Source organism: Balaenoptera physalus, assembly GCF_965194825.1.
Source record: "Balaenoptera physalus genome assembly, chromosome: 7".
NCBI classification, from domain to species: domain Eukaryota; kingdom Metazoa; phylum Chordata; class Mammalia; order Artiodactyla; family Balaenopteridae; genus Balaenoptera; species Balaenoptera physalus.
In genome coordinates, this window is record NC_138886.1 from 116,329,018 (window position 1) to 116,875,966 (window position 546,949).

The window sequence follows — 546,949 nt, forward strand, 5'->3', positions numbered from 1 at the left end:
GAAGCCATCTCTTTAGATTTCCCACCTTCATCTTTTTAACCCCGTATTGTCACTGAAGGAAACTCAACTGACTCTAGTCAACAACGCTTCCCGGCCAGAAGCCGGCCAGGGTTGTGAGACGATTCTAGAAGCAGCTGATTTTCCTGTTCCGCTGTTTTTCAGAACCACATTCTCTGCTCTTCCCTAGACCTCTCCAAGGGTCTGGGTTTACTGTTGACTCTTGCATTTGATGTAGGGTCAAAGAGACAGGGTCACATCCGAAAAGACCTTTTATTACTAAATTGTGCCTTCTCCCGAAAGGGAACAATGGAGGGTCCCTCTAGCGCGATTCTGCTACCTAATCCATAAATGCTGCTGACTCCCCCAGTTCTTAGCGCAGAGGCTTCCCTCCCCCAATTCCTTCCAGTTGCGGTTTAGGCTCTGCACCAGTTACTCAACGTTTTTTGTTTTTTTTTTTTTTTAAAGCCTGGCGAGCTAAGCACCGCCTACCGTCATGAGTGGCCTGTCACTCTGCCCCGCTGTGTGGTTGTGATTGGCTGGCAAGACCGTGTCGTCTGGCCCCGCCCTCGCTTCCTTTTGCCACGCTAGTGGCCCGGGGTTTACCCAAAGGTGGACAGTGGGATTCGGGCGGGCGGCGCTTGGAGCAGGTGCAGACGCATCCTTGCTCCCGCTGTTGCTCTTCTTTCTCCAGTCGTGGGTCTGAGTCAGGAAAGGATTAGCAATCTTCTTTTGCCGCTAGAGCTCCCGTGAACTGCTGCCCAGAACCTAGGCACCTCAGACTTCTCATCTCATCCGTTATTCCGCTGTCACTGTATAAATCACCTGCACATGTGTAATCCTGTGAATCTCCCTTCAGCTCCTGCTCAGAGAAGGGGTCGAAAGGGAATTTCAAGTGTTTGAAAGAGAGGGTCTCCGCGGATCGCGGGGAGCTGTCTCAGGTGCTGAAGCTTTCCAGGCGTTGCTCTCCACCAACACCACACGCAGTTAGACTGCACACTCTCATTCCCGGCTTTCTCCTTCCCCATGCCTTGGCTAAGACTCATTTCAGAGTCGTGAATCTTTCCCTCCGTATCATGGCCTACGTGAGACACTTTCGGACGTTAGTTTCGGGATTTTACTTCTGGGAAGCAGCACTGCTACTCAGGTGAGTCCACTTGTATGTAACAGTTGGAGAACTCATTCAAGCCTTGCAACTACTTGTCATGGATGAAACCGAGAATGTAACTCGAAGTTGACTTGTTGAAAGTGTCCCTTAAATCGTATTGTTTTCTATCTAAAGGTATCTAGCAGTCTATCTCTTGAGACCTCTACAACATGTAACTTTGCTCTGTTTTCACTAATTAATGTATTTTAGTAACTGGCATCTTATATTATTTGCAGCTGAGGTTACCCTAGCAAAAAAATATTTCCAAAACCTAGGTCTTCCTTCTCAAATTGCTTTAAGTGTTTCTTTTTTCTAAGTCAATTATAAATTCTGGGTGTTACTCTCTTTTTTGAAAGTTACAAAACATTTAGTAATTAGAAATGGAACATTACTTAGTTTTTAAAAGACAAAAAAAATCTAGAACATAAACAGTGATCAGAGATATTCTGAACATTGTTGATATATCTAGAGGTTAAGTTCAAATGAATAAAATAATAAAGGCCTTGCAAGTACTATTTTCTAAAGAGCCTGGTTCATGGAGGCAAAATAATAAATAAATCACGAGATATGTTCTATGCCAAGAATAATTATTTTGGAGAAAGTAATAAGAAACCTATTGAATGGTAAAATTGTTCTATGATGTGTCATTTTCTTATCATATCCAGTCATATTTGGTAGGCTTTCTTTTTTTTCTTTTTAATTAGAAGAGAGACTAAACACAAGATCAAGTAATTTAACCCCCATTCTTCATCAAACAATATATAAGCAAGATACTGCTCATATGGAGTTTTGAACCAACAATATAAATTTTACTTTACTATTATAATTACCTTAAAATTTCCATTTTATGGCTCACAAGACTTTCAAGAAGATTGAAATCAAATTATGAGAGTAACTAAGTTATGTGTATAATGATTTCCATTTGAAGTATGTAAATATTCTTTTCTGGGTTGCTATGTCAAGTTTTCATCATTAGGCACGTTAGAAAAACATATCGTATCCCATAATAACTACCTTTAGTAACAGGAACTAGTTGTGAAGGTTATTATATTTCTGAAATTATCGATTTTTTCTGAAGTAAGGTGTTGAAACCATTGTAAATCAGAATATTTTCAGTGAAAAATATTTTAATGGCAGTCAATTTTTGTAACTTTACAATTGTTACAAATTTCATACGTAGTGATCAAAGCAAAGAATGTAGAGCTATTACATTTATGTAAATTGTATGGAAAGGAGTACAAAATTCATGTCATAAGATAAATTGATTATTTTACCGTAATTATTTCTTAATATCTTAGATAATACACATATTTATTTTTTTCAAAGAAATCAGAAGAGCTTAGTTGATAGATACTTAGATTTAGGAAGTTTAATGTTAATACCTAAAATATTTTGATTGATGAGGTCAAATTTGTATAATGGCAAATCACCATGATATTTGTTATAATATATTCTTTTTTTTTAAAATTTTTGTTTATTTATTTATTTATCGCTGTGTTGGGTCTTCGTTTCTGTGCGAGGGCTTTCTCTAGTTGCGGCGAGTGGGGGCCACTCTTCATCGCGGTGCGCGGGCCTCTCACTATCGTGGCCTGTCTTGTTGCGGAGCACAGGCTCCAGACGCGCAGGCTCAGTAATTGTGGCTCACGGGCCCAGCTGCTCCGCGGCATGTGGGATCCTCCCAGACCAGGGCTCGAACCCGTGTCCCCTGCATTAGCAGGCAGATTCTCAACCACTGCGCCACCAGGGAAGCCCCTATAATATATTCTTAGAAAGAATTTATCTTCATTAATATTAAATAATTTAGTTTAAAATGCTTTTTATGAATAGTCTAAAAATGTAATCACTTGAAAAAGACATACCCAATATAGAAGTTTTGGTGATACATATATTCTTCATCAAGTTTTTCTTTTTTCTTTCACAAATCGAAGAAAAGTTTTCTCTATCTTAGACTGGTCTTAGATGAGAGTAGCTCATCACTCTATGAAGAACTTTAATCATACATAAAAAAATTAAGTATTTTTATTTTTCAGTGATGGTCCTTGAAGGAAAATTTTCTATAGAAATTTCCTTTAGAAAGTGAAGCTCCCTGTACTGGAAATATCTTGCAAAATACGGTTTCTTTATGGAGACTATTTTTTGTTCGCTAAGCCTATTCGTGAGGTATTGAGCAAAAAAGGAAACATGTAAAGGAAAAAATAAAGTCAAAAAAGTATTTTTGTTTAAATTCATAAATATATCTTTTTAATTTAAAAATATTATTTCCAGGGAAATTTGGAAGTAAGAACAAGAACCAGAAACCATATATGAAGTTTTTTTTTTTTTTTTTTTTTTTTTTTTTTTTTTTAAGAATGGCCTTCTCTTAATGATCTTAACTTTTTTTTTTTTTTTTTAAATTATTATTTATTTATTTATTTAGGCTGTGTTGGGTCTTCGTTTCTGTGCGAGGGCTTCCTCTAGTTGCGGCAAGCAGGGACCACTCTTCATTGCGGTGCGCGGGCCTCTCACTATCGTGGCCTTTCTTGTTGCGGAGCACAGGCTCCAGACGCGCAGGCTCAGTAGTTGTGGCTCACGGGCCCAGTTGCTCCGCGGCATGTGGGATCTTCCCAGACCAGGGCTCGAACCCGTGTCCCCTGCATTAGCAGGCAGATTCTCAACCACTGCGCCACCAGGGAAGCCTAGAAGTTTTAATTAAATAACCTACTAGTAGAAGCGTGTTTTTCATAGGTTTAAGGTTTTAAAATTTTTATTGACATATAAATGCACACAGAAAAATGCACAAACTACAAAGTTCCAAATAAAGTGGCACAAAGGTAACACACCATGTCAAGAGACCACGGATCAAGAAGTAGAATTGTCAGCAACACACGAGCATTCACCCTGCCCCCTCTTACCACCATATCTTTTCCCAAGCACTACCTTGCCCCAAAATCATCTCTATCCTGACTTATGCGACACTAAAAGTTTTTCCTGCTTTTGAACTTTATATAAATACTTATTTGAGTCTGCTTTATTTTTATGAAACATATGTGATTTATCTGTGTTAATAGCATGTAGCAGTAGCTCGTTTATTCTCATTTCTGTATGGTATTCCATTATATGAAGACATCACAATCTACCCATTGTCCTACTGAGGAATATTTGTGTATTTTTTTAGGTTTTGGCTAGTGCTGCTATGAACCTCCTTGATCATGCCTTTTTTTGGTGAATACATGTGAATACGTGCATTTTGGGGACTATATGAGTTGGGTCCAAGAGTTTCACTAGGCAGAGGAATTGCTAGAATATAGGGTGGATATGAGTATGGTTAGCTTTAGTAGATACTGCAAGTTTTCTAAGGTAGTTGTACCTAGTTAAACTCCTATCAGTGATATATGAGAATTCCTATTGCTATTACTAGTACAAAATTTGATCAGTGCAATATTATTATAAAAATTTATAGCAGTTTTGTAGACTATTATTGCAAGCCCACAGATGATATTTTAGTTTCTATCTTGGCATAATTTCTACATTTTAGTAAATGAGTTTTTTTTTTTTTTAATTAGGATGTTTCTCTCCCCACAGAGATTCTACAAGTCAGTACCACTTTATTTTTTATTTATTTATTTATTTATTTATTTATTTATTTATTTTTGGCTGCGTTGGGTCTTCGATGCTGCGTGTGGGCTTTCTCTAGTTGCGGCGAGCAGGGGTTACCCTTCATTGCGGTATGCGAGCTTCTCATTGCGGTGGCTTCTCTTGTTGCAGAGCTCGGGCTCTAGGCGTGTGGGCTTCAGTAGTTGTGGCACACAGGCTCAGTACTTGTGGTGCATGGGCTTAGTTGCTCCGCGGCATGTGGGATCTTCCTGGACCAGGGCTCGAACCTGTGTCCCCTACATTGGCAGGCAGATTCTTAACCACTGCGCCACGAGGGAAACCCCAGTAAATGAGTTTTATTAAGGCAAAAACAGCAGAAAAAAAAATTTACTACTATAGTATAATTAGGAGTATTCATTTTCAGAATACATCAGGTATTAGAAATGTAATATTTAAAGGGGACTTATTAAAGAGGTGAATTCTTTTAATAAATACAAGTCAGACACAGACATAAGAAATCTAAATTTCCTAGTAGTGAAGTATTTAAAATTTTCACATTTTGCTCAGATATTGCTGTTTTTTGAAAAAAATTTCCTATGGCTTTTGGATTCTACTTCTCATACTAATAAAATAAAGAACAAAACACCAGTGTTCAGCTTTCTTTGAAATGTAAATAAGTGATGATTATGAAGAGCTTACAGAACAAATTCCAAAAGCAGGAGAACTGCCAAAAATATTTCATCTAAATTAATTATTTTCACAACATACAATTTTGTTTTTCATCTTTATAGTTTGATACCAACACAGACTTGCTATTTGAATAAATTATGGTATATTGTGTCAAAACACTGAATGTATGAATTTCATACTTTATGATAATCACAAACAAAATGTTTTCTTGATTTACTTCAAAGCCTAAGAAAAACATTTTGGCATAGAATTTCTTGTTTTTTGCTTTTGGTACGTTTTGGAGGATGGGGAAAATTCTTTTTAATGTTGGGTCTATTTTCTTATGTAAGATTTTGAAGAAAAATGTACTTCAGGGAATAAAGTCAGTTTTATGATGATTTCTTGTATGTAGGTACTATAGCAGGATTCTACATAGTGTTTTTAAATTATGCTACACATAATACATGCTTCTTCCCTTTGTATCTATAAATAATCATACAGTTTCCTAAGTATAGAAGGATCGTGGCCCAGTTCTCTAGTCAATGCCTCAAGCAGTTTGCTCTGCAGATTCAGGAAACAGCTTTTAAATATTTCCTCTTGTATGTAATTTTTCTCTCCCTTGATCACACAACTATGTACTGAGGCAAGTCAATCACCAAATATGTGTTTAATGTGTAATGGTAAGCAATTCAACAAGATTTCATCATCACATTCTGTGCACACATGTTTGTGCTAGGTACAGTTTAGCTATGGATGATAGGGAAATTATCACCTTTCTCATCATGGAACTTAGAGTCTAGCAAATTATCACCTTTCTCATCATGGAACTTAGAGTCTAGCAGGAAAGAAAATACAAAGGGCCAAGTGACAAAAGAAAAACAGAAACAACAATGTTTTAGGCAATGTGAAATAGGGAAGTTCCCCAGAGGGTTGGTACTTGTGCTGGATCTTATAAGATGCTTGTTCAATGGGCAGAAATAAGATATAAAGAAAATATTCTGTGCAGTAGGAATGATACAAGCCTATAACATGCTAAGGGAATGGTGACGGTCAAATTCAGTTGAAAGATTTCCAATTTATGGTTTAAAGTCATATTCTGCTAGCAACAACTATTGAGCTGACTACAATAATAAACCAGCCGAAATGTGGAGTTGCAGCTCCCTTTCATAATGGAATATGGATGAAATTTAGAAGCAAATAATTTAATTATAACTGGATAGTTTTCATTATAGGAATGGTCTGGTAACTTGGCTCAAAATATCTATAAATCCCTTTCTTTCAGAGGTAGAGTTTACCTCAAAATTACAATTAATCATAAGATTGCTAATAATCATCAGTAATAGTAAAAAACTATGTAAACAGACAACAATGACAAGACTACTAGAAGAAAAAGACAATCTGCTTGTTTTAGAGTTTGGAGATCATGTTTGAATTTTTCATCAAAATATGATCTCTTTAAAGAAAGAAAATCAGGTGGAGGATTTGGATTGTTGGAAGAAAAGGGGACAGTGAACTTGGTTTTCGGGGTTTTGAGTTTGAGATGGTAGCAGTAGATCTGGGTATCCTGCTGTCAGCTGAGAACACAGAGACAATGCTTGAACTGTAGACTGAACAGTTAAACTGTTACAAAGGTGATCACACTGCGCAAAGAACGAAAAACAGAAAAAATATTTATATGAGATGAAGGTAGAACATTTAGAGCAGGGCACAGAGTCGTACTCAGAGAGAGTCCTGTGCTAAACTGTGGAGGTGCGACTGGTCATAAACAAGTGACAAAGTCATAGATTTATCATAATTTTATACTGTCGATCCCAAGGACTTGCTCTGATCAATAGCGTATATCTATCCCTTTTCTATATAGCCTTTGAATGCTCTAATTTCAACTAATCCATAAACTAGTCCACAATCATGGATGATTAAAAACTTAAGTTTTCTCAGGAGACTTTTAGGGAATTATTTTGGGATTCTTTTGGAGAAGATGCATCTTTAACTTTTCCTTACTACATGAAGCATATTGGATGAATCCTCCTTGACTTTCCCACCAAACCTGTCTCTTAAACTCCTCGCCAAATGATTAGCCTTATACTTGGATTAACTGTATTTATTGAAAATGAACTCCTGTGTATGCAGATGTCCATTTTGAAACATGGGTGGTTTGTCTTTCTGTACTAGAAGAAAGCTGTAGTTTTGTCTTGTCGGAAAAATGCATCAAGAAGAGAGATAAGTGAGTCAGCTTCGAGAACTGGTTCTGGAGTGAAGGCAGGCATTCTAAGACAGGACCAACTGTTTAGTAACAAACAGAAAGTGTGTGAATAGAGTGAGCTCTTCCACCCCAGAAAATGAAGCTATTCTAACAACTGCATGGCAACCACACACATTTTAGGAAACAGAGTTTGAAATCCTCAGGTGTTGTCAGAAGAGGAAGCAATAGCAAAAAATAAAATAAAAAAAATAAAATAAAAAAAAGCAGCTCCGTTACAGTGCATTTCTGAAATTCTTTCAGAATCTCCGTACTAGAGATGTTTTTAGGAGGAAGTATTACCAGTACCTCTCAGACAATTTGATGCACAGAAGCAGTAACCTCAGTGGTACAATTAAGAATAGCATAAAATGGAAAGGTTATTAACATCCTCTGAGATAGTTTATTGCATGGAATAACTTCCAATGCAAATGATGAAGCATTCTCTAGGAGTACATGCAAAATTTGCACACTGACAAAAATAACTAATTAAGATTTATAGACCCTGAGATATTTCTGATACTACTTTACAAACACTGCCAATATGGGATGGTTGGGCTTACATTAGAGGTAACTAGTCCATCCAATATTGTACCTAAATTTGAAAATCTCTCAAAAATATCTATAACAGGTAGTCATCCTGTAAACATTAAAATTTCCAGCAATAAGGACCTTTTTACCTGAAAAGGAAAATATTTATCAAACAATTTTAATGAATAAAAAACAAAATGTCATTCTGTTTTCTCCTGGACATAGGAAACTTCCTTTGGGCACATGTGCTGCCCCTCCCCAAGTATTTGTTTCTGTATTTTTTTCCTTTTTTTTATGCTTGCTTCTTCACTTAAAATGACCATCCTGCTTGTGGAGAGTGTGGTTTTTATTTGAGACACAGTTTGGATTGATAATATTTTCCATGTGGTTGCTCCATGCATGAAGCTTGTATGCTCCAGTTGCAGGGTGCCTGTAGCAGTCTACCTGAATCTCTTTGTAACTTTATAAAAGTCTATGGAGCAGGGACTGCATTTCCAGGCAGTGTGCAAAGTGCTGGAGAAGCAGAATCTCAACTTTCTATAATATGCCACCGTAGAGGGGGGGACATGTGACATCACCTTCAAATGTGTGTTTTAGATTTTCATGCAAGTCTTGCCTCTCCTTCTTGATTGTAACTCCCATGAGGATAGGATTGTTTCTGATCTTGTTTTACTGCCATAATATTTAATTCAATGTCATGTGTGAAGTAGATGCTCAATAAACAACAGATCAGCACTGAGATGACACCTACCTGCCTGTCATCTCTGTTTATCTATCTATAACTCTAGATTTGAATTTTATTTCAACGTGTGTTATTACTTGGAGTGGAAAGGGAATCTTGTGTTCAAGATATCATAAAGGCTATAAGATCAAATAAATCGCCTCAGAAGATGTTACCGGCTCTGAGAAGTTGTAAAACAGACATAAATTGGCAGCTCCCAGTGGAAAAGTGATAGATTTGTTTCTCCTTATCACCATGAGAAATTGAAATTTCTATTGTATAATGCATTATTTCTCAACCTGTTTTCCCCATCATTGCCTCCTAAGGAGCCCTTTAAAGATATTTTTAGACTTTTTTTTTTCTAATTGCCTGCATGAAATTGTAATATCACAGTACATTGTATATTTGCTCATGTGTGGTATATAGCCATAGATACATAGAGATAGAGATAGATCTGTGCTTTATATGTAAGAAGAATAAGATTTTTCACCCCCCAAGATAAAACTCTCACCCACCCTCCTTGGGGTGATAACACCCCTCTTGAGAATGCATGGTGTAAAGGTTGCTACTTTTTATGATACTTAGACTCTAGTTGTATAGTTTCATTGTTTGGAGTCATGACCTAGAAGTAAAGCAATCATTTATCTATTGACACCGTTTAAGATAATTTAATCCTGAAAGCATTAGGAAACTTTAGTGACATCTTTTTCTGTAAATACATAAGTTTCCCAGAAGCCACTAGGCTTCCATCAATAAATTTCAAATCACAGCTGCCTCTACCAACATCACTGTTCAATGACTTTCATAATTTCATGAAACTTTAAAAAAAAAAAATCTTAGAGATAATATCATTTACAGTTTATTTTTCTATGATTTCGACTCTGTTGACTTTCTTTTGTTTTCAAAGTAAGATAAATGAAAAAGTTCAAATTCCTTTTTAAAGTTAAATTTATAGTTGTTATAGAAAGGATCTCAACAGTTAGTACTGACATAAGGTCTGGATATTCTTCAATTCAGGAGTTCAGGGATATGTACAAAAAGCTGAGAGTAATGTTACCATTAAAATAAAAACTGATTGGGACTTCCCTGGCGGTCCAGTGGTTGAGACTTAACCTTCCAATGCAGGGGGTGTGGGTTCGATCCTTGGTGGGAGAGTTAAGATCCCACATGCCTCACGACCAGAAAACATAAAACAGAAGCAATATTGTAACAAATTCAATAAAGACTTTAAAAAAATGGTCCACATAAAACAAAAAAACTGATTGAAAGAAAATAGAGTAACAAGTAAAATGCTACTAATAGAAAAGAAAGTAGGAATGATTATTAATTGGCAGTAAGGTGTCAGCAAATCATCAGAAAACGATGTTTATCTTGCTGTTCGGTTTTGGTTTGCTTTGGTTTGTTTTGCTTTGGTTTGGTTCATATTGGCCATACAATACTTAAGGTGGGGACTTAGGGGAAGATAAATGATGTGAACGTTGATGAAACAACCACTCAAATACCATCCATCAAATGCCTGGGAGGACCATATGCATTCTATCTGTCTGGCTAATTTCTACTCAACTCACTTTACCTTCTTGAAGAATCCTTCTCTGAGCTCCCCCACGTCTAGGTGAGGATACCTCCTCTGTGCTTCCAGGAATACAGTACCTTTATTATTGCATATGTCCCAGGGCTGTGGTAATGGCCTGAATACTGCCTCTAGTTCAAACTGTGAAGCCCTGGAGGGCAGGGACAGTAACATATTCCTAGTTCTATCACCAGGGCTTAAAAGAGTGTCTTGCACACTGACAGGGCTCACTCGTTTCTGAAATGAAACACTTCCCCTCCCCCCAAAGCAGAGTTACAATGTCAAATAAATAATTCTAGGCATAAATAAAAATACTGTGCTGTCTTTCTTTCCTTCTAGCATTTAGGAGGAAAATTAGTGAGAGATTTGGTGCTTTGTTTTTTTTCTTTATTCCCAATTTTATTTGTCTGTGGTAATATATTTACCCACTTGCCTCTTATCTCTCTTTTCTTTCACAGAAAATATTCTTCTACATTTTTCCGTTTCCTCACTACTTACCTATGTCTCACTTGTTCCTATCTGGGATCTATCCTCACCTCTACGAAATGAAGCAGTACTGAGCTTCCATGTCATGATAGCTTCTTCTTTTAAACATTGGAAAAAGGGAATAGCACTTAATATAAAAATGGTTGTAGCAAATAACTATTTCATGTATATATAAAATATATATATACATATATAAAATATATATAAAATATATTTTAAAGCAACATATACTTTTTAATTATCTACTTTTTGTAAGATCTCTGCAGTGAAAAAAGACGACATAATTAATTGACCATTCTAAATAATAATCAAATAAATAATGCATATTCTCAAGGCATAATGTTTGAATTTCTATTATGGCACCTCTCACAGTTCTGGGATCAGAATCACTGACACGTTTCCAATTCCCTAGATAAACTGAGAACCATAGATATCACAGGATATTTGTTTTTGCCTTTAATCTGTTTAACTCACATACATTTAACGTTTTAAGCCCGAGACTCTATAAAGGGTGGCTGAATGACAATTTCTTTTTTGCTGGCAATTGTTGAAAATGTAATCAAGAATAACTCCCCAAAATAGTAACAATTATAAATATTGGGAAAAGAAAATATCTTTTTTGGAATGCAAAGGAGTATAAAATTTTTATAAAGAGGCAGGGAATTTAAATGGACCGTGAACGGTTGATGGCATGTGAGTGGGCAGGAAAGAGGGAAGAGTGTTTCAGACAGAAAAAGCATCCTTAGAAAAGGCAACGGGCCCGTCTCCATATGAAATGGAGGGTATGGCAAACTTCATAGTAACATCTCTACCATGGGCCCCCCAAGTTTTCCTGTCTAATAAATTCATGCTTTATGTTGTTTTAGAACTAACTTCCTGGGGAAAATCTATATGACTATTGTAGGTGTTAGAAAACATCAGCAAATATTTATTCCAATAATAGTTTTCTCTATTTCTAAACAAAATATTTCATTGTTATCACTTGCTTATGAGGGAAGAGAATACTCACATAAGCTACTTTGTATTCACTAGTTCTGTTGATATCACTATACATAGATTTTTGTTAATTTGTATCATTTAAATGTGTATCCGGAGTCTGAATACTGAAACTTAATTATTAGTAGATCAAATAAAACAAAAATCCAAGAAAAGGAGAGATTTATGACTTCTCATAGTTTTATAAACAATTACATTCCTGACAAGGGAAAGAAGAATGACACATGATAAAATCGTAATGAAAAACTTAAAAGCAATCTATCTCTATAAATTCCTTTCTTATTATAAAATAATAAAACACTCTAATATGCATTAAATGATATTTTCCACCAGTTCTTAAATTGCTCCTATTTAAAAAGAGAATTACCTTTAGTCTATTAAAACACTAAGGGACCCAACTTTGTATAGTACTGCTTAGTATGAAGAAATGTGCCTTCCGTGTTTTTCTCTTGCCTCTTGTTTTATTTATTGGGAAGAATAGAGGTAGCAGAGGATTATATGGATAAAACCATTAGAAATCTCCCTTCTGCCTTATGTTGCTTCTTTCTAACAACTTTAAAACCCTTTAAAAGATTATGAAATCCTCCCCCCCCCACTTAAATTCCTGAAATTGGGCTTATCTCTTTCTTCCTACAAATCTTAAATACGGTACGTATCATCAAAGACACTGAATCTACTGCAGACCTCAGTTGGTGCCTCCTGAGATTATATAGAGAATTAGGTTTTATGTGTAGCCTAAATATCTCCCCCTAAATAATAATATGTAAACTTAAAATTTTGCTCTACTTCAAAAGGCCAAAGTGTATGACATTCTTTGTGTGTCTTTGTACGGTTATATATGTCAACTTACAGCAAAAATTACATCGGAAAAGCTTAATCAGTATGAAAAAAATTCAAATTCCTGGAACATATGAAAATTCAAGCTCAAAAATACAGTAGTAAAAGGAAGATGAGATTTATACCTCTACAGGAAAGAGCTAGTTTATTTTAGATGGTTTGTAAACTAACTTTTCTTGCCTCAGTCTTCTCTGTGCATGCACTTGTGTGCACATGTGAAACCAAGAAGGAATTTAGAGAAAGAAGACTCAGGGTCAGATCTCAGCTCTGTCTTTGAAGGGCTGGGTGGCTTTTCTATACACTGAGTGATTGTACTTAACATGCTACTTTAAAAATGTAATGGGTAAAGCTGTATCCATCTATGGAATACATTTTTTTTAAACGAACACAGTCAGAAACGCACTAATCTCTCCTTAAGAGAAAATATGTACTTAGCATTACAGCTATAATTTCTCACTTCACCTAATATCAGTAGCCTTTATTCAAAGAAACTATTTTTTTCCCTAAAATCCATTGTAGTGGTAGATGTGAAAGATGTTGAGTGGCAGGAAAATAAACAAGGGATAAACAGACTAGCCCTTTATAGCTGTGTTAGTTCAGATTAGGTTCATTTGTGACTGACAGAAAGTGCACAATAATATTGGTTTAAGAAAGATTTGTTTTTCTTTCAAAAAAAGGAAAAAGAAAAACCATGGAAGCAACCAGACCACATCTGGAATGGGAGTTTACTGATCTTTCTATCTTCTTGTTTTGTCATTCTTAACATAGGATTTCTTCCTTGAGATCCAAGATAGATGCTCTGATTTCAGAAATCATAGCTGCTTTCCAGCTATCAGAAAAGAAGAAGAGGCTTATCTTTAAAGGCATTTCCAAGAAGTTAAAGATTTCTCAGTTTCACTCTTAGCTTCAAGTGTCCATGTGGCCAAGTTCTGGCCGCTAAGTTGCAAATGGAAGTGGCATGTTTGGCTTTTTGGAAGTGCATGCGAAGGGAGGTTCAGAGGCTCCAGCTCATATTTTACATTCACCGTTATGGAACTCAGTCTTTCAAGTGAAGACAAAGGGAATTATTACAAGTAGGAAACGAGCATGATCAAATTATGTCTCAGAAATATCACTAAAGAAGTAATATGGATAAGATACAAGGACGTAATGTACAGCACACGGAATAGAGCCAATATTTGATAATAGCTACAAATGAAGTACAATCTATAAAACTATTGAATCACTATGTTTTAAAAAATAAAAATTGATAAAAATAAAATAAGCCAAAAAAAAAAACAAAAAACAAAACAAAACAAAACAAAATAAATAAATAAAATAAGCCTCAGGCAAATTTGATATATGGATTACTAGTAATATGCATATATATGAGTGAAATATTGTCAAGGAACGTATTAATCAATACGTATACATGCAAGCATATACGTAATAATGTATACATTTATTGGAAGTGCATGTTTGGATATTTTTAAAGTTTTGGAGTGGGCAATTATAGAAGTTTGGAGAGCACTTGTCTAGAGGAGAGATACACAGGAAAGTGATAATACGTGTGTGTGTGTGAGAGAGAAAGAACTGCTTTAATGACAACATAGGATTCACTGAGTGCACAAGAGGGCACATAATTGTTAGTGGGGGGGGCAGCGTGGAGGCAGGACAACTTTTCAAAAGATGTGGTCCTTGAATTGAATTGTCAAAGTGAGAAGCAAAGGTGGTCTGGGCAGAATCAATTGCCTGTGCAAAGACGTATGCACAAACCAGCATGAAAAATGTAGGAACCACAACTGGTTCAGTGTGGCTGGAAGCTACATTATATGTCAGGCACGAGATGAGAGACAAGGCTGGAGAGGATGTAGGTCATATTTTTAATATAATTTTCCAGAATAAAGGGAAGTTTCCATTTTATTTTATTTATTTTATTTTTTTGCCACACCACGCAGCTTGTGGGATCTTGGTTCTCCAACCAGGGATTGAACCCGGGGCCACAGCAGTGAAAGCACCGAGCCCTAATGACTGGACCACCAGGGAAGTCCCAAGAAGTTTCCATTTTAAAATGTTTCTCAAAATGTTTCAACTATACCACCTTTTACTTTTTGCCAAAATTAATTGTTTTTCAAATATTAATTTTTAAAATTGGGGTTGTATATCTTTCTTTTTTATAATGTGAATCATTTCCAAATTATTATACAGAAAAAAGGGAACACTTTGATAATTTTGCAGGTTAGTTCAAGTTACTGCAAACACTGAAGAAAACTTAAGACTTCTGAAAATCTCCAAGACTTTTTCAAATGTTTCTAAACATCAGCTTATTCTAAATAGTAGACATCATGGTTGACTCTTCTAATTTTCAGTGTTTAGCATTGTTTTTATTTTTATCCTCCTTTTCTTATTTTTTCAATCCTAATATTTGCAGAAAAATAAACAACTTGGGACCATTACCTTGATTTTTCTCAAGAGAAAGGGGAAATTTATTATTTTTCTACAACACATTATGCTGCTTATATTCAAGCAGAATGGTTGAATGTTTGTGATAAGAATAAATATTCCAGTATCCAAATAAAGTATAACTATTATCCAAAAAAAGGAAGCAATATGGAGAACTTAATAGAAAGTATGTGCACAGAGGGGAGGGGAAAAACTGGCCTCAGGGAGAGTAGGAAACGGTCAATGCAATAGGACATCCCAAAAATGGAGAGAAAGGAGCAATATGAGAAATGACCAAAAGAAAAAAAAGTCTTGTCCGCTGCTTGGATATGGAGGATCAAGAGAGAATGGTCTAGGATAAGCCTCATATTTATACCTTCAGTAACTGGGTGAAAAATAGTGCCATGACAAGAACAGGGCATAAAAGAAGAGGCATAGCCATGTAGAAAAGTATCATAAGTTAAGTTCCAGATATGTATGGTGAATGTAATGCCTATGAGATATCCAGTTAATGGAAAACTTCAGCACAGAGGTGAGAACACAAGACCTGGGACTAGATGAGATTGGATGGCTAGAATTCTGGGGCAAGGTTTTCCTACATTTTTTAATACTTGAGCACACATGGATGTTTCATCTCATTGTACAAACAAATAAGCCTGGTGACTCACAGTCATCAAGCCTGGCTCTAGCTGCCCCATCTCACACACTGCAGGCTGAGCTGTGGCTAACACAGCACACCTGTAATCCACTGGGGCTTGCAGATGTCAAAAAGTCCTTCCCTGCCGAGGGCACTGCTGCTCAAAATGTGGTCCTTTAACCAGAAGAATAACCATCACCTGAGAGATTGTTAGAACTGCAGACTCTGAATCCCACCACGACTCACTGAATCGGAATCTGCATTTTATCCAGCCCGGCAGATAAGTCATAAAGCACATTCAGATTTGAAAAGCACTGTCTTAAAAACACCAGCTTCTAAGGGATGAGCAGAAGGAGAGGTACTGGCAAAAAAAAAAAAAAAAAAAAAAGGATGGGGATTATGATAAGAGAAAAATGAGAACTAACACAGAGTGCGTCATACAACCAAAAAGAAAAGTTTTGGAAATAAAAGAATGATCAATAACACAATAATATCAAATGCCATAAAAACCAGAAGAAATGTGGAAGATTATAAGAAGCCTTTTGGTACAAAAATACATGTACAACTATGTTAGAACATTGAATGGTGCGTTAAAGAAAAATATAGATTCCCTTTTTTAAAAGAGGCTACTGCATGAGGAAGTAACAGTGGACACAGATGCGGCAGGCAGTTCTTCATTTGCTTGTTTAGTTTTGTTTTTACAATGGAAGGAGATTTGAGCTTGCTCACATCCTGGAAGAAAGAAGTCAGTAGATTAGGAAATGCTTAGGAAAACACAAGAGAGGTTCAGAAGAGAAAGGGCAAAGTCACTGATGAGATGAAAAGGACGAGTTTTAAGAGCAGTCGTTGAAGGGTAGCTTTTGAACCAGAAATCTTAAGTCTTTCTCTGGGACCGGAGGCAGAATGTGGCAGGCGGTAGAGACGGGAGTAGTTGTGATTTTGTAATTCAGTTGTGTGCTCAGTTATCTCTTTGAAGTAGGAGACAAGGTCATTAGTCGAGATAAAGATGAACAACGAAGCAGACAGGTTTAGGCTGATTTAACGGTTACAAAACACAGAATAGAGCCGAGTCTACATTACCTCTGGTACCGGGCAGGCTGTGCTCCCACCTTTCTTGGAAGAGTCGGTCCAGCCCCGTGAGAGCAGAAGCCCCCATCACTCTGCAGAAGAGCGGGAGGAAGCCTAGGACATGATCTTTATTCAGGCCTCGCTCATTTAGCTGGCAAAGTCAGGGGTAGAACCCACATCACCTAGTTCAAATTAACTGCTTATTTTTCCAAAAGAGCACAGTGATTTAGGCTCTTCTACAGTAGAAAAAGAAACAATCACATCATTCTTTAAAAGGTGAAATGTGACTCATTCAGCTAGAATCACAGTAAGTTTTTTTTATGAATAGTTTCATCAAAAAATATAAGAATGAGACCCACTTTCAAACTTTTTGCTCTTCTCAGGGTTCTATACATGAACACCACCTGTGGCAGTGTAGGTGTGTACACTCACATCTCTGACCCGTTTCTTTTGCATCTTGAAAATAGGTAGTCTTTTCCTAGGAGGTATTGTCTCCAGAGATTTTGTTATGCTTGATTAAAGGAAAACATATGTTCTTACAGGAAGAGGAAATAACTTCTATAATCCAGAAGCTTTTACAATCCTTTTGTTTCCTGGGAAACTGTAAATGTCTTGCCCAAAATAGTTTGGCACATAAGTAGAAGGAAGGTGGAAAGGGGAAGAAAGAATGGAGGTGAGGCAGAGGGAGAAGGGTGTATAGAACCTCAGCTGAATATTAGCTTTAAGTATGATGTACAGTCACTGATTGTATCTTGCTAAACTCTTCATTTTTAAAAAGAATATAATCCAATAAAAATCTTGATGTATAGTCTAATTTTCGCTAGAGGGAAATTGAACAACACTATACTCACTGCTATATTTACCTTTCCTTACCACTTCCAATTATAAACTCTTTTTGCTTTATTGTTTGATTCCCTTCTTTTTTCTGTGCCATTCCTCTCTCTTTAAAGGAATGTAACGAACAGGCAAATGTAGGGCTTCCTGCATCACAGGAAGAAAAATGTCCAATAACTCAAATATGCTTAAGTCAGAACACATTCCATTGAAAGGTGACATTAACATAAACATTTGTAGTCACACAAAAGGGAATATCTACCATAATCTGAATAAGTCGGTGCTCTGCTGGTTCAATATTATTACAGAAAAAAACCTTAGCATGGCTCCACTTTAATATTCTGTGTACATTTCTTTTCAGGTTCAGAGACTCAGAGACTGGTGCTTTAAAAATATCATGCTTTTATGCCCTCAATCTTATTGATTTGGGGATTTATAAAAATGCATTTTATTAGTAAGCATTCATGCAAGCACAATTAGATCAAAATAAAGCAGTACTACTTCTGCTGTATTGTTTCCTTTGTAAATATAACTCAGTTAAACATCTCAAGTAAAAGGATGATTTCTGTATTACTCATTTCTGGCTTGTGGGATTACGGTGCTTTTTTTCCCCTTATTTTTACTGTATTTTTATGAAATTTTTGGTACAGTGCACATAGATTAAAATGAAATTTAGAGAATGTGTTTTAAAAAAAGTTTTATGCACATTTTTAAGGTCTAAGTGGTGTTTTGTCAAATAAGATTCAGGAGAGCAACACAATTCTTAATCAACATTCCCCCCATTGGTTTGATGTAATCATTTCCTAATTATCATTAGAAAAATAGTTCTGAAACCACACTCAGTGATTTTTGGACAAGTTAAACTGGTTGAGGTATATTTGGAATATAAAGAACAAAGTGCTTTTGAACTGAATTTCAGGTTTTTCACCCTTTATCAAGTTGAGCTCTAGAAAGACTAGACATTACAGCGAAGTAGTATATTAGTGCTATTTGTTGATTTAATTCCAATGAGGTGAGTGATAGGACATAGCCTCTGCCTCAGCCCTGACGTTTCCAGCTAGCAGAGGAGATCTTGGCATGTCAGTTTCACATGTCAACAATGGAAACCAGTGATTGATAGAACCAAATGGCCTATAAGAATTCAGCGGAGGAGAGATCATTTCCCCCTCAGACAAGCAAATAAAGGCAATGGGGAGGACATGGCATTTAAGCAAAATAGTTCTAAAAATTCTTTAAGACAAACATGTAATTAGGGCACATTCTGGGTTTTGAACGATTGCCATTGGGACTCCTAGAGTGCCTTGAGTCTTTCCTGACTGAAGGAAAAGTAAAGTCTACTCTTCCAAGAAGATTTTACCTTTCTAATTTTGGTTTTGTTGATGGTTCAACGTTTTTATTAAGTTTATTGTCCAAGAGCACACTGTACTCCACAGTCAGATCAAATTCCCTGATCATTTTTCAACTGGAAAAAAAATGTTTAGAGGTGGTGAAGTACTTTACACCTCCTGGGTATGAATGTGTGTGTGTGTGTGTGTGTGTGGTGAGTGGACACAACTTAAATAAGAGGGTTTCAGAAGATCATCTGTAGACATTATGGTCTAGAATCAGCTAAAGGAAGAAGTCTTTTTTGGATAAGTCAGAGAGAAAAAGAAAGAATATCCATTCCTAGAAGGAAGAGAGGGTCAACAATATTTATGAGAAACATTTTATAGTTCATGAGTGGCTTGAAGAAATCAAGTGCTATTTCACTGATTTGACAACGAAAAGGTGATATTGATAACATATTTTCCATTAAATGTTGCTATTGGGATTCAGAATGTAACTAGCACTTTTTGAAAAGCTTATGTATGCAACTGCTATAACAATTGATGTTTAAAACCCCCAAATCTGTATTTATAATTTTGAATTTAATCATTATAGGTACTTAATTAAAATCAATTTCAAAGTATTTATGTGAATTAATTTTACTTATTTATAATTACTTAGGTAATACATGATTGTGTTTTCAATTCAGCATTAGGAAGCCAATGTGTCCTCAGATATCGGATGCTTTCCCCCAAATCAGCTTTATAAAATCAGTTGTAAGATGATGTTATGATCCCAAATCCTTTACCCTCTTGAAAAAATTTCTCGAATTGTTTTATACTTTAGGGAGCTGAGGAAAGGATGCTAATTTGAAGCCCCTTGCATCCCAAGAGTACACTAAAAATATTATTTTGTACTTGCTATTTGTTTCACTCAATGGTATTTCTTTACTTTCTACTTCAGAACACGTAGAATAACCTTATTTTGTTTACTGCTGCACAAATCTAAAGTAGGATCATATCAGAGATTAAAAAAAACACATTGGGCTTCCCTGGTGGCGCAGTGGTTGAGAATCTGCCTGCCAATGCAGGGGACACGGGTTCGAGCCCTGGTCTGGGAAGATCCCACATGCCGCGGAGCAACTAGGCCCGTGAGCCACAGTTACTGAGCCTGCGTGTCTGGAGCCTGTGCTCCGCAACAAGAGAGGCCGCAATAGTGAGAGGCCCGCGCACCGCGATGAAGAGTGGCCCCTGCTTGCCGCAACTGGAGAAAGCCCTCGTACAGGAACTAAGACCCAACACAGCCATAAATAAAAATAAATAAATAAATAAAATAAAATAAAATAAAATAAAACGCCTCCCACCATTTATAAAAAAAAAAAAACACACATTGATAGCTATGTAGGTAATTTTCTATTTTTATTAATACCAACAATTGTACATCAAATAGTGCTGGGTCGTAAGGAAGATGTCTTAATAATTTAAATATAGACCATAAAATACCCCCTTAAAATGGCTATATATGCTGCCCTTCAGTGTATAAATTGCATTTAGAGGTACCTTTTATCCGTATACTCATCAATTCTTGACATTACTAAACTTAAATTTTGACAATTGTAATGGTTATCTAGTCTCTATTTAAATGAGCATTTCTCGATTACAACTGAGTTTGAGCAAACTATTTTATACTAAATGTACATTTCTATTTCTTTTTCTATGAATTGCTTATTCATATCCTTTGCCCGTTCTTCCACTGGATTACCGTTTTTCTAAATGATTAGTTGGAGTCCTTTATACAATTTAGATGTTAATGTTTGTTAGCTATCTACTATTTAATTTGCTCGTTCAGTTTGTTATGGTGCTTCTTGTTGTGCATAAGTTTTTAATATTGATGCATTATTTCAAAGATCTGCACATTAGAGCCATACTCACAGCCACAATTTCTTTCTAATTCTCTCTTGAACCCATTCTAATTAGGCTTTCACTTTCACCATTTCCCTGAAACTGCACTTGTCAGGGTCATAGCTGTCACCCACCTGGCAAAATGAAATGGCTAATTCTCAGTCCTCATCTTAACCAACCAGCCCACAGCCTTTAGCAGTTAATTGCTCCCTCCTCCTTGATGTACTTATTCTAACTGGTTTCCAGGACACGACACTCTACTGGGTTTCCTCCTACTTCACTGGCTGCTCTTCCCAGTCTGCTTTGCTGTTTTCTCCTCCTGCCTCTCTTTTCCTTTCTATCTGTACTTACTCCCTGGTGGCCTCCTCCAGTCTCAAGTCTTTAAATACCATCTATATGTCTATAGTACTTTCCAAATTTGTGCCTTAAACAATTAAAAAAAAAGGATGTCATTCCTCAGACCCATAGAACTATCTGTGTACTTAGCAACTAGAACATCAAATGGACATCTCAAACTGCACACGCCTGAAACCAGTCTCCAGATTCTTGCCCCAAACCTACTCCTCTCACAGTTTTCCCCATTTTGGTTAATCGAGTCTATCCTTCCAGTTACTTAGGCCAAAAAGCATGTACTTCTCCTTGAACACTCTCTTTTTTACTCTAATCAGTCAAGAAATCATCTTTTCTCAAGCTTTAAAATACATCCAAAATATGACCAGTTCCCATCACCTTCAATATGGCAAGTCGGTCTGAGCAATCATCACCTGGGCTATGACAGTAATCTAGCTGGTCTCTGCCAGCCATCCCAGCCCCGCCTTAGTCTGGATTTAACAGATCAGTCATGGTGATTCTTTACAAATGAAAGGCAAGCCACTCCATGGATCTACTCAATGCCTTAAAAACTTCCATTTCATTCAAACTAAAAGCAAATTCCTTATAAAGACTCATGCCCACACATGATTTGTTGTTCCATTTAATCCTTTGATCTGATTTTTCACTACTATCCCCCTGCTGACTCGGTTCTAGTCCCTTTGGGTTCTGTGAATACATCAAGCATGCTCCTGGCTTAGACCTTTGCGCTGGTCGCTCTCTCTGCCTGGAATAAATACTCTTTCCTCAGGTACTCATGTGGCCAACTCCCTGACCTCCTTCCACATCTGGATGAAGCATCCCTTTCTCAGTGAAGCTTACCCTAACTACTCTACTTAAAATAATGCTAACCCTCACATCCTATCACTTCTGATTATCTTTTGCTTTGCTCTGAATTCTCCTTTCTTTCAAAATAGTACATAATTTCCTAATTTGTTACAGTTCTTGCTAACTATGTTCCACTTTGCTAGAATGTAAGTTCATGAAGATAAAGGATTTTGGTCTGTTTCATTTGTTGCTGAATTCAAGCCCCCATAACAATGCTTGTCATGTTGTGCATTTTCAGTATCTAACAAAGAAAAAGAGTTAAGTGTGGGTACTAAATAAATTAGCCTTTCCTTTTTGTCTTGCCTTGTCTATGACAAATTTTAAACACATTCTTGTATATTTTTAATCCTTTACTGCAATCTTTTTTCAAAGTATACTTTGCCTATGGATTAAAAAAACAAATGGTATAGAGCTTTAACATTGTCCATAGCCCTTCTCAATCCCGTCTTCCCTGTACTTAGCTGTCCTTCCTAAGAGCAACCATTTTTAAATGTCTCTGTGTTTTTCTTATTCTGAAGGTCTTTTCCATACGTCTGAATAATATTCTTATATTATTATTGTTTTACATTTTGTTTTCTTTCAATTTTCTAATTGTCTTCTTTTTTCTTTACGTACATTAAATGCTTCTTCAGACTTATTTTTTTCCCCTCACATTCTTAATCCTACCATTTTGTCTATGCGATATACTCTAAGCTTCACGGCCCCTGACAGCAAAATGGCCTTACTATATTTCTCTCTTCTTCTGATCAAAGCAATATATTTGTTTTCTGAGCCTTTTTGCATAGATCTCATCTGAGGAAATCCCATTATTACTTTCTAAGTTGTATCAGCTCCTTCCAGGATTCTACTGCTTGGTTTACTTCCTCATTTTGCTACAGTATATTCTCCATGATTTTCCCAAGAAAGCATTTATGTAGGTAGACTCTTCCATTACTTGAATTTGGGACTGCTTAATAACTTCTCCTTTGATTCATAGATTGGCTGGTCCACTGGATTGAAAATATGGAATAAAAACTATTTTCACCGAGAACTCTGACGGCTTTTTCGTGTTGTCTTGTAGCGTGCACAAATGCCCATTTGCCTAAAGCCAGTCTGGTCTCATTCTTTTGTGTTTTCCTTTTTCTTTCAGAATCCTTCAGGATCTTCTCTTAAATCTTAATGTTTGGCAATTTTGCAATAATAGCTCTACACCTAATTCTCTATTAGAACTCAGTGGGCTCATTCACTTTGAAAATATGTGTTTCTATCCATTTCTGAAAACTCTCCTCCACTGCTCTCTCTCCATCTATCTTTCTATTCTGTCCTCTCTTCTCATCTTCCAGAACTTGTAAGAATCTCTAATTTGTTGACATCTCCTTCCTGTTGTCTTTTAATTAAAGTTTATACCTCTTTTGTCATTTGATATTACTTTAATGAACGTTGCAAGAAAGAGGAAATAAATACACATGCTTGCTCTTGAACTATTTTAAAATATATCATTTAATTATTTACATATTTATATTTAGAGCTTTAATCATCTGAAATTCGTTTATATTCAGGCTATGAAATAGATCAAGTTTATATTATTTTTGCCAGTAGATTGTTGGTTGTCCCAGCACCACTAGTCTGAAGTAGCTGTTCCCTCTGCCTAGGATGTCCTTCCCTCTGCTCCCACTCAGCTCACATTTCAATTCCTTAGAAAGTCTTCACCAACCATCCCATCCAACATGGACACATTGTCAGATCAGTGATAGCAAAATTAGTGGAATACCGACCTCTGTAAATTCCCTCCTCCGTAAAAGCAGTGAGAAAACTGTCAAAAAAAGTGAGGATCAACTTGTTCAGAACTCTGGTAATTAATCAGAGACGTGCAGTAATCCACGAATTAGCTTAATCAAGAAAAACATTTGAATCTTGGTAAGAACAGTGGGATTTCTGGTGTTATAACTTGCCCTATTCCCATCCCCCTTTCTCCAGCTCCCGGTAGCATTGTAAGCCAATAGCCTGCAGTAACAGTAAAGACAGCAGCCTGGCAGCTACCAGAGGGGACAGAAGGGAGTTTGAATTCCTTTAAAACCATATTCTTGGAAAATTGTCATTATTTGACCTGTCTGGAGGTTTTCTGGGATACCCCACTCGCAAGACTTTTATTTGAACTAACTTGGAGCTCACCCTTTCCTGGAGATGTTTGTCAATTTTTTAACTTCATGAGTACCTGAGGCAGTAGAGAACAGTGGGTGCAAACAACAGACTAACCATGAATCTTAAAAGAAAAAGCAGCAGAATGATATGTTCATAGGGATTTAGAAAATCTCCACATATTCTTGGGCATCTAGAAGTCCGCACATTATGTACAAGGCTGTGAGCATTCAGTATGGTGGGCTGAATTGCATCCTTCCAAAATTTCACATGTTGAAGTTCTAACTCCTGATACCTCAGAACATGACTTTACTTGTAGATAATTAAGATATAATGGAGTCATATTGGTGGACCCTAATCTAATATGACTGGTGTCCTTCTAGGAAGAGATTAGGACACACACACACAAAGAGGAAGGACCATGTGAAGACACAGAGAGAAGACGGCCACCTACAAGCAAGGATGAAGGCCCTCAGAGGAAACTAGCCCTGCCAACACCTTGATCTTGGATTCCTAGCCTCCAGAATTGTGAGAAAATTAATTTCTGTTGTTTAAACCACCCAGTCAGTGGTACTTTGTTAGGAGAGTCCTGGCAAATGAATACACCCAGGGCTGTATGCATGCTCAGGAAAAACCCAGGGAGACCCTGAATTCTCAACTCTGGTGGCCTTTGGGCCCTGTGCAAATAGGAGGTAAAGGCTAAGGCAGATTTGTCAACTGCCTGACTCAAAGTTGAAGCAAAACCCCATGAACTCAGGACCCCCAGAAAATACTGTGAGATTTATTGGTCCTGGAAATTTTAAAAAATCCCTGTCTAATTATTAGCTGATCTCTAAGCTAAGTGAAAAGATATCGCATAGTCATATACGATAAATAATGTAGAATTTACAGAATTAGTTCAGAAAAGTCAATTACTAGCCAAAGATCGTAAATCAGCTATTTTAAATACATTCAAAGAGCTAAAGGAAACCATGCCCAAAGAACTGGAAAGAAAGTATGACGATAATATCTCACCTAATACAAAATACCAACAGAGAGATAGAAATTACAGAAAGAACAGCAGAGAAATTTTGGATTTGAACGGTAGAGTAACTAAAACGAAAAATTCACTGGAAGGCTTCTTTTAGTTTCCTCTGACTGCTGTAACAATTTACTACAAACTGGGTGGCATAAAACAGCAGAAATTTATTTTCTCAGAGTTCTGGATGCCAGAAGTCTGAAATCAGTTCACTGGGCCCAAAACAAGATGTGAGGAGGACCACGCTCCCACGGAGGTTCTAGGGGAGACTCTGTCCCTTCCTATTCCAGCCTCTGTTGACCGCCGGCATTCCTTGGCTATGGCCACATCACTCTAATCTCTGCTTCTCGGCCACACTGCCTTCCCTCTTCTGCCTGCCATCAAATATACCTCTGCATCTCTCTTCTAAGGATACATGTCACTGCATATAGGGCTGACCTGGATAACCTACGATAATCTCCCCCATTCAGTGCAAAATGTGAGGGAATGCCAATTCAGCGTACATAGTTAACTATAATTTTTTTTTAAAGTAGAGAGACAGAGTATTACTGGTTCAGATCCAGGTAAGTTGGTTTATTTGTTGGTAAAAGAATGTACAAGTTTATTTTCTGACAACCGAAAGGAAGGATTTTGCAAAGGAAATACAGGGAATAGTTTAGAAGCAGTAATATGTAGCTAGGAGAGCTCTGACAATGCCTTCTTCTGCCTGCTCTTCTTGGGCCATGGAAAGTGGACAAATGCTGCTTAAGAGGTCAGGTAAAAGTTACTTAAAACCAGATGGTAGAAGAAAGTTCTGGAGTTACCGAGAGGAGAGTAGGGTTGTTTTCTCTTTCATGATGATGATGATGATGACATTAGAATAAACTTTCCAGGGATCAGCATGGCAAGGAGTTCAACTGACCAGTAATAATTAGAGATAAAGGCTTACAAGGTAATATGGAACCAGAAGAATAGGGAGAGAAGAAGCTTCTGTTTAGAGAGAAAGCAAGAAAGACAGAATGAAAGTTATTGAGAAGACAAGTGATTTAGAATGTCCAGAACTAGATATATCCTCTAGAACAGGGCAAGAGTTAATAGGTGCTGTTAACTGTGATACTATACTTTCAGAAATACTGTTCTCACATTACCATTGATATTGGATTTTACCGTTGTGATTATGAATTACTGAATATATGTGTGTGGTAGACGATTTAATGGTGACGGTTCTAAGGTTTATTTTCCCTTCTTATTAAACATTCTGGCAGGAGGAATTTAATAACTTGATACTGCTGAGAGTGACCACAAAGGTTCAGGGTTTGGCGATGCTCTAAGTTGAGTGACAGAGCTGGGAGGACGTGATGACTGACAATCTCCAGGAAGTAACATCAGGTTGAATATAAACATTTCAAACAGATGTGTGTTCAGAAAGCCTGCTTCACTTTTCTGAGCAAACTCTGTGGATAAAAAGGATCATTTGATATTAGCAAGTAGGCCTAGACCTTCTGGGGACCAACCTAGGTAAATGAGGGGCTGGTCGGGGGTTCAGTCGTTTGTGGGCTTCTCGGATGAGCAGCTGCAGAAAAAGGAAAATGTTTGAATGAAAAAAATAAAATAACCCTTTAACCTTCCTGGACACAGGTTCTCATCCCATAATAGCCGACTGCACAGACCACATTTAGGGTAATTTCTCAAACTCCATGCACAAATTTTAGGTCTGAACAAAATGTACTGTATATGAATGACACAAAGTGAAAGCAGAATGAATTTAACTGAGTATGTTACTAATATAGGAAGCACTCACTCTAATTGAAGAAAAGAACATTGTTGTTTAATCTGTAGGACCGAAGTTTTATTACTGTTGAGAACAATTCTCAAAACTTGAAAGGTGATGTTCCTTTCCTCTATAAAAGCAATAAGAATTGTATTTCACAGCTGAACTTTCATATTTTCTTATGTCTGAACAGCTTAGGATAATTTTAGCTAAAAATTGCAATCAGAAATCAAATTTGGATAAATATAAATTTTGAAAGCCTAATAATTTGGAGTAGCTTTGTTTCCAGACTTAAATATTGTCACCACTGAATACATGTGAAAAATTATAAATTCTGACTGTAAATCTATAAATACCTAGCTGTCGCTATGATAATATTCACTATACAGTATATAAACCTTTTTTTTGGTTTTATTGTTTTCAAACTGTATTTTTTGGTTTTATTGTATTTTTGCTTAGCATTTTTATTTTATATTTCTAGGTAACAACTGTTAGGAAGGCTTTTTTTTTTGGGTAAAATCTGTATTATTTTTTCTCATTTGCAGTTTGGTTGCAACAAAGGAAACAGATAGTGCAAGGTCTCGAAGTGCCCCAATGTCACCTTCTGACTTTCTGGATAAATTAATGGGAAGGACATCGGGGTATGATGCAAGAATCAGACCCAATTTTAAAGGTAATTGTTTTGCTTACTACAATATATGACATGTGTTTTATTTTTTATTATTTTTTAACATCTTTATTGGAGTATGATTGCTTTACAATGGTGTGCTAGTTTCTGCTCTATAACAGAGTTAATCAGCTATACGTATACATATATCCCCATATCTCCTCCCTCTTGCGTCTCCCTCCCACCCTCCCTATCCCACCCCTCTAGGTGGTCACAAAGCACCGAGCTGATCTCCCTGTGCTATGCGGCTGCTTCCCACTAGCTATCTGTTTTACATTTGGTAGTGTATATATGTCAATGCCACTCTCTCACTTCATCCCAGCTTACCTTTCCCCCTCCCCATGTCCTCAAGTCCATTCTCTACATCTGCGTCTTTATTCCTGTCCTGCCCCTAGGTTTGTCAGAACCTTTTTTTTTTTTTAGATTCCATATATATGTGTTAACATACGGTATTTGTTTTTCTCTTTCTGACTTACTTCACTCTGTATGACAGATGATTAAACAAGATAAATTTTCAAATTGATTTCCCCCCAAATTCTAAAGCTTATTTCCAATAATCCTCCAAGCACTATATTGGTCAAAGATATGTCTTGAAAGAAGAAATATATTCTCATGTTAATAGCTCTCAGAATTAGTCTTCTTTGGACCATACGACATTACATTAGTTTGTGTACAACCTCATGATTTAATATTTTTATACATTATGAGATGATGATCGCAATGAGTTTAGGTACCATCTGTCACCATACAAAGTTGTTCCAACATTGTTGACTATTCCCTATGCTGTACATTACATCGCCGTTGACTTATTTATTTTACAGCTGGAAGTTCATACCTTTTAATCTCCTTCACCTATTTCGATCATCACCCTACCACCTTCCCCTCTATTCCCTTGTCTATTTTCTTTTTCTTTTAAGAAATGTGCCTACTGAATCAAATGAACTAATTTAAAGTGGGTATTATATATGCTTTCCCTTCCAATTTGTCAAAAACCAGGAATTAATACTGTGAGACTTTAGGGGCATGACTCAACAACGTGATATTCCACTAGTCTAAGTTTTTTTGAAAAAATAAATGAGCAAAATTAAGTATATATTTAAAAAAAAGAATAGGAACAGAAATTTGCCAAACAGATGTGACAATATATTACAATAACTTAAATGATTTAGTATTCACTTCTTCATGGATTAAAAAAATTTTTTTCTTTTTGCTGTGCCACGCAGCATGCGGGGCCTTAGTTCCCCGACCAGGGATGGAACCCATGTCCCTGCAGTGGAAGTGCGGAGTCCTGACCACTGGACATGGATTAAAATCTTAATAAAAAAAAAAAAAACCTAGAAAATACCTAGATAACTGATCAGACAATAGGAAAATATTTTTAAAATATAAAATTATTGAGAAAAACCTGTATGTTTGACCTTTCAGGAATTTATAAATTTCATAAGAGGAAAACAAAAAATCTTAGTAGAGACATTCTCAGACAATTTGCAGAAGATAAATAAGAATATTCAACATAATTAACAATCAATGAAGTGCAAATTGTAATAATAATGTGACAGCATTTTTACCTTTCAAATTATCAACATTTAACAATAATATTATTGATAATTATTTCAGTCTCAAACACATTATTATAAAATTTATTTCTGGAATACGGATTTTAAATTTGTGATTGTTTTCACAAGTACGTTTACATTAAAACAAAATTTATCTTCCAGACCATAGAGAAGAACAATTATTAAAAAACTATAAAATGACTTTATTAAAATGTAACTTTGTATTTGCTCTTTTATATACTGCTAACTTTGAAAAACTCTAGATGTAGACATTTTTCTTTAAACAAAATTATGATACTTATTTGTACTATTTTGTATTATTTCTCTAAAATAAGTACACCTTTTAAAAATCCTGTTTGTTTGAGAGAAAACACTGCAGTACCAGGCATAAGCCACACAAACTACAGGAAGGTTGTGTTGCACATTGCTAGGCGGGCGCTATTTTGTATGTTTATCTGTTTGTTGTTTTATGATAATAGTAAAAATCGTGTACCTGAATTGGGTAAAAATTAAATTGTCCAAAAATATTAGAGATGAATAGCCTCAACAGACCTTCAGCACAATTCTACTTCTTTGAGGCAAACACTCCAAAAGGAAAATTGGTTACTTCCAGTGAGCATCTGTTTAATCTCTTTGATGACTTTCCAGGCCTTTTACAAAGAAGGCGCTATGAAAGTTCTTTACACTAACTAGACTGCTAAATGGATGCCTCCATTCTTGCATTCTTCCTCTTCTGTTTTTCTTTTCTGCCCAATAATTTCTCTTTTTTTTCCTGCAGGAATAATTATGTTTATTCATCTTGTTCACTCTCTTTAAGCCATTAGTTTTCTTGCATATGATGGAAATGCTTTGTAGTTGAGGAAGGGCTGAGTTGATTTGCCGGGGTGCTGATACATGTTTTGTCTGCTGTGTATGGAGAGAGATAGTTTTCTGCTGTTTCTCTCTCTGGGAAAGGAAATCTGACAGAGATGGTAGTGCCCTGGGCACAGCTTTGCTTTAGGTGAGTGTTGAGTGGCGAGGCTTTGGTCTGGGGTTCTCCAAATACCAGAATAACGATGACTTTTGTTTTGAGGTACTGGCAGGAATCCTGTTTTCCCCAGTCTTTTTTTTTTTTTTTTTTTGCAGAGAGTTAGAAGTTGAATAAATTCTGAGAATCTAATGTATAGCTTTGAGATTATAGTTAACAGTACTGTATTATAGACTTAAAAGTTCTCACCACAAAAAAGAAACAGTAATTATGTGACGATGGAGGTGTTAGCTAATGCTAAAGTCATCATCTTATTGCAGTATGCAAGTGTGTCAAATCAACACGTTGTACATCTTGAACTTACACAATGTTGTATGCCTTTTATATCTCAATAAAGCTGGAAAAAGAAAACATTTAAAAAGTCAGCATTGCTTACAGAATCATATTATTTCCAATCACCTTAATAAGCTATGTTTGCAAAAGGAAAAAAAAAAAAAGTTATGTGCATCCTTCAAACCCATGGAAACTCCAGGCCATCCCGGCTCTAGGGTACTATGAATGGGGGAGCAGGGAGCTTCCTGAGACAGGCGTCCATGGCCTCCCCTGCTGCCCCATCTAACTCCCCACCTCGTTTCCTGTGGATGATGACCCTGAACTTCGTGCCTCTTAGCACTTAGCTTCCTTCTCCATGCAGTTCTAATCATCATTTATTTCAGACTTTTCTCTGTTTTGTCTGTCAGCCATTTTCTCCTGCCTTCTATATTTTATGTGATTAAACCAATTCTGACTTTCCTCTCATTCTCTTTGGTGTGATATATCTAGTCTCAGTTTTATTCAATAATATAATTTTTATGCATTTGGAGAGAAGAAAACTATGCTCGATCCTCCATCTTGAAATAGAAGGTTCCAGGAATCATTTGAAACTGGAAACCAGTTTAACAGAAAAAAAGCAATGGAATAGAAAACAAAAGTACATCCATAGACAATAAAATATTACTTCACTAGACTATCTACCAGCTTTTTCTAGATTTTGTTTCTTTCCTTTGACTCTATTGTTTAGGCCCTCAGTTGGTCTTTGATAACCTTAAAACTAATTTGGATTCAGGCAGAAAGTACTCTGTCAGCAATCACCTGTTTGTGTACTCCTCCTATATATTTATTGCATTTTCGTTAGGTTTTTTCATTCTGTCTCCAATGACCATTCTCTTTATCTAGAAATAACATTGTTTGCCTTCACTATGTCTCTGTGGTTTCTGTCTTTTCATCTGTAATATTCCTCTATATTAATCCTTTTCTCCCCCATCACAAATCCAATTTTCATACAGTCTCTTATGCTATAACTCATTCTATCCCCAGAATGGAATGTGTACCTATTACTCATTTCTGCCCATATTTTTTTTCAGGGAAAGTGTTAGAATCTTCTTTATCCATTTTAATTATTCCTATCCATCCAGACACTACACTTCTTGAATAAAATTCACAGTTATTTTTGGAAAAAACTGTATTTTCTATTTTCATTTTTATGTAATACAAGGTCATTTTAACAAGAAAAATCTCTTCAAAAATAAGCCTTTCTCGAAATTGAGTTATTTGTAGTGAGGTGGATGGACCTAGAGTCTGTCATACACAGCGAAGTAAGTCAGAAAGAGAAAAACAAATACCATATGCTAACACATATTATGGAATTAAAAAAAAAAAATGGTCATGAAGAACCTAGGGGCAAGATGGGAATAAAGATGCAGACCTACTAGAGAATGGACTTGAGGATACAGGGAGGGGGAAGGGTAAGCTGGGACAAAGTGAGAGAGTGGCATGGACATATATACACTACCAAACATAAAATAGATAGCTAGTGGGAAGCAGCCGCATAGCACAGGGAAATCAGCTCGGTGCTTTGTGACCACCTACAGGGGTAGGAGAGGGAGGGTGGGTGGGAGGGAGGGAGGCGCGAGAGGGAAGAGATATAGGGATATATGTATATGTATAACTGATTCACTTTGTTATAAAGCAGAAACTAACACACCATTGTAAAGCAATTATACTCCAATAAAGATGTTAAAAAAATAAGGCTTTCTAAAACTGTAGATGAACACCTGAAATGTTCACAGATTTAAATTCTACACCCTATATTTTTAGATTTTGTTTGATTATTTTTTTTCCTTTTTTTTAAACATCTTTACTGGAGTATAATTGCTTTACAATGTTGTGTTAGTTTCTGCTGTATAACAAAGTGAATCAGCTATATGCGTACATATACCCCATATCCCCATATCCCCTTCCTCTTGCGTCTCCCTCCCCCTCTCCCTATCCCATCCCTCTAGGTGGTCACAAAGCACCGAGCTGATCTCCCTGTGCTATGTGGCTGCTTCCCACTAGCTATCTATTTTACATTTGGTAGTGTGTATATGTCAATGCTACTCTCTCACTTCACCCTAGCTTACCCTTCCCTCTCCCTGTGTCCTCAAGTCCATTCTCTATGTCTGCATCTTTATTCCTGTCCTGCCCCTAGGTTCATTAGAACCTTTTTTTTTTTTTTACATTCCATATATGTGTGTTAGCATACAGCATTTGTTTTTCTCTTTCTGACTTACTTCACTCTGTATGACAGACTCTAAGTCCATCCACTTCACTACAAATAACTCAGTTTCACTTCTTTTTATGGATGAATAATATTCCATTTTATATATGTGCCACATCTCCTTTATCCATTCCTAAATCGATGGGCACTTAGGTTGCTTCCATGTCCTGGCTATTGAAAATAGTTCTGCAATTAACATTGTGGTATATGACTCTTTTTGAATTATGGTTTTCTCAGGGTATATGCCCAGTAGCGGGATTGCTGGGTCATATGGTAGTTCTATTTTTAGTTTTTTAAGGAACCTCCATACTGTTCTCCATAGTGGCTGTATCAATTTACATTCCCACCAACAGTGCAAGAGGGTTCCCTTTTCTTCAGACCGGTGTGAGGTGATACCTCATTGTAGTTTTGATTTGCATTCCTCTAATGATTAGTGATGTTGACCATCCTTTCATGTGTTTCTTGGCCATCTGTATATCTTCTTTGGAGAAATATCTATTTAGGTCTTCTGCCCATTTTTGGATTGGGTTGTTTGTGTTTTTGATATTGAGCTGCCTGAGCTGCATGTAAATTGTGGAGATTAATCCTTTGTCAGTTGCTTCACTTGCAAATATATTCTCCCAATCTGAGGGTTGTTTTTTCGTCTTGTTTATGATTTCCTTTGCTGTGCAAGAGCTTTTAAGTTTACTTAGGTCCCATTTGTTTATTTTTGTTTTTATTTCCATTTCTTTAGGAGGTGGGTCAAAAAAGATCTTGCTGTGATTTATGTCATAGAGTGTTCTGCCTATATTTTCCTCTAAGAGTTTTATAGTGTCTGGCCTTACATTTAGGTCTTTAATCCATTTTGAGTTTATTTTTGTGTATGGTGTTAGGAAGTGTTCTAATTTCATTGTTTTACATATAGATGTCCAGTTTTTCCCACCAATTATTGAAGAGGCTGTCTTTCCTCCATTGTATACTCTTGCCTCCTTTATCAAAGATAAGGTGACCATATGTGCTTGGGTTTATCTCTGTGCTTTCTATCCTGTTCCATTCATCTATATTTCTGTTTTTGTGCCAGTACCATACTGTCTTGATTACTGTAGCTTTGTAGTATAGTCTGAAGTCCGGGAGCCTAATTCCTCCAGCTCCATTTTTCTTTCTCAAGATTGCTTTGGCTATTCGGGTCTTTTGTGTTTCCAACAAATTGTGAAATTTTTTGTTCCAGTTCTGTGAAAAATGCCATTGGTAGTTTGATAGGGATTGCACTGAATCTGTAGATTGCTTTAGGTAGTATAGTCATTTTCACAATGTTGATTCTTCCAATCCAAGAACATGGTATATCTTTCCATCTGTTTCTATCATCTTCAATTTCTTTCATCATTGTCTTATAGTTTTCTGCATACAGGTTTTTTGTCTCCTTAGGTAGGTTTATTCCTGGGTATTTTATACTTTTTGTTGCAATGGTAAATGAGGGTGTTTCCTTAATTTCTCTTTCAGGTTTTTCATCATTAGTGTATAGGAATGAAAGAATTTTCTGTGCATTAATTTTGTATCCTGTTACCTTACCAAATTCATTGATGAGCTCTAGTAGTTTTCTGGTAGCATCTTTAGGATTCTCTATGTATAGTATCATGTCATCTGCAAACAGTGACAGTTTTACTTCTTTTGTGATTTGGATTCCTTTTATTTCTTTTTCTTCTCTGATTGCTGTGGCTAAAACTTCCCAAACTATGTTGAATAATAGTGGTGAGAGTGGGCAACCTTGTCTTGTTCCTGATCTCAGAGGAGATGGTTTCAGTTTTTCACCATTGAGAATGAGGTTGGCTGTGGGTTTGTCATATATGACCTTTATTATGTTGAGGTATGTTCCCTCTGTGCCTACTTTCTGGAGAGTTTTTATAATGGATGTTGAATTGTGTCAAAAACTTTTTCTGCATCTATTGAGATGATCATATGGTTTTTCTCCTTCAATTGGTTAATATGGTGTATCACATGATTGATTTGTGTATATTGAAGAATCCTTACATTACTGGGATAAACCCACTTGATCATGGTGTATGATCCTTTTAATGTGCTGTTGGATTCTGTTTTCTAGTATTTTGTTGAGTAGTTTTGCATCTCTGTTCATCAGTGATATTGGCCTTGTTTTCTTTCTTTGTGACATCTTTGTCTGGTTTTGGTATCAGGGTGATGGTGGTCTCGTAGAGTGACTTTGGGAGTGTTCCTCCATCTGTTATATTTTGGAAGAGTTTGAGAAAGATAAGTGTTAGCTCTTCTTTAAATGTTTGATAGAATTCACCAGTGAAGCCCTCTGGTGCTGGGCTTTTGTTTGTTGGAAGATTTTTAATCAAAGTTTCAATTTCAGTGCTTGTGATTGGTCTGTTTATATTTTCTGTTTCATCCTGGTTCAGTTTTAGAAGGTTGTGCTTTTCTATGAATTTGTCCATTTCTTCCAGGTTGTCCATTTTATTGGCATATATTTGCTTGTGGTATTCTCTCATGATCCTTTGTATTTCTGCAGTGTCAGTGGTTACTTCTCCTTTTTCATTTCTAATTCTGTTGATTTGAGTCTTCTCCCTTTTTTTCTTGATGAGTCTGGCTAAGGGTTTATCAATTTTGTTTATCTTCTCAAGAACCAGCTTTTAGTTTTATTGATCTTTGCTATTGTTTCCTTCATTTTTCATTTATTTCTTATCTGATCTTTATGATTTCTTTCATTCTGCTAACTTTGGGGTTTTTTTGTTCTTCTTTCTCTAATTGCTTTAGGTGTAAATTTAGGTTGTTTATTTGAGATGTTTCTTGTTTCTTGAGGTAGGATTGTATTGCTATAATCTTCCCTCTTAGAACTGCTTTTGCTGCATCCTATAGGTTTTGGGTTGTCGTGTTTTCATTGTCATTTGTTTCTAGGTATTTTTTGATTTCCTCTTTGATTTCTTCAGTGATCTCTTGGTTATTAAGTAGTGTATTGTTTAGCCTCCATGTGTTTGTATTTTTTACAGATTTTTTCCTGTAATTGATATCTAGTCTCATAGTGTTGTGGTCAGAAAAGATATTTGATACGATTTCAATTTTCTTAAATTTACCAAGGCTTGATTTGTGACCCAAGATATAGTCTATCCTGGAGAATATTTCATGAGCACTTGAGAAGAAATTGTATTCTGTTGTTTTTGGATGGAATGTCCTATAAACATCAATTAAGTCCATCTTGTTTAATGTATCATTTAAAGCTTGTGTTTCCTTATTTATTTTCACTTTTGATGATCTGTCCATTGGTGAAAGTGGGGTTTTAAAGTCCCCTACTATGATTGTATTACTCTCGATTTCCCCTTTTATGGCTGTTAGCATTTGCTTTATGTATTGAAGTGCTCCTATGTTGGGTGCATAAATATTTACAATTGTTATATCTTCCTCTTGGATTGATCCCTTGGTCATTCTGCAGGGACCGTCTTTGTCTCTTGTAATAGTCTTTATTTTAAAGTCTATTTTGTCTGATATGAGAATTGCTACTCCAGCTTTCTTTTGATTTCCATTTACATGGAATATCTTTTTCCATCCCCTCACTTTCAGTCTGTATGTGTCCCTAGGTCTGAAGTGGGTCTCTTGGAGACAGCATATATATGGGTCTTGTGTTTGTATCCATTCAGCCAGTCTACGTCTTTTGGTTGGAGTATAATGCATTTACATTTAAGGTAATTATCAGTATGTATGTTCCTATTACCATTTCTTAATTGTTTTGGGTTTGTTATTGTAGGTCTTTTCCTTCTCTCGTTTCCTGTCTAGAGAAGTTCCTTTAGCATTTGTTGTAAAGCTGGTTTGGTGATGCTGAATTCTCTTAACTTTTGCTTGTCTGTAAAGTTTTTAATTTCTCCATGGAATATGAATGAGATCCTTGCTGGGCAGGATAATCTTGGTTGTAGACTTTTTCCTTTTATCACTTTAAATCTGTCCTGCCACTCCCTTCTGGCTTGCAGAGTTTCTGCTGAAAAATCAGCTGTTAACCTCATGGGGATTTCCTTGTATGTTATTTGTTGCTTTTCCCTTGCTGCTTTTAATATTTTTTCTTTGTATTTAATTTTTGATAGTTTGATTAATATGTGTCTTGGCATGTTTCTTCTTGGATTTATCCTGTATGGGAGTCTCTGTGCTTCCTGGACTTGATTGACTATTTCCTTTCCCATATTAGGGAAGTTTTCAACTATAATCTCTTCAAATATTTTCTCAGCCACTTTATTTTTCTCTTCTTCTTTTGGGACCCCTATAATTCGAATATTGGTGCATTTAATGTTGTTCCAGAGTTCTCTGAGACTGTCCTCAATTCTTTTCATTCTTTTTTCTTTATTCTGCTCCCTGGCAGTTATTTCCACCATTTTATCTTCCAGCTCACTTATCCGTTCTTCTGCCTCAGTTATTCTGCTATTGATTACTTCTAGAGTATTTTTAACTTCAGTTATTGTATTGTTCATCACTGTTTGTTTGCACTTTAGTTCTTCTAGATCCTTGTTAAACGTTTCTTATATTTTCTCTATTCTGTTTCTGAGATTTTGGATTATCTTTATTATCATTACTCTGAATTCTTTTTCAGGTAGGTTGCCTATTTTGTCTTCATTTATTTGGTCTTGTAGGTTTTTGCCTTGCTTCTTCGTCTGTAACATTTTTTTGTCATTTCATTTTTTTTTTTTTTGATGGGTGGTGCTGTATTCCTGTCTTACTGGTTATTTGGCCTGAGGCATCCAGCACTGCAGTTTGCAGGCAGTTGGATAAAGGTGGGTCTTGGTGCTGAGATTAGGCCCTCCGGGAGGCCTCACTCTGATTAATATTCCCTGGTGTCTGAGGTTCTCTGTTAGTCCAGTGGTTTGGACTCAGAGCTCCCACAACAGGAGCTCGGGCCTGACCTCCAGCCTGGCAACCAAGATCCCACAAGCTGCATGGTGTGGTACACCCACAAAAAAAAAGAAAGAAAGAAAGAAAGAAAGAAAAAAAGGAGCAGTACAATATCAAAGAATAAAAAACAAAATAAAATTAGAAAGATAAAAAATATATTAGGAAAAACAGAAATATAATTGAAACAACTGCAACAAGGTAAAATAAAACCACAAGAGAGAAAAAAAAGGGGGTTCGGGGGGAATAAGCCAAAAGGAGAGAACAATAAAGTATAAAGAATAAAATAAAATTAGAACAATAAAAGATTTATTAGGATAAATAAAAATATAAATGAATCAATAAGAATGAATCAACAAGGTAAAACAGAGCCCCAATATAAAAGAGGAAAAAAGAAAAAAAATAAAAAAGCCTTGCCTATGGGTGCGGAGTTTAGGTGGGGGGTGGAACTTAGGCAGTGGTGGGGGTTTAGGGTGGGGCGGCACCTAAGCGGGTTCGGGGGGTGATGTTTGAGCGTGGGGTGGGGCTTCTGCTTAGGACCTGCGCGGAAGGGGAGAGGCAGCACATTGGAAGGAGGGCCTCTGGAGTGTGGAGTTCTGGAGTTTGGAGGTGGGGCCCTGGGTGAGGGTATGTGGGTGGGGTTTAGGCCCAGCGCATTGGAGGGGGTCTCACAGGGGGTCTCCAAGTGTAGAGGTGGGGCCCTGGGTGGGGGTGTAGGGGTGGGGCTTGGGTTCTGCGTGGCAGGAGGGAGGCTCCGAGGGAAGAGGATTAGGCTTGGGGGCCCAAAAAGCTCCGGGTGCCTAAGTGGACAGTGAAAGCACTGGCCCCCATTCCCTTCTGTTCCTTCACGCCCCTCTCTCCCATCTCCCATCTGTTCCTTCAGGCCCCTCTCTCCCATAGGGTCTCCTCCATCCCCACGGGACCCCTAACCAAGGGTGGGTCTTGCTGGGTGTAGAACTCCTCCACTCCCCCAGCCGCCCCTCAGGAGTGCTGTTCCCGTAGGTCCAGCCTTTACTTTTGCTCCCCCTTCCCTCCCTCCCACTCCCTTAGGACCCACGCAGCTGGAGGGGGCCTAGGTGGGCAGAGGATCAGGCCTGGCATCTCAGCAGTTTCCTGGGGGCCCAAGCGGGCAGGGGAAACCTGGCCATGCTCCCTTTTGATCCTCCGTCCTCCCAATCGTCCCCCAATTTCCCCCTTCGTGCGTGGGATCCCTTCCCATCCCCAGCCGCCCCTCAGGGCACCAGTCCCATCCCGCCTCCACTTTTCCTCCCTCCTCACTCCCCCCACACCCCACGTCCTACCCAGTCACTGGGGGTTCCTCCCGTCCCCTTAGGTGTCCGTGGTCCCCCACTGGTGCCTGGTAGGTGCCCTAGTTGTGTGGAGACGTGAATTCTGCGTCCTCCTAGTCCGCCATCTCAATGCTGCCCCTGATTATTTTTTAATATATTCTCTCTATAGTACTTATTTCTCTTTTTTTATTTTAAAACATTCTCAAACTAACAGAAGATTTGCAAGTATAGCACAAACTATTTTTTTCCCCAAACCACTTGAAAGTAAGTTGTTGACCTGATGCCCCAATACTTGGGTGTATCATGCCAATAAGAACATTCTCTTAGATAACCACAGTCTAATCATTGAAACAAGCAAATTAACATGGATATATTGCTACCATCTAATTTGCAGGCTCCCATTCAAATTTTATCAATTATCTAAATAATGGCTTCATAGCAAAAGAATCCGGTTTAGAATCATGTCTTGTGTTTTACGGGTCATTTCTCATTGTCTCCTTCAGTCCGAACAGAGCCTCATTCTTCCTATGACTGTCATGATCTTGGCATTTAAAAAGATATTATTATTGCTTTATCTAACAGAATGTTCCTCAATTTGCATTAGTCTCATGTTTCCTCATGATTCAATTTAGGTAATGCATCTTGATAGGAATATCACAGAAGTGATGCTGTGTTCTAACTGCATCTTATTAGATTGTGGACGATGTTAATTTTTACCATGACTGATGATGTTCACTTTGATTAACTGGCTAAGTTGGTGTCTGCCAGAATGTATCTATATACATACACATATGAGCATAAGTATACATACACATACATGCATAAGTATACATACATATACACACATATGTATATACACACACACACATATATATATTCATTTACATCTATGTACTTAATTCTCTATCTACTGAAAACCATGAGTTCTTCCTGGTATCTGTACTACCATAGGTTTATTCTAGTTTCTGAGTCTCCATATTTTAACTCCCTCATTTGACAGTAAGGCTCCCATTATCCTTAATATAATTACAGATTTGATCAATACGTAATGAATCTCCCTTGTCTGCCACCACTCCCTCTCCTGCACAAATTCCTCAGGGTCCTGTTCAGATTCTCACTCCCCATGCAAAGCTGCCCCACTCAGGCTCCAACATCCCATGCTGTGAAATCCTTCCCTGCTGATGTCCTTCTCACCCTGCTTTAGTTGTCCACACTCCCCACAGCCATCCCCAGCAAGGAAGCCTATCTTGTACTGCCCGAGAGAATGGCTTTTGGCTATATTTTCAAGAAGGAAAGGGAAGGGAAGGGGAAGAATAAATTGGATCCTATTTTTATGCCATAATTTTCAAACCTTTTTTCAAGTATGTAAAAAATAATCTAAAATATGGATTTACAGTAATCAAATATGCTTTTGTCAATTAAAAAATAAAAATAATATCTTTCCTCATGACCTGACTACATAAATATATATATTTATCTAAAATAAAAACAAATCACTAAACAGATTTTTTTGAAATTTAATGTTTTGATTGCATTCTTATGTCTTTCAAAAGGGTGTGGCTTTAATGCAACATTACATTAAAATTTTTTTAGAGTCATTTTCATGAACACTTGGGTTATTTTTTGTCTCTTTGTTTATTTGCTCTAGATTTGCCTGGTGAACAATTTTTCCCCAACGTGAATAACAATAATGTAACTGCCAAGGCTTTGCATTGTACTTTCCCATTTTGCCTTTGTCCATCTCTGAGCTTAAAAGCCATGTTCTGTTTCTTTAAGAGGCATCTAAAAGAAGACATGCTGCTGAAAACATCTGTGACTACTGTCATTTGCTTTTCAGGCCAACGATGGCTAAGGCAGTGAACAATTTTAAAGCACAATTTGCCATATGGATGCTATAGCAGTTATTTGCTCTGTTGCTAAACATAGCAGTATATTGGATATAGCAGTTTTTTGCTTTGGCACAGAGAAGTACCAGATTGACCAATGACTGTGAAACAGGTGCTCTCTGTAATGGCAATAGAAGATTTACAATCCTCTCTGAGCTTCATTCCCTACAAAATTTTTGAATATATAATATATATTAATAGTGAGGGTAGAAAGACTACTCCAAGACTGCTGCCCTGATGTGACATGGATCAGAAGCTTGAAGTGTAGAATATACTGCCTTATCAACTGTATCCACTTCATTCCTTGTACTCTGTCTCCACTGTCACTGTCCTTGGTCAGGGCCATTGTATTTCCCATCTAAACCGTTATAATAAATTCCTGTTTTCTCTATGTCTAAGCTTTTGCTATCCATTCAACCATTCACCATGTTGTGTTGGTTTACTACACTCTCATGAACAAGAATCTGTAAAGACTCCTTCATGTTCATGAAGTAAATTCCAAATACCTTGGGATTACATTGAAGAAATTCTATGATCTAGCCCAAGACTATCTTTAAAAACAGTAGACTTTATTTCCAAATTGCTTCATACCTTGATATATTTTAAATTTTTTAAAAATAAAATAAATTCTATATATGTATATGTATTTTATAAATACATATATATATATCATGTGAGTATATATCTTATATGTATATCTTTCAAGTGAGTGCTCTATTTTTCAAATTTGAAGTTAAAATTTGGTGCCTGAATCCATTCACCTTTCTTTATGCTGAAGAAGAGAATACATACAAATAAGTAGTAAAATGGAAACTAAATAGCACTTCTGTATGTCCTAATAACCAGGCGAGGAACACATCTGATGACTGATGGATTAGACAATAAAGCTTAGGGCAGGCTGACTTTCTGCCCTTAGGATTTCTGCCCTTTCTGCCCTTAGGGCAGGCTGACTTTCTGCCCCGGATGGGAGGCATTGGAGAAGCAAGGGCTGGAGTCTGGCTCATACAGTGTGAGGCATCGTGTTCCCAGCTGCTAGGGAAAGCCTAACGTAGCCCCCTCTCCTGGGACCATGCTCTTCTACGGAAACATGTTATTTTAGGGAGAAAACAAATGCATCAGAGAAGTCCTCCTCCTAGCACAGTACTTCACACTGCTCCCTGTCAGAACCTTTCTGGAATCATTAGGATGTGCTGTACAGCACCTGCTCCCAAGGGACCCTGAAATGCATCAGAACAGACATTACTAACTTCAGGTCACTGAAGCCTATGCTGAATTTTCACCTTCATCGTATTTTCCACCAATATTATCTGTAATTCTATACATAATGATTAAATTTAGAAGATGAGACTAAAAAACAAAAACTCTGCCCCTTGCTGAATTTAAATAAGAAATTCATCCCCCCACTTTTATTTATTCCAATTTCAGCCAAAGAGATCACAGTCAGATGGAGCTGGCAGTTCTGTAGCAGCAGCTTCTTACCGGGCCGTGTTTCCCCAACATGGATTTACCTCTAGCTTCATTTTACTGGAAGATGAATTAACCCAATACTAAAACGTTTGCGTTTTCCCTCCTCCAATGGATTTGAGTCAATAAAGCATGACAGAATTTATCTCAAGGGAAAAGATATTCCCCAGATTCATGTTGCTGTTAACAGCAAAAGAAAATAGCAGAATTTTAGAGTTCTCAAGAAGAAAGAGAATAGCCTAGAGAATATCAAAGGTTGGCTTTTAGTTTTTCAAGATTCCAGTCAGGCTGTTTATATATTTTAGAATTCACCACCTTAGACTTACATTAAGTAAAAAAAAAAAGAATATATATATGTATACACACACACACACACACACACACACACACACACACACATATATCTTCTAACAGTTAATTGTGACTTCATACTTCTCTTATGGTGGGATAAAATAATCGTGGAGTACAATACCTGTGCTTTCTCTTCTCTTACCTGGTGACGAGACATTTCTATCATCCTGCACATTTTTTAAAAATTGTTAATATTTAGAAATGACATTTTGAAAAAAAAGTTTTTTAAAGTTAAAAAAGAATCCCTTTCTACTAGTAATAACTAATTATAGCACCTCCAGGATTCAGAACTTTTATGAGGTTTTCTTAAAAGTCCATCCTTTATATTTCAAACAATGTAGCCTCTGTATCTGTTTGAATGTTATGTTCTAGACATCTCGACACAATAGAATTTGGGCTCTTTCTAAGTACATAACATCCACCATGTTTTGTTAGCAGGTTGACCAAAGTTATAATAGTCAACTCTCTTATTAAAATGAATAGCTTTGCATTTTTAATGTTCTAAGTCCTGACTCCCGTCTCTCATTTTCTCCATCTCTAATAAAACCCCAATTCACTTTAGTCCTATGGTATAATGGCCACAGCTGTTTCCTACTCTGGAATTTCTTATGTTGCACATCTGAATTATGTAGGGAGCTTTTAAAAATACCAGTGCCTTGGTTGCATGTCATACCAACTAAATTAGAAGGTAAGAATCATGTATCAATCTTTTTTAAATATCACCAGACGATTTCAGTGTACATAGAATTCATAGGCCTATGGATAGACTTTATTTTTAAATAATTTTTTTGTTTTTTTTTGCTGTACCTCATTCTGGCAAGATAAATGCTATGAGAAAATGAGTAGAAAAATAAAGATGAAACTTGTGCACCAGTAATTAAGTAAATGTAAGTTAAAACCTTGAGTGATAAGCTATTTTAACTAATGAAGCCGTTTTTTTTAAAGAATGAAAATATTGGTACAAAGAGAACATCCCTTTTATCTTGACAAAGGATCAAGAATCAGAATGGCTTTGGACCTTTCAACAGCAATACTAGAAAATAGAAGCTAATGAAGAAATGTCTTTAAAATTCAGAAGAAAAAACAATTTCCAGCCTAAAATTTGGTACCAAATCTAGGTGTTAATTAAGTGTGAGGGCATAAAAAAGAACATTTGTAAACAAGCAAGTTCTGAAAAGCTTCACATCCTTATGCACCATTTCTCAAAAAATTACTAAAGGACATGTTCCACTAAAATGAAGAAATGGGCCAAGAAAGAAGGAATGGGGACCACGAAAAGAGGTCCCACAAAGGAGAAGGATGAGCATCTCCAGTAGGAGGGTTATGGGAAAGCATAAGATGACTGCTGTGCTCCAGGACAACAAATCTAGAATGGAGTAAGCCTGACGGAAGAGAAAGTTAATAGAGTATCTGATGAGTGTGATACGGAAACACAAGTTAGACATTTCAGAACTTGTGCATAAGTTAATGATACATATGGATGAAACTATGTGAAATATATAAAACAATCATCGACCTCAGGAACATGTTCTGCAGGAAAGAGTGATCATAGTATATTATATGGTTAGTTAGAGATAACATTTACCTTGTCATAATAAAGTAAAAAGTGAATAGTGATCTAACAACAGTGACAATGTAGCCGTATTTGGATAATGGGAGGACAGAAAAAAGGTGTAAGGTAGCAGGGGTGGGAATAAGGTGTGAAAGAAAGCGAAATCCTTACCTTCTGCTGTGGCCGTCAGAACATATGTCTAAAATGAAAACATCTAAAGGAGTAAAATAAACTTATTATTCAGAGAAATCGAGGTAAACACCCAAAGAGTTGTTTAAATGAGTTAAAATGATCATCTCCAGGGAGGGATTAAATGGGGGTATAGGGGAAGGGGCTGCTGTCTTTTTTTGTAGCAAACCTTGTAAAATTAAGTGAATTATGTTCATGTAAAAACAAATAAAATAAGTTAGGCTTAGATATCAGCTTTTGTGTGTGATTTTATCTGACTAGCTTAGGCAGAGATTAACTGAGTTATTTTAACCCCTACCACACAATATTTCAGTGTTTTTTACTTGTATAGCTGTCAAGTCTAATGACAAAGTTTGTAGCCAGATAATGAAATGCTTTGAATCCTTTTTTTTTTTAAACTACAAATTAGAGGCATGGAGCTACTTGAAAATATTTTATATCAGTATCTAAACAGCCTTTCTTTTTTAATCTCTTTTTCAGGCTCTCCAGTTAATGTCACATGCAACATATTCATAAACAGCTTTGGTTCGATTGCCGAGACAACCATGGTAGGTAGGCATGTTGACTTCGTAATGAATTTCACACTGGGGTAATTTGTAATCATGTTCATGGCAATTTTTCTGCTGGTGTTATGTAATTGAAAGCCAAAATTCGTATAGTGAGATTTTAAAAGATAAAATTAATAGTATAATTAAATTACAATCAACTGCAGGCAATGTTTCATTTAGAGATGGTAAGTGAAAACAAGATTGATTTTTCCCATTTCAGTAACTAAATAATAGATCTCAAATTAAAACTAAAACTTTACCTTATGAATTATTTATTTATTGTCAATGTTCTTTAATAAGCAGACATAAGCATAGGAGTAAATAACGTCACGTTTAATTATTTTGTATACTTATAAATGTGTTTATAACATTAAGTATTCTGATTACCTTTCCAAATGAATATAATATTTGATCAAATACCATAAATATTTTGCAAATTGTGGTATATGCTTTAATTTAACTAAACTCACTGAACTGAGACTTCATCACTGTGTAATTGAGAACATTTTACATAATCAAGTTATTAAAGCTAAAATATTATCATTTCCAAACCAAATGTATTCTGTTTTGAATTTTATAACTTTCTCTAAAGATCATGTTGTATCTTTTCTTTGCCTTATAGTTTTCATTGTACATTTTAGCTAAAATAAAATAGACACATGAACCACTGAATATCTGTAAGATTGTGTAGCTGGAACTTTTAATTAATTAATCAATTAATTTTATTTTTTATTATTTTTAGGAACTTTTTTTAAAAATTGAAACTATTATTGTGGTTCTTAAATTACCTAGAATTATACTCCATTCCTAAATTTAGCAAGTATAATGTGCATTAATTTTCAAAGTTGATTTTAGCTAAAATAGGATATGAAAAGCTTAAAGATTTATTAGCTTCTAAAGCCATTACTAAGTAAGAGAATTATTCTTATTTTACATATATCAGAATGACTTGATAACTAATTTTCTAAGGAAGAATCTAATATGTAAATTATTATGTGGGACGCTGTGTAGATTTGTGTGTGTGTGTGTGTGTGTGTGTGTGTGTGTGTGTATACAGAGGATCTTTCTCAACAGGAAGAGACTTTATTCAGGCACCACTTTTTAAAAATGCTGTTTTCCTCATGTATGCAATATTTAGTCCTTTAGCAGCATCTCTGTGGTTCTATTCAAACTCAATATATTATAATTACAATAAAAGCCTCAGTGGAGAAGAACTGAACTCATTTTGGGGGCATTATATAGAATTATCTTCACTGCAGTATATAAATTAACACTAATGTGTGTACCTGTGTGTAAACACAGAGAAAATGACATGATTTGCTAGCGTAAGCACAGTGTGGTTCTGGTGCAATTTTGACCCTGAAGTCACTATAATCCTGTTTCAGAAGTTGACACATTCTGGATTCTGGTTGAATATCTGGTCCTGATTCTTTTTTTTTAGGACCCTCATATGACTTTTATTTATTTATTCTGGTTCTGATTTATTCCCTGTATTTATACAGACCCAATTCAAATCATATTTATAGACAAAGGAATCTCTACTGGATTTTTTTCTACCTAGACCTCCCAAATTATATTTCTAGTCCTGACAATGTCCTCATTTTAACTGCTACTATACAACACGGTATCACTGTTGATAACACTGAACACTGTTGTAACACTGAAAACCTGGACATATGCTTATACTTTCTCTTTTGCAAGATCACTTCTGTGAAACAGTTTCAACAGCAATAGTTGGAAAGGTTTCTAGCCTGACTTGTCTTTGTGGGGTGGAGGAAGGGATTTGGAAAAAAGAGAAGACTTGGTGGGATTTCCTCATTAAAACCTCAAAGATTGTCATGTTCCTGAAGGTCACTGCTTTTTATGACATAGTTCATCGGACTACCACTAAGTGCTTATAACACACACTCCATAGGATGATGACTACACCTGCTAAATTTCTTACCTTTAATAATTTTAGACAGACTTCCTTTGCAGAATAATATTATGCCAAAAGCTTGCAGAATATTGCAAATACACCCTCCCAGGGACCCTCACTCAGTTTTATTTCCCTTCTCCAGCATAGAAATCCTTTCCATTCCTTCATCTTCCATCATAATGTATCCTTTGGAAATCATTTTTAGCATCTATCACTTTCTTCTTCAGAGTCACAAGCAGCATCAATGAACATTAATCAAACACCCCAGAGGTAAAGTATTATAAAATTAACTAAGTCCACCTTGATATCTTTCTTTATAACTGTCCAAACTCATAAACATGTGACACTATTTCTGTTCACATAATCAGATTCAATATTTGTAAAAAATTTTACTGGTATCAGATAGAATAGCTGCAATATGGTGTCCATCTACATAGGCATAGAGAAAATTAGAACTTTTTTTTTTTATCTTAAGAATCAAAATATTTTGCTACCATTTGATTACTCTGATGTATTTTATTCATAGTTTCCACCATCACAGCTCTGCAACTAAACTTTATCCCATTGTTTTACTTGCCATAGTATTAAGTTAATTTATTTTTACAAAATCTTTCATTTATTTTTTTAACATTCACATATTTTATACGAATATACTGTACTTTTGTTCTTACAATACAAATAACTGGATTCAACTGAAACAATGTATTAAATTGAGAGGATGGAATTTCAAATTACTTGTAATCATTAATGGATATCTTTGCATCTGAGAATTCATATCTAAAATAAAAGTGAATAATTCTCCCAATCTTTATATCTTTGCTTAACAGATATCTTAACCATGCTCAGTGTCTTCGTTGACCAACTATATTATGCTCCCTCTACTGGTCTAGTTTCTAACCTATTGTATCTCTCCCCATTTTAAAATAAGCTTTAGTCCCATTTGAGGTAATTAGTTGTTCTTGAGAAAATATCTCTAGTAGACATTCTACTTTAGCCATTTTTTGAAAATTAAGTTAATTTGAATCTTTAACATATTTTGCATCTTCTTCTTGCACCAACTTTGTTTTTCTTAATATTTATGTGCATTTTTTCCCCAATAGCTTAAGCTCAAATTTCTTTTTAACTGTTAAACTCATCCTTTCCCAGTGTTTATCTAATTAACTTAATGTAGTGCCAACCATTCTCACTTGAGTACAATTTTATTATTCTTGACATATAGTCATCAAAAATTTTCTATGTATGTTGTGGAAATGTTAAACTTCCCTATTTCCCTCACATTTGAATCATACGTCATTATATATAATGGGGTTCTCTAAGGATTTGTTCAGCCTCCATTACCCCAAGTTCACATTCTTCTCAGCAGATAATGATTCAACAACTGTTGGAAACCACAGTTCTTAAAAAGATTAAATTAAAAATGAAAACTGGTTTACCAGCATCAGTCACTCTTCCATTTTGCAACATGGCCTTGGTGAGAGAGGTGCGTCTGTCCTGTCTTTTAAAATGGTGGTGACAAAAGGAACATAATTTCTTTTATTGTTACAATGAGGTGAAGCTTAATATCTCCACATTAAGTGACTCTTAGTAATCGTACTCCTGCAAACCTATGGTGAGTTGTGGATAAGGATTATATTCTGCGGTGACAACATTTGTAAGTTGGACTTTTTTAAAAAAATTCATATATACCTATGTGGCAGTTAGGGTGTGTATACAGAGCAGTATTTCAAAGTGGATATATTGTCGTAACATCCTATCTTCAGCAAACAGATGGCTCTCCGTCTTGTCACACATATGCTGGAGAGAGAATTGCTCTGCTTTGTGCCTTAAGTCAATACTTACTCAATGAACCATGACTTTTCACAGAGCCCATAGAATAAATTACTTTTTCAAAATAAAAACACAAAAGGTAGGGAGAGACCTTCAAGATGGCGGAGGAGTAAGACATGGAGATCACCTTCCTCCCCACAAATACATCAGAAATACATCTACATGTGGAACAACTCCTACAGAACACCTACTGAACGCTGGCAGAAGACCTCAGACTTCCCAAAAGGCAAGAAACTCCTCATGTACCTGGGTAGGGCAAAAGAAAAAAGAAAAAACAGAGACAAAGGAATAGAAACAGGACCTGCATCTCTAGGAGAGAACTGTGAAGGAGGAGAAGTTTCCACACACTAGGAAGCCCCTTCACTGGTGGAGACGGGGGGGTGACGGGGGGGAAGCTTTGGAGCCACGGAGGAGAGCGCAGCAACAGGGGTGCAGAGGGCAAAGTGGAGAGATTCCCGCACAGAGGATCGGTGCCGAGCAGCACTCACCAGCCCGAGAGGCTTGTCTGCTCACCCGCTGGGGTGGGCGGGGGCTGGGAGCTGAGGCTCCGGCTTCGGTCGGATCCCAGGGAGAAGACTGGGGTTGGCGGTGTGAACACAGCCTTAAGGGGGCTAGTGCGCCACAGCTAGCCGGGAAGGAGTCCGGGAAAAAGTCTGGACCTGCCTAAGAGGCAAGAGACAATTGTTTTGGGGTGCACGAGGAGAGGGGATTCAGAGCACTGCCTAAACGAGCTCCAGAGACGGGTCTGAGCCACGGCTATCAGTGCGGACCCCAGAGACGGGCATGAAACGCTAAGGCTTCTACTGCAGCCACCAAGAAGCCTGTGTGCAAGCACAGGTCACTATCCATACCTCCCCTCCCAGAGCCTGTGCAGCCCGCCACTGCCAGGGTCCCGTGATCCAGGGACAACTTCCCTGGGAGAACACACGGTGCGCCTCAGGCTGGTGCAACGTCACGCCGGCCTCTGCCGCTGCAGACTTGCCCCGCATTCCATGCCCCTCCCTCCCCCACGGCCTGAGTGAGCCAGAGCCCCCGAATCAACTGCTACTTTAACCCCATCCTGTCTGGGAGGGGGGGGAACAGATGCCCTCAGGCAACCTACACACAGAGGCAGGGCCAAATCCAAAGCTGAACCCCAGGAGCTGTGCGAACAAAGAAGAGAAAGGGAAATCTCTCCCAGCAGCCTCAGGAGCAGTGGATTAAATCCCCACAATCAACTTGATGAACCCTGCATCTCTGGAATACATGAATAGACAACAAATCATTCCAAAATTGAGGCAGTGGACTTTGGGAGCAACTGTAGACTTGGGGTTTGCTTTCTGCATCTAATTTATTTTTGGTTTTACGTTTACCTCGGTTTCATATTTAGAGTTTATTATCATTGGTAGATTTGTTTATTGATTTGGTTGCTCTCTTTTTAAAAAATATATAGATATATATTTTTTCCTTTTTCTCTTTTTCTGAGTGTGTATATGTATGCTTCTTTGTGTGATTTTGTTTGTATAGCTTTGCTTTTACCATTTGCCGTAGGGTTCTGTCTGTCCGTTTTTTTTTTAGTATAGTTTTTAGCACTGGTTATCATTGGTGGATTTGTTTTTTGGTTTGGTTGCTTTCTTATTTTTTATTACTTTTTAGTTTTTCAATTTTTAATATTTTTTAATTTTTTATTTTAATAACTTTCTTTTCCCTCTTCCTCCTTCCTTCCTTCCTCCCTCCCTCCCTCCCTCTCTCTCTCCCTTCCTTCCTTCCTTCCTTTCTCTCTCTCTCTCTTTCTTTCTTTCTTTCTTTCTTTCTTTCTTTCTTTCTTTCTTTCTTTCTTTCTTTCTTTCTTTCTTTCTTTCTTTCTTTCTTTCTTTCCTTCTCCCTTTTCTTCTGAGCCATGTGGCAGACAGTGTCTTGGTGCTCCAGCCGGGTGTCAGGCCTGTGCCTATGAGGTGGGAGAGCCGAGTTCAGGACATTGGTCCACCAGAGACCTCCAGCTCCACATAATATCAGATGGCGAAAGCTCTCCCAGAGATCTCCATCTCAACGCCAAGATCCAGCTCCACTCAATGACCAGCAAACTACAGTGCTGAACACCCTATGCCAAACAACTAGCAAGACAGGACCACAACCCCACCCATTAGCAGAGAGACTGCCTAAAGTCATAATAAGGTCACAGACACCCCAAAACACACCACCAGACGTGGTCCTGCTCACCAGAAAGACAAGATCCAGCCTCATCCACCAGAACACAGGCACCAGTCCTCTCCACCTGGAAGCCTACACAACCCACTTAACCAACCTTAGCCACTGGGGGCAGACACCAAAAACAACGGGAACTACGAACCTGCAGCCTGTGAAAGGAGATCCCAAACACAGTAAGTTAAGCAAAATGAGAAGACAGAGCAGACAGCAGATGAAGGAGCAAGGTAAAAACCCACCAGACAAACAGATGAAGAGGAAATAGGCAGTCTACCTGAAAAAGAATTCATAGTAATGATAGCAAAGATGATCCAAAATCATGGAAATAGAATGGAGAAAATACAAGAAATGATTAACAAGGACCTAGAAGAACTAAAGAGCAAACAAACAATGATGAACAACATAATAAATGAAATTAAAAATTCTCTAGAAGGAATCAATAGCAGAATAACTGAGGCAGAAGAACGGATAATTGACCTGGAAGATAAAATAGTGGCAATAACTACTGCAGATCAGAATAAAGAAAAAAGAATGAAGAGAATTGAGGACAGTCTCAGAGACCTCTGGGACAACATTAAATGTACCAACATTGGAATTATAGGGGTCTCAGGAGCAGAAGAGAAAAAGAAAGGGACTGAGAAAATATTTGAAGAGATTATAGTTGTAAACTTCCCTAATGTGGGAAAGGAAATAGTCAATCAAGTCCAGGAAGCACAGAGAGTCCCATACAGGATAAATCCAAGAAGAAACATGCCAAGACACATATTAATCAAACTATCAAAAATTAAATACAAAGAAAAAATATTAAAAGCAGCAAGGGAAAAGCAACAAGTCACATACAAGGGAATCCCCATGAGGTTAACAGCTGATCTTTCAGCAGAAACTCTGCAAGCCAGAAGGGAGTGGCAGGACACATTTAAAGTGATAAAAGGAAAAAGCCTACAACCGAGATTATTCTGCCCAGCAAGTATCTCATTCATATTCGATGGAGAAATTAAAACCTTTACATACAAGCAAAAGTTAAGAGAATTCAACACCACCAACCCAGCTTTGCAACAAATGCTAAAGGAACTTCTCTAGACAGGAAACAAGAGAAGGAAAAGACCTACAATAACAAACCCAAAACCATTAAGAAAATGGTAATAGGGACCTACATATCGATAGCTACCTTAAATGTAAATGGATTAAATGCTCCCACCAAAAGATAGACTGGCTGAATGGATACAAAAACAAGACCCATATATATGCTGTCTACAAGAGACCCACTTCAGACCTAGGGACATATACAGACTGAAAGTGAGGGGATGGAAAAAGATATCCCATGCAAATGGAAATCAAAAGAAAGCTGGAGTAGCAATTCTCATATCAGACAAAATAGACTTTAAAATAAAGACTATTACAAGAGACAAAGAACGACAATACATAATGATCAAAGGGATCAATCCAAGAAGAAGATATAACAATTGTAAATATTTATGCACCCAACATAGGAGCACCTCAATACATAAGGCAAATGTGGACAGCCATAAAAGGGGAAATTGACAGTAACACAATCATAGTAGAGGACTTTAACACCCCACTTTCACCAATGGACAGATCATCCAAAATGAAAATAAATAAGGAAAGACAAGCTTTAAACAATACATTAAAAAGGTGGAATTAATTGATATTTATAGGACATTCCATCCAAAAACAACAGAAAACACTTTCTTCTGAAGTGCTCATGGAACATTCTCCAGGATACATCATTTCTTGGGTCACAAATCAAGCCTTGATAAATTTAAGAAAATTGAATTCATATCAAGTATCTTTTCTGACCACAATGCTATGAGACTACATATCAATTACAGGAAAAAATCTGTAAAAAATACAAACACATGGAGGCTAGACAATACACTACTTAATAACCAAGAGATCACTGAAGAAATCAAAGAGGAAATTAAAAAATACCTAGAAACAAATAACAGTGAAAACACACGACCCAAAACCTATGGGATGCTGCAAAAGCAGTTCTAAGAGGAAAGTTTATAGCAATACAATCCTACCTCAAGAAACAAGAAACATCTCAAATAAACAACCTAACCTTACACCTAAAGCAAAAGAAGAACAAAATAACCCCAGAGTTAGCAGAATGAAAGAAATCATAAAGATCATATCAGAAATAAATGAAAAACAAATGAAGGAACAATAGCAGAGATCAATAAAACTAAAAGCTGATTCTTTGAGAAGATAAACAAAATTGATAAACCATTAGCTAGACTCATAAAGGAAAAAAGGGAGAAGACTCAAATCAATAGAATTAGAAATGAAAAAGAAGTAACAACTGACACTGCAGAAATACAAAGGATCATGAGAGATTGCTACAGGCAACTCTATGACAATAAAATGGACAACCTGGAAGAAATGGACAATTTCTTAGAAAAGCACAACCTTCCTAGACTGAACCAGGAAGAAATAGAAAATATAAACAGACCAGTCACAAGCACTGAAATTGAAACTGTGATTAAAAATCTTCCAACAAACAAAGCCCAGGACCAGATGGCTTCACAGGCTAATTCTATCAAACAGTTAGAGAAGAGCTAACACCTATCCTTCTCAAACTCTTCCAAAATATAGCAGAGGGAGGAACACTCCCAAACTCATTCTACGAGGCCACCATCACCCTGATACCAAAACCAGACAAAGGTGTCACAAAAAAAGAAAACTACAGCCCAATATCACTGATGAACAGAGATGCAAAAATCCTCAACGAAATACTAGCAAACAGAATCCAGCAGCACATTAATAGGATCATACACCATGATCAAGTGGGGTTTATCTCAGGAATGCAAGGATTCTTCAATATACACAAATTAATCAATGTGATACACCATATTAACCAGTTAAAGGAGAAAAACCATATGATCATCTCAATAGATGCAGAAGAAGCTTTTGACAAAATTCAACACCCATTTATGATAAAAGCCCTCCAGAAAGTAGGCACAGGGGGAACTTACCTCAACATAATAAAGGCAATATGACAAACCCACAGCCAACATCATTCTCAATGGTGAAAAACTGAAACCATTTCCTCTAAGATCAGGAACAAGACAAGGTTGCCCACTCTCACCACTATTATTCAACATAGTTTTGGAAGTTTTAGCTACAGCAATCAGAGAAGAAAAAGAAATAAAAGGAATCCAAATTGGAAAAGAAGAAGGAAAACTGTCACTGTATGCAGATGACATGATACTATACATAGAGAATCCTAAAGATGCTACCAGAAAACTACTAGAGCTCATCAATGAATTTGGTAAAGTAACAGGGTACAAAATTAATGCACAGAAATCTCTTGCATTCCTACACACTAATGATGAAAAATCTGAAAGAGAAATTAAGGAAACACTCCCATTTACCATTGCAACAAAAAGAATAAAATACCTAGGAATAAACCTACCTATGGAGACAAAAGCCCTGTATGCAGAAAACTATAAGACACTGATGAAAGAAATTAAAGGTGATACAAACAGATGGAGAGATATACCATGTTCTTGGATTGGAAGAATCAACATTGTGAAAATGATTATACTACTCAAAGCAATCTACAGATTCAGTGCAATCCCTATCAAAGTACCAATGGCATTTTTCACAGAACTAGAACAAAAAATTTCACAATTTGTATGGAAACACAAAAGACCCTGAATAGCCAAAGCAATCTTGAGAAAGAAAAATGGAGCTGGAAGAATCAGGCTCCCTGACTTCAAACTATACTACAAAGCTACAGTAATCAAGACAGTATGGTACTGGCACAAAAGCAGAAACATCAATGGAACAGGATAGAAAGCCCAGAGATAAACCCACACACGTATGGTCACCTTATTTTTGATAAAGGAGGCAAGAATATACAATGGAGAAAGACAGCCTCTTCAATAAGTGGTGTTGGGAAAACTGGACAGCTACATGTAAAGAATGAAATTAGAACACTCCCTAACACCATACACAAAAATAAACTCAAAATGGATTAAAGACCTAGATGTAAGGCCAGACACTATAAAACTCTTAAAGGAAAACATAGACAGAACACTCTATGACATAAATTACAGCAAGATCCTTTTTGACCCACCTCCTAGAGAAATGGAAATAAAAACAAACATAAACAAATGGGACCTAGTGAAACTTAAAAGCTTTTGCACAGCAAAGGAAAACATAAACAAGATGAAAAGACAACTCTCAGAATGGGAGAAAATATTTGCAAACGAAGCAACTGACAAAGGATTAATCTCCAAAATTTACATGCAGCTCATGTAGCTCAATATCAAAAAAACAAACAACCCAATCCAAAACTGGGCAGAAGACGTAAATAGACATTTCTCCAAAGAAGATATACAGATTGCCAACAAACACATGAAAGGGGCTCAACATCACTAATCATTAGAGAAATGCAAATCAAAACTGCAATGAGGTATCACCTCACACCGGTCTGAAGAAAAGGGAACCCTCTTGCACTGTTTGTGGGAATGTAAATTGATACAGCCACTATGGAGAACAGTATGGAGATTCCTTAAAAAACTAAAAATAGAACTACCATATGACCCAGCAATCCCACTACTGGGCATATACCCTGAGAAAACCATAATTCAAAAAGAGTCATGTACCAAAATGTTCATTGCAGCTCTATTTACAATAGCCAGGACATGGAAGCAACCTAAGTGTCCATGGACAGATGAATGGATAAAGAAGATGTGGCACATATATACAATGGACTATTACTCAGCCATAAAAAGAAACAAAATTGAGTTATTTGTAGTGAGGTGGATGGACCTAGAGACTATCATACAGAGTGAAGTAAGTCAGAAGGAGAAAAACAAATACTGTATGTTAACACATATATATGGAATCTAAAAAAAAAAAAATGGTTCTGAAGAACCTAGGGGCAGGACAGGAATAAAGACACAGACGTAGAGAATGGACTTGAGGACATGGGGAGGGGGAAGGGTAAGCTGGGACGAAGTGAGAGAATGGCATGGACATATATACACTACCAAATGTAAAATAGATAGCTAGTGGGAAGCAGCCACATAGCACAGGGAGATCAGCTCAGTGCTTTGTGATCACCTAGAGGGGTGGGATAGGGAGGGTGGGAGGGAGATGGAAGAGGGAGGAAATATGGTGTTATATGTATATGTATAGCTGATTCACTTTGTTATAAAGCAGAAACTAACACACCATTGTAAAGCAATTATACTCCAATAAAGATGTTAAAAAAAATATGGTGAGGTGTTTTGGTATAATGCTTTTTCAGATGCCTGTATACAAAAATGTATGGTTTGGCTGGATGAGAGTGTCTGAACGTGTGCTGTGATCTCACAGAATGGTCAAACCGTACAGTTCTTGCATTTTCCACAGAAATTAAAGGTTCACATTTAGTTGCAACAGTAATCATGCACATGTAAATGTTTCTTTGAATCACTGGGTCGTTAGATTCTCCAGAGAAATCTAAGCTAATATAGCATAAAAGATTGATAGTGTTCCTTCACATATTCTTAACGGAGTCTTTAAACTCCTACACATTCTTTTTTTGTAAGTGTATTTTTTAATCAAATATAGCTTTTTTTATCAAATAAAGTTATGCACTTTTTGCATAGGTAATAAGTAACACTCATGCACCTGACGCCATGTTAAGAAATTAAACATTACAAATAAATTGAAGTTGACCATGAACTCTTGCCCAAAGCACATTTCTCTACCTTCCAAAGGAAGCTTTGTTCCTGAATTTGATAGTAAGACATAAAATTTCATTCTGCCTGAATGAAATATAAACAGAATTACCACACTGTTGTATTTACATATAACATGATTATTTGGTTCAAATGTATATTTTTGAGGTAATCCATGCTTATAGGCTTATACTATTATATTCATTTTCATTTGAGTAAATATTCCATAATGTATTTATTAATTCTACATTTGTTGGACATTTTGATTATTTCTAATGTCTTTGCTACCACAAAAACCTCTGCATTGAAAATTGTCGCACATTATCTTCCAATATACATATGCAAGATATTCTATAGGGTATATACCCAGGAGTGGAATTATTTGGCACAAGGTTATATTCTCAGGAGTAAAATTATTTGGTTCAGATATTACTAAGTTGCTTTCCAAAGTGGCCAGTCTGTCTTTAAACACCTACTAGCAATTTTATGAGATTTCCAGTTTTACATCTCCCACAACTAGTATTTACCCACTTGGGTTTTAATTGTTTCTTATCATGTACTTCCTTGATTAATAGTGAAGTTATGCATTTTTCTTGAATGATTTTTAGCCACTCTGGTGTCCTTTGTGCGAAACGCCTCTGTGTGTTGCTTCCCCATTTATATTTGTTTGCTTTTATTATACACACACAAAATAACCCTCCCCCACACACACACAGACACACACATACATGTATTATTCTGAAGGTGAATACTTTGTCAGTTGCATGCATTTTAAATACTCATTCTGCTCTTTTCAATGTGTTTATGGTGTCTTGGAATGTATAAATAATTTTAATTTTCATTTACAAAATCTAACCTTGTTTTACTTACTGGTTTGTGCTTCTTTGTCTTAGCAAATCCTTCTTTCACCTAAGTTCATAAAGGCATTTTCTTATATTTTCTCCTAAAATTTTTTTGCTTTTCCTATCTAGGTTTTAGTTAACCTGGAATTTTGTGTAGTTCTGTATGTTTGTATGATGTGCAGGAGGCATTAATTTTTATTTGTTTCACACTTGAATAATTATTTTCAATAATTTATAACTATACCTCTGACATATATATTCCTAAATTGAATGAGTCTATTTCAAAGTTCTCAGTTCTGTGCCAGTGATCAATTTGTCTATGCCTGTACCAATGACACAGTTTTAAATTTAATATAGGTTTAAATTGGACTTGATATTTAATACTTCCCAAACACACACTTTATTTTCTTTCAAAGTATTCTTAACTATTCTTCAAAGTTTGCTTCTTCATATAAATTTTAGAATCTTGTCAATTCCACAAAATAAACTTGAATATGCAGTGTTGAAAGAATTATCATCTTAAAATATTGTCTTCCCATCCATGAATACAATATATCTCGCCCTTTACTTAAGTATTATTTAATATCTTTCAACAAAGGCATAAAACTTTTCAAAAATTTCTTATGTATCTGTTAAATTTGACAATTTCCATCTTATTTTTAAAATATATTTTAAAAATTACAACATTTTAGTGATATTTTCTAACTCTTCATTGATGACATAGAAGAACATGATTGTTTTCACATTGCCCTAATATACATACTCTCCCTTCAGGCCTAATACTTTATAGCTCCTTCCTGCAATCATATTGTCTAGGAATATTAGCATGTTAATTCCTTCCTTTCAGTCTTTATAAGCTTTGTATCTTTTTCTTGTCTTGCTGTTTTAGCAAAAACAGTGCTGAATGAAATTTATTTTGTTCCTGACTTTAAAGGAAGTATTTCTAAAATAAACATGGTATTTGCTTGAGTTTGGTGTAGATATCCTTTATCAGATTTTAAAGTTCCCACTCACCACACTGTCTGCAGAACATGGAAATTATTAAATACAAAAAAACCCCAGAAACAGGTATTAAGTTTTCTAATCCATGAACATATTGTAATGATTTGTCTTCCACAGGTCCTTTCACCTACATTTTTTAGAAGTTGTCATATATTTTGTTAAATTTATTTCTAAGTATTGATGTATGGTGATGAATGTTATATTTTTAAATTTTTAAAATAATTTTTATTCTACAATAGTTTTTTTTTTAATTTTATAAATTTATTTATTTATTTTTGGCTGCATTGGGTCTTTGTTGCTAGGCGCGGGCTTTCTCTAGTTGCAGCGAGCGGGGGCTACTCTTCGTTGTGGTGCTTGGGCCTCTCGTTGCAGTGGTTTTTCTTGTTGTGGTGCATGGGCTCCAGGCACGCGGGCTTCAGTAGTTGTGGCTCACGGGCTTAGTTGCTCCGCGGCATGTGGGATCTTCCTGGACCAGGGCTCGAACCCGTGTCCGCCGCATTGGCAGGCAAATTCTTAACCACTGCGCCACCAGGGAAGTCCCACTACAATAGTTTTAGATCCACAAAAAGCTTGCAAAGGTAGTACAGAGTGTTCCCTTATAACCTCCTGCCCAATTTCCCCTATTATTAACATCTCACATTAGTATGATGCGTTTGTCACAACTAATGAACAAATATTTGATACAGTATTATGAACTAAAGTCTCTACATTTTTAAGATTTCCTTCGTAATTACTAATGTCTTTTTTCTGTCTCAGAATCTATCTAGGCTCATACATTGTATTTATATGTCATGTCTCCCTTACACTTTCCTTGTTTGTGATGCCTTAACAATTTTGAGTACTGATCAGGTATTTTGTAGAATGTCTCTCAGTTGAAGATTTTTATTTGACTAGACTGGGATCATGAGATTTTTGAAGGAGGACCAGAGAGGTAAATGCCATTCTCATCACGTCATATTAAAGCCACGCATTATCAGTTAGGGTAGTGTGTTAAGCTTGATCACATGGTTGAGGTAAGTGTTTGTCAGATTACTCAATTGTGAATTTACCCCTTTTTCTCATCTTCTCCATAGTGTATTCTTCGGAAAGAAGTCACTGTGACTATTCCCACACTTAAGGGTAGGGGAGAGTTGTGCTCCGCCTCCTTTAGGGGGTCATATCTATGCATTATTTGGGATTCTTTGATAAAGGACATTTATTTATTCCTTTCCATTTATTTATTTGTTCAATAATTTATTTATATCAGTATGTATTTTGGGTTGTAATTCAATGCTACGCTATATATTTTGTTGTACAAATTGTTCTAGTTTTGGCCATTGGGTTGGCTCATCTTGTTGGCTCCTGTGTCCCTTTGACATATCTGCATCATTTTGGTTTTTGTGTGCTTCCTTGGATTCTGCCAGTATAGGATATTCCAGGCTCATCTTGTATATTTCCTGCCCTAGAATCAGCAATTTCTCCAAGGATCCTCAGTTCCTTTTATTAGAGAATGGTACTAGAAACCCAGATCTTGGTACTAGGTGAGCTCATTGATGCTGAAGTGTCATTGCTTCTAGGCCCTTTCAGCAGACAGAGCTCAGAAATGTGTGTGTGTGTGTAAATGTTATAATTAAAAATTTTTTCCAATTGTTTCTATGAATCTTTAGACAGACAATATATTTTGGAATATTGTCATATATTCTAAGAACTTGGTAACAAGTAGCTCTAGTACTTTGCCAGTTTCTTTGAATTTTCTGTGAATATGTTCATGCAAACTGTTAAGACGGTTGTACACCTTCCTTTCCAATCTTTATGCTTTGTATCTCTCTTCCTTTCCCTGTCCTTCTCCTTTTCCTCCTCGTCCTCTCTTCATTTCCCCTCCTATCTTACTGCACTAGTTCACAATGCCTGTACAACGCTGAAACAAATGGATGGAGAATGGCTACTTTTGTCTTTTTTTCTGATATTGGTTAAGAAGCATGCAATATTTCACAACTAAGAAGAGTATTACCTTTAGGTTTCTCCTAAATGATCTTTATCAGATTGAGGAAGTTTTCTTCCATTAATTGGATGCTGAGGGTTTTTTTTGTTGTTGTTGTTGTTTAATTAATTTTTACTGGAGTATATAGTTCCTTTACAATGTTGTGTTAGCTATTTTTTAATCATGAGGAGGCATTGAATTTTACTCAGTACTATCTCAGCATTCATTGAAATGATTGACTTCTCTCCTTCATTCTGTCCATGTTATGGACCATATACAAATAAATTAAATATGGGTTGATTTTCAAATAGTAAATCATCTTGCATTCCTTGGATAAACCCTATTTGATCACAATTGATTACCCTTTTTATATATTGCTGGATTTAATTTTTTAATATTTGGTTTAAGATTTTTGCTGCCATATCCACTCTGAATATTGAACTATAATTTTCTTTTTCTACAATGTTAAGAGCAGAGTGTGGTAAAAATATTATGATAGTTCAAAAAATTAGGAAGTGTTCCTTCTTCCTCTACTCTCTAAAATAGTTTGTGTAAAACCAGTGTTATTTCTTCCGTAAGTATTTGGTAAAACTCACCAGTTATGCTTTCTGGGTTGGTCATTTTACTTGTTGAAAGGTTTCAAATAATAGATCTCATTCTTGAACAAATATAGGACTATTCAGTTTTTCTATTGTGTACATTTTGCAAAAGTTTTGTTTTTCAAGGAATTTGTCCATTTCCTTAAAATTTTCAAATTATTGACATAAACATTTACAATAGCTCATCCTTTCATCTGAGGGATATTTGTAATGACTGCGTTTTCATCCTCTTGTTGGTAATTTAGTTTTAGCTCCTTTCTTTTCTTTATAGCTTACATATCGATTTTTATTCTGCAAGGGATTTTAACTGCTTTCTGAATCTATGATTAATATTAATCTTCTTCTAAGAATAATACTACTCAACTTTTATTTCTCCATTTGTCCTTCCTGTGAAACCTACTACACTGGATATTCTATACCTCATTCCCTCCATCAGAGTTTCTGTCTTTTATATTTCTCCGCTGCATATTCCCTGTCTTTAAGAATTGCCATTAATAAGTAAATTATAGGGAATTCATATGAGTCTCAAATAACCTGTGATTTCATGTGAATCCATTTTAGATTCCTTCAGTGCAAATAACAACTTACATAAAGGCAATTCATTCACACATTTTGATGATGATTTTTTTATGCTACTTTATTTGGCTCTGTTAGGAAGGCATTTAACTCCTTGTATGCTCTATCAAATAGACTTTATTGACATCCTATTATTTTAACCAAATTTACTTTTACATTCTATTTATCTTTTCCTTTTTAATATTTTGTTTAAATCTATGGGCATTTATTTAAAATTTTTTGATAATAGGCTCCATGGAGCAGCAGTCCACTCTGATAAATTCATCATTATATCATTAATAACTAGGATAATCTTAGTACAAAGTAGCTCTTAAATATGTATTGTTGAATACACACACACACACACACACACACACACACACACACATATGTATGTATATTCTTTGTTGGCCTATATATATATTGGCTAACCAAAAGTATTGTTTCTGAAAAGAGAACTTTGCTATTGTGTACTTGACACAAGTGGATAAACTTATTTTTACTGCTTTGCAGCATGATCTGTTTTTGCCATCTGAGTCTTTGTCAGCATCTTAAATTGGTGCTACAGTTGCTAAAATAGGAGCTAAGTAACTATTGTACACAAGTTAATGTTGGCTCATATTGTGCAAATGAACTTGGCTTTTTAATTCAAATCTTCCCATGGGATTTAAAAATCTGTCCTCAAAAAGTGTTTTTTTCAGCTGTATTGATGGAGAGATAAATTTATTACGAATGCTAAAATTTTGTGTGGGTAGTTCTCTATGATAAGAAGTTAGAGCTATAGTATAGTGCTTATGGTAATTGAAGAATAATGTTTAAAACTCAGAAATATTAAGGTGCAATTATTTCAGGTATCAATTAGGTTTCACAGTTATGTTTTCTTCATGACATTTGGAAAGAAATGTGTGTAATTTGAAGTCCAATGTTTCTGTCCTTTTGTAACCTTTTCCCCACATGAGTCATGGGTCCTTTGTATCTATTGCCAAACAATTCACTTCTTGCAAAAGAACTTACTTTATGAGTGCCATAATGGTATTCAGTGACTAGCTCTGTCTAATTCATATTTCTAAATTTAATAATGTTAATATAACATATGATTAGATAGATGCTATTTCACTTACTTTCAGAATAACCCAAAAGCATCTTGCTATCTTTTCCACATTATATCTGTTAACATCTTATCCTCTCTGTCTTATTTTTCTTACTTTGAATAATAGGCAAAGCCTCATCAAATATAACAGCAACATTGGTCTGAAAGATTTTTAATTTCAAGCATGAGTAACCAGTGACTGGCAGCATGAATGTGTTCTGAACTCTCATTTATAAGCATGAATCAGAAACAGGGCATATTTATAGAAGAGGTGGCAGAAAGATAGGTATGCATGAAGGTTACACATCCCAGTGACCCCATCAGAAACAGGAATAAATCTCTGCCTGGTGTAGTCATCCTCAACACCATCCTTATAATCACTGTGTCTCAAAAAGAAACAGTCGGCAGATCTTGTTCACCCAGATAAATTTTCTTATAAAGGGTATAACGAAGAGTACAATTGTCTAGTTGTGCTACAGTGTTGTTAAAACAAACACAACGTTTGAAAGCACATTTCCAATTCTATGGGGGGAAAGTGCCAAAAAGAAACTGATGACAAGAAAACAGAAAGAAAACTCTATGCGGGGGCGGGGGAGGGGGTAGTTGTCGCGCACATATTTTGCAACTTCTCTCCTTTATTTGAACATATATCTTTGTAGTTTCCTTTTACTCTGGCTGAGTAGATTGAAAATTTGTATTTTGTTTAGGCATGTGAAATATTTGAGGTGGGGAAAAAATGAAGAAGATTCTAGGGGTAAAAGTAGTATAAAGATGTATGCACTTAATTTAACTCTGCTCTCTCTGCCTTACTGTAAAGCTAATTTGTAATGGAAAGTGAGTATTATTTGCATGGGGTCCTCTCTAGAGGAAGATGTTTTTTAGAATTCACTGTTACCAGATCAGTTAAGCACTTTTGTTGGCCACCTAACAAGACGTAGAAATGATCTGAGAGTCCATAAACGGTTCAGAGCAATGGTGTTCCCCTTCATGGCCTTTATCATCATGAACCTTTTTCTAAGAGAATTTGGTTTTCTGAAAGAATACACTCCAAAATGTCATCTCAACCTCTAAATACAAAATGGGCAGCGAGATGGGGAATTGTGTTCTCTAAGATGATTGGCACTAGTCGTAATTTGTTACTTAGTCATGGATTTCGCATGTAAATTAATGTTAAGTACTTGGCAATCAATTTAAATTGTAAATAGCTCTTCAGCTGTGATGCTGAATCTCCGACAGATGAGTGAGTTAAGGTTAACATTGACATTCTCTAGACCAGTTAGACGACACATTTCTGTTGCTGGAATGAAACTAACAGCCTAATCTAAAAAAAACAAGAAGCCAACTAACTATGCTTCAGGTGGGCTTCAAACAGTCCAGACTGACAGGGACCTGGGGCCGTGCCGCAAGTGTCCTATCAAATACACCAGATCAGGCAACAGAGTCAGGTAGCTCATGTTGCTGGGCAGTCAATTAGAAAATGGAAAATTCCCGCTCAACAGTGATGTGTATAGATCCCCCAAATGAGTTTAATACTTCAAGATTTGGTTTTTAAAATATAAGGGAAATCATTTGCTCTCAATCTCGTCAAGGAAGCTTGATAATGGACTATTTGTCCTACGGGAGAAGAAGCATAGATTGATTAGCACATATGTATTACTACAATCTGCACCAACTTTTAGAAAATCTCCTTAGTAGTTTCTTGGAATATTGCCAACACTCCAGAGACTAGCTAAAGCATAAAACAAATAATCCTGCCACAAAGGTATATTAAGAGGTTTAATTCACAAAAATGAACTTATAACATATATCAACATTAAGAAGATAAAGTGCAAATATTCACAATCTGTCCTGGGCTGCCATCATCTGCAAAACCCATTCAATTTTTCTGTAGATGATAATAAAGTCTTGTTTTTCATCTTAGGGTAGGGAAGACATTTGGGAGTGCTTGCTTCTTCCTTAAGTCTCCCAGCCCATCTGGGACTCTTCTTTTCTTGGAGTTAGTGAAGAATTCCCCCTACTTTATCCTACTGAGCTCTTATCTCCCTGTCTCTCCACTGGACTTGCCTCCATTCTCTTTAATGGTGTTGGGCAGTGGTGTTGTTTCCCTTCCAGACTTCCAGGAGGTCGGGCACATGACTCTCCCCCAGAGGTAATAAGGGAGCAGCCAGATCCCTCTCCAAGCTGATGAGATGAAATTTAACCCCTTTGCTTGGTGGAAGTTATTTTGTCTGCTTTAGGTTGTTCTTTCACTGGGTTTCTCTTTCCTAGAGCCATTTCTTATCCGCATCTGGTCTTCCCATGGTTTCTGCTCATCCCATCTTTCAATAGTCATTGGCCATTCTAACATACCCTGTATTATATGCTTGTTATATACACATCCCAGGAAGCAGCTACTAAAAAGGCTAAAAATTCAGATTCTGAATGTATTTTACTCTTTATCATATTTTAACGAGCTATAAAGATAATTACTGTTCCTCACCTATGCACTATAATTAAATGTGATTAATCAAAACTTGACAGCAGACACAAAAAGAAATGAATATGCTCTGTATCACTTTTTCTCTTTATTTTTTTCTAAGGCAGTGTTTCTCAACCTTTTTTCCCCACTATGCCTCCTTAAGGAGCCTTTTTAGACATCTTTTCCCCTAATTGTCCCCCCCAGGAAATTTTAATAATTCAGATATACTGTATATCTGTTTATATACTTTGTGTATATATCTGGATTATACATAAAAAGAGTAAGTTTTTTTCACCCACTAAGAACCAATTTTTGTTCCCTTGGGAACAATATTGTCTTTGTTGAGAATGTGTTCTCTAAAGTATGTATTCACAGGGGTGCCCTTGAGTGCACTGCCCAAGGCTAATATTTCTCTCCTAGTTGCTTGGTGGATACGGAACAGCAGAAGAAAATGGGGCAGAAACACCGGGGATTCTGAGGGGGAATGGATACATTTTTATGCCGCTAGCTGTTTGCAAAACTGTTAATACATATGGACTGGAGGCCAAACTATAGTCTCCCTTTTATTAGTGTATGAATTTCTTCTTCTTTCAAGATTATTTTTCAAACATGATGTGTGTGCCTGCACACACACACCCCTATACAGCTTGTAAATACGTTCAGATTTGTTTCAGATTTACTTTCTATGTCTGACACAAGGGCCCAATTTATTTCCTTTTCTGCTTCTGTGATGATTTTGTGTTTTGACTTCACTTATATAAACATTGCTGCATCATATTTTTCACTATTTGATAAAATTGTTCTCAAAATATTTCCCATGGAGTGCATCCCTCATGCCTGCTCCAGTGGCGACAGATCTTTGTGAAACACACATAGTACATATGACGTATAATGTTACTATCATGGCTTAGCCAGAAGAAGGTTCTAGAAAAGCACGATTTACTCAAAAATAAATCGATTGATAGATAAATAGATAAGCTTCTTTTTTTCCTTGTTAAGGTGCTATAAGAGTAATTTTTACTAGGAAGACACTGTACCTTAGTAGATCTCTGAGGGGAAAGTTCTTTTTTTTAATTAATTTTTTATTGAAGTCTAGTTGATTTACAATGTTGTGTTAGTTTCTGCTGTACAGCAAAGTGAATCAGTTATACATACACACATATCCACTCTTTTTTAGATTCTTTTCCCATAGAGGCCATTACAGAGTATTGAGTAACGTTCCCTGTGCTTATACAGAGGGTTCTTATTAGTTATCTGTTTTATATCTAGTCGTGTGTATATGTCAATCCCAGTCTCCCAATTTGTCCCTCCCCCACCTGCCCCCCAGGTAACCATAAATTTGTTTTTTACATCTGTGACTCTATTTCTGTTTTGTAAAATAGATATGGTACATATATACAATGGAATATTACTCAGCCATAAAAAAAGAATGAAATAATGCCATTTGCAGCAACATGGATGGACCTAGGGATTGACATACTGAGGGAAGTAAGTCAGGCAGAGAAAGACAAATATGATATCACTTACATGTGGAATCTAAGAAGATGGTACAAATGAAGTTATTTATAAAACAGAAATAGAGTCACAGAGGGGAAAGTGCTTCATGAGTCACTTTTAAGAATGGCCTGAAAACTTCCTTAAGAACTTGAAGATCAACCCACTTATTAGTAAAGCCTCAGCAGAGAGATGCCCAGGGCCCAGTCATGGGCCTCTGTCCTCCTCTCCCTTCCACCCCCATTAACCAGAAAGGGGCTTAGGGGTCATCTTTTCAACAGCTTGATGCTGGTCCCAGATGCCATGTTTCACATTCCACATATTTTCATTCGCAGCACTTGGAGTAACTGTTCCCCTCAGCCTCACCTATGACCCTCCTCCCACGTCTTGTCTCCCGGCTTAATGTGCCCACTGTTCCCTCTACAAGCCCTGTTTCCTGATTAACAGCTTTCTTCTTCCTGCTCCTACCTGCTCCTCTCCTGCTGCCTCCCCACCACACACAAACACACCCTTGCCCATGAAGAGGAGCTGCATTTTCTTGATATTACTGAAGGAGGACTTTCTCCATTACTTCCGTCACCTGTGAAGAGCAGGCCATTCAACCTCCATCGCTCATAAACCTCAGGTCAGGGAGTATCTCAGTGTCCTCCTTGCTTCTTTATTCCACTTCCCGACCCTTCCTCTTCAATTCGGCTTTGAAGCTACTATCTTCGACCATCCACACTCCTTCCCTGCGTAGGCTTGTCACACACCAGGGCTGTGGTCACTCTACTCATGCATTTGAGACTTTGGCCGCCGGTCCTCCGTCTCCAGGTCGGCCTTGGTTCTAGGTAGGTGGAGCGTCCAACCTCTCCATGCCCCCGAGCTCACCTTCAATAAACATCTTTTTTACTTAACTTCCATCACCCATCGCTATGGATACGCAGCACTTGGTCAAAACATGAAATTTCCTCCAAAGTTGGAACAAATTCAAACATCTCAAGCTTTGATGTTAATTTCAGATCTCTTTGTCTCCTGTCTTTTGGCACCGAATTGCATAAAAACAAAACACACTCTAGTTATTTTATGTGGAAATGGATACAGTGCAAAGATGAAGAGAGTTATAAAAGTGTTGGAAGTGTTGGTAGGTTGATTACCACTCAAAACTCGCAGTCTCATGGTTACTTGATGAATAGGGCAAAACATCATACTCAAATGTGGTATATGTTGCTGCCATAATTCAAAAAGGCCCAGTCAGTATTGTTTCTCTTTCTTAGTGGGAAGGAAACAGCTTGTCCTTCATTTTTAAAGAGTTATCCAGTCATGCTCCAATCCCTCTATGCCCTAAAACATTGCTGAAGTCTCCTGGGGCTTATCTCCTATGCTCTGGCTCTTCTAAAGGCATCTGCTATTTTCTACTTACCTATTCTAGCAGCATGATATCTTCAATATAGCCAAACAGTGGGATGTCTTGTGAAGCTGGATGATCAATGTTCTCATAGACAATTATGGCACTAGGCTGCAGAATTGGATCCATTTCTTCTTTGCAAAGCAGCAGAAATATCTATACCAGATGAAAGCTAATGATTCTGATGTTCTCTGCTTTAGGATATAGAAAAATGTATTTAATACATCAGTCATAAACCAGGTGCTGGTGACAGTACTATTGGTTTGCTGCAATAAAGAGATTACACATGGAACAACAGCTGTAATTGAAGAATAGCTGAATGAAGTTAAAATAGTCCATTGCCATTTTTCAAGATTCAAGTGTCTGCTGCATAGGCCAAAAGGAAAGTTATATGGAGATGTGAAGGGAATCACTACCCCACCATCATGCAAGTCTTTGAAGGAGTCACTCATTTCATTGGCTCCCCCAGGAATTCAATGCTACTCTTCATTTGTTGTATTGAGAAGAAAAGGGCTTCAGAGAATTCCATGTGAGTCTTCTCATCTTAATAATTCTTACTTCACAGGTCAAAGAGATTATGTGAGGATTCTGCAGTTGGTGGGGTTTTATATATATAAACTCTCCAGCCATTCATTTAGGAAATGAGAACATAAAACAGAATGGATTCACAGAATCATTGAAACCAAAGTGAGATAAGTTCTCGTCAAAATTTAATTACTATCTAACTCTCCCATAACCTGCCACTCTGACCAGTTGACAATAGTAGTATTTCGTATGTCCAGGAACTGGGATTAACTAAGATCTGTGGTCCAACATTTTCAGAAGGATTGATCTTTGTACTTCCTCTTTCTCAGCATGCAGTCATAATACATTGCTTCTGAGTCCTGTAGGAAGAAACACAGCATGCATTTGTGATGTACTGAAGGGTCCTTTTCCAAAGGAGCTTGACTCTGTGAACTCACGTCTTCTAATTAAATGAAGTTTGTGTCTCTCTTGGTAACCTGAGTAAATTCTCTATTTGTCAGCCCTAGAGTTCTTTCGATTATTCAGAACAAGTAGGATCTTCCTTAATGAGTTACCCATATATTTCAAGCTTATTGACCCCATGATCAACCACCTACCATCAAAGATCACTGTGGTTCACATGTTCTGAATAGGCACTCCAACTCTGCTCCAGTTATGGGAACTATGTCTATATTGCCTCTGGGATTAAGTAAGTTATGCTAAGTGATATTTGTCACCCTGGCAACTATCTCACCACTAAAATCTAGGAGCACATTTCAGTGGCAATATCTTACGATGGCAATTGCTTTCAAAGGACAACTATCTCAGTGCTTTTTGAAAAGATGCTTTTCTGTCACTCTCCAGTGTATTTTTCAAAGCCTTGGTAAATAAGCCCTCTCAGGGTACTGAGCTGGGAGGAGTGAATAAACTGGTCACACATTTTAAATCCATTTCTGTGTCTCTTATTTCCTAAGTCTTTGGATATCTTCTGTGATTGACTAACAAATGTATAGTATACCAACCTCATTCTGCACAGGTCCCTGCTGGTTCCAGCTTTTAGTTAACCAAATCAGCAAGCAACTGGAACAACTCCTAGCTCCCTGAGCTAACACATTAAATCCAGAATCTCAGTAAATGCACCCAGATCAATAAATTTAACCAATTCTAAAATTTCATTTCACACTCCATGGTCTAGTACTCTCAGAATCCATTCCACATATAAATATTTATGCACATATGAATTAGGAACATCTAGCAATACCTTGGGGTGTAAAACTTCTCTTCCTGGGATTGACTGTAACTGGCTCACTGGCTGCTTTCTGAGATCTAATCCTAGTTATAAGTCTGGGGGCAACGATGGCTGGTTGAGGTAGAGTACAGTGAGAATAGGCATACCCCTCATCACACTGGCCAGAAGAAGAAGCTTTTGCAAACACAGGAGCAGTGGAGTTTTGCTGCTCAGGATACTTGGAAGTTTCCAAATCTTCCTAATGTTTACCATTCGAATGCTTGAAGCTTCACCCCTTCCCAGTCAAGGCCCTAACATTCACACATGTCACCCTGCAAAGAAGTGAATCGAAAGTGCTTTCTGGTTTAGTAATCCACAGGTTCATCCTTTGCATCTAGTTTTCAGCCATACAATCTTCACCCAGGAAGCTACAGAAGATAAGACACTCTGTGAAGAAAATCATGAGAAATCCCTGGCTCTCCAGCCATGCCTTCACCTAAGGATTTAAACTCCTGAACTGAATATTTTTTTCTTTAAACTTCCAGTACAATTAGAAGCAAGCAGCCCACTTCTCTTTCCTTGAATGCTATGGCCTTACATTTTTCATACACTTCACTTTGGATGGTCCTGGTTAAAAATTTCAGTTCGTTCTCCCACTGGTTTCCATGCACTGTTAGTGTCCTCTCCTTTCTGTGGTTGAAATAAGCATGGTCTTCAAAGACAAACAGGCCAAGTGAAGAGTCTGTTGTTTCCATTCTTGCAACTTACTTCTGGTGACAAATACTGATCCAGTTGGCGTTCAGTGGCTGTAACAGGAACTACTTCACAGAAAGAGATTTACTCCTGGGAATCAGATGCCTATAAAATTCCTGGAAAGTGGAAGAAGAATTATACTACAGATTTTGCTTGTCAGCAAAGCTGCTGTCAAGATGATGAATCAGAAGGAAGGTGAAAAAAAGAAGGAAGGTGAATTAGGAGGTTCCAGGATCACACTGTCTGCTAAAATATAGGATTCAGGAAACCATCACAGCAACCAAGCCACCACGAACTACTAGATATGCACTGTTGACCCAATTCAACAAGAATGAAACTAGTGACAAAAAATGGGGACTCCACTGATACTGCTGCAGAAAAAGTCAACGCTTTCACGACCCCAGAAACTCAGAATGAGCAGGTTGTGGTCAAGCCAAGAAGTGCACCTGAATGGTGAGACATAAGTGACATCAAGATCGCTAATTTTATGTTTTAATTTTTTAAAATTTTGTTTATTTATTTTTTTGGCTGTGCCATGTGGCTTCTTGCAGGATCATAGTTTCCCCAACCAGGGACTGAACCTGGGACCTCGCAGTGAAAGCGCTGAGTCAACCTCTGGGCTGCCAGGGAATTCCCAAGATTGCTAATTTTAAATGAAGTAAGCCAGACATAGAAAAGCAAATACTGTATGAAATACTGTGTGATCACACTTTTATGTAGAATCTTAAAAAAAAAAAAAGCTGAATTCATAAAAGCAGAGAGTAAAATGGTGGCTACCAGGAGTAGGCAGTGGCGGAAATGCGGAGATATTCATCGAAGGGTCTGAATTGCAGTTGTATAGGATGAATAAGTCTAGAGGTCTCTTGTGGAGCACGATGATTATAGTTAATAATACCATATTGAACACTTGAAAGATGCTAAGAGAGTAGATTTTAGGTGTTCTCGTCACAAAAAAAAGTTAACATCTCCATGTAACTTCTGTGACGAGATATGTTAATTAGCTTGACTGAAGTAATCATTTCTTTACGTATATGTATATACATGCTGCACATAATGTTGTACACCTTAAATACGTACAATTTTTGTTAATATCTGCCTATCTGTCTAAAGATCCCTCGCTTTAATGTTCTATCTTTCTGGTGTCTGCAGCACAGGAAGATGCATTAGAAGGTCAAGTGGAGGTTGAGTGTGCGTCTTCCACGCAGCCCACAACTGTAGTCAAACTTCCAAACCTGTCCTCCCATTCTGAACAGAGGACCTTTCCTCTGTCTTCACAGGAAAAGTAGAAACCAGCACACAAAACCCCTTTATCTACCTGCCACCAAACCTAAGAGCTAGCCTGTATCCACACCAATGTTCCTGATAATATATTGAGGCATATTTCCCTCCTTTCACATAAGACTGATTCCCAGTTTTTTCTGGATCAAATCCTGAAGTCATTTGTATTCCAGGACCACTTCCAATGTCTTATCAATGCATTATGATCTTGCCTTCTTTGTGTCCTCCCATAAACATTTCAATTTGCTAATTGTCTTCTTAAAGTTAAACCTTTCCCTGGATGACGTATCCACTTCTAGCTGTTCCCATATTTCTCTGCTTCCTTTGACCGCTGAATTACCTCAAGTGGTTGTACAAGATCCCATTCTCCAATTCCTTATCTAGTACTCTTTCCTCAATCTGGCTTCTCACCAATCACTTCACTAAAACTCCTATTTCCAGTGTATTCGATAACCACAATAAATTGCTTAATCCTTAACTTCGTTGACCTCTTTGCAAACTGGCCACTATTGATTATGCTGTTCTTCTGGAAAACTCTCTTGCCTTGGTTTCCTGCTTTTCTAACTCTGACCACTACTTCCCGAATAAATGTATCACCTTTTCTTCCTTCTGTTTTCCGAATGCTGGTCATTCTCAGGGTTCAATCACAGGCCCTTTCCTTGCTATATTCATCCTCTCTATGTGAGTTACTCCTCTCCCTTGGTTTTAATTGCCATCCACACATGTAATGGTAATTTTTATCTCAGTAGCTGTAGCCTGTCTGTACATGAAAGGGATGGGAAAGCAAAGAACAAACATAAATAACTTTGGAACAGAGTATTTGAACTAGCCTGTACATATGCTGTAATAGCAAAGATTAAATGAATTGTACACAGATACTGCACTTTAGTTAATAAGTTTTTCTCAAATATCTGAACTGTGTATCTTCTGCAATTGCACAAAACCCTGAAGGTCACCGTGTCCAAATCTGCTTTGTCTCCTGAGTTGCCTATCTCATTGCGTTGGCCAGAAAACTGAGGGTCCATTTCTTCCTCTCTCGTACCCCAATATCTAATGAATCACGAAGTCCCAGCAACCCACCTCCCAAATATTTCTTCAAATCTGTTGCTTTCCCACCACTCTAGAGATCATCTGTCATCACTGCCATGACAGTCACAGCCACAGCATCTAGCTCGACGCCTCGCTGTACTGCCAGTCCAGCCTCTACCCTGAAGCGACAGGGATCGTTCAAAATTCAAATAAGATCCCGTCATTTTCCTGCTCCTTCAGTGGTTCCCAATTATTTTCTCTTAGAGGAAAATTCAAATTCCTTTGACTTACCGTAGCCTATATAACCTGTCCCACCCCATCCCTCTCTCCATCCCAACTCCTAACCCACTCTGCATTCCGGATAAACCCTGGAACTTTCTCCTTTCCCAGGTGCCATATTTTATCTTGCCTCTCTTCCTTTGCATTTCTGGTCCTTCCTCAGCTATTCTTCCCTCTACTGCTACCCCTACCACCTCACTGGCTAATTTTCTCATATTTACCTCTTAGGTCACATGGCCATTCCTGAGTTCAGAAGGCAGGGATGCATAATTCCGCTTCAGAGAAAGAGCCACAAAGAGAAAAGCAAGAATATTGGGTGACTAATAATAGAACATATCACAATAGGATCTATAGCATGTGTAGTTTGGTTATGAGCATGTAAAATAGAACTTCTGAATGTAATTGAGATAGACCTAGCTTCTTCAACCTTAAGGCTCCATTCTTCCTGTGAGTTCACTTGTCATTCTAAGGTGCTGTCACTTAAAACACACCATTGTTTGAATAAGAGTTTTTCAACTTAAAATTATGGAAATACTGACTTAAGTGTAAACATCTATTGTATGAAACATACAAATTTCAGAAATAACAAAAAGTCTTTAAAATGCCCTAGGGATCTCTGGGAATAATTTTGTATAGCTCTGACTTATAGAACTATGGTAAGGTTTTACCTCAGCAAAAACAGAGAAATGATTGAAATCAGCCAGGATTTGGGTTGGGCAGACCCCAAATATAATGCAAACAGTAACAAATAGACTTCACTGTAGCTTCACTGTGAATAAACATGGCAGACACCACCTTAACTAAATAATCCAGCTTCATATCACCAATAATGAGGTATGTCAACATTGTCTGCCTCTGATGGGATGCACTTAGAAGAAAACAGTATCCTTTCAGTGATATTCTTGTTACAAATGAACAATACCAATCTAACTGTGAGACAACATCACAAAAACTCAAATCGAGGGACATTCTATAAAATCACTGGCCAGTATTTTTCAAAAGCATCAAGGATATGAAAGACAAAAAAGGCTGAGGGACTGTCACAGATTGGAGCTAGTGAACAGCTAAATGCAATGTGAGATCTTGCATCGGATCCTAGGCCAAGGAATAAAAGACATTAGAGGGAAAACTTGTGAAATTTAAAATAGGTTTGTAGGTAAGTTGATAGTATCATATCAATGTTAATTTTCTGGTTCCAAACACTGTACTATTGTCATATAAGATATTAACATTAGGAGAAGCTGGGCCAGGAGGATACAGGAACTCTCTACTATTTGTGTAAGTAAGTCAGCAAGTCTAAAATTAGAATGGAGGAAATACCTTATTTCTGTATTTCCCAAAGAAATGCTTTTGTTCCACAACATATATGGAGGTTTGTATAATCACACAGGTGGTTCTTTCTTGCTGCTGTGAAATGAGAAGGGCAAGGTAAAACAAAAGAGCCACAGCATGGGCCTTCAGTCATCTGCCATCTCTCTTCTATGGCATCATCCCTTCCCATCAGCTCCACTCCTTGGATAAAGATTGGGTTTCATAAGGACCAGGGTATCTTAAGAAGAGGAATGATGTATTCACAGAAATTCTCTTCTAGTACTTTTTGTCCTTCTGGGAAAGGTGATGAAATGGCTGTAAGAGCTGTCATTTGTCTGCTGTGATCATGGCAACTTTACAACTTGCAAATGACATATTGCTAGTCTGAATTTCTACCTTTTTTTTCCTCTTCTCTTGAAACAGAGAGGAAAAAGCAAACATTTCAAACAAAAGAGGTAGATATTTTACCTTCTTAAATTTCTTCATCAGTTGAAGCAGTATCTTGCCCCCTAAAAGCCCAGTGGCTATTGGATTCGAAACGCAATATAGTTCTGTAATCCTCTTCCTTTTCTGGGGCTTCTATTTCTTATTACTTATTAAGGCTAAATTGTTTGCCCTTGACAATTTTTAGTACTACAGTTATTGTGGAATATGTTATAAAACTTAATTCATTCTGACCAACTCAATATTTGAAGCAAGATTTACTGCTCTTACTCTTCAAATCAGATTTCTCAAAATATTTCATATATATTAAAAACACTGAACAATACATTCTCTTAGCCCCAAATGACTTAGATATGCCCCTGGTCAATATGAATGCAAATATGACTCAATTTTGACTTGTCAGTCCTAACAAAAAATATTTCTTAAAATTTTAAAATATTTTCTTTGTATTTTTCTCTTTTAAAAACACAATCGCTGAGCTGTATTATGTTTTGTCAAACTTGTTTTTTTAAAAATTTTAGTCTTACAAAAACATGTTATGAAATTTCTAGATCATGCCAATTATGATGTGTGTTGAAAAAAGAAATTTTATTTATTTGGATCAAAGCTGAACAAAACTCAGAGATGAGCAAATAATCTCTTACCTCATGCAGTGTTAGATCTCTTCTACCTAGGTTCTGCATCATAAAAAGATACCATTCTTGTAGTTTTAAAGTAATACTTTATTAAATTCAAAATACAGAATGCCCTTGTTATATGGCCCTCCCTAGGTTTTTTTCTACATATGCTTTCATTATGGCGTATTTGTGATTTTTAGGATATAAATGAGAACAAGAAATCTCTGTTTTAAAAATACTTTATGTGATCCTTCTACTCGTGAGAAAGTTGTCTAAGTCAGAAAAAAGAAAAGTAGTCAATCTACTGTTTTTAAGAGTAAGCCTGATTAATTTATAAATTTTCTTTAATAATATTTAAAAAGTATTTTACTACTATGACTTAAAGCAGTGATATCTCTGTGAGGTATGCATGTTGGAGAGAAATACAGGCCAGCTTTTCCTTTCACCTGTTGTGGTCTTTTCATTATAATGATTTTCCATCCATTGCCCTGATGCCTTATGGTAGATGATTTGCAAAGATCACTGCCATAACTTTCAGTACCTCTTTGCATACTTCTTTGAAATGTGAATTTCCTGCTCCTTTCATCAAAAGGGAGAATCAATCTTATTTTTCTTCTCTTTGAACCTGGATTGGTTTTGTCACTTGCTTTAATCAAAAAGAATGTGGCAAAAGTGACACTGCAGTTTGCTGACCCTGAACCTCAAGAGGCATTGCAGCTTCTGTCTTCTCCCTCCTAGAACCTGGAGACCACTGTGTAAAGACTTTTCTAGCCCAACAAACAATAAGAAACCATGTGATGCAGAACCAAGGTGCTTAAGTCAACAGTCAGCAACTGTTAGACATGTGATTGAGGCATCTTAGACCAACCAGCCCCAGTTGCAGCCAAATGACTATAGAATTGCAACAGAAGAATCCCCAGAGGATCTTAGTCCATTTTGCAGATCCCCAGAATTGTGAACAAATAAAATTATTTTATGCCACTAAGATTCAGGGGGTTTTCTACACAGCAAAAGAGAATTGATTCAGTATTTGAACTCTAAATACAGTTATTTGCACTGCTTTTACATTTAGAATAGAGGCTAGATGTACCTATAAATTACAATGGATCCTACAGGTATTTGGGCATCTGGCTTTGTAAGAGTCATTATAATATAATGGGCTTGCTACTATGCTTCAGGTTAGGGTAACCATATAAACTATGCTCCAAATAGGGAAAATTTGAGAATAAAAAGAGGAACTAAAATAATGAAATTTTACTTCTGAAAATTCTTATTTATTGACTGACAAATTCATTTTATTATATTGTGACTCTACGAAATATGTCTCTTTAAGCCTATTTCCATTAATGAAATAAAAATTTTTATAAAACAATAAAAATAATGTATACCTATATATGTGTGTATTCAAGCAAAACACATACACACGCACACAATTAAGACCACTACACACATACTAGAAAAGCAAAAATTAAAAAAGATTTTTGAGAATACCAAGTACTAGTAAGGATGCAGAACAGCTGTATATCTCATACATTGTTTGTGGGAATGCAAATTGTACAGCCAATCTGGAAAACAGCTTGTCATTTTCTTCTAGGTGTAAACATACATTGAGCATATGACCCAGTAATCCCACTCCTAGGTGGGATATAAGAGAAATGAAAACTTGAGTTCACATAAAACCCTGTACCCAAAGGTGTACAGCAGAGTTGTCTATAATCAAAAAATACTGAAAATATACCAAAAGTCTATCAGCGGGTGAATAAACACGGTGGTACGTCCATGCAATGGAATGTTACTCAGCAACTGGAAGGCATAAACTGATACGCATAATAACTTAAGCTAAATTAAAGAGAAGACTCAAAAGATTAAATATTGTATGCTTCCATTGATACGACATTCTAGAAAAGGCAAAACTATAGTGATGAGGACTAGATCGCTGGTTTTTAAGGGATAGGCGTGGAGATGGTTTAAGCATAAAGGGCGGCACAAAGGAGTATTTGGGGATGAGGAGTTGGTTCTGTGTCTTGATTATGGTGCTGGTGACACCCTTCTATGCCTTTGTTAGCACTGTATATGTAAACTTTCTCTGAATTAAAAAGAAAAGTAATATAATGTAAAAGCAAACAATATAATGGCTTAAAAGCAGTCATGTCATGACATCTCACAATTATGTGGATCAGGAATTTGGACAGGGATTAATTAGCAAGGTGATTTTTCACTCCACTGTCATTGACACAGCCATTCAGTGTTACTCTGCTGGAAGGTCACTTTGTCTGAAGGGTTCAAAATGGCCTTACTACAATGTCTGGTGTTTTAGTGGGGTGGCTGAAAATCTGGACTCAGCTAAGGTTTTTGACCAGAGCACCTCCAGGTGTCCTCCCGCGTGGCTTGGTAACCAGCTTGCCCCAGAATGTTTCAGGAGACATGGGGAAAGCTGCAAGACTTCTTGGCCATCTTTCATTAGACACAATCTCTGACAAATTATTCACATCCTTCCAACATGCAAAGTACACGCACCCCTTCCTAAAGACCCCAGCTTCCTTGTTCCATTATAGCATTGTCTTAAAGTCTAGGATCTTACCGTAGAAATCAGGTCCAAGGGCAAAACAGGCTCTCAAAGGGTAGCTACTGTTTATGCTTACTCTTGATCAATGGATCTGTGGATTTAAGATGCAAGTTACCTATCCCACACACAGTCAGCATGCAAAGGTGATGCAAGAATAAGAAAACTGCAATAGACACCCCCATTCAAAAGTGGGAGCGTCAGGAATGCACAGTAGTCACCAGTTCTAGCAACCCTAAAGTCTAGGCAAGCATATCTCTCCAGCTACACGATCAGGGCCCAGTCATGCTCCCTGCAAATGATTCTTCATGGACCTGACTTTGCCATTAGGGCTTTCGCTTCTGCCTTCTAAGTCATCTTTACTTTTCTGTAAAAAATGGACCATGTTTGCTGCTGAGTAGCCTTTCATTCTATTTCCTGCCCATAGAATTTTGAGGACCTAACAAGCTGTTGCATTTTGAGCTGTCCTTGTGCACTTTAATAGAAGCTGATGGTGGTTCTATCATTGAATTCTCTTGCCATTTTTGTGGCTTCCTGTGCCTCTCTACCTTTGACTGGGAGTCAGAAATCTGTGAATAATGCTCTTAAGATTCTTAGAAACATTTTAGTCTGGTTGAGAGAATTTAAAAAAAAATATTTATTTATTTATTTGGCTGGACCAGGTCTTAGTTGCAGCATACAGGATCTTTAGTTGTGGCATTCCGGCTCTTAGTTGCAACATGTGGGATCTAGTTCCCTGATCAGGGATTAAGCCCCAGCCCCCTGCATTGGGAGCATGGACTCTTAACTGCTGGACCACCAGGGAAGTCCCTGGTTGAGAGAATTTATGAGGCAACTTCTCAGTCTTCTGAAGTATAAACTACAGTTTCATACCTACACCCTTAGAAGATGTTCCCCTGAGCCCATAAAAAAAGTGAAGTGACATTTTTGAGATTTTACCCAGAAATCTCGTTAGCCAAATGCAACAGTTCATGAGTTGCATTTTCTGTTTCCCCACATTACTGAGGTGACAGCATTGCCAAACATTCTGCCACTACAAAACAGAGGTGGGTTGTTTTTTCATCCTGTAGTAACAATTTCTTCCTCATCCTTTCACATACGTCTCCAAAGCCCTTCAAGCTTCTGCCTGCTACCTGGTCTCAAAGTCAATTGCACATGTTTTCAGGTTTTTCTCACTGCAGCACCCATTTCTAGTTACCCAACTCCATTTCAAGTAATGCTGCATAACAAACTGTCCCCAAACTTAGTGGCTTATAAAAACCAACATTTTATTACATTTCATAATTTGTAGGTCAGAGTTTGGGGCAGATCTTCTGGGCCTTTTTCACATGGTTGCAACAGAAGTCTCTCGGTGGGATGAAGCTGGTGGATGGACATGGTAAAGAGACAAAATAATCAGCCACCCTAACAGAGACCTTGTCTTTGAGGTGGTATCATTTGCAGGAAGGAATATATTGAGAATCATGCACTGAGTCTGCAAGGCCTGAATGAAAATTAGGGAGATCTCAATTTTTGTTCTTACCCTGTAAAATGACATTGGTGAAGACAATTTACTCGATGCATTCTCATCAGTTAAAATAATTTTCCTGTTATGAAAGTATTCAAGTATCAATAGCAATCTAATTTACAGCAAAAATAATATATCAATAGATTCAGAAATGAGCCAGGAAAAATTAGACATGGAAATGAAATAATATTTAGGAATTTCTTTTTTTTCTTTTTTAGTAGTGGGAAATGTTTTTAAAAAATTTTTATTGGAGTATAGTTGCTTTACAATGTTGTGTTAGTTCCTACCATATGGCAAAGTGAATCTAGAAGTTTTAACATCGGAATTGTGCTAAACCCACTCCAGAATTTGCACTTAATAAAGAATGTGTGTCCTCGAGTTTACAAATTCAAGTAGAAGAGCATACCCACAAGTTGCCAAATATTTTACCTAAGTGGAAACACATGGAAACTTGGCAACTTATATTTTGCCTATGATGGTCCTCTACACCTGAATACTTTGAAATATGTAAGCATCATCCTAAATATCTGTTAATATAAAATATTAAAATGTGTAGTGTTTTCTACCCCAGAAACAAAATACCTAATGGCCAATCTTGGTCAATCTCCAAATCAACAAACAGCTAGTCAAGAGTTGTCTGGATTGCTCATAAGGAAAACATCATTCTAAATATAATTTAATTTCATCTTGAACATTTAATATTTAGCTCACTAAAACTTTTCCAAAGTGGAACATTTTTCTTTTAATATTCAACCTCTACCATTTCATAGTAAATAATGTACAGTATAAGCCCTCATGAATCAAAAGATTTCCAAAGGTCATAAGGAGTTTTTACAGAAAAACCACTGAAAATTTAAATATCAATTAAAATATAAAAGTGTTATATTTTAAGCCTCAGTGTTAACAATTTAAAAATACTGAAGACATTTATTGGAATAATTTGTTTACATGACCAGTTTTTCTACTGAGGACAAATGTAAAAGCACACAAAATAAAAATCCTTTGCCAATAATATGCATTCCTTTGTTTTTATTTATTAAACTATGTCTTTTCCCAAATCCAAGCTGTGTTAAAAGTTCATTAAAATTATGAAGGAAGTGTGAACATTGTTGCAAAATAATAGATTAAATTTAAAAATTATGTTAGTGTATAACTAAAAAATCTGTATTTAAACTGGGAATACCTTAAGGTAAAGAAAGGATTTGCATAATTTATTTACTTTAGTAATGTTTGATGTTATATAGGTTCAGAATAAATCTTCCTTTGTTAGTCCATTCTGTAACATTAGTCCCAAATTACAGATGGTAGTAAATTAAGACCTGATTGGTGGGAAGCGACTAGCTATGCTCTGTTAGTGTCAGACTCTGCTATCATACTCAATATTAATGATATGATATCAATATCATTGAAAAATACTTGTAACGCAAGGTGAGGCTGTTAGTCATTTATAAGATTAAATACATCCCTGAAAACTTATACGCAAGGCAGATTTTAATCAGTATTTTTTTCAATTACAAATTTTATTTAAGGCATCTAGTTTCAAGCCTGAAAGTAATCACTCAATTAATAATACTTATTGTTTTCATCTTTTATTTTGTTGTGGATTTTGATTATATATATGTATATACATGGCATATATGGCATTCACTTCTAAAAACATCTTTAAAATTATATCACCTTGCATATATAATTATCTCAATGAGACCCTTCAAGTTTCTGTAAATTAAGCAGATGATGTCTATGTATTTTTAAATACACTTTAAAAACACCTATATAATAAACCTTGGGAATATTATGCTAAGTGAAAGAAGCCAGACACAAAAGGCCATATATTGTATAATTCCATTAATATGAAATATTCAGAGTAGGCCCATCTGTAGAGATAGAAAACAGATTAGCAGTCGCCAGGGGCTGGAGGGAAGGGGGAATGAGAAGTGACCACTTAATGGACACAGAGTTTCCTTTTAAGTGATGAAAATGATCTGGAACTAGAAAGTGTGATGGTTGCACTATATTGTGAATGTACTAAAAGTCACTGATGGTAAATGTTATACGTATTTGACCACAATTTAAATGAAAGAAAAAGACACATAAAATATAACATAGTTCACATCAGACATTCAAGGAAACACTAGTTGGAAAATCTTCAAAAAATTATTATTATGTGGTGCTATTATCCATCTTTTAAACTGTGAAGTGTCTCTCAGCTATCCTTAGAAAAGTTTTCTGCCTAATAGTGGGTCCTTAGAATTTCTTGATTGATTTGAGGAGCTCTCATAGTGTTGATTGACCATAGGATGTTCTGAAGACCAAATAATAGTTCATTTTCCAAGAGACTTTGGGCTTTTTGTGATCCAAATCATACATTCCAGTAGTGGAACAATTACTTATTGGAAGTCCAAAAAATAAATAATAAGCAGATCACTGCCCACATGTCATTCAATATACAAATTGAAAATAAGTGCTATGTGTAAAGGGTTAGGTTCATTTTAACATGTCAGTTATGTGATTAGCATTAAGTAGAAATAAACAAGTGAGCACATTCTACGTTGGGTATACATTTTGATACAAACTTGGGGTCATGAATGGAAGTGGTGGTGACAGAATTTCCATGTCTATGCTGCTTCAACCATGAGAAACATATAAACTTCCTCTTCCTACTTGGTATAATATAAAACGGTGTGAACAGACGTTTATGAAATGATTTGGGCAGAAAGATGAGGCAGGAAATGGTGCCATTTTTTTCCCCCTACCTATAGGTTTGTTGGCAAAACTTGCAGTGAAGGAGAGAAAGCATTCCACCTGACTGGCTAGCCCAGTTTGTGGGAAGCCTGAGCCCTGGGCAAACAACTTGCAGACTCAGGGGAATCGAGTAGGACGGCAAGTGAGCACCGGAGGCAGAAGGGCATCGCTGGATCAATGGAGCCTGTGGAGCTAGGGGCACATTAAGGCAGAGGATCATCTGTTACCTTACAACCAAAGAGCAGCATAAATTACTGGTTTTCTTTGAAAGGAAGCAGCTACTGGAAGTAGTAGCTTTGTGTAGTCTTTATCTCTAAAGCCAGGCACGCTCAAACTGGATGAACTATATTAGTTGGAATAAATCTCCATCAACTTCGGAAGAATGGTCCCATGGACTAAGCTTCCCTCACCAGAATTTCTACCCTTGGAGTGTAAGCACAGGCAGTGTTCTAAATGAATATAGCCTTTTATTGTTTTTGCCAGTGGTTTAATTTTCAATCTTGCTATCGTCGGCATGTTTGTGTCCCCCACAAATTCATACGTTGAAACCCCAAGGTGATAGTATTAGTAGTTAGGACGTTTGGGTGGAACCCTTATGAGTGGGATCAATGCCCTTATAAAGAGATCCCCCAGACCCCCTAGCCCTTTCCACCATGTGGGGACACAGTGAGAAGTCTGCAACCAGAAAGAGGGCCTTCACCCTGATGCTGGCCCCCTAAGCTCAGACTTCCAGCCTCCAGAACTATGAGAAATAAATTTTTGTTGTTTATAAGCCATCCGGTCTATGGTGTTTTGTTATAGCTGCCTGCACAAACTAAGACAAATCTTACATCTAAACAGAGGTTACTGAATGAATAACATAGAATGTTAGTTCACTGACTCCACACACATGTTCTGATCAATCCTGATAAATCATATGAATTCATATAACTATTTCCTTTAAATACCATTCTTTTTTTGTTTGTTTGTTGCGTGAGGGCTTTCTCTAGTTGTGGCGAGCGGGGGCTACTCTTCGTTGTGGTGCGCGGGCTTCTCATCGCAGTGGCTTCTCTTCTTGTGGAGCACGGGCTCTAGGCGCGCGGGCTTTAGTAGTTGTGGCTCGCGGGCTCTAGAGCGCAGGCTTAGTAGTTGTGGCGCACGAGCTTAGTTGTTCCGCGGCATGTGGGATCTTCCCGGACCAGGGCTCGAACCTGTGTCCCCTGATTGGCAGGGTGATTCTTAACCACTGCGTCACCAGGGAAGACCTCAATACCATTCTTATAAGAAAAAACCTCTCAACTTCTGAAAAACAAGGATTGATTTTATGTTTCATTTTCCATTTATCTTTGAAAGTCGACTCAATTCTTGGGAATTCTTTATGTTTCCAGCTTTGGTACATAATTAAGTTTCCTTAAAAATTATAGTTTTAAAATAATTCTGCCCTTTTCTAAAGAATAATTAAACATATGGATAATGAAGACGTCAAGGGGAGATTTGAAATAATCTTTCTGAACCTCTAAATTGTTCTTATAAAACTGCTTTCTTCCCTGTTGGTGTAGTGAGAATGGAAAGGCACTTTCCCAGTGGGCCGTTATTTCAGAATCAGTGGCCCCAGACGACCACCCTCCTTGTGGTGGGGTTTGTAGAGCAGATGGTAGGAGCAACAAGAGCTGACATTACGAGTTATTACTCTGCCATTGACTATTGTGTTCTGCACTTTGTGAAGCATAGCAACCTATGTTGTGCAGTACTTCGGAGTGAGAAAATCTTATAACACTAAACCAATGAAACATTTGTTAGGAAGTTTGCACTTTATCCTTGTTTCTTGAGCAAGGAGAGTTATTTTCTGATCATTTTGAAATTAGTCAGGATCTCTGAGTAGGACTCCTACAAACAGGAAGCAATCTGAGTTGTTTTTTTCCATTTGTCTGTAAATCCAGTGATTTTTGCCTTAAATGTTCTACCCTCTTGAATGACTAGCAAAAAAAAAAAATCTATTGTTCTAGAAACTTCTTCAAAAAATGAGAATGAGAAAGTATGCAAATCAATTTTAAAAGGTATATGTATCCATTTCCTATTGCTGCTGTAACAAATTGCCACAGAGTTAGTGGCTTAAAACCGCAAAAGATGTTCTTACAATTCTGGAGGTCAGAACTCCAAAATGAGTTTTATTGGGCTAAAATCAAGGTGTCTGCAGGGCTATGTTCCTTCTGGAGGCTATGGGAGTGAATTCATCCCCCTGTCTCTACAGCTTCTGGAGGCTGCCTGCATTCTTTGGCTCATGGCTCTCTTCCCCAATCTTAAACCAATCCAGTCCCACATTGTATCACTGACACTGACTCTTTGCCTCTTTTTCACTCATAAGGATCCTCATGATTACATTGGACCCACCCAGATAACCCCATCTCTAGGTTCTTAATCACATCTGCAAAATCTCTTTTACCAAATAAGGTTAACACATTCACAGGTCCCGAGGATTGAAATTTGAACATCTTTGGGTCATCACTCTACCCACTACAACATCATGTAAGATGGGCATAACAAGATACTAATAAAAACATGTGTTATAAATCATAAAATATATTGCACAAAGTATATAAATGGCAAAACACTACAGTGTGTAGGGTATTTCCCATGGATGAATAGGGTAGTTCCAATGAGCATTTCCAGTGATTAACTTCATATTCAGATATAATATTTTGGTATGTAATTACATAAATAATATATGTAAATGACAAGGTATAATTTAATAACACAAACACTGTTGAAACCACCACCTAATTTCAAAACTAAAATATTACCAATATTAAACATAACTGTATAATCCATCAAAGCCCATTCTCCTAATATCTCCTTAGGTAACAACTGTCAACTATTTTGTGTTTATAATTCCTTTGCCCTCAAAATTTTATTAGAGAGAGGGAAAGTGACATAGATAGACAGATAAATGAGAAAGAGAGAGTGAGAGAGGGATTGCTTGGTTTTGAATTTTATGAAAATGGTGCTATAACATATCTTTGACGCTTTTCTTTTTTTACTAAATTTAACATTTCTAAGATTTATCCTCATTGCAAATAGTAGTGTTAATTCATTTTCACAACTATATGGTATCTGATTTTGTTGACATAATTTATTATACATTTTCCCATCAATGAATGTTTGGATTGGTTCCAGTTTTTGTTTTGTTTTTCACTATCACTAATGGTGCTGCTATAAATATTTTGTATATGTCACCTGGTGCACATGTGGAAGGGTTTCTTTAAGATTTATACTTAGAACTAAAATTTTTCTATCTTGAGTTTTCACATATCAAATTTATAATACAATGTCGATTTTTCCCACTTTTTCTATTTTCAGCTGCAGTATATAAGCTATCATTTTGCTCCATATCCTTGCCAAATTCCATATCATCAAACTTCTTATTTTTAATAACCCAGTAGGTATAAAATTGTACCTCAATATCTTAATTAGCACATCTTTGTTTACCAGTGAGTTTGAACATTTTTTCACATATTTGTTGGACATTTGTGATCTCTGCCCAGTGAACATGTCTTCTTCTTTTGACTCTATTCTACTCAGTTTTTTGTCTTTTTCTCATCCATTGGTATGAGATTTTTTATAGTCTGTCAATAGCCAATTGTCAGTTATACCTGTGTGGCAAATATCTTTTTCCACTGTGGTTTGTTTTTCCATTTTCCTTACGTAGCCTGTTGATGAATAGAATTTCTTAATTTTGACATCATAGAATTTATTAAAGAATCTACCCTACCTCAAGGCCATAGAATACTCTGCTATATCTTCTATTTTTAAAAATTTTACTATTATACTTGAACTTTTACCCAAACTTGCTTTCTTGAGTGGTGTCACATTGGGAAAGAATGTGAACTTTTTGTCATACAGAAACATTTATTAAGCACCCAACACTAATCTGCAAACTACTTCCTTTATATATCAAATAAGGCTTGTTTTCAGACTCTTCGTTTTGTCCCATTGGTCAGTTTATCTTTGCACCAATATCATAATGTCTTACAGCATTTTAGTCATTTTAAGTATCTATTACAGGAAGTCACTCTACTTTTGTTCTTCTTTTATAAGTATGCCTTGGCTATTCCTGAATCATAATTTGTATGATTAATATAAATATATATTAAAGATTTGCTTGTCAATTTCCTCAAAAAATTTGTTGGACTTTGGCAAAAATTGCATTAAATCTAACAACTAATTTGGAAACAATTGCTCCCTTCATAATATTTAATCTTTTTTGTATAATCATGGCATCTCTCTCCATTTAAGTACTTATGCTGTCAAGAAATTATAAAATGTTCTGCATAAAAGTCTTTAACATATTTTGGATGTATTTCTACGTACGATTTTAGTCTTAGTATATGATATTGTCTTTCCAATTTTTCAGTTCATTTAAACCCCATAAATTATGCATTCATAGCAACATTTTTATATAGAGGAAGACTAGTTGAATTTATATCCACTTTAATCAGTTTCTCATCATTTCTGTTTGCATTTCGGAACAGGATTCTGTGGGTGGTTTTTTTTTTTTTTTTCTGTCTTTCTGAAGTAAATTGATTAGAAGTCCACTTTATAAATGTTCAAGATTAAGCTGTGTATTTTTCTTTAATGAATTTCTTTCATCTTCAGTTTTGAAAGATTATATTACTGAGTACACTATTCAAAGTTCACTGTAATTTTCTCTTAGTATTTTGAGTAAATTGACCCATTATATTGTGAATTTCATTATTGATGTTGAGAAGTCTGCTGCCAGTCTAAGTATTTTCCAGGATAGGTGATAAGTACTTACTGTACACATGCCATGCAATTAATCTAGCTAAAGTCTGTAATTAAATGATTTTTAGAATATTCACACAGTTGTGCAACCATCATCACAAATATTTTTAGACATTTATCACTCCCTAACATCCATGTCACTCCCTGCTTCCCCTCAACTAGGAATCTACTTTGTCTCCATAGGTTTGTCCGACGTGGACATTTTCTATAAATGGAATCATATAATACATGGTCTTTTGTAACTGGCCTCTTTAGCGTAATATTTCATTCATGTGGTAGCATGTGACAGTACTCCATTCCTTTTTGATGAATGAATAAATGCAATGTGATATTCCACACAATGAAATATTATTTGGCAGTAGAAAGGTGATTTTTTTAAAAGGTATTTTCTTTTCCTTTGCTATTCTGCAGTTTTCATATAATGTCTTCATATAAACTTAGTTTTACATACCTTTATTGATATATTTTGAGTTCTGTGAATCCAAGCATTAGTTTCTTATGTTTGTTCTGAAAATTCTTGTCATTTTCTCTGACTATTGGCTTTCTCTAATTCATCCTTCTGGGATCCTAATTAGATGCAGATTACTTTAGGTTTTTCCATTTTATCCTTAAAGACTCAACTTTTAAAAAATTTTTCTTTCTCCATTTCTCCCACTATTTTAATCTGGGATATTTCTTTAGCTGTACATTCTGTTCAGTTCTCATTTCAACTGATTCTTATATGCTTTTACATATTCATTAAACCTTTAATTTCAACAATTATGTTTTCATTTCATTTATTATTCTATTTGATTATTTAAAAAGTATCTCTGGTATTATAGCTTCCTATTATCAACTTTATCTTTTATTTCTTTAAATACATTTTACGTGTTTATTTCCTATTCTTGATCTGGTATTTCCATTAAAGTCCATGTCTGCTCATGTCTGTTTTCTTTTGTCTTTAGTTAAAATATTGTCATTGTTATGAGCTCATATTTGTTTGAACCTAGTCTATGATAATCTTGAGGGTCTGATTAATTAATCCTCAGTCACAAGTTCTGTTTTCCTACCTTGTGGTGGCCCAAGGCTCAGTCTCCCAGTTCAGGCATTTGTGTTTGTTTATCATTCCTTTGGCTTTAGCTCACTCTTATTTTTGTTACTCTTTTTGTCTTTGGAGAATCCTCTTCTTTTCTTGTAAGACAGCAATACTTTTAAGAAGTATATACATTGTGTACCTTCATCCAGAAAATAATTTGCAGTCATAGGGCCCCGTATATATATATATAAGTCTTTAAGACTTATTTTTTCGCACTCTTTATTTTATTTTTTAGAAAAATAAGACTAACACCAGGTGAAAATCATCAAAGCTCTTATTTTCATAGTGTCTTCCTTCCACATTCCCTGCTTTTATTCATGATGTGTTCCATCTCCTTTTCTTGTCTGGACTGTTTGCCTCCAGGTGGTAGACACAATACATAATTCAACTTTATAACCCTTAGAATATTACCTGCTCCACAGAAGGTGCTCAATAAATGTCCAATGAAGTAAATAATAAATTATAATAATTAAGATTCAGCCAAATTCCTATATTAATCATACAAAAATCTAGTGGTTACTGGATTTTCTGTCCAATATTTTACAGGACACGTTTTATTATGGCCCCAATGTTTGCCCAGCTAAATTTTATTTCATTTTGAAAACGAAGCCCAATTAGATTTTCCTCAGGAAGTCTTCCCCAGCCTCTCCACCTTGGTCCCTATTAGCTAGCCCTTCCTTGTGTTCCCCTAGCTTGCTGTACATGCCTCCAACATAGCAATTATAACGTGAAAAAAATTATCTGTTTACAGGCTATCTTCTACAATATAGTGAGCAATTGGAGAGCAGAGATTATCTTTCACTATTGTATTATCAACACTAAACTAAATTCCAGGTTGGCAATATATGATAAAATAAGCATTTGCTGCATAATGCTAAATAACTTTGAGAATAATATTGATCGTTTAATATTTTTAATTGAATAAATTCTGTTGAGTTTTTAGCTAAAATAAATATAATCTATCTCAACTTTTCAATATACATGTGCTCCAATATATGTATATACCATTAGGTATTCACATCTTACTTTTTACAGACAGTAACTGAATAATGATATACTGGGGAAAAATTTATATCAAGTTAAAAATCACATGACTCTCAAATAAATTTCCAATAATTTAATAAGGTTAAGTACCACTTCCTAACAATAGCTTCAACAGTATCATCAACAACTTTAAAAATAGGGGTAGAAACTGAATTCTTTAACCTGGGAAAGAGCCTCTTTTTCAAAGATTAATTAGTATACTGAATGTTGAATTCATAAAACCATTCTCATTAAATCAAATTATAAATAAGAAAGGCAGTGATAATTGCCACTACAAACCCCATTTTAGATGAAAATTTTTACAATCAACTAGAAAGCATTCAAGTGGTCCAGAAAAAATACTGTACTTGGTGGTTATTGTTGTGCTATTTTGTGATGATTATTTTTACAGTGCCATTTTCAAAGAATCTTGTTTTAGACATACTACCTTCTGATTATATGCCTGGCACATTCTTTTTTAGAAATACTTTATACTCCTAATTCTTGCTCAGATTTATTGAGACATAAAGCAAAAAAATATATTTGGTTATTGAAAATAAATGAACACATTTCAGTTTTTCACAAATTGCGTAATTCCATATGCACTAGACACTATTCAATCATATGAAAAAGTATTTGTGTAAGAAAAGTGCATCATATAGCCATTGGAATGATGATTAAGAGGATTACCAGGAAATGCATAAAATTCATTCAGTGAAATGAAAGAGGCAGAAGAGCAGGTATGATAAATTTCAACTGTGTGAAAATGTGTAGGAAGAAAAGAAAACAAAGGGATTAAGATATCAACAGTAGCAGCATTGTAGATATATATTTTCTTTGATCTGTAACAATACAATGTAAAAGCACCTGCCCACAACAACAAAATAATAATTTGGCAGCAGGTTTTAAAGAGGCAGAGGGGGCAGGAGCGCTGTGCGCAGGTGTGTGAGTGAAGGGGAGGAGGAGAGAGGGAGGAAAAGAGAGGGAGACAGAGACACAGAAACAGAAAGGAATAGAGAAGAAAGGAGAGGAAAGGGCCGAAAATTGCAGAAATGAGGGAGTGAGAAGGCAGGGAGAAAAGGAAGGGTCAAGGGGTTGGGGGTAGGCTTAGCTACTGGATTAGAAATTGCCTGAAAGCAGTAAGGAATTTAAAAATTAACTGAATTATGGACCAAAGAAAAGATAAGTACTTAACTTTCTTTGTTAACTTTAGGTGATTATTTCTTTCTACTTTTTTTCTAATTGGTCATTTCAGTTCATTTCTAGCAATGCTATGCTTCCCTGTAAGGCAAAAGATGAAAATAATATTCTATATGTCATTTTAGCTGATACATAGGGTTGTGCTCTCTGTTAAATTTGGTCTCCCACCAGGGTATCCACTACGGACAAATGACAATGTGGCAACAATTCGATTTAATCTGGGAACACTTAGTTTTAGTGCTTGCAATTTCCCATCAGCGAGCATGTTGATCAGTAAATCCCCAAATTCCTTACCAAAAGACCCCACCATAAACCACATAAACCAGAATCTGTGTTAGTTTATAAAATGTTTGGTTTGCATACAAGGCAATCATGAGTGGCAGTGTATTATGCAGTCAGTATATCGTTAAAACCCTGAAATCAGAACTTGTGGTCTGGATTATAGCTCTGCCATTTATTAGCTCTGTAATCCCACTGAAGTTACTTAATGTGTCTTTGTTCCTTTCTCCACATCTGTGAAGCTAAGCACACCTAATAATCACACCTACCTCACAGATTTGCTATGAGAATAGTAGAAGTAACCCATGAAGCACCTAGTATAACATCTGGCACAAAGTGAAATGTGAACAGCTGTATTTGCTATGATGGAAAAGGGCCTTATTTACTCAAACAAACAAATTTAATATGTATATGTATGTATGTTTATATATAAAGAGGGAGGAGGGGCAATTGATTAAAGACAAAATATAAAAATGCAGAAATGTTGAAATACAGAAGTCAACGATAAGCTTATCATAATAGCTCTGCAAATTTTCAAAGATATTATTCACCAGATTTCAACATTACAATTATCTGTCCCATGTTCTTCTATGGCAAATTCAACTATCCCAGATTCAAATCAAAATGCCCCTAGTACTTCAAAACTAATTTAGAAACAGAAAATGCAAGCAAATTTCTATCTAATATGGCTTCTAATTTTGAGGGTCTAACCTTTAATGAGTGTGGTTCTAAGTACTTTATGTGGATCAATCCAGTGTTCACAAGAACTCTATCAGAGGATGTGCTGTTATAATCATCCCTATTTCACAGTTGAGCAAACAAGGTGCAGGGAGATTAGAAAGCTATTCACTGTGAGAGCTGACATTTGATCCCAAGAAGACTTACTTCTGAGCCTGGTATATTATAATATTACAATCATTATAATATTCGCCTAATAGAATTATTATTTATTTGTACCTCATAACGTAAGAATTTCAAATACTAGGTCAGAAAATGTAGTGTGGTTCTATTATTTACTATGTGACATACAGATGGAATTTAAACCACATTTTAATGGATACTTATTTTCAAATCCAAACATGATATATAATTTTACTTGGTCAACAAAATATTTTCCTACACAATTAATTTAAAGTGATTAGAATAGCGTGGTACACTCTATTCTAATAATAATAATAATAAAATTTGACTTCCAAAATGTCAAAATTAGTCTTTCTATATTATGAAATAATGATTACATTTCTATCACTGTTGTACAAGATTAATAATACACTGATATAACATTTAAAATAACTCATTAATTGTGTAACATGCAAAATGATGAAAAAATAAAATTAACTTCTGAAGGGTTTGCAAAAATGTATATTACTACAAAAGAAGTTTCTAGGGAAAAAGAGTCATTAATGTCTCTGTTCTAAAATATTATGATTCCATACACGTAAATGTCAATTCAGCTACCTTATAAGATTTATGAATGAATGCAATCCATGGGTAGATTTTAGAAATGTGAGATACAAATATTGATTTCATTCTCATGATGTATTATCTCATATTTATTATTGTCTTCTGTTTTTACTCGCATATAAGCTTTCTACATTTTCACCCTTACAGAAGCATAGCCAGGGCGAACAGGGAAGATTCCTTTAATAAAACACTTAACACCTGAAACTAACACAACACTGTTAATAAAAATAATAAATAAATAAATAAATAAAACAGAAACCTCCCCCCAAAACAAACAAACAAAAACACTTAGTCTTTAAGTATGTCCAAGGAATGACTGAATTTTTAAACTGGCTTTAGTAAGTCCACTTGACATTTTTTGTCATATGCTGCATACACATCCATTTGTCTCTGTTTTGCAAAGCTGTTTCCTTCTTTGGTCCATGGCCTTTTATTATAAGCAAGTTATTTCAACTTGAGTTACAAGGACTTCTTTTAGAGTGGTATTATTTGAATGTTTTTTATACCCTTTTCTTTGCACATTTTCACTTATGATCAGGATTCAGAAATAATATAATCGGTTGCTGAGCACAGATGGGATACATTGGCTATGAGGAGGTGGGCTTAAAAGTTTATTTTTGAAAAGCTGAATTTGTTTGATAGGGAAGCTTCCCATTACAATGTTCATTTGCAGGCAGGTCAAAACCCAAATTGTGAGGACTGTTGAAACCTAAGTTTCTGGGTTTTCAGGAAATGGTCATTTTTCAGTTTTGCTTTGAACCTTGGCTCTAAACCAAAGACCTAAACATGTTAGTAAACAAAGATAGTCCTGGTTATTCACAAAAAGAGCACAGTGGATACAGGATAACATTCGGCCTTGGTGACAGATGACAGTTGATGTTTTCCTTGTGTGATTTAGAAACAGAAACTGAAGGCTACTTGATGTCTTTTTTCAGCTCATTCTTGGAGCAAAAAAGCATTCCTGGAAGATCTGAGATTGTGTCTATAAAGTTTATCACTAAAACATAAAGATGAGGAGAGTCTACCAAATTTTATCACATAGACTGCAGCTTAAAAGGACTTTTATTTTAGCATCACAGATTGTTCTCAATCAATAAATTCATTACAGCATAAAAATACTTCATCATTAAAAATATGTCTTAAGAATCAGTCCTAAAGGAAATTCTTTACGAGTCAGTTATTTTTCCTGGCAGGTATCATTATAACTTGTCTTGCTTTAGTCCTCCCTAGAGGTCAGGCAGAGAGAAACTGACTTTAGTCCAATCATTGATGTGTTTGGTGGTAGTTAGGGTGGATGCACAGATTACAGGACAGGGAGGGATGCAGGAACTGGCCACCAGCCATGGAGCTGTGCTTCTTGGGGCTCTGAACCCTAGTCTAGGAGAGGATGACCCGTCCTTGGCTGGTAGAAGCTTGTTCATGTATCCCCGTTCATAAGTTCTGCAGATCCTTGAGGCTGGTGAGATCTCCACATTATCGTGAGCTTTGTGGTAGAAAGCTGAAGTGACCTCTGCTCCATTGTCACTTTGGAAAATACATGGGGCACCTAGCAAGCAGAAAAATTACTATCTGGTATGTAACCTTAGTTACAATTAGAAGACAGGGATCTCAGTGCACAACTAATGATCAAGGCCACATATACATTTGTAACATTCACTGCAAACTCTGAATCTGACCTCCTTGCAAGATAACCAATCTACGGGTCAGATATTATGGAAGCATTCTTTGTGATTGCTTGGTCACTCTATTCTGACTACTGGTAATTTGGTATTCAAGGGATGAATAAATAGATGAAAACTGATATTCAGTTTCTCTGAATATCTCCAGCCCTGGCTCTTTTTTGTGGAAATGAAGGTTTCTTAAAATGTTCACTTTACTTATACTTATGATGAAGTCTGCATGTTTATTTGCTCGTTTCAAAAGTCTAAGGGGAAAATTGTATTTGTAAAGTCATAGATAGTACTTATACTCATATACTGTGTACAAATACCACACATACACATAGCTGTCAATCTTTGTCACTATACATTAGTCTGGAAATTGTGAGCAAGACTTTGAAATCATTGACTCTTCTTTTAACTTAATTATGAAAGGTCTAATTGGGAAATCTCTTAAGTCAAATCTTAAAGGATTTGTCACTTTGGAAAACACATGGGACACATAGCAAAAGGTTTCATCCCATTTATTGATTGATTGATTGATTGATTGCTGTGTTGGGTCTTCGTTTCTGTGCAAGGGCTTTCTCCAGCTGTGGCAAGTGGGGGCCACTCTTCACCGCGGTGCGCGGGCCTCTTACTATCGTGGCCTCTCTTGTTGCGGAGCACAGGCTCCAGACGCACAGGCTCAGCAATTGTGGCTCACGGGCCTAGTTGCTCCGCGGCATGTGGGATCTTCCCAGACCAGGGCTCGAACCCGCGTCCCCTGCATTGGCAGGCAGATTCTCAACCACTGTACCACCAGGGAAGCCCTCATCCCTTATTATTTGAAAACCACCTTTTATTTTTACCAAATCACCAATTTCATAGAACTTACATATTATACTAAAGATGAGAAAATGTGCCTTTATTGTAAAGAAGTACATATGTTCATTTTTAGAAAATAGACAGCTTTCAAGAAAATTTCACTAAATGCATTCTGGATGCTAATGGATACCTACTAAAAGAAATGGTTCTAGAAAATAAATGCAAATCCAAAAATATTTTATTCTGAGTGTCTAATAGCAATCCAATATTTTATTCTGACAAGCCAGGAGAGTAAAATTTTAATGGAACAGCAAAATACAAGCATGATAAAATTGTGCTCTTCTGTGGCCTTTTCTTTGGAGGCATATAGATCACAAAAAACCTGGGCAAATCCTCAGAACTAGAACGACTCTTGGTGGTAACAAGTGAGGAATGAGGGGTATGGAAAGCTCACAAGGATGTCAGTGGCTTTTGCTATAATTCAGAGAAGCCCAAAGACTAACACATACAAGTCTAAATATTTTAAACCAGGCTTTTTTCACCCTTTCTTTCTTTTGTCACAGGATTACAGAGTGAATATCTTTCTTCGTCAGAAATGGAACGATCCTCGACTTGCATATAGTGAATATCCTGATGACTCCTTAGACCTAGACCCTTCCATGTTGGACTCCATTTGGAAACCTGATTTGTTCTTTGCCAATGAAAAGGGAGCCAACTTTCATGAAGTTACTACAGACAACAAATTGTTAAGAATTTTCAAGAATGGGAATGTTCTTTATTCAATAAGGTGAGCCATAGGCTTAAATCCCTGATTTCAGTGAAACAGAGTAGTAGGTGTTTTTTAGTTTTTAGTGAGTGTTTTAAAATTTTTGAGTAAGTGCTTTCATTGTTCCACTTAAGTTCCCACTATACCATTTCCCAAATATATTTAATCAACAATAAGACACCAAGTTCCAGATCCAGGAACTATATGTGTAACTCTTGGAAATCCACTTTTTTAACAAATGGCCCAGGTTCTTACGTAAGCCAAGTTAGTGGGTGGTTTAAAGGCAGATTGAGCGTAGCTTGAATCATATGTTGTGATTGTATTTTTATGTATGCATACTTCCTTTAAATATTTATACGTGAAGAAATATTTAAGTTTTCTTGTATGGGATCCATTTCCCATAAATTATTTATCAGGTGTATGTATTTTTTAAGATGTCCTTGAGCTTCTGTGGTCATCCTTTAGTAAAAGATCTTATTTACATTTTAGTTATTTATTATACATTTCTCAGAAGACCATGTAGCCTTTTAAAGCTAATATCAAAACATAACAATAATACCAAAATATAAACACAAAAAATAACATTTCTTGACAGTTGAACTTTAGAACTCATTCAGCTTTGGCTGTTCATTTAATAGCAAACAGGTATAAATTCAGTAAATAGCTACACTAATCTACTTGATGACTTGTGTGCCACCTGAAAACTATTCTAAACATTCTAAAATAAAATGGTTATCTTAAATTTTCCATCATTATTTTTATCACTTAGTTCAATTTAAAAAAAAAACAGGAAGTTAGGACCAGAATTCATGTCATATTTCTTAGAAGAGACAATATGCTCTATTTATTGCAATAGGCAACTGCTTCAAAAGTATTTGTATCACCAGTAACATGTTTTAAAGGTATCAAGGTAAACTTAATATTGGAGCTGTAGCCTGAATATTAATTCCTTAGATTTTACCTCTCTATTTTCCCTTTTGTTAACTTTTCTTCTCATCAGGAATGGGTATATTTGATTTTGAGTTCATCAGCTCAATATCAGGGATAGTTGCTATTTTTGCCAGGTAATAGTATAAAATAGAAATAACAGGAATGAAAATTTAATCTTAGTAGCTTAGTGATTTTGAAAACTTTTTTCTACAAAGTGGTTTTGTAAATAATGCTAATGTCTTTATCCCAGTATATTATATCTGTTTTGCATATTTTTCTATTCCATGTGAACAAATTTCCTTTCAAGACATTTATCATTTCCTAAGAATGACACGGTGCCATCACTCTATTGTGAATTGACACTTCCATCAGATTTCTGAAAACTAGCTAATATGTGTTAATATAATCCTGAATCATTAATTGTTGCATAATACATAAAGGAAGATTTCAGGTCTCATTCACTAATTAAGCCCTGTGCTCCCATATGAATGAATAGCTTAATGGTGAATCCTAGGTCTAAGCGAGAGAATTTTGAACCCTTTTGGAAAATTACTAAAAAGCATAAGTATCAAAAGATAGTGGGAAGATGGAGCAGATATAGTTTTACCTATTTCTTCTGCCAAGTACAACTGAAAACCCTAGACGCAATATATATCACAAACTTGGGGAGACTCCCAATGGTAGGCATAATAACATTGACTGAGTAAGGACCTTGGAACCCAAGAAACAACATGGAAGTGAATTCATGGGATTATTTTTTCTTTATAAATCTTAGACTGGGATATGAACTGGACTTCTACCTCTACCTGGAAGGAATAAGGTAGCACCCACACCCCCTTGCCCTGACAGAGCAGTGTCAGAGAAAACCAGTGCAAACAGAATGTTTAAGATCCAGAGTCTCATAAAATATTATAAACATGTCTAGGCTTCAACCAAATTATCATTCACCATACAAAGAACCAGAAAGTCCTGAAACTGAATGAAAAAAGACAATCAACAGATGCCAACAAAAAGATGATGAGGTTGTTAAAATTATCAACAGACATTAAAATGGCCATGACGAAAATGATTCAGTGAACACTTACGAATATGCTTGAAACCAATAAAAAAATAGAAAGCCTCAGCAAAGAAATAGAAGGTATAAAGTGGAACCAAATAAAAATTTTAGGACTGAAAAATACAATAATTAAAATAAAAACCTAGTGGATGGGCTCAGTAGAAAAATGGAGAGGACAAAGATTCAGTGAACTCTAAGAATAGTAAAAAAAATTACCCACTCTGAACAACAGAGAAATGATAGATTGGGGGCCAGAGGAGGACAGAGCCTCAGGGACCTCTGGCAGTATAACAAAAGTCTAACATTCATGTCATCAGAGTCTCAGATGGAGAGGGAGAATAGGGTATAGAGCTACAAAAAATACTAGCGGAATTAATGACTGAAACTTGCAAAAATTTTGCAAAAGGCATAAACCTGCAGATCAAGATATTGAATTAAATCCCAAAGATATTCGTACCAAGTCACATCGTACACGAACTTCTGAAAACTAAATAAAAATCCTGAATACATCCAGAGAATAACAACAGCTTATCTATAGGGGAAAAATAATTGAAATGATAGCAAATTTCTCATCAGAAATGATAAGAACCAGAAAGAAGTGACACATATTTTTCAAGTGCTGAAAGAAAGGAATTGTCATCCTAGAATCTTGTACCCAGTGAAAATATCCTTCAGGAATGAAGGGGAAATTGAGACCTTCTTGGATAAAGGAAAACTAAGAGAATTTGTCACAAGTAGACCTCCCCTGAAAGTATAGCTAAAGGAAGTTTTCTAAACAGAAAGGAAATACTAAAAGAAGAAACATTGGAACGTCAAGAAGGAAGAAAGGAAACTGTCATCAGAAATATGAGCAAATATAATAGACTTTTCTTCTCCTCTTAAGTTTTCTAAATTATATTTGACAGTTGAAGCAAAAATTATAACATTGATGTAAGGGGAAATGAAAAATAAATAATAAAACATTCTTTATAAACACATTGGCAGAAATTAACAAGATGTAATAGCATTGTCTAATACCATTTTGTAGGCATATGACTTGAAATTAACTGTTTGGGAAGATGATTTCTTAGTATATGTAAAAATGTAAAATACACTTATCCTTCAACTCAACAATTCTGCTTCTAGGAATTTACATTACTTACGTGTTCACATGTACACAAGACACATTTGCAAAGATGCCCACTGCACCACTGAAATAGCAACAGAAGAAAAGACCCTATATATTCACAAATGAGAACAAGGCAGAACACAGTGATAGCCCAACATCATGAAGTACCCTGCGTGAGATAGACCTAAATGTATTCATAAGAAAAAGCCTCCAAAATATCTTTAAGGTTAGAAATGTTTCATGCTTATTTTTGTTGAAAACATTCTATATATTTAAGCCTAAAAGTGTATGGAAAGATACATGTGTATCTAATTCCATACAAGAAGTGCAGGAGGATGCCCACAATTGGTTAAGAATGACCAGTTATGGAAATGAGCTGTAAAACTTGGGTAGAAATAAAGATGAACTGTAGATTTCACTATATGTAAGTTAATATTGTTTGACTTTTTCAGTAAGAGTTATATATTACTTATGAATTAAATACATATGTTTTAAGCGACAGAGGCTTTTAACCTGAAGTCACGACCCTTGACTCCTCTGTGATGTGGATTTCTGATGCCTATCAGGGGATCCATGCCAGGTATAAACAAAGCAAATTTACCTCTTTTCCTGCTAATTTGAAAATTAACTTTGTGAAAGGTATAATTTATTTTTAATTGTAAGGTACCGTTTCATTTCAGACAGATTTTGGGTGTCATAGGTTGCAAGAATATATCACCAGGTAGCATGAAATAATCATTCTGCAAAATAATAATGTCTAGAAGGTTTCCATTGATAGACTTGAAATACAATGTGTGTGTGTATTCTATTGTATCCTATATGATTATGGCTATTTAGTTGTTTATATCAAGTCATTGGACTTGGAAAATTGTGCCATCCATTATGAATTTCCCACATTTATTTTAATATTTTGAGAAAAGTTATAGAATAATTCAGAATTGCATCTTTCGTCTTTCAGAATGAGTTCAGATGAAACCGATGATGTCTCTTGGCCCCTGGTTTTTGTTTGCTCTATCCTGGCTCACATGATCAAAGACTAAATTCATTTTTTTGTGAGTTGTTTTTGGAAATCTCACAGGACTTTGAAATTTTCAAAAGGCAAACAGTTTCTTTCTTAACAAAAGTTGTGCTAGGAAAAAAAATCTTGTTCAATTTACAAATGGAGCATCTGTGATGTTTCATGAGAGATCTGCTTTCCTGCCTGTTCAAAGAAAGAAGCAAAATATCCTGGCAAACCTGACCTATTGAACTTATCCATTTCTCTCTACTTCCTTCTTTTTTTTTTTTTTTTTGGTACATGTTTATGTCTTCATTTTCTCTGCCTTAAAATTCTTCATATTTCCTAGCACCTTGGTGATAGCATTTTAGCTTAATCTGTGATTACTTGAACTACCATTAGGAGGCCAATTTACTTCAATTGATAATCATCTGGAGACAGTATAATTTGTAATTATACTTTTTGAAATCTCTTTTCTCCTTTTAAAATGTTTTTCTAATTATTTTTTTAAATTAATGTTTATTGGAGTATGGTTGCTTTACAATGTTGTGTCAGCCTCCACTGCACAACAAAATGTATCAGCCGTATACACACAGATATCCCCTCCCTTTTGGACTTCCCTCCCATTTAGGTCACCACAGTGCACTAGGTGAGTTCCCTGTGCTATAAGGCATGTTCCCATCAGTTGTCCATTTTATACGTAGTATCAATAATGGATATGTGTCAATCCCAGTCTCCCAATTCCTCCCACCCCACCCCTTTCCCCCTTGGTATCCATACGTTTGTTCTCTGCGTCTGTGTCTCTATTTCTGCTTTGCAACTAAGATCATCTGTACCATTTTTGTAGATTCCACATATATGCGTTAATATACAATATTTGCTTTTCTCTTTCTGACTTACTTCACTCTGTATGACACTCTCTATGTCCATCCACATCTCTACAAATGACCCAATTTCCTTCCTTTTTATGGCTGATGTACTTCCTTCTTAAAGCCACTAAAACAAAGAAATAAACTGAATAAGGAATGAAATGACATTAACACACAGGAAGATGAAGGTAATGGGAAAGAAAACAGTGACAGATGAGTGATGACAAGATATTTTAGGAAACTTGAAAATGAATGCACTTGTGAAAACTGACTTCACAGAGATAACCAAAACCTAAGCCAAAGTGGGGGAATGCAAAAGGAAGAAAATAATATCCTCAAACTTTTAGAAATTTGAGGCAGGTAGGACTTCAGAAAATGGGGTCTAGGGGACTTCCCTGGTGGTCCAGTGTGCAAGACTCCACACTCCCAATGCAGGGCACCTGGGTTCGATCCCTGGTTGGGGAACTAGATCCTGCATGCGTGCTGCAACTAAGAAGCCCACATGCCGCAACTAAGACCTGGCACAGCCTAAATAAATAAATAAGAAAATGGGGGCTAGAAAGGAGATAAAGAAAAAGAGTTGATGTAACCTAAGCAGGAATGACAGTGAGTCCTTTATCCTGATTTTCTTGCCCGTGTTCTTCAGACTAGGATCTAACTTTTTGCCTTCTGAACTGGGCAGAAAGCAGGAGGACAGAAAACCTCCACAAGTTGGGCCAAGAACTTCTGGAGAGTAGGGACTCGAGGCACAAGTGGCATCTGTGGTGAAGCATCACCCCAAGAAAACGAGGGTTCTGTGAGTTCTGCACACGGAATGGTGATATTCCTATTCCCCCTAAAATGCCCAGGAGGAAAGATGTACAGACAATTGGGGAAGCACCAGTGAAAAATCTGGGCAGCCATCCTATGGTGAAGACCATTACTTCATGAATCATCTGCTGTTAGTTGCACTCCAAATAGTTTTTAGTACCTCATTCTTCAATATAAACAGACATTGGAGGACCTCCTGCAATAGGACCAGTAATGAAAAAAGAAGCAGAGGCCAGAATACGCATGCAGAGGAAATAAAGAGCAAAGAGAAGAAAATTAAAGAAACAAAGAAATGACTCAAGGGAAAATGCAGGGAGCAGAAAAGGCCATAAAAAAAAAAAAATCTCTGGACAGATGATACAACAGCAAGCATGAAATAAGAGACATTTAGGAAAGGAGAAACGGAGTCATTCAGAGCATAGAAAGTGCAAATAGTAAACCAAAGTGGAAAAAACATCAATCAAATATTTGTTCTTGCAAAGAACAAATTAAGTGAAGAAATCTGCCAAGAAGTAGAATCAAGATATTAAGAAATAGGAAATCAGAAGGAAAGGATAAGAAAATCAGAGTATCAATACAGAGGTTCAATATCTGACCAGAAAGGAAGATGAGAAAAAGAAATGAGATTTCTATGAAAAGCAAGGAATTGATCCATTGCCTGCTCTGTTTAATCACTGAGAGGGATTTGGTTCTGAAAGGGAGTTTGTTGAGTGTGAAGTAATAGTAGGGAATAGAAACGGAAGAGATGATTAAAATGAGACAATTGTTAACACTAGGGAAAACAAAATGCTATCCAAGCGCTGTAATTACAGCAAATGACTAAGCTTCACCATGAACAGTAATTACATATTCACAACATGTAAACGCTGCATATTAATTTAACCATTAATGTTTACATAACTGAATTTCGAATTCTGCTGGAGAGTTAAGTGTACACAGAGTGTGGTATAAGGGCAGTAAATTCTTATTTTCCTTTGTAGCATTTAATAGGCACCTTCACAAATTTTAAAAACCAAGCATAACGTGATAGCAATTTAAATATATGAATGTAAGTTGCAGACACATATCTAAAGAAGGCTGCCTCTGAGAAGCTAGAAATGAACTGGGGATAGGGATGGGCAGGGCAAAGGTACAGCTGATTTTGGTATGTTTTATATAACTGTCTGAACTTCTAAATGATATCCATGAATTATACTGATATTTTTTAAATGAAGTGCTTTTCAAGTGAGGGTGTTGGGGTGAGACACATGACTCTAGATTGTCAAGTTTGGGATTTGATTTTATTCTATTTATAAAGTTAGCCTATTATGTATCATATGTATGTATGTATAACATGTTACGGAAAAACCTGAACAAACTTTTTGGCCGACCCGATATTTCATGAGTGCTGACTGCAGACACAGGACTCCAGCGCCAGAGACAAAGGAATTTATTCCTTATTGCCAGCAAGCAGCAGGAGCCTCAGGGTCTTTGCTCAACTTCCCCATCATCCTCAGGTCTCGTGGGAACAATACATCAGGCTCAGGTGGGCACAACACACCCGCGGGTCTGCCTCACAGCTGTGGAACACTGAGTGTGGGGAATCCACTGCTTTTATAGCAAGCTGTAAGCAAGCCTTCTCTTTGTCCAGGGGAATGTTATCTCATCTCTCAAAATCAGCAGCTACACAAACAGCCATGAGAAATGGCTCAGGTGAAAGTATTGTCAGGGCCTTACCGTCTTGGTAGACCCAGCAGGAGGTAAATCTGTGATTTACTAGCTGTGATTTGGGGCAGGTCTCTCTACCTATGAAAGGCTCATTTTTCTTACATGCATGATGGTGAAAATACTAATCACCTTGAGCCTGAAATAATCTATGTAAAACACTCAGGATAGTGCCAGGAGTACAATTAGCACTAAAGATTTTAATTTTTATCTTTCCAAAGAGAAAACAAAACCCCAAAAAGCTTAAGTTCTGGTCTTTTCCAGAATCCATAAATTAACAAATTTGAGGACTCTTGCAAATTATCAATCTATCTAAACCTTGGTTTTATCAACTGAAAATGGGGATGGTAACATCCTATCCACAAGATAATGGAAGCACATCACGGGCAGTTAAATATTATCTGCTGCTTCATTTACTGACAGTACTAATATGTACCAGGACATCCAACCCTACTACTTACAGTGCAGAAGCATTATTGCATTAACCATCAAATAAATACCAGGAAGAAACTTTACATCAAAAATACCATACACTGTGAGTTGTCAAAGATCATAACACAATTTCAACTTTTACTTAAGGTAAATACAACCACTTTCTTTGAAATTCAGTTGTGAAAAGAATTAAAGTTTCCTTGTACAATATGTACTTATTTTTTGAACTTTGACAGACATTAATTTTTAAAAAGACAAGGCAAACTTATTTCAACAGATGCTTTTTAAGAGGCTGTTTATTCAAAGGAAATCAATTTACAATACCATAAAATATATGTTGTAAGGAGAATTCTGCATGTGTGTGATTATGTATATTTTTCTGAAGGGGTCCACAGCTTATATCAGCTTCCTGAAGGGACCATCAACAATACTGAGTTTGCACTGTGATGGGTTAATAAGCTTTATGATCGTCTCTATCATCGGATGACAACAAAACTCCAGTTAGAACTCTAGTACCAGTGTTCCTTCTAGCGCTCCAACAATCTAATCTCTCATGAGAATTATTTACTCTGTAGAATTATTCATGATAAAATATCAAATCACTCAAGCAAATATGTAAAATCCATGGGCAAATTCCTTATATTTTCTAAAGTTTACTGATTTTTGGGGGGAAGAATCATTTATGTATCTTTTACTTTAAATTTAATAACGAATAGTGTGTGAAATGTATCATTTCTTGTGTTATAGAAATATATATTTTAAAAGTCATATTAATTAGATAACTCATTTTCATGAAAAATGTTCTGGTGCCTTTGAAAGGCAGTAGACTTAAAGGTTAAGGGCATAGAATGGGCAGCTAGACCCCCAGAGCGTCTAATTCAACTCTATCAATTTCTGCTTTGTAATATCAGGTGAGTTAACCTCTTAATCTCCTCATCTCTAAATAAAGGGAATGTAGCTTACCTGTCTTATAAATTCATATTAAGAAATAAATGAGTTGAGACAGATATAAAGTATTTAAAATAGTGCCTACCACATAGTAAGCAACAGTTGTATTACCTAGTATGATATTACAGATAATACTTCAAAGCTGATAGCTAAGAGGCAATTGTCCTTATAACACTAAATTTAGAAATATTAAAAACTATTAAAATACTTATCTTTTGCATAAGGAACGTAAAGTGGAGTCAGAAAGCCTTTTTTAATACTTCAGTTAATGGTTGAGATAGACAGCATACTCTGGGCAATGTTTGTTTGAAAATGGGTAATACCTTGATTTTAATGAGATGAATTGTTTGTCATAGATTATAGTCATCTTTTTTTAACATTACTGCTTCACTAAGCCAAGAATTTTTAAGGGGAAAATTTTTAAAACGCACATCCTGTTTGTGTGTCTTGTCTCAGAAAAGAGAACTCTGTGTCCTCTCTTACACAAGAAGATATTTCCAAAACAGGAGAATACGATTAATTACCTCTTGATTTAGTTTTCTTTTGATGTGGTCAGGACAAATCTTTAATTTATATGTAATGTTTTGATAAAGAAATTCAGGATCACATTCACCAAGGCGACACATTTTTTTCATCCCTCTGCTGTTAAAGAAGCAATTGTATTGTACCTTAAACAAAAAGAAAGTCAATAAATAGACTTTTTCAGGATATGAGTTATGACAGAAGTTCTACAAACAGTGTTTTTCTTTGCCAAATAATTCCTTCCGGGGTCTTTTTTTTTTTTTAAGAATTATGTAATGTCCCTTTTTTTACGCCAGAAAAACAGCTAGGATATGAATTTGACATCACAAGCATGGTGAGATCTGGAAAAGATTCTGAGAATGCTATTTACTTCCATACAAAAGGTCACAGAATTAATTCTCTAAGCCAACATTTGAAACTGGCTGGCCAGAGAGCCTTGGATGTTTGGAAAATTAATGGGTGTACGTTCAAAATGTATTTGTTCATACACTTCTAATAAACCCTTTTATAAGACAGAGAACATTGTGTCTAGCTGATTTTACAATCACCTTTTGAAGAGAGAACTTTGCAAATGGACAACATCACACTTACAGGATCACTTAACCTAGCTGAGTTAGGAGAAAACTGCTTTTGAAGAATAAATTCTGTGAACTATTTTAGTGTGCTCTGGACGCTGACTTGAATGAATTGTCAGATGATCCCCGGGGACTCTTAAAAATCCAGCAGCTTCACATCTGTCCGTTTATGTCTCTCAAATGATGTCACTGGGGCCCCACCAAGAGTATTCAATGTCAAACATACATCATTATAACTTTATGTCTATGGGCTACATAAAAATGTCACTTTGGAGAATGTGGTTACATTTAGTGGAGCTGATGGCTATTTTTTGTTCAAGCTTTAAATAGTTTCTTATCAGTGATTTAATTCAGTCATCTTTGTGTGCATCCTATATAATTTGGGGGAGGAGAAGATGGGGAAGTCTGGGGTTGGGAGAATGTACTAGTAATCCTTAATAACTAATGTTGATTTAGTGTTTACTATGTGTCAAGCACTCGGCTGAGCATTTTACATGTATTAACTCATGTATTGGTCACAACATGTCTCCAGAGTAAGTACTATTATTATCATCCTTTCGGAGATGTGAAAGCTGAAATAGAGTGAAATGAAGTGATCTGAGACCATAAACTCTATGGTCACAGAGTTTATGTGAATGACTCAGCCTAGGTGCCCACTAATATACTGCATTTCAATGGGAAAACTTTCAATAAAAGGGGCTGGCTAGAGAGTTCTCCGAAAAGAACTTCGTTTGAATAAACTTAGGTTTGTTTGGATCTGGGCCTCTTTTTCTCACGTCCGGAAACTACAAATTCTTGGTAATCCTTGAGGATATCTCAGTAATATACTTTTCGAAGAAAAAGACATTCAACAGTAGTGAATTATCTGGAATGCCGACATACTAATGTTTTCTGGAAGGGGGAAAAGTGGGTGGAACGCTGGGGTGACCATCAGGTCATCTCACTTTGTGGGAAGCCACATCAGAAGTTCAATTGTTGAGCATGGAATTGTGTCCCACGTATTTGAGAGGGCTATTTTGTGGCCCTGATAAGATCTGGTGAAATGCTCTAATTCCATGACAGGGAAGCCCTCTCTAATACCGAGAATTTTGGAGACCTCCAGATCCTGAGTTTTTTACTCTGGGTGTTCACTGAGAAGTTCTTCAGTGTAGTTACAAAGACGATGAAAGTTGTCAGACAAACTGCTTCCCTGCACCCAGCCTTTGCACACTCATACTCCAAACCCTGGATCTCCTTCCCTCCTCAGGGGTGCTGTCCCAGTGATTTGGGAGAAGTGTGTCTTTGGCCTTTGGTATTCATTTTATAAAACTCACACTCAAATATCTTTTTTAAGGGTCTCAGACACCTCTAGCCCTCTCTGAAGGAAAACATAAATAGATAAATAAATAAACGTGATTGCACGTTTATATATACAGCTTTTCTTTCCCCCCAAACCAGATTGATGTAAAAGGATACAGTTGTTTTGCAGTAAATAACATACACAAGCTGGAGCAAATTTTATTTGAGTAGATGTTAGTCATTACCAAAGCAACATGGTTTTCCAATTGTACCTTGAACAATAGAATATTAATATGATATTATAAATTTCTTTTAAAATTTATTACTTTGAATTCTTTCAGATTGACATTAACACTCTCCTGTCCAATGGATCTCAAGAATTTTCCAATGGATGTACAAACATGTACTATGCAACTGGAAAGCTGTAAGTAGGAACAACTTCCTTTTTCTGAATACTTTAAAAAAAAGAGAGTAGATGTATATTTGATGGGTTATATAGATGATTTATTTTGTCATTGTTTTTGTCTGACATTTACTAAATGGGCATGTTATCCTCTACATAGTATGGAAAGGAATGATGTCTATCAGCACATGCACTGTATACTGTGATAAAGAAGTAAATTCAGGACTAGAAATAACCATTTTTAAGCTTGAAAAACAGCTATTCTCTCTATACAAATCAAAGATAAAAAGGATGGTAACCATTAAAGACAAACTACCATTCTTTTTAATGGCGTGTCTGCTGTAGTCCAAGCATTTTGAATATATTATTTCTCATACTCACAACAAAGATGTTGTTATCCCCATGTTTCCCCATGGTCACTTTGAGTGATTTTGCCTCAATTTATGGAGGTGGTAACAACAGCCATCTGGCTTCAAAGGCTATGCTTACTCTGAACCGTTTTGTTGACCCCTCAGTATTTACTCAGAGAGTACACTGCTGGCTGTGTTGTGTGTTATCTCCGGAGAAAAGACATTTCTCACACTTTATCAGAGATTTATCCAAGCTTATAGGCGTTTCTTTAAATTTCTTCTTTCACACTGGATCCGTGTGCATCACGGATTAAATGTTAACACACGAAAACTTCAGGTCCTTCTGTTTCTGTGCACTTATCTATAGAATCAGCCCAAACTTAATTGGTTTTCAGTGTTTAATGCCATACAGAAAGTAAGCATTATGCAATATTTTTCTTGTTATACTATGTTATATCAAGAAAAAAAATGTCTGTCTGATATATTCCTTGAGAAAAATTTGCAGGTGGATCTTCAGACTTACAGGCCTTGGAGGCCAGGTCTGTAGTGCGGTAGAGCTGCCACTAGATGGCGTGCCTATGTCGTGGGGGGATGCAACCCGCCCTCCACAGTTGGTGATTCTTATTAAAGTGAGGAAGTGGAAATACCTGTTTCTCTGATAATATCGCCTTCTTGTTAAATTCAAATGCATTACTTTTATACGTAGTTCTTAAATATTAATCATACCCATGGACAAATTACTAAATTAAATGAAAGGAAAATAAAAATCTAGTTTTAGTTGGGGGAGATACTTAGCAAAAAATGCGGGGTGGTGGTGGGGAGCAAGACAGGATTCCCAGCAGTGTGGATTTCTAACTGTACCAGGAAGGCATTTTTTAAAATTAATTAATTAATTTGTTTATTTATTTTTGGCTGCATTGGGTCTTCGTTGCTGCGCACGGGCTTTCTCTAGTAGCCGTGAGCGGGGGCTACTCTTCATCACGGTGTGTGGGCTTCTCATTGCGGTGGCTTCTCTTGTGGCGGAGCGTGGGGTCTAGGCGCAGTTGTGGCACACAGGCTCAGTAGTTGTGGTGCTTGCGCTCTAGAGCGCAGGCTCAGTAGTTGTGGCGCGCGGGCCTAGTTGCTCCACGGTATGTGGGATCTTCCCGGACCAGGGCTCGGAACCCATGTTCCCTGCATTGGCAGGTGGATTCTTAACCACTGTGCCACCAGGAAGGCATTTTGAGGACAGGCTTCTTGGTTGCAAAATTAGGTACATGGGAGAGTATCGAGAAAAAAAATCGTATGAAAAATAGTCTAAGACACACTGGTTCCCTAATTACTAAACCAAGGATGCTGGATGTTATCCAATAGTGAGGAGCTATTCAAGATGTAGGAGCAAGAAAATGAGTTGGTCAATATTATGCTGTTAAAGATTCTCTCAGCCAGAGGAACCAAGGTTATTTAAGAAGGTTTCATAATATTCCAACAAAAAGAATAAAAGTAGGGACAAAAAGGAACAATGTGGAAGGTAGGAACAGTACAGGTTGATGCTGTAGAGAAGGCAAAATGTTATCTTTACCTTCTTAGTCTCTTCAGGCTGGGCCTGAAAATTAAACGGAGATAGGACAGATTAACAGAAGAAAAGGATACCCATTTATTTAATGTTAAGTTTTACATAACGTGGAATCATAAGGAGATGACTACTCATGGAAGTGGCCAAACCTAAATGCTTTTATACCCGGTTGAACAAAGAGAAGCAATTGTGGAAAAGTACCTAGACTGTGTGGGGAAACTAAAGGAAGATGAGAATTATTTTAAAAAGGTCTGTGTGTACAGAATTCTCTTGGCTTTGATTCCTGGTACGGGGAGCACGTCTTTCATGTGGGAGTTTTTATCTACAGTTTTCAGGAAGAAAAGGGGAGTTTAGCATGGTCTTCTTGAATCTGCTGTTTTTCAGGTGCCTTTAGCTCAAAATAATCCTTCTGCTAAAGTGGCATATTTGGGGGGCACATATTCCACCATTCTTCATTCACTTCAATACAAAGTGGATGCAAAGGCTCTGGGAGTGAGTGAGTCAGAGCTAAAGAGTTTTCCTAAGTAGAATCATTTTGGAAATACTGACAGAGAAAGAAAACATAGAATAAGTAAATGTTGAAAGGAATATTGATAAATCCAATCTTAATATATTTGCGGTTCAGGAAATTTAGGTGTAAAGCCAAAGGGAAGAATGAGAACTGAAGACATACTATTAACAGCCATCTACAGAGTGGTTCAACCGTAACGAAATTTTTAACGGAGAGAATGCACAGATGAAAACAAGCACACAAAGAAGAGCCAACGCTTAACAAAAGCCTTCATTTCGAGGTTGTTGGAAGGAATTCCAGTCAAGGGGTTGTCATAGATAGCAAATTAAAATCACAATCGTGCAATCTCAAAAGAGAAGGGGAAGCTAAGGAGATCTGTTTAAGAGCATCAAGTGCTGTGAAATGGTGGTGTTTTTTTTAAAGTACTTGAAAAAAGTCATTTTTATTGATGATAAAGACAAATATGATTAGAATGATGAGGCTCAAAGCTAGATTCCAAAAAGTTTTAAGAAAAAGGGGGAACATGATGAGCAAGTGGTAGCAGTGAGTGAAATCCGTAGTTCCCTGAATGTTAGTTATTACAGATGAGAGAGTACAGGGCCTAAGGACAGCTGGGTCACTGGACTTCTTTAGAATAAAGAAAGCATCCTGGGCTATTTTGCAGACACACGTGCTCATGTAACAAGACCTTTCGTCTTCCTGCCTTTCCTAGACATTTCCAAATCAATCAAAAACCCAACGCGGGAAAGCAAAGCCTCTTGTTGCCTCCGCCTTATTTCTTAATTCCTTTATCAAGAGTTGGTAGACTGCCTCAAGTATCCCTTTCATATTTCAGTCATTAAACACTTCCTGCCCCCTTATTAGAAATTAATTTAGCTCACAACAGAGATACTGTTTGTTAAACTCTTTTAGCAGATGCTAAGAAAATCCTGTCAAAGTAAAAGCTACTGAAGTCAAATTCTTCAAGGTGTTTTTCTTAAACTGTTTTATTTATTTATTTTTTAGCATCTTTATTGGACTATAATTGCTTTACAATGTTGTGTTAGTTGCTGCTGTATAACAAAGTAAATCAGCCATAGGCATACATATATTCCCATATCTCCTCCCTCTTGCGTCTCCCTCCCACCCTCCCTATCCCACCCCTCTAGGTGGACACAAAGCACCGAGCTGATCTCCCTGTGCTATGCGGCTGCTTCCCACTAGCTATCTATTTTACATTTGGTAGTGTATATATGTCCATGCCACTCTCTCACTTCGTCCCAACATACCCTTCCCCCTCCCCATGTCCTCAAGTCCATTCTCTACATCTGTGTTTTTATTCCTGTCCTGCCCCTAGGTTCTTCAGAACCTTTTTTTTTTAGATTCCATATATATTTGTTAGCATACAGTATTTGTTTTTCTCTTTCTGACTTACTTCACTCTGTATGACAGTCTCTAGGTCCATCCACCTCACTGCAAATAACTCAATTTCGTTTCTTTTTATGGCTGAGTAATATTCCGTTGTATATATGGGCCACATCTTCTTTATCCATTCATCTGTCGATGGACACTTAGGTTGCTTCCATGTCCTGGCTATTGTAAATAGAGCTGCAATGAACATTGTGGTACATGACTCTTTCTGAATTATGGTTTTCTCAGGGTATATGCCCAGTAGTGGGATTGCTGGGTCGTATGGTAGTTCTATTTTTAGTTTTTTAAGGAACCTCCATACTGTTCTCCATAGTGGCTGTATCAATTTAGAAACCCTCTTAAACTGTTTTAGAGACTTTACTCACATCTTTTTTTGTTTTTAAATAGTGACTTAAAATGACAAAAGCCTTAAGAGTTCAACCTACTGTAAAGGAAATGCTGTAAGAAACTTCATATCTACTGTTGAATAAATTATGACAGCAAAGGGGAAAAAGAAGATAAATTGGGTTTAGAGGCATGGAAAACAAACAAAAAGAAATATAACTTAAAATGCAAAAGTCTTAATGGCCTGTGATGATCCAACTTTCTTAAATTCAATAAATGTTTAATAAGGATGTCACTTGTCAGGACTGTTTTAAATGACCTGGGGAGTGTTCATTCATTTAAGTACCAATCAAAAAATATCTATCAAATACCTAATATATTCCACATAATATGTTGGTGATACAAAAAAGTCCCTGTCTGGAAGGACTTCAAGGACTAACTGAGGAATTATCTATGCAAATATAGTAATTCTACTGAAGGTGATAAGCATATGTTAATAGCATACTGTTAGCACAAAGGAGAAAATGACTAAGGGAAGAACAGTATTGAGTGAATAACTTAGGAAAGTATATATTTTCTAAACTAGCAATGACTCCACACCCCTAAAAGTGTACATTCATGACTTAGACTTAAAACCTTAATGATACAAAAGTCCTAGTATATGGAAAAGAGAGGTTCTGGAAAGAGACGTGCAGGGAAAGTCGAGGGGAAGAGAAATCTTCTGATAGAAATTACTGAGAAAAACAAAAAACAACTATGAGCTAAGAATAACATCAAAGAATAAAAATGGAATAAATAACTTTCAAAACAAAACTAAAAATTACTGTTTCACCAAATGAAATGTGGGAAAGGAGAAAAATAAAAGAAATAAAAATTCATACAGCCACTATGGAGAACAGTACGGAGTTTCCTTAAAAAACTAAAAATAGAACTACCATATGATCCAGCAATCCCACTACTGGGCATATACCCTGAGAAAACCATAATTCAAAAAGACACATGCACCCCAATGTTCATTGCAGCACTATTTACAATAGCCAGGATATGGAAGCAACCTAAACATCCATCAACAGATGAATGGATAAAGAAGATGTGCTACATCTATACAGTGGAATATTACTCAGCCATAAAAAGGAACGAAACTGGGTCATTTGTAGAGACATGGATGGACCTAGAGTCTGTCATACAAAGTGAAGTAAGTCAGAAAGAGAAAAACAAATATAGTATATTAATGCATATATGAGGAATCTAGAAAAATGGTACAGATGAACCTATTTGCAGGGCAGGAGTAGAGACACAGACATAGAGAACAGACGTGTGCACATGGTCGGGGGGAAGGGGGGTGGGATAAACTGGGAGATTGGGATTGACATATATACACTACCGTGTGTAAAATAGATAGCTAGTGGGGACCTTCTCTATAGAACAGGGAGCTCAGCTCTGTGCTCTGTGATGACCTAGATGGGTGGGATGGTGGGGGGTGGGAGGTCCAAGAGGGAGGGGATATATGTATACCTATAGCTGATTCACTTCATTGTACAGCAGAAACTAACACAACATTGTAAAACAACTATACCACAATAAAAAAATTGTAAAAAAAATATAGTATATATGAAGCACAGAAAGAGAACAAGGATAGCTCTCAATATTACTATAATTAAAATCATTGCAAAGGTTAAATGCATAGAGCAAAATAGATTCCCAAGCTAGATGTTAACAAATATTAAATGCAACAATATGTTGTCAACCAAACAATTTTTGTAAACACCATGCAAAAAATTGGGGAAGATAGAAAAATGCATATCAGAGACATGTGTCTAAAAAATCCAGGCTAATAGAGCCACAATGGAGAACAACATGGAGGTTCTTTAAAAACTAAAAATAGAATTACCATATGACCCAGCAATCCCTCTGCTGGGCATATACCCAGAGAAAACCATAATTCAAAAAGACACATGCACCCCAATGTTCATTGCAGCACTATTTACAATAGCCAGGTCATGGAAGCAACCTAAATGCCCATTGTCAGACGAATGGATAAAGAAGATGTGGTACATATATACAATGGTATATTACTCAGCCATAAAAAGGAATGAAATTGGGTCATTTGTAGAGGCGTGGGTGGACCTAGAGACTTTCATACAGAGTGAAGTAAGTCAGAAAGAGAAAAACAAATATCGTATATTAATTCATATATATGGAATCTAGAAAAATGGTAGAGATGAACCAGTTTGCAAGGCAGAAATAGACACAGATGTAGAGAACAAATGTATGGACACCAAGGGGGGAAAGCGAAGGGGGTGGTGGCGGGATGAACTGGGAGATTGGGATTGACATATATACACTAATACATATAAAATAGATCACTAATAAGAACCTGCTGTATAAAAAATAAATAAATAAAATAAAATTTTAAAAAATCCAGGATAATAATTTCAATATCAGAAAAAAATAAGTTACAGGAAAAATCATAAGATACAAACACTTGGATAACATGTTGGTAAAGAAACAGAACTATAGTGATTATGAAAATGTCTTCCATATAACTTCCAAATATAGGAAGCAAAAGCAGACAGAACTACAATTTTTAAAAATAGATCTACCTGATTCACTTTGCTGTACAGCAGAAACTAACACAACATTGTAAAGCAATTATATTCCAATTTAAAAAAAAAGGAAAAAAATAGATCTATCAATAATTTATTTGAAGATACAGGTACAAATATATGAACAAAACAATTAAGTAATTTATAGATAGAGAGAAAACTTATAGTTTTGTTTGTTTTTAGCATGCAAGAACATTTACAAAAATTATGTAGTAAGCCACAAGGGAAGCTTTGATAAATTCCTAAGAATCAATGAACGATGGAGTGTGATCTCTGACTAAAATGCAATAGAATCAATAACAACATAAAATTACTATAAATTATTATAGATTAACAAATTATCATACATTACTATACAATTATGTATCTGGAAACCAACTGCAGGTACTAAATGACTCTGTTTAAAGAAGAAATAAAGAAAAACTTGGTATTAAATGACAGTATGTATGCATCAAAACTTTGGGAAAATCCTGAGCTACTCTATCTTTTCCGGTCACATTTACTGATCTGGCATCAGAAAAGAACCTCAGGCAAAAGCTTTATTTGAAAAAAAGAATGAAAAGAAATCTCCATGGATAGCTAATTTCATCATAAATTAATGAGTAGTTCAAATAGCTGGGACAGTAATAGAAAAAAAACAGAGAACATTTTGCAGACTTTTTCAATGACTTGCATAAGAATGAAACAAAGATGATTCTCCCAAGTTTTCTCTCAATCATGAGGATTGAATCTTGTCTCATTTACATAAATTAGAAAAGAGCAGGTGATTCATGGAAAAAGTAGTGCAGAAGCTGACTTCTGCTTAAATGTGCTGTATTTCTTGTGAAACTAATTCAATTAGAAATTTATTTTAGGTTATGGAACTTTTTTCAATAAAGCTTGAATTAGGAATGGTTGTGGAAATATAGAGAAATAAGGTTAGAAATGTTTCTTGGAGACAAGAAGATAAATGAGATCTCTGAAGATAGTATTAAAAATGAAGATCAAATGAGAGCAAAAGAAAGACGGTGTCACTGAGTTTAAGAAAAACTGGGAGAGAGAAGGAAAGAGTAAAACAGAGAAAGACAATGAAGAACTCTTTTTGACATTTTAACAATATGTTTCTGAAAGGCTCTTTGGCAAATATGGTTAATCTAGTGTTCTCATGGAGTATAGATTCATACAGCACTTTCACTGAACTTCAAAAAAATTAGGAAACCAATGTTACTTTTTATTCAATAAATAGGTATAAATAAAAATGTATTCACTGCAATTCAAATGGTGTTTATCATAGTGATTCATTCTGCTGCCATTTAAAATCAAAATGAAGTAACCAGAGTAAAATTGAAATTTTACCCTTAGATTAACCTGGAATGCTAAATCCCATCATTGAGAATTCCATTGAAGCCAAAGGAAAGACTGTGGTCCCAGTTATATGGCCCAAGTTCAGACGTTTCCCTTACCAAATCTAAAGGTCTGTTCCATAGTCTACTTACTCCTCAAATCTCAACAGAGTTTTACCTGACTGCTTTTATAAAATCCAGAATTTCAATATACCATTTATTCCTCTGGTCTAGAATATCCTTCATTCAACCTCACAAGAGAATTTTGAAATAAATACTGTGAATGCTTGCTTTGGAGTGTAAAGAAATTGTGTTAGTTTATTTCTCTTTCTTTCTAGTACTCATTTTTCACTCTCAAAGTCCAGCCAGAAAATACAGGTCAATTACCACGAAAATGTGCATTTCCAACATTTACATCAGTAGAAACCTAATAAAATATTCAATCATATATGCTACAGAGAGCATTCTACAATGAAGCCCTGCTTTTCACTAAGGGTTTTAATTTTAAAAATAGTATGTAATTTGCACCCCAATTTTTGTGTGCATTTGTTGCTGATAACATATAAAACTGAGTGGTGGAGGGCGGAGTCAAGATGGTGGCATGGGAAGACGTGGAGTTCGTGTCTCCCCACAACTAGGGCACCTGCCAGACACTGGTGGGGGGGACCTCAATGCCCAAGGAGATGGGAGGAACCCCCAAGTGAACCGGTAGGACATAGGGGGACTAAGGGGGAAGGAGAAGTGGAGGCCGGACAGGACTCCACTCCCTGTGGGGTGGCTGGGAGTGGGGAGGGGTTCCCACGCCTGGAGGGACCCTCGAGGGCTCAGATCAGGGGGGAGCGTGCTGAGCATTTCCCCTTCCCAATCAACTGGGGAAGCTTTCAGGGCTCTCAGGCCGAGTCCTGTGCTCTCAGAGGCTCCCTCCAGGCCGCGTGGGTCCTGGGGGCATAGGAGGGAGACGGGGATGGGGGAGGGAGAACAGGAGAGGCAGGTGGGAGGGGCCCTCCAGGACCAGAGGAGGGGGAGAGGAGCGGAGGGTGTTTGCCCCACCCACTCAGGCCAAGGAAGCCTGCTGGGCTCTCAGGTCAGGTCCCCTGCCCTCTAAGACCAGAGGCACACCTGGGCCCTTTCTGTGGGGGTGGGGCTTCAGCCTAAGCCCCACCTCACAACCCCCCAGGGCCTTTTCCAACACTGTGGGTCCTAAGCATAGGCCCCGCACACCACCTAAACCCAGCCCCTGACTAAGCCCCGCCCCCCACAACCAAGGACTTTTCCGCCCTTTTTTTTTTTTTCCTTCTCCTCTTTTTCACTATTGTGGTTCTGTTTTACATTCCTGTTGTTGTTTCATCTATATTTTTATTTTTATATTCTTACTAACATATCTATTAGTTTTCTAGTCTAATTTTATTTTTTACTCTTTGTTACTGTCCTTTTTTTTTTTTTTTTTTTTTTTTTTGCCACCCCACACAGCTTGCAGGATCTTGGTTCATGAGCTGGGGGTCAAGCCAAAGCTCCTGCGGTGGGAGCTCCGATTCCAAGCCACTGGACTAACAGAGAACCTCAGACCCCAGGGAATATTCATTGAAGTGAGGTCTCCTGGAGGTCCTCATATTGGCACCAAGACCCAGCTTTACCCAACAGCCTACAAACTCCAGTGTTGGAAGCCTCAGGCCAAACAACCAGTAAGACAGGGACACAAGCCCACCCACCAAAAAAAAAAAAAGAGATGGCAAAAAATATATCACAGATGAAGGAGCAAGGTAAAAACCTACAAGACCAAATAAATGAAGAGGAAATACGCAATCTACCTGAAAAAGAATTCAGAGTAATGATAGTAAAGATGATCCAGAATCTTGGGAATAGAATGGAGGCACAGATTGAGACAATACAAGAAATGTTTAACAAAGATCTACAAGAACTAAAGAACAAACAAACAGAGAAGAACAATACAATAGCAAATGAAAAATATACAAGAAGGAATCAATAACAGAATAACTGAGAGAGAAGAACGAATAAGTGAGCTAGTGGAAATAACTGCTGAGGAACAGAATAAAGAAAAAAGAATGAAGGGAATTGAAGACAATCTCAGAGACCTCTGGGACAACACTAAACGAACCAACATTCAAATTATAGGAGTCCCAGAAGAAGAAGAGAAAAAGAAAGGGTCTTAGAAAATATTTGAAGAGATTATAGTGGAAAACTTCCCTAACATGGGAAAGGAAATAGTCACCCAAGTCCAAGAAACATAGAGTCCCATACAGAATAAACCCTAGGAGAAACACACCGAGACACATTAATCAAACTAACAAAAATTAAATTCAAAGAAAATATATTAAAAGCAGCAAGGGAAAAGCAAAAAATAACATGCAAAGGAATCACCAAAAGGTTATCAGCTGATTTTTCAGCAGAAACTCTGTAGGCCGGAAAGAAGTGGCAGGATATACTTAAAGTGATGAAAGAGAAAAACGTACAAACAAGATTATGCTACCCAGCAAAGATGTCATTCAGATTCGATGGAGAAATCAAAAGCTTTTCAGACAAGCAAAAGCTAGGAGAATTCAGCACCACCAAACCAGCTTTACAACAAATGCTAAAGAAACTTCCCTAGGCGGGAAACACAAGAGAAGAAAAAGACCCACAAAAACAAACCCAAAACAATTAAAAAAATGGTAATAGGAACATACATGTCAATAATAACCTTGAATATAAATGGATTAAATGCCCCAACCAAAAGACACAGACTGGCTGAATGGATGCAAAAACAAGACCCATATATATGCTGTCTACAGGAGACCCACTTCAGACCTAGGGACACATACAGACTGAAAGTGAAGGTATGGAAAAAGATATTCCATGCAAATGGAAATCAAAAGAAAGAGGAGTAGCAATACTTGTATCAGATAAAATAGACTTTAAAATAAAGACTCTTACAAGAGATAAGGAAGGACACTACATAATGATCAAGGGATCAATCCAAGAAGATATAACAATTATAAATGTTTATGCACCTAACATAGGAGCACCTCAATACATAAGCCAAATGCTAACAAACATGAAAGGGGAAAACAACAGTAACACAATAATAGTAGGGAACTTTAACAGCCCACTTACACCAATGGACAGATCATCCAAAGAGAAAATAAATAAGGAAACATAAGCTTTAAATGACACAATAGACCAGATAGATTTAATTGAAATTTATAGAACATTCCCCCCAAAAGTGGCAGAATATACTTTCTTTTCAAGTGCACATGGAACATTCTCCAGGATAGATCACATCTTGGGTCACAAATCAAGCCTCTGAAAATTTAAGAAAATTGAAATCATATCAAGCATCTTTTCTGACCACAACACCATGTGACTGGAAATCAATTACAGGAAAAAAACTGTAAAAAACACAAATACATGGAGACTAAACAGTGCACTACTAAATAACCAAGAGATCACTGAAGAAATCAAAGAAGAAATAAAAAAATACATATAAACAAATGACAATGAAAACACGACGACTCAAAACCTATGGGATGCAGCAAAAGCAGTTCTAAGAGGGAGGTTTATAGCAATTCAGTCTCACCTCAAGAAAATGAAAAATCTCAAATAAACAATCTAACCCTACACCTAAAGCAACTAGAGAAAGAAAAACAAAGAAAACCCAAAATCAGTAGAAGAAAAAAAATCAAAAGATCAGAGCAGAAATAAATGAAATAGAAATGAAGAAAACAATAGCAAAGATCAATAAAACTAAAAGTTGGTTCTTTGAGAAGATAAATAAAATTGATAAACCATTAGCCAAACTCATCAAGAAAAAAAAGGGAGAGGATACAAATCAATAAAATTAGAAATGAAAAAGGAGGAATCACAACTCACCCTGCAGAAATTCAAAGGATTATAAGAGACTACTACAAACAGCTATATGCCAATAAAATGGAAAACTACGAAGAAATGGACAAATTCTTGGAAAGGTACAATTTTCCAAGACTGAACCAGGAAGAATTACAAAATATAAACAGACTTATCACAAGTAATAAAATTGAAACTGTAATTAAAAATCTTCCAACAAACAAAAGTTCAGGACCAGGTGGCTTCACAGGCAAATTCTATCAAACAGTTACAGAAGAGCTAACACCGATACTTCTCAAACTCTTCCAAAAAATTGCAGAGGGAGGGCACTCCCAAATTTGTTCTACGAAGCCACCATCACCCTGATACCAAAACCAGAAAAAAAGATATCACAAAAAAAGAAAATTATAGACCAATATCACTGATGAACATAGATGCAAAAATCCTGAACAAAATACTCACAAACAGAATCCAACAAAATATTAAAAGGATCATACACCATGATCAAGTGGGATTTATCCCAGGAATGCAAGGATTCTTCATATATACAAATCAATCAGTGTGGTACACCATATTAACAAATTAAGGAATTAAAAACCACATGAACATCTCAATAGATGCAGAAAAAGCTTTTGACAAAATTCAACACCCATTTATGATAAAAACTCTCCAGAAAATGGGCATAAAGGGAACCCACCTCAACCTAATAAAGGCCATATATGACAAATGCACAGCAAACATCATACTCAATGGTGAAAAACTGAAAGCATTTCCACTAAGATCAGGAACAAGACAAGGATGTCCACTCTCACCACTCATATTCAACATAGTTTTGGAAGTCCTAGCCACTGCAATCAGAGAAGAAAAGAAATAAAAGTAATACAAATTGGAAAAGAAGAAGTAAAACTGTCACTGTTTGCCAAAGACATGATACTATACACAGAAAATCCAAAAGATGCCACCAGAAAACTACTAGAACTAATCAACGAATTTGGTAAAGTTGCAGGATCAAAATTAATGTACAGAAATCTCTGGCATTCCTGTACACTACCAATGAAAAATCAGAAAGAGAAATTAAAGAAACAATCCCATTTACCATTGCAAAAAAAGAATAAAATACCTAGGAATAAACCTACATAAGGAGGCGAAAAATTTGTACTCAGAAAACTATAAAACACTGATCAAAGAAATCAAAGATGACATAAACAGATGGAGAAATATACCATGTTCTTGGATTGGAAGAATCAATATTGTGAAGATGACTATACTACCCTAAGCAATCTACAGATTCAATGCAATCCCTATTAAACTACCAATGGCATTCTTCACAGAATTAGAAGAAAAAGTTTTACAATTTGTATGGAAACACAAAACATCCCAAATAGCCAAAGCAATCTTGAGAAAGAAAAAAGGAGCTGGAGGAATCAGGTGCCCCAACTTCAAACTATACTACAAAGCTACAGTAATCAAGACAGTGTGGTACTGGTACAAAAACAGAAATATAGATCAATGGAACAGGATAGAAAGCCCAGAGATAAACCCAAAACATATGGTCACCTAATTTACAACAAAGGAGGCAAGAACATACAATGGAGAAAAGACAGCCTCTTCAGTAAGTGGTGCTGGGAAAACTGGACAGCTATATGTAAAAGAATGAAATTAGAACACTCCCTAACACCATACACAAAAATAAACTCCAAGTGGTAAGACCGGACACTATAAAACTCTTAGAGGAAAACATAGGAAAAACACTCTTTGACATAAACCACAGCAAGATCTTTTTTGACTCACCTCCTAGAGTAAAGAAATACAAACAAAAATAAACAAATGGGACCTAAGTAAACTTAAAAGCTTTTGCACAACAAAGAAAACCATAAACAAGATGGAAAGACAATCCTCAGAATGGGAGAAAATATTTGCAAATGAAACAACAAAGGATTAATCTCCAAAATATACAAACAGTTCATAGAGCTCAATATCAAAAAACAAAACAAAACAAAACAACCCGATTAAAAAATGGGCAGAAGACCTAAATAGACATTTCACCAAAGAAGACATACAGATGACCAAGAGGCACATGAAAGGATGCTCAACATCACTAATTATTAGAGAAATGCAAATCAAAACTACAATGAGGTATCGCCTCACACTGGTCAGAATGGCCATCAGCAAAAAAAATATAGAAGCAATAAATGCTGAAGAGGGTGTGGTGAAAAGGGAACCCTCCTGCACTGCTGGTGATTATGTAAATTAATACAACCACTATGGAGAACAGTATGGAGGTTTTGTAAAAAACTAAAAATAGAACTACCGTATGACCCAGCAATCCCACTACTGGGCATATATCCTGAGAAGACCATAATTCAAAAAGAGTCATGTACCACAATGTTCATTGCAGCACTATTTCCAATAGCCAGGACATGGAAGCAACCTAAGTGTCCATCGACAGATGAATGGATAAAGAAGATGTGGCACATATATACAATGGAATATTAGCCATAAAAAGAAACAAAATTGAGTTATTTGTAGTGAGGTGGATGGACCTAGAGTCTGTCATACAGAGTGAAATAAGTCAGAAAGAGAAAAACAAATACCGTATGCTAACGCATATATATGGAATCTAAAAAACTGGTTCTGATGAACCTAGTGGCAGGGCAGGAATAAAGACACAGACATAGAGAATGGACTTGAGGACATGGGGAGGGGAGGGGGAAGCTGGGGCGAAGTGAGAGAAGCATCGACATATATACACTACCGAATGTAAAATGGATAGCTGGTGTGAAGCAGCAGCACAGCACAGGGAGATCAACTTGGTGCATTACGATGAGCTAGAGGGATGGGTAGGGAGGGTGGGAGGGAGGCTCAAGAGGGAGGGGATATGGGGACATATGTATGCATATGGCTGATTCACTTTGTTGTACAACAGAAACTAACACAGCATTGTGAAGCAATTATACTCCAATAAAGATGTATAAAAAGAAAACTGAGTGGCATTTCTAGTGCAAACGAGATAAATATTAAAGTGATAACTAATCTTGCTTCTCAGGATTAGATGTACTAGTTTGCTGAAGTTCAGGATTCAATACATGATCCTTTTTTTTTTTTAATTGGCTGTATGAAGTAAAACATAGGGCTATCTTTAAAAAATACAAATTTTCATTGGTATTGCAGTTTTATCTATAAATGTATCGTTTGTTTCCTTCATAACTAGCTAATCTATGAGGGAAGGTAACACAGCTACATTATGACTTACACTACACTCCTAAGGAATTTACAGTGCAAATCAATGTACAGAAATAGAGGTAAGGAATAAAATAAAGATTTAATTTTCAGTCTTTCAATTATGCCATAAAGAAACTTTCTAAATGGGCAATTTTCCCCCCAGGTGAAGAAAAGAAATGGAGGATATTTTTAATCTTGGAAGAATATTCGATAGTAATTTCTTAGAGTCATAATAAAGATTTGTAGTTTATTAAAGGACAATGATGACATAGGATACATAAACTATCACTATATCCATAAAGAGTCTAATTCTGTATTTCATATCTAAAGAGGAATGTAGGTAACAAAAGACGAAAACATCACCAATTGCAGAAAGTTAAAGAAATTTTAATTATTCAAGTTGGAAGAGAAAATGTAAGGGAATAATTCATTGATGAAAGGATTCTTTTCACAAAGAATAGCTTAAATCCCTAAAATTACAGTAAAAGGTATTTTTAAGGGTTAACTTGAACAAAAATTACTGACTAAAATTTTAGGAAACTTGAAATATACGTTAATGGGGTTTTTGAATAGAAATATCTAAAAATTGATGGGAGGTTTTCTGCTGTTTAATTTTTTAGATTCATTTCAAAACCACATCTGATATGACTCAGACTGGTTACTCTGGAATTTATGCTAAGACTAGTTATGGCAAAAGGTAGAATTGGGCAATGATCTTTCACAATTATTTCCTTATAATCTCTACTATTATTCAAGTTCTTTCATAATTTAAAAGAGTGTGAATATTATCCAAAATAATACTATGCCTTTTGTCTGGCTAGTCAGAGATACAAATGTTTCTTACTTTCTGAGTACTTATTACTTAAGCCTCTGCAGTTACAATGTTGGTTAGAAAGCAAGTTTTCCCAAGACAAAAATATTCACTAATGAACTAACTAACTACTTAGAAAATCAGTCCCCACTTAAACGTTAAATATTCCATCCTATTTAACACCATGACCATTCTCTCCTGATCTGTCCACATATTTGTAGGTTGAATTTTTGCTAATTATCAGATATTCTGAACGTATTGCAGTATAATAAAAACACAATGTAGTTACAAATCTTACAAAAAGATGATGTCACACTAGTTTTATATTCGTTACTTATGTTAGGTGATTTAATCCTGACCACAGCTTAATGAGATAGGTTTTATTTCCATTTTAAATATCAGCAAATTAAGGCTTACAAAGGTTAAGAGACCTTCCCAAAGGCACGCAGTTATAAAGTGGACAAAGCAAATTCCTGTGAATTAATAGCCCACAAACTTACACCAAGCATCATTCAGTCATTTTAAAATCTATCTGACAATTTCAAAATATTTATAACATGTGACTATAGTATATTTAAGTTAGCTGTACAGTTAAAAATACCCAGTAATTTTACTTGCTTTCTTGGATGAAAAGACTTAGAGTTCCCTCCTCCTCCTATTTCTTCCCCCGAATGTCTTCCCTCATATTAAAATTGGCCTAAACCAAGACGTGCAGAGTCGGGCACCCCCCATTCCCACCCCAGGACTGACAGTGCCAATCATTCTATGACTGGCAGTCTAAGATCACAGGTAGCTGCAAAACACTCTTGACTCAGGCCACATCTACAGTCAGCTAGGTACCACAACTAAGTTCTATGTACCTCGTTCCATATCTACCCAATTGGTTCACTTGACGAATACAAGTTCGCCTTTGCCCCAGTTAAACATCATCATGTGAGATTCAGTCCATAATTCTGACTTGATGATCTGTGTCTTTCCTAGTTAATCGTCCAGAGAATTGAGCAACATAACATTATACAATCCCAAAAGGGCAGATCTGAGAAAATTCTTCAACAATGCACTAGAGGTATTCCTCTAGATTGAGTACTACTGAAAAAAAATTAACAATTGCTCTTTAAATCAGTTATAAATCACTTAAGCATATTATCATTAACAGTATTTTGAAATCCTTGTTCATGAGGATAACATGAGAATTCATCCAGTATCTATGTTTAGTTTACCTTAAAATTCCAGCACACTTGGTCATAAGATCATGACATGATATTAATAAGCATGGCTTTTCCTTTATGACCCTATTGGGGGCTTTTACTGACCACTACTTCCTAACATACCTGCTAACAGACTAAATTTTTTTTTCTGTTTTCTTTTTCTTTTTTATTTTTTTAACATCTTTATTGGAGTATAATTGCTTTACATTGTTGTGTTAGTTGCTGCTGTATAACAAAGTGAATCAGCTATACGTATACATATATCCCCTCCCTCTTGTGTCTCCCTCCCACTCTCCCTATCCCACCCCTCTAGGTGGACACAAAGCACCGAGCTGATCTCCCTGTACTAGCTATCTATTTTACATTTGGTAGTGTATATATGTCCATGCCACTCTCTCACTCCGTCCCAGCTTACCCTTCCCCCTCCCCGTGTCCTCAAGTCCATTCTCTACGTCTGCGTCTTTATTCCTGCCCTGCCCCTAGGTTCTTCAGAACCACTTTTTTTTTTTTTTTTAGATTCCAGGTATATGTGTTAGCATACAGTATTTGTTTTTCTCTTTCTGACTTACTTCACTCTGTATGACAGACTCTAGGTCCATCCACCTCACTACAAATAACTCAATTTTGTTTCTTTTTATGGCTAATATTCCATTGTATATATGTGCCACATCTTCTTTATCCATTCATCTGTCGATGGACACTTAGGTTGCTTCCATGTCCTGGCTATTGGAAATCGTGCTAACAGACTAAATTTTAACTACTCTAGAATTGTGTGGATTTGGTGTTAAGCTCCTTTATCTTTTTTTTCTTTAACACCTTTATTGGAGCATAATTGCTTTACAATGTTGTGTTAGTTTCTGCTGTATAATAAAGTGAATTAGCTATATGTACACATATATCCCCATATCCCCTCCCTCTTGCATGTCCCTCCCACCCTCCCTATCCCACCCCTCTAGGTGGTCACAAAGCATGAGCTGATCTCCCTGTGTGATGCAGCTGCTTCCCACTAGCTATCTATTTTACATTTGGTAGTGTATATATGTCAATGCTACTCCCTTACTTCATCCCATCTTACCCTTCCCCCTCCCCGTGTCCTCAAGTCCACTCTACATCTGCGTCTTTATTCCTGTCCTTTATCTTTAATGCACAGAATCTACCTGTTAATAAACTTGAATATATTCTCAGCTTTAATCTCTTGACAGCTTTGCAATTCTTTGGGCCACTTCTGATGACCTTTTCTCAATTGGCTGTCCGCTCCCCAGTTGTTTCCTATCCAATTATATTTTTATATTTCCTTAATAATACATATCACTAACTGAAATGATTTTTTAAGTTTCTCTGTTTACATATTTATTGTAGACCCCTCCCCCACCCACTATATCCAACCTCCTTGAAGGACAGAGAAATTGTCTCTCCTGTTTATGGTTTATCATCCCCAGAAATTATGGTGAAAATTAAGATAATCTCTTTCTTTCTTTTAACTACAGTCAGTCATGTGTGCATATCTTACATAGAGCAGTTAATGTGGCCCATGTGGTCATAGTTAAACCATGGATTCGTTAAAGACATCGTCAGTTTGCTCCATGGAGCAAGTGCCCTCTTTACCCACAGTAACTGGGAAGATGCCTTGAGGCTAACTCATTTCCCAGGCTCTACTTTCAGCTCATGCCATGATACCACTAAGGTCTTCTGTAAGCTATGCTTTCCTCATTCTTCTTCTCCCCCAGACTTTCAGTAGTTTTTCTTTTTCAACTTTTAATTTTAATTGTGGTAAAATACACATACATAAAATTCACCATCTTAACCATTTTCAAATGTGCAGTTCAGTAGTGTTAAACATTTATATTCGCATTGTTGTGCAACCAATCTCCAGAACTTTCTCATCTTGTAAGACAAACTCTATACCCATTAAACAACTCCAAATTTCCCCCTCCTTGCAGCCCCTGGGAACCACCATTCTATTTTCTATTTTATGGATTTGACTACGCTAGAAACTTCACAAAAATGAATCATACAGTATTTGTCTTTTTGTGACTGCATTATTTCACTTAGCATAATACCCTCACGGTTCATCCATGTTGCAGCATGCATGAGAGTTTCCTTCTTTTTTAAGCGTGAATAATATTCCATTGTATGCCATGTTTTACATGTGATATACATGCAATTCATTCATCTGTTGATGGATACTTGGGTTGCTTCCACCTTTTGGCCACTGCAAATAGTGCTGCTATGAACATGGGTGTACAAATATATTTTCAAGACCCTGCTTTTAATTCTTTTGGCTATATATCCAGAAGTGGAATTTCTGGATCATGGGCTAATTCTATTTTTAATTTTTTGAGGAACTGCCCTCCCATTTTCCATGGTGGCTGTACTACATTCCCACCAACAGTGCACAGGGTTCTAATTTCTCCCATCCTCACCAGCACTTGTTATTATCTACATTTTTTGGTTGTAGCCATCCCAATGGGTGTGAGTGTCAGTAGTCCTTTTAGGACACCCAAGATAAGCTGTTTTAAAGCATGATGTCGTTTCTCTGGGATCCTTCTGTTTGTTATTTACTCCTCAGAGCTGTCACCATTTTCCTTCTTCCTTTAAATTTATTTATTTATTTATTTTTGGCTGTGTTGGGTCTTCGTTTCTGTAAGAGGGCTTTCTCCAGTTGAGGCAAGCGGGGGCCACTCTTCATCGCGGTGCGCGGGCCTCTCACTATCGCGGCCTCTCTTGTTGCGGAGCACAGGCTCCAGACGCGCAGGCTCAGTAATTGTGGCTCACGGACCCAGTTGCTCCGCGGCATGTGGGATCCTCCCAGACCAGGGCTCGAACCCGTGTCCCCTGCATTGGCAGGCAGACTCTCAACCACTGCGCCACCAGGGAAGCCCTTCCTTCTTCCTTAATTAATCCCCCCAATAACCACGGTTCCTTCAGCGCTCATATTTGCCACCTGCTTCAAATGATCTTTCCCGAGTATGCTGTTTCAGAACTTGGGTAGCCCCTTCCCCAGAGGGTGCCCTGTGTCCAATTTCAATAATTCCTTAAACTATGCAGTGCATTGATGTTACCTATGTAAGAGAGACAAATTCAAGAAAATGCATTATAACTTTAAGTCTTTCATTACGAAACTATATAAACTATGTTGATCTATTATTTTTTCAGAGACTCAGTTTTCTCTTTTGTAAGATAAGAGAACTACATTAGATGACAACAAAGGTTCCCTCCAATCTAGGACTCCATAAATTCTTTAAATGTAGAAGACCATAAATCTGACATGTAACATTACAGACAGCATCTAGAAACCATGGTGTATCTGCAAAAAGGATCGAGGAAAAAAACAAACAGTAAACAAAAATAATATCATGAATTATCTGTAATGAAAATCAAGAGGAAAACAAACCAAACTAAAACACAATAAAATGAAAATATGAAAGAAAGAAAAAATTTATAATGAAACTTTGGAGAAAATAATTTTTTTAAAGGAACACAAGAGTGTGGTTAAAGAGTTGATATGAATAAACTGGTGAGATGGACTTCAGAAGTATTTTAATACAATATTGAGGTCAAAACCCAGGAACTATGAGTGGTGATGGCAATGGCCATGGCTGACAAATTTACACTTTTTCCTCTGGGGCAGCTGTGGTCATGGATCACTGTGAATGGACTCTTGCTTGTGTTGTAAGTATCGTGCTCAGATTCCAGGAGATTCTAAAGTCCCTTAAGGCATTTATAGAATGCTTAGTCACATTTCTGGGATCACTGAAATCCCAAGTGACCTTGTGTTTCTTCACAAAATACCTCCACCTGTAGTTGCTGGTTCTTAGCAATTTGTTGATTTCTCTGCATTCTGCATCCGAGTGGAAAGTCCAGATGCAAATCTGAAAAACAAAAAGGAAAACAAAAAACCCACTATTGAACTGTTAACATTTGTCAGGAATAAGGAGGATTCATACCATTTCCAGTCCCCAGGCCTGCTGGAGAACTGTTGATTTAAAATAATAATTATAATAGTTACAATGAATTCATAAATGTGAGGGGTTTCTGCAATATGCCCTTTATGTATTAATATGATACAAATGTGCCATCAATAGAAGTTACAGTATTTTCTAGGAATAGTGACTTTTTTTCACCTAAGTTAACAATAGTCTCATCAAGTTTTCCAACATTGCTCTTTTGGAACTGATGGAATATATCTGTGAGTAGTCTGGACACAGACCCTGCTAAAAGTTGCTCTGATGTAGTTAACATTCTCATTTGTGATCAAACCTTCATCATCAGCCTGTAATGATCACTGTTTCTGTCATCTCCATTAGAAAATAGCCATGATATAATCCTCTGGATGCAAAAACTCTCTGTTCTTGGAGTTAGCTTTTCACATTTACCTGAAATAATCAGCATTTAGTTAGCAAGTTGTGACTTACGACACAAAAATATACCGGTAGTGTGAATTACAATAAAATTGAATAATTTAACAAAATTTTGTTAAATATCTAACAAATATTAATTGCCTAAAATAATAGAGAGATAATGCCAACTGGTAGAGCTTTAAATTTCTGGTTTATTTGTGATGAGCAATGTAAGACACGCACAACTTCAAATAGTAAAGCCCTCAATACTTCTTGCTACGATGAGTCCATCAAAAGGACATCCCATTTGGAAACATACTAACTTAGGTGAAATTTTATTACTGCAAGCTCTCACAACAGTATGTTAAGATTCCTATAAATGTACCTTTTGTGAGTCAATGCTGATTTTGCCACGTAATTTATTTGAGGTGAAACAGAATAATTTGAAGTTGTTCACTTTCCGTTATTCAGATATTTTTCTGCACAAATGTCACTTTCATCTTAGGTATATTTGACGTTATAGGTGTCAACCTAAATAAAGAGGTAAATGGAAGGAAGCTCAAATGACCAGAAATTGAGTTTATTTGGGAATAGCAGAGGAAATGCAATTCTGGAAATGCATGCTGTTGCAAGCTACTGGCATGTCCATTGAGGGTCTGAGGTGGACTCTACTTACTGGCAAGGAATGCAAAGAGGGGCAAGTCCAGACAGAGTTCAAGCAGGAAGTTCATTGGCTTGACAATGTGGAGATGTTCTTGGATGTTTGCTGGTCAGGAGATGTCTCCATTTCTGAAAATCAGGCATTTACTGTTCTTAAGCTCCTTCCAGAGGGTCCGTGCATGAGATTCTCCATTTCATATCCTCTGATTTCATTTCATTTCATTTCATTTTAGATTGAAATCCTTTTACATATAGGCTTTTGTTGTGTATAAAATATCAGCTATCTTTTGCTTCAGTTGGCAATATTCTTCTTTGTTTAAGGTTTTAAAAATAAGTAAAAAGATACTTAAAAATTGAAAAAAATATATAAATGCCATGAGACAGAGGAACAATGTGGTTTATTTCTATGGAAAATTGTAAAATAATAAATAATGAAGTGCAACATGTGCATTTCTATCACCCTGTTTTTCTTGCTCTATGTATGATATGTGAATTTCAGTGTTTGAAATCTGTTCATTACCATAATGCTAATTGTATTCTCTTGAGTACTTCAATGAAAGTATTGTAGTGATAGACATTTTATAATATTTCACCTTGAAAAGAAATTGAACTAAAATATTTATAATTTTATTCTCTAGTGTTTATCCAGTCATGTTAAAATTTCTGCTATTTTGTAATGACACTCTTCAAATCCTTCTGGAAATAAGACTTTGAATTGGGTTTTCTTGCTAATATCATGTAGGACTTCTCTAGGACTAACCTAGTTTTTGGTTCTTGTAAAGAATTAATTATACTGAAATATCAGGCATCAAAAAAACCTTGGACAAATCAAAAGATTATTATAGTGCATTCCTAGTCTCTACTCAAAGTTTAGACAGCATTTAGGTGTTGCAAAACTGACGTTGGCTCACAGAGTCCGTTTGAATAGTTTGGGTCTATGAAATAAACTGATTCGTTCATAAATTTGAGCAGACCTGACCCTCCAGCCCTCTGATAGGCAGACACAGAATGTTCTTTCACAGCCTGGAGTTTATTCCAAAGAGGCAGCCAGGCAGATCCCTCCCGTACCTCTCCCAGGGCAGAACCAAATATACACATTTTCCTCATTAAAATGGGCTCAAGATCAGGTCCTTTTCTGATTTTAGTTGAGATTTCTCACATGAACTTTAAAACACTGTACATTCAGTGTGTGGTAATTTTGTGAAGTTTTGAAAAATGTGAACAATGTTATCAGCATGATTGTCGTTTGAGGAGACCAATTAGGAGTCACAACTTTTATTTCCACCATTATCCTAAGAGAGAGAGGGAGAAAGGTTACACTGACGGTCTATGATAAAGTCTTTTAGGTCTTCAGGGAGAAATGTAACCAAAGTACTAGTAGAATAATGGTGATAAGTTAGTTACACCAGAGAGTTTTAGAGAAAGTGTAAATACTAAGAAAATAATTTAGCAGGCCTAAGAACTTAAATGAAACCGCATGTAACAACCTGGTTTATGGTAATATTATTCAAGTTAAATGCACAAATTATAAATTACAGTGTTTTAGTTAAATACATTTTGACACGGCAGTTGTCCCTTGTCAGGTTAATAAAATTTACTGCAGTAATATCTCTCCTGGCGATAGACAGCCAGCACCCGCCAAGTGTGAGCATTTTCTTCCTTTTGTTTTTTAAATTCCACCTGTTCCTTAAAAACACAAGATTTGAAATCCCAGTCTCTTTCTCTCTCTCTCTTCCAATTGAGGAAGCTGGACCAAATATGATTCCAGTTCACTTTTAAAACTAAATGTGAATCTATAATTTACTAATAAATCTCAAACTTGTTTTGAACTTAAATGTATGCTCAGCCCACATTTTCTCTTTAAATAAATATTACTTTTATGATTTCCTCCTGGTATAAAGTATTAAGCAATAACCTGTTATTTTTCTTCTGTAGTCTTTTTTTTTTAACATCTTTATTGGAGTTAAAAAATGTTGTGTTAGTTGCTGCTGTATAACAAAGTAAATCAGCTATATGTATGTATATATCCCCATATCCCCTCCCTCTTGCATCTCCCTCCCACCCTCCCTATCCCACCCCTCTAGGTGGTCACAAAGCATGAGCTGATCTCCCTGTGTGATGCAGCTGCTTCCCACTAGCTAGCTATTTTACATTTGGTAGTGTATATATGTCAGTGCTACTCTCTCACTTCGTCCCAGCTAACCCTTCCCTCTCCCCGTGTCAAGTCCATTCTCTACATCTTCATCTTTGTACTGTCCTGCCCCTAGTTTCATCAGAACCGTTTTTTTTTTTTTAGATTCCATATATATGTGTTAGCATATGGTATTTGTTTTTCTCTTTCTGACTTTCTTCTGTAGTCTTTTAACCTATTTTTAAAAAATGACCAAAGATGACATTTTTTAAAAATGATAATGGAATACATTTGAATGATGTGTTCAAAATCAGCAGATTTGTACTGGAAAATTTGAACAATAGAAAAACAAAGAGGCACATGCTTTAACCTTGACTCACAACTGTCCTCACGTGTGTTAACTCTTTTGGAGTTTGTCTCATGACCCTTTTTCCTTTACTCGTGTGTATGTGTGTGTGTGATTATGTATATATATGATTATATGTGACCAAATATGATTCCAGTTCACTTTTAAAACTAAATGTGAATCTTTAATTTACTAATAAATCTCAAACTTGTTTTGAACTTAAATGTATGCTCAGCCCACATTTTCTCTTTAAATAAGTATTACTTTTATGATTTCCTCCTGGTATAAAGTATACCTGATGACAGGGGTGACCATAAAATTTATCATCAACATGGGGACACTTAGGAGAATAAATGAAGGGCACCACATGTATTTAAATTTTTATATCTTTGTAATATATATTTATTAACTGACATGATTTTTATATTAGTGGATGAGTATAGTTCTAGTTTTTTAAATATAATCCTTCCTAAATCAAACCAAACTAATTTGGAATCATCTTTAAAACTGCAATTTTGGTACTAAATTTGAAATTGTTGACACCATTAGTGGATCTTGCTATATAGACTATAATGGTTTTATTAAGAAAATAATCTGTATGCAGTTGAGATAGCTAAAGTACTTGATAATTTTAGAGCTTAATTTTACTTTTCTTTGTATTGAAATAGGTAACTAGTTCAGCCCATATATTTTTACAGATATTGTCTTTGTGTTTGTCTTGAGTACCTTTTATCAAAAAATGTTTCTATAGAACAAAACTCAGTCAAATTAGTTGCTTTTATTTAGGAATCTTTTAAAATTCTTCACCTAATTCACATGCTGGAAAATAGGCCTTCTGAATTCCATTGAATTTCAATATAAGTTATCCAATTAAAAACAAGCAGTCCATCAATATAATTTTCTCATAAGTTAAGATATTCCAAAGCACAGTTATTAAATAAATAAATAAATAAATATTGTACAGCATTTGAGACCTCACTGTTCTCCCTTACTATTGTAGGGATTAATCTCAATGTGTACCTGTTTAGAAACATCGTATTTATAATTCCTATCTGATAAAAAGTTTCAGAATCTAAAATTTTAGTGCTCCATTCATAACATAATTTGATTAAATATTTCCAACTGATTTTGAACAAATGCAACCGAAATTTAGAGAACCTATTTACTGAGAGTTCAATACCATTGCAGAATATATAAGTTCATTTTTAAAGTACTTTCAAATGTTCAAATTTTTAAAAAAATTTATCTGATAGCAAGCAGTAAATAGAGAAACATGTTATGCCATGATGAAATATAATTTTTAATTCAACATCAGCTTTGTCACACACAGAGAATTATAGTTCACTTAACTGGACGTTCCTATAAAAATGTAAAATTTAACAACTATAACTCCTCTTCAATTGATGGAATGGAGCAGAGCTTATGGATGTAAAATAAATCATATATGCATCATTACTAATTTCAAGAATACTGCATCTCCATAGATTTTTCAATTTAGTAAGAACGTAATTTTTAACATGGTGATGAGTTCCAACAAATATTTTATTCAGATCCATCACAAACAAGTGACATTTATTTTCAATGCTGAACTTTTTAAATGAATTTAACAGACTTTACAATAGAATTTACAGTGACATCACATACTTCATCCTCAACACATGTAATTCCAAAAGAACTAGATTTAAAAATCAAACTCATTTAAAATCATTTAAACCAATTTTCTCTTTGAAGCAGGAAATGATACTGAAACAAAACTGCCATCATTTAATTGCTTGCAAATTTCCTGTTATGCGCTTTTCCAAGAAAACCTGAAGTCAAAAAAGAGTGAAATTAATTCAGAAAAATAATCATTCGATCTAAATAAAAATTCAGTTTTCATAGAGTGATACGTAAATGCTCCCCCTGCAAGCACACTTATCAAATGATCATCTTTGGGCAGTATTCCAAAAAGGACTGTATCTTTTGAAATAGATGCTGGTATGTTTTCAGCTCATTTGTGTCTTGTGGCTTTTATGTGGACAGTGCTATCCTTGTAGCCCCTTTCGTGAATGTTAAATATAAACAACAACTTGTTCAAGTTGCACCTTCACCATCAACTTTTTGTGTGAAATGGAAATTTGGTGCTTGCTTTTTCAATAAATATTGGATTCTTTTAGCCATTGCTGCTAGGAGAGTTTATTACAAAATATGGGTGTTGCCAAACAATAAAATAAATGTTTGTAGGTTTTAAAGCATTCGGATTACTTCCTATATGATCCTTAGCAGTACTAAGCTAGTAGTACTAAACAGTACTCAGCTTTCAGTTACAACTAACATAATTTTCTGTGACACTTAGGCACTTTGACACTTCACAGATGTCCCAGGTTTGTACACCAAGTGCCCAGCAGGGGGAACAAAGGTGAAAACTACTGCCGCTACTGCGATCAGGAGTTAGCTGCCCTTGAAATGTTAGTTACTGAAGGGGTCTGATAAAGACAGAGGGACCATTGCTGAAGCGGGCTGTTTTACAGGTTTAACCTAATATTTCATACTCTATTATCCTATGGGAGAATCTGGAAGTAAAATTGAAGATGTACCAAACCAATAATGATGTATTTTAAAACAATGATTAATAATGATACCTAATCTAAAAATGAAGAATCTAGAACAACTGCTAAATCAGAGAGGACATGGGGAAAAAAAAAAAAAAAGGTAATCTAGGGCTGTTTTGGCAAACCAAGATGTATGGTTAGAATTCTTATAACCAAGTGACTCCTTTACTAGGAGAAAGGAAGAAAAAAGGAAATCCTGAAAGATTGAATATTTTTTCTCTTAAGACGCTAAGCTCTCAAAAAAACCTGAGTCATCTTTTATAAAAAATAAATTTATTTTATTTATTTATTTTGGCTGCTTTGGGTGTTCATTGCTGTGCACGGGCTACTCTTCGTTGCGGTGCTTGGGCTTCTCATTGTGGTGGCTTCTGTTGTTACGGAGCACGGGCTCTAGGCACGTGGACTTCAGTAGTTGTGGCATGCGGGCTCAGTAGTTGTGGCTCCTGGGGTCTAGCACTCAGGCTCAGTAGTTGTGGCACACAGGCTTAGTTGCCCCGCGGCATGTGGGATCTTCCCGGACCAGGGATCGAACCTGTGTCCCCTGCATTGGCAGGCGGATTCTTAACCACTGTGCCACCAGGGAAGTCCCTGAGTCATCTTTAAGTCTACCCCAATCAGATGGGATGGAGGCGTCATATTAAGATACAAACAGTTGTAAATAACTGAAAACAAACACCCCTCTATTTTTCACATTGAGAATAGTAAATATTTAATTTAACACTGCTACACCTGGGTAATTGTTACAGTCTTTCCTCTGGAAGACTTCATCTGATTCTCCTTCTGCTCCTGTACTCCAGCTTAGTTTAGACCCCTTTCTGCACTCACATAGAACTCTGCTTATTCTCTATCAGACTCTTCACAATCTGTTAGTTTATCAGTTTAATTGTCAGCTGCCACTATTCTACGAGCATCTTGACTGGAGCCAGGTCATTCTGCAGTTCCAGCCGTTTACCTAGGTACTTATATAGGGTAGGAACTCAACAATTATTTATTAAATTAATGAACTAGTTAAATTAATTCCAGGGCAACATTTCGGTAATAAAATTTTTTCTTGTTGGTAATATTTGAATATTTTTATAGATGAGATTTTTAAAGAATAGAGTTTTTAGAGCAGTTTAAGGTTCACAATAAAATTGATCAGAAATTGACAATTTCCCTTACACTTCCCTACCCCCTCACACATGCACATCCTCTGCTAGTGTCAACACCCCACACCAGAGTGGTGCACTTATTACAATCCGTGGACCTACATTAAGGTTCACTCTTGGTGGTGCGCATTCTCTGAGTTTCGACAAATATGTAATGACATGTATTCCATTGTAGTATCGTGCAGAATAGTTTCACTGCCCTAAATATCCTCTGTGCTCTGCCTATTCACTTTTCCCTCCCCCAGATCCCTGGTTACCACTGATCATTTTCCTGTCTCCATAGTTTTGCTTTTTCTAGAATGTCATGGAGTTGTAGCCTTTTCAGATTGATTGACTTCTTCCACTTAGTAAGATGCATTTAAGGTTCCTCCATGTTTTCTCATGGCTTGATAGCTCATTTCTTTTTAGTGCTGAATACTATTCCATCATCTGGATGTACTGCAGTTTACTTATCCACTTACCTGCTGAAGAATATCTTGGTAGCTTCTAAGTTTTAGCATGTACAAAGCTGCTATAAATTTCTATGTGCAGGTTTTTGTGTAGACATATTTTCGACTCATTTGGTTTTCAACTCATTTGATTGCTAGATCACATGGTAAGAGTATGTTTAGTTTTATAAGGATCCACCAAACTGTCTTCCGAAGTGGCTGTACCATTTTTTCATTCTCACCAGCAATGAATTCTTGTTAGTCCACATCCTCATCAGTATTTGGTGTTGTCAGTATTCTGGATTTTGGTCATTCTAATAGGTGTGTTGGTTTCCTGTTGTTTTAATATGAAATTCTCTAATGACATACAAGAATTTTTTAAAAGATTATAAATTTATATCTCCTGATATCTTATACCAGCCCCCTACCATTTCTTATGTTTAATTAGAGTTTTTTAAAAACTATTTTCTTATCTAATGTCAGAGAAATTAGGAATTTGCATGCTTTTTTTCAGAGGGCTGGAAAAGATCTCAAGGAAAAATTACAGTTCTTTCAAATATTGCAAACTTCCACAGCATATTAATTGCATATCTATTTAACCCATTTTTTGTGCTTCAAACTATGATTAATTATTTAAATATATATCAAGAGTGTATTTTCTAAGAGATTTGCGTGCACAAAATTATACACATTTAAAAAAATTCTGCATACATCCATTACAAGCTCTCCACTCGCCAAAGTTGATGAGAAGTCCAACATCATAAATTCTTCAGGACACCCTCTCCTTCATAGTGTTAGAAAACAGTGTCTGGGTTTATGTGAGTCTTGAACCAAAGTCTATCAGGCTATTATTGCCACGCTGCTGCTTCTCCTTATGGACATCAATGTCGTTACCAAATGCTGAACATTGGGTTGTATTCTGCTATTGCCCACTCTCGATTAGCCCCAGAGGTACCACTCAAGAAGTTCAGGCTCCAGAAGCTTTTTCTGCATCTCAAGATTATACCTAGATCTTACTTTCCCGTGCCACAGATATTCACACTGCTATGGTCCACTTGATGTTCTACACCACCCTCCAAGTTTTTAATGTTTATACATACTTAGATAGCTTCCTACACTTATTTTTGATTCCTTTGATCAGCCTGTCTGTTTCTTTAACAGTAACTAATCCTTTCCTATTCTTTTTTTATAGTGTATTTTAATTAGATTTATAAGGTTATATTCAATTATATCATAAAATCAGAGGGCTGGAAAAGGCTTTGGAGTTCATCTATTTTAACTAACACAATGATTAAGGGTCTCATAACATTCCTGACAGATCGTTTCCTAGCCTCTGCTTGAGGGAAACTTGTTACCTTACCAATTCCACTGTCACATTCTTTTAGAACATTCTCACTTACACTTATTTAGCTGAAATGTGCCTTCTTGAACTTCCTATTTTGTTTGTTACTTTTCTGTCTTCACCTTTCTCTTTCCAAGGTGAAAATTCTCTGATCCTTCCTATAGCTTTTTTTTCCTTTATATATTATCTCCCTTGATAATCTCAGATAGTCTACAATTTTAATCTCATCCTTAGGTAGGTGACTCTCAAACTTATAACTACAATCCTGATCTCACTTTCAATGTATAGGTCCGTGATTTCAACAATTTTCAACATATAAATCAATGTTCAAACTTGTTAGCAACACCTGCATCTCCTGCTAGCATCTTAAATTCAGTGTACCCCCAAGTAAACCCATCAGATACAAACACACAAGCACATCTTCCTCCTTTCCCTTTATCTATTTCTAATTCAAACAGTCAACCTCCTCGTACATGTTACATACTATTTTAGGTACTGGAAAAATATGCCAGTGACTAAAATAGAATAATCTCTGCTTTTATAAAGTTTAAATTCCAGGAGGCTAGATAAAAAATAAACAAAATAAAAACTTGATGACTATATACCATGTCAGGTAAAGAGTAGTTCAAAGGAAAAAAATAAACAGGAAAGGCTAATGTAGACTTATTGGAAGAAGAGTATTTTATAAGATGGTCAGAGAAGGCTACTCTACTGACATGACATGTAAGCAAAGACTGTGGCATAGCTACTTGTCAGTGACTTAGACTTGAAACTTTGAAAAGTTCTTTAACTTCTTATTTTCCCTTAACAATATATTTAATTAATTTCCAATTTTGACAAAATGATCTACTGAAGTATTACCTCTACCTTATATTCCTGAAGAACCATTGAGGAAGAATGAAAATTTTTTCTTTACCTTTTCAAGAATGCAAATAAACCTTTTAAAATTTAATTTATTTTATTGTGTTCAAAACACTTAGCATGAGATCTACCTTCTTAACAGATTTTTAGGCGTACAATACATTAGTGTTGACTGTAGGTATGATGCGATACAGCTGATCTCTAGAGCTTATTCATCTTGTTTGACTAAAACTTTATGCTTGTTGATTAGTTATTCTCATTCCCCCATCCCTCAGCCCCTGACAGTCACCATTCCATTCTTTAATTCTATGAATCTGATAATTTAAGATGCCTCATACCGGTGAAGTCATGCCGTATGTGGCTTTCTGTGACTGGCTTATTTCACTTGGCACAATATCCTTGAGCTTCATCCATGGTGACGCAAAAACTAAAAATAAGACTACCGTGTGATCCAGTAATCCCACTTCTGGGTATTTATCACAAGAATTGAAATGAGGATCTTGAAGAAATACTAGCACTACTGTGTTCATTGTAGCACTATTCACAGTAGCCAAGATGTGGGAACAAGCTATACGTCCATTGACAGACGAATGGACAAAAAATGTAATATATACATACAGTGGAGTACTATTCAGCCTTTAAAAAGAAGGAAATTCTGTAATATAGGGGAAAAAACCCTTAGTTTCTGAAGGTGGTAGTTTCTTAAATCTTGGTTGGATTGTGAAATTGGAAACCATAGCAATGAACTCTTCTTTTTTTGTTGTTGAAGTATAATTGATTTACAATATGGTGGTAGTTTCAGGTGTATAGTGAAGTGCAGCAAAATAATCTGAAAAAAATATGAATATATAACTGAATCACTTTGCTGTATATTTTGCAATGAACTCTTCATGCTCTTGTAAATTAAAATCTATTTGTGTCTTGAACGTTAAATGGATCTTTTGTCTATGCATGATTTTTAACATCATGCTTTGATCATTTGGAAAACATTAGCTTAATGAGTTATTCAGATATTCCAAACATTGACACATGACATTATACAATATTGAAAAGTCACATCTGTTAATATCACCATTGAGCTCATCAAAAAATCTTTAAGTATTGGGAAAATAATTTTTCCAAAATTTAATGTTAAATAGAAAACTCAAAATCTACCATTGACGACAAATACTGTCAGTTGTTTCCCTCAACACGATAGGTTCACTCACTTCTTTTATTTTCAAGAAAATGGTTGGCCATATACCTAATCGTAATAACCGTAGTTTGCCAGTCATTTTTTTTTCAAGTAAAAATGGTGTTTCAAGCAAAACCAGCTGGCTTACTTGCAAATCAATCACACCAGTGCTTTTCCTTAAAAGAACCATCGTGTTACAATGTGCAGCTGAAGTGCTTTATCCGTACTTCCCATTTTGATACACAGAATATTAAAAGGACATTTATATAAGGGTCAAAATTTACTAAGATTATAATTGTTATTGTTTCATCAAGGATTGAGGACATTCTTAAATAAAATGGCATTGTTTATACTGCAAGATATGGCAGTAAAGAATACAATAACCACTAGCACAGTTTGGAGCTACCGCTTTTATTCTAAAGCACTAGAAGTTTTACTTACTGTGTTTTCACCATCTGGACCAATGTCAACACAATGAAAAAGGCAGATAATGTCTTATAAATATGAAAGCAGTTTGGATTTTGTGAATCCCATGAGAAGATTCTACTAGAGTAATGTTTCTAAAGCACAATTTTTGTCATGTCACTCCCCTGCTCAAAAGATTTCAATTGTTTATCATTGCCCACAGGGAATTTTAAAAAACCAAACTTTGCAACCTGGAGTGTAAATTTTATATAATCTTACATTAATTCATATTTTCATTCCATATGCTTCTTCATGCAAACTCTAGATAAATAAAATTATTGCTATTCCTATTATAAACCTTGGGAGCTTGTGGTTTCTTTCAACCAATTATACTATTTCCTTTGCCTGAGTGCCTCACTGTCTCTCACGTTCTTTATATGCTGGTCTTGCCTTTCTTCAAGGTCCAACTCAAATGAGGCTTAAATGGCTATTATAGATCCCTCTTCTGAATGCACATAGCACTTTGAACCTCCCCCGTGCCACTTATTTTCTACCTGGTAATAGCACCTCACATCCCCTGAAACCCAGTAGGATGCCTTACATATGGTCTGTGCCGAATAAATACTTGTTGAAGAAACAAGTGTTTGCTTGCATTGAGTCATTTGTTTACATGTTTCCCTGCAGCTACCCTATGAGATTGTTGGCTGAAGGTATGGTTAATGCCTTTGTTTCCTCAATGAAGTATTCCTTGTTGTGGAACTCATTACGGTACAAGGCAGTTCAGCTCACAGCCTCAATCTCATTAGCCAGTCTCTTCACCTTGGCAATTATCAGAATTGTATAAAGTTCTGCCAACCAAAAGCATAAGGATGCTAAAACACTGTGAACTGTGTAGAAAAGTACTGATTTCTTTTTAAAGTTATGCTTGAAGGCTTATTGAGGCAAAATTACCATTTAGTTAATTTCCTTGAACATCCACTTAGTTACTTAGAATAAAAGCATTACCGCCTAAAATTGTCATCTCACTATTTTCCTTCTGGTTTCAAACTTAAATATTTTATGGACCTTAAGGAAATAGCATAGCTTGATTAGGATATGCCCATGCCTAAATCACTTAGTGTGCATGATTATCTGACACAAGAGCAAGCTGAGTATGTTGTCTATAAATTGCATCAGAGACTAACTAAGCCTTGTCTTTGAGGGAATTTCAGAGAGCTACTTCCTTTTCACAGAAAACCCTAAGAAAAACTTAGAACATAAAAACAAAACAGGGTTTCAGTTCATTTCTCCATTTATCTGTCTAAATTGGGAAATATCTCACATATTTTTGTCTTCAGGGATTGCACATATGGAAGAATAGGGTACCTGTCTTACCTGGAAGTAAATAAGAATCAGTGCCTGTTTTACTTTTGATCCTTGAGAAATGTGCATCTATTTTCTCTTTAGGTAAAATGGTATAGACAGTGGATATATCAAAAGACTTGCAAATAAAAGTGAAAGCCTTCTATCATTAGCCACCAAATCATTAATTGCAGGGTTCAATGAAATGTATTCCAGTGTAAGCAAGTCAAACATAAGTCCTGGCTGTGCTAAGTCCAGTGGTCTAGAGGACAGTCCTGCAGGTCTTCTTATCTGTCCCGGAACCCGAATTCAGGCGTGTCCCCTTCAGTCTGGAGGACTTTACCACCTCTACCAAGTAGCGCTTGCTCCGCAATGAGCCGTCATGTGGCTGCTGCTGCTGCTAAAGCCAGCTTCCCCGTAGCCAGTGGACTGGATGCCGTGAGGCGTGCCCGCGGGTCAGGAGGGTGGGCTGGGCATCTCGCTCCGGTCACTATCACCACAGCTGGATCAGATTCAGCTCTTTCGGGGATGTCTTCCAGGTATTGTGCGAGGAAGAAGGGTGATCAGTTCCCTTCCAGACACCTCGCCCTGCTCAGCCTAACCTGCCCCGCGTCAGCTGTTTCTAATCATGCACACAGCCCCTTGTCGGCAACATTAGCTGCCAGAGAATTTGTTCGGGACACTTTCCCTTGTTTGCCACTTGCCTCACGCACCTAGAGCTTCTGCTTCCTTTATCTGGCCCCTTGCCTTAGTTCAGAGGCCAGACTGTGCTTCCTCTCTTCCTACCTCCAGGGCAGCTGTGAACTCGGACCACCTGCAGTCTTCCCCGCAGGTGACGTTCCCTTTGACTCCTTCTCTGCAAGGCCTTCAAGTGCACCTTTCAACAGCCTCTCACTCGGAGGGAAGAAAAAGATCAAATTCTGCTTTCCTTAGATACCACTCCTATAGACAGATGACATTTTAATTTGCTAAAAGACGCTGGCTTATTACAAAATATATTCCTGAATTCTAGTCTGAATTCACTCATGCTATGTGCAAGAGTTTATCCCTCCACAAACATGTGGATTTTCTCTGTATACCGATTTTCCCTGAATAGCAGACATTTCTATCTAAAATGTCCTTTTGTCCATTTTGGGACTCGGGATGCAGAAGCAGATGCCATAAACTGAAATAGTTAATGATTAAACCAAGAAAGGTATCAGCTCTGGTTCGTTCCTTCCATGGATGTTATAGTTTAGGTCATTTCCTAACCCGTGACAATTTCAGTTTCTGTTGAAAGGGTCCTGAATAATTTGAGAAAAGGTGAGGAGAGATCTAATGCAGTGGAACCAAAATGAATTGCTGAGTTAATGCAGTAGCTGCCCATCCCCAGGAAAGAATGTATATGCCTATTCTTTAAGGTTCCTACATGCCATGCCATACTTATTATTAGCCTACTACATTTTCTTACATTATTTGATAAATATTCTGTATGAAGAGACTTCAGTAGACTGGACTTGTGCCATGCATACCTCAATCAATAGAGTTAAGGTGACACTGTTTGGTCTTCCCATCCTATGGGAACTCTACAAGTGATTATTTTAAGTTTCACTCCTTTGAATGCCCTTTTCTCTATAAATATTTTTATTATGTTTTGCCTAGTTGGGTACACAATGAATGATCTCATTTTTGAATGGCAAGATGAGGCACCTGTACAAGTGGCAGAAGGACTCACTTTGCCCCAGTTTCTGTTGAAAGAAGAGAAAGATTTACGATACTGCACTAAACATTACAACACAGGTAGGAGTTGAGTGTTCTTCAATACACTTATGACTTGTGGTTTTATGATATTCAGATGTTTCTTAATTATAGCGCTAGGTTAATTATTTTAACAATTTATAGCTGAATTTTTTTTTATGGTCATAGAGCAGAGAATGGATGTCTTTGAAACTTACGGAAGCTTTGACTCATCACATCTTGTTGTATAATTGGTTTGTATGGAACAAAAGAAATGCTTGGTGTTCAATTATATTTAACTAATTTCTTTTGTTGTGAAATGCCTATAGTTACATAGTAATGATGTTTCAAAAAAAGTTCCTTTAATTTCTATGTGAGCGATAAAATGTACTTTTTAACTGGCCTGTAGCTGTAAACATTGTGTTTGCTAACAAAATGAAAGAGGTCGCTTTTTTTTTTAAGGCTTCACTTGCCTAAATTTTTAGTTTAGCCACGATGTCATGCATTTCAAGATATTGTTACTAAGCACCTACTACTCACATTGACACAGTAGCCTTTTACCTTTGAGAATAAATATCAGATACAGTCATCAACATCAAGGACTGCAAGACTTGTACATTCATGTTATTTGTTCACTTCTCTCACAACTGGAACTGGCTATTTCTGTAATATCTCTGCTAATTGCCTAATCTACAAGTTCCCTTAAACTGCCCACAGTTGAGGCATCACTCCAAAGTGGTGAGCGCTGGCCTCCCACTAGCATCTGTGGCTGCTCTTATTATTTCCTTACAGTAACTATGATTTTTCTTGGGCTCAACATTTCCAGAATTGTGACCTGACCTTTCACTACATAGTCAGCCCTCCATATCCATGGGCTCACATTCAAAGATTCAACCAACTGGGGATTGAACATATTGGGAAAAAAAATTCCAGAAAGTTCCAAAAAGCAAAGTTTTCCCTGTACCATTTGTTAAAGAGACCATGCTTTCCCTGTTGAATAGTCTTAGTCCTTTGTCTAAAGTCAATTGACCATAAATGATCAGTTCTTGACTTTCAATTCTATTCCATTAATCTGTATATCTTTACTTATGACAGTACCATACTTTGTGATTATTGTAGATTTGTAGCAAGTCTTGAAATTGGGAAGTGTGAGTTCACCAAATTTGTTCTTTTTTTCCCTCAAGGCTATTTTGGCTATTGTAGGTCCCTTACATTTTCATACTAATTTTAAGATCAGCCTGTCAATTTCTGCATAAAAGCCAGTTGGGATTTTGATAGAAATTGCAATAAATTTGTAGATCAATATGGGAAGTATTGCAATCTTAACCATGTTAACTCTTCTGATTAAAGACTACAAAATGACTTTCTATTTATTTTGATCTTCTTTAATTTTGTTCAACTGTGTTTTGTAATTTTTAGTGTAGAAGTTTTACACTTTTTTGTTAAATTTATTTCTAAATATTTTATTTTATTTGGTTCTTGTAAATGGAATTGTTTTCTCAATTTAATTTTTGGATTGTCCATTGCTAGTGTACAGAAACACAATTGCTTTTTGTATACTGATAGTGTATCCTGTAACCTTGCTGAACTCTTCAGCTCAAGTAGATTTTTAGTGAATTCTTTAGGATTTTCTAAATACAAGGTAATGGCTTCTACTTATAGAGATAGTTTTACTGCTTTCTTTTCTGTCTAAATGCCTTTTATTTAATTGTTTGCCTAATTACCCTGGCTAGAACCTCAAGGTACAGTGTTTAAAAGAAGGTATAAAAGCAGACACGAATCAAGTGAAATAATAGACATTTTAGTACTTTGCAAGTATGAAGTGGTAATCAAATGTGAAGTAATAAGATTATATATTATTTCCTGAAATAGTACACTGTTCTATTACATTGCTTCTAGGTGCTAACAGAAAACAAAGAAAACTATTTTTCAGGAAACAATTTGCATATATGATTTGGGATCCCATTTCATTATAACTTTATACAGAAATAATAGTTATATAATTTCATTATAATTGTATAATTATACAGAAAGGTGTAGGGCAAAATTATGATGAAAACAAAATTGTGACGTTTGCTGCAATAACAAAGACCTGTTTTTACCAATCACTGCATTTATTTCACGACCAATTAGGAAAGTTTACATGTATAGAAGTGCGATTCCATCTTGAACGACAAATGGGCTACTATCTGATCCAGATGTACATTCCCAGCCTCCTGATTGTTATTCTCTCCTGGGTTTCATTCTGGATCAATATGGATGCTGCTCCAGCCAGGGTAGCCTTGGGAATAACCACTGTGCTGACTATGACTACACAGAGTTCAGGGTCGCGAGCTTCCTTACCAAAGGTAAGTGCGCTAAATGGGCACACACGCATATTTGCACTAATATGTATATATATCATTATCCATTTTGGCCAGATCTTTTTCAGTAGTATTTACAGTTGGTCCCTGATTTACCATGGTTCGACTTAACGATTTTTTTGACTTTTATATGGTGTGAAAGTGATAGGCATTCAGTAGAAACCGCACTTCGAGTTTTGAATTTTGATCTTTTGCTGGGCCAGTGATGTGTGGTATCTGCTCTCATGATGCTGGGCAGTGGCAGCTACAGCTCCCGTCAGCCACGTGATCAGGAGGGTAAACAATGATACACTCACAACCCTTCTGTACCCAGACAGCCATTCTGTTTTCCACGGTCAGTACAATATTCAATAAATTACATGAGACAGTCAACACTTTATTATAAAATATGCTTTGTGTGTTTTAAAGATGTGCTGAAATAAAACATAGGAATAACTTTTTATGCATTTAGCAACATAGCAATAGAAAATTATTTTCTTTTTCTAAATGAAAAAATTTCTAGGAAAGAAATTTCTACTGTCTAAATTAAGTAATCCTGTCTGACCTCCAACAAGCTTCACTATTCTTTTCATTACAGTGATGTATGTTAATGTAATAAAATCATATTCACTTTCCTGGTGCATTTGATGCTATCTCCCTGCCATGCCAAGTAAATTATAAATCTGCTGTCATGGCTTCCTTACCCCTTACTATGAATTGCATTCTCTGACTCAATTTATTCAATTAAAATGTCTAAATAAATAAAAGTTGATGTCAGGATATTTTATCATTAAAAATGTTACTTACTATCGGAAGAACTTGATATTTAACAATGCTCACTGTGCCTTGCTAAGATTTAATGGTTGTCTTTCAAAATAAGGTTTACTTTTATTAACACATAATTGTATTTTCAAAATGATCTATATCAACTAGTGTTTTATAAAATATCGTCCAAATGAAAATTGTAAATCTGTTTATAAGATTGAGTGCTTTTTTATATACGGATAAATGTCTCAAGGGCTCTGAGTAATAGTTGAAGTTCCATAGTCAATTTGTAAATGAAATTGCCAGTTTACTCATTGATTTTTTTCTCCATGAGCTAAACAGAAATGAAAGCTCATTCATTCCGTAAGTTGTTATCCAGATAGTGAGGCACTTAGTGATTCGTTTAAGGAAACTACAGCTTCTGTGAGGCAGAGCAAAAAGGCATCTGGATACAGAAATGAAGGCAGAATTGGGAGAGCATGAAGGTTTGGGTGCAGGAAGCAGAAATAAAGAAAGCAATAAATTAAAAAAAAACGGAACAGAGACAGGAGGTTTTTTTTTTTGTTTTTGTTTTTTTGTTTTTTTTTTAAGGAAAGAAAGGTCTGAGATGACTTCATAGTTTTTCTCAAGAAGTTTTTTTTAAAGGCATTAATTTCACCGTGATCTCAGGGAAGGAATTAATTTTCAATCATTAGCTCAAATACACACATAGATATATACAAAACCTCTCCATCTCTCAGATCATAGAGACACTGGAAATATGATAACAGATTTAAAGAATTGATTAGCAAACAGATATCTTAAGAGTTGGTGATTATATCATCTTAGGCTTTGTGATAGTTAAGGAATGGGTTATGTACAGAAGTTATGTACATTAGAATTCAGGATGGCAGATGCTGAAGTCCCAGAATAAACAAGAATTATCCTATTGGATGAGATCATTCAAAAGAGTAGAATTCTCTTGAAAAATGCAATCTTGATTCTGCGATTTGGAAAGGCGAGGGGCGAGGGCTCACACTTGCATTTAGGAATAGGAGTCTGAGACCACACACCTTAAGATCTGCTATTCTCAACCTCACAAAAGAACCCTCAGATGCCTGAAAATCTTGCCACAGAAACATCCATCATTCTCGTACTGACAAAAATCCAAGAAGGAGGAAAACAAAATTAAATTCAGGAAAACAATAGGGGATTATCAGACACAGGAGGAAGAAACAATAAATCATTAATTTATGATAATCGCTTAGTGTTTTGTCCAGGCTCTCTGCCAATGCATCTCCTGTAGATAAGAAGGAGCTTGGAAATTGGTCAAGCAAGACCCAAAGTAGAAAATCTCAGAGAATGTACTTGAGCCAACGCCTTGTGAACTACAGACCTGAGATTCCTCGCTGATATTTCCTGTTGCACTGGCTTCTGCGGTGTCATAAATCAGGCATGTAATAGCCCACAGCAAGAAGACTCCTGTGAGTCATTTCTTGGAACTTGGAGCAGTCTGGCATTTCCGCAGTGCCTGCATTAGGTGGCCAGAAGAGGGTGACAATGCATCCTGTGGCCAGCATTTTTTCAAAGTTGCAAAACTTAGGAACACTTCCTAACATTGTGTACTTGGAGGAGAGTGAGTGAGAAAAACTGGCAGTGATCATAGAGCCATATCATGGAGGGTTTTATAGAAGTTGGTAAGGATTAAGTTTATTTTGGATGGAGTTTGGAAGAATCTTAATAGGAAGAGGTAAAAATGGAAGCAGAGATACTACCAAGAAAACTGTAGCTCAGAGCAGAGGATGGTCTGGCTAGATTGGTAGTCGCAGAGATGGAGAGTAGCAGATGGATTTAGAAAGAGGTAGATTTTTTTTTTTGAGAAAATCTCAAATAGAGATGAAATAGACAGGGTTTGCTTATGAACTGGACTTTGAGGAGTAAGGGAAAGGTGGGAGTCAAGGGTAGCCTTAGGCTGAGTAACTGGGCACGTAGTGGTAATAGTTACTCATGGGGAAGGCGGGGGGAGGTAAGAGTTCTATGGTTGAACATGTTAAGTTTGAGATGTTTATGACCGTCACATGCAATCATCAGAAAGGACACCCAAGCCTCAGACTTCAAGGAGTAAACTACAGATGCATAGGGAAGCAGACCAGAGATGGTTCTTCTAAGAGTAAAAGAAAGTCCAGAAAGAGGGGGAAAGAAGATGTGTTTGTGGTTGGCCCTCCTCCTCCAGTTGGAAATGGACCTGCATATTCAAAGTCCCTTCTCTCCTTTCCTCTTCTAGGGCCATCTCTCCCCCACACGCAGAATAGGTTAGACAGCTCAGTTAAAGGCTAGACCCACTCACCCCAAAACTTTTCTCCCAAACTCGTTGAGATTCCCAACATTTTGTGATTTTTTTTTAGATGTGAAAAGCAATCCTCCTTGGGAGAATTAGATTTTAATCAGGGGTCAAAGAGAGGATAGTATTAGTCACTGAACTATTTTTGAGTATATATTTGATTTACACATAGTTAAGATCTTGGCACTGAGGGAATTATATTTTTTTATTAGGTATAGGGATGGGTAGGAATAGAGAAAATCATAGGAGGGACAAGGTATCATTTTAATTTGTAAACTATGATTCTAGAAAGAATTGCTTTAGGGAACTCTGGGAAGATCTGGGTATACAACAATATTTTTCCCCATTCATTTTGTTTGTGAAACCCACCAGGAGTAGCTTTTTGAGAGGACAAACTATCTTTTACATATTTTTATCCTCAGAGCCTAAATCAGTACATGATATGGGTCTATTGAGTAAATGTCATGCAGATGTTTAAAGACAGTGTGAGCTTTTAAACTTTACTCCATAGTTAACTTGAAAAGCAAGAATATGCCATTTTTTCATCTCTCTCAAAAAGAATGTAAAAACTCAATTGAATTACTCTTTACTTATGTAGAGTCATATATTCCCCTGAGAATCACCAAATTAATGAAAAAGAATTTAAATATTGCCATGTATCTACCGTACAGTATAATAAAAACATTGGTTCTTAGAAAACATAACAATAGCTTTCACATGATTTTTTTTAAACATCTTTATTGGTGTATAATTGCTTTACAATGGTGTGTTAGTTTCTGCTGTATAACGAAGTGAATCATCTATACGTATACATATATCCCCATATCTCCTCCCTCTTGCATCTCCCTCCCACCCTCCCTATCCCACCCCTCTAGGTGGTCACAAAGCATTGATATTAAGTTTTTATTCTTCATAAAGACACCAACTATAGAAGTGATTACAGTTGTTAGAACATATAAATCTAACTGCTATATTTATATTTGAATGCCATGATTTTGTGAGCACACAGAGATCTATGTGACATTACACTGAAAAGACGAGATGGGAAGGAAAATGAAGTATTTGTATTCACAACTGTGTTCTTTTCTAATTAGCTCTCATTCTTCTCAAAAAAAATACCCTGCAGTTTTAAAGGAGAGTAAATTGTAAATATCAGCGGTAATTAAATGGGGCGAGGGGGTTGCATAGTAATCAGGTTTTCCTATTGATAACTATTACTGTCAGTAACGTTTTGATCCTCACCGATTGAATAAAAGATTCTAATGTCTACTCAAAGTATAGTTAACTAAAATTACTTCAGTCAAGTTCAGTACAAATATGATGCAGGTGGGCTCATTTTTAATTCATTAATGAGACAAAATAGTTAATAATATACTTAACTTTATGATACAATATTTGATGTAGTAATTTAATTTAAAAGAATTTTCATTGAATATGTTAATAATTTTGTTCCATATTATATTCACTTAGGGAAAAGAGAGAAAAAGAAAAAAGGCACAGAAAATGAAAAAATCATTTATGTAAGAATCATAAAAAATTTCTTTTAAAATCAAAAGATGTAATGCGTATGAATATTATTCAATTTTATTAGTGTTTTTTTTCTGTCTCCAGTAAATAGATAATTCCTAAACATAGGTGGATCCTATAATAAGAATAGAAATGGATAGACATCTCTGGTTCTACATTTGATCTTAGTACCTACAATTAATAGGCTTACTAGGTCTATTAAGCTGAATTTAACAATTATCAAGTATGTCCTCTGTAGCTGACATAGAGACAGAGCCACTGCATAAATTCTTAAATGTGATGGTACAACTTGGAGAAAGTGTATGATCAAATGATAAAGTTTAAAAAATTTTGAAATGACATAGTACAGTGGCTTTGACATCAAATGAAGTTTAAAAACAAAAGGTGTATATGCAACTTCGAGCCAATTTTACCTATTTAATGTCTTAAATGCCCTTTACCATATTCATATAAGTCCTGGAATCATACCGTGAACCTCCTGACAGATAAAATTGGATGTAAAACTCCCCCTTTGCCAGGGGAATAAAGAATTTGGTCCCAAAGTCAGTGTTGGAAACACCTTACAGGTTTTATCTGTCTTCCTGATTCCTGTTTGAAGTTATAAATGAAAGTCTCAGATCTTGGAAAAAAAGGGAATGGGAGGGTATGTGGGTATAATAAAGATGATCTTATAGAAATACAAAACCTCCAGTGCAAAAATACAAGGAAGAGAGAAGTCACAAATATAATTCAACTTTCCTTGAGTAGGTCAAAAAAAGATAACATACTGTATTAAGAAATGCTGGTAACTAACAGTGTGCACCTAAGAAGCGTTTCCAGTGACATCTAGATTTTACAGATTCATTTAAGTGTTAAAACACAAGAATCATGTCCCATAGAAAAGACAACAGTAAAGCTCCTATAATTGAAGCAAAAGTCAGAGACAACGGGGGGTGACCTTTCAAAATACCTTAGCCTTTTTAATTGCATTTTTCTTAACTGATGACTGGATGGATTGATCAAGTTCTCACTTTGGAAATAATGCAGTTCTGCTATTACGATTCTCTGTTACATTTCATCTCTTAAAAACCTTTATGTGGCAAATAAATATTGTGTTCAAAGCATCATTCATCTACTAAGGTTTATGAGGATCATAATCAGTATGAATATGACATCAGTAGGATTCTGCGGTTGTGAGTTGCCCTCCAGGGTGATAAATGGCAAAGCTCACAAAACTGTGTGATTCACCACCTAGTGTTCCAAGAAAACAGTTCTGCAGACACCTCGTTTGCCTTTTCAATATCAGCTTCATTTTACTTTAGCACCAGTTTTTAAAACATTGGTTATTCTTTTCCTTTGTTCTTATTCCTTATCTCTCTGGCTTTAAGTCTTAAATGAAGCTCAAAATAATTTTGAAACTAATATAATTTTTCCTGTAAGCATTAAAAAATGCAAAATTCTTATACAGCTTTTACACTAGGAGGAAATGAAGGATTAAGTATACTACAGTTTGGATTTGACAAATCCAAAGATAAATAAATAGTCAATGTGACCTGAAAACCCCTAGGAAAAAAGCCATGACACAAGCAGGACATTTTTCAGCATAACTCAGAGAAAAGGCATTGAGCTGCTTGCCCATTCCACAGCCAGAATTACTCATCACAGTTTATTTGACAATTTTGAGGACTGGGAGAATTCACCAGGATTGATTATCACCAATGGAGAATAAATTACCAAATTCAAAGGGCTGTTTTAGCTAATCAAAAGCAATACACTGTGATGTTTTATTATACCTCTTTCTCAAATAAAAAGCAACTTTGGATTGAGAAAAGAATTGACAAACTATTCACTCTCCTGGGATATTAACCACGTAGAGTGCCTACATGTTGATTTGCATGAGATTTGGAGATTCAGACTCCAGGTTCTGGTTTAATCAATTTCTTCTTCAAAGCTGTGCTGCTTATAAATGCATTATACATTTCTATTTCTAAAAATTCTTGATTAATAGTAGTCTGGGTTATAAGTCATAATTTAGTCAGTGCAATTTACTATAATTTAGTAGTCTGGGTTATAATCTAATAAATATTTACCCATTAATGCATTGTCATCTACCAGCTGTAGTTTAGGGCAGTATTTGTCCTAAGGCAATCCTTTTGACCATCTCTGTGTGGAGTAAGATAAAGGTATGTATCTTGACAAGCCTCTCAACTATAGCATATGGTGCCATACTTACAATGTCGTTCACCCAATGACCTTCTAAAGGAATATAATCTAAAATTGTTGCTAGTCAATTATCTTACCTAAAACTGGCATAAAATTAAATTGATTTATGAAGAATTGCCTGAGATACATGCAAGCCATCTATTCTTCTGAATCAGAGAGCACAAAATCAAATGACTTCAGAGGGCGTATGCACAAATAAGTGAACAAAGTCGGGTCTGGTGAAACTAATAAGGGATGGAATGAGTAGTAACTGGTGAGGTGCGGTCCATACTTGGAAGCACAGTCTTTTTCATTTCTGAGATCCTGTGCGATACAAGCAAACCCATTCCCATGCCCGAATTTGCCTTGCAGCCTGCCTATCTTTATAATCTAAATAATCTATTACCTGTCCTGTTTACAACTGATTTTACTGAACTCTGACCTGACATGGTTTGAACAAATTTGGAGTTGAAGTTCAGGAGAGGTTTCTTTTTCTTTGTCACTCTCTCATTAATTAACAGCTTCTTTCTATAAAGCAGTGAGTTTTGCCCTTTAACAAAGCTGCTTTTGTTCTCTCTTCAAGATGTCACAGTGATCAGATCATAATCCACACTTGTCATCAGTCCTGGGCTTGTAGGGATCCTTGTTTTTGTTCCAGAAGCACAAAGAGTAGATCCTTTCCCACCCCCACTCCCTCTGTCCCTCCTTCTGGCTTTCTCTCCCTTCCAGGCACAAGATGCGGTTGTACCTCCCAGGTCTCTTATTGTCGGGCTGACTGTAAATAGTTCTGGCTAATGAGTTTGAACACAGTGATCTGTGCCACTTCTAGCCCAGGGTGTTTATAACCAAATGTGAGACCCATCTGTGCCCTGGTTTTCCTCTGCTGTGGTCACCACCGGTGCTCCAGATGGTGACCACCCCATCAGCTGAGGTCATGGTGAGGATGACAATGACAACACTTGTCCTGAGTCACCATTCAACTCCGAGTGGACATGGAGTGACCTTTGCTGTTTCGAGCCAGTGAGATCTGGGGACTGTTACTGTTATCAAATCGCAGCTTGCATCCTCCTTACGCCCACTTCCTTGTAAACAAATTCATGCTTAGGCAAGTTCCCTGAACACAACTGCTTCCCAGGGCCAAGGGCACTGGATTCCAATCTTTATAACCAGGATAATTAACCATGATAAATTCCAATATACACATATTCAGGACACCAGAAGCAGACTTTCTCTGTTTTCTAATGATAACATTGCAAAGTTGAATAAATGCAGATTTTTCTGGAAAAAAATCATCTTTCTTCTGGAAAGAAGTCTACAGAACCTATGAGGCTTATATTCCTTTCCCTACATTATAAAACTTAATTTTAAAAAAAAAATTATTTATTTTTGGCTGCGTTGGGTCTTTGTTGCTGCGCGCGGGCTTTCTCTAGTTGCGGCGAGCGGGGGCTACTCTTCATTGCGGTGCGTGAACTTCTCATTGTGGTGGCTTCTCGTTGCGGAGCACGGGCTCTAGGCATGCGGGCTTCAGTAGTTGTGGCTCGTGGGCTCTAGAGCGCAGGCTCAGTAGTTGTGGTGTACGGGCTTAGTTGCTCCGCGGCATGTGGGATCTTCCCAGACCAGGGCTGGAACCCGTGTCCCCTGCATTGGCAGGCAGATTCTTAACCACTGCGCCACCAGGCAAGTCCCTAAAACTTATTTTTTAGAATGAAAAAGATAAAACCTTGCAGTAAACCAGCTCTGCACATTCAAATGGTAATTTATCAAGCTAATCTGGTCCCAGATTATCACATGGCAAGTAGTCAATGGTCTCCCGGCTCATAAAAACACTTCATTATAATTAATGTGAGAATGTTGCTGGGGAGACTTTCATTGTATTTCCAAGGATAAAATGTTTCCCTGATCTAGTTTGGCTTCTGTAGAGCAACTATTTTGTTTTTATGCGGTAATTACAGTGCTCATAATTCCTTTTCTACATTGTCTTTTAGGAAGCTGATTGCTAGATTTTAGGATCAGAACCAGCAAACATACAGGACCTTACAGTATGTATTTTATGTACTGACTTCACTCTTAACTCTCAGATAAAAGTTGAAGAGGCTGGAATATTAAGATACAGAGAGTTATTTCTACTTCGTGTGTTTACAGCTGTTAACTTACGGTGGTAGCTTCAATAGAAGCAGCCTAATAACCAGGTGATACATTGATACAATAGTAGTTGAGTTTACGGCTCTTTAGCCAGATTAGCTGTCTTCAAATCCTAGCTTTGCAACGTGGTAGCTGCCTTAGTCTCTTCAGGCTGCTGTAACAGAATACCGTAGATGGACTGGTTTATAGACAACAGAAAATTATTTCTCACAGTTCTGGAGGCTGGGAAGTTCAAGATCAAGGTACTGGCAGATTCACTGTCTGGTGACGGCCTGCTTCCTGGTTCATAGCTGGTGATCTACTAGCTGTGTTCTTTCGTGGTGGAAGGGGCAAGGGAGCTCTCTGAGGTCCTTTTTATAAGGGTCCTGATCCCATTCATGAGGGCCCCACCCTCATGACCTAATCACTCCTCAAAGCTCCAACCTCCTAATACCATCACTTTGGGGGTTATATTTCAACACTGGGACTTTGAAGGGACACATTCAGTCTATAGCAGTAGCTATGTGACAAGTTATTTTACATGTCTCAGTCTCCTCATCTTTGAAATGGGAATAGTTTCCTCAACCATTGTGGGGATTAAAAGTGTTAATACTAAGAACACTCAGTAGTTTTATGGACACTACTAAGAACATTCTTGGCATGTTAGTTATTATAATTATTTCTGTAATAATAAATGGCCAATGATGGCAAGTCACTTCACATGGTTCAATCAGTTGAACATTATCTGAGAGCCCATAGTATAACGAGCACTGTGTTGGGTCCTAGAAATACAAAGGCAAATAAGATCTGGCCCTTGTCTTAGCTCACAATATATATTAGCCTAAAAGGAGAAAGATACATAAATGGATAATGTTGGTACAGTGGTGCCAGGTCAATAATAAGATGAATTATTTGTTGTTTGCTATCAACACATAGTTTGCTAAAATATCAATATAGATCTTTCACCTTGAAATCCTCAAGGACATATTCATTTTTGCATCCTCCTAACCAAAGTTTTTGGAAAATAGCTCTTAGGGATTGTGGAACCAGAGTCATTAGCTGAAGCGGGGACATTTAAATGATGCTATCCAGCAGTCAACTTATAAGAACTACCCACGGATAAACATCGTCACAACTGTGATGAGTGACCTGAGACAAGGGTTCTAGGAGGGAAGCAGAGGTAGGAAGGCAGGAAGGGCTGTACGGTTCCGGGCATTTGGAGAAGGTTTCCCTGAGAATGTCGTTTTTAAACTGAGACCTGAAGGATTAACCAGCAGTTACACAAAGGAAGGAATGTTCCAGACAGAAGTTAACAAGGAGTTCAAAGCTGCTGAGTCAGGATGGAGCTTGTCAATCGCTTTCAGGTGCCAAGAACTGAAGGAAGGAAAGTAGAGCACAGTAAGCCAGTAAGAAAGTGGCCTGAGATGGTAACTGTCAGATCTGCAGAGAGGCCTTTGCAGATCATCCCCAACTAACACAGCCCCCCTCACACTGTCCTTCTCTTCCCATTACCCTATTGTAGTTTCATTCTTGCAATTCTCTTAAATTATCTTTATTTATGTGATTATTTTTTACTGTATGTTTTCCCCCACTTGAATGTAGGTTCCATTAAAGATGTATCTTGTCCGTATTCCTCATCTCTGTAACTTCAGCACTAGGAGAAACTGCGAAACAGATTATTGTGGTGGAGATCAATGCTATGGCAGTAGGAGAGGACAGAAAATGATACATTTGAGAAATAGCAAAAAGGTAGGATTCCCAGGCTTGAGTCTTTGATATGAGAGAATCCTAGATTTGGAGGTGAACAACCACAAACAGAATACTGCCCTTTCACCAGGAGGAAGAGGCCGTTGTGTGTGTTTGCTGTTCATTTGGCTGAGTCTGGGGCCGTTGTGTGTGTTTGCTGTTCATTTGGCTTAGTCTGGGGCCGTTGTGTGTGCTTGCTGTTCATTTGGCTGAGTCTGGTAGAGATTCATAGCTTCTTTTTTAGTCAGATTAAGTCTGAGGTGCGTGCGCCATCCAAAAGGTACTGTCAGGTAAGAACGTGGTTAGAGAGGGGTTCAGTCAGGAAATGGAGATTTGCAGGCCCTGAGCACAGAGGAGGAACTGAATCCATGGAAACAGGTAAGGGCTAGAAGTGAGAAGTGTCAGTGTGAGAATAGAAGGGGCACAGGCCATGTCTCTGAGAATCTCAGGAAGGGGAAGAAAGGCCCACGGAGCGAAGTTGGGTGGGGTGGAGGGAAGAAACCCGGAGAATGTGGGTCAAGGAGCCACGGGAAGAGCGTGCTTTGAGAAGGAGGTGGTCTTCCACATGTGGCTTTGGATTGGTTTCCAAGACAACAGTCTTCCTGCCCGATGCATCTAATTAGCAAATATTCAGGTTTCATTTTCTCATACTCATATGTCCAAGGAGTCACACTGAGGAGAGATGGTTGCTTAAAATAGAGTCAGGGTTCCAACAGCACGGGGGATGATGGGACTTCAGCAAGGTGGTCCAGAGGGATGGGCTGGATTAGAGTGAGACTGCCGCAAAGGACAGAGGTGACAGCGGGTGGAAAGAAGGTGATATTCTCAGTCACAGAGGGAGGGAGTCCTGTGTTGTGAATATGTCATGAACGTGTTGGCGTAGGAACTGCTGCTTTATTTTGAAGTTACTAGCGCTAGAGTTCCAAACTTCCCAGGGCCTGTGCTTGCTGTCCGTGGAGGGGCAGCGAGGCTGGAGGAGAAAGAGAGTTGAAGTTGGTGATGGGAGTCAGGAGAGGATGAGGAAAATAGACTTTTCAGGCTCAACGCTCAGGTACGGCTCACAAGGAGCAGAGCGCTGGCTGCACAGGTGATGTTTGCATAGATCTGTTGTCATGGAAAACAGTCATCGGGTTCATTTGGAAGTTAAATATCTGATTTAATCTCTTTGGTCATATTATTATAGATCCAGGTTGTTAAAAAATGCACACACACTCTGTGAGTTATATTCTTCCAGGAAGGGTGTAGCTTGAGACTGTGCCTTTGAAAGCTGTATTATATCTTCCAGGACTGTATGTATTTGAGGGCAGCCAGAAATTTCTGACATAACTGCAGAACTCATGAGATTTAAATCTACACTTTACAAACAGCTGGACCCTCAGCACAGCACTAGAATAAATTGAAGGCGTACATCTCTTTGCTCAGTAGAGGTCATTCTGATCAGTAGAAGTCACACTTAAGATGCAGGAGGACTGACACGGCCCGCCTGAGCTGAGGTGTTGGCAGCAGCCATTCCGCACTAGTAACTCCGGTCAGAAGAGCCGGGTGCAAGGCCTCTGCACGTGGCCCCCTGTGAGCAAGTGAAACCTGATTAAGCACAAAGGGGGAAAAAAAAAAGCCATCGCAGAGCTGTGACTATTTTCAAGGCTAATCTTTTTCTCTGTGGAACACTGCCTTTGGGGCAAAACAAGGAAGAAGCAGGTGATTCTAATGTGCAGCGCAGAAGGACAGCCACTGCAGGTCAGCTTCTCCAGCTCTGAAGGCACTCCAGCCATGTGGCTGACAAGGTCTTGATGATCCGGCCGGGTGTCAGGCCTGAGCCTCTGAGGTGGGAGAGCTGAGTTCAGGACATTGGTCCACCAGAGACCTCCTGGCCCCATGTATTATGAATCAGCGAGAGCTCTCCCAGAGATCTCTGTCTGAATGCTAAGACCCAGCTCCACTCAACAACCGGCAAACTCCAGTGCTGGACACCCCGTGCCAAACAGCCAGCAAGACAGGGACACAACCCCACCCATTAGCAGAGAGGCTGCCTAAAATCATACTAAGTTAACAGACACCCCAAACACACCACCAGATGCGGTCCTGCTCACCAGAAAGACAAGATCCAGCCTCATCCACCAGAACACAGGCACCAGTCCCCTCTACCAGGAAGCCTACACAACCCACTGAACCAACCTTACCTACTGGGGGCAGACACCAAAAACAACGGGAACTACGAACCTGCAGCCTTCGAAAAGGAGACCCCAAACACAGTAAGGTAGGGAAAATTAGAAGTCAGAGAAATACGGAGCAGATGAAGGAGCAAGGTAAAAACCCACCAGACCAAACAAATGAAGAGGAAATAGGCAGTCTACCTGAAAACGAATTTAGAGTAATGATAGTAAAGATATCCAAAATCTTGGAAATAGAATGGAGAAAATACAAGAAATGTGTAACAAGGACCTAGAAGAACTAAAGAGCAAACAAACAGTGATGAACAACACAATAAACGAAATTAAAAATTCTCTAGAGCAATCAATAGCAGAATAACTGAGGCAGAAGAACGGATAAGTGACTTGGAAGATAAAATAGTGGAACTAACTACTTCAGAGCAGAATAAAGAAAAAAGAATGAAAAGAATTGAGGACACTCTCAGAGACCTCTGGGACAACATTAAATGCACCAACATTCGAATTATAGGGGTCCAAGAAGAAGAAGAGAAACAGAAAGGGACTGAGAAAATATTTGAAGAGATTATAGTTGAAAACTTCCCTAATATGGGAAAGGATATAGTCAATCAAGTCCAGGAAGCACAAAGAGTCCCATACAGCATAAATCCAAGGAGAAACACACCAAGACACATATTAATCAAACTGTCAAAAATTAAGTACAAAAAAAATGTTAAAAGCAACAAATAACATACAAGATAATCCCCATAAGGTTAACAGTTGACCTTTCAGCAGAAACTCTGCAAGCCAGAAGGGAGTGGCAGGACATATTTAAAGTGATGAAACAGAAAAACTTACAACCAAGATTACTCTACTCAGCAAGGATCTCATTCAGATTCGACAGAGAAATTAAAACCTTTACAGACAAGCAAAAGCTAAGAGAATTCAGCACCACCAAACCAGCTCTACAACAAATGCTAAAGGAACTTCTCTAAGTGGGAAACACAAGAGAAGAAAAGGACCTACAAAAGAAACCCAAAACAATTAAGAAAATGGTCATAGGAACATACATACTGATAATTACCTTAAACTTGAATGGATTAAATGCTCCAACCAAAAGACACAGGCTTGCTGAATGGATACAAAAACAAGACCCATATATATGCTGTCTACAAGAGACCAACATCAGACCCAGGGACACATAGAGACTGAAAGTGAGGGGATGGAAAAAGATAGTCCGTGCAAATGGAAATCAAATAAAGCTGGAGTAGCAATTCTCATATCAGACAAAATAGACTTTAAAATAAAGACTATTACAAGAGACAAGGAAGGACACTACATAATGATCAAGGGATCAATCCAAGAAGAAGATATAACAATTGTAAATATTTATACCCCCAACATAGGAGCACCTCAATACATAAGGCAAATGCTAACAGCCATAAAAGGAGAAATCAACAGTAACACAATCATAGTAGGGGATTTTAACACCCTACTTTCACCAGTGGACAGATCAACCAAAATGAAAATAATTAAGGAAACACAAGCTTTAAATGATACATTAAACCAGATGGATAATTGATATTTATAGGACATTCCATCCATAAACAGCAGAATACACTTTCTTCTCAAGTGCTCATGGAACATTCTCTGGGATAGACCATATCTTGGGTCACAAATCAAGCCTTGGTAAATTTAAGAAAATTGAACTCGTATCAAGTATCTTTTTCAACCACAACACTATGAGACTAGATATCAATTACAGGAAAAAACTGTAATAAATACAACCACATGGAGGCTAAACAACACTACTTAATAATGAAGAGATCACTGAAGAAATCAAGGAGGAAATAAAAAAATACCTAGAAACAAATGACAGTGAAAACACGATGGCCCAAAACCTATGGGATGCAGCAAAAGCAGTTCTAAGACGGAAGTTTATAGCAATACAATCCTACCTCAAGTAACAAGAAAAATCTCAAATAAACAACCTAACCTTATACCTAAAGCAATTAGAGAAAGAAGAACAAAAAAACCCCCAAAGTTAGCAGAAGGAAAGAAATCATAAAGATCAGATCAGAAATAAATGAAAAAGAAATGAAGAAAACAATAGCAAAGATCAATAAAACTAAAAGCTGGTTCTTTGAGAAGATAAACAAAATTGATAAACCCTTAGCCAGACTCATCAAGAAAAAAAGGGAGAAGACTCAAATCAACAGAATTAGAAATGAAAAAGAAGAAGTAACAACTGACACTGCAGAAATAAAAAGGATCATGAGAGATTACTACAAGCAACTATATGCCAATAAAATGGACAACCTGGAAGAAATGGACAATTTCTTAGAAAAGCGCAACCTTCCTAGACTGAACCAGGAAGAAATAGAAAATATAAACAGACCAATCACAAGCACTGAAAGTGAGACTGTGATTAAAAATCTTCCTAGAAACAAAAGCCCAGGACCGGATGGCTTCACAGGCTAATTCCATCAAACATTTAGAGAAGAGCAAACACCTATCCTTCTCAAACTCTTCCAAAATATAGCAGAGGGAGGAACACTCCCAAATTCATTCTATGAGGCCACCATTACCCTAATTCCAGAACCAGACAAAGATGTTAAAAAAAAAGAAAACTACAGGCCAGTATCACTGATGAACATAGATGCAAAAATCCTCAACAAAATACTAGCAAACAGAATCCAGCAGCACATTAAAAGGATCATACACCATGATCAAGTGGGGTTTATCCCAGGGATGCAAGGATTCTTCAATATATGCAAATCAATCAATATGATACACCATATTAACAAATTGAAGGAGAAAAACAATATGATCATCTCAATAGATGCAGAAAAAGCTTTCAACAAAATTCAACACCCATTTATGATAAAAACTCTGCAGAAAGTAGGCATAGAGGGAACTTACCTCAACATAATAGAGGCCATATATGACAAACCCACAGCCAACATCATTCTCAATGGTGAAAAACTGAAACCATTTCCACTAAAATCAGGAACAAGACAAAGTTGCCCACTCTCACCACTGTTATTCAACATAGTTTTGGAAGTTTTAGCCACATCATCAGAGAAGAAAAAGAAATAAACGGAATCCAGATCAGAAAAGAAGAAGGAAAACTGGCACTCTGTGCAGATGAAATGATACTATACATAGAGAAGCCTAAAGATGCTACCAGAAAAATACTAGAGCTAATCAATGAAATTGGTAAAGTAGCAGGATACAAAATTAATGCACAGAAATCTCTTGCATTCCTATGAAACATCTGAAAGAGAAATTAAGGAAACACTCCCATTTACCATTGCAACAAAAAGAATAAAATGCCTAGGAATAAACCTACCTAAGGAGACAAAAGACCTGTATGCAGAAAACTGTAAGACACTGATTAAAGAAATTAAAGATGATACAAACAGATGGAGAGATATACCATGTTCTTGGATTGGAAGAATCAACATTGTGAAAATGACTATACTTCTCTAGCAATGTACAGATTCAGTACAATCCCTCTCAAACTACCAATGGCATTTTTCACAGAACTAGAACAAAAAATTTCACAATTTGTATGGAAATACAAAAGATCCCGAAAAAGCAAAGCAATCTTGAGAAAGAAAAACGGAGCTGGAGGAATCAGGCTCCCTGACTTCAGACTATAGTACAAAGCTATGAGTAGTCAAGACAGTATGGTACTGGCACAAAAACAGAAATACAGATCAGTGGAACAGGTTAGAAAGCCCAGAGATAAACCCACGCACATGTGGTCACCATATCTTTGATAAAGGAGGCAAGAGTATACAATGGAGAAAAGACAGCCTCTTCAATAAGTGGTGCTGGGAAAATTGGACAGCTACATGTACAAGAATGAAATTAGAACACTGCCAATACCATACACAAAAGTAAACTCAAAATGGATTAAAGACCTAAATGTCAGGCCAGACACTATAAAACTCTTAGAGCAAAATATAGGCAGAACACTCTATGACATAAATCACAGCAAGATCCTTTCTGACCCACCTCCTAGAGAAATGGAAATAAACACAAAAATAAACAAATGGGACCTAATGAAACTTAAAAGCTTTTGCACAGCAAAGGAAACCATAAACAAGATGAAAAGACAACTCTCAGAATGGGAGAAAATATTTGCTAACGAAGCAACTGACAAAGAATTAATCTGCAAAATATACAAGCAGCTCATGCAGCTCAATATCAAAAGAACAAACAACCCAATCCAAAACTGGGCAAAAGACCTAAATAGACATTTCTCCAAAGAAGATATACAGATTGCCAACAAACACATGAAAGGATGCTCAACATCACTAATCATTAGAGAAATGCAAATCAAAACTACAATGAGGTAACACCTCACACAGGTGAGAATGGACATCATTAAAAAATCCACAAACAATAAATGCTGGAGAGGGTGTGGAGAAAAGGGAACCCTCTCACCCTGTTGGTGGGAATGTAAATTGATATAGCCACTATGGGGAACAGTATGGAGGTTCCTAAAAAAAGTAAGAGTAGACCTACCATATGGCCCAGAAATCCCACTTCTGGGCATATACCCTGAGAAAACCATAATTGAAAAAGAGTCATGTACCACAATGTTCATTGCAGCTCTATTTACAATAGCCAGGACATGGAAGCAACCTAAGTGTCCATTGACAGATGAATGGATAAAGAAGATGTGGCCCGTATATACAATGGAATATTACTCAGTCATAAAAAGAAATGAAATTGAGTTATTTGTAGTGAGGTGGAGGGACCTAGAGTCTGTCGTACAGAGTGAAGTAAGTCAGAAAGAGAAAAGCAAATACTGTAGGCTAACACATATATATGGAATCTGAAAAAAAAAAGTGGTTCTGAAGAACCTAGGGGCAGGACAGGAATAAAGACGCAGACGTAGAGAATCGACTTGACATGGGGAGGGGTAAGGGTAAGCTGGAACGAAGTGAGAGAATGGCATGGACATATATACACTACCAAATGTAAAATAGATAGCTAGTGGGAAGCACCCGCATAGCACAGGGAGATCAGCTCATGCTTTGTGACCACCTAGAGGGGTGGGATAGGGAGGGTGGGAGGGAGACGCAAGAGGGAGGGGATATGGGGATATATGTACATGTATAGCTGATTCACTTTGTTATATAGCAGCAACTAACACAACAATGTAAAGCAATTATACTCCAATAAAGATGTTAGAAAAAAAAGATGCAGGAGGAGATACAGAGGATCCCTTTGTTGGCATATTTCACATGTAAGTTGACACCATTGGACGTGGTGTAAGTTGACACCTCTTTTGAAAAGAAAATCAATTCGTTCCAAGGTATTACCAGAGTGTCACTCCAGAAAGTAAATTTCCATCATCTATGGCTCACTTTTCCCCGTGTTTTGACATTTTACACCTTCATTTATCTGCCCATTCACTCAGCAAATATGCACACATGGGTCAAACAACACTGTGGTGGAGAACAAAACAGATGCCATCTGTCCTCAGAGACTTCACACTCTAAACAGAAGGAGAACAAGAAACAAGCAATTACAATGCACTGTGTTCAGGTAAGCACAGGTTTCCTGGGATTCTGAACCGGATTTGGGCGAAGTTTAGCTTGAGACCGAAGGGTTAACTGGGTGTATGTAGGAGAGTGTCCTTTTTTTTTTAGAAAAAACACATAAGGTTCAGGGCATCATGTCTGCATATTACACTCAAATAATTCAGGCAGAAAAGCATATAAAGATGGAGATGAGAGAAAGAGAGGGAGGGAAGGAGGGAGGGAGGGAGAGAAATGTAACTTAATGTTAACAACTGCAGAACTTGGGAGTTCTTTTTACTGTTCTTGCAAAGTGTCTGTAGGGTTAAAATTATTTCAAAATAAAAAACTTTTTTAATGAAGAAAACAAGGAGCTACAAGTTTAACAGCATTATCTATGTTTCAATATTACTTCATACTTTTTCAAGCATTCTGCTACCCTAAAGGTATATTTCAATGTTACTGCACACTTACCAAGCATGATACTATTCTACCCTGAAGGTAAAATTACATTTCATCTTATTTTCTTTCATCATACATTTGGTCTAGCGCTTCATTTGAAAAAACTTATTAGGAAAAAATGCACATTTTAATGTATGACTAAAACATAAAACTTGCAGAATTAATTTCTGAAAAATTTTTAAGTAAAAAAAATGTTTTAAGTAAAAAAAAAGAAATGTTACTTCATTGCTTTTTTCTTCCAAGCTGGTATATAAATGGTATAATTCAGATGGCCATTCTTGTGCTCAATGGAAGTAACAAGTCAGTTTTCTCGCTGTTTCTTTCCCGGCTAGGTTTCGTATGTCAAAGCTATTGACATTTGGATGGCAGTGTGTCTCCTTTTCGTGTTTTCAGCACTACTGGAATATGCAGCTGTAAATTTTGTATCGAGACAACATAAAGAACTTCTGAGATTTCGACGAAAGAGAAAGAATAGGGTAGGCGATTAAATGCATTAAGTTCTCTGGAATACAGTTCTCCCTGGAAAGTGAATTTGGCATATTTAATAGGGAGGTACAGAGAGGAAATGGGGACAGGAACTAAATGAAATGATATCCCTTTGGTTTTGTCCAGCTGAAATTTACATTGTCAAAAATAGCCTCAGGGAGAAAATGGTAACCTCGAACTATACTTTACACAGCAGATCTGGTGACATGAGAGTTTCATCAACTTCTTTCTAATGTATGTCCTGGAACGACACCATTTTTTGCTTCCACTAACAAAACCTATCATTTCTTATTTGCAAGGTTGCAGTGTTTCTGATGGGTTTACTTGACATAAGTCAACAAATATAGCTATTAAAGTTGTACCTTTTTTTGAACTAATTCCTTTAATTGTTTCCATCAGATATCACCTATTTATTAATACTATGATGTTGATGTAAAACTCTGTTGTCTCCTTTTTATGTATACTTTTATGTTTTTAAGACATTTCTTCTGAATCCCCATTCGAAACACAATAAGGTGTATTTTTGCCTTGCTATCACTTGATAAGTCAAACCCAGAAGAAATTTTATTTAGAGCATCATTGGGAGACCACATGAAATTGTAGAAGTAATCTCCTAAATGGATTTGTAAGTACAGGATGGCGTTGTTCCCCTCTATTAAGACTTATAATGTCATCTCTTTATATTTACATAATTTCAATTAACCCCTTTCCTTTTCTGTGAGGGAGAGTCTCTATCAACCAGCATATCTTTGAGTTTACTTTTAATGTGAATGTGCCAGCTGACATTTTGAAAGCAAATGGTCTCTTAATCAATAGAGAAATATCAAAGTTGTATATTACAGGAGAAATTGTGGCCAGAATCCAAAATACTGAAATATTTAAGTCAAAACATTCTCAACTCTTAAAATGAATAGTCTGGTTTATATGTAGTGTGCATTTTTAAGGATTTAATTTTTTAAGGAATTTCTTATGGTTTCTGAATGACTGACTGTGATTTATATATTTTATAAATTTTTTTAAGAAGCACTAAGCCATGATCTCCCAGTGCTAAGCCTACTCAGTATTAAACATATTCTAAGGCGGTAACTTATCCAATCATGTCTAATTGACTCCCCAGAATCATCACCTGCTCCAGTAAATACCCCAATTCACTGTAGCATGGAAGGAATTTCAGCATTGCAATACTCTGGGTAACACGGTGGACAGAAGAAACAATGCCAGGGCTTGCATTTGATCAAATTTTTATAAATTTTAAAGCACATCATTTATACATTAACATATATTTTCATGGAGAGATTAACTTTTCTTTATCTCCTGCCCCCCCACCTCTCCCAGTCTGCTGGTTTCCTTATACTTTTCTCACTCTGCCCAACCCTCCCTCTCTCTCTTCCCTCCTTCTTTCTCCCTCCCTTACTGCCTATTTGCTCCTCTCTCTCATATGATACCTGGCACAGGCTGAAGCACTGTAACAGGACACAGCATTCTGTATCACAGGGTGAAGCTGTTGTCTTTTTTTCCCATTAATGACTGATTAAGGCTATTTTTTCCTTCTAACATGAATCAGAAGTAAAGCAACACTTATTTCCCCCTCTAATTTTGGTTCACTTTTTTTACATTTATTTTTCATTTCTCTACCTTTTTTCTCCTTCCTACATGTAGGATGTATCAGCCACGTGCTGCAAACACCAGAAATGGGAAGTCGTTCACGTGTGGTGTCCAAAGGGAGGTCTGAGAGCTCAGACATTTTCTGCACCCACCACGCATCCAGCAGTCAGAGTAGCTAATGGATAACATAACAGGCTACAAGTTTAGATACTCAATTCTGATTTCTCCTTAAAAAAAAAAATCCTTACCAAAGCAGCTCTTTATCCAATTTTACCACCTGTAAGTGTATTGGGATAAAAATATTTGACACCCCTTATTCTTTGGCTCACAGAAAGACAGCAAGATTAATGTTTCTAGTGATTGGCACTCTAGAAAAGTATCAAAATGCAAAAATAGTTACACCTGATTATTTTCTAATCACTATTTGAAATATTCAGGGAGCAAATATTGTAATTAAGATTTAGTGCAGGAAAAAAAAAAAATCCAGTGTTTTTTTTTCTTAAGTTCACTTCATACTTTGGGGGGTGGATACCTTGCATATGTGAAAATCTATTAATTGATACCTATAAATATGTTAAGATGATCTATGCAATTAAAACCAATTGTGCAATTATATTTAATCATCTATGACTTTAATCATCTATCTCTGGTTTCTCAATCCCTTTTGGTCCACTTTACCTTCCCACAGACAGAAGCTTTTGCATTGGAGAAGTTTTACCGTTTCTCAGACACGGTAAATTCACTTTCTTAACTCTAAGTAGAGGAATGTGGTCATCGGTAAAAATGCAGACAGTATACTGTGCACTCAGGCAGTGTTTGGTGGGGAAACACAGCCCCTTGCATACTTAAAGCTGAACAACCACCAACCCTCTTCAGCTAAGGATACTCTCTTTTTCTAACAATTCCCTTTGTCTTCCCTCACTCAATCAAAAGATATTGAAATATTGTCTTTCACCCTATTAACCAAACTGTTTGGTCAAAATGATTTTAAAATATGTATTAAACAGAAATATCACATGTATCTTATAATAGTCTCCATAGAAGAAATAATCATATGCCTTGACAAAATTAGTTTCAAAATAAATGGGAAATTTATTTATATAAATAAGTTCTGAAAACAGCCCCTCTTGCCAGAAAATAGAGACCTAAAAATAAGGCAAAAATAAAATGCTTTGTCCAACCTGTGTATCTTAACATCCTTTCTTAATGTTAAAGCATGTTGAGATTCTTTAGAGTAAATGAATGATTTTGGTTTTGATAGCATCCTTGGAAATGTTCGATTAAAAAGAGGTCACGAGGACACATGTCCAATTATAATGGCTAAATATTTAGAAATGTAATCTACAGTAGAGCATATCAGTAGCTTGACTTGGAGATCCATAATATAGCACTCAGTGATTAAATTTTAAACATACCAAAAGCCAAGAATTTAGCTTGGGAAATCATATACAAACAGTCCAGTCTACTAAACTAAAATTTCTGGGATATGGTGTATTTTAAAATACCTGCCCAGGGACTTCCCTGGAGGTCCGTCCAGTGGTTAAGACGGTGCCTTCCAATGCAGGGGGTGCGGGTTTGATCCCTGGTCGGGGACCTAAGATCCCACGTGCCTCACGGCCAAAAAAACAAAACATAAGACAGAAGCAATATTGTAACAAATTCAATAAAGACTTTCAAAAAAAAAAGGTCCATATCAAAAAAAAAACAAAAAAACCAAAGAAACAAAAAAAAACCTCCCCAGAAGATTCTACTACACACCTTAGTTAAATAATCACTGAACTATTTTTCTTTTCTACTAAAATTGCATAGTTGTTCCCAACATAGCTAGCTACTTCTTCAATTTTCATCCCTGGTGGAAAAAAATTCACATGCTCCAATTACTTTTACTTGATTATCCTAACGGTAATTTTAAAAAAATTAATTGCCTTGAATTTGCATAATAGCCCATAGTAGCCTGTTTGGGAAAGGTATATATTTAAATTTTCGGTAACTAAACAGTTCATACATATAGTAGCATTAGTATAAAATACATGTATTCAATTAAATATTGCCTTACAAAAGAATGCAAAGAGAACTCTGATGAAAAAAATTAGATTTCCTTCACTAACAGTCAATAAATACTTATTTTTTAAAAAAGAAACAGAATGGTTTTTTACCATATCGTTTAAGAAAATGCAAACACACTCTAAAATACAATAAATGCAAATACATTGATTAGAAATCCGTGCATGCCATTTAGTTTTATAATATTCTAATCATCATGCAAATTTAGAGTTGATCACTTTCACTCTTTGAAAACGATTTTTCTCAACCTAATAGCCCTCTGGGCTGAATGAATTTCTCATTTTGTTTTTTTTTTTTAAACTACGCACTTTGCTTAGAAACAGTCTGAGCAATCAAAATCTTTAAATCAATATAATGAAAAGGAGGCTCAAGGTGGACGCCACACCCTTTCTTTTCATGAGTACTGACTTGCATGAGTTCTTCTTAGTACTTTAGTTTGGCAAAAGGGACAATAAATAAAATCACCCCCTTAGAGAAAGTTTGATCACAACAGAGGGCCGTACGCTGATGTACATGGTATTCCAAGGAAAGTTTTAAGTTGGTTCAGCATTGGCTTAGGCATTGCATACAATCTTTTACACCTTACTTTTTCCTCTATGAAAGTACCAGGGAACCTTTTATATGCTGTGAAAGGATGCACATTCACTCTGGTATCCAAATTTCCCCACCCCACACTGTCGTAGCCTGCTGCGTGCTAATCACCCACTGCTGCACCTTGTCATAAATGCTTATCCCCGGGGCTGTGTGCGTGTGGGTGTATGCATGATACGAAAGTATTTTGGTTAGAAGTTGCTCTTCCCGTGTATGATATCATTACTTGAGTCCTGGAGGGTTATAAAGTCTTCAAAATATTTCCGAACGTATGTTATTTGTTGAGCAATATGGATGATATGGGATTGTTTTAATGCATTTCATGCAGCTTCTGCATTGCAGTGGAATACTGCAATGGTTTGCTGAGTGAAAACACATACACACAGTATTCTAGTACCTCTATCTTCCTACTTATTACTGTATATTAATTATTATTTGCATACACAAATGAAATAAGAATGGACCACTAGTTCTAGATTCAAAAAATAATTACCAAGTTTGTATTTTGTTAGGCGTGATAGTTATCTTTTTTAAGTACTTGACTGCATTTTGACTATCTGTACAAAAACTTCCATTTATGTATGTATTTATATCCTATCTTACTTCAAAAATAACTCAAGGTAATGTTTAAGAATAACAAATAATTGATTTTTCTGCCTTGTACCTTTTGTCAGCTCTACAGTCTTAGGACAAATGCAAATAGATACGTGTACTGTTTTGGTTGAAGGGAGGAGACTCCATGCTTGGAAGCAACATGGGACCCACATACACTAAATTATTCAATAAAGTTTCCATTTGAGGTCAGTTTATGCTATATTCTAGAGTAGAGGATATTCTTTCAGTAGGTAAGTACTTCCTACAAATTTCTTTGATACATACCTGAGAAAAAAGTAGGTTCTCAATAATTTCAAAGTAAATTCTATATGAGTGACTCTGATACACAGGGGTTAGAAATTTCATTTTCTCAAGTAAAACAAAAATTGTAAGAATTTAATTATTTCCTGCCAACAAATATTTTGAGTTTATGTTAAACACAACTATTTCTTAGAACTATATCCCCTCTGAAATATCTCTTTAGGAAAATAATATTCAATAAAGTAATATAAACTCTACTTAATTTAGTGATACTTTAGTGACTTCCATCGCAAAGTTAACTAAAAAAGATACACTGCTTTTTATATATGCTGTCCACTGTAATATAGTATCTTATTTTGCCCCATAATTATGAGTTGGCAATGAAAGAATCTAGCACATTAAATAGAAATAGATGTACAGATTTTAAAAAAATATTTCATTGACTTCTCAGCAATTCCCCAAAATATATGTATTACATTTTCATAATATTTCATCTAAAATATTCATCTTTTTAAGCTTACATTTTACCATTCAATAATCTCCAAACCATTCTGAATCTAAATTCAATATGCCAAGCATAAACTTGGCTAATTCATAATTAGTTCATGTCATCTATAAGAAATGCAAGGTTCCCCTGGGATTTCAAGGAATTTTATATTGACAATAGACTTGCAAGTCTAAAGTATTTTTAACCTCATATATAGTTATATTTTTTTAAGCCTTCCATTTTTAAGTGATATAGAAATGTATATAGTTGTCTAAACTGAGGGTTTTATTTTAGGCTGATACTTATTTCAGAAAAATAACTTTTAATTCATTCACATACTTCGTCTTACCTTAGAATTTTCTAAGTGATGTTGATTTTTTCTCAACAAAACCAAGCCATTGTTTTGTTTATTAGTAATTTTTTCAAAATCTACACACTTTGAAATCATATAAATGGGAATTAACAGCAATTCACTTTTCCTTCCTTTGTCATTTTCCTACTTGACAATGAAAAGTTACAGAAAATTATTTAAACAAAAAAACCTTTGGGATAATTTACTTAGCATCTTGATTGTATAAAGAACATCTCAAAGGTATCCAGTAGGGAAAAAGCATTAGGATGAAAGTAACATATTTAGTGTTGTTGTATCTCACAGCAATTCACATAATTAATCATCACTCACGCTGTTTTATATAATTAATGATTTGTTACCGCTCACTAGCAATCTTCATGCTTTAACCAAGCCTGCAAACAAATAATATTTTTTGTTATTGTTATTTCTGAAGACTAAGAGGATAGGAAATTAATTCTTATTTCATATATATGTTAGTTTATTATGTTTGATGATAAGGATGAAGCAATTCAACTGAATGACTATATTTACCCTTGGGCTTTCTTTCTGTAATAATTCTAGTTATAATATGCATGTTACATGAGTTAGTCTTTGGCATAATTCTCTAGATAAAGTGAAAAAGCACTTAGAATGTTTCACAATATGGTATTGTTGCTTAATTACTGAAACATTTTTCTCACTTCCATATTTAGTGAAAACAGGTCCTCCTGTAGAAAAGAATTATACACTGGCAAAATGGCTTTTTACAGTTTTTATTGCCTACCCTTCTAACTTGCTTGAAGCATAAGAGGATTGACTTGTGGGTAAATGAAGCTATTTCTTCAATTTTACTCTTTTAATCAGCCGCGTTCTTTGGCTCATTTTTTTTTAACTTTTTTTTTAATAATTTTTTAAATTAATTAATTAATTAATTAATTTATTTATTTATGGCTGTGTTGGGTCTTCGTTTCTGTGCCAGGGCTTTCTCTAGTTGCGGCAAGTGGGGGCCACTCTTCATCGCGGTGCGCGGGCCTCTCATCATTGCGGCCCCTCTTGTCGCGGAGCACAGGCTCCAGACGCGCAGGCTCAGTAATTGTGGCTCACGGGCCTAGTTGCTCCGCGGCATGTGGGATCTTCCCAGACCAGGGCTCGAACCCGTGTCCCCTGCATTGGCAGGCAGACTCTCAACCACTGCGCCATCAGGGAAGCCCCTTTGGTTCATTTTTAATTCATTCTATTTAATCTTTATTATTGTCTATATTTTGAGTTGTAAAGCGGCTTAATTTTATGAATGCTGAACACTGGCTAACCTATACTGTCTGAGTCAAAAGTTTTAGATGTTTGTCTAAACCTTGCTTTTGTGACCTTTAGTCCATTAGAAACCCAAGCTAAAGACCTCACCAGAAAATTGAATTATCTCAAAAAAATATTTGAGTGTTAATTGGAATAAAGAATATCACTGCACCTCTGAACATATATAAACACAGGATAATTTTATGACTGAGTTTTACAAAACAGAGAAATTAGTTGAGTCATAAAATAATTTAATGCACCTTCTACTATAGCAATCTATTATTAATGATGAGCTAATAGAAAAACTTCATTCATGCTTAAAATTATTATTTTAAGTGTAGCCCTTCAAAAAGATCCCCAAAGTCCAGTCATTTAAAAAAAATCATAAGATCGTTTTGGAGTTCAGGGATCCTTGCTTCTCGCATCCTCTCTCTGGGGTAGCGACTGGAGTCTGGTCCAGTAGAGCTGAGATCCTGTTGCTGAAGAAATAAGATGACTCCACGTGCCTCATCTCATGGGCTCACCCCAAATATTTGTGCTGTTTCATGGAACATACTAGCAACACTAAAGCCTCCTTGACTGCAGGAATTAGATTTGCAAGAATCCCAGCAGTTGTAGAGCAAAGCCCATCCATCACAACAGTAAGACAGTGAGGCAGCCAAGTGATCCTCCTACTTTTATGCTGTCAGTTAATCTTTAGTGAAAAGTCTACAAGTGTGAGGCCATCTGGGGAGTCATCAACTGGTAGGCCTATTTTACACAGAACTTTAGTGCTCGCTTAGTTTCTGTAGATTTACAATATCTAATGGTAAAATGGTTTAAGCTGTATTTTTCTTTCACATTGTGTATTATGTGATGTCTATAATAATACAATTATAACAAACAAAATATTGATAATACGATAGCAACAATTATCGGGGGTTGTATGTATTTTTCTCACCCTAAAAAAACCTGCTATGTAGTGCTATAATCATCTTTTCCTAGAATAAGAAACCAAGAATCTGAGAATTAAATAACTGGAACTATCCAGACGCCTGGCAATAAATGATGAAGCCATGGAGTTGCTTAACTACGATAAAAACATTTGCATTTGGAATGTCAATCTTGAGTCAGATTTTAAATTTGGACCAACGAATATATTTGTGTGACTATATAAAATAGTTGAAAACTATTTCCTATAGCACAGACATATTTTAAAAATAATGCAGATACCCAATTTATTTTCATTTTTTAGAACAAGAGTCCTTCAACATCTTGCTATTACCTTTTTTTTTTAAATTTAATTTATTTTTGGCTGTGTTGGGTCTTCGTTTCTGCGCAAGGGCTTTCTCTAGTTGCGGCGAGCGGGGGCCACTCTTCATCGCAGTGCGCGGGCCTCTCACTATCGCAGCCTCTCTTGTTGCGGAGCACAGGCTCCAGACGCGCAGGCTCAGTAGTTGTGGCTCACAGGCTCCAGACGCGCAGGCTCAGTAGTTGTGGCTCACAGGCTCCAGACGCGCAGGCTCAATAGTTGTGGTGCACAGGCTTAGCTGCTCCGAGGCATGTGGGATCTTCCCAGACCAGGGCTCGAACCCGTGTCCCCTGCATTGGCAGGCAGATTCTCAACCACTGCACCACCAGGGAAGCCCTCTATTACCTTTGCCAGGAAATAAATATTTGAATGAGACATTTTAATAAGGGAAATATTTTTACTAAAAATTAAAGTTTCTATTTTTTCACCTCCAAAATTAACAGGAAGGCCACTGGCGATACATTTGTTAGTGAAATCATATTCCAGATGCTTTTGAAAAAACAATACTGCACCAAATCACATTATCTAATGTAATTGTCCAAAGTCTATTCCTAAAATATTCCTAGGTCTGTCATAAATTTAAAAATGAATGAAGATACAGGTCATATAAATAGCCTTACAGATAGCCTCTCCTAGAAACAGCCTTACTTAAAAACAGGAATTATTAAAAAATAAAATAATACCTCAATACTAACACAAAAGTCACTACAGAGTATATTTTCAAAAACTACCACTTAAAATTTAAATTAGAAAGTGTTAGAGGTGTTCAAAAAATGTTACATCACCATGAATTCAGGCTAACTAGGATAGCTGCATTGTGCCTCTTGGAAATTTTTGTTTCTACAAATTGTGCGTTATGATCACCTAGAGAGCTTGGAAATGCAGATTACTGGGACAACCTAAATGTTAATGAGTACAAATCTCTGCAACTGAGATCCAGAAAACTGGATCTCAGTAATCCCTCCCAGCGATTCTGAGACAGCTGCTGCATGGACCACAGTGTGAGAAATATTGTCCTCGTCCGGACTGTCATTATTGCATGTGCATAGAATGTGGTCATTTTACACGTTGTTGCCAGCTTTTATGATGGACGAATGCTGTATGAAGATGATGAAGTTTAAATTGTTCAAAGGTGTCATTTTCTATTTAAACACATATCCAGAGTAAAGTGGCTTTGTCAGTATAACTCCATAGCTCTGATTACAGGTTTGAGGAGGCCAACTTACTTGCACGACAGAAATAAACTTTAATCTCATATGTCATTTGCTCAACTTTATAGTAGGATAAAAAGCAGGAGAGAGAGCAGATAAAGCGTCTTCATCTAAGTGCGAGGCCTTATAACTTCTCAAGCACACAGGACTTTTAGTTCCCTCACCTACAGAGGGCATGAATGGCTTGCTAGTCTAAAGAAACAGATACAGTATCATAAGTAGCAACGATCCTTTCAGCTAGACAGTGCAAATGCAGTCGTGGACCCCAAACCATGCTCTCAGGTAATACAAAGGAAAAACCTGTGAGGTGGGACAGAGTTAAGTCACAGCCTGGCTCTCCACCCCCTGACACCTCCACTACCAGAAACCAGAAACCTCTGTAAAGGTGTTCCCCCTTACTGTCACTCATACCCACGTGGTCTGTGCACTCATCCAGTGAACCAACCAGCCCTTCATGTCCTGGCCATCCTGTCTTTAGTAATAATGTTTTCATTGCTCATTCCAATTTTTGTTTAAACCACAGCTCAGTGAGCTGATGGGATGTGAGATGCCCTTACTATGTTGTGCTTTTTGGCCATTTTATACACTAGCCATTTGTAAATGTGTTCCTTTCTCCAAAGGGATCTATTCCAGGGGCACAGACTGATATAAAAGTGCCTGTTCCAAGCCATTAATAGCATTTTCAGCTATGGCTTCTGTTACACTGTAAACAAGCCCAATATGGACCATCTATTTCTGCTAAAATCCATTGAATCCTCCAAGAGGCTTGGGCAAAGACCCTAAGCATTCTATCTGCCAGCTGCGTGTTAGCTCTTGTCCTCGGGAGATTCAACCCAAAGGCAATTTTCAAGCAATTCTTTATCTTGTTAATATTCCAGACAAGCTCTGACCACGTCAGTGGCTTCACTGGGCAACAGAGGGACATGTTCTGTCCATTGCTGCATGGCCTGGACACCACCGTGACCACGTCAAAGACCAATCCAAGACATGTGCCTTGGCGCTGTAGTCCCCTTCTGAGCCGGCAGTTAGATGGGGACTACATGACCTAATTAATTCTACCTGGGATTTCTATAAGGAATTGCATCTCCCACCTTGGAATGTTCCTTATTTTCAAGAGGAAATTGTTTTTTTGTTTTTTTTTTAAAGAGGAAATTGTTTTTTTTAATATAAAATTTATTTATGTATTTATTTTTGGCTGTGTTGGGTCTTGTTGCTGTGCATGGGCTTTCTCTAGTTGTGGTGACCAGGGCTACTCTTCGTTGCGGTGCACGGGCTTCTTATTGCAGTGGCTTCTCTTGTTACGGAGCACGGGCTCTAGGCACACAGGTTTCAGTAGTTGTGGCATGCGGGCTCAGTAGTTGTGTTTGCGGGCTCTAGAGCGCAGGCTTAGTAGTTGTGGCGCACGGGCATATTTGCTCCACAGCATGTGGGATCTTCCCGGGCCAGGGCTCAAACCCATGTCCCTTGCATTGGCAGGCGGATTCTTAACCACTGCACCTCCAGGGAAGCCCCCTTGGGATGTTCTTAACTGCCCATATAGGGGCTCATTTGCCTGACCATAACGCAAGCCCACTGGCCAGGACCCAGGAGTCTCTGAATACCCAGATATAAAGCTATATAAAGCTATAGCTTTGAGATCAAGAACCGGTTCTTGTGATACTGCCACATTCACTGCTTCTCACATCAGCCCATTGTGTAGACTTACCTACTCATTCCACTGCAGGTGCACTGTGAGTGCTGACCATCCACTGAGAGTTTCCATTGGCGAACCAAGGAACCTGCTTTTCCTCAGTGGGAAGAGAAGCATGAGGTTCCTACCGCTCTGGGTAGCTCCCATCAGGGGTCCGTTGTCGAAAGGCTGAATTTTCATATGATGTGCTTCACCCAAGTTACTCCTCTTAGCTTGTTCCTGAATATGCCATTTTCATTTTTATCAGGGAGCTTGAATGGAGATGCCTTTTTGACATCACGCATGACATGGTAGATATTCTTAGACCTAAATAGAGTCTGATACTCTTCAGATTCCTTTAGTCTAGGGACTGTCTCTACCAGAGCCCAAGAGAATGCCAGTCGCTGTCATTCAAATAGATTAATCTGCTCATGGCATTAGAGAGTTTTCTGGTATAGAATCCTAGCAGCCACCTTAGGGTGCTATTACTGAGCTTTTCCCAGAAACTCCAGTCTGCATGTTTTAGTAGCAGATACCTCTACAGTTGATGACTTTTAAGGCCTCAGAGAGGCAGCTTGGGTTATTGCCTGCCTCAGATGTCTTACAGTTGGCCCTTGTTCCCCTTTCGAATTCAGTCTGTCTTGGGACTTTCCTGGCGGTCCAGTGGTTAAGACTTTGCCTTCCAATGCAGGGGGTGTGGGTTCGATCCCCGGTCAGGGAGCTAAGATACCACATGCCTCGCGACCAAAAAAACCAAAACATAAAACAGAAGCAATATTGTAACAAATTCAATAAAACTTTAAAAATGGTCCACATCAAAAAAAAAAATCTTAAAAAAAAAAATTCATCCTGTCTTTCTGTCACTCTGTACACCATGACCAACAGAAACGCAAAACGTATCTGCCAGATTTCAAATAGTGCTGCAAGCTGTTTTCCTCTTAGTGGTATCCAGGAGAAATAGCAGTGTGTCCTTTATTGTTTGTGAATTGTCTCTAGTGGTTTATCCAGGATATTTACAAAAACTTCACTGATGGCACTGGGCTCTCACTCTTGGCTGCATCTAGTCTGAATCTGAAGCTTTACCTAGTCGTGCGTGCTATTCCACTTTCCAAACCTTGCCTGACTTTCTCCTCCAAGAGGAAAGTTCTCATTCATCATTAACCAACTTAGTCTGACAATGATCTGGACCAAACTGTTTCCAACCAGGTTGTGACACATGTTGGAGAAGTCAGATTTCCCTAAGGGACAAAGAGTAATGTGACAGTTGGGTCTACCCCACATGAAGACTCACTGTGTTTGACGTTTTCTTAGATTGGGATTGAGAGGAAAGATGTAGCCAAGTGGACCAAAGCATACCAGCCTCCTCTGTCCTGAAACTCCTAAAGAGGTTTTAGCACGTCCACCTCGTGGAGGCAGTTGTCGGGACTTCCTTAGTGACCCCGCGTAGTCAGCAGTCAGCCTGCAGGACCTGCTTATTTTTATCATAGTTCAATCAGGACTATTCCGGAGAAAAGTAACGAGGGGCTACCACCCCTGCTGCCATCACGTCCTTAATCAGAGCTGAGTTTTCTTTACCTCCCTGGAATCTTGTGCTGTTTAATAGCTACTACAGCAGAAGGTTTAGGCAATTCTAAGGGCTACGATTTTAGTACATCCAGTTACAACTGGGCTAAGGAACAGCGGCCCAAGATTAGGCTCACGCCAGAAATGGCAAGGCCCTTCATCCACGGTCACATCCTTCCCAGTTATACATTTAGCCAAGGGTGATACCACCTACTGGATACGTCTTAGTCCCTTATTTTCCTATCTGCAGTTTTCACTACGAACACAGCATCACTCTGCCTTCTTCTCTGCTCCACCAGCTTCTTAACATTGCTCTTAACTTCGCCTTCTCGCTTCCCAGCAGTCTTAGTGCTCATGGTGCACTGGCTTCCACAGTCCCAAAGAGCTGTGTTCACCACCCCTGGCCATTCTCCATTAACCATGGCACACAGCCTGGGACCCCACTCAGAACTGGACAAGGAGACCGTGGCCTTCGGGGGCAGGCTTCTTTGTGTCTTCGCAGATGCAGTCAATTCAGCCACCGCGTCAGCGCCTTTTGTTTGCATTCCCATTGGCACCACTGGATTAACTTCCGAGATGAAAGTGCCAGATGTAACGGGGTTCCCTAAGGGAAGCAGCTGCCGGAACTAGAGCAGCTTTCCTTCCCCCCGGCTGGTGACAACGTGCCAGGAAATCTTTCATAGGAATCCTGTCAATTTTCGCTCTTTTCACTCTGTGTCTTGAAAGCCACCTAAAGAGAGCTGATAGAGTCTTCTCTGGCCAAGTTCTTTCTTCTGAATGGCCCAGATTTTTTTTTTCCTTCAGTGAAACCCAGCACGTCGGCTGCAAGAGTAAACGTGTCCATGAATTGTATATACTCTCCTGCCTTCCCCAAAAGAGAGCCACCTGGGAACCCAGGCCTGGGGGACTCCCGGAATCACTGTGTCTACCAGAGTTTAGGTCAGAGCATGTGGTTTGGGGAGGCTCATTTTTTTTTCTTTTTGCATTATTATTATTATTTTTTTTTTAATTACTGTATGGCCAGCCCAGGTTTGCTACATTCCTTAAGAGAGCTGCGTCTTCTTTAGGGCTGTTCCAGTACACAGCAGAAAGAAAACAGGCCGCTTTCCTTCTCAGCGTAGATTCACATCACCCCAGGCTTCACCCACTCCAAAAGGGTCCTTGAATTTACGCCTGCCAGCAATTCCCGAACGGCAACATTGCAGCAAGTTAGGAGTTCGCATTCACATCAAACGTTGTTTTTCAGCTGCAGCATGCAGAAAAATTATCAGCTCTTATGTCAATTAACCTAAAGATCCTGGGAAGTGTGAACTGCCCAGATATCTGCGGGTCCTTCTCAGCAAAGTGGCCCAACTCCTATTTACTTTGTCCCATGTGGTATCTACTAGCCCCATGAGGCTGTTGAGCCCTAGAAATATGGAGTCTGAATTGAGGGGTGTTATAAATGTAAAATGCACACTGATTTCAAGGACTTAGTATGCAATAAAGAACACAAAATCTCTCCTTTAATTTCTACTTGAGTCAACATTTGAATAATATTTAGGGCGTAGTGAGTTAAGGAAAATATACTGTTAAAATTAATTTTGCCTATTTCTTTTAACTTAAATGTAGCTAATGTAAAGCTTAGATTTAAAATTACACACATAGCTTTCGTTGGTGGTTCCCATTATATTTCCACTGGACAGGGCTGCATTGTAGTCGCTCGTTTCCAGTGTCATTTGCCTGGGGTGGCAGAGGAGTGACATCAAGACAAAGTGCGGTGTCCCTCCAAGTCCCCACTGGACTTGTGCTTTCATCGTGAGCACAGGCTGCAAGGCTGCTTGATGTGCTTGCTCTGGTTTCTCTTTCCCCCAAGTGGTTTTAGCTGCACAAAGATAATCGGTTAATAGGAGACAAAGCCACTTTCTCCTCAGTTTTATGACCCTGTTTCCCTTCGGTTTTATCTCACTCACTATCCATCTGCCAGTTCAACAGGGCATATGTGTGTGTCATCCGTAGCCCAACAGTATGATTTATCCCCAGTATTTTCTGTGGAGCTTTTGCTACCTCAAACCCAGGGAGGGTCAGGGTCACGTTCTCATCAGAACTCCCTCCCAGAACCTTTGGCTGCATTGAGTCTGAAAGGATCTGAAAGCCAGGTCTCCTTCCATCACCACCACTGAGGTTTTAGGTTCAAACTGTCAGTCAGACCCTCCAGACACAATGGGCTTTAACCTAATATTGCGTTTACTTGGTCCTCTAGGAGCACGCGAGGCAGGTGACATGCCAGAGACAGCATCTTCATTTCATGGGGAGGTCCGACAGCGACTCAAGAGCTTCTTCCCCCGGCCCCTCCAGCCTTCAGGCCACTGAGCAGCTCCCCCAGGGCAGGTGCCACAGTAAAGGGAGAAAGCTCCACATCCCTGTTTTCAAGGAAGTCATCCTGGAAAAACTAGGTCTTTCTCTGCAGCTCTCAACAGCCAGGCCTGGTGTTACCCCTTTACCCCTTTACAGTTCACTGGAAAGATCCAACTGAGAGAATATAGTTGTTCACTACGTATGTCAGATCTTAAACCTCAAATCTCTGTTTTGAGACAAGTGTGTATGTGGGAGGCTCTCTAAAGGTCTGAAAATATTCAATTCTCCAGAACAGATGGACAGTGGAGGAAGGTGGTTAAAATGTACAAACTTCCAGTTTTAAATAAATAAGTTCTAGGGACATAATGTACAACATGATGACTTGAGTTAGCACTGCTGTAAGATGTATCACGCATGATATAGTGGAAAGCTGTGAAGAGAGTAGATCCTAAGCGTTCTCATCACAAGGAGAATTTTTTTCTTTTCTTTTTATTGTATCTATACCAGACGGTGGATGTTCACTAAACTTATTATGGTCATCGTTTCACAATATGTGTAAGTCAAACCATCATGCTGTATATCTTAAACTTATACAGTGATGTATCAACTATTTCCCCATAAAGATAAAGACAATACAAAGAAAACAGTTACTTAGCCTTAACATTTCCATGGTGGCTAAAAACATTGGCAGTATAAATGAACATCCCTATTAAAGACCACTAGAAAACCAATTTCCAATTTTTGTAAGATTGCAACAGTAACATGTAATTTGGATCATCAGCTTTTATTTTAGACTTGTTTCCTCAAAATTCAATTGCTTATACATCTTACAGTTGAGATATATTCCAGTAATTATATGTTTCTGTTTTTCAGGTATAATTGCCTTATTTCCTAATTCCCCAAAAAACTATTTCATACATTATTACATCAACTTTGATCATCTTCTCAATTTTAGAATCCATTTAAATTTCTATTTTTCGCTTTCATATTTTGTAATATACTGTTCATTAGGCCTGTACTATCACAGGCCTAAAATAAATTTTCAAGAGTTTGAACCAATTAATTACTTTTAACTCTTATGTTACCATCACAGAGTACTTTCATAAAAATTGAGCTGTAACAACTTTTTAAGATGTCATCTTTTAAACACTGAATTTTAGTAGCAAAAATTCCAATTAATTGGCAGTTATCTACAGTCACATTCTAAACAAATGCATTAAATTATTCATTAATGAATATCATTAGAAAGGATTAAATACCATATTTTCCTATCATGAACACATTTCATTTATCATTTTTTAAAATAAATTTATTTATTTTATTTTTGGCTGCGTTGGGTCTTCGTTGCTGTGCGCGGGCTTTTCTCCAGTTGTGGTGAGCAGGGGCCACTCTTCGTTGTGGTGCGCGGGCTTCTCATTGCGGTGGCTTCTCTTGTTGCGGAGCACGGGCTCTAGGCGCGCGGGCTTCAGTAGTTGCGGCAGGCGGGCCCTAGAACGCAGGCTCAGTAATTGTGGCTCACGGGCCCAGCTGCTCCACAGCATGTGGGATCCCCCTAGAGCAGGGCTCGAACCCGCGTCCCCTGCATTGGCAGGCGAACTCTCAACCACTACGCCACCAGGGAAGCCCTATCATGTTTTTATTAAGTAATTTTTTCTTTAAATTTTGTTTTTTTCATATATATACATGGAGAATTCTCTTCAATTTGCAACATTTTAGAGAAAAATAACAATACTTTTAGGACCATGATAAGTTATAATTTTCTTTAATATGAAACTTCTGCCAGATTTCCTTCATAATTTCAACTAAACCAATGTACCTTAAAAGTAATAGTATATGAACTAGAATGTCTGAACATCTGATAGTATTCCAAATGGGCTAGTATAAAACATCAAGTGAGAATAACAATAACTAAGCAGTGTTGTCGATCTAGATTGCACTTCCCAATGAAGTAACATGAAATTGTAGGAAACAAGCGTTAAAGTGTTTGCCTCCATGAAAAAGAAAAATTCAATCTATGATCATGGTATTTTCCCTTTGACATCATATATGTACACATTTAAACACGTGATGTGAAAAAAATCTAGTACATGAACATATATAATATAATATCCAAATAGATTTTTTCTTGCTCAATTTATTTAGATATTCTAGCAATATGTAGACAATACCAGAATATTTAATTTTTCCATTAAAACATAACACTTGAGTGTTTCATTGAATGAACACGTCTGTATGATGCAGCAGGTTAAATCAATAAAACTTGAATAGGAAAGAAAAGCAACTCACCTTTATATGCTTTACATTTTCATTATAATAATGTTATCATTTATCATGATAAAGCTTAAGTTATAGTTCTGAAATGCCTGTTATACATGCCCTATTCCATGACTAAAGTGCTTTTTTTTTTTTTAACATCTTTATTGGAGTATAATTGCTTTACAATGGTGTGTTAGTTTCTGCTTTATAACAAAGTGAATCAGTTATACATATACATATGTTCCCATATCTCTTCCCTCTTGTGTCTCCCTCCCTCCCACCCTCCCTATCCCACCTCTCTAGGTGGTCACAAAGCACCGAGCTGATCTCCCCGTGCTATGCGGCTGCTTCCCACTAGCTATCTATTTTACGTTTGGTAGTGTATATAAGTCCATGCCACTCTCTCACTTCGTCCCAGCTTACCCTTCCCCCTCTCTGTGTCCTCAAGTCCATCCTCTAGTAGGTCTGCGTCTTTATTCCCGTCTTGCCCCTAGGTTCTTCATGACCTTTTTTTTTTTTTTTTCTTAGATTCCATATATATATGTGTTAGCGTACGGTATTTGTTTTTCGCTTTCTGACTTACTTCATTCTGTGTGACAGACTCTAGGTCCATCCACCTCACTACAAATAACTCAGTTTCGTTTCTTTTTATGGCTGAGTAATATTCCATTGTATATATGTGCCACATCTTCTTTATCCATTCAGCTGTCGATGGACACTTAGATTGCTTCCATGGCCTGGCTATTGTAAATAGAGCTGCAATGAACATTTTGGTACATGACTCTTTTTGAGTTATGGTTTTCTCAGGGTTAAAGTGCTTTCTAATGTTTTTCTTATGACAGGATGATGAGGTAAGGGAAAGCCGATTCAGTTTCACAGCCTATGGAATGGGACCGTGTCTGCAAACAAAAGATGGTGTGACTCCAAAGGGCCCAAACCATCCTGTCAAGGTAATGCCAGAGAGCCTGGATGAAATGAGGAAGGTCTTCATTGACCGTGCCAAGAAGATTGACACCATCTCCCGAGCCTGCTTCCCATTAGCCTTTTTGATTTTTAATATTTTCTACTGGGTTATCTATAAAATTCTTAGGCATGAGGATATTCATCAGCAACAAGATTAAGTCTCTGGGGGTGTGCAAGTGTGCAAACTGTCAACTCAGAAGGAAGGTTTTTTGCCATAGGGATGTGTGTGTGTGTGTGTATGTGTGTGTGTGGTGTACAAATGATGACCATTTGTCATATGTGGCATATGGAAAGGTATTATTATGATTTGCTATGCAAAGTCATGAGGCAGTTGAGTACTTTAATGGATACAAAATGTATATATTATAGGGATTTTATTTCATATTAATTTAAGATTATCTGTTCTTTCACAGTAAATCGTACAAGTGGAAGTATTACTGTCAGTGTGTTTGTATCTGATATGATATCACCTAATAGTACATGTGAAAACTACTTTGGAATTCTTTGATTTTTAATTCAATATTAAATATCACAAAAGTAAAATTTGCCCAGAAAACTTTGGAAAAGGAAAAAGGGGAAACGTTGAAGATAAAAAATCAGTAGTTTGAGGCTTTAAAATATTTTCTTACACTGTAGTTACAAAATAGAAAAATAATCAGATAATTCAGTGGGAAACTCACTCAATAATGATAGAAGATTGTACATACACATGCTATAGAACCAACTTAGGGAATAAAAAATTTAAATTAGAAGATTAAAATTAAAAACTTTGTTGTTTAGATACTAAATTTAGTTGTTTAAAATATTAAATTTCCCTCTTTAGAAATTTTTTTAATGGCCTAAGCGATCATATTATATACAAAATCTACTTTTCATAACTTTATATCTCTATGAATGAATGTAGGTATACTGAAAACATTATTGTTTTTAAAAAGTGTTATAGCTGTGTATCTTTAATTTTTTTAATAATTTTAATTATTGCCAAACTGAAAAATTCAAGCCAGCATCTTTGTTTTGTTAGATTTTTAATAGTTGCTTAATTGTCTGTAAGTAATTATGTTTACTGTTTTGATATAATTGAATAAAGTTCAGTAAGACTTTTATATTTTAGCTTAGAATGAGACTTTAAAATTCAATGGGATTATAGTATTTACATTTTGATAAAAATGAATTTACTGAAAACATATATGGATTTAGAAAGATTTTTTAATAAGAACAGTTTTCCCATCAAAGTTATATGGGTTCCAACTCCTAGCTCCAAATGTAAAGAGGGAAGATTTTAATTCTAAATTATATAAATAAGTCATTTCTACAAAGTGAGGATTGATTATTTTATATTTCTGAATTAATGATTTCAATATATAAGCCATCCACTAGATGTGAATAATTCTAAATAAAATTTTTACTTAAAATTTATCAACATCCCCATGGAATTATTTCAACTGCAATGGGGCATTAACTCATTTCATGCAGTGTAATTAAGTGCAAATATATGATAGAGTTCTAGGTTAAATTGAACCAGACTCTGCTTCTTTTCCAGTTTTGCTAGTTTTGCATTATTTTTATCATTAATATATTTTTAAAAAGCTCTAGAATGCTTTTTAGAAATGTTTAATTACTGGTCAGATTCTCTAGATGGAAACTCGTACCAAATTACTGACAGAGAAAGGTTTAACCATTAAGAAAACGATTAACTCAGATTTAAGAGGGAAAAAAAGCCAGTTCTTGAAATAGATGGTACCAGTTACTGCCCTTTAACCATTATCAAACTAAAAGTAAGAACTGCCATTTAAAGCTAAAATGTCTCAATGTTATTGAACTTTGGTCTATCTAATTGTATTTTTTTTAAATAACTTTAAAAAATAATGTATGTTTAGCAATTTTTGCTAGTAAAAGACCAAATTACCCTCCTTTATAAGTAATTTAAAACTATTAGGAAAGAAAAATGTTTGGCATTAAATGCAAATGCCACAACCGAAAGAAGTTATTGCTATGTACTTCACTTATTTTGAGGACTGTGCACCCCAGAGTTAAACATGTCCTTCTTCATTGGGGATTGTATGAATCAAAACCATGAAAATATATTCTTGTACTCAAGATAGATTAGACCAAGATATGCTGTTGGTGTTCTCTGAGGGTAAGCTAGTCGGTTTGAATTAATGATAAACTACATTGTCTCAATGTGTCTCTGAAATACTTGAATACATTTTTCTGTACTTCACACATCTTATTTTTAAAGTTCTTCATCATTGCTTAAATTAAGTGAATTATGCCAAAAGCCAACACAAATACAACGGACCTATACTCCCAAAGAAATTCATGGACATCACTTGTTTTCATATTTGAGAATATTAAAAATGTCTCTTTTTTAAGCCTGAAACTTGGAATATAAAAATACGAGCCACACAACAACTTTTTCAGCAGGGGCATTGGTATGGTAGAAACCTCCCTGTCTCAAAAGGATTACACTTTGCTTAGGTATATATAGTTGTCTCACTACACTAAGAAAATACATTGACATTTCACTCATATGGCAACAGTGACATTGCAAATATAGCCGAATCCAAAATGTTTAAAGGAGTCTGTCCCCTCTAATGAACTCTCATAGACCCTTTAAAATGGGAAAACGACATTATAATTAACATCCCGAGATGGTATTTGCCTAAATAAGCCCTGTGTCAAACCCTAATATTTCAAATTAAACCAGCCAGAAATCTATTAACGATGAGAAAATTAAAACGTGTGCATGTACCCTGAGTACCCACACATAAGCTGGAATATTCTAGTATGGATATTCTGAAGCATTTTGAAATAGTCACATTAGAAAGTTTGTAATTTTTCTACATGCCGTTCACTTCACTTTTTGTATAATTACGTATCTCACCCACTGACATCTGTGGCTCCATATGAACTTTTAGGACACCTTGTACCTTAGCATATATGTGCCACCCGTCTCTTTCTTTCCCAACTATTAGAACTGGAGTTCAACTACAGTGAGGACCTAGAACTTTCTTTACTATTTGAAAGAGATTCCAGAAAGTTACTGTAGAAGCAAGAAAGCCAAAGGTCTTTAAAACTTCTCCATACTTTCTGGATGTTTCTGCATAACAGTGACTCACCTGGAGAGCCCATCCAACTCCCAGTTGCTGTATTTAAGGGACTGTTATGACTACTTACCTTATCCTACAGTCAACTCCTATTCTATGGGTATATTCTAACAATTTTTACTTTAATTTTGATTTATAAATGCTTTTAATCTGTATACCCCTAAAATATAGATACATACACTGGGTTTATAAATTCCCAGGATCTTACGGAAGATACTGGAAATTTTAGGGAAAAATGTGAAAAAATAAGGCAACATGTTTTATAGAAGAGAGCAAGATGTTAACTACTTCAGCACTCTGTGCGACTTAAGTGGTTATAATTTTAAGAGAATAATACGTGTATCCTCCATACTATGCATTCCCTTTTCTGAATGTCTTTCATCCCATTTAAAAAATATACTTTTCTATTCTTAACATGATATACCTCACCTGCTAGTCACTTTGGAAGACTGAATGTTATACTGGCAGCTAAATTTTTCTTTCATCTATAAAGTACACATTCCATGAAATGCGCTGGAGGAAATATGGGACTTGCCAATATTAAACATAGAAAATACTCTCAATATTAAAAGTAGGAAGCTGGCAATACTGACATCCACAGGTGTCCCCTGACAGCCACTTAGAGCCCTCTCATAATGAAACTCAGAAGAAATATAAGCCACAGTTCTTAGACCAATCAATCATTAACAATCTTTGAGGTCATGTGTCCGACTCTAAAATAGATTTCACAGACCTTGAAATATAGACAATAGCAGAAGCTCTCAAAATTTACGGGGGTGTACCATCTGTATTTCTCAGCTAGTTGATGCTGACCTAGTAAAGAAAAGCAAACCACTCCAAGGACACAGCACTAACTTTTATATAGTCCGTATTCATTCATGCTGACAAGGTGAAGACTGCAAAGTAATGAACTTGATTGAAACACATTAAGAGAATAAGTATGGTTTCCACCTCAAGGCACTTTAATTTTAACAGTCTATCCAAGGCAAATATCATCAATGGAAATATAGTCTATGCACTTATAATTATCTTAGTTCACTGAGGGGATTAGTTGGAAATTGTCTTAGTGACTCAGAGAATAGTTTTTGCACCTTTATAATTGCAAGCTTGTCTTATGAATTATACTTACCTTTTAAGCACAATTATGATAACGACAGTTTGCTTGTTCGTTTGGGTATTCAGTTTTTTTTTTTTTTGGGTATTCAGTTTTTGAACTCGATAATTTTATTGCCTAGCCTTGGCTTTTGGACTGAGTTACACGCTATTGTAGCGGTATTGGAACTTTTAGCACCATCAGCTCTGGCAGACTATGAAAACTTGCTGGCGTCATATGCATTTCAGAGAAGAATTTAGTGGCAAAAACTGCACAATTTATTAAAGTGACAAATTTCAGTATCTCTTAAAACTGTATGCAGAATTGTCTAACTTGCTCAAGCAACATTAAAGGACTTTCTGGTGCAGTTTTTCCAATATTTTTGACAAGGCCACTTTCCCTAGCTGAACCTATCTGAACAATGGGCAGTGGAAAAGTGTGACCATGAAGATTAGAATTCTATAAAAGACTGAAATTTTGAATATAATGGCAACCAAGTATTGTTCTCCACAATGCCTCTGTAATTCCTTACTGTATCCTCTGCTTGGGACCATTCATAGCAGTGCAGAAACAATCATGTCCACCCCAATGAGCATTGAATATCAACCTTTAACTAAGCAAACAGTCACCATCTCTCGTTTCCAAGACATATTTTAGACCTTAAAAAATGAGGTCAACTCATTTTTGACATTTTAAAGGGATGCTAAAAATGATAAGAAGAATTACAGTTTGTGGCTGTAAGACAATGGGGTGTTTTCAATTAAATATTTTAGAAAATACAGTGTATATGAGCACACACGTCCCCTCTTGATTGAATACAAACAAAACTCCCAGAATACCTGAGCTGTCTTCCTCAGCAGATGCACTGATTTTTATTGTCTGGTTCATGTACTACAAAGAGTGATAAAATATAACAATCCCATTTTATTCTCATTGCTATATAAATCCTTTGTGAATAAATACATAGCACACCATAGGAACTGTGTTAAGTTAATTAACTTTAAAATTAAACTTTTATCCCAGCCCCTGTTCCTCTATAAGAATGTGCTGAACTTCCATAGGGAGACAGCTGTTGTTCTAATTACTTAAAAAGTAAAGAGATGCATATTCTTCCATAACCAGGATGCTTAGAGCCCATGCGTAAAGCAGAGCCCCCTAGGATTTGAACATAACTAGGGCAGGGAAAATATTCTGGAGAAGCTTCTACCAGAAACCAGCCCGAAAGACAGAGAGTCCTGAGCCAGTTGCTAAGATCCTCTCACTCATTTTTTCTTCTACCTTTTTTATGTTGCCTTCATCTCTTTCCTTTTCCCTCTCTTACACATACACACACACACACCCATACACACATGTGCACACACACTTCTCATTATATATTGTTCATGGGGTAAATTTCTTCAAATTAGAAATTCAAAGGAAGTCAACTTTTCTGGGCAAATGTCCATAATCCTGTGATGTGTTTTGCAATATCAGTGATTCCTGGTGGGAAATATGAGCCGTGCAGTCATTTGATTTGGCCATTCCTTATTTATGAAACCATAGTACTTTGTTGCAACAGCACATGAACAAAGCTATGTGGATCAAATTTTTCTCCAACTATTAATGATAGAATTCTAGAACACTGCTCGGACTGTCTTTGAAGAATGACTAAATATTTGTCAAACAGTGCTTCCAAAAGACAATCAGTAATAACTAGTACTATTGGATGATTTCACAGTGTCCTAACAGGCAGTTTTCTCAGTATTTTTTATGGTTCACACATAAACAAAATAAGAGAATTTTAAAGGTGGTGGAGTAGTATTTTAAAAAATAGTGATTCTGATTCCTACCTGTACATCAGAATCCCTTACACACATTTTTAAACATGTATACGTACTGGTGTTCAGCATAAGAGATTATAATTCAATCAGTGATTCAACAACTATTCCTTAAGCACCTTCTAGGTACCTGGCACTTTTCTGAGTGAAAAGTGAATAAGGTGTGTTCAGAGTAAGCATGACATTCTGGATTATTGATAAAGTTCCACAAGTGAGAACAATTGTCATAAACATACACAAACCTATTCTTCTAATAATACTTGATTTAACACTGAAAGCTTTTTAATCTTTTCTTCCTTCAAATTCATTTTAACTATTTCTCTTTTATGTCCTTAAAATTAAAAATAAACCTTTGAGCTGTTTCAGTTCAGCTTCCCTTCCAATGTCAGAATCTTCACCATCCCTGGTACATTCCTGATACAAAATTATCCACATTCCCCTCAAACTCTTAGAGCAACAGGTAGCTCATTATTCTGAAGGCAACATCTTCTGCTGTGACACAGCTTTAAGTGATGTAAAAAAAAAGTTTATCTTCATCAAGAAATGACTTTTACTTAATAAATTCCAACTAAGTCTTCTCCATTCCCTTAAGGACAGCTCATTGTGTGTTTTTTCATATCTGCAGGCTCCATCAATACACTTTTTCAATCCCTGATCATTAGCTTTATTCTCATTTAAGCCACTCATCAATACACAGTGTGTTAAACAATGCTGAGATGTTTTCAGGTTCATAAAATAGTGAAATATAAAATTGTCTAAGTAGAAATTAATTAAAATGTTTATGTAAATCATTTGCAGTTACTTTGTTTCTTTTCTTTTTTAAATTTTATTTTATTATTTTTTTATACAGCAGGTTCTTATTAGCTATCTATTTTATACATATTAGTGTATACATGTCAATCCCAATCTCCCAGTTCATCCCACCACCACTCCCCCTCCCCTGATTTCCCCCCCGTGGTGTCCATACTTTTGCTCTCTACATCTGTGTCCCTATTTCTGCCTTGCAAATTGGTTCATCTGTACCATTCTTCTAGATTCCACATATATGTGTTAATATACAATATTTGTTTTTCTCTTTCTGACTTACTTCACTCTGTATTACTCAGCCATAAAAAGGAACAAAAATGGGTCATTTATAGAGATGTGGATGGACCTAGAGACTGTCATTCAGTAACTTTAAATGTCTTCCTATAATGACACAATAATTTTAAATTAAGTATTTAACAATCTATTTCATGATATGAAGATATTATTTTAAAAAACCCTACAAAGTAATATGAATTAAAGAACTATCAGCCACACATAATATTTTTAGAGTAAAGCTATAATAAAAATATAGTGATTTAAGTTGTTTTATTTTAATAGATGTTTTTTCTCTGTGGTGGTTTTAGCCAAGGTGCCTTCCGGCAACCCCTCTACAGATTCATTATCCAATCTGGCTTGTAATGTAAACAAAGAGGAAGAAGCTGTGGGTCAAAGGCCAGGAAAGGATTCGGGCATGAGACTGTATTGAACGTGCCTGAATAATTTTGCACGCCTTCACTTTCATCTCTATGAATTATGCAGTGGCTTTTCCTTCAATTTGTATTTTAATGTATGATAGACGATGATATTGGGGAAAAATAGAGAGAAGTAGCCTGCCCTTCTGTGAATATTATATAACCTGCTGTGGAAAACAAAATGAAAAGAAAATGTGCCATATATTTTCAATGTACTATGGTAATGTCATATACAGGGATTTATTATTAGTGAGTCAAGATGTTTAAAAGACTACCAAAAAAAGTATTGCTATTCTATGGTGTTAATTATTTTTCTGTAGATTTAAAACACGTCTTCCTGAGTTTGATGTCTGTCTGTCTTCCTGTCCAGATGATGTCATATTTTTCAGGAAACTATGCTGAAAATATATTTAAAATCGTATGCATGGTTTTATCAACTTGTTTCTCTCTGTATTACCTTTAGTTCAATTCTGCAAGTGACAAATTCTCAAGTCAGAGTCATTAACTCATGTATAGTATATGGTATTTATCATGTAACTGCAGATTATTTGATCAAAAACAATAAAAATTAACACTTCTCAAGAATATGGATAATTCCTTTGTCCCATTTTATCAAATTTTATCAGGGGGTCATGTTGTTTTCCTGACAAAGGTCATACATTTCTGTTCTGATGGAAAGGATTATACTGAGATTACAAACCCAGTGATATATCATTCAGAGAAGCCTTAACATACACATTCCATTATAGGAAAAGTACAGTAAGGATGCTGGTGAATGGAACTTTTCAACTCAGAATGAGAGAAGATGTGTTACTATGTAGAAAAATGATTTGACATTCTTTATAATTTTTGTTTGCTTGGAAGTCTTTTCCTTAAAATCTATTTATTGAATAAACCACTTCTATTTAACTTGCCCATAGAGACCACTTCAAAATGGAATGTTGGTCTTTTTTTTGTTTTTTAGAATTTAGGTATGCTTTTTTTTTTTACTTTACACAATTAGGCTGGAGTTTAGTGATAGTACAATAGTTGATAAAGAAATAAGAGAAAAATTAATGTATAGGAAATTTAAGAAAATATTGCAGTATGGTCTATGATAACTTGCTTCTCATTTTTGGAGTACCTATAATTTATATGTCTATGTATTTACTGGCTGCACAAGGTTCAGGAAAATTGATTGGAAATTCCTTGCTAAATTGGCACTGTGTTTTCCTTGATGAGCTGGCCTTCACTAGCTTCTTAATTTGCACTTGAATGGTTCATCCCATAATGTCAGTGGAGACTCTAGACTGAAATGCTGCCCGAGACTCAAGCAAGGTCATCTACAAGTACAAGTGCTAGAGGTATCGACAGGTGAAAGATACTTAACCAAAATGTACGTGAATAAGCATAATGTGCATAACTTATTGGTAAACTATAATTTTTAAAAAATCAATGTTTATTTTCATGGTTTAAAATATTTTCATTATTCTCATTCTATTCACCATTTCAATACCACTAAATTAGTTGTGTTTCTCTAGGTATTTTATCCCAATTTACTCTTGCTGTCTGTTGCTTTCTTTCTTGATAAACTTATATTCTATGTATATATTCCTTGTTTATAAGTTTGTACAATTCACATTGTTAATTACCCATTCGTGGAAAACTTAAACTGGAATTTGACCATAGTTACTGAACTATGGTATACTATAAATATGTAGCTATTTTGCTTTTCTCTTTCCCTATATAATATTTGACCCCATGTATTGTCTTAACAAGTTATCTCAGTAGGCGGACTTTACCCAACAGTGTGTTGCTCCAATAAGCCCACTCAGGACACTGGAAACTGGAGGCTGGGCTCACTCATCATCCCTGCTGTGACATGAGGCAAGAGGGTCTGAAGACTTGTTCTCCAAACAATGAATCCTAGTTAGAAATCAAATGACCACATCTGCTTGTGTAACCTAATGGCTCCTGGTCTTCCAAATGGGTCTCTGTGTTTAAGTCATCCATAAAAAATCATTCTTTCAAACTTTTGAGATGATGTTAGATTCAATTTTCTTCAGAATAAATACATACATACATACATAAATACATAAATAAATAAAAAGACTTCCAAATAACTAGTTACAGAAATAATTGTATTTCTAGACTTACAGGGTCTTTTTTGAAACAGTTACATTTCTTCCAAAAAGTAATTTCATACAGATTGACCTAGCTTGAAATACTTGTTCTATGCAAGATCATTCAAAGTGTAGCCTTGTATTTCCTAAGTGACTAACCAAAAAATACATGGAATGAAATATAAATAGGAAACAAAGTGGATTTTTTCAAATTTCCAAATTATTTGAAACAGAGTAGAAAATCCAAAAGCATAGATTTATTTTTTTTTTAGTTACCAGAAAGTTGCTGATAGAAGGTTGATAATGGATTATTAAACCCTTTGAAAGAAATATAGTTTTAATCTATTACACTGTATTTAATAAACACCAGAATGGGCACCAGAAGTCTACCTGGAGATAATATTATCTCTGGATGCTTCCTTTGTTCCCATCATGACCATCAATAAATCTTTCTGAGTCCCTCCTGCACAGGGCGGCAAACAGGAAAGCTTCCTACACCTTCAGAAGCAAAGCAAAGAAGAAAAGAATATCTGCAGGAACCATGTGTCATGGACAAGAGGCTTGTTTTATGCACACTTTATGTGAGTACCGTTTCTGAGCAATCATTAATCTCTATACAAGACTCAACCTTTTCTAAAATTATGGAATTTAAATTGACGTGTTGCATATAGCAAGTTAAAATATTTTTGCAATTCAGGTTATTGACTCAGTTTTTATCCATGTTAAATGAAAAAGAGGAAGAATGAGAAATAAATGGAAGTAATATATTCTCTGTAATTTACGTTGAATCTGAAAAGTCAGCACCCATTTACTGATGCTGAAATGGTTATGTTAGAAATATCTTTTTTCATATTGTCTGTGAAAGTTAACTACTGAAAATATTGGGATAAATGAAAAAGTTGTTTTATTTATATAAAGAAATACACCTAGGGAAAATATATTCATACGACTTATTTACCTAACAGACAATATAAATTAGTTTCTAAAAGGAAACTTTAAAAAGTAATATTAATGTGATAGTATTTAATATTATTATCATATTTTTATTAACTGCTACATTGGTGTTATTTATGCTGAACATGCATACCTTTTAATATGTGTTATATATTGTATTATTAAGCAACAAAATATGACGATCTCACATGCCATTATCGGCATGTTTAACTCTCTAATTGATCAACATGTTTGATTCTTATGACTCAGAAAAGTAATTACAGAATATAAAGGTAATATGCAATTGTCTTTTTCATATCATTATTCTGTCTTCTGCATTATTTCCTAAGTGAGATGGGCCAAACCCCTTTGGCATCTTCAGTAAGCATTACAACTACTAACTCAGTACCTACTGAAATATCTTCATTAAATAAGAAAATAAATCACAACATGGTATGTGCTATATACCCTTAGTTTCAAACAATTTCCCAGAATTGTCTAAAGAACAATTACTCATACCCAGAATTGAAGGGTTTTTTTAAATTACCTGTAAGTTAAGACTTTAGATCACATTCATAAACTATCTATCATTTATTATTTATTATATTTATTATATTATATATAATGTTATATCTGTTATATATTATATTTTCAAAGGTTTCACATTCTTTTCTCTTCTAAATGTAAGCTGCACTGGGCCTAAACCACAAGATGGCTCCCTCCCATTGGTTTGGGAATTTTAAATGTCATTTCACTGATGATTTAGGGCAATATTTTGGCATACAGGAGTGTATTAAAGTGAAAATAAATTATACACGTCAGTATAATCCTACTCTTTAACAGCTTTATTAAACAGAGTTTTGAGGGATGACCTACTCAAAACCCTCCTTTTTCTAGTGATGAAATGGAGCCTAAAGATACAGGCAGTTTTACCCCATGCTCCGGATTGCAGGGCTACCCTCTCAGGTGGGCCCTGTTCTTGTTCTTGATTGACGTAAGAGGGCTCTGGTTTGCTGGGATCAGAAGTTCCAAGAAAAACATTAACATCTTTCTAGAGTGACAACTTCACTATAAAGTTTGAGAAAACTATATCATGAAAGAAATATAAAGTTAAAATAAGTATCAAATAAGAAAGAGAAACAGAAGAGAAATTTCAGTGTTACAGAGGGAAAGCTGCCATGGTGCCCATTTTGGTTTCTAATTCCATTCCAATTTCATCAGGGATTCTTGCTGGGAGCCGTGAAGTTGCTCCTGAGCTAATTTAAGAAGTATAAATACAGAGTCGGCACTGCTGAGGATATTTACTAATTCTGACAGCGAGAAAACATAGGCAGGGCTGTCATCATCATCTACATCCCAGCAGTCATGGTCCGTGTCTGTGCTTCATTTCATGTCAGCTTACTCTTCCACAATCGACTGGATCCCAAAAGGTTGGAAATGCTACATGTAGAGACAGAAAAGGAAAGGAGAGAAGACAAAGATTCTTACTCTGTCTCTCCATCATCCCAGCATACGAAGAACCTCCATCTTAAAACACTGACACGACTGGTTTAATTTCTCTGACTGGGTGAACTGGCCACTCATACTGTAGAAGGTGTAACCCCACAGATATTTAAGAGATATGATCTATGGGAAATTAAAATATGTCTTGAGATGACCAAGTTTTAGTCCAACCATCAGTCATGTTATTTGCCTGTTTCAATGTATGATTTAAAATCTATACTTTCAAAGTAGCAATAGTGTCCTAAATTGTTCCTTAAACCACAAAAACAAAACTTCATTAATTCAGATGTTTCCTTTTACTATTTCTTTCTGGCTTTCAGTACGTGGATAAATTTCATTTCTAATTTCAATTTCTATTTAATAATTAAAAGAACTATTTTAATTAGACATTAAAAACGTTCATCTCATGCATGAATCCCTGGATTTGAAAAGCATTTAGATTAAATTTCTTTATTCATCTCTGCTCTATCTATGACATCCTAAAGAAAAATAAAATATATTGTAAATCAACCACTACTGTACATGGTAAAATTATAATTTAAGAAGAATAATTACAGATAATCCACTCCAACTTCAGAATAATTTAAAAACATAGGAATTGACAGCAGCCTTGAAATACTATGCTAAATCTGCTAAAATTGTAACAGAGAAGCATGCATTGGAGGAAGAAAGCAAACATGAAATTATTTGAATTGGACTAGTGTTTGAAAGTTAATTTGGGTGTCTCTGTGCTTTTTATTATTCACCCTTATGTCTTTCTTTAAGTATGTATTTTTTCTTCAGTAAATCTATGACATTTTTATTGCTTGTTTAATGGTCAGTGTAAGATTGAAAGTATGAGTTTACTCTCACTTTCTGTACATTTATTAATAAAAGTTCCTTAAGATATTGTTGCCGTTTATAAACTCTGCTTAGCTGCCATTTTCGAAACCTGAAAAGCAGGCACATAAATCAAACCATAGTCATGGTTTAAATAAATCAATTTTTTTTTTTAATTTTTATTTATTTATTTATTTATTTATGGCTGTGTTGTGTCTTCGTTTCTGTGCGAGGGCTTCCTCTAGTTGCGGCGAGCGGGGGCTACTCTTCATCGCAGTGCGCGGGCCTCTCACCATCGCGGCCTCTCTTGTTGCGGAGCACAGGCTCCAGACGCGCAGGCTCAGCAATTGTGGCTCACGGGCCTAGTCGCTCCGTGGCACGTGGGATCTTCCCAGACCAGGGCTGGAACCCATGTCCCCTGCATTGGCAGGCAGATTCTCAACCACTGCGCCACCAGGGAAGCCCAATAAATCAATTTTTATTGAATTTTCAATGAATAAAATTTTCAATGAATTTTCAATGACTAAAATATTTTTTATATGACTCCTTCTGGCAAGTTACAAACCATTACAATAAAGTCAGGTTGAGTTTCATTGAAATGTTTCAAAATAAATAAGTTGTCTGCCTCTTCGATATTTATACCTGCCTATGTCATCATCAGCTATTAGAATTTAGGGGAGAGTAAGAAGGTTCAGAATCCTGCTCAATATGTACCACAATAATGAGATCACTGGTCCACGTAAAAGCAACCTAAACCTTGGGGGCGGCCAAGCAGTAGTCCAGCCACCTATGAGCCAGATTAATTTTCTCTCGTCATCTCTAGTGAAAACAAAAAACAAAAAAAACACAAATGGGTGTGAAAAAAGAGTGCTCGAGGGCAAAACTATGTGGATTTGCCTTTGTTATAAACGCTGAAAACCACAGCCTTCCACCTAGTATTAGATGTGTTTCCCTGTACCTTTTCCTAATCCTAGTATCATTCCATGCATGAAACCATGAGCAAGCTGTTCCTCAGATATAACAAGACTAATATTCTTTACAATCTGTTGATGGAGTTAAAAGTCTAGTAATGAGGACCAGGATCTATAGAACACAAACATGTTCTCCCCAGTTCATGTCTAATACCACGTGACTATAAGTCCTCTCTTTACACGTCCCCATTAGAACTGCATTCTTTAGGGACCATAGGTTATTTGTGTAACCTCAACATCAAGCACTTACTAGTAAGTGATCAATCAATATATGATTGTTTTATAAATAAATTAATGAACTAAAGCAAAGTACCAAATGTTGGTTATTATAGAAACTGAAGCATGTAATGAATTGTCAGAATGCTCCTAGCCTAGCTTCCTTAATAATTTCCTTTAAAAAAGTAAATATAAATATTCTGACTATATATAAGCACCAATCCAGTCTATGGCATATTAAATTGCCTTATGCTTATGTCCCTCTATATTCGATGGAGTTAAATTACCTTTTCAAAATTGATGAAAGGAGGCATTTTAGTGTACCAGCTATCTCTTGCATTCAGAATTTATGGTCTCATACATACCTTGAACTTGGGAAGTTGAGAGTAGAAGAGAATCTGGATCACAAACTGTAATAGCATATTTTTATAGTAAGCACAATGTGATTAAAAAGGTCACTTAAAAATATAAAATGGTCTTTTATTTGTCACAGAAAATAATATTATTACAATAAAGTCAACTTTAACTCTGATGTTTAATCTGTTAATCACACTGTTCCCAAAATTGTCAACAATCAAGTTTGCAACTATCCAGATTGTTTAGTACAATTTAGTTTATATGTTGTTACCATTACAGTGGCCGAATTTGTGTTTCTGCTTGGTTTACTCTAAGTTCCCTCCAACTCTATCACTCCAGAGTTTTTCAGTCATTGAAACTGTTTCTAATCAATGTGATCTTCCATTTGTTGCTTTCTCACAGAAAATAAAACCAGGAGAATTTTCTCCTAGACAATTCTGCTTAGTATTATATTTATAAGTATATTTATAAATATAACAGAATGCAAACTGTCAGGATCACTCTGCAGGATGGGCTTGGGGCATACGCAAACCAGGCGGACATGTGAAAAAGCACGTCAGTGAGACATTTACTAACATTTGCAAAAGGTTTCCTTGGTAACAGGTACATGCCTCAGGGAATAAATCTGAAAGCCACCTGCAGCATTTCAAACATTTTAAGCCTTTCGCGCTAGTGAATTTCAAGGGGATATGTTCAACTTTGAATTTCAACAAACATTCCCCCACTGGGGCTCCTAGGTATATATCAAAAACATCTGTGGTAGATTTGGGGATCTTGGTGAATGACACCAAAATTCAATAAATTGAAAGAAAAATGAGAAGATAGATGATATTCAAAATATGTTTGTAAGTAATTTAGTGTGAACATAACAGTCTGTGTTCTGTGTCAGCACTTCTCTAAATTGAGGAGTCAAGAGTGAGGTCAACCGGTGTTGTGTAATCATTTCAAGCATCTGCATGTTTTCAACCATTTCACACAACTCCACAGAATAAAACTATCTAAAGAAGAGGCAAAAAATAATTGTACCTGAACCAATAGAGACTTACCATGTAGCAAAGGTGAGAATCCTATGGAAAACTTTCTCAATGGTAGTTGTGGCACATGGGCTTAGTTGCCCCGCAACATGTGGGATTTTCCCAGATCAGGGCTCGAACCGGTGTCCCCTGCATCAGCAGGTGGATTCTCAACCACTGTACCACCAGGGAAGGCTCTAGGAGAAAATTTTAAACCTTGTTTTAGGTGAAAACTTTAAACCTTGTTTTCCCCTTCATTGCCTCTTCTGTAAAATTTAGATACTTTTAGAATTATCAAGAAAATTTAATGCATTAATATTTGTAAAAAAAAACACTTTAATGCCTGTGAAAATGAAATAGAAAGAGATAGCATTTTTATTAGACTCTTTAAGACTACAAGGGAAAAAGGCACACTTGCATTAATTCAGGTGATAAAGGTTTATTATAAAGATATGGAGAAAATTATGAAAACAATCTTGGCTGCTGGAATATAAACTCCACAAGGGTGAGAGCTCACCTGTTCGTTAATGAATATGCACTTGGCATAGAGCAGTTGATAAGTATCTGTGGAATAGATGGTGATGAGGCACTGCAAAGCCAGTCTTCCTAGACCTTGAGAAGCCATCCAAAACACACAGCAGAACACAGGCTGCATGTCACTACCTGGTCACACCCTCAATGGCAGGCACACGCTGCTTCCTACTCTCAGTGGCTCACTTATTCCAAGGCTCCGAGTTTCAAACATACTCCAGCTTTACTTCAACTCCCCCCATGAATAACGACTGAGTCTCCCCTAGCTTTTTCTCCAGGTATAATAGCTGCTCCACACTTGTCGTGTCTCCACACTGTCTTTCAGCTTCTGCTTCCATTACCAACTACCAACTTCCTCATTTGGTCTCCTATTTACCATTACCAACTACCAACCTCCTCAGTAGGTCCCCTAGTTTAACTGCCCCAAAAGCAAGAATTTAATTGGTCCACCCCTTCACGTTCCAATATAGTCTGCTTCCGGCGGCCAGAGTGTTGCATCTCTGCTAGGTCTTAATTTGTCACCCACTTTATTACCTCGACCTAGTTTGGTTTAGGTAACCATTTCTGGTTTCATTAGTTGTGGTCGAGATAAGAGAGTCATCTAGTATAGATAGTAAAGATAGAACATGCAATCTGTGTATAAGAAAACCTTAAGGAGACTGTAAGAATAACATTCATTTGGAGGCTCCCAGAAAGGGACCATATAAATAGCAAAATGCTTACTTGTCCTATCCAAGACAAATTCATAAAACATTACGGTTTCATTTGGGAAAGGGGGGAAACCCAAAAGTATACTAAATGATAAACAGCGTCATTGGTGAGATGCAACCACTTATATGTAAAGTATAAGTATAAGGAGTGGTTTATAAATTATTACATCCACCAGGAGTAGTTGTAATAGGAATGAAACATCCATTTAGGAGGACTTATCCCATTATTCACCAGTTGTGTTGCCAAAATAAAATGGGACTAGGTAAAAACTTGTGGAAATAGCATCAGATGTCAAGGGTTGGCTGTTCCTTTGCTGACCCACTCTTGTACATATGCAGATCCTTCAAGCAGAGCCAACTGCAGAATGTGGAGTAGTATTTCCATAGACATGGGACATAAACTAAGTCCAGCTATGGCATACATTGGTCTACTAAAACTCGCACCATGGTCACTTCCATATAGCACTTCTATTTTATTTTGCACATGAACATAAATCAAATCATTAACCATACATCACATCATTAATAGCACTTACTGAAACAGGTCATCATAACCCAAAACTACCCCTGGTATCATTCCTGGGGTGTGTCTCAAGTTCAGTTTTTCCTCAGACTACATCAATTATTGCCTAATTAAAGGGTTTCCAATTCACACCACTTTAGTACTACGATCAGCATAAGAAAAACATACTCTTTTTTTGTCTGTTTCTTTGTTTTTGCTGTCCTCCTTTCTTCATGTATTTAAAAAATGTTATTGGCGTACAGTTGATTTACAATGTTGTGTTAGTTTCAGGTGTACAGCAAAGTGAAATCAGTGCCCTGGATGTTTCTGATTTGAGCAGAGAAGTTTTAATATGAGAAAATAAAAGGCATCTACGCTCTAATAACTAAGATGGCATTTTAGAAGCATAGAAGAAATCCCCGCATAATCTTCCTATTTCCTTTATATTACTTTTCACCAGGTTATTTACTGTTCATGTATCTATATTTTCCCAATACTCTATTCTCCAGCTCCAGTTTTCTAAGCCTTTCTTTTTTCTTTTGTCTTACTAGATTCTTTCCTCACCCCCAGCTTTATTGAAGTATACAAAGTGTACAACATGATGACTTGGTACACATATACATTGTGAAAGGATTTCCACAATCGAGTTAATTAACACATCCAGCACCTCACATATTTACCTTTAAGGAAAATACATTTTTAAGAATAAATTGCAAAACAGGCTAAAAATGCACTTTGAATTAATCAATGCTGAATAGTCACAAGGTGAAGACTTAAAGATCTAGCTAATTTTTATAAATTTGAATTGAAATATCTTCACATACCACAGATTAAACAGTACAATTCAGTGGCTTTTAGTATATTCGTGGTTATGTCACCACTATCAGTATCTAATTCAAGAACATTTCATTGCCCTAAAAAGAAATCCCATACCTGTTACCAGTCACTCCCCCATTCCCCCTCCCCCTCCCCTACCTGTCGGCAACCACTGACCTATCTCTATAGATTTGCCTCTTCCAAACATTTCGTATAAATTAAATCTTACAATATCTGACCTTTGGTATCTGGCTTTTTTCATGCTTATCATGTTGTAGCGTGAATCAACATTTTACTCCTTTTTATGGCAGAAAGATAGTCCATTGTATGACTATAACAGTTCTTGTTGATTTTTTTGTTAAGAGCATTTAGAAATACAATGACCAGAATTGCTGAGACCACATAGTACAGAGCACTTTTCAGTCCAAGAATAGCTGGTAAAAATGCCATCTACAAGCAAACATGGCTCCACTGTTTGGGCTAAAAAGGTCAGTCAATTCAGTTAACAAGACTCTAAAAATAGCAGCTCAAAATTTGATTCAACTGAGGACACATCTCAGAAATGCATTCGATATGGGTATGATGTCTTCAAAAGGTAAGATCTGCAGTAATAGTTGATTCTTAACCTCCTCATATTTTTGAAAATTGTGTTCTGTTTTATTTTCCTTGTTAAACAGAGCGTTTTAGTTGATAAGACGACAGTCTAAGATACTGTGGATCTCACATGTCTTCCCAGTTGTGACCTGGATATAATTCAGTCATCAAGCTCCTCAGATTCTTTGGGATTGAGTCATATCTGCATTATTAGTCAAATTACAAGATTGTAATATTTCAACTTTTTTTTTTTTAATTTTTATTTATTTATTTATTTATGGCTGCATTGGGTCTTTGTTTCTGTGCGAGGGCTTTCTCTCGTTGCGGCAAGCGGGGGCCACTCCTCATCGCGGTGCGCGGGCCTCTCACCATCGTGGTCTCTCTTGTTGTGGAGCACACGCTCCAGACGCGCAGGCTCAGTAATTGTGGCTCACGGGCCTAGTTGCTCCGCGGCATGTGGGATCTTCCCAGACCAGGGCTCGAACCCGTGTCCCCTGCATTGGCAGGCAGATTCTCAACCACTGCGCCACCAGGGAAGCCCTCAACTTTTTAAAAACATATTTATTGAATCCTGGGGATGTACTAGACTTTGTCCATGATGTAAATATGTCCACTGCTACTTGATATGGCCATTCTAAGGCAGTGACATATGATTGTCATATATTAAAATTATGACATAATTTACTAAGCAAGTATTCTATATACATGTCATAGTTAAATTGTAATCAATCTATATACTTGGAGGATGAATGTTCTTGTTATTTGACTTTTTTAAATTGAGTATTAATGTAAGGACCTATTCAGTTTGAGTGCTGCTACTGAAAAATTTTTCAAAACTTGGTAATTTACTTTTCTCCTGTAGTAAGTATAATATAGTAAGAAAGTAAAATTATGTTGTTTGAAAATATGAGAATTTAAATATTGGAAAGCAATTATTCCAAATACAACTTCTGTTGTGCTTAGAGAGAGATACAGAAGTATACAGGTCACAGATACAAATGCTTAATTTATTTTTCCTCTTGAACATCAGTCCAGAAAAGTAAATCCAATTATATCCCATTAATTAAGGCTTCTTATTACTTGGTTACAGGTTACTTTAGGTTATTTATAAACTTTATACTTTAAGTTTTTCAGATTCAATCTTTTAATTTATTTTTAATCACCTTGCCCTTTCTTGCCATGCTACTCACGATATGGTGACTACGGTAACTACAAAGACTTCTTTTTCTGTGAGAAATTTGTTCCGTGTATCTGTTCCGGTATAATATCCAAAATCAGAAAAAGCAGAACAAATAAATGATGGAAGATTCTAAGTGTACAGGACATTTAGTGAGAAAATAAAAGTTTCCATGAAAACAGATGCTAAAGTCAACTAAGAAAGATATGCTTAGAACAAAGAATTAAGACAACAGAAAAAAAATGGAATAAATTAATTAGAGACTTTGAACATAGTTATTGCTCTCAGATGTGTCATGAAGAGAAACAAGAGCGGAACTCAAGAAACACAACCAGCAATTCCACTCAAATTCTCTCTTTTTTTTTTAATAAATTTATTTTATTTATTTATTTATTTTTGGCTGTTTTGGGTCTTCGTTGCTGCGTGCGGGCTTTCTCCAGTTGCGGTGAGCTGGGGCTACTCTTCCTTGTGGTGCATGGGCTTCGCATTGCAGTCGTTTCTCTTGTGGAGCACGGGCTCTAGGAGCGCAGGCTTCAGTAGTTGTGGCACGTGGGCCCAGCAGTTGTGGTTCGCGGGCTCTAGAGCGCAGGCTCAGTAGTTGTGGTGCACGGGCTTAGTTGCTCCGGGGCATGTGGGATCTTCCCAGACCAGGGCTCGAACCCGTGTCCCCTGCATTGGCAGGTGGGCTCTTAACCACTGCGCCACCAGGGAAGCCCTCCACTCAAATTCTATGACTGGAAAGAAAAAAATGCCTCATCCACTTGAAAATCTATTAACTTTTTCATTGGTCAGGAAAGCTGATGAGACTTGCTGTTTTTCTGGGAAAGTTTTACTTCTTTGGAGCAGAGACCTCTTCCACCCAAATCCTTATGAGAACTCTTGGCTTTTGAAGTAAGTCCTCTTGCTGTAATATAGAGTATCTCCAAAATAGCGTGCTTTGTCACTTCTCAAATCAGCCAATGTGAGTTCACCACTCATATACTGATTTAAGTTTGGAAAACTTCTTGTCCCCATATGACTAATATTTTTTTGAGAGCCATTCAGTTATTTACATAGAGAATGACTGGATGATCTCTAAGACATAAAACAATATCATTGTCATATTTATTCATATAATTTACTCATTTATCAAAATGGCATTGTATCCCCTTAAAATAAAAGACTTTAAAAAATGATTGTTACATGTCAATACATTATTATTATCTATATCACACTTATGTCTGGCTCTAACCCCACATATTCTAACTAAATTTATCTCCCAAAGGCAACCTTAATATGGTCAACCCTAATGGACACGTCTATGCCTTGATTTTCATGGGCTCCTCAACGGCAGCTGTCTTCAATTTTAGCTCTCTCTCTTTTTTTTTTTTAACATCTTTATTGGAGTATAATTGCTTTACAATGGTGTGTTAGTTTCTGCTTTATAACAAAGTGAATCAGCTATACATATACATATATCCCCATATCTCTTCCCTCTTGGGTCTCCCTCCCTCCCACCCTCCCTATCCCACCCCTCTAGGTGGTCACAAAACACCGAGCTGATCTCCCTGTGCTATGCGGCTGCTTCCCACTAGCTATCTGTTTTACATTTGGTAGTGATATATGTCCATGCCACTCTCTCACTTCATCCCAGCTTACCCTTCCCCCTCCCTGTGTCCTCAAGTCCATTCATTCTCTAGTAGGTCTGCATGTTTATTCCCATCCTGCCCCTAGGTTCTTCATGACCATTTTTTTTTAGATTCCATATATATGTGTTAGCATAAGGTATTTGTTTTTCTCTTTCTGACTTACTTCACTGTGTATGACAGACTCTAGGTCCATCCACCTCACTACAAATAACTCAATTTCGTTTCTTTTTATGGCTGAGTAATATTCCATTGTATATATGTGCCACATCTTCTTTATCCATTCATCTGTTGATGGACACTTAGGTTGCTTCCATGTGCTGGCTATTGTAAATAGAGCTGCAATGAATATTGTGGTACATGACTCTTTTTGAATTATGGTTTTCTCAGGGTATACACCCAGCTCTCTTTTCATCTCACACTTTGTGCGATTCTCAGACAATTTCATCCAGACAAAAAGCTCCAACTATCACCCGTGTGATAACTACTCTCAGGTCAATATCAACAGCCCAGTTCATTGACCTGGGTTCCAAATTCATTAAACTCACATTAAACTCATTTCTAATGCCAGACTTAACTAAACCACAACTTCCTGTGTTCTGTCTCTCAGAAGCATCATTAGGTTTTGCCCTAGACTTTCAAGTTATCTGAAATGTCTTGCTCTCACCATCCACCCTTTGATTTATTGGTCTCTATGTGTTCTGGTAATTTTGTATCTGTTCCCTCTGCCATTATTATAATTCAGATCTTAATCTTTTCTCATATGGATTCCAAACCGTTTCCATACTGCAGGTTTTAGTCATCCTCAACCAGTCCAAAAGGCTAATTCTAAAAAGAAAGATACACTTTTGATCATGTCACATCACTGCTTAAAATCCTCTAGTAGAACTCTATCACTGACTTGGATAGTCTTTTGCGATCTGGAAATCCTACTACTCCAGCCGTATCCCTCAGCTGGGACCTACATATATCTTTTGCTGCAAATATATTAAATTACTGAAAAATTTCTAAATATTACCATATGTCAGGGGCACCTTTATACCTGTTGTTCTCTGAGTTTGGCATTCTAATATGTGCAGTTAATATCATGTCATCATCTTACAATACTCAGATCCCCTTGGAAAACAGTATCAAGTAGATTATAGAAGCGTGTTGAATATAGTAAACTCAGGCTTTCCTTTGAGTCACTTTTTCTTGACTTCCAAAATACTCTGTGTATACATCTATTAAAACAGCCATTCTCTATGTTATTATTGTTTTTCTTGACCATCTTCCCAAATTTACTGAGTTCCTTGAGGTCAAACTTTATTTTTTATGTCTGTGTACCTGAGACTAACACATCAACTAACAGCTAGTTATCCCCCATAAATATTTCTGAAAAGTAAAATGGTGAACATATTAGAGACAAGCATAGTAGGCCCTCAGGAAAGGCAAAAGTGTAACATAAAATGCCCACCTCACTCAACCTTATAGCATATAACCTATATGTTAAATAGATATATAAAATGCTTATATATTTATATTATTTTATAACACTGATCTTAAGATTGAGTGAGGTAGGCATTTTATATTGTACTTTTTCCTTTATATATAATATTTATAGATATTAAATATTTATATTTAATATTTGCAGCAGAAAATAAAACTTTCCATATGTTTGAAATAATGTGCTCCCTTTTTAGATTTGATTTAGTATATGAAAGCATTAAACAGGCTAAACATGTGTTAATGGCATTTGTTTATCTTTCCAGCAGCATGGAGACCAAATTTAAGGAGAATATAATAGCAGAATAAATTATAAAACTAATCTTCCAATGATGGTACTGTCACAACACCCAATCTCTATTGGTACAGATTTATTGTACTTTCATTTGGCATTTCCTTGTCATTAGAACATGCCCAGTGGGGTGTAAGCCTCCAGAAGCTCATTACTTTAAACAAGCTGACAAGTTATTATGAAATTAACTGTGATTCTGTTTGAAATTTAAAGCAGGAATGTTTTGTACCAAGTTGAGACGGTCTTAAGCAAACAAAAACTCTGGTGTACACCTTAAAGGAACTTATGACATACTCTCTTTTAAAATTTATTTTATTGACGTATAGTTGATTTACAATGCTATGTTAATTTCTGCTGTACAGCAAAGTGATTCAGTTATACACATGTATATATTCTTTTTCATATTCTTTTCCATTATGGTTTATCACAGGATATTAAATATAGTTCCCTCTGCTACACAGCAGAACCTTGTTGTTTATCCACTTAAGACATACTCTTGTTTTCAATATTTAAAATGAAAAGTGTATGTTCAGTACTATAACATTCCATGTTCCTTTTTTGTTTTTGAAATGGGACATTGTTTTCTTTCATAAAAATCATAATACATTGAATAACTATTAGGCCATTCTAGTTTTAATGTATATGTATGACAAAAAACAGTTTTACTCTAGCTCCAATGATTACAAAGAGAGACCAGAATACTGAACTTGGAGACAGTTGAGAGAGCAAATGATTGAAAACTCAGACGCTGAAGTCCACCAATATCTGCAAGTGACCATTCATGCCTTGGTTTCCTCAGTTACAGATAATAACAACATTTTTCAGAGGGTTGTGAAGTATAAATGAGATCACGCACATCCAAGCTCAGTCCAGTGCCTAAACGGTAGTGTTGTATTTGTTTTTGTCTGTTCATTTTATCAGATATAGATTACAAAAACATACTAAATATGCATAATACAGCTGGGCAAAAAAATTTTTTATTTAAAAACTTCATTAACTTCTTTGGTCATTCTTTCTAGAAACAGTTCTGGAAGTCTATTCTGCGCCCTCTGCTGTACTGAGTATTACTGAAAATGTGATGACAAGTCAGTCCCTGCCCTGCAAGTAGTTTACAACTAGTAGAGGACACAAACAATAAACAAAGAGGTTGCGCTGCAGCTGTGGCTCCTTGAGGATAGGGACCCTTGGCTTCCGTTTAACACACCATCTGGCCCAAAGGGCACACTCCAAAAATATTTGTTGTGATGAAAGCGATTTTCACATACTGAGGTCTAGGGAAGTCCTTCTGGCTTATACACAACTTAAGTTGAATTTTATGCTAACTAAAAGAGCCTGTTTGTGGCCCATCAAACATACACTGTACGTCTGCTTTAATTATTAAAGAAAAGGGTGCATTGACCAGAAGTAAAGAATGTCCATGTTAAAAATAAAAATTAAACGTCTCCCTTCCTGGGACACCAATGCTGGTACTCCTTCAATGACAAGCCTTCCTTCCCAGGTGCCAAGGCCGTACTGACTTGCTGTGTATGTGCTGATCTGTTCTGTTTTTTGGTTTTTTTTTTTGAAACCTCGAAGAAACGTACACCTGACTTGTTTGAGATTCTTTGTTCTGACAAGATGTAACACGGTGCTGAAAACCAGGCTTCTCTGGAGCAGTTCCTCAGAGCTATCTGAGAGGCTGTCTTCTGGGCTGTAGTCCTCAGTTGGGCTCAAATAAGACTCTTTTCTATTCGTATTATAGATTGTTTATTATTTCTGTCTACAGTTGAAAGAAGTAAAGGGAAAAGAAGAGAAGGGTGAAAGGGAGGAGAGGGAGGGTGAGAGCATCAAAGAAGGTATAAAGAAAATGCATTAAACCTGAGTGAACATTTCAAAAAGTCAGTGTGGGAAGAAGAGGTGATCTTTGAAAGTGAGCTGTAAAAGATGAGGTGAAGAAACAGAAGAAAACTATCCTGGGCTGAGGGAATATATGTAATGTTGAAAACTCAGAAAATAACACAAATGGTTTGGAGAAGTACTGTTAGATGGGAGTCTAGGTCCACAGGGTGGAAACAAGAGTGATGGGTAGTGGGCGGTGAGGCTTGAATGATGGTGTTGGAGCAAAACTGTGAAGATGCTGATAATCGAGCTTGGACTTCGTAGAGATAAGAGGGTTTTCTCTTAGATAATGGAAAGCAAGAAAAAAGTGTTATTGGAGGAGAACCATACTTTAAAAAAATTTTTTTTTCTTGTGGTAAAAGACTCAATATAAAACATACTATTTTAACCATATTTAACTGTGCAGTTCAGTGGCACTAAGTACATTCACATTGTTGTACAACTCTCACCATCGTCTCTCTCCCAAATTTTTCACCTTCCTAAACTGAAACTCTGTCCCCTTTAAACACTAACTCTCCATTCCCCCTCTCCATCCCCCTCCCCAGAGCAGAAATAGAGACACAGACATAGAGAACAAACGTATGGACACCAGGGGTGGGAGGGGGGTGGGATGGATTGGGAGACTGGGATTGACATATGTATACTACTATGTATGAAGTAGATGGCTGGTGAGGACCTACTGTATAGCACAGGGGGGAAAATAAAAGAACATACTTGCTTTGTTTTAAGAAAGAATCATCAGGGCTTCTTTGTGATAGACAGATGAGCTACAAAGACTGGTGACAGAAAGGTCACTTGGGAGGATAGTACACAAATTCAAACAAATTATGATCAGCCAGGCTGGATTTGGATAAAAGTATGTAAGAGCCAAAGGTTTGGGGAAGCTGTTACCTTCTCCCTTTAGCAGATGCTTCTCCTTCTTCATTCACCCCAGGGACCACGGACACTACTTCTTGGTTTCTCTGGGCTGCCCACGGCAGGGCTCGAAATATCCACCCATCCGTGTCCCACGATCCAGGAAGTGAGTCATCACACAGGCAAAACTTACAAGCTGAAACCAGCATCGAAGGTCAGGATGAACAGAAAATCAATATCTGGATAAACATGGGAACAAAAGAAAATGAGAAAAATAACTAAACTGAAAAGCAGGCAATAATATGAACGGACAAGAAGAGACCAAGAGAAAATACATACGAAATGAAATTGGTCCCTGGAAGATAACGTCAAACACTCAAACATGCAGTAGGAAAGTATCCAAGCAGATATAGAGAAATAAAGGGAAAAGTAAATAAATAAATAAAAAGAAAAGTAGGAAATCTACAAAACTTTGGAAAATCAGACAGCAAGTGCATAGCATCAATGACTGAGGTTTTAATGACTGATAATATGTTTAAGTCTGACTTACCTATTTGCTTACTGCTGGGATAAGTGTCTATCTCGTCCAGGTTCTTGTAATGCACACACCCACATCCAACCACCCTCACATCCAAACACACACACACACACCACCACCACCACCACCACGGCTTACTCATAAGAGGAAGTAATAAAACAACAAAACCTGTTTCAAGGAATCGACTGGAGCACCTTAACCTGCTTCTCTTATTGTCTCCTTTGTCCTGCAGGTCTTGGCTCTGAACGCAGGCTTTCAATACTATTTGCCTCTCTGGCTCTGTGGTTCCAGGTATCTTTCACCTTCCTGTAGGGCTTTCACATCCCAGGAAGGTCTCCCTGCAAAATCGAGTTCCCACAGCCCCTTCTGGCTGAGCACCCCTTCCCAACTGCTTCTAGTGTCTTCACTGGGAAAGTTCTAGAAGGGCAAAGCTAAGTCATGAATCTGGGAGCAAGAATGTGAATGCACCTGGCTCAGATGAAGGAGTGGACCTTCCAGAAGGAAATTGTCCATCAAGCATATCTGGACAGTTCAGCCTATCGCTGCTGCTTGAAACAATTTGCACTTGTTTCTACATTTTTGACTTGGCATGTTTTAGATGACTTTACATGGAAGCCAATATCTTTAATGATAAACCCATCTACTACATTAATCTGTAATAACCCTAGGAAACATTTTATAAGCCACATAGAAGGAATGACCTTAGGATAGTCAGTGGGAAACAGGAAGTTCAGTTCCCAGCATCCCGTCCTCCCACTTCTCCACCACCCACGTGAACATTGGTGAGTTCCTGAGGCCTAGGTGCCTGCCATGAGCACTGATGTTTTATGAGAAAATATGTCAGTGATGTCTTTTTTCTCTTTTCTACTTAGTCACTGTGTCCTCTGCAATACGATTTTTTTTTTAAAGATTTATTTATTGATTGATTGATTACTATGTTGGGTCTTCGTTTCTGTGCTAGGGCTTTCTCTAGTTGTGGCAAGCGGGGGCCACTCTTCATCGCGGTGCGCGGGCCTCTCACTGTCCCGGCCTCTCTTGTTGCAGAGCACAGGCTCCAGACGCGCAGGCTCAGTAGTTGTGGCTCACGGGCCCAGTCGCTCCGCGGCGTGTGGGATCCTCCCAGACCAGGGCTCGAACCCGTGTCCCCTGCATTAGCAGGCAGATTCTCAACCACTGCGCCACCAGGGAAGCCCTGCAATACGATTTTTAGTGCTCGCTTTGGCGGCACATATACTGAAATTGCCAAATGATTTTTAGAGAATTGAAAGAAACAGTTAGCCTAGAGACAGAGGACTGTACTAGGAATGCTAAGTATATGCTATATTTGCCAAAGATTTTATATGAAAGATGGCTTATAAGGGAATCCAGTCACCTCTATCGTGGTTGACAAGAATTCTGCCCAAAAAAGACACTCTATACCAGAAGGCCAGAAACAATTACAATAAGAATGATCATTTTGTGGTTCCCACTATTGCCAAGTATTGTACTTAGTGTTCAAAAACATATCTTCTCATTTAATCTTCCTGATATCCTGTGAGGTAGGTATTAAGACTCCAGTTTTACAGACATGATAATGAAGGCTTTTAGAGAAGTTAAGTAAGATGACTGAGATAACATAACAAGAACACATATAATAACATAGTGATAATCAATATGTGTAAAAAGCAAGGTGTAGTTCTGAAAAAAAGAGAACTTAAAAATTGCACATGTAGATCGGCCGTTCATTCATTCAAGTTCACGGTGAGAGTCATAGCTCTGCTTCGCCGTAAGTAGGCATCTAACTGGCAACAGACCTCCTTAAAAATGAGAAGCAAAAAGCTAATGTTCCACTTTCTCTTGTCAACGTTTTTCAAAAAAAGTGAAGAAGACTATAATATTGAGTATTGTCATCTCAATAAATATTAGAAGGTTATCCTTCTCAAGTACAGCTACCTGATATTTACAGTTAAAGTTTAGTCATTCTTTTTAACAAAATATTTATTGAATTCCTCCCATGTGGCCCCCATCAGCCTATACCCTGGAGACGCAACGGTGAACAAATAAGCTGGTGTCCCATCCGTCGTGGAGCTTACATTCTAGCTCAGGAAAGATGCCTAAATAAAATAATTCCAAATCAGGATCAGTGATAGACAGGTTACAAAGGGTTTAGGGAGGGAATTAAAGGATGGGGGCGGGTGTCAGGAAAGGTACCTCTGAGCAGCTTTGGTGGACTTCAGATGTTCTGGTTTATCCAGCCTGATCTGGGAGCTATTCATTCTCGGCACTGAGAAATTTTGGACAGACCGTTGGCCAAGGTGCCTCTTCCACCTACCGTGGAGATAAGATTGTGTCTTTTCCCCTATAACAGGGATTGGTTTGGGGATGAGCACATAACCCAAAGGAGAGCAGTCAGAATCTGACACTTTAACAGAGAAAAAAATTCCCATCTCGTGGAGTTGCTAAACGTTTAAAAAGCTGGCCGCAGTCACGTTTACAACCTACAGGGAATTTGTCTAAGAAGTGAAAGAGAAAAAGAGGAAACCCTCAATTCCAATCCCAGCTGTGACTAAAGCCACAATCACCTCTGCATGTTTCAGTTTGAGGCCAATGCATTGCCCCTAAATTGCTTAAGTTACTTAGCTTGTCATTGGTTCCTGTACCATTATTCATGAAATAATCATGAATTATTCACGGGTGAGATTTCAGCTTTGGCATGAGTGACCTGAAGGAAAGATTTGGGAAGAATATGGACAAAACAGCATCTCTGGCAGACGAAGTCGTAGGTGAAAGTTTCCTGAGGTAGGAAATAATTTTAATTTTTCTGGGAACAAATAGCTGTATCATCCATTAAGAGAAGAACACACAACAATGTCTATTGTGACTGACAAAAATCAACATCATATTGGAATTCCTTGCCAATAAAAGAAAGAAGTATCAGAAATAAGAGACAGCAAGGAAGAAAGGAAGAGACAGAACTGTCATCTGTAAACATCTGCCTTCACAGAAAAATTTTTAAAAAAATATATAGACAACCTGTTAGAACAAATAAGAGGGTTCTGCATGAAATCTGGGGAAAAGATCAATATGGAGAAGTGAGTGGTGTCTTTACACACCAGCAATAACCCGTTAGAAAATGCACTAATGGGACTTCCCTGGCGGTCCAGTGGTTAAAACTCTGAGCTTCCAATGCAGGGGGCGGGGGTTTGATCCCTGGTCAGGGAACTAAGATCCCACATGCCATGCAGTGTGGCCAAAAGAAAAAAAAAGAAAAGAAAAAGCACTAACATAAAAACAAACATGTTGGTAGCAGCAACAAACATGGTGCTTCTAGGAACAAAATTAATAAAAGGAATGTAAAGCTGCTATACAGAAAAATTATAAAATTTCATAGATGGATGTAAATAAAATTTAAATAACTGGTGAAAGACATTAATACTGAGTGGGAAGATTCAACGTTATGTATATCTCAATTTCTCTTCAAATTTATCTGCAAATCTAATGTAATTTCAACCAAAATATCCAGGGAATTTTTCATGAAGCTACTGTAAGGGGGTGCAAAACTTTACCTGGACTCTCCTTGGGCCTGAGACGACAGATTCACAGAAGAAAAGCATACAGATATTTCCATGTACCTCACGGCCCCATAGGAAAATAAAGACCCGAAGAAGCAGCAGCAAGACCCAAATGTTTATCCAGTAGATTGAACAAAGAGTGGCAGCCGAAGAAAAGTAACTAAAACATAGAGGGAGGCTAAAGGAAGATAAGAGTTATTTTTCAAAGTCTATTTGTACAGATTTTTCTCAGGCTCAACTCAGCATCTCTGGTGATAAGAATGTTTCTTTTCTCCTAGTACAGAGAAGGCAAATCTCACATGGAGTTTTATCTCCCACTTTCAGGCAGAAAGCAGGGGAGCAGAGTATCCCTTTGGTATCTGCTGTTTCTCAAGTGCCTTTAACTCAAAATAATCCTGATGCCAAGTGGCATATTTTGGGGTGGCATTTTCTGCCACCCTTAACTACATAAGCGAATTCTAAAATTCATTTGGAAAAATACACGTCCAAGAACCCCCAGGACAATTTTGACACCCAAGTAGGCCAATCAAGTCTCTCCGAGAGCTCTTCTTTAGTGTCTTGTTCAAAGGTGGTCCGTGACTAAGGCCATCAAATGTCCCAGGGGCTTGTGAGAAATGCAGAATCTTAGGCCCTGCCCAGACCTACCAAACCGGAATCAAAATCCCCAGATGATCTGTATTCAAATGAAAGGTTTCAACACAGTCATCTAGTGTTCATCATTATACCTTCTCCCCATGGATTTAATCTTTTGACTTTTGATTGTAAATTTCAGCATAGGCTATTAGGCTCAAAAGCCCAAGACTTAGATAATTTGGTTTGCTTTCATTCTATAGCTTTCAAGACCTAATCTAAATTTTCTCGACCTACTTTCTTTATATAAAGACCGCAAGAAACATCATCCCAACTAGCAATGTATACCTTGCGTCCTACCATCCTTAAGGAATACCGTACATCTAATTATTCTCTCTCATAAGTCCCTCCGCAGATGCAACATAGAGAAACACATGAGTAATGTCACTGGTTGTAAAGGAAGCTAAAATATTCAGGGAAGTCTTGGGTGCCTTCAGTACTTCTGCTGTGACATTGCACTTCCTTCCCTTCTCAGCTGGATTTAATGCTTCCTTTTCATGGTTGACTCTCTTGCTCTGCTTTATGGCAGCACCAAGCCCTTCCTGGTTTTGAAGTTTTTCCTGCTAAAAGTTCCACCCTAGAGCTCCCCAGTGAACTTTCACCTCTGTTTTCAAAAGATGAAGACCCTGGGGCCTTGCCCCTTCCCTCGCAGCACGGCCGCCTCCCCAGCGCAGCTTGGTCATATGTATAGGATGGGATGAAGGTGCTTTTTCTCCCTTGCATTTCCTTCTACCCACCTCATCTCCATTCTACCAAAGGCATGCTTTTGCCTCAAGGTGGCTCAGGATTGGTGATAAAAAAAGAAAATGTAAAGAAAGTGTTGTCAATATTCAGATGTTGAGATTTAAGATTTTTGAGACCCCAATAAGCCTGTAGACTTAAATAAATAGTTTTGCCAAAAGAAGGATTTTCGGGCTTCCCTGGTGGCGCAGTGGTTCAGAATCTGCCTGCCAATGCAGGGGACACGGGTTCGAGCCCTGGTCTGGGAAGATCCCACATGCCGTGGAGCAACTAGACCCGTGAGCCACAACTACTGAGCCTGCGCGTCTGGAGCCTGTGCTCCGCAACAAGAGAGGCCACGATAGTGAGAGGCCCGCGCACCGCGATGAAGAGTGGCCCCCACTTGCCGCAACAAGAGATAGCCCTCGCACAGAAACGAAGACCCAATGCAGCCATAAATAAATAAATAATTAAATAATTTAAAAAAAAAAAAAAAAAAAAAAAAAGAAGGATTTTCTAAACACTTTAATCTCCCCAAAATACAACAAAGCCCAGTTTCTGGGCAAATTGACTATTAATATTCCAATAATGGAAGCAACTTAAATGTCCATCAAGAGATGAATGGATAAAGAAGATGTGGTACATATATACAATGGAATATTACTCAACCATTAGAAAGAATGAAATACTGCCATTTGCAGCAACATGGATGGACCTAGAGATTGTCATACTGAGTGAAGTAAGTCAGACAGAGAAAGACAAATATCATACAATATCACTTATATGTGGAAACCAAAAAATAAATGATACAAATGAACTTATTAACAAAACAGACTCACAGACTTAGAGAATGAACTTATGGTATGGCAGCAAATAGATGCAAGAAAAATTGATAAGAGCACAACCCAACTCTCTTATGTTGTCCTTCAGCTAAAAACCCAGCAAGGTTCAAGTTTATTGAAATTTCATGGCATGCACTCCAGAGAATCCTTTGCAAATAATACAAAGCAGTTACTTTATTAGTAGGAGTAAGTTGTTGAAAAATAAAACTTTATTCTATGATATTGTAAATTTTGTGAGGTAGAGAAAATGTTTTATCTCCATTGCCTAGACAACAGGGTCTCAGTAAATAATATTGAAAGAATAAAATGTGGGGAAGATTAAATACAAAGTAGTGCAATGCAGGCAAACACAAAAATATGCACGTTCATTGTACATGAGGTTATGTGCTAGTAGCTCTAGTTGACGACAAAGAATAATCAGATGTGGTAACACTTTGAAACCACGTACATTCAGAAACAGCTAGAATACATGGCCGTGCAGGGCTCTGCGTCAAAAAGAGAGTCCAGGTGCTAACCAAGTGACGTCATCACCGAGTGTGTGAGGAAGGATGTACTTCAGCACCGAGAGCCGCGCCATGATCTCTGGTGGTTAGAAAAGACTGTAAGGATCCGATAGAAACTTGAGTTCTTGAAGACGGAAAGTTAAGGAAACTAACGTTTAGTGAGCCTCTATATATATCAGTGACTTTCCTAGGAATTTTATAAGTCTTCTCATTTTAGTCTCATAGCAATTCTCTGAAGCAGTATTTTCTTTTTTTAATAAATTTATTTATTTATTTTTATTTATGGCTGTGTTGGGTCTTCGTTTCTGTGCGAGGGCTTTCTCTAGTTGCGGCAAGCGGGGGCCACTCTTCATCGCGGTGTGCGGGCCTCTCACTGTCGTGGCCTCTCTTGTTGCGGAGCACAGGCTCCAGACGCGCAGGCTCAGTAGTTGTGGCTCACGGGCCCAGTTGCTCCGCGGCATGTGGGATCCTCCCAGACCAGGGCTCGAACCCGTGTCCCCTGCATCGGCAGGCAGATTCTCAACCACTGCGCCACCAGGGAAGCCCCTGAAGCACTATTTTAACGCACATTTTACATGTAGGTGAGGTAACAGCCCTAAGGAAGCAAAAAAAAAAAAAAAGTTTGGACCCAGGTGTACAATGTTCACTCTATTTCTTTTCGTGGGTGAGATTCAAGTAGGTGAACAGAAGGGTTGGGCCACAGAAAATACCCTATAGGTAAAAGGGAGACGATTAGCAAGAAGGAAATACAGGATATGACTTTAAGAGTGAGTAAGTGAACCAGTCAAGTTGGAGACTGAATAAAAGCAGGATCCCCGACAACGTGCATGCCCTTCTCATTATCACAAGAATTAACTCCCCAAAGTGTGTATCTGTTCTTTCATTCACCACATATTTACTGAGTATCTTCTCTGAACCATGCACATACTAGCCATTTGGAAGCCTTATTTTTAAAAGTCAGACCAAATATCCTGTTCTTGTGGACTTGAAAATAGATAGTAAATAATAAACTTAGTACATAAATAAATTGCATAGTCTTTTAGAAGGTGGTACGGCTTAAGAAAAAAACAATTTTTTTTAAAGTACAGATCTAATCTTATCATTCTCCTCACTCTAGATACCTTATGATTTTTCTGGAAGCAATGGAATAATGTCTTAACCTCTGAGCATGTTTTCAAGGCTCTCTCTGACTAACCCAAAATAATAAATACTTCTCTTTACCAACCACTACAACAACCCTGGAGATGAATCATACCAGGAAACTTGATATCATACCAGGAAACTTGCCAAAACATCATACAGAAATTTGTTCATATTGTTTCTTACACCTGGGATAGTACTAATCCACAAAGACTTACTGAAATTTCAGTCATCCCTTAAAGCCCAATTCAAGTATCACTTCTTTTTCTTAGTCAATCTGAATTAAATTAATCTCTATCTTCTATTTGTATTTATATCTGTCTCCTCAAACAGATAGTAAGTTTCTCTGTAAGGCAATTGGGAAGATGACCAGGTTGGTGTAGATCAGATTTTGAAGGTCCTTAAAGGCCCCAGTTAGGTGTCTAGGTATTTCCCACCTGCATAATCACTTGATATGACTAAAATTTATTCCTTTGTGGTTTATAGAACTGTATTTTTATGAAGTATGAAAACATAAAGTCAAATATTTATATTTGAATAAAATCCAAAAATAAGTATCAGTAAAAAGAAGAAATAAAATATGTATGTGAAGAAGCCTTATATAACACACTGGAAACAAATGACATCATTCCTCAAAGGCTGAGAAAGAAGAAGTAAGAAAGGTGGGAAATGTTCATAGAATTCTGATAAACAGAGTTCAAACTATTGACCTCCACACGGTGTCCTCCCTCAAGACCTGATTTAACCCTGATACTCTTATCAATGCCCTCTTTTCCTGCTCCTTCTCATCTCTAATGACTTTTTCTATTCTATTAAGTGTAAGAAGTCACAGTCTGAAATGGATAGACTAGGAATTGATGGGCACACATTCCCATGGAAACTGTAGCCCAGAGTCCCAGAGGCCTGCTGCCCCCAACACTGCCAAACTGGGCCTTTCAGACCAGGGCTTGTTTCCATGTTTGAAAAACCACAACAATGAGAAAGTTTATTAAAAATATCTGTGCTTCCTAATTTGGATTTCAGTAACGCCTAGTTGTCTTCTTTAAATTGTGTTTATATCCAACTTCATAAACAAGGCAAGAAAAGTAGAATAGGGTCAAGGGCAGGAGGGAAAAGATTTTAAGGGCAGAGATAAACAAGAATATTTTAAGTAATCAAATTAGAGGACCTAGCTGATTTATATCACATACAATTCTAATTCTGACTTCTTTTAGTTATAACGTGTGCTGAATAACAGAGCGATGAGAAATAGGACATCTGGGAGAAGTCTTCAGGAAGAAACTAGATTCCTTAGGCGGGGGGGTGGGGGTGGAAGTCAAAAACCCAGACGATGCTAATATTCAATGTATTTGAAATATATTTTAAAAAGTGTCAAGATGGCGGAAGGAATGAAGCAAGGAAGGAAAGAAGTGAGCAAAAGAAGAATGGAGAGACAGAGGGAGAGAGAGTAAGAGGGAGAAAACAAGACTGAAAAAAAAACAACCTTCTCGGCAGTGAAAAATATTTAAGCTTTTTGGGTCTTTTCAGCATTAACCATACTATTTCACTTTAAAGTTTGATTAGAAAATACAATAAGAAGATATAAAGCATGAGAAACTAAAAAAGCATTAGATGAAGAACCCTGAAACTAAGCAGAAGTTTTTTATTAACAATAAAGTGGAAAAATTTTTATTGAAAAAGAAGCAAAAACATTGCAGTTGTATTTTTTGTCTCAAACTAAAGCTACATGTCCAAATCCAAGCTGCCATGACGCCCCATGAATCCAATACCATAAAAATCATTGATGGGTACAAGGCCCTCTCATTAGCCCCATCCTTTATGCACAGAAAGAAAACACAACAACTAATTTGGATTTTCTGGATTATTTAAAGAGATTATTCCCTAACAACAAAAAAAATTTTTTTTTGGTTTCTGAGATTGTGAAATTCTACTGTTGTGTCCAAATGAAAAATAATAATAATAAGTATTTAAGGATTTATTCTTAAATAGTTGGGGATACTAAGACCATTCTGTGGACCAAATGTTGAAAGACAAAAGGGAGATTTAAAGACATCACCATAAAGGGTACCAGAATATGCCACTGCAAAATATGCCTCTTTAGCATATAGATTATTTTGAGCTAAAAGCCAATGAGAACCAGCAAATCCAGGAAAAGTTCTAAAAATGGGGCACAAGTTTTCCTTTTGTAAAGGAAATTTCCATTTGTAAAGGTATATCCCTCTCCTGTACCAGGAAGAAGAGGACTCTTAACTCATTAGTGGAGAAATCTCTGACTTAAATCTGCCTTAAAAATGCTAAACAACCCTTGTTTACCATACTTTTCCTGGGCACATTCCCATAACTTGTGTCCCTCACTCAGAATTCCCAACCCTCAAAACCTCTTTCCCTTTCTGTAGCCTTGGATGGTGTATAAACCCAACTTCCAACCACCCCTTTGGGTTACTCATCACTGAGTCTCTCATGTGTACGTGCATGATGCACGTTAATAAAATTGTGCTCATGTTTTTTCTTGGTAATCTGTTTTTTGCCAGTTTAATGTATAGGGCTCCAGGCAAGGAACCCAAGATGGGTAGAGGAAAAACAAAGCCAAAATGAGAAATTCCACAATTGCGTAGAATTACGTTTAATTCTAAAGTCTAAAAGAGTTCTTACTATGGATTCTAAATTTAATCTGATCCTTAAAATTAAGCCCTGTCTAGTGGTAATTTAGAAACCTTCAGAGATATGAAATTCAGTTCCTGATTGAAAAAATGCTTATGTCACACTAGCCTTATAGAGTTATAGCAAACCCTGATACAATACTTATTTTATTCATAAGGCTAGAAATTCTTTGGATAGGGACCACTTATTATATCAAATAGGCAAACTAATTTTATTGTCATAATTTCCTTCAATGTATTAGTGCAGTTTAACTACAGAGGGTTGCCAGTTGGAGCAGAAGCAAAAATATGGAATAACACACTAGAAAAATAAAAAGGCAGAGAGTTATTTCTACTTTAGCACCATGTCTGACAAGAAAATAAATTAAATTACAAACCATAAAAGAGGTAAAATTTAACAAGTGGAATATTTAACTTCTACTTATGGAGGATATTTTTGTTTTTATTGTATTTTCTCTCCAATTTCCTTTTGCACAGCTTTTTCCTTTGTATAATTTTAACACACCTCCTAGGAAAGTTCTTCACAACATTAAAAAAAAATAGTATACAACGTATTCATTCTAAGTTTGCAAAACAGCCAAGTTTTCACCTTTCTCCACGGTCCCCTGGAACTCTAAATTTGGAGTAAACAAAAGTCATCATAGAATGCAGTTAAATTATTTTTGAAATTATTTTGGCTCTATTTGTTAAGCAACAGCCCATAAATTCTCATTTCTTTGGTCTCCAAGTTTCAGTCAGGGATTTCCCTTTACAGTTTTGCAGTGTTGTTGACTCTGGAGCAAATTTGTGAGAATAGTTCAGCAAAAACTTCTTTCTTTTCCAAACTATCAACTGTGTGTGAGTTCGGAGGGAGCATGGTATAATAGAAAGAGCACAGATTTAGGAATAACACAGATTGAGGTTTACATTCCATATTACAAAGGCTTTCTGAGTCTCACTTCCTTCATTTTGAAGTTGGAAAAGTATTGCCTACCCTGCAGTTCTGTTGTAACGATTAAATATAACCTACGTAAAGTTTCTGACTACTAGCATGTAAGTAATAAATAATATCTGTTATTACGGTAAATCCTAAAACTTAAAAGTTCTATTCTGCTTACCTCCTTACCAAAACGAAACACACTCATATGTGAAGACATACATACATACTACATAAATATTCTGCTTGGATCATATTATTAAAAATTGCAAAACGCACGTATTTATATGTTGGCTGAACAAATCTCAGTTTATTACATTTAGCCATAGTTTCTCATTGGGTTTTAGAGATGAAATAGTCAGCCTAACTACCCTGTAACTACAATAAATGACCTGCACAGTCTGAACATTTAAACAATTGGCTTCAAAACTAGGAAGTATTACAGACCTTAAAACCATGTGCAGAACAACTTGATAAATAATGTCAGTCGGGGGTTCTGCTGATCGCCAAATGGGAGAGAAGGTATTTTTACATCCGATAGTTCAGAGTTCTGCAAATCCATAACTAGAAAGTTTAACTAGACTAGTAATGTCTCGATGACAGGACAGATTTAAAACTGTGGTAATCGTAGACACTTGTATATGCAAAGGACCATGAAATAAATAGAGGGCAAAAGGGAGGATCTCTGTCAGTGGATCATACCGTTAACCATACACAGCAATTCAGCAAAATGTTTTCCACGACACAACAGCTGTGCGTCAGAGATAAAGCTGGATACGAGTTCAAGGCGGTAAAAGCGTTTTGTTTAGTGATACTTCCTGTAGTAGGAAAGAGTGCAGAGTAAGCTTAGCCCTCCTTGGATTGGTGAGGGGGTGACTGGGGGCTTTAAAGGAAGAGTGGGGGAGTGGAGGGGGTGGTGAGCAGAGGCCCAAGCACAGTCAAGGAAGTGAAACATTACAAAAAATGGGGTAAGAGGTCAAGGTCAAGGCTGCCACGAGGCCAGCTGTGCCTTCCAACTAGCACTTATTGAAGTTAAGATTCTGTCCTCCCACAGAGAATAGGAGACAGGGGCCCCATCCTTCCTGATGACTACATTTCAAAGGAATGGCTTTCAAGTCCCTGAAAAAGACACCCTTGGTTGTAGGGTATACATATACATCCCAAAGGGACAGAGGAAGAATTTACAATAGTAGGTTTGTTTGTTTTTGTTAATAAGTGCTCTAAGACAGAGACGTGGAGGAGCCTATCCTCAGGTGTGAGCTGGAACGAACCGGTAAATTGTTTTGGTGGCCTTGAGCTTTTCCAGACAGGAGCTCGAGGGGGGCTGGGTCATCCCAGGGACACAGTCTTGGGCTTCCAGAAGTCATATGAGAGTTTGGTCAAGGAGAGAATTTTTGTCACAGTTCTCTTAACTATGACCCCCGCAGCTCCATCTGTTTGAGGACAGACCATTAGGCTAAGGTCCAGTTTTAGATCCTGTGTCCGTCAGCTTCCCTCTGCTCTGTGGCACTCATCTTGCAAGCTACCCAACAAATAAATCCAGGCCAGAATTTACGGAAAGGAATATGCAAGGAAAAAGAGGCTATAACCACAGCGAAACAAAAAACCATCCAGCCGTCCCTGGAAAAACACAAAAACAAAACTGCTCAGTTCCTTGAATAAATTCTTATTTTGTGTAAATTATTTTTCTGCAGCCACGGGGTACCCGGAGTACACACGTCACAACCCTGCATTCAGGAGCCTAATGTCCAAGAACATTTCCTAAGAACTTGAATAGGAAGTGGTGTATGATAGGTGCCTTTTAAGTGGTAGAGATGCCTTGTGGCACAGAAGTCCTAGGGAAGATTTGAATAATTCAGTAAGGCTTCTTGACAGAGTTGCGTAAGCCTTGAAGGGCCGGCCAGATTTCAGCAGTTAGAGGAACGAAGCTATGGCCCTCAAGATGAGAGGACTGCATCATCAGGTGAGAGGAAACTGCAAAACACAGTCCAAAACCTGTATCTGAGCAGGACCCTATGGGGCTTTCCCAGGACAGAGCCTTCCCCATAGGTTCTGCTGTAGCTCCTCTCTGAAGGACCCAGGTAATAGTATTTGATGTACATTTCCTGAGTTGTTTTACCGATGCTAAACCCTCCACCAAATGGAAGAAATTAACTACTTGATGACCATGAGCACAGCCCCCAGACCTACTGGAGCCTAAGGATTGTTAACCCCTGTGACACCACCCTGTTACCTCACCACCAACCAATCAGAGACTTGTGCACAAGCTGATCACACACCCTGGGACTCCCCTCCCTCACCTGGCCTTGAAAAATGCTTTGCTGAAAACCCATCGGGGAGTCTGGGCTTTTTGAGCAGTAGCGGTCCTGGCCTCCCTGCATGGTGCCTTAAAATAAACACTGCACTTTCCTTCATCACAACCGGTGTCGGTAGATTGGCTTTACTGTGCATGGGCTGAGCAGACCCAAGTTTTGTTCGGGAACAAACCCACAGATCAGAAAAGAATTTAGAGATTTTCTTCTTTGTTAGTAAGTTTGTTACAATTTACTATTAAACACAGTCCTTCACTAACTGTCAACTATATTTGGCAACTAAATGAAGTCAGATATTGATCCCCCCTCCAAGAGAGATTTTTAAGGAGTCAACGTTAAATCGGGCAGCATCCAAGCAGTTATCGACTCCCACATCTGACATCTCCTCGCTTTGCTCTGCACCATGTTACTCATGTTAATAGGCTTTACTCCAGGCCCAGTGAAGGGTAATCCTGAGGGAAATATTGAAAAGAGGCTGAAAATTACTAGCTTGGGGTAACTGTTGAAGCTGTGAATTGGCATGGGGACGCTAGACCTTGGAGGCCACTTTGGAGGAAGATAGCAAATTCCATATTGGGCTCATCTGATGTGTTTCCTGAAGAATGGAAGTGAACACGTCTATTTGTCTATAAGACTCATGAGTCTGGAGCTTGAGAGAAGTGAAAATTGAAGATACAGGCTGTAGAATAATCAGCTCGTATATGGTTTATGCAGCCACAAGAGTGGAAGAGATCCCTCAAAGTCCACAGCATAGCAAATCAGGTACAAAAACGTCGATTTTACTAGGTGTATAGTTGTGGCGCCGACATCATCAACATAATTTCAGAGTACCAATAAGTAAGCCTTTATTAACAATGATTGAATTCAATAATTATTAAAAAGCATCAGTAGGATAAGTAAGTTCAGAGCGCTAGTCATAATAAATTCATATCTTAGGCACCCATAAAAGCATGGTTTTCTTGGCCAGCAACCCCTGACATTTTATTGTACACTTCTATTGTGATTTTATAGTTTCTAGCTCACCCTTTCAAGGAAAGCAGTTTAGGTAAATTCAATAAAGATTCACTGAACTGCTAGTAGGTGCCAGGTAATGGAGATACAACGATGAAAACTATAGCACCTTCTTTGCTTTGTTTTTAAACTAATTTTATTGAGTGCCTCCTAGTCTCTAGACACTGTCCTGGCACTGATATCACAGTGGTAAACAAGAGAAACCCAACCTTCAAGTGCTTACATTCTAGTAGTTTTTGTTGTCGAATGCATGTTGCATCAACATGGAAGATGGGTATTTCTCATGCAATGTAAGTTATTTAGACAATAGTAACAGTTAATTAGGCAATGTGACAGTCTGGGTCAAACAGTCCTTCTTCCTTAAAGAGCACATGGCTTAATGATTTGAATATCTGTGTCCTCCAAATAGAAGAAGGAGGCTGTTATGTCACTATTATATAATGCTGATAAATTCTTAGTGAACATTCATGACCTCCCAGACCATATGAAAACCATTCTTTGGTTTGCCTTTGGAAATACCACGTTGCAGTTTCCAATATTACAACTATGGTCACCTATCACTTGCAACCTAGGTTTGCATCTTCCTTGAAATATGAATATTTTTCAAACTTCAGCAGCAGCACGAGTGTCTAAATTCTCTTAGGTGGAAGTCTTCCCAGTCTATTTTATGTAAACTCTTGTTATCCTCACCTGTGTGATATTTTCTCTTGTAGTCCTTAAATTTTAGTTCTAGGATCAAAGTCTTTTCAGGCCATTCATTTAATATTTTGACTAGATTTTTAGTGGGAAAAAACCTGACATCACTGTTAGAAAAGATTTGGTATTTAGTACCTAGTCATCATGAAACCGTGTACAAGCCCCTGTGTCCTTGTCTTTTGAAGTAAAATGCTGACTCAAGAGTAATGATTGGGAAATGTGAAGATGGAGAAACAGAGAATAGCTGTTGGGCTGGGGAACCAGTAACAATTTAGACTATAGATCTGCCACATCGCAGAATCACCGAACTCCCAGTTCCCTGAAAGACATAGATAAAGCCCTGACCTACATTCCTAAGTTGTTTGTACAGGAAGCTGACCCACCAGATGAAAACTGCTGACCACAAGCACATTGACCCTAGACTGTTTGGAACCAGAAGGTTGATGATGCTTGAAACTTCACCTTGATGCCAACCAATCCGAGAATGGTCCACGAGCTGATCACGCCCTGCTCCTTGAACACTCTAAAACTCCTCACTACCCCCTCCAGGGTGGGCCATACAGTCTTGAGGGCATTAGCCCGCTGTGGCCCCCTGTGCCTGGCAAAGCAATAAAAGCTGCTCTTTTCTACTTCACCCAAAACTCTGTCTCTGAGTTTCTATTCGGCACCGGTGAACAGAGGCCGAGTTTCGGCAACAATCATGACATATATTCTTCTCCCGTTTCCTTAAAGCACAACATAGTAACACTAATTCTTTTCTCAGAAAATATAACGTAACATATATTGTATTAACTTGAGACAACAGCCAATGGAAAATTAGGAAATAAGATATGCAAAAAGTACTCCAAAGAGTAAATGCTAAGGACAGTATTAAAACATTTTTTTTTAATGCCTTTTTCCAGGGTAGACGGCCTTTATTGGCAGGTGCTAAGAATGCAAAATAGTAACAAATCCAGAGGGGCATGGCTCTCCTCCCCCCCAGGCAAGGTCCCTGTAACTAGGCCAGTGGGCAGGAGCACTTGACTTGACGGTGGCCACTTTGGGCCCAGAACTCTCCAAAGAGCAAGCTCTCAGGCAGAAGGGAGTCCTCACAACATGGGGGGAAAGAGCAACACCCCGGAAGGGGCACGGGCTGCGTCCCACTCCAGGCCCCTTGGCTCCTGTCCACTGCGCACCTCAAGCCTTCAGGAGGGACCCCTCCTCCCAGTGGTTAGCCAGGTTGGACAAATCTGGAAGAAACCATAGGAGAATGTCTTTTTGATCTGTGGGTAGATGCAGATTTCTTAAGTATGGCATAAGAAGTAATAACCATCAAGCAAAAAATGATTAATAGACTTTATCAAAATTAAAATCTTTTCATCAAAAGATTCTATTAACAAAATGAACCAGCAAGCCACAGAACGCGTAAACATATTTATAAAAACCCAAACTGAAAAAAATATGATATCTAATCTATATAAAGAACTCCTACAACCCAATTATTAGGAAGACAAAAAATTCCATTTTTAAGTGGGCTAACAGATATTTCAAAAAGAATACTATGTATGAATAGCTAAAAGGCACTTAGGAAGGACTCAAAATCATTAGTTATCAGAGAAATACAAATTAAAACCACAGTGAAATACCACCACGCACTGATGAGAATTGCTAAAATGGAAATCCTGACAACATCTTATGCTATGTTGGGAGCAACCAGAACTTTTATACATGGCTGGTAGGAACGTAAAATGGTAGATAGAATCAACTTGGAGAAAGACTTGGACATTTCGTATACAATTAAATATGCGCTTACAACGTGACCCAGCGATTGCATCCCTACATGTTTATGCAAGAGAAATGAACACACACGTGCACAAGAACTGTTCATAGCAGCCTTATTCATAAGAGCCAAATGCTCTTAACAGCCCGATGTCCATCAACAGCACGTCGCATCAACAAATGTTAGTATATTCATTCAATGGAAAATCCCTCAACAATAAAAAGAAACAAACTACTGCTGCATTCAACAGCAGAGACGACTCTCCCAGAGATTATGCTAAGCAAATACTAGACACAAAATGGGCTAGGAGTCCATTGATTTGCAGTTCTAGAAGAGGAAAAACGAATTAGTGGTAGAAACAACCACCAAAACAAACAAACAAACAAACATAACATTGGTTGCCTCTGGTTGTGAGGAGGGGTGGTAACTCTCCCAGAAGAGGAATGGGGGAATTTTCCAGAAATAGTAACATCCTATCTTGATAAGGTTATGGTTGCAGGAGTGTAAGCCTTTTTCAAAACTCATAAGATTGCCTACTTTAACCTTTGGGGAAATTCTTTTCCTGAAGAGAAGGAATTCTCTGGAAAAAATAGGTGGGAACTGACAATCAGTGTTAAAGTGTACAATTTGTGTATGCTACAATTTCTGTAGTGAACGTCAAACCCCCCAAATCACAAATTCCGTGGAAAAGAAATTTTTTTCCATGGAATCGAAATCCCATAGAATGGAAATACTTTAATTATGTATTTGGCTTAGTCTCAAGCATGTTTTATAGGCAGCAAGCTCTTGTGCTAGCTTGTATTCTATCAAATATGATTACGATAAGGCTGTTTGGAATCATGAAAGGAACATCAGCAGAGACCACTAAACTTGCTGCAGCAAAAATTGTTTTTCCTAAAATCTAATCTCATTTCATGCTTTCAACTTGTGACTACTAAAAGTCATCAGATAGAGCTCAGAAATGACTCACGAAATTGATTCTTCTTACTTATGCATCTCTCATCCATGGGGGGAGAAGAGGAGGTGCTGGGACAGGGCCTAGAATTCCATTATCCACTTTAGTTTGGTTGGCACTTGTTTGATACTAAATGTTCTCAACTTGTTCCTGATGAACAATGGTGCACAGTACAAAACCAAAGCATAATTGGCACAGAAAGCTGAGAAAGCCCAAAGAAAGAGCCTAAGGCATTTACATCTTAGATACACTGGCTGAGCAATTCAAGAAAGGAAGGCATGAGGCCAATATCCTGGTCTGAGCAGTACTATCGTATTATCGTTTCATGGGAACTTGGCATTATATCATGAAAAAGCCAACATCTAAAGTTGGAACTTGTCTTGGTAGGTAATAATGTTCATATATCTTTAAAGATAGAGTTGCACTGACTGTCTCCTATGAATTGACTACTTTTGTTTTCTCATATTAAATAATTTAAGAGAGAAATCTGGGATTGCCCAAGGTCTTGCCATATTTTAGAGAAGGCAGAATAGCAGCAAGGAGCTCTTGAATGACACCAGCATGTGAGTGGATAGTGCCTTAGGTCTGGTTCCCCAGAAGCACATGCTGAGACCAGGATTCACTTGCAAGTGATTCCTTAAGGAGGGACTCCTGGGGGAGATGGGTAAGGAGATGGGGGAAGCAGGTCAAAGTAAAAAGGGGAAACCAAGCATTGAGGGGACCACAGGTATGAGTCCCACTGCTGGGTAGGCTTCAGCCTGATTCCATCAACCAACGGGAATGAAAATGACACCTCAGAGGTGTTCCAACCACGGGTAAGGAAGCCGGGATTTCGTAAACTCTCCTACTCAACAGCCATCGTTTATCTGCAGTCAGGGCGAAGAGTAGGAAGTTTCCAGGCACTTCTGCTCACTGCGTCTGCTGGTAAATCAGCTCCAGAGGCCCCAGGGCAATTCTCTGAAGAGGGACCCCGGCCACTGAAAGCAGATCTCAGGGCACGCTACCAACCCTCATAGAAGACAGAGAAGGGTATCCCAGAAATCTGGGTGGAACAGCAACATGGCCCACTAAATCCAGGATATTTACAGCAAAGATTGGCCAGGAAAAGTGGTGACTTGGGTGATAAATGCTTGTCAATTAGCAACTTCTCTTTCATTATTTTTTTTTTTGAATTTTATTTTATTTTTTTATACAGCAGGTTCTTATTAGTCATCCATTTTATACACATCAGTGTATACATGTCAATCCCAATTACCCAATTCATCACACCACCACCACCACCCCCTGCCGCTTTCCCCCCTTGGTGTCCATACGTTTGTTCTCTACATCTGGGTCTCAATTTCTGCCCTGCAAACCGGTTCACCTGTACAATTTTTCTAGGTTCCAAATATATGCGTTAATATACGATATTTGTTTTTCTCTTTCTGACTTACTTCACTCTGTCTGACAGTCTCTAGATCCATCCACGTCTCTACAAATGACCCAATTTCGTTCCTTTTTATGGCTGAGTAATATTACATTGTATATATGTACCACATCTTCTTTATCCATTTGTCTGTCGATGGGCATTTAGGTTGCTTCCATGACCTGACTATTGTAAATAGTGCTGCAATGAACATTGGGGTGCATGTGTCTTTTTGAATTATGGCTTTCTCTTGGTGTATGCCCAGTAGTGAGATTGCTGGATCATATGGTAATTCTATTTTTAGTTTTTTGAGGAACCTCCGTACTGTTCTCCATAGTGGCTGTATCAATTTACATTCTCACCAACAGTGCAAGAGGTTTCCCTTTTCTCCACACCCTCTCCAGCATTTGTTGTTTGTAGATTTTCTGATGATGCCCATTCTAACTGGTGTGAGGTGATACCTCATTGTAGTTTTGATTTGCATTTCTCTAATAATTAGTGATGTTGAGCAGCTTTTCATGTGCTTCTTGGCCATCGGTATGTCTTCTTTGGAGAAATGTCCATTTAGGTTTTCTGCCCATTTTTGGATTGGGTCATTTGTTTCTTTAATATTGAACTGCATGAGCTGCTTATATATCTTGGAGATTAATCCTTTGTCCGTTGATTCATTTGCAAATATTTTCTCCCATTTTGTGGGTTGTCTTTTTGTCTTGTTTATGGTTTCCTTTGCTGTTCAAAAGCTTTTAAGTTTCATTAGGTCCCATTTGTTTATTTTTGTTTTTATTTCCATTACTCTAGGAGGTGGATCAAAAAAGATCTTGCTGTGATTTATGTCAAAGAGTGTTCTTCCTATGTTTTCCTCTGTGAGTTTTATAGTGTCTCGTCTTACATTTAGGTCTCTAATCCATTTTGAGTTTATTTTCGTGTATGGTGTTAGGTAGTGTTCTAATTTCATTCTTTAACATGTAGCTGTCCAGTTTTCCCAGCACCACTTATTGAAGAGACTGTCCTTTCTCCATTGTATATCCTTGCCTCCTTTGTCATAGATTAGTTGACCATAGGTGTGTGGGTTTATCTCTGGGCTTTCTATCTTGTTCCATTGATCTATGTTTCTGTTTTTGTGTGCCAGTACCATATTGTCTTGATTACTGTAGCTTTGTAGTATAGTCTGAAGTCAGGGAGTCTGATTCCTCCAGCTCTGTTTTATTCCCTCAAGACTGCTTTGGCTATTCAGGGTCTTTTGTGTCTCCATACAAATTTTAAGATTTTTTGTTCTAGTTCTGTGAAAAATGCCATTGGTAATTTGATAGGGATTACATTGAATCTGTAGATTGCTTTGGGGAGTATAGTCATTTTCACAATATTGATTCTTCCAATCCAAGAACATGGTATATCTTTCCATCTGTTGGTATCTTTAATTTCTTTCATCAGTGTCTTATAGTTTTCTGCATACAGGTCTTTTGTCTCCTTAGGGAGGTTTATTCCTAGGTATTTTATTCTTTTTGTTGCAATGGTAAATGGGAGTGTTTCCTTAATTTCTCTTTCCGATTTGTCATCATTAGTGTATAGGAATGCAAGAGATTTCTGCGCATTAATTTTGTATCCTGCAACTTCACCAAATTCGTTGATTAGCTCTAGTAGTTTTCTAGTGGCATCTTTAGGATTTTCTATGTATAGTATTATGTCATCCGCAAACAGTGACGGTTTTACTTCTTTTCCAATTTGTATTCCTTTTATTTCTTTTTCTTCTCTGATTGCCGTGGCTAGGACTTCCAGAACTATGTTGAATAATAGTGGTGAGACTGGACATCCTTGTCTTTTTCCTGATCTTAGACGAAATGCTTTCAGTTTTTCACCATTGAGAATGTTTGCTGTGGGTTTGTTATATATGGCCTTTATTATGTTGAGGTAGGTTCCTTCTATGCCCACTTTCTGGAGAGTTTTTATCATAAGTGGGTGTTGAATTCTGTCAAAAGCTTTTTCTGCATCAATTGAGATGATCATATGGTTTTTCTCCTTCAATTTGTTAATATGGTGTATCACATTGATTGATTTGTGTATATTGAAGAATCCTTGCGTTCCTGGGATAAATCCCACTTGATCATGGTGTATGATCCTTTTAATGTGTTGTTGGATTCTGTGTGCTAGTATTTTGTTGAGGATTTTTGCATCTATATTCATCAGTGATATTGGTCTGTAATTTTCTTTTTTTGTAGTATCTTTGTCTGTTTTTGGTATCAGGGTGATGGTGGCCTCATAGAATGAGTTTGGGAGTGTTCCTTCCTCTGCAATTTTTTGGAAGAGTTTGAGAAGGATGGGTGTTAGCTCTTCTCTAAATGTTTGATAGAATTCACCTGTGAAGCCATCTGGTCCTGGACTTTTGTTTGTTGGAAAAATTTTAATCACAGTGTCAATGCCATTACTTGTGACTAGTCTGTTCATATTTTCTATTTCTTCCTGGTTCAGTCTTGGGAGGTTATACCTTTCTAGGAATTTGTCCATTTCTTCCAGGTTGTCCATTTTATTGGCATAGAGTTGCTTGTAGTAGTCTCTTAGGATGCTTTGTATTTCTGCAGTGTCTGTTGTAACTTCTCCTTTTTCATTTCTAGTTTTATTGATTTGAGTCCTCTCCCTCTTTTTCTGGCTAATGGTTTATCAATTTTGTTTATCTTCTCAAAGAACCATCTTTTAGTTTTATTGATCTTTGCTATTGTTTTCTTTGTTTCTATTTCATTTATTTCTGCTCTGAGCTTTATGATTTCTTTCCTTCTTCTAACTTTGGGTTTTGTTTGTTCTTCTTTCTCTAGTTCCTTTAGGTGTAAGGTTAGATTGTTTATTTGAGATTTTTCTTGTTTCTTGAGGTAGGCTTGTATAGCTATAAACTTCCCTCTTAGAACTGCTTTTGCTGCATCCCATAGGTTTTGGATCGTCGTGTTTTCATTGTCATTTGTCTCTAGGTATTTTTTGATTTCCTCTTTGATTTCTTCAGTGATCACTTGGTTATTTAGTAACTTATTGCTTAGCCTCCATGTGTTTGTGCTTTTTACGGTTTTTTCCCTGTAATTCATTTCTAATCTCACAGCATTCTGGTCAGAAAAGATACTTGACATGATTTCAATTTTCTTAAATTTACTGAGGCTTGACTTGTGACCCAAGATGTGATCTATCCTGGAGAATGTTCCATACGTACTTGAGAAGAAAGTGTGATCTGCTGTTTTTGGATGGAATGTCCTATAAATATCAATTAAATCTATCTGGTCTATTGTGTCATTTAAAGCTTCTGTTTCCTTATTAATTTTCTGTTTGGATGATCTGTCCATTGGTGTAAGTGAGGTGTTAAAGTCCCCCACTATTATTGTGTCACTGTCGATTTCCTCTTTTATAGCTGTTAGCAGTTGCCTTATGTATTGAGGTGCTCCTATGTTGGGTGCATATATATTTATAATTGTTATATCTTCTTCTTGGATTGATCCCTTGATCATTATGTAGTGTCCTTCCTTATCTCTTGTAACATTCTTTATGTTAAAGTCTATTTTATCTGATATGAGTATTGCTACTCCAGCTTTCTTTTTATTTCCATTTATATGGAATATCTTTTTCCATCCCCTCACTTTCAGTCTGTATGTGTCCCTAAGTCTGAAGTGGGTCTCTTGTAGACAGCATATATATGGGTCTTGTTTTTGTATCCATTCAGCAAGGCTGTGTCTTTCGGCTGGAGCATTTAATCCATTCACATTTAAGGTAATTATTAATATGTATGTTCTTATGACCATTTTCTTAATTGTTTTGGGTTTGTTTTTGTAGGTCCTTTTCTTCTCTTGTGTTTCCCACTTAGAGAAGTTCCTTTAGCATTTGTTGCAGAGCTGGTTTGGTGGTGCTGAATTCTCTTAGTTTTTGCTTGTCTGTAAAGCTTTTGATTTCTCCATCGAATCTGAATGAGATCCTTGCTGCGTAGATTAATCTTGGTTGTAGGTTTTTCCCTTTCATCACTTTAAGTATATCATGCCACTCCCTTCTGGCTTGTAGAGTTTCTGCTGAGAAATCAGCTGTTAACTTTATGGGAGTTCCCTTGTATGTTTTTTGCCGTTTTTCCCTTCCTGCTTTCAATAATTTTTCTTTGTCTTTAATTTTTGCCAATTTGATTACTATGTGTCTTGGCGTGTTTCTCCTTGGGTTTATCCTGTATGGGACTCTCTGCACTTCCTGGACTTGGGTGGCTATTTCCTTTCCCATGTTAGGGAAGTTTTCAACTATAATCTCTTCAAATATTTTCTCGGGCCCTTTCTCTCTCTCTTCTCCTTCTGGGACCCCTATAATGCGAATGTTGTTGCATTTAGTGCTGTCCCAGAGGTCTCTTAGGCTGTCTTCATTTCTTTTCATTCCTTTTTCTTTTTTCTGTTCCGCAGCAGTGATTCCGCCATTCTGTCTTCCAGGCCACTTATCTGTTCTTCTGCCTCAGTTATTCTGCTGTTGATTCTTTCTAGTGTATTTTTCATTTCGATTATTGTATTGTTCATCTCTGTTTGTTTGTTCTTTAATTCTTCTAGGTCTTTGTTAAACATTTCTTGCATCTTCTCGATCTTTGCCTCCATTCTATTTCCGAGGTCCTGTATCATCTTCACTATCATTATTCTGAATTCTTTTTCTGGAAGGTTGCCCATCTCCACTTCATTTAGTTGTTTTTCTGTGGTTTTATCTTGTTCCTTCATCTGGTACATAGCCCTCTGCCTTTTCATCTTGTCTATCTTTCTATGAATGTGTTTTTTTTTCCCACAGGCTGCAGGACTGTAGTTCTTCTTGCTTCTGCTGTTGGCCCTCTCTTCTCTTTTATTCTTAAGCAGTAGTTGCAGCACTCACTTCGTCAAAAAACAAAACAAACAAAAAACATATATATATATACATATTCTGAATATTTATGTGTGTATTTTAAGTACATATAGATCTACTTTTTTTCTTCTTAATGATTAGAAAGGATTCTACAACGTGTATTGATTAAACTTATTTTCCCATTCACCCACTGATGGACATTTCTATTTATCATTTATATTGCTTTCTTTAACAAACTATGTTCAATAAATAACTTGTACACGTGTATTGGAAAATGTCTCCATGTATGTGCACAAGAAAAATTGCTTACAATGAGATTGCTGGATGAAAAGAAATGTACATTTTTAATAATAACTATAAATAGAGTATAATCTATGAAAACTTTGAATCACTACGTTGTATACTTGAGACTAATATAATATTATAAATCAACTATACCTCAATTTAAAAAATAAAATACACAGACTTAGAAAACAAATTTATGGTTACCCAAGTGGAAAGGGGGTGAGAAATTAGGAGTTTGGGATTAACATGTACACACTACTATATATAAAATAGATAATCATCAAGGACCTACTGTATAGCACAGGGAACTCTGCTCAGTATTCTGTAATAACCTAAATGGGAAAAGAATTTGAAAAAGAATAGATACTTGTATATGTATAACTGAATCACTTTGCTGTATACCTGAAACTAACACAACATTGTAAACCAATTATACTCCAAGATAAAATAAAAATTTTTAAGAATCTGAAAAAGAATAATATCTGTCTATATATTAATATGTATACATATATAAATATACAATATATACATATATTTGTATAACTAAATCACTTTGCTGTATATCTTGAAAATTGTAAATCAACTATACTTCAATTAAAAAAAAAAGGTTGAATTAAGGAAAACCAGACACCAGAATACTTCTACAGTCTTGAGCAATAAAACAATGTAATCTTTTCGGTAAAGGTCAGAAATACGAGTTACAGTGTCTGCATTATTTGGAGAATAATACAGGCATTTGATCACAAGCTTTTGTATGTAAATACCAGTCTCTTTCAGGGCTTAAATTATATAGGTGGTAAATGTGATTGAATAAAATAGATGACTTAGTACTTTGTCTGGAAACTATTTTTAATCAATATTAGTATGACGATTCAATATTACATATAACCAAACATGAAAGGTCTTAACGTCTTTAAAATGTTAATGCCTTCTACTTTAGAGGCACTAAAGTGAAGAAAAATACCTTAAATAACACAGTTTGTCTCATGAAAATCTGAACAACCAACCATAAAATACAACCCTGCTTAATATAAATGAGGAAATAATATAAAGGGCTAGACTTAGTAAGGAGGCAATATGATGTCAGCTGCAAACAGATGCTCAACATTTTGTAACTAAGAAAAAAGACCAACAATGCCACATGTCTGCTTGTCTCAAACTGCCCATGTTTTAGTACTCTGGAGAGTACCTCCCTTCTTTTTAATCCTCACAGATGTTGAGCTTTGATTGGAAACTCATTCTGAAATCTCTTGGGACTCTCAAGCACTCTAATTTTGACTTTTGCAGGATGGAAAATTCTAGCAACAGAATGACCATCAGCTAATGACTCACCCAGCACAGCTTTGTGTCTCTAGTCATGTGCTGAAAATAAAAACTAGAAGCTGACCTGGTGGTAGGTGGTAGCTATAGTCCCTGGTCCAGGTTTATCCTAGAGAAACAGGCCCCTGGATTAGACCCCCAAACTGGGCAGGAAAGCTACTGTGTGCCAGGATTCCTTAAATAACTTATAATAAGATAACTGATTACTAGAAAAAAAAAAAGTACTGCTCATTCTGATTCATTCATAATACATGAACATGACAAATCCAAAAAATTGGAATAATAAAAAATATATTAATAATAAGCTTATCATCTTATCATTCTACTGGTAAGATTCCTTTGCATCCAGCTTTCAGCTAGGACTCTGTGTGTTCCTTCTCACTTCAATATATTAAGCTTTGAAAGGACTTAATTACTGTGGAGTTCGAGGTATTAAAACAAGACTAAAGACATAAATGTCCTCTCTCCAACTTCAAGATCTAACCCAGATGCTTTTCTTTAATTTGATAACAAGAGAAGCTTTTTTTTTCCCCATTTAAATTACTGTGTGTGTTTCAACTCTTCCCCTCTATTTTCCTGTACATCTCTTCTCTAATTTCTTAATTCTACATAATTATGGATTAAATTGCAACAAAGTGCTTCATTTCTCTGTATCACAATTTCTTTTTGAAGCAAGGATAATCACAAAACTATGAACTGCTGTGCACCAACCACTGTAAATATTAATGAAGAAACAGCTAAATTCTTGAAAACAAATCCCAAAGTTCCTCACCCAAGATAAGATACCATTATTATTCTTATGAAAGTACACCAAAATGGCACTGGCTATATACCCTCTTATAACAGCTATGATGCTTTTTGGTTGCAAATAATAAAAACAAAAATCAATTCAGGTAGTTTATTAATTTATGAACCTGAGAGCCCAGGAGGACAAACTTTAGGCATGACTTGATCAAGGTTCACACTCTATTTCCTTGTGATTGATTCTCTAGGCTCTGTACTTCCTGGTGTGCCGGCTTCATCATGGGAGAATATGGCACTGCTGGGTATATTCTACCTCGTTTCCGTCTCTTCTTTTCTTGCAGTCATCAAAAAAGTTCCAAGTTTGATTCGAATCAATTCCTTCTTCATGAGATGCTAACTTCCGAACCAAACCCTGGAGTCTGGAGCCATGTGTGGATTGGTTTCTGTCTGGATCACTCAGCCATCCAAGAAAGGATCACTGTGGCAAAATAAACATAGGATTGCTCTGATTGCCTTGGAACAATCCGGGCTCACCCCTAGAGGTGGAGAGAGGATGACAAAACTCAAATTACATTGCAGCTACACAATAAAGGAAGGACAGGATGGGTGCTGGGGTGGCCAACACCATCTCCTCTATAACTCGGTTATAGCCATCGTTTCACGTAAGTCAGCTGAGTAAAAGGAGTACTTAAATATGGAAGCTGCTGTAACTGTAAGGTACCCTACTAATACTAACAGATGAGAGATTAAACAATAACGTCACCCACATTCTTGCTCTACTCTCCCATTAAGAAAAAAAATCAGTCAAATTTCATTAACTGAAAGATACCCAACATATTTTCTATCATTCTTTTCATGCTCTCTGTCAAATATTCAAATTTAGATCTCCTGTGTCATAATAAACGGCTTGGATAAATTTCAACAAACTCTAAAATACTTGCTTTCCGGTAAGAAAACGCTCACTAATTTGCGAGAGGCTGGTTGAGAGCTTTAGTCCCTCCACGTGCTCCAACAGCCTTCCCAAAGCCACTGAAAGCAAACATAAAATGTCAGTAAAAGCCATATACTTTCTAGGCAAACATAGATCCAAGATAAATCCCCTAGTCCCTGCCTTCAAAAAGATTACTGCATGGACTCTTCTTACAAAAAAGTCTGGAATTGTGTAAAGCTGAGGGTCAGGGATTACACGAAATGCTTTCATATACATTATCACAAACGTAAGTTTTAAAAAAGAAGGCTGAGGAATTGGCCCAGATCAAGGGAAGACCACAGTCCCAGAGAATGATAAGGATGGACGAATAGGAGTAGCCATGGACACTTAGCTAGGAAATTTGGCGAGGGGTGGGGAGGGAGGAGAGAGTCACCCAAAGAGGATAAATGTCTTCTCAGTTGGCTGGGAGTATTTGCAATTTTCTCATCTACAAAGGAAAGAAAGGAGATGGAGGGACTCAGTCTCCTACGAGATACAGACTTTAGATAAATATTATTTCTAAAGATAAAGGTTATTTCTTTCTCTAGGGAGACAAATTTTATCTACCATAGGATTTCTTAGTGTGCTTGGGTATTCACTTACTTCGAGGCCCCCCAAAAATATCTCTGCTAATTTGTATTATGAAAGAGTACCTAATAACTTAAATGTCTTTAGACTACGCAAGCATTTAGATACAAATGAAGCACAGAAACATTGATATGGAAATTTGACAAGTGTTTGCAGTCATTCGCTATGAGATTTCAGTGTAATTCTTCCCCAGATTTGATGAGGATTTCACACATGCTCTCCTCCTTCCTAGATCACACTGGTATCTGCTACTGCAAAGCCACATAAGGATGATGGCCAGCATACTTGTGGAAAATATCCCAGGACATCCCAGGACATCCCAGAGCTTGTAAAGCGGCAAGGTCCACACGGGCCAAAGTGCACTGCATTACACTCCCCATCCCTTGAGCCAGATCTATATTGTGGAAAAGTTTGGTACAATTTTTTTTAAGTATAAGCTCTGGACCCAAACAGTCTGGGTTTAAATCCTAACTTTGCCACTTGTTAGCTGTGTAAGAGTTGGCAAATTGCATCACCTCCTGAGCCTCCACTGTCTCATCTATAAATTGCAAATGATACCAATTAAATGATACCTTACTATCAAAGTGTTTAAGTGCAATGCCCAGCACTTAGCAAGTTCTGATAAACAGTTACCATTCCACTAAAAAACCAGGGAAAATGTCCCTTTGAATGTGTAGGGCTAGGTCGCAGGTCAGACAGCACACTTGCCTTTTCATTTTCTCTTTTCAACTAGCTTCTTAAGTCACCCATGAGGTGATATGATGATATGATGATATGATATATGGTGATATGATAATCTCTTGAGAAGTGTACAGCTCCCAGACATTCTCAGACATAACATGTTTTCTGTTTAAGAGGCTGAACCAGCCCTCATAAATAAAATCCATAGTTTTAAATTATTGAAAACCGCAGCTAGAAAAACTGAGGTTATTTTAAGGTCTGTTTGTAACAGAGGGACACTCTACAAGGGGTCCTGATCATCAGAGCATGTTCGGTTAGAGCCTGACTACCTGAGCTTGCATCTCAGCCCTGCTACTTACCTTCTGTGTGACCTTGAGCAGGTTATTTAAACATCTTTGAGCTGAGCCTCCATTGTCTCATCTACAAAATGGGGTAATAATGCTCCCTACCTAGAGTCAGATGGGGTGCTCAGCTGATGACACTTGGTGTACAATAAGTGTTACATAAGTGTTAGTTACTTATAATAGCTGTTATCGTCTAAATCCTATACCTATAGGTTAAATAAGTGTCTATAGTAATACTACCTAAAAGGTCTAATGAGACAGTGAACTGATTATATCTGGGGAAATACAAGAAATTTAAAAGAAATCCCCTATCAGTGCCTCCTCACATCCCCTTAAAAAACACACTCTTGCTCATAATTTTATCCCACCATTGGAGGAAAAAAAAAAAAAAGTGTATCACCCTGCCTCAGTGAATGGCTCCATCCTGGCTTTTGACTTGCCATCAGTGGAGCAGCACAGAGGGCAGGGGTCCAAATCAACGACCGGTCCATCCCTGTGCACACCCTGAGCGCCAGAGCAAGGACAAGGTCTCATGTGGCATGAAGGAGGTCTGCTCTGTGCAGTTGCAGCAGAGATGGGGAAAATTAATACTAAGTCAAAGTGTATGTTATATCGACAGAGGCGCTCCCCTTTATGAATGGAATAAAAATTTACAGTAGTCCACTGAGTTGGCTTAAAATGCCCTTTTTGCGTCACTCGTTGAATAGAAAGATTCCCACTAGGCTTTTCTTAATAGAAAAATATTCTAGTCAAAACTACATTTAGGTAACAAAGTGGTATTACTTAATATTATATTAAACAATACTAGTTGCAGTTTACTAAAAATTGTTTTTAAAAAAATGTATATACACTGCCAATTAGAGTAACAAACACCCTCTGAAGGATCAGGGTTTATCTGACGCTGATGCTGAGGATAGCATGTAACTCTGGAACGCCTCATTCAAAAATCAGTTTTCCGTGGCAGCTGTTTTAGTGAATGTTTTATTTGCGATGATAACTGGTTTTGGAATACATGGCAAACACCATGGTACAAGAGGTCAAACTAAGTTTCAATTTTTGTTTTGGAAAAGAGTCAAGGGAGGATCAGGAAGAATATCTTAATAATGTTCTATTTTTGTGGTCACAGTTAAGTTTATTTTCAAAAAATCCATGGAAACCCTTCTTGGAAAAGTCCAGTCAACAAATTCAACTTATTTAAAAAATGTATTCAGTAATTGGAAGATTTTTTTTAAATCTATGTGAGACATATGTATGTTGTAAGACCAAACTGAGGTTAAAGGGGTTTATATGTTGATATTTAACTTAGAGTTGAAGTTGACCCATAAAATAACATTTTGGCAGTTTGACTCAAACTGAGCTAATGAAAAATTGGGAAAAACAGATTTTTGTTGGTCCCAGGTCACTATGAAGTAGCCAAATGTCTGTTTTAAATAGTCCCCACTGAATCAAAATTAATTTTTCTTGGACTTAGACAAAATATACTACCTTTCCACACTCTGCATACTTCCATGGCAGTTGGAAACGCTAAAAGGCAGCCGATAATGTCTTCGTCCTTTTCTTCCTTTTGCTTCCTTTCACACCATTCTGGTCATGAAATCTAAGAGTCTCTGAAGAAAAATTTCACAGATTTTGTTTTGCTCACCTCAGGTTCTCTCTACCTTCACTGGAATTTCTTGGGCTTTTTAAATTTTTCTTTCCAACTCACGTTAAGCTTATACAATGAGCCTACCAGTATCCGGTCCAAACTATCCACCATTTCAAAGCCCACCTGTTTCCAATTTCCACGGAGGTCAGATCCCACCTTATGTAAGGGTCTCCACCAGGCAAAGGGGGAGCTATGCAGAGTCAGAAATTGAAGCCAGGAAGTAGAATCCCCCTGAAGTGCTTCATGCTCTTGTCGTGTAATTCTCTTAAGTCATACTTTAAAAAGCACCAGCTCAGCTAATGAAGAATAGATTAGAAACTCTAGCTAATGTATATTGGCTAATTCCATGACTACGTTAATGAGTTCCAAGCCATAGCCTTCATTCCCATATAGGTCTTTTATCTTTGCTGTCTTTGATAACAATTAAAAACTACAAACCCCAAAAGTGAGAGAATAAAGGTATTCGTAGAACCATTGTTTCTAATAGAAAAAAAAAAAAATGGAAACTTTGTTTTCTAACAAAGAATATTTATATTATAGCATATAATTATTATAGAATATATACTACATATACTATATTACATGTAAAATATATGTTATATAGTTATGGTATATGTTATATTGTCATTAAATGGATATTTACATAAATTTTTATTCAATAATTTATAAACTATTAAACTAAAAATATTTTCACTAAGGTTACACTTATGTAAATATATATATGAAAGTAACCTGGAGGGAAACAACCAAATAATAGTAGGTTACTTCCTGAGATTGCAGGTGATTTTATCCCTTCATTTTTATGTATCCTTCTGTGTTATTTTACTATAAATGAGCAAATAAAGAAATAAGAAGAAGCACAACTGACTTTATATATTTGTAGATCAGATATAAACAAATAGTCAATAACCTCGTTTAAGAGGACTCATAAATCACAGAAGTTTTCAGTGAGTAGAAGGCGTTTTGCTGACTTGTTTCAGATAACCAGCTGGTGGGCAGGCCTGACATTTACGTTCTTGTATTTATTTATACATTCCCTGATCCATGTAATCCTACCCTCCTACTTCAGGATTTCTAAAACCTGGGTAGGGTTTCCTGATAATTTCCAACCACAAAACAACTCCTGATTATTGACAGGTTAGCAATTAGAACATGCAAATGGAGAAGGAAGGCTTGGAGCCTTCCTAGTTACTCGTTCTCTTTTGACCCTGGGATTTGCTCCTTCCCTCACTCTGGTTTTGGGACAGTGGTGGGTTGTCTGGTCATGGAAGGTACAGGCACAACCCAAGTCTGCAGTTGTACAAGGCCTCGTGGTTTCATGTGTCGCACTGAGAACAAATGACGCCATAATTGTGAATCTGTTAGTAGTTTACAACTATAATTCACTCTGCCAATAACTGCTACGCAGTCGTTACAGAAACACCCGTTATCATGTGTGCTGATTTCCGACTTGCAAGATCGCAGATGAGGGAGCACTGAGAAAGATTTAATAAGACAGAGTAGAATGGATAAAGAAGATGTGGCACATATATACAATGGAATATTACCCAGCCATAAAAAGAAATAAAATGGAGTTATTTGTAGTGAGGTGGATGGAGTTAGAGTCTGTCATACAGAGTGAAGTAAGTCAGAAAGAGAAAAACAAATACAGTATGCTAACACATATATATGGAATCTAAGAAAAAAAAAAAAAAAAGGTCATGAAGAACCTAGGGGCAAGACTGGAATAAAGACACAGACCTACTAGAAAATGGACTTGAGGACATGGGGAGGGGGAAGGGTAAGATGTGACAAAGTGAGAGAGTGGCATGGACATATGTACACTACCAAACGTAAAATAGCTAGTGGGAAGCAACTGCATAGCACAGGGAGATCAGCTCGGTGCTTTGTGACCACCTAGAGGGGTGGGATAGGGAGGGTGGGAGGGAGGGAGATGCAAGAGGGAAGAGATATGGGAACATATGTATATGTATAACTGATTCACCTTGTTATAAAGCAGAAACTAACACACCATTGTAAAGCAATTATACTCCAATAAAGATGTTTAAAAAAAAAAAAAAAAAGACAGAGTAGTCTTACAAAATTCCAAGAAAAATATTTTAAGCTCTCATGAAGCAATTGTAGTACTATATATTTTTATTATTTTCGCATCATTTTATTTCCTGATTTCTCTGTCTCTGGATTTGTGAATATCTCTTTCATTTCTTAGAAATGAAAAATAATGGGAAACCACCTGATTTAGCTCAGAGGCAAGAAAAAATATATAGCATTACAGGGTACACTTTATGTTTATTCTTAACATGGATTTAAATATAAAAATTGAATACCAAAGTGGAGACCTACAACTACAAATTCACATTCTGTGTCCTTGCTCTTTCCTTCCTGCCACTGAAGCCACAGAATGCCCCCAGAAGACCAGATGTTGCATTCATCAGCTCTTTCTCAGAGCTTAGGATGTGCCACAAATCTCAGTGTGTACTGATAAGTGTTTCCTCATTTTTTAATGTCTATATCTCATTTATGTTATTTTTCCTTAACCAAACATCTTACTTCAAGACTTACTCTCTTGTGTTTCTCCCCTCTGCAGGTTTGCATAGGTTTTGCAGCCTATTCCTATGTTGTTGACTTGCTAATAAACAGTTTCTGGGCAACAGTACCCACAGGATGCTTCTTTCGGCTTTCTGCTTGCTCTCTTTCCCCTTCTTTCCTTAATGCATAGTGGCCTATGTCAACTGTCAGAGAAAAGGTCATTTGAACCTGCCTTTCAGTGTTCTGTAACCTAAAATTCCTTCCCAGCATGGTAAGCATTATCAAACCCGAGAAATTTGATCTGGTCCTTCAAAACACTGAAATACTATAAATTAAGGCTAAGATTGGTGGGCCAAGTAGGGCATAGTGCTGAAGCAGCTGCAGCTTCGGTCTGGTACTGATCAAAATAACTCTTTTCCTTCTGTTCTTCAATCATTTCTTACAGCATCTTGGTCACTGAGGTGGATCGTATGAGAGAGGAAGACTGGGTCTGGGAAAATTTAACACAACGCCTGGAAGACTGCGTCAGAAGGTCAGTGGTATTGTTTTATAAGTGAGTAAAATACCATTGTGATTTAAATTAATGACTGTCAGTTCTAAGAATCTCCTAGGTCTCTGACATCCCAAACCACAGAATTCCTCTGAGCCAATGAATGTAAAAACACTTCCTCCACTTTGGATTTCTCCCTAAAAATATTTTCATTCATTACTTCATTCCCAAACCATCAAATTTTAATCATTTCTTTCAAAGGAGATGGAAACTGTTCTGTCTTATTATAATAGTCTGCTCACGCTGCCACAGCAAAATACCCTAGACGGGGTGGCTTAAACAATCTAAATTTATTCCCTCACAATTCTGGAGTCTGGGAAGTCCAAGATCAGGATTATTATTATTATTATTATTATTATTATTATTATTATTATTATTGAAATTATTAAAGTTTAAAAAGAAGTACTCAATCTTTAGGGTTTGGCATTAGTGGGACTCATATATTGCTGGTGGAATCTAGAAAATAATTATATACATATATTTAAAGAAGCTCAAAAATGTTCAAACCCTTTGATCTTCAATTCAGTCAGTGTAGGTATACATTCTAAGGCAACAATAATAACTATATATATTGATTTATATGTAAAGAAATTTCTTGATGTGCTTATTATAATAAAACCTGGGAACTATATAAATGTTCAATGATAAAGATGTGATAAAGTACATGGTGTTACAACTATATGATAGGTTGTCTTCCACCATTAAAATATACTTGTTATGTCCTATATTATTATACGCTAATGTATAGTATTAAACTTAAAAGTAGGATAAACTGCATACACATAGTATGATCTCATTAGTAAATCAAAATATACTCTTAAGAGTTTCTACTCTTAAAGTAGAAACTAGAAGAATAGACATCAAAATTCAAAAGAAACTAGTCTTGTTTTCTGAATTCTTGGTGATTTCAATCTCCTTGTTATTAATTTTATGTTTTTTGTTTTTCAACAATAAGCTTTTACTATCTTTATATCCTATCTATTTTGTGTTATTACAAATAACATTTGAAGTGACATTCTTATACTATTCAAGAATGGCTGTTTTGATTGATATTTAGAGCTTGTATAAAAGACTTGGCTTACTATATTTCATCCTGTAACAAAGGAAAATGATGAGATAGTCACATAAATATGGTAACATTAACAGAAAGGAGGATTTTCAAACATTAAAAAAAAGAGAGGGACCAGTAGCTTACATTCAATTGATATACCATTACATTTGTTGTGTTAGTATCATAAGTGACAATATTTTCATTATTAAATTTCAAATATATTATGATGGGGCTTCCCTGGTGGCACAGTGGTTAAGAATCCCCCTGCCAATGCAGGCGACGTGGGTTTGAGCCCTGGTCCAGGAAGATCCCACATGCTGCGGAGCAACTAAGCCCGTGTGCCACAACTACTGAAGCCTGCGCGCCTAGAGCCCGTGTTCCACAACAAGAGAAGCCACCGCAATGAGAAGCACGTGCACCATGATGAAGAGCAGCCCCCGCTCGCCGCAACCAGAGAAAAGCTCACGCGCAGCTACAAAGACTCAACACAGCAAAAAATAAAATAAATAAAATTAAAACAAAACAAAACTAATATATTATGATGAATATTTTACCTATCAGAAATTTGTTGTAAGACCTTTCTGCCATGCCTGGCATGTATTTTATTACATACGTACAACATATTTTTCTTGTCTTACTCTCAGCTGAGCCTCCACAGTGGAGAACAAAGAATTTCAAGGGTCCATACAGTCTAAAGAGAAAGGGGGAGGGGGGTGGGGGAGGGAGGGATTGGGAGTTTGGGGTTAGCAGATACAAACTATTGTATATAGGCTGGATAAACAACAAAGTCCTACCGTAGAGCACAGGGAACTGTATTCGATATCCTGTGACCAATCATAACGGAAGAGAATATGGAAAAGAACGTATATATGTGTGAATCACTTTATTGTACAGCAGAAATTAACACAACATTGTAAATCAACTATACTTCGATAAAAATAATAATAATAATAAAAGCGATACAACTGACATATAAAAATAAATAAAGAGAAGTTCCAGCATCTGTGCAAAACTTACTAATAAGATGCTAAGAAAGAAGTCCCATGACCCTTAATTTCTTAATTTGTTTTCTCAAATGTATATAAAAGGAGGCTTGAAAATTGAGAGAGAGCAGACCATGGATTTCTTCAGGACTTTCCAGCATGAGAGCACCTCATGGTTGACTTCCTTCCCACCTCAGCCCCCAACCCCCGTGCTAAGTGAGAAGGATGACTTAGGGATGGTCCTTTGACCTCAGGAAACTGAGGAGTGCAGGTCTGGTACCTGACTCATGTCTGGGGAGTCTAGAGGTACGAGGCTTCCTAGAGCAAACTATGGCAACGAGCCCAGAGGTGCTTGGAGCCAGGTCTCCACTTCCAGAGCTGCAGGTCCTGTTTCATAGACCAGGTAGGGGCTGGATGAAAGTCTCTGAGCTTGTATCACCCTAAAAAGGGGATACCCGAGAGCACTGTCTAGAATTAAGTGACCCAAGAGATGCAGTCAGTGTGGGGTGGCTGCCAGAAGCCAGCATCCAAGGGAACCAGCGGGGACACATATGACCCACCTCAGGATGCTGCTGGGGCTTCCCTGTGGGGGAACTTCAAAGAACCCGCAAGGCTGCTCACGAGAGAAATGATCAGCATTTGGAATCTGCCACACCAGAGAGCTCCGTGGCAAGATTATAACTGCACCAGGCAAGCAAGAATTTGTGTGCCCTTTGACGCTCTCACACGTGACATCTGAAGAGTCAGAGGTCCCAGGGTGAGTGGAGGGGAAAGACGTAAAAGAAAAAGATGGGGAAACAGTGCAAAAAAGAAATCAGTATCCTCCTTCCTACCACAGATTTTTCTGCAGCAGGACTGAACTGGAGGAGGAGAGAAAATTTAAATATGACGACATACTGATGGTTTGGGTTGGATTGTACTTTTTACCTGCTTAAAAAAAAAATGATACTATTCATTAATTCCTAAGAGTGGCTGGAAAAGCTGTGGAATCTTCCTCCAGGGATAGAAGGGAACGATTTGACAGATTAAGTCAAAAGGAGCATTTAGGGAACAAAGAACAAAGTTGCTTTATGTTCATACCTAATCAAACCTTGCTGATGTCATAAACTGGTTACCTAAGCACCGTCAACAACAAAACATTTCAAATTATGGAAATGACAAAAAAGAGGGAAAAGAAGCCGGTACTACAAAATGTTAGAGTTTTCTCCAAAAAACCACTTTTTTGGACAAAAACAACAGGAAATGTTATCAAGGGAGCCCTATATTTTGAGAAAAGGTTGTACTCTGCTTTCAGAAATATTTGTTTACAATACTGCACTTTTTTTGGAATTTATCCTATAGAAATGTGATGGAAAATGAGGCTCAGCCATAAAAAAGCTAAGTTTCAGAGACAAATTACAACCTATTCACACAACATGAACGACGTATACATCTGATTTAAATGGCCTAGGGAAATTTTGTGTTGGATGACTGAAGAGACCCACCAGTGTTTCTTATTTTCATCTGTGGTTTGAAGAGTACATAGATTATTTAATTGCAGGAAAATTTCTTAAGCCAGGAGTACGGAATACAAAGGAACTGAAGGTTTTCTCCAGTTCTTCAGCGAAGACTGAGGGCGTCTTGTAACTCCTGAAGGTTGAGAAGGAGGGAGGCTAGGACGCCAAGAACCCCAGCTTTGGAAAAAGTCAACAAACCAGGATTCTCAAAAGCCGTGAGGGAGCACGTGTCTCTGAAGGAATTCAAGCCTGGGGTCTCTGTCCCTTTAAATGGAAGGAGAATGGGGGAGGGGTGGGGGAGGGGTGAAATAGGTGAAGGGAATTCAGAGGTACAAAGGGCCCGTTTTAAAATAAGTAAGTCGTAAGGATGTAACATACAGCACAGGGAATATAGTCAGTGTTTTATAATAACTTTGCCTGCTGTGTAATCTATAAAAATATCAAATCTCTACGCTGTACACCTGAAACTAATAGAACATCGTATGTATGTCAACTATACTTGAATGAATGAATGAGGGAATAAATAAATAATAAATAAATAAATGGAAGAAGAAGAGGTCTGTACTTGACCGTGAGACGTGAAGTGGACCCATGAGATGAATGAACCCTAACCAGCGCGGTGGTAACAGTCACAGTGCGGTGGTCGGCGTGTCAGTCATCAACACTGTTGAGACCGTGTAAACATCGTATCAGTCCTCACCCCAGTCCTACGAGATAGGTATTATTGCCTCTATTTGGCACGCTAGGAAACCAAGTCTTAGGCAAAGTAACTGAATTAAATTTTCCAACAGTAAGGGATGGATCTTGCATTTAAGCCTGTTTTTTTCTCACACCGGAATCCAAACTCTTTATCCATCCTCTGTACTCGTCATTACTGCCTTTGTTTAACTCATTGAACAAGCATGTATTTATTATGTATCTAGAATTTTTTTGTTTGTTTCTGTCGTAGTGAGGGAGCAAAAGGAGAATACTTGGGGGAAATGAAAGTTAAGCTTTGTCCGTTCTGCACGAGAAAGATTCACAAGAAGAACTGGGAAGGAACATGCTGCTTTCCGCTGACACCACCCTCCTCATGGTTTGGGTTTTGCTCTCTCTTCTCTCTCTTCTGCCTCCACATCCCTAGTGTGCCCTTATCTGCCAGCTGATCGATCTTTCCACAACACCTCCCATCCTTTTTTTCAGCTGCAGTTTGCTTATGGTTCATGCACGGGATTCAATAAATATATACCAAGATTACTATTAGAAGGTATTCCCCTAGGAAATGAATGTTTAAGCAGCTATGGATGTGCTGGTGTTGTTATGCACAGAATTGATACATTTTGGGGACTTTGATCAACTAACTTAGGGAGGACCGGCTAAGCGGTGAGTGTCAGGGTAAGAATGGAAGAAGAAGGATGAAGGGCAGGCACTAGCATTGTCTGAAAGTCTGCTGTATTCAAAGCAAAGTGATAAGTGCCTTATTCTTTATATAATCGAGCCATAACGCCATGCTCTATATCTGAATATCGTCTTTAACACCAGAGTCAAAGAGGCTCATAGGGCAACTTGCTTAAGTTCACACAGCTAGTAAGTCTGGGAACCTGGGTACAAAAGCAAATCTGCCTGATTCCGGATCCTTCTCTCCACTACATGAAAAAAACATGTGTTTCAAAGGACTTGTACTCAAGTTTATAGCAGGAAGGCCAAGAAAGAGTCGTGGAGAAGATATAAAGCTAAGCGTTGTTCTTAAGTTAAAAAATAATAGTAAAATCTGGGGAGTTTTAAGAAGAGCCAACAGAAGACTAGAAATCTGTCTCCAACCAAACAAGAGGCCAAGACCACATCCCAGGAGCAGTGACACATTATACTCTTAGTATGATCATCAATATCATCATCATTATCATGATTATTAGAGTTTCTGATAATGATAAATGGCTGAGTCTCAGTGGTAACTTCTTTCTTTCCTGTTCTGAGATAAAGGGACCCCATAGTTAATAGCTTGGTAGTAATGTTCCTTCTCTCTACTATGATGCTTTTAGTTTTACTGCATCCTAGAAAGGTAGCATCCCAGGGCACAGGCTGGAGGAAGGGCGTGGGTATTGATTCCGATTATCCTAAGTGCTAACAAGCAAGGAGCATAAGCCAAGGCAGACGAAGAAGAAACATTTAAACTTTAAAGCAAAGCCAAATCCCAGCCAACTGCTAAGAATTCAGACAAAGGACACGAGCTAGCGAGAGCACACCAGAGAGGGAACGTTGAAAATAGAGTGAAGGAGACAGATTTACAGTACGATGACCTGACCCTGCGGAACAGTAATTTTCCACAAGCTGACACGTGCAGCTGGGAGTGTTTGCCCGGAACAGCCACATTTGCTTCTCCTCCCGCAGCTGGGATGGAAGAATGCAGAGACGCCTGGCCCGAGCAGAGGCTGAGGAGCTTTCCAGTGGTTCAAAGACATCGTCACTATTCACCAGGTAAATCAGTTGGCACGTGTACCACAAATAATTTTCTATCACTAAAAACAAATGACTAACTTTGTGGATGATTTCGTTTAAAACAAACAAACAAACAAAACCCCAAAAACCTTTTTACTGACATAATAACCTGCACAAAGAAATGTGCACAGCTCAAAAGGCTGTACACGGTGATTAAAATACTGCTTACTCAGTCAAAATGGAAGAGGGGGGGCAAAGAAGTCAGTAATCAAGGCAATTATCATTTTAATGCAAAAAAATCCAGAATAAACAAAATATCCAAATGTAAAAAAAAGGCCGTACAGCATGGCGGTTTTTCAAAATCAACACACCCATGTCACCAACGTTCAAATCAAGAAATGGAATGTTTTCAAGTCTGGTGCCTCCTCTTGGTCATTACTTTCCTCGTGATGACCTTGATTTCTCACCCTGAGACTCATTCTGCTTGTCTTTGAACTTGAATAAATGGAGCCATCTAAAATGTAGTAGATTGTCTGGCTCTTTTTTTATTCAATATTGTATCTCAGAGTGTTATCAAAGTGTGGAGTACAGCAGTCATTTGTTCTTCCTTATTTGATATTCCATGTATCATTATACCATAATTTATTTGTCCATTACAGTATTCATAGGCATCTATTTTGTTTTGCTTTTTGAAAATAGTTTTGATATAAAGAATGGCGTGGTGAACGTTTATGTACATATCTTTTGGTGTATTCCTTAGGAATTGCTGAGTCCTAAGACTTACTATCTTTGGATTCAATAAATATTCCTAAAGAGCTCCCCCAAGAGGTTTTGTACCAACTGCCACTCCACACAGCAGTGTTTGAATGTTCCAGAGGTTCCACATTGCCACCAACTCTTGATAATGCCAATCATTTCTATTTTAGCCTTTCTTCTTACTGTTACAAGATAAAATATAGGACTTCCGCTTACATTTGAAATATTTGGGACATACTTATATCAAAAATATTATTCACTTTATCTGAAATTCACCTATATCTAGGAATTCTATATTTTATTTGCTAAATTTGGCAACTCTATCCTGGCACGTGTGTAGTGGTATCTCACTGTGGTTTTCATCTGCATTCCCCTGATGGTTGATAGGTTGATCATTTTTTTTATAAGTATTTTGGCTGTTTGGATAACCTCTTTTGTGATGCTCCCTTTCGAGTCTTTTGCCCACTTTCTATTAGGGGTTCAGCATTTTCTTATTGATTTCTAGGAGTTCTTTCAATATCCTCTCTTTGTATTCTTCATCAGATAAATAAGTTTCAGATCTTTTCTACCAGTCTGTATGTAGTATATCCAATCTCATAAAGGTGTCCTGAAGTCTTTAATTTTAATATAGTTCCGATTTCTCAATATTTTTCTTTACACACAGTGGATTTTATGTCTCGTTTAAGAAATCTTTTCCTCTTCCAAGGATATGAAGAAATTGTTTTATATTTTCTTCCAGAAGCTTTATTGTGTTGCCTTTTATATTTAGATCAACAATCCATCTGAAATTAGTTTTGTGTTTGATAGGAGGTAGGTAGTCATTTTTTTTCCCCCAAACAGATAAATTATTTAGTTTAAGACACAAATTTTTTTTTACAGTTCAGGAACATTTTTTAATTTCTTTGATGAGAGGATGTTTTAAAGTAGAAAAGTTAAAACTCTTGATTATGTACACCAAGTTGTTTTTTTTTTCACACACACACACTGTATTTTATTTTTACAAAAGATAAATAGACTGACACCAAGCGTTGTAAATGGATGACCACAACAAAAGCAACAATAATTGCAATTACCAAACACGAAACACTCATACTGTGTCATAATATTGACATTCAGTCCAATAATCCTCCACTGTAACAGCTCCTTTACTTTGCAGTGAAAATTGATTTGTATATTCTTTGCCTCTGAGTCCTTGTGTGATTTTTTTTTTAATTCAAACAGAAAGTCACAAGAATTATAATCATCCTCATCAGTTCACTCAGTCCCATGTAATTAATTTTTTTTTCATCTTGATCTTTTGTTAGCCCTTTTATGAGTTCATCAGTTTTTCATTAGAGTTCTGAAAATGCTTATTCATTCAGTTCAGCAGTACAGTCAGTTACCAGAAACCTGTACTTGTCAGAGTCTTTTCCATGAATTCCTTGAAGATGAAACCCTTTTATAGGAACATATTTGCAAAAGCATCAGAGTACACCCAGAACTGTCTGTAAATGACAAAAGACTTAAAAATGACCACGGTTAAAGATTTGATGAAAGTTCATAATAATGCAATTGACAAGGAAATTTAGTGATTTCTGAGATATACATTTTAAAGTGATAACTAGAATTATGACATAACATTATACCAGAACATATAAGATTTTTAGAAATTTCATGTAATGTCTGAAACATTTATATTAACGTATTTCCATACAAATAACCGAATGAAAGTTTAGCATTAGTTGTTTTGTTTGTTTTTTTATACTGCAGGTTCTTATTAGTCATCAATTTTATACACATCAGTGTATACATGTCAATCCCAATCGCCCAATTCAGCACACCACCATCCCCACCCCACCACAGTTTTCCCCCCTTGGTGTCCATATGTCTGTTCTCTACATCTGTGTCTCAACTTCTGCCCTGCAAACCGGCTCATCTGTACCATTTTAAGACACAAATTTTAATACAGTAAATTTATTAATAATGTTACTCACAATCATATGCATTCAGATATGCTTTCTAGGGTGAGAGAGAAAGGGGTAAAGTTCCTGCTATTTGTAGGATAGTGCAAATAACTCTAGGTTTGCACAATGGAGTGTTTTGTACATGTCTATTTTATTAATTATGTGTTGGGACAAATGGCGTTTAAATGGCACATGATTCTTCATTGTTGCATGCTAAGGGAACTTCAAACAAAAGTACTAGGGAAAATTTTCTCATATTCTCTTTAAAATTAATCAGATACTAGCTGTTTACAAAGACTTTTATGCCCAAAGCATCTTCATTTTATTAAGTCCTGAAACTTTTCAATGTTTAGAGATAACTCTCCATTCTAGAAGTTATATACAGAAGTCGTTTCAAGTTAGACAGTTATAGGATAAAGTTAAAAATGGTGTATTAAGCTCCTCTTATTCCAAAGACAAAACTAAAGTGACAGTAAAGTACCAAAGGGGGCATTAATCCACAAGGCTAAAGAAAAATGAAAGAAGAAATAATAGAGGATGAGATTTGAAAAAATATTTATAAAATTAAAACTAGACAGAGATTGGTCACTGACATGGGAAAAATGAGGAAGTTATGACATAAGAACTAATGAATTTGCCCCACAGACAAGCTAAAGATGAGTCCTCATGGCAGCAGGTATTAGGGCTGGGGTGTGGCATGGATCTGAAGGCGGGAAAAAATATATATCGATTAAACAAAGGACAATCAGAGAAAAGAAAGGGCCCTTGGGAATTAAAAATATAATGAAATAAAAGTTTAATAGAAGAATAGAGGTACAGTTAGGGAAATTTTATGAAAGGCATAAAGACAGGCAAACAGAAGGAAAATAGAAGAGAAAAGATAAAAGTAGAGTATCAGTCTGAGAGGTACAGTATCTACCTAAAAGGAGCTCCAGAAACAGAGGGCAGCGAAGACAGCAGGGGAAAATAATAAAATGATTAATATCAGAACATTCACCATCATGTGTCTCCAGATTGAAACCCACCAGTCACAACACATCCACTCCAAGACTTTTCACTGGGAGAGTTTAAAACACCACAGATCAAAAGAGGACTCTAATAGCTTGAGGAAAGTACAGATTGAGAAACTACTCAAATCGAATAGAAGAAGTATTTGAATAGCCACTGACTGTTCAACCATTAACAGTGGATGCTGGAAGACAGTAAAGCAGAATATTCAACATTCCAGGGGATAATGATTTTCGACTACAGTTGTACACTCAGCTAAACTATAAATCAATGTGAGGATACAATAAAGATAATTTTAGATAAACAAAGCTTAAAAAATTAGAAACACTTAGACACTGTATTTCAGTAAAATAAACGAGTAAATCAAGAACGAGGAAAACGTGAGATTAAAACAAAAGGAGATTCAAAACAGGAAAATGTTTGAACTTTTTGCAGATTTATTGATCGGTGTTTGATATATCAGGTGGAACATTTGGGAAAATATTAGAGATTGCTCTGTGGACAGCTAAGCACCAGGAAAAGTGAGGCAATTTAAGCCCAAGGCACACAAAGTGTTGTATGGAAATGAAAAATTAACGTGAAGGGTTATATAACGGATCTAAATCCCTAATATCAGGAAGAAGTCAGTGTCTGTCTGCCTGTCTCTTTCTCCCTTAACAGTAGTAGTATAATATGTATGAATAAAGAAGAAAATGTTTTAAAAATAGCTAAAAGATTTGACGACACATTCCTCTGAGGAATGGGCTTGAGTGCAGAGAATACTGGGGCAAGAAACCGTTTATAATTATTCAGTACTTTCTCGATTTTTAAATTTGTGCACGTGTCACTTTGACTAAAACAGATGACGTTAACATTTAAAAAAGAAAATCCTAGCAATTATCTAGACTTACAAAGCATTTCTTGCAAAAAATTTAAACCTAAACGTAATCTTACCTTTTACCGTCTCCTTAGAGTCCATTGCACCACGCTAGATCTTATTCACCTGGATTAAACAGAATGTTTTTCTAGATTTTAAATGAAATATTTGGGGGGGGGGGATCTTGTCTATGCTCCTGTATTACTGATAAAATAATATCTATATTTAACAGTTCCTCAAAATGCATTTAGAATTGACTAGGAGTATAAGGGAAGATAGAAGAGAATTTGTGGAGATAGTCCCCATCTCAACAGCTTCCATCTGCGCCCCATCGTCTTGTTTTAAATGCACAGTGGCATGTGCGAATGCAAATGACTATATCTATTTTAAGAGGACCACGCTGAAAAGTAATAGTATCTGAAATGTTCAAGGGGAAGGGGACTTTATTTATCATGAAATAGTTAAATCTTTTTTACCCAAATGCCTCAAAAAAGGAAAGATAAATGGTTTCTTGAGATCAAAACATGAAACAAAGGCAGAAAAAAAGCTTCTACCCTTTGCCTTGAAAAAGGTGGCAAAACACTTTCTCCAAGGTTTCCTCAGTTATTTTAAAGAGATTGTTAATTGTTCTTCAAAGTATATTTGAAAAAAAAATTTTTCTTCAAAAATGTTTTGATCTTGTAAAAACATAAAGGCAATATAAATCAAACAGTTGCTATTCAATGTCAAGTAGCAGTGGCCTGAGAAGCTATTTTCACTTATCATTGGCTCCCACTCACAGTGGTTGACTTGGCTTGGTTTCTAGAATTCCTTGGATTTATGTGGAGGCACCACAAATCTCTTTCCATTAATTGAGCCCTACCCTTGAACTCTGGAGCAAGATGTCACCTGTGGCTCATTCAGTTAGCTACAACTCAATAGGGCTGAGGCCGGTAAAAACTCTACCAGGAGAGAAAATGTTAAGATATGATCAAATTTATAACAGATCTCCAAAAGTACTGCAATCCCTGGTTCTACCCGAAGACAGGGACTCCGCAAATAGAAGTTAGAACACAGAGCTACCCATTTACTGCAGGGCGTTCTCTGCCTGACATATCTCAACCTTCGACCTGGCCTCCCTTTGACCTGAAATGCCCATTGCATTCTTAGTTTTAGGGACGTCGAATGTGTGGATGTCTGAACAAAAGCTGCCATCTCTTTCTTATTACAGAGGAATTTGACCATCTCAACCTCCCCTGGACTTATCTTTTGAGTCCCTCTCTTCTTTCCCCTCACCAAACCCCGCTGTCCCATCTGCCCTCCACATACTAATCACCCAAAGTACCTGGGAACCCACATTGGCTCCAAACATTGTCTGTAGATGCATAAAAAGTAGCTTTTACACATTTTTATACATGCATATAACTACTCTGTGTATGAGGGTACTGTTATGATTCATAAAATATTGATTCATTTAAAATGGTTTTTGGATTCATAGTAAAAAAAAAATTGTCAGATTTGGTTTTTTTTAGGCAGTTGACTCTGAAGTGTTTTGCATACGTCAAAAAGATTCTGAAACTTACATTACTACTATGTTCAGACTGTCTCACCCTAACAATATTACATCTGTTTCAATACAGTGAGGGAAAGTTTGATGTAATATTTGAAGTATGCAATCAAGGGAAAAAGGCTTATTTATTATTTCCAATGGTTGTTTTAGTCTCAGGTAGAATTTTATTTGATCTGTGTTTTAGTCTGTCTCACTTAGTTGAAAGTTTCTACAAATATCATATGACTCTGATTATGAACCCACACTAACCTTAGCAACTGAGTTTGACTTTCATCCAAAACACCAGGAGAAAAAGAAACTTAACTGCTCATTACATTTACACACATTTCCTTATTACTCAATAAGGAGTAATTACTCATGACAACTGTTCATAATATAAGCAGAAGAGTTCTTTAGACCCAGATCATTCCAGAGGTCATATCAGAAAATTAATTTCAAATGACTGGAGTTTTTTTCAAGTAGAGAGTGATTTATATGAACTATAGCTTAAATATAGGTAGCTATGCAAGTTAATAAAATGTAGCAAAACATTCCAATAATCAAAGTGCAGTTAAGTAATACAGTAAGTCAATCCAAATTTCTATACTTGAAAAAAAATAGAGCTATACCTGATTAAGAAAAAGCAGGCATATACCAACTAGGCATGAAGATACAATCATATTCTGGAGTCAAATGTTTGAAAGATTAAAGAGGATAAGCAATATATTTGCAATGAAGATATGGAATCTGGCAAATTTACTCCCACTGCTTAGCCCAGGAACGTGTGTTCTAAGATCCCATAGTCACTTTAGGAATCATTGTATCTGAAAGTATCTGGGTCAACAGAAGAGTTAGGTCCCGTCAGAAATATTCTTTCACTTTCTTTAGGGGATACAAGCAAAGCGGATATGGTGGGGAAGAGAGTTTTGTTTGAAGGTCAACGGGGAACCTCCGCAGATAGGAAAATCAGATGTTCAGTTAGTGAAGACAAAACTAGCCAACAACCCAAATAAATGATGTAGGAAGAGAAAAAAATATTAAGGAGCAACATTTAACTGGAGAAAAAAACAGTTTTCTTTGAAAAAGTAGAAATTGACTTGGAAACATAAAAGTGAAAAGGAAACATGACGGGGAATTCAGAAGGCTGGATTTTACTGTCTCTAAGCCTTGGCTCAGCTGCTCACCCACAGCACCTGGGTTATCTAACTTGTCGGCCTTGTCTATAAAGCTGTCACTGTGTGTGATAAAATGGACTCACCTGCATTACAGAAGTTGAACAAAAAGTATGTCGCTAGCATGGGGCAACATGAATTTTTACAAAGTGTTTTTGCTTGTTTGTTTGTTTTTTACAAAGGGGCACAAGAATTCAAGGAAGCAGTGAGGACACCTTCCCACGCTTGCTTAGATCATAGTGAAAGAGGGAGTAACCTGAACAGTGAGTGGCTGTTGCCCCCCCTACAGAGAAAAGCCTGAGAAGGAAACAACGCAACTGAGTTATTCATACAAAGAGAGTTAACGGCCAGAGGTAATGTCATAGAAAACCTTCAAAGCTGTTTAATTGACATGATGGTGTGAAAAAGACAGCGTAGGTGGCAGTGTTGAGCATGGGCTACATTAGTGATAAGGAATAAATAAAGAGGTGATTAATTTAAGGTACTAAGTGTTTAAGGGAGTTTATACCTGAGCGTAATAAAAATAACAACAGTAACAGTAACAGCAAAAGAGAAACAAGGATCTCTTTTTGTATAGTTAAATGATGATACCAGAGAATATGCCAAAAAGAAATGAAACTGTAGAAAATACGAATAACATCAGAATCAGGTACAGGGTTAGGGTTAAACTTGTTCACCAGAGTCCAATGTCAACAAAGCTAACATGTCTTTTGTAATGCTAAAAAGAGATAAATTTAAGTCAAACAACAATAAATAATATTTATACAGCGTGCATGATATTCCACAAATATGGAGACTTTCCCCCCAGGGGTTTATACAGGTTAAAATGTAAACATCTTTAAAAATATTTAAACAAGTCATTCAGCTTTCAGAGTGATTGTTTCAACATGCTTGTTGCTCCTCTGCTTAAAATCCTTCAATATCCCCCATTGCTCACAGGAAAAAGATAGATTATCTTCTAGAAGCCCCTACGACCAAGGTCTAGACACGTATCTCCCTTCTTAGTCCCCGTACCCAAACCATAATTTCGTATACATCTTTAAATGTTTAAACCTAACTCACACTGCAATGCTTTTGTACTTCTTTTCTCTCTGAGCTCACTTGTTTACCTGATGTTCACATATTTACCATAAGAATCAGATGAAAGATTACCTTCTCTTCAAAAATTTCTCTGATACTGCAGGCAGAATTTAGTAGCCTCTCGGGTGTGGGCTTACAGTCCTATTATAATGATTGGTTTACGTGTTTGTGATCTGCATGTAAATTAAAGAAGTTGAAGAAGTCCTAAATAAATGGAGAGACATATCTCATTCATGGGTTGGAGTCTCAATATTGTTAAGATGTCAATTGTCTCCAAATTGCTATATAGATTTAAGGCAATCCCAATCAAAACCCTGACAGAAAGTTTTGTAGCAATTCGCAAGGTGTTTCCAAAATTCTTATGAAAATGCAGAAGGCAGCATAGCCAAAGCAACTTTGAAAAAAGCAGAACAAAGTTGAGAGTAAACACTATTGGGTTTCAAGACATATTAACTTACTACAATTAAAAAAATATACTTATGGAAGTAAATAGAGATAAATAGATCAATAGTACATAATAGAGAGTCCAGAAATAGACCCACACACTTATAGACAACTGAGCTTTGACAAAGGTACAAAGGCATTTCAGTAGACAAAGAATAGCTTTTTCAAAACGGTGCTGGAATAATTAGATATCCACATGCACAAACAAAAAACAAAAGCTAACAAAAAAACCCTACTTTGCTCAATATCTTGTACCATATGCAAAGAATTAACTCAAAGTGGATTTTAGGCCTAAATGTAAAAGTTAAAACTATACTACTTCAAGAAGAACACATTGGAGAAAATCTTTGTGACTTTGAGTTAGTGAAATTGTTCTTAGATATGACACTAAAAGTACAATCCATAAAAAGAACAAATCGATTTTTAAAAAGTCATCAAAATGATACATTTTTGCTCTTCAAAAGTAACTGGTAAGAGGATAAAAAGATAAGCCACAGGCTAGAATAAAACTTTTGCAAAACATATATCTGAGAAAGGATTTATATCAAAATATACAAAGGACTCTCAAAACTCAATAGTAAGAAAGCAAGTAACTAAATTAAAAGTAAAATTTGGACAAAAAATTTGAACAGACACTTCATCAAATATACGGATGGTGTAGGGGAGAAAAATCTTTTCCTTCCTGCTCTTAGGCACTGCATCTATGGCATGAGTATCCCACTGACAAAAGACAGATTAACAAGAGGAAAAGGCATATAAATTTTACTGATGGTTTTAATTTTATCTGCATGGAGAATTCACAGGAAAGAAGTGAAAATCCAGAGGCAGTTAAACTCAGAGCTTATATATCATTTAACAAAGGGTGATACCTTGTAGAGAGGTGAATAGATAAAAGAAAAGAAGGTCTGGGCTCCTGGGGTTGGAAAAGCTGACTAGGAAACTGGTAGATAAGGATTGTTTAGTAAGGTGTGTTATGCAGATAAGAGTTCCGCTTCCTGGTACAGGAGAGAGGAACGCCTTCACATATGGAAATTTATGTCACCTTTACAAAGGGAAATTTATGTCCTGCTTTTTAGGCAGAACAAGAGAGGGCAGAGAGTTCTTCCTGTGTCTGCTATTTCTCAATTACCTTCAGCTCAAAATAATCCTTATGCCAAAGTGGCAGAGTTTGGGGTGGCATATTCTAATGCACTTCAATGGCAAGTAAGCATATTATAACACGTTCAATATCATTATAATTAGGGAAATGCAAATAAAAACCACAATGAGATGCCACCACAAACCTATTAGATTGGCTAAAATTAAGGAAAATAAACAAAACTAAACATACTATCCTAAGTGTTGGAAAGGGTGCCATACATTGCTAATGGGTATTTAAAGTAAAGCCACTCCAAAAAATGTTTAGCAGTTTATTAAAAAGTTAAGCTATGCCTACAATAGGAAAAGAGAAATAATTTTCCTAATTTTCCTCTATCCTTCTGAGTTCTTAGCTGACTCCTGTATTAAAAGACAAATTAAGAGGAAAACAAATAGAAGTTTACTAACATGTACACCTCAGGAATACATGGGAGATACTAAGGAAAAATGAGTAACTCCCCAAGGTGGCTTAGAACTCCAGCTTGAATATCATCTTTAGCTAAAAACAAAAGAAAAAAGGAGTGTGTTGGGAGGCAGGGGCAGTTATGGGGAGGTACCTGGAGAAGTATGATAAACAAGAAAGTTTGTTATGTAGATTTGTCAGTGCCTTCTCCAGTGATAAAACTCTCTTGGAGAGTTCTTTTATAAACGTAAATTTCTCTCACGAAAAAGTAACTTCTACTCTGTTTTCAGAGCTTCTCTTCTGTCTGCTCTTTCTCAAAACAATCAGCTCAAAATAATCCTAATCCTTTTAGGGTGGCATATTCATTCTGCTACTCTTCACCCTTCAGTCACAATTCAGTCACTTCACTCCTAGGTATTTACCCAGGAAAAGAGATCATCTGTGTCTATCCAAAACTGGTCACATACTGTTCATTGCAGCTTTATCTGTAATAGCCAAAAACTGGAAACGAGTCAAATGTCCATTAATAGGTGAGTGCATTCGCAAACTGTAGTATATACTAAAAAGAACGCTACTCGGCAATGAAAGGGAAGACCTACTGTAACCTGTGACAACATGCATGAGTCTCGAGGTAACTACCCTGAGCGAAAAGCCAGACCTAAAAACGTACCTACTGAATAATTCCATTTATATAGCACTCTAGAAAATGAAACTAATTTATAGTGACGGAAAGTAGAACAGTGTGTGCCTGCAGAGGGGAGGAGCAGGAGTGGCGGAGAGAAGGAATTACAAAGCAGGGGGAGAAAACATTCGTGCATGATGAATAGGTTCACTGTCTGGATTGTGGTTGAAGGGGATCAGAAGAAGCCTCCCCAAAACGTGTCACTTTGGCATGTGGATTATCTTGAGCTGAAGACAATCGAGGCTTAAAGACTCACGAGAAGCTTTCAACCTCCTCCTTAACTGCCTAAAAGAATTTGGATAGAGGGTCTAGTCTAGGAAGAAGGTGATCACCAGGGATAACTACAAAGAATGTGAACAGGTGTGGTGGCCTGGGGGGAGCTCAGAACAGCCTGTGTGTTCAGATTCCTCTCTGTTCCCCTTGTCTCCAGATGGCATGACCAACATTTGTTTACCAAACATTTGCTCCTCCCATCTTCCGGTAAATTGTCTTCTTCCCTCTTTGAAGTCCCAGACCCTTACCCCCTCTGCTGAACTCAGGATGGTGTATAAGCCTCAACTGCCTGACTACCCGTGGGTCTCCTATCCTCATGGGGCTCCCGTACATACATAATTAAATTTGTTTTTCTCCTGTTCATCTGTCTTATGCCAATTTAATTATTCGAACAGCCAAAAGAACCCAGAAGGGTAGAGGAAAACTTTTTCCTCCCCTTTGTGGTCACGGTTTCACAGGTGTGTACATATGTCAAAATATCAAATTTTACATTTTAAATATTGCAGTGTATTGTATGTCAATTATATCTCAATAAAGCTGTTTAAAAAAAATAATTAGCACCTAAGGAAAGCTCTCCAGATGATGGAAAAAGGGGGAAGGGAATTATAATGGAATAATACTATTATCTCTATTTCTGTGGGTGGTATCAAGGCAAATATGAATTAAAAATAAGAAGATTAATTCTCCCTCCCTCTCCCTTTGGCTCCAGAATTTTTTCCTCTGTCCTTTTCAAATGTTTGTAAATCTTTATAATGACTAAATAAGTCTCTGCCAGCCTCACAACTAGGGAATGTTTCCTCAACATTCTGTGAGCCGTCTTTTTGAAATGCAAACGTTTAGGGAGATAGCAGCCCTACCTCCTCAGTCCTGTGGGCAAAAGCCTAATTTCCCTGCAGCCTCCTGGACTTAGTAGAAGTTTGTTTCTCCTCTGGACAAGGTCAACACAGGGGTTCTCCCCAGTTATCATGATAAAGTTAGGGTGAATCAGGTGTGACAAAAGGTGCTATCAAGTCCTCTTCCTTGAGCACTAGTGATGTTTATCATGAGAACGTACATATAATGGGTTATATCTGCTTGGCGATATAGAGAGGTGAGGCTTCTTTCCGCCTTGGCAATCTCTTAAGCCCATTGCCTGTGATGTGTATCACATTCTGGTTTAAGATTTATTCACTAATAGAACTGATTTATTTTCTACTACCTTTGTAAAGAGGTTTTCTGGGTTAAAGATTTTAATTATATTTCAACAGTTGATACACTGACTCTTTTAAGTCTGAATTTTTAACTTTAATGTTTAATTAGAATTCAAGCAAACTTAGTCATTTATTTGGGGCTTTGTGTTCCAGGGTTAAAATTATAAAGCAAAAATAGAATTGTATTCTTTTCTCATAGAACATAATTGCCAAAGAAGAATCAGGTCTATTTTTAAAAGGGTGGTGATAGTCTTGAAGATGTGTAAACACATCCCCTTTATCAGTTAATTGCATCCCTTTAGAATCATGAGGTTCATAGAACACTGTTATCTGATTTCAGCAGTTTTCTCTAGTGTTTATTCTTGATATATAAATATTTTATAAAAGAAAATACCATAGAGAAGTTGAGTTTATTTTAGCTCGTTTAATCTTTCTACTTCATTTTCTCTAAAATAAATCAAGTTCTGCACAGAATGAGGCCTTTTGAACAATTGTTATTAGGATGATTAATGTTAAAAAGTTATACTTAATGGATTTGCTTGATTTCACACAATTGCTATATGTGTCTGACATATTTGACTTAAATTCCAATTGAATTTTGCCCTAAAGTGAAGACTAGGAGGTAACTAAATTCAGGTAGCTGAAGTTCAAAACTAAGTTTTACAACAAACACAACCTCTAGTAAATACTTCTGAAATTATTTTTAAAGCAACTGTAAAAATAAAGTGGAAGGCTATTCTTTGTTTACATCTATTCAGAAATAATCTCTCACCAGTGACAATAATCATGTACTCCGTTTTCTAGTGGTGACTTGTACCAAGTTCCTAGCTGATTAAATCCCTCGATAAGATTGGAGCAAAGATGAAGAACAGCTCAACTGATTTAGATTGAATAGCAAGCAGTTCTTCATAGGTAAGTATCAGAGCTAAAATCTGAGTCAAAACAACCAGATGAGAAGAACATTCAGTCAAAGAGTAGTTGATTATTTCCTCAAGCTGATGGCATATTAAGTTCCTTTAAAATCTAAGAGTCTGAATATTACTATTAAAGAAACATGGGACATAAGAGTTAAAGCATAGAAAAACAGAAATATTATTTCCTATTGTGACTGATTTCACCATAGTTTTATTTATTTAACCATGAGCTTCCGATGACTGTCCTAATTCTCTATGTTGCATTTTAATTAAATTAGAATAAAAGTATTTTTTAAATCCATGCAAGTATAATTTGATTAAATTTAGAAAAAATATCAGTTAAACCTTTCTCTTCTCTTTGGAAACATACCGTTAGAGTTCATTCAATCCAATTCCGTAAGCGTACAGTTAGTTCTTACTTGCAACAAACAAGAGTTGATTAATAGTAAAAACTAGCTATATACTTAATAGTTCATGTTCTCCAATGAACCTTGGTCAGAATTAATGATCTCGTTTTCATTACGTTTTATATTATTTAACTTCCATAATAACTGACCTGTCATAGTTTGCATATCCTCCTGACCACACTCTACTGTTGAAGCAGGAGATATTCAAATAATGAATAAAATTTCTATTCAAAAAGTACATTTACATCTCTTCTCAGAGTGAAATAAAAATATTGCTATTAATGGCTCCTTTCAAAAGTGTGGTCATTCAACATTCAACAAGACATGGAGGAAACTTAAATGCATATTACTAAGTGAAATTAGCCATTCAGAAAAGGCTATGTGCTGTATGATTCTAATTATATGACATTCTGGAAAAGGCCAAACTATGGAGGCAGTAGAAAGATCACTAGTTGCCAGAGGTTAGTGGTTGAATGGATGGAACACAGGGATTTTTAGGGCAGGGAAAGTATTCTGTACGATACTATAATGGTGGATACATGTCATTAGACGTTTGTCAAAATCCATAGAAAGTACAACAGGAAGAGTGAACCCTAATGTAAACTATGGACTTTGGGTGATAATGTTGTGTCAATGTGGGTTCATGGATTATAACAAACGTACCATCTTGTGGGAGATGTTGATAATGGGGGAGACTGGGGGTGGGAAGGGCATACAGGAACTCTCCTCACTTTCTGCTCAACTTGACTGTAAAACTAAAACTGCTCGAAAATAATTGTCTATGAATTTATAAAAGACCCAATAATGTCAATCAATTTTCCCTACCTTCCCTCACCACCGTCAAGGACACTTGTGTGTTCACTCAGCTTGTACTGGTTATGTAACCCTGGGTAAGCTGTTTAACTTCCAGGAGTCTTCATTTCCTCACCTATAAAATGGAGATAGGAATAATCATGACCTCAAGGGTAGAATCAAATAAGCATAGACTGAAAGCATTTTTAACAGCACCAGCAAGTGTTGGCAGTGGCGGCTTTTGTTACTGTGTCCATTCAGCCATCCATCTACAGATAGGCTGTAAAAGGTCTCTGGAATGATGTTCACAAATGGTAACAATGGGTGTTGAGTTTATTACTGCTTTCTTTTACTTGCTTTTCTGAATTGCTAAAATTTTTGTGAGCAGTTCAATTTTTTATAAAAACACCTTTTTATTTTAAAAGACATGAAACCTGTGAATTGGAGTGGAGTTGACTATAAGGAAAGTGTAAGAGGAAGGAAACAAGAAAGGTGGTGAGAAAGAGAAAGAGAAGGACGAGTGGAGGAAGGAAAGTGGAGGCTGCATGATGGATAGGATAAAAAATAGAAGTGATGAAAGGAAGAAAAAGAACCATGGTCTACGTGAATGGACATGCACTGGAATACAGAAGAATAAATTAGAAAGTTGGAGGTGAGAAGTTAATGCAGCTATTCAAGCACCTATTTTTTGTATTGAATCAAAAGTATATATATAAGACCTGGACACTACAGGACAGCTAATACAAATATAAAAGTAACTAGAGCTTCCCTGGTGGTGCAGTGGTTAAGAATCCACCTGCCAATGCAGGGGACATTGGTTTGAGCCCTAGTGCGGGAAGATCCCACATGCCGCAGAGCAACTAAGCCCGTGTGCCACAACTACTGAGCCTGCTCTCTAGAGCCCGTGAGCCACAACTACTGAGCCCGCCAGCCACAACTACTGAGCCCATGTGCCTAGAGCCCGTGCTCCACAACAAGAGAAGCCACTGCAATGAGAAGCCGGCACACCGCAACGAAGAGTAGCCCCGCTCACCGCAACTAGAGAAAGCCCGTGCGCAGTAACGAAGACCCAATGCAGCTAAAAATAAAATTAATAAAAAATTTTAAAAACACTAATAATTGCAAGAGAGAATATGGTAATCCATAGAGGAGTTAGAGGTTAAAAGATATGACAGTTTAGAAGACAGTGAAGTTGTAATGTTATCCCATTAACCTACTACCTGACTTTAGAACCTGGTCATCACCTCATCCACATGCAGAGATGTGACTTCACTGTATCTCTTGTCATCTTCATAACACTGCTGGCATGAATAAAGCTTACTGTGGAAACAGAAATGTAGTAAAATGTACCAGGAAACAGGACACGTTTTAGAGTCTTCTGTTCATCTCCAATTCACTGCTAAGAATTTTGTGCCTGTGTTAAAACAAGACTGGTTTGAATAGACAGACGTATGCGTTGTAGATCTTGCTTTAGATTTCTTTTTTAGTCAAGCTTAGTATTATAGTTTCCATGTCTTAGTATGTATGCAAATAGTAATATACTTGATATTTTTATGCACAAAACCATGTTCAGTGTGCTTCATGGGCTCTTTAAAATATTCTCAGTAATTTTTTGTGCGTGTGACTTTTGCTCTGTAGGCTAATTGCAGAACATACCACCTACTTAAGGTGTGAATCATTGAATTTACAGATGGAGGGGAACCAGTCAATGAGGAATTCCCATGGTTACCTAAACCCATGGGTATAGGTTACAGCAGCAAGCATCACTCAAAGATCAACCAGGAGCAGAAAATCTAAACAAAATTTCCAAATCAACCTTGGAACAAAATAGGTTAGATCTGAGAGTAGACTTTTGTGTGAAGCAGGTTCTGAGCTGACCTATACAGCAATGATTACATCACTCTGATATTACTGATACTCTAATTGTTAGTAGCAGTCAGTTGGAAATATTTTGTTGAGTAGCTGTTTTCTGAGGTAATGAAAGTCCTGTGATTCAGGTCTCATATTTTGCAAATAAAGAATAGACTGTGTTTCCATTCCGACAGTAGAAAAGCTCAGTAGTGTATAAACCTTCTCTTTAAAAGCACTCAGCTTTATTCCACACTATTTCAATTCATCCACAGTTACTTTTTTGTCCTAATGTCTTAGAAAATGCAAAGGGAGACGTTATGAGGCCAGTAGGTGGAAAGAGCTCAAAGGTATCACAAGAAGAGAAATCTTGTCAAGAAAACCATAACTAGGAAGTCAAGGTGGTCATTCATGTCAGTGATAACTAGCCCTAGTTTCTAAAGCTGAGGGGGAGCAGAAACTAACACAACATTGTAAAGCAACTATATCCCGATAAAAAAAAAATCTTCATGGTGATGAAAGGTTTGATTAAAAAATAATACAGTGATGGGCTCCAGCAATTATAATTAACACTACTATATGTAAAATAGATAACTAATAAGGACAGGGAACTCTACTCAATACGCTGTAAAGACCTATATGAGAAAAGAATCTATTGATAAAAAAGAGTGGATATATGTATATGTATAACTGATTCACTTTGCTGTACACCTGAAACTAACACAAGATTGTAAATCAACTATACTCCAATCAAAATTATTAAAAAAGAAGCACATTTGGAGGATAGAAAAAAAAAAAAATTCTTCACCCAGAGGAGAAAGAGGAGAACCAGCCATCTTGGTCAGACAAACATCTGGCACACATAGTGGCAGACTGATGTAACCCAAACCTGGGGACAGAGCAGAAAGCAATAACGTATCATAACTTATAGTAAAAGGAAGACAACTGAAAAGGAAGGACGAATGATTGGGCAGTACAGTTGCACAGCTGAGCAACTGTTCTCCCTGAAGGAACCAAGAGGAAGCTTCCAGAGCCACGATTCTTTTATGACATTTATTACACCAGCTAATACAGTTTAATGAGCGTTCGATGCATGCTTGAGATGAACACAAAGAAAACTACTTAAGTCTCTCCAATATTTATTCAGAGTCTGTTTGCTTTTTACTTTGCTTTTATCGTAATATTTGACATAAAGCAACTTCCTTTACCTTTCTGAGTTCAAAGATTTTGAGGTACTTCAAACTATGACTCTTCTGGAAATAATGTCCAAAATTCTAAATTAAAAGAATAACAGAGTAATTAATGTACTTCACCGCAGAACAAAACCAGTGCAACTCCAAACCAGAAAATCATGTACCGTGCATGACAAATCTAAAGGTCATGTGTCAACTTCAAGAAGCTGTGATAACCTCTTATTATTATTTAAAGAAAACATGGTGTGTCCTTCACATAACATTAAATCCATGACATTTTTCTTTCTCTGCTGTTTCACGGTGATTTGAATACATTTCTTTTCTCTTTAACAAGGCCATCTATATTTACAGGTATCATGATTTAGATAAAAATTATTTACTACTTTTGCCTTCTTTTCTTTAAGTAATTATGCTGAGTTAGTAAGTCAGTTTGGTGATTTTTACTTCACTCTTTTTATGTTTAATGTACTTTATGTTTAATGTACTTTAGAATGTTTAATGTACTTTAATGTACTTTAAACTTTTTTATGTTTAATGTACTTTAGAATGTTTAATGTACTTTAAAAGTGTTCTGGGAAAAAAAAACACACCAGTAGCTAGCTGATAGTCACCTTTACAGTGTAATTCACCCTATAAAATGAAAAAACCATAAGGTAATTCAAACCTCAACAGGATAAAATCCCAACGCATCTAGGCTGCTCTCATAATGTGTTAGCCTCAAAAGACAAAACTGAGATAAAAGGATACAGGTCTTTATTCTCTTAGGAATTCCAATGTTCTGTGTAATTGTTCAATCTGAATAGAATATTACATTTATTTCCTCAGTAATAAAAAAGTAGAAGTTAGAGTTCGATCAGGTAACACAGATATTGTCTAAGTGGTATTTATAATCCAGATTAATAAGCATATTATTAACTGACTTAGAAACTAGATGTAATTTTGTAAGGACTGAATTACATACATCTCACGATTCAGCCTCCATTTTTACTCTGCCTACACAATGGGGCCTCAAAGTTATTTGTATGCTAATTTCTCGAAAGTAAATGTAGTCTGGTAATTAACTTTTGGGGATTTTACATAGTGGTTTCACATCTATCCTTTAATACAAGTTGATTATCAAAGGATTTTTTTTTTTTTTTTTGACCATGCTACACAGCATGTGGGATCCTGGTTCCAAGACCAGGGATCTAACCTGTGCCCCCTGCAGTGGAAGCACGGAGTCCCAACCACTGGACCAACCAGCAAGTACCTATCAAAGGATTTTTGCCATCAGTGCCTGTACAGATTTTTCAATAAAGAAGAAAACATGGTATCTATGGATATCTATTGTACTAACATTGGTCATATTTTATAACTTTTGCTTATTATTTTTATTTTCTTCTGGATTTTTTTTCTTGTTGATAATAATAGTAATAGACATTTTAGTAAATATGAGCTACTCAGAACAAGTTTTTTTATTGTTATTAGGTCATTTCTTATAAAATCAAATATTCATTTTTTAAGAGGGATGGAGGTAGTCCTGTCTAAACAGTCTTTCAAAATATCCTCTCTCCCAGTTTTTAATGTGAGTCTTTGCCATTATCTACACAATTATTTACTTCGTAGTTTAGCCCCTGCAAGTTAAAAATCCCAGCCTGGTTAGTGCCATCACTCAGCAAATTCTCTGCTCTCGAATGACAAAATCAGTTTAATATTTAATTTAATTCAAAAATCAAGGTCTTGTGACAAAGTGCAAAGTCAGGATAACACTTCTCTGAACTGTCTGCTTTTTTATATAATAAAGTTAGGTACAAATGTGAGGGTCCAATAGAAGTAAGAATCTGTCCCACCCAGGCCTCTTATTATCTCTCTTGCTGTGAACATAATACTTAACCTCTTTCCTCCTGGTTCCCCATGTAAAAAATGAAGATAAAGTAGGGCCTACCTCATAGAGAGGCATAAGCATTAAAGAGATAATATGTAAAGCCTATAACATGGGTCCTGAAACACATCAATCACAAAATACTATCATGTTATTTTATTATATTAAGTATATATGTCTTATAAATAGTATCTATTATATGTTATAAAAAGATGCATTAATATATAATATGTATTATAAATATTAAATGAGGGTATGTAATATATTTATAGGAATAGTATATATTAAATATTTATTACATTAAATATTAACATTTATTATAAAATGTTATTTTTAGTATTATCTTAATCATTGCTGTTTGTCTTCTCTCTGTAGTACCATATGTCCCATCTTAGTTACATATTTGAGAATTGTATTGGCAATCATGTAAAATATTTTAAGATTTATTAATAATGTTATCTGAGTTCTATGTTTATTTTAAAACTTCTGTCACAAGATAATGTCCAAGGGAATGTGAAATAGTTTCTGATTGAAAATATTCTTCTATTATGATCCTTTTTAAAGAATTTTTTGACTTCAACTACAACTTGGTGAGCAAACTCCCTGTGAAGAAGAATGTGAAATAAAGGGGAAAATAAAACTATAAAGAACAATTATTTATCAATTTCTTCTTCCATAATTTACATCCACATTCGGCTACTATTATAGCACTATATCTGCTGCTTTATAATGATAAACTGGTTTTGAGTGTATATATATGTGATAATCCTACATTTATAATACATATGGAGAGAAATTCAGAATTATTATTCCATCTTACCTTCCTGATTTCCAACGTCTCTGATATATTTGGTACAATTATAAAACTGTAACTCAAGCTGTCATCGTATAGTGACAAAAGGTGCATTTAAAACTCTCCCTGAACAGGAAGACTGAAGTGGGATACATGAGGAAATCCTCCTTTTTAAGCATATTTATATAACTCCAAACAAATAGAGTGGACCTCTCTTCTATCTTTTTCCTTAAATAAACAATCGGCCTGGGAAAGGCACACGTCTTACGGATGGTAGATCCAGCACCTTCACTGTGTAGAGCTCTGAAGGCAGCAGGAAATGAAAACAAACGAGAAGTAAGCACTGACGTATGGCAGTAAAATGATGTAGCCGGATCCAAAACTGCATGAAGGACAGAGATAGAACGAAGATAGGGACAGAGAAGCATTGCACTGAGAACATTAGTTTACATTTTCATGAAACTACCCAGAAAAGACTCAACACTCCAAATAACACACATTGCTGAAAAGAGATGCACTTTAAAGAAAAAACATCAAATACATGTACTCCTGAAGGTTGGATAACATGTGACTTTTGTAACTATCATCTCTTCAAAAATAGACAAATTGACTAATTAAAATCATTTTTTTTCCAACTCTTTACTTAATGTGGATGTTATAGACAATACAGCGTTTATAAGTTTATTTTCTCCATCATGTCAGAGGAGAGCACATAGGGGTATTTTTCTGCTGTTTTATGTTAAATCTAGCTCTCAATCTATGTTCAATTCCTTTGATGTAGATCTAAAAGCAGGAGTGGGTGACATTCAAAATATTTAAGAACTGGTCTGGCATCAAGAAATCAGAACAGGCACCAGCCGCAAGCTTACAGTATAACTTTACAGACTGTGTGAAATGGTTGAAGCATAACCAATGCTTCTATCATTTTCAAATACAAAGGAAAACCAAATTGCTATAAGCTTGATCAAGATTGACAAGTTTTTGCATGAGAAATTTGACATCCAAAGTATCCCTGGATGGTGATATTATAACAACAGATTTCACAGAGTTAGTAAAATTCAAATATTGAGTAAAAAGAAATAGTTTTTTAAAAAAGTACAATACAGAGAAAGAGGTAAGATAATAATGTATCTGAAAAATAGTTGACACTTTCATTTAGCTGTAAGCATCATAGGAATTCATACCATCTGATGGGACCACTCATTACTACACACAGCACACATATCATTAGAATTTCGTGTTCAGATCTGGGAAATGGTCTAATTCAAAATAATGGCCAGAGAAAAAATGGCGAGGACTGTAAAGAGACTTGAAACCTCATGATGAACAAGCTATAAATATCTGTGATGAAAACAAGAATATTTGGGCAAAATATCATGGTTGCTTCCAAGTATTTGAAAGAATAACAGGAGGAAGGGGGGAGCCGAGTGGGTCTCTGTCATCCCGGGGGATAGAATGAGAACAATAGACCTTTTTCTAGTTAGGAAATATTTTGCTGTTCAACATAACAAACAACTTCATAGCTGCACTCTTCAACAAAAGCGCAGACGCCTGGGGTAGGGAGTGAGTTTTTCATCGTTGAAAGTGTGAAAGGAAGCCTGGACGATAGTAATGAGGGTTGCAGCCCAAGGCATGCAAATATTGGATGAGGAATCTTACAAGATGATCGCATTAGGATGGTGATGGTTTATCACTGATTACTGCAGCACTGAGACTGATTAAATCCTGAAAGTAGAGAAGTGAGCTGGTTTGTTGCCACAGCTGGGTGACTGGCTGTGAGGTGCACCTCTCCTAATGAAGGCTTCTTACAATATTCAGGGCTGCTTCTGAGAACCAGCGGGGCCAGTTAATTCTATTCTCTGTCTACCTGTTTAGTCAGTAGCTACACCCATGAAACCATTTCTGAGCATCCTGCAAAGCCTGTTTGAGTTATTGCTAAACAAGAAACAAAGATTTCATAATAAAGCAGACAACACAAGAGGTTCGTCACAATTAGTCCTGATTCAGAAATAGGTTCTTACGTAGAAACCTACTTATACATTCCTCAGGAACCATCTTGGTAGATCGTAGAAGAAAAGACAGCATATTATTTTCGGAGTTTTTTGTTTTAAAGTTTTGAGGCAGCTTAACTCTCAAGTTCTCTCGAATCAGTTTTCGGTGGTAAATAAATGTTTGTTGCAGAAAGCTTAGAAAACATTAAAGCATAAAGAAAATAAAAATCACTTCAAGCCGAAAAACATGTCATCCATCAACTGCTCTCACAGCACTTCGCGCAAATTGCTATTATAGGAATTTCATTTTACCTACAACAGTTGTAAATGATCTGTTTCCTCAACTAGATTCTAACCTTCTTAAGGACAGGAAGTCTCTCTTCTTGGTATCTCCGGATGTTGCCTTCTCAGATTTGCTGAATGAGTAGCACAGTTGTAAATGTAACTCCACTTTTCAGAACAAGTCAGGCAAAAAACACATATTAAGTGTTACATGTTGTATTCTGTTTCTGCCCACCCCCTGCCTCCAGAAAGATATGCTGAGGTTCTGATTCTCAGTACTTCCAAATGTGACCTTATTTAGAAATAGGGTCATCGCAGATGAAATTAGTTATGTTTGGATGAGGTCGTACTGAACTAGGGGTGAGCTCCTAACTCAACATGACTGATGTCCTTTTAAGAAGATGGCCACGTGAAGACAGAGACACGCTGGAATAATGCCATGTGACCCCGAAGGCAGAGATTGGATTTATGCAGCTGTCAACCAAGGAATACCAACAACTGGCAGCAATTCACCAGAAGCTAGAAAGAGGCGAGGGAAGATTCACCTCCAGGTTTCAGTGTGAGCATGGCCCTGCTGACCACCTGATATCAGATTTCTAAACTGCAGAACTGTGAGACCATAAATTTTGGCTGTTTTTTTTTTCTAATTTATTTATTTTTGCTACTTCTTTTTTACAATTTTTTATTTTATATTGGAGTATAGTTGATTAACAATGTTGTGTTAATTTCAGGTCTACAGCAAAGTGATTCAGTTGTACATATACATGTATCTATTCCTTTTTCAAATTCTTTTCCCATTTAGGTTATTACATAATATTGAGCAGAGTTCTCTGTGCTATACAGTAGGTCCTTGTTGGTTATCTGTTTTAAATACAGCAGTGTGTACATGTCAATCCCAAACTCCCAATCTATCCCTCCCCTGGTGGTCCAATGGTTAAGACTCCTTGCTTTCACTGCAGGGGCCTGGGTTCAGTCCCTGGTAGGGGAACTAAGATCCCACAAGCCTAGCAAACAAATACAATAAGCTGTTTTTATTAAACTCTCTTCCTTATAGCTTAGTTCCTTGGTCCAGCAGTTGCTGTATTTTATTGGTTTATTGGCATCAGAATAAGGGAAGAAATCAATTAGATGTGCGTTTTGGTTTTTTTGTTTTTTCCTTTCTTTCTATGGTTGGTTGAGCTTGAGAAACATAGCTGTTACTAATTGGGAGCTGCACAATGTTAGAGGGAGCTCCCGTCTCTGAGTTAGACAATACTTTCATTCTTTTAATCTCTGTAAGATAGTACTTTCATGATGTTGAAAGAAAGTGGTCTATGGGTTTCACGTGCTCATTCGTTTCTTACTACACATTTATAAATGCAATGCTCTGTGAATATTTATGTTTTATCCACAATGCTTCCAGCCTTCTGTTTGAAGGTGAAAAATTCAAGTGTCTGAATAGTCCTATACCCCAAACTGGCATTTCTTGCTCAGGTTAGAGAATAGATAATTTGGAGGGCTTTGGTGGAACATCCCACAGTGAAACTACTTTGAAGAACTTCCAAGCTCTCCACTCCAGAAAAATAGATGTTCTGAACTTTTACTACTTTCTTAAGAGACAGAGGGACAAATGTGTAACTGATAAAAAGAAAACTACCGTCTCCTTAGGGCTTAATCCAATCTGCTCTTGTATGGAGCAAAGTCCTAGGTGAAACCTTAAAAAGAGGGACAAATTTCTCCCTAAATATATGAAGAAGAGTTAGAATGACCTAGCATGGTCCCTGAACAAAAGAAATTTAATCGCAGGAATCTACAAATATACATATCCTTCTTTAATGTGTAAATGCAGATATCTTATAATAAAAGATGGTAAATGCTTTAGTGAAACATACTAAGAGCTGAGCACATAAATGCATCAATATTCCCATTAGAAGGAAAAATATCATGTGAATGGTGGACAGAGGACTGGCGCTTTCCCTTTCCATACACCCAATTCCAAAGAATGATTAATTTGTGACCTTATATTTAAGTGCCTAACGGATTAATAATGATTTTGTATCTCTACAGACACACTACAAAATAAGCAGGATTTAATTTGATTCATGCTACAAATGATGCCACGACGTTTTTAACTTAGAAAAACAAGAGACAAAACTGTTGGGCTGTTGCAGAAATTACTTATTTTTAATTTTTAAATATTTCCAAGGTCAGGAGCTAATGTCTGCTTTATTTTATGTTGATGTTGTATATTTAAGTTATATTATTTCCAAGGTACTTGCAAATAATTGGCCTTGGAGCACATGGTATTTTTTAAAGTTACCAAAAAACCACAAAAAATGGGAAATTTTCCTCTTTGCTTTCCATTCACTCAAGATACTCTCTTAATGAGTATGATATTTTGTAAGATGTTTTCAATATTTCTAATGTTAGACTGCAGTAATTTACTTTCATATCTATCAAAAGGCATGATAAAAAGTGAATAAATTTATTCTTAGAATTCACAAAATAAACATAAATGGCACGGTAAGAATAAAATTTTCTTTAAAACTTGTGTGCAGAGATACAGAACCCTTTAATTTTGTCCTTTTTATTAGTGGACCGTATTTATTGATTACCTGGAATGATAACAAGGGTGCAATCTATTTGCCAGAACTATGAAACTAAAAATATTCACTGACTTACAAAATTTTAAAAATCTTGATTTATAAGACATTTGAAAAACAGATGATTTGGAAGTAAGAAAAAGAAAGAAGAAACCCCACATAGTGTGTAACCTTTGTTCCCAATTTAATGCTTTACATTTGTAATCATAAGGTCTTACTTTCAGACATTTTAGGCTATAATCTGGGTACAAAGCTAATTGTCTGTAAAATTTGCATGTTTCACTTACAGTTTAAAAATATTTATTTCTGTCTTATTTGTTTATAAGGTAAAGTCATTTTCATTTGGTTTCTTTAAGCTTTGATCTTCAAGGGTTTCCTGGGAGACTCAGTCAGGGAAAAGAGAACAGGGAGGTGGGAGAATCAAGAGAATAAGACTTGACAATGGGGCTTCCCTGGTGGTGCAGTGGTTGAGAATCTGCCTGCCAATGCAGGGGACACGGGTTCGAGCCCTGGTCTGGGAAGATCCCACATGCCGCGGAGCAACTAGGCCCGTGAGCCACAACTACTGAGCCTGCGATTCTGGAGCTTGTGTTCCGCAACAAGAGAGGCCGCGATAGTGAGAGGCCCGCGCACTGCGATGAAGAGTGGCCCCCGCTTGCCACAACTAGAGAAAGCCCTTGTACAGAAACGAAGGCCCAACACAGCCAAAAATAAATAAATAAATAATAAAAATAAAGGAACTCCTTAAAAAAAAAAAAAACTACTAATGCCTAAGATGTTTAAAAAAAAAAGACTTGACAATGGCCCTCAGTGCAACCAGCCCAGTGTCTGGCATAGAACTGGGAATCAATGAACATTTGTTGAATGACCGAAAGTATTCTGCTGGAAAAACACACACACACACACACACACACACACACACACACGTGCTACATTTCCCAGTACAGGTTACATAATGCAGTGTTTCCATCAGGTAAGAGCCCCAGGGCAGCCATGCTTTAGATTCAGAATAGCACCTGATAATACCTGAATGTCATCAACTGAAAAGCCCATAATTGCCTCAATAGCCACTTAGATCATCACAGAAGTACCTTCACGGTTTACAAGGACATCTGCACAAAATGTATTTTAAAAAGAGGGCCCCAACAAATGCGAGGATATTGTTTCATACAGCAGGAATTCTGGAATAATATCTAGTCTTTTATACCAAAAAGGCTTCTGGCAAATGAGATCTGGCAATGGGGACATTCATCCCTTAACTTACACAAAGGGAAATTTACCCACTGGCCACGGCCAAAGTAATTTTTTAAAAGAGTGATTAATGAAAAAAAAATATGCAAAAAACCCTGACCAGTATTCCTCAAGACTCCCAAGGTCATCAAAAACAAGGAAAGTCTGAGAAACTTAACAGCCAAGAGGAGGCTAAAGAGACATTGACAACCAAATGTAATGTAGTATCTTGGATAGGATCCTGGAAACAAAACAAAAAAAGGACATTAGGTTAAAAACTAAGACAATCTGCATAACATACAGGCTTTATTAATAATAATAGGTAATATTGGTACATTAACTGTAACAAATGTACCCTACTAATGTAAGACATTAATAATAGGGGAAACTGGGTGCAAAGTATAGGGAAACTCTCTGTACTGTCACAATCTTTCTTTAAATCTAAAATTGTTTTCAAAAATGAAATTTGTTTTAAAAACAACTGTTTAATATATATATGCATATGACACTCTAGCAAACGATGCATCTGAAATCTTACTCATATGAAGTTTAATTCATATAACACACACACATCCATGTGTATATGACAATAAAATTTCTTTCTTTTTTCCATGCAAAGACCCTAATAAAATGAAGAAATACATTTCCTGAACTGCATTTTTGAAGACAGTTTGTGATGACCTTGAAGGGTAGCAGAATATGCTACCCCAAAATATATCCCTTTGGCATAAGGATTGTTTTGATCTGAAGGCAACAGAAGAAGAAAAGCTCTCTGCTCTCCCATTATTTGTCCAAGAGCAGTAGACAAATTTTTAAAGGTGCCTCCTCTCCCCTTTCTACCAGGAAGAACAGGAAATAATCATCGGAGACAATCCTAGACCCATATCAGCCCAGAGGCAGTACCAGAGGAATCTATATAACAAACTTTGCTAAAACTAGCTCTCATCTACCATCATCTTCCCATATATTTGCCTTCCCAGAATTTGCTGCCCTAAGAAGCTCAAAGTCTTTTTCTTCTGGTTTGCCATTTCTCTATAATATTATCGTTCTTTTGTTAAGATGCTCATAAACCCAAGTTCTAACCACCCCTTTGAGTTACTCATCACTGGGTGCTTCCGTGTATATGTGCAATAAAAATGTTCATAAACTTCTGCTGGCTTTTTTCTTGTTAATTAGTCTTTTGTCAGTCTAATTGACAGAGCCCTAGCCAGTGAACCTAAAATGGGTAGAGGGAAAAGATATTTTTTCTTCCCCTACAACCTTAACTCCCACTGATATACCTAGAGTACCAGTTCTTAAGAAATTTCTTCCCAGACCTGGACACTTCTTGTATCTCTAGCTAGGAAAGATAAGCCCGTGAGGCACAGGAGCCCTTGTGCAGCTGTTTCTGTGATTATAAAACAAACAGCTATTCTACTGTCAATGAGCTATATGTTGAAGAGAAATCACAAGTGACTCACTTGCTAACAAAAAGTCTTGGGTTTTAAAAAGCAACTTCTCTCATGGTCTAGGGAACAAGGAGATGTTCTTTAACCCAAGCGTCCTACAGCCCTGGTGTGTGCATATACGTAGGTGTTCAATTCATATGTTTGGAATTTAAATGAAGAGAAAAAAAATGTTTTTTCCCAAACTTGGCTGCAAACAGATAATTTTACCACATCATTCACCCTAAAAGGTTGATGTGAGTTTTATTTTTCCTATATAAAGATTGAAAAAAAACCACAATAATAAGACAAGGCCTCTAGTGATTAGCATACGCACTGCAGAATAGCAGATGTTACAGCGTATCCTAAGGACAAAAGAAGCTGCACAAATTGAATACGCCAGCTATAACAACCCTGGAACTCAGTTTTGCCAAATGTTTGAAGCACAGGAAATGACTTGAGCCACTCTGTATTTCTTTTTATTTAAAGCATGACTAAAGGTTGAGTCTTTCAGATCCGAGGCAAATAGCCCATTAAAGCTATGCCCATCATCTGCAAATTTCTCCACGAGATTGCTGTGCACATTAACCCAAAGAGTTATTACTTCAATTACCTAAAGTAATAGATTGATGATAAGACCCCTATCTTATCAACAACTTAATATTTGTCTACAAATATTTATGAGTGTTTTCATCCAATTCTCATTCGTAATTACAGACACCCAAAACATACTAAGGGGGCATGGAAAATTTTTTTTTAAATTTCAAGTAATCTAAAATCATTTAGTGGATTAATTCTGTCAGAAATTGTAGAATTTTGTAATTCTGTAGAAATTTGCCTAAAGGAAAAATCAGGAATATTTTTGGACAGATATTGTACCTATATGTGCATATATTTATTTCTGAACAAACAACTATTAAGTCATTTGACAGTTTATTCTGGCATAGGACTGAAGGTCATATGTTTAGCCTCAGTGTGTGACAGATGACTTTCTTTTACAATCTCTGACAACACCGTTAAAGGATTCCAGCTGTATTGGTCACAAATTTATCATCAGTGACAGAAAAACAAGTCAAAGTACAAGCAGATTGGGCCAATAGCATCATGATTTGCATATGCATGGCAAGTCTTTTAAATCCTGCTCCCTTGTTTCTATTTGTCATATGCCCAGATTACATTGCCACTATAATCCTAAATCGTATCAAGGATATACAGAAAGGGAGTGGTTTTCAAGTGGTTGTATGTAGGAAATGTATTTAGTGTAAACAGCTCCTGGAATTATCAAAATAAAGAAACTAGAGATGGATGACTCTTTTGTTCTGGCCAAACTTCATCCTCTCAGAACCCAGCTTAGAAATCATTTCCTCTGGGAAACAAATAAACTATCCTGCACTTACCCACCTCTTCAGATAATTCGTTTCTATTGTGCTACATGGGAACTCTGTACTTTCTGTTCAGTTTTTCTGTAAACCTGAAACTGCTCTAAAAATTAAATCTGCTTGGGACTTCCCTGGTGGTGCAGTGGTTGGGAATCTGCCTGCCAATGCAGGGGACACGGGTTCGAGCCCTGGTCTGGGAAGATCCCACATGCCGCGGAGCAACTAGGCCCTTCCACCACAACTGCTGAGCCTGCACTCTGGAGCCCGCAAGCCACAGCTGCTGAGGCCCGTGTGCCTGGAGACCGTGCTCTGCAACAAGAGAAGCCACCGCAATGAGAAGACCTGCACCGCAACAAAGAGTAGCCCCCGCTCGCCACAACTAGAGAAAGCCTGTGCGCAGCAACGAAGACCCAGGGCAGCCAAAAATAATTAATTAATTAATTAATTAATTTTGAAAAACGAAATCTGTTCACTTTAAAAATGTATTGCAGAATAAAATGTTTAGGGGTCAAGATTTTGTTTCATGTGACCGAGCCATATTAAATTTTTTCTCAAACTTTACAACTGCCATTAGAGTACTTAAAAACTCTAATGTCAGCATATTAAGATTAATTTGGCCAAGCTGTAGTTTGAATGTCTCAGATTCTTTACATTTCTGACATGCTGCCAGTAATCATTACTTGGCAAAGCAAGTCTCTCCTCAGGGAATCTTCCCTACTTCTTCTTCTTCTTTTTTTTTTTTTTATACAGCAGGTTCTTATTAGTCATCTATTTTATACATATTAATGTACATACGTCAACCCCAATCTCCCAATTCATCCCACCACCACTCCCCACCACACTTTCCCCACTTGGTGTCCATACGTTTGTTCTCTACATCTGTGTCTCTATTTCTGCCTTGCAAACTGGTTCACCTGTACCATTTTTCTAGAAGGAATCTTCCCTACTTCTAAACATATTTTTCTGTCTGTCAGCAGCCTGCTAATGTTTAAAGTATATTAGGTAGAGTTCCCTGTGCTATACAGTGCAGGTTAACACAATATTATAAAGCAAACATACTCCAATAAAAATTAATAAAAAAATAAAAATACAAAGTATATGTGCACACAAGGGAAGAGTTTCACGTTTAGTCATAGCAGTATTTATTTGAGGATTCTATGTGAACTTTCTATAACTTGTATAATAAATTTATTACACTAATAGATTATATTCAAATAGTATATTTTTGACTCAAATCTATAGCGCCTAGATTATTTCCTCCATCATGATAAATCTTTAAAAGACTGCCACAATATATACTTTCAGCTATTGTGTATTCAATACTATTAAACTCAAAAATACTGAAATAATTAAATTAATTAAAATTATAATTTATTTAGAATCTCTTACCCTTCCAAAAATATTTTAAATTACACAACTTCCAGACCAGCTGTGAGAAGCTGAGAAGATAACAGAGAACATTCCTACCATTAAGGAATTTACACTTTCTTGAGTGAAAAGGACCAATGAACAGACAATTATAATACAGTGCAATTATTTCTACAGTAATGGATAAGTTTAAGATTTTTAGTGAGTAAAAATTGTTCACATACCTATTGCTTTTATGCCAGTCTGAAAGATATTGCAGACTTAAAATAGACAGGATAAGAAAAATGATTAGGAAAGGAAAGAAAAGGTGGAGGAATAGTAAGGATATGATGATGGTCTCTGACTTGGGGAAGTGGGGAGATGAAGACATGGTGCCTGGGGGCAGGACCTGATTCTGGGGCCTGTTGGAGGTGAGAAGGGGAGAGTGATCAATGCAGATGGAATTTCAGATGCAAGAACTGGGCTTTAGATTTGAGAATGGTCTGCATTTAGATAAAACTGATGCCAGGAAACGAATGTGCATAACCAGCGAGTCTGTGTAATGTGTGAAAACAAGAGAAGGCGTTAACATTTAGAAGTTGACATCAACAGGTTAACAGAAGAAGACCTTGCAAAGAATCCTGAAAAGACTCAAAAATTAGAGAGAAAAAAGCATAGAGTGCAAGGTCAGGAAACTCAAGGCAAGAAAATGTTTCAAGAGGTAAGTGATAAAGAGGGTTAGGTGGGCAAGAGAAGTAAATGTGATCAAGACCGAAACGTGCTCGGGCCTTGCGGTGTGGGTACTGTCATCACCTTAATGGAAATTTAAGATGGTTCTGTTTCATCTGCCCACTCTCAGTGCCCAGCTCACTAACCACCATCCATTCACTTATTCAGAAAATATTTATTAACGGCCTATTATGTCCCAAGAAATGGAGTTCTTTCAAAAGAAAAGGTGAGCTTTTTCAGGTTTGGGATATATCAAAGACAAAACAGACCCAACTCCTTGCCCTTGTGGTGTGCCCATTCCAGAGGTAGGGAAGACAGACAATAAAAATATATATATATTTTTTAATGGATTGAAGAATGAATGGAAAGTGATGGATTTAAGATAATGAATATATACCAATATGAAAATACGTTAATTAAATATGACAGCAAGAGATTTTTTTCTAATTCAACAGAAAAGAAACTGGAAAATTTTCGCATAGCATTGATGCTAGCAGAGAAAGAAGAACTGAAAATAAGGGGAAAAGAAAGCAGATAAATGGTGAATTAGCATTGCCATGAAGAGGGAAAGTAGATTTCAAAGTACAGATGGAGAGATTAGACTTACACCAAGGTAACTTTGCTAGCATGATCTGGATACAAGGAGAAAGGAAGTAAAGTCACAGGTAGGTTGATAATAATAGAGGAAATTCCAATTTATACTTTCAGGGGAAGTAAAAGGTTTCCTCCTGACAGTGAAAGGAAAAGAATAGCGATAAAGGGGTTAGAAGAGAATTCGAACGCTTGAATTATATAATTAGCATCGGGCATGAGAGAGAGGACAGCAGAGACAGCCACTCCCATTGTTAGAGTTTATGATTTGCCCTCATGGCACCCTAGCTGCCTGAATTCGAAAATAGAGAAGCTGGATAGTTGTGTCGTTATAGGTCCAGTAGATGGACAATGGCGCAAAGGTTACTGGCAAGAAGGTAATGCACTAATGGGTTGTGGGTTCTAGAAAAGATGAGGAACGGGGAAAAGCAAGAGAGGCCTGATAGGCAAGAAGGAGAAGGCCTAAAGATCTAGAGGTGCAAGTTTGAAAGCCTCATGAAGTCCAGCTTATCGATTCTTTCTTTCATGGATCATGCCTTTGGTGTTGGATGTACAAAGTCACTGCCAAACCCAAGGTCAACCTAGATGTGCACCTATGTTATCTTCCAGGAATTTTATATTTTTGCATTTTATATTTAGGTCTGTGGTCCATTTTGAGTTAATTTTTGTGAAGTGGTACTGTGAAGGTCTGTGACCGTTCTTTATTTTTGCATGTGGATGTTCAGCTGTTCCAGCACTATTTGGTGAAAAGACTATCTTTGCGCCATTATATTGCCTTTGTTCCTTTGTCAAAGACTGGCTAAATATAAAGCTCTTCCTCGACCTATGATGTTGTTACGTCCTGATAAACTCATCATAAGTTGAAAATATCATGTCAATAATGCATTTAATACACCTAACCTACCCCTTAGGGGGACATTGTTCCCTCCTCTCTGACCCCATTTTGGCCAAGAAGACCCAGTCTGAACCTGCTGTATAAAAAAATAAATTAAATAAAATTTAAAAATTAAAAAAAAAAAGAATAGACCCAGTCTGGATATTGCTGGCAACTTGCAAAGAATCTTTTCTTCTCCCAGTTTTGATCTACTTTGCTGACAAAGGCCACCTAGGAGAGACTTCAGCACTTGTGGTTCTCTTCTGTGGCCTGGATGCCAGGGTGTTTTGAGGATCCAGAAGTCACCCTGAGGAGGGGGAAGTTGTCGTGACAACCTCTAGTGGTTTGGGGAGAAGGATGAATTGCCTCCTTTTTTCCCAAGAGATGTCACATAACACCCAGTGTATAGAGGGGGGGCCGTCCCCAGGTACTACAAAGGAACGTGCACCCTGATGTCCAGAATTTGGTTTGCTAGAGTCACTTGTGGTAAGACTACAGGGGCCAAGCTGAAACCGTAACTGGTACAGAGACACTGTGTGTGATATGAATCACACAGGGTCTGGAGGAGACTCTACCAAACTAGAGAGACAGTGCCTTTTCTGAAAGTGCATCCACAGATGTCTTGGTGACTACAGTTATAAGACATGAGTGTGTACGTATCATACCGGGGTTTTTCCTGGAGTTGAGGTCATTGTCAGAGCGAATCAGTGTTTGTTTACGCCTATAGCCTATGAACTGTTCACCTCAAGGCTATTACTGCACAGACAAGAAAATGATAAGAGAAGAAAGGGAAACCCTATAGTCTTTTATCATCCAGCCAAAGTTCTGTCGACTCAGATAGAAATGATCTTTATTGCTTACCAATGTTGCCGGCCACTAAGGAGGGCTACCCTTCCCAAGGCATGGAGAGACAGAAGGTCAAGTCAATATAAGCTAGAGAAATCTTCCGGTTTCTGGAAAAAAAAAAAAAAAGAAGTAGATCCAAACTTTTACTGAACCATTTTTTTAAAAGTTCTACTGACATCTGACATGCTATAGACTGCACATAATTAAAGTGTACAATTGGATTTGTATGATGTACATATAAACCCATGAAACCGTTGTATCCATTCTAATGAGCACTTCCATCACCCCTATATTCACCCTGTGCCCTTTAGTAATCTCCCCCTGCCCTCACTGACCCTCTGGGAAACCACTGATTTACTTTCTTTGACAGTAAATTAGTTTGTATTTTCTAGAATTTCACACGACTGGTATCATAACATGTTTGCTTTTTAAAAAAACCCTGGTTTCCTTCATGCTTCAAAATTATTTTAAGATTCATAAACACTATTTTTGTGAATAGTTCATTATCTTTATTGCTGAGTAGTGTCCCACTGTATGATACACGAGTACTTGTTTATCTATTCAGCTATTAATGGACATTGGGGCTGTTTCCATTTTGGGGCGATTACAAATAAAGCTGCAAATTTTAAACGTACAATTTCACGTTCTGATACATGCTTAAACCTTTGACACCAAAGGTGTCCTTTGGCCTTTTTAATCCATCCTTTGTGACTCATAAAATTATTGGTACAAGGACATATCCTACCTTTTGGAGGATATTCACATGGAGTGGATATTCACACGTCCATACAAATAGCCAGGAATGTGCTACGAAGCCCTAGTCCTCATTGTATCTCATGGCCATTCTTGCTTCACTGGTGTCCACCACGTTACGGGGTTATTTTACTTACAATTCCAAACACCCTGTCACTTAATGCATAACCTCTTCAGAGTGCATTTCTAAAATGTAATTTCATAATCTTTGTAACTATCACACAAAATAAAAATATTTCAACTATGACCAGAAATGGATAAGGTGAAGGAGCTGACAATGCACAGAATAAAAAAAAAAGTGACCAATAAACATATGAAAAATATCCAACTACACTAGCAATAAAGATATACAAACTCAGATACAACCACCTATTTAAATTTATTGCCCACATTTGGCAAGCCAAGGAGAGAGGCCTCAGAACAAACCAAACCTGCCAACACCTTGATCTTAGACTTCCAGCTTCCAGAGCTGACTGAAATAAATATCTGATGTTTAAGCCACAGAGCCTATGCTATTTTGTTATGGCAGCTGGAGCAGACTAGTACGCTATGAAAGGTTAGAAATATCTCACCTGTATTCTGGGGCTGAAAGTTTACCCTCATCGGCATTGTTTTTCCATTTTTACCTGTCTTTTATCTCTAAATCCAGAAATAAATATGAACATTAAGGAAGAACCTAATAACAAGGATTCACTGGTCAAAGTATACGTGGCAGGTCCTGTAATGGGTGCTTCGCAGAACGTCAGTTTACTCTGCACCTAACAGTCCAAGGCACTCTGGGCCATAGACATTGAGTAACCAGCCCAAGATCATACCGTCAGCACAAAGGTGGCGATGGCATTTGAACACACATCTGTCAAAGAGCTGAGTTTGCTGGAAGGAGCAGAGGCTTGGGTTTGAACCCAGGTGTGTTGCTACATCTCAAAGTCTGACCTTGGGAGAGATTACTTGTCTTCCATGAGCCTCAGTTTCTTCATCTGTAAAACGAGGGGAGTAATATTTACTTTGCAGGATTGGAAAAAGGATTCAATGAGATAACATGCAGAAGAAGGAGAACATAGTAGATATCCAAAAGTGGTCAGCTCCTCTGCTGTAGCTTGCAGAGGCAAAGCCAAGACAAGAATCCTTGACCCTGGTGTTAGCAGAAACTGCCTTATTTCAGCAGGGCTTTTTGGTCTCAGTAAGGAAAAAGCCTATTTCTGTGTTGCTTTATATGTGATCATTTAAAAATTACACAAGCTTTTATCTATCAGGTGACTGATCTGTCACAGGTAGATCAGTCACCTGACAGACTGGGGCCCTCACAAGCTGGGGCCTGTGCCTAGGTACATTTTGGGATGTCTGTGCTCGCCCCTGGGCACAGGACAAAGGAAAATCAAGCGGAGACTGGCCTGTCTTAACAAGTCAGGGCTGAGCTACAAGCCCTAGTGTGTGTGTGAAAATATAATGTGATCAAGGAATTCTGATTTGAATTTAAGTCTGTTTTTAACTTGAGTTTCTTAAAGACATCACTGTTCAATCATGGCGCAAAGTACTGCTCAGCTACAATTATCTCAAAAAATAAAAAGTTTAATTTAAGAAAACGAAGAAGAAGGAGTACCACTCAGGAGTCAGCCACACTTGGAGTCAAAGCCAGCTCCTTCTATTTTCTAGATAAGTGACCTTGGCCAAATTCCCTAACCTCCCCAAACCTGTTTTCCTCATCTGTAAAATGACCACAATAATAACCACCTCACAGTTTGGTAGTGAATAACAAATTCAATTACATATGTAGTACGTATTTAACTCGGTATAGTCTTCGCAACAGCTTTATGAAATAGGTACTATCATCATCCTCATTTTCCTGATGAGGAAGCTGAGATTCAGAGAAGTTATGTCACTTGCCCAAGGTCACACAGCCAGTAGGCGGTAAAGCTGGATTCCAGAGGCTGTGCTTTTAGCCTTTTTGGGAGGACTGCCCCTGAGTAAATATCAAACACCTGCAATTGCATCAAAGGAAAAATAATTCCTTTTTTTTTTTAACATCTTTATTGGAGTATAATTGCTTTACAATGGTGTGTTAGTTTCTGCTGTATAACAAAGTGAATCAGCTATACATAAACATATATCCCCATATCTCCTCCCTCTTGCATCTCCCTCTCACCCTCCCTATCCCACCCCTCTAGGGGTGGGATAAAAATAATCCCTTTTAATTCAACAGTTAATTAATTTTTGTTTTTATTTTAAGAGAACTTTGTACAACAAACTAAATAAAACATAACCTATAAATAGGAATGCTTTCACAAAATTATATGAATGATGGTTTGTTTCAGATTTAACCTAGTTTTAGCTAAGAATTATGTTTTTAATTACACAAATTACATTGACGATAGAATTATAGAGTTAATGTAAATGAAATTAAATAATGTTATGAGCACGAAAGATGAGAAATGTTTATCAAAAAACCACAAAGGAATGGGGAATTTGTTTACTGGGTAAAGAGTGCTTTTTTTGGTTTTCAAATATACTATACATAATGTCCTTTAGATATTTTAAAATCAAAATGTACATTTAATATAAAATATCAAAACATTCTTCTTCCAAACCGCCACACCCACGTATTTTTTCGTCTTACTTTTAAGTTATATAAAAAGGTAGTCACAGTGTATGGGAATTTTCACCATTTTCCATCTTCTCTCAAACACATATCTTATATTTACCTGTTCTTTTCTTTATTCAACATGTATTAAGCACAGACCCTGCCCTGGATGCTCAGGACACATCTTGAAGACACTCAGAGACAGGAAGGTAATTACAATAATGTGAGTGAGAAGTGCTTCCACTGCAGAGTTCTCCAGCTCAGTGGGAAGACAGGTGAAGAAAGCAGGAGGGGACCATACTCAGGTGAGCAGATACTGTATGGCAAAGGCCTGAGCCTGGACAGTGGGGTAGGTTTTAACTGATGTGGCTTCCCAGGCTGTAAAGAGGGGTTACAAGAAAGATATGGGGTGTGGAATGCCCCCTATGCCATGCCCTGGGGTTGAGAGAGTTTAAGGGTTTTAAACATCAGAATGTCTAAACATGATCAGATCTGTGTTTTAGAACTTTTATTGGGAGGAGTGTGGAAACCAAACTGGATCTAAGAAATCTAGGGGCAAGGAAATCATTCAGGAGTCTAACTGCTTCTGCTGTCACAGGAAAAAGTATAAGGGTCTGGACAAAGGCAGTGGCCATGGAAACCAACGGGAAGGAAAGGGGCTGGGGGTAGATCCCAGTCCTTCGTTTGTGCTAATAAACCTGTTTCTCACATTTTTCTCCATCTCGTGTATTATTTGTTAATGACCCAGCAGTAATTAGGTGAACTAATATTATTATTATTTTGTGCAAGACGTAATTTCATTGTTGTGCGAACTCTGAGGCACAGAGTTGAAGCGACTTGCCCAAGATCACACAGCTCAGCAGGAGCAGAGAGACAAGATCCAAACCCGCTTTGTGTGAATCCACAGTCTTTGCTCTTCCAGCTCACCCACCCACCCCCTTATTGCTTCCTGTTTCCGGTTTTTCTCTCAGTGACTGGCAGCCTTTTAACCCGAATCCATCCCCTTCCTTTCTTAAAAGAATAACTTATTGGCTTACTAATCTTTCCAACTACTGTCCAATCTGTTGCTTTCCATATCATGTTGGTCTGGAGCCTCTGCAATATTCATCTTCTCATCAGACATTTTTTTCCTTAAATTTCAGCCATTTGGCTTCTGTGTCATCTAAATTTACTGATGTTGATTACTGTCTGGAAAAATTCAAAGTATTTCTTCATCCTTCCTTCCCTGCGTTTATCAGAGTACTTTGTGTTAGTAACAACTCCTTTATTCTTTTTTTTTTTTAAACATCTTTATTGAAGTATAATTGCTTCACAATGGTGTGTTAGTTTCTGCTTTATAACAAAGTGAATCAGCTACACATATACACTCGTTCCCATATCTCCTCCCTCCCGCATCTCCCAACTCCTTTATTCTTGAAACTCTTTTCCCCATATGTGCTGCAACACTTTGCTTTCCCAACATGTCCCTGGGTCACCGCAGAGGCTCCTTCTCTGGCTCTTAAGATGTTCTTTCTTGATAAAGAAAAACAGTTCCTTTTCTCCTTCTATGTTCTGTGCGTGCCCCTAGAGGTGTTGGGTTTTCTTTTGTTTCCTATGTTTGTTTAAATCCTCTGCTGTTCTCCTTCAACGTGAAGACTTCTGTTTCAGTGATTTACTGACAACATACGTTTCACACAACCTCCCCAAACATGCCTGCCCTGCCAGTCACCTCATCTGCCGGTGACGAAGAAGTACACAAAGGATTCATTCTGCTGTGTAAGCTTTCTGCCTGACCCCCACCTCCCCAGGAGCTTAAATTTCTTTGATCATGAAAATAAATGCCAAGCAGGTATTAAGCTTACAGAATTAGAATTGAAGCCTGCAGGTGCGAGAGAGAGAGAGAAAGACAGACAGACAGACCGACTAGGTCAGCTGAATATTCCCGGCTGAAGGCATCTCAGTTCACAGCTCAAGCCCAAGTTCCTGGAGGACCAGGAACCTCTGTCCCATACTTAACTCAGAGCCTCCAGTGGTAGTATGACTCAACCAGCAAGCATACCATGGAACCAGCACTTCACCAGGCTGACAGCGAGTCTGGGAGTCCTGTGCAGTCAGTGATGACAGTTCTTGCTGGGCACTCTCAGCATGACGCAGGATTGATACTGATCTGAAATGTGAGTCCCAACAAGACTCCCATTTCCAAGATTCAAGAGTTCCAGCCTTGAAATGATAGGACCCAGGGGTTTCTGTTCCGAGCTCAGTGCACCTTTCCTCTCCAATATCTATACAGGTTTGTCCAAAACACAATTAAGAAAAACAAAAAACCCACAACGGTGCTCGTGACCTCTGCTCCCTCCATCCCCACCCCCATGTTCAGGAGATGGGAGTTCAGACAAAAACTTAGACAAAAAAGCAACATCCCTAAAATTGTGCATTACTGTTTGCTGGGTTTGTTTGTTTGTTTCCCGTTTTTACTTTCTTTGGGGGGGGGGATGGGGGAGGAGAGGGGAGGACCTGGGCGCAGAGGAGGCCCCAGGCTCTCAAGCCTCTCCTCCACCCTTTTGCGGGGTGGTCTTCAGCGCACTGAAGGGAACACTTGCTGGGGAGTTCCCTTTCTGCTTGCTGCCTCCCACCGCCAGTCAGGCGGCCGCAGGCAGAGGGGAGGCTGTGATCTGGGCTTGGCTGCGAGTCAGGAAGGCAAAGATCGCGGAGCCGGAGCGCTCAGGGCCAGGTGACACAGTCGTGGGTGCCCGGCGCCGCTTGACAGCTTCATCCCCGCCCACTGGCAGGAGAGCGCGGCCGGGCAGCACGCGCGCGCGCAGGGTCCTTAAAAGCCGCGGCCGCGCGGAGACGCCGAGCTCGCCCACCGCGCGCAGGCGGCGACATGCACGTGAACGGCAAAGTGGCGCTGGTGACCGGCGCGGCCCAGGGCATCGGCCGAGCCTCCGCCGAGGCGCTGCTGCTCAAGGGCGCCAAGGTAAGCGAGGCGGGGCGCACGGCGCGAACCTCGCCGGCCCACCCGAGACCCGCCCCCCAAGCCGGGGCCCCGGGGGACGGGGGCAGCGACCGAGGCTGAGCCCCCGGTGCCCGCCGTGCAGTCTCCAGAGCTGCCCAGGCTGGCGCGCTCGAGCGGACCTCGAACGCGCCGGGAGAGAACCCGAACTGTAAACTGCCCCATCTCCGGTCCAAAAGAGGAGCGTCCTGTGGTCTCTTTATTGTGGGTCTATTTCAGGAGCGGCGCAGCATCATCGCGATTCCTCTCCTCTTGTCTGTAGGTAGCGCTGGTCGATTGGAATCATGAAGCAGGTTTAAAGTGTAAAGCTGCCCTGGATGAGCAGTTTGAACCTCAGAAGACTCTCTTCATCCAGTGCGATGTGGCCGATCAGGAACAACTAAGAGGTGAGGGCGGGGAATCCATCCACCACGCGGAGCGTGCCTTGAGCAAGCAGCAACCTGAAGGCAGCCCCCGGCCAGAGATCCAGCCTGGGGCGGGCGGCCGGCTATCTCCTGGAGAGCAGCTGCCTCTGAGCTGCAAGAGATAGCTGGGATTGTTACGTTTCCTCTGACGTCCCAGTAGCCCTAAAAGCTAAGGGGGAAGAAAAGCCAAGCATGCTTGAGAAATCCTTTTATTTTAGTCATTTGGCCGCACATAATGTAATCAAGATTCCTTGGTGTATTCCAAGACGGTGCTGCTACAGTAATTATTAAATGATTGAACTTGCAGATGGAACTGGGAAAGACAAAGTAGGCTAGGCGAGTATGGCAAACAACTTCTCCCAGAAAGCTGGAAGACACAGAGTCCAATGACAATCAAATGTGGCAGTGTTTCTCTCTGGAACACACTAGAATGAAAGGTCAGGGGTTGTCATCACAGAAGTGCTGGATGCTTTTCACCACATGCTCTCTCTGGTGTTTCCCCTATGAAATGATACTTTAAAAACAATAATAGCTGTACTGTAGTCTTAGAATTGGAGAAGAAAAGTTTCTACCAGACTTTCCTCAATGCTTTCCTGTTTCCGTCTACTCACTTAAAATAGACCAATCTAGTTGTGAAATATCAGGGACCGTATCGGTGTAGACAATGAACAGATTTGGTCATATAGAAACCCAATAGATCTGTATGAAAAACATACATATTTTTCTGGGGAAAAATGGGAAAATAAAATATTTGTATTTCACAAAGTTTTTTTGAAAGACTAAGTAAATTATTAGACACATCTTTAGTCAAGGGACCAAAAATATCTTCATAAAAGTCACTCTGGTACTTCTGTTCTGAACGTGGATGTGTGTTTTTTCGAAAATGTTGGGCTGTTCCGTGAGAGAGTGAAAATGGAGCTATATGTTAGAAGGAAACCAACTGCTGTTCAGGGAAATTGTTTTAAAGGAAATTATATAATTTAAATCTGAAAATGTTATAAAGACCTATAACGTGGATTACAAGCATGAGAAGAAGAGACCTGTAAACATAGTGCTAGTTGCTGGAGGATAAAGTTTTGCTGATTGCACGGGATAGTTTTCATCAGGGATAAAGTCATGTCAAATCCCAACAGCCGTGCTGATGGAACAGGGAACAGATTCCCTATAGATCATCTGAAAGCTATTTCTGTCTGAATTTATGTAGTTTCACATGTGACATTTAACCTTAATTGTTTTGCTTCCCAGTATTTAAAATTAGTACCTTGACTGTAAACACATTCCTTAAGGATAAGTGATTGTGAAGGAGGAAACCAGACACATAATGAGTGACCAGCAGAAGGCATGTTGGTCGTGAGAAATCCACATGTCGTCTGGACATCAGCGTTTACTTGCATTTTAGGAAAACATGGCACTGGCTCTTCCAGTGTCAGGATTTAATGCTGCCTACAACTTTTAAAACTGCTTAGACATGTGGCCAAAGAGACTTCACTGAAATCATAAAAATACAGAGGTGAAAAAGTTCTTGGAGATGACTTACAGATGAAAAATGCAACCTGAAGAGTTTAGGCAAATTACAAAGAGTACCACAGCATATAAATGTCGGCAAGAGTTATCAATAGATTATAAGTTGCTTGAGCCCAAAATTCAGTGGTGTGTTATAAAGAGGAATACACCGATGTATAATTTGGTGTGTTATACATCGGTAAGGGCACAGTATAAGGAATACAGTGGACACCGAAAGAGGAAAGAAAAGTAAAGAAGCAATTAGACGTCCATATTTGACAACCTAATTTCCTGTAAGGTGGATGTGGAGTTCTGAAGAGTAGAATATATTTAAGATGAAATGCAAAAATTAACAATAATAGTATTCCTTAGATCTTTTCTACTGGAGGACCTTTTCTGGAATCAATTTGAGATCTTAAGAAGCATTTTAAAGATTCTTTGAAAAAGTGAATAGTTTTTATATATTTTGTTGTTTTCCATTCCAGTACAGTAAAAGGTACTGTAAAGGGTACATATTAGAAAGTCTTGGCAATATTTTTGGCAGTTAACTTGCATAGTAATTTATCCATTTGGCAAATTAGTCCATGCCGTCTTCAATATGTCTGGTGGTTGTTAATAATTCTTTAATTTTATTTCAATCAATATAAAGTTTGTGAGGATCTATTTTTTTCAAGGAACTCATATGTTGGACCCAAGACCCGAGAACACATTTCTATCGTTTGGAAGAATAACCACAATTGTTATCTATAGTTTCAAGTAACAGAACTAGAACCAGTGGTAAAAGGCCCAGGGAAACAATAAAACTAGGTAAAAGGCTACTTTGAGAAATAATGTTTCTCAATACCAAGGGGTAAAGCCTAATTTTAACTGGTCAAGGAGGGTTTGCAAGGACTGCAAATGTGGTTGGACAACGCAATGAGGGACCTTCAAACCTCAGAATCTATGCAGACTTGACCTTAGTTGAACATGGTTGTTATACAAACTTGCAATACAAAGCTGTCAAAATAGAAGAAGAAAAGGCAAACACCGAAGTTACGATAATCAAATAAAATCAACTGAATGAAAAATAGACTTACTAGGATATCCGAATGCACTGAAATGATCATAATGGATCTGGGTACATAACTGTTTAATATGACACTTTATGAAGGAAATATGGCTTATTTTGAAAGGGATGCTTGTCATAGTCTGAGCCACAGAGCTTCCGTAACTTCTTAGGGACAGAGATGCTGGTTGCCCAGACTGACTTCTAAGAGCTCTTAGCATAGGATGCTCAGTTCTCTAGAATTTACACCACTGAGTCACTGCTTACAGAACTTTAATGTGCATACAAATCATCTGCGGATCTTATTAAGGTTAAGATTCTGATTCCATGATTCCATAGGTCTGTGGTGGCCACAGATTCTGCATTTCTAGCAAGTTCCCAGGTAATACTGATTGCTGCTGCTGGCTCACAAACCACACTTGAGAAGCAAGGCAGGAAGTCACAATCTAAGAGTAGAACTTTCACGAGAAGCGTGGATGAATTAAAACCTCATTTCAGGGCATAGACTGTGATAAATGTGTCTGTGCAAAATAAGAACGTTATCTATGATGTCTTTTTTCTTTTTTTTTTAATTAGATACTTTTAGGAAAGTTGTAGACCACTTTGGAAAACTGGACATTTTGGTGAATAATGCTGGAGTGAATAATGAGAAAAACTGGGAAAAAACTCTGCAGATTAATTTGGTAAGCTGTCTTAGCCATGTTCATGGTCTACAATTACTTAATAAAATGTTTTAAAAGGAAAAAAGGGTTTTTTTTCATGGAAACAATACAATGACCTACAATATAGAAAAAGGGAAATTATAAAAAGCTGGGGAAAAAAGCATTTCCTTTTACAAATAGGAAAACATTTGAGGTTTTCAATTATGAAAATAAATCTGTCTTAAAGTATTAAAAGGAAATATGAGAAAAAAACGTCATTTACTGTATAATTTAGGAGTTGGCAAACTATGGCCCTCAGGCCAAATGAGCCTGCCACCTGTTTTTGTGACCTGCAAGCTAAAAATGGGCTTTACATGTTTTAACAGTTGAAAAAATAAGAAAAAGAAGAAAAAAAAGAAATATATGAATATACAAAATTCAGATTTCAGTGTCTATAAAGTTTCATTGGAACACAGCCAAAGTCGTTTATTTACATGTTGTCTCTGGCTACTTTCATGCTACCGTGGTAGAATCGAATAATTGTGACAGAGGCCCTATGATGTGCAATGCCTGAAATGTTTACCATCTGACTCTTTATAGAAAAAAAAAATTCCAACCCCTGGATTAACTTATGTACTTAAAAAATAAATCTTAATTCCAGGACTATAACAGAAAACAAGGCTAAAGTGACCGTTGGACTCTGTAATTATTAAGATTTTTATCCTGAAGGCTGGTGTGTGTGTGCATGCGTGTGTATGGGCATGCATGTGTGTAATTCCCACAATGTTTGTGAGTATTTAGCTTGTAAACATGTAGAATAAGGAAATAAAATTTGTTTTATTCGTTGTATCATAAGCTTGCTGATTATCTTATTTTATAAACAGACTTGACATAAGATATTGGGGTTTAGTAACAAACTTTAGCTAAAGCCAAATGTCAGAGCTGGGCGGGGCATGGGGTCACCCTGTTTTTGGTAAGGTCTTTCTTACTAGTCTTGCAAAGCAGGCACATGTAAAGTACAGAGGGGCAGCTGTGTGTGTATAAATGCACAGGGAGTGGTCCCTACTTCACCACATCCAACTCCTTAAAAACAGGAACCATGTGATGTTTTTCTTTGTTCTTCTCTTAGTAATCAACACAGTATCTTGAAGATAGTGCTTATTCAATAAATGTTTGACTTGAATTGACATTCTCATGAGTAATGACATAACTGTAATAACTTGATAGGAGTAATGAGAATTACCCTAACTCACAAGAAAGCTGAATCTGTGAGTACCACTTTGATAAGGTACAAGCTTGACAGATGCCTAAAATCCTTTGACCCAGAACAAAAGGTACTCTTTTAAAGTACAAACACTCTCCTTCCAGTTCTTTCTAAAATTTGTCTCAAGTGCTCCTGGATATCATTATAGTTCAAAATAACTTTAAAACCTATTTGTCAAGTGTCCCTCAAAATCTTTCTGGTGTGTGTGTGTGTGTGTGTGTGCGCGTGTGTGTGTGTTTAGAGACATGACAACTGCTGTTCCTGAGTTGAGATAATTCTATGATTTTCTTCTACTTTAGGCTAATAATGTAGTGAAATAAAATGAAACATTTTCATACTGTGACCCATACTTACATCTCTTGGCTAAATCTTACTTTACCATGGTATATCCATGTCTAAGATACTATTGAACTTGCTTAGTTAATACCTAATTTAATTTTATATTTGTGTCTCTCTGTTATAAATGATAAGAGCTTATAATTTTCTTTTCTTAAAATATTTCTATTTGGTTTGGCTGTCAGCTATTCCTTTGCTTACTTCTATCTCCTTGATCTGTCCGTTTCTGAATAGCATGTAGTCATATCTCAAATGACAAATGTCAACTTGCCTACCTCTTTCAGTCATTCTGTCAGTGTGAATTCTACATAAATGGCTGGTGATTATAATTTACTGATCTTTGATTTTTTAAAGTTGTAGCCCCATTTGCAACCTGTGATTTTTGATTTGTTTTATATTTCCAGAAATAATATTGGTACCCTATGTTTTCTTTTGATTCACATTTACCTAGGCATATCTTTTTCTATTTCTTTATTTTGAAAATGAAAGTAACCTTTTATGTGAATTTTATCTCTTGCTAACAGTATAATGTGAGATCTTATTTTTCAAATCACATCTAGAAACAAATGCTTTTTATATCAGTGAATTTAAGCCACTCATATTTATTTTTACTCTTCTGTTAGGACTTATTCCTTCCACTTTAGTTCATACATTATGTTCACTAAATTTTCTTTCTGTTTTTGTTCTTTTTCCATTCTTGTCTTAAATTCCATTGGATCACTTTAATTTTCTTCAGCTGGTAAGAAAACCGTACATTTTATATGCAAACTTTGGTGGTTATCCCTGACTTATTATGAACCATACTTCATTACATCCTTTGGTTGCCAGATTTAAAATAATTTTTTTTTTGGAATATGCAACCAATTGGAAACTGCAGGAATTTTTAAAAACATGTTTTTATAAACTTATGCCCCTCTCCAAAACCACATAAAGTGACAAGACTTTTTTTTGAATCAAGTTATTCTAATGAAAAAGCACAAATCACACAGCAGCTCTCTCCCTAGAACATCACTACTATTTTTAGTTTCATCAGTAAAACTACAGATATTTTATAGATAGAGGTCCCTAGGGTATAAAGTTCCTATATTCAGTGCATTCATAATGGGCACCTACTGTGCCTTTCTTCTGAGAAATCAGCTGTCAGAAAACATGTGCAATGATTAGAGTTAATATAAAGAAACATGAAAATAGTGAAGAGATTGTCTCAGAGGTAATAGGATTCGAATTATCTATCTTCATCCAGCAGAGAGGGCATGTTTGCTTTAATATAATAAATATACAGGTGAATAAACACCTGCTCCAATCTGGAAAGTTCCTGCATTATCTGCAAATAGAAAATTCTGCAAGACGGGAATTTTATTTGCCCTGTTTGGTTACAACTCACTCTCCTGGAGCTGGCCTTTATTTTTCTTTGAACTCTGCTGACAAAGGCCACTCCTTAGCTTAACTCCAGGGACTGATGACATTTATTTAATATTACATAAAAAGAACAAGATATAACCTTTGTTACCCATATATAACTTAAAAACAAGTTACTTCCCCTCCTACTTACAACACCCATTGCAAAAGTAGATTAGGGTCTGACCAATCATTATGCTTGGAACTTGATTATCTCTGTTAGTATAATGCAAATATTTGTGTGTGGTTTGTATAATAATTTTTTTCAACTCTGCTCTGGATGTAATTTACCTCCTTGTACAATTCCCTGTGTGGTCTTTTGCATATTTTTCCATGTTCTTGTCTATGTCAGAGAGTAACGGCTTAAAGGACCTCACCATGTATCTTTCCCTCTTCTGAAATTTTATACAACATAGTTTATACCATCCTTATAAGGCATGTCAGTTTTTAAATTTTATTAGAATTATTTCTATACATGTATAACTTATGCTAGTCTACTGTAAGTTCTTTGAAGGCAGAAAATTTTTGTTTTGCATACATAGATGTTCAATTAAAGTGTATTAGAAAAATAAACTGCTATTCTATGATATTTTGCATACATGGATATTCATTTTTGTGTTTCAGTACAATGTTTGGATGGTTTCCTAACACATCGGTGTTGCAAACAGTGTATGACAAACAGTGTATGTGTCCTTCCACTTTTACTCCTTAGCAAATTTGCCCTTTCTTTATTCTTCAGACAGCAGCTCTCACCTCTCTTCCCACACAAGAGATACAGTAAACCTCTTCCCAGTCTTTTGTTTCCACTAGGCTCCTCTCTGCTTCCTCACTCTGAAACCAGCCACAGCTGCCTTATTTATCGCTGCTCAGGCTCACAGGGGACGTTCAGGAAAGAATGAGTCTTTGTATAACTCTCAAAGGTTGGTCTGGCCATTGGGCAGAGGTAGACTTAACTCTGAATATTGATAAGGCCATTTGGTAATGTATTTATTTTACTTTTTGAAGCTTTAATAAACCTAAATAATTCATTCCCACTCAGATGGGACTTCCAACCTAATTTGGACATATGACTAACTTACATTGACTCCTTTAGTATATTCAAATAAAAATTAAACTAAATAGATGGCTATTGTTGGGGATTTTGAAAAAGATTTGTTTCAGACCTGAATTTAAAATTCATGAACTTTTATTTCATGTGTCTGATCTTGAATTTCCCAGTTTGTGAAAGGATGAAGGTAATTCTCTTACCTCTAAGGTTGGTTAAGCGTCAATAAACCATAATTTGTATGAAGCATCCAGCATGGTGCTACTACATAGCGGTCACTCAATAAATTGCATTTCTCGTCCAGAGACTAAAAACCTACATTTTCTTCATTCGCACTATCTCATTTCTAAACGAGGTGGGTCCCTCTGCTCTATACTGCCTCTAATGAAGAGTTGAGGAAATGGATAGAAACAGTGTTGTCAAGTGTACTCCTTTTTCTTGGCTCCCAAGGGTGTTGATTACACCTTAAATTAGTAACTACTTTCTGTTATTGCTACTCTGCCATATCTAAAGATCCCATTGAAATGTTATAGTTAGGGAGAGCTTGCTAAATTTTATACGTAGCTTCTGCAAGGGGGAAGACAATCATATCTACCCCCTAAATAAGCAGAAATTTTAAAAGATTGAACATGGAAGCATAAAAGATGAGAAAAGGTTTCAGGAAAAAAATGATCATCTATACTAGTATCCCTTGAGAACTGGCTGGAGAAAAAACAAGAAACCTGAAAGGCAGAGTTTCATGATTTAGATGACAGAATCTTTTAAAAAATTGCTTTAATTACAGCGTAGCACAAGAACCATAAATAAACTAAAAGCAACTGCAGACTGGAGGGAAATTAAATAAAGGAAATGACAGATTAGGAAAATTCCGTAGTGAATACATACACACAGACACACACACATACACACAAATGTTATAGGAGCATATATACGTATATGTGTGTATAATAGGAAGACATTATGCCTAATAAGAGGAGTTAAACAAGTTCATTTATCATTTATCTGTATTACTAGAGAATTATTTCCAGGATAGGGGAATTTATGAGAGTGGTTTTAAGTTATAGAATGCTTTAACTTGTTAAAAAAAAAAAAGTATGTTAACATTTGGAATACTATACAATTTCAGTATTACATGTAAAAGTTGTCTCTTCGTAAGTAAAAATGTTGAGTAAGCATGTGTTAACTATATCACTTTGTCAATAATTGAATTTTCATTTATCCTAAGTAAAAGTAGACATTGGATTTTCCTCTTTTTTTGAGAGTCAAATACAAAATTTTAACTACCTTTACAAAATGGACTAAAATAATACTATAGATTCCAGCTTTTTTGTATTTGTAGCGAGAACATATCTGTAATTTTTGTTTTCTTTTTTTCCCTGGATGCTTGATATTACAATGACCCAATCTATACAATGTATAAACATTGCCAAAAGGCCACAAATATACTTAGGAAACATTTTTATTCTATGTTTTTCTAACAATTCCATTAATATATGATCTGGGATATGGAAGAGGTTGTCAAAGTAAAGGAAAAGAGGTGAAAATGTCTTATATGTACAGCTAAAACCTTAGGCTCTGTCTTGCAGGTTTATCCTAAGAAGCCTTTCATTTGAAAAGATACTCAGTTCTTAACCTGATAATGGATGGCAAGATAATCCTTTGCCTTCTCCATCAAAAACCAGGAAATAAATCTGGCTTTTAAAAAAAATTAAAAACATTCCCAAATTTTCTATCTGGCTGCATCTTGTAGATGTTGAAAACACAAAAGCAGGTGTCAGCAAAGCTGTAAATACCTAAGAATAAAAGCGTAGCGCCAATACACATAAACAGAAATTCTGTTCAGACATGCTGGAGACTTGGGCAGAAACACAGAATCTAACTGACTTCAGTAATTTCAGCCATCTACATTCTTTTCCTTCTTATATAAACCAATAATGTTTTGTTTTTCCTTTTTAAAGGGAATCATGTGCAGGTTTTACTCATTCTCCCTAAGCCTACTTAATATCAAACTGATGCATGGCTTAAGTGAATAGAATCTTCAGCTTACATTTTTTGTGCTAGAACTACTGTTAGGTAGAGAGGCAACTCTGGATCCTTGTCAAAAAAACTCCAAAAGGACTTTTTAAAATAAAAAGAAGGTAACCACCAATATATATCCTCAGGTTCAGACTCGTTATCTCATTATCTGTTGTATCATTTTCTTTGCAGTGTTGTAAAGAATAAGAGACGTAGGAATTAAGATGTGGAAAGCAAATTTTCACCTTTCAAAAGTCTGAGTTGGAAGGGAGAGGAGTTCTTAAATCTAAAAGGGAATGTAAGGTTCCAAATATGTTTCATGTCACAAGTTGATTCTGATAGTGATTAATTCTTAAATGTTAGAATAAAACCGAAAAGGTGCCTATACATGGATGTGAGTAGCAAAGCAGAGTAAGCTTTCAAAAGGACAGCTGCAGGAGTGATGAACAAAATGAAGTGATTTCATTACTGAAGACCGTATGTCCAAGGAACAGAAATCCCTTGCTCAAACTGGGTACAACAGCTATGTGATCTCATACGACACAGAGTTCAGGATTGCTTAACGCCGCAGCTCCCAGATCTCATTCCCATCTGCCAGCCGTCATGGTGGTTTCCTCTTAAAGATGCTATCAATAGAACTTCATTCCAGCCATCACCCCCATACAAAGCAATGAAAAAGGAGTAACGCAATCATTTCTTTCTGGTTTTCTTAAGAGCAATGACAATTTTCTCCGCAGAGTCCTCTTCCGTCACCCTCCCCAACCCAGACCCCACCTCCAGCTGACTGCTTCTCAGGTCTCGCCAGAAATGGTCCCATTTGGCTCCTAAACCAGTCACGGGCAAGGGGAATGGGATTTCTGTGATTGAAATAGATGAGTCACTGTTTGCACTAAAACAGGGGAGATCACCTTCCTCTGTATTACATGCGGAAGAAGTAGATGCAAATGCAAAATAGAAGGAGTAAATGAAAACTGTGTAGGAAATCAAGGGCATCCACTATTACATATTCCAAGATCCAAGAGAATGAAACAGAGCAGGTGGATGCGGAACAGTTGGACAAGAGAACCGTGTGCTAAGAAGGGTCAATGCATTTTGTATCCAGTATTTAGAAAAGAAAAAGAATATACAGAATTCTTGAAGATGCTGAGGATTAGTGGAAGTAACAAGACACTTGGAATAGAACCTTTATCATAAAATCTCAGAGCAGGCAACTAAGTGAAGTTTTGCAGAGATGTGATGAGCTCTACAAGTTTACGCAAATAAAAGAGAATCCAGTCAATGCGTTTAAAGAAACACAGCCACTTCAAAACCTTTCATTGATAACATGTGCAGGAATCTCCCTCGGTGTCTGGGATAGTAATAAAAACGTTGGTGTGTGACCGTATGATGAAGTATAATAGCTCTGTTGCTTTTCCCATTTCTGCCCTTGGACTAGGTTTCTGTCATCAGTGGAACCTACCTGGGTTTGGACTACATGAGCAAGCAAAATGGAGGTGAAGGTGGCATCATTATTAATATGTCCTCTTTAGCAGGTAAGGACAATTATCATGTTACTAATGATTTCTTACTGGTAATTGAGACCACAAAAGTAACTCTTCAAAGCGTATTTATTATCAACTCAGGTTTGAAATTGAAACTTGGTTTACTTTTTTTTTTTTTACTGGTTCTATGGAATTTTCTGTTGTATACTATCAGAAGTTCAAATTCTAAGTTTATTCCTATTATCTTAAATTGTGACTTTTTAAAGTTATCTTTCTGCAGTACTATTTAAAAAAAAATGTATATATATTTTCCCAGAGTTGCTATTTGTCAAAGGTTATTGTGAGATTCCTAAGCAGTAAAACATGTAAAAGCACCTCTGATAGACTAAAAAGGACTAAAATAAAGTTAAGGTATCTCTACTCCTGTGTGATTTTAGTCTAATTTTAAAATATGGCATATATAGTTAGCTGGGATATACTGTCGGGGAAGCCAGACTTGATCTCTACTTTCTCAGCCTCTGTGGCCCAGCCTGAGAATGAAATTGACACAAGATAGATCAAACAGGAGCAAAGCATACAGGTTTTCGCACGTCCACGAGAGCCCCCACAGGAAAACGAAGACCCAAAGAAATGGCAAGGCCCCGGTGTTTATAAACTAGGTTGAACAAAGCAATGCAATTGTGGGAAAGTAACTAAAATATATGGGGAGACTAAAGAAAGATAAAGTTATTTTAACAACGTCTGTACAGATGTCTCTTGGCCTTGACTCCAATCTCCAGCGATACGGTTTCTTTTCTCCTGGTACCGGGACAGCATCTTTTACATGGGATTCTGTGTCCCGCTTTCAGGAAGAAAAGGGAGATTAAAGTGCTCACTTGCACCTGCTGTTTTACAAGTGCCTTTAGCTCAAATTCACCCTTATGTCCACGTGACATATTTTGGGGTGGCATATTCCACCTCCTTTCAGTGCTAAACTGCAATAATAAATAGACCCAAAGGTGTAATGGCTTAAACATAGCGTAAGCTTATTCCTCACTCATATATCAGCCCAGGGCAAGATCCTTGCCGCAGGGAACCTCTTCTGTACGCAGTCTTTTGGGAAACCAGGCTGGCAGAAGCTCTTCAGCGTGGAGCTTCCAGGGTTACGCTGGCACTGGGGGACTCCTTTCTCTCCTACAGAAAGAGCGAGAGAACCCTGAGGAGGTGCGGCTCCTCTTCTAAACCCCAGCCCTGCAATGGCAAACCTCACTCCGCTCACATTCCTACAGGCTTTGACCTCATGGCTCACCTAACGACAGGGAGTCTGGGAAATGTAGTCTATAGCTGTGTGTCTAAGGGTGGATGTCAGAGGAGAGCTGATCATCCTTGCCACAAAGGGCAGTCCAAACTGTGTTTTATTCGGGGCAGTGTCATTTACGATCAGCTGATGTCGTCTTACTCAGTATTAGCTATAAGCCTTTGGCAGGAACTTTTGGAGGAGAAAGACTTTACTTTGAAAATTCTAGGAAAAAAAAATCATTAATGGGTCTTGAATAGTTAAAGTGAAATCATGAAATTTTAGAACACTGACCAATATTGACAGCAAGTGTAAACTATTCGTGTCCAAAAAACAGTGAGATTTTCTTCAGTTATTTGGTTGGTTTCAGTTACTGTGGTAATTGCAGAATCGGTGTTCCTCACCACCCCCCCCCATCCTGTCCTCCACCTTCCGGCTGTAGTGGCACTGGGGGAGTCAGGTTTGGAGGTACCTGTGACCACACTAGTGTCTGAGGCTCAGCGTTTTTCTCATTCCTCCAGGAATCGTCAGATGGTCTTTAAACCACTGTGAACTTAGCACGAGTGGAAACTTAGACATCTCCCTCTTCAGAAGTTCTCAAAAGTAAACCCGCATCTTATTTTCTGAGTTGCTTCAAGACAAAAATGCCATCCCTAGAGTTATTATAGACCTAGTTCTATAAATTGTTCAGGGTAATCTGGTTATTTTTCCTAACATGTCATCTACTTATAAATTATAACACTTCAAGTCCAAGAGTACATCAAAAGGTGAAAGCATGGGCAATACTTAAAAGAGATATTCAGCCCCAGAGAGGGCTGAAGTTTAGATTCTCAGAGGCTGGAACCCAAAAGGCAAATTGTCACGGCTAAATCTACACTATTTTGAAATGAAATCGTAAGAAAAATATATAAATGATTGGAGAATTAAGAAGAAATATTTAATAGTTTAATACAAATATAAATGTACAAAAGAACCTAGGGTGGTGATTAAGACATAATTCCATGAATTCTCTCTTAAAGTTAAGGGGGCTGGTAGCACTTGGAGAACCATGAACACCATACCAGGAGACTCTTGACCTTGTATCATTGGAGGCACTGATTTCAATCTCAGGAAAGAGAGAAGGCCTCAGGGGTGAATCAATATAGGACTCCCTGGGAGAGCCTCTGTACGGGAAGAGGCTTACTTGCCCCAAAGAGCATGAATAGAGAAATGCAGGGTAGTACTGCCTTTTATCCAATAAAAATATTTAAATATATAGTAACAATTAACTTTCACTGAGCGCTCACCGTTTGCATGATACTCTTTTAAACACTGCTGTTATGTGTTCTCTCATTTAGTACTCTCAACAGCACAGTGAAGTCGATTCTATAATCTTCATCTTGCAGATAAGGGAACCTAGCCTGGGGAGTTTAGGTTTTTGCACAAGCTTACATGCAAGGAAGCGGGGGAGCTGCAGTTCTCATGCTAGCTGCCTGATACGAGATCCCCTGCTCTTAACCACTTGATTTTCTCTCTCTTCTATCTATGAGTCTGTCAGTCTGTCTCTCTTTCTATCTTAGCCTAATTATAAAGAAAGAGAAACTGAATTCCTGTAACTTGATTAAGCCAGTGCGATTTGCTAGTATCTTCAGGCCTCCTGGGCACTACTTTAATCTCAGGACTATTTATTAAACCTTCAGCGAAAGCTTAAGCTTTTGCCCCATTTGACACACACAGAGTAAAGCCCTGGAACCATCTGGGGAGCTTACCAACATCACAAGTCAAAACATGCCATAGAGAAGAGTCATTTAGGGATTACAATTAGATGTCCACTTGGCTTTCTTGGCTAAGAGCTTGCTTTGTCACAGTACCCATCCTGGGTGTGAATTTTCTTCTTACCTATCTCAGAGCCAGTATTGGGATCCTGTGCGGATCCTTCTCTAATCGTGCAGATAAGACAATGAATGGATATAAATTCAACGAGGAGACCACTTTGGCTTTGGATTACCTTTCTGACACTCTTACAGTCTAGTGAATAGCACAACAGTCTAAAGTGGAGTAGCACTGACATATACACACTACCGAATGTAGAATAGATAGCTAGTGGGAAGCAGCCGCATAGCACAGGGAGATCAGCTCGGTGCTCTGTGATCACCTAGAGGGGTGGGATAGGGAGGGTGGGAGGGAGACGCAGGAGGGAGGGGATATGGGGATATATGTATACGTATAGCTGATTCACTTTGTTATACAGCAGCAACGAACACACCATTGTAAAGCAATTATACTCCAATAGCTATTCTAAAAACAAACAAACAAAAAAAGCAAATTGGTTCTCCCTCTGGTATTCCTCCCAATAGGCAAGGGTAACTCTGTTGATCATGGTTCACTAGTTTGTCTCTGTCCGTTATACTTGACTGGGTACCTTCATGATGCCCGTCCTCCGTACCTGTGGCATCTACACCATTTCCTTGTTGCCTCTGGCCAGTCCAGACAGCCCTGCTGCCCCTCCTCTGACCCTGGGCTTTGTCACTGAGGTGTTCTCATCTCACAAAGACTATTAAAATGTATTGTCTTGAATTTTATCCACTCACCAAGAGCTTCTGTTCTTCCCATAATGAGATCAGTTTGATAAAAATACAGGATTTTGTAATAGTAGCAGAAGATAAATGTAGACGTCTCACATCCTCACACTTTCCTCAGAAATAATATCAACAATTTTGTTCCCTTGAAGTCGGAGCATGTCGGCAGAGGTCAGATGACCAAAAAAGTCTTTGAGGGGTTACTGGAGTCAAAGTAATTCTTTTTTTTTTTTGACTCCTCAGCTTATATGAGGTATGATGGACAGATAAATTTGTGGGAAGAGTAGTTCTAATGCTTGCTTCCTCTGTGTTTTCCAAATATTCCTTCCTCACAGGCTTTCCCTCTTTTCCCCCTACTGCTCACTCTGTTGAAGGAATGTTGGGTAATATTCAACCCAACCAGAGTCCATCCCATGATCTCTTGCACAGATCCAGTGGAATCATTTAGTGTCATAATGAAACCTCAAGTTGACACACTGGTTTCGGCAGAGAAGTTAATGAGTAATGACCGCTGACGCAGACCGAGTATCAGATGCAATTAATAAGTTTAACAAACAGAGGAGTAGTTACATTGGAGAGTGATTCCTCGGTGTATTGAGGGGAGGGTGTGCTTGTCCCTGGAAGCCCTGGAAGTTGTTCCAACCTCTGTTAACCACATAGATTCTTCTGTACGAGTTTTTGTCTATAAACATAATATATGAACCTGCACTCATTTTACCACATCCATCCTTAACTATCAAACAAGAAAAAGTTGAACCAGAGGGAAGAGTGAAGTCTGGTTTAAAGCAGATAAACAGCTCTGCTCCCATGAGACATCCCATAGGAGTCAGTTATGCTTCTTCTATACTTAGTGGGGAAGGAAGAGTAGTCATCACAGGAAAAGGAGTCTGCCCTCCAACCCTGCTCCCACCTGCTCAGCTACTGAGGTCTTGGTGTTTGCTATGCCTCAAAAATAAGTCACTCGGTAGCATTTTGTGAGTGACACCACGAAGGTCGTATCTGCTCTGAATTGAAAACATTAGAGTCTCAAGAAAATACTTGAAAATCTTAGAATTTGTTTAGCATGTCTTAAAAACCAGCCCGGCGACATACTCACTTGAACTCTAAGTTGTATCTACAACAATGTAATTAGTTTGTGTTACAGTAGAAGTGCTAAAGTTACCACTTTAAATAACACATTCAAGTTAACCAAACATGTTAAACATGGACAGAAGGGAAATGGGGCTATGAAAGTAACTGGCAGAGTTTCCACCCCAAGAGCTATACGCCAGTGTCTCGTCAACATGGCAGCACTTGTTAGCGTGGCATAGGTGAAACAGAAGCCCAATGAGAGGTACAAGGCTGTAGAACTCACGTGGCCTCAAGAGCAGCCGGACTGGAATGTCACAGCAGACCAGAAATTTCAGGGAATCACGAGGTACAACCCTCTGCAACTATCTTTGCTTTAAAGAAGAGGGACTAACATATTTAGCAAGTGCCCAGTTCCAGGCGCTGTGATGAACTATTGGCTCTGTGATATCACATTTAACTTTTACAAATCCCTGCAATAGAAGTCCGTTTAATTATCTCCAATTTATAGTGGAACAATTCCTCTCAAACAAGCTGCAGAACATGGGAAAGGTGGTGAGGATTAGCAGGAGGAATAAAAGCACCTTTATGTTGCTCTGTTTTAGTGTAGATCGTACAACGGCTGAATGTGCATTATCTGGATCTTAACTGGTCAGATGTCAACGGCTATGAGTACGTGGGCCACCTCCCTCGCTTAGTACCAGCGAGAGTCTTCGTGGTGTCCGTTTTGCTGTCTTATGGCTTAAAATTATTAAGAAGACACACACGAAAAGGAATCAGTAGGAAAGACTAAATATTTATAAATAGGCCTTTTGAGGAATGGATAAAAGATTTAGGGTTTCCTAGCCATAAAGACTATTAAAAAAATGACTAGTCTTCTAGAATTCAACATGAGAGACATTACCTACGGGCTTTGTTTAGAGGCAGATTCTGACTCAGTAAGTCTGGGGTGGATCCCACAATTCTGATGCTGGTCCTTGGCCCACACTTTGAGGAGCCAGCCTCTAGTTTGCACAGGGACATTCTTTGAGTGGCTGAGAAAACTCATCTTGGTTTCCTCTGATCACAGCGTAGGGGATCACTGAACTTTTAGGAAGGGGGATTGTGATGGGACCTTAGGGACAACTTTCTGAGAATTAACAGTCCCTGGAGAGTGCTGCTGGGGTTACCTTTCTGGAGAGATTTTTATCACAGAAGATGCAGTCGTTCTGTGGAAGTTTATGCCACTTTTTATGTCAGATCATACTTTAAGACATAATTTGTTAACGGCAAGCATGCGACTGAGGGGAAAAAAAGCAGCATCAGATAAGGTGTTCTGTTGTGTGGAAAAGCATCTAATAAGGAAGTCCACCAGTTACTTTGGTCCACTTTCTGCACAAACACAGATAAATGGATTCTCACCAGTTCTCTTTTCTTTCCTTATTAAAGAAGTGCTGGTTAACCACAGAAAGATGGGTAGACCATTTCTTTTCTGATTGTAAAGAAAATGTGAGGAATTTCGATCCCTGCTTTTTAGCACAGCTGCTGAACTCAAGTTTATCATGCAAAGATCAGTATCCTTAGATTCTCAATTTCCTTTCCTAAGTTGAATTTCTTTAGCACTTCTGTATAGTCTATCTTACATAATTTCTATCCATTTAAAAGAAAATATGTTCAAGGATTCAGTACAACTGCCGTCTGAGCAGATTTCAGTTTTTTGCACAAAAACTTTTTGAGCGATTTACCTTCTGTGAAATGTAGATATTAAAGTTATCTTTTGTAAATACAGGTAGAAAGAATATTAAAGATAGAGGAACTAATGTGGAAAGGGAAATGATATTTTACTTTTCCAAATGACTTCTTTATTTGTTCTATAATTACATGTGTCATTTTCAGGTATTTAAAATTTTTTTTCATAATTATCCCATCAGTCGGTGCCATTTGGTGTTATTATCCTGAGTGGCTGTAGAAAATATTTCTCTGTTTCGTGGGTAGAATTTCTCCCTCTGTTGAGATTATTTTTCTTAATCTACAGTTAGGACGGACATAAACCTGCAACTAATTACGTGTTGTATTTTGGAGAGAGAGCCATTTCACAATTCTTTAAGTAAACTTGCAGAGTGCTGGGCCCAGAATAAATAAGTATTGAAAATCTATTCTTAACGTTTTAAATATAAGGCATCCATTTTTAAGCACAATTAAGGATTCCTCACAACATCAAACAAAATGACATTCTTTTAGAGACTGTTCTCTCATGGTCTCAGTCCTTTGCTGTGTTATTCTTAAATCCTTTAACATGAAGACGAAATAATTTTGCTGTGCATATGGGAATTAATTTGCAAGATTTTAAAAAATCCAAATTCATTCTAGCAACTGGGCCTGTAGCCACTATCCTGACAGAAGTCCCTGTGAAGTCAGATGGGGTGATGTGGATGGTCAGATATCAAAGTTCTACCCTACCCCTGCGCCAGGGGCTCTCAATAGAGCAGATTTAAAATACTACGTCAATATCCTTTGTATTTAAAGTTACTAAATACATAGTTCTTAAATGAATGCACTTCTGTAATACTTTTGAATTAGGATTAGCAAGAGTCCACGGTTTGCCAAGGTTCAGAAACCAAACCCAGTTAGGATGCTGTACCAGATTTGTGGCATTTTAGTGCAAAAGATACCTTTTCATAAAAAGGTACAATGTGGATAAACAGGTAAATAAAACAATAAACAAGACTTGAGATGTTTCATCTTTAGGAGAAATGATTACATTTATATAAAGATAATAGCAAACGGTAATGCTTATTATGTGTCAGGCACAGTTTTAAGTATTTTATGTAAATTAGCTCATTCAGGACTCACAATAGCTACTATTACTACTCTATTTCACAGAGGAAAAACACCATGGTACGCAGCAGTAACCCCTCCAAAGGTAACAGAGCTCACTGTGGTGGATTCAGGATTTGAGATCAGCCAGTCTGGCACCCCAAATCCAAACTACTGTGCTATAATCTGTCTCGACCAATTTAATTAAAAGGACATTTTTAAATGGTTAAGTAGTATAGGAAATAACATTCTGGTCAAATGGTGATCCTCCCCTTGGTTTTATACATTTCAACTAACTATTTAAAACATGCTTTCATTATATTTGGCGCTTACTTGGTACCAAACACATATTTCTAAAATGAATTCACTCCTATAAAACCTTTTGAATTAGCACACACTGTAGTTTAAGGGAAGAAGACTAAATTTCCCATCTCAAGACAGAGTAAAAGATCTTGGCTGGACATCTGGAATTTAAATTTGAAAATTATGTGTGTTTGTGTGTGTGTGTGTATGTGTGTGTTTGTGTGTGTGTGTGTGAGAGAGAGAGAGAGAATGAGAATGAAAGAGACATGGAGGGAATGAATTTCATCCACAGGAGTGGATAAGGTCACCTAAGGAAAGAGTGTGCATAGAAAAGCAGAGAGGACCAGGACCAGCTCTCGGGTCCCCCGGCCTATTTCTGGGTCTGGTCAAGGAGGAGCAGCCCGCAGAGGACGTGAAGGAGGACCTGCTGGTGAGTGTGAGGTGGAAGGACACCAGCGTACGGAGGGAAGTGCTGCAAGGAGAGCATGATTCACTGTGTTGGTTGCTACTGAGCAAAGTATCAAGCACGATGAAGACCTGGCCTTAGCAGACGTCCGTCACTGGCAACCGCCACAACATCTGTTGGACTGGACTGGTCAGAGGAAAGCCTGGTTAGGGTGAGCTGTGCAGCAGTGGAGAGGCAGCTGGAGAAGGAGGTGAAACCAAGAGGGCTACTATTTTTAGATGAGTGGTTTTGAGACGTTCATATCTCAAAGAAAAGCCATTTCTCTTTTGATTCTGCACGTGATACAAGTAACCACTCTAGGCTTCTTAAAATATTCCCGTCTTTAATTTCTGTGACATGATGCTTAGCTTGTTTTCTTCCTACCTCCACTGGTTCAGCCTTCTCAGTCTCTTGCTCCGTCATCCTCCTCTACCATGGAGGGCTGCCAGGTATAGTTGTGCAGGTTGTAAACTGCAGGAACTCCGTGGGGCACAATCTCCACAAACTACCATGTGACTGGTGTCCCCAGAGTCATGTCAGACACACCCTGAACAGTTCTCTGAGCTGACCCTTATTACTAGCCTCAGAACAGGTTTTTATTTGAAGCACATGGAAACATTATATGTTGGTGCTGCAGGTCTAAGGTTGGTAACAGAGGTATGGCTAAACAATGCGATACTGAAGTTGACCACAACAGCAGTAATGTTATACTTGGAAGGGAGAAAAGGATCGTGAGACCCAACAGAAAATGTTGGATTTCTGAAACATTTCCACCCCAACTAAAATCACTGTCAAAAAGAAAAGCCTTAAAAAAAACACCTTTTCTCTCTCCCTTCAGCCTCCCTTTTCAAAGCAGCAAACTGAGGGAGAGAGAGCAAACTTCTACATTGAAAGTCAGTTGGCAAGTTAGGGACAAAGCCCCACACATCTTTACCTGTTTGAACCGTAAGGAGCCACAGTTAAAATCTACATGTACTGGGGAGATAAAGAAAAACTCTCTACTTAACTAAACTAACTACAACTTGCCTAAATAAAATAATTGAAAAATAGAATTCTCTTTTTTTTATAAGACCTCAGAACTGAATATATCTATCAAAAGAGCAATGTATATGCAATTGATAGGTATATCCTTATGATGTAATACCATTCACTCAGAAAAAAAAAAAAGGAAGAAAGAGGAAAAAAAAAAAGGAAGAAAGAGAAATGAGCTATTGATACACATTACAACATGGATGAATCCCATAAGAATTATCCCGAGTGAAAGAAGTCAGACAGAAAAGTTTACACTGTATGATTACATGTATATAAACTTATAGAAGTGGCAAACTAATCTATAGTGACACAAAACAGATCAGTGGTTGCTTAGGGGGAGGGGAAAGGCAGAAGGACAGGATGACAGGGCACGAGGAAACTTTCAGGGGATGGCTGTGTTCATATCTTGATTGTGGTCGTGGTTTTGTGGGTGTAGACCTATGTCAAAACCTATCAAACCACAGACTTTAAATATATGCAGTTTATTGTATGCCAGTTATACCAAAAAGCTGTAAAAATATCTTAAAAGGATGCTTGATTTCTGAATGTCTGACATGGATCTATGCCGCCTTTGATCTAATGCCAGAGAGTGAAAGCAATGCAAGAGGAAACATTCTGCAGGATTGCAGTGAAAATGTCATTGGAGTGCCACGAGAGTCATAAAACCAAGTGCCACTTTAAAAATGCAAACAAATTCTAATTGCATCTGCAATTCTACCTTTAGAGGAAAGTATGTGTTTTGCAGCTGGCTTCTTAGACAGAACCAACACAACAGTATTTGCTCTCTTTTGCTGCTGTGACACTTTGAACCAGTTTGGGTTCGGAAGCTCAGTGCCTGCACATACATAACAGAAATTCATTCTCATTCATCTCTGACATCCTTGCGTTTTTTGTGGCTGTCAACAGTTCATCTCTGACTCAGGTTCACTCTGCATTTCCTGCTGCCCGTGAATGCCACCTACAGCCACTACCTTGGTCTCATAAACATTGAAGGAGCGGGTAGAACAGTGACCTACTTACAAGAACAAGAAGCAGCAACGCCTGGCTGCACCTGTTTATTCTGTTTATCTCGATCTCCTAATACACCTGTTCACCCTGTGGAGGCATCATGAGTTCTTGTTGACTGACACTGACAAACTTAATTAACTTACACATGTCACTGAACCGAAACAAAACAAAACAAAACAAAAAGAGAACCACGTTACATACTTTGAGATCATTGGGAGGACGCACTCTGTGTGATCTACCATCTCCAGGGATTTAAACTGCTCTTGAGCAAACGTACTTCATAAATTGAGACCTGGCAGGCACCCAGGGAGTGGTTAAGGTCCGCCTTTATTACTGCACTTTGGTACAACACGCTTTCCAGCGGTGGGGTTCTGGGACTAGTTAGCTGAGTGGAGATGGCCACGTCTCAGCAGAATCATTTAGTAGTATCATGACATTTGACATTAATAACATTAAAGTAATCAGGGATCACTCTTCCTTGGAGAAATCACAAATTTAAAAAATGGTAGAACGCGTTAACTCAAGAAATCAGTTAAAAGCCAAGATGTACAAATGGCTCTAGTTAAAAGTTTCACTGTTGACTGAGATAGAGAATTGACCATTATGAGAAATAAGCTTGACAGTGATGATAACTACAGCAAAATCAATTTTTCTTGTTTTGTTTCTTCTGGTAGCGGGGAGGGGGTAACGTCGGGCTGGGAGATAGGGGAGAAAAGATGCCATACCTGCTGCAGTACCACTTTTTCGCCACACCATGGATTTAATCGTATTTTTGAGCAGTTACTATTGTGTGTAAATGGAAAATTAAGCCAATTCTAAAGCTGCTTGAATTCTGTTGCTGAGTACATAATTATGAAAGGAAATAAAATAGGATCAAACAATTTTATTTCTGGTTTTCTTTTCCTAAGTCATGGGATGAGAAGATCTAGGCATCTGCTACAGATCAGAATCAAAAGAAGTTAACTTTTAATTTTCTTAAACACTTAGCGGCATTGTTCAGTGCAATTCGTGACAGGGAAATGCTTACCAACTTATAATGAAGACAAATAATGCTCTCCAGATCCCGCTTAAGCAGTTTAAACTCCTTCAGCCATCTGGAAGCCTTAAAAAATAAAGAATATACACTTTTTAAAAATCCAGACATAAAAACTGAAAATTAGGTAGTAACGTACTGGATTTCAAGATGATTCTTTCGGTGTTTTAGATAACAGTGACTTCTCTTGACTTCATCAGGGAAGCAGAAAAACTTATGTACCACTCTTGGCTACATCCCTAGGCGGTAGCTTACTGACCATAAATTTTGGACAGTATAGTAGAGGTTATAGGAGGAATAAACTATGCCTGGACTAGTGAGTTTTACAAAGTTGTCCAGTGATTACCTTAGTGTATTTTCTAGATTAATCTTAAAATGGAACAGGCACAAATTATTCATTTTCATAGCAAGTATTGGGGTTTGTCTGCTTATTTTTTTAATAAAAGTGTTTTTGTTTTTTATTTGTTTGTCTCAGGGCTGATGCCTGTTGCACAACAGCCTGTTTATTGTGCTTCCAAACATGGCATAATTGGATTTACACGCTCGGCAGCGGTAAGGATACAGTGACCGCAGCGTCTCTTTTTCTCTTTTCTGTGCATATGTGATGCATGAGTTCTATGAAGTAGAGGGCAACAGAGTCAGAATTCAATACATCTGGATTAAAGATAGAAAAATAAGTTCTACTTCAGTATTTATTATTAAAAATAGTTTTCAGATCATGTAGAGGACCAAATATAGAATAATTTTATTTTAACACGAAATTAGCCATTTTATTTATTTATTTATTTATTTGTTTGTTTGTTTGTTTGTTTGTTTGCCTCACCACACGGCATGTGGGATCCTAGTTCCCGACCAGGGAGCCAACCCGTGCCCCCTGCACTGCAAGCACAGATTTTAACCATTGGACCGCCAGGGAAGTCCCTAGAATAGATAATTTTAAAATGAAGTAGATTCTAAACACAGGTTACTGAAAAATATCCTTAAGGGTAAAAAATGGGAAGATATTCCTTATTTTTTTTTTTGAAATTGACTCCAAATTTAAAAATCATTGACTTAAGACTTCCTTAAACGGAACATGCAGTATGCCCCAGGTGTTACTTGTCCCTGAAGATATGGTAAAAACGAGTGAGAGTGTGGAGAATGGAAGGAGGGGTGCGGCCAGCGTTTACCTGATAGGGTTGTCAAGGATGTTGTCTCCATGGAGACCTAGGGTGAAAGTGTACAGAGCTTAGAAAACTATTTTAGAACTAACTGACCACATGCATTGATAGCATGAAGTGCCTTTTTATAATAACTGAAAAACAAAAAAAGGCAGCTTGAATGGAGCCTGATGAGCAAGGGGAAAGTAGCATGGTGATTGACTGGAGATGTAAGCAGAAGCCAGATGAAAGGCGGCCTATGAGTCAGGGTCATGAGCTTGGATTTTATTCTAAATGCAGCCGTCAATGGGTCTTTTCTGCACAGGAGTGACAAGATTATATTTCCATTTGAAGAAGACCATTCTAGCTGGTCTTTAGAGAATGTATGGGAATTCCCTGGCAGTCCGGTGGTTAGGACTCTCACTGTCAAGGGCCTGGGTTCAATCCCTGGTCGGGGAACTAATAAGATCCTGCAAGCTGCGTGGTATGGCCAGAAAATAACAAAATAAGACAAAAAAAAGAGAGATTCAGAAAGAATGTATGAGAGAGGACAAGTGCAGAAAAGGAAAGAGCAGTTGGGAGACCTCTACAGGGGTTAGTCTAGGTGAAATGGAGAGAGGGGCCAGACGAACAGGAAATCATTGATAACAAGAAACGCTAGGGATAGAGAAAGCAGATGGTGAACGGTAAATGTTCAGTCAAAAAGAAAGATTGGCAGCTCTCACACTCTTAATTGAAATTGCTTGGAAATTTTAATTTAATTTGCAAAGACTTAATCTTTAATTCAACTTTTAATGAACACATAACACTACTACAAAGCAAAGTAAATCAAAGTGAAGACCAGACCTGTTGCATTTACAGTTATAAGACTGGACACCTGTACAGTTGATGCTCATTATTTGTTAGTTACGTTCTATAAATTCACTTGCAAACACTGAATTAGAGGGTACTAAACTGTTGCTCATAGGGGAAATTCAGGGTTAAGTTCCTGTGAACCTCTGGCTACAACATTTTGAATAACTAATCAACACATAGCCTAGTTTTATGCATATTTCTGTTTAAAGACACCTTATTTAATATGCATTGTGTTTAATATGTATTGTATTAGCATGGCCAACAGCATTTATACCTCATGCCTGAAGGAAGCTCCTCTAACGTGTATTTTATCCATAGGCACATTGCAGCCTTCTTGCACTTAGAAATACTAGACAGCACTTCAGCACTATGCCTTGAAGACATTTCAGATAGCAAAATCACCAACACAAGCACAAAGATGAGAAAAACATGGGCAAGTACCGCGAAAAGGACACTTGTTCATGGTGTAAGAGCTGAAACAAGAAAGCAGAGCATTGTTTTATTTGACCTTAGTCCACATCGGGCAACTCAAATTTCTTATTACTCTGTGCTTGTCCACAGAGAACCTTGAAAGCACCACAAATATTGATTAGGGGGGTTATGAATAAATTTTAGCAAGAAAGCAAATGATATCCACAAATAATTGACTTACATTTTGTTTTATAAATAGTTCAAATAAAAGCCAAAGAAGGTTAGTCTAAAAATAATTAAAATTGTCTTCCAGATAGTACAAATTACTGAGTGTCTTTAGAATCAATCAAAGTCCTAAAATTTTCCACTAACAGTATTCTTTAAGTAAGTATTCTCTTTAATACAACCCCTATTTCAAAGAAAACTTGGGATATCATTTCTAAGCCTCAGCTTATTACCTTTAGCTGCCTGCAGTGTTCAGTAGATAAGAGCGCTTTCGATAATCAAGTATTTTCAGGAGTTGCCCAGTAATATTGATTTTTTTAAAAAAGTAATTAGGTGAGGCTTGCAAGAATTAGTTCAGCACTTTAGTTATGTATTCTTTTACTTTCTGCCACCAGTCAGCCTTACCATTGTCATCGTTATATAGCTAGAAGGATAGCTGTCTAGTACTTTTCACATCCGTCTTTTAACTAGCTTTAATTATCAGTTTATCCTATGTTATACATTTACAAAACTCCTGAAATCTGCAACCTTCTACTTCCCATTGGCAGATGGCTGCTAATCTCATGGACAGTGGTGTGAGGCTGAATGCCATTTGCCCAGGCTTTGTTAACACACCCATCCTCAAATCCATCGAGAAAGAAGAGAACATGGGACAATATATAGAATACACAGATCATATCAAGGATATGATGAAATACTATGGAATTTTGGAGTAAGTAAAACTATACCTATCTTCCTTTATACAATGGAGCAAAGTGCTATCTAGACATAAGCAATCAAAAGGAAAAAAATTAGCTTTTAAATTTGAGAAACTCATGCAAGCTTCAAAGTTTTGGTTTGACAAAATCTCTGAGAAAAAATTCTTCTTCTGGGTTTCTGAATAGAATATGTTGACACATCATGAATTTTGCTTTTAGGTATAAAGAATGCATCATTAATACCTTCAACCATTATCAGATACTTTTTTTAAAAGGTGATGTTTAGTTGTCTTTGGAAGCAATGATACCTTATCTGCCTAAATTCCAAGCAATATTCATACATACCCTTTGTGAAATTAAATATGCCCCCCGACTTCAACCACTTTCCTAAGAAACAACTGATCAACACACATGTTTGGGGAACCCTGTCTGAGTTAGAGCAGTTGGCGTCTCACAGGACGGAGTCATCTGGATCTAATCCTGACTCCACCACACCCGCCATGAACTTATCCATCAACCTCTACTTACCTTGATTTTCTTGCATGTAAAATGGGGATAATACTAAAACAAACTTAGGGGGCTTTGGAAAGTCCACAAATAAGTTGATATATGTAAGGTACTTAAAACAGTAGCAGATAAATAATGGACGTTCAATAAATGTTAGCTACAATTCTTCAAATTTCTACTCTAATAAACATTTCTATCTGATAAGTCTAAATTCTACTGATAGGTTAAAGATGGAAAAATAATCATTTACTCAGTGTAAATAATAAATATAAATTTATGAATCCTTGCTATAAAATAACAGAAGGGTGGGTGTGGAAATCTACCACTAAATTTATAATTTAGTTACCTAATTGAATAAAAAACAAAGGTAGCAATAGCTGCACGATATACATTTCCCTATTACATGTTAAAGGTGATAGATACTTCAAAAATAAGACGATGTGATAATTATGCCTCATTCTTTAATTTTAAAACCCTGATGTTTCCTTTATTTTTAGCCCATCAATGATTGCCAATGGATTAATAACACTCATTGAAGACGACACTTTGAATGGGGCTATAATGAAGATCACAACTTCTAAGGGAATTCATTTTCAAGATTATGATACAACCCCATTTCACACGAAAGCTCAGTGAACATCTTATATGTCAGCTTTAACTGAAAATAAGCACAAATGACTTAGACCACATCTTCATTTGAAGACAGCTTTTTAAATGAAATGTTATCATTTGAAGCTTTCCTTTCATGCATGTGATGTTCATTTTTTCTAAATGATTAGCTAAGTATATAGATTTAAAAAATGAGGAACTATCAAAAATATGACATGGACCAAAGCTAGGTTTTGATCTTTATAGTCTTAAGTAATGATTAAAACAAAGGATATTCCAGGAATATTCTGCCTTGCAGAGAATATATTTAAATTTGTGATTCATAAATGTTAATGTTTTTCAGAACGTCATTTTAAAGGAGATACTTGAATTGTTATTTATATCAAACCAGATGTGAAAAACTCATTTTGTTTCCATGTTCGCACTTTAAAAGAAGGAAGCTACCTACAATGGCAAATATTTAGTAACAATAACTTTTACTTATATACCATCTTTCAGCTGAATATTTCAGCTCTTTGAGGATGTGGCACCTTTGGGGGCCCGTAGGTAAGGAATAAATTACAGTGTGAATATATCCTAAATGAAAAATCTAATGTATGGAAAAGTGACAGAAATTGACTGGCTGAGATGTTAATCCACAGTTCAGCCTCCCATCTGGGGAAAACATTTCTTTCCTCTTTGCTTACTTTAAGTATTTTGACTACAAAAATCTCAGGAATGAAACTTTTAATAGTTATAGCAAAAAGGATAGTTAGTGCTCCTAAAACATGCTTATTAAGAAAAAAATACAAATGTAATTGTTTTCAGATTACTTCTTTGTTTATTTGTACCAATTTCAAAAATGCCTACTTTTCAATAAAACTTTTTTTTTTCTAATCTTCAGAAGTTACTTAGTGTTCTATGTATAGCTACTGAGAGGAAGAAACCAATTTTGTCAACACCTCAACTGAACATGCTTTTGTGTTTTCAAAGCAGTAATAACAAGAGGTAAAAATAGGTGTGATTTTTTGCGTTTTCCCTGTCAGGTATTTTAAGATAGGATCATTAAATGCACCTGCTTTGGGTAACACTATTTGCAAGCAATAATTAACGCTAATGATAGTGAAAGCACAAGATTTCCAAATCAATCATTTCTCTATAGAAATATTGTAGAAGTAACACATTCTGCCTGCTAACTCCAAAGCTCCCAGGTGGGAGCAAAATCCATCCATGCGAGATTAATAAGGATTTCCTAGAGATACTGGCAGGTTGTCAGATCTTGCTCTGTTTTAATTCTGCCACAGAGAACTGTTGCCTTCACTTTTAAGGAGTGCGTTGAATATGAGTACTCTTGTCTAGATGTCCACATAACGTCTTTGAAAAACACCAAGTAACGTCTTTGAAAACACCAACATCAGTGAACATCTAAGAGAAGTTGTATAATTAGGCACAAACTTGTTCATACCTTGTGGCAGTAACTAACCAGTCGATGATATAGGTATGAGGAATATCATTTATCTCAAATCTTTTTCCCATGGTAATGTTCAAAGCTATAGCTTAAACTTTTCATTTGCGGATAAGTCTTTGCACTGGCGGCCTTCAATATACTTTGTGCTTTGAATTATTGTTTTTAAATCAATAAACTATGCAGACATTTAAAACCACATACTGAGTAGAACCGAAAAAAAAATATGCATTTTATTTTTAAAAGTTATTTTTATATTAAAATGTATCTTATATAAATAGCTTTAAATAAATCTATAATGTTATAGGTGTGGAGCCCTATATCAAGGGCACAGGACAAAAATCTCCGGAATTAACTTAGCCCCCATAGCAACTGTTGCCATGGGCTTTCCTGACCTAAACGGGACAGCCCTCGAGTCCATATTAGGTAAAATATTCACCATGTAGCAACCACGTAGCATCCTGACCAATCACCTAATGCCATCCTGCCAGCAGGAATTTTCTTTGTCTTGAGGCTATAAAAGTTGGCTACTAGCCTACAAAGGGGGTCGACTCTTCCTAGTCTATCAGGAAGTCGGACCCTGTGTTTGCAGCATCCCTCACTAACTCTCTCTCTGTTCTCAATAAACTCACCCTCTTCTAAAATACTTTGTGTCTGGAAACTCTTCTTCCAACCCGCGCACGGACCACAACAATAGGGTACCTCTATTTACTGGTTGAGAAAAAAAAAAATATTAAATTTGCGGGGGTGGAGGGGGAGTCTTAATTTCCTTAATTGAATTTTTCAGTGAACACCTTAATGTAAATAATTTTTTTCAAACCTGTTTTTCTTAAGAAATGAAGTAGGGCTCCCAGTGCAGCAAAACTAAAAATATGTTGGCACTGAAAAAAGATTAAGAGACTGGATAATGCCATTGAAATATTCAACCCAATTTTATAAAATTATAAACATAATTTTAAATATTTGCAGTACCATTTAAAATACAAGTGATTATGTGATGATTTCAGTCTAATTTTGCTCTATCTGTTCATAAATTTGGGATACTGAAGCGGTCTGAAAGTATACATTTCTAATTTAAGTCATTTCACAAATTAAGTATCATTTGTAAATAGCTGTTTACTTACATTAGAATTTCAGAACTCAGTTTACCGGTGCTCAGGAAAAATGACCGGATCCAGGATCACAAATGTCATCGTCCCTCCATCCCTTCCCTCTTGGTAGCGTCTCTATTAGGCAGCTCTCTCCATCTGATGGCCCCCAGGATCCATCCCTGATTCTCGCCAGCTTCCAGTCTGGCCAAACAAGAAACTGCTTTTGGTGAGAGTTCATTGGCCTATCTTAGCTTATGTGCCACCTATTGAGACATTCCTCATGGTCAGAGAGATGGCTTCTCTGCTTGACCGAAACCAGATGACATGCTTCCCCCAGAGCTGGTCAAGTTGGAGAGTCGGGGGGACAGGAGAGGTGGGCAGGAAGTTGACCTGAACCCTACGGACTAAGAAAAGGAGAGGGATAGTTTCCAAGAGGAAAGGGGGTGAACACACACGAGGTAACCAAAACAATAGGTGGCCACTCTGGAGGAAGACAAAGGAAGAGTGAGCAAAGGATGAGTTATGCCTTAATCCTTTGGATACATTTTCAAAGATGATCACGGTTCCTGTAATATGCCGAGACACATGTTTTCAAACTGTGTCACACTGGGTAGGATATGCTAGAAGAAAAGAGAAGAAAATGAAAAGAAAATATAGCAGGCATCTCATGCATATATGATTGCACTTATTCTCAATATAAAATATATTTCTTATTGTGAATCAAAGTGGAAAAGGGTTGAAAAGCTACTTGCTTTAATAATGGCTGTAATCTTACCCTCTAGATTTCCTTTTTTGAATTTCTGACTGTATTACCATTTTAATTCTAGGGCTCCATTCAAATTTATTAGCACCATTTCTGACACCTCTTACTAAAATTTCCTCCTCAGCATATAGTTATGTAACAGAGAAGAGCAAACCTGACTCCTTATTAAGTCTCTCTGTTTAGTTCTAACCTTTGTGTTCTATTGCCTGTGCTTAGTCATGCTGGCTCTGCACCTTTTAGAAAAGAATACCAGGACGGCCCATTCTCAAGGCTCCGACCTTTGAAGGTGTAACACTGTTCCATTCATTTAGAGATAAAAAGTTGCAGAACAGAGAATAACATTTGTCTTGTTGGAGGTTTAGTGGAACATTGTAACCAGACCTAACCGGACAGCTGCAAGAACAAAGGATTCCGGCACCAAGAAGTCTGCAGCAACCAGCCGCACCCCCCTCCCCTTTTAGTAAAAGAAGCCTGAAATCTAACTCGGGTAAGAGGGTTCTTTGGGACGCTAGTCCAGCATCATCGCGGTCTGCTGGCTTTCCAAATAAAGTCGTATTCCTTGCCCCAACAAGTCGTCTCTCGATTTATTGGCCTGTCCTGCAGTGAGCAGTACAAGCTTGGACTTGGTAACAGTTACACAAAATATTAATAGGGATTTCTAGGTTTAACTTTGAAACGTTAAAATATCTCCCCCTCCCCCCAGTTTTCAACTAACCCTTCCAATACATATATTCACTCATTCAACAAATAATCACTGAAAAGTTATTTTGTTGGGAAGTTTATATATGCAAGTTGTGTTACATATTGTGTTCCAGGTAGCCACTAGTGCACACATATATTGATTAGGGTCCTGTCTGGAAAACAGCATTCAAGTCTGAAGGACTCTAATATGAGGAGCCAGTTACAATGGTGCTGGAAGAACTGAGGGGCCAAGCATGGGATGATGACGTAATCCAGCACCAGCAGGAAGGCACCACCACCTCCAGAACTGGTGGGATGCAGGGTAGCAGCTGCACCAGGAACCACCAGGGAGGCTGCCATGCAAAGTTGGGACTACAGAGCAGGGGCTGTCCTGTGGGCGTTAGGGATGCCACCTGCCCTGCCAGGGATGCCACCTTCAATGAAAGTAAGAGGAAATCTCCCATCTGCCTGCCCTTCAGTACCCTGTCAGTGTCTCCCAGCTGAGAAGGGGGTCAGGAAAATGCTAGTTCGCAGGGTCAGCCCCTTGTGATACAGAGCCCAGCAGTGTAGTGGAAAGGAATGGATTTCAGAATAAATAGGCAAATGACAGGCATGACATACATTGGACATTTTCCCTGCTACAGTCATAGATTTGAGCTTTAGCACCAACTTGCTTTTAAAAGTCATGAGTGAAGATATCACTCTAACTCCATTATAATATAATGGTGCAATGTTCTGGGGTCTGATTCCACAATAGCTAGTGACCTTACAGTCATCGTGCATGTATGTAACAGCCTATGCATTTAGGCATACAGATGCATGAATTTATTATTAATTCCTATCATTCATCCTTAAGATCATTTGTCTTCTTTGTCTTATACTCAAGAAATACTCTCTCTCCATCACTGTATAGATGCTGTGAAGGATACAATGATATTAAAACACGTTGACTGTCATTAAATCCTATCACATTTTTGGGTTCAACCTCCTGAGTTTAAATTATAAGAGGATAAACTGGTAAATTCCTAGATTTAGGTTGCCCTAAAGCAATTCAATGCTAATCAGACACCATTATCTAAAATCTAAATGTATAAGCTTAAGTAAATTTTTATTTCTTTGCCCTTAAATTTATATATGTGTGATATATAGAGAGAAACATATAGATATAGATATAAATTTGCTCCTGGACCCACAAAGTAATTTACAGAACTTTGTGTACTTTGTAATCACTGAGTATGAGTAGCAGAGGATTCAGATAAACCTTGAAATTCATGACTTCACACAATAGAGTTGTTTTTCTTTGCTCACACAGAGTCCAATGCTGGTATTCAGTGAGCATATTTCCACGAGGTGGTTCAGGCTGCTTCGCCTTGTAGCTCCACCGTCTATAGAGCTTTGCAGTCATTCAATTCCAGCCAGTGGACTGGAGAAGAAAACATGGAGAACGTATACCTGCTTCTTAAACATTTCAGCCCGAAAATAACATTCATTATTTTACTCATAGCCCACTGGTGAGAACTAGTCTACAAGTCCTATCTAGATGCTGAGAAATGCAGACACATACATGCCTTCCAGAAACAACTCTACACAATAGAAAGGGCGCATGAATTTTCAAGGGACAAACACATCTTTTGTCTTTGCCACATCTACTGTCTCTATAAATCCCGTGCTCCTCACACTGAGTACATTCACTCCCACTCCAGGGAAACATCCTAAAATCCCATGCAGTTACTATACCCAACTCAAATCCAGATCTCCAATAGCGGCACTGCCCTCTCCTTTAGGACACTGTGGCTTCTCATGGTCAAGGGACGATTTATCCGGCCTGAGCACACACTCTATAGTCATGAGCAGAGAGCAAATCTACAATCAAATCTCTCATTTAGAAAAGGGAAGAATGGGATCACTGGTCAATAGCCCTGGTACAAGCCTACAAGTAGGCATTGTGAGGTCTCTGCCCTGAAGTGGGGACTTTCTTGACTTTCCTACAGTCTTCAATTTGGGATTAATGATTTCACCATTGTGCCGGAAGGGGGAGGGGGAGGGGGACTCTGGCTTTTTTGCTGTATTATCCTCTGTGGTTTGTTTGTTTTTTGGGGTTTTTGGGGGTTTTTTGGTACCAGATCTTCTGGGAAGTGATGTAGTTTTCACACACGCTATCCTGTCAATGCAAGTTTCAAAACCCAAGGTTTACTTTAAGTCTTAAACAGTTAAAGGCTTTCTCAGTCTGGCGTGTGATTTCCTTAGCTGAGCAATTCAAAAAAAACGAGTAGGCTTCTGATCTATTTGCTTCCAGTTGATTTCATTTGCCTGAAAAACACCCAGATATCTTGAATAGTCATAATTACTAATCATAATCCTCCAGGCTGATGTATTTCTTTGAATCTCCTCCCCCCATTCCTTCTCTTCTTTCAACATAAGGGTAGTTACACTGAGGTAAGCCAGCTTAGAGGGAACTCTACACTAGTAGTTTGTGGCAGAACTCTGCTTTAATGGATCTTTAATGCAGAAAACATTTCTGAATCTTACCTTTTCATATTTGGAGTCTAAAACCATTTGAGTTTTCAATCCAAAAGGCTCCAAATTTCTGGATTCTCTCTTCTCCTTTTCTTTCCATTTTTACTGCAAACTAACCTATATCAGCCTGAGCTTAACTCCTAGTTCTATTCCTTGCTAAATGTAACCAGAAAACACCAAAAGATACCACTAGCATTCTGTCTTCCAACCTCTTCATCTAGAAATCAGCCTGAGTAGGCAGGGGAGACAATATACTTGTCAAATGTTTCATCTTTGCTTAACAAGGTCCTCCAGTTTTGTGGCCTCACTAAGTACCCACCTACTAAGCCAATGACACTGCTGGGAAGTGTAACAAAATGGCTATCCAAAATGTGTTGAATATCTTGCGTTTGCCCTCCCAGGTTGCTGATATATAAAGACTAACTACTCCTTTGCCTGTCAGCACATGATTTGGTTCAGTCAACAGGAGGCTCTCAAAAGAGGTTGGAGGACCAGAGGAAAGTGAGGTCAGGGTATTTTTCCTTGGCTTCATTCCTGAGTTGTTGGTATCAGCATCTGTCTGGGAGTCCTTCCCCTATAGCTACTCACAATACAGCCTGGGAACCATTCTCTTCTCCAGGTCCTTGGTGGTAATAATCTCCTGCAGTTACTACCCCAGGGTCCTACACTCCCCCCTTGCTATTTCCTTGAACACCACAGATAACTTTAAAAATAATTGTTTTACTCAGCTCTCTGCAGATTACCCAGTTTGAGAGTGCCATTTCTCTCCTGCCAGAACTATAATAAACTCAAACTTATCAAATGACTATTAGCTAGAGCTGTTACTCTTTCACTCAGTAGCACCCTGTCGATGGAGCTTAAATTAGGTGAAACTGGGGTAAAACACCTCACACTACTGGTAGTAAAAGGAGAATTCATGAATAGCAACTTCAGGAATAAAAACAGGTTCTGTAGAAAATGAAAAGATAGTACAAGGACATTATTAACAAATTGCAATAGTAAATTTGCATATTTACATTAAATGGGAAAATACCTAGAAATATACAACTTACTAAAATGGACACAAGTAGAGAAAGAAAATTGGATTAGTCAGATAACTACTAAAGAGATTGCAAACTAGCCTATTTATTTGATCTATAATTGGATACTTCCCATAAAGAAAGTCTTTACCCAGATGGCTTCACTGGTTAATTCTCTCAAATATTTAAGGAGGAAGCAATTCCAATGTTACGCTGACTCTCCCAGAATACAGAAGAAGCCAATTCCCAATTTATAACCTTGATTTCAAATACTGACCTTAAAAATAAAACAGTTATTTTACCGGCAAAAATGGGTTTATTCGGGAATAGCAGAGGAATAGCAATTCAGGAAAAGCAAGCTATGGAAAAAGCCATAGGCAAGTCCAATACACAACAAAGAAGAATGTTATTTTATAGAGAGAAAAGGAGCAAGATGGAAGGGGTTATTTTGAAAGAAGTCCATCAGAGAAAAGTGAGAGTTCAGGGTTTCTCACTGGCTGAGTTGCTGGGGTAGTCAATTTCTTGTAGGAGACACCATGTACATCTTTTCCTGTTGGGACCTGTGATGGATGATTCTTTCCTGTTGATGATTCTTCTGTTGGGGTCTGTAATTGACAATGCTTCCTGTAATTGACATCAGGTGGTACTGCCTGAGAGCTCCCCCTTCTGGCTTCCTGACTCCATCTTAGTGAGGTTTTCCTTTATTAATTTTCACCAAAACCTGCCAAAGACATTATTTTAAAAAGTGTAGACCAATAACATTTGTGCCACAATAAACATAAATACAAAAATTCTAAATAAGTCAGCAAAAAACTCTTCCACATCAAAAAATAACAGAAATCAACAAGTTGGTTAATATAGTAATTAAATTTGGTCTAATATTCAAATTGAATCAGTGAAATTATCATATTAACAAAATAACTTTAAAAATCATATGATCATTTTAATATATGCAGAAAAAATACAAGTATCCACAAAGTACAGCATATTAATATTGAAAAGTTTTTCAAAATCTTTTCTTCTGCAATTGGGAACAAATCAAGGATGTCCACTCTCTCTCCTTTTATTTTAAATTGTACTGACTGGTCAATCCAGTGCAATCAGGCAATGAAGGGAAATGGCATTGTAAAAAAATGTAAAGGAAAAGATAAAACTATCATTGTTTGCAATGGATGTGACTATCAACGAGCAAAAGTCTAAGAAATTTAAATTATTAGAATTAGCGATGACTTTAGCGTTGTAGACTACCAAAAAATGGCCACGATTCTTTGCAGCTTCTGCCAATGAGAGGTGGAGTCTATTTCTCCAACCCTGAATGTGAGTTGGCCTTGTGACCTCCTTTGTCACAACAATGCAGGAGAATCGATATTGTGTGATTTCTGGAGAGGTCTCTTCATGTTTCTGCTTTTGTGCATGGACTCCCGCCACCTCATGAACAAGCCTGAAGCTAACCTGCTGGTGGATGAGACCTCACACAGGGAAGAACCAAAACCCTCCTACACGCCAGTTCCCAGCCATCCCCGCAGCCGGCAGCAGATACATGAGTGAGCCCCACTGAAAGGTTAGCCAAGCCTGACTCAAAGCAGCTGAGCCCAGCCCAAATCACCAACCTCCAGAATTGCAAGATAAATAAATAGTTGTTTTAATCCATGAATGTATGGGTTCTTTGCTATGCAACAAATGCTAACTAATGCAGGAAGCCTCTGAAAACAAAGAGAGTGTAGAAAAATATGAGAAATTCCTAAAAACAGAAAAAATATATATATAGTATGTTCAACAGCATAAAAATTACCAAGTAGCCTCTGGCTTTGATGGGCTTCAAGAAAGAAAGAAAGAAGGAGAAGAAGAAGAAGAAAAGAGGAGAGGGGGAAATGGAAAGAAGAAAGAAAGAAAACTAAAAAAAGCTTGATTGAATGCAAAAAAAAAAAAAAAATTGTCTCACTGATGGCATAGGAAAGCTATCCAGGCAATCGGAATTTAAGGGACCAAGATGCTGGAGAGAAGATAAACCCACTGAAATGAGCCTGGTGTTTTTGCTATTTTCTGTTGAGACACCACCAATTTCTAAAAGCACAGAGATGCTTTTACTGAGCAGAGCATGGTTGCTAAACTGCAGAGAAGCAGAATAGAACAGACTTAAAGAGTTACATGGCGCAGAGAAATGGAGCTTAGGACTACCAAACAGCCAGGACTTAAGAGGAAAAGATCGTGGAAAGGATATACAGAAACGAAAGCCCAACGATCTGAGCCAGTTTCCCCCCGAAGCCACTCGCAGCTTGGTTTGAGAGACAGGCAAGCTCGGTGAAAAGGTAAGCAGAGCTCTCATCGGTATCACTACGTGAGGGAGAAAAAAGTAAGAGCCAGTTCCCACTATGGTGGTGAGGTAATAAAAAATAGCCCAGGCTTTCATCTGAGGCCCCCAAAAGGTTATACTTTATAAGTAAGGGCAAACCAGAAATAGAGACCAGGCCTTATGAAGACTAAAACCCAGACTCAAATCAGCTTAATATCGTATTAGATTTAACTGATATACTATTATTCTCCTTGTCTGCCATACGCTATTAAAAACCTTCTCTGGAGAAAAATTATCAGCCAAAGCTTCCATAACTTTTCATACACAATTTCTAGCATTCCAATATAAATTAATACACATAAAAACAGATAGTGATAAAATAATATGTATTTTTAAAGACAGTCCCTAAGGGCCAGATATTGCAGTCATCAGAAACGGACTTTAAAATAATTATGATTAGTATATTTAAAAATTAGATGACAAGATTGGGAATTTTGCTAAAGAACTAGAAACAATAAAAGAAGAGTTCTAGAACTGAAAATACAATAACGGAAATTTAGAAAACAATAGATGAAATTAAAGATTAGACATAGCCGAAGAGATGATTTGTGAGTCTGATCTGTGAATAAGAAAATAGGTCAGCAGAAAGTGTCTAGACTGAAACAAAAAGAGGAAGGGGGATGAGAAATACGGAAAACAGTATAAAGGAAATATAGACCTTAAAACAGTCTAACATAGGTGCAGTTAGAGTCCTAGAAAAGAAGGAAACAGAAATTGAGGTAGGAGCAATATTTGAAGCCAATGTTCAAGAATTTTCCAAAAGTAATTCAAGCTTCTGATTCAAGAATCAATACAAATGACAAGAAGAAAAGCACGCCTTGCCAAATAGATAGTAAAACCCACTGAAAACCAATGACCAGACGAAATCTTAAAACCATCCAGAGGGAAGCAAAGGAACAAAAATAAAATTGGCAACTGACTTCTTACCAGTAACTGCCTAAGTCAGAAGACAATGAAATAATGTTTCAATGTTTCAAAACAAACAAAAAACCTAGAGTTCTACGTGCAGAAAAAAAAAAAATCTTTCAAAATTGAAGGTGCAATAAAGATATTTCCAGAAAAAAAAAAAAAAAAAAAACAACTGGGAGAACTTATCACAACAGATCCACATTCAAAGAAATACAAGCAAGGAGTTTTTCAGGCAGCAGAAAGGATCCCCAGATGGAGGAAGAGAAATGCAGGGAGATATGAAGGATATTGGAAAAGGAAAGGGAAGTGAGGAAATAGAAATAAGTATTTATTTTATTAAGCAATGAAACTACTGACTTCCAGGATTTAACATATATGAAAGCACAAAAGTTAAGAGTAAATAGAGCTAAGGTGCTCTAAGGTATCTGTATTTTCTAAAATTTGGTTAAAAACCACTAATATTAGATATCAATAAACCAAGCACGCCTAGGGTAATATATAAGATAAATCATGTATAACTAGTAAGCTAACTGAGAAGAGATCTTAATAATAATAATTAGCTGATGAGTCCAAAGGAAAGAAGAAAAAACAGTATATATAATGGTGGACGCAACAGAACACAAATAGGTCTTTGAGTGAGCAAATCGTAATTTGTCATCCCACACTTCTCTTTACAACCCCCTTGGTTTCCCCCTGCAGTCAGGACAAAAATTCTCATTTGAGTTATTGTAAGGGAGACAGAATAGACATAGTTTTCTCCAAGGAACAGAACTGTGAATAAGTGGAGGTCCAAGTGATGTGGTATACGGTACCATCAGAATTAGGATACTCCAAATGAAATACATTTGCGCCGGAAGCAGACAATTCATTGCTCATTGAGATGATGGAGGCTGATACCAGTTAGCCACCTACTAGGGATATTGTGCACAGCATTTCTGCCTAAGTGGGAAGTTGGAACGAAAGAGCTTTAAATCTCTTTTAACTTTGTTTCTATTCTATGCCCTATATAATAGTCTTTGCAGTTTAGTTTATACAAAGTAAACACCATCCATGGTAATGTTGATACTTTCCTTAGTCACAAAAGGTCATTATGGTATTCCTGCACTATTTTGCTTCCTTTCTAACTTTTTTAATGTCTGGTTTCCCCTATCTATTTAATAGATGAAGTATTTGGTAGGAGGCTTTCCAGAACTGTGTACCTCCTTTGCTGCTTCCCCATCCTATAGCCGGGTGCCTACTTCCAGCCTATGGCAGGGACCTTTTCAAATGAATCACAGCGGCTGCCTAATTTTGGATAAATCCAAAGACTACTTTATTCCGATTGTGCGGCACAAGGCTCACAAAATGTTAGCTGATAAATGGCCTGCTCCGTTCTTCCTGCCCATGGGGATGGGAGGGGGGAGGTTCTCTTGGCAAGGTGGATGTTTTGAGCACCGTTTTCTTAAGTAAACTTTATCACCCTTATCTGATGGCTGCTCAAGTATTATGGTAAAAATGATTTTTTTGGTCACTTCCTATGTCTTACCAGTGAGGGGATGTTGAAAGTTTACAGGAACAACACAAGCAGACACCTAGGGTTTTATGGGGATGAACATGCTGCCTTGTATGAAACTTGAGTCAGGAAGTTGGATCTTTCTAGTCTTTGATCTTTTGTTTTCCTCATCCCTCTGACCCACTTCCACTGCCCCAAATCAAGTTCTCATAACATCCTACATGTGCTAATGTATTTTTACTTTTCTCATTAACTGCTCTTAAGTCCCCAGTGTCTGTCCTAGTCTATTAACCCGACATACTGATTTGGTGTAACCTAACACACGCTCTGACTGGGTCACTCCCCGGCTCAGAACCTTCTGCCTTCTGTTTCCAGAGGCATGACGTCCAGACCTCCAGCCGAACATTCCAGACCTTTCCCAATCTGACCACCACTCACCAGTCCTGCCTTATCTGAGCTCATCCTTATCAAATTATAGGCGTCCCCAAATCCAGCCCCACCCCATCCCAGCTTTTGCTTATTCTCTTTCCTTTTTATCCTCATCTGTAAATCTTCCCTATATTGAAAGGAGAAGGAGAATGTGCCAGGGGATGCTTTGGATAGAATTCCTGCACGTGGAAGAAAATTAAAATTGGGGGTGGGGGAAGGGATGATGGAAGTTTTAGGGTAAAGATGCTAGGAAGAAAATTTGGATACATTTCAGAGAAACATGGTTTTCATATTTAGCCTAGTATAAAAGCATAAGGAATCGATTTCTGAATTATCTGCATACAGATGTTTGTAATCACTGTTGATTTCAGATGCAACTGAACAATGAATAAGCTTTTCTTATTATAATCACAGCACCTAAGACAGAAAAGCAGGCCTTTCCATGGTGCCCAATACCTCGCTAGTTAAGTGCTTATCACATAGTTAAGTGCTTTTTTACTTGCTGGTTCACCTGAACTGTTTAGTGGCGAGGGGCGATCAGTCATAACCCGAAACGGCCCATCCACCGTAGGGCTTTATCCCTGACAATTCTTTCTTTGTGTTCTAAAACGTCTAAAACAAGTCAGGCACCAGGGTTGCTGGGTTGCTTTGTCTCAGCACCATTTCACACACAGGATGACAGAGTCCTGCTTAGTCCCTGCTTCCCATTATCTTTTTCATCTAATTACCAGTTGTGGTGAGTGACTAATGAGGATTGCTGAACTCCAAGCAATCCTATTTTTCTTGTCATTGCTGTAAAATATTCAAAACTTAAAAAAAAAAAACAACAAAAAACTAAGCAGAATAGCACTATTTGGAGAGCTCTACACACACAGACACGCAAACACACAACTTGATTGGGTAGAAAGCCAGAAAGAAGAGAAATGGCAGATTTCCAATAAAACTTTCTCATTTTTAAAATAATTCTTATTGGAGTCTAGTTGATTTACAATGTTGTATTAGTTTCTGCTGTACAGCAAAGTGAATTAGCTATACGTATACACATATCCACTCTTTTTTAGATTCTTTTCCCATATAGGTTATCACAGAGTATCGAGTAGAGTTCCTCGTGCTATACAGTAGGTCCTTATTATCTATTTTATATATAGTCGTGTGTATATGTCAGTCCCAGTCTCCCAATTTATCCTTCCCTCCCCCTTTCCCCCCCTTGGGAACCGTAAGTTTGTTTTCTACATCTGTGACTCTATTTCTAAGACTTTCTCTTTTAATAGGCTCCTCATTTTTAGAGGTTTCTAAGGCAAATGCTAGTATCTTGTTTCATGGACCTCTTCTTGGCTCCTTAAGCATTTTATAGAAAAGGGAAGAGGCTGAGTCAGCCCGAGTAATTCTCAGTCATAAGCTTCCCCGAGTCCATCCCTGATTGTGTTCTCCCCCTTTACACTGAAACAAAACGTAAATAAAGGGGAAAACTAGCCCTTCTTTAAACTCCCCCTTGTTTAACTTAAATATAGTCAATCAACCCTGTTGTGTTTCAGCTTATTTGTGACAAATCTTACTTTAATGACATTTCAACCTGCATGTAAAAAACTAAAGCAATAAAGTACTTTTCTATTCTTTACTGTCCCTCTATCTCAAGAAAGAGACAGTCTTGCTTTACTTTAATTTAGTGCTCTGTTACAGACTAAACCAGTCCTTTCTACCCACAGAAGAGAAATTTGTAAGGAAAGTTAAATAATTTTCTTAGGGCTCTGAAGTAGGATATTTCCTGAGTGAATTTTTAAATTTAAATTACATTTAATGTTGTAAATTCCAAGAATATTAATAGATCTACCTTCAGTTCACGTACGTTTATTGAATAACCTCCTTGTTTCAAGCACAGCCCTAGAAACCAAGCAGCCAAGGATGAATAAGTTATGTGTCCGCCTTCAAGGAGCTCACAATCATGTTTGGGAAGCAAACATGTAGAGGAAAAAAATTACAATTCCATGCTATAAAGATTGTAACAGATTTCTGTACAAGGTGGATGCGAATATTGTAACGGAAACTCTGCTTGGGTGTGTCAGGGAAGGAGAGACTTCATAAAAAAGAGACACTTGAGCCCAGCCTTGACAGATTTTTAAGAATTTGGAGGAAGATGTTCCAAGGAGAGGGAAAGTGCATAATTGGCTCAGCAAACTAAAATCAGTTCCTTATGATTTCAGCATAAAACTTAGGGTTGAAAGCTGGTGTAAAGCATCCTGTGTGTCATTCTAAGAGGTCTGCACTTTATTTTGGCAGTTGGGGACCTTTCCTGGACGTTGAGAAGAGGGAATGTGGACTTATTTGTGTTTGAGAAGATGAGCTTGGGGTGGGTTCAGAATGGAATAGATAAAAGCTGACCTGAAAGTCTGGGTAACTAAGTGGGAAAATATCACAAAATTCCATAGGAGAGATGATAGAGGCTTCAGTACATGCAGTAACCATGGAGATGAAGAGGTAAACACAGACAGGGGCACAGTTAGGAATCAGAATCAGCAGTGCCACGTGAGAAATGAGCAGTGACAAGGAAGACAACTCAAAGTTTAAAAAACTCACAAAGTTTATAAAAGCACCATCAGCGTCACTGAAATGCAACGGTAATATCAGCAACTTTGAACCAGAATCATTCTTTTCAGCACAGTTTGAAATTGATTATTTCCTCCATAGCCACATGAGGCAGGGCTCAACTATCAAATCTACTTATTTTTAATAAATAGGGAAATGGACAGATCTGGGAAAAAAGGATGGCAGGTCAAGAGTGAAACAGTGTCTCATCACTCCCATCCTGGAGAGGTTTTCTGATTCTCACAGTTACTATTATTAGAGATGATAGTGTCTCCAGTTTGTGTTTCACAAATTACATTTCTGCAGAAGAGATTCTAGGGAAAAACATGAGTTTGGGCTCTTGGTTTCAAGAGAAAAAAATTATAAGGACACCAAGGTGTCTTCCAGAACTCAAGGGCAGGAATGCAGCTGATGGCGGGCAGGAACACCTGGGATCAAGATCTCCAAAATATCAGCACTGCCCACTTCTTCTCATCTATTTGAATCTTCTCCCTGTTCCTCTCTCTGAAGACTTGCTTTTATCAATGTCAGATTTCATTTTCTCTGAGGGCATTAATTATTTTTCAAAGAAAGGACAAATTATAGATACTGGGATTCTCTTAAATTGATATTCAATTTACTAAAGTAAAAAATTCTAAAACTTAGTTTCCCTTAAGCCCTTAATCATATATATATCTATATACATCATATACTTGTATTTATAAATTTAGTAGAATTTAACAATAACTTTCAAATTGGTCTTTGACTGCTCTTTGAGTCACTCAAGTTACAGAACTCACTAAACACGCAGGCTTCTCACAAATTAGTTAATTTAATTGCCTTCAACATTTTAGATGCATTCGTAAGATTAATACATTTGTTGCCTGATCTGACAAGTGAAGTTTCCCCCAAGTACTTTCTCAAGTATTTATACTACTGTAGTAAACCTAATATATTAAATTCATAAATATGATAAATCTGAAGTCCCCTCAAGCATCTCAGCAGTCTTTACAATCTTAGAAAAAAAGTCTCTCCTGTTTTTGCAACATACATCCCAAGTTCAAATCAGTTCTTTAATTATGATTTTAAATTAGAATTAAAAAACCTCAACTGTCAGATTCTCCAACAAGCTAAATGTGGTAGCAACCTTTAAGCTGGCCCCCCGTGACCCTCCCCTCCTGGTGGTATTCACATTCTTGTGCAATACCCTCCCCTTGGAGGGCTGGCATTTGGTGACTTCTAGTGGATAGAATGCAAGAGAAGTGATGCTATGTTACTTCCAAAATGAGTTTACGAGAACACTGCCTTCTGTCTTTGGTGACCTCCTACCTCTCTTGATCGCTCACTCTGAGGTAGCCAGCTGCTGTGTTGTGAGCTTCCCTATCGAAGACCCACGTGGCAGGGAACGGAGGGAAGCCCTCAGGCAACAGCCAGTGAGGAGCTGGGACAATCAGATCAACAAACCACGAGGAGCTGAATCTCGTGAGCAACCAGCTGAATGAACTTCGAAGCAGAACCGCCCTCTCCCTGCCCTCAGCTGAGCCTTCAAATGAGACTGCAGCCCCAGCTGACACCTCGATTGCAGCCTTGAAGAGACTTTGAAGCAGAGGTATTCAGCAGAGCTGCACCTTGATTCCTGATCTACAGAAACTGTGAGATAATAAATATTTGTGCCTTTAAGCCACTAAGTTTTGGAGTCATTTGTTATAAACATGTATTAGTCAGGGTTCTCCAGAAAAGCAGAACCAATAGCTTGTGTGTGCATGTGTGTGTGTGCAATGTGTACACAGAGAGAAAGAGAGACAGAGAGAACTGGCTAATCCAAAGGGCAGACTGACCAGACGGTAGTTCCAAAAAGAGTTCACGCTGCAGCCTTGAGTCCAAAAGCAGTCTGGCAGGGAGCATGTTGAGGGTGGGGTGGTTGGCAGAATTCCACCCTCTTTAGAGGACCTCAGTCTTTTCTCCTAAGGCCTTCAACGGAGGCCCATCCACTCTATGGAGGGTCCTCTGCTTTGCTCAAAGTCTACTGATTTAAATGTTAATCACATCTAAGAAATGCCTTCACAGCAACATCTAGACTGCTGTTTGACCAGACAGCTGGGCACCATAGCCAAGTCTCAAGCTGACATATGAAATCAACCATCATAGCATCAATAAATAATTTACATATATTAAAACTATAAATAATTTATTACCAAATATGAGCATATTTTTCCTACCTTAATACCAAAGTATGTACTTAACCATGTCTATATTTAACTTTAAACCTCTTCAAGGAGATTGTTTTGTTATTCAGAGAAGAACTGGTATTGTCATCTCAGTGTGTCAAGGTTGCTACTGACCTGTGTGATTTGGGGTCAGGATGAAAGGTCTGGGGCAGCAGACGTACAGACTGATACCGTTCCTGCCTCTGAAAGCAGGCTTCAGACATTCCTTTAGCTTATATTTCCATCTGATCCGGATAAATGGAATTTTGCCACCTGAGGCTTTAGCTACATTTTTTTCACCACTTAATCAGATTTTGTATTTTTTTGTTTGTTTCCTTTTAGATTTAGGTATATCTGTTGGAGCTTGCACATCCTTCATGATTTTGTTTGACTCAAATACCACAGTAGTAACTGCATCCTGGCTTGTCCTGTCCACAGAGTAGAAAATATGGCCACTAATAGCTCCCATGCTTCTACCTTTATACCTACATGTCCGGCATTCTGAAAGATATTAACTTCATTTCTATTTCTAAAACTCTTTTAAGGATTCCAGTTGATCTGGTTCAGGTATGTCCTATCCAATGAAAAAAGACACACAGCCAGGGCCAGATAGGCAAGGGCCAAACATATTACATTCTAAGCTTGGCACGTGATTTAAGTTTCATCTGAACAGCATGTTTTACTCTGTAGTCTGTATTAAGAATTCTAAAAAGTAACTTGCTGGGATAAGGTCTAAAAGCAAACAAGGAATGATCCTACAGATAAGAATTCTAGGCACTAGAGGAAGATAAAGAGGTACTTTTAGATGTAGAGACTCTGGTAGCCATAAAGTTGGGGAGTGGAGCATGGCTGCTCTAGGTCTACCTGTCAATACCAAGCAGAAAAATACTTATTTGCTGCTTTCTGCTACCTGGATTGTCTTAAATATTTGAACATGATGATCTGAAAGTTGAAGACAGGTTTTCTTCTTCCTTTTCCCTTCACTGTAATAAAGTAAGAGCTATCGTAAGGACATCACATTAAAATTTCTAACGATTGATTTTTAGAAGACATAGTAGCAATAGAATCAAGAAGAGAAATGAGAATAAAGGAAATAGATTCCTAGGCAACTCTTTAAGCACTGAATGGGTTCTTTCCTCAGAATTACCTTTGTATAAATAGGAGACACATACATGCCCTGCATTCAGTCTCAGGATGGGCACATAAATCTTACAGCAGTTATGTGGAATTCATAACTTTGGCTGGCTACCATCTTTTCCTCTTAAATTAATCATATGCGGCATCTCAGAACTTACCCACACAGCTGGGGGCTAGAAGTGTCATTTAACCATGTGCTCCTTGGAATCTCTCACATGATTAAGTATGTATATCCAGTTCTAAGAAGGAGTAAAGATTTGGTTACTAGAGTAGAATGGAGCTTTCTTCAATCTTGAGAAATAAAAACGAAGCTGGAAGAATCAGCCTCCCTGACTTCAGACTATACTACAAAGCTACAGTAATCAAGACAGTATGGTACTGGCACAAAAATAGAAATACAGATCAATGGGACAGGATAGAAAGCCGAGAGATAAACCCATGCACATATGGTCACCTTATCTTTGATAAAGGAGGCAAGAATATACAATGGAGAAAAGACAGCCTCTTCAATAAGTGGTGCTGGGAAAACTGGACAGCTACATGTAAAAGAATGAAATTAGAACACTCCTTAACAGCATACACAAAAATAAACTCAAAATGGATTCAAGACCTAAATGTAAGGCACACACTATAAAACTCTTAGAGGAAAACATAGGCAGAACACTCTATGACATAAATCACAGCAAGATCCTTTTTGACCCAGCTCCTAGAGAAATGGAAATAAAAACGCAAATAAACAAATGGGACCTAATGAAACTTAAAAGCTTTTGCACAGCAAAGGAAACCATAAACAAGACAAAAAGACAACCCTCAGAGTGGGAGAAAATATTTGCAAACGAAGCAACTGACAAACGAAGCAACTCCAAAATATACAAGCAGCTCATGCAGCTCAATATCAAAAAACAAACAACCCAATCCAAAAATGGGCAGAAGATCTAAACAGAAATTTCTCCAAAGAAGATATACAGATGGCCAACAAACACATGAAAGGATGCTCAGCATCACTAATCATTAGAGAAATGCAAATCAAAATTACAATGAGGTATCACCTCACACCAGTCAGAATGGCCATCAGCAAAAAATCTACAAACAATAAATGCTGGAGAGGGTGTGGAGAAAAGGGAACCCTCTTGCACTGTTGGTGGGAATGTAAATTGATACAGCCACTATGGAAAACAGTAGAGAGGTTCCTTAAAAAACTAAAAATAGAACTACCATATGACCCAGCAATCCCACTACTGGGCATATACCCTGAGAAAACCATAATTCAAAAAGAGTCATGTACCACAATGTTCACTGCAGCACTATTTATAATAGCCAGGACATGGAAGCAATCTAAGTGTCCATCAACAGATGAATGGATAAAGAAGATGTGGCACATATATACAATGGAATATTACTCAGCCATAAAGAGAAACGAAATTGAGTTATTTGTAGTGAGCTGGATGGACCTAGAGTCTGTCATACAGAGTGAAGTAAGTTGGAAAGAGAAAAACAAATACTGTATGTTAACACATACATATGGCATCTAAAAAAAAAAAAGGTTCTGAAGAACCTAGGGGCAGGACAGGAATAAAGACGCAGATGTAGAGAATGGACTTGAGGACACGGGGACAGGGAAGGGTAAGCTGGGACGAAGTGAGAGAGTAGCACTGACATACATACACTACCAACTGTAAAACAGATAGCTAGTGGGAAGCAGCTGAATAGCACAGGGAGATCAGCTCGGTGCTTTGTGACCACCTAGAGGGATGGGATAGGGAGGGTGGGAGGGAGACACAAGAGGGAGGGGATATGGGGATATATGTATACGTATAAATGATTCACTTTGTTATACAGCAGAAACTAACACACCATTGTAAAGCAATTATACTCCAATAAAGATGTTAAAAAAAAAAAAGAAAGGAGCTTTCTTTGCTGAACTAGATATGAGTCACATACAATTTTCCTGTTTGACAAGCAATTAACTCAATACCTCTGTTTTCCTGTTCATTTGTCAAAAAGTTGAAAGAATGCACTCCACATAAAGGAACTTGGTGAATAATATTTGGTTACATACTTAGAATTGATTCCACTTTGGCAAATTGCCCTCAGATTCTCTCTGGAAACGTCCCTCACTCAGTACGCCATCCGCCATGAGCTTTGGACGGATTGACTCCATCCCAGCTCCAAGCTATATTATTTCTTCCCCACTTAAAACAAAGGTTGGTTCAATAGAGGCTTTCACCCAAACCCAGATCAATCAGCATTTGGCTTCTTCCTGGCCGCAGTGATTGGCCCAATCAGAGTAAATCTCAAGACTTTTATTAAATGGTTATAGGAGCGACAATCTCTCTCCCCTTGGATGTGAATCAAGTAACATGTTGCCCTGGTTGTTACTGGCAGCCATTCTGAGAATGTGATGGGAACCAGAGTGAGAACGGGATGAAGACAGCATGCAGAGGACAGCACAGCCAAGGGAATCACAGAAAACGGGGAGACCGCCTTAGTCAGGACACGCCCGGGCTTCTCAGACATGCGAGCCAGCAAATCTGTTTTGTTATGTATGCTAATTTGTGTTGGAGGTCTGTTACTTACAACCAAAAACATCCCAACTAATACATAAATCATCTGAGAAGGTGGACTTATCCAGAGAGCAAATACTAGAATACAGCAAAGGTTAAATTAATCACTACTGTTTATTTTCACTCACTGCAGCATTTCATGAATTCAAGAATATTAGATGGAAAGAAACTAAGTTTATCAGGACCAAGCACTCCTTTGATAGTATATATATATGTGGTCATCAATTCAAGTGCTTTTTAATAAATGTTGGATGCCAACTTTGAAAGTCTTGTTTGAAAAATATGGCCAGAAAGGGGAGTGCGCCATTGGGAGGTTGCTTCATCTAATATGTTCTCTCTACTAACCAGCTTCTCTATTCTATAAAATACCCAACATTAGTCATGCTTTCAAAGATAAAGCTTTGAAAGATCTTACTATTCAAAATTATAATCTTAGATGGGCAAAGTAGGGGCAATTATTTATTACTTAACAACTCAGCAGGCATTACCTTATCAGATTAGCTCCAGCAGAGAAATAACCCTCAGGAAATGGAATACAAACGTTATTAGGTGGAGGAACGGGGTGGAAGAGAGTTTTGGATCTTACGAGCCTACAGGGGAAAGGCAGGTCTCAGGGGAGACCAGATCATAAGGAAGGGGTGAGGAAAGAGTAGTAAAGTGACAAAGAGTATTCAAAAACCTAACCTCACTTTCTGTAATTATCTCCAGAGCCAGTCTATGTAGAGAACGTTGATAAATGATATCTTAATATTTGGACTATGTATGTCTATATTTGAGTATGAGCCCTGACACCAACAATTGGCAAAGTCCTAAGAACATGTCCTTGAAGTAGAAGAGGGTTCAAGCCAAAAACCTGCTACAAACAAACTGAACCAATGCCACCTTTTTAAACCTGAGGCTTCGCCTTCCTACCCCCTTTCCCCACCCCCTCACTTCACCTGATGCTGCCAGTCAACGACTTTCTTGGCAATCTGTCCTTACAAGATATTGACATGATTTCTCTGCTGCACTTTCCATCCAAACTGGAAAGGAACCAGCTTTGCGAAAGACTTCTACTTGTCTCACCGGACAAAAAGCAATGATTAACTACTAGAATTGCAACCAGACATAGTTAAAAGCTAGTTCAGCTTTCATTGAATAAACTTTGCTTTTCCAAAAGAAATGGGGTTCTTCTTTTTCCTTCCATTCTGTTATCTATCCACTACATCTTTAACTGCCTTTTTGTAACATATCAAATAAAAGGTCATTTGATTTAAGGGAGGTTTCCAAATATTTATGGAGTAGCTTGAAAGAAGAATGTCTATAAAATCAGTTTGGGAAAACCATTTTTTTCCCTACAGATAAAAGACCTTAAAAAAATATGTTTTAATTTCTTTCTAACCAAAAGAGAGAGAGAGATTATATTAAGGTATAAAACTACAACCTGACCACTTGGTATTGAGTTAATATTTTATATAGAAAAATGATAACAGTAACAAAACTCTCTGGTGTGTAAAATTAGAATATTAAGAAAAACTAATGCCATGTACAATTTTTGGAAGTGAAAACTCCTGTCCTATATATCTGGTTTATGGTTTGCTTTCAGGAAGAAAGGTATACCATTCAAGCCTCATTTGAACCATGGTACCAATTTACCAGTAGATTAATGTCATATCGTCTTATTTTTGAGATTCTGACCTTTTATTTTGTTTAATTGGGAAATATTTAAACTTACACTGTTTAGGCTTCTAGGTTTCACATCAGCTGGTTTGCCAGTAGCCTGTTCTCCTCCATAGGCGTTCTGGTAGAAGCCTGGTAGGATATCAAAGTTTATCAAGCCACAAGATCCACAGAGTCTAAATTTTCCCTCATTTCTCCCCAACCCACCCACTCCCACCCTAGAAATTAGTAATGCAATCCAGAGGGGAACCTTGAAGTTACTAAATCAGATAGAGGGCAGCAGAGAATCCTAGACTCAGCAGAAAGATCTATTTAAATTGGTTTATAAATCTCTAAAAAAAATTTCTAAGAATGATGCTGAAAAATTAATATTTAGAAAGTTCGTTAGTACACCATTCTCATGATGGCCCCTGTGATCAGTTGATAATTATACTTTATTCTTATAGCCAAAGAATCTGAATCCAACTTCTAGAAAATACATGAAGTAGTTATCAGAAAGAACTTGAAATAATGGTATAAGGCAAACTGAGGAACTTATTTTTTATTTCCCTCTCAAAATGTCTACCTCAAAGATAGAAGCTTTGATTGTGTAAATGACAGCCTTAAAATATGACATTTGCTAAAATCTTAGAGAAGTAATTCCTCAGTATGACTTCTAACCTTCAGTATAGTCATATTTCCAAGAGAAAAAAAAACAAAAACAAAATACAACTACAGAAGTCATGAGATTTTATACTGAAAAAATACTGAATACATTTAAATTTAAAAAAATAATTTATTACTCTTACCTTTCTAGCTACCCAAACATCGGTAGACAACTTCTAAATCCTAAAAAACAGATAAATAATAAATGTAGCTCAACGGCAACCTTTAGGTTTTGAATATCTAAATACTCCTGTATTTTCCGACCGTGCTGTTCTTGGATAACCCAGGTACCTACCTTCTTGTACTTCTCCTCTGGCTTTCTCACACATTTGCAAGGAAATGGACAAAAACATTCATTAAACACTGGGAAAATTAAGCTCCAGAGGAAATATTTTAGGACTAAAGCAATGGGTTTTATTTTCTTATTCTAAAAACAATAATGATAATATCTTGTGTTTAAAATGTCTTTCTTTGAAAGCATTTGAGCATGTTGTTTTTGTTTGTCCTGTTAATAGATTACCCACTGTTCCCATGACATTCTTCAAGCTACTTGACTCACTGGTAGAGCTAAGTCTAGAACCTCAGCCTCCCACATGGATGTCTAAAGTTCACTCCACTAGGTTATATATTGGCCAATTCATAAGGTAGCCACCTCAGACACAGAGTCCAAAGGCCTCTGAGTAACAGCAGAAGGTCAAAGCAATTAAGGTTACTTTCCTTCCCTCTGGGTGTGAGCTCTGTTCCTTCATGACAGAGCTAATTTTGATTTTTAAAATCAGCTCCTTGCTTTTCCCTGCATAATTATTATCTAAAGAAAGAACTGTCTTAGCTGTTGCCTTGGGGTCTAACTTCAAGTCCATCACTTGCTTAATATGGCCTTGAGTCTGCCAAATACGTTTTAGTACATTTCTTCCTACACAGAAAAGCAAGAGGACCTTAGCACAATCCAGGCCAGGAAGCCAGGTCTGGGTTAGTAATGAATGGGAGAATTTCCATTTACTATAAGTAACTAATTTCTTTCTACCTTAATTTTTTTTAATATAGAAAATTGGGTTAATCAAATTAATAATAACTATCTCACAGGATTCCTGTGAATTTTAAAGAGAAATTATATATATGCCATATATCATATATATATATATAACATAGTATATGTAGTATATTACCTATATGTATGTGTAAGTTTCATGAGTGCTCAAGTAATTTTATTTTATTCTTATTTTTTAATTTGTATCATTTATTTTTATCTTTATTAGCATTTATCCCAACAGGTCTAATACTGAGCTCAGAAACACCAGCTGGCCAGGTCAGGGACTGTCAGGGCCCCAGTGCAGACTGCATAGACCTTTACTCCTACCCTACCCCGCCCCTCCCAAGAAATGATTAGGAAATTTCGGCAGAATGACTGTGGTCATCCTAGCACATTTACTCAAAGCTGAAATTATTTGTGAATAGCCTGGCTGTTCCTGAATCTAAATATATATAAACTGTTGTAAAACTCATTCATGAATTTTTCTATTGAATTCTCAGAATATTTTCAAAATATGGGTGTTTGAAGATTATGTGAATATATATTCATATATTACATGTATATATGTATTATATATATATGTGTAATATATATTCAATAAAAATGTGAAAGAAATCTCCATGTATTAAATTGTCAAGAATTAAGAATGTTCAGCAATAATGAAATGAGTATGTTTAAATTACTGCATGCAGAAGATGATTATAAAAGAAAAGAAGCATTTGTTTTAAAGGTTAAATGGATTTCCTTTCAATATTTCAGTGTTAAATATGGCTTCACATACTATGTATAGTGTATAATACTGAACTTTTTAGTTCTCCATTCAAAATACATATATCTAACATTTTCCACTCCATTTTTTCTCTGGAAACACTAGTTTGTTATTTTTAAATTGTTGATATAGCCAAGATGGAATTGCAAAATCTTTAACTAAGGGCTTTTTCAGTCTTCCTTGTTTAAAGTGGATATTGTAAAACAAAAGAGCAAGTCTATGAAATTCATATACATGCTTTTGCTACAAGATAAAGTCAAGAGGCTTCAAAAATACTAAACTTTATATTGAAAAGGAAAGTTTTAATTTTTAGGAGTTAGAAGTTCTACGTTTATAAATTTATTCCACATAGTACGTATCTGGATTGATGAATGTCTGCCTTAGGTAAGCCGTCACAGTCTTAACTTGCTTATTCATACTGTTTCTTTCCTCTTTTTTTTTTTTGAGTTTTAACTTTAAACATAGTTTTATTGAATTGTATAGCAAAGACTCTAGGACACTAGCTGTTTGCAAATATATTGGATTTGAGATGACCTCAGAGGCTAGAGCTACATATAATTCAGACTGTGCTAAATCATATAAACATTTCAGTCTTTGTTTAAAAAAAGGTCATTTTTATTATATGCCTTTTTTTTTTTCTGGGCAGAGTGCCTTCACCTGCCCTGTTTTCTCCTATCAGTCTTCTTTATTTACATAACAGTTTCCTTCAACTTATAACTTACAAGTTGACTTGACACGAAGCCGTTTCTTTCTGGATCAGAAAAAGAAAATATGTCATGTATTCTTCTTCTTTTTTTATTAAACCATCTGGACATCTGGAAGCAGAGTCCAAACCTGTCAGCCTCGCATGTTATAAAGCAAATATGCATTATTCTATGGAGGAAACGAAAACAGAGGTGTTCTTTCCTCATCTCCCCACTTCATGGAAAGAAGTTTAATTTCTGGGAATTTCTGTGACAGACAGTCTGTACCAGAGAGGAAGGGCACAGCAATTACCTAAAGAAAACCAAAAAAACACAGAGTTTCATCAAACACCTCCCAGATCTTCGAGAGTTTGCTCAAACTCCATTTAATTTTTGACAGAGTGTTTAGATATATAGAAAGGGAAGGACAAGCTTCCAAGCCAAATGTTCTTAATGGAGGCCAACTGAGGGAGAAACAATGGTGTGTTGTTTCCTCGGCCATTCGGTCACGTTTGTACTGTAAGACTTAATAAATAAGGTGTGTTTACAGCACACAGTGGCTGTGAGACGTGCCAGGTGGCGTGTTAAATACACTCATACTTAGCTAAGGTGTTCCATTTCCTAATCTATGTGTCTCAGAGTAACAGGGTCACACCCTGGCATGGTGCTCTGAACAATTAAAAGCAACAGACAGACACTGGAGGTAACACGAATCAACCTATTTCAGTGTTTTCAGACAGCTGCTATTACACAACTGAAAAAAAATGCGTTCTTGGGTCCTCTGAGACTTAAAGGGACATAATATACATGAATCGTTTAGCCCACTAAATCCAAGGCTCAGTTATCAAGGTTTCAAAGAATCAGTCATAGGAGCTGAAATAGCCAATGCCCTTCCTTCTCTATGCTAACATAGAATTATTCTCTATGAGAGAATCACATCCAATCTTAAAAACGCAGCATTGTTTTTATATAAAGCTAATGCTTCCCACTCACCAACAGTATTTTCATAAACAGAATAGTTTTACTTTGTACGAAGCAATGGGTCTGTAAAGCATTCATGTCCACAACTGTAGCATACATAGACAATGATCTGGTACTTAACAGGCTTCTAAAAATGCCATTCAACCCTATTTATCTGGACAATTCTATGATTCTCAGAGTTGACCCAGGATGATTATTCTAGTCTACCACCTGTCACTCATACAAAATAATAGTGCATACCAAAACCAAACTTGAAGATGCTTCTCTTGATCTCTGTGGACTGACAGGCTGTCTTTTCCCACCTTTCACCTTGGTCAAGAGACTAGTTTCTTCTCCCCACTACTCCCACCGCCATTTCTAAGATCAAAGAAGCATTTGGGATTCTCTGTGACCCATTCTGCAGATTTGTCTGTTTTATGTCACCTTTTACTTGTGAGAAGCCTTGTGGCTGCAGTTCATGCTATAAAAACAAGACTCAGGTTTAGGAGAGCCTAGTCACACGCTAAACTCTCTTGCCAATATTTTAAAAATCCCCTCATTGTCTATAGCTTCCCTTGATAGCTGGACCCACGCCTGAGTGGCAGGTTAAGTCTTGTAGATCTCTGAGATTTTAGGCTCCCTCAGGCTAGATTTCTAGAACTTGGAGGCAATTTTGAGAAAGCAATTTCAAACCTTTGCTCTAAGAAAGAACTAACAGAATTTCCCATTATAACTATTCCAACATGCATCTTTAAAGAACCAAAGCCAATGGATTTTCATCAGGCTCAAAGAAAATACTGGTGCTTTTCAAAATCCATCAGAGTTCCTTTACAACCCAACTCTTTTCCTAGGCAAAATTCTCTGGCTTATATTCAGAACTTCCATAGATAGATTTTTAAATCACAGGTTGATGTGTTTTCATTTAAACGATAACTTCCCACATTTGCTATAGAACAAGATTTACCATTATCACTGGATGTCTGCACCTGAAAATAAACTTTATTTTAAGCCACACCTTTCTGTGAAGTTTGACAAAAGAAGGCAGCCAGATTTGGAAGGTTATGAATTCTGCCATGGAACTTGATTCATGGCTTCTAATAAAGATATTTTAATGCTCCTGCCAAGTTCAGCAACAAGGCTTGCCAGAACGTAGAATCTCAAGTAAGCCTACCCCTTAATCTTGTGTGAGAAGAGAAAACAAGCCCAACAGCAACAAGGGTTGGATATAAGGGTTCGTCTCTATTACCTTCCCCAGTAAAGGTCAGCTGTGCCCCCCCCCCGCCAAAAAAACCATATCAGTAATACCTGGCAGTGTTCAGAGTCAGCAAGAAGAGGGGGCTCTGATCAGTTGAGTATCTATCTACACAGGAAAGTCCCATATATTAACCCTCTTAATATATGTGCTTTCCCCATTAAACAGAGACAGCTTTTGATTACCCAAGTTAGTTGGGGTGAGAAGCATGGGGGAGGGAACAAGACCAATCAAAGTGACAGGCAATAAACTCAACTGTGGTTGGCTTTCGATTTTGTTTTTGTGCTTGTGTTGGAATACGGGTGTGTCTGGCATTCTGGGAATTTGCATTTCAGACAAAGTAATAAAAAGACCATAGAAACCTAACTCAGAAAAGCTGGAAAGTCATTTTCGCTCTCCATCTGCTCAGCTTCTGGTTACCCCATTCCCTGCTGGGCAGACAGTCATCTCCACTTCTCCAGTTATTATCTGACTTAATTAAGTGAAGTGGCGTATTTCTTGTTTCTCAACTACAAAATGAAAGCACAATTTTCCAGGGAATGATGATGTAAAACTTGAGCAATCAAGATATGACTGTTTCCTAAGAAAATCAGTGGAATAAAATCAATTTGATTCTTGGGAAATTGTAACTTGCCACACATTTCAGAGATATGTAGCCTAATGCACTTGATAATTGCATACATTTTGCAAAACAAGATCGCTTCTGGAACTTTTACCTACCTCCTCACACACATCCCCCATCTCTGAGACTGAGACTGGGACAAACATCCAGGTGGTGACGCAGAAGAATAAAAATCCAGGAAAAGCCAGTGGGACATCTGTTGCCGAGCAATGAAACAGGGAGCGACGACTCAAGAACATCTTTCACCTGGAAGGAAAAACCCTCCCCAATGCTGGGTCAATGACATTACAAGATAAAAATATTTTACAATTTATTTAACCTACACATTTTTCTCTTTTCCAAGAGGTAAACACATATATTTGGCAGGTGGAATAAACCAAATGTTCCCTTGCACAGATACTGCCATTTTTGTGGCCGCTTAAAAAATTTTTTTTAATGTATGATTTTGATGTTTTACAATCATTTCCCTAACGCCAAGTCCTTTGAATTACTGTTTGGGATGAACTGAACAGAGTGCACAGATTCCTGAAGCCTGGAAAACTGTTCACCAGAAAGCGTTTTATTTTAGTCAGAGTTGTCTCGGGAGGACAGATATCTCTAAACAATGCGAATTCGGGGACTTGGCTGATATACCGGATATGGAAAATCATGCTCTATCGCCAAGTTTCAGAGATCTTCGCACAATATCTAGATGATTGGATTATATACATGGCAAATCAAAGTGACAAATATCAGTTATACAAATTAATTTCTTAAAGGTATCTAATGATGGTACATTCTAAGTTAAAAATTAGAAATTCATCCCTTTTCTAAAATGAAAGCAACAAGTTAACATCATTTCTTGTTTTATCAATCCACGCAAAAGCAAACAATATAAAATATTGTTAAATTGTTAGACCCTACTAATTTTATAATTGATGCTTTCAACTAACATCTTTGTTGTAGAAAGTGATAGTATATGTTAGATAAGCACTCACAAGGTTATCAGTAAGATCCAGCTTGACTCAACCTGGCATTTTTACTCAAAGAAAAATATTTGTTCTGAAAAAACAGGTTAAGAAAAACAACAGAAATGGGGAAATATAATTGCATATTCATAAGCCAACACTAGATAGAAAATAATCAAAAAGAAATGCAAGTGCTCTCTGACATAGATGGCATAAATAATTACTGAACGTATGAGTCATAAACACAAAGTCAAAATAGATGAAACAGTGTGTATAAAAAAGATGGATATTTCTTCTATGATGCATCTAGAACTTACTGTGACAGACATTAGAAAAACACATTATATAACAAAAAGGAAAAGATGGTCATTATTTTTCAAAGGATTTGAATTTAGTCATCCAAAGGGTTATGTACAAACTACAGATTGTATACTATTTTTTTTTAGAAAATACCAGTTTAGATGATTCTTTCTTATATCCTTCAGTACCATTACATTGGAATAGCTGCACTTAAACTACAAATTTACACAGTAATAGGGCAATCAAAGCCGTATGTAATTTCAAATGACTTACTCTGGACTTTGGAATGTATTATAGGACTTTCAGCAGGTTCACAATCCCCATTATACTTTGTATTTACAAAAAGAAGGTTGTGGGCAGAAGAAGTCAGAGATTACAAGCAGGAGAAAGATTCCAATGCTCCCTTTCTGGCTTGAAGATGGCGGGTGGTGTGTCAAGGAATGCAAACAGCTTGTAGATGCACAGAGCAATCCTTGACTGGCAGCCAGCAAGGAATCAGGGACCTCAGTCCTACAATCACGGGAACTGAACTCTGCCAACAGTAAGAATGAAGTAAGGAGGTGGATTTTTCCCCCAGAAAAATCCAGATGACAACTCAACTCAGCCTACACCTTGATTTCAGCCTTGTGATACTCTGAACAGAGAACCCAGCCATGCCACACTGGATGTTGATTTACAGAACTGTGCTAGCTGTGGTCCTTTTGTTCCATTATTGCCCAGGGAGCCAAACTGTTCATGTAAGCATCTTGTCAATTCACAACCCTGGGAAACAGAGAGTCCTCATCATGTCAATGTTAGAGGAAGCAAACAAGAGATTAGGGTCTGCCTCTGAGGCTACACAATTTTTTATCTATTTGAATAATGAAATACTGACACATTTTCATTAAGTTTGTGAGCTGATTTGGTGCTTTAAGTATAAAATTGAAGTTGATGGGGAAGAAATAAAATGGAATAGGAGTTGCATAAGAGAACCAAGGAGAAAAAAAAAAAAAAACAACAATAGAAACGAAAGACAGGGAATAGGCTTTGAGTAAGTGTGACTGAAAGGCTCTGAAGATGAACCATGTTTTTATTGTCTTAAGAAACTACTGGTGCTACTTCCTTTGAAAGTCAGTGGTGCTATTATTGTACTATTATTGGAAGTTTAATATTTAAAATAGTTTGTGGCATAAGCAAACTGTAATTCTTTACTCACTAACAACCAGACTCTACGTCTAATTCTAATATTTTCAAAGTTAGAGAGAAGAAATTTGAAATAGTAGGTTGAACCATTGAAACTGTGAATACATAACAAGTTATGACCTATAAAAATGACAGTCTCATATGGTTCAATCTAATAGATTGTTAGGAGAATATTAAAAACGTGACATGACTATAGCCACATAATCTTGGTGAAGAGAAGCCTGAATAGTGACTGAACAACTGGTAGGTCTCTCCATTGAGAACATTAAAGGAAAAATTGGGCTTAGCCTTTAAAGAAAGGACCTTTACAATTTACATTTACAATAAAGAATATTGGAGAGAGGGATGCTATTTACTGTAATTGGCTACCTTTCTTGCAGCTTTTGAGCAAGATCGAATATTTCTGTGTGGCAACAGAATATTTTAAAGTAAAGAATTTTTTAGTTAAAGAAATAAGATTATATGGTTTGCACATACATTAAATGACAGCATAACAAGATAAACCAGAACATTTTACCCCATAGGAAGAAGGTACTATATCTCAGAGAACTCCCTCTAAGCTCTTCCTATGTCCTGTTGACGAAAAAAATAATGCAGGAGGCTGCAAATAAGAAAAGAGTTTATTTGGGGTATAAATAATTGCAACTCAGAAGGCACAGATTCAGGTAACCCTGAAAGAGTGTTCCGGGGAAGAGAAATAATCAGGGGCTTATAAAGACAAAAAGCCACGAGGTTGTTAAAAGTTGACTGGTGAGAATTGTGTTTGTCTCCGATGTGAGTCAGGAAATATTTGTCCTTAAGAATCACAAGTTATTTTAGGGTAGGGGTCTGATAAGTACATAGGCTGTTCCAAGGTATTTTAGAGTAAGGGTCCAATAACTATCTTGAGTTTCTGGCAGATGTTTTGGATGACATCATCAGGACAGTAAGTGGTCAAAAGGTCAGATCCATCCAGGCTGAGACATACATAAGTCACACATCATTAATGGCCTCCTGGCTCCATTTTAGAGATTCTTTTAGCAACACCGACTCCATTTTTATTTCCCTTCCACAGTCCTTTTGTATCTCTGCCCCATTTTTTATTGTCCCAGCCTAGCCTTCATGGTAAGTCGTTTCAGAGATGTCCAAAAATCAACGAAGAATACTTTTTTCCCCTGGCATTTTGTTATGCCAGCAATGATAATCCCCTATCTTGGGTTAATCCTATGGTTTCCATCGTTCTCATACCCATGACGGTTGATGGTACTCATTTAATATCATGCTAACTAAATTCAACCAGGCTTAAAATAGTTAGCAATCTTTTCTTCATTATTTCCCCTAGAGTCTATTTTAAATAATTTTCACATTCCTCAAATTCCTAGTATGTCTTCTACACCCAAACCCAGAGGCTATTTCACTGAAAAGGTTTAAGTCATTAATAAGCTTGATTGACTTCCTCTTTTCTAATCTGAAAAGTTTACCTTATTTCCTCCTATACACTTCTTCAATTTTGTCACAAAGAAAGAAATACCCTGCTCCCATTTTCAAAACTAATCCCTTCACCTGTCCTAACAACCCCATTTTCACCTGCCTCTCCTCCCTCCTTATTTATAAGGTATCTGTTGAATCTCAAGTAAATTATTCCCTGATGGCTTGATTCCAAGCTACTTCACTGCCCTAGTTTTACTCTGTCAGAATGGTATTCCTAGGTCTCCCTCACAGGCTTTACTCAGTCATTTTGATTCTTCCATGAGGGATTTCTTAGGAGATTTCTTTTGTGTTATCATCTCTCCAAATTCCCCACCTTGGTGTCTTCACGTCTAGACACTCTATTTTATGTACTTCTTCTGTGTAAACTGCCATGGCCTTTACAATGAGCTTTGTTAAGGAAAGCAACTCTTCTACTGTCACCAAACCAGCCTGAACTAGGAGAAATGGAGAGCCTAAAGTACCATCAACATGAGGTAGCTTCATATCTCTCAAACTGTTGGCTGGCCCCGCTTTCTGCATAGCTTTAGAAAGCCTGGTTTCAGACCAATACTTTTACAACCAGAGCATCATACTTGATAAAAATCCTCAAATTCTTACTGGTTTATGGTTAACCACAGGGAAAGTCTCATCATGCAGTTAGTTGGAAAAATATTTTACAATAATTATCTAGAGAAGTTCGTTTGAAATGATAATGGCCTAGGTTAGACAATCTTGGAGTATTTTATTGAAAATTCTTGTGGCTAAGATGGTCCTTTAGCTATTCTTGCTTGAAGTTTGTTCCCAGGTGAAAATGCCTTGGGTCGCTTCCCAAGAGACCTTGATTGTCCACTTGAGCTGACCAACAGTGAGAAGACATCTCATTCTAAAGCTAGTTCCTCAGGAGTCTTCTCTTCCTGTGGAACAAGGCAGGTTTCTGTCCTTCCCCAGTCACCCCGGAGGTCCTCTCAACTTCTCATCTTCCACGAAGCCATTCAGAACCAAGGAAGGTTTTCTTCCTCTTTGGAGAAAATTTCTTAAAAATGAAAGAATGTGAAGTAAAGGAATAGGGCTCCAAAAGTCAAGTGAAAGAATCACAGGACTCTCTTAGGGAATAAGGAATGAATATTCCATAAAAACACTAAATTATATTACAAAAAAAGTGCCATGGCTCTAAGGAAAGAATAGAACTGCTTTCTACCTCTTACCGTCAGCAAGCCTGTTATGTACCTTTAAGCTTTTCTTCCTTGTAATATTGTAGATGCAGTTAAACAACACGGTTTCTCGGATTTCCTCTAGAGCTAATATAATACATAAATTTACTCAGTAGTAAAATATTCTAATATTATAATGCAATATATATTTTGAAAATCTATTTATTTATTTATTATTTTTGGCTGCATTGGGTCTTCTTTGCTGTGCACAGGCTTTCTCTAGTTGCAGCAAGCGGGGCCTACTCTTTGTTGCGGTGCGCAGGCTTCTCATTGTGGTGGCTTCTCCTGTTGTGGAGCAAGGGCTCTAGGCGAGCAGGCTTCAGTAGTTCTGACAGGCAGACTCAGTAGTTGTGGCTCGTGGGCTCTAGAGCACAGTCTCAGTAGTTGTGGCACACAGGCTTAGCTGCTCCACGGCATGTGGGATCTTCCTGGATCAGGGCTCGAACCCGTGTCCCCTGCATTGGCAGGCGGATTCTTAACCACTGAGCTACCAGGGAAGTCCTATAATGCAATATTAAAAGGAAAAGTTCTTAAGTGTATTCTACATATATGGACATGTTCAACATGAAAGTATACTAACATAAACAGGCTGGATTATTTCTCAGTAGCATTATTAAGCACAAGAGCATTATAGAAGATTGTCTGCTCTTCTAAGAGTTTAGGTAAGACTGGGAGCTATAGAGCTACCTGCCATGCTTCTCACATTTCTAGGGAAATAAAAGGTCTGATGGTAAGAAAAACAGCGGCCAAAGCAAAAAATATGACAATAATTCAGTTTTATTTTTTAAGTCTTTCCACTTTACATTTCTAAAGTTGGCAGGTCTATTTCTGTAATTCCCAGAGTATGACTAGAATTGCCAAATTATTTAGTGTAACCCTGAAATTAATGAAGAAAAAGAAGGGGGTGGCAGTAATAATAGCAGGAGTAGGAAGGAGAGGGGGAGGGGAAAAAAGAGAATGGGGAGCAGAAGAGAGGGTGGGGGAGGAGGAAGAGATTACAAAGTAAATGGGAAAGTGAAGGTTCTTTTGTTTGTTCTTCTGGCACACTTCCAGAGGTAGGTTCAGACGACAAATAAGAGGGTGACAGCCAGCCCTCTGCTCTAGCTAACCATTATATAGAGTCAGAATTGTTTTCCAGGTGCTACCAATTGGCTTCCAGCTCTAGTTAACAAGCTTGTGTATGCTGGGAACAAAACTTGAGCATTCTGAAGGTGTCTGTTACCCCTTCTCTATAATCACTTGTTTTGGAGGTTAGAAATATTATTATGGGCAAACACGCTTGATGGAATTCTGCACCAAGCATTGTTAGAATTATACAAATATGGAAGGTACAGATTGTGATCTACTACCAGAGGTGAGAAAAGCATGAACACAAATCCATGTTATAAATACATTATGTTGACAGCTACATATATCCAATAGAAATGGTACAATAGGAAAAAAATAATTAACCATTGGACAAAAGTAGAAATTATAAAGGTAGGAAGCAGAAAAGACCAAAATTAAAAATCAGGGTAACGGGCAAAACTACAACTAGCAGACAGCTATCTGGAAACAAACCGAAAAACTTCTTGGAAGAAATGTGGCTCAAGCAGAAATCTGAGAAAGTAGAATGTGATTTGGAGTAGGCATTCCAATGAGGATACATTACATTTATAAGGAATTAGGAAAAAAGGGAAAAGGAAAATGGGAAACAGTAAATTCTATCACTATTTCTAGTAACAGAGATAAGCAGATTGGCCAATGAGTCAGCATGCCCCCGAGATACACGACGCCGTCACTCTTGTTCTGAGACTTGTTAGTAGTACCTATTACTCTAAAAATAAGTTTATTGCCCAATCGGTAAACTAAGAGAGATATGTGTTTTTGATTCAAAGCTTCTCAGAATTCAAATATTTTTTATAACAAATATTCATGGTGAATCTCTTAAAGGAAACTATGGTATATTAAGAATACTTAACCAGGATGTTGGATTTAGCTATTAGCTTATAAAAGCCATCTGTTAACATAGAAAACAAACTTATGGTAAACAAAGGGGAAGGAGGGGAGGATAAATTAGGAGTTTGGGATTAACAGATACACACTACTATATATAAAATAGATAATCAACAAGGACCTACTGTGTAGCACAGGGAACTAAATTCAGTATCTTGTAATAACCTATAATGGAAAAGAATCTGAAAAAGAATATATATATGTATGTATGTATGTGTGTATATATATATATATATTATATATGTATACCTGAATCACTGTGCTGTACACCTGAAACTAACACAACACGGGAAATCAACCACACTACTGTGAAAAGTGTCATGAATTGTGAAGGTCAGTTATTATACACAACCAGTATAAAAATTAAATCATATGAAATTACAAGTAAATAAATTATATTAAAAACTAAGGCAATGAATACTCAAAATTCATCACTTTCTAATTATCTTATGAAGAGTGGGAGAATATGTACCTCAAAATACACCTCTTTGGTGTGCTGATTATTTTGAGCTGTAGGCTCTCAAAAAAACGGCAAATGCAGGGAGGGGCTTTCTCTGAACTCTCATTTGCCAAAAGACAGGGCCTCCAAAAGGGACTCAGTTGTCACAGACCACCCTCCCCGGGAGCTTCATCAACTAGGAAGGAGGGACTCTTTTCACAGGAGAGAACAGAGGTCAACACCGCACCGAGTCAAACTTTGTCACAAACTCTCATACCTCCCACCCATTCTTTTAAGGGCCCATTCATCTTTCCTAACAATCATTTCCTCTCCCCTAAGAGGCCTACATCCCCTCTCCCCTTTCCCTACTGAGATGGCATTTAAACCTAAATGCTAAGCCATTTCGGGGAGTGACTCATTTTTCCCTGAGTATCTCCCATGTATTCCTGAGGTATCCATGTTCATAAACTTCTGTGTGTTTTCCTCTTGTTAATCTGTGTGGTAAAGCTCATAAGGTAGAGGGAAATGTGTTTTTCCTCCCATACAGTTCTGATCTTGAAGTTACTGATGTCTGTTATCTATGTGGTAGAAATACTATACAATGGGGTGCTACACCGCATCTCTTCCCAACAAATGCTATGAATCAGACTTTTAATTTTTCCAAGAAAGCCACCTGTTAACCATTTACCAGCTCACTACTGCCCATGGAAAAACGATGTTCTCTGAACAACAGGCAGGACCAGCGTCCTCAGAACACACTTTCAGAAATGCTGACTTACAGGAAAAAGCCCATTCCAGTTCTCTCTCCTAACAGTTCCTATATTTATCCTTTGCCACAGCACTAGCCAACTTGCCTGTTTTCCTCAACTCCTACTGATATAGATTCTATAAGTTTCAGCTCAGACACTGTCCTTTTTGTGGAACATTTTCTGATCTCTCTCTGCAGAAGAAAATAGACCCTAGCTGTCTTCACTGAAGCTTGAATGTGCCACATTGTCCTAGCTATGATTCAGTAGTTAATTCAACAAATATGTGTTCTCCCCCTATTATGTGTCAGGCATCGTGCTAGGTGGTGGGAATAAGATTGAACTGACAGCCATCGTCCATTCTCCAGTGAGGGAGATAAAATTGAACACTAAATCAATTACTTATCATTTTGACAAGTGCTAAGAAGAAAAGTATAATTGTCTAATGTCTATTTAATCTACAAGTCTGTGATTCCTTGCAATGTTAAAGGCCCATTTCTATCATCCTTCTCTTTTTACTATCAAGCGCCTCATAGAACATAAATGTTGGATAAATGTCCTGTGATACAGAAAAAAATAAGGCTTACTTACAGGTTGTTTGTATTTACTGATAAATATTAAAGGATCGTGAAATAGGTAGGTAGATAGATAGATAGATAGACAGGTGGGTAATAGATCAAGAATGCATGAGGAAGATAATACTTACTGCTCAGTGTAACTGAACTCACAGGAGGAAAGATGATGGGAAAAAATGGGAGGGCATTTAGAGAAGTAAGAGTAGTAGAGATGAAATGGAATTAAGACTAGATTGTGATTGTGGAAAGAAAAAGAGAAATCTAGAAAATATCTGCATGAAGAATGAGTTGGACATGATGATGGAGGAGAAGGTGAGAACAGTGATATGAGATGGAGCTGCCTCTAATAGATCAGAATATCATGACCTTGGAGCAATGGTTTCAGCCTTTGCAGTGATGCAGTCACAGTCACTGCTGTTGTTGCCTACAAAGAGAGTTTTGAGGACATTTGCACTGCAACGTGCATGTAAGACATCTTGGGGCTGAAAGAAAAATTGGCTTGGGAATCATTCAACCTGTCCCTGACCACCAACCAGCTAGACCACCATTCATTTCCTTGCATCCTCTAAATAACAAGTTGGTATATTTTCCCATGTACATAATGATAAGAATTCCCTAGCTTTCCAAAAACAGACAAGTTCCAAGTGTCCTGCTGGCAAATTCCCACTGAGAATAATAGAAGCATTCAGAAACTTTAAGGAAACTCCCTTATTTGCTGCCAGAATCTTTTTTTTTTTTCCAAAAAAAGTGATAAAGAGCTCCTGAAATGATTTTATGATTTCAACATGATGCACTTAATTGAGTTTGCAACCAAAAACACGAGCTTTACACATTGGGATCCCAAGCAAATCTGTCTTCTCAGGAACATTTTTTTAAAAAGCATCAACATATTGTGAGAAGTGAGAGCGCCCACGTGTCTGCAAGACAAACGATTCAACCATTCCTCGGGGGTTCTCACGGAGGACGTGTAGGCTTATCACATGAAATAAGGGCAAATGAAGAGACTTAAATGTATTACAACTGCACACACATTCAGATATAGTGATATCATGGGCTGCCCTCTCATATTTATTCACAGATTGGCTTTGAGGCTATTTGTCTTGAAATCCTATAACTATTAGTGCTTGGAAATTACACTGGGAAAAGGCTTTTCTTAATACATGTGACATTTAATCCTAGAATACTAGGATTATATACATAGGTATTCAACTCAGTTACGGCCTCTGAAATTATGTATTCTAATTTTGTTGACTTGTTTGTTGTCAGTCATTTTTGATCACAGACTTCTTTGGAAATCTGATACTATCTCTCAACTCTCTGCTTAGAAAACTGCACATATTCCACACGTCTGTCATACAGAAGTTTAGATTTGTCAACTCCCTGAAAGCTATTCATAAATGATGCAACTGCTGGGGTGGGAAGGGAGGGATCCCTGGACCTCAGGTGAGCCATCTCTGATTTGGCCCAAGCATCTTACCTGCAAAGGAGGAAGGGAAACCCAGAGAGGCTGAAAGAGAAGTCACCCAGCAAATGGGCAGCAGAGACACCATGGACATGGAACTTCCTCACTAACTCATGACCCCACACATTCCTACTACCTACTGGGAATTTATTTATTTATTTATTTAGTGGGTGGAGTAGCAAAGAATAGCTTTATTTCTCCACCAGGAAAAGGGGGACGCAGCAGGCTCATGAACCTCAAAACTGTGTGTCTCAACCTGGAGGAATCTGGTGAGAAGCTTTATAGCAATGGTTCAAGGATGGGGTGTTGGTAAGGATCAGGATGTGTGCAGAGCCTGCACTCCTTTAATCTGCCCTCGGGCGGTCTGATGAGTTTCTGTGCTTCCTTTAATCTGGTTGAAGAATGCTAACATCTTCCATTTGTTGGGGGTTTTAGTTCTGTAAAGAGCTCAAGGATATTGTTCCCTATATCCCTTGAGGCGGAACCAGGACCCGCCCCAAGGCTGCGATATTGTTTCTTGGCTGCTCCTCCCTTGTCTCTGCATCCCTTCCCTTCCCTGATTAGCAGCTGTCCGAATCTGCCCTGTGGGCCCTACTGGGAATTTAAATAACCACAAACAGTCACGATTTTGGATGTCTGTCCATACCTCTCCCCTCCAAGGCTGGAGAGTCATGGTCAAGAGAAAGTAAGGTCAGAAGTTGGAGAGACTTGGCTTTGTTCCTGGATTGACTGACTGATTATTGCAGGACTGGATATAAAGATTTTGTCTGCATCAGTTTATCTGCGAAGTAAAAACAATTATTTCTGGCCAATTCCAACCACTTTGGACTACTGCAAGAATCAGTAAGATAATATCTATAGCATATTTCTGTACACCTGACACTAATGGAACATTGTAAATCAACTATATTTCAATAAAAATAAATAAATTAGAGGCGGAGTCAAGATGGCAGTGTGGGAAGACACGGAGTTAGCGTCTCCCCACAACTAGGGCACCTGCCGGCCGCTGGTGGGGAACTCTAACACCCAAGGAGACGGGAGGAACCCCAAAGTGAACCAGTAGGATGTAGGAGGACTGAGCGGGGAGGAGAAGTGGAGGCCAGACAGGATCAGAGCCCCTGAGGCCGGGGAGATCAGGAGAGGCAGGCAGGAGGGGCCCTCCAGACCCCAGACCACAGGAGCAGGAGAGGAGGGTGTTTGCCCACCCACTCGAGCCCAGGAAGCCTGCTGGGCTCCCAGGTGAGGTGCCCTGCCCTCTGAGACCAGGAGTGGGGGGCACACCTGGGCCTCTTCTGTCCCTTGAGCCTAATCCTCACCCCCCACAGCCGCCAGGGCCTTTTCCAGCCCTGTGGGTCCTGAGCATTGGCCCCGCCCACCACCCAAAACTTGCTCTTGCTTAGGCCTTGCCCTCCACAGTCAAGGCACTGCCCCCACCCTTTTTTTTCTTTCTCTTCCTTCCTCCTCTTTTGTACTATTGTGGTACTGATGTACTTTCCAGTTGTTCATTCATCTATATTTTTAGTTTTATATTCCTTTTAACATATCTGTTAGTTTCCTAGTCTAATTTTATTTTTTATTTTTTTTAATTAAAAAAAATTTTTTTTTGGCCGCCCCACATGGCTTGCGGGATCTTGGTTCAGGAGCCCAGGGTCAGGCCGAAGCTCCTGCGCTGGGAGCTCCGAGTCCAAATCACTGGCCTAACAGAGAACCTCAGGCCCCAGGGAATAGTCATTGGAGTGAGGTCTCATGGAGTTCCTCATCTCAGCACCAAGACCCAGCTCTACCCAATAGCCTACAAACTCCAGTGTTGGAAGCCTCAGGCCAAATAACCAGTAAGACAGGAACACAATCCCACTCACAAAAAAAAAAAAAAAAAATGAGACGGCAAAAAAATATGTCACAGATGAAGGAGCAAGGTAAAAACCTACAACACCAAATAAATGAAGAGGAAATAGGCAATCTACCTGAAAAAGAATTCAGAGTAATGATAGTAGAGATGATCCAGAATCTCGGAAATAGAATGGAGGCACAGATTGAGAAAATACAAGAAGTGTTCAACAAAGAACTAGAAGAACTAGAGAACAAACAGAGAAGAACAACACAATAACTGAAATCAAAAATACACTAGAAGGAATCAATAACAGAATAACTGAAGCAGAAGAACGAATAAGTGAGCTGGAAGACAAAATGGTGGAAATAACTGCCAAGGAGCAGAATAAAGAAAAAACAATGAAAAGAATTGACGACAGTCTCAGAGACCTCTGGGACAACATGAAATGCACCAACATTCGAATTATAGGGGTCCCACAAGAAGAAGAGAAAAAGAAAGGGTCTGTGAAACCATTTGAAGAGTTTATAGTTGAAAATTTCCCTAACATGGGAGAGGAAATAGTCACCCAAGTCCAGGAAGCACAGAGAGTCCTATGCAGGATAAACCCTAGGAAAAACACACCAAGACACATATTAATCAAACTAACAAAAATTAAATTCAAAGAAAAAATATTAAAAGCAGCAAAGGAAAACAAAAAATAACATACAAAGGAATCCCCATAAGGTTATGAGCTGATTTTTCAGCAGAAACTCTGCGGGCCAGAAGGGAGTGGCAGGATATACTTAAAGTGATGAAAGAGAAAAACCTACAACCAAGATTAGTCTACCCAGCAAGGATCTCATTCAGATACGATGGAGAAGTCAAAAGCTTTTCAGACAAGCAAAAGCTAAGAGAATTCAGCACCAACAAAACAGCTTTACAACAAATGCTAAAGAAACTTCTCTAACAGGGAAACACAAGAGGAGAAAAAGACCCACAAAAACAAACCTAAAACAATTAAGAAAATGGTAATAGGAACATACATATGATAATAACCTTGAATGTAAATGGATTAAATGCCCCAAACGAAAGACACAGACTGGCTGAATGGATACAAAAACGAGACACGTATATATGCTGTCTACAAGAGACTCACTTCAGACCTAGGGACACAAACAGACTGAAAGTGAAGGGATGGAAAAAGATATTCCATTCAAATGGAAATCAAAACAAAGCTGGAGTAGCAATACTTGTTATCAGATAAAATAGACTTTAAAATAAAGACTGTTACAAGGGATAAGGAGGGACACTACATAATGATCAAAGGATCAATCCAAGAAGAAGATATAACAATTATAAATTTTTATGGACCCAACATAGGAGCACCTCAATACATAAGGCAAATGCTAACAACCATGAAAGGAGAAATTGACCGTAATACAATAATAGTAGGGAACTTTTAACACCCCACTGACATCAATGGGCAGATCATCCAAACAGAAAATAAATAAGGAAACACAAGCTTTAAATGTGTCTAAACAAAATAGACCCGATAGATCTAACTGATATTTATAGAACATTCCACCCAAAAGTGGCAGAATACACTTTCTTCTCAAGTGCACACGGAACATTCTCCAGGATAGATCACATCTTGGGTCAGAAATCAAGCCTCGGAAAATTTAAGAAAATTGAAATCGTATCAAGCATCTTTTCTGACCACAACGCTGTAAGACTGGAAATCAATTACAGGAAAAAAACTGTAAAAAAACATATACAGGGAGGCTAAACAGTGTGCTATAAATAACCAGGAGATCACTGAAAAAATCAAAGAAGAAATAAAAAAACACATAGAAACAAATGACGATGAAAACATGACAACCCAAAACTTATGGGACGCAGCAAAAGCAGTTCTAAGAGGGAAGTTTACAGCAATTCAATCTCACCTCAAGAAACAAGAAGTATCTCAAATAAACAATCTAACCCTACACTTAAAAGAACTAGAGAAAGAAGAACAAAGAAAACCCATAGTCAGTAGAAGGAAAGAAATCATAAAGATCAGAGCAGAAATAAATGAAATAGAAACGAAGAAAACAACAGCAAAGATCAATAAAACTAAAAGCTGGTTCTTTGAGAAGATAAACAAAGTTGATAAATCCTTAGCCAGATTCATCAAGAAAAAAAAGGAGAGGATGCAAATCAATAAACTTAGAAATGAAAAACCAGAAATCACAACTGACACTGCAGAAATACAAAGGATTATAAGAGACTACTACAAACAACTATATGCCAATAAAATTGACAATCACGAAGAAATGGACAAATTCTTAGAAAGGTACAATTTTCCAAGACTGAACCAGGAAGAATTAGAAAATATAAACAGACCTATCACAAGTAATGAAATTGAAACCTCAATTAAAAATCTTCCAACAAACAAAAGTCCAGGGCCAGACGGCTTCACAGGCAAATTCTATGAAACATTTAGAGAAGAGCTAACACCAATCCTTCTCAAACTATTCCAAAAAATTGCACAGGGAGAAACACTCCCAAATTCATTCTATGAAGCCACCATCACCCTGATACCAAAACCAGAAAAAGATAACACAAAAAAAGATAATTATAGACCAATATCACTGATGAACACAGATGCAAAAATCCTGAACAAAATACTAGCAAACAGAATCCAACAGCACACTGAAAGGATCATACACCATGATCAAGTGGGAATTATCCCAGGGATGCAAGGATTCTTCAATATACGCAAGTCAATCAATGTGATATACCACATTAACAAATGAAGTAACAAAAACCACATGATCATCTCAATAGATGAAGAAAAAGCTTTTGACAAAGTTCAACACCAATTTATGATAAAAACTCTCCAGAAAATGGGCATAGACGGAAACTACCTCAACATAATAAAGGCCATATATGACAAACCCACAGCAAGCATCATACTCAATGGTGAAAAACTGAAAGCATTTCCACTAAGATCAGGAACAAGACAAGGATGTCCACTCTCGCCACTCTGATTCAACATAGTTACTTGTAAGTCCTAGCCACGGCAATCAGGGAAGAAAAAAGAAATAAAAGGAATGTAAATTGGAAAAAAACAAGTAAAACTGTCACTGTTTTCTGATGACATGATACTATACATAGAAAATCCCAAAGATGTCACCAGAAAACTACTAGAACTAATCAATGAATTTGGTAAGGTTGCAGGATACAAAATTAATGCACAGAAATCTCTGGCATTCCTATACATTAATGATGAAAAATCAGAAAGAGAAATTAAGGAAACACTCCCACTTACCATTGCAACAAAAAGAATAAAATACCTAGGAATAAATCTGCCTAAGGAGGTGAAAGACTTGTACACAGAAAACTATAAAACACTGATGAAAGAAATCAAAGATGACATAAACGGTTGGAGAAATGTACCATGTTCTTGGATTGGAAGAATCAATATTGTGAAAATGACTATACCACCCAAAACAATCTACAGATTCAATGCGATCCCTATCAAACTACCAATGGCATTCTTCACAGAATTAGAACAAAAAATTTTACAATTCGCATGGAAATATAAAAGACCCTGAAGAGCCAAAGCAGTCTTGAGAAAGTAAAACAGAGTTGGAGGAATCAGGCTTCCTGACTTCAAACTATACCACAAAGCTACAGTAATCATGACAGTATGGTACTGGCACAAAAACAGAAACATAGATCAATGGTACAGGATAGAATGCCCAGTGATAAACCCATGCACATATGGGCACCTAATTTATGACAGAGGAGGCAAGAATATACAATGGAGAAAAGACAGCCTCTTCAATAAGTGCTGCTGGGAAAACTGAACAGCTAAATGTAAAAGAATGGAATTAGAACACTCCCTAACACCATACACAAAAATAAACTCACAATGGATTAAAGACCTAAATGTAAGGTCAGACACTATAAAACTCTTAGAGGAAAACATAGGCAGAACACTCTATGACATAAATCACAGGAAGATCCTTTTTGACCCACCTCCTAGAGAAATGGAAATAAAAAAAAAATAAACAAATGGGACCTAATGAAACTTAAAAGCTTTTGCACAGCAAAGGAAACCATAAATAAGACAAAAAGACAACCCTCAGAATGGGAGAAAATATTTGCTAATGAAACAACAGACAAAGGATTAATCTCCAAAATATATAAACAGCTCATGCGGCTCAATATCAAAAAAAACAAACAATCCACTTAAAAAATGGGTGGAAGACCTTAACAGACATTTCACATAGTAAGACATACAGATGGCCAAGAGGCACATGACAAGACGCTCAACATCACTAATTATTAGAGAAATGCAAATCAAAACTACAGCGAGGTATCACCTCACACCGGTCAGAATGGCCATCAGCAAAAAATCTACAAGCAATAAATACTGGAGAGGGTGTGGAGAAAAGGGAACCCTCTTGCACTGTTGGTGGGAATGTAAATTGATACAACCACTATGGAAAACAGTACGGAGGTTCCTTAAAAAACTAAAAATAGAACAACCATATGAGTCAGCAATCCCACTACTGGGCGTATACCCTGAGAAAACCATAATTCAGAAAGAGACATGTACCACAATGTTCATTGCAGCTCTATTTACAATAGCCAGGACATGGAAGCAACCTAAGTGTCCATCGACAGATGAATGGATAAAGAAGATGTGGCACATATATACAATGGAATATTACTCAGCCATAAAAAGATACGAAATTGAGTTATTTGTAGTGAGATGGATGGACCTAGAGTCTGTCAGACAGAGTGAAGTAAGTCAGAACGAGAAAAACTAATACCATATGCTAATGCATATATATGGAATGTTAAAAAAAAAAAATGGTACTGATGAACCTAGTGGCAGGGCAGGAATAAAGGGGCAGACATAGAGAATGGACTTGAGGACATGGGGTGGGAGGTCAAAGGTGGGGCAAAGTGAGAGTAGCATCGACATATATACAGTATGGAATGTAAAAAATAGTTGGCTGGTGGGAAGCAGCAGCATAGCACAGGGAGATCGGCTCGGTGCTTTGCAATGACCTAGAGGGATGGGTAGGGAGGGTGGGAGGGAGGCTCAAGAGGGAGGGGACATGGGGACATGTGTATGCATATGGCTAATTCACTTTCTTGTGCAACAGAAATTAACACAGTAATGTGAAGCAATTATACTCCAATAAAGATCTATTAAAAAAATTAAAAAATAATAAATAAATAAAATCACAGAATTAAAAAATATCTATGGCATATAATCGAAAGCATATAACTTCAGGGGGGAATGTCCTCAGAAAACAACAATAATAACTTGTGTTTTGCAGAGCCTTACAACCTAGTGTTTCAACTGTGAAGTAACAAGTTTGGTACAAATAAGTTCGCCCTTATTCTCATGTTCACTGCAGATGTGAATAAGACACTACACTTACTTAAAGTCTCAAGCTGTGCCCCGATGTTCTCCTATGAAAGCCATCCATCTCTGCTGCTGGAGCCTCCCCTCCTCCTTTGGCGCCATTCTCTCATGGGGAGGCATCTGAAACTGAGATGCCTTATCCCTGCTGCTGCTGCTTCTGCTTCCTACTCATACCATCTCCCCACCGAAGCGGTCATCAACGTCCCATGCTGGGGTGTGACTGGCACCATTTTTACTGAGATCCCAAAAGATGACCCAGTGTCACATTACCCCACTCTAGATTCACCCCATTGAAGGGCAGACCACACCCTATTTTATTCATCCCAAAGCAAGGCTACTTAGCATTCCTAATGTCCCAGAGATTTTTCTATTTCTAGTAGCTGGTGCATACTTGGTGTCAAATAAATGCTGGTGGCAATGCATTATGAAGAGTACTGACGTTGCAATATGATTATTGTTTCAATGTGGGAGTATAATCCCTGGACTATGTTGCCAGTAAACACATTGAGTCTGGATCATACTGGTGAAATAAATACAAAAATATCAGACTCCAAAATAGATTTATCTAAAATGATAATTAAATGTGTCAGCTTATAAAAATATTTTTCATTTCTTCAATTGCAATTTCTGAGAAAGTTCTTTGAGAAACTCTGTTGAATACATATAATTATTTAAATTGTGAACTTGGCTTCATGCTAGTAATACAATAATAGATATTTTTGCTCTGCACTGGGGATCTTTTGGACCAAAAGATATTAAACTGGAAAAATGGGATATTTCACAATGAAAATCCGTGTATGAGCTTAAGAAAGACATGGGGAAAGTCAGCTGCAAATGAATTTAGAGACGATATTCACAGTTAGGGTTTCCTTTCTTTACAAGTTTCATAACTGAGGTAATCACACTTAATCCAGAGAAAGAACTGGAAGTTTTTACTATTCCAATTTATTTCTCCAAGGTCTTAACAAACGTTTTACTCATGTATGGAACAAATATAAACAGAAGTATGTGTTAGACACAGCTGTTCACAGAGAATACAGTGCTGGACAAGCAAAAATGCAAACCACACTTCCGGGCAACCTGCAGTCACGTGAGAAATACAAATAGACAATTACCTGGTGACAAATGCTAAGACTGGGGCCTTATTCTTCCAGAAGGAAGTGCCAACTAAGGTTGAAAAATAATAGACTTTAGGCAAAGGAAGAAGGTGCTTAAAGTAGATAGTGTAGTGTGTGTACAAAGACCCAGAATTGAGAGTGAAGATTTGAAGAAGTAAAATCTCTTCTCTTTCAGGAGAAGCCCCCATGGGTACAATAGTGAAAAGAGGTGGTACCCAACCTCCCACTACAGAATCCAAAGGGAGAAGACATTTCACACACTGATGATTGGGACCCAGGCACAAGGGTCCCAATCAGTGGACTGTCTTACCTATTATTTTTAATTTGGACCAAATGAGACAATGAGTAAGGGATGATTAGGATTAATGGTGCAAAAATTAGACCCAATGGCACCAGCCACAGGCAAGCAGTGGCCGTGGTCCCAGCAGCTGTGGTCTGTAATTCCAAAACAGACTCACCTGCAGCTTTGATTCCATCTGTCAGGCTCTCTTCAATTCTCTGAACCCCTTGCATTATTCCAGAAAGTCCCAGTTTTGCCGTAAGACGGAGATTTGATTTCTCTTATGAGCAAAAATCCTGATTAATACAGATATGAATAATAGGAAGAGGGGTTCAAGAAATGAATATGTGGGGAATCTAGGATTTACTATCCAATTGAGGGGAGAATACAGAGAGGCAGTCTCCTTAATATTCCTGAATGGGAATCTGGCAGCCCATGGGAAACAGTGGTGAAACAGCTAAATGAATGCATCTATACCTTTCTTGATAGCTTCAATTTATTCCTGAAAACTTTGCCGCTAAATATAAAGCCATTAAGTTTTTTTAATTGTTATGAATTTCAATGGAACAAATTATGATTTATTTCATCCCAAACTAAGACACCCAATTTTCACTTGATAGAAAGATGTATCAACTGCACACTGAAAACAAGTTTATATAATGATAAAAATTGAAAATAAATATTCATAAAATTAGTGCAATGAAGGTTTAATATCCTCACCACAAAAGGAAGAGTAGACTAGGGCGTGGATGGCAAGTAGTGGAGGGAGGGTTTGAGGCAGCCATTCTTTGGAAGGTACACTCTTCTTTGGCGCCATTTATTCACTAGTTTTCAATGTCAAGCTGCACTGCAAAATTATGTTATACCATAGAAACCACTTTTAGAACAACAAAATTTTGTGCATGAGAGTTCTTTAAAGAACAGAAACAGTACCTGCACAGAACTGACTCATGAGTCACCCCCTTTCCCTTGGTGTACGTTCACAAAGAACAATTCTGAATTCATCTAAATGTTGTTCTATATAATATTCTATACAATATTCTCAGACACTCAACTGTTGTGTCAGTCTATGGTTGAGTATATCTTTGAAACTATAATGTGGAAATATTCCTTCTCGTAGTATATATCTTTAGCACATTTGGGGGAAAAAATAGTCATTGCACTAAAAAAGAAATGAGTCATTCACAAAGAGGTAAACTTTTTAAGAGGCGGTATAAAAAAAATTTATAAACAAACAGTTGTTAGGAGGAAAATGTGTAAGCCTGTGGTGTTCTAGGATGAAGTACCTTCTGGGGTAAGGCTTTGGGGGATCGAATTGCTCAGCCCATAGAATCCGTGAAGTGCATGCAGACTACAGACCGAGGGTGAGAAGGGTTAATCTATTGTCACCGGACAGTTTATTGAAGAGAACAGGATTCTGAAACAGGACTTGGATCCTGTTGTTCCAGAGGAGAAGCTGAGACTTGAAGATGAGAGAGCCGGGCATGGAGTTTTTGGGGGCCCCAGCAAGAGGTAGACCCACAAAGCTTCATGGATATACACAGAGATGCATGATAGGGTATTCACCAATGTCAGTGTTAGCTCAGGGTAAAGAGCTTTTGTATTATTTTTCCTTTCTACTTACATGTATCTGTAGTGATAATTTTTTTTACAATAAACTATATCACTCCTATAACGAAAAAAAATCATAACCCTTTTCAATTCTGAAATAGAATGTAAACAGAAAAATATCCGTTCACCGAAGAGTTTAAAAGCCTAAATTCTTGGCTCACCTCAAAGACATTCAGAAACCCAGGGACTTTCTAAAACCATTCAAAATGATTCTTTAGCTCAGGCAGCTGCAGGGCTGTAGTGGCCAAAGATTTATCCTGTGGGCTGTCAGACTGTAATATCAGTTGAATTCCGTCAGCCAAGTCGCATAAAGATCGTCATGGCTGGGCTTCCCTGGTACACAGTGGTTAAGAATCCGCCTGCCAATGCAGGGGACATGGATTCGAGTCCTGGTCCGGGAAGATCCCACATGCAGCAGAGCAACTAAGCCTGTGTGCCACAACTACTGAAGCCCATGTGCCTTAGAGACCATGATCCTCAACAAGAGAAGCCACCACAATGAGAAGCCCGCGCACCACAATGCAGAGTAGCCCCCGTTCGCTGCAATTAGAGAAAGCCCGTGCGCAGCAACGAAGACCCAACACAGCCAAAAATAAATAAATAAGCTAATGAAAAAAAAAAAAAAGATCGTCATGGCTGACACTTAGAAAATCCTATGTTTAGGGCACTGTGCTAAGTGCTATATTTGTATCATCATATTTAATATTCAGTAGAATCCTTTTAAGTATTATTGTCTTCTCTGTTGCACAGATTAGGAAACAAAGGCGCAGAGAACTTAAGTAAATTGCCATAGGTCAAATAGCTGGTAATGGTGGAGCTACGGTTAAAGCAATCAGACTGATTCCATAGTCCATATTCCTAACCATACATAATACAACACATGGGTCAGGATTAACTGAGCACTAGAGAACTGAAATGGGGTTATACAGAATTTGGAGTTCTGTGTGCTCCCTGAAACTCCAACCACCCAATGAGCCTCCTTTTGTCCATGGAATCGAAATTTAGACCTTTGTGTTATAAAGATGTTCTTCTCACGGGACTTCCCTGGTGGTCCAGTGGTTAGGACTCCCTGCTCCCAATACAGGCGGCCCGGGTTTGATCCCTGGGCAGGGAACTAGATCCTGCATGCTGCAACTAAAGATCCCACACGAGGCAAAGAAGGTCCCACGTGCCACAACTAAGACCCAGCACAGCCCAATAAATAAATAAATTTTAAAAAAGATGTTCTTCTCTTGCTTGAAAATGTTGCTGCAGCCTGATCTGAAGCAGTCTTCATGGTGAAAAAGCCAGTCCTCATGGTGAATCCCTCCTTGCCCCACTGGATTCCCATAACTAGAGTCAGCTGAAACAAGCCCCTCTTGACTTTCAGGATACCATGATGCCATTTTGGTTCTCTCTTATTTCCTCAACCTTTAAATATTAGAGTGTCTCACAGCCCTCTCTAGCCCTCTTCCCTTTCCTATCCACGTTCTCTCCCTAAGTGGTCCTAACCAGTTCCCTGCCTAAAAATACCATCTACCTGCTGAACCGCAAACCCACATACCCAAACCCACACCTAACTTCCTGACACTTCCTTTACAAGGTCCAGCAGGCATCTCAAACCACACTTGTGCAAATTTGAGTTCCTGATAATCGCTCCCCAAATAGCTCCTCATACAGTCTCCCCATTTCAGTAAAGGAATTCATCATTTTTTCACTTACTCAGCCAAAATTCCTGAGGTCCTCTTGGACACCTCTCTTTCTGTTACACCCCCCACGTGAAGCCTGTTAGCTCCTTTTTCAATATATGTCTAGAATCTGAGACTCCTAACTACCCCCACTGCCACGACACTGGTCCGGGCCACCATAATCTCTTTACTGAAGTACTGCAATAACCTCCTGATGGTCTCCCTAGTCCTGCACTTGGTCAACTTTACCGCCCCTCTCCCCAGCTCCAAAACACACTCTAGTCTCATAAGAGCAGCAAGGACAATCCTGACAGATGTAAATCATATCATGTCACTCCTTTGCTCAAAACCTTCCCCATGGCTTCCTGTCTCAAGCAGAACATAAGCCGAAGTCCTTACTAGGACTTATAAGGCCCTACATGATCTGGTCCCCACTACCTTTCGGATTTCGTGTCCTAATTCTTTCCTCTAATTCATTCTGTTTAAAGCACATTGGCCTATTTAACATTCCCCTAATTTATAGGCACACTCCCACCCCAGGGCCTTTGCACTTGACATTCCCTCTACCATATATACCTCAGATACACATGTGGCTAACTATCTCATGTCTTTCTTTTTTCACTCAAAACTCACATTCTCTCAATGTGAGCTTTCCTGGGGGCCACCCTGCTTAAAATGTCACATTTATCCCTTACATTTCCTTCCATGCATTATTTCTCTCCTTAGCTCTTAGAGCCATCAAATATAACATGATACACATTTTATTTGTTTGTCTTGTTTATTGTGTCTCCTCCACTATAACAAAAGTTTCATGAGGACAGGGATTTGTACTCACTCTGTTTCTTTTCGTATTTCCACTTCTGAGAATGTACCTGGCATGGGGTTGGCACGTCAAAGATAGGTGTTGACTTCATAAAGAGATGCTCCACAATGTCGATTACAGAACCAAACCTCACAGTGTGATAAATATATTTATTGAGGACATCTCAACCTTTGAAAGTCAGGCAAAATTGTGTCAAGCCCTGTATCCCGTGTTCTGTGAGAATCTAGCGCCCTCAACAAGATTTCCGAGAACTCCCCGGTGTTAATACCTTCCCGGTTACTCTGGATTTGCCTACCTGCCTCCCTGGACTGTTGATGTTATTGCCATTTGATCCCCTATAACTATTCTCTGTCCCCTGCTCTGTGACAAACCGAGACACAGAAAGCAACAACTTCCGCTTCACACCCCTACAAATGCTGACCCATTGTGTGTGTATCTGTAATATGTTTAACTTATAATTTGCAATGACAGAAGTGTATTTACGCGGCTTCAAAAAAAGTTAACATTTAATATTAGACATCCTCAATCTTTATACTTCTTCGACCTGCCTTCAACACTGTCTCACTGTCCGTTTTCCTCCATGGCCGTCTGTCATGCTACTGGGCCATTTCTCCGTTCCTTTCTCCTCAATTCTCTCACTCTTTTCACCATTCTTTTCCTAACATCTGTTCTTTGTTTTTCGAGAGAATATTGCCTCTCCCTCTTTGTATTTTCTTATGATCCATGCCATTAAGTTTTCACATTATACTAAAAAATAGCTTCTCAAGTTTTATCATTTTACGCAAAAGACAATTCCTCTTCATCAAGGGAAATTCAATGCCAGCTTTTAAAAGTCTTTGCATCCAAGAGTCCTGGGCAGTAGAGGCAATGGCAGCTGCCTAAGCAAAATCTCTTCAAACAACCTCCAAACGACAAGAAGAATAAATGACACCACACAAAACTCACACCTTTGGCGTAACTAGAAGACAGACAATCTTACACGCTGCAGATTACCTGTAAGTAGGAAAACAAGCACCAACTTCCAGCAGAGTCAACTTCACAGAGAGCAAAGGGGTTCTGAAAAAAATGCACAAGAAAGATAAGAGAGGAGTGAGAGAAAACCACTCCCGGGGGGACGGGCGGGGAGGCGGCGGCGGGGGCGAGGGCTGGCCCGGGGTTCCCAGGGTCCCAGGACCGGGGCGGGGCCAGGCGGAGGGCGGGAGGAACGAACCAGAAACCGCCTTTCGCACAAAGGAGCGCCAGAGCCCGAACCCGCCGCCGTCTCCAGAAAGTTCTCCGCCCGCGTCCTTCGCAGCCGGCCGGCTCCTCCCAGCCTCTTCCCCCCGCCCCCCTCCGGTGGGACCAATCGCTCCCCGGGCCGCCCAAGACCCGCCTCCTGCGCCCGCTGCCCGGGAAACGGCGCGATGACCGCCGAGGGGCCGAAGGCTGCCGAGAGCCGGGCGCAGTCGGCGCCGCTGCCCCTCGAGGGGGTGGACCTCAGCCCCAAGCAGGATGAGGGCGTGCTTCAGGTCCTCGAGCGAGAGGGCACAGGCACAGGGATGCCCATGATCGGGGACCGAGTCTCTGTCCACTACACGGGCTGGCTGTTCGATGGCACCAAGTTCGACTCCAGCCTGGACCGCAAGGACAGAGTCTCCTTTGACCTGGGGAAAGGGGAAGTCATCAAGGCTTGGGCTATTGCTGGAGCGACCATGAAGGAGGGGGAAGTGTGCCACATCCCCTGCGAGCCAGAATACACCTGCGGTTCTGCGGGCAGCGCTCCCGAGATCCCTCCCCAGGCCACGCTTGTGTTCCAGGTGGAGTGGCGCCGTCGTGGAGGTTGCACTGGAAGGTACTCCAGAGACCAGATCTTTGACCGCCGGGAGGTCGGCGAGGCCGAGAGTGTGGATCTGCCTTGTGGGCTGGAGAAAGCCATTCAGCGCAAGGAAAAAGGAGAACATTCCATTGTGTGTCTCAAGCCCAGCTATGCTTTTGGCAGTGTTGGGAAAGAAAAGTTCCAGATCCCCCCAAATGCTGAGCTGAAGTATAACTCAAGAGTTTTGGGAAGGCCAAGGAGTCCCAGGAGATGAGTTCAGAGAAGCTGGAGCAGAGCACCATAGTGAAGGAGCAGGGCACCGTGGGCTTCCAGGAAGGCAAGTACAAGCAAGCTCTGCTGCGGTACAAGAAGATTGTGTCCTGGCTGGAATTTGAGTCGACTTCCTCTAATGAGGACGCACAGGAGGCACAGGCTCTTCGGCTGGCCTCGCACCTCAGCCTGGCATGTGTCATGTGAAGCGGCAAGCCTTGTCTGCTGCCGCTGAAAATTGTAACAAGGCCCTGGAACCGCGCAGCAACCATGAGAAGGGCCTTTTCCGCCAGGGTGAGGCCCACCTGGCGGTGAACGGCTTTGACTTGGCACGGGCTGACTTCCAGAAGGTCCTGCAGCTCTACCGCAGCCGCAAAGCTGCCAAGGCCCAGCAGCGGATCCGCAAGGAGCTCGAATGGGAGAAGAAGCTCTATGACAACATATTTGAGAGGCTAGCTGGGGAGGAGAGCAAGGCCAAGGCCACGGTCGCTGCAGGAGACCAGCCCGCTGACACGGAGGTGAAGGACGGGCCGAAGAACCGTGTGGCAGGGGGCCAGCCTCAGGTGGAGGCAGAAGTGTGGCCTTGCCCAGCCCTGCTCCCGGCTGCCTGCCCCCCAGCTCCCTACCCTACTCCCCCCTGTTGGTTCTGTAAAAACTGAAGAATTTTGAGTGAATTAGACCTTTATTTTTCTAAAAAACAAAAAACGAAAAAAGCACCCCCAAAGAAAGAACGTGTATCCTTAAGTGTGAAAATATTGAAGAAAGAATCCTGATGTTGATGGTAACAGATTCAATGTGTACATTGAATTCAGTGAGAGTTCATGAATCCATATATATATTAATTAATTAATTAAAACTAAACAAATGGGAGGTGGGGGAGGAAGTCTTACTCCTTTAACTAGAATATCAACTGATAAATGTGGGAGGAACGATAGAAAAATGACCATTTTGCAACCATTATAATAAAAATTGATTTAAGCAGAAGCTATCAACGAATGCTTAGAGTAGGTGAAAGTTTGGGGAATAAAGGATATTTACATTGCCTTAAAATATTTATTTTCAAATTATGTATTAATTAACCAAGGAGGAAATAGTGACTTGACGGTGGAGAAACCTGGCAGAGCCATCACAGCCATGTGATTACAGCCAACACCACCAATAATGGAACAAATGACATCGAGTGCCTCTTGATGTGATGCCCTGAGAAGGACACAATGTCACATCTGTTTGCTTATACAACGTGTATAACCTGAATCTCATCAGAGGAAACCTCAGGGAAACTCAAATTGATGGCCGTTCTACAAATAATAGGTGCTCTTTGAAACTGCCAACATTATGAGAGAAAAAGGAAGACTGGTGGGTGTTATTCCAGATAAAAGGACACGTAAGACACATGACAACTAAGGGTAATTCATAACTCTGGGTATCTTAGGCCAGGAAAAAACAGTTAGCTCTTATACGACATTACTGGGATAGTGGATAAGATTCAAATACGGGCTCTGGACAAACAAGCACTCTTGTGTATCCTGGCAATAGGACAGCTGTGATTAAAAAAGAAAATAGACTTTTAATATTCTAGAGGAATCTACAATGTAGGAAATCCAGAAATAGATAAGAGTAATTAACTTTGAAAAATTAAAAGGATGGACTGGGGCAGAGGAATAAAAACCCCAAATGCTGTATATTTGATTTTGAAGTTTAGGTCTTTTTTCTATTTCAATGAAAAAATCTCATAACGAGATTCAAAGATCGAGAAATCAAATCCTTGTTAATAGTATTTGTTTTGAAAGTCTTAAAGTTGGTTTTCGTATTGAACTGTCAGGAAGTTAACTAGCTACCCATCACTTTCAGACACAGTAGCTCTGTTTACACGGCCACTGCCAACACATGAGTCACAGGATCAGACCATAACATGCCCACAGCTTGTCTTATTATTTAACTCATCGCTTCAGGGAACACATGGGGAAAAATACACTCTCTACAGGCCAACCATTTTAGCACAAACGTAAAATTGCACAGAACAGAAAAAGTTGCATTTCTTAAGTGGTCTGACTAGCAAATTCAATGGTTCTATGCAAGTCTGGACCATGTTTTTGAAAGAAACGCTTTTGCAGAAATTTTGTTTCTCCTTCACACGGAGCCTGAAAAAGCTGGCAAACTGCCAAACCAGAAATTCTGAAGACTCGAAATGCAACCTGCGTCATTTGTATTGATTGTAATCCATAGCGTGTATGCATGTGGTCATGCCGGTGATTCACAGATAACACTGTGAATCATAATTAAAACTGCACAAGTAGGCTTTGATAAAATATGATTTAATGAAATGCAAAAATCACATTTTAGCAAGCTGGTATTGTCCTCTACTTAATGTGTTTCCTTCCTCCCCCCCACCCCCACTCCTTTCCCTCTTCCTCTCTCTCCTTTTTTTCCTATCAAAGCTCACACTGGGGACTTCCCTGGTGGCGCAGTGGCTAAGAACCCGCCTGCCAGTGCAGGGGACACAGGATCGATCCCTGGTCCGGGAAGATCCCACGTTCCATAGAGCAACTAAGCTTGCATGCCACACCTACGGAACCCACGCGCCTAGAGCCTGTGCTCTGCAACAAGAGAAGCCACCGCAGTGAGAAGCCCAGGCACCGCAATGAAGTGTAGTCCCCACTCGCCGCAACTACAGAAAAGCCCACGCGCAGCAACGAAGACCCAACGCAGCCATAAATAAATAAATTAATTAATTAATTAATTAAAAAATAAAAAGCAACTCGCATTGGTTTCAGGTTTCAGCCAAAGTTTGAGGGTTAAATGTTACATACCTTGAGAAAAGCTTTTGCCATGTTACCAGTTATTTCAAGGCAATTTTAGGTAAGAATCCAAAATTAAATATGACCTATGGGTATTGTGACCTATGGGTATTTTACCTGGAAAAAAATGCAAACAGAAGTGTTTTGACAGGGCTCCCCACTTTATGAAAATCTAGACCCTTCTAATTTGTCAAGGAGGTGGAGGACTATTAAAAGTGTTTGTCTAAATTATGGAAAGGACCAATTTAGTGGACTTGCTAAAAAAGAAATGAAAATGTTATAATCAAGTCAAAACCTTTAATCATTCATTTTTTAAAAAATTAACTTCTCTCCTAAAATTAAAGTTGTTTTCCTTTCTTTTCTTCTCCAAAGATTGGGTCTAGCTGAGGTTCTGGAAAGAACTTTGTGGTTTACTTTAGGTTAAATAAGCTGAAAATTCACTAGATATCAGCATAAAATCTTTTAATGAAACATTTTGCATAGGAACATATTTTTAATTTCCATAAATCTAATCTACTAAAGTCTAAAAGCCAGCTCAGAGTTTTTCTTGGCAGATTCGTACAGAGAAAAAGGAAAGCAACGAGTTTGTTTTCTTGCGCCTGTATAAATGCACCACCCCTGCACAGCACATCGTAAAGCCTGTTACATCTGAGGAACACAATTAGTAATTGTAATGACATTTATGTCTGATGAATGAAAATATGTTCATGCTACTGCAAAATAATTTAAGCGAACTCATGTGTGTATGTGAAGCAAATCAAACACAAGAAACATGGTCTTCCTGTTCTGGAAGAATAAACAGAAAATAAATAAACATGGAACAAAATAAAAAGTAATTAAATACTTTCTCATTAGAAATGAATATATAACAATAAATATAAAAGAAAACACTATGCAAGAAAAATACTTCTTTACTCAACCACATCCTCCGGGCAATATTGTGAGAAACGTCCCCACTAAACCCAAGAAAGAGACTGAAGTAAATGAAGTATTAACTGCCCATTTCCTGTGTGTTGAATCAGTAAAGGTGTATTAAATTCCACATAAACTTTAAAGTGACACCGTCCCTGCATTCCTGGAGCTCTCATGGTACAGGAGAGAGACATGCACACTCATAACACACCTACGTAAGTGTGTAAGTACAACCGCTGAGGTGTTGTCCAGGTCCAATGGGATCACCGAAGTGGAAATCTCACCTTGCCTGGAGATATCACAGAATATTTCATGAAGGAGGTACATTTTAGCTGAGTAACAAATGACTACAAGGAACTCCCTGGACAGTTGCAAGGAGAACACTTGCAAAGGTGTGGAAGAGAAAAAGAGCATACAATATTTTGGAAAGCTAAATGTTTCAGCAGAGCTGGAGTATGAAAGGGAGAAGTTAACAATTTACCCATTATATTAAGGGTATTTAGGAGTCACTGAAATACTTTCAGTGATTTTTTTTTTTTGCTATCAAATTAATTCACATTCATCAATAAATGTTTTTAAACGGGGAAAACATAAAGAAGAAAATTAAGTCTACTTTACATCCTATTGGTAAATAATCATGTGACTTGACACATATTTTATGCCACAGCCCTGCTTCTAAATATCTTGTCCACTTATTTTCCACAACAATGAATTCTCCTCTCAGTTTTGGTTCCTTCAGGTTGATTCAATTTTCCCTAGACTTTGCAGAGATTTCTTTGATTTTGTGGTACGTAGTTGCCGTTTTCTTCTCTTGGCACTAATAAACATAGTTTTCTTTTTCCGTTACTGTTTCCTCCTCTTGTTTTCCTTCTACCAGATTGATCAGTTGTTGAGAAGGGTTTTTAGAGGTTTGCTCATAGAAGCAGCGGTGTTGGAAACCCAGAGCAAATTTTCCAGTTTTCGTTCAGAGTAAGTACATGTAAGTGGCACTGCTGGGCCAACAAGTACTGTTTAAAGGTGTCTGGTTCACAGGGCGAATTGCTTTCTGGAGAAATAACAATTTTCATTCCCATTAGTAATGGATGAATGCTACTTTCTGGCATTCTTACTAACACTGAGTGTCATCTTTCATCTTTGCAAACAGCTGAGGGATTTAAAAGAGCCATGCGATAAAATCAGGATTGCCCTTTATTCCTATCGCATTTCCTGCAGTGTGTGAGACAGATAGGAGATGCGGGAGTGCGGTGCCTTTGTAGTCAGGAAGACAAGGAGGTTAGTGAAATAATCTAGATGAGAAATTAACCACGGAAGTGACAAGAAGAAGAAGAAATAAGGAAACGGATATGAGAGATAATAAGAAAGTACAAATACTGTAACCAAGAACATGTTGCTAAGGGAGAGATGAAGAATCATTCTGAAAATGACCGTTATCTATAAGACACGTTACGCACATGGGCGCATATAAATCTCACAACAGATTTAGGAAATAAGTGTTATTATTCTGATCGTTCGGATTTGTAAAATAGATTGAAGTACACATTTAGAAAGTTGCTTTGCAAGGATCCCACTCGTGACTAATCCACACTCCCCCCACAGCACACTGTACTACACTAGCTTCTGAAATGCTGCCTACTTTGCTAACGTGAGCATCTTGGTATTGAAAGAAATTTCTAGCTCCATCTCCACTTCCCTGGAAGTGCCTTCCTTTCCTTAGATTTCAGGCCAGTTTGTCACCCTGCTGTCTCAGTTTTGTGATGCGCTCAAAAACCACGTATCACTTGTACAGTTTTGTCTTTCTTGTTGTTAGGATAGGAGTGACGCTCTTTCCAGCTTTCTACATCCTGAGCAGAAGCTAACGTCTCTCCATTCATTTTCAGCCTCTGTGACCCTTCAAGGTTCTTAACATGTCTACTTCCACCCCCCCTATCACTTACCTCTCCTTATATACTTTCCACCTCTTTATCTATGCGGGATGCCTTCTGGGAGAGTTCCTTGGACTAATTTTCCTCGTCACGAATTCATTTCTTATTAATTCTGCCCACTCCCCTATCCCAATTCCTGCTCTTTTCCAAAGATTCCACGATTTTCTTCTTTTTATTTATTTTTGTTGTTGTTTTTCCATTGGACAATTTTCCTCTTTAATTGTAATCTCACCCGTGGAGTATGGCAGATGTGAGAAGGAATGATAAGGACCTGCTTGGAGTCCCACTGGCCTGCCTAGAGTTCCCTAGCCCAGCGGGCTCTGGCTTTCCTGTCTTGTAAGCAGTTAGACAGGCAACCATCCACCTCCAGAGCGATGGTAGGACATAAAAGACCTGGACTCTCAATCTTATCCTATTATCCATGGTGTGCCAGGTCCTCTGCTGTCCCAGGCTTCGACTTCACTCACACACGGGGCATATATGCCTTCCCAGATGAATACTCTTCGATTTTATATTACATTTTCACCCTCTTACTTTTGCAGCATCTTGAGAGTTGGGTTCAGGAAAGGAGATGATTGCCCTTGTTTATTCACCATCTAATGTGAAATACTTTTATTACTTTTTCATGGGAAGGCATTTTATTTTAAATAGAGCACTGTGTACATGTCAGTCCCAAACTCCCAATCTATCCCTCCTCCCCACTCATCCCCCCTGGTAACCATAAGTTTCTTCTCTAAGTCTATGAATCTGTTTCTGTTTTGTAAATAAGTTCAACTGCATCATTTTTTTTTTGGATTCCCCATATAAGCGATATCATATATTTGTCTTTCTCTGTCTGACTTACTTCACTTAATATGATAATCTCTAGGTCCATCCATGTTGCTGAAAATGGCATTATTTCATTCATTTTAATGGCTGAGTAATATTACATTTTATATATATATATATATATACACACACACACACACACACACACACACACACACACACACATATCACATCTTCTTTATCTATTCATCTGTCGATGGACACTTAGGTTGCTTCCATGTCCTGACTATTGTAAATAGAGCTGCAATGAACATTGGGGTGCATGTGTCTTTTTGAATTATGGTTTTCTCTGGATATATGCCCAGTAGTGGGATTGCTGGATCATCTGGTAGCTCTATTTTTAGTTTTTTAAGGAACCTCCATACTGTTCTCCATAGTGGCTGCACCAATTTACGTTCCCACCAACAGTGTAGGAGGGTTCCCTTTTCTCCACACCCTCTCCAGCATTTATTGTTTGCAGATTTTTTGATGATGGCCTTTCTGACTGGTGTGATATCTCATTGTAGTTTTGATTTGCATTTCTCTAATAATTAGCGATGTTGAGCATCTTTTCATGTGCCTCTTGGCCATCTGTATGTCTTCTTTGGAAAAATATCTCTTTAGGTTTTCTGCCCATTCTTGGATTGGGTTGTTTGTTTTTGTGATATTGAGCTGCATGAGCTGTTTGTAAATTTCAGAGACTAATCCCTTGTTTGTCCCATCGTTTGCAAATATTTTCTCCCATTCTGTGGGTTGTCCTTTTGTTTTGTTTATGGTTTCCTTTGCTGTGCAAAAGCTTTTGAGTTTAATTAGGTTTAATACTAATTAATTTAGTACTAAGTTTAATTACAACTGAGGTAATTGAGGTTAATACTATTAAATAACAATGAACAAGGCACTTTTGTTGAACACCAAAAAAATCTTTCAGAATATAGCTTTTTACATTTCAAAAATATACATTGTGGCTCAGTTTAGCACCCAAATGTCAGAGGAAAATAGATCAGAAATGTAGCTTTAAAATCCAGTCCCAGCAGTAAATAAGTGATTTTGATAAAGCAACATAAAAATTCTGGCAGCCTAACCAGGATGACAATTTCTATCACATCAGTATGTAGCAAAAGACCAGAGCAGCAAGCAAAATACCTAGTCATGCGCATCTTTGCCTTGGCTTTAAGGCTAATAATGAAAGGCTTTATGAACAACAACAAAAAATTGGTAGTGATTTGGAATTTCGATGTTGATTAAATTTGGTTATCGAATGAGTGAATACCAGTATATTGTTAGGAACCAATCTGACACTTTATTCCACATTAAAATTTTACCTTCTTATTTCTTCTTTCCAAGTTTTTCAAATATAACTAGCAAGTCAGACATTTGACTTACTTTTTGTTAAAACAAAAAAACTCATTTCATATACGAGAATATCTAAAATCAAGCCAGTATAAGTCAATGCTCCCTTTATTGACAATTTATTTGGAGTCAAATCAGCTCTATCAGAAGTACCAGCAGGAAAACATGTTCCAATGCATCCAAGACTCAAAATGGTAGCTGGGTTCACCCTCTATCCTTTGGGAAATATTAATTTCCTACAAAATGTAAAAACTCATTGCAGATAATTATATTCCCAGAGAAACTAAAATATTGTATTACAAGACTTTCCAAGGTAAACTGTGATGTATACTTTCAGGGAAAATAAGATGTTTTTGAGTTTAGGTTTAAGTGGAAAGGATGAAATTGAGATCTTTCCCCACCACGTTTCACAAGTGCCACATCTGTCCAGCTCACCAAAGACAGGGGAACCCAAGTCATTCATCCGATGTTCAGTCAACCAGGCAGACTCCAAAATCAGAAAACCTGATTAGAAAAAAAATTCAAGTTGTTTTACAAGTTGTTTAGTTACAAGTGCAGCAAAATTTAAATCTTGACTATTTATACTAACAAATAAGTGATCAGATAACAAATTATAGAAAAATCATAGTTACATAAACATGGATTAGATCCTTTCAAAGGGAAACCCTAGATTCCTGACCAGACCCCAACTGTGGTGTGATGTGAGACCCCCCCCCCCATCTCTTTACTAAAACACTGTGAACTCAAGAACCGGAGGACAGCCTTATTAAGCTAAACTAACCTGTTTTTTTGACAAATGATCACCTCTAATCCTGATGCTTGATTTGTGGGACTGAATTTTTTAACCACCATATTTTACTTATACCAGAATCCATACACTTCTAAAAGCAGAGTCTCTGATGTACTGTAAATTAGGAGCTGAGTTCACATCTTCAGGCACTTTCAGTGAATTATGAGACTAGAAATGAACTTCAAAGTTCATCTAGTTCTGTGCCCTTGGTCATGTCTCAGTGAGGACTGCTAAGATGAAAGGAGGTCTATTTCTTAGCTTTTTACTCAAATAAGTCTGATTCAAACATAGGATCACCTTCATTTCAGAAACTTTTAAAGTAACTTCACAAATATTTTAAGTGAAAGCTTAAATAATGAACAAAAATTAGCCAAGTGAAAGTAAAATATACTGTAATTTTATTTCTGCATTTAATTATTGGACAATGTTAGCCTTTTACAAAATGTAAAATAATATTCTTATATTTAAAAAGTTAATTTAAGAAAAAAGTATATACAGTTTTTTAACATTTAAAATATCTATATTTTATTGTTAAAATAATCACAATTAAAAATGTGATGTGTATATGTCTAAATTAGACCATAACAAAAATTATACACTTTAGAATTAAAAACTGGGGTATAAATAAAAATTAAAATTTAAATTAAAAAGCTGGGGTATAGGTGTAAAAGTGTAGCTTTAAATAAAAATTGGACCAAAATGTACATACCATGTTGTATCCTGTTTCCTTCACTTAGATATTATGAACATTTTCTGTGTTAAAAAATATTTACCTACAATATCATTCAGTGGCTGTAAGTAGACCATTTAATGTATACACCATAATTTACTTAACCAAATCCTTTATTATTGGTCATTTAGATATTTTTCATGTTTACTTACTGTAAAGATTTCTTCTGTTGTACATTCTATATTTAAGTAGCTGCCTATAACCTTAATAATTTATTTAGAATGATTTTGAAATAAAGGAATTACTAGGGCAAAGTGTATTTTTTAAGCATTTGATATCATTTTTGCCTAAGAACAGGTAATAGAAATTAGTCCACCTTCACTTATCAAATTCTACGATAATCTACCACAAAAAAAATTTCTGAGGAGTATGGACATCGGAGAGCCCCAGTTTGACAGAGCAAATAATAGGAAATAGCATTCTAGCTTTTATTTGGAGAGTTTTGACTTAATGTCACTGCTACCAAGTAGAAAAAAGCCACTTCAATACACACCATGTTTTCTTCCTCTAAATTTGTTTCCTTCCTTATAAAGAAATTACCACTTGATGAGGGCAAGACAACCAAGAAGAATGAAACCTATTTGATCTGACTGTTTTTAAGCCTTTTAAATGCCAAGTCTATGAGTTATCTAACGAAGGATTGAAAGGATATGAAAATTGAAGATATTTTCTTTGGAAGTGCATTTGACCTTATGAATCAATGCTTTCTTAGCTATTTTCCTGTCACTCTTTATCTTTACACACTCACTTTCTCCTATTGCTCCCCGTCGGTTTCCACTGAAATCAGAGAAGTCTGATTGAGAAGTAGTTATGTCTTTAGTCTCATATACACAATTATAAATTAAATCGTTTGCACTTGCTATTTGCTTCAGCGTATTTTCACAGGGAGGGAAAAAGAGGAACCTACAGAAAGAAAGTTTTTAAAAACTAAACTGATTCACTGAACTAGAGTGCTGGCAAATTTTTTTCTAAAGAGCCAAATAGAAAATATTTTTATCTTTGAAGTCCATAAAGTCTTTGTTACAACTACTAAAGTGTGCCCCAGCCACAGTCAAGACAGACACAAATGGGTGAAGCTGTGTTCTAATAAAACTTTATTAACAAAAACAGGTGGTGGGCTGATTTGTTTACCCTATCTGCACTAAACTCTCTTTCCATTTCAAACTTTCCAAAAACTTAATCACAACAGTTTCCATTATTGGACTAACAACCATTTTCATTTTTCATTTTCTTTTCTGGAATGATTCTCACAACTTTATCTACAGGAAGAGAAAAGAAAATGTGGACGAAATAAGAGTGACATTCGTCTCTTTTTTTCTTTTCCAATGATCCTCATAAGAGCTCTCTGTGATTTTTATGCACCTTGTATCAGAGCTGATTTGTGTTTACTCACATGGAAAGTCTTCACCAACTGCATATCCTGATGGAATTTGTCACCTCTTGAGATCGTCAATGGTGGCCCCTGACTTTCCAGTCTGAATCTCCACATAGTTCCAAAATCTCTGAATTGATTCAACCTGGACAGTCATTGAGGTTTCTGGTCCCATTGGGAGGCAGGGTCTGTCCAAGTACAGCATATTCCTGGCCCTTTCTAGGCTCAACAGTGATACCCTATGTTATTCTGATGCAACACTTTGTGTGTGGTAGAAATTATATCTCATGTTTTTCTAGACCTGCCAGAAATGGGTCAAGACTAATTTTGCTCTCATTCGTGTAACATATCTAACTAGTTGATACCACAGACTTCTTTACTTAACCCAGAACAAGAAATTTGCTTTGCTGCCTTTAGCTGTTTAACATAATCCTCAATACTTTTACTCAGAAAGTTGAAGACTTTCACCACGAAATGCGTAACAAATGGATGGCTATGCTCCAAAATGTCCAATTTCAAACATCTTGTCAACAATGAAATCCAAACAAAGTTTATATTAAGGACATTATGAGCCAAAATAAATTTCATGCCTAACTTAAATGTTCTACAATGTTTGACAGATAATGGAAACTGCTTGAAAATAGAATACTGTTGTCATACTTAGCATGATTTCCTGACGTTTGATTTTACCCACATGTTAGAAAATCACATATATTTCAGAATATAAAGATTTGAACATTTTTCTTCAATTACACTGGTGTCTTCAACCACTCACTTTCTACTGATCGTTTTGTGTAAGTATGAAGCATGTTTGAGCATCTCCTACATTAAAAGTAAAAAAATTGCTAATGGCACACTCCCTTCCAGCTATCCCCCTATCTCTCTTCCTGTTCAACTAAGCGTCTTATAAAAGTTATGTATTTTAATCCCCATTCCCTGGTATCCCACTGCAATCCAGCTTTCTTCCCTGCTGGAACCACTACTGTCAAGGTGACTGGCAAATTTCTTTTGACAGATCTGCTGGGGACTTTTCACCACTTGTTGACCATTCCTTTCTTGAAACACTTTCTTCCATTGATTTTCATAATCCTAACCTCTTTTCCTTTCAGATATTTTTTAAAGGTCCTCTTCTCATGCTTGCCCTCTAAATATGAATCATTTCCTCACGGTTTAGTCCTACCGAGGCCATCGTCTCTTCTTGCTCTGCACAGGCACTCCTGGTGATTTTTACCGACTCCATGGTTATAAATCTCAAATCTTTGTGCCCGATTTCTCTGTGAAGCCTCCTACCTGCGTGCATGCCTGCCTATTGGACTCTGCTACTTTGCTGGCTTCTGGGCATTTTAAGCTCAGTGTATCCCAAACTGAACTCCATCATCTTCACCTTTTCTCCAACCAGCTTCTTCCTACGTGTTCCCCACTGCCCACGCCAGAAACTTCAAAGTCTCCTTTGACTCTTTTCTGTCCTTCATTCCCACGTTTGGTCAAAAATCAAATCTTGTTTAACCTACTTTCTAATCATTTTTAGACTTTTCTCTTTTCCCAACGGCCCCACTCCTGTCCGATTTCAAGTCATCCTAGCTACTCATTTGGCTTACTTAAACTGTCTGACTTGTTTACCTCTATCTTTTCCCCCAGGTCTTTCTCAAAAAGAAGCCCAAGTACCTGGATGAGTTTCTGTGATCCTTTGAATCCTAATTTATAACATTTCAATGACTTTTCTGATGCCCCTAAGAGCTCAGAGATGGCTCACAACACCCTTCCTATCTGTCCAGTCTCCTTTTTTGTCACTCACCTCACACACCAAGCACCATCCACGTTGAACCGAATCATAAGCATAGTATAATAGTATACTATATATTATACATAGTATAATATATAGTATATAATATAGTATAATTCTTTTACCATCTCTCCCCTCTTCCAGAAATATTCTTAGCTATCTTCATTGCCTGGTTAGCATTTGTTCACCTTTTAAGTTTCGGCTTATGTATCATTTACACCAGAAAGTCTTTTCTGACCTAACCCAATCCCTCAGGCTGGCTAGCTGTTTCTTCCATGCACCCCCATGGCGTTACTGTCTCTAAAATTGCAACTCATACTTTATGTTATTACCTGTTTGATTTTGAAAATTTTTTCCTAGTAAACTGTAAGGTCCATGTGGTCAGGAAACATTTTTATCTTGTTCAAGAAGTATGAGTAAAAAATAATGGCTGGATAAACTGATATGCTCTCTGTCCTCATACAGCTAATAGTTTAATAGAAGAAACAGGTATTCAGCAAATAAACATATAGATTAAATAAATAATAACATGTGACTGAGGAAAGTTCTATCAAGTAAAACTGAGTGCTTTGAAACACAGAGTCCTGGAGCCACTGAAGCATATAATCAGGGAGTGGCATGATATGGCACCATTTAAAAATTTTTTGAATCATTCTTTCTGCTACATGAAGAAAAAAAGTAACAGCCATGACCAGGAGTTATGGTATGGATGAAAACACTTGAGAATTTGGAGGATTCACTGCTTATGTCTTCAGTATTCACTTAAGGCAATCATGGGATTACATAACTCTTCACCAGTGTGGCGGCCCAGGGTTGTTGCTTGGGTGTAGCAGGCGATGACTAACTAACCAGATCATTGAAAGATGGTATTTTGTCAGGAAATTCATTCCCAACATCAGAGCCCATTTCTAATTAAAGCATTCTAGGCATACCGCCTGTACCTCCTTGAAAGTTCAAGTTCACTTGGATAAGAATCCTTCCCATTTCTCCCCTGAGATCTTCTTTATTTTTTTCCCAGCCTCATACATTTATTGCGAGAATAAAATAATATAATGCACTGAGAACCGTGCCTGGCCCACAGAAAGGACTGAATGAAGGTTAGCTGTCGTTGAGCTGGCTGGTCTGGAGGTGGCTGCTATGGTTATTAGATGTACAGGTGACGGAGTCCAGAGGCACCACTCCTGAAATGGTTTCTTTCTTCTCTGACCTGCTCTCCCATTTGTCCACACACTCATTCTCACTCTCGGTCGTACTGTTTCCCAATTTCTGGAACAGAGACTTGTCGCTCTCTTTCAGCATTTTCTCGTGAACTTTGGTCTCGTACTCAGGCTGGTCCTCTGTAGATAAAAGAACGGACTAATCTTCCCCCAACCTCTATACTGTCCACCTACTCATCAGCACCACCTCCACCATCTGATTTTCAGACAGGGTGAAGGTGTAAATGAATTCCCTCTGCCCCAGCTTAATGGCTGGTGATGTCTCTTTCCCATCTATATGGTCTATGTTGGAAAGTTTTCTCTCCTGAATATCTAGCACTCGGGGTGGCAGTTGGTTTGGTTTTTGCATTCTCCCTTTATTGAGGTCACTCAGCCTAAGACATTTATCTTCTTTTCTTTTCTCTCCTTTCCTCTTCTCTTCTAATTCACAGAGCGGCAGCAAACACATTAGGCTTCTAAACAGTCATCCTAATACACAGCTGGTGAGAGAAAATCAAAGACTTTCCTGCAGGAGCTGAGAGCACTTATAATACTCAGCGTCATACTGACCATTCTTTATAACCTTAACCAGCTAGTAGAAATTATCTGATTCTAACTTCACTAGCTATATGGCTTGAAAAATTATAGTGTCGATTCCTAATTATGTCTGGCCAGAAGCTCGTCTTAGACAATATGGTGTTTATGTTGTTTATAAGAACATTTGAAAAGATAAGTCTGTTTGATAAATTAAACTTTCTTAGCTGAGCTTCTCCAACCCAATAAGTAAATGACTACAGAAATCTCAGGGAACGTTATCAAATGACACTGTCACTCGCACCCTGGCATCTGAGCTTCGTCCTTGTCTTTGATTATAAGTTTCCTCAAACTCTCTTGCAAATTGTTCATTTGTTACAATGATAAAGTAAACGAGGCTTTCCTGTAATGAATTTAATTTTACAATTTGTTCCTGGAATTAATCGTTGATTAAAAGGCTTGTTGTGATCTTTGTAAGTCCCTTAGTGTTTCATTATTATAGAAACTCAGGAAACATTTATCAAAGAGTTCTTGTGCTTTAGGAATCATTCCATGTCAGGTTTGAATATGTCAATAATGCTTGATAAAAAACGTACAATCTCATAACCAACAAACAACCAGTGTTTACACTATCCATCCGCCTTTTTTTTTTTTTAACATCTTTATTGGAGTATAATTGCTTTACAATGGTGTGTTAGTTTCTGCTTTATAACAAAGTGAATCAGTTATACATATACATATGTTCCCATATCTCTTCCCTCTTGCATCTCCCTCCCTCCCACCCTCCCCATCCCACCCCTCTAGGTGGTCACAAAGCACCGAGCTGATCTCCCTGTGCTATGTGGCTACTTCCCACTAGCTATCTATTTTACATTTGGTAGTGTTTATATGTCCATGCCACTCTCTCACCCTGTCACATCTTACCCCTCCCCCTCCCCATATCCTCAAGTCCATTCTCTGGTAGGTCTGTGTCTATTCCCGTCTTGCCACTAGGTTCTTCATGACCTTTTTTTTTTCCCCTTAGATTCCATATATATGTGTTAGCATACTGTATTTGTTTTTCTCTTTCTGACTTACTTCACTCTGTATGGCAGACTCTATCCGCCTTTTAACTCCACCCGTAACTCCTATACAATCCAGATCCAAGACTCCTGCAGCAATAAACAATCTTGACTCAGACCTCCAATTTTATAGCCTCTCAGTTCACACTCTTCATCAAAACCTATGAACCCTCAAGGGCTTATCCAGCCGGGTGTTTTAGAAAAAAAGTTGCATTTCTCCCTTAGAAGAATTCTCATATCAGCCACTAAGAATACATTTTGTTACTGGAATATTTTGGGTGACTAGTAATCATATGTGCCACTTTGACTATCCAATAAAGACTTAAAATCCTAGTGAAACATTTCATACTGATAGGAATCCATCCTCCCGATTTTCCAAATCCCAAAGTAAAGTTTCATTTGCCCCATTTCTGAGTTCATTCCTCAGGTTTAGGATCAGATCGGGTTAAAGATTAATCTTTCCTTAGCCAAGAACTCGCACAGCTAATGCTTGCAATACCGACTCATATTTTTAAAGTCATGCACGAAAATGGCAGAGTGGGTACTGTTACGCCATAGAGGGAAGGAATCCGGGGCAGAGAGTGTGCCATCCCTGCCTCTGGCCATGACATGTAAACTGGGCTTCACAGCTGTACAGCTCAGAAGAGTCCCAGGTCTGGCATCACAGTGGAGGCAAAGCCTTGGACGGCTCTCTGCAGGTCTTCGTGATCCCCTCGCTCCCACGGAGAGACTTGGCTTCCCCGGACCCCTCCTCCTCGAACTGTGTGCCCAGATCCCTTCACGGTCACTCTTTCTCCTCCATCAGTCTTTATTCAAATCACACCTTCTCAACGAGACCCACCCTGACAGCCTGTGAACATTTACGTCCCATCCTACCTGCCCCTGCATCCCAACCTCTCTTACTCCACTCTCCTCTCTCCTTTTTTCATACTCCTAAGTAAGTTACTCATTCACTGTGGTTGAGATGTTTTGAGGGCCCGCCCGCCCCTGCTAGGGTGTGAGCTCCGCAAGGGCACGATCTGTCGTCTGCACAAACCATTCTCTGCTTCTTCCTTTTACTCGACAATTTCCCTCTCTAACCACGACGTTCTGACCTGGTATCTTCCACACACTCCTGTTCCTGGACTTGTTCTCCTAGCACGCCAGCCAGCCCTTTCATCCCTCCGCTTTACCTAGCTCGTCGGCGCCTTTATGACTTCAATGCCACCCGCTCAGCCTGAAACACTCAGCGGCAACCTTAAAGTGGCTTAATCAGGGTTCCAGACACGTTCTATCCTTTAATTTCCGGTTCTGCCCATCCCCAGCCCTGGGAAACGTATTTTCTGCAATCTTACGATTCGCCCCCGAACCTTAAAGTAGAAGCCATAAAGCTGCGCGTTCAGGACCACTGAGACCCTTGCCATCTAGGGTCATCTCTTTGCTGTTAAATGCACCCTCACAGCAGCTCACCCTTCCTTTGACTGACTCTCCATCCCCTGCTTAAGACCCTTCCCTCCGTCCTCAGCCTTTAGCCCAAACACTCAGTCTGGATCTTGCCTCCACACTGACTCAGAAGATAAATCCTTTGCCACAAAGGCCCTCATCTGCCCTTTCCTCACCTCACACCACCTCTGCGTCTGTAACCTCCATCTCCAAGTTATTCTATATTTTCAGGTTCCAACTAAGATCCCATGTGCCTTGGGATCTTCCTTCCCTCTATGGCGTAGTAGTACCCACTCTGCTATTTTTGTACATGACTTTAAAAAAGTAAATAAATTAAACAAATAAACCTCACCCCTTTTTTCAGAGAAAGAGGCACCCTTCTCCTTGCCCGAAACATCCTCTTGGTCTACAATAGGGGTGTTTGCCTCTTGCACCTCTTCTGGAACCTCCTTCTTTCAGATAAATCCTCTTTCCCAAATCTTCAGTCTCTTGTTCTTCTCCAGTCTACAAACATGCTTATACAGCCCTAATCCCACAAAATCCCACAAATCTCTCATTCTAATATATCCTTGGACTACCTACACTCACCATTTCTCCCCTTCTGTATCCATTTTCTTATACATAATTAATTCCTTGAGCTTTTTCCCCTGTACTTTAAGTCTTTCCTATATAAAGATTTTTGTTGTTAAATCTCATGGTCATTTCTCAATCCCCACCTTGATGTCTGTGGCATTTGCCACTTTTAATCAGACCTGCTTCCTCTCCTCTGGCTTCAGCCCCAGGCTCTTTCCTATTCCTCTCCTACTTCACTACCCAGTTCTTCTTTGTGGGCTTCCTTCATGGTTTCTCCTCTTCATCCCACACCATAAATCAAGACGTACCATGAAGCTTAATCATTGACTTCCAGTTCCTTGCCAGCTTTCCTGTTCTGTGTCAATTTCTCCTTGAGATTTTTGTTGTCATTGTTCTGGTCAATGGTACCATTATTCTCTCAGGAACTGGCTATTCTAGGCTATTCCAGAATCTTTCAGATTCCATTGTCTGATGTCCCTTCAGGATGAACACCGGGCACAAGCATGTTCTTGTAACCACAGAGAGGAAGCATTGATCTTAGGGATCTGAAACATTCTGAAAGCTAACGTGTCTATTCCTTTGGCCATAATGCTCTCCTGAGTGCACCAGAGAGTAACAGAGTATCAGAGCTGGAAGCAATGTTGGGGGTTACCTCATCACCTCGTCCTACATTCCCACTGGAGAGGTGAAAAGGCAAAGCCCACTGACACCGGAGAACTGAGGATGAGAACTCAGGATTCCTGGTATCTCCCATGCGACTAAGTCAAAAGTAATAGCCTGGATGAAAGGACTTGATTTTCTCACCCCACTTCTGTAACTAACATATTGCGACTTTTGTAAAATCATTAAACTTCCCTAAACCTTAACTTCCACTATCTCTTGGATAAGAAATTTTTAACACAGTGGCCTCTGAAGTCCTTCAAACATTAATTTTTCACTGATTTATGTGTCTTTGATACCTGCTGCAGGATATGACCTCAGGACCACAGCCAAGTATGTAAAGGCAAATAATTTATTTTCCTTTTCTGGGAAATGTCAGTGTCTCCTTAGGATTTTCTTGTCCTGATCAATGGCACCATCATTCTCTCAGGGTCTGACTATTCCAGACCCAATTTTGCTCTTCTCCAGATTCGCTGGACCATAGTTTTCAGATGTCCCTCCAGGACGAGCGTCTGGCACCAGCATATTCTTGTAACGACGGAGGAGGCTTTGATCTCCCTGGAGAGAGGCTCACGGAGCGCTATTTCCTTCATAGTAGAGGCCAGTCCGTAGAGCATATGGTGCTCTCAGGTCTCTTGAGAGGCATTCTAGGTGCACTTTGTCCAATGCCCCTCACTGCACACCTGTAACCTCCCACCTGGGTTCTCTTGCTGCTCTCCAAGCAGGAGAAAACGAGGACCACGTGAAGTCCACGCACGTGCATTGGCTCACCCAGCAGGCCCGAGGCAGATGGGCAGGCAGGGAGGGAGGCGTCTCGAACCCTGAGCCCCAGGCACCATCTCAGGGTCCTGGGATCTGGCTTCCCAAAGGCGGCCCGAGGGCAGGGGAATCAACACCCTGTGGGATGAACCTGGACCAGTAAGAGAAGAAGGAGAGCATGTGGCTGGCAGATAAAGTCGACTTGGTTCCCTCCCCCACCCCCCGCATCAGACCCCTGAAGTCAAAGTGATGCCATACAGCCTTTCCAGAAACGTCCCAGGTGACTGAGCAACCATCTGTGCTTCCTGTAAAGCTGTGGTCACCTGGCATTTGATCTTTTTCCCTCCTTGTCTATCTTTCTATTTTCCCTCATTTTTCCTTCTCTGAGAATTCATGCCCAAATAAAGAGTTACCATGGAAGTTTTGCCTCAAGCTTCTACTTTCTAGGAAAACCAGGCTTAGACAGATAGGCAGTAAGCCTCCATCCCTCTCTGACCCTCAACCCAGTCAGTCAATTATTCAGTCACTAAGTTCTGGTTACTTTTCCTTGTATTATCATTCTCTTTCATTCCTTCCTTTGCTTCTTTGGAGTCACCATCTTAGCCCCTGTCCTTACCACCTTACACCTGGGATACTACCGAAAAGATCTCTTAACTAGCTGTATTAGTCAGAGTTCTCCAGAGAAACAGAACCAGTAGGATATGTACTTCCAGTCTGAAGCCTGGCAGGCTCAAGACAAAGGAAGGGCTGATGTTTCAGTTAGACTGAAAAGACAAGAAAAACCGATGTCCCATCTGAAGGTGATCAAGCTGGAGGATATTTCCTCTTACTCACAGAAGCGTCAGCTTTTTTTGGTCTATTCAGACCTTCAACTGATTGGACGAGGCCCACCCATATCTGTTTAGTCAGTCTGCAAATTCAAATGTTTACCTCATCCAGAAACACCCTCACAGACACACCCAGAATAATGTTTCACCAAATGTTTGGGCACCCCATGATCTAGTCAAGTTGACACATAAAATTAACCATCACTCTGGTATTTTCCCCTCCATTCTCTGATCCCCTAAATCCTCTGCATGCTATATCTAGTTTAATTTTCTCAAAGACCCCATCTCCATCTTTCCAGTAGACTTTAGCCACTCCTTATTTTTAGTAGAATGCCCAAATACCTTTTCCTGGGATAGAAGAGTCTTCATTTTATTTCTCCTACTAACTGACACAATTATCCCATCATTCCTGTTCGTTTTTTCTTAGTTCTAGAGTTACTCATTGAATACTCATTTTTATCTGATGAACGAGCTACACCTCTGCATCATTGTACACATCAACCTTTCTCTTGGATGTTCCTTCCCACTGTCTATTTCATCTAACCTCCCACAGAATGTAAGCGCCTTAAGGGCAGAGGCCATATCTATCTTGTGCCCCCTTACACAGGGCTAAGCATTCGTACTGTGCGGGATAATGACCCTCTGCCTTGAAACCTTGTGTGGACCCAAACCATAGGGAAATAAGACATGGGAAAATGTAACCTGGCACAGCACTGATTTCCTCACATGGTGATGGGGTGGACCCTGCAATGCCAACGTGGCTCCTTATACCCATAACACTGCAAAAAGTGCTCATCTGACTTGATGGATTTCTCATTTTCTGTGAGCTGAAAATCAGCAACCTCTTTGGAGGCATAGGGAGCCTCTACCACTCATGTCTGTTCTTGGCCTCACGCCCAACCCTTACCCTTCTAGTTTGCTGATATGGTAGCAGTTTGAAGTGAAGGCAACTAAACTAAGTCTGAGTCGTCATTCTCACCTATCTTCAAACCTGGACCAAACTATGTGGTCTGCAATATTTCCAATACATAACCAATAAATATTTGTTAAATGAAGGAGGTAAAGTGAATGAATGAGGCCCCCATCTTCTCTAAAAGAACAGCTTAAATCCTAGCTCCTTCATGAAAGCTTTCCTTACTGCCTTTGTACTGTAGACCAAAGTGAGCTCCTCTAAATTCCCTTGCAAGTTTTGTGTGTGGCCCTTATTTGTCCTTAATGATTTGTTTCCTTGTATTGAAATCATTTCTTGAGGAATATGTCTTGCTTATATAACCATACTACAAGCTGTTCGAAGAAAAATCCATATTTTATACCTCTTTGTTTTCCCAGAGTTAATACAATGTTTGCACAAAATAAGTACTCAAATGTTTTTCTCCCTTTCTTTCCTTTTTCTTTCTTTCTTTCCTCTCTTTCTCTCTTTCCTTCCTTCCTTCTTCCCTCCTTCCTTCCTCCCTCCTTTCCTTTCCTTTCCTTCCGTTCCTTCCTTCCTTCCTTCTTTTAAAAATAATACCATGTAGTGACCCTGGAACTTAGGAATAATGGAGAGGTGATGTTGACACAGACTTCATTTCTGAACTTCTATAAGCCATGCAAATTTGGCTTATTATTATTCTTTTTAGGCTTTGCAGAACCACATGGAAAATTTGTAAGTAAGTTGGTAAAATAAGGCTGGTTGAATTTTGAAGCATGAAAAAAAAAAGCAGGATGCTAAGAAATGCTGATTCCTTTCAAATCACCCAAGAAGAGATTATTAACAACTAGAGAGAAATATAACAAAAACTGAACTATAAGCAAGGGAGTCATGGATGATTTTAATTCTTCGTTAAATTTTATAATTGTTTTGATATGTCTACAACTTAACAAGTATTTCCTTCATGGTCAAAAAGACATTAAATGTTATTTTCAAAAGAAAGAAGTTTTAAATGAGTTTTTACTATGTGTCTTCAATCATAATAAGCCTTTAGGGCAGAAGATACTCTGCAGATCTACTTTAAAACTATTAAAGCAATTATACTCCAATAAAGATGTTAAAAAAAAAGAAAGAAAAGTAGGCTCCTAAAATGGTACAGATGAACCGGTTTGCAGGGCAGAAATAGAGACACAGATGTAGAGAACAAACGTATGGACACCAAGGGGGGAAAGTGTGGGGGTGGTGGTGGTGGGATGAATTGGGAGATTGGGATTGACATGTATACACTAATATGTATAAAATGGATAACTAATAAGAACCTGCTGTATAACAAATAAATAAAATAAAATTCAAAAATTCAAAAAAAAAAGAAAGATAAAATAAAACTATTAAAGAATCAAGGAGTCAGGATTCTGGGCATCTAGTCCCAGCATTCCTATGACTGAAGTCAATATCTGGGGCCATGATTCTTTCTTATTTGAAAAGAACTGAGTAATCTCACATCCAGCACCCTAATGATTTGATTTTACTGTCTTTCTTTAGGATGATGTGGTAACGTCCACAATGCATACTATGACTGTATTCTTTACCCTCAGTTCCTATTAGTTCTAAAATACTGGATTTGATTTTGAAAGTAAGGATCTAGGAGAATAATTTAGAAGTTCTCTGATTAGGAGCCAACTTCCCAGAACAACATGGAATAAACAGTTGTTGTCATTTCTTAGTGTTATCCTACTTGGAGGTGAGAATTATATTTAATATTGAAGTATATGAATGAGTTTTAACTGAAGTACTGTCTCGGTTAAAAAAAAGAAAAAGATTTTTCAGTGTTCTTTGTATGATACTGTTAAAGACCTATGAATTAGCATTGGAATATCTAAGACCTTATGGTCCTGGGAGCCAACTGGTGACTCATGCTCTGTAATAAACAGATGATACTAATAAAACATCATTTCATAGGAGTTGTACATACTGAAGCAACACATGGTCAGAATGAACTGGAATTAAAAATGAGCAATGAGAATGTGGGTTCACAGCTCCCAGAAAAGCAATGCCAGAGACGTTCTAATTCAGTTCTCCTTGTGTCTGGATGAATTTTCAAAGACTCATATCAGACTTCCGGAGGACTTCAAAGTTACGCGTGTTCTTCAGTGACTGCAGCATGCGTAAGATTAACTGGAATTGCTCATGAAAGCTGAATTAGAAAGTCAATATTTACAATTCCATCAGTATGGTAAGCAGAACAACGGCTTCCCAAAGATGTCTGCATGCTAATCCTTGGATCCCGTGACTACGTTATGCTACAAGGCAAGGGGGGGGATCAAGGTTGCTGATGGAATTAAGATTGCTAATAATTGACTTTGAGATGGGGGACCATCCTGGATTATCTGGGTGAACCCAAGGTAATAATAAGCGTCCTTACAAGTGAGGGAGGGAGTGAGAATAGTGAGCGTCAGTGCAATGTGACGTCACAAATACCTGACCGGCCATCACTGGCTTTGAAGATGGAAGAGGCCATGAGCCAAGGAATGTGGGCAGCTCTCGAAGCTGGAAAAAAGGCAAGAAAATGTGTTCTTTCCTAAAGCCTCCAGAAAGAAACACAGCCCTTCCAACACATGGATTTTAGCCCTCTTAAGACCCATTTTGACTTTTGACTTTGGAACTGTAAAATTTTTACTTGTGATGGTTTACTCCTGTAAGTTTGTGGTAATTCGTTAGAGCAATAGTAAACTAACATAATCAGAAAATATTCGAAATCTCTGAATCCCTTTCTTTGAATACATATTTTTTATTTGCTACTACATAACTGTTGAACTCACATTACGTATTTGTCTGCAAAACTTGCCACACTTGTTGAGGAACAGGGATGTGATTTGTTTTCGTATCCTTAGCAACTAATGCTTACCCTGGTTCACAGAAGTCAAATAAACTAGTAGCCTTTTGCTTATCTCACATGGCAACAGTATGTCATCTGTCAGCTGACAATCACGCACAGCTCCATCCTTATGGGACTTGAGAATGTGTACCAGAGAACTTCTGTGTAATAATTCATCTCAAGCGTCACCTCATTTCTCTCTGGTTTTTACTCTCATCATAGAATTTTAGAGCTGGACATGCTAAACTGTGTCCACTGCCCTCATTTTAGATTAGGGCACTGAGGCACAGATTGGCGAATTGTTCTATTCATTATTGGTTCTATGCAGTATTAGATCGTGAATCAGTCTTGTTTCTAAAACAAAATGCTGATTTTATGCATTAAAACTTATCTCAACTGACAAGTGAGAGAACACTAATGATATTTCGAGTCTGGACAGCAAACTATCAAAATGACCTAATGAACATTAATAAAATCACAACCTTTTCATCAAAAAGGAGCAGCCCATGTGGGGCGGGGGAGAAATTTTATCAATGTGATATGGCAAAGTGCCACTTGTCTAGAGTAAGTATTTATATAGAAAAGGAGTAAGAGGACATTATATATAATTTGGTTATTATATAACGAATCGTCCTCCAGGTGATTTGGTTTAAAACATACAGTATTTACTTTCAAAACTAAACTGTTGTGCCACTTTCTCTGATTCAATCTTTGAGCTGTAGAAAAACAGAAATGATCCTCAAATACCAACTGCTCACCAGTGAATTATTTGAAAAAGACAACGGGCTGTCTAAACTTACCATCAAAAAATGCCTTCAAGATGAAGTGTGTCCTGTCACTGTAAACCTCAAATAGAATTCTCTTATATTGGGTATTTGTAGTCAATCTCGAATTCAATTTTCTGTTCTTGGGTCGAGTCAGGAAGAACAAAACAGATTCACTAGGTGTTTCGTGAGGTCAAAGATTGTTTTCTAAAAAATAAAATGACATGTGCAGCTGGTCTTAGAATGTTGTCATCAACTTGAAACGTGTACACATTTTCCTCCCTTCTTCCTCTCTCATCTTAGACCCTTCCTTTCACCGTTGGTTGTTTCTGCCTCTTCCCTCTTCACCCTTCTCCCTTTTTTATTACTGACCACGACTGAAGAGGGTCGAATTGACAATTGTTGTGCTTTTAATAGTCAGCAAATACCCAAAAACCAATTTGACCCTGAAACATGCTGACATGGAAAAAGATGGGAGTTTGGGAAATTGTTTTTGTCTAGATGGATGGAGGAGGATTGTTTTGGGTTTTGTTTTTTAAAGAAACACTTAGAGACTTTTTTTCTACCCTTCCACATTCTCACCATCAGAATGTTCTCACCTTCTATAGAGAGAGCTAGTTACCTTACATAACTTATTTTATTAGTATTTTTGTGTTTTCATGTAATAATTAACTAACAGTACTGATGACTTGCTTTTTAAATGAAGTGGACAATATTTCACTGCAATATTTTATTTACATCTATTCATTGTAATAGTTTAATTACCTTCAGAGCAAAACAAATTCCACCAGATTTCAGATAGACCACAAATATATAACTTATATAAAAATCTAGGTATTCAGAGCCAAATTCAGTGGGGGAAGAAGCAATCCTCAAAGTTAAAATAAAAGAATCATGCTTTGGAGTTGCCGTCAAGGTCAGGTAGCCATCAAGGTCATCCAGTCAAACTGCACTGGTTTGTAATTTAAAAAACTGGGGCCCATAAAACTTAAATGAGGAGCTCAAAGCTACAAAATTAGTTGCAGGCAGAAATGGAACTGAGGTCTGTCCCTCTCACTCTCAGGTCAGTGAAATGTTAATTACAGAATATTAATCATGGTCTTGGCTGCTGTGGAGGAGAAACAAGTGTCCTTAGGTTCACTGGGAACAGGAAGAGAGATTTGCAATCCCTCAGAATGTAACTCCAGAGGAACGCAGACATCATATCATGGTTCCAGCACAGTTTTATTCAACTTTGGATGTTCCAGTCATCCAGTAAAATCCCCTGATATAGTCTTAAAGGCATGAAAATTCCACCCTCAATCATGGGAATAAGCTGCAGAAAAACTAGTATCTACATGATTTCTGAACATTCCCAAATATGGCCTGGCTATTTGAAGAATAGAAAAACCAAAGGAAATTGGGGCTAAATAGGAAGTCCAAGGATCCAGCCGCCTACAGACTGCTAAATTCAGGTTAGAATTTTATGATGACTCTTGGTGCCATTTCCATGCAGGAAAGGGGCTTCTTAATTCTTTAGTCTGTCTATGTACAAGTGCTCATGTGGTAACAGATGGGACTGCTTTGGGGGGGGGGGTCTCCCTGTGACTTTTTCTCATCTCAAATATCAGTTACTCAAGTTATGCTCCTGGCTATATAGACACCAGATATGCATTTCATACAGATAAAAGGATTAGAGATAACCACTGGCTCTGACCCATTGTGACCCCTGGCTGGCACTGGATTCTCTCCGACAATGGCATATAGTAGGACACATCATTTTTTTTCTGTAAAGAGCTAGATAGTAACTATTCTAGGCGTTGCGGCCTATATAGTCTCTATCAAAATTGCTTAACTCTGCCCACGTAGTAAAAGACCAGACCTAGACAGTAAGTGAATGAATGAGTGCAGTTGTGTGCCAATCAAACTTGATTTATGGGCCTGAAACTCGAATTTCAAATACTTCTCAAGTGTCATGAAATATTCTTCTTCTTTTGATTTATTTTAGCCATTTAACAATATAGAAACAATTCTTAGCCCCAAGGCCATCCAAAAACAGGCAGCAGTCGGATTTGGCCTGTAAGCCACTGTTTGCCAACCCCAGCATAAAGGGACATTTTGCAATTTGTATTGGGTAATTATTTTCTGTGCTGTAATCCAAATATCTAACTGGTGCTTCAACAATTCCACACCATCCTGAACTCATCTGTGCTTTGAGTATCCACATCTTTATTTTCTGGGGTGATATATGATCAGAATCAAGAAGTAACTCCCAAGGCTTTGATGTCTGAGATTTGGTGGAGAAATCCCACTGTCACTTTGGAGTTTAGTGATTCACTGTGACAATTAAACTCGTGGAGCTGGTCTATTCAGAAGGGGTATCCTGAAGAATCATCCTGGGGGTGCATCATCTGGCTCCCAGAGGCCCCTCCTCCAGCAAAACACCCATTTGAAGTCAATGCTGTAGTAAACCCTAATCATATATAATGTATGGAAGAATATAAATGGGGATATAGCAATGCTAAAGTTTACATATCACTTACAGGGAATTCTCTGCCAGTCCAGTGGTTAGGACTCAGCACTCTCACTGCCGAGGGCATGGGTTCGATACCTGGTCAGGGAACTAAGATCCCACAAGCTGCAAAGTGCAGCCAAAATAATAATAATAATAAATAAATAAAACTAGACTCTTTAAAAAAAACATATTATCACTTACAAGTTTCTGGAAAGGCCATCAGACCATAAGTTAGTCATTTGTAAAAAATATTTAGTGTAAAGAACTATGATATAGAACTTAAAATAGCAATCCCCAAAATTTCTGTTTGGGACTATCAAAATATAATCATGATTTTGATTTTTTTCACCAGTGATTATGACAAGTGGAAAAATGAAACAATATCTGTCTTTCTAATTTCTCTTTGCTCTTTGACCTTCTCAAGTGTGGGCTGTAACTTTTTTTTTTTAAAGCACGTTTTATGTCCATTTGTAAATTCATTTCAACACTTTTTTCTTTGGCCCCGTGGTTTGTGGAATCTTAGTTCCCTGACCAGGGATGGAACCCGTGCCCCCTACATTGGAAGTGCAGAGTCCTAACCACTGGACCACCGGGGAAGTCCCTGTAAATGTTGCTTTCAATTCAGATTGAACACCTATTCTGTCAGGCACCTACACACTGCAGACACACAAAAGTGACTAAAGTATCCATGGGCTCTTCAAGTTGTTCAGAATCTACATAGAAGGCAGACACGCCTTGCTCCAGTCATGCCAACATGAACTGAGGTGACCGACCGCCCCGGACATTCCAGACCTCCTGTCCCTCTCTGGTCCTACCAGCCCCACCCCATGGCCTCAGCATTTCTACTGTGCTCCACGGATTCTTTCCCTCAGTGTCTCCAACTCTCTGTGAGTGCCATGAATTCCCAAAACCAATGTCATAAGGAGGAAGATTTAGCTGGGAAGGGTCCTGGGGACCTCGGACCTGTTCCAAACTGATGGCTTAGCACACACTCCCCATATTTATCCAAAGCACCAACATAACACCCTACGAGGAGAGAGCACAGAACAGGTGTTAAGATACCAAATAAAGGTTACTACCCAGCAACTCTGACCTGAAATAGCATATTTATGCAAGCAGGGCTGAGTTTGGCGGATTCAACTCATTTCAAGGTAGACAAACCTTTATTGCAGTTCCAATAAGATGCCCGTTGAAATCATACCCTGAACTGAAACACATAAAGCATAAAGACCTAGATTCAGGGGACTCAACTTTCTAGATTTTTCTGAACAAGGAGTCTATTCTAATTTTGTTCTCATAGCGGTCACCATGCTGGCCCCCAGCAGAAGCCCAGGACTCTACTTTTGACATGTCGTAAACTACTTTTAGGAACAGATAGCTTTCCAGCAGCTACAGAGGAGAAACTTTCTCCTCACTCTCCTGGGAGAGCACTTGCACAGAATACTCTGAATTTTAATGCAGAATAAAATACAGTGAGTCCTCTACATACAAAACGAGTTCCATTTCGAGAGCATGTTCGTTAAGTCCAACAAAGTTAGCCTAGGTACCCAACTAACACAGTTGGCTATACAGTACTGTACTGTAATAGGTTTAAAATACTTTTCACACAAACAATACATAAAAAGCAAACAAACACAAAAAATAAAGAAAACATTTTTAATCTTACAGTACGGTGCCTTGAAAAATACGCCAGACACATGAACTAACTTACTGATTGGATGTTCGAGGGCACGTTCCCATCTTTGAAAGTTCTCAACTTGAAGGTTCGTATGTAGGGGACTTATTGTAAAATGTAACAGACATCCTTTGAAATGCAAAGCTAACCTGTGGAAGAAAAGTTAGGGAAATCATCAGCAACGAAAAACAAGAAGGAAAAAGGAAACCAGAATGATTAATGAAACGGGCTGCTGGCCCAGAGCATTTTTAATTCCTTGTGTTTTTTAAAGATTAACTTTAAATTGTGTTTACTCAGCTATCTATGTTGATATTCTACAGGTAATCACTAAAAAGTTAAAATAAAGTATGTATCTTCTAGTGGGATAAGTTGAATTAGAACAAAAAAAAAAACCCTCATTGCTCCATAAGCAATAAGGAAAGAAGAAAAAGGCATATTTTTTAAAAAAACACACATTTAAAGGGGAAAATTCAATATATATGCATAATCATAATAAAAACCAATGGGTTAAATTTGTCAAAGGGCAAAGATTTTCAGATTGGAATTAAAAAAAAAAGCAGCTACATGCTGTTTCTAAAAGATATATGTAAACAAAAAGAATGAGAAAAATTAAAACAAAGCATAGAATAAGACTTACAGACATATATTTTTTAAAAGGATATGCAAGATATACACAGAAAAAGATACACTAACCAAAAAAAGTTAAAATAGTTATATTAATTTCAAACAAAACAGACATTAAGGCAAAAAGGTTTTGAAGGGTAAAATATAATATAATGAAAACAGTTCTAGTTGCAATTTAGGCTACATACTGTATGATTTCAACTATATGCCATTCTGGGGAATTCCCTGGCAGTCCAGTGGTTAGGACTCCTCACTTCCACTACAGGGAGCACAGGTTTGATTCCAGGTCAGGGAACTAAGATCCTGAACGCCACACAGCGTGGCCAAAAAAACGAAAAACAGAAAACTGAATCACCGTGTGCTGTACACCTGAAACTAACACAACATTGTAAATCAACTATACTTCAATAAAATTAAATTTAAAAAAATTAAAATTAAAAAACAAAAAAACCCTATATAACATTCTGTAAAAGGCAAATCTATAGAGACAGTAAAAAAAATATCAGTGGTTGCCAGAAGATGAATGGGTGGAACACAGAAGATTTTTAGGGCAGTGATATTATAATTATGGGTACACCTCATTATACATTTGCCTAAACCCGTAGACTATACAACACCAGGAATGGACCCTAATGTAAACTATGGACTTTGAGTGATTATGATGTGTCAGTGTAGGTTCATTGGTTGCAACAAATGTCTCTGGTGAGTGATGTTGATAATAGGGGAGGCTATGCATGTGTGTAGGTGGAGGGTATATGAGAAATCGCTGTATCTCCTGCTCAGTTATGCTGTGAACCCAACACTGTTCTAAAAAAAAAAAAAAAAAAAAAAGATCTGTTAACCTAGAAATCAAAAGAACAAATTATAACCACGATATCATTTCACATTCATCAGAATGACAAATGTTAAAAAAAACCCCAACAATGCCACGTATTACTAAGCAAAGCTTCTACTGGCAGTGGGTGTGAAAGCAAGGAATTGGAACAATGTTCATCAACAGACAAATGGATACATATATTTTATTTTGGTGAATGTGTTCCCATTCAACAATGAAACAAATGACCTAGTCCTATAGGTGTTAATATGGTTGATTCTTACAAACATAATACCAAGTTACAGAAAAATACAGTACAACTTTATTCATATAAAGTTTAAAGATGTGCAAAATGGTTACATATTTTTAGCAGTACTTATATATGTCACAGTGAAGTTGGGGAAGAAACACAAACAGCCACTGCAGTACTGGTAAGTTTTGTTTCCTAAACTGGATGATCTGGACAAGGATATTTATGTATTACTTTTTATACTGTTTGGCATGTTTCATTTCACATTATTAATTTTCTGTATATTATATATACAAACTGAAATATATATGTATTTATATATTTTTACAATATATCTTTTAAGTAAATAAGTTGACATTAAATGCCCTCTATTTCCCATATTAATAATTGCCCTGGGGGTTTTCTGAAATGGTAAATACACTTGCCACAATGAAGAGAGCAGACAACATGCAAGTGTCACAGAATGCCATAAGAGAAAGCTCTATTTAACAGTTAAAAATAAATTAGTTCCAACTGGTTTAGCTTGAATAAAACTATTGAAAAAAATACTTTACAACATCAGTGGGATACTTGCAGGTATTAGATCTTCACTGGCTGCTTTGATTTTAGTTAGGACCACAGATGGTAAGTAGCATGGAAAGCTGGTGGGGACTCTAAAATGCACTGTTTGTAACAATGAAAATTGGACCAATTATATCCCCAATTCTTGAGTGTTATGGTGGCTACAATCTCAGAACATCAAGGCAGAGAGAGAGGGTGACTTGTTCTGGGCAATACGGAGGTAAGGCCAGCTTCTTCCGTTTATACCGTGTCTTCAGGCAATTACTTTCTTGAAAGATAATTTTAGTAGGTCTGATTATTGTCAAAAACCCGTTTTCAAGAGATTAAATTTTGTATGATCATAAGTTGAATATTCAAATGGGATGAGCCTAATTGATTTTAGGGTACATTGTCTTTTTGAGATAATATGACAGCTGCCAGTATTGGCTCTGCTACTTAAAATGTATGATTAACAGAAGCATTCAAATGTTTAAACATTTAAGCAACAAATGTTTAAACGTTGGAATTGGAAGTTAAAAATGTATTTAAATTAAGCAAAGACAATATCTTGGGTAGTCCTGTGTGTCCCGTAAGTGAAAAGTCATCAGTTAGCAGCATGAAATTCTAAGTGGTGACTTTTTCCTCTTAAGATAAGACAGTCCCTTTGATCTGTCATCTGATATGCCAGCTAGAAAGATGGGTTGGTCCCCTCCTCTTTCCTAGCTGTAAAGATGATCCCAAACTGAGAGCCCCTGACTGTCAGAATACACCTTCTCCATCTTTCTCACACTGGGAAGGTAAAATTGCTGACAACTGAAAAATGAAAGTGTGTTGTGATGTATCTTGTGCAGATCTTTGTATTAGTTGAGAGAGAGGCCGTTATGCTAAGGTAACAAATATTACACATCATTTCCATCCACAGCTATTGGCCACAACTAGTCACAAAGTCCTGCGTAATCGCAAAGAGGCTGACAAATGTTAGCACTCTTTCTCCAGTACAACCCTTAACACACTCTTAAAGAAGGATGCCAGCAATAGTGTGTGTGTGTGTGTGTGTGTTTGTGTATGCTCACTTGCCCCTCTTGAATCACTGTCTCGTGGTGCCACAGAAACCAGGAACAAGGTTTAATAAAAGAAGACTAGTGCCTCAGTGGTACTGCTGAAAGATAAACTGAGACATATTAACATTGCTAAGAGTTTATTTGAACAAACATCAGTGTGAATGGGGCAGTGCCAACGCAGAAGTGGTTAGGAGTACTCCACAGAGAGGAGCTGGGGCAAGGGTTTTGTGGAGAAAATGCAGAAGCAAAGTAAGTAACTCATCTGACCTGCTACAGCTTCGCGCTTGCATTATTTGGGAAAGCGGAGCTGGCGGGTTGCGATTGGTAGTTCTTCCCCTGCAGGCATTCACAGGAATTGCTGGTGGCTTAGGTCTCGGTGGCATACAGAGGCTGCTAAGGCATTAGGCCCCCTCATTCTAATGGTTTCCTTGTTTAATTAATTTAACAGTACGATTGGAAGGAATCTTAAAATGTCTGGACAAATACTTTTTAAAACATTCTTTTTTTAAAAATTGAAGTATAGTTGATTTACAATGCTGTGTTAGGTTCAGGTGTACAGCAAAATGATTCAGTTATATATATATTCAGTTATGTATACATATACATAACTGAATATATATATATATATTCTTTTTCAGATTCTTTTCTCTTATAGGTTACTACAAAATGCAGAGTATACCTCCCTGAAAAAAAATTCTTAAGTTTTGAAATAAAAAAAGAAAACTAGAATGTGCTCACAATAAATAATCACACTTTACCTGCTCTTCCCTTCTATAAATACACATATTTTATATGTTTATAAAAATTAGATTCAAAGTTCTCTATACCACACAAGCACATGTGTGTAATATTGAGAATTCCTACTTGGATAATGGAAATCCTTTCCCAATAAGAATCACAATAAATGAGAATTCTGACATCAGCTTTGGTGGGTGGGGAAAGCAGGTTGCATATTTTCTCCACAGTATTTAACAAATGAATTAGAGCTTCTAGATACTCAAAAATCCCCAATAAAATTCTTTTTGTGATTCTCTTCTTGTTTTTGCTTCCATTAACCCTATGGCTTTTCCTGAATCGTCCTCTTTTAGTCAGACTCACACTGCTGATTCCCTGCATGTACTAGGAGTTCAGAGTTAAAAATAAGATACTCTTCATTTTCGAGTATAAACCAATACCTTAAAATTTCTCAGGGGAGTTAATGAAGATTCCATGAGCAATGATAGCCCCTAAGACTTTCCCACAACAGAGAGAGAGAGAGAGAGAGAGAGAGTGTGTGTGTGTGTATATATACATGCAGAGGGCAGGGAGGATGTGATACATGAACAGTAAATTTGGTAAATGTTTTCACAGGGTTTGTAAATTTATTCCAGAGACAAAACAGAAACAGAATGACCTCTCCCCAGCCCCCTTGCTCCTCATTGACTGAGTGATATAGAAAAGGTCTGGACAAGTTCTCTGTCACTAGACCCCATGTCCAGAGATTGAAGACAAGCAGCCATCGTGAAGGGCTTCCTTTAACGAACAGACGAAGGGGTGAAGATGTGCTTGGAGAGAATTCATTCCAGTTAGTGTAGAAACAGTCTGTTAAAAACAGACCGCTAGGATTCTTTTGGGTAGCTCGGCCTGACTTCAAAAGAGAAGGGCCTGAATATGTATATGTATATGTATATGTATTATATATACATAACTGAATCACTTTGCTATATACCTGAAACTAACACAACACTGTAAATCAACTATATTTCAATAGAAATAAATTTAAAAATAAATAAATAAAAATAAAATAAAAGAAAGAAAGAGGAGGGCTCTGTGATTGCGGAGAGGCAAGTTGGACCCCAGTGCTCAGCTGCACCCGTCCTCCCCCGCCTCCAGGTTACCCCAGTGCCCCACTCTCACCCCATATAGGTAGGTTTCTCCATGTGAGACACACATGAAAGTTTCTATTTGAGTAGCACGGAAATTGTACTTTGTTAATTAAAGGTCTTTAAGTTCATGGATTTTGTTCATTAAGAAAAAGCCTATCCAACAAGGAACACCCAATCAAAGTGATAGTTTCCCAATAACAGTAAATTAAGTGAAGTCTCCCCAAACTGACACTGTTACGGATTGAATTATGCACCCCCCCCCCAAATTCATATGATGGAGTCATTGCTCCCAATCCCTCAGAATGTGACCTATTTGAAAACAGAGCGGTTGCGAGTGTAATTAGTCAAAATGAGGTCATACTGGAGAGGGGTGAGCGCCACCCAATGTGCCTGGTGTCCTCACAAAAGGGGGAAATTTGAACACAGACACACACAGGGAGAACAGCACGCAAAGATAAAGGCAAAGATTGCGGTGAAGCTTCTGCAAGCCAAGGAACACCAACGATGGCCAGCAAACCAGCAGAAGCTAGAAAGATTCTTCCTCTCAGTTCTCAGAAAGAACCAACTCTGCTGACACCTTGATCTCAGACTTCCAGCCTCCAGAACTGAGACAGTAAATCTTGGTTATTTACGGCACCCCGTCTATGGTATTTTGTCGTGGCAGCCCTAGCAGACTAGTGCAGGCCCTGAGAACAAGCACGCTGTGTGTCTGCTTTAATCCTGTGTTTTCCACAAAACCACCTACATCGCAGAGTGTAGCCGCAGACACTAACAGCTGGCCGGAAACACAAGCCACAGGGATTTCTCAGTCTTGGAAGACATCTCACTTAAGTATATCTACCGCCATCAGCATCGCATCCTAGACTCATAACAAGGATGTCGTGAAGCAACGTGGATTTCTAGAATCCTGGCAGGTTAAAACAAGGTCGTTTTCTGAGATAATATTATCAAAAAGAAAATCGTTAAGGAAAGAAGATGTGGAAGAGTCTTGGGAGAAAAGAGTCTTGTCTCCATGGTTACTTCACTACGTACTGTCTCTACTGCACACGTTTTTCTCCATCACTGACCCCGCAGTCCAGACAAATCCCTTCACCCTACCAGCTCATCCATCCACTCTGGCTCTGCAGTCATTCATACTTTCACCAGCTTTCATACACTTCTTTCTTCTTGTAATCCCTTTGTCTTTCCCCGCTACTCTCTTACACAGTTTTTAAGCAAACGCTTTTCCAAAGCTGCAGAAATAGCTGCTATTAACTTCGGAGGAGGTCAAGTGTACGCAGAAGTGGCTGTAGGGTCAGTTTTGCGGCTCCCATTTAGCTACTGGATTTCTAGCAGGTCAAGGAAACGATGAAGGAGATTTGGGGCTTGGTTTCTGGCAGCAAACTCCACAACCATAACTCTTGCTGGATTTAGTGGAGCAGAGAAGCATGAATTCGTAAGTCAGGCTGGGATCAAGTCTGAGGAAGATTAGATTAGACCAAGAAGGAAGTGGATGGTGGTGGGAATTGGGAGGAGGGGGTGAGGAATGAAGGGTATTAAAGATGTTAAATTCAACAATAATGACAATGATAACTAAAACTGATCACTCTCATGCTTAGTGCATTGTCTCCATAAGAACCTAGGACATCAGTAAGTATGTAAAAAACAATGGTAATATTTAAATGCATTTCTGCAACCTCTAGAAAATGGTTTAAATATGGACAAGGGATTATTTTATTTTCCTGATTGTTCAATAAACATTTTGCTAAACAATTTTTTTAAGGTATTGAATTTCCCTAAAGTGATCTCTTCTAAAAACTATTCTACTCACCAGACAAAATGGTTTAAAATTTCAGGCATTATCAAAAATCTTTTTCTTTTCCTTTTTCTTTTTTTTTTTTTGCATGAGATACTTTGATTACATGCTTCCCCACATTGATGCAAACGGAAGGACACCAAAGCCATGGCCTTATTTTCAAAATTTATTTTGGAACTATTTAACGGGAGGACGATGAACTTGACAGTAAGGTTTTTATAAGCTATCAACCTCTGCTTCTGTGCTGTCAACCTCTAGCTCTTCCAGGCACTCCTGGTTATGTCAGAATTCTCCCACCACAGCAACTTTTTGGTCGATGTGCCGTAGTCATAGGGACCTGAACTAACCAGGGATGTCTGGAAGAGGGGGCGTCTGACCAAGCTGGAAATTCCAGGAAAATTACCAAAAAAGAACACATTAAATGCTTGTTAATTCACCCAATATTTCATGGACACCAGCATTCTGGAAGATTCTTTGTTGTGCTTGAGGGTAAAAATGAGTAAGATACCCCTCCAGCCCTTGAAGAGCTGATACTGTCTCTGGTTACAGCCCAGAGAGGATGAGTTGCAATCCTTAGAGCACATTCTAAATCAACGCCTGAAAATACTTCGGAGAAAGAAAATGCTGATTTTTCTACTCAGGCGTCACTCTTTTACATTTTTATTTCTCCTAATTGAAGAATGTTCATTAGAAATTATCTGGGGAAAAAAATAGGCTTATTTCTCCGGACATGTTATCCCTCTTTAATTTTTACTTAGCAAACCCACAGCTCTTACTAGGTTCCAAGCCTTACTATAGTCACTTTTTGAAAATTAACCCATTACTTATGATAACAATCCTGGGAAGTATTTATTATTATTTTCTCCTATTTTATAGATGAGGAAACTGAAGCCCAGAGCTAGTAAGTAGCGTGCTCAGGTTTACATAGCTAGCAAGTAGGTTACTTTTAAGTAAGATAATCAAAGATAAAATTTTTTTAAAACTATCAAAATAAAAAGGAAAAAAATCATATTCTATATTCAGGATTTAAAGTAAATCAGAACAAGTTTCTCTAACATTTTTCAGTGCCATACTAATTAGGACAAAATGTTCTGTCCTTGATATCTAAAGATGTGTATGAGAGAATAAAATGTGGAAAAATAAAATATCCTCCCCCCAAAATCAGGTTATCTTATTGTCCTTTTCAGACTAGGTAAAGAGCAATTAATTAATCTATGTGAATCTTTCTTGGATCTATTAAAATGTTTGGCCTATGCACCCTCTATTGGGGAAAATATTTAACCACAAGCTCTCGTGATAAATACCATTAGATATGGTTTACTCATCTGAAAAGTGTAGATAATACCTCTGATGAGTACCTGCATCAGAGGATTATGAAAGGATTTCTCCTTTTGTGATGTGAGCGTATGACATCCAGGTAGGACACCTGGATACTGGAAAGGAACACTCCTCAGCACGGCCCTTACGCTTTGCTATGAACAAAGTATAGCTATAAAGAAAAAGGAAACCTTAACAGCCACACAATCAAAAGTAAATGCCAACATGTAAATCGCCAGTAAACCAATGTAGGCTCAAAGACAGCTTCCCACACTTCGTCAGCCCAGCAAAAAAGGTTACTTTTCTCAGGTTAGCAAATTGGCTTCCAGATCACTCTGATCTTAAAGGTTTAAAAAAACAACAACAACAAAACTTTTTGCTTCAAAGTAATATGAGACAAAGTCCTACTTATTTTGGAAGACCTTACAGAACTCGTTATGTACTTCTGACTTCTTGGTAAAATGATTAAATCAGTACTTCTGGGATAAGAGATTGGGCTGTCAGACAGCAGAACAATTAACCCAACAATCGCATCTATGAAGGAAGCTCAAGTTTTCAGCTTTATTACATCTTGGAATGGGAAAGTCATCCACAAGTCTGTCTGATTATGATGTCCTGATACATAAGCTTTAATTAACAAGCTTCACTTTAAGAGTTCTTAATTCCAGTATCTTAGTGCAGATTAGGAAAGCAGGATATAAACTGAACCCTCTATTGAAACACTGATGCGTCCCTTGAGCGCATTATCAAAGCAAACTTAATCTAGACCAAGATGCTTTAGGAACTGAGTCAAATGATTCCATTGATAATCATCAGATTCACAGGATTCCCCAAACTCACGGAAATATATTTTTAGTTTTAATTTTGTAAGACTGCTCATCAGACCTTAACACTGACTAAATTGGACGATCTCTTTGTGTTGAGCTCCCTATGTAATTGGCTTTCCAGTCCACAGTTCCCCTTTTTGGAAACCCAGACTAGTCTGCATTCCTCTTTCCGGGGGGCCTGCTGGCTTGGCCCTTTCCCCTGTCCCAAGCTCCTGCCGGTGATGCCCACAGGGCCTTCTCTTGGATACTCTGCAGTAACATTTCTTGGTCACTGCTGGTGTGCTAAGGTGCATACATTTGTTTGTTTTGTTTTGTGTAGATCCTCAAATCCTAAAAAGTTAAGCATATCACCTTCTGACACACCTACATATTTTATGTCTAAGAACTATGGTCCCAGAAACTGTAGATATCTACAAAAATGACAAAAATCTTACTAAAAACAACCTAGAATTACAAGGCTGTTATGGGAAACATTCCAATTAGACAAGATCCTTTACTTAAGAAGTGCACTCAAAAGCAAGGACTCCAAAATCAAGCAAACAGAATGGAATGCCTGTATTAATTGGCATACAGAAGCCTCCAGAAAGGCTTCAAAATTCCAAAATAGCTTCATTAAAAATTTTGTTGCGGGGACTTGCCTGGTGGTCCAGTGGTTAAGACTCTGTGCTTCCACTGCAGGGGGTGCGGGTTCAATGTCTGGTCGGGGAACTGGATCCCACATACCTCGCGGTGTGGCCCAAAACATGAATAAATAAAATAAAATAAAGTAAAATAAAATAAAATAAAAATTTTGTTGCTAAAGGCTAATGAAAAATTAAAGACACAAGAGGTACCTAAAATGAAAGGTTGAAGACTGACATAACTCCTACTGCCCGCCTCTATCCTCCTGTGTTTAAGTACTCATTCTAGCAATTCTCTGTCTGAATTGTCTTTCCACTCTGAAGAGACTACGTGACAATAAACAGAAGTCCGTCAAGTTAGTTGTCTTACAGTTGCCCCTAGATATACCCTTGAAGGAGGGCACTCATATGGGTCTCTCCCAGGGTTGATGGGACTCTGAGGAATTTTCTGGTAAGCTGTTACATTATTCCCTTAAATAGCCAAAGAAACTAAAATTAATGAAAAATCTTGCGTATCCTTGGAAAGCTGGCAGAAGCCAGGTAAGGTTAAAATTCTTGCCAAAGTCAGCTCTCTCAGATGTCTGTCTCAGTGCCCAGTCTAGAGAGAAAAATAAAAATTTCCATTGTCCCCTCCTTTCCAAGTCCAGATCCATTGTGCAACTGAGTCCCCCTAAAATCGAGCTCCTCTGCCGAGTGTATGAATAACATCTCCATCCGTTATTCCCTTTCTTGTCCAACACTTGCTCTCCTCATGATTGATGAGTATCAAAGAAAAGGGGGGATTGAAACTAGATAAGACCCCGTGGGTCCCTCCCAGATAAAAATCCTTTCCTTGTCCCCCATTTCTTCTTTGGTCTGTTTTCCTGTCTCTGGCTAACACCCCAAACTTGGTGAACATTGCCTCTAGGCTCTATAAAAAGAAAAGGACCAAAAGACAAGGGTAACTAGAACAAAACTGCCTGTGTGGTCTACAGACCCTAAAATTTTGACTGGCATCCATGGCTGTCACTTTTTCAGTCCTGATTCAAACAGGAATTACCAGGAGGCATTTGTGATTCAGGACTCTCTTCCTCTTGTTGGGCCCTACTTCCCTGACCAACACCACCTGCTGCTCCTGGATTAACATTTCTGGGGAAGTTGAAACTCAGTTACATAAGATCACTGAGCAAGCCACTGGGCTTAAAAAGGTGACTCCTTCAGTGGAGTCCTTCTTGGACTTACTTGATTTAGGTTTGGGTCTTGGAGCCTATGCCTCTGACATGCACTCCAGACATTGGGAATTGTCCTACCTATAATAGTCCTAGTAGTCTCCCTGGCATGCTAAATGCCACTAACCACCAAGCGAGTGATCTCCCTAAGACTGGAACATCAAAAAAGGAATGAAGAGAAAGACCAACTTAAAAATTGTGAACCTGGGGACTTCCTTGATGGTCCAGTGATTAAGACTCCATGCTTCCAACGCAGGGGGCGTGGGTTCAATCTCCGGTTAGGGAACAGCCCACTGCAGGGAGAAAAAAAAAAAAAAATGGGAACCTGAAGTCATGGCCTGTGAATATCACAGAGATTAAGCACAAAAACATCATGACCTATGACTATCACACAAGGATCCATAAAAACTGCAAGAACTTCAGAACGGTACCTGGAAATGGCCCTAATGCCATCTCTCAGTGAAGCTGAGAGTCTGATCAAAAGGGGGGAATTGCTAAAAAAAAAAAAAAAAAAAGAAAGAGAAGCCCAGAATGAGGTCACTTACCCCACGACAGCAAACCAAGATTTAATATCCAACCTAATTACAGTTTCAGCCGCTCCCAGAAATGTGACCTTTAACCAGTCAATCTGGAATTACCTGACCAGTACTGGTGAGGTCACCGGCAGGATAGAACCCTGCCTGTCTCCCAAAGGAAGGTGACCTTGCCTGAGACAATCCACTCGTTGTGAGAAACTTCCTCTTTCTATCCCCTTCTGCCTGTAAAAGCCTTCCATTTTGTACAGCTCCTCAGAACTCCCTTTTGCTTGTTAGATGGGATGTTCCCTGATTCATGAATCGTTGGATAAAGCTAATTAGATCTTCAAATTTACTCAGTTGGGTTTCGTTTTTTAACACAACAAATACCTCAAAACCAGTGCACTACAGAAAAGGCAGTAATTTACTTCCTGAGGAATACTATACTAAGTACTTCAGATACGTTTTCTTATACCACACTATCTTTATTCATTCATCTGTCAGTACACACAGAAGTTGTTTTCATACACTGGCTATTGTGAATACTGCTGCAGTGAACTTGGGAGTGCAGATATCTCTTTCAGATACTGATTTAATTTCCTTTGGGTATGTACCCCAAAGACGGATGGCTGGATCACGTTAGTTCTATTTTTAGCTTTCTGAAGTATTTGCACACTGTTTCCCATGGTGGTTGTACCAGTTTACATTCCCACCAACAGTGCACAAGGGTTCCAAAAAGGGCTAGGTCTTGAGGCAGACAAATCAGGGTTTAAAACCGTGTTCTACCTGCTCCAAGCTATGTGAACTTAAGTCATATCACCTTTCTGAATTCCCGCTTCCTTGTGTGTAAAAAGAAATTTACACCATAGCGTTGTAAAGATTTGATAATAAAAAAGGGTTTTATAGTGCCTAGCACAGCGCCAATCATGTACTAGGTATTGAAACAATTTTAGATCTTTCTTTCTTTCTTCCTTGTTTCTCCTACCTTCCCTGATTTCCACCCAGTTGTGAATTTGGTAGCACTGATTAATCGTCTGCTCACAGAAGTAAATAGCACTTTGGTATGTATAGCCAAATGCTTCTCAAGGGTTTAGGAACCATCGACCCCAGCACCTTCTAACTCTCTGGTTTAATGTTGGCATTCATAAAAATGGAGTATCTACCTCTTGCTACCCTGCTGAGGAGGCAGAGATGAGGTTGAGTGTAATGCTGCTCAAAACCCGATCTGAGCAATTAAAGATAGTTTCCACGTAAACCACAAGTGCTGGCAGTCAGGTCACTCTGTGGGCATGCTTGGAGGAGAACACTGTGACTTATCTCTTACTATTTTAAAGCGTAAAGTATTGAAATTTGCAGTGAGATTTGTTCCAGAAAGCCTCTTCTTTACGATGCAGTGGACAATTTCTTTCCTACAAATATTCAGGCAATTTCTCAGGACTGTGCTGCTTTGGGTATCAATGCTGAGCACATGAACCAAATTCACTCCTATAATAAAACATTAATCTATCCCCCTGGTGCTTTTCCTAAAAGTATTAAAAAAACAAGTCACTTAAGAGCTGTTGCTAGGAGGTTCTAGAGACCCACTTCAAGAAACAAAGTTCAGGGGCTTCCCTGGTGGCGCAGTGGTTAAGAATCCGCCTGCCAATGCAGGAGACACGGGTTTGAGCCCTGGTCTGGGAAGATCCCACGTGCCGTGGAGCAACCGAGCCCGTGCGCCACAACTGCTGAGCCTGCACTCTAGAGCCCGCGAGCCACAACTGCTGAGCCCACGTGCCACGGCTGCTGAAGCCCGTCTGCCTAGAGCCCGTGCTCTACATGCAACAAGAGAAGCCACTGCAATGTGAAGCCCACACGCCGCAACTAGAGGAAGCCCACTCACAGCAACGAAGACCCAATGCAGCCAAAAATAAATAAATTTAAAAAAAAAAAGAAAGATTTAAGGAGAAACAAGATATTTGCATGATGGCCCAAGTTTCTCTCCCAAGATATCTACTAAATACAAAAAAAAAAAAAAGAAACAAAGTTCAACTTCCAATCAACTGGGTAAGGTCCAAGTTTTATCTGAATGTGATGATATTTAACCCTGACAAGTTTGATATATATTCGTCTTCATAAAATACAACACCGAGATTCTGAGCTCCAAGGCCTGTCTGTCGCTATCTCTATTACATATATCCTCCAAGAGTTCACTCGGATCAAGGATAGATTTTTCAAGTGGAAACATCATCAGCAAAGAAAAAACAGAAAAATTCAGGGATTGAAAGGATTGGAGACAGTAGAGTGAAGAGAATTGAAAAATACATTTTGTGCAAGATTATCAAGTGCCTTAGACTGTGTCACGTTTTTGAGAAAAATAAAACTGAAGGGAGACATGATAAAAAGTATACAGCCCAGTGGATTTGTAAGAATCACTATTAATTATTGATCTCTATGCATTAGCTTCAGTAGCCCCAGAGAATTTTCTTCAGGAAACATTCTAATGTCAAAATCCAAGATCCTGTTTGTTATCAAAGCTAAAGAAAAAGTAGAAAACTGATAAACGTTGAAGGGGTGATGACATTTTAAATGCTTCATTCATCACATTATCAAACAGTTGTAGCAAACTTACTCATATTATTCAAGAATTAACTATTTTATTATTGACTTACAGAACTAAAGAGAAAATAAACAATCTTATTCTTCTACAGAAATATAGAACTTACAGACACCCACATTCCTTGGAAAGCTTGTTTTGCTATTTATATCAAAGGTGGGTATACAGAAGTACTACTATGTCATGAAAATCGGAATTCTTAAGGTTTGCTGATGTGGATAAAGTAAATGAGAGAATGTTAGATATTTCTCTCTACTAAGACATTAAGAATACTTCTTTATTTTTGAACAATCTACTGTGTTGAGAATCTACCTTGAATTAGCATCATCTGATCTCGCCCAGGTTCACAGCCAATAGTATTTACTGATCACCTGCTCTGGGGTGGGAACGCCAGCCCTTTCCTTCCTGGCGCTTTCACACTCCAACCCCACGATGGCGCTGTCCTGTGTTACCATCCCAGTCTCACTGTGGATGTCTCCTTATAGAAATTTCACTCCATCATCTAGCATCCATAAGGTTTAGGTGACATTGTAGCAGGCAGACTATAAGTTGCACCACTTGTTTGTAAAAATTGTTCTGATGCCTGACTCGTGGAAATTTGCTTTGACACTTCCGTGAATATTCCACCAAGATTTTGAATGTGTCTCTCCTACACAGAGAGCCCCAGACATAATACATATTGTTTCATTTCATCTGACATTAAGGTGACACAGAAGAATAGTAACATATGCTAATAAATACCTCAGAAATATCCTTTAAAAAAAAATTTACTTATTTATTTTGGCTGTGCTGGGTCTTAGTTGCGGCACGAGAGATCTTTGTTGCGGCATGCATGTGGGATCTGGTTCCCCGACCAGGGATTGAACCTGGACCCCCTGAACTAGGAGCACGGAGTCTTACCCACTGGACCACCAGGGATGTCCCCTTAGAAATATTCTTGATGACAATATATAGTTAGAATGAGAGGCATGAATGGGTTAACCCCATCAATTAACCTCTAGGAAGAAAAGCATAAGATCTCTCTCTCTCTCTCTTTTTTTTTTAACCTAGAAAGCCTTTAATTAAAGACCAGGATGGACAGCTCAGGGGTCCCCTCTGCCCCCTCCTCCCCACGACACTCCCCCATGTCTTGAAACTTGATATTAAGTCAATGTTTCAATTTGTCTCTAGCAAGTAAATTTCACAGAAAATCCAGCAAATGATATATTCTCTCAGCTTTATCAAGATGAAAAGATACTGAGTATTTTGAAATGTGATAACACAAAAACAGCAGAATTTTGTTCTTCTGCCTCATATGGCTTTAATCTGTAATCTAAAAAAGGAAGACTTTCCCAGTTTAGAAATGACGGGGCGGCGGGGTGGTGGGGGGGGATAAATTAGGATTTTAGGATTAACATACACGCACTGCTATATATAAAATAGATAATCAACAAGGACCTACTGCAGAGCACAGGGAACTCTACTCAATGTTCTGTAATAACCTAAATGGGAAAAGAATCTGAAAAAGAAGAAATGTATATATATGTACAACTGAATCACTTTGCTGTACACCTGAAATTAACACAACATTGTAAATCCACTATACTCCAATATAAAATAAAAATTTTAATAAATTAAATTAAAAAGAAATGAGTAGCTGAATTTTGTGTAGTTATTAGTAGGAAGAGGCAGAAATAAAAGAGTTGCTTAAAATTTCTGAAAGCCATTAAGATTTTGAACCAGGAAATCCCAATTGCCACTACAGAGCTCAATGCCAAACTTTTTTTTCTCTAAAATTGTTCATTTTCATCCAGACTGTTAGCCCAAGATTTATTTTACAAAGTGTACTCTGCCCATCATCTTTCACAGTGTGTGTTATTTATTGCAGGTTTTATTTATCTTACACCAACATTGATTTTTTTTGAATGATTGTATTTGCAGCTTAAGCCTTGCTAATCACCAGTAATGTCTCTCATTACAGATATTTTTTTATTTGGTTCTGAGAGCAGAACCAAATTTGTCCCTTATTTTCTCAGCCTCCTCCCATCCCACCTCCGCCCCCCAAAAAAAACAAACACCAAGTGAACAAAAATACGAACCTTTACTGCCATCCAGTGGTGGCTCTGAATTTTTTCAAATAAAACATCTCTGGTGCAGCAAGCCATGACTAGCAGTTTTAAAAGATTCTTTCCCTTAAATTGTTAGAATGTTTTAGATATTTTAATCTGAAACAACTAGAGATAAAAACTTTAAAAAGAAAACTCTGCATGTCTATTATATGTACATTATTATCAACAATATCATGTTTACCACTGCAACAAGATAATGAATGCAGTGATGGCCCATTCCCATCTTACTATGTTGAACGTGTGGCTTCTTTAACTTTTTATCATGGAATAGAGATTCACGTGAAGTTGCAATAATAGCATATAGATTCCCATGGAAAAACTGCCAAACTCTTTTAGGAGTGGTTGTACCATTTTAGATCCGTACCATCAGTGTGTGAGAAGTTCAGGTTCTCAGCATTCTGGCCAGCATTTGGTCTTAGTACTGTGTTTTATTTTACATACTGATAGGTGTATAGTGATGTCTCGTTGTGGCTTTAAGGTGCATTTCCCTAGTAGCTAACGATGCCAAATTTCTTTTCGTGTGCTTACATGCTATCTACATCTTCTCTCTGTGAAATATCTGTTTATATCTTTTGCCCATTTTCTAACTTTTTTTTTTTTTTTTTGCTGCTGACTTTTGGAAGTTCTTTGTATATTCTAGATGTAATTCCTTTGTCAGATATGCAGTTTGAAAATATTACCTACCAGTGTGTAGCTTGTCTTTTCATTCTATTAACAGGGTCTTTCACGGAGCAAAAGATTTTTATTTTGATGAAGTCCAATTTCGCAAATAGTTTTTATGTATCATGCTTTTGATGTCATGTCCAAGGGCCCTGCCCAGCCCTGTGTCCTGAAGATATTCCCCCTTGCTTTTGTTTCTAAATGTTTTATATTCTTACATTTTATATTTAAATCTCTGATCCATTTTGAGTTCATTTTTGAATAAGGCGTGAGGTTTAGGTTGAGCTTCACTTTTTAGGATGTTCGATTGCTCCAGCACCATTTGCTGAAAAGAATATCCTTCCTCCATGGAATTATTTCTGCACCTTTGTCAAAAGTCAGTCAGAGTGTTTGTGTATAACATAGGACTTTTATTTTGCTTTATAGTTAAATATATTACATGAGGACTCCCAAGCGCAATCTTTTGGTGAAACTAATACGAAAAAAATGAAAAGAGACAATTTGATAAAAATGAAAAGGGAAGCTCAATAACATTAAATGACCTTGGCTAGGAATACACAGAAAATTATTCAAGATGAGGAATGGAATCTTACATAATCTTAACCTCACCAGCTGAATTAAAACCTAATTTTCAATGAAAAGCTGTATAACAAAACAGCAGAGAGCAGGGCTTTGCAATGGCTTCCATAGTTTAAATCCTGGAGAGGCCCTTTATCAGCAACAGGACCCTGAGGCCCCAGCAAATAAACCTTTCAATTTCTGCATTTTTCATCTTTGAAATATAAGTAATAATCCACGTCTCTCCTTGTGCTGCTGTGAGGCTGAATTAATACACGTGAAACACTTAGAACAGCATTTGACATATGAGGAATGCAATCAATGTCAGCTATCATTAATCAGATCTGACATAAAAAGTGATTATTCCAGTGACGGCATGAGTCAAGTCTATCTTTCAAGATGAGCTGTATTAATCTTGAACCTAAAGCAGTTTCCCTACTCCAAGTTCATTTCTTCCTCATAAAATGGGATGGTTGCAAGGAACAAATGAGCTAAAGTAGCAGGAGGTTGTATTACCATGGTCAGTTACTGCTTTAGTAAAGACTACTCCTAAGATTTAAAATACTGGTTATCACAATGAGGTATCACCTCACACCAGTCAGAATGGCCATCAGCAAAAAATCTGCAAACAATAAATGCTGGAGAGGGTGTGGAGAAAAGGGAACCCTCTTGCACTGTTGGTGGGAATGTAAATGGATACAGCCACTACGGAGAACAGTATGGAGGTTCCTTCAAAAACTAATAATAGAACTACCATACGACCCAGCAATCCCACTACTGGGCATATACCCTGAGAAAACCATAATTCAAAAAGAGTCACATACCACAGTGTTCATTGCAGCTCTATTTACAATAGCCAGGACATGGAAGCAACCTACGTGTCCATCGATAGATGAATGGATAAAGAAGATGTGGCACATATATACAATGGAATATTACTCAACCATAAAAAGAAACGAAATTGAGTTATTTGTAGTGAGGCAGACAGACCTAGAGACTGTCATACAGAGTGAAGTAAGTCAGAAATAGAAAAACAAATACCAGATGCTAACGCATATATATGGAATTAAAAAAAAAAAAGGTTCTGAAGAACCTGGGGGCAGGGCAGGAATAAAGATGCAGACAAAGAGAATGGACTTGAGGACACGGGGAGGGGGAAGGGTAAGCTGGGACGAAGTGAGAGAGTGGCATGGACATATATACACTACCAAATGTAAAATAGATAGCTAGTGGGAAGCAGCCGCATAGCACAGGGAGATCAGCTCGGTGCTTTGTGACCACCTAGAGGGGTGGGATAGGGAGGGTGGGAGGGAGACGCAAGAGGGAGGGTATATGGCGATATATGTATATGTATAACTGATTCACTTTGTTATACAGCAGAAACTAACACACCATTGTAAAGCAATTATACTCCAATAAAGATATTAAAAAATAAAATAATAAAATAAAATAAAATACTGGTTATCATCATTTACTGTTATCAATAATATCAAGTGTTTCTGGAGCCCTGATGTGTATAGAAAGTACTGTGGTGGCTACTAGGGTTAAAAAGCAATAAAAGCAGTCATTATGCTAGATTGCATCTTACAGTTCACAAGCAAAAGTAGGCCATTCAAAATAGAAAAGGGAGGGAAGCTACAGCTCCCAGAGGCTTATGAGACTGACCAGGTTCAGTATCCATCAAGCCCAAATGTGGCTGGAGGGCTGGGGAATTTCAACTCCAGCAACTCTATTGACCTAGTTTTTAAAGACAGGGCCAACTTTGTGCAAACTCATGCAAATGAAGTTTCTCTGCTCTCCTAAGAGAGAGAAACACAGATTAAGGATATCTCCAGCTACAGAAGCGCAGCAGAGTTTGATCAACTTAATTAGCATACACGAGAATTAATCATCGACAAAGAAAACTCTGTATGGTGCATTCAGGCACCGCGGATAGTTATTTCTCATGAAGATAATGACCTAATACATAATATTATTTTTTAAATATATCATTATTTTGAAAGAAAGGTAGCACAGGCTGCTTGTCTGCAAGTTCCTGGAACCTCTGGTAACATCCTAGGGTGAGCCAAATCACTGTTCCCACCACCGCTGCCTCCTGACAATGCACCAATTTTCAGCAGATAGAGAGTGACATCTTGTTGATTCAGCCCACCTCACTGATGGCAAATACCTCCCTGATGGCAAATACCTCCCTTGTCCAGAGAAGCAAGAGGACTCAGAGAAGCCAACTGAACTCACTGTAAGCAAAGCCATAGCCCGCTCAGGGGAGCAGTCGCTGCAACAAAAGCATAAGTGGCTTAGCAAGTTTAGATTGAAAAGAAAAAAAGTTGTTCATATTCTTGCAATAAGTAAGTAGATTCAACTTGGAAATCAACGTCTCCTCTTGACCTTATAACATCACTCTCTCCATCCTAGTCTATTAACTTTTTTTGAAAAATCATAATAACACTGTACTTTTTCCTATGGATTAATTTGTTGTGTATTTAGTATTTTGAAGACAAGAAATTTTAGCATTGTTATTTATTTATTTTCAGGATCATGTCCATGTCTTTTCAAAAGAAAGTCCCAGTAACATAGCCAAGACCGGAATGGCTCCCTGAAGCTGAACCATTTTCAGCATGGGAGCAGGAAAGAGAATTCACTCAGTGGCGCAGTGCAAACCCTGAACTGTCCTGAAACACTTTGGGAGTGACCTGAAATGCCCGTGCATCTGTTTCCTTTGATCAGTGACAAGCTGTCTCTCTTTTTCCTTTCCACCTAAATATAGTTTATGGACCTGAGGAAGCGTGATCATGACCAATTTGGAGGGAGAAGGGATGTAGGAATTGGATCCAAGATTGCTGTTACCCTGTGGGATGAAGGGGTATTGTTTGTTTTTGGCATTTTGAAAGTAGCTCGTAAAGCCAGAGAAGGGACCAGCTTCAACCAAGGGCGTGTGGGTGTTTTACTGCAATATCATCACAGGACTGTCCACGGGTAAAGGTTGCTCACGACAGTAAGTAACTTACACTCTTGCAGCTGGCTCAGTCTGGAATTGCTCTGAATGTGAGCTTCTCCCACATCTCCAATTCTAATTACAAAGACTGTCAGAGAAGGAATCAGGAGCCTGGAGCAAAATTCAGCAGGGAGATCTCAGAGAAGAAGGGAGGAAAGCAGTTCTGTCTAAATAAAAGACAGAACATCACTGGATTCAGGAAGAAAAGTTTTCGCTGAATAAAATTTTTAAAAATGACAACACTTGACTTTATAGTTGAAGTGGCAAAGAACAGACCAGTGAATTATAACTTTAAAAATACCTGTGTGAGAATGCTGCAAAAATAGTTTTATAAGGCATCTCCATTTAAAGAATATTATATCATCGTGATCCCTGGTAGAGCAATTTTACTTTTCTGTTCTGAAGACCATGTAGGCGAGAATCATAGATCCATAGGGATGTATGGTCAAGCTGAGGTAGTGTAGGTGAACAAAGAAGATCTGGAATACGATTGGTTTAAGTGGAAGGTTTTAAATTAGATGTCAAAAATAACTGCCCGGTAATGGAGCCAACTTCGAACCAATGTGAACTCTTTCCTGGTGTCTTTATAAATTGGTGTAAGTCATGTGCCATATGGGAGCTCATCTGACCCTTGGTGAGCTGGGTAAACCTGGACTTGAACCCTACATTTCCACTTGTTGCAGAAGTCCAAAGTCATCCTATGACCGTCGGCGAATGTCTGGACGTTTGCTCTCTCATGGCTTCCTCTGCTTCCTGGGCTCTTGTTCCACACAGGCTGACTGGGTGTCCCCTCTTATTGACCTGGATATCAAACTGCTCCTGTATTGTCTGCCTCAAAATTTGAACCAAAGCATTTGTAAACGTGTGATTTTACTGATGATCGGAAAGGCTGGGGGACAAAAACATATCACTTATTAGATCGCCCTGTTCTCCAGGTCCATTTTTACCGCTCAGCACCAGAAGTTTCTCTCCTGGCTTTTTCTCTGCAGCACCTGCTCCTCTGTTTTGCTGGCTTGTCTCTCCTCTTCTGCCCACCTCTTTACTCCCTCTCCCCCCCGACCCTGTCCTTCTCGGTAGGAAACAGCACATTCTTCCCTTACCTCATGCACAGCGACCTCCCTGGCCTCTGAAGTCACCAGCCAGTGCACTCCCAGCATTTATGAACTTGTTTTCTGAGCAGAAAGGGCTCATAGAGAAGAATTCTGGACCAAATGTTAGGATAATATTTTCTAACTGTATCATGTTATGTCTGTATTTGAATGAAAGACGTTTGGTGTGGTGATGTTGAAAATCATTAGAATGGAACACATGACTTCTCGACAGTTTATCCCATTTAATCCTTAGCAGGTGTAGGGAAGGAAAAACTTTTCCTCTACCTTCCTGGGCTCAGTAACTGAGAACCTGTAGCGCACTTACTGGTTTAGACATATTCCACTACTAGACTGTAATCTTCTCGCACAATTGTTCTTTCAAAAAATAGTTCTGGAATAATGAAGTAAGTAGCAATCTTATTTTAGTGAAATTACTAAAGAAAGTTCCTCAGTTTTCCTCAATAGGCTTAATATCCAACCAAAGTCGTTGGTTGAATGAATCAGAATGAGTTGACCTTGAGTCCAAATGGGGTAGGATGTCTATCTCACAGTCTTACATTCATGTTTCATTAAGTGTTATCAACTTACCCCAAGGAATGTGAACCCTCATTATTTAGTAATGATTTTTCCCTAAATTCTGTCATATGCTCCCATAGCCACAAAACCTGTCTGCGTTGGTTGGGTTAGACTAACTTGTTTTCACAATAATTTCCTTGATTGATGTGTAGCTCAGAGAAGTAAAGTGAGCTTCCTAGTTCATCACTATGATTATCAAAATAATGTTCAGCTTTTCTAGCAAGAGCATCCCTGGTGCCAGCCGGAGTACCTGGGACATAGCAGATGATTACTTAAAATGCGTTGAATGAATAAATGAACACATTAAAGCACAAGGGGTTTAACTCCTAAAAATACAAACACTTTTTCATTCATTTAAGCCAATCTGGCCTCATTCTCCCTGAAACAGTGACAAGAATTAGTCAATCAGCATCAACCCCAAATCTCCAGCTATGCAGGAGAGGAATGGGCAGTTCTCCGAGTAACTTTTTTCTAAAACAAAGGCCAAAACAGACCGATTATCTACCTGGGTCTTTTTTTGTTTTGTTTTTTTGGCTGCACCTCACAGCATGTAGGATCTTAGTTCCCTGACCAGGGATGGAGATTTCAGCCCCTGCAGTGGAAGCCCGGAGTCTTAACCACTGGCCCGCCAGGGAAGTCCCTAGCTTATCATTTTTAACTGTGGCCAGTTTCCTTAATTGTGACTCCAGACATCTCATCAGTGAACACTTGCCACTAGGTCTCCCTCGTGGGGAGGTTGTCCATCAGCGGAGGACGTGTACTTTCTCCGTCACGCCGCAGGGCACCGAACAACACCCGGGCCACCCCGATGCTTACAAAAAGATCACAAGGAGCTCTCTTATCCTCACCTGATTTTCTGAGCTAAACTGCAAGGGTTGCAGAGCAAGTGATGAAAACGGAGAAAGCCTGTTGATGAGAAACATTCAGCCCCACCTCACACACAGGAGGCAGAGCTCAGCCTGCTGCCAGCGCCACTGCCTCTTCCCCAGGGTGTGCGCTTTGCCTGGGGAGCGCGCCCCTCTCAGAGCACCACTGGGAGGAAACGAGTGAGAGCAGGATTCTGGGCTGACGTTCATCGCTGACTTTCATGACCTCTTTCCAAGGCTGGAAAAGACAGCCATGAACAAGGCTTCTCCGGGAAAAGAGAAGCTGCCGCCTTCCGTGCTTCCCATGCAGACCATCTTAGCCTAATTCCTACCTCTGTTTTTAAAGGTTAGGAATGAGGCTGATTCTTCTCCTGCATCAGAATAATCATAACAGATACACCAGGGGCTTCCCTGGTGGCGCAGTGGTTAAGAATCCGCCTGCCAACGCAGGGGACAGGGGTTCGAGCCCTGGTCCGGGAAGATCCCACATGCCGCGGAGCAACTAAGTCCATGCACCACAACTACTGAGGCCCGCGCACCTAGAGCCTGCGAGCCACAACTACGGAGCTCGCATGCCACAACTACTGAAGCCCGCGCACCTAGAGTCCGTGCTCCACAACGAGAAGCCACCGCAATGAGAAGCCCGCGCACTGCAACGAAGGCCCAATACAGCCAAAAATAAATAAATAAGTAAATAAATTTTAAAAATTAAAAAAAAAATAGATACACCTACAGAATAGGCAAAATTTGGGGCAAACATTTGGATCTGCTGAGAGAAGTCACATTTCTGATAACTGGTTAACAACTATTGGCCAGTGGGGGAGGCAAGGGGCTCAAGTGAAGAGCCCTTGTGGGATGAGGTACCGTCTGCCTTTGACAGACGGAAGAGGACGCTTCAGAGTCTGCCGGGAAAGAAGTACTGTGCTATCCGGCCTCGGGGGCCACCCTGGCAGGTCCAGACACATGAGCAGCTGACGTTTGCTGTGGTGATCAGTACTGATCTTGATCAGTGCCTCCAGCTGTCTCCAAACATGTCCTCTTCCCAGCTGCTGCGGCTCCAATAGCTTCGGTTTTATGTATTTCTTTAAGAACAGATCCCCTGTTATTATCTTGAAACGGAACATCAGAAACACATCAGTTTTATGTCTCTCACTCATCTGGAGTTCAAAGTATTGCAACAGTTCTGTTTCTTTTCTGTAAGAAATCACGGCAGGTGACCCTGAGGTTTCCCAACTTGAAGTAAGTGCATTGAACAGTCAGGGGTTTCAAAGATTTAGCTCATGAATGAAAAGTCCACACTAACCATGTATCGGGTCGGAATGACTTGCTGTTGGAAAATAAACTGCTATAATAGCTCAGAGCGAACACTGAGTTTTGTCAAAAATCTGTCACTTTCAAGGACAGTGAAGATTGCATTTAAGGAGTCACTCTGCTTCTGCCTTTGCAGATGTGGTTTCCTACATATCCTATAAAATGAATCTGTGGAAGTAATCAAGGAATATCCACGACCCAATGATGAAATAAAAAGATCACTCAAGAATTATTAGCTTATTTTTTTGTTAGATATTAATCAAAAAATTCCAACCTGCTTTATTGATAATTGATATCATCTATTTTGACTTAATTCTTTAATTTCATTTCTTGGAAACAAGGTACATGATTTTCTCTGTAAAAGTTCAATTACCAGTTGAAACTGCATTAAGTTTTTAAGCTACTGAATTAAATTAGGTGCTTTGATACAGTTATTGACTGAACAGTTTAACATCAAGCTATAAGAACACGGAGACATTTACAATGAATCAATAGTATTGGCAAAGCCACCTGCCAGCTGACCTGCAAATAGCAAATTTCAGCTCCCATTTTGTGAAAACTGATGTATTTTCACACCTAAAGTTGCCTCTTTTTTTTTTCTTTTTTCCCCAAATGTTCATCTTAAGGAATTAAATCTGAGAAAGGGGGGAGGGTTGTGTTTTAAGGAAAGAGGTCACCAAACAGACTCCAAACCCTGAGGTGAGGCAGTAAGGCCTCCTTTGCTCAATTCCTTCTCTTCACCCACAGTGTCCCCTCACCTGAGAACAGAAATCAGATTTAAAACAAGACAAAACACACAAACAAACAAAAAAACCAGGAGAGGGAATTAAAATAGCTGCAGCTAAAGCAATGGATTTTTGAACAGTAGAGAGAAATCACTGGGAAATATTATTATCCTTGTTGTCAGAAACTTGGGGTCACATAGGAAGTTGTATCAAGGGGCCTCTGGGATCCAGGGATAAAGCAGGACTAGAAAAAAACATTTGGCAAGAATGTGGGAGGAATCAGGCTGCCACTCAAAAAATTACTGTCCTTTTATTACTCAAGTGGCCCAAATAGGAAATGGATTCCTCTGATATGTGATAAAGACCTTTATAAGGTTGTAATAGTGGCCAGGTTTCTTGTTTACCATTACCGTACCGAGTAGAAATATTTTCACTTCAAAGATATTTTTCCGACTGTCTTAAATCCTGTGTGTAAAGAGGAAGCAAAAAAAGAAGAGAAAAACAGAAAGCGGTAAGCTAGGCCACAAGGGTAAAAAAGACAAAAAAATATGGTCTGTGTAGGTACAGAACACGTAGTCTTTGGAGGAAAATATTATAAAAATAAATTAAAATGTAACATGGTAAATGCTATTACAGAGATGCCGATAAAACGCGGATGGAGGACAGGGCAAGGTCGGAATCCTTACGGCATTTGAGATGGGAATTGAAGAAATAACAGCAGTTTGCCAAGAAGCAAGAAAAATGCAAGTGTGGTACTCCAGTCAGGAAGAACAGTGCTGGAGCCTGGCATTTACAGGATGAGACGGTCAATGAGAGAAGAGTATACAGTGCATGGAAGATACAAACGCAAGAGAGGCTGCAAAGTCTGCGAGGAGCCAGAACAAAGGGCCCTTCTCCCACCCTGCCCAGGCAGTGCTTCTCCAGCTTTCACTTGAACCTGAATCACCTAGAGGAGGGCTTGATCCATCACAGGGCAGGGGAACTAAGAGTTTTGCTTTCAGTAGGTCGGTGGGAGAGGGGGGGTTAGATGGGGCGTTTGGATTGGAGGTGAGGATGGGGGTGAGGCAAGACTTTGCTAATTCTGCAGAGCCAGGGACCACCCTGCCAGGTAACACTGAGATAAGGTGCTCTGATTTCATCCTGAGGGCGATGGAGCGACCGCAACGACAGACCATAGAGCACTATGAATGGAGAGACATGCGTATCACTGGCTTTGGTTTACAGAGGGGCGTATTACCCAAGTATGAAAGTCTGGTAATGGGAAAATCAATATGGGATTACTAAATATTCTAATTGAGAGATAAACAAAAATCTCAGTTCCCTGACCAGGGATTGAACCTGGCCATGGCAGCGATTGTGCCGAATCCTAACCACTAGATCACCAGGGAACTCCCGAGAGCTTCCTATCCTGGTAGAAACTGAAATAAAGAGGAATGGCAAAGAAACATGTCTTAGGTAGAAGCAATAGGATTGGGCATCCTCTTGGATTTGAGAGTCACCATAAAGAAAGAAATAAGGAAGGACAAAGTAAGTCTTAGCCCAGGAGAACAGGCGCATAATAGAGGCATTAACGGAAGCATAGAATATAAAACACTGGAGCAGGTCTCAAGAAGGTGGGGTACTGTGACTTCTATTTCCAGCAATATTGCTTTTTTTTAAAAGATATTTTTTGATGTGGACCATTTTTCAAGTCTTTATAGAATTTGTTACAATATTGCTTCTGTTTTGTGTTTTGTTTTTTTGGCTGTGAGGCATGTGGGATCTTAGCTGCCCAACCAGGGTTCAAACCCACACCCCCTGCATTGGAAGGCGAAGTCCCAACCACTGGACCACCAGGGAAGTCCCCCAGCAATATTGCTTTATAGATAATTTAAAAAACATCCTGTACAATGCTGGATTAAAAAACAAATCCTTTTTAGGGCAGTGAAAATACCCTATATGATACTATAATGATGGATACATTTCACTAGACATTTGTGCAACCCATAGAATGTACAGCCCACAGAGTGGATCCTAAGGTCAACTACAGACTTTGGGTGATTACGACATGTCTATGTAGGATCATCCTTGGTAAAATGTACCATATGGTGAAGGATGTTGATAACAGGGGAGACCGTGCATGTGTGGGGCAGGGGGTACATGGGAATCTCTGTACTTCCCTCTCAACTTTGTTGTAAGCCTTAAGCTGCTCTAAAAATACATATAAAGTCTTTTGAAAAAACCAAATCTTTTTGACATTTAGGAAGGCACACAGTGTCTGATGCTGCTCAAAGATTAAATAGGACAAAAAAAAAAAAAGATTAAATGGAATACAGAACAAATCTTTTCAGATTTGGCAGCCGGAGATCATTCATTATCTTCCTAGTGAAAGTAGTTTCCCTCAACAGGGAGAGAATAAGCCCAAGTGTAATCAGTTGAGGGGTGCGTGGAAGTTCAGAACGTGGGCACACCAAGTGTGACTGCACTCCTGAGAAACGTGATAGTGAAGAGAAGGGAGGTTACACGAACTTGGTGGAATGTTTGGATCGAGAGAAATTGGTGGTGGTTGTTTAAGGATAAGAGGAATTTTTAGCCTGTTTGGAGGCAGTTGCCAATGGAAAGGAAAGATCCAAAATTCTTGAGATTGGCTATAACTGGTGAAGCAAGGCCCACAAGTAGGCAGGAAGTATTAAGAGATGTCAGCCAGAGGATGTTCCGTTTTCCTCTTTCTTCCGTATCAGTAAGAGCTAAATAATTGTCACTGATGACACTTTGTGAGTAAGTATTGGATGTGAATCTCATGTTACCAGCTGAGTTGCACCTGCTCTATTTATTTTCATTATTTTTTTTTTATAAATCAACTTAATTTCAGTTTCCAAGCCCCACTGGGCTACTGTGAAACTTACCGGTCCTTCTGAGAGTCTTTCCCTGCCCCACCCAGAGTATTGCTCTGGTTCTGGGGTCACGTGAAATGATATTACAGGCTCTGGCCATCTGCGACCATCCTCCCAATGACAAGAGGGATCCCCTGAGCCTGTCGGTGTGGCTCCTTCAGCTTTGGCCGATCTTTACTATTCTTCCTTATCCTTAGGAGCCCACTGTGATCCTGTCCAGGCCCCCCTGCCCGAGGCTCTGTGATGGCCCTCCTCTTGGGGGTCTTCCCAGCTTTCCAGGCTCTGCCCCGAAGCATGCAGACCCCTCTGCTCTCAGGATTCCCAGCCCCCTCCTCCTCTCTCTCTGCTTGGGGACCTTCTGTGTCCTCTGGAGGAGCATGTGTTCCTTTATGCTTTTTCAAGACACTCTATCTCTGTCTTCAAATTACAACCACCCCCCCACCCCCGACCTCACTTCCTGCTTCCTTCAAAACCTAAATTCTCGGAAGGTTTGAGCCTTTGAAAAATAAAAGAATGATTTTCAAGCCAGTTGCACTTTTCTGTCCTGCTCTAAATTGCTTGAAATGTTGGTGTGGTGGGCGGAGGACAGAAAGAAAGTAGAAGATACGGAGGGGAGATAGTCAAACACACGCAAGCACACACGCACATCATGTGCCAGTACATATGCCAAACATTTTACATGTACTGGAGCATTTAAACCTCATACAACCACACGAGAGAGTATTATCTCCATTTTACAAGTGAGAAAACTGAGCCTTTGGGAGATTAAGTTATTTGTCCAGGTTTTAAAAACTAGTACATAATAAAAGTAAGAATTCAACTAAAAAACCTCAGCCCCAAATCCACCCAATTAATCACTTTACTAACCTCTGCCTAATGATAAGTTTTCTAAAGATAAAATAATATGGACCTTTACATAGATCTACTGAAACAGCAAGAGGCTTCAGAAAGGTCTGCCTTTTATTTATAGTTATGTAGAGTTTAAAGACATGATTAGCCCCATTTCCCAGAGAAATATATGAAAATGAACTTTAACATGGGTATAATAACACCAAATATTTATTTAAGACTTAGCCTTGACTTTAGACTTTTTAAGGACAGGGTAAACACTTCTATTTCCCCTCAAAATGCCTAACACATTCCCTATAAAGAGTAAATAATAAATAGTAATCTATATTCCCACCTATAAATAGATCTGGCAGTTGCTCAGTGAGGCTCATACAGGGCTCAGGGCAGAATAACTGTCCTGGGAAAGCAGATCTTTAGATACTAGATACTTACTGCCAGGAAACCTTGTGTTCATCTTGAGACCCGAGTGCTTTTTTATTTTAGGGGCCCTCTCAATTGTGTTATTGATTCATAGTATCGGAGGGTAGGCAGTCTGGTACCTACCCCAAGAAAATGCAGGGATAGAGTGGCAAGGTATAGAAAATTGTGACCACCTTTTAGAAAAGGGATTTAAATATATGTATCAGATTTTTTAAAAAAAAATTCCATTCCCTTTGACTCAGTCATTCTACTTCTGAAAATTTAACCCTGATCGTCTTTGGATGGGTCAACTTCGCTAAGCTACAGTCCCAGTTATTCATGAGCACTTATCTGCCATGAAGGTATTTTTTTTAGATGTGATTAAAGTAAAAACTCAATCGACTGTGAGTAAGAGATTATCCTAGATATCCTTAGTAGGCCTTATTCCATCAGCTAAAAGGCCTGAAATGCGGCTGAGGTTTCTCAGAAGAAGCCGTTCTGCTTGTGGACGGACGGCAGTTCCAGGCCAGCCCAGAGGGCGCCAGCCCGCTCTTCCTAACGTCCTGCCCTGAGATTCCATGCTCGCCTCGCGGGCCTCCACGAGGTGAGCCAGCTCCTTGAACTCTATCTCTTAGCATACATCTCCTACCGCTTCTGCTTCTCTGGGGGAGCCCTGACTGATACTCGAAAAAGAAATAATCTGAAATTTGTGAAAGGTTCATGTAATGAGGTGACCACAAGAGCATTCTTATAATAGCAATCTTAAACGTGCACTATTACGAGTTCAACTAAAGTAATTATGGCACAGTCACTGGTTAGATGTCTACACATGAAATTTTGGTAATAGTATAAGAAAAGCTTATGTTTACGTTTAAAATGTAGGATAGATTACTCAGCCATAAAAAGAAACGAAATTGAGTTATTTGTAGTGAGGTGGATGGACCTAGAGTCTGTCATACAGAGTGAAGTACGTCAGAAAGAGAAAAACAAATACCGTATGCTAACACATATATATGGAATCTAAAAAAAAAAAAGAAATGGTCATGAAGAACCTAGGGGCAAGATGGGAATAAAGACACAGACCTGCTAGAGAATGGACTTGAGGATATGGGGAGGGGGAAGGGTAAGCTGGGACAAAGTGAGAAAGTGGCATGGACATATATACACTACCAAACGTAAAATAGTTAGCTAGTGGGAAGCAGCTGCATAGCACAGGGAGATCAGCTCGGTGCTTTGTGACCACCTAGAGGGGTGGGATAGGGAGGGTGGGAGGGAGGCAGACGCAAGAGGGAAGAGATATGGGGACATATGTATATGTATACATATACATATGATTCACTTTGTTATAAAGCAGAAACTAACACACCATTGTAAAGCAATTATATTCCAATAAAGATGTTAAAAAAAAAAAGGAAGGATAGAAACTATAGAGAGTATGGTCCCAATTATGTAAAAGCGTATCCAAAAAAAAGCTTAGAAGGGAACTTGTATTAAAAGACATTGTCTTTGGGAGGTAGAACTATTTATTATATTTTAAACTGAGAAAAAGCAAAGTAAATTTTAATACTTAAAAAAAAAACTAGCAGTTTATGTGGCACATTCTTTCAGAATTAAGGATATTTCCAAATATACATAATTTTAAAACTACTGCTTTTAAATTCATGGGCATTTTTCCAAGAAATCTGGTGCTTTAAGATTTTATGCAATGATAATATATTCTTACATAATACCTACACTTGAATAACTTTATTGCAAATCTGGTGAGCTGCTTGATTCTAGGTCCAATGGCATAAATGAGATGAAGCCAGGAATCATTGCGAAGGAAGGAATGAGCACTCTGAAGTTTCAAATACTTTGAATAACAGAGCAAAGCAAGTTTGAATAACTTGTTCTTATTCAAGTCACAAGTTGTGCTACATTCTGTACCGCGCTAGTAAAGGCTTACTATACCTAGCACAACCTGTCAGAAACTATGCACATAAAAAGTACAGATAAGATAGTTATTGTGATCCTGCTTGCTGAATAGTTGCCTGAAATTAGATTTTGAGCTGGACGTCTTTCTATCAAAACGAACTATAATTTTAGCAGTTGTTATAACAGGCATATATTTTAACACTTATATATCTGCTTCTTTGCAAAAAAGAAAAATATGACGGATGCTTCTCACAAGCCCACGCTTCCTTCACCACCACCGCCCCCCCTTACCCCACCATCTGCGTGTGCACATGTGTCTGAACACATCTTTCCTGTCCTAAGGCACCTTTGAAAATCAACGGTTTTTGTCAGAAAAGGAGTCAGACAAAAGAGATAGATGGAATCAGGGCTATAGACCCATGAGATATTGTACGTAATTAAATCTGATGTGTGTGCAGAAATGAGGTATAAAGTGAATTTTCTGTCTTCTAGGATTTGTCCAATGAGGATAAAAACTCGGTAATATTCCTTAGTCCTAGCTGCCACATTCAGTAATTGACCGCCTAATCTATTATCACTTCTTTTTTTTTTTTTTTAACATCTTTATTGGAGTAAAATTGCTTTACAATGGTGTGCTAGCTTCTGCTTTATAACAAAGTGAATCAGCTATACATATACATATATCCCCATATCCCCTCCCTCTTGCGTCTCCCTCCCACCCTCCCTATCCCACCCCTCTAGGTGGTCACAAAGCACCGAGCTGATCTCCCTGTGCTATGCGGCTGCTTCCCACTAGCTATCTATTTTACATTTGGTAGTATATGTAAGTCCATGCCACTCTCTCACTTTGTCCTATTATCACTTCTTAAACATATTTTGTACACACATTTAAACAGACTTTAAGTCTAAAGCAAATACCTCTAGAGCAGCAACTATTTTTTTACGTTATTTTGTATTTTATGGTGTGTAAGAACCCATCGTTTCTTATACAGGAGGACTATTGATATTTCAGTAGGTTACATTTGAAAATATATACTTTAAAGGCACAAGAATGTGGATACTAAATACAGGGTCAGTGGGTTTCCTTTTCTGCTTGCCTTGTGTCTCTAGTTCTGGCGTGACTCCAGATTCTCAGATTTGAAAGAAGTCAAACTTTGGAGATTCTGAGATCATAAAGCAGGCTATAGGTTACGGACATCCTCCAATACCTGTGTGTGCTTCCCTCCCCCAGCACTCCTGGGGGTACCAACTTCTTTGAAAAAAACATCCTGGGGAGGCATGCTCTTTAGCCCAAAGTCCTGAACGCTATGAGATCATAATCATAATTTCATACAGAAATTTTGGAAGACGTCAATAAAGTTTGGCAATGTGCTGTGGGCATATGTGCTTGTTAGAGAAAACATGTAGTGACTGTGAAGAGTTGATGACAATTCTGGATCCTTTTCTTTGAAGCATCTGTTTTCATTTACATTCAGTTGTTCATCTGCTATTCATTCAGGAAGGATTTTTAGTAGCTTAGACATATATAAGCAGTTGAATAGTTGAATCTATATGGAAAGCTAATAATACAGTCAATGATGAGAAAAGGTTAACGCAGAGTTTATTATATGTGTGTGTGTGTGTATACAAATATATATATTTGGCAATTTCTCCTTTTACTTGTAGCCTAATCGCTTTTACTTGTACTAGAACTTATTATGAATGATAATGTTGTTAGTTGCTGAGGCAAGTGGCCATTCAGATCTCTGATTCTCAACCTAGAGTTCTTATGTTCTGAAGATGTGCAATTCTGTGCCACGGAATAAACGTGGGTTTCTATCCTGGAGCATTAGATAAGCCCTCTCTTATGTAAGGCATTATTTTTATGTGAAGGCAAGTAAGATTATTAAGTAGAATGCAAAATCCATTTATTTATTTATTTATTTATGGCTGCATTGGGTCTTTGTTGCTGCGTGCGGGCTTTTCTCTAGTTGCGGCGAGCAGGGGCTACTCTTCATTGTGGTGCGTGGGCTTCTCGTTGCGGTGGCTTCTCTTGTTGCGGAGGCTTCTCTTGTTGCGGAGCACAGGCTCTAGGCGTGCGGGCTTCAGTAGTTGTGGCGCACGGGCTTAGTCGCTCCACGGCATGTGGGATCTTCCCAGACGAGGGCTCAAACCCGTGTCCCCTGCATTGGCAGGTGCATTCTTAACCACTGTGCCACCAGGGAAGTCCCCAAAATTCGTTTTTAAATAAAACACTTGGACCACCTCAAGCTATACCCTTAGACTTCTAGGGCTACACTTCTCATTCACACATTTTTAAACAGAACACCAAAGGCGCAAGACATGAAAAAAAAAAAATTAGACTTCATCAAAATGAAAAACGTTTGCTCTCTAAAAAAAAAAAAAAAACGCCATTAAGAAAATAAAGGAAAGCCAAAAACTGGGAGAAAATATACATGACACATATGTCAGACGAAAAACTTGTATCCAGAATATAGAAAGAACTCTTATAATTTAATAACAAGAAGACAAACAACTCAAAAAATGCCGAACTGTTTCCCAAGGTGGCGTACAATGCCCCCCTGCCGTGTATGAAAGTCAAGTTACTTACTAACTTGTGTGATCTTTGGCAAGTCACGACACCTCTCTCAGACTCAGAAACAGCAGTAGAATGCAAAAATAGTTACAGTGAAGCTCCTTCCAAGACGTGGAGTCTTTTCCCCCAAACTTTGAAACCTGGCAGGCCTTGTGACCTGCACTGACCAACAGAATGCCCTAGAAATGAGGCTGAGCTAGTTCCAAGCCTGGGCCCCAGGAGGTCTTGGAATTTCCACTCTGCAGCTTTTGGAATCTGGAGGGCATCCCATGAACAAGCCTGGGTTTCTAGGCTAGAGAAGAGCCCTGTTGTCTCAGCTAAGGCCCTTCTAGACTAGGAAGCCTCAAGTTCACAGCTCTGCCAGATCACCTAGACCAGGTCAAGACCAAGAATCAGCCAGCGAAGCCCTGCCTAAATCACTATCCACAGAATCACATTCAGGGTTGATAGTTTCAGCCGATAATTTTGGAGGGAGTTTGTTAATCACAACAGATAATTGATAAGAGATAGCTCACCAGTGAAATGGGATAACACAAGTTATCTACCTAATAGGACTATTGGGAGATTTATTTATTTTTATTAATGAATTTTTTTATTGGAGTTTAGTTGATTTACAATGTTGTGTTAGTTTCTGCTGTACAGCAAAGTGTGTCAGTTATACATACACATCTATCCACTTTTTTAGATTCTATTCCCATACAGGTCATTACAGAGTAGTGAATAGAGTTCCCCGTGCTATACAGTAAGTCCTTGTTAGTTACCTGTTCTTGGGAGATTTAATGAGATAATATATATATAATCCACTCTGGCCGGTCAGAGTGAGTACTCAGATAGGTTAGCCATGATTAGTTATTCTTATTATCATAATCTTTAGCTTGTGGGAGAGGGGACTTTTTCAAAAGTCTGACACTTCATGTGGCTAATATGTTATTTCATAGCCTATGAAACTTCCCACTTTGAAAAAATATTTACATCATGAGCTACAGTGTAGCCCTCCTACTACACTGGCTGAAAATTACCCTTCCTGACAAGAAAGGTGGAGGCGCTTGTCCAGACCATGGCTGTTAATGCAAATACGTTGCTGGTTCAGAGAGGAAGAAACTTGATGGTTCTTCTCCCTACTAATCTATCAGCTCCTGTTCTTCTATCAAATGACGTGAGCTTTTTGTCTTGTGTGGCGTCACACTGGACCGATTAGGTGTAAGGGAGGGAGAGAGGAGAGCGTCCAAATACTATCAAAGAGACAGAGGTTCCAAGAGGACCACACAGAGCCACTTGAGTACAATAATCTCATCGACTGTTGCTTTGACATTAGCTGGGACGCTGAGCTCCATTCCATGAATATTACCACAAATGATGATGCTTGTCTGAATATAAGATTTAGGATTTTGTTCCAACGCGTGTTGTCTTCATGTTCCCAAGCCCCCAAGTATAAAAGATGTAAATATTTCTAAAAAACATATTCTAAAAAATATTCCTAAACCTACAGAGGCTGATCAAACACTAATCCTTTTTAATCTTCCCTTTAATTTTTTGGCATAATTTTCAAAATTTTTACAAAATCTTTCTCAGAAGTATATTAACTGTTACGCTAACAAGTGTTAATTTAGTTCCTGTCTTTCCCCGAAAGGACTATAAAACTGCACGGCTCTTAGGATTTAAGGCACGGGATAGAAATACTCAATCCAGGTGTTTCTAAATCACCTTCCACAATCTCAAACGATGCTGTACTTGAATAACTCTGGCAAAATGTCTTAGGGCGTCGTCTGTGTTACGCAACATCAAGTTATGCCACATCCAGAATAAATGCATAAAATAAAGCAAAGCCTGCTGACATATTTATTTTCAGGACACTCTGTCATATGAATTTTATAATCATATTTGGAAATCCAGCTGTAAAGGTATGTGTACTAGATAAATGGCTGTTGGGCATTTGACAGACCACAAGATTGAACTGTACATAGTAAAGAAAAATTCTAAACCAATGTTGGAGCAATTCATCCTTTCAAGTTAAAATCTTCAATTAATCACCTAATTTCTGTCAGTAGCAATATAACAATCCTTTTTATGCCTATTACTAATAAAAAAAGATTACATTTTTCTGAAATCTCCCTAAAAGTGATTTCTGGCTTTTAAAAGTCTTGTCTTATCTAAAGTGTTTCTATAAATATAAATGTCCTCTGTGCCCAGTGTAATCAATTTTCCACTTTCAGTAAATTCCAGAGAACTCTGCCCTCTGCAGGAAGTGTTGGCTCGACATCCTGGTGGACTGCTTGTTTCTATTAGCGACCGTGTTCTTTAGAGAGGAATGTCTCCATGTGTGCTAGACTTCAGTTCCAGGAAGGCAACAGGTTCAAGCCTAAGCATTATTTCTCTCCAATTAGGAACAAACTTGTGTTTATTACCCACAAAATACCTTGCTTGAGCCGGAATTTATGGATCTGCCTAACTGGAAGAATCTTTTTTTTAGGCCGAGGCACTCTCTGATCGTAGCTCTATGCTTTGAGCAAACATCTGAACACGAACTCCAAGTGGTCGTGATTAACGCATACATCGCGGGAGATCCCTGGCAGTTCAAATGTGAAGCACGTAAAATCTCTGCCACTTTGAAACCCAAGACTGCTTGGGGAGATATTTGCTGTTTTAAAAATGGTCATAAAAATGAAAGTGAATTCTATTTGATGAAAATGATGTGAAAAAAAAATTATACGTTAGCTATTTGAGGAGTCAACAAAGGGGCTGAATGGAACCAAGGCCTATTACATGTGGTCTCTGGAAATGTGTTTACAAGATGCGGTTGATGCAATTAATAGAATGAATCGAGTGTTGCCAACGCTGCAGGCTCACACAACGAGCACATGCCACCCCCATTATTTTCCCTTCTTTCCTTTGCCACTGCTTTCTCCTGCTCCACTGAAACTAGTGACATGGTGCAGCTTAGAACATATAATCAACCCAGGAGTGGGGATCTTAGATACAGGAACTCAACTGTCTTCTCCTTGTTGCCCCAGCTTATGTGAACACTGTGCCCTTAGGCTACCAACCCTACAGAAAACTGTCCTATTTGCCCTGCCCAGCTCCTTCCCTAGTTTTCACTGTTGAGCTACGTCTTAATTCCTACCTCCTCAGCCCATGTTTGTCCCTTTCACTATTCTGGGTACGTAACACTTTACCTCTTTGTGGACTTCATGAGTGATGGGAGGAAAGTAGGGATGGGCTACTTTGGTACTTGGCGACATCTGAATATTTCTCTAGTGATCTTGCACTAATTTTGTACTTTTTTTTCTAAAGTCAAGGAAAATATTTAAGTGAATGAAGCAGGTCTTCTATTTTCAGAAAGCACGTATTTTTCCACCCTCTATAGCCCCCATTTACCATGACAAAGGGATGTGAACGTTATAAACCCACATGAAGGGTACGGGCGAGGGGCTGTCAGCAGAGGCTTTTACAAACTGCTGGGAAATGGAAATCAGATGGACAAGTGCGATGCAGCAGGAAGGAAAAGCTGTGGATGGAGATCCACCCAGTGAGGGAGCTGCAGCTGGAGAGGAACTCTGGGTTTAGTGGAGGAGCTCCACTAAAACATCTGCGTGCAGCAAGGAAAGGGGGACAAGGGATCCCAGAAATGAAGACGGAACCCAGGAGAGGGGCCCAGGAGAGTCCAGGGCGAATGGGATGGAGCGGCCTAAAGCGCAGCCGGCCCGGGTGGGAACAAGAGGATGGGACACTCCACGTGGGAAGGTTCTAGAAAGAAAACAAAACATGATAGAGTACAATAGTATATAAGCAGATTAGTAGGATGGGTACATAGAAGTTAGCGTGCTAGTTCTTCCTCTTTCATGACAGGTGGTCCAGAGATAATGCCTAAAATGGACCAAATAAAAAAAACTAACCATATTATTTAGAAATACACAGACACCGTAGAAACAGTTAAAATGGTCAAGATTTTTTCCTCTGGGGAGTGGGACTCAGGTGAAGAGCGGTGGGGATAAGAAACCTCAGCAATTGTCTTAATCTAACAACAAAAAATTAGTAATAAATACAATGATGAAATAATGTAGGTACAAATTAGTAGAGATTTACAAAGTGACTATATTCAATTGTGGCAAGTGTATACTTAAAGACTCCTGTAGAAGATATAACTTTTGTGGACATAAAGTCAGAAATAGATACCAATTACCTTAGTCACTGCACACTTGAAAAACATATCCTAAGGAAATAATACATATCATCAAAGATTTACATGTAGGAATGTTTATCATTGCGCTTTTTATATTTAGGAACTTTATAAACCAGTAAAATGCACAATAGAGAAATTATTTAAAAGATTATGGTGTTATGCCTGGCACACTGAAGGAGGTCAAATGATTATTAAACTTCTAGGAGAGAATAGTGTGTAGCTATTAAAATCCAGATTTTGCACTCGGAAACGTATATAATGATATGGAAAATGCTCGTGAGTTCCATGAAAAAATTAAAATTATGTCTAAAATATAATCTCCATTTTTTAATAACCCACACAACCCACTTAAATGTGCACGTAGATTGAAAAATAAAAAAGATAACACCAAAATATTAACAAAGTTTATTTCTGGGTGCAATGTGCTCTTTGTACTTTTAAAAAATTTCAAAATGAAACTAAAATGGGCTTCCCTGGTGGCGCAGTGGTTGAGAGTCTGCCTGCCAATGCAGGGGACACGGGTTCGAGCCCTGGTCTGGGAAGATCCCACATGCCACGGAGCAACTGGGCCCGTGCACCACAGCTGCTGGGCCTGCGCGTCTGGAGCTTGTGCTCCGCAACAAGAGAGGCCGTGACAGTGAGAGGCCTGTGCACCGCGATGAAGGGTGGCCCCCGCTCGCGGCAACTAGAGAAAGCCCTCACACAGAAACGAAGACCCAACACAGCCAAAAATAAATAAATAAATAAATTTAAAAAACAAACAAACCAGAAAAACCCACCAGCTTAAAAATAATGATAATAATAAAATAAATAAATTAAAAAAAAAATGAAACTAAAATGAACATGTGTTACTTTGAATATGTTAAAAAGGGAGAGTGGTATGTATTCAGAATAAAACCATAAAAGATTGTATATTCTTACACAGTCATTTTAATAGGAAGTATGAAAGTTGAAACTATAATAAGTATTCTTATCTAAAAAATTTGAGTTTACATATTCTTTTTGACCTCAGGGTAAAGGATGTTATTTGTAACTCCTCCAAACTCATCTTTTAAAATTTAACAAGACAGTTCAGTAGTCTATTTTTACCATAAATCTCTCTGGAGCAAGAATGCGGATAACCTGAAGGTTAACATATATTCATTAGCATTTTTTTTACTAAATCAGAGAACAACATAATCCAAACAGTCTTATCCTTTTTCAAAACCTAAAAAAAAAAAGTCATGGACTACCTTTTGAACTTTTTCCCTTCAGTTTCTCGTAACAGCCTTCGTTCCCATGAGTAAAGTACATTCTTAAAGCTATAAAGTGTGAGAACATTATCCTGGAAGCAAAATGTTATTGTTAAACTAACAAATATATTTTAACGCTGACTACTTTATAACTTTTATAGCTTTGAAGATACACCAAAAACAATTTAAAAACACATGTCTCCTTTAACTTTAGCTTTTACAACTTAAAAATCAACTAAAACTGTACTAAGAGGGGAAGAGGTAGTGACTTTTCTGAAAATTCTTATGACCAGCTCTTGTTAAAATGTAATTTTTTTGTGTTTGAGCAAAGTGATTTCCTGTGTATTTTCCTACTCATCCTGATTCACTTTCCTAATAAAATGGGAAAGTGTAGTTGCCATTACTCTTTACATCCTAACCATTGGTGAGAATTGGTGGCACAGTGGTTAAGAATCTGCCTGCCAGTGCAGGGGACATGGGTTCGAGCCCTGGTCCGGGAAGATCCCACATGCTGCAGAGCAACTAAGCCCGTGCGCCACAACTACTGAGCCTGCGCTCTAGAGCCTGTGTGCCACAACTACTGAGCCCGCATGCCACAACTACTGAAGCCCACACGCCTAGAGCCTGTGCTTCTCAACAAGAGAAGCTACCGCAATGAGAAGCCCACGCACCGCAACCAAGATTAGCCCCCGCTCGCCACAACTAGAGAAAGCCCACATGCAGCAACGAAGACCCAATGCAGCCAAAAACAACTAAATAAAATAAATAAATTTATTTTTTAAAAAAAGAAATAAGTTTGATTTTTCCTGAGAATTACACACAATTTTCTGGGTACATCATTATACCCATAAAGTCTCTAATAATAATAGCAGTATACTGGGTCATGGAAATGAACAGTCCTCACGGGGACCTGGCTTTGGAAGAAGCTCCCACCGGATCCTAAACGCTGTCTTACCACGTACCTTCCTCCGTGGGTTCCACGAGGCAGCTTTCCACTTAGGCACAAACAAGCGTATCAACTCCGGAGCCACACCTTCACACGGCACTGGAAAGAGTAAGAGTCATTTCTGGTAGCTACAGTGGAAAGGGAAAGAAGCTTGTTTTCCCCAGAAGCTTGTCTGCTCATCTGTCAATCAGTGTCTGGGAATCAGTAGAATGAATTATGAGTGGGCTCATACCTGAAGTCACTTCACTTGAAGCTACATGGCTCAGAGAGGGAACGTATTGTTAACCACTAGAAATTTGGGTAAATTCCCCAAAGGGAGTGAAGTGTGACAGCAGACAGCAAACATGTCTACTATCCCCATCATGATTAAGTAGATTATTCCACATCAATAATTGTTATTGTTCCTCACTTTTCAGAGAAAACAAACCAAACCAAAAAAACAAAAACAAAAACAAACAAAAACCAGTTCTGTGATCTTTGATTCCAAAACCAAAATGAACAGCGTAATATGTTTTTGACTTGAAGATAGGCCCCAGTTGATGAATCCACACACAAAGGCTGCTTTTTGATATCATTGGGAGAACAGAGAAAACAGGGATGATCCCAGGACATATCAGAGATCATCGTAGGTAGTACATATTAAGGAAAAGGGCTGTAATTGAGTCTTTTCGAACTTCATAAAACTACTGCCAGAAAATTGATTGCTACTACGAAGCAACTAAACCATTGTTTGAGGTCGACGTTATACTAAATTCATATCAACCACATATAAACAAGTCCATCCAACAAGCCAATGTATTTATTTATCTGAAATTCTAGGTTGGAGGTTATTAATCCTGTTGGAACCATTTGAAGATAGGGCTCTTTAAAGTGACTCCACGGGACTACTGTCAACGTCCTCTGGTGACTATCATCCATCCGAGACAGAAACGTCCCTTCTTTCTCCTTTTCTGTCCCCCCTTCGTCTCCAATGCTCTTTCTTTACCTTGAGCCTCGTTTCTCTCCTGGACCCTATGAGGTTCCCTAACCAGTCCCCCTCCCTCCAGCTTTGTCCTCTTCTACTTCCCCCTCTAAAACACCACCAGGGTAATCTTCATAAAATGGAATTCTGGTCTCCATGGCTTCCCAGTATTTCACAAGGTAAACCTCCTTAGGATGATATACAAGATTCTACCTCTTCAGCCTCAATTCTCACCAATGGTTACTGACAATTTTTGCTGGCAATTTCATGCAATGCTACTATAAACACTATGAATATTCTTGGGGTTTTTTAAAGATTTTTTTTGATGTGGATCATTTTTAAAGTCTTTATTGAATTTGTTACAATATTGCTTCTATTTTATGTTTTGGGTTTTTTTTTGTTTTTTGTTTTTGTTTGTTTTTAAACATCTTTATTGGAGTATAATTGCTTTACAATGGTGTGTTAGTTTCTGCTTTATAACAAGGTGAATCAGTTATACATATACATATGTTCCCATGTCTCTTCCCTCTTGCGTCTCCCTCCCACCCTCCCTATCCCACCCCTCTAGGTGGTCACAAAGCACCAAGCTGATCTCCCTGTGCTATGCGGCTGCTTCCCACTAGCTATCTATTTTACATTTGGTAGTGTATATATGTCCATGCCACTCTCTCACCCTGTCACATCTTACCGCTCCCCCTCCCCATATCCTCAAGTCCATTCTCTAGTAGGTCTGTGTCTTTATTCCTGTCTTGCCACTAGGTTCTTCATGACCTTTTTTTTTTTTTTTCCTTAGATTCCATATATATGTGTTAGCATACTGTATTTGTTTTTCTCTTTCTGACTTACTTCACTCTGTATGACAGACTCTAACTCCATTCACCTCACTACAAATACCTCCATTTCATTTCTTTTTATGGCTGAGTAATATTCCATTGTATATATGTGCTACATCTTCTTTATCCATTCATCCGATGATGGGCATGTAGGTTGCTTCCATGTCCTGGCTATTGTAAATAGAGCTGCAATGAACATTTTGGTACATGACTCTTTTTGAATTATGGTTTTCTCAGGGTATATGCCCAGTAGTGGGATTGCTGGGTCGTATGGTAGTTTTATTTTTAGTTTTTTAAGGAACCTCCATACTGTTCTCCATAGTGGCTGTATCCATTTACTTTCCCACCAACAGTGCAAGAGTGTTCCCTTTTCTCCACACCCTCTCCAGCATTTATTGTTTGTAGATTTTTTGATGATGGCCATTCTGACTGGTGTGAGATGATATCTCATTGTAGTTTTGATTTGCATTTCTCTAATGATTAATGATGTTGAGCATTCTTTCATGTGTCTGTTGGCAATCTGTATATCTTCTTCGGAGAAATGTCTGTTTAGGTCTTCTGCCCATTTTTGGATTGGGTTGTTTGTTTTTTTGTTATTGAGCTGCATGAGATGCTTGTAAATCTTGGAGATGAATCCTTTGTCAGTTGCTTCATTTGCAAATATTTTCTCCCATTCTGAGGGTTGTCTTTTGGTCTTGTTTATGGTTTCCTTTGCTGTGCAAAAGCTTTTAAGTTTCATTAGGTCCCATTTGTTTGCGTTTTTATTTCCATTTCTCTAGGAGCTGGGTCAAAAAGGATCTTGCTGTGATTTATGTCATAGAGTGTTCTGCCTATGTTTTCCTCTAAGAGTTTGATAGTGTCTGGCCTTTCACTTAGGTCTTTAATCCATTCTGAGTTTATTTTTGTGTATGGTGTCAGGGAGTGTTCTAATTTCATACTTTTACATGTACCTGTCCAGTTTTCCCAGCACCACTTATTGAAGAGGCTGTCTTTTCTCCACTGTACATGCTTGCCTCCTTTATCAAAGATAAGGTGACCATATGTGCCTGGGTTTATCTCTGGGCTTTCCATCCTGTTCCATTGATCTATGTTTCTGCTTTTGTGCCTATGTTTTGGTTTTTTATTGGCTCCGAGGCACGTGGGATCTTAGCTCTGCCACCAGGGATTGAACCCACACCCTTTGCATCGGAAGGCGAAGTCTTAACCACTGGACCGTCGGGGAAGTCCCTATCAGTACTTGTGAGGCAATTTATCTAAGTGTGGCATTGCTACTTCTTAGGATATGCACATCTTACTAGATTTTTGCCAAACTATTTGCAAAGTCGTTGTACCGACTGCACTCCAGTCAGAAGTATTTAAGACTTCCTGTTGACTACAACCTTAACAAAACTTAATATTGACTTTTAAAATTTTGCACGTCTAGTGGGTATGTCAACTGTATATTTTCATTGTATATTGCTTACTCAGGATGCCTTTTCTCAGTAACTTATTATCTTTTGTATTCTTTCTATTGGATTATTTATTTATAGATGCTCTTTTTATATTCTGAATACTAACTTGTTGGTTATTCCTATTGAAAAAAAATTCTTTGTCTTCTCACATTTTCTTTTGATGGACTGAAATATTTTTTAAGGGATTCTCAAATTTTTATTTCAGAGATGAAATCACATGGGAATAAATCATATAAAAATAAAATTTACAAATGGAGAGTGAGGCATCAGCTGGGAGTCATGGGGGATGAATGCTCAGAGCCCCTAGGGTTCCTCTTAGAACTTCCATGCTTCCTACCTAAGCCCTCCAGTAAGTTCTGGAACCTCCAAAAGTTCCGTGGTGCCAAGTTTGAGGACCAGTGCCCTGGGCCAAACTTCCCTGCACAGGGGAAGAAACTAAGCTTAGAGGTTGAGCTACTTGTCCCCAAGAACCCTGGTGGTGGCCCCCTCCACCACTGCCATCAGGAAGAAAAGGATGGGGAAGTATTCTGGAGTGGCAGGGTGCTTGGATGGTGGCCTCGGTCTCAGAGGACTTGCTCTCCTTCTCCAGCACGGCCACTCCAGTTGTTTGGCTCCCAGATGTGCAAATTGAGGGTTTCAGCCAGTGCTACCCCAGAGCTGACCTTGCACCCTTGGCATCCAGGTGGCCAGCTCACCTTTGCAATCTCATTGGATCCACTGTGGACATTTTAAGTGACATCAAAGAAGAAATATGAGCACTGGAACCATTTACTTCACGTGCTCTGTTGGGGACAATCAGGGCTCACAGAGTGGGTGGTGTGGATAAGGACAAGGTAGACAATATAGATGTGAAATGGCCATTCTCCATGACTGGCAGTTTGATCTCTCGCCGGTTGAGGTGGAAGAGGCTTTCCAGGTTGCAGGTGCATCTCCAGTTGGTATAAAGCAGCTGAACAGCTCCCTGGGGATGGAGGTCTGGCTTGACAGTCAAGGAACCACCAGCAGTAACTCATGCCTCTTTGAACTCATCCTGAGTTTTGTCCGCATGAACATCGAAATCATCTTCTGAGACACACAAAGGGTGTTGGCTTTGGAGCCGTTAAACCCCTCTAATATTGACAACATTTCCTCAGACAGGTCTAGACAGTTGTTCCTCAGCATACATACCTGGGCTTTGTGGGCAGATGTCCTGTGGGATGGTGGGGGGTGGAGGGGAGGCAGTGAGGCAGTCACGAGCCCCAGCTGCATCTCCTTCACACACACCGTGGCTGCCCACGCTGGCCTGAGCCCCAGTGTCCGATTCTCATCCCCTTCTGGACTGGAATGGCTGCACGGCCACCGCTGTTTCCTCCTCCTTCTTGGTGAGATTTCTGGGCTCTGCCATGTCTACGGTTCCCTTTGCCCATCACACCGATGGGCCAGTAAATGTCTTTTCCTGCTTAAGCCGGTTTAAGTTAAGCCATCTGTGCAGGAGATGCAGGATGCTGGGGCTGCTCTCCAAGCACCTTCCAGCGGACGTATTCGCAGGGAGGGCTACCTGCTGCGTGAACAGCCAACCCTTCAGGAACCCACCATCTTTCTAGCCAGTAATCCAAGTACGGTATGCCAAATTGATGTTTTCTTTCATGGCTTGTGCATTTTGAGTTGACAACTATTTCCCCAAAGATCATCTCCTTTACCAGTGTTCCCCCAGTGTTCGTATCCGTATTTTTAAATGCAGATTTAGCTCGTGGGTGATGCCGGTGCTGCGGCTCACAGACCTCACTTCCATTTCTATTTCCATATTTATGTCTTTAACCTACCTGTAAATGATTGAGTGGTGTAAAATAAGGCTCTAAGTTAATCCACCGCCCCCCCCGCCCCGTTGACAGCCAGGTATTCCTAGAACTATTTACTGACTAATCCATCCTTTTCCCACTAGTCAGCAATGCAGTATTTGTCATACTTCTTATTCTATGTAGAGTCCGGTAGGAGGCTCTCTACTCTGCTCCAATAGCCTATTTGTCTGCCCTGCACTATTGCAACTGCTTGACAATTGTAATTACTGTTATATTACTACAGTTTTATAATAATTTCAAATATCTTATAGGAAACCTCTTTAAAAAAATAAAGGAATGTTTAAAGCAAAAATAATGACAATGTTTTGTGGAGCTATAACATACGTAGAAGTAAAATGCTTAACAAAAAAGGCTTGAGGGGGAATGGAAATATAATGTTACAATGCTCGTATACTATACTTGAAGTGGTATAATATTACTTGAAGGTAGCCCGTGGTAAGTTAAAGATGTATACTGCAAACCTGTAGCAACCACCCGCGTTATAAATATAAGATATATTGTACTTAATAAGCCAAGAAAAGAGATAAAATAGAAATACAAAAAATACTCAACTAATGCAATATAATGCATAAAAAGAGGTTAAAAAAAGAACTAAGGCCAAACAGGAAAAAGGAAAACAAATAAGATGGTAGATTTAAACCCAACCACGTCCATAATCAAATTAAATGTAAATGATCTAAACACTCCAGAGATTTTCAGATCAGATGAAAGAGCAAGGCTGAAGTATATATTATCTTCAGGAAAACCACTTCAAGTACAGACACAGATATATTAAAAGTAAAAAGATCAGGAGTAATACCATAATAATACTTCCTGAAAGAAAGCTGGAGTGGCTATATTAATGTCAGACAAAGTAGATTTCAGAAGAGAGAAATTATTTGAGATAAAGAGGGCCATTTCATAATGATAAAGGGGTCAATTTATCATGAGGAAATAATAGTCCAAAATGTTTATGCATCTAATAACAGATTCAAAATACATGACAGAACTCAAAAAAGAAAATCAGAATTTTTTGTGGCCTCCAGCTACAATCATAGTTGGAAATTTCAACACCCCTCTTTCAACAACTAATAAGTTGATCAACTGGATGTTATTAAAATTTAAAACTTCTGCTCTTTAAAAGTACACAGTGAGGGAAATGAATGGGAAGTCAGAGAGTGGGAGAAAATCTTTGCAAAACATGTATTCAACAAGGGACTCTTTCAACTCAGTAGGAAGACAAACAACCCAGATCACAAAATAGGGAAGAGCACTGAACAAACCTTCACCAAAGCAGATATACAGATAGCAAATAAGGACACGATGCTCAACATCCTAGAGAAATGTAAACTTACACCACCACGAGATACCATTACACACTGTCACCTCCTATTCACTATTCACCGGTGACGGGCAGAGTCCCACCGTAGGGTGATGGGGATGGCTGAGCACAGGACAGGTGAGATCCTTGAACAGTTTATAAGTTACGTGTACTCACCACCTGTGGGAGGACAGTGCTGCAGGCCAAGCAGGGCCATGTGGGAGTTGCACGTGGGCACAGTGGCCAGCTGGGGGCTGTAAGAAGCATGCTTTGTAGCAGTATGAGGGTGAGGTGACCCCTGGTTGCTGCAGGAAGATGTGATTGGTTTCTTTGAATAACTCTGTGGCTGACATGGAACTAAAAGCAGCCACTCAGGGACAAGCAGGAACTGTGCCTGCCCCCCTGATAAGGAGGCTCGTTTGGCTAGAGAACCTTTTCCGCGGTAGCAGAATGGGGAGGGGAACTTGTGGTGAGGCCGCGTGAGACCCTCCCAATCTTACCAGGTGTCAAGGCAGCACATAATGTTAAGCCTTAACTTTCCGTCTTTCACCACACACACCCACCCAAAGACTGACAAAACCAAGCGTGGGTGAGCATGCAGAGCAAGTGGACCTCTCAGATGACTGGTGGGGAAAGTAACAGGGCACAGGCGCTTTGGAAAAGTGTAGCAGCAGCTCCTTGTAGAGTTAAACACAACCTATCACATGACCCAGCCATTCCATTGCTAGGTATTTAATATTCACCCAAGAGAAGCACAAGTGTCTGTTCAGATAGACTTGCGTCCTAATGTCCACGGCAGCTTTCTTCATAACATTCCTAAACCAGAAATAACCCAATGTCCATCAACTGATGAGTCATAAAGAAATTGTGGTATTTCCACATAATGAAATATGGCTCAGCAATATAAAGGGATGAACTAATACAACGTGGGTGAATCTCAAAAGGAAGACACGGTAGAGATTACATTTACATGAAATTTTAGAAATGGCAACCTTAAAATGACAGCATGTAAATCAGTGGTTGTTAAGGGGCCAGGGATGGAGGGGGAGGACGGCTGCAGAGGGGCACGTTCTGGATCCTGATTAAGGAGGTCGTTCACATGAACGTATGTATTTGTAAAAACTCACTGAATTATGCACGTAAACTGGCGAATTTATTGTATGTAAATTATTCCACAATAAGGCTGAGGGGAAAACATGAGGAAAAAACCCTCAAGGCCTTAGGTTCCTACTGTCAGCAAACTAACTCAGGGCAGCTGCAAGCTTAATACTTGGAATTCTGCTTCCTCTTCTTTTGGTTCTTAGGAATTTCTTTTAATTTCTTATGATAAGTATTTAGTGTATTTCCTCCAGAATATTTGATGATTTGTTGCAGGAGTTCTTAAAATTTTTTAATAGCCTGTCTGCCGTATTGCTGCAAGCAAAAAATCTCATTTTCTGTAAAAATTCACTGGCTTTTAGTGCTTTAAATGAGACCTAGGTAGTTTTGTGCAAACTTTTAAAAACATGGTAGTTCCTAAAAATTGCTCACCTTTTTTATTGGGAGAAACTCACTGTATTAAGGCTCAAAAATATTATTGCTTAAAGTATGGGAAATTATGTTAAAAGTTACCAACTTAGAAATTAATGCTACATATTTTTTTCCACATTTAAATATATTACCAGATAGAGCAATGTGATATAACATCTAAATAAAGTTGATATTAATGAAATTAATTTAGGATGTCGGATTTAGAAATCAGTAAAAGTTGCCTCCAATTTCGAATTATATAAATATGGGGGGGAGCGGTTAGAGGGGGTCTTAAAGTGTTCATCTATCAAACCACAAAATGAATTGAGAATGTCCTATGTAGCAGGTTTTGTGCTGGGGATGGAGGACACATCAGTAAACAAAACTCACATCCCTTCTCACGTGAAACATAGCAGGGAGGAGAGACCCCATGCAGTAACTGCAAATAAGGCCTTTAATAATGTACAAATTGAAATGCAGGGAAATTACAGGGTGCTTTAACAGTATGTCATAGGGAGTCTAAAATATGCTGGGGAATTAGTGGATGTGACTGGAAGGAAGTTATATTTGATCTGAAAGCCGTGGGATGAAGAGAAGTAAGCTAGACCTGGTGCAGAGGGCAGGAAACAGAGAGGAGGGTAAGGAGCATTTCAGGTGGACGGAACAGAATGGATAAGGTCGTGGAAAGCCCAGCACAGTATGTGAAGAGGGAAAGTAGAAGAGAACACAGTGATTCAAGAAAGTTGCAAATTTGAGAAAAGAATAATGGAATACTGAGAAGGTTTCAAATTTTAAACACTCATTAAAGTCTTCAGCTGTGGTGTTCAGTTTTCTAGTTTGAACTTCAACAGACTACCACTTAACAGAATTTGAAAACACAAATGAGATCCTAGACTAGTAAGAGGACACGGTAAAGCTGATGAACTCCTAGTGGCTTGCACCTTCCTTTCCTCTCCTCTCCTCAGACCCGATCCATCTATTGACACTGCTTCCTAAATATGTTTCTTAAATCTAAATCTGCATCTTGTTCCTCTCTCATTTTAACACTTCTCAAATTGGGCTGTACTTAATAAATTTTTTCTTTCTTTAAGCATTCGTAAGGGATTCCCTGGCGTTCCAGTGGTTAGGACTTGGCACTCTCACTGCCAGGGGCCCAGGTTTGATCACTGGTTGGGGAACTAAGATCCAGCAAGCCACGCGGCGCGGCCAAAAAAAAAAAAAAATTCGTAAGACCATATATCACTGAATATAAATTTACGTGTAAAATATAGATTGCTAATAATCACTTTCCATGATTTCAAAAAGGTGACTCTGTGACATAATACTGAAAAGTTTCTACGTATGCAGAAGAAGATTGCCCATTACACTTTGGGCAACATATTAAGGTAAAAAACTAGGAATTTCTCAGCATACATGCAGATATTTCAGACAGAAGATACTGGTATGTCCCACACATGCTTAGTGAGGGACCACTGCTGATGAGACACCAAACATTAATTTGTACAAAGTTTACACCTAATTTTAGAGAAAGGATGTTTTAACTCATAGTTATATGTAATTCAGCTGACTTTTAAAAAATCATTTCAATGAATGCATTCAAAAGCCTAAAGCCATCCATTCAAACGGGAAAATGTCCAAGATATTGAACACGGACTATAAAAAGTTGTGTTTAGATGAAAGCAACTCAAAAGAATCTGAATTTAAGGCTCAGACCAAATGTTGATTATGATAATGAAGCAAGAGCTTTGTAAATGTAAATTAGTGTTCCTCAAATTAAAGGTCGCTACAAATTACTTTGGGTTCTTGGTGCAATGCAGAGTTTGACTCAGTAGGTCAGGAGAGAGGCTGAAGATTTGTATTTCTAATAAGATTGTAGATCCAGGACTAACTAGGCAAAGTATTACACTAAACATTAGCGTGGTATCATCCCCCATCTCCCAAAGCAGATACCAAATCGGATAGTCCTTAAATTGGACTTATTGAGCTTCTTATTTAAGACAGCCGTCAAGGGAAAAAATACATTCTCTCAAACCCCATTATGTCCTTCCATCTCTTCTGCCATCATAATTTGAGTCACGCTTACCATCTTTCTTAGATTACTGCAATAGTCTCCTAATGGTTCCTCTCCCTCTAGCCCTGCCACCTCTCATTCATTCTCCATACCAAAGCGCTAAATCAAATCCTTCAAAAACCCAACTCTGGTTGGTATTCTGCTGGGGCCTGGATAAACTGATCTTCAGCCGCTGTACCGCCGCCTCCCACACCTACGCACACTCTGCATGTCAGCCCTAGTGAACTTCTTCCCAGCGGCCTTCCTCTCCAGCCTTTGAGTTTTTTCATGCTACTCTTTCTGCTTACCCCTTCTTCCCTGGCTACCCGCCCCATCACTCATCCTTCAGGACTCAGGTTAACGCCACTTCCTCCACCCCAGATTCCTCAGATGCATGCCAGTTCCCTTTTAGAACTTACTAGACACTGTTATTGCTTATCTGTCTCCCCTGCTCAGCTGTTAGTTCAGGAGAACAGGAATCACGCTTATACCTGTGCTCTGCTTATGGCCAGTGCCTGGAACCCTAACTGGCACCTAGTAAACACCTGAAGCGTCATTCTAAAAGTATTCATCAGCATACATATAAGGTATGATAACCCTTGTCTAGAACGTGTACTGACTGTTATCTCTCCTCTGTCAATACATTCCTTCCACAGAAAGGATGTAGCAGGACTGACCAGACCACAGCTTCAACCTGATAAAATCTTACTTATCAGGAAACCTTGATTATAATTTATAATTTCATTATAATTTGATATTAATTTGGCCACCAGATAAATATTAACTAGCACTTATTTTGAACAAATGCTAGGCACTAAGGGAAATAAACATTGGAAGGAAGATTGAAAACCAAAACCCTCAAAAACAGAAGTAATGGATATTAACTTCATATAAACAAGTAAGAGCTATGAAATTGGTGTAAAAATAAGAAATATAAACAAGGTACTATAAAGTAGCAAAGAGAGAGAATATAATTTGGCTTCTGTAATTGTGAGAAGTCTTTCCAAGGAAGGTACAGTGTCTTAGAGGATAAGCAGAAACTTTCCAGATGGAAGGGGAAGTCACTCTCAGCAAAAGAAAGTGTGCAAAAGCACGATTTAAGAGAGGTCAGGGCTTCCCTGGTGGCGCAGTGGTTGAGAATCTGCCTGCCAATGCAGGGGACACGGGTTCGAGCCCTGGTCTGGGAAGATCCCACATGCCACGGAGCAACTGGGCCCGTGAGCCACAACTACTGAGCCTGCGCGTCTGGAGCCTGTGCTCCGCAATGGGAGAGGCCGCGATAGTGAGAGGCCCGCGCACCGCGATGAAGAGTGGCCCCCGCTTGCCACAACTAGAGAAAGCCCTCGCACAGAAACGAAGACCCAACACAGCCATAAATAAATAAATAAATTAAAATAAAAAAAAAAAAAAAGAGAGGCCAATCCACAGAGACAATCAAGACACGTCTTTCAGGATTTCAACACCAAACGAATTGAAGAGCTCTGCCCCGTGATTTAGCAAGTTGATTACACTCCAAGTACATAGCAATTTAAGTGAACTGAAGGATTATATCTACAAATTAGGACTTACTAGGTGCCAGTTAGTGTTCCAAAATATTCAGTCTTCCTATCACTCTAATCCCCACCTTTCAACCTTCCTGGGTAACTAAAATTATGATTCTCTCCTTTTTCTTAACACCCATCTATAATGTATAATTCAAATAACTTACACATTCGGGATACTTATTGAATAAGTGCTCTGGTTCTTAATTTTAAAATGCTGAGTTGAATACTTTGCATTAAAAAATTTTTTAATCGAATAATTTCTATTAGTGATTTAGTGGACTTCAGAGAAAAATAAGACATACATACTATACAGTACCCATTCCTACATGTATTAGAAATAAATAAAAACCATGATAAAATGAGTATGGAGTTTTAAAAATCCCCTCCCACCCCAATACATCTGCACGTTCTCAGTGTCGCTACTGCTTTCTTCACTCTTTGAGTGAGTAGTATAAACAACCTGACATTTTTACTAGGTGAACCTTGGGATTATTAAAAAGTAAAAATTAAATATATAATGTTATTGGAGCTCAAAAAGTGTTGTAGCTTGTAAAATTGACAGGGTTCTTTTGCTCTTTAACGCTTCCCCAAGTGCCTGTCAATGATGTAAAGCTATGAGGAATGAGTAGCGTGAAACGCAGCTCCAAAGGCTTGAAGTTTTATTTTTTAGGGAATGTATTACATGTTAAAACATTACATTAAAAAGCATTAAAGTAAAACAAACAAACAAATATAGAACTAATTTTTCCAACTTAATAGTCCTTGGCTTTGCCTAGAATTTTCATACAGTTGACTTTACTTCTTCTTACTTCACCTTACGCATTCTTAGTGTTTCTATTTGACCTCTGTGCAGTTGTATTCACAGCGCACAGTACAAGTAGGGCCGCACCAGCTGCTGACGCCTTTGTGGGCAGTATAACACATTACCTTTCATCCCACTTATGGGAGAATTAAGGGGATGGAGTTAGTGAAAATTCCAGTTAACTACGGGTTTAATTATGTAGCTCCAAATCTCTCCAGGACCCCCCTCCCTTACTTTCTCAAGACCTTCAAGTTAATCAAAAGGGGCTGGTCTGTGGTTACCAACTACTAATTACCTAAGAGGGAAAATTTTTTCTACTATTTCTAAGAGAGTTAGAATAATAAATAATTGCTCTCTCTTCAATAACTTCAGTGAAGTCAAATTTGCTTTCTTTTTCCCCAAAGATTACGTTGTCAAAGTAGTACAGTGAGATTCTTTGTAAGTATAAATGTCTGGTGGTGTTATGTGTTGATGTCATTAGTTCCTGTTTAAGTTGTTAGATAAAAGTATGAAAAAAATTTGGATTCCAAATTTCCACTAGATAATATAAGACATCTTTTACTGTATTTTCAATAGAAACTTATACTTGGCACACTTAATGTATATCAGGAAATTTAAAATGTTTAAAATCATCTAATTGGTATATATGTACACTAACATAAAGGGAAAAGGAGAGGGAGGGGAAAAAGAGACCGTGGGAAAAGAAGATGATTTTTTCTTCTCTCTTGTACAAAAAAGAAAATTTCAAAACCACTTCTTTTTAAAATTGGAATTGAGTTTTTCAAAGGGGAAAATATGATCCTATGTTTTATGGGAAATCACATATCTTAATAAAAGGTAAAATACTGGCATGTAAACCACAAGGTGGTGCTACAACTCCATGCTGATGCTGAATTTTTAGAAGTTTAATTGACAAAGTAGTTTCTTTTGTAATCTCTTGATTTATAATTTTTTACAATTGGAAAAATAAAGCTAATTGGATTCATTAATTCTAGAAATGTTTACTGAAACTACTAAATTCAAAGCTGTATGCTAACTTCAAAAGTTCATAATTTTAAAGTATGACGACTACACATGTGCCTGTAGTAGAATATTAAAAATGCCTTCTTAAAAGTTATCTCTACTTAGAATTTTAACTTACTATTAATGTTTCATAGGTGACAAGTATCAAATTACATTTATATAAACATAGGAATAAATAAAAGAATTTATCTAGTATTTTTAAATGAATTTCATTTTTCTCTTAATTTAACTTCCTCTAAGACTTCTTTCTCTCTCTAGAAAGACATATAACTTCCTATCATTTAAAAAAACAAGAAACAAAAAAACCCTCACTGTGTATCTTGTAACGCAGGAATGGCCACCATCTGGGTCCGAGCTGCTGCTCTTCAAATGTGTTACGGAGTAGAGCACTAAAATACTCGGCCCATTTTCACCACTGTCCAGCCTGCTTTCAAATACAAAAGGAGAACCATGCCCTAACTTCCTCAACGTTAACTGCAAACGTGTTGCTGCCTTTTGACTGAGCGTGAAATAGCTGTATTTTCGCTGTATTTCAGTCTCAATGAGCATATTTAACTTTTCACTGCAAGATATTCGTCAGTACAGATGGCAAGATGGTATGTACGAGAGTCTCCTGGGGACAATATGCAAGTCCCAGGTGGAGTGTTTCCAGCCGGATGTAAACCACGGTCCTCAAGCCTGTACTTTAAAAAACTACTTAGTACGCTGCCAACAAATGTCAACACAAAAATACAGTGCTGGAATGACTTCACGCTGCAAAAGAAATGTACTGGCACCTAAGTTTTCCTAAGAATAGTAAAAGAGTAAAGCGGTATAATCACAGCACAAAAATATTTACGTATTTATTCAACATTGAATGAAAAAGCTAATATACCAAATGGAATTCAAATTCTAATAAAAATATTACAGTATACTAAAATTGCAGAGAGAACTCTTTAAGATATACAACATGTACAGGAGCCAAAGTCCTAGAGAAGTTCATGCAGAAAATTCTATAATTAGTGATTTGGACATTTCAGTAACTCTGCAGTTTCTTCAAACCTGGAATATAATACGTAAATAATATATTAAGTAAATAACAAATTCATAGTGAGGCATAGGAATTAGGTTGCTGCAGTTATGCTTTTGAGCCTTAAATAAATTTCACTGCTTATTTATAGGTAGTTACTGTTAATAAGTATACTATGGCCAGAAGAGGAGGAAAAACAACTAGAGTCAATTATGCGTCTTTAATTCTTGAAGCATAAGTTATTTCAGCACATCTCAAATTTCCAAAAAAAAAAAATTATAGTCTTTTAAAGTAGCAGGCTGCATGATAATCTTACACAATTTCATTTCATATTTTCTTTCAACTGTTCTTTAAAAAAATCATGTAATTTCATATTTGTACTAGATAAAAGTATCATATTTAGTACTACCATACCAACAATTTTCTGAAAAGGACTAGCAACACTTTCACAATACTTAAAATGTCTCCAAACCATCCATCTACATACACAACTTAATATTTTGATAAAGTAGTTATCGAAAATAGATAACTTCTTGATTAACTATCAACCAAAAATATCACTGCACTCTTTAATCTGCAATTAATTCCATTGACAATGTTTTACATCACTTGCTGGAAACAAAAACAGTGACTCGTCTCACAAACACATAACTGGAGGTGGATTTATTATCCACTGGAGTCCTGAAGGAAATTCCACACCTGATTGAGAGGCCTTCAAGGTTTGAAACACACATGCACGTTCTTTATATATTGTAATCCAACACGATTCCCTATAGAGAAATGACTTTCTGGTGCCCCTTTCTGTTACTTACATTTTTTTCATCCTTTCCATTTTCTGAATTGTTGTTTCCTTTAATTTAAAAAGCAACAAATTTAGGCCATTTCTCAAAGTAAACCATAATCAAAGAAGGACCGTGAACATATAAAACACAGTCTAAAACATTGCATTAAGTACCGTTTATTTATCACAAAGAATTTTTATGAGATTAAGATTTACAGCTTCACTATTTTTCTTGCCCGTGGCTTCTACAACTAAATCTAATGCTTGCTCGTTCTCCTGACCTTACAAAGGAAATCACCTAAGTAGTTGTCAGTTCTTCTTACCTCCGAAATCTCTCTCAAACCACAGTAATTAACAGTTGAGGCTCTGGGAGTTGAATCGGATGATACCATACTATAACCAGAGGACAAAGGAATATTTGCTTGCCTTTCCTCTTTGCTTTTTCTATCTGTGGAGAAATTAATTTTTACGTTACCATTTCCTTTCATAGTAGAGTCAAATATCTAAAATTGTATGTATAGAGGGAAGAAATGTAAACATCTCAATATAAAATGCCTATGGTCTAGATGAGTTTTTAATATTCTTTTAGGATAATGACCTGCATATGGAGATCTGGATGTTAAAAACTGGTCAACAAAAATCACAAAAAGTAATATTATCTTTATCATGATAGCAATCAACTGAATATGCAGGTTAATGTATTTTTACATAAGCTACTGATCCGTGTATATTCTTTTCTTAAAATGGTGGCAACTATTAGTAAAACTGACTATATGTACTTCCTAAAAATCAGGAAACATTCTACCCTGAGTTGATATGTATGGAAAAAAATTGCTTAAAATTCAGGTTCACAGATTTATTACTCTAAAGAACTGAACAACTTTCCATTTCCAGTATCCTGATATTATTCAACAAAATGATGGCAAGTCTTTCCTACCATCGAATTGAATACAGAACATCACAGAGAAGACAAGTTCCTGTCCAAACAATCCCATAAGCCCTATGTTTTTAGTCCACGGTACATTTGGCTGCAAAAACAAGGCCAAAAAAAAAAAAAAAATCAGGTACCCATTTAAACTGGTTTACGTAGTTTAACTGTAAGCCTACACAGACAACCTCAGTCAGGGAACAAAGTGTCAGCACATGAGGACTCTGGTCTCTCATGGAGCCACAGTCTCTCCTGTCTCCTTCTCTTGCCTGTTTGCTCCATTCCTCTACTTACTAATGGGCATGAACTTCACCAAAAGCATTCCCAACTTAACATGATCCTCAGATCAGACTGGTGAACTGTCGCTCTCAACATCAAAAGGAATTCAAACCCTCTGCTTCCAGGTAGCATGGAGAGGTAAGGTGTAATGCGTCAGGCTTTATAAATTTGACTCAATTGATCCGGGTCAGATTATACGTTTTTTGAGACTAGGTATTCAGCTCATTCATAATCTATAATCCATTTCAGATAGTGGTCTATCTGCTCATCACTCTTAAGTCCTAGCATAGGACTAATGTGTTAAAAGTATGTTCTGTAACCTGTTATTTAAAAAGTACTAAGCCCAAACAGGTGAAATCGAACTTGGAAAAGGCAGTGTTTTGCAAATAGCAGGCTTCGGTATTCTTTCAATGCATAAAAACTTGATTTCTACCATATACAGATAGATACTGGTGACAGAAGCACAGACGTTATGCTAGACAGACCATAAGATAAAGTTCTTGCTCTCAAGGATCTTAGAGTTGAGCTTTGAAATTTGTTGAGTAATGAATGAAGGATAAATGGAAAAAAGTCAACTTTTACCAAATCTGATTTGTAGTCTATAATAAATCTACTGCCAGAAGCAGCATCTCAAATAATTATATTTAATAACCTAATTACTGAACTTGTTTTCTGTGCAATGAAACTGGCACGTGCACTGAATATGTAGTGTTGAAGAGAAAACGTCAAAGCTAATTTGCCTCTTTTCAAACATGTCCCATCGTTCAACAGCTGTGTGGCCTTTGGCAGTTATTTAATCTCTCTTCCTCATCTGTAAAATATGGATAATAATAGCACTTATCTTGCTTTGAGAAGTAAATGTTTTACTATCGCAGTTGGAACAGTGCAGGCCCGTAGTTACCACTACAATGTGTTGTTGTTAAATTGTTATACACATAGTAGCTGAAAGATTTAATGAGGTTAAACACCCACAGATTTTAAAATTTAGCTTCATTATGAATTCTCAACTGGACAAAATATCTCTTCTGCAAATATGATTTAATTACAAACACGACAAAATTTAGACCTTTGCCTTTTCAAAAAGTATAAGAATCAAAAAAATTAAAGCTTTAACTGAAAAGCAGCTCAGAAATCTTATCCCTGCTGCTCCGTCACAATGAAAATGTCAGTAGCCTAGTGAGGTTAAGTGACACAGAGAAGGTTTGTCCTAATTTTAGGTCCTTCTCATTTTATTACCATCAGTGAACTGTTGAAATGCAAGAGGTTTGTAACACTTTACAGGTTACTGACAAATGTGTTTTTTTTCTCTTACATATATTATTTACATATGCAAAAGTTACTACTTAAGTCTAAACTAGAAACTTAGGAGGTCCATTTATTATTCTAAAGCACTTTGCAATTAAAAGAGTAAAACATCTCTAAAAGTTTGCAATTTTGTACACTGGAATTTATTCAACTACTACATGTAAGACATGTAAGTTGGCTTTTCTAGCAATCCTTGACTTATAGTCTGTAAGTTTGATATTTTCTTTGTTTTTAGGAGCTTTGCAATTTCTAAAAAAATGAGGTTTGAGGATAATTAAAATGACCAAATACTATAAAACCGTTTTTGTGAAAACTCCTTACCGTATCACCAATTCCAGTACGCCAAGAACTTACCCGGATTGAGACTATCCGTGTCGCTACTAGAAGCACAGTCTTCGCTCATCTCATTAAACTCTATATATTCATCATTCTGGAATGATACAGTTTAGTATTTAGAATAAAATAAAAAGATATGTTCTCATTTTATGCTCTTACTGCTAAGCATAAAATATATAGATGACATAATAAATACTTACTTTTGATTATTTTATTTACAAGCAAAACATAAATATCCCTACATATAAAAAATGATCTTTTAAATGTGGAAGGAGAGAGAAAACTTGAATCTACTAACTTTCTAGGAAGGAGAGACAGACTAGGACCAGAAATGATGTAACTGTCTCTAAAAGCTCAGCTTACAAGTCTGTCAGACTATCTTATTTGATGAAGAGAAAAGCAATAGTCACAACAACCATCACCAAACAGGGTGTTCCTAAACAGGACTTCATCCCAACTGAACACTTCCCATTACCTAAGTATTCTCTTATTTAACATTCCAAATAAGAGAATAATAATGAACAAAGGAATTACTTTATTGTATCTTGAGATATTCTATAAATGTAAAGGAAAGAAAATACCTTTTTAGATAAAAGCATTTCTGTTTCAAGAAGAGTGACACGACTTAGAAGATCAGCCCAGGTTTTTTCATTCACCATCACTTTCCCTTTCATTTTTTCTTCCAAAGATTCTAATCTACTTTCTATGCAAGTCAGTTTCTTCAGCTTTTCTTGGCATTCAGCAAGCATAGTCTGTAGTGCAATAATCTCAGGATTGACTTCTGTATCCTAGAATGATTAGAAAGATTAAAAATATTACGCAGATTAAAATTCCCATAATTCAGTGTATTCCCATTTCCACGAGTTGTTTCAATAGTTACAACAGGCAGGACAGCATGAGAGTTAAGAGTGCTACTTCTGGAGCAGGCACCTCGGACACTTAAACTAGCTCATGCAAGATGCCCGATGCCTCAATTTCCTTAAATAAAAAAAAAAAAGATGACAAGAGTGCCAACTTCATTTGGGTCTTGTAAGATTAAATAGATTAATTTGCATAAAGCTCTTAGAACAGTATCAGTTTGTACAATAAAACTGTAAGTAACTAGCTTCTTATAACTAGATCTAGCAGAAAGCTAAGAGGAAATGACCGAGAAATGAGATTTCCGTTTGCTATAAACAGGAAGTAAGCCTAATGGTCATCTGGTAGTTTTTAAATGCCAACTGTATACCAACATGTATAGAAGTCACAAGACATAGAAGACGGACAGAAAAAGAAGTTTTAACAGAAGCAGTAGAGACGAGACACTATAATGGGGTCTGTGGCAACAAAGTAATAGCAATGATATCCCGAGAGAGAGAGAGAGAGCAAAGGACAGCAAGGGCCCCAAAAGGAAAATGAAAAGGTGGTAATGCACCATTTTTTTCCATTCATCAATATGGGGAAGAGGTGATAAAGAACCTTCACTAAACAAAGTAGTATATCTCTATCTCTCACCAGACTGTCAATTCCTCGAAGCCAAGTCCTATGTCTTATTCATCTTTGCATTACCCATGACATCTCTCCTAGTACCCTAAACATAAGCAGCAAATAATATCTTCTGAATTATATTCAGTAAGACTTATTGATTCTTAAGTAATGGTAACAAAGGTAACATGTCATGATCAATAATTTAAAAGGCTAGAAATGTTCCAAAGATTATATCTGAAATAATCATGTATATCAAAGCAAGAAATATTGGCATCTGTTAAAGAAGTCCCAGATTCTTACTTGCTGCTCACACTTAATTTCAGGAACCTGTAATTCAGGAATCTTTATTTCAGCAGCCTTTAAGTCACAAATATCAAATGCTTCATTAACATCTGTTACTGTATCTTCAGGAATGTTAGCGCCATCTTCATTGTACAGATGCCGGATCACCACAGCTTTCTTCTGCACAGAGAAAAACATGTCAGAGATGCTTCCGTGTTCTCCACCATTATTTTAAACATACACGTAGTAATTTTTCAAAAGAAACATCCTATCTCCCATTTAAGATTTACAGAAGTTTAAATTACCACATATGCATATACCAAATATTACAAACTTATTATTTTAGGTGTGATGATACAATTGTGGTCATGATTTTTAAAAAGCATTCTTATATTTTACAAAAATATTTAAATATTTATTCAATGATGTCTGGGACTTGTTTCAAATGGTTTCAGGTTTGGGAGAAAAGATGTTGGGAAAAGTGGTTACAATTAAGATGAAACAAGATTAGCAAAGAGTTGACAAATTGCTGAATCACAGAATGGATACTTTTGTACAGGTTTGGAATGTTCCATAAGAAGAAGTTATTTTTAAAAGGTTAACACACTATTCACAGGTAGATAATCAAGAACTGGCTTTATGAGTAGGACTCATTACAATTTTTTTTTTCTATTAAACAAACCACAAAACGTAAGACTGTCAATAACAATTCAAACTAAGGGAAAGTCCTGAGAGTAAAGGCACCAGGTCAAACCGCATTTACGTAGGACTCTTCTGCCTACTTCCTTTTCTATGGGCAATCTGCGTATGAACATGAACTCGGCACATGTGACAAAGAAGTCACAACTACCACCCCAGAGAAGGCACTGGGGAGGAGACAACTTGTTTCAGTATTGACTCAGTTTTTCATGTAAACAAAGGAATGCACTTACTACTCCATCTTTTTCTAAACTGGAATACTTTTAATAACTATTCAGATTTCTGAGAATTAAGAATTTGTTGCAATTTACAAAATTTTGATGGATAACAAAGGAAACATTATTTTACGAAAATTAAAAAGTCTAATGTCTTCAAATTTTGTATCTTCCTTTGTTAGGACAATTTAGATCACCCCTCAGCCCCCATACTGAAATAGAAGATTGAAAAATGCACTCAGTTCTATCAACTCATACTTAGTAAGTCCTTACAATGGACCTAATCCTGTGCTAAGCACAAGGAATATAAAAAAAATCAGTATAAGAAAATCCCTGTTTAGATCAATTCTAGTTGGGAAAGGATACAAGACACTTACATTCCTTTTCATATTGCCCTCATCACCAGGAGCAAAACCGGCATATTTTTTTTTTAAAGTTACTGACATAAGAGCCTTTTTCTTACAGTTAAATGTCACTACTTTTTATAATGGCATAAAGTATAAATATCTTCACAGATTCTGTTTATATAACTCATATTTTGAATTGGGGAAAAATAATTCCCTAGGTTTTACTTCAGCCAAAAAATACTCACATTCCTTTATCTAATGACACATCAGTTATTCATCTGGTAGTCTATCCTTCAATCTCAAAGGGCTTGCCCAAGGTGGAAGACAGCTGAAAGTATATTTACCATTATAAAATAATATTTTGGCTTCATTCTCCCTTGGAGATGGAAAAACTATCCCTAAAGGCATTGGACTCATTCAGCCACAGGTGCTTGAAGCAGACAAGGGCAGGGAAGATATCTACCACCAAAGAGAAAATATTCAAAACACTACCCCAAAACCCGATTATAGATTTAAGGAACTATCAATCATTGGATAATTCACGGTCCTGGTATAGAAATATGAATGTATGTAAATCATGACCTATCACTGTAAGTAAAGGGAGGGTCTTTAGGAAGACTAGATACGTAATTCAGTGCAAATGTTCATGACCGCAAGAGGCAGAATTAAAGATTAGAAATATAAAGAGAAAGCCTGTTCAGTTGTACGTTTCTACCCTCTTCTCATAACTTTAGGAATGTTCCCAGATAATATATGATATGCACTGTTAAAGATCCTTACACTCTAATGTCTAAGCAGAATGTTTTACCAGATGCTAGTCAGAAAAGTGAACCTTCTACGTTGGATTGACTAGGTAGGTAACTCTTAACACTACATGACACATTCTCTTTGTATTTTCCCACCTTTCCTGAAGTCATAAACCTGCCAGTGACGTCAATGCCCACAGGTTCAGATGATGTCTTCTCAGCGCTTGAACAAGGTTCTGACTTAGCAGAACTGATTTTTTTCCTTTGTTGTGATGGAGTCTAAAAAAAAGGTATTAAGATGTCATAAATTGTGTGGGAAAGCATGATGTATATATTAAATTACTCTATCACTTAAATTTTCATATGAAATGTGACTGCCAAATAATGCCGAGTCTAATGAGACGACACGTCTTTTGAAAATTACAAAGTGATGAAAATGTATTATGTTTGAACTATTAGTTTAGGACTAGTAGCTCCAAGTCACAAGTGTGCAAATACAAGTCACTAGTATTTAAAGCAAACATCAGGCATTGTAAGGTTACCCAAACCTGTGAGTAGCGCAGTAATTGCACTATGCATTCATTTGCTGACTAGGGTATTGACTTTATACATTAAAATATAGCAGCTTAGCCTAAGTTAAAATCTATTAATAAAATTACCTTCTCAAGACCACTCAACTCCTTGTGCTTTTTCATCACACAATTCAAAATATCACATATAATTTGGATTTTCCATTCTGCAAATCCACACTGGAGAAACTGCTTTTTCGTCAAGATTGGTTTATAATTAAATTGATTACGAAGAAGCTGTAAAGAGGAAACAGATCAATGTAATAATTGGGAGCAATTTCTTTCAAAAATCCAAAATTATAAACGACCACCTGGTCAGGGATGTACTGCCATTTTTGAGAGGAGAGAGGAGAGGATTAAGCCATTATATATCGGGCACTAAAGAAACCTATAGGGGTGCTGTGAGTCCTGACCAGGTAGGAGAACAGGTAGGAAACAGTTAGCTAGGGATGTACCAGAGTATAGATAGCTGTCCAGAGAGACGGAAAAAGATATAAAAAGTTCAAATAGCCTCACAGGTACTAAAAAAAAAAAAAAAAAAACAACTCCTTAGCTCGCTGAACAAGATTACTATAGCAGATATCAGAAAACCACTGTTCTATTTGTTTATAGAAATCATGACTTGATTTTTAGACAAGCTGGTATGCTACTGAGTTTCGATTTCTCATGTATAAAATGAGAGATACAGATTAAACCAGTAATTTTCAAAACCTACTCTGTGGACCCTGGGATTTCCTAGAAGTGTCTCTCAGGCTTCCATGGAAGCTTTCTGAAGTGAGAGACAAAGAAAGGGAAGATTAAACACAGACTATATTTAAAGGCTACCATTTCATCAAACTCTACCTAAAAAAGACAAAAATCAAGATTTGATTTGATAAATGGACTTTACTATTTTTTTAAAAAGGTTAAGAAAACCACAGTACATGAGCAAAAATTAATGATACAAAGTAGGGTTCTGAAAAATCAAACATGAGATTAAGTTCAGGATACATATAGTACAAGTGCAGGTACTAGAATAGATAATAAGACATGGTTTCAGACCTCAAGGAACACAAGTTGTTCCAACATAAGTTGTAGTTCCTTCTTATAAACAACTAAATTAACTCACAGTTTTCTGAACCACAAACTTTACTCACTAAAACCACATTCTCTCTAACTTCTGCCAGTATACCAAATTTTACTAAAGTGTGATATAAAAACCAATGACATGGTTAACCAATGATATGATACCAATGATATGATAACCAATATGATTGATAATGATATGATAACCAATGACAATTACCAGTCCTCATATTTATTAGAGTATGAAACATACAGCAAACTTGAATTGCATCTTTTTTTTTTTAATTTTAGCAATTTCATGTATCTTTATTTATTTATTTTATTTATATATGGCTGTGCTGGGTCTTCGTTTCTGTGCGAGGGCTTTCTCCAGTTGCGGCGAGTGGGGGCCACCCTTCATCGCGGTGCACGGGCCTCCCACCATCGCGGCCTCTCTTGTTGCGGAGCACAGGCTGCAGATGCACAGGCTCAGTAATTGTGGCTCACGGGCCTAGTTGCTCCACGGCATGTGGGATCTTCCCAGACCAGGGCTCGAACCCGTGTCCCCTGCATTGGCAGGCAGACTCCCAACCACTGCGCCACCAGGGAAGCCCTTGAATTGCATCTTGATTATAACAGGGACAGCATTTACATGAGATAAATGTATCTGAAAATACTCTGTCAACTATGTATGCGGCATATATTTGAGTTATAATAACATTAATCTTAAGAAAACCATTCAGTGACTTCTAAAAGAATTACTGTTTCATAAATTCAAAATACCTTGTAGACAGTATCTATGAAGCGTAAGTCATTCTTTGCTATGAGCTCTACATTGGAGTCCACCAGAAGTTCTGCTACATAAGGTGAATATGAGGTAAGGGAATAGCTGATGATGGGCAGAGAGGCTGCTGTGTCTCCCTTTACCAAACTGTCAGGAAAAACAGAAAAAGCTTTTTAATAAGCTTAATTCCACAAAGTTGGATAATCAGGGAAATAAAAGAAATGCTGTCAAAAACTCATAATTTAACACAATAGCCATAATAATTAGGTGATGCACAAGACCCTTTAGATTCCATCCCCTACTCTAAACCAGTGTAGGCAAATTAACTATGAAACAAAAACTCTTTAGTACCAACAGTCTATTTACCACAGTATTCATTGATTTTCCAAAGCTTAGCCTTACTCGATCTTGTCCATTTTCTCCTACTAATAAAGCAAATGTACGGCCTTACAGTACACAAGTAGGCTTTATGGTTTTGCAAACACTTCTCACATTACCTCACTTGCTCTTTATCACAAAGCTGCAAAGGGAAAATATTAGGAATTCTAAGTTACAGATGAGGAAAACAGGGCTGGAAAAGGTATCAACTGTGACTAAGCTGACCAGTTTACTATCTTCCCCTGACATCAGGCCCATTTGGAATCTACCTTATTAGCTTACGCTAATTCCTCCAGCCTAGAAAGGTATCCTACTCTTCTGTTATCTGTCATTCATTCTTTATGAATCATCAGTCAAATCTCAAGCCTCCCATGAAGCCATCTTTCTGATCCACAAGGATCTCTCTCAGAACGACTCCCCAGGTGTTCAGTATCTGACACCTGATGCTCTGCCTTGTACTGTTGTCTAATTGTCTCCACACACAGATCTTGTTTCTCAAGAAGTGCCTTCACTGATTCTCTCACAAGGCACAGAAAGTATTTGTTCAACTGATGCGATAATATACTTACTTAAAACATTTGTTTTCCACAAAATTCAAACATATACAAAAATCTCCCCATTCTTGCCCAATTTTTTTCAATAAGGCAGGGAACAAATATGATAAGATTATATTTTGTTTTTTGCAGGACAAACATAAATTGTTTCTCTTTTATGTTTATGGGTAAAATTATAATTCACCCAATGAGAAAACTGCTCTAGCAACCTTGTCTCTCTGTAAGACAGTTCAAAACAGGAAATGAAAAAGTACTTTTTTAGAGCAAAATGTGTCCATTTTATCCACATTATGAATAGAAAACAGCCAGGTCTGCATTTAATACCTCTTATGTTAAACAATCTCAAAAATCTTGGTTACCTAGTTTCTAAGGACTTGGACCAGAAACAGTAAGAGAAACAGATATTATAAACTGACAGGCCAACACGAAAAACAGCAGATGTCAGGAAAAAATTTTAAAATGGCAAAAAGTATAAAGAATCAACATACGCGGAGGGTGTATTTGTACGTGTACGTGTGCGTGTCGGATCCGGGAGAGCAATCTGAAGCAGCAGCAAGTAGCACTGCCCGTCTCAATAAACCCTGCAGACATTACTATCTTATAAGGTAATGTAAACTTGTGCTTAATGATACTCTTGGGTCAATAAGAAAATCAAATGTTTGAATGCTGTATTCAGAAGACAGGAGAATCATCAGTATCTTTTAGAATTATTCCTATGCAAAATGTCTTTTAAAATGTTAATACTTAAAGTGGGAAGAAGAAAACTTGGCTACTCACACTGATTCAGCCGCTGCCCGTCTGGAGAGTAGAGATTTCCCTGTTTTGAGGAACCGGTACATGACTGGTACACACTGTGGGAGCAGACTAGGGAATGCCTTCTGCTTCTCACATATGATGCTCGTAATAACAGTCATCAGAGCTAAACTTTCCCTAGTCTCCTCACTATCCATTCACTCGCAGCCTTCTCTTGGTTAGCTTTCCCTAGTTGACAAGACTATCTAGGATTCTACTGGGTTAAACCAACCCAGTTTCATTCACTACTTGAACATATGCCTAATCTGGACTTGTCCCTCGACACAGTCATTGAATAAATGTCTAATTAGCTTCTAAGATGTGCCAGGCAGTTCTAGATGTGGGGGTGCTGCAGTGAACTAAACAAAAGCCCCCGATGTAAAGCTGCATTCTAGTGGGGGGAACATTTAACCAGTCAGCCATCCCAGGGAGGAAGAAAAAGAGGTACTAAACAATAAGAGGATGATGGGAGTACTGTATTAGGTTGGCAGAATTAGAGAAGAAATGTACCTTGCGACATTCTACAAAGGCAAGTAAGTCACATTTGGAAAGTGGAAACTAAAGCAAAAGGTTTAAGTGAGATAGCTTAATAACAATCTTCAAGCATGGTATAAATTGTCATAAGAAATCTATTAACTAGAATCTTCCAAATCAAAAAGGAATACCACCCAACTAAATGTGTGAGGGTGGTAAATTACAGAACTAATGAAATCCATTACACTTCCATGAGATTAAACGTTGTACAGAGACCACACCTGATTCTAACAATATTGTGCTTCTACTTCTAAAAGTTGTTTTAAATCTCTTGAGTTGGAATTTTTCATTAATTCCTACTTAGAAACAAACTCCTTCCTAACTGCTTTCTAAAATACCTTAGTCATTTCAAGGAAAAAATTTAAAGGACCCAGATAAAATCTGGATTTTTATTTAGATACTCCCCTCATGTCAAGCATTACCTCACATCATTACTGAAAATAATACAAAGAAGTTTGATATTGTAGCTCACCCTATACAATCCACCTCTCTAGGATAATTTAGCGAGCGAAGCACTTGTTCTAGGTTCCGTAAGCTTCTTTTTAAGTCACCTGTTGCCATTATTTAACATTCGATTCAGCTCCAGCTTTGGAAATTATCTAATTTTTCACCTAAAAAAAAAAAAAAATCCATGAAACACTGTTCAACTCTTTGTATTTTTGAAGCTTCTCTAATCTCTTTTGTTTAATCTCATACACACTTACCATATTTATCTTAGTTACTTCTCCCCTAATTTATCTTCCCTACTGGTCTAGTACTGTCTTGTATCGTCCATATATTCCTGAATGTCAGGTGCACTTTTCCCCTCAATATTTTTTCATTAAAAAAAGAAGTTTGCCTTATGCTCATCTTCTAACAATGTGTCTGATATTATACGACACTCTCCCAAACACTTAATGGTACAACAAAGTACAATTTGGGAAGACATATCACCCTAAAATCATCTCCATCAATGGCTATTTTGGATGCTTATAAAGGGTACATAATACAAATCAGTAAGAAATGGAGACAAAGAAATTTAGCACAGATTTGGTCAGTATTCCCAGGGTTCCGAACTTACATAGTTGTAAATCAGATCGTTTGCTTAAAAAATAAAAATAGATAAGTTAAAAAAAATTCAGAATTCAGCTGGTTAAATATGGCAGCTGGTTAGATGCATGTCACCTTCATTCCCTTTTCTAAACACCACTAAAATGAAAGTAAATGATTAGAAACCATATATACTCATCAGGGTAAAGAAAACTAGAGGGGATTCCACATGACAAAGGATGTGTCTACAAAATTTTGGAAGATGGAGAACAGATGGATGAGTGATAACCAACCTAGCAGAGCAAAGGTAGGTCAATCCCATCCTCCTATTTAGGAGGAAGCCAACAACAGCAACAGCTTCAGAAATGAGGGGACCTGATACTTCTGAGGGGCTGAAGGGTAAGGCCAGGGCCTTGAAAGAAGAATGATTATTTGAAAGTCCGTATGAGAAGCTGCTGAACCCTGGATTTTCACTTTCCCTCTGCTTCCCCTCCCACCCCCCCACCCCCAGACACATATAACTTGCTCAGCTAGGCAAATACCTCTGATTCCCCTCCCACCTCCCACCCCCAGACACATATAACTTGCTCAGCTAGGCAACTACCTCTGATTCCCCAGGTTTAGCAATGAGTTTTTAGAAAATGTCACCACAACCCATAAAAAAATTGAGTTGGAATTCATTAAGATTAAACTTCTGTTCTACAAAATACACTGTTAAGAAAATGAAAAGACAGGCTGCAGACAGAATATTTATAAAACACATACTGGATAAAAGACTTGTTTCCAAAGTATACAAAGAATTCTTAAATGTTAAGAGTAAGAAAACAAACAACCCAATTTAAAAATGGGCAAAATATCTGAAAATCTCATTAAAGGAGATACACAGATGGCAAATAAGCATATAAGATGCTCAACATCAAATGTCTTTAAGTAATTACAAATTTAAAAAATGATACCACTGCATATCTATTACAATGGTTAGAATCCAAAAAACTGACAGTACCAAATGCTTATGAGCATACGGAGCAACAGGAACTCTCATTTTTGGTGGGTGGGAACGCGAATCGCATAGCCATTTTGGAAGACAGTTTGGCAGACTCTTACAAAGCTAAACACCATACAATCAGCAATCGTGCTTATAGCTATTTACCCAAGTGATCTGAAAATTTAGTGTACATACAAGATACTGCACGCAAATGTTTACAGCAGCTCTGTTCCTAATCACCCAAAACTGCAAGCAATCAGGATGTCCTTCAATAGCCAAATGAATTTAAAAAACGAACACATCCACACAACACGACATTATTCAGCAATAAAGAAAGAGCTATAAAGCCACAAAAAGACATGAATGAACCTTAATGCATACTGCTAAGCAAAAGGAACCAGTCTGAAAGGGGTACATATTGTTTGGTTTCCATTTTACGATATTCTGGAAAAGGCAAAACTGTAGAGACAATAAAAACTATAGAGATCACGGCTGCAAGGATTCAGAGGTAAGAGGGAGGGTCACATACAGTTAATGTGCAAAGCTACCTCACAGAGGGGGTGGATGGAAAAGCTGCTAAGTAACTTTGGGAATGAGTGGAGCCTGTGAGACTAAAGGCAAAATGAGCTGCACAGAAACACTGTACTCTAGTGTATAAAGTTGTTTCCCATGTACGTATGGGTTAATTCTACATATATGCTGGAATTGAACAATTAAGTAAATGGATGGCTAAACAGTAGAAGCCAGGATTCTCACTGCTGGAGTGGGAATTTACAGATAAGCAAGGGGACGAGACTGGAATGAGCCATGCCTCATGGTTTAGAGTTAGACACGCAAGTATGAACTCATGTTTAGCTTAATATAGATGCAGAATATGTGTAATGCTGGCTCCCTGGAGAAATGGCCAATTCTAGGACTGGGGCAGGAAATATACGACATGAGCCTGAGGCATTATATAATTCTAGAATGTAAGAAATTACACACAAAACAAACAAACCAATCCCATACGTATGTCATAGGGACACAGGAACCAAATGAAACCGCTTCCAGTGGTCAAAGCTGAAACAATTTGAACAGCAAAAACAACAAAATCAGGCATTTGATAAAATTCAACATTTAGGATATAATTCTTAGGACATTAGGAATAGAAGGGAACTGCCTGCAGTCATCTACAGGATATCTACAAAAAATTTACTGCAAACATCATATGTAAAGGTGAAGTATTGAAAGCTTTCTTCCTGAGACTGGGAAAAGGCAAGCTTATCCACTCTCACCATTTCTATTCAATACTGTGCTAGAGGTCTTAGACAGTACAAAAATACAAGAAAAAGAAATGAAAGGAATAAAGGCTAAAAAGGAAGAAATAAAAATGTCACTAGTCACAGACAACATAATTGTATTTGAAAAAATCCAAAAGAAATCAAATGAATTTAGCACGGTTGCTGGACAGCAGGCCAATATACAAGTATCAATTGTATTTCTCTGTATTACCCAAATAATTTCTAAATTATGTTTAAATATGTTAAAAAAATATGTGTAAATAATTCACTAGCCTCCAATATCATAAATATGTGAATAAATCTAAAACGGATCTGTAAGACCTCAAAACAAAAAAAAAACAGAAAACTTCACTGAGATAAATTAAAGAAGCCCTAAATAAGAGGTCTACATCCTGAGCAAGGATTTAAAGACTCAATAAGTCGATCCATAATTCAATGTATTCCCTCCATGCCATGCCTCCCCAAAACTCCCTGCAGTTTTTTAAAGGTGGAAATTGACAAGCTGATTCCAAAATTTGCATAGATATGCAAAAGATAAACAATAAATAACACAATGCTGAAGAAGACCAAAATTGGAAAATTCAACCACTGGATAATGAGACTCATTATAAAGTTAAATTTAGAATTATTGAAAATATCTACAAACAGAACAATGGAATGGAATAACGTACAGATATAGACCGTGCATACATTGACACTAGACTTATGACAAAATTGATGCAGAGTAGCCCTGGAAAACGGATGGTCTTTTTCAATAAATGGTACTGTGTCGACTGAATATCCAAATGGGATAAATAAATCTTGACCCCTTGATGTAAAGGGTACCTCACATCCTTCACAATTAATTCCAGGTTTGTTGTTGAAGATCTACATGTAAAATGTAAGACAAATAGGCTTTCTGGAGATCACAGAGTAGAATATCTTTATGATCTTCAGGTAGAAAAAGATTTCTTGTCTTATAACTGATAAAATGAACCACATTAAACTTACTAACTTCTGTTCATCAAAAGATACCCTGAAGAGAGTGGAAAGAAAAGCCACTGAGTGGAAGTTGATACTGTCAATATACGTAACCAACAAAAAGATTCATAGCTAAAAGAAAACCCTATAAGGTAATAAGAAAAAGAAAGACAACTCAATAGAAAAATGGTAAAGAGCTCTGAACAGGAACTTTACAAAAGAGTAAATGTGAAAAGATACGCAACCTCATTAATCATTAGGAAATCACAAAGTAAATCCAAAATGTGAGGTTGCAGAGCATTTGAAACAAACCACAATGCTGTGAAAGGGTAAATTAGTACAATTACTTAGGGAAACTTATTAGTGATATCTGCTCACATACTCAGGGCCCATGAAACAGCAATATGATGCCAATGAACACGAATAACAGAATACGTGTGTACACTTATGTGCACCAAAAGACATGAACAGTATTGGGGATTTTAAATTAAATGGTTCATTTTTTTAAATCTCAAAGAAAATGATACCATGGAATTATACTTTTAAATGACTCATTTTATTGCATTGGGTAGGGCTTTCACTAGAGTCTCAAAGGAGGTTATTCCCAAGGGAGCTTCCTAAACTAAACAGGTAAATAGATGGTTAAGAACTTTTGCTAGAAAGAGACAAAGGGCGTCTAAACTGTAAGTCAATCAGCCAGTGAGGCAAAGCTCAATAACACACTTAAAAATAGCTAGTATTTGTAACTGTCCATGGACAACACCTTGAGTACTGAATCCTCTGGGAATGAAGCTCCTCTAAAATGAAGTCACTGACATTAAAAACAAAACAGAACAACCCATAAATCGGGTGAAGTAGAGTTAGTACGGTCATTTCCCCCTAGTCAACACCCCAGCAGCTGCCTAGGATACAAATCACCTTCTTACACACCTTCCCTATATCTATATATAACCAGAGGTGGGCTAGCAATTTGCAAAATCCTAAATTTAGTAAGCTTTCTATTTTAAGCCACTGGCCACCCAGCTCTGTACCCTTTCCTACTCTTAAAGAACATGGAATCTTCCTGTTCCAAGCTTCCTCTCCTTTATCAACACGGTAAAGAACACGTTCTTGAATATACTTTTAAATGCTCACGCGTGGGTTTTAGTCAATATTTTTCAGCCAATCAATTACTTCAACTAAACACATTTTTAGGCAGAGGGAATTTCAAGTAGTGTCAAACGGGAGGGAACTAGAAAAAAGAGGAAGTGATCCTAAAAATCACATTCTACAATATACTGGCCAAGAAGGGTAAACCTTCTTTAACATCTTTTAGGATGACTGGGGGATTTATGTGCATGTGGAAGCAGTTAAAGATGACTTCCCAAGACCAGCCTTTATTTTCCTGGGAAAGACAAAGTGGGAACTAATCTGGCTGTTGAATGCAAAAAATATATATTCTTGGGTGTTGCCCATGGCCAATATAGTAGGTGTTAGCTTGTTTTAAGTTTCATACCCACGTATCATAACACAATTCTTCTAAGGGGACCTTTTCTCCTAAGACATTCTATAACTTTAATATAAATTTTATCTCTTCCCACAGACTTCCTTTAATCCTTTCAGATATATGTTCCATCTTTGTGGTACATGGAATTTTTGTTTTATTTAACACTTTACGGTATCTTTCCATCCTTCCTTTCTCTGAAGTCCTGTAACATATACCAATGTCTCATTATTTCTACCTTTGGTAATGGAATTTCTGACAACAAAGTATGTCCCTGGAACACATCCTCTTCAGTACCAGCAGAATAAATATTCTGAAGAAGAGTAAGATACAAGTACAGCTGGGATCTGTAGGTGAAGGAGATAAGTGATAAACAGGATAGAAAAAATAAAGGGGTTAAAAATTTTTTGAGTATTATAGAAAAAAATTACAGCTACTGCTCTACATTTTTATGAAAGGCTTTACTGTTCTATTATAAAACTGAACAAAACACTAGAAATTAAGACATTAAAATGAAAGCCAATTTAGGACTTGTGCACATTTTAACATAGTTTCAGACATGAAAAGTAACTTTTTAAGAAATCGCTTAACATTTTCGCTTTATAACCCTTATAAAAAGAAATTAAAAGACAAAAGCATATATCACTCAGCTTGTAGCACAAAATCAACCATTAAGATGGTCTCAGTATTGCTTCCTAGCTTCCTCCAGAGAGTTCTCTGCTACTAGTTAGGTCTGCCCCACTGAATTTATTACAGGAGACATCGTGGAAATGGTATAAAATAGCATTTTTAAGATTTTTAATCTAGTTGAATCTCACTGCTGTTAGAGGTCATTAAATGATGCCTCCCAATGGAATGCCATTGAACTCAGTGATTTTTGTTCAGAATGAAGCAACTACACCGACTGGTGTAATGATGACGGTCGATGGCTGAGAGTTTGTGACAGCTCATAACGCTAAATATTATCTATCAAAAATAGAGGAGAAAACTGGGGAAAACGGGGAGTAAGGGTCAAGTATATAACTCTGTAGGATTGCTGTGTTCACATATAAAACCGTTAAAAGGTTTGTGGATAATTTTAGAAAAATAGTCTACTACAGCCCTAATTCCGGAATCCAAATTTCAAGATTGATTTTTTTTTACAGTAAGGGAAAAATCTATAGTCCTGTAGGAAAGTGGAGAAACACTGAAACACTAGGGAAATGTAAAGCAAGGGAAACATCAACTATTCTCAGCTCTTCCTTCTCATCAGCCGGATTGCTCCTCAGCTCAGAGGCTCCAACAGCAGGAATCGGTCCGTCTAGGATTTCCCCACCCTAAGTCACAGCCTCATCTGAGAAGATGAGCTCTTCCCACTTCGTCGTTATCAAAAGGATATCCCAGTCGGGTTCATGGGCAAGGCACGTCTAGCGCTCTCCTCCCATGCACTTGATTTAAAAGGATGAAAAGGCAGCCCTGGTAACTCGCCCCACCCGGGGCCTCGGTTAGGGAAGCGGAGAGAGGCGACCCCGGCCCATCCCGGGGCGCAGCCCCGCCTGCTCCCTCGCGCTCACCTAGCAGCGGCCGAGCAAAGAACGGGCTCCCAAAGGCCTCCGGCCCCGCACAACGGGCAGAGGAGGTGGTAGCATGTGCAATCCGAGAGCCCCGGGAGCCCAGCCTCCAGCACCGACTCCCTGCGGCCCGACGCCGATGCCGGGGCGCGCTTCTCCCGCCGACCGTTTGTATTCGGAGCAGCGGGTGGAAGCCCGCCACGCACCGCGGCAGAACCTTCCAAGCTGCCGGCTCCCCTGCGCTCCTGGATTCCCCGCTGCAGATTCCCCAGCACGTTCGTACAGAGCCCTAGGAAGACTGACCCTGCCGAGAGTCTTTTCTACGTCCAGTCCGATTCCAAGGTGCAGATTCGAAGTCTGCCCGGTTCTGAGGCTCAGAGGGGCTCGGACTGCGAAGTGAGAGACCGGGACTCTGTGGCGAACCGTAGATCAAGGGGATAAAAATACTTCTTCTTGAAGCACCCCGAATCCGGACGTCACTTCCGGCAACAATAGGAAACGTCAAAACTCGGAGAGTCGGCCGCTCAGGCTGCTGCAGCCTGAGGCACGCTGAGTTCGGAGGGATCAGGTGCTGTTTCTGGGATTCTCCCCGACCTCACCTCCACCGGCGTGAACAAATAAAGTTTGAACCGGCTTCTCCATGGCCTGGGCACCCCTTCCCGGCTGAGCCATTTTCTTTTTGGCTGAAAGCCCCCGCCCAGAGGCCGATTCGTCGCGGCGGCGGTGGGGAATCGCAGGTCGCTCAGGTAAGGGTGTCACCCGAGATATTTCAGAGTTCTTGCCTCTCTTCCCTGTACACCCCTACTTTTCTTCTCGGGAATGGTGACCACCGGTGCTCCAGTTGGCAGAAACTTGCCAACCAGCGAGACTTTGGGGCCAATGACTGTGCGAAGCACCTTGAGTGACAGCGGTACTGGCTAATTAAAATGAGGAATCCGTGTCAGGAGGCGGGAGCAGGTGTGCTTCTTGTGTTCCTGGGTCACTGGGGACCCCTAGGTCAGCTTGGGAGCCCAAGTAGGACCCGGCTTCACTCTGAAATAAGGCCGGGGAACAGCAGAGGTTACGCTCTTCTAGCCCAGGTGTTGCTTTTCAAGTAGAGTGTATTTTTGGTGCATAGGCAGTGTTTTTGGCTCTTAGCATACTTTTTACAGTAACGTGAATGCAAACACATCCAGTTAAGGTCACGATGGAGTGCCAGGTGCTTCAGCTGTTAAACTTGGGTTATAAACTCGGCAGACTCTTAACTTGTCTCTTGCTTGTTTCTCCGTGACTAGGCTCCAGTTTCTTATATGGCGAGTGCTCACTTAATTATTATTAAAATTGGGAGAAATCAGAAATGGATCCCAATCCTCCGTCGTTGAAGGGTTTTATTGTTAGGTTCTGTATGTATTTAGTAATTTAATAATTGGATCTACTTCTTTTAACAAGTGGAGTCTTCATTTTCAAGGCTCCCAGGTATTTCCATATCCATATATTATGACCTTTATTGCTGCGAAAAGTGAAGCTAATTTACGTTTTCCATTTCAGCTTTCCATATTTTTTCTTAATGTTGCAGCTGGTGACCGTATTCCTGGGATAGGGAGGATTTTTACCCCCTAAGGAAATGGTTCACAAACTTGAGCAGATATCAGAATTAAGAATAAATTTTCTTCTCTTTTCAGGTTGAGTAGGAAGCTCGCCATTTTTATCCAGTTAACTTGACAGTTCGTCTGAGATACTGTATACAGTTTGGCAGCTGCGTTTCGCTCAAGGGAGCAATCCAAGAGCGAGCACCCAAGACTCTCTCTAGTCTTCTGTAAGCTAATCCCAGACGTGGCACCCCAGCACTACTGCCGTATTCTGTTGATAGGAGTCAGTAAATCCAACTCAATCACTGTGGAGAGGATTACACAAGGGCGTGAATCCCGAAACGCAAGGGTCTGTGGGAGCCATCTTAGAGGTGGCCTAACACAGACACCCTGGCTGATAACTTTTAGGAGTTAGTAGATAGAAATAACTGAGCAAAAATATGCCTGATTGTAATGAAATAGACAAACTTACACAAGGATTTTCTTTCTTGGAAAGTTTTTTTTTTTTTCTGGGGGGGGGGGGGTGTCTTTTTTTTTCTACTAAGTACCTGAAGAGAGGCTTATTATTTTTCTTGGAAAGCTTTGCTTGAGGAATGACATGTGTGAGAGGAAGGTTTGTGTTTTTCAGGTGTACATGAACAGAGCACATCACAACTGGAGACTGTGTATTCCTTACCCATTGCCATTTTATATGGTTGAAATGGTTTCAAAATAAACATGAGCAAAGATAGCTTTTAAGGTGGAAAGAAGTTAGGAAAGGCTAGAGGTAAGCCCTTCTAGTGTAGAAAGAACGCGGCAGTCTCTATGTTGGTATGAGAGCACACAGGGATGGGAGAGGCCTGTCTGAGAACAGAAACGTGTTTGTGTGTTTGTTTTTAAGCATCATTAGATGCCAGTACCACCTTCTGTCAGGTACCTGATGTGCTGACGCACATCACCAGCACAGCTTTTGTCAGTGAACCAAATGAGCTTATTGGAAATGAAAGGTACGGGCTTCAGGGTTTATTGTGACACTGTTTTGGCCTTGACCCACTGTAAAATTGCCTATGCTTCTTCCAGGTTTGAAAGATGTTGTCATCTTTTATACCTCAGGTGCTTAACGCCAGCTCGACTGTGTCAATCCTCAAGTTGTAGATTTGGCTTTTAAATCGGTACTCCCTATCAGGTTAACATAGTTCATCTATAGTAGGTTACAGCCAATTAACTAGTGTAGTTTTGGGCCCTTAGATGTCTGCTAAATTTAGTTTTGGCCCCTTAGATGTCTGCCAGATTTTAAACAGGTGCTTGCTAAAATAACACAATTGAAATACTTCATTCACAAGATATCTTATGGTAATAACTAGATAAGCTAAACCATGCCTTGTAATTTATTACACTTATTATCAGTTTAATAGGGAATGTGTGTTTATTGTGCTTAGAATTGCATAAATTAAAAGATAGTTATTTTCCTTATTTCACAATATAAAAACATGAATTACCAAGAAATTACCTTTTCTTTGATCACAAAGCATTGAAATTAGTCATTCAAATTTATGATTTTATCGTTCATTACTTAACCAACTGCTATGTATTGATACAACTCTCTTTTTTTCCTACATTTTGATTCAGATTTGGAAACTGAGGCTAATCCATTGGCTGACCTATGATAATGTGTCAAAATCATTAACATGAAGTCTATGAATTATACATCTAACTCATGTTGCCTTTCCACTGAATTATTTTACTTACTATTTTAAAACAACTTTAATGAAGTATATCCACGTCTAGAAATTTATATTCCCCATTTCTTTATTTTTTTCTCGTGGTTTTGTTTTTCTGACATTTATTGACATAGAGTCTCCAGTGAAACTTGAATGAGTTTATATTCTGTTTAGGGCAAGTGCTTTTGTGATGTAGATAGAGATGAGATAAGATATTTGCTTTCAAGTTTAGGCTGTTTGAGAGTTTAGCTCTGTGATCAGCAGTTTGTGTATTCTGCAAGAACAGATTGCAGGGGATTTCATAAGCTATTTGAAAGAAGGAACAAGATTTTAGCAAGTGAGCCACGCTTGGAGAGCCCCTATCTGCTCATCCTGAGCAGTGATTTGTAGAAGTCATGGGCATGGGGGGAAAGAGATGGAAAGGACAGATGCTAAATACACATGCACAGGCACACACACGTCCATCTCCATCACCTCTTCCTTTTATTTTAATTTTTTAGGATTTTCTCATTTTTATAGGATCATAGAATTTTATAGCAAAAAGAGAACTTGGGGATCATCAAGTTCAAAACCCGCTTTTTACTAGTGAGGAAAGTGAGGCTTTGAGTATTGTGCCCTCTACTCACAACTAGTTGAAGGAGCCTGAATCAAGCGCATGTTTTGTGTCAGTCTGTTTTCATTGTTAGATGTTTTCTCATCTCACTTCTGACTTTCCTATTGGCTGCTGTCAATATTTATTTTATGTTAGTACCTTGTCTTATTTGTGTAAAAGCAATTCAGTGAGAATTACAGTTTTTGTTTTGGTTTTTTTTCCCCATTTTTTTTTATTATGGTGAAATATGCATAACATGAAATTTACCATCTTAGCCATTTTTAAGTGTACAGTTTAGTGGCATTAATAAACACATCGTTTTGTTTTTTAATTCCACAGCTCTCATAGGAACGGCCTTGCAGTCAGTGGGCGTGGAGTGTGGTGTGCCCTGAGGAGGTGGGTTGGGATGTGCTGCCGTGACCACTGCTGACTGCAGTTGGGTTGAGGAAAGAGTGCAGTTAAAGGATCAGTGTAATTAAAAATAATGCCAGTGAGAAATTTAATAAATTTATTTTATTTGAAAGTTAAAACAGACAGTGGAACATCTCTTGCAAAAGAAGCTGAAGAAATAAGTGAAATGAAATAAGCCCCCAATTCTCTGCTTTTTGGTTACATTTTAAGTGACATCTTAATGTTTACATTTGTTTAGATGCCATTTGGTAACACTCATTACAGAATCAAATTAAAGAACAGGAAAAAAACCTTCAGAAAACAAAGTAATATTGTAAATCTTTTTTGAGTTAAAAAAAAAACCTACAAATGGTATGCTTTTTAGTAGCAAAAACTGCTCTTGCAGGACCAGATCTTTAAATTTAATGACTGGTTTTTTTGTTTGTTTGTTTGTTTTGTTTTTTAATGTGTTTAATGTACCCTGTGACCTCTTAGTACTTAGCTATTTCCCTTTTCTCCTGAAAAAGACCTCCTTGTGGACTTACCCTTCCTTCATTTCTCTACAGTTGTTGCCTTTCAATGTTAGAAGTGTGATTGGTTATCAGGTTTTTTTCTTTTCTTTTTTTCCTCTCTACTCAGTCTGTTCTAAACTACTTTGGTGGTCTGCTCTTTTGGAAGTAGAGAAGTAAATGTTGGGCTGCCAATTTGGTTATAAATGTATAAAATATTTTCTCACAGAATCTCCCATGTTCTTATGCCTTTGAGTAATATCACATGATAACACTTAAAAAGATTTTTAAAACCTAAAGTAACCAAAAATCTAGCTGTTACTTTCTCATTGGAAAAAAATTGAAAATCTCCAAGAAGATATAAATGAGTGAATTTCCTCATCTTTAAGGCAGTAGAATTTGCATGTTAGAGATAACTCTTTTGGTACACATTTTAGATCTTTATCTGAGATAGGAAATTTCTTATTTGTAAACCCCACTATTTAGACACTTAAGAAATATTGATGAAAACTAACCATTTATAGTGAGTATTTAAAGTAGCTCATTCATGTCACTCATCACAAACCCGCGATTTAACACTGCTTGCTCAGGAAGAGACTTTATGGAATCTCGTTTGCTTCAAACACAAGTGTCTAAAGCAGAATGCTTTCCTGAGGCCTCCAGGCTGCTTTGTGTTCTTCCCATCTTCCACTGCGTGTCATCCATCCATCTAAATGGTGCATTATCCATTCTTTATTACATATATTTGTTTCCACAGCATGTGCTATTTGAATGCTTAGTGCCATAAAATTGCTAAAAGCAGTGGTACAGTGTGTTCTTCTAGAATAGTACTTTATTTGATGTTTAACTTGTTACATAGGGATGTTTTGATTAAAGCTGCTTAATATATTTTAAAGATAATTTTATATTAGATATACCAACAGGTATTAATAAAGTAATCTCTATCATTCTTTTTGTGGAAATACTCTACTCTTGAAAAGAGAACAAGACATTACAATAACAGAAAAGTTTTGTTCTCATAAACGTTAATAATTAACTTGATAGAGTTCTTGGTAATTAATCTAATCTATGCTGCGTCCTAAGTGGAAGTGCCTTTGTGCTATGTTACAACAGATTTGTTTAGACTACCACTGTATTTCTTTTTTAAAAAATGAGAAAAGTACATCCAAAATATGTCAGAAAAATATAGCTGTTTCTCAGATTTTTGCATTAGAAAAAAGGAAATGAGTCAAGGCGTACATACGGCTTTGCCAATTAAAAGATGCTTTTATATATGTTATCTCAGTTAAGGCTCATAGCAATCCTGTAAAATAGATAGGAGTGATTTCCCCTATTTTGTAGGTAACCGAAGATCAGAAACCTCGTTTGAAATATCTAAGGTCATACAGCATATGGCATAACTGGAACTCCAACTTTAAATTCAGTCTCCAAAGTAGCAGTGTCAAGAAAACCTACACATTTCTCTCAAGCACACATCATAGAGCCCACATTCTCTAGTCTCAGCATAATAAAGCTAGATATTAATTTTAAAAACCAAAAGGCCTAAATACTTAGATTAAAAAAAACAGACTTCTAAATTATCCAGTCAATGTGTAAAAAAAGTACTATTATTATTGTCACTGTTATCTTCATAGAAACAAGGATATCTATGTAGTAAGGAGATAAAACAACTTACTGATTTTTAAAATAGTTTTACCAAATTAGATCATTATTCCCACAAATCAGAAATATTATAAAATTTGAATTGAAGCAATCCAAATTAAATCACATTAGTTTATGTACTTTGATTTTTAATGAGTAGTTAAACCAATTTTGTTTAATGTATTTTGCATTTATGCTGGGTTTTGTTTTATTAGACCAAGTAACAGGCACACATCAGTCCTTTTGCATTTATACCGTTACTCAATTATTGATACTTCCTAGGTAAAGAGTCAGAACATTATTATAGATCTGTATCCTTAAGGATTCCTATTCCTAGATTCTGTCTTCTTTTAATCTATACAGTACATTCCACGAAGTCAGAGATGATTCATAGGTCATAGATTTTTAATAATTAGTTGGATATCCTTAAATCTAAAATAGTTAACTATTTGTCATAGACACTAGACTTGCTGTGTCCTTGGTCACCCTCTTTAGAGTGTTTATTAGAGTCTCTAGTTCTTTGAAGAACTATATTGTGGTATCATTTACATACCGTAAAATTCACCCATTTTAAGTGTACAATACTCTGTCCTTTTTTTTTTTCCAGTTAATTGTAGATACACATGCAGTTGCAAGAAATATACCAAGAGATCTCTTGTACACTTTGCCTAGTTTCCCTAGGCAGTGACGTATTGCATAATCATTATATACTAGCACAACTAGGATATTGACATTAATACATTGCACCTATCTTATTCAGAATTCCCCAGTTTATTTTTGCTCAAATGTGTATCTGTGTGTATGAGATTCTGTGCAGATTCACATATCCAGCACCACAGTCAAGACACTGAACCGTTCAAACATCACCGGGATCCCTGGTGCTGCCCTTTTATAACTACACCCACCTCCCTCCTGGGTAATGATGCTGAACGTCTATCATGTGATTGTATACCATTTGTATGTCCTCTTTGCCGAAATATCTGTGCATGTCTTATGTTCATTTTTTCTTTTTTAACATCTTTATTGGAGTATAATTGCTTTACAATGGTGTGTTAGTTTCTGCTTTATAACAAAGTGAATCAGCTATACGTATACATATATCCGCATATCTCCTCGCTTTTGCATCTCCCTCCCACCCTCCCTATCCCACCCCTCTAGGTGGACACAAAGCACAGAGCTCATCTCCCTGTGCTATGCGGGTGCTTCCCACTATCTATTTTACATTTGGTAGTATATATAAGTCCATCCACTCTCTTACTTCGTCCCAGCTTACCCTTCCCCCCCCAACCCATGTCCTCAAGTCCATTCTCTATGTCTTCATCTTTATTCCTGTCCTGCCCCTAGGTTCTTCAGAACCATTTTTTTTTTTTAGATTCCATATATATGTGTTAGCATACGGTATTTATTTTTCTCTTTCTGACTTCACTCTGTATGACAGACTCTAGGTCCATCCACCTCACTACAAATAACTCAATTTCGTTTCTTTATATGGCTGAGTAATATTTCATTGTATATATGTGCCACATCTTCTTTATCCATTTATCTGTTGATGGAAATTTAGGTTGTTTCCATGTCCTGGCTATTATAAATATTATATTCATTTTTTAATTGAATTGTTTGACTTTTTTGCTGTTGAGTTCGAAAATTGTTTATATATTCTCGATACTAGTCCTTTGTCAGATATGTGGTTTGGAAATATTTTCTCTCAGTCTGTAGCTTGTGTTTTTGTCTTCTTCACATGGGCTTTCAAAGAGCAAAAGTTTTAATATTGATGAGGTCGACTTTATCAACTTTTACTTTTATGGATCGTACTTTTGATGAACTCTCTTTGCCTAGACATAGATCCCTAAGATTTCCTTCTCTGTATTTTTCTAAAAGTTTTATTCTTTTATGCTTTACATTTAAGTCTATGATCCATTCTGATGATTTTTTGAAAGATGTGAAATTTAGGTCGAGGTTCATCTAATTCAGTTTTTCTTATTGTTTACCATTCATCCATTCTTGCAGTCAACAAATATTTACTGAGTGCTTTGCAGGTCTGAGGCACTGTGTTTGACATTGGATTTTTCCATGTAGCCTACTGTGTTGAATCAGTCCCCCATCTCAGTACTTACAGGCAGTGCTTATTCTGCACAGTACCATGTAAACTGAAATGCATGAGTGTTAGGACTGTGGCCTTGCTGTGCACAGTCCCATGGAACTGTCATCCAGTAGTTAGCCTGGTACTGTACAAGGCAAGGACTACCTGTATATATTTGTAAATTTTTATTGCTTTTAATAAACAATAATAAAGCACAGTATGAGAGGTGAGTTCCAAAATTATTGTCATCTTAAGGAACATATGTTTGAGTAATTCGTATTTTATTTTATTTTTATTTTTTTAATTAATTAATTTATTTATTATTTATCTTTGGCTGCATTGGGTCTTTGTTGCTGTGCGTGGGCTTTCTCTAGTTGCGGCGAGTGGGGGCTACTCTTTGTTGTGGTGCGCAGGCTTCTCATTGTGGTGGCTTCTCTTGTTGCGGAGCACAGGCTCTAGGCGCGCGGGCTTCAGTAGTTGTGGCACGCAGGCTCAGTAGTTGCGGCTCGTGGGCTCTAGAGCGCAGTCTCAGTAGTTGTGGTGCACAGGCTTAGTTGCTCCGCGGCATGTGGGATCTTCCCAGACCAGGGCTCGAACCCATGTCCCCTGCATTGGCAGGCAGATTCTTAACCACTGCGCCACCAGGGAAGCCCCTAATTCGTATTTTATAATCAAGAAATATGCTTTAAAAATATAGATCTCAACAGTTGTAACATTGATTTCAAAGATCCAAGAAATTGACAGTCTATCCATAAAGCTCTTTATAATTCAAGTTCCTGGGGATGTGAAGATGTCTTAAAGATCTAGAGTAGAACTTTCTTATTAATCGATTTATTTTGTGATACCGCCATAAGGACTCTTAATATGTTGAATCTTCCCATGAAGCCTTAACGTTTTCATTTCTAGAAACATGTCTATAGTGATTAAAGGTGATGGTAGTACTTACCTGCCAAAAAGGTATCTCTGTTATCACTGACTGATAACTAAATACTTGACCTTATTTGCCAAGCTAAGAGTGTCAGTCTAAGCAAAGTTAGTTTCTTCTAACTTTATATATTTACTAGTTGTTATTTTTTTCTCCTAGCAAAGATAAATGGCATCTCCAAATTCACAGATCCTCAATTAATGGAATTTGGAACCACGATTATAACTACTCAGATCATTAGGTCCAGAATAATCAGGTGCACTCTGAAGTGGGAGAACCAAAATAAATAAGAGTCATCATTTAAAGGGGACTGAGTGGTGACTACAAAACCACCTGTTATGATAAATTCCTTATGGCTTAGGTTCTCTTAACCCCTCTAAGTTCTATGGGATAAGACTTATTCACTGTTTATCTGGTGAGGAAAATGAGTACCACAGACTATAAGCTAAACAGATTCTGTGTGGTAGTTTGAACTTTTTTCACATCAAAGTGTATGTGCTTTCCACAAGAACAGTAGCCTAAAGAGAGGCTGCAGCTGGGAGCAGCGTGGAGGTAATAAGCAGTGACAGAGGGAGAAGAGATGAGAGCTAGTGATGAAGAAGCAGGTGGTGGATCGTCTTTGCCAGTTCTGGGCATAAGATTTGGTGGTTAAGACTAACCTTTGGACTCAGACAGACCTGAGATGGAATCCTAAGTTTTCCATTTGCCAGCTCTGAGATCTTGAGCAAAGTTGCTTAATCTCTCTGAGTCACTATTTCTTCAGCTATAAAATTAGAATACTATCTACCTATGAAGGTTGTTTTGAGGACAAAAATGAGATAATGTATTAAAACTTCCACAGTGCTTAGCATAGAGTAAGTACTAAATAAATTGTGGTTTAGAGTACAATAACAATATTATGGTTTAATATTTATATTATTAAATATTATGTTAAAAATACTGTGCACATAATATTATGTATGAAAGGAGGGAACACAGCCAGGAATTCCAAGCCTTAAATCTGCACACGCAAAGTTAAAGGGGTATTTTTTTTCCCCTACTTTCTTTAAAAATACTTCTTCAGCCTTTAAAAGAAAATTTTCTATCACAACTGGCAAGAATAATTCTTAGTATTTTGATGTTTGCCTTGACAGGGGTCTCCTACTACTCTTAAACTGTGATGCTGAGCATTTATCTCCTTAGTGATGGTTTTCAGTCTGTAAGACGCTAAGCTCGTAGGGCAGTAATTCTTATACTTAGTGCACATCAAACTCAGTTATTTTCAAATTTCACATGCTTGGATTCCTCAATCAGGAGATTTCTGTTTACAGAAAGGTTGTACTATTAATAAAAACAACTGGTGTGTACCTTTTACCCAGATTCACCAATTTTAAACATTTTGCAACATTGCGTTAACATTCTCTCTGCATAGAGACAGATGTTTCTGTTTTTCTGAACCATTTGAGACTAAGTCGTATACATTATGCCTTAATAATTCAGTGTTTTTCCTAAAGAACAAGAATATACTCTGACAAAACCGCTGTACAGTTATCAAATTCAGAAAAGTTGACATTCATATAAGTATTTTTATCCAATCTACAGCCCATATGTCTAGTTTTTCAGTTATCCCAATAATGTCCTTTCTAGCACTTTCTTTTCACTGTAAGATCCAGTCCACACACTGCATTTAGACGTCATGCTTTTCAGTCTCCTTTAATCTGGAATGATTCCTTTCTTTATCTTCACAGCACTGGCAATTTTGAAGGAAAAAAAAAGATTATTTATAGACTCTTGGGTTTCTCTGATATTCCTCATGATTAGATAAATGTTATACATTTTTGGCCGGAGTACTGTATAATTGTTATATCCTTCTCAGGGTGTCATGTCCAGAGAGGCATATATGTCCATTTGTCTCTTATTGGTAAATGTTAAGTTTGAACACTTGGTTAAATATTGTCTGATTTCTTAATTTCTTTTTGTAATTAATGAGTAATATATGTGGGGAGGTACTTTGAGACTCTGTAAATCTTCCATTCTTTATCAAACTCCAGATTCAGCACCCACTGATAATTCTTGCCTTAAGAATTAGTTTTTCTACGATGGTAGTTAAATGATGATTTTTCTAACTCATTATTCAGAATTTTACTATAAGGAAGAGCTTTCCTTTCTTTATGTAATATTTAGTGATCATCAGTGTAGACTCACTCATGGATTTGTTTTTTTATGTGATAATTGAAGAATCATTCAATAAGTTTTACTGAAATGCTCATCATTTTCACTCTATGAAAATATGGTTTTGTCAAAACAAGTGAGCTAACATTTTATTATTAGCTGTGAAGTGCACTTTATATGTAATATTTAATACAACAGCCCTCTGAGCTATGTGTATTACCACTATATTATGTGCAAATTATCACCTTAAATATGAGGAAAGCAAAGCTTAGACTAGTCAAGTAAATTCCCTCATCAGTGAAGTCAGGACTTGAACTCAAGTCTGTTCAACTTCAGAGTCCACAGCACTATGCTCCCTCCGTGACTCGCTTCACAACTTCTGTAGTGGATCTCATGTCTTTTTGAGAGTTTTATCACTTTTCTGACAGTTCTACCCACATTCCACACCACTATTACCCTAAGGAAGACTGGGAGTGGGGTGGAACACTGTAGACGTGCTTTCCTTTCTCCAAAGGATAAATATATGATAGCAATCCTTCTCAAGTGATTTATCATACTGTGTTCTTGCTCCGTATCAAGAACTGCTTTAAAGGGAAAAAGACGTCCCACAAGGGTAATTTGCAGTATTATTTAGCAGTAGAAGAATAGAGAATGCAGTTTTCTTTGTCTGAATCACGTGTAGATGAGCCTCAAACCTCCACCCTCCCCATCAACTTTTTTTAATCCTAAGAACCAGCTGTTGGCTTAACCTCTTTTCTACCTGCTGGATGCTTTCCGAATCACTTTATCCAGTGCTCTATTTAAGTGATCCCCATTAAAGTCCAGAGCCTGGGGAAATCACCCTGGTTCTGTGTTACCTAGCAACATCCCTGAGAGTAATAACAGCTGCCTAACCATATGCCACTAGAAAGATGTTGTAGGGAAAGTGCATACAAAATTGATGTTAAATGCCCTAAATCTTGAGGCTTCAGACATCACAGTCACCATGTTTGATTATTTACCTTTAGTGCTGCAAATGCAAAAGAGAAGAATAAATATAATTATCTAAAATGACAACAGATATACTGGATGAGCTTAGCAATCAGTTCAATTTCTAGATATTTTCTTGCTAAGATAAACAGAGAAATGGCTATGATAAAAATTTTAAAATGTTTATGAGTCTTTTGTGTCAAAATTAAGTTGTACTTATGTTGTAACATGACATAGCATATTTAAACATTAAGGAAACTTATAGCTCCTTACAAATTTTTGTTGATATTCTGTATTTTTTTCTGTGTTAATTTACTGTCTGTAGTTTTGCCTTTTCTAGAATGTCTTATAATTGGAATCACATATTACATAGCATTTTCAGATCAGCTGCTTTCACTTAGTAATATCCATTTAAGTTTCTTCCATATCTTTTCATGGCTTGATAGCTCATTTCTTTCTAGCACTAAACATTCCATTGTCTGGATGTACCACAGTAAATTATCCATTCACCTGCTGAAGGACAGCTTGATTGCTTATAAGTTTTGGTAATTATGACTAAAGCTGCAGGTTTGTGTGCAGGTTTTTGTGTGGACATGAGTTCCCAACTTATTTGGGTAGATACCAAGGAGCATAAATGCTGGACCATATGGTAAAAGTATGTTTATTTTTGTAAGAAACTGTCAAACTGTCTTCCAAAGTGACTGTACCATTTTGAATTCACACGTCCTTGCCAGCATTTGGTGTTGTCAGTTTGGGATTTCAATCATTCTAATAGAAAATAAGAATTTAATTATTAATAGCTTAACCACTACTTCAGGAACTGCTACCATTATGGTAGTATGTGTCGTAGGGAGGAAAAGTTACTACCTTTTGTGGTTTCTTTGCAAAAACAAACTTCCCCACATTTAAAAATTACTAATATGTTCCTTCTCTCTGTATCCTCCCTCCTGCATCTCTTTATAGCTTAAGCTTTTGGATTTCCAAGCAGTTCACAGTAAGGACAAAGAGTGAAAAATTATCCTGGACTGTTTTTTCTGTTTTAATCAACAAGTAGCCTGTTACAGTGGCCATTATCCAACTAATAGACAATAATTCAATAAATATACATGCCTTTTTAAATACTGAAAAAATAATCTGTGACTTTCTTTGAAATTCTACTCAATTTTCAAATTATTCCTAATAATTTTCAGAATTTCTGGTCACCAGTGGACTTGGGGAGGGGTTGCTTTTTTATTTTTTGATTATTACTCCTTATTGTAAGCAGCCAATTAAAACAATACTATATTTTAAGGTTAGGTCACGCTCTGAAATTTATTTTAATGATTTTGAACAAAAATCCATTTCTTCCTCCAAATTTTTAAAACACACACGTCCCAGTAGTCAACTTGGGCTTTTAAAACAAGAATATTTTGTTTGTAAAAGAGATCATGAAAATAATTATTTGTGTTAGTTAAAAGCTCTTCCTGGTTTCATTTTTCTCAGTGAATTTATTTGCCCAGGAAAAGTTACTTATTTGCAAAACCAAGTGACATAGAAAGTCTAGGCCAATAGTCTTCTAAATATTTGTATATGAGGAAGTCTGATACTGTAAGAGATAACTGTAGAGCTACCTTGGTTGGAGGTCAAGTGGAGAGAGAAGAGACGACAGCACTCGCATCCCTTCTCCTGCCTTCTCCCAGGTACCTCTGAGGAGTCCATAGGGCTCCTGGAGAAGAACTGGAAAATTAGTCTAAATTATGATTTGTATTTAAAGCAGCAACAGAACCAAATAGTCACTACTGAGCTCTTTATCATGGAGTCCTACGTGTCTAATTTATAAGGTTTCTGAATTAGACTTCAGGGCCTATGTTACATTTTATTACAGCCTACAACTTAAGAGCAGACTGGCAAGAATTAAACGAAAAGCCTGTTTCACAGCTGTTATGCATCTGGGAATTTGGTTAAAAGGGCCTAGCTTAGCTTAGCCTGGGTTGTGATAAAAAGCAGGGTGTACAGGTCTTTTAAGTGAAGTCCTGTGCTCTGATCAGAGTTGTATTTAATACTGGCCCATAAGTCCACATAATTATAATTTGTAAGAGTCTTTAAGACGTCAGTAACTTTTAAATCTTACCTCGTGAAAAATGATTATGTCACCTGTGGACTTTAAAAGTGGTTAGCAAACTGAGATAAAGGTGATAATCAAACTAAATAGTTCTCCATCCAAGTTTCATACTTACTGTGTTCCAACTATTCGTAATTTCCTACTCCATTTAATATGCTTTAATGAGCAGTGTTAATTCTGATAAATGAATGCTTCATGTAGACGTGTTGTACCGCAGGGAGAGGTGGATTACTTTCCTAATGTCGCCTTCTTACTCCATTCTGGCTTTCTCCCAGGCTCGCAGATGGGTCAGGGGCTGTGGAGAGTGGCCAGAAACCAGCAGCTACAGCAGCAAGGCTACAGTGAGCAAGGCTACCTCAGCAGAGAGCAGGGCAGGAGGATGGCTGCCAGCAGCCTCGCCAACACCAGTCATCGCAAACAAGTCCAAGGGGGCATTGATATATATCATCTTTTGAAGACAAGGAAATCGAAAGAACAGGAAGGGTTCATTAATTTGGAAATGCTGCCTCCCGAGCTAAGCCTTACCATCTTGTCCTACCTGAATGCAACTGATCTCTGCTTAGCTTCCTGTGTTTGGCAGGACCTGGCCAATGACGAGCTTCTCTGGCAAGGGTAAGTTCAGCCCACCGTGTTTGATCCAGATAGCTCTAAGTAGAATCTTGCCTACAGGTTGTGGGTTTTTTGCTTTTTGTGTTTGTTTGTTTGTTTGTTTTGGGGGGGGGGGGTTGGTGCTGCTTGTTAGCATAAACTTTACCTGGTGAATATTTCATCTACTTTTTATATTTTCTAACCACTATTTGTTCAATGAATTAGGCAAATATTAGAAAGCAAAGAGATAATCTACTTGCTGAAGTGAAAGTAGACTGTAGAAATTTCAGCAGTTCTTTTACCAGTTTAAATTTAAGCTATAAATCTAAGAACTTTTGGTGCAATAGAATCTATGGAACCTAAGTTACTCCTTAATAGATAGTATACATGAGTCATGAAAATGAAAGAATCATTGAATCTTGGGTTTTCTAGCATTCTTTACCAAAGTTTATTTAAGTCTCATTATTTTAAAATGAAACTTCTGAACAGAGTAAAACATGTCTAAAAACAGGTTTTCTGAGACTTTAAAACCATTTTTTTCAATGAAAATTTATGGAGAGAATCAATTACCTAAATAGCCAAACTTTAGTAAAAATGTATTACCAACAACGACATTTTTAACTCAGGCTTCCCGATGCTACAGAATTATAGTATTAATTATGTAGTTCATTTCTCAACCTTCAAATAACTAAAACTCATCAGTATCATCTTGTTATTCTTCCCTTGTCTTGTCATAATGAAGTTACTGTGGAAGTGAGAGGAAATTCTATTAGTAATGTTTAAAGTATAGTTATTAATTTTTAATTGTTCAGTGTAAGAGGAAAGTAAAGTACTTTAAAACTGGCTCACTTTTATTTATAACCTCTTTTCTACACTTTAGTATTCCCATCAAACTTAATTTATGATCCTATATTTGAACTTTGTAGAAGAGTTTATTTTTGTGCTTATATGAACTCAATCAGAATGTAGTTTTCATTTGGGATTTAAATTTGGATTGTTCATATTTAAAAGAAATGCTTCCTTTAGTGTTAACCACATAATTATGCCTATATATCTGACGCTTGGATTTTTTTTTTTTCTTAGTGATAAATTAAAGGCTAGCTTAGTTTTTTGTTTTTTTAATTTGGATGTTGAGAGGTTCTGTTGCTTTCACGTAGCTTAGTAATAAAATCAAAAGCATGGTACTAGATTAAAGAGACTGCTAAAATAGTGATAATTTTCTAAACAAGTTACTAAACTCATTGTTATGAGATCAGTGATTTCATTTGGATGGTAAAAATAATGCAAGGATATAAATTAACTATTAAGAAGATATTCCCATATAAAATTAGATATTTTACCCACTATCCTCAGAAATTTTGATGTTACAGGCTGAGATGGTAACTTTCTTGTTTTCTTGTAAGCTGTGTGTGTGAGAAAAGAGGGAAGTTTGAGCCAGAAATCAATGATGAATATCAGAAAGTGAAAATATGGTATACATCCAGAATTTCCAGGCATTGTAATAAGATGAAACGTTAGCTTTCAAATAACAACCAGGAGCTAATGCCTCAAACAGAGTTGGAAACAGGTATACCAGTGTCTAGAAACAGTGTGTTTTGAGGTATGAACCATTAGCATTTTAAGTGTTACAGATTTTGTAAACAATCATATATAGTTGTGATAGTAAACAAACAGCGTTTTGAAGCAGTATCTTAAAAACTGCTAAGCTTAATGTTGCAACTTTTCATTTAAGTATTGAAGTTATAGCATTACAATTTCTCCCTCTGCCCAGCAACCTTCCTCCTTCCACCGATTCAGTTATATTTCGCAATAGAGCACATAGTTGCTTAATTCTGTTTAAACTCTTGGTTAAGACTGCAAACTCAGGAGTAAGCTCCTTGGATTCAGATCAAGCTGTGTTTCCCTGGGCAGCTTTTTTATGGTGTCTGTTTCTTTATCTGTAGCACCAAATCATGGGATTGTTGTAAAGACTGAGCAAGTTAATACTATTGAAATGCTTTAAATAGTGCCTGGCATCTAGTAAGCACTTGGTAAATGTTGGCTATCATCATCATCATCATTATTTATGTTTAACTTCAGTAGGACTCACGAATATTACTAATCTTTGTAACTCACATTTATTAAGTGCTGTCAAAATTGCTAAATTGAAGGCATTTGTCTATCTTACTCTGGTAAACAAATAAAACAAGTATAAAAGTAAACATTTTATACATTAGAGCTGTAAAATCCAATTTTATGTTATTTCATATCACTATTTTATCATATATATACATGTTTAACTTAGAAGAATTCAATATGGTCATGTTTTCTCATCCGATTTTATCTTACTTACAGGTTGTGTAAATCCACTTGGGGTCACTGTTCCATATACAATAAGAACCCACCTCTAGGATTTTCTTTTAGAAAATTGTACATGCAGCTGGATGAAGGCAGCCTCACCTTTAATGCCAACCCAGATGAGGTCAGTGAAGAATTTGAATATTTGTAACAGTTGAACTTTATTGTTGTCTTGCGGCAGCTTTCCAACATAATAAACTTGCAAGTAAATTACAAGTCACTGAACATGACTTTTCAATCACTGCAAAGCCCGGTATTTGAAGTTATTGCTGTGTGACTTAGTCATTTCTTTTTACCTTACCATGTCATGTTCTAACCTTGCTACCGGCTCACTTTGTATGGCAGCTTCCATGACATATATGCAGCCCTCCACTGGACTTGGTTGAGATACTACTACATTATAAGTCGAGAGCACAAAATATGTTCATCAAACTTTATCTGCAGCATTTACTTTGTTTCATCATGTCCATTTAGTAACAATGCTATTTTTATCAGAGATAATCACAAAGGACATTTTTCTAGTTTGTGACACATCAAAATGTCTTTAAATAATGCCTTTAACAATCTAATACATGATGGCATAGAAACAACTTATAGATTCTGTTATAAAACTGAATAATTTTGCATTAATTCTTTTTTTTTTTCCAATTCCTAAATGTGTTTATTTCTTTTTTGCATTAATTCTTTAATTCTTTTTTTCTTAAGACAATAAGCAAACACAAATAGAGAGCAGAGAGAGTGGGAGAAGCAAAAAGAACTGTTTGAAATTAACTAATTATTTAATTATTTCTTAACATAATATATGAGTGATCAAAATGTGAAGACAGTTCTTTCTCTGATTCCCCCTCACCCCTGTTCTTATTTTAATATATTCTGGAAAGGTTCAGAGTTTCAGAAATATTTAAGTATCTACTAGACTTATTCTTAGAAATCTAATAGAAATTATGTAACACTCAGAACTAATACTTATGGGTCGATCATTTTCTATGGAAAAATTTATCTGGCAGTTATTTTAATTTATTTAATTTTCAAAAACCAACTTTCTTCATTTGTTGTAGAGGTATTAAGGACTCCCTAGTTACCTTAATATTAATATTCTTTTATTAATATTAAAGAGCTACTGATCTTATAAATATGCACATAATAATACAAATGACATTTTGTAATTAAATTTACTTTTGCTTATTATATATGATTTCTCTGTTAAATTTTTCTTGTACATGAATAAAAATATAACACTGCTACAAAGGTTTACTAATACATATACATCATCAGTTAAGTCTTAGCCCAAATACAGCAAAGTATATATGTTATAAAGCAAATATGTTATAAGCAACAAATATGTTATATTTGTTCTCTTTCACCAGTTTTTACTTTCAGTGAATAGAAGACTGATACTTTTAATGAAAGTAGAATGATTTATAAGAAGTTAAAGTTCAAATTACAGATTTGAAACCAATATAATATGGATGTTGCTAATTAAAACAGTTCATATGACTAGCAGTATAATAAGAAATATTTTGCATCAGTATCTTGAGTTAATTGAATGATGATTACTGGAGAAGAACTGGGGCAGAGTAATACAGTGTTTTACTCCAGATACGCAGGAATCAGGAAAGGCAGCTATTACATGCCCTGTCTTATGCCCAGTTTATCAAGGCATACTGGCTCCAGTCATGAATTAACACCAGTGTTGAGTAAAACTGTCATCTTCAATTCATATCACTTGCAAATGTTTACATTCTAAGGAAAGTGTAACTTGGTAAGTACTGAGTTATAGATTTTCAAAGTCAGACAAGTTGGATGTGATTGCTCATATTGATTATGGTAAGTAGTCATTCCTCACTAAAAGAGTACCAATTATTAAACAAGTTATAAAACATCCTTAATATGCAAAGATGAAACTGTAGATAGGCCCTTCTATACTAGAATATGATATGGGTAGTTTTAAATATCTAAATTGGGAAAGCTAGATGTCAAAATATGTTTCCATCTTTGCAGCTACATATATCAGACTATAGAGTTCTTGTTACACCTCCTCTAGAGTGTTTGGGCGGGGGGCCAGAGAAAAGAGGCAAAATTAAAGTCCTCTTTTTATCTGACAAAAAAATATATAAAAATTTAAGTCAAATATTTACTTAAAGAGGGGATTCAATTTACTAATTAAAATAAGATTTTTAGATCTTCAGATTTTTACTTATCCATCCTACCTACCATTGTTATTGAGAGTTGGCTGTATTTTTTTCTTTACTCCCTGGCCTGATTCAGGGATATCCTGGAGCATTCCAGAAGTATTGAATTTACTGTTCTGAAAGGGGCACATACTGCTGCCAGGCGGCATGGAACTGAACCATTCAAAGTGACTTTTGGTTCCAGAATTCTGCTTCTATGCTTTTATGGACATAAGTAACTCAGCAAGCAGCTGTCGCCTAATAACAAAATAGAATTCTCTCTTTACCAGAATATACTTAGGACATAAAAAAAGCATGGAAGGACATTGAAATACACTTGTAGGTGCAGGGAAATGAGGAGAAGTATTTTGATAACTATTCCACACTTGCTCTCATTGACTAATAAATAATCAGTATCAATTTGGTTGTTTATCCAACCAAAATATAATTGAAAGATTATCCTAATAGGTGTTTTTATATAGAACTTACCTACAATGAGTCATACTTTAGCCAGGTCTTAAGAATGACTCTTGCCATGATTTTTTAGTGCCAGCAATCAGGAAGTACTTTATGGAGGTTGATTTTTTTTTCCCCCTTCACTGGAGCACTGTCATCAGATGTGTTATTTGGGTTCGTTTAAGCCTGAGAAGTAAATTATTTTTGATGATATGTTTAAATGTAAGTGGTGTTTATTGTAAGTACCTGAGATTAAGATGTATATAATTGTTCAGCATTGTAACAAGTCTACTTTTCCATAATTTCTAGTTCTGTACTTAACATTTTGATAGCAAGCATCATTAAAATATTATAAAAATAAGAATACTTACAGCCACAGGGAACGAGATTCTCCAAAGGACATCGTTCATGTCACGGATATGGGTAACCAAACTCCACAGCAGCTGCTGGCAGTGGCTTATGGGGTGGGGGAGAACTTCCGCACAGTTTGTGGTACGATTGTCTAGCACGCTGCTGTTATATGCATGACATTGTGATCTCAGCTGTATGTAAAGTCTTGATCTTATGCATGAGCTTGTGTACTTGTGGCAGGTGACCACATTCTAGTAAAGGAATGTGCTAAAAACCATCTGTTTACATTAGGCTGTATTTCCCCTGCATGTACAAGTTACGTGTGTGATTTTATTCCACAGCAGTATTATAATAAAGTAATTTTACTTATCGGCCAGTAAGCTATATTCCCTGTGCTCCATTTAGTATTAAACTTTTTCTTGACATAGTTATTTTTAAAACTAGAGTTTCTGAAATTGGTAGTGAATGTGGTTTAACTTTATTTTATAGGTTTATTTTTTTTCATATTTCTATAAATATGTTTATAAATTTTAAAAATTATATCCTCATTGGGGTCAGGTAAAAGAAGTCTTTTTTAGAACTATGTAAGCACATTTTTCCTGTGTTCATATAGAAAGACCCGTATGCATTCTATTAGATTGATCTGGACTAGAATCTATTAGAAGAAACATTTTAAATTTGACCTAAACATATGTTTTAGATGGAAATGTATGCACAAACTGCTTTTGAGATATCGTCTTCTTTTTGTTGTTGGACCAGCTAAAATATAAACAGGAAACTTGGAGGAGTTCTCCGTTATAGAAAAGATCTCAGGTGTTTATACTCAGATTTTACAGTATCTTGTATATTAAATCTTACTTTTTGCTCCAGTATACAGCAGCAAAATGTTCATTGCCGTTACTTCATAGCATAGAAACAATGATGAAAAATAACTTTGATTCCTGGAGATACAAAACCCTGATATCATCAGAATTTACACATTTCCCAAATGTATTCTTTGTAATAATTATTCCACAGGATAATGGACCTAGTCAAAGGATTTCCCAAGTCTAATAAATTTGACCATGATAGGTTGTGATTAGTTGGCTTCTTTACAGAATAACTTGTCAAAGCCTGTAATATACTGATGCACATTGTGAATATCTAAGAGGAGGGTATTGTATGCAGTATTATGCAGGTTTATTTGACATAGTGTCTTTTTGGCAGGTGGGCGGGGTGGGGGGAGTATAAAGTAACATTCCAGGGAACACATTCTGAGATACACTAGTGTAGATTATCTGCAGTCTTTCTATGTGTAAATGAATATGTGTTCTTAAATGCATAGACACCTGGCTTGAATGATTGAAATATCCTGTTGTTCACTGACAGCTATCTGATGTTTATTTTACCTGTAATCTTCTTTTTATTGAAAGTCTATGGATCTATAATTATTTGTTCTCTTTCTTTTGGTCTGAGAGTATCAATTACAAAAAAATAAAATAAAACAGAGTTGAGTCTTGACAACCAAGACTCTTCTGTCTGTATTCTGTCTGTTCTGTATTTTGATTGTAGTCTAACATGTTAAGGAAAACGTTAGTTTGGAAAGTAAGAGTAGGATGACAAACCTGATAACAATATTGTATTCAAGTAACTACATGTAGACATTGATTAAGTATCTGTGTCAAATAACTTGGAACAGATCATTCATCATTATATCCTTGGTATCTCGTTCTCTACACTAACTCTATTAAGTCTCCTGCAACACAGGAGTATTCCCAGGGAAGGTTGACAGGCTGCTAGATGCTTTTTAGTTCGGCAAACGTACTGCCTTTTGAGGTTTTATCCTTAGTTCTACAGGTCTAGAAATTTGACTTTATCTTTCCACTGAAATTAGATCAGTCTCTCAGGAATAAACTTAAGCTGTAGATAGTAGAACCTGAGCCAGGTTGACAATAAAATGGGTATACTTTGAACAGTGCCTCATAGCATGAAGAAAGAGAGAATGCCTAAGTTCTTAGCTAATATTAAAAACTAAAATATATCTAGGACCTAAATGTAAGGCCAGACATTATAAACTCCTGGAGGAAAACATAGGCAGAACACTCTATGACATAAATCACAGCAAGATCCTTTTTGACTCACCTCCTAGAGAAGTGGAAATAAAAACAAAAATAAACGAATGGGACCTAATCAAACTTAAAAGCTTTTACACAGCAAAGGAAACCATAAACAAGATGAAAAGACAACATGCACAATGGGAGAAAATATTTGCAAATGAAGCAACTGACAAAGGATTAATTTCCAAAATATACAAGCAGCTCATGCAGCTCAATATCAAAAAAACAAACAACCCAATCCAAAAATGGGTGGAAGACCTAAATAGACATTTCTCCAAAGAAGATAAACAGATTGCCAACAAACACATGAAAGGATGCTCAACATCACTAATCATTAGAGAAATGTAAATCAAAACTACAATGAGGTATCACCTCACACCGGTCAGAATGGCCATCATCAAAAAGTCTACAAACGATAAATGCTGGAAAGGGTGCGGAGAAAAGGGAACCCTCTTGGCACTGTTGGTGGGAATGTAAATTGATACAGCCACTATGGAGAACAGTATGGAGGTTCCTTAAAAAACTAAAAATAGAACTACCGTACGACCCAGCAATCCCACTACTGGGCATATACCCTGAGAAAACCATAATTCAAAAAGAGTCATGCACCACAGTGTTCATTGCAGCTCTATTTACAATAACCAGGACATGGAAGCAACCTAAGTGTCCATCGACAGATGAATGGATAAAGAAGATGTGGCACGTATATACAATGGAATATTACTCAGCCATAAAAAGAAACGAAATTGAGTTGTTTGTAGTGAGGTGGATGGACCTAGAGACTGTCATACAGAGTAAAGTAAGTCAGAAAGAGAAAAACAAATACTGTATGCTAACGCATATATATGGAATCTAAAAAAAAAAAAAAAGGTTCTGAAGAACTTAGGGACAGGACAAGAATAAAGACACAGACATAGAGAATGGACTTGAGGACACGGGGAGGGGGAAGGGTAAGCTGGAACGAAGTGAGAGAGTAGCAAGGACTTATTATATACACTACCAAATGTAAAATAGATAGCTAGTGGGAAGCAGCCGCATAGCACAGGGAGATCAGCTCGGTGCTTTGTATCCACCTAGAGGGGTGGGCTAGGGAGGGTGGGAGGGAGATGCAAGAAGGAGATATGGGGATGTATGTATACGTATAGCTGATACACTTTGTTATACAGCAGAAACTAACACACCATTGTAAAGCAATTATACTCCAATAAAGATGTTTTAAAAATTAATTAAAAAAAAATATATAGGAATAATTGGGTCCTCAGTGCCCTGCACTAGGCTGCTCCACTCAGTATGATCTGCTACCTGTAGTACCCACCTTCCCTGTATGTTTCATCTAGGGTGTTTTTGGCTTGAAAGAAGAGAGAACCTAATAATGGCTTAAACCATATAAATTTATTTACTTCAGAGGACACCCAGAATGGGTATCCCAGAGTTATTTCAGTGATACAGTGATCTCACCATGGGACCTCAGTGTGTTGACTTTTGCCCTCTCTTGATAACAAAGTAGCTGCCACTACTCAAGATATCACATTCTCATATGAAAGTACCCTCAGCACAAAGAAAGGGGGCAAACTCCCTCCTCAAATTCCTTATGCTTATTAGAGAGAAAAAATTCTTTTCGGGAGCCTTCAGTTCACGAGAACTGAATCACATGAACACCCGTAGACCAGTAGAGAACAGAATAGAAAGGGTTATGTGATTGGCTTAGACTTAACATGATTTAGCAACTGTGGCTGAGATGCTAGAAGCAGTGAAGGAGCGAGACGGCCTTTGGGAAGGCATCCAAGCATCTGCACCACTATTTTCACTAGTGAGCCACTTGAAAAATTTGTGATTTTCCTTCGCTTATTTCTGGGGCTCTGCTGGTTTAGAGACCTTAATACTCAAGGCAGGAATACTGACACCAGAGTCACAACAATTCAAACTGCTTGCGGAGGCTACCTTCTTGCCATTTTAGTCCTCCTGCCACTGAGCAAACAGACCAAAAGGAAAAAATTAAAAAGGTATGAGGGTAGATAATTATGTTGTGGTTGAAGTGACTGAGCCTGATTACCAGAAGGAAATAGTTACTGCTACCCAGTGTGGAAAAACAAAAGGATATAAGTGGAACTCAGGAGATGTCTAGAGTTCTTCTAATTCCATTATATTCAATTGTGAAAGTTATTTTTGAAAAATCACAGTAGTCCTGTAGGGGCAGTGTTTAAATCCCATCACTTAACACTCCTCACTAGATAAAGAACCTCGACCAGCTGAGAGGCTGGCTTCATTCCTCAGGAGCTAAATATAGATTATCCCAAGCTAATCATGTCACTTCCATTCCCCTTGGCTTCCATGACATCCGTGTAATCCAGTTCTGACCTATGACACAGACCCTGTGACAAAAGAGTACTGTATATGCACACGCAAAGTTCTGGACATCGGTATATAAGGATGCGGTGACAGGAACACCTGCGGCCACCTTGAAGCCATGCAGGTTGTTAACAACACACCAAGAATAGCACATTGGAAGGAAAGAATTGGGTCCCATGATGCCATGTGTGAACCTAAAAACCTGGAGCCTTAGTAGTTTGGGATTCCTTATACAAGGTAATAAATCCCTGTACTTTTTGTGAATGGAGGTTCCTATGTTTGTAATCAAGACATCCTAACGCTGCATCATCATATCATATCATCGTCACTGCTGTTACCCAAACTCATAGGAGTTTGATGTGAAATCCTGAACAAAAATTTGTTCATAAAAATAAGCATTGCTAATTCTCATTAGCAAGTTAATTTTATCTCCAGTTTGCTGATGAGAGTTTAGGGTAAAAAGAGCTAGTTGACAATGAGAGGAGTCCCTCACCAAATATAGCTTCTCCTCTATAAAGATGATTTACCCCGAAGACCTAAAACACTCACGTTCATTGGCAAAGTCCCTTTACCTTGATCATCCTTAGCGTCAAAGGGCAAAATTATGCCTCTTAGACACTGAATATTGTCCTCTCAATAAGTTAATAACCTTCAGCCAGGTACAGCTGGTCAAGTCATACTAAACTAGAGGCCATTAACTCTCTTCAGGGCAACATGATGTATGTGTGGGTATATATGGATGTATGTTTCTGTCTGTTTCAATCTGATCTGTCATGTGTTGGTTTTATGATTAAGAAGAAAACTTTCTCCTGTGTCTATGAGGTCAACTTTATTTTACACTCTGCCCTGACCATACTATATCTGTGGCCACCCTCCCTTACCCTTCCTTGTCTGCAAGAGGCATTCCAGCATGTGGTTTAGAATCAGTCCATAGAAAGACATTAGTAGACTCAGGATAAACCTTTCAGAAGCTTCAAAGAGAATCAGTTTCCCAGGCTGCTTGCTAGTCTGTATCTAATTGGAAAAGATTCAGGCCTGGAGTATTCCATAGTTTATTCATCACTCAAACCACCTGATGGGTTTTGGTTTTGTTTTCCTAAGTATGTTATAGGAAATACGAATCTGCTACCTCATTTAAGTGTAAATTGTCTGGGGTAAAAGCATACTGAAATTAGTGCACAATGTACTGATCTAGGACTTTGGACTAGAGGAAAGAATAAAATTAGAATATTTTAATTGTAATATCTTAGCACCACAACACTCATACTACAAATTTAAAAATGTGAAATGCTAAAATGAGCAAGATATTTTCTTTGTATGAATTTTGTTACAAATTTAGATAAGTGTACCTAGAGACTTTGCAGTATTGTATTAATATTTTAAGTACATTTCAAAGAAAAATCTGTTTGCCTTTTGTTTCCTTACTTTACCCTCTCTGACCACCTTGACACCTCTACCATGTTCTTCTTTATCTGATGTGACCACATTTTCAGTGAAACTTGACATCACTTTCTAGATTTAAGTTCTCAGCTTTAATGTCCAAGGTAGTTGTCTCTCCTACATCTCTTTCCTGAATTTGAAATTGCTGCTACCAGTGTCACAATGAGTGCTTTTTCAGTAATTGAAAAGACAATATTTCCTCAATTATTGGATGTCATCACTTGTACAGCATCCATCAATTTAATTACAGCTTTGAAATATGGAAGTTAGAAGGAAACACTACATTAAATGCAACTTTTTGACCAACTAATTGTAGTGTACATTTATCCATAAGATTATGTAACCTTTTTTCTTTCATATCAAAGTTTTTAGAGATGCCTTCTTTTTTTTTTTTAAAGAAATTCACGTTCTTTTTTTTATTTATTTATGACTGTGTTGGGTCTTCGTTTCTGTGCGAGGGCTTTCTCTAGTTGGCGGCAAGCGGGGGCCACTCTTCATCGCGGTGCGCGGGCCTCTCAGCATCGCGGCCTCTCTTGTTGCGGAGCACAGGCTCCAGACGCGCGGGCTCAGTAGTTGTGGCTCACGGGCCCAGTTGCTCCGCGGCATGTGGGATCTTCCCAGACCAGGGCTCGAACCCGTGTCCCCTGCATTGGCAGGCAGATTCTCAACCACTGCGCCACCAGGGAAGCCCTAGAGATGCCTTCTTTATAATCAAAGTCTTAACATCTTTCTGAATCACTTATTAGCAGTTAAATATATCATTAGAATGACGTGTTGCTTTTTATTTTTGGAATGGTTACTTCGACCTTTGGGGGTTTATAATTTGAGGCATTTACAGTGTACTGGTCCAACTCATAGGTTTTTATGTTATTTTTTTCTTATGTTATTATTTTCTTTTTTTCCCCCTATTTGAATTATATAATCCTTACAAATTTACAGCTTCTCTTGAAAGTCATCTGGAAGCTTTATACAGAGAGATTCAAATATTCATTCAACAGATGCTTATTAAGTATCTCTCCACTTGCTAGTTATATGACTTTGACCTTGGGCAAATTGTTTACACTCTCTGTGCTTCAGTTTCCCCATCTCTAAAATGGGGACAATAGGGGAATTCCCTGGCAGTCCAGTGGTTAGGACTCTGAGCTCTCACTGCCAAGAGCCCAGGTTCAATCCCTGGTCGGGAACTAACATCCCACAAGCTGCACGGTGTGACCAAAAAAAAAAAAAAATGGGGACAATAATAGTACCTATATCATGGTAGTGTTGTGAAAATTTAATGAAATTATATGTGTTAAATGCTTAGTGCTTCTAAGTGCTCACTAAAATGTAGTCTTGTATTTATACTAGAAGTAGAGCTCCACACACCACACACAGGAGAAGGCACTGCTCTAGGCTTGGAGGTTCTTCCTCTCCTGGAACTTTTGGATTGTAGTAAATAAATATTTGACACCTGAGTAATGGTCCTTCATGAAGTATGTATCAGTCACACCAACATCTTCTAGCTTTAGATGGTGACTTTGCCTTTAATTTCATTTTCTGACATGTGATGAGCAATCTTTGCATATACAATAACTTTTTGGTTCAGTGGTACTGCTTGGTTTAATCTTTTTGAAGACATTTTAAGCAATAAATCGAGGTCCAAAATTATGTTCAAGTTAAAATGTGTCTTGGCTGAAATGGTGGTAGGATGAACAGATACTTTAATTACATGAAGAAGTATGCACATGTGTTGGCAGTGAAACTACCATTTAAATCCCAGCTTCTCTGCTTGTCTACTGTTAAGATTTGGGCTTTTAAAAAATTTTTTAATTTTAACCTTCTTTTGAAAGTATATGTTCTCAGTTAGGAGAACACTTAAAAAGGATTTTGTTTATTTAAAAATTGATTCAGAGCTGTTAAAACATACTTATAAATGTACATTCTAGAATTTAGGTAATATGATAAAATTGTAATTTTTATTTATTTATCAAAGTAGAGTTAGTCATTTAAATAGCCATATATGTATGTATGTATGTGTATATCTATAAATGCACATATTGCAAATGCAATATTTGTGTGTGATTTTTATGAAGTGGGAATTCTAAACTAACATTAGTGCTCAAATGTGTCACTTTATCATTAGTTTGAAGTGTTATTTATCATACCTTAACCTAATAGAGTTTCATCTCCATATTTTGATTAGGATGCTGTGTTTTTCTAATTTACAGACAGATTAGAGATGGGGCTTTTTCTGGAAGCCTCCATCACCTACCAGCAATTGTCAATACTAATTGCAGTAACGACTGCTATATTTAATTATTAGTAGTAATTTATCACAAGTAACATCATCTTCATGCAGTGATCTAGCCCAGTTATGGGTGTGACTCCTTGGCGACTGTGAGAACTCACAGGCATGCCTCGTTTTCTGTTTGAGGCTATTAGAACCAATTAATAGGGACTTTTTATTGTTATTTGAAACCTTAGATTATGAAGTTCATGTTATTTTGTCTGATGTCGTTGCTTTCTCTCCTATGAAAAAGAAGCAGAAAGATCTGTCCCACGCCTCTCCTCCATTTTTCCTGGACTCCATTAGAGATGATTTTCCATTTTTCTTTTGACTTTTTATTTTTGAACTATCCCTCCTTGTTGTGAGTTTCCCGTTGACATCTTCTAGCTACAAATAATTTGGGGCGTATGTGTGACTGTTCTCAGCAATTCCTCAGCATTGTGCACTTTCACGTACGAACAGCCTTCCATAAATTGTTCTTGGAAGCTGAAAGCCTTGCCAGTTCAAACAGGTCCATGAATAAGCTGACTTCAGTCCATACTCATGACTTTTCATTATCCTCCAGATAGAATGTGGTGTTCTGACCAATTTCAGTAACTGAATCAGAGGGAACTGGCCACATGGGCCCTCTCTCTTCTCTCCACAACTGTCACTTCTCCATGTAAGTGTGGACAGCGTGTGTGCGCTCTGTTCTTCCCAGGGAACTGACAAGACTGAAATCTGCAGCTCAGATTTGAAGCTGACATCAACATTATCTTTACGTATCTTTCCCAACGTTTATTACCCCCCTTTTCCTCTTAGTTATAAGTCACATAGAACCTTCCAGTGAATAGCCTAGTTGTGGGTACCTCAGTCAGAGGAAAGCATTACTTACTACTCTTATAAAATAATCTTTCTGTGTAGACAACTTAAAAAACTTGGGCATAGTTTTTGCTTTAGTTTTTTCAATCTAGTGACTAGATTAGGAATAATTAGAGTAAATTACCATGAATAAAATTACCACGAATAAAAGTATTGTGTGACATTTCTGAAGTTGTGTGCTGAAGGTCAGTGTTATATACATAGGAGAGTTGCATGGTAAAACTTAGTGGGCAGAATGAAATGAAATGACAGCGTAAAAACATAGATACCTAGTCTTAAACTTTCTCATTAAGTAATCTTCTGCATTTATTTCACTTCAGCTAAAAAGCAAGGTGTTGATTTTTTTTTTAATTTGCAGAATACGTATCCCTAGAAGAATTTCATCTATTCAAGGTCTATGGGTTTTTTCCTTTAACTGTAGAGCACATGTTCTCTAATTACATAGGAAGAGTGAGAACTGCTGGACTGGATAAAAATTGATAGATTTTACATTTTCATTAGCAATTCTGCTAGCACTATAAAAAGGAGAAATAGTATCGGAGATGTCATCTTAACCACTGCTGCTGCTATTTTCAAACAAGATAATGGGAATACTCTGACCTGTAGAGGCTGCACTCTGATGTGCTAACTTTTTATAAATAATGAAGATTTTAAAATAAAAGCTTTCACAATATATATTGTATCTTATTTTTACAGTGTTTTTAGTGCAAAAATGTTACATTTCAATTGTTCCTTTCACTGTGGTTAAAATGTATACTTGAATATTAATAGATTAGAAATCTAGATTGAAGTATTTTGTTTTATAAATATTTATTGTTAAAATTTAAGGATAGTTATTCTAAAAGTTTTCAAATGTCCTTTTAAAAAGAAAATTAAGTGCAGTGTCCAGTTCGCTTTCTACTGTATAATGTTCAAAGGACAGATTTATTACCTGAACAGCAGTAGCCATGGTACTTGCTTTTTACATTTTATACAACTGCAAATTTGAACAAAACTAGCTAAAGAAGAATTTTTTTGTAACTAAATTTCTTTCCTAAGTTGTTCTTTAGGGAAACAAATTAAGGGTACTCCCTAGCATGTCAGTTTTGTTTTATTAGTGATTTCTTTTATTGATACCAACTGTTACACAGTGTGTCTGCCAAGTGTCTGGGCCAGTTGCCAGTACTTTCAGTACTAGTAGTCAGCACTTTAAAAAAAAAAAAAATTAAGACTTTTTTATTAAGAGCAGTTTTAGCTTCACAGCAGAAGTCAGTACTTTGCATGCCTAGTTTACTAGAATTCACTTTGTCCCCAGATACATATTTTTTGGTTCTGGACATATATATGGTAGATTTTACTTTTGAAGCACACTGTGGATAATAATGATTTGATTCCAAAAAATAGCCTTTATTAAAAGATGAGAGAAAAACATGGGTATTTATGTAATAAAAGAAAAGAAAGTAGATATATCTTAAAACCGGAATTGCTGTGTGAAAGGAGCCATTCTTATCGTAGTAAGCAAATGGAGAGATACGTTAGGTAGGGGGCTAAGCTCCAACACATCCTTTTCTTCACTCTGAATTCCTTCTTAATACTGGCTTTAGCTATTTGCATATGTTTTCTTGAATTATTTGTGTTTGCCACCTAAATAAACATTGTGTCTAAACAGCTTACCACTCTGATTGGAGTGTTTAAGTCTTGGTGCTGTCATTTGCATAACAAATTTTAGTGACATAATCCATGGAGAATGCTTTACAGAATTTCTTGATTTTTTTTGTCTTTGAATCACTGAGAGCATGTGTTCTATTAAAGAAAACCTTAGCATGAGATGAGATGAATTCACCTTAACTTCTCCTGGGTTTTCATTGCCGCTTGGCCCTCCTTTTCTTTATTCCTAGTGGATTCCCTGTTGTACCCTGCACCACTGTTGGTAGAAATCTTTACCATTTTGCCCAAGCAGCCGAGTCAGCTCTCTTTTTCAACTCTCTCCAGATGGCTCGTCCTCCCTAAAAAGAAAACCAACGTGCACTCTGTTTTTGTCTTTTAACATTTTCTTCATGCACCTGTCTCCAAACCGGTACCGCTATCCTGTCTTCCAGGCTGAGAAAGCAGGTTAGACCCCACCTGTGTTTTCATTCCTTTCCCCTGCTCTCCTCTTCTCTACTTGCAGCTCCAATTATCTTCTCTTTCTTCTCTTTTTGCCCTTTAATTTTGCCGTTTTTTTCCTCCTATATACTAATACATTTTTCAAGTGAGTAGGCTGTACTCAGTTTCCTTACCTTGCTCATCCCCTAGCTTTCTACTTGGACTTGAGTTCCCGTAACGCTGTGGAAAGGGACCTCTTGAAAGACACGATTTTAAAATTTTCTTAAAGCAAAACTCTTATACTTGTGTCTATCACTGTAAACCTGGCAGTGTGCATTATTTGGGGAAGAAGTTCTATAGCTTTCATCAGCTTAAGGTCTTCACTCAAACCACACACAGTGTTTATTCCTTTTTCCTTGTGACACAGATGTCATAAGTCTTCATCTTTTCAGATGTCTTAATGCCTTAATCTTTTCTTCTTTTCTAAATAGCTTCATCTTTGGACCTAATATCCCTGTATCCCTCAACTCTTCCTTACATAACATGAAGTCTAGACCCTCCAATAATCCAGTCAGGCCCTGGTTTCCTTTATTCAGATAGTTCTAATTTGTCAATATGCCCCACAAAATGTGACATCCAGAATTGGGCACTTTTTAGTGAATCATGTAGATGATAATGAGCTACAACCTTCCGTTTTCTGGAAACTATGTTAATATAGGCTAATATTAATTTTCATGATTTCCTCTCTGCCTGTGAGACACACGCGCGTGCACACACGTACACACACAGAAACACACACATATACTGCTGAGAGTTTCAGTCCTGATTAATAACTATAATTAATGCTATATGATCTAGGGATTCCTCTGTACCATTCTTGTAAAACATTATTAAAAATCAAAAATACTCATACATGTATTAAACAAATACGTAGTTATTCAACAGATCCCATGCTATGGTTTCTTTCGTACTTTATTGCTTACAAAACAAGATAGGAATTCGGATGGTTGCCAGCTTGCTTATTGAAGACAATTATAATCTGGTCCCATGTCCTTTTCTGTTTTGTCATCCCTTACTCTTCACTCTGAAAGCCCTGCTAAAGTAATCTTCCTTTCCAAAGGAATCCCGGGCTTGAAACTGGTGCTGTCTTTCCTCAAAACCAGCAGTGTTGGCTGATTTCAAGCCTGTGTAGCCGGTTTTCAGGACTGGGTTGAAAACCATCTGCTTACTCCTCTGCATCTGATTGATTTTGGAGAACTCAAGTGAGGTTACATATGAAATTCTCAAACATGTATTCCGTAAAAAAAGGAAATGACCAACAATTGTATGATGCTTGCATAAGGCAAATGCCAGTGTTAATTTACAACTAAGGAGCATCAAACAACATTAACAATGGCATATATCATATAATTAGAGAATTACATGCTATTTAACAGATCACATTAGTGTTTTTTACATTTTGTAAATTTTTAAAAAGTAAATTAGAATTAGTTTTGTGTCTCTTAAATGCTGATTTACAAGTAAGCATGAATAAAGAACCTATTAATTACTACTTAATTGACATTCCTTTGTCTTTGAATCACTTGGATTAAAATTAAGCACTGGAAATACTTCTAATATGTTGTTATGCTTTTTAAATGGAGGAGTTTTAGAAAAAAAAAATCAAAACCTGGCTTAATTTTGCAGAGTAGATCAATTAAATATACAGTCAACTCTCGATTGTTCAAACGAATGGAGGAAAGGATGGAACAAGCATTCCTGTTTCTCTCGTTCCTGCCCCCTCAGACAGTTGCTGAGAGCCTCATTCCAAACAAGTTCTTTGGCTTTCCATCTTGATCATGTTACGTGCTCTAGCCTTGTGTCCAGGGTGCAGTCTGAAATATGGCTTACCACTGAGTTGGCAAAGTTTCACGTTCTCACATTCTGCTCTTTATATGCTTTTTAAAATCAGTGCTTTAGGATTGTTTTTATCCTTTTCAAATTCTTACGAAAATTTGATAACGTTGCTAATAATTGCCTGTTATCCTCATAAAATTAGTTTTATATAAAAATCTTATCTTTGAATTACATTTTATAGATAATTATAACCTTTCAAAAGCATAACCTCATGGTACCAAATTGCTTAAAAAATGTAATATAAAAATTTTATGAGAGTTTTTCTCCTGAGAGTTTTTATAAAAATTCTTCCAATTTTTTGAATTCCTAATGTGTGCAATATTTCTGATCACTATGTAAGTGTTTGTAAAGGGAAGAAATGCGGAAGGAATTTACGTGTGAAAACAGTATGTTGTGTGTATATGTCATTTTCTCTACCAATTAACTGCACACATTGTGCTATTATCCAGACATGAGCATTCATGGGAATGCGTGTATCTGGATAACTGTGAGTTGAAATAAACACACCTGCTTTTATTTCAATAACTGCACATTCAAATCCACATAAGGCATTTATTTGAATGTGACCTTCATATACATGAGAGAACATTGGTTTCAGTGTTTGATATTTTTGTTGCTATTTTGTTGTTGGTGGTTTAAATCTAAAGTAGGGTACAACCTTACAGGTAATGCTTCTCTGGAAAACTTTGCATGCAGAGAAAAGGAAATTCAAAGGTAAACCCTATGAAAAACACTGAAATTGTTTTGTCTTATTATGTTTAACCTCAGTGTGTATTGGAGCTAAATTCTTACGGAATGTATCAATAGCAATGCTTGAAGCCAAACTGTATACAACCCATAAACCAGTCTGGAACTCTGCTCCTTTTACTTTAAGTAAATTTAATGATTATTCTTTCCAGAAAAAACCTGTTAGTCTTTGATTTGGAGAATCCTTTTTTCTCAAGAAGCTATTTCCTTGAACAGTGTGTTAGAATATGTGTCTGAGCTTTAGGAAATCATGTTTTCCATTAGGCAATTGAAGTGTTTGTTGTAAGGCTTATTCTTAAAGTCTGTGTAATTGTTCTTCCCCACGCCCCCTACCCCCAATTTAGGTCATATTTCTGGATAGTTAGTTTTAACTGACCTGAGCCAGAAAATTGAATTAGGATGTCTTTAGAAGCCTTAACTTTGAATTTCCTACTTTTCATTGCATGTAAACTATCAACCACAAATAACAGTTTCAGTTCAAGTTCTAGCTTGTATTTTGCATGTTAAAGCTATAAACAGTCTATTAATGCTGGAAAGAATCTATAGCTATTGTTCTGCTATTGCCTAATTGTTAAATTTATGAAGGAAGACTGATTTTATTTATGTAGACTTGTCTTTCTGTCTTAGGGAGTGAACTACTTTATGTCCAAGGGCATCCTAGATGATTCACCAAAGGAAATAGCAAAGTTTATCTTCTGTACAAGAACACTAAATTGGAAAAAACTCAGAATATATCTTGATGAAAGGTAAAAAAAAAATTAATTTTTCATCAGACATGAGTTAAATAATGCTTTTAATGAGTTAAGTTTTACCTTAAAAACTGTATATCCATAAGATACGCTACTGTGGAGCCATTTAAATGAAAGAGTTAGATCTTTGTGTAAAGACACAGAAAGCTGCTCACAATATACTATATGAAACAAGCAAAAGCAAATTCTAGAACAATATAGGGTATATGTAGACACTTAAAAAAAGTCTACATAAACAATTGTTACGTCTGGTGATGTGGATTGGTATGGAAGGTGAAGATTCTCCTTATTTTCATGATTAAAAAAATAAAGAATTCTGTTTTTCATTTGTTTTTAGAAGATACTTGGAAAAAGTTGCCATTTTTAATACTGAAAAATTCATTTTTCCTTCATTTTATAGTTAGAATTTCTAGTTTCACCTTGTTTTGTTATTCTATTCATGAAAGATTTTTAAACTGCTTAATTTTATAAATAATCATACTTTGATGTTTTAAAATTTTAAGACACATATACTTTATAGGATTGCTGATGTGGTAATCAACAATAAAGTATTTTCATCCAAAAAATGAATAATCTGTGATTTTTCCCATCATTTTTTTAATAGAGAAAAGTTAACTAAAGCTGTACCTTCTTCTTTTTCTACTAGGAGAGATGTCTTGGATGACCTTGTAACACTGCATAATTTTAGAAATCAGTTCTTACCCAATGCACTGAGGGAATTTTTTCGTCACATCCATGCCCCTGAAGAGCGCGGAGAGTATCTTGAAACACTTATAACAAAGTTCTCACATAGATTTTGTGCTTGTAACCCTGATTTAATGAGAGAACTTGGCCTTAGTCCTGGTAAGAATGTATATAGTGAATTCCTTCCTTCTCCCATTCCCATCTCTAGGTAAAAATAGTAGTAGATGAGACATTTTTCTCACTATGGGGAAAAATGCTTCCTGTAATTACAAATACTTGTCTTTTTGCTTCTAGCAATAACTAGTTTGTCATAGCTATTATTTACATATAGTAAATATACTGTTTTAGGAGGAAAGTTAGACTTAGGTATATAAATTCTTTAAAATTCTTGTTTAAGCATTGGATATTTTTACTAGTCTAATCAAAAACTTGAGAAATTATTTTTAAAGCTTTTAATAATACACATATTACATAGGTAACACCTAGAATTTTTCTACTAAAATTTGTTTTTAATACAACTAGTTTTCACTGTTTGTGTGTATGTATATATGGGCATGGTATAGCCTGAGTCACCTATGTATTTTTTTCATGTGATATAGATTTATTTCTCTCTTCATATCAAAAAAATCTTGTTGTGCTTATCCTACTACAGAGATTACAAAGCCTTTTCCTGTCATATGAAATTTGTTGAGCATGCTTGTGCAAGACAATGTTTATTAAGATCAAGACTGCAATATTCTGAAAAACAAACACCATAGTAGTAGCAAGTAGTAGTAGCAAGTATCATGAGGTTTGTTACTGTTTTAACAGTAAACATCAACTACTGCCCTGAACAATATAAAGAAGAAAATTTTTTGTTGCGTGGGCTCAAGTTTAGCAATTTTTTCCCTAAAGATTTACTTTTGAGATTAATATGTAAATTCCATAGACCTTTTAAATACATATCTTAAATGACAAGGGTAATTTAACAGTCTTGTGAGATGTTTACGTTTTATTTTCTAGTACCAAGTTAATACATTTTCTTGTCATTAAAAATGCTTTCTAATTAAATTAGGTTTTTGTAAAAGCGTTTGAAAATAAATATCCGACTTTGTTTTTAATGGGAAGATATACTGACAGTACAAATATATTTAATGGGGAGTTGAATGGGAATATCACATTTGAAAGCAAGAGGCAAATAAAGCCAATTCTGAAATTTTTAAATTTAGAATGACTTTTCACTATAAACTCCTAAACTATTTGAAGAAAATGCTCACTGAATTGGTGTTCATTTAGGATGATCGACATCCCTGTTTACCCAGGAGAGGAGTTTCCTAGGACACAAGACTTTCATCACCAAACTGGGGAAGGCCCAGGCGATTATGTTTAATTATAATCTAATCTTGAGCTTTAGAAATTGTGAACAGTTTTGCCTTTGAGACCACAGTTTAAAAACCAGCCAGTAATTCAAGGTGTTTCTTTTTCCTTCCAGATGCTGTCTATGTACTGTGCTACTCTTTGATTCTACTTTCCATTGACCTCACTAGCCCTCATGTGAAGAATAAAATGTCAAAAAGAGAATTTATTCGAAATACCCGCCGTGCTGCTCAGAACATTAGTGAAGATTTTGTGGGGCACCTTTATGACAACATCTACCTTATTGGCCATGTGGCTGCGTAAGAGCACAGTTGCTAGGACTTCCACTTTTAACTTCAAACTAAAACTACCCAAGGACTTATTTAGCAGATACGGGGGTTACATTAGTGCTGGTCGTTCTAGCCTCTGTATACAATCAAGCTTGAGTGTACAACCTTTTTTTCTTTTACTCTTTTCTTTTTTAGTAATTTCCTTGGGGAACTAAAGAATTTTGCAGAATTTTTCTTAATTTTGCTTATCATGTTTTGCACAAAGCAGAGCCATTGTCTGACACAGCTGTTTAAGAATGTTAAACTGACATTATACTCTAAAAAAGATGGTATATTTGTGCATTAGATTTGCCTGAAAAACTTTATTCATTTCCATTCTTTTTTAAAATACCATGTAATGTGTACATATTTAACTAAAAAGATTTATAATCATAATTATTTTATTGTAAAGATTTTAACTAAAGCCTTTCCTTTTTCTCTCAAACTGAGTTCTGAAATTTATTTGATTCTGATATGAAATTATTACTGTCTTCATAAAAGTTGGATCTGACTTCAATAGAAACCAATACCAGCTTCTCTTTCCTTTGAACTTTGAAAAGAGGATTGATTTGTTACTATGCAAAACAGGCACTTATTTTTATAACAGAAATTAATCACTTGACTTCATTTTTTAAATTTCTGCGTTAGTTAAGTCTCAAGTCCTTCAAACCATAGCAAAACACGTTAAAATCTGTTTCCACACATAAGAACAAATTGGCATTAGAACTTATATCTGAAGTAGTCAAACCTTACTATTCTCCTAATCTTTTTTCTTTTTTTTATAAATTTATTTTATTTATTTATTTTTGGCTGTGTTGGGTCTTTGTTGCTGTGCACAGGCTTTCTCCAGTTGCGGCGAGCGGGGGCTATTCTTCCTTGTGGTGCGCGGGCTTCTCACTGTGGTGGCCTCTCTTGTTGCAGAGCATGGGCTCTAGGCACACGGGCTTCAGTAGCTGCAGCACGCGGTCTCAGTAGTTGTGGCTCGCGGCCTCTAGAGCACAGGCTCAGTAGTTGTGGCACATGGGCTTAGTTGCTCCGCGGCATGTGGGATCTTCCCGGACCAGGGCTCGAACCCACATCCCCTGCATTGGCAGGCGGATTCTCAACCACTGCGCCACCAGGGAAGCCCTCTCCTAATCTTGATGATTTCTGTTCAGAATCAGTTGGGAAAGGAATATTGTGAATGATAGTAAACAGTCTTTATTCATTCATTCAGTTTATATTTATCAAGGGCCTTCCATGTGCTAAGCATTGTGCCAGGTACTAGTGATACCTGGACATGGGCCCTGCCTTCACAGAAGTTACATGATTGGGTAATGAGAGGAAAACTACTGCTTAATGGAGAGCAAATGTATGATGTATATCTTAACAGTTATTTAATCATTAAAACACTTAACATTGGAATGATAAAGAACAGTGTATTTATATAGTAAGTCACAAGTTCCTGGAAATGCCTCTAAGTGAAAAGCATCAGCTTTGGAATGATACACTAAGTGATGAGTGGAGCTGCTAGTTTAGGGGAAGGGAACTGGGGGAGGGGGAAGTCCTTGCTAGAGGTGTAGAATCCTGACTTCCAGATCTGGCCCTAATATTACAACTGAACGATGTACTACAGAATTTTCAAAGACAAGACATAAGATAACCAAAACAAGTTTTGAAAGTCAAAGGGACTTTCAGACTGGTAGTAAACAATTTCTAAGATTCTGAAGCAGATATCTAAATATATTTCACATGTGCATAATTTTGAATTCTATGACAAAATAATTCTAATAAGTGTACTAATCATTGAGTCTTCATAAATGCATACACCTGTGTAAACTGAACCCATATCAAGATATGCAACCTTACACAATGTATATGCAGTTAACACTGTACCCCTTAATATAAAATATAAACTTTGTAACCATAGAGGTGTATTTACCCTGTTGGTTATCTTACAGTTGTCATCTGTCTTATATATAGCCTATGTTATAAACTCCACAATATAATGGTACAATTTGCTTTGGACAGTCATATATATTTTAAATAAATTAAGAAAAAATGCTCTTTTGCATTTACCCACATTATCATTATATCTTAGATGATCAGTAGGGAGAGTTTAGAGAAAGTCAATGTCTCATTTCTCACTACAAAATTAAGTGTAGCCTCCCTAGTGTGGCATGTAAGACCCTTCACGAACTGGCCTCTGCTTACCTTTAAAGCCTCATCTCCAGCAACATTCCTCAAATGTGGTCTGGTCTGTCTTTGCCTTTTACACGCTGTTCTTTCTGTAGCCTCCTCCTCTCCCTCCTGTATCTAAAGTCCCCCTGGGACTTCTCTGGTGACGCAGTGGTTAAGACTCGCACTCCTGGAGGCTTAGGAGGCAGGGGGCCCCCCCAGGCAGGGGGCCCAGATTCGATCCCTGGCCAGGGAACTAGATCCCACATGCATGCCACAACTAAGGAGCCAGTGAACTGCAACTAAGGAGCCCACCTGCCTCAACTAAGACCTGGTGGAACCAAATAAATATTTAAAGTCCCCCTACTAATCACCTAAGATCCACCTCAAATATAATTTCTTGGTCAAAGCTCTCAAAGACTGTCTCTATCATACACACCACTGGTGTTAATTAATTTTCTACATCCAACTTCTTTATCAAAATGTGATCTTTTTAAGGTCAAGGATTGCTCCCAGCCTGTCAGATTCTATTGTAAGGCCTGAACTAGGCAAGTGGCAGAGGATTTACAGAGGAGGAATGAATTTTTAAAAACAGCTGAAAATTGATAGGATTTAGTGATTTGGGAGAAGGGTTTCTAATATGAGGATCTGGTTGTCCTATCATCAAAGGTAGCTACTAGGAGAAGCAACCAATGGGATGAAATAGAAAAGATGATGTTTCCAATATTTGGATGTTTTGAATTTGAAAGAATCAACAGAACATTGCAGCTACAGAATAAGACTAGATATGTAAGTTTGGGGGTCATTAGAATTGGAGTACATTATACGAGGTAAAGCATGGGAAAAGACACCTCCTCTAGGGAATATGTTGGGTAAAAAGAAATACTTGGGAAACACAGCATTTCAGGTTTGGTAGAGAAAAAGAAGAAGAAAATGAGAGTTCGTTAAAACTGTAGAAGGACCAGAGAAGAATGGCATCCCGAGAGCTAGGGAAGGGGAGTTTCAAGAAGGATGCTGAGCTTTGCATGTGCCGCAGCCCAAGTAGATTGTTCCTTTCCCGTCTACACTCAGGCCTTTTCGAGTCTACCTTTTCCACTTGGGGCTGAGTTCTTTGAGGCTAGAAAATCATAGTAGCGCTAATGGCTTTTATATCGTCTCTGCCCAAATACCTCCTTATTCAATGTGTAATCTGAGCTCTGCGGAAACCCACAAGAGTACTTATGGTCCACTGCAACCCAGACCTGTCTACACCTTCCTTCCCGGTAAGGGCCGTGTTGTTTCAAGCCCAGAACACACCATACCAACTGCATGCTGCTAGTGCATCCTTTCTATACATCATCATTACTTATGTTTTCAAAATACAGTACAGATTATATTTTTTTAAGAAAAGGAAAAGAGAAAATGCTCGAAAACTTTTACGAGTCCCCCAAATTGATCGTCAACAGGATTTTTTCTAAGCGCGCTCTGTTCAAACTAACACTCTCTAATCTCATCTGTGGTGCTTTCTCTCTGGAAAGCTTGTAACCCCTCCGCCTCTTTACCTGTTGAAATGTTATTTGTCCTTCAAAGTCCCCTCAGACTCTTTCCCCTCCAGGGCAACTTTCTCAATTCTTGCAGGTGGAAATTTTATTCTTCTTATGTCTCCCTCAGTACCTAACACAGACCTTGGCCCAAAGCAGTTTCTCAGTAAACCTAACTGAATTATTTTAGCCCTGGTTTAGTTTCTAATATATAAGTATATAGAAAGATGACTTTACTATTTGCATTTCAAAAAAATATAACCAGACTTTTCAAGTGTACACAATTTACAAATCAGAATGTTTAGAGTTAACTCTTAAAAAAACGAATACAGATTCAACCTATGTATTATTCTAGATGTAAATTCATTTCTCTGGGTCTTCTAATTTCAAATATTTGCATAAATTACTGCTACTTTGATTGTCTTTTTTTAATTTTGAGAGTTTAAGCCATTGATCTTGTTACGTCTCTAAACTGATCTTTTACATGATTGGCAATATTATTAATATGGTGCTCAATGAGAGCTTGTTCAGAAGTCTATATATTTAAAATAATAACCCATTTATTCTAATTGGAGTCTGTTTTACTGTGTTTAAAGTGAACTTTTTCTTAATTTATCACTATTAATAGCTGAACTGCCTACAGCTGTTTACAAGCATTTGTTAAGTGAATTATGTCCACTTTGGGAAGCCATCCTAAGGAAACAATCCAAAATAGAGGAAAGGCAGTACGTACACTCTTAGTCACGTCATTGTTTTTAATTTCAAAAAAAGAAAAAGATAGAAACAACCAGAATGCCCAAAACCTGGGGCTCTTCTAAAAAATAACCAATATTTGAGTACACACGGGGTACCAGACAGCACGCTAAGCACTGGTCAAGTAGACCAGAACCCATCCTCATGACCTGTTATTATGATGCCATGATGTTTATGAATAATGTGAGTTAACAGTTATAAATAATGAAAAATATTAAAAAGAAGATTAAATTGCATATATACACACATTACGGTTACTATGTAAAACAAAGCAAAAACCTATGAATGGAAAGAACAGACTGGGATACAATATACCAAGATATTATGGATAATGGATTTTTTTTTTCTTATTTCTTCTTTCAAATGTTATTAAGGATGATGTATTTTAGATAGAACAAAATAAATTCATTGAAGTACTCAGAAAATAAAGATAAATAGTGTTCCTAATTTAACTAGTATTGCTTCCCCTCAGAATGTTTCCAGGTATTTTTATTCAAAATTTGTTTCATTTTTAAAAGACACTTGGCTGATCTGTTAAATCATATCTGGACAAATGTTTTGTTTTCAGGCTTAGAGAAGTGGATTGTTTTATTTTATTTTTGTCTAATCAAATTAAAGACCAACAAGAGAAAGATACCAAATCTTTACAGAGGAAATTTTCATTTGTTTAAAAAAAAAAAAAATTGGCTTTCTTCTCGGCCTGGTTGTACAGGAGGGTTGGATTTAATTTAAAATGATTAATGAGATTTTGTCAGGCCCCTTGACTTTACTCCACTGCAGTTTGTCAATGCAACAACCTGGGAAGCCAGGACGCCACTCTGTCGCCCAAAAGTACTCTCTGGGGAAAAAATTTACTGGCAGAACTAGTGCCAGGTACACGTCAATGGCATTGTCTCTCGGGTATCGACAGTTTAAAAGTCTCAATCGGAAAATGTATGTTTTGGGAACGCACATACCTAGGATGTTTTCAGTCTCTTGCAAGTGGTTAATCACTTTTAAAATATTTAAGTTGTTGATGTTTTCCAAAAGAAATTATTTCAAGACAAAATCTTTACCAGTATGTCCCTTCTCCCTAAATTATTTTAAAAATTAAACAAGAAAGGAATTCTAAGATCTCCGCTCACTTGCTGTTTTTCTTTTTCTTTTTTTACTTAAAGATTTAAGGTGGAGCTTTTTTAAAAAAGTAAAATTATTTTTCACTTTCGAAAATACTTTTTTTAACCATTAGCATGACCTAATTTTGTCATCAAGTTTTTAAAATAAGCTATAAATTTGTGATCTGACATAATACACTCTTCCGTACTTATGTATTTATATTTTAAAATGTTCAATATGATTAGCTAAAACAAAATTACTGAATGTAGCCAGTTGTCAGGTGTAAATATAATATGTATTTTTGCTTTGTTGCTTAATTAACCACATAAGGAAACAATACTAATGTAGGACTATCTTTGGAGAAATTTAACATAATGTATATTTGCCAATTTTTTTTTTTATCAAAGCAAAAAATTAGCAAAGAGTTCTTTCCTATTAAACAATATCAGGATGGTGGTCTCTTCTGAGCTGTGTGCGTGTACACAACCTGAAGAGAAAGACCCTCAGCCAGAGCCGGGCTTCCATTGACTGTCGGCTTCGTTCCTGTGGTAGGAAATCTGAGAAAAGCACAGAAAAGTGGAGAGGCCTAGAACAGTTGATCGAGGCTGCAGCTCTTACCGAGAAGACAACACAAGAAACAAAATAAGTCCCTGTGTGTATATACCAGCACCACTGTCACCGATCACATTGCCCTGCAGTGAGTTTCTTCCAGAGTATTTGCAATCTTGAGGCCATCGAATAGTTTATTGCATTTCTAAAATTCTAGAAAATATAGACACTATTTTCAAGGTGTGTGAATTTTCATGTTATTGCAGTTTGGGTGCTGCATTGCATATTTTTTCCCTAACGTAGACAATTGCGTTTATGAAGGAATTCACAGTTATTTATTTTAGTTAACTTTGGAGATTTTTGTTCTTACTGACTTCATAAATCAAAAAAATATATATTTCTCTCCCTCCCTCAATTAATCTCCTTCCTTTTTTCTGGAACAAAGAAAATAATACATCCAAAAAAGATCATGGCCATTGTCAATAATGAAGCAGAGAAATGAGAAACTCTTGCATGAGGCCCAGTTCCTGTTGCGTTCGGTGAAGCCCATGCAAACAGCTCTCGCAGGTGACGTTTATTACCAGGTTGAATTTGTATGTGTTCTTGGTCTGGTTACCCCCTCAGAAATCTGGTTTTATCGACTCACCTCAAGCAAATATATTTTTCATGGCATTGATTTTTTGTTTGTGTGATTTATTTTTTTCTCTCTCTCTTTTTTTTTTAATTTGGTTATTTGTGCCTTTGATTTTTAAATCCAGAACTAAAGGGAATGTTACTGTGCTGACTTACCGAATGCGATCAGTACATTCTCTGTACCAGCCTACAGAAAGCTGGTTGATGATCATGGAATCAGAGCAAGGAAAGTCACCAGAATCAAATGCTTTGTGTTTTGCAACAGACCACAATAGCCAACAGCATCTCTCTCTCAACAGAGATGATTTTTGCACAGTTGAAAGTTGAAAAAAAAATTAAATTAAAATTTAAAAATGAAAAATTGTAAGAAAGGTATAAAGGACATGACAGGGGGGACCCTGTCGCCCCCATCCCCTCCCACTTCCGGGCCCCCATCATTAGCTGTTTGGAGCTAGTGGCCCTACCTTTTTCAATGTGTGTATGTGTATAAATGCATGTATTTGTTCAAAGACTGGGACGTGTATATCATGGAGATGGCACACCAGGTAAACAGCAGCAGTTTCCTCTGCTTTATACAAATGCACTAATAAAATAATACACACGCATTATAATACCCCCAAAAGAAGTACCTCTCAGGCAGCTGGCAACCTGAGACGGGTATCATTGAAACTGAAACACAACTCCAACCCGTATCAGAATTGCATTTTGAATACCGTGGGTTTTGGGATAAGAATGGGATGGAGGGGGCCACAGGTGTTTTGGGAAGGGCAGCGAAGAACAAGCTACACTAGTTCAGGTCAAACTTCCTTGGCTAGTGCTATAGACGGAGTGTGTCCCCCCCAAATTCACATGTTGAAACCTAATCCCCAGTGGGATGGTATTCAGAGGTAAGGTCTTTGGCAGGTGATTAGGTGTGAGGGTGGAGCCCTCCTGAATGGGATTACTGCCATAAATAAATAAATAGACACAAATACATAAATGCATAAATAAATTTTGATAACTGAAGTCACTGGCTACCAGATATTGTCAATATTTGCTGCTGTGTGTCTCTTTATTTTATGCTGTTAAGTGGAACAGTGTTTTGACCTTCTCAGCAATTTCCCTTGTCATCGACTCAGAATGTCTCTAATACTTTTGTTATTATTACATCAACTTATTTAAAACCTTACTACAGCCAATCACATTTCGGGCATGGCCTGCTCTCCTAAAGTTATTCTGATGCATTCTGTGCTTTTCTATTTCAGAGAAATCTCATTTCTCACATATTCAAGATCACTATAGCCGCCAAGTACCTATAATATGACATAAATTTAGGGCATTACATTTTACATGACAGTGAAGTTTTAACATAAATATCTAAGTAAGCGTTCAAAGATGGCTCACTTTGTGCAAGGAAGGAGTTAACCAGGTGTGGTGAAAGAGAACAAAAATGAAAAAACTGTGCTCTGTCATCCAAGACTTCAGTGGGAGGAAGGCAACCGTAATCACATACAGTTCTATAATACTTTATATCTACCACGGCAACTTTGCAGAGGTCTGGAGATGCTATGTGAGCTTTAGAGGTTCACATGGCCATTTATAGGGATGAGGGGAGGCAGACCCCCAAGTACATTTGGTGTATTACTAACCGTAATGTACAGCAGAAGAAGTGTGTTCAAAGAGCTTAAAGCAAAACAAAACCTAGTATTTTAGGAAAAGAAGAGTGAGCAATTAGTACCAACCAGCTGAGTATAAAGGGAGGAATGTGATTTCAGTAGGTGTCCTCCCGGGTAGGGCAATAGCATAATCAAAAGCCTGGAGACATACAAGTGTCCGAGGTCATGGAAGTGAATAATCTGCTGGAATTGGAGGGTAAGGTCTGAGCAATGATATAGTGGAAGAAAGGGCTGGAAAATATAGATTGGACAAAGAAGATGCTAAAATGGAGAATTGGGACTTTTTATTTTTGTAGGCAATTGGAAATGTTTATGAACAAAGATGTCATTTCTGATCTGTGGTTTGGGAAGAACTTTCTGAAGCCAATCTAAAATGTCAAACAGAAATGCAACAGATTGTAGGATAAGGAAACCAGTGAAGAGGCTACTGGAATTATGCAAGTGAAATAAGGTGGAAATTTGAATTTTAGTATTGCTATTGGAGTGGAAACGATAGAGGAAAGATTTGAGAGGCATTTTGGAAGTAAACCCTCTTGGGGAAAGACTGAATGTTGGCCATAAAGATGGAGTTAAGTGTGATAAATTGGGAGATTGGGATTGACATATATACACTAATATGTATAAAATGGATAACTAATAAGAACCTGCTGTATAAAAAAATAGATAAAATAAAATTTAAAAAACAAATGACTCCAAATGGTCTGAAGAAGGCGTTGCTGTTATAAACAGAGAGAACACAAGTGCAGGACCAGTTGACTTGGGTTGGAGGTAAGGTGGTGATGAGAGGGAGAGGCTGAATCCCCTTTAGGTCAGTAGATTTAAAGTGCAGACAGGACAGTTATGTGAAGGAATTCAGCAGGTAGTTTGAAATGTAATCTAGCGCAGAGATTGGAGATAAACGCTAAGTTTACATTTCGGGAGAGTCCTCTGCATACACATGACAGAAGAAACCACAGGAATAGATACATATACTGAGGTTGTCATGATCACTTCTCACAGTGCATGGCAAATAGTGTGGTCTAAATAACTATCTGTTGAATGAGCAAGTTGATATTGATAAGTGTTCCCAAATATCCAAAAATCTCAAAGTACTTTAATAACAAGCCTTGGATAGAGAAAGATAGCATCCTGTTGCAATGGAAAGAACCTTTCACTAAATCACCAAGGTCCTATCTATTCAGAAAAGTTTCCTCTTGCCAATCCATGTCCCTGCCAGGATATGAAGGGCTCTACTTATCAAATAGCTTTTATTTATTTATTTATTTTAATGGGTAGACTGCAATTGGCCCTATAAATGGAGGACTCAAAACTAAAATGATACTAAACCAAGTTAAATCTTGCACTGATGATTAAGACCCACGCAAATCCACTACCCCACCCCCAACCTGAATATTTCTCAGAATCCTTAGAAACTCAGGTTGAGTTGCTTTCACAGCTCTCTGAGGTTCAGCGTTGCAAAGTGCCTTCGGGTGATGTCTCATTGCCCTCACTTTCTTTGCCAGGGTGCTGTTCCTGATACAAGCGTAACTAAGCTCTAAAACAGCCAAAATGGGGACTTCCCTGGAGATCCAGTGGTTAAGCCTTCGCCTTCCAATGTAGGGGGTGCAGGTTTGATCCCCGGTCGGGAAGCTGAGATCCCACATGCCTCGAGGACAAAAAACCAAAACATAAAACCAAAACAATATTGTAACACATTCAATAAAGACTTTAAAAATGGTCCTCTTTAAAAATAAATAAATAGCCAAAATGGTGCTCTTCCCTGCAGTTTCCTTGTCTTAGATTATGACGTGTTCTTAGCAGAAACGTGAAGGGAAACTCTCTCCTCACAGGTTTAGACATAATCTCTGAGGCCCTCCTGACTCTCCTCCACTGATTCTGCCTTCAGCCTCCAGCGTGTCAGTTTCCCCTCAAAGCCCTTCTCTGCATGCAAATCGGCCAGACATCCCTGTGTCACCAGCCTCACCAATTTCTCCAACAGACCCACACTCGGCTTAGGACCACCCAGCACTGCTCAGCTTCTCCAGCCAGGCACCTGCCTCATAACCTGGGGGACTAGAGTTTATTGTCTACACCAGGACACTTCTGAGAGTGCTAAAATGCTAAACCAGATGGTACTCAAGACAACAGGTGTAAACTAGGAATTGTGGTCGCCCTACCCGTGACTATAATACAATGTGATAAATGCAAAAATAAAAGTTTAAACACTTTGCAGGGGAACCATTTTAAATGTAATGCACCAATGGGTCCAAATTTGTTTCCAATCAAAAACACCTCTAAATTATTTTCCGGTCAGCATCCATGATAAAAACCATACCGTTAAGCCGGGGGTATTTGCACCAGGCTGCAGAGCAGAGCTCTGGCTCTGGAGGGAAATAATCTTTCAGCTTGTTGGAAATGCATTTTGTAACTTAGAATCCCTGTAGAGGAGCGCATTTTGTAGTTTGGTCAAAACCCTAAGGAACTGAGTCTCAGAAATCTCTGGAAAGATTATGGAGATATTTATTTGGCAATGATCTTAATAAAATCAAAATTACAGATAACGTTTCTCATTTAATCTTCACAAGTGCATGCTGAGAACATAAACGTGACTTTACTTAGAGGTCACAGGCTAGTGAGTTCTGGATATTGGCTATAGTGACATATTTGCATATCTGTATCTATCCAAATATATCCATCCATCCCTGAGCAGGTCTGGAAAAGGGTATGCCAAAGCAGAGGGAGCAGCAAATGCAAAGGCTGTGAGGCAAAAACAAGGTTGGTCCCTGTACCGTAGAATGGAAGCTTCAGGAAGGAAGATGACGTTTTATTCACTTTTCTATTCCAAGCACCTAAAAAAGTCACTGAAGCATAAGAAAAAGTCGGTAAACATTTAAGGAATGTATGAATGAATGAATGAATGAATAGGAGACCCCTTGGAGGGAAATGGCCTTAGGGATGAAGGCAGAGGTCATAGCTTGTGGATCTTGGTAGGCGGTAGTAAGACAATGGGGTTCTGTTCAAGTGCAGCGGGATGTTACAGCAGGATTTAGAAAGAGGAGTGATGTGATGTGATTTATGTTTTTAAAACAATCATTCTGACTGTTGTGTGAAGAATGGACAATAAGGTGGAAGAAGAACAAAAGTAAGGAGGCCAGTTATCAGGCTTTTGAGGTTGTTCAGATGGAAAGTCACAGAGGCTTGGAAAAGGGCAGTGGCCGCAGAGATACAAAAAATTGAATGCTCCGAGATTTTTGGCTTTAAAAACTGGGTAGATGATGGTGCCATTTACTATGATGACGAATATGTTTAGGAAAGAAATTCAAGGGTGTTTAGCTACTAACCTAGAAAAATATAAAAACTAGTTAAGAATAGAGGGGACTGTTTATAATAAAATATTAAGTAAAAAAAAAAAAAAAAAAAACCTAGTCGGAATGTATACAATAATTACAATTATGAAGAGGATATATTTGTATATTGAAAGAGATAAGTTTAAAATATGGTTACATAAAGACGTTGATTTGTTGAGAATTTTGTGTTTTAAACATTTTCATTTGAAGTTTTACTCTTCGTGTTGTAACATTGTTTGTGAAATATGAAAAGCAAAATTCTAGTAAAAGGCCGTAAGTCTATGAGAAAAGTCTAAAATGATTGCAATGCAGAATAAAATTTCATTCTAATAAATTCATTAAAGAATGTTGTAATGAAATTATTATGAAACCATTAAAAGCTGTATTCCCAGGTCTTGAGATCCAAAGCAGAATTAATGTGGACAGTTGGGGAGAGTGAGAAACAAAAACAAAACAAAACAAAAAAGTCAAACCCAGATTATTGACATAAAATTTTACTCATAAAGTCCGCAAGAGAAGGAGAGTCTGTGAGCTCCCATTATAATCCATTCCATGACTTATAACCTTAATTTCTTTCTTTTTTTTTTTTTTTTAAATAATTAATTAATTTATTTTTTTATTTTTGGCTGTGTTGGGTCTTCGTTTCTGTGCGAGGGCTTTCTCTAGTTGCGGCGAGCGGGGGCCACTCTTCATCGCGGTGCGCGGGCCTCTCACCATCGCGGCCTCTCTTGTTGCGGAGCACAGGCTCCAGACGCGCAGGCTCAGTAGTTGTGGCTCACGGGCCTAGCTGCTCCGCGGCATGTGGGATCCTCCCAGACCAGGGCTCGAACCCGTGTCCCCTGCATTGGCAGGCAGATTCCTAACCACTGTGCCACCAGGGAAGCCCTCTTTCTTTTTTTAAAAAAATTTATTTTATTGAAGTATAGTTGATTTCCAATGTTGCATTAATTTCTGCCGTACAGTAAAGTGATTCAGTTATACATATATATACATTATAAGCTTAATTTCTTTAGAATTTTTCCACCTTTTTCTAACATAAGGGCCCCAATCTCCCTATGTTTCACTTCGAGGCCTTTTCTTGTTTTGCGGTCAGTGGGAATGGATTACAGCTCACCGTCAGCTTCAGTGAGGAGCGCTTCATATACTTGAACACCTTTTAATTATTCCTTCTTTCGTTCAGACAGGTAAATCCTGTTACCATGCTAAGGCACGTTAAGAATAGATTGTTCAGTAGTAATACCACACCACATCCTTGGCTTGGCTATATTGAGAGCTACAAATGGATTTTATACAAATGATTTCTGCATGAAATTATCATGATCAATAATGAAGTTGTTACAGTTCAACTTTCTGTGGGACCCCCAGGGAAGCAGAGCAGGTATAAATCGGTGCCTGGTGCGCATTGAAAGCCCTGAGCTTCACATACATGTTTTCACTTCCCTTTAAACAACAGTTACCCTAGAACTCCACAAACTCAAAAACAACCACACCTGTCAGAAAACTTATCCACACTTCCAATTTCTGTATAAAATAAGCTTTCCTTCTTATTCACAGCTGTTATCAAACCCGATGACCAAACTGATAAATTCTGCTGTGATCCATGCATTTCAAATGCATGAAGAACTCCCAAGGCCAAAGTGAAAATGCAAGGAGAAAATTTTCCGCAACACTTATTAAAATGTGAATGTTTTACTAATTCTGTCCTTAGGAAAAGAACACACAGACTTGTTGGAGAGAGCATTTTTCCACATAGACATGTTTATCTCTAACATTTCATTTTTAGATTGAAAGAACACTCATCTGGAAACAAAGATCCTGACTTCACCTAAGTACAAAAGCAGAGAAAAATCTCAAATTCTTCATTTAAACCCCTCTGCAAGTGTTTCTACATCCTGTATAAACCATTTTTTTAAGAACGGAAGATTCTTTAAACATGTCTTTGGAAGATCTAAAAATGAATGTAGATCTGATTTTATTTGGAACTAATACCTTCATTCTATCCCAAAGAAGAGATCTGATTAAATGAAGTAATTGTATTTCTTTAACGGAAGTGTGAGGTCTTACTTAAGGGGTCTCTGAATACAAAATCTATGCATGATTGCATGCGTATATGTATTAGCAAATGTGTTTGGTACTTGCCAGCATGAATGTTACGCTAAGATGTTAGTGTTTTCGACAGTAACTCCCCAAGTTAGCAAACTGAAGTCTAATGCCTGAATTTATCTATGTAAATTTGAATGAACTTGACCCAAGCCTTCGTGGGGCCCTAGGCAAAGCCAGATGTTCATATCCTTAGGCACATTTCCATACCCCACACACCTGAAGGCACAGAGAAATATGGGAAGGAAAAGAGTAAAATTTCTTAAGACAAGCTTCGGGATCTTGCAGACGGGAGTCTGGGGAAAGCAGCTGGCAATGCTTTGTAAACTGAACACAAGATGTATTCTGACCATTAGCCGTTAACCGTGGTGCTCAAAACGAGACATTTTAAACAAAGTATGAATGAGATTTTCAGAGAAATACTCTCTTCTTTGCACCAAATTTTGCTCCACGTTGCAGTCAGTTTTTCCACATTTTGCCACCTAGTGGACAACCTGAAAACTACAAGATTCCTCTCCCCCCACCCAATGATTAATTTCCATACTCTCCAGGAAGAATTGCCCTGAGTCAACCTAGGGCAAGGATTTTGTTTGTTTTGTGCATTGGTGCTCCTGGAACAGTGCCTGGCACTTAGTAAGCCATCAGTAGTTAGCTGTTTAATGAAGGATCAGTTACCACTGGAGGTACACTCCACTTAAGGATTATTAGTATGGAGAATGTCATCAAAAATATAGCTACAGTATGGTGTTGGCGAAATATGTTTCCTAACTGAAATAAACGTTCCAAATTATTTCAAAAGTAAAGGGTGGTGTGTAGTCTCAGGTTAGAGAAATATCTACATAGCTCAGTAGGAACAGGAGATGTCTTCATTGCTCTGTGTAGACAGATTATCCAGATGTTTCAATTTGATATGAGCACCTACCTCTCCTTCACCCCAACTGCTCCAAATAAAACTAAATTTACCCTGGAAAATACCCTTTCTCCTTTGACTAAAAACCATGGCTGGCTTTCTTCTTGCTTTAGGCTGTGATACTTCTCATTCCCTTTTTCTGTTACCAAAAATTATTAAATCCATTTAGCCCTCTTTTTATAAAAAGAATACATATGCATATGTATAAATATATGTTTTTCTTTTTCAAAATAACATTCCATGCTTCTACTTCAATGAGCCTAAAGTGTTAATGATTCTTAAACATATTTCTCCTGGCAAAAGATTGGTAATTTTAAAAAGCAGAATAATGATCATAACTTTTAAATTCAGTATTCCTCTAATGTCTTTTTGATTTTTCAGACTGTCTTTTGAAAATATTTTAAAAAGCAAAACATATGACTATATTTTAGTACCTTAGCATTTAGGCTAAAAAAATTCATAGGTAATCCACCTCAAATTTCTTTCTCAGGAGAATTAATTTCCATTCTGAAATCAGCAAAATAAGTATACATATAACATATGCTAGTAGTTCATTAAAAGAACTTATTCTTTTTGTTTTCAAATCAGGCTGATCTTAGGTTGACTATATCCTAACATGTTTTCATAATATATTGTTGAGATACAAAGCTTGTTTTCTTTTTTAACTGAAAGCATGTATATTCATTATATAAAACTCATTTATGTTACATACTTTAAAAGTGGAAGTTGCAATGCAACTGCTTTCTAAGGTGATTTTTGCCCCTCTGAAAACAAAAGGTTTAAGTAGTATTTTTATAAGTAAAATCATTTCTTACATATTTGGGTGACTGAGTATAACATTCAGATGTACATACAAAATAACATATGCAAGAAAAACAAAGTTTAGAATACCATTTTAATTATTTTTTAGTGTATGTGAAATAATTTGTTTTTCTCAACTCTGTCCCAGGGTCAAGGTCTATAGCATTTATTGGAACCAGCTATTTCTCTCATTTTCATAAGGTCCCAGGAGGCAATAGTCATACATTGTTACTTCAGCCTTCAAAGAGGCAAAGCAGTACAGAGCCCTGTACTGTAATAGACAACACAAAACAGTCCCAATTTCAGTTCCTGTTATACTGACAAGTCTCCTTCAGGTAAGAGATGGAAACATTCTTTTATCATTATAAGGTTAGTGACAATTTTAATGGAATAAAAAGATTATTCTTGCTGCATCGGGGATAGAAGTTCGGGGTGTGGGTATGGGGGGGAAGATGTCTTTTCCCTTTTATGTTTGTGTTGTTCAGAAGTTCTCTTTAATTGGTTTAAAGCTAGCTCATAATCTCAACATTAATACTGACAATGTAAGCTATTGAGGACACATTATTTACAGAGCCTGACCAAAGAATTCAATGTACATATTTTTTTTAATTAAAAGAAGATAAGTAGTTGATTTTCTACCTGAGAGGTTTTGTCTCTTAACATCAATAATATAGTATTCCTTGCATTTGCTCCATCATTGTGACTAGAAATATTCTAAATTTAGTTTATTCGCCTCAAACACACAATGTGTAACATTTTTAAAACAAATAAGAGTTTCAAAATTAACTTTTCCTGATTGATATGCATGACTTATGTGGGAAAAGATAGTGAAGATCACACAAACACATATTCACATAGAGAAGTTATGGAAATTAGAGAGAAAAAAAACCCAACAAATACCTCTAAAGTGGTTGAAAGACTTTCAAATAGACAATTCCTTCAGATTTTATATTTTGATATAATTTGCTGTTTAAACAAAAAGACCTCTCATTTGGGAGAGGGTTTTTTTAAAGATAAAAATAAATCAAGGAAAGTAATAATACAACATGTGTTTAAACTAAACGGCTTCTGTTTTGTTGTAAAATACATATAACATAAGTGAATTATGTTTCATAAGAGTGTAAAATTTATAAACGACAGTTTCATATGGGCAGAGATGAAATGTATGTAAATTATGTTTTAATATGTTAATGTTTTATAATCTAGGAAGATTATACACCATTTTAATCTTGCTTTTTAATGATTTCTTACAAATATTCATTTATTACTTTTCAATCCACACCTAGGAATTAAGAAGAAAAACCTGTTGAAAGCAAAGAGTTAGTTGTTGTTTCTTGGTTTAAATGGGGCAAATTCTGATTTCATAGAGGAGAACTTATCATGACAATTTCTAAAACACAGTGACCGTGTTTTTAGTGTTTCATGTACGTGCCAGATAGTTAAAAAACATTTTGTTTCAAAATAACTGTGTATGTTTAAAAAGCCAAAGGTACTATTTTTTTTGCAAAGTCAAGTTTTATAATCGAACAGCATCAGCTTAGAATGACTGTGGAAACGACTAAAAGAACTACATTTTACTAAATCAGAGATGTATTTTCTTCATTGTAACTGTTCTCATAAGAATTATGTGAGCATTTTGTATGTGGTTATCTTAAAATGTTACGTGCATCTTTTTAAACACTCTTTTAGTTCCCTTTCTCCTTTCACTTTAACTGTGTTCGGGCGCTTGACGAGCATAAACCGTACCAGGTCCCTTTCAGCGGAGACTCCAAACAGAATAAAAACCATTTAGGGCCTTTAATACATTTAGAGTAACATTTATGAATGAAGGAGGGTTGTCTCCTTCTGAGCTTTGTCGCGTCGGACCATTCCCGAATCTTATTAACAACTTCTGTGACCTCCACCAGAACTGGGCAAATCCTGTGGCCTTAGGAGAGTCTGATCGCCTGTGGGTGGCGGCGGTGGGGTGTGGGTGGGGACGGGGGAGGGAGTGTCTCTCCAGCCCCCTCTCCATCCACTTCTAGGTGTGTGTGTCGTGTGTGTGTGTGTGTGTGTGTGTGTGTGCGTGTGCTATAAACAAGAGGTATAGCAGGGAAGCAGGGCGCAACTCCTCCAAGATTCCAAACCTGATCCCGGAAGAGCCTTAAGGCCTGACTGTCGCATCCTGGTCTCTGCGTCTTCCCACCGGTGCCCGGAGATGCGCGCTTCTCCCGCATCCCTGCTTCCGGGGCGGGGTGGGGGTGGGGGATGGGGGTGGGCTCGAGATTCCACACCTGAGCGAGGGACAGGAGCCGCACTTTCCGCCCTGTCTGGTTCCAGACCGTTTCCACGTCCCTCTCTGGAACCAAGTGGACCACAGAGCTGGAAGAAATAGGGCGACTCGTAAAGGGGGACGGCCCCTTGCCGCAGTCTCAAGGGAAAATCTCCCCGAAACATGGGTGCCTGACTTCAGTTGAACTCTTGGCAACCTTAGTCGCGCGCTTTTGTCCGGAGATGGTTATAAAATGAATTTTCGAACCCCTGGGTTGGTAAAGGAACCGGGAAGGGTCAGGCCAGCATCCAAAGAACTCATCAGGTGTCCCGCGGCCCCGCCGGAGGCCTGCCCGGCAGAGGCGTTCGCTTCGTGGTCCCGGGAGGCCGCCGCCAGCCTCGGCGCTGCAGCTGCTGTGGACGGTGGACCGCGAGGGAAGCGCCGCCGTGTCCGGTGGCTGTAAAAAAAGAAAAAAACAAAAACAGTATATTTGCAACCGGATGGAACAGTCTCGCTGCTTCACAGAGAGCGAGGTTTGGCCGCTTGCCTGGCGCTGGGGCTAAGGCCACAGCTGCTGTTGGGTTCCGCAGGAGTTCACATCTTAAAATGAATGATCAGGGATAGTCTTCCCCTAGGCAAACGCTCCCCACTCGCCCTCCCCGCCCGCCATCATCAAGGCAATTGGCGTTGAACTCTAGGGCGACTGGTTCCCACCATCGGCGCGGGACCTGCATCCCGAGCTGGGTCCAGAGCCACGGGGCCCGCGGGCGACACGTCCAGAAGTGGAAATGCCTTCAGTTGACCGAGGGCTTTGACATTGAATCGGACGGAGCAGGAAGAGCTGCCGTCTCCGCGCCCTGGAGCTGTGAGCACGGGCGGGAAGGCCTGGGAGAGGCGTGCGGCTTGCAGGATCTCCGTCCGCGCTGCGCTGCGCGGTCCTGCCTTAACTCCGCGCATCCCCCAAGTACCGTCCAACCATCCACGTTCACGGCCAGCTTGTGTCACCGGCGCATATATCACTGTCAGCCCGGACAGAGCGGGCAGAGCGATCTCACTCGTCCTGGCCACGCCGGCTCTAGGCTGGTTCACTGCCCGGGCTCAGCGCGAAATGCCCCGACCCGCGGTATTTGCCCCCAGACTTCTCATCCGAGTCTCCTGGGCTGCAAATACGCGCTTGCACTTTTATCAGACACGCAAAGGGCGCGGGGGAGATGGTTCTAGCAACCGACCGCCTCAGCACGCCAGGGCCTGACTGCTGTCCAGCAGTCAGAGCGTGCGAGAGCGCATCATCAGATACCGTTTTGTGCGCGGGGAAGCCTGAGCCCATCAAGGTTAAAGTGACATTCTCAAGGTCACATAAAGCCCTAGGAAAACTGCTGCTTGATCCTAAGTCCCTTGATTCCCGCTATCACTGCCTGGTCCCTCCACCGTCCAGCCTCTCAAGTTCATTGTTTCAGAGATAGCAGGATGTAAGGATGCTTGTAAGAGGGGAATCACTATTTGCTGTCATTGCAATGGATGAGTATAATTTTCAGTGTGACATTTCCAGTTACCGTCCCAGGAATGTACTTCAGATCTTTCCTCATTCTACTTCACAAATTCAGATACGAGGAATCTCCAGCGATCTTAGATATCAGGGTGCTAGACACCCAATTCACCTCCGCACCGCTTTGGCCCCCGGGCAGTGGGTTCCGGGCGCCCATCCAGGTCACGAAGAGGAATTCCGAGCAAAGCCAGAGGACTGGGGAGGTGGGCGACCAGGGGTGGGCGCGGGCGCAGAGAAATGCCGAGCAAGGCGAGTGGTCAGGCAGTCAGCTTTCACCTTCCCACAAGCTATTAGGGAAGGGACTGGTTTTCGTCCAGCAAACTCTGCCCTTAGGCGTTCTGGGCTTGACGCTCTCATGACTATTTCTCCCTATTCGCATTAATTGTTTTAGCAAAGTACACATACACCCCTCCACACTTTGAGAAAGGCGAGCCATTTCAGATTCTTTGTCCCTGTGGCTTTATTTATTTATTCATCCATCCATTCATTCATTCATTTAAATCTGGGTTGAAAAGTTGGTAGTCCCCCAAAGCATTTATTTCTGAAGAGGCCACAGTGATGATCTCTTCCCTTTTATTCTCATTCAAATGACTCTCTCTCTCTCTCTCTCTCTCTGTTTTAGTCCAACAGTAGAAGAGAGAGAACCCCCAACCTTCAACTGTCAACTGTTTTCCAAACACGAGATTAATGTTCCCCAGGACTCAGTGGTAACGTGACCTTTCTGTTTTCAGATGTGTTTTTCAACATGTAATCGTTTGTTTGTTATGTCTCCCGGTGTGGACTCAGGAAAGCTGGGGGAAGGGCTGTGGCTCGCCAGGGGGGAAAATGGATTTGGAGCCTGTTTTTGTTCCCTCCTCAACACAGGAAAGTGCAGAGCATTTTATTTTTATTTTCCAGAAGATAATCCCCTAGAAAAAAAGAATCCACAATACTGGTACTGAAAAGAAATCTGAGCACGTGATGAGCAACTATTTAAAAATAGCATATCTCCAAACAAAAAGCTAAAATATTTTTCTTTTAAGTGAGGGAGACTTCTGGGATTTCCAGTAATCCTTTTCTTGATCTAGGTAGTTACATGAGGTGTATTGTTTTTAATAATTTATCAAGCTTTTTGCATATGACTCATGGCCCTTTTTGGATAGTTATACTTCAATTAAGTTTTAAACATCTAAGAAGTAGGAAACCTCTGGTATATGTGTATGTCACTAGACCTTCTAAAACTTATTTCTAATAAATTTCCAAACCAATATATTTGTTAAACTGTATTAAGAAATTTACCAGTGACTTGATTTCTAAGTAACAGGTTCTAAATCAGATTGAGAACAATGTACTTGAATTAGTTATTGGAAAACCAGCACAAAAATTGGATGACTTTCTAATATAGTAAAATATCAAATAAGCAATGAGAGTTTAAAGCTTGTCTTAAGAAAATTCCTAAAGAAACAATATAGCTATTTGGTTAAAAAAAAGACCACAACCACCAGACTTCATACTTTAAAACGGTATTTAATTGTTTGAGACCAACTCTTATTAGAAAATGCTTTATCCCAAAGGAGAATTTTAAGAAACATCTCAGCTATACTCAAAAGTGAACTTCTGTCCCTAGAAAGATGCCAGTTTGAAACGTATTTTCCCTCCATAAAATATTATTAGGCTGCTTTCATGATGGGTGACTATTTCACCGAGAACCAAAGACTAAATTGCTCTCCCCACTTAATCAATAGCTGTTACTGCTGGCATCAACCCCACTTATGACCCAATGCTGCCCTCCACGCCTTATTTCTTCCTTACTCTCATCATCCCTTTCCTACTCACCCCAAATTTTCTGCTACCCTGTTCAGTCAAAGAAAAAATCGTGATTCCCAATCTAGGAAGTGATTTTCCGACAAATGGCTTTGTTGCTGACTCCACGCCCCTCAAACCCCTTCTCTCTCTCTCTGTCTCTCTTTCTCTCTCTCTCTCTAATCGACCCTTCGTTTCCAGGAACGATGGCTGAGCCCGCCCTGCCCACACCGAGGCTTGCTGCTGCCTTACTTTACAGGCCCTTCCGCAGTTTTATGATTGGTTGCTGTGGTTAGAATGTTTATAGATAATAAGCAACGAATCCGTTTCTTGCCTGATGAATTGCCCCAACCGCGCACCAGCTGATCGCCCGTAACTAGCTCCAGGACCGAAACTACCCAACTTCGCCGCCGCTCAAAATCAGAGCCGAGTACCCCAAGGTCCGCAGAGGCGTGGTTCCCATTTCCCAGGTCCCCTGCCCCGCAGCCCCCCCTCCACGAGGGCTCTGCGCCACCCGCTCGTCTCCCCACCGGTGGACGGGATGAATTCCAATGAACGGAGGCTTTCTTGGCGTCTGAAGAGCTGGCCGCAGATCCAGGGCCTGGGCGCACGCACTCCGGGGACAGTGGCGCTGGGTCCGCAGCAGCTCTAACGTGGCCGCACCGGCCCCTCTGCCTTCGGGCGGCGCACAACCCACGGGCACTTTGAATCGTCCTGGTTCTGAAGGAGGTTGTGCCCGTGGGAGATGCAAAAGGCTGGCGTCGGCTGGGGCGCGCGCCCCCGCGCCCCCGCGCGACCGCGGCTGGAAGGAGGAGAGGGAGGGAGTAGGAAGGGCGCGAGCTAGTTAACACTTTGCGATCTAGTCTGAAATCAAGAAAATGTCTGTTCAGACTCCCGAGAGACGCGGAAACCGTGGATGATCTGCCAAAAGCATCGCAAGAACAGAGGAAACCAACCTCTGGGGTGAGATTCTTGTATACACAGGATGGCAGCTGCACGCGGCCTCGGTCGGCAGCTGGGGGCAGGGGCTGTGACGATGGCGACGGGGGCCCGGGAACCGAATCTGGCATCTCCGCTGGCCTTGCGTCGAGGGAGTAGACTGTCTAGTTTGGTCTCTGAGCGGCCGAGAGGACACTGGTGTTGGCCACGGAGGATCCCCTTTCCGTAAGGACCCACGGGAGGGAAGCCGAGAAAGAGTCTAAACCGGAAGGTCCAAGATCAACAATTCTCTTACCAGAGCCGTTTCCAAAAGGCGGTTACCAGTGAGCTGTATTTTGAATGAATACACTTCCTTTACGTAGTCGTCTGAAAGGTCTGCAGTTTTGCGTTTATACATTTGATGTTTATGCTGCCTTCCATCTGGGCCACCCTGTTCCCGGGATCGCTTTTCTCCAAGCATCCCCGGAAGGGTCGTTAGGAGCGCTCACTTCCCTCCCCACGCCACAGCCCCCAACCCACGTGTGATTTTGCTTCCCTTTATTGGAAAGAGTAGGCGAAGGTGTTGTTGAGTCGGGACCGTATCTTCCTGGGTGGCCGCTGCTTCCCCAAACTGTGGGTAGAGGGCACTTCAGTCCCAGTGTCTTCCTTCTTTCACTGGTTGTGGTTTGTAAATCCCATTGTTTCATGGCGGTGGGGAGGGAGGGGCACTTCTGCTGTTCTACCACTCAGTGAACAAATATGTATCGGATGCCTACTGGTCCAGGTGTTCCGGACGCAGCGATTAAAAAGCAAAACAACAACAACAACAAAACCCTTTTCTAGAGCTTCCACTCTAGCGGGGAGGATCAGGTTTACATTAGGACTCACTTTGGGTTGGACACGGAGAGGATGTGCTTTTGAATAGCAGCATAAGGCACAGTCCTAGCCATCTGGTTGGAACCTCTCTCCTTGTCACCTAAGAGGTTTCTTTATTGTGTGCAGTCCTATTACATAATAAATCAAGTCACACTGCCTTTCTTTCCCCAGCCTTCCCACAACACGTAGCTGCCGTGTTACAGAGCAGATAGCAACACCCTCTACCCTTTTCCCCTCGATAAGCCCACTTCCATCTGTGAGACAGTGGGAGAAGGGTGTTGCTTCTCAACTAGTGTTGGTCTTGACTCGAGCCATGGAGTCAACAGTTCAATATTTTTAGTGACGTCTATGGAATCTTGGCCCCATGGACCTTCAGTGACGCCAGGCCAACTCCAAGACAAAAAGCAGGTCATGTCCCTCAGTGACAGAGGGGGTTTTCTCCCTCTACCTACCTGGGATCTCACTGCCTCTTCCTCTCTGGGGACAGAGGTGTTGCCTGGGGAAGACTTAGCATCTCCTCAAGGACAGCCAGGACTGACCAAGTTTCCAGGCAGTGTCTGATTTTGCTGGAAAGTCTTTCAATCCCTCTCTCTTTCTCCACTGAAAGCCTCCCCTGGGAAGTTGCCCATTTAGTACCAAGGCAAGGCAGCCTTCAGGGCCTGAGCGATTTTGCCTGAGCCTGGGGCTATGGCCTGCCCCCCTTCTGGGGGCAGGGATGCTGATTTAATTGCCCCTTGATGAAGAAGAGAGTTGAAAATGATCCACAAAGGAGAAGACTAAAAACAAAGGCAAAAAACCCTCCTCGAGCTGTGTGATTATTTTCTCTGTCTTTGCTGTTTGATTTGAACTTGCCTCATTAGAAATAAAAATAAATAAGAACACAAAACGTTGATTGGTTCTCCAGCACTGAATGTGTGTGTGCATGGTTGATACAGAGAGAAGAGAACATAAATCCTGGTTGCTTAATAAAAGGAAGAAGTAACTTATGTAAATAGAGCTTTAGAAAAAGACACCCAGGACGTTCAGGAAGAGCCTGCCGGGAGCATCCTACCACTGGTCCCTTCACAGATGCCAGGGGACTGGGAGGCTGGGCACGAATGACCGGCAGGGCTCCCGGGATGTAGCCGCACATCAAACAGCGGCGAGGAACAGGACTTGATTTTATCTGATCATCAAAGGACTGGGTAAATCAACAAGGCATCACTGTCTGCGTCGTAGGTAACGCTGAGAGATTTAGAGGGGTGTTTGGACTTCGGTGTGGCTTCTGAATGTGATGGACAGTAGACTTTGCAGAAGAGAGGGCTCTTACCTGCAGGAAGGTACAGCTGTTCCTTGGATCTTGACCGTGCTACCTGCCGTAGAGATGGTGTGCACGCCAACACACGCGCAGTCCTGGGCCCCGCGGACCTTGGGGCGCTCCGGGTGGGTGACCCTTCCCACAGGTGGTGCCTGAAGAAAGTTGAGGTCCGGAGGGCTCTTCTTTAGCCTCAAGTAGCATCCTGGATGACTCTTTGATGTCCAGGGCTTACAGCCTGCAGAAAAGGGAAAATGCATGTGAAAGCACTTCTTCAACTGTAAAGGATTAGGTGGCGATACTACTAGGTGTATCTGAAATTTTCATGTACAAATATGGGGACAACTGGTAAGAAAATTCTCGGTAGAGTTCTGGTTCCATTTCATTCAAGTTCTTTGCCACCTCTCCTTCACTTCCACTCTCATCTGAAGTTGACTTTTACTGAAACTTTACACAGTCTTTGCAAAATACAATCCTGTTACCTTCTTCTTCCATTGTACAGTTAAGCTGCCTGCAAACTCGGCATTAGAATTAACCACGGCTCACCCTCAATTCAGAAGCACAACATTACTGTGTGTACAGGGGTATGCTTCAGGGAAACGTCCTCCAGTGCAGGCCTGGAGATGTGGGATAGCAATTTGCAGGGAGTGAGTCATGGCTATAACTCAATTTTACTTATCACTTTAACGTAATGTAAAAACTAGACCCAGTAGGCTTTTCCTTCCTTCATTTTACAAATTGTGCAAGTTAAGTAAAGACTCTGCCCATACCTTGCTACAGGGAGAATGTAATTTAGGGAATTTATGGCATTACATCTTCTTACCTTTGTACCCTAGATGAGCATTTATCAGTCTCTTCCTGTGCAAAAATAGGGGCACTAAACATCAGCGTGTATAACAAACCTTGTGCATAGATCTGCGAACATTTCTTGCCTGAATTTGGAGAAGAATAGACAGGCTTTATGAAAGTAACAGAATTCAAGGTGAATATATGTTAGGCATTATTATTGGTATTGGTGACAACAGAAGCCTTTTAGAATAAAATTCAATTAAAACAAAAATTTTTATAGTTGACACGATCAGAAGAATAAAGTACTTTTATCAGAGAAGAAAGGCTCTATTGATTTGGAGACAGGAGCTCCGCTGACCAAGGCAGGGGTGGGGAGGTGGGGAAAGGAGGGGCAGGTGAAGACCACCCCCTTCCCTTACTAGCCATCAGCCTTCCTCTCTCCTTGGCTCACAGATGTCAACTCTCACAGCCTAGGTTTCCTATCATAGCCCTCTGTTGCTCAGGATTCCAATCCTTTCCTTCTTTTCCCCTCCCCTGAAACTTACCAGGTTTTCTCCAGACCCCATTAGGTCCCACGAATTAAGAAACAACCTTATACATATGAAAGTGCTAATGGATGACTTAATGTGTTCTCCTGGCCAATCTATTCTAGTTCCCCTAAAACTGATGTTTTCGATGCCTTAAAAAAAGGGTGGGCCTAGAAGTAGAGATTCTAGGCGGTTTTGTCACAAGGGGAGATGTTCTGGGGGAGGTTGCTAATAAAGACCCTTTCAACGACAATGATATCTGGTCCATCTGCAGGCTGAACTGGCCCTAGGACACCTGTGGTAGTGAGTAAATTCAGTTACCTTCTAATTTAGTAGGGAAACCCCTTCTCCAAATGGAATTTTACTTAGAAGCTCAATACATGAAATACATTCAAAAAGAACTGCCCTGGTTGACAGGGTGGTGCTGGACCCATAATCTGACAACTAGACTGGTAGCAGCCCATCACTCACAACTCTTCCACTTCTTCTCCCTGGGCTCTTGGGGAGTACAGTTTGAAAATGATTACTTTGCCTGAGGTGGATATGGAAGCTATAGACATAAGAAACAACTGGTTGGAAGGAGAGAGAAATCGTATAGTTAGAAGGATTATCAGCGACCATGAATGAGAACAATCCTATATGTGTACGTACTATGTATAGAATGAATAGGTTCCATAGTCATAGATTCGTAAATATACTTATAAACAACGATTACCGGAAATGGTTCCCCTTTTTTTTTTAAATTTTATTTTTAACATCTTTATTGGAGTATAATTGATTTACAATGGTGTGTTAGTTTCTGCTTTATAACAAAGTGAATCATATGTATATGTATACATATACATATGTCCCCATATCTCTTCCCTCTTGCGTCTCCCTCCCTCCCACCCTCTCTATCCCACCCCTCTAGGTGGTCACAAAGCACCAAGCTGATCTCCCTGTGCTATGCAGCTGCTTCCCACTAGCTATCTATTTTACGTTTGGTAGTCTATATATGTACATGCCACTCTCTCACTTTGTCCCAGCTTACCCTTCCTCCTCCCCATGTCCTCAAGTCCATTCTCTAGTAGGTCTGTGTCTTTATTCCCATCTTGCCCCTAGGGTCTTCATGACCTTTTTTTTTTTTTTTTCTTAGATTCCATATATATGTGTTAGCAAACAGTATTTGTTTTTCTCTTTCTGACTTACTTCACTCTGTATGACAGACTCTATGTCCATCCATCTCACTACAAATAACTCAATTTCGTTTCTTTTTATGGCTGAGTAATATTCCATTGTATATATGTGCCACATCTTCTTTATCCATTCATCTGTCGATGGACACTTAGGTTGTTTCCATGTCCTGGCTATTGTAAATAGAGCTGCAATGAACAGTTTGGTACATGACTCTTTTTGAATTATGGTTTTCTCAGGGTATATGCCCAGTAGTGGGATTGCTGGGTCGTATGGTAGTTCTATTTTTAGTTTTTTAAGGAACCTCCATACTGTTCTCCATAGTGGCTGTATCCATTTACATTCCCACCAACAGTGCAAGAGGGATCCCTTTTCTCCACACCCTCTCCAGCATTTATTGTTTGTAGAGTTTTTGATGATGGCCATTCTGACCGGTGTGAGATGATATCTCATTGTAGTTTTGATTTGCATTTCTCTAATGATTAATGATGTTGAGCATTCTTTCATGTGTTTGTTGGCAATCTGTATGTCTTCTTTGGAGAAATGTCTATTTAGGTCTTCTGCTCATTTTAGGGTTCAGTTTTATATTTTCCTTGAACCCAGGGTCTAGTATTGTCACCATCTGTGGTGAGGAATGAACATGAGAAAAGCACAACGCGCAGTCTGAGAAGAGAGCCACGGGAATGAAACGCTGTGAGAGTCACGGAGATGCTTTTCTCTGTTATCCCCATTCACAGCAGGTCAGACTGCACAGATGGCAGCTGCAGAAACAATTGGGGACCTTATTCATAAAATCAAAGGCATAATGCCGATGGCAAGCCACCAAAGGAAGGGAGGATGGAGAAGATTACAAAATGCTGGTGAAACAGGCAACGAGTCCTTTGAGAAATAAACATCCCTGTGTTTTCTGCTAAATGTAGAAATCAAATTTTTTGTGTGAGCAAAATCATGATAGAGTATCAAATAAAAACTGGAAGTGTTTGTTAATTACAAAGTTTATCTGGGGAGGAAAACAATTTTCTTAGTAGAAAGTTTGATGGGCTGTTTAGGGTCCTCTGTCGTTTTTCTTGTCTGTCTTCATAATCTCTATGTAATCCAGAAACAGCCAGTAAAAGAAGAGAATCTCTGCTCCTTTAATTACTTCCTGTAAATTTGACAACTACTACCTCAGTTTCATTGGCTATTTGACTTATAAATAGGCCACTCTTTCAAAGACAGCGTAATTATTTGGGGACACTCACTTCCCTAGCTATATATCATGCCTATCAAAGCTAAGTACTTCCAACTTACCTTCAGAGTGTCTCAACATCTCACTTGAGCATTATGTTCAATTGTTAAATGTTACTTCATTTCTTAGCTGGCAAAAGTCCTAAAATAAAACCCAAAACAAAATTTATCCAAGTTGAGGATAAAAAATAAACTCAGTCTTTTTGAGGATGAATCAGAATTATTGAATCCCACTTAATCTCACTCACACCTGAGTATTTCATAACTTACTATGAATTTTATACTTAGGAGACTCTCCTAGGTAGAAGGTCCATAGGAATAAAAGCAAACTTATGAATATTTGTATGTATTTAGTTGGGAAGGACATATGCCATTAAGAAAAAAAACATGAACCAGAACTGTTACAATTAGGGTGATTTAATGTGATTTAATGAGTTACTAAAATTCTTAAGCCTGAGATGCTAGTGTTTTCCGTAGAGTTCTGAGGAAAACAATTTCAAATTTTAAAAAGCATCAGTGCTAGTATAGATAAAAATTATTTAGATTAATTTTTTAAAACTAGACTTTTATTTATTGGTTCAAGACACTTTTTTTCTAAGAAAAATTAGGGCTTTATAATTAGCACTTAAACCTTGGTTATTGATTTAAATACAAGATTAATCAGAAAGAAATATCGTAATTCAAGGGACATGCGTGGGGTATACATTAAGTTTCTGTTTGGTATGATGTGAACTAGAGTGAGTATCTGAAACTATCTATTCAGTTTGATCCATTAAAAGCAGCCAATTCCATAGTTAAAGACTCTTTACCTAATGGATTCTGAGGGATTCTGGCTTATCTGCTTTGTCTCCGTATTGACCAAACAAACCATTTGATTACAAACATGTACTTTCTTGTGTACTAGGTAATGCTTTAAATTAGTACTGCTAGGTACAATGTTTAGCTATGAATGAAACTTACTTTGATTCCAATGCTTGACTCCTAGGTATTATTTTATAACTGTATTTTAAAAATCTGGGGGCTTTATCATTTCACAGTTTGGTGTAAATGTTTAGTATAATTATAGGAAACTGTAGGGCACTTAGGAAGCAGTAACAAGGTGGGTGGGCTTTCATGTCATTTCTCATATGTGCAATGTGAAATGGAGATGGACGCAATTCTGAAACAAAAATGTCAATGCAAACATACCTTTGGTGAACTCGGAATGCTGCAGGAATGAAAGATTTCTAAAATGAAACAGAATCACCCATTGCAAATCAGTGATTTTGTTAATCTTTGTATCAGCAGATGTATCAGAACCAAAGGAAATATGATAATATGTGCTTGTATCTGGAATGCATTAAACTATCGCAGTAAAACAATGCACATCTGCATATGTGATTAGTCATGCTTTAATTTTCCTTTAATGGCGGCAGATGGGGAGGAAGTGTTTAAAAAAACCCTACTGCTTACATTTTTATCCCTAATTGAGGAGGAGGTGGTGGAGATTCAGTCTCACCATTGAATACTCTACCCCAAACTTGAAAGAAAGAATTGCACAATCAAGGAATATTTGTGTGACAGATTTTTTTTTGTATAAAGACGCGAAGACACACAGTCTCCATAAGCGGGAAGATAATACGTAAGTAAATAAAATGTTAAATATCTATAAAAGGAGATAAGTAGATACATATTGTTTGGTACAAAATGCAAAACGTATTAAAAGGCAGTGAATTTTATTTGCTTCTAACAAAATATCTCGAGAAGGACACACAAGAAGCTGACAACACTGGTTACTTCCAGGAGGGAGCCTTGCTGGTTGAAGGTTGGGGATGAGAGAGAGAGGCATTTTTTTTTTTTTTTTTTTGGTATATGCTTTTGCACCTCTTGATTTTTGAACACCGAGAATGTATTACAAAAGTATTCCAAAACTAACAAAATAAAAGAAAATCAATATTTAAGTACATGGTTGGTTTCCAAAACAATGGTGCAAATGGACACCATTATACTTGAAATTTTTAAATTATGAACTCTTCTTAATGAAGAAATAGTAATCTGGACCGAATATTAAAAGATGGGTACTATTTGGATAGTCTGAAAGGAGGGGGAAGCATTCTGGATTCAACTGACATTAAGGGAAAGTCCTACAGAGGAAAATATATCTGTGGTCTTAGTAAGTAGACCTGGGTGACTATAAGTAATTTGAGTTGGAGAGATTAAGATACAGATTGTGAAGGGCCTTGAATGCCAGGATAAGGAATTTGACTTAATAATACAAGCAGAGAGAAGCTTTGAAAATTTTGAACAGGGGAAATGTCTCCTAATAATGTTCAGTGTGGATTGACACGAGAGAGATTGGGGTCTAAGGCAACATCCCAGGCAAGGAGGTTGTGGTGGAAACGGTGGGGTGAGTTTGTAAAGTTCACTTTTTGAATTTTTTTGGCTGCGCCATGCGGTTTATGGGATCTTAGGTCCCCGACCAGGGATTGAACCTGGACCCTCAGCAGTGAAAGCGTGGATTCCTAACCACTGGACCGCCAGGGAATTCCCAGGGTTTGTAAAGTTTAGATGAAGGAGACAGAGATGAAGTCCCAGCGATTGGAATGCAAGGAGAGCCAGTGCACTGGAGGGTCCCCAGAGAGAATGCTCATCAGCCTCCGATTCTTGAGGGTCATAAAGAGTGAGGGCTGAGACAATGCTATTGTTTTTATTGATTTGTAAGTAACTGTTGAGAAAGTATAAACCATGTATTTTTTTTTTTAAAACATGATTGCAACTTTATTTTTTTAATTTTTTTAATTTTTGGCTGTGTTGGGTCTTCGTTTCTATGCCAGGGCTTTCTCTAGTTGCGGCGAGCGGGGGCCACTCTTCATCGCGGTGCGCGGGCCTCTCATTATCGCGGCCTCTCTTGTTGCGGAGCACAGGCTCCAGACGCACAGGCTCAGTAGTTGTGGCTCACGGGCCTAGCTGCTCCGCGGCATGTGGGATCCTCCCAGACCAGGGCTCGAACCCGTGTCCCCTGCATTGGCAGGCGGATTCCCAACCACTGCGCCACCAGGGAAGCCCTAAACTATGTATTTTTGATGAGTGTACACTTTCACGTGAGTGGAGGGGTGGAAACCAGATTTTCAGAATTTACGGTGAAATTGGTAAGAGAAAAAAGAAGCACTTATTAAAATTAAATAATCCAAAATAATCAATGGTTTTTGAATGCTTACTATGTGCCAGAATCTGTATTAGGCATTGAGGGTATAGCCTGGAACAAGACAACTTAATCTCTGCCTTTACGGAGTTTCTAGATCTCTTGTGAAGATAGACAGGAAACCAGTCATTAATGACATATAGATTATGTGCCATAGAAGAAGAATGAGTGCTTGGGAAGTTTATAGCAATGAAAAGGATAGAAATGGAAAAATTACTGGAGGAATGTGGTAGAAACACATGAAATAATTTTGTTTTTCCAGTTGGATCCATGTGTCTTGGAAGGCATGTTGGGAGGAGTCCGTGGGGAGGTCAAGGGCAGATAATTGATGGTGCAAAGTCCTCGGGGAGAAAAGAGAAGATGGAATTAAGCCCCGGTGGAGAGGTTTACTTGTGGAGAAGACGGACATCGATTTTTTGAGGCAAGGGGAAGAAAGCTATAGCATAGAGATAATGCTGTTCAGAGCTGGCAGGCCTCAAGACTGTGTGCCTCAGCCTTGGGGTAAAGTTGGGGCTTCGAGAATATGGGTTTGGAAAGCCCTTGGGGGAGCATGCTGGGACTAACTGCCTTATTCTGATGCAAGGGTAAAGGCTGCACCGTCAAGCCCATGTCAGCTCGAGGTAGTGGGGAGGCGAACGGCTCACAGAGCCTGGGGTGTGAAACACTCTGACATCCACCAACACAAATCTCCCACAAAGCATGCCCTAAATGGAAACCGTTAAAATCCATAGAATGGAATCAAAGGCATTTTCTTTCTTTTTCATATTGTATGAAAATAGGATGCATTATTTACTGGTGTATGCAAAGGTCTCACATAGTCAGCAGTCCTTGCGTAGGAACGAAAAGGTAATAATTTTAAAATGGGTCGGTGAAATCAATAAAGAGATTTTCAGCTAGCTTAGGCATCTCCCTCCACGTGTGATATTAATATAATCCTCAGCTACCGGTGGCGTGACTCTCCTGATGAAAGGATATGATTAAGAGTGCATTCCGTGGCTTCTGTCTGAGGTGTTCTGGAAGGAAAAGAACACAGAAGATGGAGTAGTTTGGGGGCCTGAGTCCACAGGTCTCTATGCCCAACCCCAGGTTCAGATAAGAGCAACTGGAAAATGGGAAAAGTCTTTGTGACTGACGTTTCCCAGTGATGGACAAGGTGGAGGTGTCTGGAAGGGCCGTGCTCAGGAAGGAAAAGGGCAGAAAGCAGCCCGGTTACCTCGCTGTCTGCTGTTGGGGGCTCCCCCTTCCTGAGCAGGGGAGCCCCCCTTCCTCTCCCCTGCAGCCAGAGAAGACAGCCCACCCCTCCACGGGCCTGGGAGGATGCAGCGTACAGTCCTCAAGCTGTGCAGCTGATAATCGGCATTTATACTAGTACACTGAACGCATTGAATAGTTCGGGGAGTGTAATCCAGATTTGAGTATCCAGCAAAAGGATAACTTCTGGCTGGAGACCGGACAGTATAAATCAAGCAGTTCACTGGAAATACAGTGTTGATAAGGTCGTGATAATTCATGAGTAGATGCATTAATGAGAAAAAAACTACACGTTATGTTGTCATAACACTTCCTGCAAAAAATCTCTCTTTGCCATTTAGTCGTGAATGCATTTCCATTTTACCAAAACGTGTTGCCTATCATTTTATATCATGTGATAAATTGCAGCTAAGTTTAAAGCGTTATTGCCATTTAAAAATAGATATAATTCCATTATTGCCACATTTTATAGGGCATCAGAAGTCAGTCTGCCCTTGTTTTTTTTTTTTTTTAATTAACTCTGTCTATCAGATAACCTAAGCCTTTAAAGCCATATATCCTATTTTAATTAAAAAAATTCTGGTTGTGATCATTGCATAGAATTAAAATCCCATGTAAAATATGGGAAGAAGGGAGGTAAGGGGAGGTCATATAGTGTTACCTGATAAAAGGAGACAGTAATATTTAAAATGAGGTAAGTGTTGCACGGATTTATGATGTATTTTATCTTCAGGAGAAACCATAGTTTATCGTGCTGTCATTCAGCTTGAATCGTCAGCTGTATATCTTTGACTTTTTGAATGTAACTGTTGAAAGGAAAAGACTTTCAGCCATGTGAGCTATGAGACAGATCAAAAGCTTAAAGCAATTTTGCTTTGCTCGTTCAGATATATTTTTATTGAAACATATTTTGTTGTCATGCACGCATAAATATTCCATGGCACCAGTTAAAGAAGGTGAGTCCCAGAGTTTCTGGGTGTTGTTAACAGAAAGGAAAGTAAGAATTAAAATATCCTTCTAACTTCTATCATCTCAGACTCCTTGCTCTATTTTTCTTTTTTTCTTAACATCTAATTTTTCAGTAGCCACACTTATCCACAGGGAATTCCTACTGAAGAAAAGAGAAATAAATTCGTGACGTTAGATTCACAGACTCAATGTGACAGTAAATTTAAGGAACATAAATCCTTACGAAATAACAGTAAATGCTAATTAGAGTGTCTTAGGAAGTTGATTACAGTTCCACATTCTACATGAGCCCATAAACAAATCTGTTAGTTGTTGTTTTTTAAATTTATTTTTTCTGTCATTATGTTTATATTTCTTTGTTGTTTTCAACTAGTAACACTGTAAATAGTCACGAAACAGTGAAAGCTTGTTAATAGTCAATACTTTGATAATAACTTGTTCACTGGAGTTAGGTCCAGTTTTTTAGCTTCAGATTTTCTTACAATATTAACAATGCCTTCCCTAGGTATTTTTGGAAACCAAGAAAAATATTTTTTTCTTCAATTAGTGGACTAGATTTTTATAATTTTTAACGTTTTCTTTTTTAGGAGTTGGTTTTAGTTTGGAAGTGAATGATAAGAATAAGCTGTGAAAGAGTCATTAGGAATAGGGCTGAACTATTACTACAGTCTGAAGACAGGAAGGGGAATAAGTTCTTCAAACAGTCTTTGTGGAAATTAATCCCAAAGGATTTAAGTGATTTGATTCAGAAATATTCAGTAGAAAAGACAGGTGAGAACAAGAGGAGATAGTCTACTGTTTGTTCTGAGCTTTTAAAATCTAGTGTCTTTTCATTTTAGTTTTAGAAGACTACGGTTAATAAAGTAATCAGAGGTTAACTGGCTTTTCTGTGTCCCCTTAGGAACCTCTTTCTTAAGAATAAATGCCTAGAATGTGCTTGTGCCCATGCCATCTCCCTCAATAGAGCTTAAGACTTGAGGTTTTAGGAGGAAAACAAAGAGAAAGAAATAGGGCTCATAAATTAAGTGTACTGACCACCTTTCTCCAAAAAGCATCTTATAAAATGTAGATTCTTCACTGCTGTCTTCTGACCTCTCTATAAAGTGGAAGAATAACACAGGTTTCTTAAAAGGATTTTAAAAATGATAAAGCAGGCTAGTGTTTTGAGTTGGTGTAGCAATTTATACAAAGAACTTGGAGACTCTCGTATAATTCTTAGTATTATCTAAAGAACAGCAGCTTGAAGGGTTCTGATGCCTTGTATATCTTACCCAGAGTTTATTAGAATGTTTACAAAAGGACTCACTTCATAACTCACATCCTTTCTTAAAGCAGTAACTATAAAGCAGCAAACGTATGACAGATGTGTGTCTGTGTGTCTTTTCTGCCTTGTTCAGGCTTTATAGAAAGTTTCTTTTTTCTTTAAAGAAAATCATTAGTGAAGGATCATTTCACATTAACATGCACTTTTTGTATTCTTTTTGAAATCTTGCTTAAAAACTGTATTTTCATTAGGTCCATCAGAGAATATATTGTATAAGTTTCTGTATTTAATTTAGGTCACTCTATGCTAAATTCACATTTACTACACTCTATGGGAATAAAATACCTTTCAACATTTTCACCATATTTTATACTTTGCTTGTTCAAAGACTTTTTTTTTCAAAGTTTCTTTCCTTTTTTGTTGGGGGTGGGGGTAGGTGGGGATACTTCAACTAGGTGAACATCTGATTGTATAGCTTTTTTAAAAATAAAAAAAATCTTATAAAAACTTTTGAACAGGAATTATCATAACTGATGCATATATCCAATATATATACTGAATGAAAACAATACATGAGGGAAGAGTAAGTGGCTCAACAAGTCCTGAATACTAGACTTTGTAAACAAACAAAAACCCATTTATTAAGAACAGATTTATTTATTTGTGATATTTTGTAAATAGTTGTTATGTGGCAGATGTTGCATTATGTATTTTAATTTTACAACCTAAACAACACTATCAAACTATTTTGATTTTTTGTTTTTCAGAAAGGAATTGAATATGCCACATATGATAAAATAGCACTAATTCATATTCTACTCGTTTATCCAATGATTGGCAATTAGTTCGTTCCACTAATTAACACTATTAGTGAAATTAGTAACAATTCAGAGCAAAATAAGTTTATTAAAATGATTAAAATAGTAAGAAAAAAACCCTTTATTTTATGAAAATGTTTGGTTCCTAGTGCAAAGAAGGAAATAGAAATTTTTAAATGAGATGTTTCTACAGTGTGTTCTTGATGTTGGGCTATAGCACATATTCTTTCCCTGTAAAAGCTTTTCTGTTAGATTGGTTATGTGTTAAATTCTAATGGACTAAAATGTTTTATTATAGAATAATTATAGCATAGTATCATTATAATATTTCATTATATATTTCTAATTTTAATCTAATTAGATTTATTATATTTTGATAGATCCTGTATTTTTGAATCATAAACAACCATTACTTAGAACATGGTATAATTCTGACTTAAGACATTTCAACTAGTGATTTTTGCTCTGCCTTTTTCTTCACCAACCCAATCATCTCCTTTTTATTTCTACATTCTCCATTTTCTATGAAATACAGTTTTCATCATCATGGTTTCATTTATGTCTTTTGCTTTTCAGATATATTTTAAAGTTTTCTTTCAGTAAATTCTTCCTGGATAGAACAAGAAGAGTCAGTTCATATTTTTGGAGCTGCTTGATGGTTTAGGAGGGAGTTTTTCTAAATTTTTCCTAACAAGTTAATTAAGTACCTTCCAATTAACTGAGGCCTCCAGACTTTTGATAACCCTTTAGTAAAAGGGAATAGCATTTCCTGGATGAGCTCATTTAAAACAAACAAACAACACTTTAAATAGTGAACTTTGTTAATAAAAATAATAAGATGGTTACAATGATTGTAATGATCACAGTAATGTATTTCCTTGCTAATTTATAATTATTGCGTGAAGTATTTTTCTGAGAAATTTCCATTGCAGTTACTTGAGACATAACTTAGCCATAGCATATGCACGAATACTATAATTTGCTGAGGGTTTATGTGTAATTAAAGAAAAAAATTTCTATCAGCAAGTGATTTTTCATTTTCCCCGGGTGGATTATTTGTGAGTAATCAAAATTTTTAAAATCACAATAATATTATGAAACTGAAACAAAATGATGAATCTCCAAAGAATGTTTTTAAGCACATCTGATTTTGGAGAATATCCTCCAATACTTCTTTTGTTTAACAGTTTTAAAGTTTGTAGTCATTATATTCTAAAAATACAAAAAACAAACAAACAAACAGACAAAAAAACCCAACACTCCCATCTTTATCTATGGCTCTCACTTACTTATGTCTGTCTACTAATTCATCCATTCATCCATCTATCACCTGCCTTGCTATCTATCAAAATCAATCATTTGCTGATATGAAAAAACAATTCAAGTCTTTCAAATGTTATGAAACCTGACTATTATTTGCATTTTACTTCAGTAGTGCTACATTGGAGAGAAATGTCACTAGGCCCTCATAATTCAAACACATTAAAAAAAGGAAAAATTCTTCTATTTTAAATCATGTTAAAAAGATTGTTTTAAAATAATCATTATAAAAATACTCCAATTAAATTATTATTAAATGTATAGTTAGTACCAGATGTCAAAGTAAAATTTCAAGTCTAGATGGCATAAAAAGAAAAGTTGCCTAAACTAACCAATTGATTATTATGGGACTTACTGTCTTTTCCTAGAAGCAGAAAGTCACCATGTTGACTGTATTATTTTCTTATTATGTATATTTTTCTAATCATTAAACATAGATGCTTTATAAGGAATGGCATTTTATGAATTGAAATAGGTCATTGGTAAAAGTGAAAGTTATCGTCAACTGTCAGTCTATTTAATAGCTGAGAACAATCGTAAAAAATGTATTACAATTTTGAAGTTTGATCATGGGCCTTTTGATCACTATGAAAAAACTAAGCCTTTCTGCCTGTTACACTGTTACAATTCTTCCGAAGGAAGACAGGGCTGTGAAAATCTGCAATAGCCTTCAATGTGACTTGATGAATAGCAAGAGAGCTTAGTGGAGATGCTGAACTCCTTCATGATTAAAAAGCAAACCTTTAATGTAGTTTTTGTTTACCATGTCATAAGTGCAGCGTTGGAAGTTACTGCCAAAGAGTCATTGGAACAGGCATCAGTGAGACAATGTCAGCCAGCCAATGCTTTGAAAATGATTCAGTTCCTCTACCCTTATGACTAAAATAATATCCAGTGGCTCCAGCCCCAAGCCTGGTTAATGCATCTGTCCAGAACACATAATTACTCGGTCATAACATTCCCCCGGCCACCAGCCAACAAACCAATCAGCATTTCTTCCTAACTTACCAGAATTTTTGCAGTGTCAAACTGTTTGATCTCTAGGTAGTAAAAATGCAAAAAATGGAAGGACACTGCACTGGAAGGTTTTAATTTAGAATAGTTTCTCATGGAAATTAAATTTGAAGAGAAACATGTTTTTGTTGTCATGACTGAAGTTGAGATTTTAATTTGGGGTCCCTTTGCATACTGCGCCATTTATTTTTTCATCATAAGCTCACATTTTTAGTCCTTTTAGTGGGGAAATTTTCTAACAACAAAAGAAGAGCAAATGTATCTCCAGTGACTATTAAATATGATTTTGTTTCCAAAACATTAACAAATACAGTGGCAAAATTTTCTTTTTGGTTAACATTAATATTGTACGTGCCTATATTTATGTACATGTGCGTATACTGAATTCCTCATATCATCTTCAGAGAGAAATTATGAAAGTATATATATATTAATAGATGTGTGTGTGCATAGTCTAGGGTTTTTTTTTGTTTTGTTTTGTTTTTTACAAACTCATTGCATTTGAATAAATGTTAATGGAATTGTTATAATTATTCTGGGGGGAGGGATAAATTGGGAGACTGGCATTGACATATACACACTACTATATATAAAACAGATAACTAATAAGAACCTGCCGTATAGCACAGGGAACTCTACTCAATATTCTGTAATGACCTATATG

The 546,949-nt window shown here is 37.7% G+C and overlaps 4 protein-coding genes, 2 long non-coding RNA genes and 1 pseudogene across 14 annotated transcripts; 4 read left to right on the plus strand and 3 right to left on the minus strand.

Moving 5' to 3' along the window:
• The first annotated feature begins 852 nt into the window (after positions 1–852).
• GLRA3 (glycine receptor alpha 3) lies at positions 853–191,158 on the plus strand. Its single transcript, XM_082469094.1, has 10 exons — positions 853–1,144; positions 27,561–27,688; positions 44,855–44,922; positions 95,035–95,258; positions 106,809–106,891; positions 142,438–142,575; positions 144,646–144,860; positions 163,993–164,136; positions 166,440–166,484; positions 182,542–191,158. Exons 1-10 carry the CDS (start codon positions 1,074–1,076, stop codon positions 182,818–182,820), a joined length of 1,395 nt encoding a protein of 464 aa, XP_082325220.1. The 5' UTR covers positions 853–1,073; the 3' UTR covers positions 182,821–191,158.
• LOC309664115 lies at positions 171,016–288,099 on the minus strand. The gene is made up of 2 exons (XR_014265628.1): positions 286,770–288,099; positions 171,016–171,290 (listed from the first exon to the last, which is right to left on the minus strand). It is a non-coding gene; the product is annotated as an uncharacterized lncRNA (long non-coding RNA).
• Positions 288,100–288,295: 196 nt separating this feature from the next.
• Positions 288,296–317,687, plus strand: HPGD (15-hydroxyprostaglandin dehydrogenase). 2 transcript variants are annotated; one of them, XM_082469046.1, is made up of 7 exons: positions 288,319–288,465; positions 288,764–288,887; positions 292,030–292,136; positions 299,589–299,685; positions 311,629–311,705; positions 314,332–314,495; positions 315,486–317,687. In XM_082469046.1, the coding sequence occupies exons 1-7, from the start codon at positions 288,373–288,375 to the stop codon at positions 315,622–315,624; spliced, it is 801 nt and encodes a 266-aa protein (XP_082325172.1). In that variant the 5' UTR covers positions 288,319–288,372; the 3' UTR covers positions 315,625–317,687. The 2 variants fall into 2 exon arrangements, with proteins under 2 accessions (XP_082325173.1, XP_082325172.1); XM_082469047.1 differs by lacking the exons at positions 311,629–311,705; positions 314,332–314,495; positions 315,486–317,687 and adding an exon at positions 308,919–309,132 and having other exon boundaries at positions 288,296–288,465.
• Positions 309,602–384,636, minus strand: LOC309664100. 4 transcript variants are annotated; one of them, XR_014265603.1, is made up of 5 exons: positions 377,718–384,636; positions 368,422–368,484; positions 339,365–349,975; positions 318,166–339,252; positions 309,602–311,222 (listed from the first exon to the last, which is right to left on the minus strand). It is a non-coding gene; the product is annotated as an uncharacterized lncRNA (long non-coding RNA). The 4 variants fall into 4 exon arrangements; XR_014265604.1 differs by having other exon boundaries at positions 318,166–323,041; positions 323,607–349,975; XR_014265606.1 differs by having other exon boundaries at positions 318,166–318,752; positions 322,106–349,975; positions 377,718–384,635.
• LOC309664035 (peptidyl-prolyl cis-trans isomerase FKBP4 pseudogene) lies at positions 368,799–370,204 on the plus strand (annotated as a pseudogene). Its single transcript has one exon. The product of its transcript is annotated as a peptidyl-prolyl cis-trans isomerase FKBP4 pseudogene (transcript).
• Positions 384,637–449,722: 65,086 nt separating the features above from the next.
• Positions 449,723–471,450, minus strand: CEP44 (centrosomal protein 44). Of its 3 annotated transcripts, XM_082469000.1 has the most exons (13): positions 471,245–471,450; positions 469,930–470,038; positions 468,972–469,019; positions 464,427–464,565; positions 461,696–461,843; positions 459,959–460,105; positions 459,456–459,578; positions 457,311–457,472; positions 456,125–456,331; positions 455,562–455,637; positions 453,019–453,143; positions 452,727–452,764; positions 449,723–451,946 (listed from the first exon to the last, which is right to left on the minus strand). In XM_082469000.1, exons 4-13 carry the CDS (start codon positions 464,513–464,515, stop codon positions 451,904–451,906), a joined length of 1,158 nt encoding a protein of 385 aa, XP_082325126.1. In that variant the 5' UTR covers positions 464,516–464,565; positions 468,972–469,019; positions 469,930–470,038; positions 471,245–471,450; the 3' UTR covers positions 449,723–451,903. The 3 variants fall into 3 exon arrangements, with proteins under 3 accessions (XP_082325126.1, XP_082325127.1, XP_082325128.1); XM_082469001.1 differs by lacking the exon at positions 469,930–470,038 and having other exon boundaries at positions 471,245–471,296; XM_082469002.1 differs by lacking the exons at positions 468,972–469,019; positions 469,930–470,038 and having other exon boundaries at positions 471,245–471,330.
• A 52-nt stretch (positions 471,451–471,502) lies between these two features.
• On the plus strand, positions 471,503–520,857 carry FBXO8 (F-box protein 8). Of its 2 annotated transcripts, XM_082469018.1 has the most exons (6): positions 471,503–471,987; positions 486,143–486,479; positions 488,790–488,916; positions 506,117–506,235; positions 506,885–507,081; positions 508,394–520,857. In XM_082469018.1, exons 2-6 carry the CDS (start codon positions 486,151–486,153, stop codon positions 508,579–508,581), a joined length of 960 nt encoding a protein of 319 aa, XP_082325144.1. In that variant the 5' UTR covers positions 471,503–471,987; positions 486,143–486,150; the 3' UTR covers positions 508,582–520,857. The 2 variants fall into 2 exon arrangements, with proteins under 2 accessions (XP_082325144.1, XP_082325145.1); XM_082469019.1 differs by lacking the exons at positions 471,503–471,987; positions 486,143–486,479; positions 488,790–488,916 and adding an exon at positions 491,818–491,842.
• Positions 520,858–546,949: the final 26,092 nt, after the last annotated feature.

Bases quoted from the DNA above. Each gene is read 5' to 3' on its own strand.
- HPGD (XM_082469046.1), top strand. From the start codon at position 288,373: ATGCACGTGAACGGCAAAGTGGCGCTGGTGACCGGCGCGGCCCAGGGC. The intron at 299,686-311,628 runs GTAAGGACAATT...TGTTTGTCTCAG, and splicing joins TAATATGTCCTCTTTAGCAG to GGCTGATGCCTGTTGCACAA. The intron at 311,706-314,331 runs GTAAGGATACAG...TCCCATTGGCAG, and splicing joins GATTTACACGCTCGGCAGCG to ATGGCTGCTAATCTCATGGA.
- GLRA3 (XM_082469094.1), top strand. From the start codon at position 1,074: ATGGCCTACGTGAGACACTTTCGGACGTTAGTTTCGGGATTTTACTTC. The intron at 27,689-44,854 runs GTAATTGTTTTG...TCTCTTTTTCAG, and splicing joins AATCAGACCCAATTTTAAAG to GCTCTCCAGTTAATGTCACA. The intron at 106,892-142,437 runs GTAAGTAGGAAC...TGTTTTGCCTAG, and splicing joins TACTATGCAACTGGAAAGCT to TTGGGTACACAATGAATGAT.
- FBXO8 (XM_082469018.1), top strand. From the start codon at position 486,151: ATGGGTCAGGGGCTGTGGAGAGTGGCCAGAAACCAGCAGCTACAGCAG. The intron at 486,480-488,789 runs GTAAGTTCAGCC...TCTTACTTACAG, and splicing joins GACGAGCTTCTCTGGCAAGG to GTTGTGTAAATCCACTTGGG. The intron at 506,236-506,884 runs GTAAAAAAAAAA...TTTTTCTACTAG, and splicing joins AGAATATATCTTGATGAAAG to GAGAGATGTCTTGGATGACC.
- CEP44 (XM_082469000.1), bottom strand. From the start codon at position 464,515: ATGGCAACAGGTGACTTAAAAAGAAGCTTACGGAACCTAGAACAAGTG. The intron at 461,844-464,426 runs GTGAGCTACAAT...TTTTCCTGACAG, and splicing joins AGAGAGGTGGATTGTATAGG to TTTGGTAAAGGGAGACACAG. The intron at 452,765-453,018 runs GTAAGAAGAACT...TTTAAATTAAAG, and splicing joins GTTTGAGAGAGATTTCGGAG to GAAACAACAATTCAGAAAAT.